The sequence below is a fragment of the Zophobas morio genome, unplaced genomic scaffold (genome assembly GCF_036711695.1).
Source record: "Zophobas morio isolate AGI-343-1 ecotype UQ-CSIRO unplaced genomic scaffold, CSIRO_AGI_Zmor_V1 ptg000018l, whole genome shotgun sequence".
Classification (NCBI taxonomy): domain Eukaryota; kingdom Metazoa; phylum Arthropoda; class Insecta; order Coleoptera; family Tenebrionidae; genus Zophobas; species Zophobas morio.
Genome location: NW_026972123.1, coordinates 2,518,648 through 3,095,363, shown reverse-complemented (window position 1 = coordinate 3,095,363; position 576,716 = coordinate 2,518,648). Strand labels below are relative to the sequence as shown.

The 576,716-nt window shown below is 32.2% G+C and overlaps 32 protein-coding genes across 47 annotated transcripts; 14 read left to right on the top strand and 18 right to left on the bottom strand.

Moving 5' to 3' along the window:
- Positions 1 to 9,735: 9,735 nt before the first annotated feature.
- On the bottom strand, positions 9,736 to 11,765 carry LOC135130900 (cytochrome P450 4C1-like). The gene is made up of 10 exons (XM_064058353.1): positions 11,594 to 11,765; positions 11,337 to 11,534; positions 11,105 to 11,290; positions 10,978 to 11,044; positions 10,803 to 10,929; positions 10,711 to 10,756; positions 10,448 to 10,626; positions 10,232 to 10,400; positions 10,002 to 10,181; positions 9,736 to 9,957 (listed from the first exon to the last, which is right to left on the bottom strand). The coding sequence occupies exons 1-10, from the start codon at positions 11,745 to 11,747 to the stop codon at positions 9,791 to 9,793; spliced, it is 1,473 nt and encodes a 490-aa protein (XP_063914423.1). The 5' UTR covers positions 11,748 to 11,765; the 3' UTR covers positions 9,736 to 9,790.
- A 26,752-nt stretch (positions 11,766 to 38,517) lies between these two features.
- On the bottom strand, positions 38,518 to 39,362 carry LOC135130787 (cytochrome P450 4C1-like). The gene is made up of 5 exons (XM_064058208.1): positions 39,348 to 39,362; positions 39,184 to 39,300; positions 38,968 to 39,136; positions 38,736 to 38,915; positions 38,518 to 38,684 (listed from the first exon to the last, which is right to left on the bottom strand). The coding sequence occupies exons 1-5, from the start codon at positions 39,360 to 39,362 to the stop codon at positions 38,518 to 38,520; spliced, it is 648 nt and encodes a 215-aa protein (XP_063914278.1).
- A 719-nt stretch (positions 39,363 to 40,081) lies between these two features.
- On the bottom strand, positions 40,082 to 40,625 carry LOC135130786 (cytochrome P450 4d1-like). The gene is made up of 3 exons (XM_064058207.1): positions 40,604 to 40,625; positions 40,345 to 40,536; positions 40,082 to 40,290 (listed from the first exon to the last, which is right to left on the bottom strand). Exons 1-3 carry the CDS (start codon positions 40,623 to 40,625, stop codon positions 40,082 to 40,084), a joined length of 423 nt encoding a protein of 140 aa, XP_063914277.1.
- Positions 40,626 to 49,901: 9,276 nt separating this feature from the next.
- LOC135130784 (cytochrome P450 4C1-like) lies at positions 49,902 to 63,096 on the bottom strand. The gene is made up of 11 exons (XM_064058206.1): positions 63,045 to 63,096; positions 62,260 to 62,499; positions 62,024 to 62,215; positions 61,788 to 61,973; positions 61,654 to 61,720; positions 61,480 to 61,606; positions 50,721 to 50,766; positions 50,463 to 50,641; positions 50,247 to 50,415; positions 50,094 to 50,196; positions 49,902 to 49,977 (listed from the first exon to the last, which is right to left on the bottom strand). Exons 1-11 carry the CDS (start codon positions 63,094 to 63,096, stop codon positions 49,902 to 49,904), a joined length of 1,437 nt encoding a protein of 478 aa, XP_063914276.1.
- Positions 60,364 to 61,427, bottom strand: LOC135131051 (cytochrome P450 4C1-like). Its single transcript, XM_064058575.1, has 4 exons — positions 61,400 to 61,427; positions 61,044 to 61,222; positions 60,828 to 60,996; positions 60,364 to 60,777 (listed from the first exon to the last, which is right to left on the bottom strand). Exons 2-4 carry the CDS (start codon positions 61,122 to 61,124, stop codon positions 60,431 to 60,433), a joined length of 597 nt encoding a protein of 198 aa, XP_063914645.1. The 5' UTR covers positions 61,125 to 61,222; positions 61,400 to 61,427; the 3' UTR covers positions 60,364 to 60,430.
- A 4,811-nt stretch (positions 63,097 to 67,907) lies between the features above and the next one.
- On the bottom strand, positions 67,908 to 69,965 carry LOC135131050 (cytochrome P450 4C1-like). Its single transcript, XM_064058574.1, has 9 exons — positions 69,789 to 69,965; positions 69,535 to 69,726; positions 69,302 to 69,487; positions 69,183 to 69,249; positions 69,007 to 69,133; positions 68,728 to 68,952; positions 68,513 to 68,681; positions 68,278 to 68,457; positions 67,908 to 68,228 (listed from the first exon to the last, which is right to left on the bottom strand). The coding sequence occupies exons 1-9, from the start codon at positions 69,940 to 69,942 to the stop codon at positions 68,062 to 68,064; spliced, it is 1,467 nt and encodes a 488-aa protein (XP_063914644.1). The 5' UTR covers positions 69,943 to 69,965; the 3' UTR covers positions 67,908 to 68,061.
- Positions 69,966 to 75,014: 5,049 nt separating this feature from the next.
- Positions 75,015 to 78,922, bottom strand: LOC135130782 (uncharacterized). The gene is made up of 7 exons (XM_064058203.1): positions 78,870 to 78,922; positions 78,444 to 78,735; positions 77,489 to 78,350; positions 77,043 to 77,419; positions 75,826 to 75,975; positions 75,544 to 75,747; positions 75,015 to 75,098 (listed from the first exon to the last, which is right to left on the bottom strand). Exons 1-7 carry the CDS (start codon positions 78,920 to 78,922, stop codon positions 75,015 to 75,017), a joined length of 2,022 nt encoding a protein of 673 aa, XP_063914273.1.
- A 5,742-nt stretch (positions 78,923 to 84,664) lies between these two features.
- Positions 84,665 to 86,278, bottom strand: LOC135130781 (cytochrome P450 4C1-like). The gene is made up of 9 exons (XM_064058202.1): positions 86,167 to 86,278; positions 85,934 to 86,119; positions 85,815 to 85,881; positions 85,637 to 85,763; positions 85,379 to 85,582; positions 85,163 to 85,331; positions 84,951 to 85,112; positions 84,750 to 84,887; positions 84,665 to 84,687 (listed from the first exon to the last, which is right to left on the bottom strand). Exons 1-9 carry the CDS (start codon positions 86,276 to 86,278, stop codon positions 84,665 to 84,667), a joined length of 1,188 nt encoding a protein of 395 aa, XP_063914272.1.
- A 7,509-nt stretch (positions 86,279 to 93,787) lies between these two features.
- LOC135130780 (cytochrome P450 4C1-like) lies at positions 93,788 to 95,521 on the bottom strand. Its single transcript, XM_064058201.1, has 9 exons — positions 95,368 to 95,521; positions 95,128 to 95,319; positions 94,895 to 95,080; positions 94,779 to 94,788; positions 94,605 to 94,731; positions 94,301 to 94,555; positions 94,081 to 94,249; positions 93,850 to 94,029; positions 93,788 to 93,798 (listed from the first exon to the last, which is right to left on the bottom strand). Exons 1-9 carry the CDS (start codon positions 95,519 to 95,521, stop codon positions 93,788 to 93,790), a joined length of 1,284 nt encoding a protein of 427 aa, XP_063914271.1.
- A 19,521-nt stretch (positions 95,522 to 115,042) lies between these two features.
- Positions 115,043 to 126,233, bottom strand: LOC135130779 (ankyrin-1-like). Its single transcript, XM_064058200.1, has 6 exons — positions 126,176 to 126,233; positions 120,033 to 121,346; positions 119,913 to 119,989; positions 117,703 to 118,272; positions 115,566 to 115,789; positions 115,043 to 115,049 (listed from the first exon to the last, which is right to left on the bottom strand). The coding sequence occupies exons 1-6, from the start codon at positions 126,231 to 126,233 to the stop codon at positions 115,043 to 115,045; spliced, it is 2,250 nt and encodes a 749-aa protein (XP_063914270.1).
- A 22,857-nt stretch (positions 126,234 to 149,090) lies between these two features.
- On the bottom strand, positions 149,091 to 153,185 carry LOC135130778 (ankyrin-1-like). Its single transcript, XM_064058198.1, has 3 exons — positions 152,456 to 153,185; positions 151,279 to 151,319; positions 149,091 to 150,011 (listed from the first exon to the last, which is right to left on the bottom strand). Exons 1-3 carry the CDS (start codon positions 153,183 to 153,185, stop codon positions 149,091 to 149,093), a joined length of 1,692 nt encoding a protein of 563 aa, XP_063914268.1.
- Positions 153,186 to 153,221: 36 nt separating this feature from the next.
- Positions 153,222 to 154,199, bottom strand: LOC135130777 (uncharacterized). Its single transcript, XM_064058197.1, has one exon. It carries the CDS (start codon positions 154,197 to 154,199, stop codon positions 153,222 to 153,224), a length of 978 nt encoding a protein of 325 aa, XP_063914267.1.
- Positions 154,200 to 155,772: 1,573 nt separating this feature from the next.
- LOC135130776 (serine/threonine-protein phosphatase 6 regulatory ankyrin repeat subunit B-like) lies at positions 155,773 to 157,316 on the bottom strand. Its single transcript, XM_064058196.1, has 2 exons — positions 157,256 to 157,316; positions 155,773 to 157,181 (listed from the first exon to the last, which is right to left on the bottom strand). The coding sequence occupies exons 1-2, from the start codon at positions 157,314 to 157,316 to the stop codon at positions 155,773 to 155,775; spliced, it is 1,470 nt and encodes a 489-aa protein (XP_063914266.1).
- Positions 157,317 to 176,776: 19,460 nt separating this feature from the next.
- On the bottom strand, positions 176,777 to 179,104 carry LOC135130774 (ankyrin-3-like). Its single transcript, XM_064058195.1, has 4 exons — positions 179,030 to 179,104; positions 178,810 to 178,968; positions 178,164 to 178,227; positions 176,777 to 178,089 (listed from the first exon to the last, which is right to left on the bottom strand). Exons 1-4 carry the CDS (start codon positions 179,102 to 179,104, stop codon positions 176,777 to 176,779), a joined length of 1,611 nt encoding a protein of 536 aa, XP_063914265.1.
- A 6,492-nt stretch (positions 179,105 to 185,596) lies between these two features.
- Positions 185,597 to 187,162, bottom strand: LOC135130773 (ankyrin repeat, PH and SEC7 domain containing protein secG-like). Its single transcript, XM_064058194.1, has 2 exons — positions 187,147 to 187,162; positions 185,597 to 186,981 (listed from the first exon to the last, which is right to left on the bottom strand). Exons 1-2 carry the CDS (start codon positions 187,160 to 187,162, stop codon positions 185,597 to 185,599), a joined length of 1,401 nt encoding a protein of 466 aa, XP_063914264.1.
- Positions 187,163 to 194,744: 7,582 nt separating this feature from the next.
- Positions 194,745 to 199,908, top strand: LOC135130947 (uncharacterized). Of its 4 annotated transcripts, XM_064058424.1 has the most exons (5): positions 194,760 to 194,799; positions 194,853 to 194,874; positions 195,094 to 195,191; positions 195,253 to 195,312; positions 195,375 to 199,908. In XM_064058424.1, the coding sequence occupies exons 3-5, from the start codon at positions 195,171 to 195,173 to the stop codon at positions 199,812 to 199,814; spliced, it is 4,521 nt and encodes a 1,506-aa protein (XP_063914494.1). In that variant the 5' UTR covers positions 194,760 to 194,799; positions 194,853 to 194,874; positions 195,094 to 195,170; the 3' UTR covers positions 199,815 to 199,908. The 4 variants fall into 4 exon arrangements, with proteins under 4 accessions (XP_063914495.1, XP_063914494.1, XP_063914493.1 ...); XM_064058425.1 differs by lacking the exon at positions 194,853 to 194,874 and having other exon boundaries at positions 194,745 to 194,799; XM_064058423.1 differs by having other exon boundaries at positions 194,786 to 194,874.
- A 5,179-nt stretch (positions 199,909 to 205,087) lies between these two features.
- LOC135130991 (uncharacterized) lies at positions 205,088 to 209,324 on the top strand. Its single transcript, XM_064058484.1, has 4 exons — positions 205,088 to 205,194; positions 205,352 to 205,414; positions 205,494 to 205,553; positions 205,617 to 209,324. The coding sequence occupies exons 2-4, from the start codon at positions 205,394 to 205,396 to the stop codon at positions 208,611 to 208,613; spliced, it is 3,078 nt and encodes a 1,025-aa protein (XP_063914554.1). The 5' UTR covers positions 205,088 to 205,194; positions 205,352 to 205,393; the 3' UTR covers positions 208,614 to 209,324.
- A 410-nt stretch (positions 209,325 to 209,734) lies between these two features.
- LOC135130850 (serine/threonine-protein phosphatase 6 regulatory ankyrin repeat subunit B-like) lies at positions 209,735 to 232,951 on the top strand. Of its 7 annotated transcripts, XM_064058289.1 has the most exons (7): positions 214,842 to 214,929; positions 215,130 to 215,189; positions 215,261 to 215,355; positions 225,877 to 225,909; positions 227,658 to 227,745; positions 228,284 to 228,322; positions 228,389 to 232,951. In XM_064058289.1, exon 7 carries the CDS (start codon positions 229,658 to 229,660, stop codon positions 232,793 to 232,795), a length of 3,138 nt encoding a protein of 1,045 aa, XP_063914359.1. In that variant the 5' UTR covers positions 214,842 to 214,929; positions 215,130 to 215,189; positions 215,261 to 215,355; positions 225,877 to 225,909; positions 227,658 to 227,745; positions 228,284 to 228,322; positions 228,389 to 229,657; the 3' UTR covers positions 232,796 to 232,951. The 7 variants fall into 7 exon arrangements, with proteins under 7 accessions (XP_063914353.1, XP_063914359.1, XP_063914356.1 ...); XM_064058286.1 differs by lacking the exons at positions 225,877 to 225,909; positions 227,658 to 227,745; positions 228,284 to 228,322; positions 228,389 to 232,951 and adding exons at positions 221,377 to 221,470; positions 221,559 to 221,618; positions 221,683 to 225,429 and having other exon boundaries at positions 215,261 to 215,362; XM_064058283.1 differs by lacking the exons at positions 215,130 to 215,189; positions 215,261 to 215,355; positions 225,877 to 225,909; ... (1 more) ...; positions 228,284 to 228,322; positions 228,389 to 232,951 and adding exons at positions 209,735 to 209,826; positions 221,377 to 221,470; positions 221,559 to 221,618; positions 221,683 to 225,429.
- A 6,500-nt stretch (positions 232,952 to 239,451) lies between these two features.
- On the top strand, positions 239,452 to 243,832 carry LOC135131035 (uncharacterized). Of its 2 annotated transcripts, XM_064058552.1 has the most exons (4): positions 239,452 to 239,528; positions 240,014 to 240,090; positions 240,180 to 240,239; positions 240,304 to 243,832. In XM_064058552.1, the coding sequence occupies exon 4, from the start codon at positions 241,569 to 241,571 to the stop codon at positions 243,627 to 243,629; it is 2,061 nt and encodes a 686-aa protein (XP_063914622.1). In that variant the 5' UTR covers positions 239,452 to 239,528; positions 240,014 to 240,090; positions 240,180 to 240,239; positions 240,304 to 241,568; the 3' UTR covers positions 243,630 to 243,832. The 2 variants fall into 2 exon arrangements, with proteins under 2 accessions (XP_063914622.1, XP_063914621.1); XM_064058551.1 differs by lacking the exon at positions 239,452 to 239,528 and having other exon boundaries at positions 239,981 to 240,090.
- Positions 243,833 to 250,337: 6,505 nt separating this feature from the next.
- Positions 250,338 to 254,926, top strand: LOC135130956 (uncharacterized). Its single transcript, XM_064058440.1, has 4 exons — positions 250,338 to 250,561; positions 251,080 to 251,173; positions 251,262 to 251,321; positions 251,386 to 254,926. The coding sequence occupies exons 2-4, from the start codon at positions 251,153 to 251,155 to the stop codon at positions 254,707 to 254,709; spliced, it is 3,405 nt and encodes a 1,134-aa protein (XP_063914510.1). The 5' UTR covers positions 250,338 to 250,561; positions 251,080 to 251,152; the 3' UTR covers positions 254,710 to 254,926.
- Positions 254,927 to 259,441: 4,515 nt separating this feature from the next.
- LOC135130939 (uncharacterized) lies at positions 259,442 to 263,895 on the top strand. 2 transcript variants are annotated; one of them, XM_064058411.1, is made up of 4 exons: positions 259,442 to 259,548; positions 260,047 to 260,140; positions 260,231 to 260,290; positions 260,355 to 263,895. In XM_064058411.1, the coding sequence occupies exons 2-4, from the start codon at positions 260,120 to 260,122 to the stop codon at positions 263,676 to 263,678; spliced, it is 3,405 nt and encodes a 1,134-aa protein (XP_063914481.1). In that variant the 5' UTR covers positions 259,442 to 259,548; positions 260,047 to 260,119; the 3' UTR covers positions 263,679 to 263,895. The 2 variants fall into 2 exon arrangements, with proteins under 2 accessions (XP_063914481.1, XP_063914480.1); XM_064058410.1 differs by lacking the exon at positions 260,047 to 260,140 and having other exon boundaries at positions 259,450 to 259,548.
- Positions 263,896 to 265,560: 1,665 nt separating this feature from the next.
- Positions 265,561 to 270,842, top strand: LOC135130946 (uncharacterized). The gene is made up of 4 exons (XM_064058422.1): positions 265,561 to 265,647; positions 266,134 to 266,210; positions 266,298 to 266,357; positions 266,422 to 270,842. Exons 2-4 carry the CDS (start codon positions 266,190 to 266,192, stop codon positions 270,781 to 270,783), a joined length of 4,443 nt encoding a protein of 1,480 aa, XP_063914492.1. The 5' UTR covers positions 265,561 to 265,647; positions 266,134 to 266,189; the 3' UTR covers positions 270,784 to 270,842.
- Positions 270,843 to 270,934: 92 nt separating this feature from the next.
- Positions 270,935 to 275,725, bottom strand: LOC135130772 (uncharacterized). The gene is made up of 3 exons (XM_064058193.1): positions 275,489 to 275,725; positions 274,545 to 275,414; positions 270,935 to 271,057 (listed from the first exon to the last, which is right to left on the bottom strand). Exons 1-3 carry the CDS (start codon positions 275,723 to 275,725, stop codon positions 270,935 to 270,937), a joined length of 1,230 nt encoding a protein of 409 aa, XP_063914263.1.
- A 6,868-nt stretch (positions 275,726 to 282,593) lies between these two features.
- LOC135131038 (GTPase-activating protein skywalker) lies at positions 282,594 to 469,805 on the top strand. Of its 4 annotated transcripts, XM_064058558.1 has the most exons (10): positions 282,594 to 282,987; positions 311,389 to 311,985; positions 370,230 to 370,354; positions 409,914 to 410,060; positions 424,054 to 424,407; positions 436,960 to 436,989; positions 451,418 to 451,504; positions 452,456 to 452,614; positions 452,692 to 452,909; positions 468,310 to 469,805. In XM_064058558.1, the coding sequence occupies exons 2-10, from the start codon at positions 311,466 to 311,468 to the stop codon at positions 468,458 to 468,460; spliced, it is 1,791 nt and encodes a 596-aa protein (XP_063914628.1). In that variant the 5' UTR covers positions 282,594 to 282,987; positions 311,389 to 311,465; the 3' UTR covers positions 468,461 to 469,805. The 4 variants fall into 4 exon arrangements, with proteins under 4 accessions (XP_063914628.1, XP_063914625.1, XP_063914626.1 ...); XM_064058555.1 differs by lacking the exon at positions 436,960 to 436,989 and having other exon boundaries at positions 282,595 to 282,987; XM_064058556.1 differs by lacking the exon at positions 451,418 to 451,504 and having other exon boundaries at positions 282,597 to 282,987.
- Positions 410,770 to 411,406, top strand: LOC135131094 (uncharacterized). The gene is made up of 3 exons (XM_064058629.1): positions 410,770 to 410,858; positions 410,907 to 411,044; positions 411,097 to 411,406. Exons 1-3 carry the CDS (start codon positions 410,793 to 410,795, stop codon positions 411,322 to 411,324), a joined length of 432 nt encoding a protein of 143 aa, XP_063914699.1. The 5' UTR covers positions 410,770 to 410,792; the 3' UTR covers positions 411,325 to 411,406.
- On the top strand, positions 417,232 to 418,743 carry LOC135130954 (uncharacterized). Of its 2 annotated transcripts, XM_064058438.1 has the most exons (5): positions 417,232 to 417,357; positions 417,406 to 417,543; positions 417,596 to 418,174; positions 418,218 to 418,355; positions 418,409 to 418,743. In XM_064058438.1, exons 3-5 carry the CDS (start codon positions 418,109 to 418,111, stop codon positions 418,658 to 418,660), a joined length of 456 nt encoding a protein of 151 aa, XP_063914508.1. In that variant the 5' UTR covers positions 417,232 to 417,357; positions 417,406 to 417,543; positions 417,596 to 418,108; the 3' UTR covers positions 418,661 to 418,743. The 2 variants fall into 2 exon arrangements, with proteins under 2 accessions (XP_063914508.1, XP_063914506.1); XM_064058436.1 differs by lacking the exons at positions 418,218 to 418,355; positions 418,409 to 418,743 and having other exon boundaries at positions 417,240 to 417,357; positions 417,596 to 417,876.
- A 32,981-nt stretch (positions 469,806 to 502,786) lies between the features above and the next one.
- Positions 502,787 to 503,497, bottom strand: LOC135130857 (ubiquitin-conjugating enzyme E2 N-like). Its single transcript, XM_064058301.1, has 2 exons — positions 503,337 to 503,497; positions 502,787 to 503,288 (listed from the first exon to the last, which is right to left on the bottom strand). Exon 2 carries the CDS (start codon positions 503,283 to 503,285, stop codon positions 502,830 to 502,832), a length of 456 nt encoding a protein of 151 aa, XP_063914371.1. The 5' UTR covers positions 503,286 to 503,288; positions 503,337 to 503,497; the 3' UTR covers positions 502,787 to 502,829.
- Positions 503,498 to 505,322: 1,825 nt separating this feature from the next.
- Positions 505,323 to 507,368, bottom strand: LOC135130771 (cytochrome P450 4C1-like). Its single transcript, XM_064058192.1, has 10 exons — positions 507,215 to 507,368; positions 506,972 to 507,163; positions 506,738 to 506,923; positions 506,593 to 506,659; positions 506,384 to 506,510; positions 506,288 to 506,333; positions 506,042 to 506,223; positions 505,808 to 505,976; positions 505,573 to 505,752; positions 505,323 to 505,526 (listed from the first exon to the last, which is right to left on the bottom strand). Exons 1-10 carry the CDS (start codon positions 507,366 to 507,368, stop codon positions 505,363 to 505,365), a joined length of 1,467 nt encoding a protein of 488 aa, XP_063914262.1. The 3' UTR covers positions 505,323 to 505,362.
- Positions 507,369 to 515,300: 7,932 nt separating this feature from the next.
- On the top strand, positions 515,301 to 520,655 carry LOC135130937 (uncharacterized). The gene is made up of 4 exons (XM_064058408.1): positions 515,301 to 515,407; positions 515,779 to 515,861; positions 515,915 to 515,977; positions 516,035 to 520,655. The coding sequence occupies exons 2-4, from the start codon at positions 515,820 to 515,822 to the stop codon at positions 520,577 to 520,579; spliced, it is 4,650 nt and encodes a 1,549-aa protein (XP_063914478.1). The 5' UTR covers positions 515,301 to 515,407; positions 515,779 to 515,819; the 3' UTR covers positions 520,580 to 520,655.
- A 3,022-nt stretch (positions 520,656 to 523,677) lies between these two features.
- Positions 523,678 to 525,756, top strand: LOC135130951 (uncharacterized). The gene is made up of 2 exons (XM_064058431.1): positions 523,678 to 523,786; positions 524,091 to 525,756. The coding sequence occupies exon 2, from the start codon at positions 524,098 to 524,100 to the stop codon at positions 525,553 to 525,555; it is 1,458 nt and encodes a 485-aa protein (XP_063914501.1). The 5' UTR covers positions 523,678 to 523,786; positions 524,091 to 524,097; the 3' UTR covers positions 525,556 to 525,756.
- A 1,800-nt stretch (positions 525,757 to 527,556) lies between these two features.
- On the top strand, positions 527,557 to 534,301 carry LOC135131017 (uncharacterized). The gene is made up of 2 exons (XM_064058525.1): positions 527,557 to 527,819; positions 532,702 to 534,301. The coding sequence occupies exon 2, from the start codon at positions 532,709 to 532,711 to the stop codon at positions 534,194 to 534,196; it is 1,488 nt and encodes a 495-aa protein (XP_063914595.1). The 5' UTR covers positions 527,557 to 527,819; positions 532,702 to 532,708; the 3' UTR covers positions 534,197 to 534,301.
- A 4,628-nt stretch (positions 534,302 to 538,929) lies between these two features.
- LOC135130950 (uncharacterized) lies at positions 538,930 to 541,012 on the top strand. Its single transcript, XM_064058430.1, has 2 exons — positions 538,930 to 539,039; positions 539,338 to 541,012. The coding sequence occupies exon 2, from the start codon at positions 539,345 to 539,347 to the stop codon at positions 540,842 to 540,844; it is 1,500 nt and encodes a 499-aa protein (XP_063914500.1). The 5' UTR covers positions 538,930 to 539,039; positions 539,338 to 539,344; the 3' UTR covers positions 540,845 to 541,012.
- Positions 541,013 to 576,716: the final 35,704 nt, after the last annotated feature.

Sequence of the window (576,716 nt, the reverse complement as noted above, 5' to 3'; positions counted from 1 at the left end):
AATAAAACTAACCAAACAGTTTGTACAGAAAAACGGATTAAATATCTAGACAGGAGTCAGCTAGGTAATGATCAAATCAACTTGAATTAAACTCTAATAAAAATTTATTGTAAACTTTGATAATATTGTACGTGAAAGATCTCTGAAAGATAGATGTATAATGCTTTGGCATTGACAGTTCTTTAAGATTCCTTAATGGACGACTTGAGTTTAACATACTTTTTCTTGTATGAAATTTACAACGCAAGTATGGCGGAGAGTTAGAGGAAAATAACTTGAAAGCAAAGATAGATAGGTGATACTGAAACAATTTGTCAATTTTCATCCAACCAAGCTCACAGATTTTCTGAGACACTTGATCAAATTTCCTCAAAACCAAAAATGAAACGACAACAATTATTTTGGATTTTTTGAAGACGGTATTTATCAATACTGTCAAGACATGGGTAATATATTACTAGGCAATAATTTATATATGACAAGACAAGAGACTCACATAATTTCTTCCTCAATTTAAAATTGAGTAAAAGGTAATTTGAATAAAGAAGTTTCAATGCTACATAAGATTTTTTAATAATGTTAGAAATATGGGTCTTAAAACGAAAATCGTCATCAATCACCAATCCCAAATTTCTTACAGTATGTAAAACTGGTAGTTTTATGTTATCAAATTTAATATTAATATTGTCAAAAAGAACATTTTTAAATTTTCGGGGAGCGAAGCAAATAACTTTGCATTTATTTATATTCAGTTGGAGGTTAATATCAGATGAAACATTTGCTATATTTTAGTCATTATTTATATGGTTAGATGCTATATCAACTTCGTTAGGTAGGAAATGATGCTGCATTTGGGTGTCATCTGCAAAAGCTCTCTTTTTAGATACTGAAGGTATCTGCAACAATTGGGAAGTATATATAGTAAAAAGAATTGGGCCTAAGACCGAGCCTTGCGGTACGCCTGATGTTATTAAGCCAATTTTAGATTTACCAGACTCGGTTACAACTTGTTGATGTCGATTTTGTAAATATGATTTAAAAAAAGAAACTGAAATTTGATCGAACCCATAATATTCCAGTTTTGTGCAGAGGAGTTGGTGGTCCAAAGTATCAAAAGCTTTTGAATAATCCAAAAGAGTTACAATACTTGCGTGGTTTTTGTCAAGTTCAATCAGGCAATCATCGATAACAGAAGCTAGAGCTGTCGTTGTGCTATATCCCTTGCGAAAACCAGATTGATCTTCAGATAATATCTCTTCTTTTACTATAAAATTAAAGATTTGATTATAGATACATTTTTCTAAGACTTTAGATAATGTTGGAAGAATACTTATTGGTCTTAGGTCTTCTGGAGAGTTTACCTCGTCGATTTTGGGAATAGGATGAATTAAAGCCACTTTCCATAATTCTGGAAAGTATCCAGTCTCCAGACAGCAATTAATAATGTGAGTAATTGGCTGAACTATATTAGGACAACATAATTTAATCATATAAGCAGAGATACCATCAATGCCCATAGCATTAGATTTCAAGCTATTTATGATTCGAAACACTTCCTCCTCAGTGGCCAATGAAAATTTAAAGTTACTATTTGGTTTATATTTGATACCTTTTATGTTATTAACAGCTTCAACACAGTTTTGGGGAGGAGTGAATACTGACAAAAAATATTCATTTATTTCATCAGCACTGAATGTAGATAGATCACATCCTTTAACTTTTTTTTGAATATTTAACTTTTTTAGTGCAACCCATAGTCTTTTTTTGTTTGAAGTATTACTTTCATAATCTAAGTACGTTTTTTCTTCCCGTTTCAGTGCAGCAACCGTAGAATTTCTTAGCTGCTTATAAAATAGCCAGTGCTGAGCAGATTTAGTTTGCTTATATAAACTTAATGCTCGATTTCTTTGTTTCATCAATTCTTTAATAGAAGGGGTGAGCCAAGGTGCATAGGGCTTTGAAATGAACGAGGTTTTGAACGGAGCTTGATAGTCAAATAATTCTAATTCTAAATATCGTGTTGTTGAAAGAAAACTATATATGTCAAGAAAAAAAAGTTAAATTACGAAAAATTCTTACAATCACCAAGGAATTACAAAACAACGATTTTCTACCCCTAAATTCGGAAGTGGACCTGTCCCTACGCTTTGACGTCTACTGCGACGTTCTATTACCATATTTTTCTCCAAAGTACTCAAAGAAAACAAATCTGAGGCTGAACGAAATTTATTAAAAATTTGATGATTGTCTGATCCAAAAAACTGTCGAATTTTGAAATATTTATAATTATATATATTACCTATATTTTTAAAAGTCTCAAATTTTCGATGATTGTTGAATTGAATTTTTGACATTTTCTGGTACATTTCGCCTTGTAGAAGTCATTTTTGGTTTCATTTCTCCGAAAATTGCAATATTTTTTCCAGAAATGAGAAAATGAAAAACATGTTTCCACACATTTAAAAAAATGGCCTGTGGATTCGCCGGATCTAAACCTTTGGGAATTTTTTTCTTTTGAGATTTCTTCACGACCATCTGTATTCGAACAATACCAGCTATACAAACAGAGACGCGCTAAAACAAGCAATCCAGCAATATGGTCTTCAGATTTCAACTCAAATGCGGATCAACACGCGTGGGAGTTTTTAAGATCGGCTTAGTTACTGTACAGCTGCTGAGAGCAGTCTTTTTGAGCAATTCTTGAAAATAGTGCAATTTTTCTCCGGATTCGTACAATATTTGATTACTTCATTCATCAACAATTGTTATCACACTGGATAAAATAATTCAGTTTGAGTTGTTTGTTGATTTCTGAGAATAATTTCTAATTTCACTTTGACATTTGAATTTTGCATGGTTAATCCAAAGACGCGATCGCCAAACTTCCACAGTGCGGGATGCGGCACCCTGTATAACTACCGACATGTTACATAGAGTTCGTAGAAATTTTGAACGTAGGATAGGACTTAGTGACGACAGTGGAGGCAGGCATTTTGAACATTTATTATAAATTCGTTATCGTTCTAATCTGGTCCATAATATTATTTGACTTTGACATCTTTGGCGTTTTTTTTCTGTGATTGCTATGATAGGTACCAGAATGGATAATTCTTTTATATGCAGAAGAAACCGACATAAAAGCAAGATATGGTAATACAAAAATACAAAAGTCAATATGTTTAAATTCCGCCAATTTATTATTGAAACAAGTATTTTTTTACAAAACAAATGAGCGTAACTACAAAATGAACCCTTTATTGGAAAATCTTCTTCCTGAAAATTTATGTACAAAATAACCCCTTCGTTTTGTAAAAATGCGCGAGATCAAGATGTTCGTTTTTCGAAAAAGAAACGACTATATTTTGGCTTCAGGACGATGATATACTCCCACTGGATGTCCTTCAACGATTTTATATCACGAGTTTGTACCTTGAAGCGTCTCAGGATCATCGCAAGCATTGTGTTACTGATATCATCCCATATTTGAAACCTAAGACAAAGATGAATAAAATCCAACTGAAGATGGATACAGACCTATACAGTTTCTGGCACCAAAACTGAAAGGAATATAGGAACAACGACGCCTTTTTGCAACTTCATCAGGAAGAAAGCGATCTGGATCAAATTTTTCCGGTTCAGGCCACACATCTGGATCCTTGTGTATAAGGACAATAGGAACAACCAAATTAGACCCGACAGGGAAGACATAAGGATCTGGAAACGAGAAACATCTGGTTTGGGATAACCACGCTTTAAACTAAATTACCGCAATTAATGTCTTCGTGAGCATATCGCACAATAAAAGGAACTGCAGGACATAATCTAATAGTTTCTTTTATGACGCGTTCTAGATAATCCAGACGACTGATCTCTTCCAAAGTTGGATCTTTTCCCATGTGTGGCAGCACTGAAACGAGTTCCTGGTAAACTTTTTCCTGAAAGAACTATTTTATCAAGGATTAACAATTTTTGCGTAATTTACTTGAATGTCTGGATAGATTCCTAAAATCATTAAAACCACGTTGACTGTGATTGCTGTGGTTTCGCTTGCCGCTATAATCATAAAACTCGATTCTTCTAAAATTTCTTCACGGGTAATTTGCTCAACTTGGTTTAATTTGATCAAGTGTGGTAAAAAAGACTTATTTCGAATAGCATCATCTTTAAAAAAAGTATATATATACATCGTATATTTATAACCATCTAAATTTTAAAAATTTTATTACTGGGGAAGTACCTCCCTTTAACAGTAAATGTTTTATGACTATAAACACATACCGTTTCCTTTTTCGAACTCATATGCTTTGTATGCTTCTGCTAATATCTACAAACACAAAAATAAAAATCTAAATATTGTAACACGATAGTACACACTTTTTTGAAAACTTCACGATAAGTTTGGCAAGCCGTTTGATGCATTTTATATAAGTTGGATAATTTCCAGAAAAAATCGATGTGAAGCCAAGGCTTATAGAATCTCTGCATAAATATCTTTTCGAATCTGAAATCAACACTTATAACAACTTTTTACAAAAAACACAGACTTACTTCACCGTAGCCCTAATGGCATTGTACCTTTCCTTAATCACATGTGGTCTTACGTTTGTTAAGGTTTCTGTTTAAACAGTATTTAACAACAACACAAGAACAATTTAATTTAAATATTAATTATTACCTAAAGCGGCATCAAATGTCTGTCCCCAAATGACTGAAACGAAATCCCTTTGTTCGCGACCTTCTACCTCATTCAACAACTCCACAATCTCTCTTGAATATTTCACAAATACATCATGGAACGAATTTAAAATCTTCAAATTAAAAGAGGGATTAATCAGTTTTCGATGGTTTTTCCAGACGTCGACTGTTGATGACACTATGGTATTTTTTGTGGCATCGCTAAAATTATCGTAGAAAACTGGCTTGTTTAGACAATTTGTCAAAATTTTTTCTACGTCTGCCGGTCTCATGGTCGCTATGTACAATTGTGAACCTACCCAGATTTTTGAAACGGGTCTATAGGCATCCAGGATTCGACATAAAATTTTGTAAGCATCTGAAATTTTGTTCCGTTAAGTGGTTTTAATTTTTAATGTAACTGATATTTCTCACTATCTTTTCTTATAAATAAAGCTCCCACAGTGGTCAGCAGGTGTACTGAAAATGGTCCGGGAATTTTCCAAGCGTAGTAAATCAACCGTCTTTTTTTCCAAAGGACCAAAATAATGATAAAAATCACAAAAGTGGTATAACTCAGGAACGCCATAACAAAAGTAAGTTGACTCAACTACAGTTTTAGTATCGATTTAAATTCGAAAACGAGGTCCTACGTAGGGTTTTATGCGCAGTTATGTATCAGCACAACATACCTAAGTAATTTTAAAAATGTTAATACTAGCGTTAGTGTTAAACTGCATGCAGTAGGTATACGTTAATGAGCTATTAAGTTTTCTTTTTGTTTCAGAAAGTAGCTTTCTCATATTATTTGTATTTTCATTTGTTTTTTTGACACATCATTTTTTCTACTTTTTATGATGTCCTGAGGGAGTTTATGTATTTAATAATTGGATTTACCTATTGTTTAAATGTTTTATTCGTTTTGTTATTAAATTTATGTTAACAAGTTAAGAAGCGATTTTTGTTTTTCCGTTAAAACTTAATTTAATAGACGCTAAATATAACTATATAAAATAATACAAAACACAAGCTGGTATAAAGTGTTCCACCATTATTATTTACTCATGTTTTTGTATGGATTATAATTTTTCACCAATCGCATGTAAATTTATTTAATGAGTATTTTATCACTTTGTTTAAAAAATGTGCATCATTGTGACGACTTTGCAATTTTATAGCATAATCTGAATATATGTAAGTATATTGCATGTTTGGTATTGCCTGTGGCTGAACTTAGAAAGTTGGGTGATATTATGTTAACAAGAATTACACCGTTTGCATACGAGTTAAAATGATTTATTTATGATAAGATAAGTAACACATTTAATTGAATTTAGAAGAATTGCTGGAAGTGTTTTTCTGATAATCTTAAATCCAATTTCTCGTAGCTCAACACATTGTTTTATATATGCATTTGAAACGTTTGTTAATGGTTTCAATTTTAGTCATTTATTTTAGTGTCCTGGACCTTTGTCTCTTACTTATTAAGTTTTACATGGCAATTTAAGTAAGTGAATAGGAAATCCTTTCGATGAGTAAAATTTCCACATGTACCGAATGCATTGCCGACCATATTTGTTTTTTTTTGTACATTTTAATTTGATTTAATATGAAAACTGTCTTTGGATCCACTCTAAATTTTTTTGTTTTTCTTTCTTTTTCAAATTCTGGTGTGTTTATTGCAGTTTCGAAAAGACAGGCCCGATCTTTCTTTCGAAGAAGTAACAATGAGAGAGTCGAACGTATTTTCTCTAAAGTAAAAATACGCTGCAAAATATTTTTTAATTTTTTTTTTCTCATAGGTGGGAACATCAACTGTGGCGAATAATTTTATCAACAGGCGACCAAAATTTAAAAACATCACTATCTGACAAGCGAAAACCAACGGATTTATTTACAAATTATATGTTTCGGAAAGTCCTGCAACGACAAATTTGGCAAATTAATGAAAAAACGAATATTTCACTGTAGATGCTCTTTTGGCATATTCTAGGGAACAGTTGGAATTTAAAGGGGGGCGAACCACATTATTAGAGAGCGGATTTATAAGCACAAAAAAATTAAGAATAAGCGCTTAAATAAGTACATTTTCAATAAAAAAGTTTTATTTTAAGCAAAAAACATTAAAAACATAATCATATTACAAATCAAAGAACACTTCTTAGAACTTTGGATAAAATATTATTACAATAATCCTAGACTTTATATTTTACACACGTATTTCAGTTTTCTTTAAAACAATTTATGATTGTAATATGTTCCAAGTTGTCCACTGTAAAATTTTTTCGCCGATCATTTAAAATGTGTTTAAAATTGGAGAATGTGCGTTCAACATCCACACTCGTTGTTGGCGCAAATTTGAATTTTGCAACTAATGTTGAATCTAACTCCAAATTTTCCACCTTCTGGCCTTGTAAAACACGAGCAACGTCGGAAAGAACACCGAAACCTACATTTTTATTTAACACTTCGTCAAATTTTTGAGATACTCTAGTACCAATATCACCCCTAACTGCATTTGCTTGTTGTTTAAATTCTTTCACTAAGTTTATGGCATCTACCAACAACATGTTGGGTTTTTCTAACTTTTCTATTACCTCACATACGAATTGATAATTGCTTCTTAGAAAAGCTAGATCTTGTCGCAAATCTTTGTTTTCCAAAATATTTATGCAATCTTTAATCGATTGAGAAGAATCTTCGCTAAACTCCTTAACTACTTCCTCAAATTCTTTGATATATTTGTCATAATAAAATGTGGCCTGTAACCATGTTCCCCACCTCGTTATAATCGGCTCTGGGGGCAATGGTATGTTTGGAAATTTTTCCTTAAAATGTTGCACTCTTAGTGGGGCTTTAACAAAAATCTTTTTACCATTTGCCACTAATTTATTAACAGTAGGAAACTGCAAACGTATTCCTTCAGCCACTTTGTTTAAACCGTGGGCAATGCAAGCAGAGTGAATTAAATTGGGGTACAATATTTTTAGATTATTCCCTGCTTTCAACATATAACGAGCTGCATTCGAGATCATCAATAAAATTTTATTCGCCGGTAAGGCATTTGGCAAAAATAGTGACGTAAGACTGTCATTTACAAATTTGGAAATCGTATTGCCATTTGTTTTATCTAACATTTTCAAACTTACTACATACCCTCGACTAGGGAAATTTTCATTTAAGATTCCAACAATTAAACTTGCCACGTATCTTCCACAACTATCGGTTGTTTCATCGACAGCGAACCATAAATAATTATCTCCAATGCGATGTTTAATTTCGTTGTAAACTTGCTGAAACACTGGGCCTACATAATTTTTTCGGATAGTACTTTCAAGCGGAATATGTCGATTCAAGTGTTTTTCAAGGAATTCTTGAAGAGGACCTTTCTCCAATTTTTTTAAAGGTATATTGGACTGGATCATCATTTTACATAAATCGAAATTAAACTGAAACTGCTCATCTTTTGTGGACGTAGATGCAACAGATTCATGTATGGTCTGCTGTTTAATTTTAGAAACTTCAAACATTTTCTTCCTTTCTATATGAAGAGTCGTTCTGACATGTTGCGTCACGTTATATTTTTTATCACTTTGAATCTAAAACAACGTACATATACAGGATTAACAAAGGAAAATAGATAAAAAAAAATAGTGGGCTTACGGTTTTCACACAAGCTCTGCAGAATATTTTGTTGTTTTCTAATTTTAATTCTGGAAAATCCCTTATCCACTCATCCGGCGTCGATTTTACTTTCGGCATTCTTTTAAAATATTAGTAATATTACCAAAAAGAACTCAACATGTAACAAGGGAGAACCACGTATAACACTGTACTACGACAGATGCGATAGACTGATGGTTGTGAAATAAACGGTTCATTTACTTAAAAGTTTCCATTAGAAAAATTTTAAGGTAGGTAGTTGGGTACAATCATCCTTTTTTCTAGAAAATCTTCAACGGTCTTGCCGCAAAATGCCGAAAAAGAACATCTGGTTAGAAGCTTTAATTCATTATCAGCGGAAGTAAGGATTTAAAGTCATAAAATCTATGGAGTATTTTTCCAATCCTATAATAAAATTTTATTACCCAAAGACCGGAACCTATTCACAGAAAGGGTCTTGAGTAAGTGTACTTCAATGGTCAAGTCCAGGTAAAATGCATACGATACGAAACGGCTAACTAACAAGTATTTGTCATCCCGACAAGGCCGGCATTTGAACAAAATATGCATTAAAACTCATATTCGTCGAAAAAAGCATTAAATAAGCGTATAAGTTTTAATATGCATAAAATTGAAAAAAAAGCAAATAAGCATAAAAAAATGTGTCAAATGACTCCAAATTGTATCATAGTTACAGATATAAAAAAGTTTTGAAGTGCTTACATTTTTCACAAAAAGCATTAAACCTAGAAATCCGCTCTCTAGTGATGATATCGATTTTCATAGCGAAATAATGGAAATGGAGTGAATTGTAGCTTATCGGGGGGTAATATTTTTACGCATCTTTCGTTCTAAATTTACCAAGGTAGTATGTGAAAAACTACCTGACGTACAATAAAATAAGTATAATTTTGGTTAGATCATCCACGTTGTTGCTTTGCACCAAATTTTAAGCATTTTTATTTTTTTTGCAACTCTTCATGGACCTGGATAGTAACGTTTCAGTTCGTCTATGGTGTGAATGGAAGTTTTAAAAATAGTGTTTTTTACATGACCGAACAAAAATAATCCAGAGGGGCTCAGTCTGGTGACCTTGGAGGTACTTAGAAAATGATTGTAAACTTATCACTGCATCATCAAAGAAATTACGTAAAAAATTCAAATTGTCTAACGTTGTATGTGTCGTGCCACCGTCATGTTGAAAAAATCCGTCATATTTTCAGAGTTAACATAACTTACAAAACAAAATCTCATAATTGTGATTCAAATTGACACAAGCTCAATAGAACACACATGAAACCAAGCTTCATCAGAGTAGAATGTTAAATGGTTGGGCGATACGTTTATTAATTGGATTCCACACAATGGGATAAATTTTATAAAATAAATGAGCGTAGCTACAAATTTATATACAAAATAACATAACCCCTTACTTTTGGAAAAATACATCAGATCAAAATATTCTTTTTTCGAAAACGAAACGACTGTATTTTGGCTTCAGGATCATGAGATACTGCCACTTGATGTCCTTCAATGATTTCATACTAGGAGTTTGTACCTTGAAGCGTCTCAGGATCGTCGCAAGCATTATTGTTACTGACATCATACCAAATTTGAAACCTAAGACAAAGTTAAATAAAATCCAACTGAAGACAGACACAGACCTATACAGTTTCTGGTACCAAAACTGAAAGGAATGTAGGAACAGCGATGCCGTTTTGCAATTTCATCAGGGAGAAAGCGATCTGGATCAAATTTTTCCGGTTCAGGCCACACATCTGGATCCTTGTGTATATGTACAATAGGAATAACCAAGTTAGACCCGGCAGGAAAGACATAAGGATCTGGAAACAAGAAACACATCTTTGAAGATCCATGCTTTAAATTAATTTACCGCAATTAATGTCTTCGTCAACATATCGCAAAATAAAAGGAACTGTAGGACATAATCTCATTGTTTCTTTTATCACGCGTTCTAGATACTCCAGACGACTGATCTCTTCCAAGGTTGGATGTTTTTCCATGTGTGGCAAAACTGAAACGAGTTCCTGGTAAACTTTTTCCTGAAAGAACTATTTTATCGTGGTTTCAAAGCTTTTACGTAATTCACTTGAATGTCTGGATAGATTCCTAAAATCGTTAAAATCATATTGACTGTGATTGCGGTGGTTTCGCTTGCTGCCATAATCATTAAACAGGTTTCTTCTAAAATTTCTTCACGGGTAATTTGCTTAGATTGGTTTAGTTTGATCAAGTGTGGTAGAAAAAGCTTACTTCGAATCGTATCATCTTAAAAAGAAAAACGTATATGTCATAGACAGGGTGTTAATTTTACCTGTTCACTGTAAATGTTTTATGACTATGAATACATACCATTTCTATCCCCAGACTCATATGCTTTGTGTGCTTCTGCTACTATCTACAAACTAAAAATAAAAATATAATGTTTGTAATATAATACGCACTTTTTCGAAAACTGCACGGTAAGTTTGGCAAGCCGTTTGATGCACTTTATATAAGTTGGATAATTTCCAAATTAAACCTATGAGAAGCCAAGGCTTATGAAATCTCTGTGTAAGTATCTTTTCAAGTCTGAAATCAAAACTTATAAAAACCCTTCGCAAAGAAACAGAGACTTACTTCATGGCGGCTCTAATGGCACTATATCTATCTTTTATCAAATGCGGTCTTACGTTTGCTGAGGTTTCTGTTAAAATTGTATTTAACAACAACAATTAAATTTAAATATTAGGAAATTCGCCTTTACCTAAAGCAGCATCAAATGTCTGTTCCCAGACAACTGAAACGAAATCCTCCTGTTCGCTACCTTCTGCGTCATTCAAGAACTTCACAATCTCTCTTGAATATTTCACAAACACATCATGGAACGAATTTAAAATCTTCAAATTAAAAGAGGGATTGATCATTTTTCGATGCTTTTTCCAGACGTCGACTGCGAATTTTACAAGTCGTTACTGTGCGTTCAAAAAATGTACTACCTTTAGATGTTAGTAGGGTGTTTTTCACTACATCGTTAAGCTTCTCGTAGAAAGGTGACTTGTTTAGACAATTTGTCAATATTTTTTCTACGTCTGTCGGTCTCATGGTCACTATATACAAACATGAACCTACCCAGCCTTTCATGACGGGTCTATAGGTATCTATGTTTCGACAAAAGTTTTCGTAACCTTCTGAAACTGTTTTGTGACGTGTCTTTAATTTTTAATATAATTAATATTTTTCAAAACGAACTCACTATTTTTTGTTGCAGATAACATTCGCACAGTGATCACCAGAGGTAGTGAAAATGGTCCGGGAATTTTCCAAGCGTAGTAAAGCAAGCGTCTTTTTTTCCAAAGGACCAAAGTGATGATAAATATAACGCAACTCAAAAAAATCCAGAATAACATAACGAAAATAAGTTCACTTACAACGGTTTCAGTTAAAGATTTGAAAACGAAGTTCCACGTGGGGTTTTATATATGCGTGTTCACAACTTGTTCATGCATATGTAAAAAAATATTATACGTCAATGAGATATTAAGTTACTATTGTCCCAAAAAGGGCAAGGACCTTCACAGATTATTTGTACGTATTTTTCATTTGTTTTTTGAAGCATTTATGACATACTGAGGGACTTTGTGTGATAATTGGAGACGTTAATAAATACATATAACTATGTCAAACAACACAAAACACGAGCCGGCATACAATATCTCAATCGCATGTAAATTTATTTCATGAGTATTTCGGTAGGCATGATTGTGTTCACCAATGAATGTAAAAAATTGGTCGAAGGTTATTCTGACAGGACTTGGGTAGCAGCGATAAGCTTAGATGTGGAAGGTGTTGGGAAAGTATTAATTGCATGTTTGTATCGTTCTCCAAGCGCGAGTATTGGATAATTCTTGGAACATCTAGATGAAGCTTTAGAAGCTGACATTAGTCTACGGTATTACAATGGCATGCCTAAAATCGTCAAATCAAAAAAGTAATTTCTAACTCCGGACTACGACTATCGTCATTAAATATGGACTTTGATATAATTGTTCTCACCGAAACTTGGTTGTGTAGTGATATAACAGACAGTGAAATATTTGATTCAAAATTTACAGTTTTTCGTCGTGATCGTAATCCAATGTCTACTAAAAAAACTAGGGGTGGAGGTGTACTCATTGCTGTGCGAGCAATGAGTACGTTTGGTCTTTTTCGTCTTAATATGTGTAGACTTATTTCGACAATAAGAAACTTAATCCATCTCAAAAGTTCTTGTTATTGTCCATTGCGTAATTTTTCAAAAAATCCAATTTTCGATTAACAACTTTTTGAGTTTTCAGTTTTCAGGTTTTTACTTTGAGTGTTTCGAATTTTAATTTTTCCTTTCTTCAATATTTTGATTTGCAATTTTTTTAATTTGTCGAGTTTTGTTTTTCGGTGCTTCACCTTTGGGATTTGCAATTTCAAAATTCCACAATTTTTCATTTACATTTTGCCTTTTTTTTTCTTAACATGTGCAGACTTATTTGAACAAATTCGGTCACCACATCGTGATGATTATTTTTATTCTTAGAAACCTAAAACACGTTTAAAATGGCCAATTTTTGAAAACTTCATTACTATTTAGATTAGGGCAGGTATGGGTGGGTCTTCATCTTTGGTTTTAATTTTTTTTTATGTACATATTTGAATGATACTCAAAAAATGTCTTACATTGTAATTTCTCGCAAAAAAAATGAATCTCCGCCCCTCGGCTTACAACGAATAAAAAAAAATCATCAGAATTGAGATAGGGCGGATGGGCGGGGCTTATATTTTGCCTTTTTTTCTAAATATACATAGCCATCTTTTCACAACAAGAAATATTGATTTTGCAATTATAGGGCGGAGCCTAATTGCAAAATCGATATTTCCTTATACAAATTTTCCATTTTAAACATGTTTTCAGTTTCATATTGTCGAAATAAGTCTGCACATGTTAAGAAAAAAAAAGCAAAATGTAGCCCCGCCCACCCACCCGGTCTCAATTGTGATGATTTTAACTGCAAAATCCTTATTTCCCTAAGAAAAATTAAAAACATGTTTTTGAGTATCGTGTTCAAAGAATACTATGTATATTAAGAAAAAATTAAGCCACACCCATACCTGCCCTGATCTAAATAATAAAGTTTTCATTCGTTGGCAGACCTAGGGGCGGAGCCTAATTGCAAAATCGATATTTCCTTGTACAAATTTTCCATTTTAAACATGTTTTAAGTTCCATATTGTGAAAAGAAGTGTACACATATTAAAACAAAAAGACAAAATATAAGCCCGCCCACCCGCCCCGTCTCAATTGTGATGATCTTTTTATTCGTCGTGCGTCAAGAGGGCGGACCTTAACTGCAAAATATTTATTTCTTTACAAATAATTAAAAACATGTTTTTGAGTGTCGTATTATTCAAAGAATACTGTGTATATTAAGAAAAAAAAATCAAAATATTAACCCCGCCCACCCACCCCATCTCGATTGTAATGATTTTTTTATTGTTAGAAACTTAAAACACGTTTAATATGGATTTTGCAATTAGGCTCCGCCCCTAGGTCTGCCAGCGAATGAAAACTTCATGATTATTTAGATCAGGGCAGGTATGGGTGGAGCTTATTTTTTTCTTAATATACATAGTATTCTTTGAGCTACATTTTGCCTTTTTTTTTCTTAACATGTGCAGACTTTTTTTGACAACAAAAAACTTAGAACATGTCTGAAGTGGTAAATTTTTGTACTAATCAGCTTAAATCGTCCATATTTTTTCTGCAACCCCTTTAAATACGGCCAAAGTTGCTATCAAGGGCAACTTGGCAACAGAGTTAATAAATGACAATTTTCAACTCTAAAAGCACCGTCAGCGGGAACTTCCACATCAACAGTAAGTTGCTAACGTCATTAAAACCAAATGTTCATAGCATAGTTCCAAATCTGACAAAAATCTACGATGAATTTTCTGCAGAGGACACAATTTTGGAAATTTTATGACTTGGAAGCCGCCAGAATTTCTTCTCAAGAAGTGGTTCAGTGGGCTTGAGGAATCAGTGGTGCCACAAGCAAAAAAATAATTGCTCTAGGAACATTATCAATGTTGCTGATTTATTAATACCATAAAATTACAAATACCACAACGATTCTATAAATATTTTGATTGGCTTATTCACGTCTCTATTTCATCTTCAAAGTTTTATAGTATGCGGTGCGGTCTATATTCCACCTAACTCCGATTTAAACTCTTACTTGGACAATATTTCATCGATGGACTTCATCCTGATGCTAACATTTGCATCGCAGGTGATTACAACTTACCAAATTTATTTTTCACTAATGATTCAAGAAATTGTATGGCAGGGGTCAGCGACAAAGAAAAAAATATCTCCTCATTGGAGTTATTTCAGCATAATCATGAGATTAATAAAACGGTGTTATTTTTGACTTAATATTAACAGAGTCTTCGTCGACAGAAGTTCATAGTGAAGATTTTGGATTAGTTACCGTGGATGACCTTCATCCTATGCTCTGTATAAATCTCTCCACAAATCATGCAACTTCCAATATTGTGCCTTAAATCAGTTAGTACTATAACTTCAAAAAAGCCAATTATCACTTTTTAAATAACTATTTTTCATCTATAAATTGGGGTTCTCTTTTGCATTATTCAGATAATGAAGCTACAATTGAAACTTTCTACTCCATTGTTCATGAGGCTATTGATATCTGTACTCCTAAAACTAGTAAGCTCAATATTCATTTTCCAGTTTGGTTTAAGCCAAATACTGTTAAACTTGTAAATAAAAAGCGTAGATTATTCTCATTATACAGATCTACATTGAATGTAACCCATTATAATCATTTTAAAGCAGTTCGTAGACTAGCTAAGGCTGCAATAAAAGAAGACCACGATAACTATATATGCTTCGTTGAAAATAACTTTCATAACAATACTAAAGTCTTCTTTAACTATGTAAATTCCAAAAATCGCAATTCTAAATCTAGTGTACCGAAAATATGCACTACCAAGACTCCTCTGATCCCCAAACGATTACAAATATGTTTGCTAAGTACTTTAAGTCTGTATATGATTCAAACGTGAACAACCATAACCCTGAATTAAATCCCTCTTTGTTTCTGAATAATGTTAATTTATATGATATTGACTTAAATCCTGACTTGATTCGAAACAAACTATTAAGTCTAAAACCTAGTTTAAATCCAGGACCAGATGGAATCCCTCCTTATTTCCTAAATCAGTGTGCTAGTAGCTTAGCCTGGCCTGTCATTTTACTCTACAGAAAATCTATCGACACTGGTATTTGTCCCAGTATTTGGAAACAATCTTATGTGATTCCCCTGCATAAAACTGGAGACCAATCTGAAGTTACTAACAACCGACCTATATCGATTATTTCTGCTTTATGTAAGGATTTAGAATCAATTATTAGTGAACAACTTTTTCGACTGTACAGAAACATCCAAAACTTTGGTATCTCGGTATTTGTGGTCAACTTCACTCATGGATTTTCTCTTATATTACCAATCGTTTTCAAAAAATTTCGTTAAAAGGATTTCTATCCGATCCTCTCTTAATACCTTCCGGAGTTCCCCAGGACAGTCATCTTGGTCCAATACTCTTCCTACTATTAATTAATGATCTTGCAGTATCCCTCTCTACATCGAATCTACTGCTTTTTGCTGATGATTTAAAAATTTTTTCCAAGATAAGTTCCTTTGAAGATTGTTATCGGCTCCAAGGAGCCCTGGATGTTACTACGAAGTGTTGTATTAATAATAATATTATGCTCAACAATGACAAGTGCAAGATTATAACATTCTCTAGAAAATTATGTAACTATGTATTCACCTACGCTATAAATAATAAGCTTTTGGAAAGAGTGAATGAAATAAAAGATCTAGGAAGAGAACGAGCAGGTCTTCCAAAGAAGCAAAATAACAGTAAGATCACCTTTGCAATCGAGAGAGAAGGAAAATCAAGAAGATATAGAGATGGAGGAGGTCGAGAAGATGATCAGCAAACTTGCGACACAAATTAGAAATGATATAAGAGATAGTAACAAACAATTATTGAAGGAATGGAATACACGGCTTAAAGAGGAGCTTAAAAGAATAAGAGAAGAATCAAAGCAAACAAGAGATCAACTACAGGTGCAAAATCAAGAAATTAGAGATAAGTATGAAGAATGGAAGAGAGCTAAGGAAGAAATGGGAAAGAGAGTGGGTGAAGTAGAAAGTCAACTAGATCGAATGGAGAGAAAAAAGAGAATAAATAAAGTAGTGATTATGGGATTGGACATAGAAACAGGAGAGCAGAAGCAGATAATTGGAAAAGTGACAAAATTTTTAGAAGAGAAAGTCAAAGTAGAGAGTAAAGTTAAAAGCGCGTACAAAATTGCAGACAAAGTTTATGCAGTGGAATTCGAAAACAGAGAAGAAAAAATAAATGTAATGAAAAGCAAGAAGAACTTAAAAGGGTCGTCAATTTACATAAATGATGATCTGACGAAAACGGAAAGAAAAATTCAAAACAAGATAAAAGAAGAGGCAACAAAAGAGAGAAATAAAGGAAAAATGGTTAGAATGGGATATAAAAAGTTAACTGTAGACGGCAGAAATTTTAAATGGAATGAAGAAGAGGGCAGACTTAAGAAGGCAGAAAATTTTTAGTAAAGAGCCAAAAGAGAAAGAAGAAAACGAGGAAAAAGGGAAGCAAACAAGGCAAAGGAAAAGGAAAAGAAATAAAGGATGTAGATAGGGAAATCGGAAAAAGGGAAGCTGGTACAAAATTAGGAGAAAAAGGGGTAAAGGTACTGTTTTGAAATGTCCAAGGGTTGCGAAAAAAGGAAAAGGAGTTCTGAGACTACGTGGGAAAATTTGATGTTGTGGGGCTAGTAGAGACTTGGGTGCAAAGAGAAAACTGGGAGAAATTGGAAGAGAGACTACCACAAAAATATGTGTGGGAGTGTCAAGGGGCGACAGAGGAAAAGAAAACGGGGAGAGCAAGCGGGGGAATAGTAATGGGAATTCGAAAAGAAATGCAAGAATTGGAAAAAGGAAGCAATAATAAAAACGGATTAATGAAGAAAGTAATACAGCTGGATAACAATCGATGGGAAATAATAACCGTTTATAGCAAGAAAATGGAAGAAACCAAGATAAACATAGAAATGGAAAGAAAAGAAAAAGGAGATGAAAAAATATTTATAGGAGGGGATTTTAACGCAAGATTGGGCGATAAGGGGACAAGAATAATAGATAAAGGAAAGGGAAAGAAAAGAGGATCAAAAGATAAAGCAAATAACAAAGAAGGGAAAATATTGTGGAAGATAATAGAAGAAATGGGATGGGAAATTTTGAAGGGAAACAAGGAAGGAGATGAAGAAGGAGAATGGACGTACGTAGGGGCGAGGGGAGAATCAATTATAGATTATGGGATTGTCAACGAAGAGGCGTGGGAAGAAATAGAGAGTTTCAAAGTGGGGGAAAGGGTAGAATCAGACCACATGCCTCTAGAAATAAAAATCAAAGGAAAAGAGCAAGAGTACGAAAAACAAGAGAGAAGACACGAAAGAAAAGAATTAGAAAAAAGAATATGGGATGAAGAGGGAATTCAAAGATACAGAAGTAGACTTGAAAAAAAGAAATTCGAAGTAAAAGAAGATATAGAAGCTATGATGGTGGAACTGAGCAACCTAATTGTAGAAGCTACGGAAAAAAGAAAAATATACATATGGCAAGGGAGGGATAATGGATGGAACGGAGAATGTAGTGAGTTGAAGAGAAAAGCAAGGGAAAAATTAAGAAAATGGAAGAATAACAAGGGAAGGAAAGAAGAGTACCTAAAAGCAAGAGAGAATTATAGGAGAAAATGGGAAGAAAGAAAAAGAGAAAAGCGAGAAGAAGAAGAGAAGACAATAAAGTCCCTGAAAACAAAAGAGCAAGTATGGAGATATATAAACAAGGAACGGAGAAGGAAGACTGAAATCAGCGGGAAAATCAAAATACATGAATGGAAAACACACTTTATGGAATTATTGGGAGGTTGTGAGGAAAAATGCTGCAAAATAAATAAAGGAATCACAACGACGGAAGAGATGTGGAGAGGTTCGGAAATAACAAAAGATGAAATAGAAAGACAGATTGGAAGACTGAAAAGAGGAAAGGCACCAGGAGGGGATGGAATCCAGAATGAAGCGTGGATGTTCGGGACAGAAGAAGTAAAAGAAAAGATATGGGAAGTGGTAAATGGAGTTTGGAAAGGAAATGGGTTTCCTCGGCAGTGGAGAGAAGGTATAATAATTCCATTATTTAAAAAGAGACAAAAAAGTGATGTGAAGAACTACCGAGGGATTACCTTGCTCAATACGGCGTACAAGATATATGCAATGATACTCGATGAGAGGTTACGAAAGGAGATGGAAGCAAGGGGTATGTTACCAGACGGTCAGGCAGGGTTTAGGAAAGGAAGAGGTACTATGGACAATGTGTACATCCTGCGGCATTTAGTGGGGAGAGAAATAAGGAAAGAAGGTGGACGAATGTACGCATTGTTCATAGATTTCAAAGCAGCGTTTGATAGCGTGAGTAGAGAGAAAATGTGGGAGTATTTGAGGAGAAAGGGAGTAGATGCATACTTGGTAACGAAAATGGAAGAAACATATGAAGAAACAGTAAATACGGTGAGAGTGAATGGAATAGAGAGTGAGAGTTTTTATACAAATAGAGGAGTGAGACAAGGATGCCCACTCAGCCCCGCATTGTTTGCAGCTTATCTAGGAGATATAGATGAAATGTTCAGAAAAGCACAGACAGGAGGGGTGGTAGTCGGCAAAGAGAAAGTGTGGTCGTTGGCGTACGCAGATGATTTGGTGATTGTGGCAAAGAAAAGAGAAGAAATGAAAGCAATGATTAAAAGTTTGGAGAAGTATGTAAAAAAAAGGAATTGGAAGTGAATGTGGAAAAAACAAAAATGGTGGTGTTTGGGAAGAAAGTAAGAAAGGAGAAGGAAGAGTGGGCATGGAGAGGGAAGAAGATTGAACAGGTGAAAGAATTCCAGTACTTAGGATATACATTAAAGAGCAATAACTCAGATAGAGCGCATATTCAAGAAATGGTCCAAAAAGCGAACAAAGTGGTGGGAATAGTATGGGGAATAGGAGAGAGAAAATTTGGACATGATTATAAGAGAAGAATAATGATGTTTGATAGTTTGGTCAAAAGTGTATTCATGTACGGAGCTGAGACTTGGGGATGGAGGGAATATGAAGAAATAGAGAGAGTGCAAGAAAAATACTTGAAATTGACATTGGGATTGGAAAAGTATACGCCGGGGTATATAGTGAGAGAAGAAACAAAAAGGGAGAAAATGAGAGTGGAAGCGGGTAAAAGGGCGATTGGATTTGAAGAGAAGTTCAGTGAGAGAGGTGATTGCAAGATATTGCAAGAATGTTGGAAAGAAATAAGAAAGGAACGGGGAAAACATGTTTGGAACGAAAGGGACAAGTATTATGAAGGAAAGGGATATGCATGTGAAGAAATAGAGAGAATGAGAGAAATGGGAAGGAGTATGAAAGAAGAGCTGAGTGTAAGAGATAAGGATATAGCACGTAGATCGAGAATATCGGAGTCTAGATATAATGCAGACTATAGAAAAATAGTAAAGGATAAAGTACCAAAGTACACACAGAGAGAAAGTATAAAGGAGAAAAAAATGATGGGGAGATTTAGGTGTGGAAATGAAGAGAAAGAGAATAATTTTTGGTTGGATGAAACTGACAGAAGGTGTAGGATATGTTGGAGAGAGGGAGAAACAATAGAGCATATGCTGGAAAGATGTGAAGGATTGAGAGAATCGGAGGAAAGTAGGGAAGAAGCGCTAAACGAGGATGGAAGAGGACTGGACTGGATGAAAGAAGTATGGAAGATAAGGGAACTATGGCAAGGGGTGGGCAAGCAGAAAGAATAGAATATTTATTATATAACACTCGAATTTTTATTTTAGTTTATTTATTTTATTGTTATGGATTTATATGAGGTAGATTAAGTTAATTTGTACCCCTACTGGGAATATTATTAAGCCTGTAAGGCAAATAATAAATTAATACTACTACTAGTTTTTGATTCTGAACTACGCTTTAATAGTCACATGGATTATTGCTTTTAAATTTCAAAGCGCCTTTAGTTAATACCAGAAACGGCGGTATATTTGTTTGTCCCTTTAGAAAAACTAATTTTGGTTTAAATAGCTCCGTTGTCAATAAAATTGTGCCTATTATAAACAATCTACCAGTTAATTTACATATTTTTAATTGTAAGGAGAGAACATTTAATTTTTATTTAAAGCAAATCTCTATTGGATCTCTGAATCTGTCTGACAATAAATTACGATTATTATTATTATAGAAATATAATAAATAAAAAAGAAATAATAGCAAAAAAGTTAAATAAATTTTATGTAAATAGTATTGATGAACTATCCAATAGCATTCCGCAACAAACACAAAGGTGGAAAATTCAAGAGTCCAATATCAAAATCAATAACTTCAAAATGCTTGACATGCGAGAACCAAAAAACATTGTTACATCTTTAAAAAGTACAGGTAGTCCGGATAATATTAGTATAGACGTTATAAAAAAATTGCTTTGATGCAGTTGCAGAACCCTTATTAAATATAGTAAACACATCTTTATTGGAATGTGTGATACCAAAAAAACTGAAATTATCAACAATTGTACCTACAAGAAAAGTACAAGGAACAATCAAACATAATGAGTTTAGACCTATAAATATGTTACCAACAATTGAAAAAATAACTGAGATGGCAGTGTACAATCAGTTACTAGAATTTATCGAGTACAACAAAATCCTAGCTCCAAATCAATGTGGCTTTAGAAAAAAACACAACTGTGAAACAGCACTACAAAATGTAATAGCAGATATGAAGGAACAAGTAGAAAACACCAGAACCACAGTTGCAGTTTTCTCAGATTTCAGTAGAACTTTCGAAACAATAGACAGAAAAATTTTATTGCAAAAGTTAAAAAAGTTATGAATAGACGGAAATGCAATAAAATGGATAGAAAATTATTTGACAAACAGAACACAAAGAGTAAAATGTAAAAAAATTCGGAAAAAATTCATTCAACTTTAGTATTACCCGATTTTTTGTTCTTGGCATAGGTAACTTTGAACATAGAAACGTTCGGATATAAAAGCAGCCTCTCTATTGGTCAACTTAATCGCCTTCCAGTTCTCACACGGTTAAAGCCTGGACAATTCTTTTTGCGAATTACGGCACAGTTCGGGACAGGGAACATGTCATTCACCGGAATGGCGTGAATTCTGGGACACCCTGTATATAATTGCGAACCTATCCAGCCTTTCATAACGGATCTATAGATGTCCAGGTTTTGACATATCTTTCCGTAAGCATCTGAATTTTTTTTTTAAGTAATTGATATTCCTCAAAACGAACTCACTATCTTTTGTTGCAGATAACATTTTCACCCTGATCACCACGGGTACTGCAAATGGTCCGGGAATTTTCCAAGCATCGTAAAGCAACCATCTTTTTCTACAAAGGACCAAAATGAGAATAAATATCACACAAGTGATACAATTCCAGAACATCCTACCAAAAGTAAGTTGACTCGAGAATTAACTGTGAAAACGAGTTTGCCACGAAGGGTTTTATGTATGTGTCTACACAACCTGTCTAATTATAAGAAATTTAATACTAGATTTATTGTTACGTTAATGAGCCGTTATGTAAGTTGTTATCGTTCCAGAAAGCGACAAGGACTTTTCCAGATTATCTGTATTTTTCATTTGTTTTTTTGACACATCATTTTTGTTAGTTTATTTGACATATTGAGGGAGTTTGTGTATTTAATAATAATTGGATTTATTGTTTAACTTTTTATTTAGTTTATTATTAGGTAACCTTCATGTTTTTGCAGACATTATAATTTTACACTAGTCACATGTAAATTTATTTAAGGAGTTTTTTGTAGACATGACTAGTTAGTTAGAAATTTTTACCAGTGTTGGTGAATAGTTATTCACCAACACTGGTAAAAATTATAAATTATAATGAACTAAACACGTAATTCACTTTGTTTAAAAATGCGCATTATTGCAATTTCATAATCAAAACCACTGTCCTGACACTTATCTGTGATTATATGTATTTAAAATCTTTTAAGCTTCCTTGATTGCTGCACATGAACTATTATCAAATTTTTACATGATTTCTTTGATCTCACAGGAACATTTGAAATAAAACAAAGCTCAAAAGTCAAGAATTGATTCCTCTCTTTGTCCGCTAAAACTTAATTAAAATTAATAGTTAAATACATATAACGAAGTCAAAGTGCACAAATCACGAGGAGGTATAAAATGTCTTTGCATTATCTCTTCATGTTTATGTATGGATCATAATTTTTCACTAATCGTATGTAAATTTATTTAATGAGTATTTTGGCAGGAAGCATTGTGTTCACCAACGAATGTAAAAAATTGATCGAAGGTTATTTCGACAGGACCTTCCTGGCCGCTAAAGTACAGCCAACAAATCCCAATACTTTGAAGTACAAAAAAAAAGATGTTTTTTGCAGTTTCGAAAAGACAGGTCCGATCTTTACGCTGCAAAATATTTTTAATTTTTTTTTTTAATGCAATTTACCGACCAATTTTCCACCAATTTTCATGAAAATTTTCAAAATTTTGCAAAATACATTTTCTTGTAGATTTCGGGCCGTAGAAGTCACTTCCGCAACAGTTCTTCGATAACTCGATTGGTTCTCCCAGAATCGCCCTTTGAAATATAGATTTAATGCAATTTACCAAACAAATTTTCCACCAATTTTCATCAAAATTTTCGAAATTTTTTAAAATACATTTTCTTGTAGATTTCAGGCCGTAGAAGTCATTACCGCAAACAGTTCTTCGATAACTCGATTGGTTTTCCCAGAATCGCCCTTTGAAATATAGATTTAATGCAATTTACCGACCAATTTTCCACCAAATTTCATCAAAATTTTCGAAATTTTGCAAAATACATTTTCTTGTAGATTTCGAGCCGTAGAAGTCACTTCCGCAAACAGTTCTTCGATAACTCGATTGGTTTTCCCAGAATCGCCCTTTGAAATATAGATTTAATGCAATTTACCTACCAATTTTCCACCAAATTTCATCAAAATTTTCGAAATTTTTCAAAATACATTTTCTTGTAGATTTCGGGCCGTAGAAGTCACTTCCGCAAACAGTTCTTCGATAACTCGATTGGTTCTCCCAGAATCGCCCTTTGAAATATAGATTTAATACAATTTACCAACCAATTTTCCACCAATTTTCATCAAAATTTTCGAAATTTTTTAAAGTTCATTTTCTTGTAGATTTCAGGCCGTAGAAGTCATTACCGCAAACAGTTCTTCGATAACTGGATTGGTTTTCCCAGAATCGCGATTTGAAACATAGATTTAATGCAATTTACTGACCAAATTTCCACCAATTTTCATCAAAATTTTCGAAACTATGCAAAATACATTTTCTTGTAGATTTCAGACCGTAGAAGTCATTACCCCAAACAGTTCTTCGATAACTCGATTGGTTTTCCCAGAATCGCCATATGAAATATAGATTTAATGCAATTTACTGACCAAATTTCCACCAATTTTCCACCATCAAAACTTTCGAAATTTTTCAAAATACATTTTCTTGTAGATTTCGGGCCGTAGAAGTCACTTCCGCAAACAGTTCTTCGATAACTCGATTGGTTTTCCCAGAATCGCCCTTTGAATATAGATTTAATGCAATTTACCGAACAATTTTCCACCAAATTTCATCACAATTTTCGAAATTTTTCAAAATACATTTTCTTGTTGATTTCCGGCCGTAGAAGTAACTTCCGCAAACAGTTCTTCGATAACTCGATTGGTTTTCCCAGAATCGCCATTTGAAATATAGATTTAATGCAATGTACTGACCAAATTTTCACCAATTTTCATCAAAATTTTCGAAATTTTGCAAAATACATTTTCTTGTAGATTTCGGGCCGTAGAAGTCACTTCCGCAAACAGTTCTTCGATAACTCGATTGGTTTTCCCAGAATCGCCCTTTAAATATAGATTTAATGCAATTTACCGACCAATTTTCCACCAAATTTCATCACAATTTTCGAAATTTTTCAAAATACATTTTCTTGTTGATTTCCGGCCGTAGAAGTAACTTCCGCAAACAGTTCTTCGATAACTCGATTGGTTTTCCCAGAATCGCCATTTGAAATATAGATTTAATGCAATGTACTGACCAAATTTTCACCAATTTTCATCAAAATTTTCGAAATTTTGCAAAATACATTTTCTTGTTGATTTCGGGCCGTAGAAGTCACTTCCGCAAACAGTTCTTCGATAACTCGATTGGTTTTCCCAGAATCGCCCTTTGATTATAGATTTAATGCAATTTACCGACCAATTTTCCACCAAATTTCATCAAAATTTTCGAAATTTTGCTAAATACATTTTCTTGTAGATTTCGGGCCGTAGAAGTCACTTCCGCAAACAGTTCTTCGATAACTCGATTGGTTTTCCCAGAATCGCGATTTGAAACATAGATTTAATGCAATTTACTGACCAAATTTCCATCAATTTTCATCAAAATTTTCGAAACTATGCAAAATACATTTTCTTGTAGATTTCAGACCGTAGAAGTCATTACCCCAAACAGTTCTTCGATAACTCGATTGGTTTTCCCAGAATCGCCATATGAAATATAGATTTAATGCAATTTACTGACCAAATTTCCACCAATTTTCCACCATCAAAACTTTCGAAATTTTTCAAAATACATTTTCTTGTAGATTTCGGGCCGTAGAAGTCACTTCCGCAAACAGTTCTTCGATAACTCGATTGGTTTTCCCAGAATCGCCCTTTGAATATAGATTTAATGCAATTTACCGACCAATTTTCCACCAAATTTCATCAAAATTTTCGAAATTTTTCAAAATACATTTTCTTGTTGATTTCCGGCCGTAGAAGTAACTTCCGCAAACAGTTCTTCGATAACTCGATTGGTTTTCCCAGAATCGCCATTTGAAATATACATAGATTTAATGCAATTTACTGACCAAATTTTCACCAATTTTCATCAAAATTTTCGAAATTTTGCAAAATACATTTTCTTGTTGATTTCGGGCCGTAGAAGTCACTTCCGCAAACAGTTCTTCGATAACTCGATTGGTTTTCCCAGAATCGCCCTTTGATTATAGATTTAATGCAATTTACCGACCAATTTTCCACCAAATTTCATCAAAATTTTCGAAATTTTGCTAAATACATTTTCTTGTAGATTTCGGGCCGTAGAAGTCACTTCCGCAAACAGTTCTTCGATAACTCGATTGGTTTTCCCAGAATCGCGATTTGAAACATAGATTTAATGCAATTTACTGACCAAATTTCCATCAATTTTCATCAAAATTTTCGAAACTATGCAAAATACATTTTCTTGTAGATTTCAGACCGTAGAAGTCATTACCCCAAACAGTTCTTCGATAACTCGATTGGTTTTCCCAGAATCGCCATATGAAATATAGATTTAATGCAATTTACTGACCAAATTTCCACCAATTTTCCACCATCAAAACTTTCGAAATTTTTCAAAATACATTTTCTTGTAGATTTCGGGCCGTAGAAGTCACTTCCGCAAACAGTTCTTCGATAACTCGATTGGTTTTCCCAGAATCGCCCTTTGAATATAGATTTAATGCAATTTACCGACCAATTTTCCACCAAATTTCATCAAAATTTTCGAAATTTTTCAAAATACATTTTCTTGTTGATTTCCGGCCGTAGAAGTAACTTCCGCAAACAGTTCTTCGATAACTCGATTGGTTTTCCCAGAATCGCCATTTGAAATATACATAGATTTAATGCAATTTACTGACCAAATTTCCACCAATTTTCATCAAAAATTTCGAAATTTTGCGAAACACATTTTCTTGTAGATTTCGGGCCGTAGAAGTCATTACCGCAAACAGTTCTTCGATAACTCGATTGGTTTTCCCAGAACCGCCATTTGAAATATAGATTTAATGCAATGTACTGACCAAATTTCCACCAATTTTCATCAAACTTTTCGAAATTTTGCAAAATACATTTTCTTGTAGATTTCGGGCCGTAGAAGTCACTTCCACAAACAGTTCTTCGATTACTCGATTGGTTTTCCCAGAATCGCCCTTTGAAATATAGATTTAATGCAATTTCCCGACCAATTTTCCACCAATTTTCATGAAAATTTTCAAAATTTTGCAAAATACATTTTCTTGTAGATTTCGGGCCGTAGAAGTCACTTCCGCAAACAGTTCTTCGACAACTCGATTGGTTTTCCCAGAATCGCCCTTTGAAATATAGATTTAATGCAATTTACCTACAAATTTTCCACCAAATTTCATCAAAATTTTCGAAATTTTTCAAAATACATTTTCTTGTAGATTTCGGGCCGTAGAAATCACTTCCACAAACAGTTCTTCGATTACTCGATTGGTTTTCCCAGAATCGCCCTTTGAAATATAGATTTAATGCAAGTTACCGACCAATTTTCCACCAATTTTCATGAAAATTTTCAAAATTTTGCAAAATACATTTTCTTGTAGATTTCAGGCCGTAGAAGTCACTTCCGCAAACAGTTCTTAATAATAATAATAATAATAATAATGTCTTTATTGCCCAACAGTGTAAAATACACCAATTACAGGTACAACTTAAAAGAACAATTGTATGTAAAAAAAGAACTAAATAAAAAGAAAAATAAACTACGAAACGATAGATTAGTGGCTAAACTAATACTAAATTAATACAAAAATTAATGAGTACTACTAAATATTACCTAATTTTTAAAAAAAAAAATCTTTCAACACATTTTTTAAACGTTGAATATCTCAAATGAAATATGTCAACATCATTACAAACTTCATTATATAAAGATGACATCAGGTATAGCGGCGATCTAACAATCATATTTGTCCTGGGGATATTGTAGGTGAAAGTTGAATGATGTCTGGCATATATTCGTGGGACCAAAAAGTTCAGTTTTTCAAGCATTCGAGGTATATCCAATTGGGAGTGAAGTAATTTATATAATAGAAGTAGAACATTAGTTTGACGCTTTACTAAAACAGGGATAAACTTAAATTCATCTAGGAGAAGATCGTGGTTATATCCTCTTGGGGGATATAACCACGATTGGTTTTCTTCGACAACTCGATTGGTTTTCCCAGAATCGCCCTTTGAAATATAGATTTAATGCAATTTACCGACCAATTTTCCACCAATTTTCATGAAAATTTTCAAAATTTTGCAAAATACATTTTCTTGTAGATTTCGGGCCGTAGAAGTCACTTCCGCAAACAGTTCTTCCATAACTCGATTGGTTTTCCCAGAATCGCCCTTTGAAATATAGATTTAATGCAATTTACCTACCAATTTTCCACCAAATTTCATCAAAATTTTCGAAATTTTTCAAAATACATTTTCTTGTAGATTTCGGGACGTTGAAGTCACTTCCGCAAACAGTTCTTCGATTACTCGACTGGTTCTCCCAGAATCGCTCTTTGAAATATAGATTTAATACAATTTACCAACCAATTTTCCACCAATTTTCATCAAAATTTTCGAAATTTTTTAAAATACATTTTCTTGTAGATTTCAGGCCGTAGAAGTCATTACCGTAAACAGTTCTTCGATAACTCGATTGGTTTTCCCAGAATCGCCATTTGAAATATAGATTTAATGCAATTTACCGACCAATTTTCCACCAAATTTCATCAAAATTTTCGAAATTTTGCAAAACACATCTTCTTGTAGATTTCGGGCCGTAGAAGTCACTTCCGCAAACAGTTCTTCGATAACTCGATTGGTTTTCCCAGAATAGCCCTTTGAAATATAGATTTAATACAATTTACCAACCAATTTTCCACCAATTTTCATCAAAATTTTCGAAATTTTTTAAAATACATTTTTTTGTAGATTTCAGGCCATAGAAGTCATTACCGCAAACAGTTATTCGATAACTCGATTGGTTTTCCCAGAATCGCCCTTTGAAATATAGCTTTAATACAATTTACCGACCAATTTTCCACCAATTTTCATAAAAATTTTCGAAATTTTTTAAAATATATTTTCTTGTAGATTTCAGGCCGTAGAAGTCATTACCGCAAACAGTTCTTCGATAACTCGATTGGTTTTCCCAGAATCGCCCTTTGAAATATAGATTTAATACAATTTACCAACCAATTTTCCACCAATTTTCATCAAAATTTTCGAAATTTTTTAAAATACATTTTCTTGTAGATTTCAGGGCGTAGAAGTCATTACCGCAAACAGTTCTTCGATAACTCGATTGGTTTTCCCAGAACCGCCATTTGAAATATAGATTTAATGCAATGTACTGACCAAATTTCCACCAATTTTCATCAAACTTTTCGAAATTTTGCAAAATACATTTTCTTGTAGATTTCGGGCCGTAGAAGTCACTTCCGCAAATAGTTCGTCGATAACTCGATTGGTTTTCCCAGAATCGCCTTTGAAATATAGATTTAATGCAATTTACCGACCAATTTTCCACCAAATTTCATAAAAATTTTCGAAATTTTTCAAAATACATTTTCTTGTGGATTTCGGGCCGTAGAAGTCACTTCCGCAAACAGTTCTTCAATAACTCGATTGGTTCTCCCAAAATCGCCCTTTGAAATATAGATTTAATACAATTTACCAACCAATTGTCCACCAATTTTCATCACAATTTTCGAAACTTTTTAAAATACATTTTCTTGTAGATTTCAGGCCGTAGAAGTCATTACCGCGAACAGTTCTTCGATAACTCGATTGGGTTTCCCAGAATCGCCCTTTGAAATATAGATTTAATACAATTTACCGACCAATTTTCCACCAATTTTCATCAAAATTTTCGAAATTTTTTAAAATACATTTTCTTGTAGATTTCAGGCCGTAGAAGTCATTACCGCAAACAGTTCTTCGATAACTCGATTGGTTTTCCCAGAATCGCCCTTTGAAATATAGATTTAATACAATTTACCAACCAATTTTCCACCAATTTTCATCAAAATTTTCGAAATTTTTTAAAATACATTTTCTTGTAGATTTCAGGGCGTAGAAGTCATTACCGCAAACAGTTCTTCGATAACTCGTTTGGTTTTCCCAGAATCGCCATTTGAAATATAGATTTAATGCAATTTACTGACCAAATTTCCACCAATTTTCATCAAAATTTTCGAAATTTTTGCAAAACACATTTTCTTGTAGATTTCAGGCCGTAGAAGTCATTACCGTAAACAGTTCTTCGATAACTCGATTGGTTTTCCCAGAATCGCCATTTGAAATATAGATTTAATGCAATTTACTGACCAAATTTCCACCAATTTTCATCAAAATTTTCGAAATTTTGCAAAATACATTTTCTTGTAGATTTCGGACCGTAGAAGTCACTTCCGCAAACAGTTCTTCGATTAATCGATTGGTTTTCCCAGAATCGCCCTTTGAAATATAGATTTAAGCAATTTACCTACCAATTTTCCACCAAATTTCATCAAAATTTTCGAAATTTTTTAAAATACATTTTTTTGTAGATTTCAGGCCATAGAAGTCATTACCGCAAACAGTTCTTCGATAACTCGATTGGTTTTCCCAGAATCGCCCTTTGAAATATAGATTTAATACAATTTACCGACCAATTTTCCAATAATTTTCATCAAAATTTTCGAAATTTTTTAAAATACATTTTCTTGTAGATTTCAGGGCGTAGAAGTCATTACCGCAAACAGTTCTTCGATAACTCGTTTGGTTTTCCCAGAATCGCCATTTGAAATATAGATTTAATGCAATTTACTGACCAAATTTCCACCAATTTTCATCAAAATTTTCGAAATTTTGCAAAACACATTTTCTTGTAGATTTCGGGCCGTAGAAGTCATTACCGCAAACAGTTCTTCGATAACTCGATTGGTTTTCCCAGAATCGCCTTTGAAATATAGATTTAATGCAATTTACCGACCAATTTTCCACCAAATTTCATAAAAATTTTCGAAATTTTTCAAAATACATTTTCTTGTGGATTTCGGGCCGTAGAAGTCACTTCCGCAAACAGTTCTTCAATAACTCGATTGGTTCTCCCAAAATCGCCCTTTGAAATATAGATTTAATACAATTTACCTACCAATTGTCCACCAATTTTCATCACAATTTTCGAAATTTTTTAAAATACATTTTCTTGTAGATTTCAGGCCGTAGAAGTCATTACCGCGAACAGTTCTTCGATAACTCGATTGGTTTTCCCAGAATCGCCCTTTGAAATATAGATTTAATACAATTTACCAACCAATTTTCCACCAATTTTCATCAAAATTTTCGAAATTTTTTAAAATACATTTTCTTTTAGATTTCAGGCCGTAGAAGTCATTACCGCAAACAGTTCTTCGATAACTCGATTGGTTTTCCCAGAATCGCCATTTGAAATATAGATTTAATGCAATTTACTGACCAAATTTCCACCAATTTTCATCAAAATTTTCGAAATTTTGCAAAATACATTTTCTTGTAGATTTCGGGCCGTAGAAGTCACTTCCGCAAACAGTTCTTCGATAACTCAATTGGTTTTCCCAGAATCGCTCTTTGAAATATAGATTTAATGCAATTTACCCACCAATTTTCCACCAAATTTCATCAAAATTTTCGAAATTTTTCAAAATACATTTTCTTGTAGATTTCGGGCCGTAGAAGTCACTTCCGCAAACAGTCCTTCGAAAACTCGATTGGTTTTCCCAGAATCGCCCTTTGAAATATAGATTTAATACAATTTACCAACCAATTTTCCACCAATTTTCATCAAAATTTTCGAAATTTTGCAAAATACATTTTCTTATAGATTTCGGGCCGTAGAAGTTAGTTCCGCAAACAGTTCTTCGGTAACTTGATTGGTTTTCCCAGAATCGCCATTTGAAATATAGATTTAATGCAATTTACTGACCAAATTTCCACCAATTTTCATCAAAATTTTCGAAATTTTGCAAAATACATTTTCTTGTAGATTTCGGACCGTAGAAGTCACTTCCGCAAACAGTTCTTCGATTAATCGATTGGTTTTCCCAGAATCGCCCTTTGAAATATAGATTTAATGCAATTTACCTACCAATTTTCCACCAAATTTCATCAAAATTTTCGAAATTTTTTAAAATACATTTTTTTGTAGATTTCAGGCCATAGAAGTCATTACCGCAAACAGTTCTTCGATAACTCGATTGGTTTTCCCAGAATCGCCCTTTGAAATATAGATTTAATACAATTTACCGACCAATTTTCCACCAATTTTCATCAAAATTTTCGAAATTTTTTAAAATACATTTTCTTGTAGATTTCAGGGCGTAGAAGTCATTACCGCAAACAGTTCTTCGATAACTCGTTTGGTTTTCCCAGAATCGCCATTTGAAATATAGATTTAATGCAATTTACTGACCAAATTTCCACCAATTTTCATCAAAATTTTCGAAATTTTGCAAAACACATTTTCTTGTAGATTTCGGGCCGTAGAAGTCATTACCGCAAACAGTTCTTCGATAACTCGATTGGTTTTCCCAGAATCGCCTTTGAAATATAGATTTAATGCAATTTACCGACCAATTTTCCACCAAATTTCATAAAAATTTTCGAAATTTTTCAAAATACATTTTCTTGTGGATTTCGGGCCGTAGAAGTCACTTCCGCAAACAGTTCTTCAATAACTCGATTGGTTCTCCCAAAATCGCCCTTTGAAATATAGATTTAATACAATTTACCTACCAATTGTCCACCAATTTTCATCACAATTTTCGAAATTTTTTAAAATACATTTTCTTGTAGATTTCAGGCCGTAGAATTCATTACCGCGAACAGTTCTTCGATAACTCGATTGGTTTTCCCAGAATCGCCCTTTGAAATATAGATTTAATACAATTTACCAACCAATTTTCCACCAATTTTCATCAAAATTTTCGAAATTTTTTAAAATACATTTTCTTTTAGATTTCAGGCCGTAGAAGTCATTACCGCAAACAGTTCTTCGATAACTCGATTGGTTTTCCCAGAATCGCCATTTGAAATATAGATTTAATGCAATTTACTGACCAATTTTCCACCAATTTTCATCAAAATTTTCGAAATTTTGCAAAATACATTTTCTTGTAGATTTCGGGCCGTAGAAGTCACTTCCGCAAACAGTTCTTCGATAACTCGATTGGTTTTCCCAGAATCGCCCTTTGAAATATAGATTTAATGCAATTTACCGACCAATTTTCCACCAAATTTCATCAAAATTTTCGAAATTTTTCAAAATAGATTTTCTTGTAGATTTCGGGCCGTAGAAGTCACTTCCGCAAACAGTTCTTCGATAACTCGATTAGTTTTCCCAGAATCGCCATTTGAAATATAGATTTAATACCATTTACCAACCAATTTTCCACCAATTTTCATCAAAATTTTCGAAATTTTTTAAAATACATGTTCTTGTAGATTTCAGGCCGTAGAAGTCATTACCGCAAACAGTTCTTCGATAACTCGATTGGTTTTCCCAGAATCGCCATTTGAAATATAGATTTAATGCAATGTACTGACCAAATTTCCACCAATTTTCATCAAAATTTTCGAAATTTTACAAAATACATTTTCTTGTAGATTTCGGGCCGTAGAAGTCACTTCCGCAAACAGTTCTTCGATAACTCGATTGGTTTTCCCAGAATCGCCCTTTGAAATATAGATTTAATGCAATTTACTGACCAATTTTCCACCAATTTTCATCAAAATTTTCGAAATTTTTCAAAATACATTTTCTTGTAGATTTCGGGCCGTACAAGTCACTTCCGCAAACAGTTCTTCGATAACTCGATTGGTTTTCCCAGAATCGCCATTTGAAATATAGATTTAATGCAATTTACTGACCAAATTTCCACCAATTTTCATCAAAATTTTCGAAATTTTGCAAAATACATTTTCTTGTAGATTTCGGGCCGTAGAAGTCACTTCCGCAAACAGTTCTTCGATAACTCGATTGGTTTTCCCAGAATCGCCCTTTGAAATATAGATTTAATGCAATTTACCGACCAATTTTCCTCCAAATTTCATCAAAATTTTCGAAATTTTTCAAAATACATTTTCTTGTAGATTTCGGGCCGTAGAAGTCACTTCCGCAAACAGTTCTTCGATAACTCGATTGGTTTTCCCAGAATCGCCCTTTGAAATATAGATTTAATGCAATTTATCCACCAATTTTCCAATAATTTTCATCAAAATTTTCGAAATTTTGCAAAATACATTTTCTTGTAGATTTATAGGTGGGAACATCAACTGTGGCGAAAATTTTATCAACAGGGGACCAAAATTTAAAAACATCACTATCTGGCAAGCGAAAACCAACGGATTTATTTGCAAATTATGTGTCGGAAAGACCTGCAACGACAAATTTGGCAACTTAATGAAAACAACGAATATTTCACTGTAGATACTCTTTTGGCGTATTCTCGGGAACAGTTGGAATTAAAAGGGGGGCGAACCACATTATACAAAATTCTTAAATCAATGGGTTATAAACACAGGGAAGTAAATGGTCGCAAAATTCTATGTGAACAAAAACATGTCGTTGCAGCCAAAATTGCTTTTTTGAGAACATATTTACAGTTTCTAAATTCTTGTGAAAATTTGACAATCGTGCATTTGGATGAAACATGGATCTATCTATCAAAGAAGCAATCCCACCAAAATTAAAAAGGAAGGATCAAGGTTTACTATACTCCACGCGGGTTGTTCAACGGGGTTCTTGGAAGGTTGTAACAACTACAAACATTTTACTATTATTCGACATCCATGCTCCTTTGCGTACCATAAGAATCACCAAACCTAAAGCTCCGTGGTTGACTGATGTGTTAAAGCTAATTTTTCGTGAAAGAGACCTAGCTTACAGTAACTATAAAAAACATCAAACCCCTGAGAATTGGAACAAATATAAAAATTTAAGAAACTTTACACTCGCATCTCTCAGAAGAGAGAAAAAGGCTTACTTGGTTAACATGTGCGGTCAAAACAAGAGTCGACAATTTTGGAAATCTTTAAATGCCTTACACATTACTAGGATCAAGTATCTTGAAATTCCATCTAACTTAAATAATCCTGATACAATTAACAATTTTTTTGCATCTGTTTTTCAGAATGTGTCTCCTGATCCTAACATGACTGGTTTTTATTCTTCTCAAAAATTCAAAGACAATTTAGTTTTCACTTTCCAGTTATCAAAATTGAAGAAGTTGTTTTAATTATTCGTTCTCTAAAATCTAATGCCTTAGGGTTGGATTAAATTTCGTTAGAAATGATACAGTTGTGCAGGTCTGTGATACTTCCTCACATTACTCATTTAATTAATGGCTGCATCGAAGCTGGTTACTTTCCTACTGCTTGGAAAACGGCTTTAATTAGACCTCTGCCAAAAGTATCATCACCTAAATCTCCCAGCGACTTACGTCCAATTAGTTTGTTGCCTACTCTTTCTAAAATTTTCGAACGCATTCTTATGCAACAGTTACGCAAATATAGTGAAGAAAATGAAATTATACCAAATCATCAGTTCGGTTTCAGACAGAATCACAGTACCACCACTGCTTTGCTACATTTAAGTGATACTTTAATCCGTAATCTAGACCAGAAGTTGTCGTCAATTCTTGTGACACTGTACTACTCGATAAAATAACTCACGAACTACTACTTGCGAAGCTTTCATATTATGGTTTGTGTAATTCGTCTGTAAGTTTAATTAAGTCATATCTATGTGATCGTGGACAAAAAGTGGTGATAGGTAGTAAGTTTTCGGACGTTGTGGCAGTAACCTCAGGTGTGCCTCAAGGAAGTGTCCTGGGGCCGCTTCTGTTCACTATCTTTATTGTGGATATAGCCAATGTTGTCAGGATTTGTGGTATTTTTTCTTATGTTGATGACATCTCTTTAGTTTTTAAATTTAAATCGGAGAAAACCAATACGATTGCATTGTTAATTTCAGATTTAGTAGCTGTATATGAATATTCTTGTCGTCACAACTTGAGAGTGAATACTAACAAGTAAAATGCTGTGTTAATTACATCGGTCAAGGATCGAAACCACTTACAAAATAATGTAAATATCAACATAAATAATGAGACTATTCCATGGAACGAAACTGTAAAAATACTGGGCATTCATCTCGATGAATGTATGAGATTTAAATTACATGTAAGCCATATTCTAAGTCACACGTTTAGTCGCTTAAAAGTGTTATATTCGTCTAGGTTCATACTCGATTTTAAAACTAGGAAAAAATAATGTGAATCTCTTGTACTTAGCATTCTTTCTTATGGAACTACGGTATTTTACACTTGCCTTGATCAGATGCATAAAAATAGAATACAAAAAGTGCAAAATGCTTGTTGTCGTTATGTGTTTAAACTTAGAAAATACGACCACATATCTTCTAGGTTTAAAGAACTTAATTGGTTAAATGTTGGAAACACTGCCTCCTACCACTTGCTTAGCGTAACACATCGTTGTCTGATTAGTCGTAGACTTATTGATTTGGTTAAATTATTTAAACCTTTGTCCACTAGAAGCAACCCAAGGCGTAAGTTATTTTTGTTACCTAAACATTCTAGATCCATGTTTTGCAGGAGTTATTCTTACAATGCCATCACCTTGTATAATAGCATTGACCAAGCAGCGAAATGCTATAATTTGGCTTTGTTTAAAAAAAATATTTTTAGATATTTATTATTTAAACAGAATAGTTGATTTTTTTTTATAATTACCTATAATTATACACATGTATATCATAATTTACTTCGCCACCTTGGATAAATAAATAAATTATTATTTATTTATTATTATTAAAATTCAGGAAGACGAAAATTGTAAATTTTAATTCATTGGAAATTTAAATAAAAAGTTATTTAAACTTTAGGATGTATTCAAAAAATGTCAAAAATATATAAGATTTTGCAATTTAATTTTAGTGTTGTAGAGTTGACCAGAGAAAGTCATCAGAATCACAACAAATCGAATTTTTCATAAAAATTGTGTTTGGGAGAATTTAATTTTAATTTTAAAATTTGTAATAATATTTTTTTATATTTTGCACCAGTACTTGCCAAGATAACACTGATTTTGCCAAATGATATTTTTTTCATCAATCTTATCTTAGCAGGTACTAACCCCGCCCACCTGCCCAGTCTTTTCTTGGAAGATATCTCATTTGCCAAAATCACTCTTATCTTGACAGGTACTGCCTCCAACCCACCCACCCTATTTTTTGTTAGAGGATACGTCATCTGCAAAAATCAGTCTTATCTTAGCAGGTACTAACCCCGCCCACCCGCCCAGTCTTTTCTTAGAAGGTATCTCATTTGCCAACATCACTCTTATCTTGACAGGTATTAGCCCCGCCCACCCACCCTCTCCTTTCTTAGAGGATTTGTTATTTACCAAAATCGATCTTATTTTAGCAGGTAGTAGCCCCACCCCCAGTTGTCTATTTACTTAGAGTGATTTCATTGGTCAAAATCAGTCTTATAGTTTCCCCAGTTCTAATTCGGTTTTATGATGTGTTAAAGATAACTTCCTCTTCCTTAACAATAGGTTACCACTGCAGGTGAAGGGACCGTCATAAGTAAGGATTTAACCATTATAATCTATATAAAGGTAACGGCATGGGTAAGTCCTTATTTATGACTGGCCCATCACCAGCAATAGTGTTCTATTGTTAGGGAAATTAACTTCTACACAATATTATAAAACCGAATTGGAACTGGGGAAACTATATCTTAGCAGGCCTCTAAAAAAATAGAGGGTGGGTGGGCGGGGCTAATACTTGCCAAGATAAGGCTGATCTTGCCAAATAACATACCCTCTAGGAAAATAAAGGGCGGGCGGGTGGGGCTAGTACTTGCTAAGATAAAACTGATATTTCCAAATGGCATACCCTCGAAGAAAATAAGGGTGGGTGGGCGGGGCCAATACTTGCCAAGATCTAGATAAATGTTAAAATCTGCATTTAAGATTTCGCAGTAGTTCGCAAGAGTTAGAGGTTTGGACATCTTTTTTTACAAAATCATCAAGAGCCAGATAAAAATGGTAAATCTATATTTTCGTATTCTATGAGATTTGAAATACTAAAAAAATAGAATACAAAAAGTGCAAAATGCTTGTTGTCGTTATGTGTTTAAACTTAGAAAGTACGACCACATATCTTCTAGGTTTAAAGAACTTAATTGGTTAAATGTTGGAAACACTGCCTCCTATCACCTGCTTAGCTTAGCACATCGTTGTCTGATTAGTCGTAGACTTATTGATTTTGTTAAATTATTTAAACCTTTGTCCACTAGAAGCAACCCAAGGCGTAAGTTATTTTTGCTACCTAAACATTCTACATCCATGTTTTGCAGGAGTTATTCTTACAATGCCATCACCTTGTATAATAGCATTGACCAAGTAGCGAAATGCTATAATTTGGCTTTGTTTAAAAAAAATATTTTTAGATATTTATTATTTAAACAGAATAGTTGATTTTTTTTTATAATTACCTATAATTATACACATGTATATCATAATTTACTTCGCCACCTTGGATAAATAAATAGAGACGTTATTATTATTAAAATTCAGGAAGACGAAAATTGTAAATTTTAATTCATTGGAAATTTAAATAAAAAGTTATTTAAACTTTAGAATGTATTCAAAAAACGTCAAAAATGTATAAGATTTTACAATTTAATTTTTGTGTTGTAGAGTTGACCAAAGAAAGTCATCAGAATCACAACAAATCGAATTTTTCATAAAAATTGTGTTTGAGAGAATTTAATTTTAATTTTAAAATTTGTAATAATATTTTTTTTATATTTTGCACCAGTTGTTTGTCAAAAAAGTTAAAATTCAACCGATTATTGAAACAAGAAATTATATATATATATTTTTTTTATTCTTTTTATTGAATTTTATAAAATAGATAATTAGATAAGCTTAATTACAAAGTGCTATTCTTCTTTGAAAATGTATAGATAACCCCTTACTTTTGAAAAACTACAAGAGATCAAAATGTTCTCTTTTCGAAAAGAAGACGACTATATTTTGGCTTCAAGACGATGAGATACTCCCACTCGATGTCTTTCAATGATTTCAAATCAGGAGTTTGTACTTTGAAACGTCTCAGGATCGTCGCAAGCATTGTTGTTACTGACATCATCCCATATTTTAAACCTAAGACAAAGGTATAAAAAAAAAAAAATTCAGCTGCCGATAAATACAGACCTATGCAGTTTCTGGCACCATAGCTGAAAGGAATGTAGGAACAACGATGCCTTTTTGCAACTTCATCCGGGAGAAACCGATCTGGATCAAATTTTTCCGGCTCAGGCCACACTTCCGGATCGTTGTGCAGTTGCACTATAGGAATGACGATGTTCGACCCGGCAGGGAATACATAAGGATCTAGAGGCAAAAAATATATATGTTTTATGATCCACATTTTAAACTAGATTACCGCAATTAATGTCTTCGTCAGCAAATCGCGAAATAAAAGGAACTGCAGGATATAATCTCATACTTTCTTTTATCACGCGTTCTAGGTAATCCAGACGACTGATCTCCACCAAAGTTGGATCTTTTCCCATGTGTGGCAGAACTGAAACAAGTTCCTGGTAAACTTTTTCCTGAAAGAACAATTTTATCATGGTTTTACAGTTTTTGCGTAACTTACTTGAATTTCTGGATAGATTCCTAAAATTATTAAAACCGTGTTGACTGTGATTGCTGTCGTTTCGCTTGCTGCCATAATCATAAAACTCGTTTCTTCTAAAATTTCTTCACGGGTAATCTGCTTGGCTTCATTTAATTTAATCAAGTGTGGTAGAAAAAGCTTACTTTGAATAGTATCATCTTAAAAAGAAAGTATGTATTGTATTAGACATGCATATAAATTTTAAATGTGTTATTGCTAGGGAAGTAACGTGATGGGATCGATTTGGGGACTAAATAATTTTGTGTTTTTTCTAACGTTTTACAGACCATACGGTATAAAAAATCGGGCGGTGGCCTTTTGTCCTAATCTCCAAAACATACTTCACTAGTTGATACTTTGAACCAATAATTTGATAACATTATTTCAAAATTTTCAAAATAGATTTTCGGAAGAAATTAAAATTTTACAAACAAATTTTAAAATGTACCTCAGATACAAGGGAAGTTCTTACTATTTTTGACAACACATACCATTTGTATTTTCGGACTCATATGCTTTGTGTGCTTCTGCTCCTATCTACAAAGACAAAAATAAATATGTAAATATTGTAACATGATAGTACGCACTTTTTCGAAAATTGCACGAAAAGTTTGGCAAGCCGTCTGATGCACTTTATATAAGTTGGATAGTTTCCAAATAAAACCAATGAGAAGCCAACACTTATAGAATCTCTGTGTAAGTATCTCTTCCAGTCTGAAATCAAAACTTATAAAAACTCTTCACCAAAACCAAAGACTTACTTCACGATGGTTCTAATGGCATTGTATCTTTCCTTGATCACATGTGGTCTTACGTTTGTTAAGGTTTCTGTTAAAATTGTATTTAACAACAATAATAAAACTACACAAGAACAATTTCATCTAAATGTTACGACTTTACCTAAAGCAGCATCAAATGTCTGTTCCCAGAAGACTGAAACGAGATTCACTTGTTCGCAAACTTCTACGTCATTCAAGAACTGTACAATTTCTTTTGAATATTTTACAAATACATCATGGAACGAATTTACAATCTTTAAATTAAAAGAGGGACTGATCATTTTTCGATGTTTTTTCCATACATCGACTGCGAATTTAGAATTTGTTACTGCACGTGATGAATTTAAACAAATTTTAATACCTTTTGATGTCGGCAGGGTGTCTTTCATTACATCGTTAATATTCTCGTAGAAAGATGACTTGCTTAGAAAATTTGTCAACATTTTTTCTACGTCTGATGGTCTTGAAGTCGCTATAAACAATTGTGAACCCGCCCAGCATTTTACCACGGGTCTACTGGTATCCAAAATTCGACGAACAGTTTCGTAAGCATCTGAAATTTTTTTCTGTTACATGTCTTTAATTTTTAATTTATTTGATATTGCTCCAGACGAACTCACTATCTTTTGTTACAGATAACATTTTCACAGTGATCACCAGGGGTAGTGAAAATGGGCCGGGAATTTTCCAAGCGTAGTAAAGCAACCATCTTTTTTTCCAAAGGACCAAAATAATAATAAATATTACAAAAGTGAAATAATACCAGAATACCATAATGAAAATAAGTTCACTCAACAACTGCTTTAGAAGCAGTTTTAAATTACACAGCAATGCCACCCGGATGGTTTTATATATGTGTCTGAACAACCTGTTTATTATACTTTATACTTTATTCCTAACAGATAATAATAAACACAGTTACAGGAAATAATTAACAATAATTATGAAGTTGTGCAGTAAACACAATTTAAAAGGACATATTATATATATATATACAGTATGTTCATTTTATCTGTTCACGCCTGAAAATTTCTGAATTTGCAACGCATCATAAAGAGTTTTGTTAAATTTTTATTTTTAAATAATAATGAACGCATAGATAGCAATGATCAGAACCAAAATTATGACAAATTATTTCTGACAGCCAAATAAGTAGCTAGTAGAAATGGACGGCCAGCTTTTTCAGAAGATAACTTTCCAAATACTGAATGGTCTATGTATCTCCCTAATCTGTCCGTCGTCTCATCGACGCTAATATATTATTGTTGCCAATAGAATTTCTAATTTGTTTAATTCACTGGTCAACAAAATTCAATTTTTTCTCTCTAACTTTGACATAATTGTAATGTTTTCGTTTAATTTGTCTCTGTGTTTGTAATAAAGGGCATAAACCTTACAACTTAGCTCAATTAAAAATAAAAATGCATATTTGATGTTAAAAACAAAAAAGCAGGTAAAACAATTTAATTTTTGTATCTTTAACGGCGAAAAGTGATGTATTAACAAAAGAACAACCATAATTAAGAAAAAAACAACGATTGCAGTTTAAAAAACGAAAAAAAAACAAAAGAAACAGCTAAGACCGACGTTTTTTCGGTTGCCTCCTATAGATTTCATTGGAGATCTCTCGCTTGATGGTCCCGCAGTATTCTGCGAGCATTTAGGTGTTCCATCGATCTTGGTAACGTTTTTGTATCCACAAAATGCCCAGATGGAAGCGTTCTCTACGTCCGTCACTCACGTCGTCATAATTTTTGGGGAAAAAATCAAGATGGGAATACATAAAATGCACTTTTAAGAATATGTTAATTTCAAATTTTTTATATGATGATAACATGTTTTCTACTTACTAAACGTAGTTTTCTTATTGTTTCCCAAGAAGTTTGTAGCAATTTGATCACAAAAAAATTCACCTTATAGAAAGTTTCCTATTACTTAATAGTACGATTTTTGTATTTTTCAAAGGATAATATTGAAGATTACTTTTAAATGAGAGCTAAGTTTGGGTTTAGCCGTTTATAATATCATTTAAAATTGTTAATTAAATAATAATTGGCTGCTATAATAAAAGTTAGAGCTTAGCTGTTGACCAGTGTACCTGTAAATTATAAAATTTATGTGAAAAAGTTTTTAAATAAAAATTCTAGTGCTCACCATATCGTAATATTTTCGTAAATAATTTTTTCTCAGAGTGCTTTTTGACGGTAAATGCCTTCCTGTATTTATGCATAAAATTTTTAAACTCAGGACAACTAACTTTATTCCATGGAATATTTAATACATAAATCGGTGCAAAATTGCGTAAAATCATTGTCGCAACTAATGTTAAATAAAGTCTGTTTATTGGATTTATTCTCGTTCTTTTTATGTGCATCGCCACTGCAGTGTTGTTCAAAGTGTGATTTTTTTTCGCACTTAAACTAGGAAACAAAAATATGAACATAATTCAAGCTTCAGTATTTTAAATGTTTACTTAGAACTTTTCCACACACTTTGCAGAATATTGTCTTTGGTTGAAGAAGGAAATTGAAAATTAGTGTCCAAATTATTCCCTAACCATAATTTGATTTTATCTTTCATGGATGGTTTTACCTTAGGCATTTTGAGGATTCTTTACTGTATGCACAAAAATCAAAACCGGCCCCAGCACACTCACGTACACCCAAAGACACTCAATATCACTAACAATAAACTTCTAAAATAAAATGCTTTTTCAGAGAGTCACCTTCTTCCGGCTATATTTTGAAAAAACGATTGATAGTGTGTGGAGGTGTGTGAGCTGTGCTCCGTGTGTTTTTAATCTTTTTCAATAGTTACGTTGCAGGTTAATTAATATAAATTGGACAGTAGGACGTGTGTGTGCACTGTTATATTATCAACAATTTTTAGGTGGATTCGCAATTAACAAATTAATGTAGCTTTTTTTGTTGGGTCTCTGTGACGCTAGCGGCTCGTGTGAATATCAGTTATCGCTAGAGTTTCTTTTTTGGGTTTAATTATCTTTCTTAAACTTGTTTTTATTCACGTGGCTGAACTTTAGCTGATTATAATCAGTTATATTATCTGTCTAACTACCTCTTTTTAATTTTTCCTATTATTTTCTTTTTTTTAAGATGGTTGTTTATTGTATAACTTGCAACAGTGCTATCACCCCTACAATTCCCGGAATTAAATGCAATTCCTGCACCAACCATTATCACATTAAGTGTGTTGGTATTGATAAATCCCAATACGATGCCTTCAAATCCCTAAGTGGTGCTTGTTGGAAATGTGACGATTGCCTTTCCACAAAAAGTGATACAAGACCGTGCAACTGTTGCAAATTACTACCAAGTTTATTAGATACAATAAAAAATCTTAGTGAAACTGTTGACGCATTAAAGCAACAAATAACAAATTTAACATCAAATCTACCTAAAAATGACTCTAACTATGATTACGAGAGTATGGTACAAGAGGTAACTGAACGCCAAAAACGTAAAACTAATATAATTTCATATAATATGCCTGAACAAGATCCGTCTCTAAATAATGAAACTAGAAAGAACAAAGAAGCTGAATTGGTTTCCGATTTTCTGAAATTGTTACAACATGATTCTGGTAATGAGCGTTCTTCCATCCCAGAACTAATTTCAACTCCAATTCGACTTGGCAAGTATGTTACCAATAAGATTCGACCTATCAAATTAACACTTAAAGAAGAAAAAGATGTATTCAATTTATTAGGCTTAATAAAAAGGAAACGTCGTAATATTGATGCTGTTCCGCACTTTAAATCTGTGCATGCGTCATCAGATAAAACTGATAAGCAAAGCTGTATTATAAGGAGTTACTGAACCAGATAACAAACAGACGTGAAAAAGGTGAGCTAGATTTGTTTATTAAATACATACGTGGTGTTCCGACAATCCAGAAAAAACCTTCTTTAAACTAGGCCTGCCCAATTCTGTAAAAAAGTTCTACTTATACTACCAAAATGTTCGTAGCCTCAAAAACAAAATGGATGATTTTTTGGTTTCTTCAAGTGATTCTGATTTTGATATAATTTGTTTAACGGAAACGTGGTTAATTGACTCTATAAATAATTCTGAATTTATCTTAACAGATGTTTACAATGTGTTCAGGTCTGATCGAAATTTGATAACAAATAACGTAACTCGTGGTGGTGGTGTATTATTAGCTGTCAAAGGTAACATTTCAGTTGAAAAAATCGATACTCAAGCTTTTCAAACTAATAATCCATCTATAGATCTTGTTGGATGTAAATTAAAACTTGGTTTTCAATCTCTCTCGGTTTTTGTAATATATTTTCCTTGTACTCCGTCTTTTGACGGTTTAAATGCTGTTTGTGATTTCTTTGAGGAAGAGTTAGTGAGTCTTAATAACATAATTCTAATAGGTGACTTCAATATTCCAAATTTTAATGACATCATCCCTAATAAAACAATTCTTCGTCTACAGACATTTGCACATTTTTTAAATTTAAATCAAATAAATAATATTTTCAATTCTAATACTAAATTGTTAGATTTAGCATTTTCGAATATTCAATGGGAAGTTAGCCACTTTGATAATCCAATGGTAATAGAAGACAAGTATCACCCAGCACTATCTTTAGTTTGCACCTTCTCAGTTGATAAACCGATTAATTTTCCACGCCATGGTAATGATAACCATAATATAAGTGCCTTTAACTTTCGTAAAGCTGACTTCATCTCTCTTTACAATGATATCCTATTAACTGATTGGTCATTATTATCAACTCTTTCTTCTGTAGATCTGATGGTTGATTGTTTATATAATATCCTGTTCAATTTATTCCGTAAACATGTACCTGTCTTTCGGTCAAAAAAGCGGCGTTACCCGCCATGGTTCAATAGGGAAATAATAAATAATATTAAATTTAAATTCCGATACCTTAAGAAATACAGAGCTTCAGGTCTACATTCTTACCTACTGAAATTTAAAGAAATTAGGTCCCTTTTAAAGAAGCAAATAAATACTGCTTATAAATTGTATATTAACAACATTCAAATTAACATACATCATGATCCTAAGCAATTCTGGGATTACATTAATGCTAAAAAAGGTAAAACTAGAATTCCAGGCCAAATGTCATTTGGTATAAACAAGTTTGAAAATCCTATGGAAATAGTAAATGCCTTTAGTGATTTCTTTAGATCCACCTATACTGAATCTGATCCGCTTGATGAATATTATTTAGCTGATATTGTAAATTCTACCTCATGTGTTGTAAATATATTTAAGATCACGGAAGATGATATAATAAAAGCCATCACAAGATTGAAACCAGGTATGACATCAGGTTCAGATCAGATTCCAAGTTTCATAATTAAGGATTGTAAGTTTCAAATTGCTAAGCCACTCCTACTAATTTTTAATAAATCCCTTGAAACAGGGGTTTTTCCTAATAAATGGAAAGAATCTAAGATCTGTCCTGTCTTGAAGTCCTGTGATGCATCTAAAATTGAAAATTATAGACCAATCTCCCTGCTTTCTAATTTTGCTAAAATTTTTGAATTAATTCTATATTCCCATATCTACCCCGAAGTGAAAAATTATATATCAAAGTATCAGCATGGTTTTTTAAATTATAGATCAACAACAACAAACCTCATAATGTTCTCACAATTTGTATCTGAAAGTTTGGAAAATCAATCACAAGTCGATGTCATCTATACGGATTTTACAAAGGCATTTGATCGTATTGACCACAATATTCTTCTTAAAAAACTTGTAAATTTTGGTTTCACTTGTAAATTATTAAACCTTTTTCGATCCTATCTTACTCTCCGTACTCAATTTGTGCAGTATAACAACTTTGTATCTTATTCTTTTATTGCTACCTCAGGAGTTCCTCAAGGATCTATATTAGGGCCACTTCTCTTTAATTTATACATAAATGATCTACCTTCCAGCATACACTGTTCAATTTTGTTATTTGCAGATGACGCGAAAATATTTCATAATATTAACTCATTAGCAGATGCTATCTTTCTTCAAAAAAACTTAACCAGGCTCTATGAGTGGTGCATCAGCAATAAATTTAAATTGAGCCTTCCTAAATGCAAAATTATTTCATTTACTCGAAAAAAGAACATTATTACTTATGATTATGAAATAGATCAAAGCATACTCCCGCGATATAACACTGTTAAAGACATAGGTATATACTTTGATAAGGCTTTTCGATTTGATCAACATTATTTTAATATTATTTCATCCTGTAATCGGACGCTGGGTTTTATTATACGTAATAGTAAATCTTTCTATAATACTAACTGCCTCGTAGCCTTATACAGAACACTTATTTTGAGCAAGCTTGAATATGCTTCCATTGTGTGGTTTTCTATATATCAAACCTACAATGTCATAATTGAAAACATCCAACGTAAATTCCTAAAATACTTATTCTTAAAATCTCATAAAGTTTATCCCCCAAGAGGATATAACCACGATCTTCTCCTAGTTGAATTTAAGTTTATCCCTGTTTTAGTAAAGCGTCAAACTAATGTTCTACTTCTATTATATAAATTACTTCACTCCCAATTGGATATACCTCAAATGCTTGAAAAACTGAACTTTTTGGTCCCACGAATATATGCCAGACATCATTCAACTTTCACCTACAATATCCCGAGGACAAATATGATTGTTAGATCGCCGCTATACCTGATGTCATCTTTATATAATGAAGTTTGTAATGATATTGACATATTTCATTTGAGATATTCAACGTTTAAAAAATGTGTTGAAAGATTTTTTTTTTTTGAAAAAGTAGGTAATATTTAGTAGTATTCATTAATTTTTGTATTAATTTAGTATTAGTTTAGCCACTAATCTATCTATCGTTTCGTAGTTTATTTTTCTTTTTATTTAGTTCTTTTTTTACATACAATTGCTCTTTTAAGTTGTACCTGTAATTGGTGTATTTTACACTGTTGGGCAATAAAGACATTATTATTAATATTATTATAACCTAAATGAAATATAGGCCAACGTTGTCAGTTGACGACACCATCCCGTACCATTAAACTCAAGGACGTTGTTTACAACCCATTTTTAAACAATCTGCTAGACAAAACATTGAATTCACGGAAAATCTCTATTGTGCAAGCACGTCCGCTTCGTTGGTCGTGGAATCCTATTTTAAGCCTTTTAAAATTTACAATTAACTCGTTTAATTAACACTTTAGGTTTCTAACGGTAAATTAGGCATTTTAGGTAGTAATAAATGCAGGCGCGGATCCAGGGGGGGGGGGCAATGGGTGCAATTGCCCGACACGACCGAGGTACTTTATTTTGACCAATTTCAAAATTTTGAAATCATATTTCATTTTGTAAATACAGTACAACCTCTATAATCCGAACTCTCAACATCCAGTAATCTGAACAGAGGCTATTTGAAGTCGCTGCCTCTTTAATCCGAACAAAAACTCTACAATCCGATTTGAACTTGAAAACATATATCTATTTCCAAAAATGACGCAAGATCTTTCTGCATATGTTGTATGGAATATTTTGAAATTTTTAAAAATTGCGATATTTCAAAGCACTGAATGAATTAACTAATTCTGGAAAAACGGATGAAGTTATCGGAGACCCGAAATCTACAAGAGAAAGTATTTGGTTAAATTTCGAAAATCGTCGAAACTGGGTCGAAATTTGCATGAGAAAAATTTCATTTTCGAAAAAATTTCCTAAAAATTCTGAAAAAATTCAGAGATATATATCCCGATGTGCTGATTCCAAAAATATACCATGTTTATGGGAACGGAGCAATATTTTCGGAAAATTCGCTGTGAAATTCGAATTTTTCGAAATTTTTAAAAATTATGATATATCAACGATTCTGCAAAAATGGTTTAAGTTATCGAAGAAATGAAGCCAGAAGTGACTTCTGAGGTCCAAAATCTACAATATATTTAGTTAAATTTCGAAAATCGTCGAGAATGGGTCGAAATTTGCATAATGGAGGTAATACGAATACATAATGGAAAATTTTATTTTTGAAAAATTCATCTAAAAATTCTGAAAAACTTCAGGGTATAGATCCCGGGGTGTTTATTCCAAAAGATAGCGTGTTTATCTTCACGGAGTAATATTTTTTCAGAATGTATCTATTATCCATTGTTGCTTAAGAATTCTTTAATTTTTGTTTAATAAAATTTAGGTTTATTCCTTGAAGTTTGTTTTCAGTTGTGTATGAAGTTGTTATTCAATTCCCTTTCAGATTTTTGGGAAAATTGCTGATCCGAACAAATCGTTAATCCGAACAAACCTTTTTACCAATTAATTAGGATTATCGAGGTTCTACTGTACACTATACGTGTAATGAAATGAACCAAATGTCACCCATGTTATGTGAAAAAGAGTATACTAGCTAAAATTTTATATTTTTTTTTGTTTAGAACGAATTTCTGGTAGATAGGTAAAATTGCACAAAAATTGCCCCCCCCCTGAACGAAATCCTGTATCCGCGCCTGAATAAATGGGCGTTAAATAAACAGAATTTTTTTAAATTGGGATAAATATATAAATTTCGCTGCAATGCCTGAAGTAGATATAAAGAGGCAAAAAACCTAAGATCCGAAGCCTAATTATTATTAATCTTTAATTTATTTGTTTATGGTTTCAATTTTAATCTTTTATTTTTGTGTCCTGGACTTCAATATAAATAAATTGTTTCTTGGAAATTCTTATCCTTTCCGTGAGCAATATCTCCATGTAGTGCAATGCCAACCATACTGTAATTTTTTTAATGATTACAATATTAGTTTTGAGAATATGTTGACAGCAATATTTTGAAATTTGCTAAAATAACTTATGTGTAATGGTGTTTTATTGAAATTCGACTAGGCAACCAATATTACACACGAGTATTATAACCGATAAGCAAATTTATATCATTCATGACCCAATTGGCTCAGATTCTTGATAATTTGAGTTACATAGTAACATACAGGTTATTGGTCCGATTCAGTTCGAACAATTTTTCTTCTATATAATATATATGAAAATACAGTAGGATTGAATAATAATAATACCTAAGACTGATATTGGCAAATCACATACGCGGCGGGTGGGTGGGTCTAGTACTTGCTTAAATAAAACTGATATGGCCAAATAATATACCCTCTACCTTTCATTTTCTTAGAGAGTAGGTCATTTGTCAATATCAGTCTTATCTTAGCAGGTACTAGCCCCGCCCACCCACCCTCTCTTTTCTTGAAGGGTTTCTCATTTGCCAAAGTCGATCTTATTTTAGCAGAAACTGCCCCGCCCATCGTAAGGAGTAAATGTTGTGAGAATAGCACACTGGACCTAATTTCAAGACAATAAAAAGATATTTTGGGGTGTCTAAAAGCAAGAGGTTTTTTAAATACTTTTTGGTAATTTTGAAGCAGTTTTCAGGTTCCCAATTTTTGCTGGTCTATAAATCCTTGGGTTCTTTTCGAGTGCACAATAATTTGGCGTTTTGCAGATGTAGAAAAATGGGAAAATATTGAGGAGACAATCCTCCATGGAACAAAAGTGTGGAGGATAAAGAAAAGAACAGACTAAAGATTGCAGATGTTAAAAGAAAGCTCCGAGAAAATAAAAATGTAGAGTTGAAAAGTCATCAAAATGACAATAAATCAAAAATTATGTTTTGATCTTAATATTGTAGAAAAAATGTTTGTCAAAAAAAGCAAAATGTCAAAATTCAACTAATTATGTATTATTGAAACAATAATATGAATGGTACAAAATAGGTTGTTCAACTACAAATTGTTCTTCTTTTACTTTTGGAAAACTACATAAGATCAAAATGCTCTTTTTTCGAAAAGGAAACGAGTATATTTTGGCTTCACGACGATGAGAAACTCCCACTCAATGTCCTTCAATGATTTCAAATCAGGAGTTTGTACCTTGAAGCGTCTCAGGATTGTCGCAAGCATTGTTGTCACTGACATCATCCCATATTTTAAACCTAAGACAAAAATTAAAAAATCTCACGATAGATACTGACCTAGACAGTTTCTGGCACCAAAACTGAAAGGAATGTAGGAACAACGATGTCTTTTTGCAATTTCATCAGGAAGAAACCGATCTGGATCAAATTTTTCTGGTTCAGGCCACACATCCGGATCGTTGTGCAGTTGCACTATAGGAATTAAGAAGTTGGACCCGGCAGGGAAAACATAAGGATCTGGAAACAAAAAACATATCTTTTATGACACACGCTTTAAATTAAATTACCGCAATTAATGTCTTCGTCAGCATATCGCAAAATAAAAGGAACTGCAGGAGATAATCTCATAGTTTCTTTTATCACACGCTCTAGGTAATCCAGACGACTGATCTCTTCTGAAGTTGGATCTTTTTCCAGGTGTGGCAGCACTGAAACGAGTTCTTGGTAAACTTTTTCCTGAAAGAAGAATTTTAGTGTGGTTTTACAGTTTTTGCGTAATTTACTTGAATGTCTGGATAGATTCCTAAAATTATTAAAACCATATTGACTGTGATTGCTGTCGTTTCGCTTCCTGCTATAATCATAAAACACGTTTCTTCTAAAATTTGTTCAAGGGTAATTTGCTTAACTTGGCTTAATTGGATCAAGTTTGGTAGAAAAAGCTTTCTATGAATGGTATCATCTTAAAAAGAAAAACGTACATATCATATATTTATACCCATCGAGTTGTGGCCTGTTTATGACTATAAACACATACCTACCATTTCTGTCTTCGGACTCATACGCTTTGTGTGCTTCTGCTACTATCTACAAAATTAAAAATAAAAATATAATTTTTGTAATATAGTACGCACTTTTTCGAAAACTGCACGAAAAGTTTGACGAGCCGTTTGATGCACTTTATAGAAGTTGGATAATTTCCAAATAAAACCAATCAGAAGCCAAGGTTTATAGAATTTCTGTATAAGTATCTCTTCGAATCTGAAAAAACTTGTAAAGACTGTTCGCCAAAATCAAAAACTTACTTCATGAAGGCTGTAATGGCATTGTATCGTTCTTCAATCACATGCGGTTTTACGTTTGCTAAGGTTTCTGTTGAAATAGAATTTAACAACAATAATAAATTCAGAAATTCGCGTTTACCTAAAGCAGCATCAAATGTCTGTTGCCAAATGACTAAAACGAAATTCACTTGTTCGCGACCTTCTGCCTCATTCACGAACTTCACAATTTCTGTTGAATATTTAACAAATACATCATGGAACGAGTTCACAATCTTTGAATTAAAAGAGGGACTGATCATTTTTCGATGTTTTTTCCATACGTTGACTGCGAGTTTAGAATTTGTTACTGGGCGTGATATTAAAAAAAAAGGGTACCTTTTGATGTCGCTATGGCGTCTTTCATTACATCGTCAAGAGTTTCGTAGAAAGGTGACTTGTTTAGACAAGTTGTCAAAATTTTGTCTACATCTGCTGGTCTTGAACTCGCTACGTACAATTGTGAACCTGCCCAGCATTTCATAACTGGTCTATAAGCATCTACGAGTCGACAAATGCATTCGTAGGCGTCTGAAATTTTTGTCTGTTACCTATGTGTCTCTAATTACTAATAATGTAGTTAATTTTTGTCAAAGCGAACTCACTCTCTTTTGTTACAGATAACATTTTCGCAGTGATCACCAGAGGTATTGAAAATGGTCCTGGAATTTTCCAAGCGTAGTAAAGCAACCATCTTTTTCTCCAAAGGACCAATATAATAATAAATATCACACAATTGATATAATTCCAGAACGCCATAACAAAAGTAAGTTCACTCAACTATGGGTTTTAGATGCAGATTTAGATCACACACGAAAGTCCGTCGGAGAGTTTTATATATGTGTCTGCACAACCGGTCTACGTGCAAAAAATTACAAAAAACTAGTTTTCGAGATTATTACCCGCCGATTAACATCCGAGTTAGTTACAACACGTGCAATTTTTTATTAATAAAGATTATTAGTTTAAAGATCTGGATATATCCAAATCGTGCTGGATGCTTAAAGTGCACCGAAACATAGAATATTACCTTCTTCATACCTTCTCCATTTTGAATCTTAATTCTGCAGGTTTTTAACATTTAGAAATATGTCAGGGGAGTGTTAATTTTCAACCAACGCGGACCTGTGCTGTAAATTTGTTTTATTGTTTGTTAATGCACCGATCAAGTTAGGATTTTAATCGTTAAATGGTTCTAACACAATTTAACAGACATTAGATTTGCTTAGACATATACATTTACAAACAATCTGTATCTAGATACTTTTAAAAGTATCTGTCCCCAACACTGCCGATTTTTTGGTAGTCTAGATCCCTGGATACTTTTAGTGGGCATAAGAATTAGGGTTTTTCAAGGATTTTGGTCTCGTTATCGGTTGTTTCATATCCTTCTTGGGCAGTTTTTCATTGTTTTTTTTTTTTTGGATGTGCCAAATGTCTTATTGCAGAAGTAAAAAACCGTTTTGGGGTGACTAAAAACTAAGGATTTTGCATACGTTTTGAGGTGCTGCATACTACCAATAACCAAATGTATTGCCATGAAAAATGCAGCAAAAATTTTAAAATATGCATACAAGTGCATTTAACATTAAACTATGCAATAAATGCCAAAAAATAGTATGTGCCATTATTGGTTTGCTGGGTTCAACCAAATCCTTTTTAAATTTACTTCGAGTTGAAAAAGAAGCAACACAAATGTGCATATCAAATGAATACCAAAACGATATAAGAAGAAAAAGAGTACCAGAAATCTCGTTTGGTGATGCAATGCAGTTTATTGCAGTTTGGAGTTGACCGTCATAGGGTTCGGACGCTTGTCGGTACTTCAAAGACTTCTTACTTCCGGCCGACTTTAACCGCCGGACACTAAATTAAATTAAGTGGTGTTAAGTGCATTCATTGTGACATTATTTTTCACACAAAATGTGAGATGTGGGTGAACCTTCAATTAATTCTTACTGTGAATAGGTCTACTGGAGATACCACGTAAAAAAAAACTTTTCGATTTTATTACTTTCTAATTTTCTGATTTTTCAAATTTGCGGTATTTTGATTTTTCGAGTTTTCAGTTTTCTCGTTTTTCGATTTTTTAATTTGCCATTCTTTCAATTTTCGATTTTTCGTCTTTCCATTTTTAGATTTTTTGATTTTTCTGTTCGTCAGTTTTTAGACTTTGCAATTTTTTTGCATTTTTCGATTATATTTTACTTTCCGATTTTTTTGATTTTTGAATTCTCGAATTCTCGATTTTACGTTTTTAATCATAAAATTTTTCGATTTTTCAGTTGTTTTATTTTTCGAACTTGGATTTTTCAACTTTCGATTATTCGATTTTCCATTTTCTGATTTTACGATTTTTCGATTTTCGTTTTTCCGCTTTTGTGGTTTTTCGATTTTTCTGTTTGTTTCAGTTTTTAAGGTTCTGCAATTTGCAGCTTTTAGATATCAATTTTGTTACTTTCCGAATTTCCACTTTCCGATTTTTTGATTTTTTTTCGATCGTCGTTTTTTCGATTTTCATTTTCTCGATTTTTTGATTTTTCAATTTTTAGGCCTTACAATTTTTTTACTTTTCGCTTTTTCGAGTATTTGTTTCATCGAATTTTCGATTTTTCGAGTTTTCGATTTTCGATTTTTCGGTTTTTCCATGTTTAGATATTTTTCGATTTTTTTTTAATTTTCGATTGTTCTGTTCGTCAGTTTTGAGACTTTGTAATTTTTACTTTTCCACTTTTCTATTATTTTAGTTTCGGATTATTCGATTTTTGAATTTTCGTTTTTTTTTTCATTTTTCGATTTCCGATTTTTTAATTTTTCGATTTTTTGGTTTTTTAATTTGTTGATTCTCCATATTCCGATTTTCGATTTTTCGATTTTCCAATCTTCGATTTTTCAATTTCCAGTTTTCGATTTTCCACTTTTTGATTTTACGATTTTTCGGTTTTTCTGTTCGTCAGTTTTTAGGCTTTGCAATTTGTTTACTTTTCGATTTTTCGATTATTTTACTTTCCAGTTTTTTGATTGTCGACTTTTTGAGTTTTGAATATTATGAATTTCTCCATTTTTCAGCTTTAGATTTTACAAATTTTCGAGTTTCAATTTTCAGATTTTTGATTTTTCGATTTTCTTTTTAAATCTTTGAATTTTTCGGTTTTGAGTTTTCGAATTTTTGATTTTTAATTTTTCCATTCTTCGGTTTTTAGTCTTCAATTTTCTTTCTTTTAAATTTTTCGATATTCTATTTTCCGCTTTTCAGAATTTTCGATTTTCAGTTTTCAGACTTTCGATGATTGGAATTTTGGATTTTTCAGTTTTATGATTTTTCGAAAATTTGAGTGGTCGAATTTTCGATTTTTTAATTCATAGATTTTTCTATGTTCAATTTTTCAATTTAAATTTTGCGATTTTCAATTTGTCCATTGTCGATTTTTAGAATTTTCGGTTTTTCAATTTTTCCATTCTCAACTGTTAGACTTCAATTTTGTTACTTTCCGATTTTTTGGTTTTCGATTTTCCAATTTTCAGAATTTTCAAGTTTATTTAGATTTTCCATTTTCCACTTTTTCGATTTTAGATTTTTCGAATTTTTGTTTTTCCAATTTTTTGCTTTTTCGATTTTTCTGTTCGTTTCAGTTTTTAGACTTTGCAATTTTTTTTACTTTATATATTTTGATTATTTTAATTTCCGATTTTTTTTATTTCTGTTTTTGATTTTTTTAATTTTCAATATTACAAATTTTTGACTTTTCGATTTTTTGGTTTTCCCGTTTTTCAATTTTCGATTTTTCGATTTTTGAGGTTTGTGAATTTCCACTTTTCGATCGACCTAGGTATTTGATTAATTGAATTTTCGATTTTTTGATCAGCTATTTTGAGATTTTCGATTTTTACGATTTATATTTTTCGATTTTCTGTTTTTTGCATTAGTGAATTTCAGTTTTTCCGATTTTTGATTTTGCGCATATTTGATTAATCAAATTTTCAAAAAAGTTACCATGCTTACAAAAACTTCAAAACATCTACAATATTTCAAAGTATTCAGTTTTGCTATTCTTGATTTCTTCAATAAAATAAATTGACTCAGTCATTAACTTTTTTGAGACACGCTGTATAACCAAATCTAAAAAATATTAATGCAGTGATAAATCACAAGTATAAAACTCATCATATTTTATACATTTAAGATAGGATTTATTCTGCAAAATTTTGAGGTGACGTCATACATTTTTTAGAGGGGATAAGCAAATGTATTTTAATTAAAAATGTATCATCTTTATCATGATTTTCAAACATCTGCAAGATTTCAAAGTATTCGATTTTGCAAATTCAAAATTAACTTGCAAAATATTGTTTTATAATTTTGATTTTTTTTCCAAAACTAGATAAGATTAATGGTTGAGTTTTCGAAGAATTTCTCAAGTCGAGTCGTTCAACTTTAAGGCAAGAAAAACTTACTGTCCTTGCGCTCTTGTTTATTAAAAGTGACTTTATGCAGATTTTAATTTTTGGTAGCACTATAGAATATTTGCGCGATGAACTAATCGTTAGTGTTATTAAACAAAAAAGGCAACTTTATCTTATCATGTTTTTCCATAGATCAGAACTTTTCATTAATTAAATTAAAATTAAATGTATTTAATGGGTTTTTGGTCAATACCAGTAAATTTAAATAATTATAAAATTTTAATGAACTTGGCAAGTATTTCACTTTGTTCTTAAAAATGCAGAAAAATAAAAAAATTGAAGAATGGTCATTATAGGAGCAGCCATGGGATCACTGAACTGCAACGTGTACATGCAAATTAAAACGAATCTTAATTATTATTAACTTTTAATTTATTTGTTTATGGTTTGAATTTTAATCTTTTATATTAGTATGCAGCACTTTTTCTTAGAAATTCCTACTTTTTCGGCGAGCAAAATCGCCATATTGGATTTTTATAGATTTTAATTTGATCTAAAATTAAAACTGCACTTTGATCTATATTAATGGCACCATTTTTATTGGTTCCAAATATTTCCACTGTATTTTTTGTTTTTTGTTCCCATTTATAATAATTGTTTTGATTTATTACAACAAAGCTTCATTGGTTCCAAACATTTCCACCGTAATTTTTTTGTTATTTTTTCATGCTTCGTTTAAATTTTGTTGCAATTAGCGATTTGTGTACACAAATTTTGGTTTTTGGTAGCTTGTTGCCAGCAATATTTTGAAATTTGCTAAAACGTACGTAGTGGAGTCACAGGAGTTTTATTGAAATTTGACTATGCAACCAACATTACTCGCGTGTATTATAACCTTCATATCAGCAAATTAGTCATGGATGATCTAATTGACTCAGATAGAGTTTGACCTATACCATTGTTTAAGTATATTATAGTTGGACAACCTAATACAAATTTTACTTCGCCTAAATAGTGAGTTTTAGGACAAGGAATCCAGGGGGCGTGGGACAAATTTTTCGTCAACGCGCATTTTCACTACAGTGAGCCAACGTATTAGATTTATTTTACTCTACATCAGATGGCGCCATCAAACATTAGCAAAGGCAAACACCCTTCACTCTGCTCTTATACGAGGAGTTATCCATAAATCCATAATTAACATTGTTCCCTAAACAGTAATGTGTATAAACATATATGTACAAAATATGAAAATATACTTGACATAAAAAAAATGAAGCAATGCGTTGTAACGTGATACGAAAGAATTGTATTTAAATGAATTTGACGCCTATTTTTATTTGACTATATCTGAAGACTGACAGAAACTTACCAAGGGTTTTTTAAACTGGTATAATTGTTTAGTTTTACAAGATTAAAGTAAAACAAGATTTTAAGTAAAATTTAGATTCGTGGTGTTACAAAAATATTAACACAAAATGAAAATATATATTCAAAGTAAATAACAGAATGACATAAACTTTCGGCGTTGACATTACAAATAATTACAAGACAGAAAAAAACGCATGAAGAACTTAAGAGGCATGTTTGTAATATCGAGTTGTTAAAGGTTGCTTTGAAGACTGTTTGTTTCTATGAAAATCAATTGCTGTTATCCGACGTTTTGGTAGATTTTGTTTCAAAAATACGAGATAACTAATTGTTTCTTGAACTAGTTTCCGTAACTTCTAAGATTTAAAAAGGACACGCCGTTCTGCTGTAATAAAATCTAGAATAAGGTCAAAATCACACTAATATTACATCTGATTTTGTTAACCACATGAATATAATTTACATTAAAATAAGTTACAGACATTGTTTGAAATGTTTATTATATTTCGAAAACAAGATAAAATAAATAAATAAATAAATAAATAAATAAATAAATAAATAAATAAAATGTGCATCCGTGTCGAGTTTTCACCTTAGACATCAAGATTTTTGGAAAAAAATCAACATTTTCCAATTTATAATGTTATTTAAATTTTAAAAAGTAGCATAGTCCTGAATTATAAATACGCTATTGAGATTTTTCGGCTTGTCGATTTCTCCATTTTTCAACTTTAAATCTTCTCCGATTCTTCCATTCTTCAAATTTTCTATTTCTCGATTTTTTTATTTTTCGATTTCTCAATTTTTGTCCTCTTCAATTTTACGGTTTTTAAATATTTCGATTTTACAATTTTTCAAATTTTCACGTTTCTAAATTTTCAGTTTGCCGATTTCTAAAGTATTTTTTTTTATTTGCCCATTTCTGGACTTCCTAAAGTTTCGATTTTTCACACCTTGAATTTTTTAAGATTACGATTTTTCGATTTTGCTGTTTTAGATTTTCGACTTCTCAATTTTCCAATTTTTTAATTTCTCAGTTTTTTGAATATTTCTTTCAGTTATGAGATTTTTCAATATTTCAATTTTTCGACTTTTCGATTTTTGAATTGATGGATTTTTTTTTATTTCTCGATTTTTTACTTTTTGGATTTTCAATTTATTGTAAACTTTAGATTTTTCAATTCTGCGACTGTTTAATGCTTCGGTCTCAATTTTTCAACTTTTCGATGTTTTAATATTACATTTTTTAAAATTCTAGGTTTTTCGATATCTCGAGTTTTCAATTCTTCTATATTTCAATTTTTCAATTTTTCGATTTTTTTAATTTTAATTTTCGATTTTCCAGTTTTTCTTTTTTAAAATTTTTCGATTATTCAATTTTTTAATTTCTCAATTTATCGAATTCAGATGTTTCGTGGTTTTGATTGTTCAATTTCTCAATTTTTCAATTTTTAACTTTCCTTTTCGGCTTCCGACTCCTCAATTTCTCGATCCTCCAATTTTTCGATTTCTCGAAGTCTCAGTTTTTGAATTTTTCGATGTTTAGATTTTTGGATTTCTCGGTTTTTCGATTTTTTTTCTTTTGAGCTTTTCAATTTCTGGATTTTCCAATTTTTCAATGTCCCGATTTTTCAATTTTTCAAATTGAATTGGATTTCTCGATTCTTCAATTTTGCGATATTTTAATTATTCAATGTTCTAAATGTTATATTTTTCGATTTCTCGATTTTTGACTTTTCAGTTCTTCAGTATTTAAATTTTTCAATTTTTCAAATTTTTGCTTTAAATTTTCAGTTTTCTCATTTCTTAATTAATCTATTTTTTATTTTCCCACTTCTCAAACTTTCGATTTTTCAGTTCTTCAATTCTTCGATTTTTCGACTTCGCTTTATTGGTTTTTAGATTTCTCAATTTTTGGATATTTCTTTCAGTTTTGATATTTTTCAATACTTCGATTCTTTGATTTTTCGACTTCTAGATTTTTCTATTTTTTATTTTTGGATTTTCAGTTTTTCGTTTTTTATACTTTAGATTTTTCAATTTTCCGATTGTTTTATATTTCAATTTCTCAATTTTTCAACTTTTCCATATTTTAGTTCTTCAAATTTCCGAATTTTTAAATTTTTTGAGATCTCAATTTATTGAGATTCGGATGTTTCGATGTTTTGATTATTCAATCTCTCGTTTTATCAATTTTTCCATATTTAAGTTTTCGATTTTTCGGTTTCTCAATTTTTTGATTTTTCGATTTCTCGATTGTTCGGCTCCTCGATTTTTTTGTCTTTTGATTTTTCGATTCCTCGATGTCTCAATTTTTGAATTTTACAATGTTTCGATTTTTCGATTTGTTGGTTTTTCGATTTTTTGCTCCTCGGTTTCTCGATTTTTCGATGTTTCGATTTTTGATTTATCCGATATTTCAAATTTCCAATTTTTTAAATTTTCGACTTCTCGAGTCGTTGATTTTTCAGTTTTTCGATTTTTAAATTTTAGATTTTCGAATTTTTATTTTTTTGAATTTTTGATGTTTGCATTTCTCCATTTTTCAGTTGTAGGATATTTTAACTTTTCAATGTTTTAAATATTAGATTTTTCGATTTTTCAGTTCTTCTTAATATTTTTTTATTTTTCAAATTTGGCGTTTCTGAATTTCGAGTTTTCGGATTTCTCAATTAATCTATTTTTTTATATTCCCGTTTCTCCACTTCCTAAAGTTTCGATTTTTCAGTTCTTCAGTTCTTCAATTTTTCGATTATTCAGGTTTTTGATTTTTCAATTTTTAGATTTTTTAAGTTTGCGATTTTTCGACTCTACTTTTTTGACTTTTCTGTTTCTCAATTTTTTAATTTCCTAATTTTTGGATATTTCGTTCAATTTTGTGATTTTTCAGTTTTTCGATTTCTCAATTTTAACTTTTCAATTTTTAAATTATTAATTTTTTTCGATTTTTTTTATGTAACACGCAATTATTATTTTCTAAAAATAATAACATACTTTAAACAAATATTTTTACTATTAAAATTACTCTTATTTAATAACACAAATACAACTACTGGTTTTTAAAATACCATCTTACCTTGGCTTAGATTTATTACCCCTCAGGATTATATTTAAAGATGTATAAATATTGAAGGCTACAATGTAGGAAATGATGGTATTTAAAATATGAAAATTTCCGTGACAGAACTATTAGTGGACCTCTTACCTCTATTTTTGTTTATGTGACCAAAATCACCAACATAAAGTATCAAAAATTACTATCAGTATAACTCAACTAATAACTACTGAAAAAAAAGTGAAATAAAAAATGTATCTGTATCTGCGCCATTAATTTTGTACCTAGATACAGATATTTTGTGCTTAAATTCGATTTTATCTAGATACAGATACTAGATATAATACTGTCAAATACATTCTTCGACCCTTTGCACAATTCAAGACTCACAGCAATATCAAATTAATGACCATGGGACATCTAAGAATAAATTAGCAGCTATAGGTATATTAGATCGTTATCTTTGCACAAATTGTTTTAATTCTTTTTATTCCACACAGTACGATGAATTTTACAAAATAGATGAGCTTAACTAAAAACCGTTCTTATTTCCTGAAAATTCATACACTAAATAACCCCGCTTTTTTGGAAAACTACGATATCAACATGTTCTTTTCTCGAAAAGAAAACGACTATATTTTGGCTTCAGGATGATGAGATACTCCCACTCAATGTCCTTCAATGACTTCAAATCAGGAGTTTGTACCTTGAAGCGTCTCAGGATCGTCGCAAGCATTGCTGTTACCGACATCATCCCATACCTGAAACCTATACAATTTCTGGCACCAAAACTGAAAGGAATGTAAGAACAACGATGCCTTTTTGCAACTTCATCCGGGAGAAACCGATCTGGATCAAATTTTTCCGGTTCAGGCCACACATCCGGATCCTTGTGCAATAGTACTATAGGAATAATGAGGTTAGACCCGGCAGGGAAAACATAAGGATCTGGAAACAAGAAACATATTTTTTGGGATCCACATTTTAAATTAAATTACCGCAATTAATGTCTTCGTCGGCGTATCGCAAAGTGATAGGAACTGCAGGATATAATCTCAAAGTTTCTTTTATCACGCGGTCTAGATAATCCAGACGACTGATATCTTCCAAAGTCGGATCTTTTTCTATGAGTGGCAGAACTGAAACGAGTTCCTGGTAAACTTTTTCCTGAAAGAATAGTTTTAGCGTGGTTCTATAGATCTTGCGTAATTTACTTGAATGTCTGGATAGATTCCTAACATCGTTAATACAGTGTTGACTGTGACTGCTGTCGTTTCGCTTGCTGCTGTAATCATAAAACTCGTTTCTTCTTGAATTTCTTCATAGGTAATCTGCTGGGTTTCGCTGAATTTTATCAAGTGTGGTAGAAAAAGCTTACTTCGAATAGTATCATCTTAAAAAAAAAGTATACAGGGTTGCTAGAATTTATGGAAACGATTTGACTAGTTATTGTAAAATTGTAAATACATCTTCGGAACACATCAAAATTTGCCTGATGTATCCAACCAACCTTTGATGAATATCAAAATTTTCAAAATAATTTTTTTAAACTGAATTAATTATTACATACCAATTCTGTCTTCGGACTCATACGCTTTGTCTGCAAAGACAAAAGTCAAAATGTAATTTTTGTAACATGATAGTACACACTTTTTCGAAAATTGCACGAAAAGTTTGGCAAGCCATTTGATGCACTTTATATAAGTTGGATGATTTCCAAATAAAATCAATAAGAAGCCAAGATTTATAGAATCTCTGTATAACTATCTCTTCGTATCTGAAATAAAAACGTATAAAAATTCTTACCCAAAAACAAAGTCTTACTTCACGAGGGCCCTAATGGCATTGTATCTTTTCTTGATCACATGCGGTCTTACGTTTGCGAAGGTTTCTGTTACAATAGTAAAAAACAACTACACAGATTTAATCTAGTTAAATGATAAAAAATTCGCCTTTACCTAAAGCAGTATCAAATGTCTGTGCCCAAATAACTGAAACGAGATCCACTTGTTCGCTACCTTCTGTCTCATTCAAAAACTCCACAATTTCTCTTGAATATTTCACAAATATATCGTGAAACGAATTTAAAATCTTCAAATTAAACGAGGGATTGATGAGTTTTCGGTGTTTTTTCCAGACGTTGACTGCGAATTTTATAATTTATTATTACTGTGTGTTAAAACAATTTTACTACCTTTTGATGCCACTAGGATGTCTTTCATTAAATCGTTAAAAGTCTCGTAGAAAGGTGACTTGTTTAGACAATTCGTCAATATTTTTTCTACGTCTGCCGGTCTCATGGTCGCTATATACAATTGTGAACCCGCCCAGCCTTTCATAACGGGTCTATAGGTATCCAGGTTTTGACAAAACTTTTCGTAAGCATCTGAATTTTTTTTTTTTTTGATACGTGTATTTAATTCAACTCACCATCTTTTGTTCCACATAACATTTGCACACTGATCAGTGAAAATGGACCCGGAATTTTCCAAGAGTAGTAAAGTAACCGTCTTTTTTTCCAAAAGACCAAAATAATGATGAATATCACACAAGTTATGAAAACCCACAATACCATAATAAGAGCAAGTTCGCTCAACAACGGTTTTAGATATGGATTTAAATTTGAGAACGAGGTCCCACGGAGGGCTTTAATATACGTGTCCGCACAACCTGTTTATATGTAAAAAACAAAAATGTTAAACAGCAATTCGTCCGATGAACTCGATTACTATACTTCCTACTACTAGCTTACGCTCGTGAAGTAAAAAATACTAGTCTTAACTGTTAAACTGAATTCAATGTCCGTTAATGAGCTGTTGAGTTGTTACTATTTGTATTTGTCATTTGTTTTTTTGTCGTATCAATTTTACGATTTTTATGACATTCTGAGGTAGTTTGTGTGTTTTTCACCAATTTGAATAATTATTATTATCACTATTATTGTATATTTAACGTTTTTAAGTATCTACTACATTATTATTAAGTCTCCAAGGACTTTCACAGAAAATAACTAAATTATTTAACACTCATCATCTTAAGTAAATTATCATTGTCACTATACAAAAAGGCAATTATTAGTTCGCGTTGGATTTTCGTAAAGTAAACTAAATATTTAATTTAATTTATTTTTGCTAGACAACTCTTAAGCTCTTTTCGAGTAGTACAGTTGAAAATATCAAAATCATGTGCCAAGCTATTTATTTATGTCATAATACAAGTAGTTGGCGTGTTATAACCATAATTGGTACAACCACTAAATCTTGACATCGAGTAGAATGGGACGGTACTCTAAAATTGAATTTGAAAAATGACAAATATTTCTGTATATTAGACGTGCTGATTTAGAGGCTATTATATATTTTAGCAATTTATTTATGTACTCAGATACTAATATTTTGAATAAAATATCATTCACGTGATTGATTTAGTTGCTAGAATGTGAAAATTAGGCTCTCCCTTTCTTTCACTTTCTCAGTATATACTTAACTTCGACTGTTTATGTTTATACCTCGACCGAATTCGATTACTGGCACAAACATCAGCGACGAAAAGAAAACCAAATTTGGTTTATTTTGTGTCCTAAACGCATACGATTAATTCATACTTAGTTTTTTTCCCAAAAACATTCATAAATTTGACAAAAATGTAAGATGATGGACAAATTTTGAGTAACATTTTACCATGTTTCAAATAATCTTAAAATATTTGCACGATTTCAGAGCATTCGGTTTTTGCAATTTCGAAGTAAAATATTCTTATACAATGTTGATTTTACAGTTTGCCTTTTTTTCCTAATATACAATGTATTTTTTGAACAACACGATACTCAAAAACATTTTTAATTTTTTATAAAGAAATAAATATTTTGCAGTTAAACTTCGCCCCCTTGGTTCACCGCAAATAAAAAAATCATCACAATTGAGATAGGGCGGGTGGGCGGGCTTATATTTTGCCCTTTTGTGTTAGTATGTGTAGATTTATTTCGACAAGAAACTTAAAACATATCTAAAATGGTAAATTTTTGTGTATGTCGAACTTAAAACGTTTCTTGTTGTCGAAATAAGTCTACACATACTAAGAAAAAAAGGCAAAATGTAGCCCCACCCACCCACCCTGTCTCAATTGTGATGATTTTTTTTAATCGTCGTGAGCCAAGAAGGTCTGGAGCTTAACTGCAAAATCCTCATTTTTCACGAGAAATTAAAAAATGTATTTGAGTATTGTGTTGTTCAAAGAATACTATGTATATTAAGAAAAAAAGCCGAAATATAAACCCCACCCACCCACCCCATCTCAATTGTGCTGATTTTTTTATTCTTAGAAACTTAAAGCACGTTTAAAATTGTAAATTGTAAAATAAAAAGAGAAGAATGGAAACAAAAGGAGAGAAGCTTCGAAGAAAGAATCCATAATTTAGAGAAGAAGGTGGAAAAAAAAAGAGAGGAGGAAGAAAGAAGAAACAATTTCATAATTACGGGTATGGAAATAAGGGAAAGAACAGATGCAAAAGAAGTAGAGGAATTTTTGAAAAAAGAAATTGAGGTAGAAGTAAAAGTGTTGGAAACAATAATTATAGGGAAAGAGGAAAGCAAAAAAATACTGGTTAAGACGCTTTGGGAGGAAAAACAAGAGGTGATGAAGAATAAAAATAAACTGAGAGGAAACAGAATATATATTGATAATGATTGGACAGTACAAGAGCAAAAAAATTAAAAAGGAATTAGGGAGATAGCTAAAGAGGAAAGAAAAAAAGGATACACAACAAGGGTGGGATATAAGAAGCTGGAAGTAGGGGACAAAATGTATATATGGAATGAAAATAAAGGAAAATTGGAAGAAAAATTTCTCAAATCAAGTCAGCACTAACCGAAGAAACAAACACAAAGGGGAGGAGGGGTAGTAATGATGGGACAAATAAAGACTTTAGGTTTAAGAATGTAGATTTTGTACATAATAGGAGAATGGGAAAGAAGAATGGGGAAGATAAAAGTGGTTTAAAATTACTCTTTTGGAATATTGCGGGTTTGAAAAAGAAAGATAACTGATTTTGGAACTACGTGAAAAATTTTGATTTTGTGGGACTGACAGAAACATGGATACTAGAGAGAGACTGGAACAAACTGAAAGACGGGTTGCCAAAAAAATTTCAGTGGAAATTGCAAGGGGCAAAAAAAGAAAAACGCAAGGGTAGAGCAAAAGGTGGAATCATAACAGGAGTGAAGAAAGATATAAAAGAAATAGAAGAGAGGGCAATAGAAATGGAAGGCTTAGTTGAAAGAAAACTGACTGTAAATAAAAAAAGATGGAGAATCTGCACAATATATAGTAGAGGAATGAGAAACACGAAACAAGAAATACAAGAAAAAATCGAAGAGTCCGAAGAAGAATTTCTATTGTTAGGAGGGGACTTTAATGCCAGAATAGGGAACAAAAGCAGGGAAAAAGACGGGGAAAACACACGAAAATCGAAAGATAAAGTAGAAAATAAAGACGGAAAATTGCTATGGGAATTAATTGAAGAAAGAGGTAGGGAAGTCTTGAATGGGGTGAAGGAAGTGGACGAGGAGGGGGAATTTACCTGGATAGGTAAAAGAGGGGAATCGGTAATAGACTACGTAATAGTAAACGGATTAGCAGAAGAAGAGGTAGAAACATTCAAGATAGGAGAAAGTGGACTCCGATCACATGCCACTAGAAGTAAAAGTGAGGGGCATAAGTAGAGGGAGCGGATGCTTAAGGAATTAAGTAGGAAAAGAGAAGAAGATATGGCTATGGAATGAAAAAGGAATTGAGCATTATAAAAAAAAAAATGTTGGAAGTGGAATTTAAAGAAAAAGGAACTGAAAAGAAAATGGAAGAATTAAAAAGAGAAATTGAAAAAGCAGCCATAAGAAAAGAAATTGAAACGAGAAATTTAGAAATGAGAAACAGATGGTAGGATAGCAGATCCAGAGATTTAAAAACAGAAGCAAGGAAATGTTTACGAAGGTGTAAAAAGGGGAAAGGTATAAAAGAAGAGTACTGGCAAGCAAAAAATAATTATAGAAAACGATGCAAAGAAAAGAAAGAAGAGATACAGCACGAAAAAGAAGACAAAATTAAAGCCATAAGAACTGAGTAAGACGTATGGCAGTATATAAATAAAGAACGGAAGAAAAAAATAACGATTAGTGAAGACATACCTATAATACAGTGGAATAAGCATTTTATGAAACTGTTGAATGGAAAGGAAGAGAGAATTGTAGTGCAAGATAGTAAAACCGGGATTGATGGTAGAGAAAGGGAAGCGGAGATTCGAGTAGAGGAAGTAGGAAAACAAATAGAAAGACTGAAAAGGGGAAAAGCACCGGGGAGGGATGGGTTGGTAAACGAAGTGTGGATATTTGGGACGGATGGGATGATTGAAAGATTGAGCGAGTTAATGAATGATGTGTGGATGCGCAAAGGTTTTCCCAGGGAATGGAGAGTAGGACAAATATGCCCAATCATAAAAAGGGTAGTAAAGAAAAAGTAGAGAATTATCGGGGAATAATTCTTCTAAATACGGTATATAAACTGTACGCAATGGTGTTAAATGAACGGTTGGTGACAGAGATGAACGAAAAGAGTATATTACCGGAAAGTCAAGCGGGATTTAGAAGAGGTAGAGGGGCTATGGACAATGTATATATCCTGCATCATCTAATAGAAAAAGAGTTGCTAAAGGAAGGCGGTCGGGTATATGCACTGTTTGTAGACCTAAAAGTCGCGTTTGATACGGTGGACAGAGAGTGTTTGTGGGAATGCATGGAAAGAAGAGGACTGAGTGAAAAGTTAATTGTAGCAGCAAGAGAGATTTATAGAGAGACAGTGACTAGTGTGAGAGTGCGAGGAATAGAAAGCGAAATGTTTTTGATGACGAAAGGATTGAGACAGGGATGCCCATTAAGTCCCAGTCTGTTTGCTTGTTACATAAGCGATATCGAGGAAATGTTTAGAGGAGTACAAGCGGGAGGAATTGTGGTGGGGAGAGAAAAGGTATGGTGTTTGGCATTTGCAGATGATTTGGTAATATTGGCGAAGGATGAATGTGGAATGAATGAGATGAAAAAAATCTGCAAAGATACTTTAAAAGAAAGAAACTGGAGGTAAATATAGAAAAAACAAAAATGATGGTGTTTAGAAAAAAAGGGAGAAAAGGGGAGGAAAAAGTGTGGCGTCGGGAAGATCGAATCATAGACACAGTAAAGGAATTTAAATATTTAGGATTTAAGTTTACAACAACTAATACGGTAAAAGCACACATACGAGAAAGAAGGGTCAAAGCAATGCAGATAATGGAAATGGTGTGGAGTATAGGTGAGAGAATATTTGGACATGACGTAAGAAGAAGGATGAAAATGTTTGATAGTTTAGTTAGGAGTGGAGATATGGGGATGGAAGGAATATGCAGAGATTGAAGCAGTACAAGAAAAATATTTGAGGTGGATGTTAGGGCTACGGAAAGAGACGCCAGGCTATATAGTAAGAGAAGAATGTAAACGAGAGTTACATTACGAGTATACACTGGGGAAAGAGCTGTAAAGTATGATGAAAGGTTGAAAGAAAGAGAGGAATGTAGGATATTGTATGAATGCTGGAAGGAAAAAAAAAAGGAAGCAGGGAAAGAACATCACAAGGGTAGACAAGAATATTATGAAAGACTGGGATACGCATGGATGGAAATATAGAGAAAGAGAGAAATGGGGGTGAGTATGAGAGAAGAGTTGTGTATGCGTGACAGAGACATAGATAAACAAGAGAGAAGAGCGTGTGTAAGTAATTCTAGGTACAATGCAGACTATAGAAAGATAATAACAGAAACAATACCAAAGTACTTAGACAGAGAAAGCCCGAAAAAAAAAATAATTGCGAGATTTAGGTGTGGAAATGAAGAAAGAAATAATAAGTTTTGAGTAAGCGAAGGTAAGAGAATGTGTAGGATGTGTGGAGAAGGCTCCATTACTATTTAGATCAGGGCAGATATGTTGCTGTTAGTGAATTATGTAAAAAAGGACACATCAATGAAATAAATTCTTCTATTAAAAAAAAGGCTTTTATTTCGAGCACTATAATCATTGGCATTACCTTACAAACGTTACATGTTTGCATATTTTTGGAGTCTTTACCCTGTTAATAATTATATGTGAAAAAAATTTAGAAAACGATTAAATATCACTCAGTGATTTAGTATTTTTGGGAAAACACATACGATCAAAACGCTCTTTTTTCGAAAAGTAGACGAATATTTTTAGGCTTCAGCATGATCAAATATTCCCACTGGATGTCCTTCCATGATTTTAAACCAACAGTTTGTACTTTGAAGCTTCTCAAAATCGTTGCAAGCATTACTTTTACTGACATCATTGCATACCTTAAACCTAAGACAAAGTGATTGAAAAAGACATACAATTGCCTACAGTTACAGACCGATGCAATTTCTACTACCAAAACTGAAAGGAATGTACGAACAATGTTCTCTTTTCGTAATTTTGTCATAGAGAAACCGATCTGGATCGAATTTTTCCGGCTCGGGCCACACGTCTGAATCTCTGTGCAGTACTATTATAGGAACGAAGAAGTTAGATCCGGCAGGGAAAACATAAGATCCTGGAATAAGTACGAAAATGAGTTTTTTTGAAATCTACATCCTTAAATACATTACCACACTTAATGTCTTCGTCGGTATATCGCAAGATGAAGGGAATTATAGGAACTAATCTCATCGTTTCTTTTACCACGCGTTTTAGATAATCTAAACGACTGATATCTTCCAAAGTCGGATCTTTTTCGATGGTTGGTAGAACCGAGACGAGTTCCCCGAATACTTTTTCCTAAAAGAACAACTTGATCCTGGTATTAGTATTTTGGCGTAAAGACCTGAATGTCTGGATAGATTCCTAAAATGGTTAAAACTATATTGACTGTTAGTGCCGTCGTTTCACTCGACGCTATAAGCATCAAACTCATTTCTTCCAAAATTTCTTTCCGGGTGATCTGCTTGGTTTGGTTTAATTTAATCAAATGAGGCAGAAAATGCTCACTTCGAATAATATCACCTGAAAATTTTAGTGATTCATACGACTTGTGTTCTTCTGTTATAATCTGCAAAATCGAAAACAACAATTTCGTTTTTTGGACTAAATACATAGTACGTACATTTTCGGCAATTGCGTGACCAATTTGACAAGCCGCCTTATATTCCTCATGTAATTTGGACAACTTCCAAATAAAATCGATCAGAAGCCAGAAGTTATGGAATCTCTGTATAAATATTTCTTCGATTCTGAAATCAAAAATTATAGAAAGTGTTAAACAAAAACAGACTTATGTACTTCGTAGCGGCTGTAATGGCACGTCTTCGCTCTTTTATCGCATCCGGTTTTACGTTCGTTAAAGTGGCTTTAAAATAGCAACAATAATAACAACTAATAAGCTCGAGAATATTGCATACCTAAAGCAGAATCCAGTGTTTTTTCCCATATGACTGAAACGAGATCTGATTGTTCGTTTCCTTCTGCATCATTCAAAAACTTCACCATTTCCCTTGAATACTTGACAAATACATCATGGAATGAATTTAAAATCGTCGATTTGAAAGAGGGATTGATCATTTTGCGATGTTTTTTCCAAATACTGACTGCGAACTTCAGAATTTTTCACTGTATGGTAAAAATATTCTAGTACCTTTTAGTGTGAGAAGGCTGTCTTTTATTACACCACCAAGATTGTCGTAGAAAGGCGACTTTGTTAGACAATTCGTTAAAATTTTTTCTACATCTGTCGGTCTCGTGGTCACTATGTACAACTCTGCGCCTACCCAAAATTTAGTAACTGGTTTCCAGGAATCCAGATTTCGATAAATCAAGTCGAAAAAATCTGTGGATAAATTTCGATTTTCCTCCTCCCAAAAAAAAAAAACACGAAATTTTATTACTCACTATCTTTTGTTGCGCTTAACAGAAACGCACTTCCGACTAGAGGCACCGCAAATGGTCCAGGAATTTTCCAAGAGTGATACAACAACCATCGTTTCTTCCACAGAACCACAATGATGATAAAAAGCACAGAAAAGATGATCGTCTTGAGTAACATTACAATAAATTAAGCACACTTATTAGAACGTTTTTAAATTGGACAACGAGGTACCGCTGAGGTTTTTATATATGTATCCGCACAATCGTTTTATTTGTAAAAAAAATGCTAACTTTAGTGTTAAACTGTATCCAATATATGCGTTAATGAGTTGATGATTAGTTCTCATTTTTCTAAAAAACTGCTTCAATTTATTTTTATGGGTGCAAATTTGTACCAAAATTAAATCTTCAAGGATTTGCGCACAATGTTTGTGTTATGTATTTTTTGTATAAAAAAAATTATCGTCAGGGACATTACTTTTTTTTTATTGTTGTTAACCTGTTTCCAAATTAAGTCTCCAACCTAGCTATCGTTATTATTTAGTTTTTGTAGGTTATACAGGGTACCGCATCCAAGTCTGGACATAGGGAATTAACATGGCAAATTGGTTTTTATTTTATAATAATTCTCAGAAATCAGCGAACAAATCAAAAATTAGAAATTATTCTCAGAAATCAAAGAACAACTCCAACTGAATTATTTTATCCAGTGTGATGATTATTGTAGGACAAATTAAACGGAATAAATGCATAAATTGATCCATTCATTCGTCATAGTGCGCGACCCCGTCAAACGAGCCACCTCGAACTACACTCAGGCCGTATCCAAAAAGACCGAGATGAAGACTTCGAGCAGCTGGTCTTCCTCAAAACCCCATCGGTAGCATTGTGACATGTCCTGGGAGCCCGTCAAGCTAGGAATGTACTCGCGCTGCCTCACTCAGCATTCACTGAACGACTCAATCTGAATTATTTTATCCAATATAACAAATTAAACGGAATAAATGCACAAACTGTACAAAATATTTTATTAGGTTATGCTATATTCTACCGCGAGTAGATAAAAAGCGAGGGCCTGCTTGTTCTTCAACGGTTAATTTAATTAGTAGGTAATTTGGGTAAATTTAATTCATCTTTAATTCATCCTATTCCCAAAATCGACGAGGTAAACTCTCCAGAAGACCTAAGACCAATAAGTATTCTTCCAACATTATCTAAAGTCTTAGAAAAATGTATCTATAATCAAATCTTTAATTTTATAGTAAAAGAAGAGATATTATCTGAAGATCAATCTGGTTTTCGCAAGGGATATAGCACAACGACAGCTCTAGCTTCTGTTATCGATGATTGCCTGATTGAACTTGACAAAAACCACGCAAGTATTGTAACTCTTTTGGATTATTCAAAAGCTTTTGATACTTTGGACCACCAACTCCTCTGCACAAAACTGGAATATTATGGGTTCGATCAAATTTCTGTTTCTTTTTTTAAATCATATTTACAAAATCGACATCAACAAGTTGTAACCGAGTCTGGTAAATCTAAAATTGGCTTAATAACATCAGGCGTACCGCAAGGCTCGGTCTTAGGCCCAATTCTTTTTACTATATATACTTCCCAATTGTTGCAGATACCTTCAGTATCTAAAAAAAGAGCCTTTGCAGATGACACCCAAATGCAGCATTATTTCCTACCTAACGAAGTTGATATAGCATCTAACCATATAAATAATGACTTACAAAATATAGCAAATGTTTCATCTGATATTAACCTCCAACTGAATATAAATAAATGCAAAGTTATTTGCTTCGCTCCCCGAAAATTTAAAAATGTTCTTTTTGACAATATTAATGTTAAATTTGATAACATAAAACTACCAGTTTTACATACTGTAAGAAATTTGGGATTGGTGATTGATGACGATTTTCGTTTTAAGACCCATATTTCTAACATTATTAAAAAATCTTATGTAGCATTGAAACTTCTTTATTCAAATTACCTTTTACTCAATTTTAAATTGAGGAAGAAATTATGTGAGTCTCTTGTCTTGTCATATATAAATTATTGCCTAGTAATATATTACCCATGTCTTGACAGTATTGATAAATACCGTCTTCAAAAAATCCAAAATAATTGTTGTCGTTTCATTTTTGGTTCGAGGAAATTTGATCATGTGTCTCAGAAAATTTGTGAGCTCGGTTGGATGAAAATTGACAAATTGTTTCAGTATCACCTATCTATCTTTGCTTTCAAGTTATTTTCCTCTAACTCTCCGCCGTACTTGCGTTGTAAATTTCATACAAGAAAAAGTATGTTAAACTCAAGTCTACCATTAAGGAATCTTAAAGAACTGTCAATGCCAAAGCATTATACATCTATCTTTCAGAGATCTTTCACGTACAATATTATCAAAGTTTACAATAAATTTTTATTAGAGTTTAATTCAAGTTCTTCCATCAATTGTTTTAGGGAAAAAATTAAAAATGCTTGATTAATACTTAGGTTTAAGTTTATTATTGTGGTTCTCTTGCTTGTTGCTAACTTTTTGTTATTATTATTATTATTATTATTTGTATAAATTGAGTTTCTAATTATGGATTATTTAATTTAATTTAATTTAATTTAATTTAGATTTAATTAGTTTAAATTGTTTAATTTGATCATTACCTAGCTGACTCCTGTCTAGATATTTAATCCGTTTTTCTGTACAAACTGTTTGGTTAGTTTTATTTTCTTGTAATCTAAGGTTAAGTGGAATAGCCTATGGCTAGACTTCGCCTATTATTATTTAATAAAGTCCTATTAATATTATTATTATTATTATTATTATTAAATTTTACACTTTTTTTTCGAATCACTAAAGATTGGAAGTCAATTGATTTTACATTCATTAAGCAGGGATGGAATTCTTGCCACCTGGAAGCATGTTCGGTACAAGAAATTTTTGAGAGAGAAATGTAGAACATTGACTCATCAACATTTAAAAAAATTTTTCTCTATTACGAATGTGTTTCGGGATTCAGAAACTTTTGTATTACTGTTTGTTTTATTTGTTCATTGTGTTAACAACAACAAAAATAAAAATAACATTTCACAAAACAAAGTTACATTTATTTTCAAAGGTGATAAAAATTAAAGAAAATCAGATGGGCACTACGTTTTCTAGGGATCTTAAACAGATGGGATAGAAGAGTTTCGAAAAGCATCATGACAAAAAACGAAAAGCCTGAGGACTACTTCTCACGTATGGAGTTTTACGAAGGAACGCTTGAGAGAATCTAGGCTGATGGAGAATTTTTGATTGAGAGTTTTACTGACGAATGTTCATTTGGTTTTAAAGGAAGAAGTTAGAACAATCAAATTTGAGCAATACACAGCCAGTGTATGACTTGGGCTTCTAGGACATCATGTCATTGCACCTTTTTTCATCGAATCTGGATTGAATGCTCAGAAGAAGGACAATATGCTAGCTCAGCAAATACTTCCTGGGACTCGAAGGGTGCGGCATCTGCAGCAAATCTTTCACATGCAGGACCAAATCTCCAGCCATACAGCTCGCATAAATGTTGTTTATTTGAACCAGTATTTTCCCGCAATTTTGGAATGGAAAGTTTGCCATTTTAAACAAATGTTAAGTTTTTTGTTGTAAAAAGAATACTACGACATTAAGAAAATCAAGGCAAAATACAAACCCCGCCCACCCACCCTATCTCAATCGGGATTATGATGTTTTTCATTCGTTGTAAACCGGGGGCGGAGCTTAACTGCAAAATCACTATTTTTCTTCAAGAAATTATCATGTCCAACAAGTTCTTAATTAACTGTGTTATTCAAGGAAACTATATGTATTAAATAAAAAGAAAGCCAAAGATTAAGCTCTGCCTATACCCGCCCCGATCTAAATTTTGACGAATATTTTATTCGTTTTCAGACAGAGGGAGAAGCATAATTGCATCAAAATCCATATTTCCATTAAAAAATTGTCCATTTTGAACAAGTTTTTGCATTTTGCCTTGTTTTTCTTAATATTCGTAGTCATCTTTTCGCAACGAAAAACTTCAAATTGTCAAATTTTTGTAGACAAATATGGATTTTGCAGTTACGCTCCGCCCCTCTGTCTGACAATGAATGAAAAGAATCATCAGAATTAAGATGAGGGTGGGTGGGCGGGGCTTATATTTTGCCATGCTTTTTAATATACGTATAGTCTTCTTTTCCCAAAAGGAAACTCAAATCATGTTTAAAATGATATAATAGTGAATTTTTGTAGAGAAGTACGGATTTTGCAAATAAGTTCCGCCCTTAGGTTCATCTTCTAGAAGAATTCTCGAAAATCTTGGTCTGGGATCATGAACATGTTTTTTTTTTTAATCAGCAGCACATCGAAGTGTATTTCCCAGAATTGTTTGATGATTTTTAAGAAAAAGAAAAATCTGAATTCTGCAGTGACTTTTGAATTGAACTTTTTGACCGTGTATCCAGCACTCTTTGAAAATTAGCTAGACATTTTCTTGAAGATTTCGACTTGTAAAATCCATTCATTTCATTTTTTCGAAAGCTCCCACAGTTTTCCCAGATTCGATAAAATGAAACGGGACAGTTTTCGAGATATTTCAAAAATTCCATTTTTAAACTGAAATTTTGAAAATTTTGGACTGGGGGCGGAGCTTAATCAAAACCTTATTTTCTCTACTAAAAATTACCATGTGAAATATGTTTTAAATATCGTGTTGTCGAAAGAAAACCATATACCTATGTCAAGAAAAAAAGTTAAAAAATAAGCCCCACCCGCCCAACCCAAACTCAAATGTGATAAATTTTTCATTACGAACAATACTTTCAATCACGAAGGAATCACAAAACAACGATCTCCTACCCCTAAATTCGAAAGTGGACCTGTCCCTACGCTTTGACGTCTACTGCGACGTTTTATTACCATATTTTTCTCCAAAGTACTCAAAGGAAACAAATCTTAAAGAAGGCTGAACGAAATTTATTAAAAATTTGATGATTGTCTGATCCAAAAAACTGTCGAATTTTGAAATATTTATAATTACATATATTATATTTTTAAGTCTCAAATTTTCGATGATCGTTAAATTGAATTTTTGACATTTTCTGGTACATTTAGACTTGCAGAAGTCATTTTTGGTTTCATTTCTCCGAAAGTTGCAATATTTTTTCCAGAATTGATAAAATGTAAAACATATTTCCACAGATTTAAAAAAATGGCCTGTGCATTCGCCGGATCTAAACCTCTGGGAATTTTTTCTTTGGAGATTTCTTCACGACCATCTGTATTCGAAAAATACCAGCTATACAAACAGAGACGCGCTGAAACAAGCAATCCAGCAAACGCGTAGGAGTTTTAAAGATCGGCTTACCTACTGTACAGCTGCTGAGAGCAGTCTTTTTGAGCAATTCTTGAAAATAGTGCAATACTTCTCCAGATTCGTACAATATTTCATTACTTCATTCATCAACAATTGTTAAGTTTTGTTATTTGTAGTTATCTAAGTGGTTCATTAAAAGGTTCTCTTCAAAAACGTCAGCCGTTTTGATGGTAAATCTTATCATCACACAATAAGAAAAGCGGGCCCTCGCTTTTTCATCTAATCGCAGTAGAACATGGCATTTTAATGAGGTTTTAGTAATAAAGCACCAACGACATAACCTAATAAAATATTTTGTGCAGTTTGTGCATTTATTCCGTTTAAATTGACCTACAATATTCCTCATATTGGATACAATAATTCAGTTTGAGTCGTAAAGTGATTACTGAGTGAGGCAGCGCGAGTTTGACGGGCTCCCAGGACATGTCACAATGCTCCGATGCGGTTTTGAGGAAGACCAGCTGCTCGAAGTCTTCATCTCGGTCTTTTTGGATACGGCCTGAGTGTAGTTCGAAATGGCTCGTTTGAGGGGGTCGCGCACTATGACGAATGAATGGATCAATTTGTGCATTTATTTCGTTTAATTTGTCCTACAATAATCATCACACTGGATAAAATAATTCAGTTTGAGTTGTTCGTTGATTTCTGAGAATAATTTCTAATTTGACTTTGACATTTGAATTTTGCATGGTTAATCCAAAGACGCGATCGCCGAACTTCGACAGTGCGATGGAACCTTTCGCGACAAATCGGAATACTGGCCGATAGCCCTCTTCGACCTCCACATATGTATCACACAATAGTAGCTTGAAAGTGATCTAAGGAGAAATTATAAAATAAAAACCAATTTCCCATGTTAATTTCCTATGTCCAACCTTGGATGCGGCACCCTGTATATTTATCTACGCAACCTGTTTACACGTAAAAAATACGTCAATGCAAATGTGCTCCAGAATTAAATCTTCAAGGACTTTCTCATTTTGTATTTTTTACTTGTTTTCGTGTGTGGTCCTTCAACTTGACTAGTTTTAGAGGACATAAACAAATTCTGGTCTTCAAGTTCTGGAAACAAAGAAAAATCTGTTTTTCTACTCCCCTTCATGAAACCACACCTTCACGCACGGATCGCAGTGTGTGAATTTGAATTTTTAATATCAGTCAATAGTAAGTTCAAAATTGTATGTTATTTTGCATGAGTTATTTTTCAAATTTGTCAAAAATAAAGCAAAATCATTGAATTCCTAAATGTAATAAAAATAATTAAAATGTCAATATGAAAGTTCTTTCATTCATAGATTGTGAATATGAATATTAATTAATGAGTTTTTTGTCGGTGTGCTTAAGTTCACGAATATTTACTTTTAAACGATTACATAATTCCTAAAAAAAATAAAACTGTTAAGTTCACGTTTTTATAACGATTAAATATTCAACAACGCATAATTCTTGGTTTTAATTATAGATTTTAACTTTTTTGAACGCTTCACAAGATCTTTGAACTCACAAATTTAACATAGTTAGATATCTTTATCGTATTATAATCAAATTAGTTAAGAAATGCCCTATTAAAAGAATTTCTAAGATTATCACATTAAATACATATATCAAAACGTTATTTCTTTATAGTCAAATGTTTGATTTGAAACACAGGGTATTTTTGAAATACATTAAGTGACAAAAGTAAAATAACACCAAGAAGGAATCCTGATTTTCGTCACATCAAAAATGTACATAGTAAATGGGTTTTAAATTGCATAAAATAATATTATAATTAATAGTCTCATTATTTATGGTGATATTTATATTATTTTTTAAGTGGTTTCAGCACAGCATTTGACTTGTTAATATTCACTGTCAAGTTGTGACGACAAGAATATTCATATACAGCTACTAAATCTGAAATTAACAATGCAATCGTATTGGTTTCCTCCGATTTAAATTTAAAAACTAAAGAGATGTCATCAGCATAAGAAAAAATACCACAATTCCTGATAACATTGGCTATATCCGCAATAAAGATAGTGAACAGAAGCGGCCCCAGGACACTTTCTTGAGGCACACCTGAGCTTATTGCCACAACGTCCGAAAACTTACTACCTATCACCACTTTTTGTCCACGATCACATAGATATGACTTAATTAAACTTACAGACGAATTACACAAACCATAATATGAAAGCTTCGCAAGTAGTAGTTCGTGAGTTATTTTATCGAAAGCTTTGGAGTAGTCCAGTGTCACAAGAATTGACGACAACTTCTGGTCTAGATTACGGATTAAAGTTTCAGTTCAATGTAGCAGAGCAGTGGTGGTATTGTGATTCTGTCTGAAACCGAACTGATGATTTGGTATAATTTCATTTTCTTCACTATATTTGCGTAACTGTTGCATAAGAACGCGTTCGAAAATCTTAGAAAGAGTAGGCAACAAACTAATTGGACGTAAGTCGCTGAGAGATTCAGGTGATGATACTTTTGGCAGGGGTCTAATTAAAGCCGTTTTCCAAGCAGTAGGAAAGTAATCAGCTTCGATGCAGCAATTAATTAAATGAGTAATGCGAGGAAGTATCACAGAGCTGCACAACTGTATCATTTCTAACGAAATTTGTTCCAACCCTAAGGCATTAGATTTTAGAGAACGAATAATTAAAGCAACTTCTTCAATTGTTGATAACTGGAAAATGAAAACTAAATTGTCTTTGAATTTTTGAGAAGAATAAAAATCAGTCATGTTAGGATTAGGAGACACATTCTGAAAAACAGATGCAAAAAAATTGTTAATTGTATCAGGATTATTTAAGTGAGATGGAATTTCAAGACACTTGGTCCTAGTAATGTGTAAGGCATTTAAAGATTTCCAAAATTGTCGACTGTTGTTTTGGCCACACATGTTAACCAAGTAAGCCTTTTTCTCTCTTCTGAGAGATGCGAGCGCAAAGTTTCTTAAATTTTTATATTTGTTCCAATTCCCAGGGGTTTTATGTTTTTTATAGTTACTATAAGCTAGGTCTCTTTCACGTAAAATTAGCTCTAACACATCAGTCAACCATGGAGTTTTAGGTTTGGTGATTCTTATGGTACGCAAAGGAGCATGGATGTCAAATAATAGTAAAATGTTTGTTGTCAAAAATTCCAACTTTTCATCTATAGTAGGAAAGTAGAAGACATTATCCCAAGGTATACTTGACAAGTCTAACTGAAAGCGATCATTATTTATTTGCTTTAAATTTCGTAATGTAATATATTTTGGTTTTTGTATCGGCGAACAAATTTTTAATTCAGCAAATACCAGTCTGTGGTCTGATATGGCGTCTGTATTTTTCGTACCTTTGTTCAAGACTAAATCCGGTTTGTTCAAAAAAATATGGTCAACCAAAGTCGCTGATGTAGCAGTGACTCTAGTAGCTTCATCGATAATTTGAAACATGTCAAAATTAGACATAGAGTCAGTTAGCACATTAGTAATATTTAATAGGTCAATGTTAAAATCACCTACGATTGCAACTATATCGTACTCTGGTATTGCTCGGGACAAAATATCTTCTACTAAGTTAATAGTATTCATTAAATTACCTTCCGGTCTGTAAATTACTCCTATAAGAATGCTTGTATGATTAACCTTAGATTTAAGCCACATATGTTCCATACAATCATTATGATCAACGTCAAATTTAACAGTATCACAATTTATATTATTACTTACATAAAAACCTACTCCACCTCCTCTTCGCTCATCGGGTCTGTCCATACGAAATAAGTTGTAACCATTTAGATCCTATGTCAGCAGAAGCAATCTTATTTGAAAGGCATGTTTCGCTAATCCCAATGAAATCAAAGTTATCTGCGATAACCAAGTCACAAAAATCGACAAAACTAGCTGTAAGTGACCGAACATTTAAATATGCTATTTTAAAATTTTTTTGAACTTTATGAACCATAGTCAATCTTATTTTGTAAAGATTTAACTTTATTTCGGTACACAAAACATTTAGCTTCATCTCCGCAAATATGATTTACGTCTATATTGGAAGATTTGTTACGTTCGTGGTACTCAAGACAATTGATACATTTTTGCTGAAGTGACTGACACTCCTTAGAGTTATGATCTTCAGTACACTTGGCGCAAACTAATTTGTTCTCAGTACAGTTACTTGCCAGATGACCAAATCTGGAACATTTGTAGCAGCGTGTAATCTGCAAATGGTCGGTACAAGAGCATGAGCTCCACCCCACGTATATTTTACCACCTAAATTTCTAAATATTTTTTGGCGCAAATTATTAGTAACTCTACTACAAAGTTATAAGTATATTTCGACTTGAATCTTTTTATAAGTTTTAAATGATCAACATATGTATCTAACCCATTCATGACTAATATATTATTTTGCCACCTCCTTTGACAAATAGACGTGAGTTCCATTTTTTGGATTTTTCGATGACGTATTCTTGGCTTGGTGACGTTTTCAATTCATTCATTAGTATGTCACGCGAACAATCGCTATCACATTTGACAAGAAGACCAGTATTTAACACTTTCGTCGAATTAATTTTCACATTCAACTCCTGTGGTTTTACCTTATGACAAATTGTTTCCAATACTTTATCAGGCTTTATTTTCGTTGAACTTAATAAAAATATCTGCGGAGTTTTTGCAACTTGCTGTTTATTCAATGAGTTGAGTTCGATGCTCTGAATTTTTTCAGTTGAAGATGGTTCACCCTTTCAAGTTGATCAACTAATTTCTGGAGAAATAACACTTGTTCTTGGAGAGCCCGTTTTTCGTATTCTAATGTGGCTGCAGATTTATGGACATCGTCGAGTGCTGATTCACAAGATTTACAGTACCACTCATCTTCTCTGATACACACCAATTTGGCCAAATTTTCGAAACACTTAATATGGAGCACAACACTGCACTTTTTACATTTAATTCGAGCCGTATTTATCCCTATATAACTTTTACACAGCTTACAATTATTATATTTTTGAGGATCGGTATTACTACCGTCCTCGTCGTCCGCCATGTTATGTTAAAAATATAACATAGTCTACACATGTATTTTACAACTTGTTCAACATATCAGCCTTATCTTAACAAGTATTAGTCCCGCCCACCCGCCCTCTATTATCTTGGAAGGTATGTCATTTGCCAAAATCAGCTTTATCTTAGCAAGTCCTAGCGCCACCCGCCCACCCTTAGTAAGTATTAGCACCACCCCCCATTTATTTTCTTAGACGATCTGACATTTGACATAATCAATCTTATGAATAATAAAAAAGTACAATCCGATAAATTCGTTGATAAAGCTGGTCACGGAGTAAACACTATTAAATATGCTTATATTTCTAAGGATAAAGTAGGCAATGAAAATGGTAACTGGCATCAACCTCGTTATCTCCGTAAGAGAAATAAGTCTTCAATCGTCACTGGTATCAAGCAGTCATCCCATCTTTTAACAGTTGAAAAGAAACATTTCTATTATATAGGGCGTATTGATCCTTCCATGAGTAGTGATAATGTTGTGAATTTTATAAAGAATGATCTGCAAATAGCTAATGTATCCTGTGATTTATTGTCAGATAAGGGAGAATTCAAATCATTTACGGTTGGAATTCCACAATCTGCTGCGGCGAATATATTAAATTCTGATTTGTGGCCATGTGGAGCTGTGATAAGGAGATTCTACTCTTCTCAACGTAAGGTTAATAATATTATATCCAAGACTAACAATGTTACATCTGGTAATTCAAATTTTTCAACGGACAAGGAAAAATCAGCAGTAGTATGAGACTCGAAAAACTTAAAGTCTACTTCCAAAATGTACGTGGATTCAGGACTAAAATTAAAGATTGTTTCTTATCATGTGCTAATGATAATTATGACGTCATTGTTTTTGTTGAAGCTTGGCTTCGTCCTGAAATTTGTGATGCGGAGATATTTGATGATAGATATGTGGTGTTCAGAAATGATCGTAATGCACTTAACAGTAAAAAATGTCATGGTGGTGGTGTCCTTATTGCTGTGAAAAAGTATATAACAGCCAAAATCCTTGATATTGCTACTTCCATTGAAGAATTGTGGGTCCTTCTTGAATGTGACCAGAAAACATTTATTTTCTGTGCAGTGTATCTTCCTCCGGATGCGTCGATTGATATGTATAATATTCATGTATCTAGTTTTAATTATCTTTGTAGGAATTATTTGTATGCAACGTTTTATCTCCTTGGTAATTATAACCTACCTTGTATCTCTTGGATTAAAGATGATGAAATCGTAGGTCTCACACCTATTAATGTTAGCACTGACAAGGAGACTATTATTTGTGACACCTTTTTTGCATGTGATTTGAGTCAATTTAATTATATTGTTAACAGTTCGGGTAATGTTTTGGATTTATGTTTTTCTAATTGTGAGCATTTAGATATTAGTGAATGTTTTGCTTTTGTAAAAGTGGATCCTTTTCATCCCCCCTATTCGTTTGCTATTGATTTAGTTGATTGTTACTGTACTGCTGAATTTTGTGACATTTCTTACGATTTTAAGAATTGCAATTATGAATTACTTAATAATTTTTTAATTTCTATTAGCTGGGATTTTATTAGTTTTATTACTGATATTAGTGATGTTGTGAATATCTTTTATAATTACATTTATTTAGCATGTGATATTTTTGTACCTACTAGGGTTAAGCGTTATGATAATTTTCCACATTGGTTTAATTCAGAATCGCGCAAGCTTGTCAAACGTAAAAAGGAGCTCCATCGTCGATATAAAATGAGTGGCAAATTTGAGGATTATGTTAATTTTTCCATTGTTAGGGACGAATGTAAGCATGCTATTAACTGTTCATATAATAGTTATATTGATCGTACTGAATCCTTGATTTATACTGATTCTAAACAATTTTGGAAATTTATTAGTGATCATAATAGAAGTAATGAGATTCCTAATACTATGTATTTCAATAATGATGTATTTCAAGGTTGCAGTGATATTGTTAAGGTCTTTGCTTGCTATATTTCTTCTGTGTATGAGAATCCTAAGTTGCTCCCTACTTATAATTCTGACTATTTTAAGAATAATCCTGAGATCGATTTGAATTTTGTTGATTTTAATGTTGATCAGGTAATGCGTGAACTATTACAATTAAATTTGAATAAGGGAGCTGGTCCTGATGGTATTCCTCCTTTATTTTTTAAGATGGGTGCTTTATCATTGGCTGAACCATTATGTCGCATTTTCTCTGTATCTATGAGTAGTGGAGTTTTTCCTGACATCTGGAAATTTGCTCATGTGGTGCCTATTTTTAAATCTGGTTCTAAGCATTTTGTTCATAATTATAGACCTGTAAGTATATTGTCGGTTCTTGCCAAATTATTTGAAACTATTGTTTCTCAACAATTACGTCATTCCTTTAAGAATATTATCATTGAGTCTCAACATGGCTTTTATGCTGGCAGATCTACGCAGACTAATCTTATTACATTTATTAGTGATATAACTGATGCTTTTGAAGATGGTTATGATGTACATTGTGTGTACACAGACTTTCATAAAGCCTTTGACAAAGTTCACCATCAATTGCTTTTAGATAAATTGTATTTGTATGGCATTCGTGAATCTCTTTTGTCCTAGTTTAATAGCTATCTCATGAATCGTAGTCAAGGTGTATGTTTAAAGGGTGTAAAATCTTACACGTATTCTGTTAAATCTGGGGTACCGCAGGGATCCATTCTTGGTCCTTTTCTTTTTAATATTTTCGTCAATGACATTACAATGAATTTTCTTTCTAAAAGTCTTCTTTATGCTGATGATTTAAAAATTTATCATTTTATTAAAACAACTGATGACATGAAGATTTTACAACATGATCTTAAACTAGTTGAAAAATGGTGCTTCATGAATGACTTAAATCTGAATGTTTCGAAATGTGTAGCCATTTGTTTTAGTAAGAAAAGTTCCCCCATTAATGCTTCTTATGTGTTAAATAATGAATTACTAAAAGATGAAAGTATAGTTAAAGATTTAGGTATTTATTTTGATTCTAAATTAACGTTTCATTGTCATTACGATTCACTTATAGCTAAAGCTAGAAAACTTATAGGTTGTATAAAAAGATGGTCTGTTGATTTTAAGGACATTAATGTTATAGTTGTTTTATATTTTTCGCTTGTAAGATCTGTCTTAGAGTATAATTGTATTATTTGGTCTCCTTTTTATATTACGTTAATTAATCGCATAGAAGCTATTCAGATTCATTTTTTAAAATATTTAAAATTTAGATTAAGTATGTTATATAATTTACAGTTTGCTAGTGTTGAAATAGTTGATGACTATCTTAATATACCGTGTCTGAGTAATAGAAGGAAGTATTTAAAGCTCTGTTTTTTATTTAAATTGTTGAATAATATGGTTAGCTGCCCTACATTGTTAAGTAGAATAGGTTTTAATGTACATGTGTTTCATACACGTAAACCTGAAATGTTTTATATTCCTTTTCATTGTCGCAACTATTCGCTCCATTATCCAATGAATAGTATTTTATCGTTGGCTAATAATGTAGGTTTTGAACTTAATTTTACAGGGTCCAAATTTATGAGTTTTAAACGTTACTGTAAGGCCCTTTGTATGGGTGTCTAATTATCATGTAATGCTTTCTTTTTTGGCGTGAATAAACATTATTATTATTATTATTATTATTATCTTACCAAGTACTAACCCCCCACCACCCTATATTTTCTTAGAGTCATTTGGCAAAATCAGTCTTATCTTGCAAAATCGTAGCCCCGCCCACCCACCCTTAGCAAGTATTAGCACCACCGTTTGCCCTTTGTTTTTTTAGAAGGTATGACATTGGCCAAATCAGTCTTTATTTAACAAGTACTAGCCCCGCCCACCCACCCACTATTTTCTTGGAAAGTATGTCATTTGCCAAAATCAGTCTTATCTTAGCAAGTCCTAGCCCGCCCACCCACCCTATATTTTCTTGGAAGGTATGTTATTTGCCAAAATCAGTCTTATCTTATCGGCGCCCATGCGCGTGTTCTCATTCTAATCATTTTATTTCTGCTCAGTATAAGATCCGTCTGTCATTCTGACTAGATAAATGGATCACTGAAATGGAGGCAGGGGTGGGTGGGCGGGGTTAATTATATGTTATTTTGTAGAGTGGGAATGGGAACTAATAGAACCTACGCTGCTAAAAAAAGAAAAAAAACTCTAATCCCATTTTTCTTATAATAAATGGGTGAAATCGAGAAAAAAATTGGGCGAGGCTGGGTTTAGCTTTTTTCAACGAAGTCTTATGAGCAAGCAGTTGGCCCTGCCCACTCCCCTCTATTTTCTTAGAGGGTGTATCATTTGCTAAAATCAGTCTTATCTTAGCAAGATAAGTTTGATTATTTTATTTACTGTAAAATGGGAATTGAATTCTATTTTAATAAACGATAGAATCAAAGAGCCCCGCCTATTCCGTTTTGATCTCTGATTTTATTGGCTAGTTCGAATACTATTGGTTGCTTATAAAAGACACTGCAGGAAAACTTAAACAGAAAAAACATGCAATCAAAGTCTTCTTTTTTCGAAAAGTAAACGACTAATTTTAGGTTTCAGCATGATCAAATAGTCCCATTCGATCTCCTTCCATGATTTCAAATCAAGAGTTTGTACCTTGAAAGTTCTCAGAATTGTTGCAAGCATTATTTTCACTGACATCATTCCATACCTTAAACCTAAGACGAAGATAAAAATTAGTACCACTGGTGACAAATACAGACCTATACAGTTTCTGCTACCAAAACTAAAAGGAATGTAGGAACAGCGATGTCTTTTCGTAATTTTATCGGGAAGAAACCGATCAGGATCAAATTTTTCGGGCTCTGACCATACTTCCGGATCCCTGTGTAGTAGGATTATAGGAACGAATAAATTAGACCCGGCGGGAAAAATATATGGGTCTGGAAAACAAAGGTGTGTTTTTTGGAATCCAAGTCCTAAAATACATTACCACATTTAATGTCTTCGTCGGTATATCGCAAAATGAAGGGAATGATAGGGACTAATCTCATCGTTTCTTTTATCACACGTTTTAGATAATCCAGACGACTGATGTCTTCCAAAGTCGGATTTTTTTTTATGGTTGGTAGAACTGAAACGAGTTCCTGGAATACTTTTTCCTGAAAAGATAACTTTATCGTGGTATAAGTATTTTGGCATAATTTACCTGAATGTCTGGATAGATTCCTAAAATCGTTAAAACTATATTGACTGTTAGTGCTGTCGTTTCACTCGACGCTACAAGCATCAAACTCATTTCTTCCAGAATTTCTTGGTCGGCGATGTGCTTTGTTTGGTTTAATTTAATCAAATGCGGTAGGAAACGCTGACTTCGACCTGAAAATTCAGATTTGCGTTCTTCTGATATTATCTGTAAAAGCGAAAATAAAAATTTAATTTTTCGAACAAAATATATAATACGTACATTGTTGATAACTGCGTGAGCAGTTGGACAAGCCGATTCAAACTCCTTATTTAAGCTAGATTTTTGCCAAAAGAAATCGATGAGCAGCCAAAATTTATGGAATCTTTGTATAAATGTGTCTTCGATTCTGAAATTAAAAATCAATAAAACTGATAAACAAAACCAACTAGGTACTTACTTGACGGTAACTGGAATGAGACGTCTTAGTTCTTTTATCAGATGGGGTTTTACGGTGGTTAAAGTTGCTGTTGAAATTCGATTGTTACATAAATCGAGAGTCAATAAAGAAATTTTTACCTAACGCGGAATCCAGTGTTTTTTCCCAGATGACTGAAACGAGATCCGTTTGTTCGCTTCCTTCAGCATCGCTCAAAAACTCCACCATTTCCCTCGAATACTTGACAAATACGTCATGGAATGAATTTAAAATCGTCGAATTAAACGAGGGATTGATCATTTTGCGATGTTCTTTCCAGAGATTGACTGCGAATTTTGCGATTTGTTACTGTGGGTTAAATATATTCTAATACCTTTTAGTATCAGAAGGCTGTCTTTTATTACACCACCAAGATTGTCGTAAAAAGGCGATTTGCTTAGACAATTTGTTAATATTTTTTCTACATCTGTTGGTCGCGTGGTCATTATGTACACCTCTGAGCCTGCCCAGAATTTTGTAACCGGTTTACAGGAGTCCAGATTTCGATAAATCAGGTCGAAAAAATCTGATAAATAAAATTCCTATTTTGTCAAAATGAAATTTTATTACTCACTATTTTTTGTTGCAGACAAGAGGAATGCACTTCCTAGAAGGGGCACCGAGAATGGTCCAGGAATTTTCCAAGCGTGATACAACAACCATCGTTTCTTCCAAAGAACCGAAATGATGATAAAAATCACACAAGTGATAAAAATCCAGAAAACCATATTAGAGGTAAGGTCAGTCACCAACGGTTTTAACATTAGACAAAGAAACCTCACGGCAGTTTTTATATATTTATCTGTGCAACCTGTTTATATGTAAAAAATACTAGTTTTATTCTTAATCCTTGCTTAATGTAATTAAACGTTAATAAGCAAAGAATCAGTTTTAATTGTTAAGTCTTCAAGGACTTTCGCACATTGTTTGCATTTTTTCCTTGTTTTTGTGTTTGGTCCCTCAACTTTACTAGTTGTTTTGGAGGAAACAAATTTGGGAACAAAGAAAAATCCGTTTTTCTACTCCCATTCATGAAATCACACGTTCACACACCGATTGCAGCGTGTGAACTTGCATATTTAATACCGGTCAATCGTAAGTGCGGCTTTGTAAGAAATTTTCCATCAGTTAATTTGTCAAAATTGAAGCAAACTGCCGTAAAAAAATCATTGAATTCCTAAAACTTATAAAAAATTCTTAAAATATCAATATGAAACTTCCTTCATTCATGACATTCGAATATGAATATTAATAAGTTTTTTGTCGGCATAAATATTTGCTTTTAAACGATTATTAATTCGAAAAAAACTAGGTTGACGTATTTATTACGATTAAATATTAAACAACGCATAATTCTTGGTTTAATTATTCCAGATTTTAAGTTTTTTGAGTGTTTCACCAGTAGCAGACCGAAAAATGAGATTTAACTTTGAAAAAAAAGATCGACATTTCAATTGATAGATTTTTTAAAATAAGTGATTGTCTATTGTTTATTTAATCATTCATTCTTCGAAGGAAATTCAATTTTTAGACGAGGAGAGAGCATGTTTCGCTTCAGCTCTCATCACTTCACTAACCAGTTATTTACCTAAATAATCACATTTATTTAAATTTAATTTTTGATACTCTTTTCCGCACCACCTATGAGGTAAAGTATTATAGGGCCGTTTTTTTTTACCTGGTATCTCCAGTAGACCTATCCCGCTAGTACTATTTATTCCTGGGAATGCAAATGAAACTTTTTAAATTTACAATTTTTTTTTAGAATTTGTCTGATGGATTGACTTCTTTTATAACGAGAATCTACTATCTCCGGAAGTAAGGCATATAAATAAAATTTTTCTAGGGGCTCTATCATATTATATGCCCGAAATTTATCGTCTCGTTGAATTATGCAATTTTTTTTGTTTAACTAAGAATTAATTCTTTAATTGTGTTTGATACAAACAAAATGCCCTAAATTAACAATACTGGTGGAATCGTAATCATCTAATAGATTTTTTTGAGAAAGTACAATCATTTTTATGTTTTAGCAGCATTGTGTTCTATTTTCTAATAATTTTTGCATATTTTTAGTCACAATTTTGGTAGTTATTTTTTACTTTCGCTTTTAGCAATAATAAATAATCCAAACATGAAAAAATAAAAAAAATAAAAAAAATAAAAATTGGAAAATCTAAAATTTAAAAATCGAGAAATTGAAAAATCGGATCATTGAAAAATCGAAACATCGAAAAATTTGAAAATCGAAAAAGTCTACACATGCTAAAAAAACAGGCAAAATGACGCCCCGCCCGCCCGCCCTATCTCCATTGTGTTGATTTTTTTTATTCGTCGTGAGGCAATGGGGCGGAGCTTAACTGCAAAATCCTTATTTCATTCACTACGAGAAATTAAAAACATGTTTTTGAGTATCGTATTATTCAAAGAATACTATATATATTAAGAAAAAATTAAAGCCAAAGATTAGGCCCCACCCATACCCGCCCCTATATCCATTCTCAATTGTGATGAATGTTGTATTCGTTGTCAGATCAAGAGGCGGGGCTTAATTGCAAGATCCATATTTCTCTACAGAAATTTACCATTTCAAACATGTTTAAAGTTTCTTGTTCTGAAAAGACGACTACGTATATTAAGAAAAAAGGCAAATTATAAGCCCCACCCACCCACCCTATCTCAATTGTAATGATTTTTTTTAATCGTCGAGATCCAACGCATCGGTAAATAATTCCAAATTCGTATTATTTCTCTGCAAGAAATTATCATGTAAGACATGTTTTTGAGTATAGTTTTATTCAAAGAATACTAAGTGTGTATATTAAGGAAAAATTAAAGCCAAAGATTAAGCCCCACCCATACCTGACTTCGTCTAAGTAATAATAAAATTTTTATTCGTTGGCACACCTGGGGGCGGAGCCTAATTGCAAAATCCCTATTTCCTTATAAAAATTTACCATTTTAAACGTGTTTTAAGAAAAAAAATTGAGACGGTGTGGGTGGGCGGGGTTTATATTTTGCCTTTTTTTCTTAATATGTTTTTTTTAAGAAATAAGTATTTTGCAGTTAAGCCCCGCCCTCTTGGTACACGGTGAATAAAAAAAAATCATCACAATTGGGACAGGGCGGGTGGGCGGGCTTACATTCTGCTTTTTTGCTTTAATATGAGTACACTTCTTTTTACAACATGAAACTTAAAACATGTTTAAAATGGAAATTTTGTATAAGGAAATATCGATTTTGCTATTATGCTCCGCCCCGTAACTACAAAATCCCTATTTCCTTGCGAAAATGTACTATTTTAACCATATTCTAGGTCTCCTGTTGTCAAAAAATGGTTATGAATATTAAGAAAAAAAGGCAAAATATAAGCCCCGCCCACCCGCTCTGTCTCAATTCTGATGACTTTTTTATAGGTACGTTGTAAGCCGAGGGGTGGAGCTTAATTGTAAAATACTTATTTTTCTACGAGAAATTACCATGTGAAATATGTTCTTAAGTAGAAAACTAAATGTATTAATTAAAAAAGAGAACCAAAAGAGAAGCTCCACCCATCCGTCTCGATCTCAATCGTGATGAATTTTCCATTCGTTGTCAGACCGAGGGGCGGAGCGTAATTGCAAAATCGGTATTTCCCTATACAAATTTACCATTTTACACATGTTTTAAGTTGTTTGTTCTGAAAAGACGACTACGCATATTAAGAAAAAAGGCAAATTATACGCCCCGCCCACCCACCCTATCGCAATTGTGATGATTTTTTTTTTATTCGTCATGAGCCAAAGGGGCAGAGCTTAACTGCAAAATCCTTATTTCTCTACGAGAAATTAAGAACATGTTTTTGAGTACCGTGTTGTTCAAATAACATTAAGAACAAATTAAAGCCAAAGATTAAGCCCCACCCACACCTGCCTTGATTTAAATAATAATAAAGTTTTTATTCGTTGACAGACCTAGAGGGGTGGAGCCTAATTGCAAAATCCAGATTTCCTTACAAAATTGTATCATTTTTAACGGAAAATTGAAAAATTGAAATAGAGAAGAACCGAAACTCGAGAAATCAAAAATCTAGAATTTTAAAAATTGAAAAATTAAAATATCGAAAAGTTGAAAAGTTGAGAAATCGAAATATAAAACAGCCGATAATTGAAAAATCGAAAGTTTAAAAAACGAAAAACTGAAAATCGGGAAATCCAGAAGGCGAAAAATCGCAAGCTTATAAAATCAAAAAATTGAAAAATCAAAATCCTGAGAAATTGAAAAATTGAAACATCGAAAACCTGAAAAATCGAAACTTTGGGAAGAAATGGGAAAATAAAAAAAAAAAGATTACTTAAAAAATCGGAAAACTGAAAATTTAGAAACGTCAAAATTTGAAAAATTCAAAAATTGAAAAATCGAAATATTTAGAAATCGTAAATTGAAACGGATAAAAATTGAGAAATTGTATCATTGCAACATCGGAAAATGGAAAAATCGAAAAATAAAAAAATGAAGAAACGAAAATTTGAACAATGGAAAAATTGAAAATGCCCAAAATTGAAGTACTAAAAAATTGAAACGTCTAAAGTAGAAAACTCGAGAAGTCTAAAAGCCGAATAATCTCATTAATGTATTTATAAACCACAAGTTCAGGATTATGCTATAGACAAAACTGTTGAACTTCCTTGTCCACTTTATTTACAAAAATACTTTGCACATTTAGAATCGTCCCCTAATATGTGGTTGGATGTCATTTTTTAAATTATTTTTTTTTTATGCCAAGGAACGTTTCCGTTTTTTCTGTATCTTATATCTGGAAATCTAACCTTGAAGCGTTATATTCTGCCTCGATACCTTTGGCTAGGAAAAAATACGATCAACTGCAAAAACTGAAGCTGTTCGTGTCATTTTAGACGGAATTACCATGGCATTACAGATGGCTATCGAAGTGATGACGAGTTCGACGAGCAGTTTTTCTTTTTTCTTATGTGAAATAAATAACTTTTTTTCAGGGAAACATTGAGGGGTAGACCTTAGTACCGACCATTCAAGATGGACTTGGTTCATTTTTTCATACAATATTGTAACACAGGATTAAACAATTGCATTTTTTTTACTGTTATATGTATTTGGACATAAACAGTTTATTTTATATACTTTAATTTTTTCTTCTTCTTCTTGCTGTATCTCTTCTTTCTTTTCTTTGCATCGTTTTCTATAATTATTTTTTGCTTGCCAGTACTCTTCTTTTATACCTTTCCCCTTTTTCCACCTTCGTAAACATTTCCTTGCTTCTATTTTTAAATCTCTGCATCTGCTATCCCACTATCTGTTTCTCTTTTCTAAATTTGTCGTTGCAATTTCTTTTCTTATGGCTGCTTTTTCAATTTCTCTTTTTAATTCTTCCATTTTCTTTTCAGTTCCTTTTTCTTTAAATTCCACTTCCAACATTTTTTTTTATAATGCTCAATTCTTTTTTCATTCCATACCCATATCTTCTTCTCTTTTCCTACTTCATTCCTTAAGCATCCGCTCCCTCTACTTATGCCCCTCGATTTTACTTCTAGTGGCATGTGATCGGAGTCCACTCTTTCTCCTATTTTGAATGTTTCTACCTCTTCTTCTGCTAATCCGTTTACTATTACGTAGTCTATTACCGATTCCCCTCTTTTAGCTATCCAGGTAAATTCCTCTTCCTCGTCTCCTTCCTTCACCCCATTCAAGACTTCCCAACCTCTTTCTTCAATTAATTCCCATAGCAATTTTCCGTCTTTATTTTCTACTTTATCTTTCGATTTTCGTGTGTTTTCCCCGTCTTTTTCCCTGCTTTTGTTCCCTATTCTGGCATTAAAGTCCCCTCCTAACAGTAGAAATTCTTCTTCGGACTCTTCGATTTTTTCTTGTATTTCTTGTTTCGTGTTTCTCATTCCTCTACTATATATTGTGCAGATTCTCCACCTTTTTTATTTACAGTCAGTTTTCTTTCAACTATGCCTTCCATTTCTATTGCCCCCTCTTCTGTTATGATTCCACCTTTTGCTCTACCCTTGCGGTTTTCTTTTTTTGTCCCTTGCTATTTCCATTGAAATTCCTTTGGCAACACGTCTTTCAGTTTGTTCCAGTCTCTCTCTAGTATCCATGTTTCTGTTAGTCCCACAAAATCAAAATTTTTAACGTAGTCCCAAAATAAATTATCTTTCTTTTTCAAACCCGCAATATTCCAAAAGAGTAATTTTAAACTACTTTTATCTTCCCCGTTCTTCTTTCCCATTCCCCTATTATGTACAAAATCTACATTCTTAAACCTAAAATCTTTATTTGTCCCATCATTACTACCCCTCCCCTTTGTGTTTCTTTCTTCGGTTAGTGCTGACTTCATTTGCGAAATTTTTCTTCCAATTTTCCTTTATTTTCATTCCATATATACATTTTGTCTCCTGCTTCCAGCTTCTTATATCCCACCCTTGTTGTGTATCCTTTTTTTCTTTCCTCTTTAGCTATCTCCCTAATTCCTTTTTGAATTTTTTGCTCTTGTACTGTCCAATCATTATCAATTCTCTTTCCTCTCAGTTTATTTTTATTCTTCATCACCTCTTGTTTTTCCTCCCAAAGCGTCTTAACCAGTATTTTCTTGCTTTCCTCTTTCCCTATAATTATTGTTTCCAATACTTTTACCTCTACCTCAATTTCTTTTTTCAAAAATTCCTCTACTTCTTTTGCATCTGTTTTTCCCTTATTTCCATACCCGTAATTATGAAATTGTTTCCTCTTTTTTGCCTCTCTTTTTTTTCCAACTTCTTCTCTAAATTATTGATTCTTTCTTCGAAGCTTCTCTCCTTTTCTTTCCATTCTTCTCTTTCTCTTTCCAGTATTCCATTTATTGTCTGTAATTCTTTTTTTACCCCTCTATTTTCTTCTCTCAGTTGTTTCATTTCTTCCATTAGTTGCTTCATCATTTCCATCAACGGATTCGACATAACCTTGCTGTTTTTCTTGTCTCACCAGTTGCACTCGCGTTTTTTTTTTTTTTGTACGAAATATTCTCTTGTGCTTCTTTTACTATCACGCAATCACACTTGTTACCCCTGGAAATCACTGTATACTATGACTTTAACTTCAGCTGTTGCTAACAATGTGCACTCGCTCGCTGCTCAGTCAAGAAAAAAATTTTCCTAGTAACGCCAGTGACCTTTTGGCATTAGTTTTGAATTAAAAATTGCTGTCACTTGTCAGTGTTTGCTCTACTCTTATCATTATATTATTATTATTTAGGTACACTAGCATGACCTACTTAGGGGTGCAGGTTTTATTGTAATTTATTGAAATGTCAGCTAAATGTCATTCCGAAATGTCAAATATATAGTTATGTTAAATTGGGTTTTGAGGTGTTGGATAAAGTTTTGTATGCCACGCGTGTATTCAGTATAGAAATCACTTGAGAAACGTACCCCACTAAGGGACTTATATTTTTCATTTGTTTTTTGGGAAATTATTTTTACAATTTTATTACATATTGAAGGAGTTTGTGTTTTTCCTTGACATGACCGTTTACAAGGAGTATTACCCTACTATTGAATTAAGTCTTCAAGGACTTTTACAGAAAATAATAACTAAATTTTGTAAAACCCTCATCATCCTAAATAATTATTGTTATTAAATAAGGTTCTGATTGAAATGGCAAAATAAACTATTAAAAATAATTACATAAATAAATAATTATTACCCGTTTTTGGAGATTTTTTATTTTGTTAAAGAACACACAAAAAAAAATTAAAATATGATTAAATACCGCTCAGTGTTTTACTATATTTTGCTATCATGCCATCAAAACGTTCTTTTTTCGAAAAGTAGACGACTATTTTTAGGCTTCAGCATGATCAAGTATTCCCACTCGATGTCCTTCCATGATTTTAAATCAACAGTTTGTACTTTGAAGCTTCTCAAAATCGTTGCAAGCATTACTTTTACTAACATCATTCCATACCTTAAACCTAATAGAAAGATAAAAAAAAAACAATTGTCTACAGATACAGACCGATGCAATTTCTACTACCAAAACTGAAAGGAATGTATGAACAACGATGTCTTTTTGCAACTTCGTCGGGAAGAAACCGATCTGGGTTAAATTTTTCCGGTTCGGGCCACACGTCTGGATCTCTGTGTAGTAGTATTATAGGAACCAAGATGTTAGATCCGGCAGGGAAAACATAAGAGTCTGGAATAAGGGTGTTTTTTTGGAATCCACGTCCTAAAATATGTACATTACCACATTTAATGTCTTCATCGGTAAATCGCAAGATGAAAGGAACTATAGGAACTAATCTCAAAGTTTCTTTGATCACGCGGTCTAGATAATCCAGACGACTGATCTCTTTCAAAGTCGGATCTTTTTCGATGGTTGGTAAAACCGAGACGAGTTCCTGGAATACTTTCTCCTAAAAGAGCAACTTGATAGTGGTATTATTTAGTATTTTGACACTATTTACCTGAATGTCTGGATAGATTCCCAAAATGGTTAAAACCATATTGACTGTGAGTGCTGTCGTTTCACTCGATGCTACAAACATCAAGCTTGTTTCTTCCAAAATTTCTTTCCGGGTGATCTGGTTGGAATGGTTTAATGTATTCAAACGAGGCAAAAAAAGCTCATTTCGAATAATATCACCTGAAAATTGTATTGATTCAGACAAGAGAGTATTTCTGGTTTCGGTTCCACACGATTTGTGTTCTTCTGCTATTATCTACAAAACCAAAGCAAAAATTTCGTTTTTTGGACAAAGTAATACGTACGTCTTCGGCAATTCCGTGACTAGTTTGACAAGCCGCTTGATATTCCTTGTGTAAGCTGGACAACTTCCAAACGAAATCGATCAGAAGCCAGAATTTATGAAATCTCTCTATAAATATTTCTTCGATTCTGAAATCAACATTTATAAATAGTGTTAAACAAGAACAGGGACTTGCCTCGTGACAGCTGTAATACCACGTCGTCGGTCCTTTATCGCATGCGGTTTCACATTTGTTAAAGTGGCTTTAAAATAGTAACAATAATAACAAAAATTGACTCGAAAATATTTTACTTAAAGAAATATCCAGTGTTTTCTCCCATATGACTGAAACGAGATTCGCTTGTTCACTTCCGTCCGCATCGTTCAAAAACTTCACCATTTCCTTTGAATACTTGACAAATACGTCATGAAATGAATTTAAAATCTTCGAATTGAAAGAAGGATTGATCATTTTGCGGTGTTCTTTCCAGAGACTGACTGCGAATTTTTCAATTTGTTACTGTGTGTTAAAAGTATTTGAGTACCTTTTAGTGTCAGCAGGCTGTTTTTTATTACACCACCAAGATTGTCGTAAAAAGGCGATTTGCTTAGACAATTTGTTAATATTTTTTCTAGATCTGTCGGTCGCGTGGTCGCTATATACAACTGTGAACCTGCCCAAAATTTTGTAACTGGTCTACAGGAGTCCAGAGTTCGATAAATCAGGTCGAAAAAATCTAATAAATAAAATTTTAATTTTGTAAAAGTGAAATTTTATTACTCACCATTTTTTGTTGCAGACAACAGGAATGCGCTTCCTAGCAGGGGCACCGAGAATGGTCCAGGAATTTTCCAAGCGTGATACAACAACCATCGTTTCTTCCAGAGAAACGAAATGATGATAAAAATCACACAAGTGAGAAAAATCCAGGAAATCATATTGGAAGTATGAACAGTTACCAACGACAATACTAGACAACAGGATCCCAATGAAGCTTTTATATATTTGTCTACGCAACCGGTTTACACGCAAAAAGTACTTAACCCGTTTCTTTTTTTATGTAATTGAACGTTAATAAGCCAAAAATTAGCTTTAATTGTATTTATTCGTCTGCATCGATGTCAGTGTGCTCAAGGACTGAATCTTGAAGGATTTTGTTTTTGTGTTTGGTCCTACAACATTACTAGTTTTTTATTATATTTTTTTTAATCTGTTATATTAATTATATAACTATATATTATTATAATCGTCTAAAAATTCTATAAAATTCCGGGGTATAGATCTTGACGTGCTGATTCCAAGAATGTAGCGAATTTAAAAAAAAAATTTTTTAGAGAGTAGGTCATTTGCCAATATCAGTCTTATCTCAGCAGGTACTAGCCACACCCACCCACCCTCACTTTTCTTAGAGGGTTTATCATTTGCCAAAATCGATCTTATTTTATCACGAGGGGTAAACCGCCGACCATCAGGTGTACAATTGATTTCCTTTTGACAATGATTTCCTGTTGATTTCCCCCGATTTCTTTTGATTTCCTCTGATTTCCTGTGATTTCCTTTGATTTTCTTTGATTGTCTGTGATTTCCTGTGATTTCCTCTTGATTTCCTATGATTTCCTTTTGATTTCCTCAAAATTTGTTTACATAATGTACTACAGGGCGATTGTTAACTATTTACTTCCCGAGCGTAAGCAAAGGAAGTATTTTTAACTTGACTTTTTTGTTTTGCCGATAATGCTGTTGAATTTAAACCTTTTTACTTCCCGAGCGTAAGCAAAGGAAGTATTGTAATCGAGTCCGTCGGCCGACTCTCTACTTTTACGTTTTCTCGATCTTTCATGACCCCTAGAAGACGAAGAAATAGATCTCCCATTTCCGTCTGTCTGTCCGTCTGTTCGTCTGTCCGTCCGTCTGTCCGTCCGTCTGTCAGTCCGTCTGTCCGTCCGTCTGTCCGTCTGCCGTCCCGGATTTTTATTAGACAGATAATCTCCGAAAGTACTCGACCGATTGTTGTGAAATTTTGTACTTATATTAAGAATATCATGTAGATGGTAAAACGCTAACCAAAATTTGTCTAATCATCCCCACAACTAATGCGATGACGTCACTTCAAAATTGTACATAGTAAATGGGTTTTCAATTGTATAAAATAACATAGTCCTACACATGTAGTTTGCAACTCTGAATCGATTTTTCACCCGAAACGTCCAGATTTTTGGAAAAAAAATCAAAATTATAAAACAACATTTTGAAATTTAATTTTTAATCTGCTAACCAGAATGCTTTGAAATGTTGCAGATGTTTTAAGGCTATAAAGAGCATCATAAATCTTTAGTCAAAAAATATTTGCTTATCCCCCCCAAAAACTTGATGACGTCAGCTCAAAAGTTTGTGGAATAAATCATTTCTAAAATGTACAAAATATGATGAGTCTGTACTTGTGATCTATCACTCCATTCATATTTTTTGGATTTGCATATACAGGGTGACTCAAAAAAATTAATGAATGCGTAAATTTATTTTACTGATTTACTCAGAAACTACAAAACCGAATGCTTTAAAATCTTGCAGATGTTTTAAGGTTATAAAGAGCATAATAAATGTTTAGTCAAAATATATTTGCTTATCCCCTCCAAAAAATTGATGACGCCAGCTCGAAAGTTTGCTGAATAAATCCTATCTAAAATGTACAAAATATGGTGAGTCTCTTCTTGTGATTTATCATTCCATTAAAATTTTTTTGATTTGCATATATAGGGTGACTCAAAAAAATTAATGAATGCGTAAATTTATTTCATTGATTTAATCAGGAACTACAAAACCGAATGCTTTGAAATCTTGCAGATGTTTTAAGGTTATAAAGAGCATAATAAATTTTTAGTCAAAATATATTTGGTTATCTTCTACAAAAAACTGATGACGTCAGCTCAAAAGTTTGCCGAATAAATCGTATCTAAAATGTACAAAATATGATGAGTCTGTGCTTGTGATTTATCATTCCATTCATATTTTTGGATTTGCATATGCAGGGTGACTCAAAAAAATTAATGAAGGCGAGAATTTATTTTATCGATTTAATCAGGAATTACAAAACCGAATGCTTTGAAATCTTGGGAATATTTTAAAGTTATTATAAGCATGGTAAACTTTTGTTCAAAATGTATTTGTTCATCCCTCCTAAAAAAATTGATGACGTCACCCTTAAATTTTGCTGAATAAATCCTATCTAAAATGCAAAAAATATGATGAGTTTGTACTTGTGATTTATCATTCCATTCATATTTTTTAGATTTTCTTAAGAGGTGGTTCAAAAAAATTAATGAAGTCAATTTATTTTATTGATTAAATTAAAGGCAACACTTATTATTAGTATTACACCCCAACCAACCCAATTTGGTAGACACAAAATTTGTTAAAGGAAAAACTCGGTTGAAACATAAGGGTAGCACGCTTATTTACATCGACTTTAACATTACAGACCTGCATTTGTTTTATGCGCTCACTTGGTTCCGCGAATGTGAAATAGACATGTTTATAATCAACCAATTGTGAATTTCACCGTCAAGAATTAAAATAAAACCCAATGTTTTATATAATAAGCGGAAGTCGAAGCAATAAAACCGATGGTCGTTTTGTTTACAGTTTCTCTGTTTGACTCTCACGTATGCTGTTACGCCTGTCATCTTAAATTAAGAATGTTTATACATACACGATTTTCAGTTGCCTCTGATACGTATACGTGAGTAAATTGTTTCGTTATTTTATTGATTATTACAAATCAATATTCAAAACGACCCAATTCATTTTCTAGAAAATTTGAGAATATAATAATTTTATTCTTAGTATTACACTACATCTATCCCAACTGATATACGTGTCCTTGCAAAAATGTTGATGACGTCATCGCAATTTTTTTTTAAATTTCCACTACAAAAATGTAATGAGAAAAAAAACACAATAAGCATGCAGTCGTCAAGTTTCCGACAGCGAGGGAAGTACTGTCTAAACTCTTTAGACCAATTTTTTTAGTTCTGGCACCAATTATACGTCCTACCCCAGACAGTGCATTGTAACGGTAGTATATGGGTCGCAATCATTATCTACCTCCCTCGCCTTCACAGCTAATCGGTACTCTTCTTTATAGTGAACCAAGAGCTATAAGGTTATATGGCCATCATAAAAGTAGTTGACCGCAAATAAATACCCCCTTTGTGTGGTTCGCACTAAGCTTACCGGTTGGCAATAAATCATCTTCTAAACATTTCTTGCTCATATTTAACAGGGCCGGCTTTCAAAGCGAGTGGTTATTTCGGAACCCTCAGCGGCTGCAGGTAGTAAAGAAATAGTGGAGTGGTGGATTTTCATATTTAGTGAAAGCCGCCCCTGAACGAAACCACAAGAGCCGGTCGAGCTGCAGTGGACACGTTATTTACGACCCTAAAACCTTTTCTATTGTAAACAACTTAACTTCGACACAATGGGATGATTTTATGATGGCCATATAACCTTACAACTCTTGGTTCACTATACCTGCGTTTTGGTTTGTTCTTCGAAAAGTGCTTCGATGCTCTTTAGAACTGCTTTACGATATGTCGCCTGGGGTATTTGAGGGATATCTAGAGCTGAACAAAATTCTGAAATTTGAGAATAACCTACGACCGTTGATCTAGCTCCACAAATAGCTGCATAATTGACTTTGTATATATGATTTTCAGGTTCAGTACAAAGATTACCGAATATTCCGTACATATGAAATTTGTAGTAGAAAACAATTTTTAAACGATAACAATTTTCATGAGTTATTTCAATATTATCTAAAATACTGATTGATTTCAGTGTTGTTAATAAGTGGCCTATGTCAACAATTCTACGTCCAGTACTAATTTCTCGACGTGTCATGACCTCTAGAGTACGAAAAAAGTGGTCTCCCGTTTTCGTATGTCCGTCTGTCTGTCTGTCTGTCTGTCTGTCTGTCTGTCTGTCTGTCTGTCTGGTGTCTGTATCCATTTTTTATTAGACAAATGTTCTCCGAAACTACTGGATCGATTATTGCCATATTTTGTATGTATATTAGAAATATCATGTAGATGGTTAAACGCTAACTAAAATTTGGCAAATCATCTCCACCACCAATGGGATGACGTCATCTCCAAAATTTATAATACAAAATTTTTTAAATTTGAGAAAATTAGATACTCCTGCACTTGTGGTGTGTAAATCCGTGTAGAATTTTCACCCTAGACAGCTAGAATTTTTGGACAAAATTTTAACGTATCCGGGTTCTCATAAAAAAATAAAATTCGCATAATCAAATTTTATAATTTTTCGAAAAAGCTGGGTTTGTTGTATTGTATTTCAGAGGCGAGAGAAGTTCTGTTGAAATAACCTTCCACCAATTTGCTTAATTCAAAATACATTCCGAGAGGTAACTAGGTATGTACCTACCTAAATTTCTAAAATTTCGGGTTGAAAAATTCCAAGATTACTAAGAAATACTCACAATAACGAACCTTCGTACCTACAATAAAATATTCTTGGAAATTTAATTTTACTTTTCTACCTACTTACAGAATATGCCCAACACGTACGAATTTTTATGGAAACAGGAATTTAAAAATAAGAGGAAGAATTATGGTCGGAATTGTATATATGAACAAGCATTTTTTTGTTGTGTGTATTGCGAGTAAAGATCTCAACAGTCTCTGACAATGATTTTATTAATTTATTTTAAAACACACATTTGGATTTTTTCTTTTCTTATGACAGTAAATTAGGTTAAACCGCATATCCAAAATTCTCTTTCGAGGATCGAATAAAGCAACAAAAAAAAACGCTAGAAAAAAAATCCGATTAAAAGGAAAAAAGAAAAAAACAATTACATTTTGGTCCGTTTTATTTCTCTCATTTATAGCCCGGGAAATTTAAAAGAACTGGTTGTCAAACCACTGATATTGCTGTCGCCTTGTTACGTCCAATTTATAATCCAGACATTTTCTCCTACAACAAAAAATTCAATAGTTGAAAACCTGAACTACAAGAAAGGATAATCCTTTACCCCCTCCAACGCACACATTTAACAATAGGATAGTCCCTCTCATAACATTGCGATCCCAAAACGTTGAAGTACGAAACCCCGATCCTTCTGGATATAGAGTCGCCGGCGTTTTTCAAACAACTGTAAAACTCCCGATCACAACTGCAGTGCAATCTTGTGTTGGAAGCAGTGTTGGTCAAACTGTACTTGGATTCTTCAGGCTTCATGATGTCTGGACATTGCCGGTGTCCTCGGCAACACTCGTCAGTCCTGGCGAATATTCCCAGTCTACCATCGTCCACATTAATGCCGGCTTTGTCACCGCACCATAAAGTACCTAAGATATAGATATTACATTTTTCGAAAAAATCTGTACTTGTACGTACCTGGATATCTTGCATTCAGTCCTACTTCGAACTTGTCCTCAGAGCCTTCCTGGTAGTTCATTTCGGGCACATCGTAAGAATTGAACTTCGATTCCTTTTGTGCTGCTTCCGCTAAACCAAAAATGTCTTTCAACAGGAAAGAGAAAAATTTTAGAACTTCACGGCTGTCTGAAGGGTGCGGCTTTTCTACAACGCCAACGTATTGTGAGTCATTGTGCTGTTGTGGAAGACCTATTAGTAAAAGAATAGAAGTTAAAAATTGTAATGAAAAATTGGTCCAACGTTGTTTTGACAGAACTTAGTCCGCCTCTGAAATGTAGACCAAAAGTCCCACTTTAAAGATTATAAAATTTGACTTTGAGGTTTTTTATGATAAAAATATATCTATAAAGTATGTTTGAAAATTCGTTGAAATTCCAGAAATTGAAACTGAAATGTTGAAAAATCGACATTCAAAAACTTGAAAAATCTAGAAATCGAAAAATTTTTAAAAAAGAACAGCCGAAATGTTGGAAAATCAAAAACTGAAATATGTACCAACAAACTGAAAAATTTGAAAATGGAAATCTCAAAACACTGAAAATCGAAAAATGTAAAATTTAAAAACCGAAACATTGAAAAATCGAAAAACTGGAAAATCAAAATAACAAGAAATCGAGAAATCCAAAAATCTAAAGTTTAAAAAGTCGAAAAATTGAAAAAACCAAAAACTAAAAAGTTGAAAAATTGAAAAATCGCGAAACTGAAAAATTCCAGAACTAAAATGGCAAAAAACTGGAAAATCGACAAATTGAAAAATCGGAAAATTGAACAATCGAATGATCGAAACGTAGAAATCTCAATAAATCAAGAAATAGAAAAATTGAAAAATTAGTTCATCAAAAAATTTAAAAAACTGAAAATTTTAAAAATTCAAAAACTTGAAAATTGCCAGCACTGAAATATCGAAAATTGAAAAACCGAAACTCGACAAATTGAAGAAAAATTGAAAAAGCGAAATCTCGAAAAGTCGCAAAAATTCAAAAAATTGATAAACTGAAAAATCTAAAACTCGAGAAATCGAAACATCGAAAAAACGAAAAATTAATTAAAAAAATTAAAAATCGAAGAATTAAAAAATCGAAAAATCATAAAACTGAAGAATCGAAAAATTGAAAAATCGAAAAAACGAAACATTGAGAAATCGATACATGAAGCAATCAAGAATTCGAAAAGTCCAGAGATCGAAAAATTTGGAAATTAATATTTGAAAAAATTGAAATAATTTAAAATCTTAAAAAAACGTTAAATTGGTAATCGAATAATCCAAACCTAGATAAATCTATAAGATATATCAAGAAACACAAAAATTGAAAAATCGAAAAACTGAACAATCAATAAAACTTAAAAACCGAAAAATTGAAAAACTGAAAAATCTAAAGGTCGCTAAATAAAAATATCGAATTAGAAATATTTAAAAATGCTAAAAATTGATAAACAGAAAAATCGAAGAACTGATAAATGTAAAAATCGGTAAGTCGAAGACTTGGAAAATTGCCAAGTTTAAAAATCCATCGAAAGAAAGAGAAATTGAAATATCGAAAAAAAGTAAAAATCTATAAATTGAAAAACCGAGAAATCGAAAAATTGAAAGCTTTAAAATCTAAAATTTAAAAATTCTAAAAACTGAAAAATAGAAAAATCTAGGAACTCAAAAACGGAAAATTCGATAATTCGGAATACTGAAAAAGTGAAAAATTGAAAAACTTCAAATCGAAACATTCAAAATTTAAAAATTCGAAAAATAGAAACATCGAAAAATCAAAAAATCGAAGAATCTAAAATTAAAAATAAAAAAATTGAAAAATCAAAAAACTGAAGTCTAAAAAATCGAAATTCGAAAAATTGAAAAATCAAAAATAAATTGAAGAATCCCGAAAGAGAAATATCGAAAAATTGAGCATTCGAAAAACTGAAAAAATGAGAATTGGAAAAGTGAAACATTTCAAAAGTCGAAAATCGAAAATTTAAAAAATTGAAAAATTAAAAAATCAAAAATTGGAAAAAACGAAAAATTGAAAAATTAAAAAAACGAAAAGAGATGAATTGAAAAAATCGAAAAATCGGAAAACTGAAAAATTGAAAAATTGAAAAATTGAAAACATTTAAAGTCGAAAAACCAAAATATTCAAAATTTAAAAATTCGAAAAATAGAAAAATCAAAACATCGAAAAATCTAAAATTAAAAAAATCGAAAAATCGAAAAATCGAAGAATCGAAAAACTGACGTATAAAAAATTGATAAATTGAAATTCGAAAAATTGAAAAATCAAAAACAAATTGAAGAATCCCAAAAGAGAAATATCGAAAAATTGAACAATCGAAAAACTGAAAAATTGAAAAATTGAAAAAATCTAAAGTCGAAAAATCTAAGTCGAAAAATCGAAAAACTCAAAATTTAAAAATTCGAAAAATAGAAAAATCAAAACATCGAAAAATCGAAAATTAAAAAAATCGAAAAATCGAAGAATCGAAAAACTAAAGTATAAAATATTGATAAATATAATGCGAAAAATTGAAAAATCAAGAACAAATTGAAGAATCCCAAAAAAGAAATATCAAAGAATTGAGCAATCGAAAAACTGAAAAATTGAAAAATTGAAAAAAATCCAAAGTCGAAAAATCTAAAAGTCGAAAAATCGAAAAATTCAAAATTTAAAAATTCTAAAAATAGAAAAGTTGAAAAATCAAAACATCGAAAAATCTAAAATTAAAAAAATCGAAAAATCGAAAAATCGAAGAATCGAAAAACTGAAGTATAAAAAATTGATAAATTGAAATTCGAAAAATTGAAAAATCAAAAACAAATTGAAGAATCCCAAAAGAGTAATATCGAAAAATTGTACAATCGAAAAACTGAAAAATTGAAAAATTGAAAAAAATCCAAAGTCGAAAAATCTAAAAGTCGAAAAATTGAAAAATCAAAATTTTGAAAAAACGAGAAATTGAAAAATTAAAAAATCGAAAAATGGGGAATTGAAAAAAATCGAAAAATCGGAAAATCGAGTTGTAGGTAGAGAATTTGAGAAATCGAAAAATCGTCAAGTGGGAATATCCAAAAATCGAAAGTCGAGTAGTCAAGAAGTCAAAATTTAGAAACACCAAAATTCAAAAAATTGGAAAATTGAAGCATGAAGCGATCGAGAAATCGGAAAAAAGTGAAAGCTTAAAATATAAATATTGAAAACATTTTGAATATAACAAAATCGAAAATTCGAAAAATGTAAAAATCTAGAAACTGAAAAACCGAAAGATCTAAATCCGAGAAATCGAAAAATTGAAATATTTAAAAATCTAAAATCTAAAAATTCTAAAAAGCGAAAAATAGAAAAATCTAGGAACTGAAAAATCGAAAAACTTGAAATAGAAAAAGTCTTAATTTAAAAAATGGAAAAACAGAAAAATCGAAAAGTTAAAAACTTGGAATCGAAAAATCTGAAATTAAAAAAATCGAAAAATCGAAAAATCGTGAAATTGAAAAATTCCAAAACTAATATGAAAAATTTGAAACTTGACAAATTGAAAAATAGTGGGAAAGAAATTAAAATTTGCGAATTGAAAAATTTTAAATACAAAAAACTCAACAAATCGATAAATCGAATAATTGATAAACCGAAAAAGCAAAAATCGTAAAAAAACGAAAAATAGAAATATCGAAAATTTGAAAAATCAAAAAATGTAAAATCGAAAATCGAAAAATTGAAGAAAAATTGAAAAATCGAGATCTCGAAAAGTCGAAAAATCGGAAATTTAAAAAACCTAAAAATTAAAAAATCAAAAATCTGAAATATTGAAAATTGAAAAACTGAAATTTCTAAAAATGGAGAAATCGAAACATCCGAAAGACAAACAATCAAGAAGGAAGAAAACATCCAACAATCGAAAAGTCGAAAAGTCAAGAAACTGAAAAGTAAAAAAATTGAAAAATTAGACATACCGAAAATTTAAAAATTGAAAAATTGTAGAATTGAGAATCGGAAAATCATAAAACTGATGAATCGAAAAATTGAAAAATCGAGAAACTGAAAAATTCAAAAACTGAAATGAAGAAAACCTGCAAAGTCGGAAAATCTAAAAATCGAACAGTCAAAAAGTTGGAAAATCAAAACATTGAAAAATCGATAAAGCGAAATACCGAGAAATCGAAACATGAAGCAATCGAGAAATCGAGAATTCGAAAGGTCCAGAAATCGAAAACTTGAAAAATTCAGGTATTCCAAAAGCGAAAAATTAAAATTTTAAGAAATTGAAGAAATTAAAAATCCAAAATTTAAAAATTCTAAAAATTAAAAAATCGAAAATCGGTAAATCGAAGCATCAGGAAATCGAAAAATAAAGCGATCGAGAAATCGGAAAAAAAGTCAAAAAATAAAATAGAAATCTTGAAAAAATGTAAATATAAAGAAATCGAAAAATGCAAAAACCTAGAAACTGAAAACCCGAAAAATCAAGAACAAATTGAAGAATCCTAAAACAGAAATATCGAAAAATCGAACAATCGAGAAACTGAAACATTGAGACATGGAAAAGTAAAAAAATCAAAAGTCGAGAAATCGAAAATTTAAAAATTCAAAAAATCGAAAAATCAAAAATTGGAAAAAACAAAAAATTCAAAAAATAAAAGATCGAAAAATTGATGAATTGAAAAAAATCGAAAAATCGGAAAATCGAAAACTTGAAAATTCGAAAAATTGAAAAATCGAAACGTTGTACAAGTTTAATTTTTTTCCAAAAATTTCGATCTTTAGAATCAAAATTCAAGACCACGTCATAAACCATGGTGGAGGAATACGTTATTTATAAAAAAAAAACATTACGTGGGGATCATTCAAATTTTGATTAGCGTTTTACCATCTACATGATATTCCTAAAACACATAAAATTTGACAATCGATCCGATAATTCCGGAGATTATTTGTCTAATAAAAATTGACACAGAGGGAGGGCGGACAGACGTGAAAGCAACCAAAAATGTCAACAAAGAAACTGAAGTATTTAAATATTAAATAATACTCCTATTCAGGATGAGAAAAAATCTGGATATGGAAGAACTATGGCAAATCTTCAAGAATATACTGGGAAGTGTACATGTCAAGGTCGTGAATATACAGGGTGATTCAATTATTCATTTGAGTATTTTTTTAAATCAAACTTATCCCATTCAGAGAACCGTCAAATTCATTACTCCGTTTTCAAATAACTAATCCCCGATAATTCACCTGGATATGCACTCTCAGTTTCTAAGCCTACGTGTTGGCTTGGGTTCTGTTGTAAGTCATCGGAATGTGGTGATGCAAGGGGTTGTTGTTCTAATTTTGGCACCCAACTGAACGGCTTGATCTCAGGTTTCGGGTGTATCCCGGAATCCTCTTGCACTGCTTCATGCTTAACATCATATTCGGCCATTCGTGCTGCAAAAAATGAAATATTTTAGTAAAATGGAAAACTTTCGTAACACTTTCACACCTTTACCGACAAAAATTGCCAAAATTAACACCACGTAAGTGAACATTTTTGACCAGTCATACGTCGCTAGTTAGAGCAAGTAAACTGAACAAAGTATATTATATTGTGGATATAATATACGCCAAAAATAAAGATATTTTTAATTTAAATTTCAAAACTGTTGCAATATAAAAATATTTTGTAGATGTTATAAACGAGAACAATGGGTGTTTAGCTTTTATTGGAGATTTGACACGCATGGGAAATTTTATGTGGGCTTTATGGTCGATTTAGAGCCGACTATCAAGTCTTTTAAAAAGTAATTACGTGTTTTGTGTGCTGCGTTATAGATAACACACGTTCCTGCAAATTTTGACTTGTTTTACCACTGAGCGTTGTAAAAGGCTCCCAGAATACGATAAAGTAGATCCTCTTTTTAATGGATCGTATCCTTGTTGTCTGTTTTCATTTACGTACTTTTAAACGTAACTACGCCTCTTTGTCCAGATTCATTTCTTTCATCTCCACGGTGTATTCTGACCGAAATTCCGCCATCGCTGTTGTATTTCGCCTCGTCCCCACTAGAAATTTTCAAAACGCCGCTTATGGTCGCATAGTGCTGATCTAAAACAAAGCAATGCTCAGATTAAATTATTACCTGAAACAGAAAATTTACACTAAACTGACCTGCCATTAAGGTACTCTGGCCTACCAATACAGCTACCAACAGCACCGTCAAAATTCTAAGTGGATGTGCCATTTTTGGTTGTAGTTGGAGAATTATCATCAAGAGCCCGAAGACGTAGTTTAAATTGAACCACAGCAGACGTAAAAATTTGTTATGACATGTTTTGATTATACTTTCCGAAATTTTAATATTAAATAAAAAAGGTAATTTTCGCCGTTTTCTGATCAAAAGCTATAAACTAAAACAATAAGTGCTTAATCTGCGGCAGAGATTTATTGTACATAAGAAATTTAATGTTTGGTTTTAATAAAGTGTCAATATTTTTCTATTGTGTAATAATTCTGTAAGATGTTTAATGAATTATATACCGAAGTAATCTTAAATTTTTTGTTATCAAGTGATTTTTTTAAGGGTGCTCTTATGTCTAAATCTCTAGGGAAGACACAATATTTTTAAAATAAGTGTTGTTAATCGTTCACTCTTCGAAGGAAATTCCGATATATATCGAGCTCTATAGGGAAGAAACGGTCATTTTTGTTAAAATTTATATTTAACAAAATATTTGCTTTTTAAAAAAATATTGCCCAAAATTTATCGTCTCGTTGAATTATGCACTATTTAAATTTTTTTGTTTAACTAAGAATTAATTCTTTAATTGTGTTTGATACAAACAAAACATCCTAAATTAGCAATACTAGTGGAACCGTAATCATGCAATAGATTTTTTTTGCGAAAGTACAGTTATTTTTATGTTTTAGCAGCATTGTGTTCTATTTTCTATTAATTTTTGTATATTTTAAGTCAAAATTTTGGTAGTTATTTTTTACTTTTACTTTTAGCAATAATAAATAATCCAAACATGAAAAAATCAAAAAAATAAAAATTGGAAAATCTAAAATTTAAAAATCGAGAAATTGAAAAATCGGATCATTGAAAAATCGAAACATCGAAAAATTTGAAAATCGAAAAAGTCTACACATGCTAAGAAAAACAGCCAAAATGAAGTCCCGCCCGCCCGCCCTGTCACCATTGTGATGATTTTTTTTATTCGTCGTGAGGCAAGGGGGCGGAGCTTAACTGCAAAATCCTTATTTCATTCACTACGAGAAATTAAAAACAAGTTTTTGAGTATCGTATTATTCAAAGAATACTATGTATATTAAGAAAAAATTGAAGCCAAAGATTAAGCCCCACCCATACCCGCCCCTATATCCATTCCCAATTGTGATGAATGTTGTATTCGTTGTCAGATCAAGAGGCGGGGCTTAATTGCAAGATCCATATTTCTCTACAAGAATTTACCATTTTAAACATATTTTAAGTTTGTTGTTCTGAGAAGACGGCTACGTATATTAAGAAAAAAAGCAAAATATAAGCCCCGCCCACCCGCCCTATCTCAGTTGTGATGATTTTTTTTAATCGTCGAGAGCCAAAGGATCGGTAAATAATTGCAAATCCGTATTATTTCTCTGCAAGAAATTATCATGTAAGACATGTTTTTGAGTATAGTTTTATTCAAAGAATACTAATTGTGTATATTAAGGAAAAATTAAAGCCAAAGATTAAGCCCCACCCATACCTGACTTCATCTAAGTAATAATAAAATTTTTATTCGTTGGCAGACCTGGGGGCGGAGCCTAATTGCAAAATCCATATTTCCATATAAAAGTTTGCCATTGTAAAGAGTATTTTGCAGTTAAGCCCACGGTTTTTGGTTCACGGCGAAAAAAAAATCATCACAATTAAGACAGGGTGGGTGGGCGGGCTTACATTTTGCCCTTTTGTTTTAATATGAGTACACTTCTTTTTACAACATGAAACTTAAAACATGTTTAAAATGGAAAATTTGTATAAGGAAATATCGATTTTGCTATTATGCTCCGCCCCGTAACTACAAAACCCATATTTCCTTGCGAAAATGTACCATTTTAACCATATTCTAAGTCTCTTGTTGTGACAAAATGGTTATGAATATTAAGAAAAAAATTAGCACGTCCCCCCCTATAATCGTGACGTAGCCCGACAGAAATCCGCTGTCTAGTAATATGAGGGGCAACTGAAAATCGTTTATGTATAAACATTATTAATTTAAGATGACAAGCGTAACAGCATACGTAAGAGCCAAACAGAGAAACTGTAAACAAAACGACCATCGGTTTTATTGCTTCGACTTCCGCTTATTATATAAAACATTGGGTTTTATTTTAATTCTTGACGGTGAAATTCACAATTGGTTGATTATAAACATGTCTATTTCGCATTCGCGGAACCAAGTGACCGCATAAAACAAATGCAGGTCTGTAATGTTAAAGTCGATGTAAATAAGCGTGCTACTCTTATGTTTCAACCGAGTTTTTCCTTTAACAAATTTTGTGTCTACCAAATTGGGTTGGTTGGGGTGTAATACTAATAATAAGTGTTGCCTTTAATTTAATCAATAAAATAAATTGACTTCATTAATTTTTTTGAACCACCTCTTAAGAAAATCTAAAAAATATGAATGGAATGATAAATCACAAGTACAAACTCATCATATTTTTTGCATTTTAGATAGGATTTATTCAGCAAAATTTAAGGGTGACGTCATCAATTTTTTTAGGAGGGATGAACAAATACATTTTGAACAAAAGTTTACCATGCTTATAATAACTTTAGAATATTCCCAAGATTTCAAAGCATTCGGTTTTGTAATTCCTGATTAAATCGATAAAATAAATTCACGCCTTCATTAATTTTTTTGAGTCACCCTGCATATGCAAATCCAAAAATATGAATGGAATGATAAATCACAAGTACAGACTCATCATATTTTGTACATTTTAGATACGATTTATTCGGCAAACTTTTGAGCTGACGTCATCAGTTTTTTGTAGAAGATAACCAAATATATTTTGACTAAAAATTTATTATGCTCTTTATAACCTTACAACATCTGCAAGATTTCAAAGCATTCGGTTTTGTAGTTCCTGATTAAATCAATAAAATAAATTTACGCATTCATTAATTTTTTTGAGTCACCCTGTATATGCAAATCGAAAAAATTTGAATGGAATGATAAATCACAAGAAGAGACTCACCATATTTTGTACATTTTAGATAGGATTTATTCAGCAAAATTTTGTGGTGACATCATAAATTTTTTAGGGGGGACGACCAAATACGTTTTCATCAAAAATTTACCATGCTTATGATAATTTTAAAATATCTTCAAGATTTCGAAGCATTCGGTTTTGTAGTTCCTGAGTAAATCAGTAAAATAAATTTACGCTTTCATTTATTTTCTTGAATCACCCTGTATATGCAAATCCAAAAAATATGAATGGAGTGATAGATCACAAGTACAGACTGATCATATTTTGTACATTTTAGATATGATTTATTCCACAAACTTTTGAGCTGACGTCATCAAGTTTTTGGAGGGGATAAGCAAATATTTTTTGACTAAAGATTTATGATGCTCTTTATAGCCTTAAAACATCTGCAAGATTTCAGAGCATTCGGTTTTGTAGTTCCTGATTAAATCAATAAAATATATTTACGCATTCATTAATTTTTTTGAGTCACCCTGTATATGCAAATCCAAAAAATATGAATGGAGTGATAGATCACAAGTACAGACTCATCATATTTTGTACATTTTAGATATGATTTATTCCACAAACTTTTGAGCTGACGTCATCAAGTTTTTGGAGGGGATAAGCAAATATTTTTTGACTAAAGATTTATGATGCTCTTTATAGCCTTAAAACATCTGCAACATTTCAAAGCATTCTGGTTAGCAGATTAAAAATTAAATTTCAAAATATTGTTTTATAATTTTGATTTTTTTTCCAAAAATCTGGACGTTTCGGATGAAAAGTCGATTCAGAGTTGTAAACTACATGTGTAGGACTATGTTATTTTATACAATTGAAGACCCATTTACTATGTACAATTTTGAAGTGACGTCATCGCATTAGTGGTGGGGATGATTAGACAAATTTTGGTTAGCGCTTTACCATCTACATGATATTCTTAATATAAGTACAAAATTTCACAACAATCGGTCGAGTACTTTCGGAGATTATCTGTCTAATAAAAATCCGGGACAACAGACGGACAGACGGACAGACGGACGGACAGACGGACAGACGGACGGACAGACGGACAGACGGACAGACGGACGGACAGACGGACAGACGGACAGACAGACGGAAATGGGAGACCTATTTCTTCGTCTTCTAGGGGTCATGAAAGATCGAGAAAACGTAAAAGTAGAGAGTCGGCCGACGGACTCGATTACAATACTTCCTTTGCTTACGCTCGGGAAGTAAAAAGGCCAAATATAAGCCCCGCCCACCCGCTCTGTCTCAATTCTGATGACTTTTTTATAGGTACGTTGTAAGCCGAGGGGTCTGGAGCTTAATTGTAAAATACTTATTTTTCTACGAGAAATTACCATGTGAAATATGTTCTTACGGAATCGGGTTATAGAAAGAAAACTAAATGTAGTAATTAAAAAAGAAAACCAAAAGAGAAGCCCCACCCATCCGTCTCGATCTCAATCGTGATGAATTTTTCATTCGTTGTCAGACCGAGGGGCGGGGCGTAATTGCAAAATCGGTATTTCCCTATACAAATTTACCATTTTAAACATGTTTTAAGTTGTTTGTTCTGAAAAGACCACTACATATATTAAGAAAAAAGGCAAATTATAAGCCCCGCCCACTCACCCTATCGCAATTGTGATGATTTTTTTTATTCGTCATGAGCCAAAGGGGCAGAGCGTAACTGCAAAATCCTTATTTCTCTACGGGAAATTAAGAACATGTTTTTGAGTATCGTGTTGTTCAAATAATATTAAGAACAAATTAAAGCTAAAAATTAAGCCCCACCCACACCTGCCTTGATTTAAATAATAATAAAGGTTTTATTTGACAGACCTAGAGGGGTGGAGCCTAATTGCAAAATCCACATTTCCTTACAAAAATGTATCATTTTTAACGTGCTTTAAGGTTCTAAGAAGAAGAACAATCATCACAATTGAGATAGGGCGGGTGGGCGGGCTTACATTTTGTCCGCCCCATAATTGCAAAATCCATTCCTGGCAAAAATTTTCACCATGTTCTAAGTTTCTTGTTGTGAAAACATAGCTATGTATTTTAAGAAAAAAGGCAAAATATAAGATGGAAAATCGAAAATTTTAAAAGTCCCGAAAATTCAAAAATTGAAATATAGAAGAATGGAAACTCGAAAATTGAAAAATCGAAAGTTTAAAAAACGAAAAACTGAAAATCGGGAAATCCAGAAGTCGAAAAATCGTAAGCTTATAAAATCGAAAAATTGAAGAAGCAAAATCCTGAGAAATTGAAAAATTGAAACATCAAAAACTTGAAAAATCGAAAAATTGAAGAATTGAAGAAGCGAAAAATCGAAACTTTGGGAAGAAATGGGAAAAAAAAGATTACTTCAGAAATCGGAAAACTGAAAATTTAGAAACGTCAAAATTTGAAAAATTAAAAAATTGAAAATTCGAAATATTTAGAAATCTTAATATTGAGAATTTGTGTTATTGAAACATCGGAAAATTGAAAAATCGAAAAATGGAGAACCCGAAAATTTGAAGAATGGAAAAATTGAAAATGCCCAAAATTGAAGTACTGAAAAATTGAAACGTCTAAAGTAGAAAAATCGACAAATCTAAAAGCCGAATAATCTCAATAATAGTTATTTTTGTTACAAGTACCTAAAACATAGTTTTTTGGGACGAATTTTGCTGTTTCCGGACGAGCCGAAGGCGAGTCCGGAATAGCAAATGAGTCCCAAAAAACGTTTTAGGTACGTGTTACAAACAATATTTTTTTGTTCAAGCTCCCAAAACACCTCAAAAACCATTTATAAAAACGACTAATTTTGACAAACGAAGCAAATATTTATTGAAAAGTGGACTAGTGGGCTGCCACCATAGTAACTACAGTGTTTTGTAAACACGAAAAAACCTGACATTTTTTTTGCACAAAATGCAGAATCCCGCACATATTACGGAAAAAGCAAAGGAAATCGTACTAGATTTACTTCCAGCGAAGTCTCGGCAAATGTACGAAAAGGAATATCAAATATTCCTACGATGGAAAGAAGAAAAAAAAATTGTAGTAGTAGATGAAGATGTAATGTTAAATTATGTTCATGAAAAGGTAAGTGCCGCCTTTATGTTCAATATTTATAAGCCTTACACATGATTATCGTGATAATTTCCGTATTTTGTTACAGTCACAAGAAGTAAAACCATCCACTCTGTGGTCAAAATATTCAATGATTAAAGCTGTTTTGTCTGTCAAAGAAAATATTGAAATAAACAAGTTTTCCAGAGTCATTGCGTTTTTAAAGAGAAATTCAGTAGGATACGAGCCCACGAAGTCAAAAGTTTTGACACGTCAAGAAATTGACACATTTTTGACAAATGGTGTGTGTGGTGCATGTAGGCGTGAGGAGCTACATTCACTAAAAATTCAAGATATTGTCCAAAAAGACGAAGAATGTCTAATTATAACAATTCCTGATACTAAGAGCAACATTAAGAGAGTCTTTCCACTGATAGCTAAAGGCAAAGCTGTCAATGGCCTGGAATTATACCAGAAGTTTTTACGATTACAGCCCGAGACAGTTTAACACGATTATTTTTTCATTTGTTTTCGTAATGGAAAATGCACTGTCCAACGTGTAGGAATTCATTCTTTTGCGAAAATGCCCTCGGTTGTTGCTGAATTTTTTAACCTGCCCAATTCCAAGGAATATACAGGGCAATGCTTCTGACGAAGTTCTGCATCTCTGGCGGCTGATAGTGTAGTATTAATTTATTATTTGCCTTACAGGCTTAATAATATTCCCAGTAGGGGTACAAATTAACTTAATCTACCTCATATAAATCCATAATAATAAAATAAATAAAATAAAATAAAAATTCGAGTGTTATATAATAAATATTCTATTCTTTCTGCTTGCCCACCCCTTGCCATAGTTCCCTTATCTTCTTTCATCCAGTCCAGTCCTCTTCCATCCTCGTTTAGCACTTCTTCCCTACTTTCCTCCGATTCTCTCAATCCTTCACATCCTTCCAGCATATGCTCTATTGTTTCTCCCTCTCTCCAACATATCCTACACCTTCTGTCAGTTTCATCCATCCAAAAAGTATTCTCTTTCTCTTCATTTCCACACCTAAATCTCGCCATCATTCTTTTCTCCTTTATACTTTCTCTGTGTGTGTACTTTGGTACTTCATCCTTTACTATTTTTCTATAGTCTGCATTATATCTAGACTCCGATATTCTCGATCTACGTTCTTGCTTATCTATATCCTTATCTCTTACACTCAGCTCTTCTTTCATACTCTTTCCCATTTCTCTCATTCTCTCTATTTCTTCACATGCATATCCCTTTCCTTCATAATACTTGTCCCTTTCGTTCCAAACATGTTTTCCCCCTTCCTTTCTTATTTCTTTCCAACATTCTTGCAATATCTTGCAATCACCTCTCTCACTGAACTTCTCTTCAAATCCAACCGCCCTTTTACCCGCTTCCACTCTCATTTTCTCCCTTTTTGTTTCTTCTCTCACTATATACCCCGGCGTATACTTTTCCAATCCCAATGTCCATTTCAAGTATTTTTCTTGCACTCTCTCTATTTCTTCATATTCCCTCCATCCCCAAATCTCAGCTCCGTACATGAATACACTTTTGACCAAACTATCAAACATCATTATTCTTCTCTTATAATCATGTCCAAATTTTCTCTCTCCTATTCCCCATACTATTCCCACCACTTCGTTGGCTTTTTGGACCATTTCTTGAATATGCGCTCTATCTGAGTTATTGCTCTTTAATGTATATCCTAAGTACTGGAATTCTTTCACCTGTTCAATCTTCTTCCCTCTCCATGCCCACTCTTCCTCCTCCTTTCTTACTTTCTTCCCAAACACCACCATTTTTGTTTTTTCCACATTCACTTCCAATTCCTTTTTTTTACATACTTCTCCAAACTTTTAATCATTGCTTTCATTTCTTCTCTTTTCTTTGCCACAATCACCAAATCATCTGCGTACGCCAACGACCACACTTTCTCTTTGCCGACTACCACCCCTCCTGTCTGTGCTTTTCTGAACATTTCATCTATATCTCCTAGATAAGCTGCAAACAATGCGGGGCTGAGTGGGCATCCTTGTCTCACTCCTCTATTTGTATAAAAACTCTCACTCTCTATTCCATTCACTCTCACCGTATTTACTGTTTCTTCATATATTTCTTCCATTTTCGTTACCAAGTATGCATCTACTCCCTTTCTCCTCAAATACTTCCACATTTTCTCTCTATTCACGCTATCAAACGCTGTTTTGAAATCTATGAACAATGCGTACATTCGTCCACCTTCTTTCCTTATTTCTCTTCCCACTAAATGCCGCAGGATGTACACATTGTCTATAGTACATCTTCCTTTCCTAAACCCTGCCTGACCATCTGGTAACATACCCCTTGCTTCCATCTCCTTTCGTAACCTCTCATCGAGTATCATTGCATATATCTTGTACGCCGTATTGAGCAAGGTAATCCCTCGATAGTTCTTCACATCACTTTTTTTTCCCTTTTTAAATAATGGGATTATTATACCTTCTCTCCACTGCCGAGGAAACCCTTTTCCCTTCCAAACTCCATTTACCACTTCCCATATCTTTTCTTTCACTTCTTCTGTCCCGAACATCCACGCTTCGTTCTGGATTCCATCCTCTCCTGGTGCCTTTCCTCTTTTCAGTCTTCCAATCTGTCTTTCTATTTCATCTTTTGTTATTTCCGAACCTCTCCACATTTCTTCCATCGTTGTGATTCCTTTATTTATTTTGCAGCATTTTTCCTCACAACCTCCCAATAATTCCATAAAGTGTGTTTTCCATTCATGTATTTTGATTTTCCCGCTGATTTCAGTCTTCCTTCTCCGTTTCTTGTTTATATATCTCCATACTTGCTCTTCTGTTTTCAGGGACTTTATTGTCTTCTCTTCTTCTTCTCGTTTTTCTCTTTTTCTTTCTTCCCATTTTCTCCTATAATTCTCTCTTGCTTTTAGGTACTCTTCTTTCCTTCCCTTGTTATTCTTCCATTTTCTTAATTTTTTACTTGCTTTTCTCTTCAACTCACTACATTCTCCGTTCCATCCATTATCCCTCCCTTGCCATATGTACATCTTTCTTTTTTCCGTAGCTTTTACAATTAGGTTGCTCAGTTCCACCATCATAGCTTCTATATCTTCTTTTACTTCGAATTTCTTTTTTTCAAGTCTGCTTCTGTAACTTTGAATTCCCTCTTCATCCCATATTCTTTTTTCTATTTCTTTTCTTCCGTTTCTTCTCTCTTGTTTTTCGTACTCTTGCTCTTTTCCTTTGATTTTTGTTTCTAGCGGCATGTGGTCTGATTCTACCCCCTTTCCCCCACTTTGAAACTCTCTATTTCTTCCCACGCCTCTTCGTTGACAATCCCATAATCTATAATTGATTCTCCCCTCGCCCCTACGTACGTCCATTCTCCTTCTTCATCTCCTTCCTTGTTTCCATTCAAAATTTCCCATCCCATTTCTTCTATTATCTGCCACAATATTTTCCCTTCTTTGTTATTTGCTTTATCTTTTGATCCTCTTTTCTCTCCCTTTTCTTTATCTATTATTCTTGTCCCCTTATCGCCCAATCTTGCGTTAAAATCCCCTCCTATAAGTATTTTTTCATCTCCTTTTTCTTTTGTTTCCATTTCTATGTTTATCTTGGTTTCCTCCATTTTCTTACTATAAACGGTTATTATTTCCCATCGATTGTTATCCAGCTGTATTACTTTCTTCATTAGTCCTTTTTTATTATTACTTCCCTTTTCCAATTCTTGCATTTCTTTTCGAATTCCCATTACTATTCCCCCGCTTGCTCCCCCCTTTTTCTTTTCCTTTGTCGCCCCTTGACACTCCCACACATATTCTTGTGGTAGTGTCTCTTCCAATTTCTCCCAGTTTTCTCTTTGCACCCAAGTCTCTGCTAGCCCCACAACATCAAATTTTCCCACGTAGTCCCAGAACTCCTTTTCCTTTTTTCGCAACCGTTGGACATTCCAAAACAGTACCTTCACCCCTTTTTCTCCTAATTTTGTACCAGCTTCCCTTTTTCCGATTTCCCTATCTACATCCTTTATTCCTTTTCCTTTTCCTTTGCCTTGCTTGCTTCCCGTTTTCTTCGTTTTCTTCCTTCTCTTTTGGCTCTTTACTAAAAATTTTCTGCCTTCTACAGTTAACTTTTTATATCCCATTCTAACCATTTTTCCTTTATTTCTCTCTTTTGTTGCCTCTTCTTTTATCTTGTTTTGAATTTTTCTTTCCGTTTTCGTCAGATCATCATTTATGTAAATTGACGACCCTTTTAAGTTCTTCTTGCTTTTCATTACATTTATTTTTTCTTCTCTGTTTTCGAATTCCACTACATAAACTTTCTCTGCAATTTTGTACTCGCTTTTAACTTTACTCTCTACTTTGACTTTCTCTTCTAAAAATTTTGTCACTTTTCCAATTATCTGCTTCTGCTCTCCTGTTTCTATGTCCAATCCCATCATCACTACTTTATTTCTTCTCTTTTCCCTCTCCATTCGATCTAGTTGACTTTCTACTTCACCCACTCTCTTTCCCATTTCTTCCTTAGCTCTCTTCCATTCTTCATACTTATCTCTAATTTCTTGATTTTGCCCCTGTAGTTGATCTCTTGTTTGCTTTAATTCTTCTCTTATTGTTTTAAGCTCCTCTTTAAGCTGTGTATTCCATTCGTTCAATAATTGTTTGTTGCTATCTCTTATATCATCTCTAATTTGTGTCGCAAGTTCGCTGATCATCTTCTTGACCTCCTCCATCTCTATATCTTCTTGATTTTCCTTCTCTCTCGATTGCAGGGGTGATCTTACTGTTATTTTGCTTCTTTGGAAGACCTGCTCGTTCTCTTTCGGCGACTCTACTTCTCTATCCCTTTTCTTTCTTTCTGTCCCTTTACTACTCATTACCTCTTTGTCTTTGACTTCCTTCACGGCGGAAGGATATAACCCAGATCGTCTCTTCGGAGGTTATTCTCCTATCCGTGTTTACGTTTATCCGATATCTGGCGGCTGATAGTGATGTTGATTTAATCTCCCTGAAACGGCTAGGAGGATGGAAGTAATTTTTTTGCAATATAATTATTGTTTTCTTCTAAATAGTAACAAGCTTTAGGTCGTCTTCCGTCGCAGAAACATATATACAGGGTGTTATTGAAAGGTACGTACAACAAAATGGACAGTTCTTCGCGAAGTCTAAGAAGTCGGAAAAACTTACTTTGTCTTATCAAAATTTTAAGGGGAAAATTAACCCTTATCCAATCTTTTTAGACGCTACTGAAGGATAAATAGGTAAAATTAATTTATTTTAGTAAATCCTAGCAACTGTAACAATAAAACTTTTGTCAATACTAAATGTTGCTATAGAAAGGAAAGATGATCTTTTTATCAGAGGCGTACAACGAATTTGGACATAAATTTTAATAATTTTTATCTCTAAAAGGAGAACACTTTTACCTGAACTTTTTTTAACTTTTAGCACCCATACTTCGAGACCAATTGCCGATTTTATTTTGTACGTACCTTTCAATAACAGGCTGTAGAAGAATCTGTTGAAAGGAAGAAGAAGATATGCAGACAGTTATTGGGAGAAAAGCAAAACGAACCATGGACTAACACACTATTAGTTACTACTAAAACTACTTCCACGACATCAAGAGACATCAGCCTGATACCTTCAAGCTCCTCAGGTATTTCGTTTGGACACAACAGTTTTCAAGGAGCTCAAAACTGTTCATTCCATTTTCATTTTGAGAAACAAATATTGTATTGTTGTATCTACTCCTTTAGAATAAATGTGGTTATTTAATTATTGCTTTTATACTAGTACGAAAAAGACATTTTACGGACACTTTTGAATCCCTAAAATAACCATTTTTGTGAGCGTGTACAAAAAAGATATTTTGAAATCTCCCACCAACGCAAATTTTTGTTTAAAATGTGTTGCAGTTGGCTTCTAACTTATAGTTGTAGCTAGAGTGGAATAAAATTAGGCGCAAAAGAAAAGATGTTTAGTGTTGGCGCCTTAGCTGACGAAAATTTTGAATGTCAGTTATTATCAAGGGCGAAGCATCCTTGAAATACAATAAATTGATAATAAGTGATGAAGTGTACAGAGTAGAAGAAACAGAACTAGACAAGCGAAGATCAAATGAAAAAGACGAAAAGATAGAGTTCAACCTAAAAACAACGATAAATAATCGATTGATCACCAGAAAAATGAAAATAGCTAAAATTTGGAAACCAAAAAACAACAAAAAAAGATAAAGACAGAGATAAGGTGGCGAAATAAGCGGCGAAAATGTACACGAGCAAGGAGAACGGAAAGAGAAACTGGTAGGGGAATAAGTGGAATAAATGGAAATAAATGAAGTGGTGAACGATGCGAAAATTAATTGGTTCGCAATAAACCAGTGCTCAGCCAGACAAGTAATCTTAAATTTTTTGTTCCCAATTTCTTGTTAGTTTTAAACCTGTAGTCTGTAGTACTTATTATTGTATCGTACAAGGAAACATGTGTATCTGTTATGTATTCAGGTAAATGTTTTAACAGCAAGAAAACAACTCATCTATGTGCCTTTATTAAAAAACTGCAAAATTACAATCATGCCACAACACAAAAATTCTTCAGTTTCTAATTTGTGTCGTTTCATTAAATGTCGGCGGAATAGCACGTTCTCTAACAATTTTATTGAGTAAAAAGTCATATATTTTCGTAGTACTTGACACCTGTAGAGGTGTTAGTCCGTTTGCGTCCACCACGTATATATTTGCACCACGTTCGACCAAAAGTTTCACACCCTCGTAGAACCCATCTTCACAGGCTAGATGCAAGGGTGTCTTGCCCAACGTCCCAAAAACATCCAACAATGCTCCACTATCAATAAGCAGAGTTAATATTGGCAGATTCCGGGAGAGGTTATTTAGCGGTGTGTTGTTAAAGCAGTCTGTAGCGTTCACTTGGGCACCAAACTCTATCAACCGTTTCACCCCTTCGTAGTGACTTACGCTTGCGCAGAAGTGTAGTGGAGTCTTGCCTTCATCGTCTCTACTATCCACAAAAACCCCTTTCTGTATCAAAAATGTTATTATGTCAACGCCGCTTCCCATACAAGCAGCATGAAGAGAGGTTTGCCCAGTGAAATTAACATCGTGTACGGAAGCTCCCCTTGCCTCCAAAAGACGTACGATTTCGAGCTGGTTTTGCATACAGGCTAGGTGCAAAGGTGTCCACCCTTCACCGTCTTTGGCATTCACATCGACGTCCATCTCCAGCAAAAGTCGGACAATCGCACAAAGTCCCTGTCGACAAGCCAAATGCAAGGCTGTATTGCCTGAAATATCAGTCGTTTTGGGATCGACGGTTCCACATTCTAGCAAGATCGTAGCACACTCCAGTCGTTTTCTCCGACACGCCAAATGCAGAGGCGTCTCCCCGTTCAAGTCTCTGCCATTAACCTCAGCCCCAGCTTTTATTATTAGCGCCCTAGCAATCCTCCCGGACCCCTTCTCACACGCTATGTGGAGCGCAGTCCTCCGGGAATAATCCTCCACGTTGACCAAGGGATTCATCGTCAGCATTGTATTCACCACCTTTGACATTTTGTTTTCGCAGGCTTTGTGCAGAGGTGTCTGCCCATTTTCAATTCTGATGTTTAGAGAAGCCCCATGCAGAGTGAGAACCTGGACGGTATAGTAGTTGCCCTTTTGACAGGCGTAATAAAGTGGTGAGTGGCCGTCCAAGGTCATGGCGTTTACTTGGGCGCCCTTCGTGATCAAGAATTTGACGACCTGGGGGTAGTCCTTCATGCAAAGCACATGCAAGGGAGTGTTGCAATGTGCGTCGAGGGCGTTGGGGTCGGCGCCTCTTTGGAGAAGTAACTCTATGACGTCCATGTTGCCTCTTATGCAAGCTGCGTGGAGTGGGGTTAGTCTTAATCTGCTTCTGACGTGGATGTTCTCACCTTCATCGAGGAGGAATCTGACCTTGACGCAGTCGTTTGTGAGACAAGCTGTATGGAGTTCCCTCCATTTGCCTGAAAATTGAATCGAAGTGGTAATGAGAATGTTTATGAGTAATTGGGTGGTTTATGAGACGTTTAATTTGTGCACAATGTGGACAGTACTGGACAGTACAGCAGTTACAAGTCCACAGAATTGACTATGGACATTTTCTGTACAAATCGACCAAGTTTAAAGTTTATTCATTTGAGACAATGGAGAAAGTTAAGTCAAGTCGGGTCAGGTCAGGTCAGTACAGGTTACATCAAGTCAGGTCAGATTATGTCAAGTTGGGTCAAGTTTTAATTAACTAGAGATATTTTTATGCAAACAATATATTTCTTTTATAAAAAATAGGAGTATGAGATTTGAAAATTTGCTAACAATTTAAGAAAACTTTCATGAATCGACTGCTTTAAACGAAAATGCCGTTTTGGAGTTACGTTCCGTTAAATTTGAAATATTTCATCAGCTGTATCCGTGACGGTGGTAGCCGTAGTTGTTGTATGAAGTTCCAGCAGAATTTTTCACACTTTTCAAAATAACTTCATTTTCACCAGTTGAGTTATTTGAAGTGGAAGTAGAAGGTTGAGGTGTAAAAAAACTTGTGACTTTTCGTCATTTTGCTAGTTCCTGTTCACGTTGAAGCTTAAGTTTCCTCTTTTGGCTTCCACTGAGATATTTGCGCTCAGACAGTTTATTTAATCAGATACCTAATGAATAAGTTGTATTATTAATATTTAATTAAACGTTATTTGACAATATCAGTCTTATCTTGACAAATACTAGCCCCGCCCACCCACCCTTATTTTCTTAGAAGAGTAGGCCATCTGCCAAAATCAGTCTTATCTTGGCAAGTTTGAGACTGATTTTTGCAAATGACCTACTCTCTAAGAAAATAAGGGTGGGTGGGCGGGGCTAGTATTTGTCAAGATAAGACTGATTTTGGCAGATGACCCACTTTTCTAAGAAAATAATGGGTGGGTGGGCGGGGCTAATACTTGTCAAGATGAGACTGATTTTGGCAGATAACTTAATCTTCTAAGAAAATAAAGGCTGTGTGGATGGGGCTAGTACTTGCTAAAAATTAAAAAATTAAAAATGAAAAAATGGCAAATTGAAAAATCGGATAAATGAGAAATTGGAAAATTGTACAACTGTATAATCGGAAAATCAAAAACCGAAATACCAAAAAATTGAAAAAAAAATCTTATAAAATCGAATTCGAAATTTCAGTTTTCATTTTTTTTATTTTTTAGATATTTCAACTTTTGAATATTTCATTTGACAATAATTTGGTTGATAATTGTGCAGTTTTTATTTGCAATCTTTTAATTTTTCAAGTTTTAACTTTACAATTTTAGAATTTTTTGATTTTTAATTTTTCAAGTTTCCAAGTAAAAATTTTTCCTTTTCACGATTTGTCATTTTTCGATTTCTTAACTAAAAGAACAAATTCATTCGAACCGAAATTTTGAAAAGCCGAAAAATCCAAAAATTGAAAATTAGAAACAAAATTTTCAAAAGTTTTAATGTTACGATAAACATGGCAAATCTCTTCCAAAAACCCGGTGACAAAAAATCGAAAATTTAAAAAAATAGCATCTATCCAGTTGCTCAGATCAATCAAAAATCGAAAGACGGATCAAAAAATGGGAAATTTAAAAGGCGAAAAATTCGAAAGTTGAAAAAACGAAAAACTGAAAAATCTAGCATACGCTACGATAAGACTGATTTTGGCAAATGATCTTCTCTCTAAGAAAACAAACGGCGGGTGGGTGCTAACAGCACTTGCCAAAATCAGTCTTATGTTGGCAAGTGTGACACTGATTTTTGCAAATGATATATCCTCTAGGAAAATAAGGGTGGGTGGGCGGGGTTAGTATTTGTCAAGATAAGGCTGATTTTGGCAGATGACCCACTGTTCTAAAAAAATAAAGGGTGGGTGGGCGGGGCTAGTACTTGTCAAGATAAGGCTGATTTTGACAGATGACCCACTCTTCTAAGAAAATAAAGTAAAAAATCTAAATCTTATAAAACCAAATTCGAAATTCCAGTTTTCATTTTTTTTTAGTTTTTAGATTTTTCAACTTTTGAATATTTCATTTGATAATTTGTTTCAGTTTTGCAGTTTTTAATTCCAATCTTTTGATCTTTCGAGTTTTAAGTTTACAATTTTGGAATTTTTTGATTTTTAATTTTTCAAGTTATCAAGTTAAAATTTTTCCTTTTCACGATTTGTCGTTTTTCGATTTTTTAATTAAAAGAACAAATTTATTCGAACCGAAATTTTGAAAAGCCGAAAAATCCAAAAACTCAAAATTAGAAACAAAATTTTAAAATGTTTTAAAGTTACGGTACACATGGCAAATCACTGATCAAAATTACTTTTTACTCCCTTCCAAAGATCCGGTGACGAAAAATCAAAAATCGAAAATTAAAAAAAATAAACATATTTTTTCGATATTTTTAAAAATCAAATGATTGAGAAGAGTAGGGCATTTGCCAAAGTGAGTCTTATTTTGGCAAATACTAGCCTGGCCTATGCCCCTTGTATTTTCTCAGAGGATAGGTTATTTGGCAAGTACTAGCAAATTTCGACCCATTTTCGACGATTTTCGAAATTTAACTAAATGCTTTTTCTTGTAAATTTCGGGGCGCAGAAGTCACTGAATTTGTATTTTGCCTCTTTTTTATTACTTTAAACATAGTTAAAGTTTCTTCTTATGAAAACAAAACTACGTATGTTAAGAAAAACAGAGGCAAAATATAAGCCCCGCCCGCCCACCCTGTCTCAATTGTTACTAATTTTTCTGTTCGTCGTGAACCGGGAGGCGGAGTTTAATTGCCAAACTGATTTCTCTCAAGGAATTAGCGTGTAAAACAAGTTCTTAAGTAATTGTATTGTTCAAACAAAACTGTATATATTAAGTGAAAAAGAAAGCTAAAGATTAAGCCCCACCTATACCGTCCCCGATCTCAATTGTGATCAATTTTTCATTGATAAGGGGCAGGGCAAAATCCCAAAACCCACATAAGAATGCGAGCGCAGCGAGCACGTTCAGGTGTTATTAAAAATTACTGGTTAGCGTCCCTGAGAAGCTAAATTATTAATAAAAAAAATTGTTATTTTCTAGATTTTTTTTTCCTAGCATATATAGTTTCCTTTCAACATGTTATTTAGAAACATGTTTCACATAGTAGTTTATTGTAGAGAAATAGGCATTTTGCAGTAAACTCCGCCCTTCGACTCACAACGAATAAAAACGTTACCATAATTGAGATGAGGGCGGGTAGGCGGGGTTTGTATTTTCCCTTTTTTACTACATATTTTAAGTTTCTTCTTATGAAAACAAGACTACGTGTATTATTATTTAATCATGTTTTCATCAGCTGTATCCGTGACGGTGTTAGCCGTAGTTGTTGTATGAAGTTCCAGCAGAATTTTTCACACTTTTCAAAATAACTTCATTTTCACCAGTTGAGTTATTTGAAGTGGAAGTAGAAGGTTGAGGTGTAAAAAAACTTGTGACTTTTCGTCATTTTGCTAATATGAATGAAAATAAAATATAAGAAAACTTTCATGAATCGACTGCTTTAAACGAAAATGCCGATTATTGTGCCGTTTTGGAGTTACGTTCCGTTAAATTTGAAATAAAGTTGTTTGTTTAATATAAGAATGACACCTTCCTGCATATTCGTTCCTTCAAAGTAAACGGATCAAGTATTCATAGTAATAAAACTGATAAGCAAATCACTGGAATAAATAGACATAAATGAAATGGTGAACAATGCGAAGTTGAACGTATTAACGATTCCAGAAACAAAAATCTATTTCAGGTGTAAGGTTTTGTTAAAAGTTAACCTTAGTTCTTGAGATTTATTCTTATTTAAATTTAATTGGTTCGCAATAGACCAATCTTCAGCCAGCCAAGTAATCTTAAATTTTTTGTTATCAATATCTTGCTTAGTTTTAAATTTTTAGCGCTTATTATAGTATTGCCCACATACAAGGAAACATGTCTATCTATTAGATATTCAGGCAAATCATTAATATGTAAAACTGGCCCCAAAATAGAACCTTGCGGAACCCTGTACCAGGCGATTTTAACACAACCATATAATTTGTCATTAATTTGTCTCAAACATACAGTGTTATATCGATAAAGCGGAAGATTACCTACTACCTGAAGATACACACCACCCCTCACTGCTTATTTCTTTGGAATATCATCAACCAAAAGTAAAGGTTATAAGTAACTCTAAATCTTCACAAAAACGCTGGAATTTTCGTAGAGCTGACTTTCCAGATTTATATCGTCATTTAGATGAGATAAGTGGGTCTTTCTTGGAGAACGTTAAAGATGTTAATACTGCTTGCTGCCTCTTTTATAACAAACTTAATAGCTTATTGGATCTTTATGTACTCAAATGTAAGCATTATTGTAATATTTTTTTTTCCACCATGGTTCAGTTGTAGTATTATTAGAAAAATCAAGCGGAAATGGAGACTATGGCGTAAATATAAATCCCACAAAAACCAACTAAATCTACAGCATTTTAAAACTATTCGTAACGAGCTTAAACATGACATCAAAATCGCGTATCAGTTGTATACTCAAAATATGGAAACCACTATTAAGACCGCTCCAAGAAAATTCTGGGCGCATATTAGTCGTCTGAAAATGCGTTCTGGTATACCTTCTGAAATGATTTATTTGGATAATATTTTGCGTAATCCCAAAGACATTGTAAATGCCTTTATGGAACACTTTCACTCCAGTTATTCGGATTTTAGTCCAAGTTCTATTGATGAGTTTTTTGATGAGTCCAGCAATAATTCCATTAATTTTATTTCGGTTACGGAATCCAACGTCTTTGAAACCTTGATGACTATCAAACCTAATATGACTAGTGGCCATGATAATATACCAGGTTTTTTATTACATGACTGTGCCTCACTGTTTTCTTATCCTTTATCAGTTATATTTAATATTATTTTGAAAACTGCATCGTTCCCAGACGTCTGGAAATTATCTGTGATCTCACCAATTTTTAAGAAAGGGGAGAGACATTTAATAGAGAATTACCGACCCATCTCAATGATTTGCAATTTTTCAAAGATTTTTGAGATGATTCTTCATAAATTTCTCTCATTTAATGTGCACAATTGGTTAACGGAATCCCAACATGGATTCATAAGTGGTCGTTCTACTGTAACGAATTTGAGTTGTTTCACCCAATTCGTAGCCAATAGTTTCGATGCTAAACACCAGGTGGACGTGATATATACTGATTTTTCCAGGGCGTTTGACAAACTCAACCACAGAATTCTACTGATAAAATTACGCAACTTTGGCTTCTCCGATTGTTTACTGAAATTAATGGCATCTTACCTAACTGGTAGATATCAATGCGTGAAGTACCTTCAACATCAATTTGAAAAAATTTTGGTCCCGTCCGGCGTCCCACAGGGCTATGTTCTAGGTCCGCTACTTTTCAATGTCTACATCAACGATGTTATTAAAAACATTAGTTCTCAAGTTTTAATTTACGCAGACGACCTAAAAATCTTTCGTGTCATTATTAATGTTGAAGACTGTCAAATTCTACATGATACCTATAAATTTTGGCAAATGTTTCATTTTGTCTCTAACAAATAAAAGTTGTAAGCTTAGTTTCAATTACACTATTAACTTGAATATCTTATCAAGAGTGGATTCCTTCAGAGATCTTGGAATAATGTTTGATTCTAAACTCACGTTTTCTCTACATATTAGTAATATAATTGCTGAAGCGTTTAAATCCCTTGGGTTTATCATCAGATCGTCCAGTTCTTTCAATAACATCACTACTTTTAACACGTTATATTGTGCTTTCGTAAGATCAAAACTTGAATACGCCAGTATTGTATGGGCTCCGTCAGCTCAATTTTACATTCAATCTATAGAAAAAATCCAGAGGCGTTTTCTCAAGTTTTTAGCATTCAAAATAGACGCTAATCATCCTCCTAGAGGCCCACCCTAATCTGACCTGTTGATCAGATTTGGATATAACGACTTAAAGGCTAGACGTATCAGAGCTTCTGTATATTTTCTTAAAAAACTAATACATTATGGCATCGATTGTCCACAGCTTTTGGAACAGGTTCACTGTTGGGTTCCCAGGCCATCATCGCGCCTTCAACAACTTTTCTATCTGCCGACGCCAAGGATTGACATTCAGAAATCCTCTCCTCTACATGAAATGGGCTCTAACTATAACTGCCATGAAAACATGTTAGATTTCTTTAAGTAAAAATTCCTGGCTGCTCTTTAATTATTAATCTCTAATTACGCGTTGACTTTAGATTTCACCTTGTATAGGGACAACAGTAATTTATAGCTGTTGATTGAGAGAGATCAATTTGATGATCCGCTAACCGTTGGTCTATAATTGGGTATTACATGTTGACCAACTTACACACATAATAATAATAATAATAATATAGGTAGTGGCGAAATCGGTCTGTAGTTATTTTTCTCATGAGCATCTCCTTTTTATAAACTGGTAATGCGGATGCAATTTTCGAACAATCAGGAAATGTTTTGTTATCAACACAAAAGTTTCTTTAACAGTTTTTAAAATTCCAGTGGAAAGGCCAAAAATAATTACACCACCATGAACATGTCGCACTCTAACAAAGCGGTCCACTATAATTGTCCAATTTGATAGTTGCTGCCTCCTCTTCCTTGAGCCAATTTTCACAAACACCTAATCCACTAAAATAAATTGCCAATCAAACTTGCATCTAGAATATTGACTTTATTTGGTAGACACTGAACATTTATAAAGGGTCATTTCAGGTCCCTTATTTCCTTTTTACCAGTCGATTGCTATATGGAATATCTCGTCTTGCCCTTGCTTCGCATGTACATAGCTTATGTACCAGACGAAGAAGATGAAAACAAAAGTAAGATGAGATTTGCAAAAGAAATATGATGTTATTTGTCTTTCAATAATGACTACCCCAAAATTAAAACTTCGTGATGCGGTTTGAAGGAAAGACAGTCGGTGAACAATTAGGAATATTTAAAAAGAGCAAAACAGCACCAAATTTTTGGATTTAGCGTCAACTCCTTGAAAGATCTCAATGACGAAGGATGGACGAAATTTTTGTGGTTGTCCTTTCGTGGTAGAAGACAGCGAAGCAACTCGCAAGGCTATAAGTCTATGCGAACGAAAAAAGTTTATCTTTTTTAATGCGAAATCGGTTGTGACTCATTTCGTCTTTCGTCCTTTTCGTAGTTTGAAGAAATGGAAGATTTTGTACAATAGGATATCGTCAACGTTTATTTGTTCTATTCAAGGTAAACGGGAGATTAGGTTGGAAGATTTAATCGTCAAGAGGGAGAAAATCGTCGGTATTTTGGACCTAGACAAACTTGAGAGCGACAAAACGAAGTTCTTCCACAACTTTGTAAAACACAGAGAAAAACTCCTTACATTCAAAGCTTCACTTTTGACGGGAAATTCAACAAGATTTGGTTTTTCTTTGATTTGATTTTAGCAAAAAAATCGCCAATTCACGTTGCTGAGTTACACATGAACCACCAACACCTTCAGTTTTTGAGATGGTTCAACTGGTGATTGAGTGAAGAGCACCTTTAAACTGTGATGATAACTGCGGAAGAATGCCTGTTCATCTACTTTTTTGCCAACGGTCACAACGTCATTGCGATCTTTGTAAAACTGACGTTAAAAAAACCAACAAAATGGTATAACAAACACATCAAAATGGAAGTCAAGAAAAAGAAGACGAAAAAAATACTTAAACTACAGTGAGTGTAAAAACTAAGGGAACCAGTTGAAATTTTGGTAAAAAAGACAAAAATCGAGAAAACGATTTGTTGCTATTAGATTACTTTCAATTCTTATCTCTTTTACAGAATTTTGCATCCAGTTACCGACGGTATTTGGTCCAACCGGACAATTTTTGAACCATTTCCCAAATTGTTACCGAGCAAGATTTGGTATTAAGAAAAGCCTGTCAGTTTTGGTATCTTCTGATAAATGCTAATATGACATATTCTGGAGCCAAATTGTGCTGTCTTGTCAAATATAGAATCGTATTCTAACCTTCCTGTCTCTTTTCCATAATTATTAACAGCAAGAAAAAATTCATCTATATGGGTTTATTAAAAAACTGCAAAATTACAATCATGCCACAACAAAAAAATTCTTCAGTTTCTAATTTGTGTCGTTTCATTAAATGTCGGCGGAGTAGCACGTTCTCTAATTTTAGTGCGTAAAAAGTCATATATTTTCCTAGTACTTGACACCTCTAGAGGTGTTCGTCCGTTTGCGTCCACCAAGTAGATATTTGCACCACGTTCGACCAAATGTTTCACACCCATGTAGAACCCATCTTCACAAGCTAGATGCAAGGGCGTCTTGCCCATCGTCCCAAAAACATCCAACACTGCTCCACTATCAATAAGCAGAATTAATATTGCCAGATTCCGGGATACATAGACGTTATGTAGCGGTGTGTTGTTATAGTGGTCTGCAGCGTTCACTTGGGCACCAAACTCTATCATCCGTTCCGTCGATCCGTAGAAGCCTACGCTTACGCAGAAGTGTAGTGGAGTCTTGCCTTCATCGTCTCTACTATCCACAAAAACCCCTTTCTGTATCAAAAATGTTATTATGTCAACGTCGCCCCCCATACAAGCAGCATGAAGAGAGGTTTTCCCAGTGAAATTAACATCGTATACGGAAGCTCCCCTTGCCTCCAAAAGAAATACGATTTCGCGCTGGTTTTTCATACACGCTAGATGCAAAGGTGTCCACCCTTCACCGTTTTTGGCATTCACATCGACGTCCGTCTCCAGCAAAAGTCGGACAATCGCATCAAGTCCATGTCGACAAACCAAATGCAAGGCTGTATTTCCTGAAATATCAGTCGTTTTGGGATCGGCGGTTCCACATTTTAGCAAGATCGTAGCACACCCCACTCGTCTATTCCGACACGCCAAATGCAGAGGCGTCTCCCCGTTCAAGTCTCTGCCATTAACCTCAGCCCCAGCTCTTATTATCAGCGCCTTAGCAATACTCTGGAACCCCTTCTCACACGCTATGTGGAGCGCAGTCTTCCGGGAAGAATCCTCCACGTTGACTAAGGGCTTCTTCCGCAGCATTGTATTCACCACCACTGCCATCCCGTCTTCGCAGGCTTTGTGCAGAGGTGTCTGCCCATTTTCAATTCTGATGTTTAGAGAAGCCCCATACAAAGTGAGAACGTGGACGGTTTTGTAGTTGCCCCTTTCACAGGCGTAAGAAAGAGGTGAGTGGCCGTCCAAGGTCATGGCGTTTACTTGGGCGCCCTTCGTGATCAAGAATTTGACGACGTGGGGGTAGTCCTTCATGCAAAGCACGTGCAAGGGAGTGTTGCAGCGTGCGTCGAGGGCGTTGGGGTCGGCGCCTCTTTCGAGAAGTATCGCTATAATGTCCATGTTCCCTCTTATGCAAGCTGCGTGGAGTGGGGTTAGTCTTAATCTGCTTCTGACGTGGATGTTCTCACCTTCATTGAGGAGGGATCTGACCTTGACCCTGTCATTTATGACACAGGCTGTATGGAGTGAACTCCATTTGCCTGAAAATGGAATCGAAGTGGTAATGAGAATGTTTATGAGTAATTGGGTGGTTTATGGGAAGACAGGTTATATCAGGTCAGGTCAAGTCATGTCAAGTTAGGTCAGGTCTTAATTAACTAGAAATATTTGTATGCATACAAAATACTTGTTTTATAAAAAATGGGAGCATGAGAGCTGAAAATTTGTTAACAATATAAGAAATCTTTCAGCAATCGACTGCTTTAAACGAAAATACGGATTCTTGTGCCGTTTTGCAGTTTGGAAAAAAAGTTATGTCTTTAACTTTAACACCTTCTTGTATATACGTTTCTCCGAAGTAAACGGATCAAGTATTCGGCCAAATCACAATCAGTGGTTGGAAATAATTCAACTACAAGTAATTCGTTACTGTAATTCAATTCCTTTTCAAGTAAAGAGTAATTATAACGATTTACTTTTTTGAGTGATTCAGTCACATTTACAATTACTTTTTGCAATTACTTTCAACCCAAAAATTTTGTTTCGTTTTTCTCTACGGATCGTTTACCTGATCTGTTGGAATTATTATACCTGACTCGTCCCCACAAAGAGAAGATTAACCCAGTATGGAGTTAAAATCTAAAACGAGTTTAGAACAGAGTTTGTTAAGAAACCAGGTGACCATAGCATACATAATAATAATAATAATAATGTTTATTCAGGCCAAAAAAAAAGTATTACATGATAATTAGACACCCATACAAAGGGCCTTACAGTAACGTTTTTAAAACTCATAAATTTGGACCCTGTAAAATTAAGTTCAAAACCTACATTATTAGCCAACGATAAAATACTATTCATTGGAGAATGGAGCGAATAGTTGCGACAATGAAAAGGAATATAAAACATTTCAGGTTTACGTGTATGAAACACATGGACTTAAAACCTATTCTACTTAACAATGTAGGGCAGCTAACCATATTATTCAACAGTTTAAATAAAAAACAGAGCTTTAAACACTTCCTTCGATTACTCAGACACGGAATATTAAGATAGTCAGCAACCATTTCAACACTAGCAAACTGTAAATTATATAACATACTTAATCTAAATTTTAAATATTTTAAAAAATGAATCTGAATAGCTTCTATGCGATTAATTAACGTAATATAAAAAGGAGACCAAATAATACAATTATACTCTGAGACAGATCTTACAAGCGAAAAATATAAAACAACTATAACATTAATGTCCTTAAAATCAACAGACCATCTTTTTATATAACCTATAAGTTTTCTAGCTTTAGCTATAAGTGAATCGTAATGACAATGAAACCTTAATTTCGAATCAAAATAAATACCTAAATCTTTAACTATACTTTCATCTTTTAGTAATTCATTATTTAACACATAAGAAACATTAATAGGGGAACTTTTCTTACTAAAACAAATGGCTACACATTTCGAAACATTCAGATTTAAGTCATTCATGAAGCACCATTTTTCAACTAGTTTAAGATCATGTTGTAAAATCTTCATGTTATCAGTTGTTTTAATAAAATGATAAATTTTTAAATCATCAGCATAAAGAAGACTTTTAGAAAGAAAATTCATTGTAATGTCATTGACGAAAATATTAAAAAGAAAAGGACCAAGAATGGATCCCTGCGGTACCCCAGATTTAACAGAATACGTGTAAGATTTTACACCCTTTAAACATACACCTTGACTACGATTCATGAGATAGCTATTAAACTAGGACAAAAGAGGGTCACGAATGCCATACAAATACAATTTATCTAAAAGCAATTGATGGTGAACTTTGTCAAAGGCTTTATGAAAGTCTGTGTACACACAATGTACATCATAACCATCTTCAAAAGCATCAGTTATATCACTAATAAATGTAATAAGATTAGTCTGAGTAGATCTGCCAGCATAAAAGCCATGTTGAGATTCAATGATAATATTCTTAAGGGAATGACGTAATTGTTGAGAAACAATAGTTTCAAATAATTTGGCAGGAACCGACAATATACTTACAGATCTATAATTATGAACAAAATGCTTAGAACCAGATTTAAAAATAGGCACCACATGAGCAAATTTCCAGATGTCAGGAAAAACTCCACTACTCATAGATACAGAGAAAATGCCACATAATGGTTCAGCATCTTAAAAAATAAAGGAGGGATACCATCAGGACCAGCTCCCTTATTCAAATTTAATTGTAATAGTTCACGCATTACCTGATCAACATTAAAATCAACAAAATTCAAATCAATCGCAGGATTATTCTTAAAATAGTCAGAATTATAAGTAGGGAGCAACTTAGGATTCTCATACACAGAAGAAAAATAACAAGCAAAGACCTTAACAATATCACTGCGACCTTGAAATACATCATTATTGAAATATGTACATAGCATTAGGAATCTCATTACTTCTATTATGATCACTAATAAATTTCCAAAATTGTTTAGAAACAGTATAAATCAAGGATTCAGTACGATCAATATAACTATTATATGAACAGTTAATAGCATGCTTACATTTGTCCCTAACAATGGAAAAATTAACATAATCCTCAAATTTGCCACTCATTTTATATCGACGATGGAGCTCCTTTTTACGTTTGACAAGCTTGCGCGATTCTGAATTAAACCAATGTGGAAAATTATCATAACGCTTAACCCGAGTAGGTACAAAAATATCACATGCTAAATAAATGCAATTATAAAAGATATTCGCAACATCATTAATATCAGTAATAAAACTACGACTATGTCTCGCATGATATTCTGCTTAAGAAGATAAGGAAATATAACTTTTCAGAAAACAGTATCAAACTACTATCTAGCTACTTGACCAATAGACACCAGACGGTTAAAATCGAAAATGAACTATCATCTAGGCGAGAAATAAAAAATGGAGTACCTCAGGGGTCTGTTTTAGGACCTCTACTATTCCTAATTTATGTTAATGATCTCCCTGACATTGCAAATCGTGAAAAATATATATTATTTGCAGACGACACAACTATATATTGTAAAGATACCAATCTTAATGAAGCTAAGCAAGAAATGTGCGAGATACAATCGAAAGCATTAAACTGGTTCACTGCTAATAAACTAATGCTAAATGCTCAGAAGACAGTTAGTGCCATATTCTCTTTGAGAGATACAGGGAATTCTGAGAATAGTGAAATAAAATTTTTAGGCATGTACTTAGACCCAACTTTAAAATGGGATGCACATATACAATATACATGTGATAAATTGAGAAAAAATATTCATATTTTAAGAAACTTAGCGAACAAAGTATCAAGTAGAGTACTGCGCTGTGCTTATTTTTCACTATGTCAATCTATCTTTTCGTATGGCATCTTATTATGGGGTATGGCTGCAAACAGTCACAGGGTTTTCGGTCTGCAGAGGAAAGCAATCCGAATAATCAGTGGGCTAGGTTACAGGGAAGAGTGTAGAACAGCGTTTCAGCAATATCACATACTTACACTTCCATGTCTTTTTATATTGGAGAGTCTGATGTATGTCAGGGGCAGCTTGAAAGACATCAAAACACATAGCGATATCCACCTCTATAATACACGAAACAAATCTGAGCTATGTACCCCATATTATAGGCTAACAAAGTCCCAAAATAGTCCGAATTATATAGCCTTAAAATTCTATAATAAAATTCCCCAATATGTGAAAGTCCTACCTAATAATAAATTCAAACTAACAGTTAAAAACTATCTGTTAAAAAAAGCGCTTTTCACAACTGACGAATTCTTCATGTGCGACATGATAATGTAAATTATCTCTTTCAACCTGTTTTCTTTATAGTGTGTATTTGTAGATGTGTATGTGTATCTATTGTCCTTATTTATTATTACTATTTTGTTTTTTTAAATCTCTAAATTGACGTATGTAAAACACTGTAGTGTTGTTAACATGAATATAGAATTGAATTGAATTGAATTGAATTGAATTGAATTGAATTGAATTGAATTGAATTGAATAATAAAATCCCAGTTAATAGAAATTAAAAAATTATTAAGTAACTCATAATTGCAATTCTTAAAATCGTAAGAAATGTCACAAAATTCAGCAGTACAGTAACAGTCAACTAAATGAATAGCAAACGAATAGGGGGGATGAAAAGGATCCACTTTTACAAAAGCAAAACATTCACTAATATCTAAATGCTCACAATTAGAAAAACATAAATCCAAAACATTACCCGAACTGTTAACAATATAATTAAATTGACTCAAATCACATGCAAAAAAGGTGTCACAAATAATAGTCTCCTTGTCAGTGCTAACATTAATAGGTGTGAAACCTACGATTTCATCATCTTTAATCCAAGAGATACAAGGTAGGTTATAATCACCAAGGAGATAAAACGTTGCAGACAAATAATTCCTACAAAGATAATTAAAACTAGATACATGAATATTATACATATCAATCGACGCATCCGGAGGAAGATACACTGCACAGAAAATAAATGTTTTCTGGTCACATTCAAGAAGGACCCACAATTCTTCCATGGAAGTAGCAATATCAAGGATTTTGGCTGTTATATACTTTTTCACAGCAATAAGGACACCACCACCATGACATTTTTTACTGTTAAGTGCACTACGATCATTTCTAAACACCACATATCTATCATCAAATATCTCCGCATCACAAATTTCAGGATGAAGTCAAGTTTCAACAAAAACAATGACGTCATAATTATCATTAGCACATGATAAGACACAATCTTTAATTTTAGTCCTCAATCCACGTACATTTTGGAAGTAGACCTTAAGTTTTTCGAGTCTCATACTACTGCTGATTTTTCCTTGTCCGTTGAAAAATTTGAATTACCAGATGTAACATTGTTAGTCTTGGATGTAATATTATTAACCTTACGTTGAGAAGAGTAGAATCTCCTTATCACAGCTCCACATGGCCACAAATCAGAATTTAATATATTCGCCGCAGCAGATTGTGGAATTCCAACCTTAAATGATTTGAATTCTCCCTTATCTGACAATAAATCAGAGGATACAATAGCTATTTGCAGATCATTCTAATAAAATTCACAACATTATCACTACTCATGGAAGGATCAATACGCCTACATAAGCTACGGCGAAAATGTACACGAGCATGGGGATCGAAAAGAGTAATAAAACTGGTAAGGAAATAAGTGGAATAAATAGACATAAATGAAATGGTGAACGATGTGGCCGCAACTCGACCTTATTCTGGAAAAAAATAAAATCCTGGAGTAATATGACGTACCACAATGGTTTACCTAACGTACACCCTTTTAATGACATAGGTTTAATAAATCAATACTTTATCGGAAGTATTCCCCAATCAACTCCTAATGTCGAGTATCTATCCGAATTCTCATCTCAATATTATGATAACAATTCAAAATTTTCTTATCATCCCGTAAGTACTGACACGATTAGTGAACTCATTTCAAAACAAAACTCTTACTCTGCTGGCCTTGATGGAGTATCAGGTAAAATGTTGCAAATTGCTCTTATATCACTCCATTGGCAGTGCAGTTGATGTAGACATCTTCCAGAATAATATCAATCTGGTGATTAGTTGGTGTGACATGTTTAAGTTGCCATCGACCAAGGAAAAATGTTTTCTTGTCAAATACAGCCGTAAAAAAACTTCAATTCAATCGTTCTATGTGTTGGGAAATCATATTATTAAGCAAAAGAATTGGATGAAGGATCTAGGAGTAACTTTTGATTCCGAATTATCATTCCTTCCACCTCTAGAAGCTGTTTGCACATCGGCGTATAAATCATTAGGTTTTGTTATGAGAACGTGTAGACATTTTTCTGACTTAACTTTAATTAAACAACTTTATTTTGCATATGTGTTAAGTAAAATTGAGTATGCAAGTCTTGTGTGGAACCCTATTTATGTATCTCATATTATGGCCTTAGAGAAAATTCACAGACGGCTTTTAAAATATTTATCATTTAAATTGATGGAGTTTATCCACAGATTGGTACTGATCAGCAAAATTTGCTTATAATTTAATACATAATAAGACTGACTGCATTTTTACTTTCCAAATTACCATTTTATGTGCCACGTTTAGCATCACGATATGAAGCAAGTTTTCAAGAATAGTGCCAACGGCGAGAACAAATGTTTTACAACGTTAACCGATTCATCTCATGTGCAAAGCTGTAGATAATGTATATAATGATGTATTTTGTTAGGGACACCAAGAAGTTTGTTATATTTTTTCTTTTTTTTTATTGTTAATTTTTTTATTTAACTTTATTTTGTTAAACACACTTAATAATTGTTATTAATATTGTCCTATAAGTGGTAAATCTGTTGGACAATAAAGAACATATTATTATTATTATTATGGCCTTTCTGAAAACTGCGTAACTTGGCTCGAAAACTACCTTCTTAATAGATCTCAAGTCTAATTTTAGTAAAATGAAAAAACTTTCAGAGTTTAAAAAAAATATATTTGTAGTCACTGCTACACGTGTTTCAGTACACAGTACCGTCTTCAGGCAGAAGAGAAACTAGTTTTCATTTTACTAAAATTAATATGGAGTTTAAACAAGTATCAGCCTCATCAATACAAACATACAAAGATCTCAAGTCGTATCCTGTCATGGGTCTATTTCTAAACCTCTTACAAAAAAAGATGGTGTACCTCAAGGATCTGTACTAGGTCCTGTCTTGTTCTCTATTTATACGGCTGACTTCCCTAAATTTCTTCAACATTGTCAACTACTTCGTATGTATGGTGACGACTTTCAAATTTATTATTCTTTTAATCCTGTATCTGAACATAACGCTCCAGAAAAAATTAACTCAGATCTTGAACGTTCACGTGAATGGACTTGTAAGAACTGTCTTTCCCTAAATCTTGCAAAAACTATTTCAATTACTTTGGGCACACCAAATAAAATAAGAGCAATAAACTCAGGTCTTAATCTTCATATTGGAGGTACCACTATTTCTGCTGCCCGAGTAATTAAAAGTCTTGGGTTACATATTGATAATCAGCTAAAATTTACGGACCATGTAAATAAGATCTGCCAAACTACATTTAATGGATTCAGATTGATTTCCCCTTATAAGAACCTTTTAGACATTCGCTCCAAACGCCTGTTGACTGATGCCTTGATACTATTACATTTAAACTATGCTGATATAGTATATGGTGCCTGTCTATCTTGTGTGGACAAATATCGTTTGCAAAAGATTCAAAACTTTTGTGTCAGATATATTTATTCTATGAGACACACATTACACCTTTTGTACGGAATTCAAAGTGGATGAAAATGCATGAAAGGCGTTTTCATCACTTTGTAAAACTCATAATAAAGATCCCACTTCATAATGAGCCTCAATATCTGCAAAATAAAATTTCAATTCGTCGTTCTGTACATGACAGAAACCTGCGACAAATGGATCTGACTGTTGACATACCTTCTCATTCTTTTAGTTCATATAAATCCTCATTTTCATATTTAGCTGCATACGTCTTAAATAACCATTACATCATCAAATCTGTAAAGGATCTCTTATTGGCTAAGCAAGCAGAAATAAAATTAAAATTAAATTTAAATCTTTTAAATTCTGTATCTTTAATACTAGCTATAAAAAATTATGTTCCTCTTTCATATTTTACGACTTGTATTTCATATCTCATTTCTTTTCAACATAGGGACAGACTGTAAATCAGTAATACAGAATCTGGTTTTTTTTCCCTTTTGAGTATGCATTATTTATTTATTTTTGTTTACTTGTATTTTTTTTTATTTATGGTACTCAATAAAGTTATTATTATTATTATTATGTATTAGCGATTCCAGAAACAAAAATCTATTTCAGTCATTGGGAACTTTTTAACTAACGTTAAAAAACAAATCAAATGGTATAACAAACACATAAAGATGGAGAAAATGATTTGTTGCTTTTAAATTACTTTCAATTTCCATTTCTTTTGCAGAAATTTGCATCCAGTTACCGACTGTATTTGGTCCCACCGGACAATTTTTGAACCATTTTCCAAATTGTTACCAAACCAGTTTTAAAATCATCTGATAAATGCTCTAACAACTTTTTATATAATCTAATGGGACATATATCCACATTTCCTGTGTTTGGAGTTAACCATTTACGGTCTAATAATATTCTGGAGCCAAATTGTGCTGTCTTGTAAAATATAGAATGTATTCTAACCTTCCTGTGTCATTTCCATAATTATTAACAGCAAGAAAAAATTCAGCTATGTGCGTTTATTAAGAAACTGCAAAATTACAATCATGCCACCACACAAAAATGCTTCAGTTTCTAATTTGTCTGCGTTTCATTAAATATCGGCGGAATACCACATTCTATAACAATTTCATTGCGTAAAAACTCGACTATTTCCCTAGTAGTTGACACCTCTAGAGGTGTTCGTCCGTTTGCGTCCAACACGTACATATTTGCACCAGATGCGACCAAAGATTGCACACCCCTGTGGAACCCATTTTCACAGGCTAGATGTAAGGGTGTCTTGCCCAACGTCCCAAAAACATCCAACGCTGCCCCACTATTAAGAAACAGAGTTAATATCAGCAGATTCCCGGATTTACAGACGCTATGTAGCGGTGTGTTGTTAAAGTAGTCTGCAGCGTTCACTTGGGCACCAAATTCTATCAACCGTTCCGTCGCTTCGTAGTGACCTAAGCTCGCGCAGTAGTGTAGTGGAGTCTTGCCTTCAATGTCTCTACTATCCACAAAAACCCCTTTCTCTATCAAAAAAGTTATTATCTCAACGTCGCCCCCCATACAAGCAGCATGAAGAGAGGTTTTCACAGTGAAATTAACATCGTGTACGGAAGCTCCCCTTGCCTCCAAAAAACGAACGATTTCGAGCTGGTTTTTCATACAGGCTAGATGCAAAGGTGTCCACCCTTCAATGTTTTTGGCACCCACGTCGACGTACGTATTCAGCAAAAGTCTGACAGTCGCACCAAGTCCTTGTCGACAAGCCAAATGCAAGGCTGTATTTCCTGAAATATCAGTCGTTTTGGGATCGGCGGCTCCAAGTTTTAGCAGGATCTTAACACACTCCACTTGTCTATTCCGACACGCCAAATGCAGAGGCGTCTCCCCGTTCAAGTCTCTGCCATCAACCTCAGCTCCAGCTCTTATTATCAGCGCCTTAGCAATACTCTGAAACCCCTTCTCACACACTATGTGGAGCGCAGTCCTCCGGCAATAATCCTCCACGTTGACCAAGGACTTCTCTGTGTGCAGCATTATATTCACCACCTTTGTCATCCCGTCTTCGCATGCTTTGTGCAGAGGTGTCTGCCCCTTTCGGTTTCTAATGTTTAGAAAAGCCCCATTCAGAATGAGAGCCATGACGGTGTAGTATTTGCCCTTTTCACAGGCGTAAGAAAGCGGTGACTGCCCGTCCAAGGTCATGGCGTTTACTTTGGCGCCCTTCCGGATTAACAATTTGGCGAGGAAGGGGTCGTCCTTCATGCAAAGCACATGCAAAGGTGTGTTGCAGTGTGCGTCGAGGGCGTTGGGGTCGGCGCCTCTTTCGAGAAGTGTCAATATGACATCTTTGTTGCCTCTAATGCAAGCTGCGTGGAGTGGGGTTAGTCTTAATCGGCTTCTGACGTGGATGTTCTCACCTTCATCGAGGAGGGAGCTGACCTCGACCCAGTCGTTTATGACACATGCTGTATGGAGTGAACTCCATTTACCTGAAAATTGAATCGAAGTGGTAATGAAAATGTTTATGGGTAATTGGGTGATTTATGGAACGTTTAATCTGTACACAATGTGGACAGTACTAGACAGTCCAGCAGTTGTAAGTCCACATAATTGACTATGGACATTTGCTGTACAAATCGACCAAGTTTAAAGTTTGTTCATTTGAGACAATGGAGAAAGTTAAGTCAAGTCGGGTCAGGCCAGGTCAGGACAGGTTACATCGAGTCAGGTCAAATTATGTCAAGTTGGGTCAAGTTTTAATTAACTAGAAATATTTTTATGCATACAATATACTTCTTTTAAAAAAATAGGAGCATGAGAACTGAAACTTTGTTAACAATATAAGAAATCTTTCAGCAATCGACTGCCTTAAACGAAAATGCGGATTCTTGTGCCGTTTTGGAGTTATGTCCCATTAAATTGGAAAAAAGGTTATTTCTTTAACTTTAACACCTTCTTGTATATACGTTTTTCCGAAGTAAACGGATCAAGTATTCGGCCAAATCACAATCAGTGGTTGGAAATAATTCAACTACAAGAGATTCGTTACTGTAATTCAATTCCTTTTCAAGTAAAGAGTAATTGTAACGATTTACTTTTTTGGCTGAGTCAGTTACATTTACAGTTACTTTTTGCAATTACTTTTAACCCAAAAATTCTGGATCGTCCCCACAAAGAGAAGATTAACCCAGTATGGGGTTAAAATCTAAAACGAGTTTAGAACAGAGTTTGTTAAGAAATCAGGTGATCATAGCATACATAAGCTCTTGATAATTTTAAGGGTGAGCTAATGCATATTTCAGCATAGAAAAATACATATTCTGCCCAAGTTTTTGCCAAAAATGTACATCCGATTGTGATGATTAGAGAGCGGAAAATATGCAGCAAAATTTTGGCAAATATGATCATATGATATGCACCAAATTTATGCAAATATGCAGTAATTTTCTTAATATATGCAGAGATATGCAGTTGCATATGCTCCAAAAATAAAAAAAAAAGCTTAATAACCCAACTAAATTTATTTACAAATTACAAAAACAGGTTTCCCGAGCTTACGTTTTATTACAAAAAATACATAAATCACATTGCAAGGTGTTTGATTACATCTCACTAACACATAAATCACATTTTTAAAGGTAATACTCTTATTCTAAAAAATAAATATAAACAGAACAAATTAAAAAATAGAAGTAATCGACTATTTAATTTCTATTTTGGTAACAATTTATTTTTAAATATTTTTCGAATCTTCTAACAAAAAGTTTTCCCGTGATTTAAAAGTATGTATTTGTAAATAGAAAAACTGCATACTACGTCCACAGATGTAAAAATAGAGCAGGCGCGACACAACACAACTCCTTCTTGAAGAATAAGTTCAGGAAAAGGTTTAATCCATAAATTAATTTAAGTTATCTTCGACATATTGACACGCCTGTATTACTTTAAATGCTTTCAATGCAAACTCACGATGAAAAATAATAGGATAACGTGTCTTCGACCACCATAAAACATACCATTAATACACTTAAGTAACGAACAAAAATATTGGGAATGAACCGTATTTCCAAAAGTAATTAGGGCCTGAATTTACCTGGAAGGATGGCTTAACACCCAGTGGATTCTCTAAACTACCATATAACCTAAACATTTCCTAGTTATTTGAAGCTCAGGAGAATATGAAATTTCGTCTTTCTAGTTAAATGCCAAAAGAATAACATTTTTTTTTAAATTAGCACAAAAATTGATAAATATGCAAAATATGCACCCGATACGTGAAATATGCAGCAGAAGGCAAATATATGCAAATATGCAATTTTTTTATAGCTGCATTCATTTTTAATTAGCATGATTCGTTCACATACAAAATATCAAGACTTATATGCAAAAAATATAGGATATGCAAATTTCATAAAATCCGCTCTCTAGTGATGATTATGCGATTATCTGGTTTTCGCTATTTATGGTTCAATTTTAAATTTTCATAAAGGTATATTAAAGAAATTGTATTAAAAAGTCCATTGCGCTTTACAGAGATAAAATATCTTAATAAATAATTGAGTAAACAGGGTGGTCAGACAAACTTTAGCCATTTTTCTGGTCCACTCAAATCTATAACAGGTAACCGACAGAGCCCGTCCATTCAAACCCCTCATAATCCGACAATAAAATGTTTCTGAATTTAATCTATAAGTCACAACTCCAACTAAGAGGCAAGATAGACTTTTAAGTTTAAGTTTTTACTTAGCCAATAAGATATTTTGAAATCTCCCAGCAATGCAAATTTTTGTTTAAAAGTTTTTGCAGCTAGAGTGGAATGAAATTAGGCGCAAAAGAATCGGCTCTTCAATTTTTGGTAAAATATGTAACATTTTGCCCAGCTTCAGAGGCGGATCTAGACTGATGGGGGCCTGATACTATTATTTAATTGGGGCCCCATTTATGAATAGAAGTTTGTTAGAAGCATTTAATTTACACATTTTCAATACTTTAATATAAAAAAACAATAACGAAAAATACAAAAATAAAATATAATAAACAAACAGAAACAAATTATATAACAATTTTCCTTCTGCACTTGATGTCATTCTCAATTGCAAGCATCGACAAAGAACTTAGTCTTTCTTAAGTAAGTAAGTAAGTAAGTAAGTAAGTAAGTAAGTAAGTAAGTAAGTATTTATTAATGACCGTTAGGGTACATAAGTCAAGTCAGATGAAATTACAATATAAAGAGTTTAAAATTATACAATTTACAAGATAATTCAAATCGAATGGTAAAAACTACACAGGACATCGCTACAATTTAAAAATTCATCGAGAGAGTAAAATGCGTTTTTTAATAAAAAATTTCTTATAGTACGGCTAAATTGCGAAAAAGGTAAGTTAGCAATACGTTTCGGTAATTTATTGAATAATTTGGGCCCATAATAATTGATGGCATTTCTACTTCTACCTACACGATAGAATTCGGTGTAAATGCTATGGGTAGATCTCGTGATTAATGACATATTTGTGAGATTATTATAAGTGGTGAGATTAGACTTCACATATAATAAAGCATATAAAATATAAAGACAGGGCACGGTGAGAATACTTTTTTCTTTAAAATAATTTTTAACACAAGCTCTGTAAGATAGACCTCCAATAATTCGAACTACTCGGCGCTGCAATTTAAAAACGGTTTTTAAATGACTGCTGTGGCCCCAGGTTATAATGGCATAGCTAAAAATACTTTGAAATAAAGAGTAGTATATCATCATAAGGATCTGCTCACTAACCTCATATTGCAAATTCCTAATAAGAAAAGTTGACTTGGACAATTTTTTACAGATATCAATGACGTGATTATCCCAGCATAATTTCGGGTCCAGTGTCACACCAAGAAATTTGACACACCTCGGATTGTCAATCTCAGAAATGTAACGAAGGGAAAACACCATTTTTTGAGTTTTCAGTACATTAAGCGTTAATCTGTTTGAAGTAAACCATTCACTAGCAGCATTAATATCTTGTTCCATCCTGTCCAAGAGAGACGGGATGTCTGAGTCCACACTATAGCAAGTAGTGTCATCCGCAAAAAGTATGATTTTATTGTCTAGATGTTTAGCCAAGTCGTTAATGTATAACAAAAAGAGCAACGGACCTAAAATCGAGCCTTGTGGCACTCCTATGTTAACTATTGTCATTTCGGAGTATACATTATTAAACAGAACAACCTGCTGGCGATTGTGGAGAAAACTAAAAATAAGCTGTAAGGCTCCATTTGACAATCCGTACAACTCAAGCTTGTTTATTAGAATGTTGTGATTAATACTATCGAAAGCTTTTGATAGATCACAAAATGTGCATCCTAAGAATTGTTTTGTTTCGAAACAGGTAATGACCTCATCAACAAGCCTATTAATAGCCATGGTTGTACATTTGCCATGTTGGAAACCAAATTGGCGTTGGTTCAATATGTTTTGTTTAGTAACGTATTCCTCAAGTTGTTTAAGCATAATCTTTTCTAAAATTTTCCCAAAAATAGGCGTTATAGAGATTGGTCTATATTTATCAACATCATCTACGTTGCCCTTTTTGTGGATAGGGATTACTTTGGTCACCTTGAGACAGGATGGGAAAAGATTTTCATTAATACACCGATTGATCAATCTTGTGAGTGGAAGTAGAATGAGATTCTTAATATTCCTAACAATAGTGATACTTATGTTGTAGTAGTCCTTACTTTTCTTTTTTTTGATGGAATCAATTGTATCTCTTACTTCATTAAATGTTATCTCTCTGAAATTGAAAACAGAGTTCACCGGAGTCAAATTTTTGTGCATTAGCTGAATTGGATCCGTATTTGATAATTTTAAATTATTCTCCAAATTATGTGGGATATCACCAAAAAATGTAGAGAAGTCCTCCGCAGTCAGTTTTTCTGAATAATTATTGCTACTAGCTAATCGTTTGCTATTGATTAATTTCCAGCTGTCCTTTGCTACATTAGTAGAATTTTTAATTAGGTTGTCATTAAAGGTTTTTTTTCTTTTCTTAACTTCGGTTCTAAACAATTCTCTATATTTTTGAAAATAGGTCACAAAAGTTGGGTCATTAGAATTTTGATTGTGTAATTCGTGTAGCAGGTCTACATTTTGTTTCATTTTATGTAATTTCTCATCATACCAGTAAATATCATCCTTTTTAACATTTTTTATTCTTTTTACTTTTATAGGAAAGGCCATGTTTACTTTATCAGAAATTAATTTGGTGAATAAGTTAAATTTGGTATTTGTATCAAGTCCAGCATCATTGATAAAATCAAAATTGCAATCACTAATAATATTAAAAAAATTAAAGAATCCTACTTCCGTAAAAGGTTGATATGATACAACTTTCGAGCAGTCTTTTGACTTATGACGATTATATAGAATTTCTACAGTAGCAGCACGATGGTCAGATAAATGAGTCTCCATGACCTGGTGCCTACAATCATGTGCGATATTTGTAAGTATATTATCAATACACGAATTTGCTCGCGTGTTCTCAAAGATTAGAGGTCTCAAATTATAAGATTTTAAAAAGTTAAGGAACTCTAGAGTCTGTTTGGTTTTGCGGTCAAAATGTATGTTAAAGTCTCCATTAATAATAACATCTGAATCGATTATATTGATAAAATTAAATAAATTAGTCAAATTAGAGTATAAAACTTCCAGATTGCCTTTTGGTGCTCTGTATACAGTTATTATGATTAGTTTAGGTTTATTAACTTTAATGGCTGCAAGCTCAATGTCAATTACATTACAAAACTTTGAAACATCAATAACTTGGTATTTAATTTTATCGTTTACTAGTATCACAACACCGCCATAACCATTATCTTTCCTGGTATAGGCAGAGGCTATCTTAAAACTACCCAATTTTAATAAATCCAACTCATAGTTTGTTAACCAATGTTCTGTAAAACATAAAACATCATAAGATTCTTCAATGTTATGTAAAACTACCTCTACTTCATCAACTTTGTTCCTAATCGATTGTACATTTAAATGGAAAATTGAAAAATAGCTATCACTAACTACCGCTTTACTCGTTAATTTTTTTTTTTCTTGTTGATCTATATTTATTTTTAATAAAATTCAATATAGAAAAAGCTCCTTCAGCTTCGCAACAGGTCACTGGCAATGTCAAGAAGATCTTAACTACTGTGTACAGATTCGGGAAAATGACAATTAGGTTTTTTTTTTAAAATGCAGTCGAGTATATCTGAACATGTTACAGTATACGTTTCTGAGCTAAGTGAGCAGAAATTTTTAAATATTCCTTAAATTGTAAACATTCATTCTAATTCGATGTCCTCATTGTAACACTGTAAAATACAGTCAACGCTGTATTCGACAATATGTGCTACGTGTTTGTTTGTAAGGTCCGTTAAGAATTTGAATTTCTTCCCTAATTCATTATATACATCTTTTCTTCTGGTGAGTTCGGTTATTAAAGTGTCCAAGAATCGATTAAGAACTTTCACGAGAAATTTCTCACGACCTTGTAGTGGACTAGTCCCTGTTGTGCCGTCCGAATATTTATAAATTTTAATTCTATTCTTCGCATTACTATAATTTTCTTCCACTTTACTGCTAAACCCCTTCGCTCGCAATTCATAGTTAATTAATTTCTCATTAGATTTTTCTCTGAGAGATTTGATAAATATTTCTAGAGATGTTATTAAGGCCTTCGCACAAATCTAATCCAGGTTCTTGTAAGTTTTTACTGACTTTGTTAATCCTTTCAAGAAGTTCTTCCCAGACGACAGTCAATATAGCGATTTCTAGTTTGTATAGCTTACCTAATATTTTTTTCGCTTCCATCTTGCAGTATTTTTTTTCTAAATTATCATTAATAATAGTTTCTAATGTGGTTGCAATTAAGCTATAACTTGTTTTTAACGAGTGAACAGCCTCGTATCGACTAGACCATCTAGTTTGACTCCAACCTTTAACTGAAAGTGGCAGTTTTACATGTTGATTTAACAAATTCCACCGGTGAGGTGAAGCCGAAAAAAACACGTACAGTTGTTGTACAACCCCAAAGTAGCTGATTACATCGGATACGACACTTGCAGCTTCGACTCCTATCAAATTTAAAAAGTGAGCTGCACATGGTACATAATCCGCGAACTTGTTAATTTCCTTAACACGTCCTTGAAGTCCATTATATTTTCCATTCATATTCGCAGCATTGTCGTAAGACTGCCCTCGACAATTTTTCATTGAAAGACAATTTTCTTCTCAAAAATAAATGTATTGTATTAAAAAATTCTTTCCTGTGTGACTGTCAATTGGTATAAATGATAAAAACCTTTCAAAAACGTTTCCTTGGGAAGTGTATCTCAAAATAATTGCCAGTTGGTCCGTATGTGACAAATCTGGAGTAGAATCCACAATAATTGAATAATATTTTGTATCTGCATCGTTTATGTCCTCAATAATTTTTTTTCTTACTTGAGTTCCCATTATGTCGATTATCTCTTCATAAACCGTTTTAGACAAGTAACTTGCAACTAGTTGTTCGGTTTGGCATTTCGCTACATGTTGTTTCAAAAAAGGATCAAATTCGGCAATAAGTTTCATAAGTCCCATAAAATTTCCATTATGTGATGAACCCCATTTTACATCATGTCCTCTAAATGACAATCCTCTTTCACTTAAAAATTTAATAACTGCCACAACTCGCATCAGGACATTGTAATAATATTCCCAGTCATTTTTTATTTTTTCCTGAAGATGCCTGTCAACAACGTTTTTGTTTTCTTTGCAGGATAACCAGGTTAACAGCGCCTTTTTGTGATCCTGAGATTTTTCATGACTGTTCAAAGTACGAACTATGTTTGCCCAATCTGAATAACCACTCATCAAAGATGTTTGTGTTCTGGGGAATAATTTGCACACTACACAGAAAACACATTCTTTGCTTTTCGAATAGGATAACCAAGATCTTATTAATTGTTGCCCAGTTTTTAAACGTTTCAGAAAATATTTGTTTGTAAATTGTCCGCTCTGTCCCTTATAATCCCTGATAGACTCAGGGTAAATATTGTCTTCCCTTTTATTATGAAAAAACGAGCTTTCTTTTGATAAGCAACTTACGATTTGTTTAGCCTCATCTTTAATCATGTTTTCATCGACTGTATCGGTGACGGTGAAGGTTGAGGTGTAAAAGAACTTGGCACTTTTCGACATTTTGCTAGTTCCTGTTCATGTTGAAACTTAAGTTTCCTCTTTTGGCTTCCACTGAGACATTTGCGCTCAGACATTTTATTTAATCAAATACCTAGTGAATAAGTTGTATTATTAATATTTAACAAAACTAAAATAATTATTTAAATACATTAAACACTGTTGATTCCAAAAATGATAATTTGACGCAAACTGAATTGTGGAATTTTTAATTTTTAACACACTGTAATATTGGCAGAGCAGTACACTTTTAAACTAACTGAACGAACAGAAAAGAATGAGGGAGTGAAAACAAAACGTTTTGCTGCACCCATCTGCACCGGGAACTCTTTATGGTATCCCAGATGTAGGTGGCGGACAATTTTTGAACCAATTTCCAAATTGTTACTAAGCAAGATTTAGTATTAAGAAAAGCCTGTCAGTTTTGAAATCATCTTATAAATGCTCTAGCAAATTTTTACATAATCTAATGAGACATATATCCACATTTCCTGTGTTTGGAGTTAACCATTTACGGTCTGATAATATTCTGGAGCCAAATTGTGCTGTCTTGTAAAATATAGAATGTATTCTAACCTTCCTGTCTCTTTTCCATAATTATTAAGAGCAAGAAAAAATTCAGCTATGTGCGTTTATTAAGAAACTGCAAAATTACAATCATGCCACCACATAAAAATGCTTCAGTTTCTAATTTGTCTGCGTTTCATTAAATATCGGCGGAATACCACATTCTATAACAATTTCATTGCGTAAAAACTCGACTATTTCCCTAGTAGTTGACACCTCTAGAGGTGTTCGTCCGTTTGCGTCCAACACGTACATATTTGCACCAGATGCGACCAAAGATTGCACACCCCTGTGGAACCCATTTTCACAGGCTAGATGTAAGGGTGTCTTGCCCAACGTCCCAAAAACATCCAACACTGCCCCACTATCAAGAAGCAGAGTTAATATCAGCAGATTCCCGGATTTACAGACGCTATGTAGCGGTGTGTTGTTAAAGTAGTCTGCAGCGTTCACTTGGGCACCAAACTCTATCAACCGTTCCGTCGCTTCGTAGTGGCCTAAGCTCGCGCAGTAGTGTAGTGGAGTCTTGCCTTCAATGTCTCTACTATCCACAAAAACCCCTTTCTCTATCAAAAAAGTTATTATCTCAACGTCGCCCCCCATACAAGCAGCATGAAGAGAGGTTTTCACAGTCAAATTAACATCGTGTACGGAAGCTCCAATTGCCTCCAAAAGACGTACGATTTCGAGTTGGTTTTTCATACAGGCTAGATGCAAAGGTGTCCACCCTTCAATGTTTTTGGCACCCACGTCGACGTACGTATTCAGCAAAAGTCTGACAGTCGCACCAAGTCCTTGTCGACAAGCCAAATGCAAGGCTGTATTTCCTGAAATATCAGTCGTTTTGGGATCGACGGTTCCACATTTTATCAAGATCGTAGCACACTCCACTTGTTTATTCCGACACGCCAAATGCAGAGGCGTCTCCCCGTTCAAGTCTCTGCCATTAACCTCAGCCCCAGCTCTTATTATCAGCGCCTTAGCAATACTCTGGAACCCCTTCTCACACACTATGTGGAGCGCAGTCCTCCGGCAATAATCCTCCACGTTGACCAAGGACTTCTCTGTGTGCAGCATTATATTCACCACCTTTGTCATCCCGTCTTCGCAGGCTTTGTGCAGAGGTGTCTGTCCCTTTTGGTTTCTAATGTTTAGAAAAGCCCCATTCAGAATGAGAGCCATGACGGTGTTGTATTTGCCCTTTTCACAGGCGTAAGAAAGCGGTGACTGGCCGTCCAAGGTCATGGCGTTTACTTTGGCGCCATTCCGGATTAAGAATTTGACGAGGTTGGGGTCGTCCTTCATGCAAAGCACATGCAAAGGAGTGTTGCAGTATGCGTCGACGGCGTTGAGGTCGGCGCCTCTTTCGAAAAGTGTCAATATGACATCTTTGTTGCCTCTAATGCAAGCTGCGTGGAGTGGGGTTAGTCTTAATCGGCTTCTGACGTGGATGTTCTCACCTTCATCGAGGAGGGAGCTGACCTCGACCCAGTCGTTTAAGACACATGCTGTATGGAGTGAACTCCATTTACCTGAAAATTGAATCGAAGTGGTAATGAAAATGTTTATGGGTAATTGGGTGATTTATGGGACGTTTAATCTGTACACAATGTGGACAGTACTAGACAGTCCAGCAGTTGTAAGTCCATATAATTGACTCTGGACATTTGCTGTACAAATCGACCAAGTTTAAAGTTTGTTCATTTGAGACAATGGAGAAAGTTAAGTCAAGTCGGGTCAGGTCATGTCAGGGCAGGTTATATCAAGTCAGGTCAGGTAATGTCAAGTAGGGTCAAATTTTATCTAACTAGAGTTATTTTTGTGCATACAATATACTTCTTTTATAAAAAATGGGAGCATGAGAGCTGAAAATTTGCTAACAATATAAGAAAACTTTCAGGAATCGACTGCTTTAAACGAAAATGCCGATTCTTGTACCGTTTTGGAGTTTCGTTCCGTTAAATAAAAAAAAGTTGTTTGTTTAACATAAGAATGGCATCTTAATGACAGAGTAATGAAACTGGTTATAAGGAAACAACTGCAATAAATAGAAATGAATGAAGTGGTGAACGATGCGAAACTGGATATATTAGCGATTCCAGAAACAAAAATCTATTTCAGGTTTTGTTTAATGTGAACCTTAGTTCTTGAGATTTATTTTTATTTAAATTTAATTGGTTCGCAATAAACCAATCCTGAGCCAGACAAGTAATCTTAAATTTTTTGTTATCAATATCTTGCTTAGTTTTAAACCTGTAGCCAGAGCTGTTCAGTACTTTAAGTACTTCAAATACTTTGCTCGAAATACTTTTATATTTAGGTACTTGGTACTTGGTACTTGGAGAATTTCTAAATGTACTTCAGTTTAGTACTTGATTTTGCCAAGGACTTTACTTCAAGTACTTCACTCAGTATTTTATATACTCCTGAAGTACTTGAAGTATGAAAGTGGAAACTTCAAATACTTTAGTCTTTATTTTACGAAATTTTCACATCTCAAAATAGGGTGTGTTAAGACTTGAAGTTATTAATTCAATTATTTGATTAGATCTATCTTTATCGTGTTTGTTTCCTGTGAGGTTATATTTTGATCTGTGATTGTGGATATCTTATCCACAATACGACGTATATTTCATAGGTAGTTGCAGGTACCGCATCAATTCGTCGCGCACAATTTGCCGCAGTGATAACTGGTCGCAAAGACAACTGGTCGCAGTCCCAATTCATCGCAACACAATTCGTCGCAAGTACAACTGGTCGCAGGCGAAAAATGATAGCGTTTATAGAGAAAATAAGTAATTGTTATGAATGAGAAAAATAGAATAAAGTACTATATTCTCAAAAATTTCATTATTTCTAAAAAAAGTGTCAAAATAAATATGTACATACGAGTTTCATAAAACAGTAACTATTAGGCTCTTTTCCAACTAAACCAAAGAGCAAAAAAGTGAAAATATTGTAAAATATTTTTTTAAAACTAAGTTTTTATTTGGATAAGTACCTACATTTCTTAGATTTCCCGGTAACACGAAATTATTCTTGACGCTCTAACAAAAGTTTTTGCAATATATTATTATTATTATTATTATTATGTGTGTAAGTTGGTCAACAGGTAATACCCAATTATAGACCAACGGTTAGCGGATCATCAAATTGATCTCTCTCAAACAACAGCTGTAAATTTCTGTTGTCCCTATATAAGGTGAAATCTAAAGTCAACGCCTAATTAGAGATTAATAATTAAAGAGCAGCCAGGAATTTTTACTTAAAGAAATCTAACATGTTTTCATGGCAATTATAGTTAGAGCACATTTCATGTAGAGGAGAGTATTTCTGAATGTCAATCCTTGGCGTCGGCAGATAGAAAAGTTGTTGAAGGCGCGATGATGGCCTGGGAACCCAAAAGTGAAGCTGTTCCAAAAGCTGTGGACAATCGATGCCATAATGTATTAGTTTTTTAAGAAAATATAGAGAAGCTCTGATACGTCTAGTCTTTAAGTCGTTATATCCAAATCTGATCAACAGGTCAGATTGGGGTAGGCCTCTAGGAGGAAGATTAGCGTCTATTTTGAATGCTAAAAACTTGAGAAAACGCCTCTGGATTTTTTCTATAGATTGAATGTAAAATTGAGCTGACGGAGCCCATACAATACTGGCGTATTCAAGTTTTGATCTTACGAAAGCACAATATAACGTATTAAAAGTAATGATGTTATTGAAAGAACTGGACGATCTGATGATAAACCCAAGGGATTTAAACGCTTCAGCAATTATATTACTAATATGTAGAGAAAACGTGAGTTTAGAATCAAACATTATTCCAAGATCTCTGAAGGAATCCACTCTTGATAAGATATTCAAGTTAATAGTGTAATTGAAACTAAGCTTACAACTTTTATTTGTTAGAGACATAATGAAACATTTACCAAAATTTATAGGTAACGTGTTGGATTTACTCCAGTTTTCAAAAGTGTGAATATCTTCCTGTAGAATTTGACAGTCTTCAACATTAATAATATGACGAAAGATTTTTAGGTCGTCTGCGTAAATTAAAACTTGAGAACTAATGTTTTTAATAACATCGTTGATGTAGACATCGAAAAGTAGCGGACCTAGAACAGAGCCCTGTGGGACGCCGGACGGGACCAACATTTTTTCGGATTGATGTTGAAGGTACTTCACGCATTGATATCTATCAGTTAGGTAAGATGCCATTAATTTCAGTAAACAATCGGAGAAGCCAAAGTTGCGTCATTTTATCAGTAGAATTCTGTGGTTGAGTTTGTCAAACGGCCTGGAAAAATCAGTATATATCACGTCCACCTGCTGTTTAGCATCGAAACTATTGGCTACGAATTGGGTGAAACAACTCAAATTCGTTACAGTAGGACGACCACTTATGAATCCATGTTGGGATTCCGTTAACCAATTGTGCACATTAAATGAGAGAAATTTATGAAGAATCATCTCAAAAATCTTTGAAAAATTGCAAATCAATGAGATGGGTAGGTAATTTTCTATTAAATGTCTCTCCCCTTTCTTAAAAATTGGTGAGATCACAGATAATTTCCAGACGTCTGGGAACGATACAGTTTTCAAAATAATATTGAATATAATTGATAAAGGATAAGAAAACACTGAGGCACAGTCATGGAATAAAAAACCTGGTATATTATCATGGCCACTAGTCATATTAGGTTTGATAGTCATCAAGGTTTCAAAGACGTTGGATTCCGTAACCGAAATAAAATTAATGGAATTATTGCTGGACTCATCAATAAACTCATCAATAGAACTTGGACTAAAATCCGAATAACTGGAGTGAAAGTGTTCCATAAAGGCATTTACAATGTCTTTGGGATTACGCAAAATATTATCCAAATAAATCATTTCAGAAGGTATACCAGAACGCATTTTCAGACGACTAATATGCGCCCAGAATTTTTTTGGATCGGTCTTAATAGTGGCTTCCAGATTTTGAGTATACAACTGATACGCGATTTTGATGTCATGTTTAAGCTCGTTACGAATAGTTTTAAAATGCTGTAGATTTAGTTGGTTTTTGTGGGATTTATAGTCATAGTCTCCATTTTCGCTTGATTCTTCTAATAATACTACAAGTGAACCATGGTGGAAACGAATTATTACAATAATGCTGAGATTTGGGTACATAAAGATCCAATATGCTATTAAGTTTGTTATAAAAGAGGCAGCAAGCAGGATTAACATCTTTAACGTTCTCCAAGAAAGACCAACTTATCTCATCTAAATGACGATATAAATTTGGAAAGTCAGCTCTACGAAAATTCCAGCGTTTTTGTGAAGATTTAGAGTTACTTATAACCTTTACTTTTGGTTGATGATATTCCAAAGAAATAAGCAGTGAGGGGTGGTGTGTATCTTCAGGTAGTAGATAATCTTCCGCTTTATCGATATAACACTGTATGTTTGAGAGCACTAAGTCTAAGTATCTATCATTGATGTTGGCGACGCCGTTGCATTGTTTAAGGTCGAGAAAATTTAGAAATGAAATTAAGACAGTTTGTTATTACCAATAACGACGTCTCCTAAGTTTGTGTGATATTCTGGTATATTAAAATCCCCAATAATTAAAATATGTTGATCATGTAGTTGAATTAGATCACTTAATAAATTGAATAATAATGAGAGTTCTTCAATGGCTGTTTTTGGTTGAACATATATTACAAAAATATAGAAGGAAAAATAGTCATAGAGTCATTTAGCACCGATAATGTCAACCGAGTTCAGTTTGTCAAAACCGTGGGAAGATAAGTCTATTTGAGTTATCGAAACGTGTTGTCGGAATGCAATTAATACTCCACCGCCTCTAGTAAGATTTCGTTTGTGAAATCTTCTGTCAGATCTAAGAACATTGAAAATCAAAGGGCATAACTCAGAATTGCTGACCGAGTCATTAAGCCACGTTTCCGAAAGACATATGATATCAAAACAACAAGATAGTAAAGAATTATAGAGATCATTTAATTTTGAATTGATACCACGAGTGTTTTGATAATAAATGGATAAAGAATGCGGCATATAGTTGAAAGAACAATTATTTGTAGAAAGAGTAGCAGCATAAGAAGAATTAATTACATCACCACCAGAATTTAAATGGGATTCATGAGAGTCAGAAGACTCAGAGATCACAAACAAAGTTGGTTGCTATATTGAGACGCCAAAAAGGTCAATTGAGAGTTTCAGGCTTACACTCTTTTAGACCATGACTTTCTGAACAGCGCGGACATATTAACTTGCTCTTACAGGCCTTAGAAGAGTGATTAAACCCATTACAATTAAAACAACGTGAAACGTCTAGTCCGCAGTATATCGAGCAACTATCAAGCCCGATTAAGCAGTGACCAACACTGACCGCCCTTTTGTAAGTGGGTATGTCGACTTCAATTATCGCCTGGTACCTATTATGTTCACTATTCTTAATTTGATAGAATTTTATTAAATTATAATAATTACCTTCCTCAAAAATAAATTCGTTTTGCTTTACTAGGTAATTCAAAATGTTGTCTTGATCGATCTCATTTGATACCCCAGCAATTCTATATATTTACAATACACGTAAACCTTGTGTTTAGAGTTAACCATTTACGGTCTGATAATTTCCTGGGGCCAAATTCTGCTGTCTTGTCAAATATAGAATCGTATTCTAACCTTCTTATATCTTTTCCATAATTATTAACAGCAAGAAAAAAATTCATCTATGTCCCTTTATTAAAAAACTGCAAAATTACAATCATGCCACCACACAAAAATGCCTCAGTTTCTAATTGGTATCATTCCAATAAATATCGGCGGAGTAATTTTCATGTTCACTAACAATTTCATTGCGTAAAAAGTCAGATATTTTCTTAGTACTTGACACCTCTAGAGGTGTTTGTCCGTTTGCGTCCACCGCGTATTTATTTGCACCAGATGCGACCAAAGCTTCCACACCCCTGTAGAACCCATTTTCACAGGCTAGATGTAAGGGTGTCTTGCCCAACGTCCCAAAAACATCCAACGCTGCTTCACTTTCAAGAAGCAGAGTTAATATCATCGGATTCGCGGATTCACAGACGCTATGTAGCGGTGTGTTGTTAAAGTAGTCTGCAGCGTTCACTTGGGCACCAGACTGTATCAACCGTTTCGCCGCTGCGTAGTCACCTACGCTTACGCAGTAGTGTAGTGGAGTCTTGCCTTCAATGTCTCTACTATCCACGCAAACCCCTTTCTCTATCAAAAATTTGATTATGAAACCGTTGCCCCCCATACAAGCAGCATAAAGAGAGGATTTCCCAGTGGAATTAACATCGTATACACAAGCTCCCCTTGCCACCAAAAGACGAACGATGTCGAGCCTGTTTTTCATACACGCTAGATGCAAAGGTGTCCACCCTTCACCGTTTTTGGCACTCAAATCGCCGTCCGTTTTCAGCAAAAGTCTGACAATCGCATCAAGTCCATGTCGACAAGCCAAATGCAAGGCTGTATTTCCTGAATTATCAGTAATATTGGGATCGACGCCTCCACGTTTTACCACGATCCTAGCACAATCCACTCGTCTATTCCGACACGCCAAATGCAGTGGCGTCTCCCCGTTCAAGTCTCTGCCATTAACCACAGCCCCAGTTTGTATTAGCAGCGTAACAATATGCTCGAACCCCTTCTCACACGCTATGTGGAGCGCAGTCCTCCCGGAATCATCCTCTATGTTGAGCAAAGACCGCATCATCAGCATTAACTTCAATACTTCCACATTGCAGTCGGCGCAAGCTTTGTGCAGAGGTGTCTGCCCATTTTCAATTCGGATGTTTAGAGAAGCCCCATGCAGAATGAGAATCCGGACGGTTTGGTAGTTGCCCTTTCGACAGGCGTAAGAAAGTGGTGATTGGCCGTCCAAGGTCAAGGCGTTTACTTTGGCGCCCTTCCGGATTAAGAATTTGACGAGGTAGGGGTCGTCCTTCATGCAAAGCACATGCAAAGGTGTGTTGCAGTATGCGTCGAGGGCATTGGGGTCGGCGCCTCTTTCGAGAAGTATCAATATGACATCTTTGTTGCCTCTAATGCAAGCTGCGTGGAGTGGGGTTAGTCCTAATTGGCTTCTGACGTGGATGTTCTCACCTTCATCGAGGAGGGATCTGACCTTGGCGCAGTTGTTTGTGAGACAAGCTGTATGGAGTTCACTCCATTTGCCTGAAAATTGAATCGAAGTGGTAATGAAAATGTTTATGGGTAATTGGGTAGTTTATGGGACGTTTAATCTGTACACAATCTGGACAGTACTAGACAGTCCAGCAGTTGTAAGTCCACATTATTGACTCTGGACATTTGCTGTACAAATCGACCAAGTTTAAAGTTCATTTGAGACAATGGAGAAAGTTAAGTCAAGTCGGATCAGGTCATGTCAGGGCAGGTTATATCAAGTCAGGTCAGGTTATGTCAAGTTGGGTCAAATTTTATCTAACTAGAGATATTTTTATGCATACAATATACTTGTTTTATAAAAAATGGGAGCACGAGAGCTGAAAATTTGCTAACAATATAAGAAAACTTTCAGGAATCGACCGCTTTAAACGAAAATGCCGATTCTTGTGCCGTTTTGGAGTTACGTTCCGTTAAATTTAACAAAAAGTTGTTTATATTAGCGATTCCATAAACAAAAATCTATTTCAGGTTTTGTTTAATGTGAACCTTAGTTCTTGAGATTTATTTTTATTTAAATTTAATTGGTTCGCAATAAACCAATCCTAAGCCAGACAAGTAATCTTAATTTTTTTGTTATCAATATTTTGCTTAGTTTTAAACCTGTAGCCAGAGCTGTTCAGTACTTTAAGTACTTCAAAAACTTTACTCGAAGTACTTTTATATTTATGTACTTGGAGTATTTTTAAATGTACTTCAGTTTAGTACTTGATTTTGCCAAGGACTTTATCTCAAGTACTTCATTCAGTATTTTATATACTCCTGAAGTACTTGAAGTATGAAAGTGGAAACTTCAAATAGTTTAGTCTTTATTTTACGAAGTTTTCACATCTCAAAATAGGGTGTGTTAAATACTTGAAGTTATTAATTAATTCAATTATTTAATTAGATGTATCTTCATAGTAAAATCGTGTGTGTTTCCTGTAAGGTTATATTTCACAATATGACCTATATTTCATAGGTACTTGCAGGTACCGCGTCAATTCGTCGCGCGACAATTGATCGCAAACATTGATCAATTGGTCGCAGCGACAACTGGTCGCAGTCCCAATTCATCGCAACACAATTCGTCGCAAGTACAACTCGTCTCATGCGACAATTGATCGCAGGCGAAAGATGATAGCGTTTATAGAGAAAATAAGTAATAATTGTTATGAATGAGAAAAATAAAATAAAGTGCTATATTCTCAAAAATTTCATTATTTCTAAAAAAGTGTTAAAATAAATACATACAAGTTCCATAAATCTTTTATTGTGAATTAGTTCCTCCTAATTATTTGGTTTTTCGTAAAGATCGCGATCCAATTAAGAGTGGTATGGCAAGAGGTGGGGGTGTACTATTAGCAATTAATTCTAAGTTATGATGTTCTGAATTAGATCTCTCCTCTATATATGATACAGTTCCAAATATCGATATTGTAGGTGTAAAATTGTTATGTAAAAACTTTCGTAAGTTTTACATATTTGTTCTGTATATACCACCATCGATGTGTTACCAAGATGCCGAATTGTTCTTTGATGTTTTTAGTTCTTTAAATTATTTCTCAAGTTGGGATAATATAGTTATTGTAGGTGATTTCAACACCTCTGGTTTTATGGAAGGATCTAATGACCGTTTCAGCTGTTTATTAAATAATTTTATCAAATTTTGTAACAGTCGTCAGTATAATAATGTGTACAATTTCTACAACCATATTTTAGATCTTGTAATCTCCAATGTTACGTGCAGTGTCTTCAAACTACCATCTCCTTTTGTGAAAGAGGATCTTTATCATCCAGCTCTATTCTTTAATTTAAATTTAATAGCTGATGTTCTTCCTCACTTTAGCATGAATGACCAAGCTGATTCATTTAATTTTAAGAAGGCTGACTTTCAAAGTATGTATCAATTATTTTTAGATACTGATTGGTCCTCCTTGTTTAAAGCTAACACAGTTGATCGACCATGCTCAATTTTGTACGAATTAATTAATAGCGTCTTTCAAGTAACTGTTCCTAAGTTGCGGGTCAAACCAAGACAACAGCATTATCCTCCTTGGTTTAATGTTGACATTATCTCGTTGTTACAGTATAAGAGATTGGCGTATAAACAGTACAAGGAACTCAAAACTACTGAATCCTTTAATAAATTCAAGTTCTATCGCTCTAATAGCAAACAAGCCATATTTAACTCTTACAAAAACTATGTGGCGGATATTGAAAATCGTCTCCACGAAGATCCTAAACGTTTTTGGGAATTTATTCAAAGTAAAAAAGGCACGTCGCGAATACCTAGCGCTATGAAATATAATAACTGTAATTTTGATGATCCAAATCTCATTGTAGATGCATTTGCGGACTACTTTAATTCTGTTTATGTTCCATCTGATCCATCTGTTATAGCAGATAATTTTGATATTCGTGAGGTCGGTTGTGTCTCACCTCCCCAAATATTAGAAGAAGATGTGTTTAATGCATTAAAGAACTCTAAAAATACACTAACCATGGGTCCGGATGGTATTCCAAATTTTTTGTTGAAAGATTGCGCTTCTGTTTTCGCACAGCCGTCGGTATATATATACAACTTAATAATAAAAACATCCACCTTCCCTGCGATGTGGAAGGCGGCTTTAATATGTCCGGTTCTGAAAAAAGGTGATAAAGCAGACGTGAAAAATTACAGGCCTATTTCATTACTTTACAATTTTGCCAAGATTTTTTAAGGTATACTATACAAACATATTTATTCAGCGGTCAAAGTATATATTAGTCCCTCTCAGCATGGGCTTATGGATAAGCGTTCCACTATCACGAATCTAGTCTGCTTTACACAGTTTACATCAGAAGCAATTGATAACAGAAAACAGGTTGACGTGGTGTACCTTGATTTTCTTAAGGCGTTTGATCAAATCGATCATTACATTTTATTACTCAAGTTAAAATCATGTGGATTTACAGATGCGCTCCTCAATTTGTTTAAATCTTATTTATTAAATCGTGATCAATGCGTTAGGTATAGATGTTATGCGTCAAAAAAAATATTTCCTAGTTCTGGTGTGCCGCAGGGGTCGAATTTGGGTCCATTGCTGTTTTTACTGTTTATCAACGACATTACAAATGTTGTGTCTGTTGATAGCTTGTTATTTGCTGACGACTGTAAAATTTATAAAGTAATCACTTCTGTGGAAGACTGCATTGCCCTCCAATCCGATCTTGATAACATCTTTCAATGGTGTTTAAGAAATCGACTCTCTTTGAATATTTTGAAATGTTTAGTTGTGTCGTATTCTCGCAAGAAGTCAACTTTGTGTTTCCAGTATTTAATCAATAACACAAACTTAAATCGCGTTATGAATATTACTGATCTTGGTATTTTATTTGATGAGAAATTCACGTTCGTTCCACACATTAATCAGTTGGTTGCTAAAGCGCATAAAATCTACGGCTTCATTTATAGAAATGGTAAGGATTTCACAAAAGTACAAACTCTGAAAATGTTAGTCTTTGCGTTAGTGAGATCTCAGTTGGAGTACGGTTCGATTGTATGGCAACCTATCTATCAAGTCCATATCAACCGCATTGAGTCGGTTCAGCGTATGTTTCTTAAGTTTCTGTCATATTGTGAAGATGGAGTATATCCTCAAAGGGGAGTGCATCAGTTTCTTCTTCTGAAGCGATTTAATATTAATTCATTATTCAACAGAAGAATTACAGCTGGAGTCAAATTCATAATTAATTTAATCAACAACAAAATAGATAGTATATGGCTAACAGGTAAGCTGAATTTTCTAGTACCTAGACAAAATTCGCGTCAGCGTGAAATCTTTTACTGTCCTTCAAGTAATAGTAATATACACGTGAAATCCCCCATCATTTCAATGTGCAAAGTAGGTATGTAATAGTATTTTTAAAACCTGCGACCTGACTGATAATATTTCTGTTATCCTAAATGTGATAATCCAGGAATATGGCATATAAGGCATACGTATCAATTGGTAATAATTTCGTATTAGTGTCTTTCTTGCAGATTCACAATTTGCTTTATAGTAATTTGGTCAAATTTGATCTGTGGAATATTCTGTATTTTAATTTTATTCTAGCTAAATTTTTAACATTCAGCAACACAAAATTCTTATAATGTTTTGTTTTTTGTTTTTTTTTCCTTTCCCTGTAATTGGGTCTACCCCGTTGGGAAAGATGTCAATAATAATATTAATATTAATAATAATAATAATAAAAACGGTAACTAACATCCTCCTTTCCAACATTCTTATGTCATGGTGTAACATACTTAAAACCTAAAGATAACGACGCAAAAAATCCATCAAAATACAGACCTATCACATGTTTACCAACAATCTATAAAATATTAACCTCATGCATTACACAAAAAATATATCAACACTGTTTTAACTCTAACATCATTAATGAAGAACAGAAAGCATGTATTAAAGGATCATTTGGTTGCAAAGAGAAATTAATCATAGATTCCATCATCTGTGAACAAGCTAGAAAAGAAAACCGAAACATATATACTGCTTTTATTGATTATAAGAAAGCTTACGATTCTGTCCCTCATTCCTGGCTATGCAAAATTCTGGAATTATATAAAATTGATACTAAAATCTGCACTTTTCTCAAATGTTCCATGGAATTTTGGAAGACCACCCTCCAAATAACCTTAAATGAACAAACAATTCAGTCAGATCCAATTATGATCAGAAGAGGAATTTTTCAAGGCGATTCTTTTAGCCCGTTATGGTTCTGCTTAGCAATAAATCCCCTCTCCGATATCCTGAACAGCTGCAATTATGGGTTCAATATAAGAATTAACAAACAAAGAGAAAACAGAATAAGTCACTTGCTGTATATGGATGACATAAAAATATATGCAAGTACACAAAATCAGTTAACAAACCTATTAAATCTGACTGAACAATTTTCCGGTGATATTGGTATGTCTTTTGGTATTGAGGAATGTAAGACCCAAGCAATAAAAAAAGGCGTCCAACACCAAGTACCACATATAACCCAGAATAACGAAATAATCGAAGCCCAAGAACGAAATGATACATACATACAAATATCTGGGTTTCTGTCAATCCTCCCACATCAATCATACCAAAACGAAAACACAGTTGAAACATCAATACCTAGCGAGATTAAAATTAATATTGAAGACACAGTTAAATGGAAAAAATTTAATGAAAGCAGTAAATACATTCTGCGTTCCACTGCTAACATATTCTTTTGGAGTCATTAAATGGTTCAAAACTGATCTTGAAAATTTAAACATCGCAACAAGGAAAATCTTCACACAGTATAGAAGGCATCATCTAAAATCGTCGATTGAAAGATTCTCATTACCAAGACAGAATGGAGGAAGGAGTTTCCAGAACCTAGAAAACTTATGTCAGAGACAAATCTCACATTTGAAGAAGTATTTCTTGAAACGAGCGGAAAGAAATGAAATGTTTCGTACCATCACAAGAGCAGATTTGAACCACACACCCTTAAATCTGTCGAACACCGAAGAAATCCACACCCCCCACACAATAGATAAAATAATAAGTGGGCTAAAACAAAAACAACTACATGGAAAATTCTAGAAAGACTTAGAAGAAACTCATGTCAATAAGAAGATGTCATTGATTTGGTTAAAAAAATCAAGTTTATATGCCGAAACAGAAGGATTTGTGTTTGCTATTCAAGACCAAGTAATCAATACCAAGAATTACAGAAAATACATCATCAAAGATTCGAACATAAGAAACGACTGCTGTCGCCTCTGCAAAGCAAAACCTGAAACGATCCAGCACATAATCTCTTCTTGCAGCATCCTAGCACAAACTGACTACAAAGCTAGACACGACAACGCAGCCAAAATCATCCACAAAGAATTAGCAACACTTATGAACTTAATCGAAGATACGACACCCTATTACACTTACATTCCATCTCCATTCCTTGAAAATAACAAATACAAATTATACTGGGATCGCACAATACTTACAGACTTAAACATTACAGCTAACAGACCAGACATCATACTTATCAAAAAACACACGAACGAAGCCATTCTCATTGACATTGCTATTCCTAACACAAGCAACATTATTCAAACATACCACACCAAGATTTCAAAATATCTACAATTATCGATAGAAATGAAATCCATGTTAAATCTTAAAAAAATTTCAATTTTACCCCTAGTTATCTCTAATGTAGGTGTAGTTCCAAATAGCTTAGTTGAGAATTTAAAGTCTTTGCATTTGAATGATTCAATAATTGTCAAAATTCAAAAAGCTGTTTTGTTAGGAACATGTCATATTGTTCGTAAGTTTCTTGAACAGTCTGATCATGTCAGTCAGATTAGATTAGCACCAGTAGGTCAGAGTAGTGTAGGTAGCTTTCCAAGTGATGCGCGGATAAATGGTCGGTAGTTACGCTAGACTTTTGGGGATGGGGTGAGATTAGAGAATAATAGCAGACTAATTTGTATGCTGTATTCTAGAATTTCGAAAGTTGTTCTGTTAATCTAATCAATGCATATCATTACTTGGTCTTAGTACTCGTAATGATAGAAGTCTTGCCTGAATGGCGGTCATTTCCGGGTCAGTGGTGGGTCTTAACTATTAGGCTCATTTCCGACTAAACCAAAGAGCAAAAAAGTGAAAATATTGTAAAATAATTTTTTTCATGCTGACACATATTTCGTCGGTATGCTACTGTAATGTTCATTTGTATTATTCGTCTTATTAATTAGACACTCAAGTAAGTGATTCATGCTTTTTTTCTCAAGTTTAAAGTTTGTCAATTAAACGAGTGAAAAAAATAGCTTTCAAAACGTGTTACACGCGTCATTTTTTTTTAATAAAAAATGGCTTTAAAATTATTACAACTGTCAAATTAAAAATTTATAGATTTATCTTAATCAATGAAATCGTGAAAAAACTCTCGTTACAGTTTTAAGTGAAAAAGTATTATTTTCATTACGTTTGATTGTTTAAAAAATTAAATATATATTTCTTTTTATAAATTTGGTGCACAAAAATTTGAATTTATATATTAACAATTAATCTTGGAGTTTACTGCATTCTTTGCAGAAAATTTTATTGTTTGGTGATATGTATAAAGACAAGAATAGACAAGTCTGTATCAAAATGTGTTAAAATTTAAAGGTTGTTAAAAATATGATTTTTTAAATAATTGTATAATAAATCTAGTTGAAAACAATAAACAATTTTTTTATGTTGAGTACTAATAATGAAGCTAGTTCCTATAATATAATAGGTAAAATAAGCAACGACATAAACAGTAACAATCTCTTAAAAAAAAATAACCAAAGTGACAATTTATTAATAAAAAATATTATGTAACAAGGTGTTTACGCTCGTATTTTTTAATTTTTAAAGTGCAACTACATACTTCGTCACTTATCTATAATCAAATTGCTAAATTTATTCCAACTTAACATTCAGAATACAAAATATTTAGTTTTAATAAAAGAAAATACTTCCCGATGAATTTTACCTTGCGACCTATTGACGCTGCGATAAATTTACGTGCGATCAATTGTCGCTGCGATGAGTTGTTTGCGATCAGTTGTTTGCGACCAGTCGTAGAATCGTATTTTGGACGTCAACAAATTTGAGACCGACAAAACGGAATTCTTCCACAACTTCTTCGGCGAATAATTTGCAGCGGCGTATTTTGTAAAACACAGAGAAACACTCCTTCAGATTCAAAACGTCACTTTTGAAGAGAAATATAACAAAATTCGGTTTTTCTTTGATTTGATTTTGGCAAAAAAGTCGCCAATTCGGGCTGTAGTGTTGTATAAGGGCCACCACCACCTTCAGCTGCAGAACACGCCTGTTCATCTACCTTGTGCCAACGTTCACAACGTCATTGCGAACTTTTTAACTGACGTTAAAATCCAACAAAATGGTGTAACAAACACAGAAAGATTGAAGTCAAGAAATAGAAGATGAAAAAATACAATAAGAGCTATTTATCTGGGAGATAATTTTGTCAGGTGGTGAAAAGACACCATTTGACGTTATCCAGCAGATAAAAATTATCAGGAACTTTATCAGGAGGTGAAAAGACCGGCCCTTAGACTACAACTAAAAAGCAAAGAGAAACAGTTGAAATTTTGGTAAAATAGACAAAAATGAAGAAAATGATTTGTTGTTTTTAAATTACTTTCAATTCCTATTTATTTTGCAGAATTTTGCATCCAGTTACCGACGATTTTTGGTCCCACCGGACAATTTTTGAGCCAGGTTCCAGATTGTTACCAAGCAGAATTTGGTATTAACAAAAGCCTGTCAGTTTTGATATCATCTGTTCATAATAATGCTTCAGCAACTTTTTTTATAATCTAATGAGACATGTATCCATATTTCCTGTGTTTAGAGTTAACCATTTACGGTCTGATAATTTCCAGGGGCCAAATTGTGATGTCTTGTCAAATATAGAATCGTATTCTAACCTTCTTATATCTTTTCCATAATTATTAACAGCAAGAAAAAAATTCATCTATGTCCCTTTATTAAAAAACTGCAAAATTACAATCATGCCACCACACCAAAATGCCCCAGTTTCTAATTGGTATCATTTCAATAAATATCGGCGGAGTAATTTTCACGTTCACTAACAATTTCAATGCCTAAAAAGTAATATATTTTCTTAGTCCTTGACACCTGTAGAGGTGTTCGTCCGTTTGCGTCCACCGCGTATTTATTTGCACCAGATGCGACCAAAGCTTTCACACACTCGTGGAACCCATTTTCACAGGCTAAATGTAAGGGTGTCTTATTCAACTTCCCAAAAACATCCAGTACTGCCCCACTATCAAGAAGCAGATTTAATGTCGGCAGATTCCCGTATTCACAGATGCTATGTAGCGGTGTGTTGTTAAAGTGGTCTGCAGCGTTCACTTGGGCACCAAACTGTATCAACCGTTTCGCCGTTGCGTGCTGACCTACGCTTGCGCAGTAGTGTAGTGGAGTCTTGCCTTCAATGTCTCTACTATCCACACAAACTCCTTTCTGTATCAAAAATTTGATTATGAAAATGTTGCCCCCCATACAAGCAGCATGAAGAGAGGATTTCCCAGTGTAATTATTAACATCGTATACAGAAGCTCCCTTTGCCACCAAAAGACGAACGATTTCGCGCTGGTTTTTCATACACGCTAGATGCAAAGGTGTCCACCCTTCACCGTTTTTGGCACTCATATCGACGTCCGTCTCCAGCAAAATTCTGACAATCGCATCAAATCCTTGTCGACAAGCCAAATGCAAGGCTGTATTTCCTAAAATATCAGTCGTTTTGGGATCGACGCGTCCACGTCTTACCAGGACCTTAACACACTCCACTCGTCTATTCTGACACGCCAAATGCAGAGGCGTCTCTCCATTCAAGTCTCTGCCATTAACCGCAGCCCCAGCTTTTATTATTAGCGCCTTAGCAATATTAACGGAACCCTTCTCACACGCTATGTGGAGCGCAGTCCTCCCGGAATTATCCTCCACGTTGAGCAAAGACCGCATCATCACCATTAACATCAATACTTCCACATTGCAGTCGGCGCAAGCTTTGTGCAAAGGTGTCTGCCCATTTTCAATTCTGATGTTAAGAGAAGCCCCATGCAGAATGAGAATCCGGACGGTTTGGTAGTTGCCCTTTCGACAGGCGTAAGAAAGTGGTGACTGGCCGTCCAAGGTCAAGGCGTTTACTTTGGCGCCCGTCCGGATTAAGAATTTGACGAGGTTGGGGTCGTCCTTCATGCAAAGCACATGCAAAGGTGTATTACAGTGTGCATCGAGGGCGTTGGGGTCGGCGCCTCTTTCGAGAAGTATCAATATGACATCTTTGTTGCCTCTAATGCAAGCTGCGTGGAGTGGGGTTAGTCCTAATTGGCTTCTGACGTGGATGTTCTCACCTTCATCGAGGAGGGATCTGACCTTGACGCAGTCGTTTGTGAGACAAGCTGTATGGAGTTCACTCCATTTGCCTGAAAATTGAATCGAAGTGGTAATGAAAATGTTTATGGGTAATTGGGTAGTTTATGGGACGTTTAATCTGTACACAATCTGGACAGTACTAGACAGTCCAGCAGTTGTAAGTCCACATTATTGACTCTGGACATTTGCTGTACAAATCGACCAAGTTTAAAGTTCATTTGAGACAATGGAGAAAGTTAAGTCAAGTCGGGTCAGGTCATGTCAGGGCAGGTTATATCAAGTCAGGTCAGGTTATGTCAAGTTGGGTCAAATTTTATCTAACTAGAGTTATTTTTGTGCATACAATATACTTCTTTTATAAAAAATGGGAGCATGAGATCTGAAAATTTGCTAACAATATAAGAAAACTTTCAGGAATCGACTGCTTTAAACGAAAATGCCGATTCTTGTGCCGTTTTGGAGTTACGTTCCGTTAAATTTAAAAAAAAGTTGTTTGTTTAACATAAGAATGACATCTTAATGACAGAGTAATAAAACTAGTAATAAGGAAACAACTGGAATAAATAGAAATAAATGAAGTGGTGAACGATGCGAAACTGGATATATTAGCGATTCCAGAAACAAAAGTCTATTTCAGGTGTAAGGTTTTGTTTAATGTGAACCTTAGTTCTTGAGATTTATTTTTATTTAAATTTAATTGGTTCGCAATAAACCAATCCTAAGCCAGACAAGTAGGTAATCTTAAATTTTTTGTTATCAATATCTTGCTTAGCCAGAGCTGTTCAGTACTTGGTACTTGGAGTATTTCTAAATGTACTTCAGTTTAGTACTTGATTTTACCAAGGACTTTACTTCAAGTACTTAATAATAACAATAATAATTTTTATTGAACCAATAAATTAAAAACATTGGTACAAAAGGTACAGATACAGCAAAAACTGATATTAATCTGACCTGACATTAGTATTAAAAGAAGTTTAATTATTAATAATTTAAAACAGACCTAAATTTATATTTGGTATTTCTCCACTCAACAGTCGTTGTTTTAGCAGTTTCTTTGAAGTTTGATTAAAAATGAGGCTTTTCTCTATGACATTATTTATAACATACGCCGCCAAGTAGGAAAATGAAGACCTAAAACATACCAAATTGTGCCTTGGTATATCAACTGAAAAACACACATTTCTTAGGTTTTTATTGTGGATAGTTAATCGCAGAACTATTTTGTTAATCAAATAAGAAAGTGCTGAAGTGTGCAACAGTTTGGAAACAATTGAGACGTAACGAATGAAGCGTCGTTCGTTCACTTGACTTCAACCAATTTAGTTGTTTAATGAAGGGCGTCACATGAGCAAAACGTGGAACATTTAACGTATACCGGGTACAAGAGTTTTGAATTTTCTGTAGCCGATATTTTTGCAGCTGAGATAGACAAGGGCCGTATACTGTGTCAGCATAATTTAAATGAGATAAAATCAAAGCATCTGACAGCCGCTTTTTAGATTTAGTATCCAGATAAAGTCTGTAAGGACTTATTTGCTTAAAAGATAAAAAGGTTTTTTTGCAAATGTGATTGACATGTTCCACAAACTTTAGTTGGCTATCAAGCATAACTCCCAGACTCTTAACCACAGAGGAACTTTTCAGGACATGATTGTTTACTTTTAATTCAACACGATTTCTACACTGAAGAAGCTTTGTAGGCATACCAAACAGAATCGTTTCACATTTACTGTGATTTAGTTGCAAGCAGTTGTGTACGCACCATTGCTGTACACGTTCTAGATCTCTATTTATAAGGTTAACACACGCTTCATTTTTTTCAGGATTAAAAGTAAAATAAAGTTGTACATCATCTGCATACATGTGTACACAGCAATGTTTAATAACTTTTACTAAGTCGGCAGAATATAAAGAAAAGAGAAGAGGTCCAAGTACCGATCCTTGGGGAACCCTGGAACTTAAGGCCATCATGTTTGATTTCTGACCATTACAGTCAACTAACTGAGCACGATTAAATAAAAAACTCTGGAACCAGTTCGAGGTGGCTCCATGTACTCCATAATACTTAAATTTGGTAACCAACAGAGATATATTGAGGCTATCGAATGCCTTGGACATGTCAAGCAAAGTTAGCGAAGTGACTTTACCATTTGAGAAGCCACTAAAAATGTCATCAACCAAGGAAATGAGAAGTGTAGATGTACTGAAGTTTTCTCGAAACCCAGACTGTTGCAACGGAAGAATGTTTTTCTCCATTAGAAAGGTTTTAAATTGAGCACATAGTGCAAACTCAGCCACTTTTAGCGTGTTACAAATCAGACTTATTGGCCTAAAATCATCTAAAGAAACAGATGTTTTTTTCTTAGGAATCGGCTTCACCAAAGAGAAGTTCCACAGTTTGGGGACTTGTCCCTGTTCAAAAGCGAGCTGGATAATACGAGTGAGTGGTTCACTAAACCAATTGGAAGCTAACTGAAGCATTTTACCTGTAATGCAATCCACACCTGCACAGTTAGGTTTCAAGTTTGAAACAAAGGTCTCAATTGTTGGAACATCTACCGGTTTGAATAAAAATTGATCGGATGAAAAGGATTGCATAGTAAAAGATGAAAGATACTGCTGCTCACCACAGCTGGAAAACTTTGGGACAAATTCAATAAAGTGTTTATTTATGTCATTTACATTAAATTCAGTAGGTACTGTGTTCTTTGTATATTGATTACCAATTTGTAGCGACTTAATTTTATTCCAATACTTCTTCTGATCATTATATACAGAACTTAAAACATGCTGATAATAGGCACGTTTTTCGTTAGCAACAGCAAGATTATAGAAATTTCTTACTTGACAAAAAAATTGTTTATGAACAATAGATCTGGACTTTTTGTAACGAAGCCAAGCTTTCCGTTTGATTTTGCTCAGATATTTTAAATTGTCGGTATACCAAGGTTGATAATGCTGTTTCACTTTAATGATTTTAAGAGGTGCATGAAATTCAAATAACATGAGCAAGGAATGATTAAAATAGGCAAGTTTTTCATCTATGTTTGACATTTGATAAAATCTAGACCAATCAATTTTGTTCGCGTCTTCAGCAAATATGTGTATATCAAAATTTTTTTTATATGACCTTATGGTTTTTAACAAGGGTTTAGGTTTCTGGTTTTCTAACGCTATTTTGCAAGAGACAGTATTATGTTCAGAAAACATCAAATCTAGCACTTCACTTTCGATAACCAGCAGATCGCTGCTAACAAAGATTAAGTCAAGTAAAGTTTCAGAGTCCGGAGTTACTCTAGTGGGATCATTAATAAGTTGCTGACAGTTGTGACTGGACATAATATCTGTCAGAAAGTCACGACCTGGGGAATGAGTTAAGAAGTCACAGTTAAAATCTCCAACAAATGTAAAATTTGAATAGTTTTATAATACAAGGAAACTAAAAATATCTTCAAGAATAGAAAAGCAACTATACGCAATATCAGGCGGTTTATAAAATACACCAAGAGTTATGGTGGTGCTTTTCATTGATAGCTTGACTATTAGGTATTCTAAGCCCAATGAATCATCTAAAGGAATGTCAATTTTACGATGTTTCAAGTGCGAAGGAATATAAATAGCAACTCCCCCACCTCTAGTTTCCCTATCTTCTCGGACCAAGGTGAAGTTATTGATGTGTAGTAATTTATCGTCGATGAGAGGATTTAGCCAAGTTTCTGTCAAGGCCACGACCCCCAGAGCATTTGAAGAAACAAAATCACGAAGATCAGGAACTTTATTTACAGCCGATCGGATGTTAGAGTGCACAATTGTCATACAAGTGTAATTGTATATGTGTCATTTTATGTAAGTTTGATTTTTTTAATTATTTAAATCTCTTATTTAATATTCAGTATTTAAATTTTTGTATCTTTTCTATCCTCTTCTGGACCAACTGGTCTGCTGGATAAATAAATTATTATTATATATATGCACAAGGTGGATTAGAACTAAAAGTGTGCTGCATAGATGAACCGTTTGTTTCTGATGTGTGAGAAGCATTGGATGACACAGGCAAGTCAAGAATTTGATGTGGAATGAGACAAGTTTTTATGTTTGGATTAAAATCAGTTACACTGGATTCCGTTCTTGAGGCCGAACGGAAAAATTTGTATCTTTTCTTCTTGAAGAAAAGAAGTACCTGTTAACATATGTATTTGCTGGCCAGAAATCTGGATTCAGCAAAGTAGATTGGAAGGTACTAGGAGCTTTAATGGTAAAGGCGCTGCTAGTACTTTTTTTATTAAGTTCCGGTGGTTTATCTACCTCAAAATCCGCCTTATAAACCAGTTCTTTTAATACCTCCAAAATGTCCTCTGTAGTTTGAAGTGGACTAAGATTAGACACATAAATCCGACAGTGTTTTGTAATAGGATTTAACTTAGATCTAACACCAGTTAAAACGGAATGATTTTTTGAGACGCAACGTTCATGATATTTTCCCTTCTTATTATGAAAGTTAGGATTTTTATTATCAAAGTTTGGATTTTTATTAGCTCCGGTGGGCTGTGAACTCGAAGTGTTGTCAGTTTTATCATTTTTACTATGAGGAAAAACAGAATCAACTGAACTCAAATTTTGCCATATTGGGTTCTTCAACAGAATATTGGGTGAAACTATATCTGTATTTGTATTTAATTTTTTCTTCTTATTGCGACGCGAATCAACTTGAGTCCACTCCAAATCATTATTTCCCGGAATGTTGTTCAGAGTATTAGGTTTAGATTGGTAAAATAGGTTGTGATTCACTTCGCTATCTACATCATAGGTAGGAAAGGCAATAGGAGTATTTTCTACATAAACTTTAGCAGGTGAGACAGTTGCGGCATGTGTATTTAGACACTGATTGTTACTAGTACCGGATGAAAGTAAAAGGTGAACAAACTGTATATTCAGGGGCGGCTTGTCCTATGAGGCAGGTGAGGCAGTGCCTCACCAATGAATTTTACGCCTTATTAGGATTTTTACTATTTTTTAACGACACATTTCGGCCAATAATTTGTGTCTTTTTTCTAAAATTTTAAAAATAAATATGGAAAATTATATTCTTATTTTTATCTCAGTAGGTACTCGTTGCTCCCTTAATTAAACAGCGCGCTGAAACACTCGACACAACATGTATTTTGTGACGCGAATGAGGCAAACTCGGAGCTTGCCTCTACAGCGGATATAGAAATCATATCGTTAATAGGCAAGCAACCTGCAATACACTCATAAGCGGTATGAGTTGAATAAAGACAAAATTGAGGCTAGCCTCATTTCCGTGCTTGCAAAAGAGATGGACAACAATATTTGCGCGCGGAGAACGTGCGATTACAATGCAGTCTGCATTTGCAGAAGTATTCAAAATTAGGCCGTTGATTGTTTTGCCACAAATCTGTGTGTATATAAATTGATTCAAAATTTCGGTAACAGAATTTTGTCTTAAAAGTGCCTACGTTTGTGTGTGTCGCGTTAGTGCTTTGTGCTTGTCATAATTTGATTTCGGTAATCGTTATTTAAGATTACGAGTAAATCGGAATTTTTCTCTACTAACGTTAAATGACAATAGCAGTTCTGTTTTTTCTACTTTCACGTATGATGATAAATTGTATGTAGTTAAGGAATTAAAACGGCCGGTTCCTGATTTGCGTAAATCGTTAATTATTGATCTATAAAAAAGTTTAAAATAAATCCAGAGTATTTATGTTTTATATGTTTTTCGTTTTGTTTTTTGTTATAAATCAAATAGGTTTATTTTATGTTGTATTTGATTTTTTTCGATATGTTTTCTTTAAAGTTTATTTTAATTTTTTTTTTTTTAAGTTATACCTATTAGTTTTTTCTGCCCACGTTTCCCTTTCCTTTTGTCCTGTCATTCCCATCCTTTCCTTACAAGAGTTCCTTACACCTTCACGTTGGTTCTTGGTGGACAGTTAAATGAGTTTACAAATTTGTTTATTTGACTAAGTAGAAAATATTTAAGTAATCTTGATTTATTTATATTTTGGAGCGTATTGTGCTTTGCCTCATCAACTTTTCAAGTCATGAGCCGCCCCTGTGTATATTACTTTCTTTCAATATATTTACTTCATTTCTGAGGATCTTAATTTCATCCATCAAGGGATTAATAGCCGACAGTAATAAGCTTTTTAGGTCCTTATCCAAGGTAGGAACATATAAATCAGCATGGTCTGAGTCCTTGGCAAAAGGCTCTTTCAGATCAGGGTGGAAATAACTTTTATCATTACAACAAATCACAGACGACTTGTCGGAAATTTGAATATTTTTTAAAAGTTTTACGCAGCTGGGATGATTAAGAGAATTGCATTTAATGCAGACCATACTACCAACAGGAAGAGCTTTACATTTTTTACAGGGTAGATAATTAGTCGAAGTACTTGTAAGGTTCAAAGTATTCGAAGCCTCGTCAGGATCACCAGGAGGCATTGTATTTAGACAAATAAGTGAAAGTTACAGAGATAAATTATTAATTAGACACTCAAGTAAGTGATTCATGCTTTTTTTCTCACAAGTTTAAAGTTTGTCAATTAAACGAGTGAAAAAAATAGCTTTCAAAACGTGTTACACGCGTCATTTTTTTTAAATAAAAAATGGCTTTAAAATTATTACAACCGTCAAATTAAAAATTTATGGATTTATCTTAGTCAATGAAATCGTGAAAAAACTCTCGTTACAGTTTTAAGTGAAAAAGTATTATTTTCATTACGTTTGATAGTTTAAAAAATTAAATATATATTTCTTTTTATTAACTATTATAAATTTAGTGCAAAGAAATTTGAATTTATAAATTAACAATTAATCTTGGAGTTTACTGCATTCTTTGCAGAAAATTTTTTTGGTCACTACAAATTAGTTCTGGATTATCTTTAATCCATAATAAAACCAAAGATGTTTTTTCATTCAGAACTTTTTTGAACACTCACACTGTTAATGAGGCGCTTGTAGATACGAAAAAAGGAATAAATTATCTCATTCCCTTTGCTAAGTACCTACATACCAATCTCCACTTTTACGCCATTTCTGTAAACAAGATCGTAAAAAGATTAGTTTTGATCATGGAGCAAAGAATGTACTCATACTGGAGGAAGTACCAGACTTAAAATGATGATGGTTTCGAGCCAAACCGGTAAAGTGTCATAAACAGTACCCCTCATTACCCAGATAAGACTGCCGATGACAGTGACGTACAGTCTTTTTTTTTTTGAAGCGACTCATGGAATAAAAATTGTTGAATAAAACAACGCACATAACAGATTTAATTACCTATTAATTAATATTATTTAAAATATTTAAATCAATCAATACATCACGAGTGACAAGTAATACAAACAGTGAATACCGTTGAAAAGTAGAAACAACCAGGATGACGACGCCACTGAGTAGTGGTTATTCGCAATGGCGTGACTAATTTTTAGTTTGGGAAGTTTGAAAAGTTTATTGAGGGAAGGCCGACTATTCACTCACAATTATTTGCCTAATCTGCCGGATCTAGGTGGGCAGATGTAAACTGCGGCTTTAATCTTCTCCAACCCATGTTGTAAATTTTTTTATGATGCAAATGGCGGAGAATAATAAAATCAGGTAGCAGCCCGTAGCAGGGTCATAAATGGAAAACTCCGAACCAATTATTTCTTCCTTTTTTTTAGATCTAAGATCTGTTTTACACGTCACAGAAACATCTATAGTAAAAGGAATTTTTAGAAATAATTTTCTCGTGATTAATCGGTTGCAAAAGATCAAGAGGCACTCGAAGCAAGCCCTGACAAACTTATTAGCGGCGCCAGCAGAGATTTCCAGCTGGCTGCGGTACCACCATGGACACTCGCGTAACCTCCTTTTTCAGAATTGTCAAAATGACATTGCCAAACTCGAAGCAATTATGGATTAAGCATTTCATTTAAAATTCAGTTAGTATCAAGTGGTACACGGTATTCGTAATTTTGGGTTGCGTAAAAATAATGTTCAGAAGTAATTTTCTCGTGACTAACCCTGTATATGTACCTACTTTTTACACCCACATATGGTACAACTTAATTTTTCTTCAGTATAAAACTAGTCACAAAATAATAATTAAAAAGTAAGTTTTAGTGGCATAAGTACCTACATTTCTTAGATTTCCCGGTAACACGAAATTATTCTTGACGCTCTAACAAAAGTTTTTGCGATATATTTTTACAATACACGTAAACTTTTCTCAAACCCTGTAAAAGATCAGCTGCATTTTACAAGGGATTAAAATAAGTATTATATTCGTCCAGTGGAATTTACATTCGCTGCATATGGATACTCTAGATGTACTATTAGTTCATAAATTTTATTGTTTGGTGATATATATAAAAACAAGGATAGAGGATAGAGGTAATTCTGTTTCAAAATGTGTTAAAATTTAAAGGTTGTTAAAAATTTGATTTTTTAAATAATTGTATAATAAATCTAGTTAAGAACAATAAACACTTCTTTTTATGTTGTGTACTTATTGTAATGAAGCTAGTTCCTATAATATAATAGGTAAAATAAGCAACGACATAAAGAGTAACAATCTCTTAAAAAAAATAACCACCTTCACATTCAAAACTTCACTTTTGAAGAGAAATATTACAAGATTCGGTTTTTCTTTGTTTTGATTTTGGCAAAAAAGTCGCCAATTCACGCTGTAGTGTTGTATAAGGACCACCACTACCTTCAGTTTTTGAGATGGTTCAACTGTTGAAGATAGCTGCAGAAAACGCCTGTTCATCTACCATGTGTCACAACGTCATTGCGAACTTTTTAACTGACGTTAAAATCCAACAAAATGGTGTAAGAAACAGAAAGATTGAAGTCAAGAAATAGAAGATGGAAAAAATACTTAGACTACAACTAAAAAGCAAAGAGAAACAGTTGAAATTTTGGTAAAAAAGACAAAAATGAAGAAAATGATTTGTTGTTTTTAAATTACTTTCAATTCCTATTTATTTTGCAGAATTTTGCAACTAGTTACCGACGATTTGTGGTCCCACCGGACAATTTTTGAACCAGGTTCCAGATTGTTACCAAGCAGAATTTGTTATTAAGAAAAGCCTGTCAGTTTTGATATCATCTGTTAATAATAATGCTTCAGCAACTTTTTTTATAATCTAATGAGATATGTATCCATATTTCCTGTGTTTAGAGTTAACCATTTACTTTTAATAATAATGAAAAAACTTTCAGAGTTTAAAAAAATATATTTGTAGTCACTGCTACACGTGTTTCGGTACACAGTACCGTCTTCAGGCAGAAGAGAAACTGTTTCTCTGAAGACGGTACTGTGTATCGAAACACGTGTAGCAGTGACTACAAATATATTTTTTTAAACTCTGAAAGTTTTTTCATTATTATTAAAATTAATATGGAGTTTAAACACGTATCAGCCTCATCAATACAAACATTAACTATTTACGGTCTGATAATTTCCTGGGGCCAAATTCTGCTGTCTTGTCAAATATAGAATCGTACTCTAACCTTCCTGTCTCTTTTCCATAATTATTAACAGCAAGAAAAAAATTCATCTATGCCCCTTTATTAAAAAACTGCAAAATTACAATCATGCCACCACACAAAAATTCTTCAGTTTCTAATTTGTGTCGTTTCATTAAATGTCGGCGGAATAGCACGTTCTCCAACAATTTCATTGCCTAAAAAGTAATATATTTTCTTAGTCCTTGACACCTGTAGAGGTGTTCGTCCGTTTGCGTCCACCGCGTATTTATTTGCACCAGATGCGACCAAAGCTTCCACACCCCTGTAGAACCCATTTTCACAGGCTAAATGTAAGGGTGTCTTGTCCAACTTCCCAAAAACATCCAGTACTGCCCCACTATCAAGAAGCAGAGTTAATGTCGGCAGATTCCCGTATTCACAGATGCTATGTAGCGGTGTGTTGTTAAAGTGGTCTGCAGCGTTCACTTGGGCACCAAACTGTATCAACCGTTTCGCCGTTGCGTGCTGACCTACGCTTGCGCAGTAGTGTAGTGGAGTCTTGCCTTCAATGTCTCTACTATCCACAAAAACTCCTTTCTGTATCAAAAATTTGATTATAAAAATGTTGCCCCCCATACAAGCAGCATGAAGAGAGGATTTTCCAGTGTAATTATTAACATCGTATACAGAAGCTCCCTTTGCCACCAAAAGACGAACGATTTCGAGGTGGTTTTTCATACACGCTAGATGCAAAGGTGTCCACCCTTGACCGTTTTTGGCACTCATATCGACGTCCGTCTCCAGCAAAATTCTGACAATCGCATCAAGTCCTTGTCGACAAGCCAAATGCAGAGGCGTCTCCCCATTCAAGTTTCTGCCATTAACCAGAACCCCAGTTTTTATTAGCAGCGTAACAATATTCTCGAACCCACTTTCACACGCTATGTGGAGCGCAGTCCTCCCGGAATAATCCTCTATGTTGAGCAAGGCCCGCATCATCAGCATTAACGTCAATACTTCCACATTGCAGTCGGCGCAAGCTTTGTGCAGAGGTGTCTGCCCATTTTCAATTCTGATGTTTAGAGAAGCCCCATGCAGAATGAGAATCCGGACGGTTTGGTAGTTGCCCTTTCGACAGGCGTAAGAAAGTGGTGACTGGCCGTCCAAGGTCATGGCGTTTACTTGGGCACCCTTCCGGATTAACAATTTGACGAGGAAGGGGTCGTCCTTCATGCAAAGCACATGCAAAGGTGTATTACAGTGTGCATCGAGGGCGTTGGGGTCGGCGCCTCTTTGGAGAAGTAACTCTATGACGTCCATGTTGCCTCTTATGCAAGCTGCGTGGAGTGGGGTTAGTCTTAATCTGCTTCTGACGTGGATGTTCTCACCCTCATCGAGGAGGGATCTGACCTTGACCCAGTCGTTTGTGAGACAAGCTGTATGGAGTGCACTCCATTTGCCTGAAAATTGAATCGAAGTGGTAATGAAAATGTTTATGGGTAATTGGGTGATTTATGGGACGTTTAATCTGTACACAATGTGGACAGTACTAGACAGTCCAGCAGTTGTAAGTCCACATAATTGACTATGGACATTTGCTGTACAAATCGACAAAGTTTAAAGTTTGTTCATTTGAGACAACGGAGAAAGTTAAGTCAAGTCGGGTCAGGTCATGTCAGGGCAGGTTACATCAGGTCAGGTCAATTCATGTCAAGTTAGATCATGTCTTAATTAACTAGAAATATTTTTATGCATACAATATACTTCTTTTATGAAAAATGGAAGCATAGAGCTGAAACTTTGCTAACAATATAACAAAACTTTCACGAATCGACTGCTTTAAACGAAAATGCCGATTCTTGTGCCGTTTTGGAGTTACGTTCTGTTAAATAGAAATAAATGAAGTAGTTAACGATGCGAAACTGGATATATTAGCGATTCCAAAAACAAAAATCTATTTCAGGTGTAAGGTTTTCGTTCTTGAGATTTATTCTTATTTAAATTTAATTGGTTCCCAATAGACCAATCGTCAGCCAGCCAAGTAATCTTAAATTTTTTGTTATCAATATCTTGCTTAGTTTTAAATTTTTAGCGCTTATTATAGTATCGCCCACATACAAAGAAACATGTCTATCTATTAGATATTCAGGTAAATCATTAATATGTATTAAAACTAAAACTGGCCCCAAAATAGAACCTTGCGGAACTCTGTGGACGATTTTAACACAACCATATAATTTGTCATTAATTTTAACGTACTGTGTTCTGCTGCTCAAGTTGGATATCAACTTAGTACTACCTGGATGAAAATCATAAAGTAGTAACTTCCTTATTAATATCTGTTGTGAAACGCGATCAAACGCTTTACTTAAGTCGAAAAAATTGTGACGTCCTTCTAACGGCCAGGCGAGCTCCTTCGTCGTCGCGGGGTGATGGGTCGATCAACTGTCTTTGCCTTGGGCGCCAGTGTGCCATGAGAGGGCACACAGAAAAAAAGATGACAGGAAAGCCGAAGAAGAGAAAGAAAGAGGAGTAGAATAAGTAGAATAAAGAGAAGAAAAGGAAGGAAAGGGAAAAAAGGGAGAAGCAACGAATACCCGGTGTAATCACGTATATAATGAGGATTTGTATGTACAAAAAAATGAATATAAATTGGGGGGGCGGCGGCAGCTCGTTGGTAGGCGAATAGATGACCCTGGTGAACCGGCGACCCGTGACGATTTAAGGCAAAAAAAAAAAAAATTGGTCTAAAGAGTTTAGACAGTACTTCCCTCGCTGTCGGAAACGTGACGACTGCATGCCTATTATGTTTTGTTTTTTTTTCGCAGTGGATTTCAAAGAATTCGGTTTTGTAGTTCCTGAGTAAATCAATAAAATAAGTTTACGCATTCATTATTTTTTTGAGTCACCCTGTATATGCAAATCTAAAAAATATGAATGGAGTGATAGATCACAAGTACAGACTCATCATATTTTGTACATTTTAGATATGATTTATTCGGCAAACTTTTGAGCTGACGTCATCAAGTTTGTGGAGGGGATAAGCAAATATATTTTGACTAAACATTTATTATGCTCTTTATAACCTTAAAACATCTGCAAGATTTCAAAGCATTCGGTTTTGTGGTTCCTGATTAAATCAATAAAATTAATTTACGCATTCATTAATTTTTTTGAGTCACCCTGTATATGCAAATCAAAAAAATATGAATGGAGTGATAAATTACAAGTACATACTCATCATATTTTGTGTATTTTAGACAGGATTTATTTAGCAAACTTTAGATTTTTCGACTTTTCGATTTTTTATTTTCTCGATTTTTCAACTTTGCAATGTTTCCATTTTTTTGGTGTTTCAATTTTTCAATTTTCAATTTTTTGATTCTTCAAAATTTTGATTTTTCGTTTTTCCAATTTTTTGATGTTTCGATTTTTCAATTTTTCCAATTTCCGATTTTTCGATTCATCTATTTTTCGATTTTTCGACTTTTCGATTTCTCAATTTTCCAGTTTTTGGATTTGCCGATTTACAGACTTATAAATTTTTCAAGATTTAAGTTCTGGAATTTTTCATACATGTGTCGATTCAATTTACGGTTTTTCGATTTCTCGACTTTTCGATATTTCGATTTCTTGATTTTTATTTTTCCAATTTTTCAACTTTACAATGTTTGAATTTTTTTGGTGTTTCAGTTTCTTAATTTTGAATTTTTTGATTCCCCAAAATTTCGATTTTTCGACTTTTCGATTATTTATTTTCACGATTTTTCAACTTTGCAATGTTTCAATTTTTTTGGTGTTTCAATTTTTCAATTATGAATTTTTTGATTCTTCAAAATTTAGATTTTTCGACTTTTCATTTTTTTACTTTCTCGATTTTTTAGTTTTTTGATTTTTCATTTTTAAGTTTTTTTGATTTTTCAATGTTTCGAATTTTCGATTTTTTTATTTCTCGAGAATTCCATGTTTCGATTTGTCGAATTCGGGTTATTTTGATTTCTGTTTTTCAGGTTTTCGATTTTTCCACTTTTTGATTTCTGCTCGATCTCTTCAAATTTCAATTTCTTGTTGTTCACATTTTAGATTTTTTATTTTTCAAATTTTCAATTTTCTGATTTTTTATTTTCCATTTTTTTCGATTTTTCGGCTTTTGGAGTATTTAGTTTTTCGTTTTTCCAATTTTTTGATGTTTTGATTTTTCAATTTTTCAATTTTTCAAGTTCTTACCTTCTCAATTATCGATTTTTTCAATTTCCGATTTTTCGATTTATCTGTTTTTCGATTTTTCGACTTCTCGATTTCTCAATTTTCCAATTTTTGGATTTTTCTATTTACGGACTTACAAATTTTTCAATATTTAAGTTTTGGAATTTTTCATAAATATGTCGATTCAATTTACGGTTTTTCGATTTCTCGACTTTTCGATATTTCGAATTTTTGATTTTTATTTTTCCAATTTTTCAATTTTACAATGTTTCAATTTTTTTGGTGTTTCAGTTTCTCAATTTTGAATTTTTTGATTCCCCAAAATTTCGACTTTTCGAATTTTCGATTTTTTATTTTCTAGGTTTTTTAACTTTGCAATGTTTCAATTTTTTTGGTGTTTCAATTTTTCAATTTTGAATTTTTTGATTCTTCAAAATATTGATTTTTCGCCTTTTCAATTGTTTTATTTTCTCGATTTTTTCGTTTATTGATTTTTTGAATTTAAAGTTTTTTTCATGCCCTAGTGTCTCAATATTTTAATTTTTCGATTTTTCGATTTCTCGACTTTTGAATTTTTGATTTTTCGATTTTTCAATTTTTCGATGATTCGATTTTTCTACTTCTCAATTTTTCAATTTTTCAGTTTTTCAAGTTTTTATCTTTTCAATTTTTCGATTTTTCTGCTTCTCGTATTTCGACTTCTCGATTTCTCCATTTTTCAATTTTTGGATTTTTCTACTCACAGACTTATAAATTTTTCAGTATTTCAGTTTTGGAATTTTTCATATGTCGATTCAATTTACGGTTTTCCGACTTTTCGATATTTGGATTTCTTGAGTTTTTATTTATTTCAATTTTTCAACTTTGCAATGTTTCAATTTTATTGGTGTTTCAATTTCTCAATTTTTAATTTTTTGATTCCCCAAAATTTCGATTTTTCGACTTTTCGATTTTTTATTTTTTCGATTTTTTAGTTTTTTTTATTTTTTATTTTTAATTTTTTTGATTTTTCAATGTTTCGACTTTTCGGTTTTTTTTTTCGAGACTTCCAAATTTCGATTTGTCGAATTTGGGTTATTTTGATTTCTGTTTTTCAGGTTTTCGATTTTTCCACTTTTTGATTTCTCGATCTCTTCAAATTTTAATTTCTTATTCTTCACATTTTAGATTTTTGATTTTTCAAATTTTCAATTTTTCGATTTTTTATTCTCCATTTTTTTCAATTTTTCGGCTTTTGGACTTTTTAGTTTTTCGTTTTTCCAATTTTTGATGTTTTGATTTTTCAATTTTTCAATTTTTCAGGTTCTTACCTTCTCAATTACCGATTTTTTCAATTTCCGGTTTTTCGATTTACCTATTTTTCGATTTTTCGACTTTTCGATTTCTCAATTTTCCAATTTTTGGATTTTTCTATTTACGGACTTATAAATTTTTCAATATTTAAGTTTTGGAATTTTTCATACATATGTCGATTCAATTACGGTTTTTCGATTTCTCAACTTTTCGTTATTTCGATTTCTTGATTTTTATTTTTCCAATTTTTCAACTTTACAATGTTTCAATTTTTTTGATGTTTCAGTTTGTCAATTTTGAATTTTTTGGTTATTCAAAATTTTGATTTTTCGACTTTTCGATTTTTTATTTTCTCGATTTTTTAGTTTTTTTATTTTTTATTTTTAAGTTTTTTGATTTTTCAATGTTTCGACTTTTCGGTTTTTTTTTTTCGAGAATTCCAAGTTTCGATTTGTCGAATTTGGGTTATTTTGATTTCTGTTTTTCAGGTTTTCGATTTTTCCACTTTTTGATTTCTCGATCTCTTCAAATTTTAATTTCTTATTGTTCACATTTTAGATTTTTGATTTTTCAAATTTTCAATTTTTCGATTTTTCATTTTCCATTTTTTTCGATTTTTCGGCTTTTGGACTTTAGTTTTTCGTTTTTCCAATTTTTTGGTGTTTTGATTTTTCAATTTTTCAGGTTCTTACCTTATCAATTATCGATTTTTTCAATTTCCGATTTTTCGATTTTTCTGTTTTTCGATTTTTCGACTTTTCGATTTCTCAATTTTCCAATTTTTGGATTTTTCTATTTACGGACTTATAAATTTTTCAATATTTAAGTTTTGGAATTTTTCATACATACATATGTCGATTCAATTTACGGTTTTTCGATTTCTCAACTTTTCGATATTTCGATTTCTTGATTTTTATTTTTCCAATTTTTCAACTTTACAATGTTTCAATTTTTTTGCTGTTTCAGTTTCTCAATTTTTCAACTTTGCAGTGTTTCAATTTTTTGGGTGTTTCAATTTTTCAATTTTGAACTTTTTGATTATTCAAAATTTTAATTTTTCGACTTTCTATTTTTTTATTTTCTCAATTTTTTAGTTTTTTGATTTTTTAAATGTTAAGTTTTTTGATTTTTCAATTTTTCGGCTTTTCAATTTTTTTGTTTCTCGAGAATTCCATGTTACGATTTGTCGAATTCGGATTATTTTGATTTATGTTTTTCAGGTTTTCGATTTCTCCACTTTTTGATTTCTCGATCTCTTCAAATTTCAATTTCTCGATGTTCAAAATTTAGATTTTTGATTTTTCAAATTTTCAATTTTCGATTTTTTATTTTGCATTTTTTTCGATTTTTCGGCTTTTGGACTTTTTAGTTTTTCGTTTTTCCAATTTTCCTATGTTTCGATTTTTCGATTTCCCTATTTTTCAATTTTTCAGGTTTTTATGGTCTCAATTTTTATATTTTTTCAATTTTCGATTTTTCAATTTTTCAATTTTTTGATTTTTCTATTTACGGACTTATAAGTTTTTCAATATTTCAGTTTTGGAATTTATCATACGTCCATTCAATTTACGGTTTTACGACTTTTCTATTTCTCCATTTTTTGGATTTCAGTTTTGCAATATTTCAGTTTTTTGGTGTTTCGATTTCTCAATTTTTTATTTTTTTATTCTCCAAAATTTCAATTTTTCGACTTTTAGATTTTTTGATTTCTCCAGATTTCGATGTTTCGATTTCTCAAATTTGGGTTATTTTGATTTTTTTCTTTCAGTTTTTCGGTTTCTCCACTTTTCGATTTCTCGATCTTTTCAAGTTTCAATTTCTCAATGTTTAATTTAGATTTTTGATGTACCAAATTTTTGATTTTTTGGATTTCTCGATTTATCGAGTTTTCGATGTTTCTGCAACTGTTCAATTTCCCGATTTTCAAATGACCGACGTTTCGATTTATCGAATTTGGGCTATTTCGAATTCTCGAATTTTTCATGGTCCAGTGTCTCGATTTTTCAATTTTTCGACTTTTCGATTTCTCGATTTTTGAATTTTTTGATTTTTCGTTTTTCCAATTTTTTGATGTTTCGATTTTTCAATTTTTCAATTTTTCAGGTTCTTACATTCTCAATTATCGATTTTTTCGATTTCCGATTTTTCGATTTTTCGATTTTTCGACTTCTCGATTTCTCAATTTTCCAATTTTTGGATTTTCCTATTTAGGGACTTATAAATTTTTCAATATTTCATTTTTGGAATTTTTCATGTCGATTCAATTTACGGTTTTTCGATTTCTCAACTTTTCGATATTTCGATTTCTTGATTTTTAATTTTCCAATTTTTCAACTTTGCAATGTTTCAATTTCCCAATTTTGAATTTTTTGATCATTCAAAATTGTGATTTTTCGACTTTCTATTTTTTTATTTCTCGAGAATTCCATGTTTCGATTTGTCGAATTCGGGTTATTTTGATTTCTGTTTTTCAGGTATTCGATTTCTCCGATTTTTGATTTCAAATTTTCAATTTTCGATTTTTCATTTTGCATTTTTTTCGATTTTTCGGCTTTTGGATTTTTAATTTTTTCGTTTTTCCAATTTTTCGATGTTTCGATTTTTCGATTTCCCAATTTGTCAATTTTTCAATTTTTCAGGTTTTTATGGTCTCAATTTTTCTATTTTTTCAATTTTCGATTTTTCAATTTTTCAATTTTTGGATTTTCTTATGTATATGTAAACTTTTCAATATTTCAGTTTTGGAATTTATCATGTTTTCCAATTTTTCGACTTTACGATTTTTTGGTTTCTCGAGATTTCGATGTTTCTGTTATCAAATTTGGGTTATTTTGATTTTTGTTTTTCAGTTGTTCGATTTCTTCACTTTTCGATTTCACTATCTTTACATGTTCAAATTTTAGATTTTTGTTTTTTCAAATTATATCGGTTTCACGATTTTACAATTTTCGAAGTTTCGATTTATCGAATTTGGGCTATTTCAATTTTTCGTTTTTTCGATTTCTCAACTTTTGTTTTTTTTTTATTATTCGTTTTTCCAATTTTTGGATTTCCTAATTTTCAGTTTTTCAGGTTTTTATCTTCTCGATTTCTAAATTTCTTAATTTTTGGATTTTCCTGTTTATTTATTTAGAAGATAGCATTTGAATGAGATTTTACTAACAAAAAATTCACTAAAATCGACACACAGGAGCAACATAACCTCAAAATATTTTTTGCAAATTATGCATACGGAATAAATCCGTTTAATTTGTCCTACAATAACCATCACACTGAATAAAATAATTCAATATAAGTTGTTCAAACGTATTAATTTCAATAATAATCGTGAATATAATTCCAAAAAACCTAGAGAAAAAAAGTACCCAAATTACTCGTAAAACACTTTATCAAAATTCACAACCTTACTACATTACAAATTATTATGACACAACAAGACCATTAACTCTTTGTCTTCTTGCTCATGGGTTATTCGCTTTCAACATGTACACCATCTAAGAAATCAAGTACGTCCACATGGTCAAAAATCCTGGCCAGATCTCTGGGTCGGTTCCCATTATCATCGACCATATTCAAATCGCCGCCCCTTCCAAGCAACTCCTGCGCAATCTCCACCAACCCATACCGACAAGCCAAGTGCATGGGCGTCTGACCCACCTTCCCAGCGAGATTCACCCCTCCCCCATGGTCAACCAGCAATTTGACCATCTCCAAATCCCCATTCTCGCAAGCTAAGTGCAGCGGCGTGTAATTCAACCCATCCACCAAACTGAGTTGGGAACTATCCCATTCGAGCAAAATTTTAATGACCTTAAAGTGTTCCTTGATAACACAATAGTGAATGGGTGCTTTACCATCTTCGTCAATTTTATCCAGGGAAGCCCCTTTCTCAATCAGGATTTTGGCGACGTCAGCTTGACCCCAGTAACAAGCTGCATGCAAAGGGGTTTGTCCACCCTCATCCACGGAGTTCACCCAAGCCCCATTTTCCAACAAAAGGGACACGATTTTGTCGTGTCCCCGATAGGCAGCTAGATGCAGCGGACACTGCTCTTGCATGTCCTGCGAGTTTACGTTGACGTTTCTCTCCACCAGAAATTGAACCACCGGCAAGTTTCCTTCTTTGCTGGCCTGGTGCAAGGGCGTGCTTCCATCCAAGTCCTGCACATCCAACTTGGCCCCATACTCCGCCAGAATCCTCAAGATCTGCACGTTCTGGTACTTCGCTGTCAGGTGAGCCGCCGTGGCCCCTTCGAAGTCCACGACGTTGACCCTCGCGCCCTCCTCCACCAGCAGCTGGAGGATATCCGCGTCGCCCGCTTCGCACGCCCGGAACAGCGGCGTCTGCATGTAGTTATCCCGGGCGTCGATCTCGGCGTCGTGGTCGAGCATGAGCTCCGCGATCCCGTAGATGCCGTGTGCGCAGGCTCGGTGCAACGGCACGTAGCCGTACTGGCTCTCCGGGATGTTCAAGCAGGCGCCGCTTTCGATCAAGGTCTTGACGATGTCGTAGTTGGAGTTGGCGCAGGCTTTGAAGAGCGCGGTTTCTTGGGACTTGTCCACCAGGTCCAACTGGGCTCCGTTGTTGATCAGTAGTTTGACGAGATCGTTGTCGCCTTGGTTGCAAGCGATGTGGAGGGGCGTTTCGCCCTCGGAATTGGATTTGTTGATGTCGGCGCCTTTTTTCAGGAGGAGAGTGACGATTTCGCGTCGGTTCCATAGGCAGGCTTGGTGGAGGGGGAGCTCGTTTTTTTCGTTGGGGGCGTTGACGTCGACGCCGGTGCCGATGAGAGCGATGGCGAGGTCGTAGTTTCCGACGGAGCAGGCGTGGTGGAGGGTCCTGTTCTCTCTATCTGGAATGTAGAGTCACAGTAGTAGTGGGGGTAGGTGAACGACGAGGATTTATTTAAGACATATGTCATTTTGACATTTCAAATCTACTATCTGTTTAGAACCAAAATCATTGATTTCTGTTTCTTTTGCACGTTATTTAAAATTTTTTGACACTTCAAGGTCACAGAGCGTCGTCACCATACCGTCAATCAGCAATATCAAAAAGTCAAAAGACTAACGTTGTACAATTCTACAACAGTTCTACAGTTCAGCTATAGATTGTTCGGTTTTTAAGACACACTTCTTTAATTTTTTCAAATGGAATAACCTGTATATTTTTTCAGATTCTGATTGACTTTTTGAAATTTCGATGTAACGTTGCCACGTTATTCCAATTTTCTTGATTTTTATAGCAAATTTTACAAATAAATGTCAATAGGGTTATTTTTGAAATCCGATACTATGTTGTAGTATAAATAAAATTGAGCCTTAATACAAAAAGAGTTTAAAGAAAATTAATGAAGATTTTATATATAAGACACTCACCGACATATTGAAACATACAGCACAAAAAATAGAGTAAGATGCAATAATAACGTATACAGTGTTCTATTTGCACAAACTGGAGTACCTATAGATATATTTGGAAATTGAATTTTAGAATTTTCTATAAACACTCCGTATATTAAAATTTTATTTAATTGTCAAAGTTTTCGACTTAACATTTTTCCGATTATGAATTTTTCGATTTTTCAGTTGCTTGATTATTTTTAGTTTATCATTTTCCAATTTTTCTACTCTTGAGTTTTTGATTTTTCGGCTTTTGAAACTTACAATTATTCTATTTTTCGATTTGCGAATTTTCTGTATTAAAATTTTTCTTTTCTTTGAGTTTTCTCGATTCGCATTATTTCAAATTTTCAATTTTTTATTTTTCAGCTTTTGAAATTTTCAATTATTCCATTTTCTTGATTCTTTAATTTTTCGATTACCAAATTCTCGATTTGCACTTTTTAGAGTTTCCAATTTTTTAGTTGATAAATGTTTGCTTTTTCAAATTTTCGTTTTTAATTTTTCGATTTTTCAGTTGCATGATTTTTAATTTTCCGATTTTTTACTTTTCCATTTTTCGATTTTCGATTTACAATTTACAGATTTTTATATGATCGATCTTTCGATTTTCCATTGTTTCATTTCCCCAATGAGTTTTCAATTTTAAATTGTTAAATTTAATTAAATAATAATAATAATAATAATTAAATTTAATTTTAAATTTTTCGTTCCTTCAGTTTTTCCATTGACAAATTTTCCACCTTGATATCTTGCGATTTTTCAATTTTTCAACTGGCAAATTTGGATTTACAGCTCTTAAAGATTTAAATTTTTAATTTTTCAGCTTTGGACATTTCGATTATTGAATTTTTTGATTTGCAATTTTTTGTTTTTTCAATTATTCGATTTTACAATTTTTCATTTCTCGACTTTTTAGTTTCTTGCTTCTTTAATTTTTCGACTACCAAATTTTCGATTAGCACTTTTTCAAGTTTCCAATTTTTCAGTTTTTCAGTTTCATGGTTTTTAATCTTCCGATACTTTAGTTTTCCATTTTTTAATTTCCGATTTACAATTTACAGTTTTTCAATTGATCGATCATTCGATTTTCCAGTGTTTCGTTTCCTCACTTAGGCCCGGTATTTCAGTGGTGTTTAATTTTAAATTGTTCAATTTTCGGATTTTTTAATTTTTCATTTCTTCATTTTTTCAGCTGGCAATTTTTCAATTTGCAGCTTTTCAATATTTAAATTTTTGATTTTTCCGCTTTAAAAGTTTCAGTAGTTCAATATTCCAATCTACAATATTTCGTTTTACCAATTTTTGGATTTTTCAATCTATATACTTCTTCAATTTTTCGACTTCAGTTTGCAGATCTTTGAGTTTTCCGTTCTCCAATTGAACTATTTTTCAGTTTTTCGTTGTTCAATTATTTGATTTTTCAGTTTCTTGATTTCTAATTTTCCGATTTCTCAATTTTTCATTCTTCGATTAATTAGTTTTCGTTTAAATTTTGCAATTTTTCTTCAATTTTTGTCTAAACATTTCGATTTGAAGTTTTTCAAGGTTTCAATTTAATGTTTTCAGTTTTTCATTTTTCAATTTCCAAAATTTTTCATTATCCAATTCTTGGATTTGCAATTTCCAATTTTTCGAGTTTTCAATTTTTTAGTTGATCGATTATTCGATTTTTCAGTGTTTTGTTCCTTCAATTCTTCGGTTTGTAGTGTTTCGAGTTTTCAACTTTTTATTTTTTAACTTTTAAAGTTTTCAATTTTTTAATTTTTAGCTTTTCGTTTCTTCAATTTTCGATTTTCGGTCTTTCCAGTTTACAACTTTAAATTTTTAAATTTCTTACATTTCAACTTTTGGATTTTTCGTTTGTTCAGTTTTTCGATTTATAATTTCTCATACAATTTTTTCAAGTTTTTAGATTAGTTTTCAATTTTTGGTTTTTCAGCTTTTGAAATTTTCAAAATGTTTCGATTTATTAATTTTTCGATTCTTCAGTTTTTCGATTTGCAGATTTTCGAGTATTCAATTTTACAGTGGATCGATTTTTGGTTTTTAATTTTCCGATTTTTCAATTTTCCAATTTTCGATTTTCTATTTGTAATTTACTATTTTTCACTTAATCAGTTTTTCCGGGTTTCGTTTCTTTAATTTTTGGACTTTTGATTTTTCAGTTTCTGAAATTTTTAATTATTCAGTTTTTGGATTTGCATTTTTTTTAAGTTTTTGATTGTACAATTTTTTGTTTCTATAATTTTTCGATTTCCAATGCCACAGTTATCAATTTTTTATTTTTCAATTTTTCATTTTTTAACTTTTAAATTTTTTATTTTTGTTCTCACCAATTTATCGATATGCAATTTTTCGATTATACGATTTTTCTATTTAACAATTTTTCAGTTTTATAACTTTTCGTTTCTTCTTGTAGTTTTTTCAGTTTGCAATTTTAAATTTTTAAGTTTCGTTTCTGAGTTTTCAATTTTTTTTTCAAATTTTTTTTATTTTTCAATTATTCAATTTTTCCTTTCTTCAATTTTTTAATTTGCAACTTTTCATCTTCCAGTTTTTAGATTTTTCAATTCTTCGATTTACAGATTTTCAAGCTTTCAATGTAAAGTTTTCAGTTTTTGAAATTTTGAATTACCCAATTTTTCGAGTTGCGCAATTTTTTACTTATAATTATTCCGTTTTAAAATTTTTTGATTTTTCAATTATTCATTTCTTCAATGATTTTCGAGTTTTCAAGTTTACAATTGATCGATTTTTCGATTTTTCTTTTTTAATTTTTTTAGTTTTCAGGTTCTTGATTTTTAAGTTTCTAATTTTTTTATTTTCCCTTTTTCGATTCTCCATTTAATATAATTTATTACAGTTTTTTAATTGATCGATCATTCGATTTTCGAGTATTTCGTTTCCTCCATCAGTTTTAAATTTTTCATTTTTCAACTTTTGAATTCTTCAATTTTTCAGCTGGCAATTTTTCAATTTGCAGCTTTTCGAGATTTAAATTTTTGATTTTTCAACTTTTGAAATTTTCGATGATACAATTTTTCGTCTCCTATTCTTCAGTTTTTGTATTTTTCAATCTTTTTGCTTTTTCAATGTTTCAACTAGCGCTTTTTCAGTTTGCACATTTTTGAGTTTTCAGTTTTTCAATTGAACGATTTCTCAATTTTCCATTCTTCGATTAATTAGTTTTCGTTTTTAATTTTGCAATTTTTGCGATTTTACAATTTTGGATTTGTAATTCCGTTCAATATTTCGACCGGTTACTTTCCGAGTTGCAGTTTTTCAAGATTTAAATTTTTGATTTTTCAGCTCTGAAATTTTCAATCGTCTCCCATTCTTCGATATTCCATTTTTGGATTTTTCAGTTCTTTTGCTTCTTCAGTTACTCGACTGGCACTTTTTCAGTTTGCAGATTTTTGAGTTCTCAATTTTCCGATTGACCGATTTTTCAATTCCTGGATTTTTCAATTTTTTGATTTTTCAGTTTCTTCGATTTTCGATTTAGAATTTACACTTTTTTAATTGATCGATCATTCGATTTTCCAGTGTTTCGTTTCCTCAATCAGTTTTTAATTTTAAATTGTTCAATTTTTTATTTTTCCACTTATGAATTTTTCAATTAATCAGTTCTTCGTTGCTTCAGTTTTTCGATTGTCAAATTTTTCAACTGGCAATTTTTCGATTTGCAGTTCCTGCCGATTTAAATTTTTGATTTTTCTGCTTTGAAATTTTCAATAATTCAATTTTTCAATGTAGAATATTTCGTTTTTCGAATTTTTCGATTTTACACTTTTTCGTCTCCAATTCTTCGATGTTCAATTTTTGGATTTTCAATCTTTTTGATTCTTCAGGTTTTTTTTTTGAGTTTTCAGTTTTCCAGTTGACCGATTTTTCAGTTTTTCGACTTTCAATTTTCCATTCTTGGTTTGTGCGAACTTTATTGTAAAATTAATTAATAATAGGATTGATTGTGCGTCCTTACTATCGAAAGTTGAATTTAATGTGCCGCAATTCTCTTCACGACATGTAGTTACCTTTTATGTGCCGTCTCCACGCACGAACGTCTTATGCCGTTCACCGATTTCAGTGATGTGCAAATGTGCAAATAAGCTCGTGAGTGATGTTTTCTTGGGTTAGTCCTGTTTGTATTATGGTCGAGAGTGCTGTTTTTTCTTTTCTTTTATTTAGTTATTTGTATATTTATTATTATGTATTTTTTTTATATTTTGTCCTGTAATTAGGGAAACCTGTGGGACAATAAACTTATTATTATTATTATTATTATTATTTTGATTTTAATTTTGCAATTTTTCGATTTGTAATTTTCTTCAATTTTTTGACTGGTAACTTTTCGATTTGAAGTTTTTCAAGGCTTCAATTTAATGTTTTCAATTTTTCACTATTCAATTTTTAGATTTGCAGTTTTCCGTTTTTTCGAGTTTTCACTTTTTTAGTTAATCAATTATTCGATTTTTCACTGTTTCGTCACTTTAATTTTTCGGTTTGCAGTGTTTCGAATTTTTTATTTTTCGTTTTTCAATTTTTGATTTTTCAACTTTTAAAGTTTTTGAATTACAATTTTTCTATCATACAATTTTTCGATTTGCACAGTTCTTCGAATTCCAATTATTTCATTTTAAAACGGTTTCGATTTTTAATTTTTCATTTTTCGATTTTTCAGCTTCTTGATTTTTAATTTTCAGATTTTTTAATTTTTCATTTTTCGATTTTCTCTTTGCAATTTAATAATTTTCATTTAATCAATTTTTCAGTGCTTTGTTTCTTCAATTTTTAATTATTTAGTTTTTGATTCTGATTTGACAATTTTTTTGATTGTATAATTTTTCGATTTTCTCGAGTTTTCAATTTTTAATTTTTCAGTTTTTCAACTTCAAAATTTTTCAGTTTTATAATTTTTCGATTTACATTTTTTCAAGCGTCCAATTCAAAGTTTTCAATATTTAATTTTTCCATTTCTGAAATTTTCAGACATTTAATTTTTTTATTTGCGAAATTTTTTAATTCCAATTATTCCATTTTAAAATTTTTCGATTTTTCAATTCTTCACTCCTTCAAATTTTCTATTTGCAAATTTTTAATTTTACAGTTCATCGATTTTTGGATTTTTCCTTTTTAATTTTCCAATTTTCACCTTATTGATTTTTAATTTTCCGATTTTTCAGTTTTCCATTTTTCGATTTTCTATTTGCCTTTTAGTATTTTTCAGTATTTTGTTGTTGCAATTTTTCGATAATTTTTCGATTCGCAATGTCTCGAGTGATCAATTTTCAATTTTTCAACTTTTCAATTTTTTACTTCCAATTTTAAAATCCTTGGATTTTTCAATTTTTCGAATGGCATTTTTTCTAACTGACAATTTTTCGACTTCATAATTTTTGTTTTTTGAAAATTTCAGTTTTTCAAAATTTTTAGTTTTCCCAACCATTCAATTTTCAATTTTTCGATTTGCATTTGTCTAGTTATCAATTTTAGAATTTTTCGGTTCTCCAATTTGCGATTGCAATTTTTTTTTCGATTTTACGATTAATCGTTTCTTAGTTTTTAAAATTTTTCAATTTTTCGAGCTGTCAGTACCCCCATTTTAATTTATCCATTTTTCAATTTTTGATTTCTTAAATTATTCAACCGTTTTACACTTTTTCGAGTTTTCACTTTTTGATGTTTCAATTTTTTTCAATTTTTCAATGGTTCAATTTTTCGTGTCTTCAGTTTTCCGATTTGCAATTTTTTCATCATACAGTTTCCCCATTTTTCAATTTTTTACTGGGAATTTTTCGATTTACAGTTTTTCAAGCTTTCAAGTCGAAGTTTTCAATTTTTAATTTTTCAGTTTTTGAAATTTTCAATGATCCAATTCAACGAGAATTTTTATAATTTACAATTTTTCGATTTTACAATTTTTTACTTCTTCAATTTTTCGACAGACAATTTTTTGATTCACATTTTTCGAGTTTTCAATTTCAGAATTTTTCGTTTTTTTAATTTTTTTATTTTACAATGTATCGTTTTTTAATTAACAAAAAATCAATTTTTCAATTTTTGAGTACGTCGATTTTAATTTTTGGGTTGTTCAATTTTTCATTTTTCGTTTCACTCATTTCTTCAATTTTTCAGTTTTTATATTTTTTAATTTTTCAATTTCTTAGGTTTTAGATTTTTAGCAACATAAAAAAATCATGTTGGCGCAAGAAAATATTACAAAATGTCCTTGAAGAATTCAAAAATTAAAAATCAAGTGCTTGAAAAATTTTTCTATTGAACGAACTGAAATATCGGTAACCTTACAAAATTTTTCACAAACACTCTGTATATTAAAATTTTATTTAATTGGTAAAATATTGTAACACACGTTTTAAAAATATCGTTATTGTGGTTTTTGTGTCTAAAAAAAATCAAGAAAATCGGAATAACCAGAAAACGTCTCATCGAAATTTCAAAAATTAACCATTGGTAGACAGCATAGCAAGAAGCTAATGAGAATAATTAAAAATATATAGGATGTACTAAATAAGAAATAACTATGTATAATAGATAATAATTTTAATGTTCCTATGCTACTTAAAGAACCGTACCACTTGATCTCTAACAGTTCTGCGTTTTTTGTCGATTCTATTATTTATTCTATTCTATTCTTTCTTTTATTTTTCTCGCCAGTTTGTGCTGTCCATTTTTATCATGTCTTTCGTAAGCTTAGTCCTCGCACCATTTTTCCGTCTTGCTGTTGATCAACTACCTAGTGGTCTCCACTTGAGCTTTATTTTTTATTTTTATCTAGGTACATTTCTTTTCTTGCGTCTTTTTTAGCTCCATTATTCTTCTCGGTGTCTTCCTTTCTCGTTAGTACTCTTAGTATTACTACTACGATTGCTGTTTTGTATAGTTTTATATCCGTATTTTTCCAATAACAACTTTCCGTCACAAATTTTTGTTTGCCTCATAAAGTTCTCACAAATAGTATTGTTTTATAGCCAACAAGCAATGACCACGCGATAATGAAAAACTGTTTTATACCAACTTGATTCAACATAACACAATATTTTTTTATTAAATCCACGTGTTAATATTCTCGCAATTTAATAATAAAATTTGAAAAAGTCATACAAAGAGCCAAGGATGTAAACAACGTAGACAACCCAATATACATATAAGTATCTGTGTCCTCAAGGTTGATTGATAGTGGTTCACTATAAACCACAGAAACTAACCTTGGTTTACCGTTAGGTTCACCTTATTCTTACTCAAAGGTCAGTTTATAACCTAAAGATTCGCACATTTAATTTTTTATTTCCACACGTAGGTACAACCCAGGAGTGCCTAAAGTAAGTTCTTAATGTCAATCAATTTATAATATGTTTTTGCAACTGTTATCTTTGATAGTTTGATAATTTTGACAGACTGATCTAAATTGTGTCACAGCAACGTCACAACTTTGTTATTATTATCAACTATTATGTCTTCTGTGAACCCCGACAATCCAAATTTTTTTAAATGAATACAAGTCTTTCCAGTTCACTATTGTTTTGATAGGGTGTTTTTAGTTTTACAGTTGCCTCAACCAAAACATAGTAAATCCCACAGGCAATGTCAAACCAGTGTGAAAACATAAAATCGCACTATGTCAACAAGACGCTTCCAGGTAAATTTTTGTAACGTTTGTATAATAGTAATAATAATAAGTTTTTTGTTCGTTTTCATAGGGTAAGAATGGTCCTAACCACTACTACCATAACCTGTTGGACCAAAATGACCCCTCTTGCGTGAGTTACTTTACACCATTACATCCGTTTACAGTTGTTATAAAAGATTTATCACTCCTCAGGTCTTTAAAAAACGCACTGGAACCACCGACGATGGAGGACTATTCGAAGAAGTCTACGTTGCACATTTGTTGTTGAACCTAATCAACAATGATAAAATTACAAAATTTAACGTGTGGTCAAACCACCCACATTTTGGCGCTATGGACGACGTGGTCTTTGACGTGTATTCCAATGATGTTAATCTCAAAGGGACGTATGCAGTGCAGTTGAAGTATGCAACCGCCGGAGGAATTTTAACCAAACAGGCATTAGTGGCCAAAAAAGGGGATTTTAGTGTTATGAAGTATTTCCAGGAATATCGACAAAAAACAACAACGGTTGGAACTTTCAAATTCATTCTTGTCACTAACAGAAAGTTTGACATTGACGATAAAGAACTTGTGATGGAGAATGACAATGTGAAGTTTAACGTATCTATAAAGAAAATCAAGAAGAAGAAGAAACACTTTCGCTTTGAGATAGTGGACACTAATGCAACTGCTATACAAGACTACGAACACTTTTTCAAAAATTTTACCTTGATTACCAACTGCGACTCCATTGATGAAATCAACAAAAACATTAGAGAGATTTTTATATCAAGGTTTAGTTGTCAGGACGAACTAATTTTTAAGAGGTATATAGAATTCGTGGGGAACTGGAGCAAGAACATGAGTCAGAAAACTACACTGCATTCATCTTTCGCTAAACACGTGATTGCGTTATTAATACTATCACCGACACGATTTCTTTCTTTTGACCAAGAACCCGAAGGCAAAAAATTCAAACTGCTAAGAAAAGCTATCTCAAAATTCGACGTTATTTGTCTTTCAAGTGACGCCTACCCCAAAGTTAAAAATTGGTGGTACGGTTTGAAGGAAAGACAGTCGGTGAACAATTTGGAATATTTGAAACGAGCAAGACAGTACCAAATTTTTGGATCCAGAGTCAAGTCTTTGAAAGACCTCAATGACGAAGAGTGGACGAAATTCTTGTGGTTGTTGGGTAAATGCCCTTTAGTAGTAGAAGACAGTGAGGCAACTCGGAAAGCTATAGGTCTCTGCGAACGAAAAAAGTTTATCGTTTTTAACGTTAAATCGGTTGTGAGTTATTCCGTTTTTCGTCCTTTTCGTAGTTTGCTAAATCTGAAGAAATGGAAGATTTTGTACAAGAGGATATTGTCGACGTTTACTTGTTCCATTCAAGGTAAACGGGAGATTAGGTTGGAAGATTTAATCGACAAGAGGGAGAAAATCGTCGCTATTTTGGACGCAGACAAACTTGTGGCGATGGTAGATGAAGCACTCTTGATCGGGCAACCAGAGGATCTTCCACCGTCACCGATATCTAGGTTTCTATCAAGGAACATGATCAAGTACAAGTTCTTAGACAAAATAGATTTACAAAAAAATCTTGTAGTGGTTAGTTGTGTGTCTTCAGTAACTACATTCAAAAAGCAATTTCCGCACGTAGAAGCCATCGATGTGGACGAGTTTTTGACTGACGCAAACTCCGGCACCAAACAAGACGAGTTCGTAGTACTAAGCGAGAACGACATATCAAAAGAAGAATTCGCAACTATATGTAAAAAGGTACCTCGTGGTCGACGTTGCTACCATTTGCGTTACTTCTCTTCCACGGACGGCTTTGAATGGGTCCGAAGTTCAACAAAGAACCAAAACCTAACTCAATTTTTACTAAGTGGTACTTTCATTGAAGAATCAGAGCTGACGCGGTCCGAAGACGACAATATCAATCTCGTGTGTGCCGACCCCGGTATAGGAAAAACCACTCTTGCGAAAACTTTGAAAAACATCAGTGCGCCAACGACCTGGAGCGTCCTCATTTATGTCAGAGACCATTCGAAGTACTTCCGCGAAAAAGGAGACAATGTCGATAACTTCAAAACCTACATAGCCAACACAATCAAAACGCAGAATAGTCGTTTCGACTTTCAAGTAGTAGAAGCTTTGTTTGCAGAAGGTCGGGTCAAGTACTTTTGGGATGGTTTAGACGAACTGTCTGATAACGGATTCAGAACAGTCAAGAGCATTATCAAGGAACTGTCAAAAGCTGATTACTCTCAACACTGGATTACTTGCAGAAGTCTCTTGCGTGAGGATCTAGAAAACTACTTCCACGTTTTATCACGAACGTTGAAAGAGTTCGACGAGGACGACCAGAAGACGTATCTCAAGAACCGGTTAGAGTGCTCGGACCAAGAACTGGACGAGATTTTCGTCAAGATAAGGAACAACATCCGGCTGTTTCCTCACAACGACATTCTAGGGATACCTTTACAGATATATATTTTGTCGGAACTGTTATTGAGGGATCGCCTCAGATACAGTCGTTTATTGGACGAAATTTTTTCAATCGCCGATTTGTACGAACGCTTCGTCGAGGAGAAATTTAACTTCCACTTTAGAGAGAAGGAAGGGATCGAGAACATGGAGGACGTGAACGATTTGGTTTATGAACGAATAACCAAAGAAAAAAATAATCAACTAAGTTATTATAAAGAATCGGCTTTGAGGCTCTACTTCGACGAAACGGTTTTACAGAAGCTTGAGATTAAGAGAGAACTCGTCGCAGATAAGGATCCTGCAGGATTTATCACAGATGTCAGCGACAAAGCGGAGTTCTTCCACAACTCCTTCGGCGAATACTTTGCAGCTGCCTATCTTGCACAACACAGAGAAAAACTCCTTCACATTCAAAACTTCACTTTTGACTCAAAATACAACAATATTCGGTTTTTCTTTGATTTGATTTTGGCGAAAAAGTCGCCAATTCATGTTGCAGTGTTGTATAAGAACCACCATCTTGTGGAAAGTTTTCAAGATGGTGAGTTTCGTAAAGTGGATGAAGGGGGGAGGAGCGTGCTAGAAGTGGCGTGTTTATGGTGCGAGAAATATCCGGTGGTGAACGTCCAAGCCAAGGAAAATATTTTCGTCGTGAAAAAACCACCACATTTTCGCAACATGAAACCTGAACCAGAAATAAATGGAAAAATCCTAGTTTTACTGCTGCAGAAATATGAAGAAGAAGAAATTCAGAGGGTCTTACACCAGGAATCGCTGTTTCACGAATCAAACTTCATCCGAGTTTTACCCTTGATTCTCTTGACAAAAAAGACCAACAAGAGAACGGATTTCTTCGCAGAAAACATTTTCACGGTTCTCCAATACTGCGTTCTTTTTGACTATGAAGACTTGATTGACACGTGCCAAGAAATCTGGCAGATGCGTGATAGTTCCGGTAGTTCGATTATCCACCAGATCGTACAATACAAATCAATAAAGGTGATGAAAGCGCTAGCAGCCAAAAAGAAAGATGAGAAATTCTTGGCAAAAAACGAAGAAAATCTTCTTCAACTTGCTTGCGTCAACGGCGACTATGAAATGGTCGACTTTTTAATACAACACGGCGCAAATTTGAATTCCGTGGATTCAAACAAGAAAACACCTATACACCATGCTTGTTTTGGAGGAGACTACGCCATCTGTAGGCTATTACTTAAGCATGGTGCGCACTTACACTTCGAGACTGCTTTTAGCAAAACCTTGCTTCACCACTGCTGTAGTAAGGGGATTTTTGAGATGGTTCAACTGTTGATTGAGTACCGAGCACCCGTAAACTTTGTAGATACCTACGGAAGGACGCCTCTTCATCTAGCTTGTGCCTACGGTCACTACGCCATTGCGGAATATTTAACTACTTTCGACATAACGATCGATGTTGAAGATTTAGATGGCAAAACGCCGTTGTACAACGCCGCTCTTAGCAAACATGACAAAATTTGCGAACTGTTGCTAGAAAGAGGTGCCTACTTAGATTATGTTAATCGAAAAGGGTTGATGTACATACACATGGCTTGCAAATGGGGACACAAGTCCGTAGTGAACGTCCTGATCGAGAAGCTAACTCCAGCGGTACTAAATTGTCGTGATTCAGAAGGACTGACTTCAGTGCATCATTGTTGCATCAACAGACTTTCTAGTATTTTAGCACTAGTGATTGCGAATGGTGCTGATGTTAATCTTGTTGATACTACATACGGAAGGACGCCTCTACATTACGTGTGTAGAAAAAGTACACACTATGAAATCGTGGTAATGTTGCTTGAAAATGGTGCTGCCTTGGAACGTACTGATAATACTGGTGCAACACCATTATACCGTGCATGCTGTAGTCTAAATGATCACATTGTTCAGCTTTTGGTTCAAAAAGGTGCAAACTGCAACGCTTGCACGAATGAGGGTAAAACTCCACTGCATCACGCTTCAGGACAAGGATTAGATTGGATCATTAAGTTGCTGATAGAAAATGGAGCGGAAATAAATCTTCCAGATAAGAGTGCACGAACGCCTTTAAATTATGCTTTCGCCAAAGATCACTACGACGCCATGGAAATTTTGACTCGACATGGAGCTAAATTTTATGGTTACACTAATTAATTAAATATGATCTATAAACCTAAAACACTGCCATGTTAGTACTTAATAGTAAAATCTAGCCAAATATTCGAACATTGTTCTAAAGACAAGCATATTTTTGACTGAATAAATGTACTATATTCATAAACAGTCAATTTTCTTTGATGTTGTGGTGACCGAATTTAAATCAAAATTTTCGCGCTGAAATTAATTAACAGCGGCGCGAAATCACGTCTGAATAATTTGAATTTGAAAGAAAAAAAAATTCAATCACAAAAAAGGGAATCGTTAAACGTAGGCAACCTGACGCACGGAAATGCTTGCTTGGTAATCGTACGATTTAGCGCTAGGGGTTTCTAGTTACAGGGTTGGTTAATGGGTAGAGAGAGAAACCGCATGACGTAGATTCATTCTGAAGTTAATTTTTCTTAATATTCAGCAAGTGCAAACACAATTTAACAATCAGGATTATTTAAATAAACCACTTGATTTCATGAAATTCACTTAGTCAGGAAAACACCTTATTGTTTAATTACGATTAAGCTTCTAGATGCATATACGTAAGCGTTACATTATAACACTTCTTAATTCTTCACACAATATTGCTAATAGTTCATTTATACTGCGAACTGGCGGGGGTTATGATATTTTCTTCCCTTAGGTGCTTATCATCGTTATCATGATTAATTCATCGGGGCATGCCTCACAACTTGCTAATCCCGATGCCGAGAAGTCTTATTACGGTGGAGGAAAGAAGTTGCTGTGGGATAGAGCGTGTCTTCTCCTTTGTATTTTGTTTTTCTTTAACTTTTATCGATTGATATTTTAATAAATATTTTCTTTACTATCAAGCTATTGTGAGGCTGCTTGCCGATAAAAGACTCTCTAGGAGAAAGTTAAACTTAGCCCCGCCCACCCACCCATTTTTTTCTTAGAGGATATGTCGTCTGCCAAAATCAATCTTAACTTAACAAGTAATAGCCCGCCCACCCGCCCTCTGTGTTCTTAAAGGGGATATAATTTGCCAAAATGAGTTTTTTCTTTGATCTTGGCAAATTATATACTCTTTAAGAAAATAAAGGTACTTGCTAAGATGAGACTAATTTTGGAAAATGACATAGCCTCTAAGAAACAAGAGGGTGGGTGGGCGGAGCTAAAACTTGCTAAGATAAGAGTGATTTTGGCAAATGAGACCCTCTAAGAATTTAGTGAGTGGGCGGGCGGGGCTAGTATTTTTTCTAAGATAGGACTGAACAATAGTAAGAGTAGTCATTAGAACGAAGAAGGGGTGGGTGGGAAGGCCCAGTGCTTGCCTATGAAAAACTCTCTAGGAAAAAGTTATACTTAGTCCCATATTATATATTATAACAAATAGTACAACAAAAAGTTACGATTGGCGCTTTTTTACAGCCTATTTTCGATCAGCTAATTACAGCTCTGCAGAAGAACATATAACAAATCCCGCCCACCCGCCCGACTCCATTTCGGTTATTAATTTTATATAAAAAAAGTACTACCCCAGCTGAAGAGAAGAAACAAAGGAAACTTAATCATGTTTATAATAGCAAATTTTGTAATCTCACACCCACCCTGGCTCCATTTCCGTGACTCATTTTGTCTAGTCCGAATGAAAGGTAGATCTCAGTTGAAGAGAAATAAAATCGTTAAAATCGTCGCTGGTGTCTGCTGAAATAAGATTGATTTTGGAAAATGACATAGCCTCTAAGAAAAGAGGGCGGGTGGGTGGGTCTAGTATTTATTAATAAGATAAGATCGACTTTGGCAAATGACATATCCCCTAAGAAAAAAAGGGTGGGTGGGCGGGGCTAAAACTTGCTAAGATAAAACTGAACAATATTAAGAGTAATCAGTGGAATGAAGAGGGGGCGGGTGGGCGGGGCTCTTGCTAGCTTATAAAAGATTCTGTAGGAAAAAGTTCAATCAAGTGTGGCAATTATTATTAATCTCATGTAAATTTTGTTAACTTTGCAAATTTTCACTTCATACAATATTTCTCAATCTCACAGTTTTAACTTCAGTAATTTTATTTGTTGTATAATTTTAATTGAACGTAACAGTTTTAACCTCACATAATATTTCTATTTGTACAAGTTCATTTCACACCAAATCTTTTGTTTCATAAATCGTTACTAAGTTTTGTTTTGTAAATATTTTGTTGATGAATGTTTCTCTCATATAAATTATTTGATGTCCAATTTAATTTAATTTTTTAATTTATTTTAATATTTAAAAAATGGAATTGAGGTTAAATGACACAGAGAACGTGGCAGAAGCGAAGTTCGGTTCCTAGTCGAGCTGGCGAGATTTATCGTGCCACCTGTACAAGTCCACAGGTTTGGATAGATTCAGGGGCGGCCGCCGATATTGTAAAGTTCTAGGCTTCGTGCTAGCCTAGATCCTCTTGCGGGTCTGGCGACCGTAATGGCCTAGTTCCGCAGGGCACGTTCGTAATGGAGATATGCGTGTGGGGTAGGCTTTGCGATAGATAGAATCACCGTCGTGGGGGGAGAACAGCTCCAGACCGGTAGCCCCAAACTCCGCTTGTGTTACAACACCCCAGGGGTACTTTTGTTGTGCTCCTGTTAACTGCCGTAACTTTAAAAATCTGCCGCCACACGCCTGTAATAACTTGTGTTTTTGCATCCAGTTACTTGATTCAGATTTTGCTTTGTTTTTATTAAATTTGTGATATTCCAATATTTGCATTGATTCCAAACAGATGTACAGAATTTTCCGTTTGTCCGTTTTTCATATGTGTATGTCTGTCAATTCGCGAGTGTTTTCTTTCATATAACTTAAGGTGTTTGAAATGTAATATTTCGGTGAATAAGACCCTAGAGGATTTTGGGGAATGAAGACCGATGACGCCTTAGCCCTGCGGAGCCACCAGAAGGACATGCTGAGTCACTGTCACTCTTCGTTTTTTTTTCCTCTTAAGGAAGGATTTCGACTTCCCTAATTTTGTCTATTATTTCTTACGCTCTCAACTCACATGCAGTATATGCTCACTTGCATTAAAGAACGTCTTCCGGCCATTTTTCAAAAACAAAAAAAAAAACACAACGTAGGTTCCTAGGTGTTAGACGATCACAGCCAAGGCCAAATTTTGAATTTTTGAATTTTTCGCGGGCCTTTCAAACTTTTTCAAGGTCAATTTAAAGGCGGGAAGTTTCGGTTATTACATTATATAGGAAAAGGATGATGTTTGATAGTTTGATCAAAAGTATATTTATATATGGAGCTGAGATTTGGGGATGGAGGGAATATGAAGAAATAGAGAGAGTATGTAGTGAGAAAAGATACAAAAAGGGAGAAAATGAGAGTGGAAGCGGGTAAAAGGGCGGTTGGATTTGAAGAGAAGTTTAGTGAGAGAGGTGATTGCAAAATATTGTAAGAATGTCGGAAAGACATAAGAAAGAATGGGGGAAAACATGTTTGGAACGAAAAAGACAAGTATTATGAAGGAAAGGGATATGCATGTGAAGAAATACAGAGAATGAGAGAAATAGAAAGGAGTATGAAAGAAGAACTGAGTGTAAGAGATAAGGATGCAGATAAGCAAGAACGCAGATCGAGAATATCGGAGTCTAGATATAACGCAGAGTATAGAAAAATGGTAGAGGATGAAGTACCAAAGTACACAGAAAGAGAGTATAAAGGGGAATAGAATGATGGCGAGATTTAAGTGTGGAAATGAAGAGAAAGAGAATAATTTTTGGATGGATGAAACTGACAGAAGGAGAAACAATAGAGCATATGCTGGAAGGATGTGAAGGATTGAGAGAATCGAAGGAAAGTGCTAAACGAGGATGGAAGAGGACTGGACTGGATGAAAGAAGTACGGAAGATAAGGGAACTTATTATATAAAACTCGAATAATTATTTTATGTATTTATCTATTTTATTGATTTATTTGTATTATATAAGTAGATTAAGTTAATTTGTACCCCTACTGGGAATCTTATTAAGCCTGTAGGGCAAATAATAAATTAATACTGCTACTACTAGGCAATTTAATTTAATTTGTTTGTTATATTTTTTCGTCACCGAGGAATCAGCGGTTGTTTTTTGCTTTTGTACGTCAGATGTGTGACTTCTCTTGATTTCTACCATGGTTTTAGCAGACTTTTGAAAAAACGAGACTGCATGTTATGCATTTTGAAACAATTTTAGCAAGTATTTTTTCTTTTGGAATTTTATTATAAATCCGAATAAAATATGACTGCAATGATTATAGACTCACCGAAGGAATTTATATCGGTTTTAAGTTTTTGTCGTGAAAAGATAACAACGTTTATTAAGAAAAAAAGGCAAAAAATAAGACCCGCCCACCCACCCTATCTCGATTGTGATGATCTTTTTGTATTCGCCGTGAGCTAAGAGGGAGGAGCTGAATTGCAAAAGTCTTATTTTGCAACAAGAAATTACCATGTAAGACATGTTTCAAAGAATACTAAGTATATTATGTAAAAGTTAAAGCCAGACTAAGATCAAAACGAATGGGTGGAGCTTATCTTTTGGCTTTCTTTTTTATTTAATACGTACATATAGTTTGCTTTGAACAACACGATTACTAAAGAACATGTTTCACATAGCAATTTTTCGTAGAAAATCAAGGATTTTGCAAATAAGCACCGCCCCACGACTTACGACTGGTAAGAAAAAATCGTCACAAAAAAAAAATGTTTCAGTCTTGAATAACTATGCTACAGTAAAATGTTTATTTTTTAAATTTAATACCACAATCCCTTCTTCTGCACCTGTGGAACGGGTGTTTAGTAGCGGAAACCAAATTCTGACACCAAGAAGAAATAATTTAGGTGACAATACGTTCGAAATGTTGTTAATTTTAAAAAATTCTTTAAACAATACATAAAAAAATACATAAACATGTTTTCAGTTATTTTATTCGCCAAAGCTTCAAAAAGTATCTGTTTTCTTGTATCTGTATCTAGATACATTTCGAAAAAATCGAAAACAATCTGTATCTAGATTCTTTTATCTTCCATGTATCTATATATCTGTATCAAGATATTTTTAAAAGTATCTGTCCCCAACATTGGCTACTAGTAAAATCTAGCCAAATATTCTAATATTGATGACTTGAAAAGACAAGCATATTTGTTGTGGAATTAACAACTACAGTCGACTAAACAAATCTCTTTTGACTGCATCACAAACCGACAAATAAATGCAGACAACCCAACATACAGACATTCTACTCGGTTTCAAGGTTAATTGATAATGGTTCAGTGTTATAAACTCACTCTAGTTTACTGTTATATTCATATTATTCTTAACCAAAGGTCAGTTCATAACCTAAAAATCTGCACATTTAATTTTTTATTTCTTCACCTACAATGATGAAGGAGTAGCCAAAGTAAGTTCCGAATCCTAAAGTTCATACGCTTTTACAAGTAAAAATAACCCCGCCCATCCCGCTACTAACTTTCGCCGGTTTTTATTTGATAGATGGCGTAATCTGATCTTCATAATCTCAAAACGTTCCCAAAATATTTATCATAGGGTATTTTTAGTTTTACAGTTACCTCAAGCAGTATGCAGTAATTCACACAAACATGTCGACTAGTAGCTGTCAGGTAAATCTAATTTACAATTATGACGTCACCATTTACCACTTGTTTTCACGATATTTATATATGTCTTCTTTTTCCATAGAACAACAATGGCCTTAACCAGTTTTATCACAACCTCTTGGACCTAAATGACCCCTCTTTCGTAAGTTCCTTATACACCATAACGTGTGTTTACGTTATAAAAGCCTTATTTCTCAATCTACAGACCTTTAAAAAACGTCCTGGAACCACCAACGATGGAGGACTATTCGAAGAACTTTACGTTGCACGTTTGTTGTTGAACCTGATCAACAATGAAAAAATTACAAAATTCAACGTGTGGTCAAACCACCCTGATTTTGGGTCCATGGACGACACTGTCTTTGACGTGGATTCCCAGGAAGTTAATCTCAAAGGGACGTATGCAGTGCAGTTGAAGTACGCAAACACTGGAGGAATTTTAACCAAACAGGCATTAGTGGCCAAAAAGGGGGATTTTAGTGTTATGAAGTATTTCGAGGAATATCGACAAAAAACAACGACTGTTGGAACTTTCAAATTCATTCTTGTTACTAACAGAAAGTTTGAGGTTGACGATAAAGAACTTGTGATGGAAAATGACAATGTGAAGTTTAACGTATCCATAAAGAAAATCAAGAAGAAGCACTTTCGATTTGAGATAGCGGACACAAATACAAACGCTTTACAAGACTACGAAAACTTTTTCAAAAATTTTACCTTGGTTACCAACTACGGCACCGCTGACGCAATCAAGGAAGATATCAAAGAGATTTTTGTTTCAAAGTTTAGTTGTCAAGACGAACTCATTTCCAAGAACTACATAGAATTCGTAAGAAAATGGAACCAGAACACAAATTCCAAAACTACATTGCATTTATCTTTCGTCAAACATGTGGTTGCGTTGTTGATACTATCACCGACACGATTTCTTTCTTTTGAACCAAAACCCGAAGACAAAAAATCTAAGCTGTTGAAAAAAGCTATTTCAAAATTCGACGTTACTTGTCTTTCAACTGAAAGCTACCTCAAAATTAAAAATCTGTGGCACTGTTTGAAGGAAAGACAGTCGGTGAAGAATTTGGAGTATTTGAAAAGAGCAAAACAATACCAAATACTTGGATCTAGCGTCAACTGTTTGAAAGACCTCAATGACGAAGAGTGGACGAAAGTTTTGTGGTTGATGGGTAAATGCCCTTTAGTAGTAGAAGACAGCGAAGCAACTCAAAAAGCTATAAGTCTTTGCGAACGAAAAAAGTTTATCGTTTTGAATGCTAAATCGCCTGGAGGTTACAGCACTTTTCATAATTTGCTAAATCTGAAGAAAAGGAAGAAGATTTTGTACAAGAGGATACTATCAACCTTTACTTGTTCTATACAAGGTAAACGGGAGATTAGTTTGGGGGATTTAATCGGCAAAGGGGATAGAATTGTTGGTATTTTGGACGTAGACAAACTCGTGGCGATGTTGGATAAAGCACTATTAATAGGTAAACCAGAGGATCTTCCACCGTCACCGATCTCCAGGTTTCTGTCAAGGAATATTATCAAGTACGAGTTCTTGGAGGAGATAGATTTACCGCAAAGTCTAGTAGTGTTCAGTTGTGTGTCTCCAATAACTGCATTCAAAAATCAATTTCCAAACATAGAAGCTATCAGGATGGAGGAGTTTTTGACGTACGAAAAACCCTCTATCAAACAAGACGGGTTCGTAGTACTAAGCGAGAACGATATATCAAAAGAACAATTCGCTACTATATGTAAAACCGTTCCTCGTGGACACTGTTGCTACCATTTGCGCTATTTTTCCTCCATGGACGGCTTTGAATGGGTCAGAAGTTCAACAAACCAAAACTTACATCAATTTTTACTAGGTGGTACTTTCATTGAAGAATCGGAGCTGAAGCGGTACGAAGACAACATCAATCTCGTGTGTGCTGACCCCGGTATGGGAAAAACCACCCTTGCAAAAACTTTGAAAAACACCAGCGCTCCAACAGCCTGGAACGTACTCATTTATGTCAACAATCACTCAACTTACTTTCGCCGAAAAATAGACAACGTCGACGAGTTCAAAGCGTACATAGCTGAAACAATCAAAAGCCAGAATAGCAATTTTGACTTTGAAGTAATAGAAGCTTTGTTTGCGGAAGGGCGCGTCAGGTACTTTTGGGACGGCTTGGACGAACTGAATAACGACGGGTACAAAACAGTCAAACGCATTATCAATAAATTGTCAGAAGCTGAAGACGCTTGCCATTGGATTACCTGTAGATACCTTCTGCGTGAAGACCTAGAGGAGTACTTCCACGTTTTATCGAGGACGTTGAAGGAGTTCGACGAAGACGACCAGAAAACGTACCTCAAGAACAGGTTAGAATGTTCAGAACTGGACGAGATTTTCGTCAAGATAAGGAACAACATCCGGCTGTTTCCTCACAACGACATTCTAGGGATACCTTTACAGATATATATTTTGTCGGAACTGTTATTGAGGGATCGCCTCAGATACAGTCGTTTATTGGACGAAATTTTTTCAATCGCCGACTTGTACGAACGCTTCGTCGAGGAGAAATTTTACTTCCACTTTAGAGAGAAGGAAGGGATCGATGACATAGAGAACGCGAGCGACATGATCCGTAATCGATACTTTAACGTAAAAGATAAGCAACTGGATTATTATAAAGCGTTGGCTATGAGGCTGTACTTCGACGAAACGGTTTTACAAAAATATAAAATTAGAAGAGAAATCAGCACCAGTAAGGATCCTGAAGGTTTTATAACCGACGTGAGTGACCAAGCCTGTCCGAAGTTCTTCCACAACTCTTTCGGCGAATATTTGGCGGCTGCTTACCTTGCAGAGCACGAAGAAAAAGCCATTCACATCCAAAACTTCACATTTGAGTCAAAATACAACAATGTTCGGTTTTTCTTTGATTTGATTTTGGCGAGAAAATCGCCAATTCATGTCGCAGTTTTGTATAAGAACCACCATCTTGTGGAAAATTTTCCAGATGAAGAGTTTCGTAACGTGGATGAAATCGGTAGAAGCGTGTTGAAAGTCGCTTGCTTGTGGTGCGAGAGGTATCAGTTGGTAAAGTTCCCTGTCGACAGAAACCTTTTTGTCGTTAAGGCGTCACCACAATTTCGCCACACGAAACCTGACCCAGAAGCAAATAGAAAAATCCTTGATACGGAAGTGTGACGAAGAAGAAATTCGGCAGGTCTTACACCAGGAATCGCTGTTTCACGAAGCAAACTTCATTCGAGTTTTACCCTTGACGCTCTTGACAAAAAAGACCAACATCGAAACGAAATTGTTTTTAAAAAACATAGATACGATTCTACAGTACTGTCTTCTTTTCGACTACGAAGACTTGATTCATATGTTCAAAAAAAACAAGTATATATCAATTTATTTGGATAGTTCTATTCGTATGCAGTTCGAGCAATACAATGCGAGAAAGTTGATGAAAATGATCTTTTGCAGCGCAGTTACCTCAACCATGTTTACGAAATGATCAACTTTTTAAAACGTCAACATTGTTGTATCAACAAACTTTCTGGTATTTTAGCAGTAGTGATTGCGAATGGTGCTGATGTTAATGTTACTGATACAACATACGGAAAGACGCCTTTTCATTACGTGTGTAAAAAAAAGTACACACTATGAAACTGTGGTAATGCTGCTTGAGAATGATACGGCCTTGGAACGTACTGATAGCAGTGGTGCAACACCGTTATACCTAGCATGTTATAGTCTCAACGATCACATTGTTCAGCTTCTGGACAAGGATTAGATTGGATCATTAAATTGCTGATATTTACATTAAACATTATTTTTAAACCTAAAACACTCCCGTATTAGTATATAGGTATATATTTTTTTTTTTGACGGAATAAATTTACTATATCCATAAACTGTCAATTTTCTTTTGTGTGGCACTTGGTACCACTTTATACTCGGTCTATTAATATTTCTTTTGTTGATATAACTGCAAAAGTAGGGTTTATATTTTTCTTCTAAAATTAAAAATGGTTGCATAAAACATGGTATAAATAAATTAAGACAACCCAATTTACATAGTGTGGTGTTTTTATCTTGACCCAGTGGCGTAGCTAACTTCCAGTGCGCCCCCCCCACCCGCAGTTTATATGTAGTAAGCGCCCCCATACACCAAATTTAAAAAGTAATATAAATATGTACTTACTCGTTTGCACATTTTAAAAAACATATCGGTTAAGTTACGGTCTGCGCCCCTTTTGGCGCTGCGCCCCCCCGCATTGCGGGGTCTGCTGGGGTGCTATTTACGCCACTGTCTTGACCTTATCTAAGATAAGTTTAGAACGTAATAAAATTCTCACATTTAAGTTTTTACTTCCAGACGTACAATCTTGAAGGAAGAAGTGTGCCTAAAGTAAGTTCCTAATGTTTTCTATGCTTTTACAAAAATTCTATCTCTGCTGATGTTGCAAATAACGCAAGGTATAACAGCAGTGACAAAGTTACAATTTTGGCTCAGTGCGAATTGTGAGACCATCGTTACACCTTTCGTTGTTAAATATCTTTTAGGCATAATCATTTCGTGTATATTTATTGTATCCATTTAGAATTTCATTTCCCCTTTGATACAAACATGTACAACAGTGTATGTTGGTAAAGTGATTCATTGGACGAAAAATGTTTCGGTCCTTAGTAATCTAGTTAACAAAACAATATATAACGTTAAATTGTCATATATGTATATTTGTTTTTTGGAAGTTTTGTGTTTTCAATGTAACGTGACATTTTATTGTGTTCTTTTTTTTTCCGTTATTTCAATCAGTTATTTTCACAAGGAAGTGGCTTGGAAAAATATATGCTGTAATTCAATAGATTAGATAACATATGAAGGCTGCACGGGAATAACGATCAGTCACAATTTATAAATATCGAAAAAAATGAATTTTAAAGTTTGAAACCCAATAGATTCAAAACAACACAACAATTTAGTATTACTGTTTAATGTGAAACTTATTAATTAATAATAACACAGAAAGAGTGGACAAACAAACTTAGTAATTGACTTAAACAAAAATTAATATATAGGTAATTCTGGAAAAGGTGTATTATGTGTATTATCTTCCTAAGGATACCATATGTTAAGCTCTTTTTTCTGCTGACTGTGATCGTTTTTTGAATGGTTGTAATTTATAATATAGTGTAGTATTTAGCATTTCCTACAAGATGGTAGTCTTATCTTATAAACTGCATATAGATCCAAAAAAGTTTTGGGAGTATATTAACAACAAAAAAGGCCATTCGAGAATCCCCGGCTTAATGAAATATAATAATGAAGAACTCAACTCTCCGAATACAATTGTTGAAGGTTTCGCAAATTATTTTAATGGAGTCTACAAAAATTCTAATTCCAATACAACTGCCAACAACTATGAAATCAATCCATCGCTACTAGTGAATATCAATAATAATTCACAAAAAGAAATTTTATCTGCTTTAAAAAGTTGTAAAAATTCGCTTACAATGGGACCTGATGGCATTCCAAGTTTTCTGTTATGAAACTGTGCGTATATTTTTGTAGATCCTTGCTTCCGGTTATTTCATAAAATATTAAATTCTTCCACTTCCCCAAATATCTGGAAAAGAGCAACTGTCTGTCCAATATACAAAAAAGGAGATGTAGCGGAAATAAAGAATTATAGACCTATCTCTCTTTTTTGCAATTTTTCTAAAGTTTTTGAATCTATAATAATTTATAAACATACCTATTCCTCAATTAAAATGTTTTGGTCGCCTCACCAACATGGATTTACGGAGAAACGTTCCACAATTTCAAACTTAGCCTGCTTTACACAATTTACGTCAAAAGCAATTGATAATCGTCAGCAAGTAGACACTATTTATTTTGACTTTCAGAAAGCGTTTGATCAAATTGATCACTTTATACTACTCGACAAATTAAAAAGATTTGGTTTTTCAGAAGGTCTTTTAAAACTTTTTCAATCATACTTATTTAATCGTGAACAATATGTCAAATATCGCAATTACAAATCGAATATTATCAAGCCCGCCTCTGGTGTTCCGCAAGGCTCTAACCTCGGCCCTCTGCTTTTCCTACTTTTTATAGATGATCTTGGAGACATTATTTCATGTCAGAAATTATTTTTTGCAGACGACCTTAAATTGTATTTAAACATTATATCTACATTGGACTGTCAACAATTACAACAAAATATATGCTCAGTATGCGACTGGGCTTCCAAAAATAGATTATCGTTAAACAAAGATAAATGCTTTGCTATGACCTACTCTAGAAAAAAGGAGAACATCATTTTTCCCTATCGAATTGACAACAGTTGAATAAATAGAACTGAAAGGATTAAAGATCTAAATATACTCTTTGATACTAAACTTCAGTTTATACAGGTTGACTGCGAAATACATGCAAAAAAAAAATGGGAAATAGCTCACAATATGATTATGTCACTGGCAAAAATTCACGGTCCTAAGTGGTAGCAGTGTCTAGAAAAAATTATTTGAAATTAAATGTAAATTGTTATACGCGCCGCTGGTAATGTTTCGTGACCTACATAATTACTGCAATGAATGGGTAGGGGACTCGGAGTAAGAACCAAAAAAGTAACTTTATCAGGCACTTTTTCAATCGCAACGTGAAAAACACGAAAAGGGCCAGTCATTATCGAGCGGTCGTTGAAATCGGTGTATGGTCCAGTTTTCCAATGCAGAGTGTGTCGATATGGTAATTTGCATCAGTGGTACAGCATCTCCGAGATCATGGTACCTTCAACCTCAAACTCACGATCGTGGTCGTGATGGGACAGAAAGAAGAAATTGGATTTTCGCAGCTTGTAGTGCATCCTACATTAAAAGTACACGGTCACAACCATACCATGTTGACAAAGTGCACGGTTTGGAGCCCGCTGATTGTCCACTTTTTGTAACTCACTTTTTGTCCGATGGAACTCCACATAGTCGTCAACAAGTACGATTTCAAGAGACGATTTTCGAGAAACGTGTATTGGTTGGATGAAACAATTCGTTTGTGGAAATCAACAGTGTCCAGAAATTATCGAAGAGTTTCAACAAGTGAAAGTGGCAGCCGCTACTCCGGTGTTTTTTTTACCAATCAACAAACCTCTTGCGACGCTCTGACGCCTGTATTGCTAGTCAAGGACAACATTTTCAACATTTCTTGTAAAAAGGTAGTAGCATTCTAAGTTGCTCTTATTTCTGTTCCAATAAACAATGTAAAATCGTTGTGACAAGGACCAAACATCCGTCAGAATCAAAATTACTAAAAAACTTTCACACTGACCTTTAACGATGAATGAGTAAATGAATGAACGAATGATAAGCAGCAAAAAGTCGGTTTTACTTTTAATTGAAACTGAAAGTGTTTAGGTCGTTTTTATTCGAACGTTTTTCCAACTCTGTTTACAAGGTGGCTCAGTGCCTTCGTATCGAGGGTGGTTCATGGGGGTTTTGCCCCATTAGATTTTTAATTTATTTTTTCTATATTTCGGCTCTACTAGGGTGGGGGATGCCGTGGTTAAAATATTTGCACTTATTTCGCAGTCACCCTGTATAGCACATTCGTGAGATGGTATCTAAAAGTTTTAGAACCTACAGATTTATCTACAGAAATTGCCGAGATTTTACTTATACGCGAACCTTGTGTTCTCTGTTCTTTTCTCTGGTGCGATCACAACTTGAATACGGAGCTTTAATTTGGTTCCCAATATATCAGATTCACATTCAACATATTGAACACGTCCAACGTGTTTTTTTTTTTAATTTCTATGCTTTCTACTTGACGGTACTTACCCAACAAGAGGCTATGAACATTCTGCTTTACTCTCAAGATTTGACTTTTTACTTCTCCACTTAAGGAGAATTATAACAATAATAAAATTTTTAATACATCTTATAAATAATAAAATGGACTGTCCGTTACTTTTAGAACAACTCAATTTTTTAATTCCAATGATTAATACTAGACAAAGTAACATATTCTATTGTGAATCAAGCAGAACCAACGTATTAGTAAGATCGCCTATTGCATTAATGTGCGAATTATTCAATGATATTGCCGCCTATTGTGACATTTATAGTGACTGTATTAAGTTCATTACAAATTGTATTAAAAACCATTTCTGTTAAATAGATTTATTTTTCTTTTTTTTTTTCTTTTTTGGGGTTTTTTGGTTTGTAATCAATATTATAATTATTTTGTTATCTTTATGTATTCACTCTCACTCTATTAATCAATTATTTGTCAATATTTCCTGTAACTGGGTGTAAATACCCTAGGAAATAAAGATTTATTTATTTATTTATTTATTTATTTATTTATTTATTTATTTATTTATTTATTTATTTATTTATTTATTTATTTATTTATTTATTTATTTATTTATTTATTTATTTATTTATTTATTTATTTATTTATTTATTTATTTATTTATTTATTTATTTATTTATTTATTTATTTATTTATTTATTTATTTATTTATTTATTTATTTATTTATTTATTTATTTATTTATTTATTTATTTATTTATTTATTTATTTATTTATTTATTTATTTATTTATTTATTTATTTATTTATTTATTTATTTATTTATTTATTTATTTATTTATTTATTTATTTATTTATTTATTTATTTATTTATTTATTTATTTATTTATTTATTTATTTATTTATTTATTTATTTATTTATTTATTTATTTATTTATTTATTTATTTATTTATTTATTTATTTATTTATTTATTTATTTATTTATTTATTTATTTATTTATTTATTTATCTCAATTTGACAAAAAAAGCGACTTTGATCATTATTCCCGTGTACCCTTCATATGTATCTGGTGATTTTTTTTTAATTTCTGCTCTATTTGGTCATGACTCACTCATGATGCTTACGCTAGCCATTTCAGCTATACTGCTGCCGTATGCATCATGGATGGCCAACCACACAACTCACGTGTCCCGGGGTGCGATTTTGTTTCTCGATCGAAGTGATAAATTATCACTGCGACAAGTCATTGCGTAGCTTTTAAATGCAAAAGTTTGCATTTATTCTTTGCATATAAGCTTGTTAAATGCTCAAAAGTTTACAATTACCTTAATTTGAAGAACTTGTCACTCAGAATTACGATTTTGAAGTTGTATTTAGACATGAATTTCGAGGTTATGTCTCCAAAATTCATCACTTCACTCAGAGCTATCGAGAAAATATCACTCCATGAAGACTTGATTTCGTGACAGAATCGAGAAATGTGACAGAAATGTAGCATCTCAACCAATCAGCAAACGAGATTTTATCGCTATCGAGTTTTTTTCGATCGAGAAACAAAATCCCACCCCTTCCGGAAACTTTGTGTTTTAACAGGGTGTTTTTAATTTTAGAGTTGCCTCAACCAGGAATTCGTCCAAGCAACGACAAGCCTTCAATGACGAACGGCATTTTCATAATATGTCGACAAGTGGCTCCCAGGTAACCTTCTACATAAAATGTTTCGTTTTCTAACTTACAACTCCCAAGTCTATGGAGACCTATGAAAATTTTTGACAAACGTAGATTAATTATACAAAGACGCGAAAGAAAAATCGTATAAACGAAACTGCAATAATGATGTCACGTGTTTTTATATTCAAAATGTGTCTTTTAGAGGTTAAGTCTTTTTTTTCCCGTAGAATAACAATGGCCCTAACCAGTTTTATCACAACCTCTTGGCCCTAAGTGACCCATCTTTCGTAAGTTACATTTACACCATAACAGGTGTTTAATAAAAAAGTTTAAAAAAACGATATTTCTCAACCTACAGGTCTTTACAAAACGGTCGATTGCGGAAAAGCGGTTGCCCTAATCAAAGAACCGACGCCAGAAGTGAATTCCAGAGCTCGAAATCTGCCAGAAAATGTATTTAGTTAAGTTTCGAAAATTTCAAAAATTGGTCGAAATTTGAAGAAGGGAAAATTGGAAAAATTTCAATTTTAAAAAAGTTATCTAAAAATTCTGAAAAAATTCAGGGACGTTGATCTCGACACGCTGATTCCAAAAATGTAGGGTGTCGATGGTCACGGAGCAACATTTTCGAAAGAATCGGTACGAAATGCGTTTTTTTGAGAATTACTAAAATTCTTGATATTTCAACGGTCGATTCCGGAAAGGTGGTTGCCTTTGTCAAAGAACCGAGGCCAGAAGTGAGTTCTAGAGCACGAAATCTACCAGAAAATGTATTTAGTTAAGTTTCAAAAATGTCAAAAATTGGCCGAAATTTGAAGAAGGGGGGACCATTGGAAAAATGTCGCTTTTAAAAAAGTTGTCTAAAAATTCTGAAAAAATTCAGGGACGTAGATCTCGACACGCTGATTCCAAAAATGTAAGATGTCGATGGTCACGGAGCAGCATTTTCGAAAGAATGAGTACGAAATGCGAATTTTTGAAAATTTCTAAAAATTTCGTTATTTCAGCTGTCGATTCCGGAAAGGTGGTTGCCTTTGTCAAAGAACCGAGGCCAGAAGTGAGTTCTAGAGCACGAAATCTACCAGAAAATGTATTTAGTTAAGTTTCAAAAATGTCAAAAATTGGCCGAAATTTGAAGAAGGGGGGACCATTGGAAAAATGTCGCTTTTAAAAAAGTTGTCTAAAAATTCTGAAAAAATTCAGGGACGCAGATCTCGAAACAGTAATTCCAAAAATATAGGGTGTGGATGGTCACGGAGCAACATTTTCGAAAGAATCAGTACGAAATGCGAATTTTTGTAAATTTTTAAAAATTTCGATATTTCAACGGACGACTCCGGAAAAACGGTTGCAGTTATCAAAGAACTGAGGCCGGAAGTGAGTTCTAGAGCTCGAAATCTACCAGAAAATGTATTTAGTTAAGTTTCGAAAATGTCAAAAATTGGCCGAAATTTGAAAAAGGGGGGACCATTGGAAAAATTTCACTTTTAAAAAAGTTGCCTAAAAATTCTGAAAAAATGCAGGGACGTAGATCTCGACACGCTGATTCCAAAGATATAGGGTATCGATGGTCACGGAGCAATATTTTCGAAAGAATCGTTACGAAATGCGAATTTTTGAGAATTTCTAAAAATTTCGATATTTCAACGGACGACTCCGGAAAAACGGTTGCAGTTATCAAAGAACTGAGGCCGGAAGTGAGTTCTAGAGCTCGAGATCTACCAGAAAATGTATTTAGTTAAGTTTCGAAAATGTCAAAATTTGGTCGAAATTTGAAGAAGGGGGGACCATCGGAAAAATTTCACTTTTAAAAAATTGTCTATAAATTCTGAAAAAATTCAGGGACCTAGATCTCGACACGCTGATTCCAAAAATATAGGGTATTGATGGTCACGGAGCAATATTTTCGAAAGAATCGGTACAAAATGCGAATTTTTGAGAATTTCTAAAAATTTCGATATTTCAACGGTCGATTCCGGAAAAACGGTTGCAGTTATCAAAGAAGCGAGGCCAGAAGTGAATTCCAGAGCTCGAAATCTACCAGAAAATGTATTTAGCTAAGTTTCGAAAATATCAAAAATTGGCCGAAATTTGAAGAAGGGGGGACCATTGGAAAAATTTTACTTTAAAAAAAGTTGTCTAAAAATTCTGAAAAAATTCAGGGACGTAGATCTCGACACGCTGATTCCAAAGATATAGGGTATCGATGGTCACGGAGCAATATTTTCGAAAGAATCGGTACGAAATGCGAATTTTTGAGAATTTCTAAAAATTTCGATATTTCAACGGACGACTCCAGAAAAACGGTTGCAGTTATCAAAGAACTGAGGCCGGAAGTGAGTTCTAGAGCTCGTAATCTACCAGAAAATGTATTTAGTTAAGTTTCGAAAATGTCAAAAATTGGCCGAAATTTGAAGAAGGGGGGACCATTGGAAAAATTTCACTTTTAAAAAAGTTGTCTAAAAACTCTGAAAAAATTCAGGGACGTAGATCTCGACACGCTGATTCCAAAAATATAGAGTATCGATGGTCACGGAGCAATATTTTCGAAATAATCGGTAAGAAATGCGAATTTTTGAGAATTTCTAAAAATTTCGATATTTCAACGGACGACTCCGGAAAAACGGTTGCAGTTATCAAAGAACTGAGGCCGGAAGTGAGTTCTAGAGCTCGAAATCTAACAGAAAATGTATTTAGTTAAGTTTCGAAAATGTCAAAAATTGGCCGAAATTTGAAGAAGGGGGGACCATTGGAAAAATTTCACTTTTAAAGAAGTTATGTAAAAATGCTGAAAAAATTCAGGGACGTAGATCTCGACACGCTGATTCCAAAAATATAGGGTATCGATGGTCACGGAGCAATATTTTCGAAAGAATCGGTACGAAATGCGAATTTTTGAGAATTTCTAAAAATTTCGATATTTCAACGGACGACTCCGGAAAAACGGTTGCAGTTATCAAAGAACTGAGGCCGGAAGTGAGTTCTAGAGCTCGAAATCTACCAGAAAATGTATTTAGTTAAGTTTCGAAAATGTCAAAAATTGGCCGAAATTTGAAGAAGGGGGGACAATTGGAAAAATTTCACTTTTAAAAAAGTTGTCAAAAAATTCTGAAAAAATTCACGGACGTAGATCTCGACACGCTGATTCCAAAGATATAGGGTATCGATGGTCACGGAGCAATATTTTCGAAAGAATCGGTACGAAATGCGAATTTTTGAGAATTTCTAAAAATTTCGATATTTCAAAGGACGACTCCGCAAAAACGGTTGCAGTTATCAAAGAACTAAGGCCGGAAGTGAGTTCTAGAGCTCGAAATCTACCAGAAAATGTATTTAGTTAAGTTTCGAAAATGTCAAAAATTGGCCGAAATTTGAAGAAGGGGGGACCATTGGAAAAATTTCGCTTTTAAAAAAGTTGTCTAAAAATTCTGAAAAAATTCAGGGACGTAGATCTCGACACGCTGATTCCAAAGATATAGGGTATCGATGGTCACGGAGCAATATTTTCGAAAGAATCGGTACGAAATGCGAATTTTTGAGAATTTCTAAATATTTCGATATTTCAACGGACGACTCCGGAAAAACGGTTGCAGTTATCAAAGAACTGAGGCCGGAAGTGAGTTCTAGAGTTCGAAATCTACCAGAAAATATATTTAGTTAAGTTTCGAAAATGTCAAAAATTGGCCGAAATTTGAAGAAGGGGGGACCATTGGAAAAATTTCGCTTTTAAAAAAGTTGTCTAAAAATTCTGAAAAAATTCAGGGACGTAGATCTCGACACGCTGATTCCAAAGATATAGGGTTTCGATGGTCACGGAGCAATATTTTCGAAAGAATCGTTACGAAATGCGAATTTTTAAGAATTTCTAAAAATTTCGATATTTCAACGGACGACTCCGGAAAAACGGTTGCAGTTATCAAAGAACTGAGGCCGGAAGTGAGTTCTAGAGCTCGAAATCTACCAGAAAATGTATTTAGTTAAGTTTCGAAAATGTCAAAAATTGGCCGAAATTTGAAGAAGGGGGGACCATTGGAAAAATTTCACTTTTAAAAAAGTTGTGTAAAAATTCTGAAAAAATTCAGGGACGTAGATCTCGACACGCTGATTCCAAAAATATAGGGTATCGATGGTCACGGAGCAATATTTTCGAAAGAATCGGTACGAAATGCGAATTTTTGAGAATTTCTAAAAATTTCGATATTTCAACGGACGACTCCGGAAAAACGGTTGCAGTTATCAAAGAACTGAGGCCGGAAGTGAGTTCTAGAGCTCGAAATCTACCAGAAAATGTATTTAGTTAAGTTTCGAAAATTTAAAAAATTGGCCGAAATTTGAAGAAGGGGGGAGCATTAGAAAAATTTCACTTTTAAAAAAGTTGTTTAAAAATTCTGAAAAAATTCAGGGACGTAGATCTCGACACGCTGATTCCAAAGATATAGGGTATCGATGGTCACGGAGCAATATTTTCGAAAGAATCGGTAAGAAATGCGAATTTTTGAGAATTTCTAAAAATTTCGATATTTCAACGGACGATTCCGGAAAAACGGTTGCAGTTATCAAAGAACCGAGGCCGGAAGTGAGTTCTAGAGCTCGAAATCTACCAGAAAATGTATTTAGTTAAGTTTCGAAAATGTCAAAAATTGGCCGAAATTTGAAGAAGGGGGGACCATTGGAAAAATTTCACTTTTAAAAAGTTGTCAAAAAATTCTGAAAAAATTCAGGGACGTAGATCTCGACACGCTGATTCCAAAAATATAGGGTATCGATGGTCACGGAGCAATATTTTCGAAAGAATCTTTACGAAATGCGAATTTTTGAGAATATCTAAAAATTTCGATATTTCAACGGACGACTTCGGAAAAACGGTTGCAGTTATCAAAGAACCGAGTCCGGAAGTGAATTCCAGAGCTTGAAATCTACCAGAAAATGCATTTAGTTAAGTTTCGAAAATGTCAAAAATTGGCCGAAATTTGAAGAAGGGGGGACCATTGGAAAAATTTTACTTTTAAAAAAGTTGTCTGAAAATTCTGAAAAATTCAAGGACGTAGATCTCGACACGCTGATTCAAAAAATATAGGGTGTCGATGGTCAAGGAGCAACATTTTCGAAAGAATCGGTACGAAATGCGAATTTTTGAGAATTTCTAAAAATTTCGTTATTTCAACGGTCGATTCCGGAAAAGCGGTTGCATATTTATCAAAGTACCGAGGCTAGAAGTGAATTCCAGAGCTCGAAATCTACCAGAAAATGTATTTAGCTAAGTTTCGAAATTGTCAAAAATTGGCCAAAATTTGAAGAAGGGGGAAAAATTTCACTTTTAAAAATGTTGTCTAAAAATTCTGAAAAAATTCAGGGACGTGGATCTCAACACGCTGATTCCAAAAATATAGGGTGTGGATGGTCACGGAGCAACATTTTCGAAAGAATAGGTGCGAAATGCGAATTTTTGAAAATTTCTAAAAATTTCGATATTTCAACGGTCGATTCCGGAAAAACGGTTGGAGTTATCAAGTTCAAATAACAGAGATTTTAGAAATTTAGATTGTTAAAATTAGTACCATGTGGTCTGTAAAATGTACCTACGGCAATCTCTTGTAAGTTTATCTTAAGTTTAATTAATAAGTACTCAATAGAGCTATTAGAGATTGTAGCACGATCTTTGCGAATGATGTTGTAGTCTGGCAAGCTAAAAGCTGTGCTAAAAGTGTCGTCTGGAACATCCGGTGGAAATCATGTCAATATGTTGTCAAATTGCGTTGAAAATAAAAATTTATCAAATTGACAAATGAATGCAGGCAACCCAACATACAGACTTGTATATTTGCCTTGAAGGTTGATTAATAGTCGTTCAACATTATATTAAACACACTATAGTTGACGGTTAGATTCATAACCTAAAGATTCGCACATTTTTTTTATCTCCACACGTATGTACAACGAAGAATGTGTACTTAATGTAAGTTCCAAAGTCGAATGTTAATATGCTTGGCAAGAATTCACTCTGTTCTTCCACATGTGTTATTTTTGGTAATTTTGACAGAGTAAAAAGTAAAATCTAAACAATAAAAGTAAAAGTAACTCCACCCACTCCGCTCCATAATTTCGTTGGCTTTTACCAATTTTATTATACTTAATTCGAATCCACGTTTTTTTGTTGATCACTCATTTCATTGAACGAAAGGTGGACCTTATTTTCATATTTAACAATAATAAATTTATTATAATGTCGTACATTTTACAAGAAAATTAATATTAAAGATGTTAAAATGGTGGTATATTGATATAGTACCATATTATCGAGAAAAAAAGTCGTTTAGTAAGCATTGAAATTCAATGTCAAAAACTATGTTGGCAATATTAATAACACGTTTATCTCATTATCTTTAAACGAAACAAATAACACGGTGTTTCGTTACCGCTTAGTTGGTCTAACTTGACAAGTTTTGGAAAAACTGTTCACAACTCAAGTATTAGTTCTAGAGTTGCCTCAACCAGTAATTCACACAAGGAACGACAAACCTCAAATGACGAACGGCCGTTACATAATATGTCGACAAGTGTCTCACAGGTAAATCTATTCACAAACATTTTTCATTTTCTAAGTTACAATTCCCAAGTCTATAGAGGTCAATCAATTTTTTTTTCCTTTTTCACAGAATAACAATAGCCCTAACCAGTTTTATCAGAACCTCTTGGACCTAAGTGACCCCTCTTTCGTAAGTTACTTTTCCACCACTACGTGTGTTTACAGTTATAAAAGCGTTATTTTTCAACCTACAGGTCTTTAAAAAACGTCCTGGAACCACCGACGACGGAGGGCTATTCGAAGAACTTTACGTTGCACGTTTGTTGTTGAACCTGATCAACAATGAAAAAATTACAAAATTCAACGTGTGGTCAAACCACCCTGATTTTGGATCCATGGACGACGCTGTTTTTGACGTGGAATCCAATGATGTTAATCTGAAAGGGACGTACGCGGTGCAGTTGAAGTACGCAAACACTGGAGGAATTTTAACCAAACAGGCATTAACGGCCAAAAAGGGGGATTTTAGTGTTATGAAGTATTTCGAGGAATATCGACAAAAAACAACGACTGTTGGAACTTTCAAATTCATTCTTGTTACTAACAGAAAGTTTGAGGTTGACGATAAAGAACTTGTGATGGAAAATGACAATGTGAAGTTTAACGTATCCATAAAGAAAGTCAAGAAGAAGAAGAAGCACTTTCGGTTTGAGATAGCAGACACAAGTACAAACGCTTTACAAGACTACGAAAACTTTTTCAAAAATTTTACCTTGGTTACCAACTACGGCACCGCTGATGCAATCAAGGAAGATATCAAAGAGATTTTTGTTTCAAAGTTTAGTTGTCAAGACGAACTCATTTCCAAGAACTACATAGAATTCGTAAGAAAGTGGAACCAGAACACAAATTCCAAAACTACATTGCATTTATCTTTCGTCAAACATGTGGTTGCGTTGTTGATATTATCGCCGACACGATTTCTTTCTTTTGAACCAAAACCCGAAGACAAAAAATCTAAGCTGTTGAAAAAAGCTATCTCAAAATTCGACGTTACTTGTCTTTCAACTGAAAGCTACCTCAAAATTAAAAATCTGTGGCACTGTTTGAAGGAAAGACAGTCGGTGAAGGATTTGGAGTATTTGAGAAGAGCAAGACAGTACCAAATACTTGGATCTAGCGTCAATTGTTTGAAAGACCTCAATGACGAAGAATGGACGAAATTTTTGTGGTTGTTGGGTAAATGCCCTTTAGTGGTAGAAGACAGCGAGGCAACTCGAAAAGCTATAGGTCTCTGCGAACGAAAAAAGTTTATCGTTTTGAATGCTAAATCGCCTGAAGGTTACAGCACTTTTCATAATTTGCTAAATCTGAAAAAAAGGAAGAAGATTTTGTACAAGAGGATACTATCAACATTTACTTGTTCTATACAAGGCAAACGGGAGATTAGTTTGGGGCATTTAATCGGCAAAGGGGATAGAATTGTTGGTATCTTGGACGTAGACAAACTCGTGGCGATGTTGGATAAAGCACTATTAATAGGTAAACCAGAGGATCTTCCACCGTCACCGATCTCCAGGTTTCTGTCAAGGAATATTATCAAGTACGACTTCTTAGAGGAAATAGATTTACCGCAAACCCTAGTAGTGTTCAGTTGTATGTCTCCAATAACTGCATTCAAAAATCAATTTCCAAACATAGAAACTATCAAGATGGAGGAGTTTTTGACGTACGAAAAGCCCCTCATCAAACAAGACGGGTTCGTAGTACTAAGCCAGAACGACATATCAAAAGAACAATTCGCTACTATATGTAAAACCGTTCCTAGTGGACACTGTTGCTACCATTTGCGCTACGTTTCCTCCATGAACGGCTTTGAATGGGTCAGAAGTTCAACAAACCAGAACTTACATCAATTTTTACTAAGTGGTACTTTCATTGAAGAATCAGAGCTGACGCGGTACGAAGACAACATCAATCTCGTGTGTGCTGACCCCGGTATGGGAAAAACCACCCTTGCAAAAACTTTGAAAAACACCACCGTTCCAACAACCTGGAACGTACTCATTTACGTCAATAATCACTCAACTTACTTTCGCCGAAAAATAGACAACGTCGACGACTTCAAAACGTACATAGCTGAAACAATCAGAAGCCAGAATAGCACTTTTGACTTTGAGGTAATAGAAGCATTGTTTGCGGAAGGACGCGTCAGGTACTTTTGGGACGGCTTGGACGAACTGAATAACGACGGGTTCAAAACAGTCAAACGCATTATCAATAAATTGTCAGAAGCTGAAGACGCTTGCCACTGGATTACTTGTAGATACCTTCTGCGTGAAGACCTAGAGGAGTACTTCCACGTTTTATCGAGGACGTTGAAAGAGTTCGACGAAGACGACCAGAAAACGTACCTCAAGAACAGGTTAGAGTGTTCAGAACTGGACGAGATTTTCGTCAAGATAAGGAATAATATTCGCTTGTTTCCGCACAACGACATTCTGGGGATTCCTTTACAGATATATATTTTGACGGAATTGTTATTGAGGGATCGCCACAAATACAATCGTTTATTGGACGAAATTTTTTCAATCGCTGACTTGTACGAACGGTTCGTCGAGGAAAAATTTTACTTCCACTTTAGAGAGAAGGAAGGGATGGAGGACATAGAGAACGCGAGCGACATGATCCGTAATCGATACTTTAACGTAAAAGATAAGCAACTGGATTATTATAAAGCGTTGGCTATGAGGCTGTACTTCGACGAAACGGTTTTACAAAAATATAAAATTAGAAGAGAAATCAGCACCAGTAAGGATCCTGAAGGTTTTATAACCGACGTGAGTGACCAAGCCTGTCCGAAGTTCTTCCACAACTCTTTCGGCGAATATTTGGCGGCTGCTTACATTGCAGAGCACGAAGAAAAAGCCATTCACATCCAAAACTTCACATTTGAGTCAAAATACAACAATGTTCCGTTTTTCTTTGATTTGATTTTGGCGAGAAAATCGCCAATTCATGTCGCAGTTTTGTATAAGAACCACCATCTTGTGGAAAATTTTCCAGATGAAGAGTTTCGTAACGTGGATGAAATCGGTAGAAGCGTGTTGAAAGTCGCTTGCTTGTGGTGCGAGAGGTATCAATTGGTAAAGTTCCCTGTCGACAGAAACCTTTTTGTCGTTAAGGCGTCACCACAATTTCGCCACACGAAACCTGACCCAGAAGCAAATAGAAAAATCCTTGATTTATTGCTACGGAAGTGTGACGAAGAAGAAATTCGGCAGGTCTTACACCAGGAATCGCTGTTTCACGAAGCAAACTTCATTCGAGTTTTACCCTTGACGCTCTTGACAAAAAAGACCAACATCGAAACGAAATTGTTTTTAAAAAACATAGATACGATTCTACAGTACTGTCTTCTTTTCGACTACGAAGACTTGATTCATATGTTCAAAAAAAACAAGTATATATCAATTTGTTTGGATAGTTCTATTCGTATGCAGTTCGAGCAATACAATGCGAGAAAGTTGATGAAAATGATCTTTTGCAGCGCAGTTACCTCAACCATGTTTACGAAATGATCAACTTTTTAAAACGTCATCATTGTTGTATCAACAAACTTTCTGGTATTTTAGCAGTAGTGATTGCGAATGGTGCTGATGTTAATGTTACTGATACAACATACGGAAAGACGCCTTTTTATTACGTGTGTAAAAAAAAGTACACACTATGAAACTGTGGTAATGCTGCTTGAGAATGATACGGCCTTGGAACGTACTGATAGCAGTGGTGCAACACCGTTATACCTAGCATGTTATAGTCTCAACGATCACATTGTTCAGCTTCTGGACAAGGATTAGATTGGATCATTAAATTGCTGATATTTACATTAAACATTATTTTTAAACCTAAAACACTCCCGTATTAGTATATAGGTATATATATTTTTTTTTGACGGAATAAATTTACTATATCCATAAACTGTCAATTTTCTTTTGTGTGGCACTTGGTACCACTTTATACTCGGTCTATTAATATTTCTTTTGTTGATATAACTGCAAAAGTAGGGTTTATATTTTTCTTCTAAAATTAAAAATGGTTGCATAAAACATGGTATAAATAAATTAAGACAACCCAATTTACATAGTGTGGTGTTTTTATCTTGACCCAGTGGCGTAGCTAACTTCCACTGCCCCCCCCCCCCCCCCGCAGTTTATATGTAGTAAGCGCCCCCATACACCAAATTTAAAAAGTAATATAAATATGTACTTACTCGTTTGCACATTTTAAAAAAATATATCGGTTAAGTTACGGTCTGCGCCCCTTTTGGCGCTGCGCCCCCCCGCATTGCGGGGTCTGCTGGGGTGCTATTTACGCCACTGTCTTGACCTTATCTAAGATAAGTTTAGAACGTAATAAAATTCTCACATTTAAGTTTTTACTTCCAGACGTACAATCTTGAAGGAAGAAGTGTACCTAAAGTAAGTTCCTAATGTTTTCTATGCTTTTACAAAAATTCTATCTCTGCTGATGTTGCAAATAACACAAGGTATAACAGCAGTGACAAAGTTACAATTTTGGCTCAGTGCGAATTGTGAGACCATCGTTACACCTTTCGTTGTTAAATATCTTTTAGGCATAATCATTTCGTGTATATTTATTGTATCCATTTAGAATTTCATTTCCCCTTTGATACAAACATGTACAACAGTGTATGTTGGTAAAGTGATTCATTGGACGAAAAATGTTTCGGTCCTTAGTAATCTAGTTAACAAAACAATATATAACGTTAAATTGTCATATATGTATATTTGTTTTTTGGAAGTTTTGTGTTTTCAATGTAACGTGACATTTTATTGTGTTTTTTTTCCGTTATTTCAATCAGTTATTTTCATAAGGAAGTGGTTTGGAAAAATATATGCTGTAATTCAATAGATTAGATAACATATGAAGGCTGCACGGGAATAACGATCAGTCACAATTTATAAATATCGAAAAAAATGAATTTTAAAGTTTGAAACCCAATAGATTCAAAACAACACAACAATTTAGTATTACTGTTTAATGTGAAACTTATTAATTAATAATAACACAGAAAGAGTGGACAAACAAACTTAGTAATTGACTTAAACAAAAATTAATATATAGGTAATTCTGGAAAAGGTGTATTATGTGTATTATCTTCCTAAGGATACCATATGTTAAGCTCTTTTTTCTGCTGACTGTGATCGTTTTTTGAATGGTTGTAATTTATAATATACTGTAGTATTTAGCATTTCCTACAAGATGGTAGTCTTATCTTATAAACTGCATATAAATCCAAAAAAGTTTTGGGAGTATATTAACAACAAAAAAGGCCATTCGAGAATCCCCGGCTTAATGAAATATAATAATGAAGAACTCAACTCTCCGAATACAATTGTTGAAGGTTTCGCAAATTATTTTAATGGAGTCTACAAAAATTCTAATTCCAATACAACTGCCAACAACTATGAAATCAATCCATCGCTACTAGTGAATATCAATAATAATTCACAAAAAGAAATTTTATCTGCTTTAAAAAGTTGTAAAAATTCGCTTACAATGGGACCTGATGGCATTCCAATTTTTCTGTTACGAGACTGTGCGTATATTTTTGTAGATCCTTGCTTCCGGTTATTTCATAAAATAGTAAATTCTTCCACTTTCCCAAATATCTGGAAAAAAGCAACTATCTGCCCAGTATACAAAAAAGTTTTTGAATCTACAATTTATAAACATATCTATTCCTCAATTAAAATGTTTTTGTCGCCTCACCAACATGGATTTATGGAGCAACGTTCCACAATTTCAAACTTAGCCTGCTTTACACAATGCGACAAGTCATTGCGTAGCTTTTAAATGCAAAAGTTTGCATTTATTCTTTGCATATAAGCTTGTTAAATGCTCAAAAGTTTACAATTACCTTAATTTGAAGAACTTGTCACTCAGAATTACGATTTTGAAGTTGTATTTTGACATAAATTTCGAGGTTATGTCTCCAAAATTCATCACTTCACTCAGAGCTATCGAGAAAATATCACTCCATGAAGACTTGATTTCGTGACAGAATCGAGAAATGTGACAGAAATGTAGCATCTCAACCAATCAGCAAACGAGATTTTATCGCTATCGAGTTTTTTTCGATCGAGAAACAAAATCCCACCCCTTCCGGAAACTTTGTGTTTTAACAGGGTGTTTTTAATTTTAGAGTTGCCTCAACCAGGAATTCGTCCAAGCAACGACAAGTCTTCAATGACGAACGACATTTACATAATATGTCGACAAGTGGCTCCCAGGTAAATCTATACACACAATTTTCATTTTCTCACTTACAATTCTCAAGTCTATACCGGGTGTTTCTTTTATTTGATACAACCCCTGTAAATTTTTTATTTTTAAAGATAAATCTGTAGTTCTTTGAGCAAATTTGTATCATTTTAAAAGATCTAGTGATGACAACAATTTTTCAATTGTTTTTCAAGCAACTAGATTTTGAAATAAACGGAAAATTTTGGAGATATTTTACTAAATAACTTTTTTATTATTGATTTTAGAATATTGGTTGCTTGTGATTTTTTGTAGTGAAAAAATCAATCTTTCCATTTATGAAAAAATATATCTAGTGTTCCATTAAAAAAAAATAAGTTGACGTCATTTCCGGTTCTACCGCCAGTGATAATAAAAATGTGTGCTTACCATCATATAAATCTTTGAGAATGATACAAATTTGGTTAAAGAACTACGGGTTTATCTTCAAGAATAAAAAAGTTACAGGGGTTGTATCAAATAAAAGAAACACCCTGTAGAAGTCAATGAAAAAATTTTTTTTTCCAGTTTTATCAAAACCTCTTGGACCTAAATGACCCCTCTTTCGTAAGTTACTTTTCATTACAGGTGTTTAATAAAAAAGTTATAAATGCGGTATTTCTTAACCTACAGGTCTTTAAAAAACGTCCGGGAACCACCGACGACGGAGGGCTATTCGAAGAACTTTACGTTGCACGTCTCTTGTTGAACCTGATCAACAATGAAAAAATTACAAAATTCAACGTGTGGTCAAACCACCCTGATTTTGGATCCATGGACGACGCTGTTTTTGACGTGGATTCCAATGATGTTAATCTGAAAGGGACGTATGCAGTGCAGTTGAAGTATGCAAACACTGGAGGAATTTTAACCAAACAGGCATTAGCGGCCAAAAAGGGGGATTTTAGTGTTATGAAGTATTTTGAGGAATATCGACAAAAAACAACGACTGTTGGAACTTTCAAATTCATTCTTGTTACCAACAGAAAGTTTGACGTTGACGGGAAAGAACTTGTGATGGAGAATAACAATGTGAAGTTTAACGTATTCATAAAGAAAATCAAGAAGAGGAAGAAACACTTTCGGTTTGAAATAGCGGCTACAAATGCAACTGCCCTACAAGACTATGAACACTTTTTTGAAAATTTTACCTTGATTACCAACTGCGACTCCATTGATGAAATCAACAAAAACATCAGAGCGATTTTTGTATCAAAATTTAGTTGTCAGGACGAACTAATTTTTAAGAGGTATATAGACTTCGTGGGGAACTGGAGCAAGAACATGAGTCTGAAAACTACATTGCATTCATCTTTCGTCAAACACGTGATTGCGTTATTAATACTATCACCCACACGATTTCTGTCTTTTGACTAAGAACCCGAAGGCAAAAAATCCAAACTGTTACGAAAAGCAATCTCAAAATTCGAAGTTATTTGCCTTTCAAGTGATCCCTACCCCAAAATTAAAAATTTGTGGTACGGTTTAAAGGAAAGAGAGTCGGTGAACAATTTGGAATATTTGAAACGCGCAAGGCAGTACCAAATTTTTGGATCTGGCGTCAACTCTTTAAAAGACTTCAACGACGAAGAATGGACGAAATTCTTGTGGTTGTTGGGTAAATGTCCTTTAGTGGTAGAAGACAGTGAGGCAACTCGTAAAGCTATAAGTCTCTGCGAACGAAAAAAGTTTATCGTTTTTGATGTTAAATCGGTTGTGAGTTATTCCGTTTTTCGTCCTTTTCATAGTTTGCTAAATCTGAAGAAATGGAAGATTTTGTACAAGAGGATATTGTCGACGTTTACTTATTCCATTCAAGGTAAACAGGAGATTAAGTTGGAAGAATTAATCGACAAGAGGGAAAAAATCGTCGCTATTTTGGACGTAGACAAACTTGTGGCGATGGCAGATGAAGCACTCTTGATCGGGCAACCAGAGGATCTTCCACCGTCGCCGATTTCTAGGTTTTTGTCAATGAACATGATCAAGTACCAATTCTTGGACAAAATAGATTTACAAAAAAGCCTAGTGGTGGTCAGTTGTGAGCCTTCAATAACAACATTCAAAAAGCAATTTCCGCACGTAGAAGCCATCGACGTGGACGAGTTTTTGACTGACGCAAACTCCGGCACCAAACAAGACGAGTTCGTAGTACTAAGCGAGAAAGACATATCAAAAGAAGAATTCGCAACTATATGTAAAAAAGTACCTCGTGGACGACATTGCTACCATTTACGTTACTTTTCTTCCATGGACGGCTTTGAATGGGTCCGAAGTTCAACAAAGAGCCAAAACCTAACTCAGTTTTTACTAAGTGATACTTTCATTGAAGAATCAGAGCTAACGCCGTGCGAAGACGACAACATCAATCTCGTGTGTGCCGACCCCGGTATGGGAAAAACCACTCTTGCGAAAACTTTGAAAAACATCAGTGCTCCAACGACCTGGAGCGTCCTCATTTATGTCAGAGATCATTCGAAGTACTTCCGCGAAAAAGGAGACAATGTCGATAACTTCAAAACCTACATAGCCAACACAATCAAAACGCAAAATAGTCATTTCGACTTTCAAGTAGTAGAAGCTTTGCTTGCAGACGGTCGGGTCAAGTACTTTTGGGACGGTTTAGACGAACTGTCTGACAACGGATTCAGAACAGTCAAGAGCATTATCAAGGAACTGTCAAAAGCTGATTACTCTCAACACTGGATTACTTGCAGAAGTCTCTTGCGTGAGGATCTAGAAAACTACTTCCACGTTTTATCAAGGACGTTGAAAGAGTTCGACGAGGACGACCAGAAGACGTATCTCAAGAACAGGTTAGAGTGCTCGGATGACGAAACGGACAAGATTTTCGCCAAGATAAGGTACAACATCCGGCTGTTTCCTCACAACGACATTCTAGGGATACCTTTACAGATATATATTTTGTCGGAACTGTTATTGAGGGATCGCCACAGATACAGTCTTTTATTGGACAAAATTTTTTCAATCGCCGACTTGTACAAACGCTTCGTCAAGGAGAAATTTCGCTTCCACTTTAGGGAGAAGGAAGGTATCGAGAACATGGAAGAAGAGAACGATTTGGTTAAAGAGCGAATAGATAAAGAAATAAATAATCAAATAGATCATTATGAAGTATCGGCTTTGAGGCTCTACTTCGACGAAACAGTATTACAAAAGTTTGACATTAAGACAGAACTCAACACAGATAAGGATCGTGCAGGGTTTATCACGGATGTGGGCGACAAAAGGGCGTTCTTCCACAACTCCTTCGGCGAATACTTTGCAGCTGCGTATCTTGCACAACACAGAGAAAAACTCCTTCACATTCAAAACTTCACTTTTGACTCAAAATACAACAATATTCGATTTTTCTTTGATTTGATTTTGGCGAAAAAGTCGCCAATTCATGTTGCAGTGTTGTATAAGAACCACCATCTTGTGGAAAATTTTCAAGATAGAGAGTTTCGTGAAGTGGATAAAGGGGGGAGGAGCGTGCTAGAAGTGGCTTGTTTATGGTGCGAGAAATATCCGGTGGTGAACGTCCAAGTCAAGGAAAATAATTTTGTCGTGAAAAAGCCACCACAGTTTCGCAACATGAAACCTGAACCAGAAGTAAATGGAAAAATCCTAGCTTTACTGCTTCAGAAATGTGGAGACAAAGAAATTCGGAGAGTCTTGCACCAGGATTCGATCTTCCATGAAAGAAACTACATCCGAGTTTTACCCTTGATTCTCTTGACAAAAAAGACCAACAAGAGAACGGATTTGTTCACAGAAAACATCTTCACGTTTCTACAATACTGCGTTCTTTTTGACTATGAAGACCTGATCGACACATGCGAAGAAATCTGGCAGACGCGAGATAGTTCTGGTAGATCTATTATTTACCAGATCGTACAATACAAATCAATGAAGGTGATGAAAGCTATAGCAGCGATAAAGAAAGATGAGAAATTCTTGGCAGAAAACGAAGAAAATCTTCTTCAACTTGCTTGCGTCAACGGCGATTATGAAATGGCCGACTTTTTAATACAACACGGCGCAAATTTGAATTCCGTTGATTCAAACAAAAAAACACCTATACACCATGCTTGTTTTGGAGGAAACTACGCCATCTGTAGACTATTGCTTAAGCATGGTGCGCACTTACAATTCGAGACTGCTTTTAGCAAAACCTTGCTTCACCATTGCTGTAGGAGGGGATTTTTTGGGATGGTTCAACTGTTGATTAAATGCGAAGCACCCTTAAACTTTAAAGATACCTACGGAAGAACGCCTCTTCATCTAGCTTGTGCCTACGGCCACTACGCCATTGCGGAACATTTAACTACTTTAGATATAACGATCGATGTTGAAGATTTAGATGGCAAAACGCCGTTCTACAACGCCATTTGTGGCGAACATGACGAAATTTACGAACTGTTGCTAAAAACAGGTGCCTATTTGGATTATCGTAATCGAAAAGGCTTGATGTACATACACATGGCTTGCAAATGGGGACACAATTCCGTAGTGAACTTCCTCGTTGAGAAGCGAACCCCAGCGGTACTAAACTGGCGTGATTCAAAAGGATTGACTTCTGTGCATCATTGTTGTATCAACAAACGTCCTAGAACTTTATCTCTAGTGATTACGAATGGTGCTGATGTTAATCTTGTTGATACTACATACGGAAGGACGCCTTTACATTACGTGTGTAAAAAAAATACACACTATGAAATCGTGGTAATGTTGCTTGAGAATGGTGCGGCCCTGGAACGTACTGATAATAGTGGGACAACGCCGTTATCCCGTGCATGTTGTACTCTAAATAATCAAATTGTTCAGCTGTTAGTTCAAAAAGGTGCAAACTGCAATTCTTGCACAAATGATGGCAGAACTCCACTACATCACGCTTCAGTACAAGGATTAAATTGGATCATTAAATTCCTGATAGAAAATGGAGCTGAAATAAATATTCCAGATAAGAGTGGACGAACGCCTTTAAATTATGCTATCGCCAATAATCACCACGACGCAATAGAAATTTTGACTTGACATGGTGGCAGGTTTTAAGGTTACACTAACTGATTAAACATGATGTTTAAACCTAAAACACTGCCGTGTTAGTAATAATAAAATCTTGCGAAATATGCGGATTTTGTCCTAAATATAAACATATTTTTGACTGAATAAATTTACTATATCCATAAACTGTCAATTTTCTTAACTGGTCACTTGGTACCACTTAAAAATTGGTGTATAAAAATTAGTGTTGTTGATGTAACTGTAAACGTTTGGTTTCCCTTTTTCTTCAAAAATTAAAAATGGTTGTTAAAACATATTGCTGCTTTTAGTTATAGATAAAAATCTAACAAGACCATATCATATCCGTTGACACTTGTGATAATTTACTTTAAGAAATTCTAGGGATAACCACAAATAGAACAGCGTTCAAGTGCCCTGATTAAAGACAAAATTATAAAAATGGCAAAATTATGGACCAACAGTATATTATTATACAAGTTGCACAAGACGCTCTATTGGCGCACGAGTATTTTGAAGCACGACGAGCGAAGCGATGAGTGCTTCAAAGACACGAGTGCGACGATGCGTCTTATGAAACGAGTATAATACACTATTTTTTCTACTTTGCGCGTTATTTAATCAAAAATTTGGTAAAATAAAAAAAAAGGATTAACAGAAATGCATTTACAAAAGAACTAATAAAAATGTGTTACAAACTTGTTTGTAAGATAAAATATTACAATTGAAAGCAATAGCGCAAGACATCTTTCAAAGAACTGCCGCCACTTTATTGGTGTTGTTTCCTGAAAAAGTCTGCTTTCGGCTCACCCATTGTGTGGATTTTTGTGAAATTACCGCAAAACAGCAAGTTTAGGTTGTAGGTCACATACTCTTATTTTAGGCAATTAGGCAATTATAAAGTAGGCTCAAATAAAGTTATTTTTTGCGAAACACATTTATATCTAAGTTTTATGTAAATGCCTTTAACAGGAACAAAAAGGCAAACAACCTAAAGTCCGGGCCCTAACAATGAGATCTGTTTCGATACGCAAATGGGTTTCGTAAAGAGTTAATATAACAGCAAGTAAAAATAATGAAACCATTACTTGCTGCTAAAATTTTTTGGATTATTTTTACAATTCTGTGTAAAGTTGTATGTCATAAAACCACGGTTTTCTTGCTCTAGTGCAATATTATAAAAATTTCTTAATTCACAATAGTGAAAAATACTTAAAATGCATTCGTTAAAATATTTAACTTTGTGGCCGCCTGGAAGTAGGCAACCAGTTATACATACATAATGCAGCCACCGGATTGGCAGTTACACCGCGCAAGCCTAAAGAGGAAACGCCACGGTGGAAACGTAAAACAGACTCTCTTCTTCTCCGACCACTCACCGTGTGCAGACGTCCTCTCCCCTTCAAGACCTCCACGTGGACATACACATACACATACAACCTTGGGCCGTGTTATCATTTTTGTAGTTGGTATTGTAAATAAACCTGTACTAAAACCGTTTCCGTTAGTAATTCGACGACAACAATTACAATTGGTGACCCCGACGTGATCGAAGAACTACGGGTACGAACATGCCGACTGCCGAAGAACTGCAACAGCAACTCGAAAAACAGCAAGAAGCCATCCGGAAGCTAGAGCAAGAACTCGCCAATACTCGAGCAACCAAAACCACGGGAGATGAAGAGCTGCTCAAGAACCTCGACGAAGTAAAGGTCACATCGTCGAACTTGAAGCTACCGACATTTTGGCGACGCGATCCAGCGTTGTGGTTCGCACAGGTTGAAGCACAGTTTCACACCGCACGGATAACCTCGGACCAGATGAAGTATTGCACCGTGGTAGCGGCGCTAGACTGCAGCACACTCCAGCCAGTCACAGACATCGTAGCGAACCCACCAGACAAAGAGAGGTACGACACAATTAAGAAGAAACTGATAGCCGCCTACACCGACTCACAGGAGAAGCAGCTACGAAAGCTGATAAACGAGATGGACCTAGGGGACCGACAACCATCCCAGTTATTCCGCGAAATGAAGGCACTCGCGGGGCAACATATGAATAGCGAAGTCGTAAAAACGCTCTGGCTACAGCGACTTCCACCACATGTCCAACTCGTGCTGTCTGCCAGCGAGGGAGTACCGCTGGAAAAGATGGCAGAAATCGCGGACAAATTGGCGGAAATACACAGAAGCAACGCTATGGCTTCCAGTATCAACGCGATAGGCGCCACCAGCGACACGACGCGGCAGAACACCATCGTACCAACGCAGGAAACTAACCTCATTACGGTAATTGCAGACCTCCAGAAACAGATGGCGGCCTTATCGGTAACCGTAACTCATCTAAGCAACACGAGAGGGCGCAGTCCACAAGCACGGCAAAATGACAGCCGAAATCGGTCAAGGACACACAGCAGGCAACGCACGGATCAAAATGGCGTTTGTTATTACCACGCCAAGTTCGGTGTAAACGCCCGAAAGTGTTTCAAACCCTGCACGTTTGTACAGCCGGAAAACTAGAGGCGCCGTCGGGTATCGAGGCGGTACACGACGACGCGCGTCATCATCGTCTCTTCGTCACGGATCCCAAATCCGGTATCAGGTATCTAGTCGATACCGGAGCAGAGGTCTCAGTCCTGCCGAAAACGTTTTCAGGTAAGGCTCAGTCACAGACACAAAATACACCCGCCCTATTTGCAGCGAACAACACACCCATCCGCACGTTCGGCCAGAAATTCATGGTGGTTGACTTGAAGCTACGCAGAACTTTTAAATGGGTTTTCATCCTCGCGGACGTCGAGAAACCAATAATAGGGGCCGATTTTCTCGAGTACTACCACCTCCTACCGGACCTGAGAAACCGGAAGCTGGTAGACCCCTTGACACATCTCTCTTCCCCTGGTTTCGTATTGGCCTGCTCCGTACCACGTATTACGACGGTGGCAAAAACCTCCAGCTACCACAACCTGCTGGCGGAATACCCGGAATTGACGAAAGCACCACGTCCGGGAAGTCAAATATCCAGCTCCGTAGTGCATCACATATACACAACAGGCCCTCCTGTAGCTGAAACACCACGCAGACTACCACCGGAGAAACTCAAGGCTGCCAAAGCTGAGATCCAGTACATGTTGGAGCAAGGGTGGTGTCGCCCCTCCAGCAGTCCATGGGCCAGCCCACTGCACCTCGTACAGAAGAAGAATCCTGGGGAATGGCGTCCTTGTGGGGATTATCGGAGGCTGAACGGGGTAACAATCCCAGACAGATACCCCATACCACACATCCAGGACTTCTCGGCCAGACTAGAGGGAAAAACGGTGTTCTCCACGATAGATTTGGTACGTGCTTACCACCAAATTCGAGTGGCCGACGAGGACATCCCAAAAACTGCAGTGTGTACGCCATTCGGTTTATTTGAGTTCACAGTGATGACTTTTGGCCTACGCAATGCCGCGCAAACTTTTCAAAGACACCTCAATAATGTGCTCAACGATTTAGACTTTTGTTTCGCATATATAGACGATATTTTAGTTTTTTCCGCGAACCCAGAGGAGCACGTGCGACATTTAAAAACGCTTTTTGAAAGACTGAAGCAACACCAAATCGTGGTTAATGCAGCAAAGTGCGTGTTCGGGGCAAGTGAAGTGGAGTACCTAGGACATAGCATTTCGACTCACGGGACCCGTCCAGCAACCGCGAAAGTGACGGCGATAAGTGACTTTCCTAAGCCGCAAACTGTGAAGGACTTACGAAAGTTTCTCGGCATGATCAACTTTTATCGTCGCTTCGTCAAAAATGCCGCATCTATCCAAGCACCTCTACATGTGTATCTGCGAAATTCGAAAAAAAATGACAAGACGCCAATCAGCTGGACCAACGAGGCGGAAGAAGCGTTCAGCCAGTGCAAGAGCGAGTTGTCCAGTGCTGCGCTGCTAGCACACCCTTCCGAGAACGCCTCATTAAGATTGACCACCGATGCTTCGGATACAGCCATGGGGGCTGTGTTGGAGCAGGAGGTTAAAGGCGACTGGCAACCCCTGGGATTTTTCTCAAAAAAGTTGACCAACACCCAACGAAGGTACAGCACGTACGACCGCGAACTGCTCGCGATATACGAAGCCATCAAATTCTTTCGCTACATGGTAGAAGCGAGAGTCTTCACGGTTAGAACGGACCACAAGCCTTTGATTTACGTGTTCAAACAGAACTCAGAGAAAGCTTCCCCGAGGCAGCTACGCCAACTCGACTTCATCAGTCAGTTCACTACGGAGATAGAACACATTCCGGGCGAAAACAACATGGTGGCGGACACATTATCCCGAATCAGCGAAGTTCACACGGCAGCAGTGATCGACCCGGACGAACTCGCCTCCGCCCAAGAACAAGACCTGGAGTTGAGAAACCTGCTGAATTCCAGTACCAGTTTGAAACTCCAGAATCTCACACCCATGAATTCGGATACGGCGATCTGGTGCGACACAGCCACGGGGAGAATTCGCCCCTACATACCCCTCCACTTACGAAAAAGGGTATTTGACATGGTACATTCTAAATCACACCCAGGCGGCAAAGCCACATTCAAGGCGGTACATAAAAGTTTCGTGTGGCCATACATGGAACGCAACATAAAAAAATGGGCGCGCGAATGCCTTCCTTGCCAGCGGTCAAAGGTGAGTAGGCACACTAGAACACCCCTAAAACATTTTGAACTTACAGAATGCCGATTCGAACATGTACACATGGACATCGTTGGGCCATTACCACCATCACAGGGACACCGGTACTGCCTCACGATGACAGACAGGTTCACCCGATGGCCAGAAGTAATTCCCATGACGGACATGACGGCGGAGACGGTGGCGAAAACCTTTTACGCAACCTGGGTTGCGCGGTTCGGTTGCCCCCACCGTATTACAACTGACCAAGGCCGGCAGTTCGAGGCCACACTGATGTCTGCCCTCACAGACCTTTTGGGCACTAAACGTTGCCGAACCACGCCATACCGACCACAGTGCAACGGGATGATCGAGAGGTGGCACAGAACGATCAAAGCCGCCATCATGTGCCACGAGACCAGTGACTGGTACGACATCCTACCTACGGTGCTGTTAGGTTTAAGGACAACAATCAAGGACGACCTTCAGTGTTCCCCAGCCGAGCTGACTTACGGCACGCAACTACGAATCCCGGGGGAATTTTTCTTCGCAAACGACGAGCCAGAAGTCGACCCCAGCAATTTCGTCGACAAGCTGAGGCTCCACATGCGCAACGTCCGACCAAGACCAGCAACCCACCATGGCCACCACAAGACTTTTGTCCACCCAGAGCTGTCTGACTGTTCCCACATCTTCCTCAGAGATGACTCAGTCAGGAAGCCACTACAACCACCATACACCGGACCACACCACGTATTACGACGTACAGACAAGGTGATAGTGATAAGCATGAATGGAAGAGAAACCACAGTGAGCCTGGACCGAGTAAAACCGGCTTTCATATCGGCAGAGTCCTGCACTCCGCCTCATGTGCAGCCCCCAACGCAACAGGTCCCGACAACACCTGCGTCGACGAGCACCACTACAAGGTCAGGAAGAACAGCCAGGCCACCAGTGAAATTCCGCGACTACGAAACGTAGTCACTGGGAGGGGACTACTGTGGCCGCCTGGAAGTAGGCAACCAGTTATACATACATAATGCAGCCACCGGATTGGCAGTTACACCGCGCAAGCCTAAAGAGGAAACGCCACGGTGGAAACGTAAAACAGACTCTCTTCTTCTCCGACCACTCACCGTGTGCAGACGTCCTCTCCCCTTCAAGACCTCCACGTGGACATACACATACACATACAACCTTGGGCCGTGTTATCATTTTTGTAGTTGGTATTGTAAATAAACCTGTACTAAAACCGTTTCCGTTAGTAATTCGACGACAACAATTACAACTTTTTCGTCTAAGTCTGGCAACATATATATTTGATTCCAGTTAATTCTCTCAGCATCTTTATTGGAAAAATCACTTATGTCCAAATTTTTAAAACTTTTAGTAAATTTATGATTAGTTATCTCGTTATAATTATTAAAACCTATTATACAATGAATACTGTTATGGTCGGCTAGGGCAAAATCAGATCCCCAAACTTAATAATTTCAACATTTGAACTAAGAATAATTAGATCTATGAGAGATTCGCTATCCTTAGTAATCCGCGTGGGAACATTGGTTACAATCAAGTTCAAATAACAGAGATTTTAGAAATTTAGATTGTTAAAATTAGTATCAGGTGGTCTGTAAAATGTACCTACGGCACTCTCTTATGAGTTTATCTTAAGTTTAATTAATAAGTACTCAATAGAGCTATCAGAGGTTTCATCCGAACAAAATTTTAAAATTTCAAATTTAAGAACAGACTTAACACATAAAGCGACACCTCCACCTACTGTGGCACGATCCTTGCGAATGATGCAAGCATTGCAAGCTAAAAGCTATGCTAAAAGTATCGTCTGAAACATCCGGTGGAAACCATGTAAATATGTTGTCAAATTGCGTTGAAAATAAAAATTTATCAAATCGACAAATGAATGCAGGCAACTCAACATACAGACTTGTATATTTGCCTTGAAGGTTGATTAATAGTCGTTCAATATTATAATAAACACACTACAGTTGACGGTTAGATTCATAACCTAAAGATTCGCACATTTTTTTTATCTCCACACGTATGTACAACGAAGAATGTGTACTTAATGTAAGTTCCGAAGTCGAATGTTAATATGCTTGGCAAGAATTCCCTCTGTTCTTCCGCATGTGTTATTTTTGGTAATTTTGACAGAGACAGTAAAATCTAAACAATAAAAGTAAAAGTAATCCCACCCACTCCGCTCCACAATTTCGTTGGCTTTTACCATTTTTACTATACTTAATTCGAATCCACGTTTTTTTGTTGATCACTCATTTTATTGAACGAAATTGGGCCTAATTTTGACATTTAACAACAATAGAGAACTAATATTTAAGATGTTAAAATGGTGGTATATTGATATAGTACCATATGATCGAGAAAAAAAGTCGTTTAGTAAGCATTGAAATTCAATGTCAAAAACTATGTTGGCAATATTAATAACACGTTTATCTCATTATCTTTAAACGAAACAAATAACACGGTGTTTCGTTACCGCTTAGTTGGTTTAACCTGACAAGTTTTGGAAAAACTCTTCACAACTCAAGTATTAGTTCTAGAGTTGCCTCAAGCAGTAATTCCCTCAAATGACGAACGGCCGTTACATAATATGTCGACAAGTGGCTCACAGGTAAATCTATACACAAATATTTTTCATTTTCTAAGTTACAATTCCCAAGCCTATAGAGGTCAATCAATTTTTTTTTGCCTTTTTCACAGAATAACAATAGCCCTAACCAGTTTTATCAGAACCTCTTGGACCCAAATGACCCCTCTTTCGTAAGTTACTTTTCCACCATTACGTGTGTTTACAGTTATAAAAGCGTTATTTTTCAACCTACAGGTCTTTAAAAAACGTCCTGGAACCACCGACGACGGAGGGCTATTCGAAGAACTTTACGTTGCACGTTTGTTGTTGAACCTGATCAACAATGAAAAAATTACAAAATTCAACGTGTGGTCAAACCACCCTGATTTTGGATCTATGGACGACGCTGTCTTTGACGTGGATTCCCAGGATGTTAATCTCAAAGGGACGTATGCAGTGCAGTTGAAGTACGCAAACACTGGAGGAATTTTAACCAAACAAGCATTAGCGGCCAAAAAGGGGGATTTTAGCGTTATGAAGTATTTCGAGGAATATCGACAAAAAACAACGACTGTTGGAACTTTCAAATTCATTCTTGTTACTAACAGAAAGTTTGACGTTGACGATAAAGAACTTGTAATGGAAAATGACAATGTGAAGTTTAACGTATCCATAAAGAAAATCAAGAACAAGAAGAAGCACTTTCGGTTTGAGATAGCAGACACAATAATACAAACGCTTTACAAGACTACGAAAACTTTTTCAAAAATTTTACTTTAGTTACCAACTACGACACCGCTGATGCAATCAAGGAAGATATCAAACAGGTTTTTGTGTCAAAGTTTAGTTGTCAAGACGAACTCATTTCCAAGAACTACATAGAATTCGTAAGAAAATGGAACCAGGACACAAATTCCAAAACTACATTGCATTTATCTTTCGTCAAACATGTGGTTGCGTTGTTGATATTATCGCCGACACGATTTCTTTCTTTTGAACCAAAATCCGAAAACAAAAAATCTAAGCTGTTGAAAAAAGCTATCTCAAAATTCGACGTTACTTGTCTTTCTACTGAAAGCTACCTCAAAATTAAAAATCTGTGGCACTGTTTCAAGGAAAGACAGTCGGTGAAGAATTTGGAGTATTTGAGAAGAGCAAGACAGTACCAAATAATTGGATCTAGCGTCAACTGTTTGAGAGACCTCAATGACGAAGAATGGACGAAATTTTTGTGGTTGTTGGGTAAATGCCCTTTAGTGGTAGAAGACAGCGAGGCAACTCGGAAAGCTATAGGTCTCTGCGAACGAAAAAAGTTTATCGTTTTGAATGCTAAATCGCCTGGAGGTTACAGCACTTTTCATAATTTGCTAAATCTGAAGAAAAGGAAGAAGATTTTGTACAAGAGGATACTATCAACCTTTACTTGTTCTATACAAGGTAAACGGGAGATTAGTTTGGGGGATTTAATCGACAAGGGGGAAAGAATTGTTGGTATTTTGGACGTAGACAAACTCGTGGCGATGTTGGATAAAGCACTATTGATAGGTAAACCAGAGGATCTTCCACCGTCACCGATCTCCAGGTTTCTGTCAAGGAATATTATCAAGTACGAGTTCTTGGAGGAGATAGATTTACCGCAAAGTCTAGTAGTGCTCAGTTGTGTGTCTCCAATAACTGCATTCAAAAATCAATTTCCAAACATAGAAGCTATCAGGATGGAGGAGTTTTTGACGTACGAAAAACCCTCTATCAAACAAGACGGGTTCGTGGTACTAAGCGAGAACGACATATCAAAAGAACAATTCGCTACTATATGTAAAACCGTTCCTCGTGGACACTGTTGCTACCATTTGCGCTACGTTTCCTCCATGAACGGCTTTGAATGGGTCAGAAGTTCAACAAACCAAAACTTACATCAATTTTTACTAGGTGGTACTTTCATTGAAGAATCAGAGCTGACGCGGTACGAAGACAACATCAATCTCGTGTGTGCTGACCCCGGTATGGGAAAAACCACCCTTGCAAAAACTTTGAAAAACACCACCGTTCCAACAACCTGGAGCGTACTCATTTACGTCAATAATCACTCAACTTACTTTCGCCGAAAAATAGACAACGTCGACGAGTTCAAAGCGTACATTGCTGAAACAATCAAAAGCCAGAATAGCAATTTTGACTTTGAAGTAATAGAAGCTTTGTTTGCGGAAGGGCGCGTCAGGTACTTTTGGGACGGCTTGGACGAACTGAATAACGACGGGTTCAAAACAGTCAAACGCATTATCAATAAATTGTCAGAAGCTGAAGACGCTCGCCACTGGATTACTTGTAGATACCTTCTGCGTGAAGACCTAGAGGAGTACTTCCACGTTTTATCGAGGACGTTGAAGGAGTTCGACGAAGACGACCAGAAAACGCATCTCAAGAACAGGTTAGAGTGTTCAGAACTGGACGAGATTTTCGTCAAGATAAGGAACAATATTCGCTTGTTTCCGCACAACGACATTCTGGGGATACCTTTACAGATATATATTTTGACGGAACTGTTATTGAGGGATCGCCACAAATACAATCGTTTATTGGATGAAATTTTTTCAATCGCTGACTTGTACGAACGCTTCGTCGAGGAAAAATTTTACTTCCACTTTAGAGAGAAGGAAGGGATCGAGGACATAGAGAACGCGAGCGACATGATCCGTAATCGATACTTTAACGTAAAAGATAAGCAACTGGATTATTATAAAGCGTTGGCTATGCGGTTGTACTTCGACGAAACGGTTTTACAAAAATATAAAGTTAGAAGAGAAATCAGCACCAGTAAGGATCCTGAAGGTTTTATAACCGACGTGAGTGACCAAGCCTGTCCGAAGTTCTTCCACAACTCTTTCGGCGAATATTTGGCGGCTGCTTACCTTGCAGAGCACGAAGAAAAAGCCGTTCACATCCAAAACTTCACATTTGAGTCAAAATACAACAATATTCGGTTTTTCTTTGATTTGATTTTGGCAAAAAAATCGCCAATTCATGTCGCAGTTTTGTATAAGAACCACCACCTTCTGGAAAATTTTCCAGATGAAGAGTTTCGTAACGTGGATGAAATCGGTAGAAGCGTGTTGAAAGTCGCTTGTTTGTGGTGCGAGAGATATCAGTTGGTAAAGTTCCCTGTCGACAGAAATCTTTTTGTCGTTAAGGCGTCACCACAATTTCGCCACACGAAACCTGACCCAGAAGCAAATAGAAAAATCCTTGATTTATTGCTACGGAAGTGTGACGAAGAAGAAATTCGGCAGGTCTTACACCAGGAATCGCTGTTTCACGAAACAAACTTCATTCGAGTTTTACCCGTAACGGTCTTGACAAAAAGGACCAACATCGAAACGAAATTGTTTTTAAAAAACATAGATACGATTCTACAGTACTGTCTTCTTTTCGACTACGAAGACTTGATTGATATGTTCGAAAAAAACCAGTATATATCAATTTGTTTGGATAGTTCTATTCGTATGCAGTTCGGGCAATACAATGCGAGACAGGTGTTGAGAAAGAGAGAGCGAAGAAGACGAGAAATTCTTGACAGAAAATGAGTAAGATCTTCTCCAACGCGCTTGCCTCAATCTCGATTATAAAATGGTGAAATTCTTTATACGACACGGCGCAAATTTGAATTCCGTAGATTCTCAATGGAAGCTATGCCATGTGTAATAGTAATTTACACAACAAGTTCGGGAAGCAAGCTCACGAACGTGTTATGTACAATAATTTTTGCAACGAATAAACCTTTAAGCTGAAGAAATTAACGGTGAGTTATTTATAAACAACGGTATTGACAGCGCCGTCAACAGGTGACACAATTGGAAAAATTTTACTTTTAAAAAAGTTGTCTTAAAATTCTGAAAAAATTCAGAGACATAGATCTCGACACGCTGATTCCAAAAATATAGGGTGTGGATGGTCACGGAGCAACATTTACGAAAGAATCGGTACGAAATGCGAATTTTTGAGAATTTCTAAAAATTTCGATATTTCAACGGACGACTCCGGAAAAACGGTTGCAGTTATCAAAGAACTGAGGCCGGAAGTGAGTTCTGGAGCTCGAAATCTACCAGAAAATGTATTTAGTTAAGTTTCGAAAATGTCAAAAATTGGACGAAATTTTAAGAATGGGGGACCATCGGAAAAATTTTACTTTTAAAAAAGTTGTCTAAAAATTCTGAAAAAATTCAGGCACGTAGATCTCGACACGCTGATTCCAAAAATATAGAGTGTCGATGGTCACGGAGCAACATTTTCGAAAGAATCGGTACGAAATGCGTTTTTTTGAAAATTACTAAAAATTTCGATATTTCAACAGTCGATTCCGGAAAAGCGGTTGCATTTATCAAAGTACCGAGGCCAGAAGTAAGTTCTAGAGCTCGAAATCTACCAGAAAATGTATTTAGTTAAGTTTCGAAAATGTCAAAAATTGGCCGAAATTTGAAGAAGGGGGGACCATTGGAAAAATTTCACTTTTAAAACTGTTGTCTAAAAATTGCGAAAAAATTCAGGGACGTAGATCTCGACACGCTGATTCAAAAAATATAGGGTGTCGATGGTCAAGGAGTAATATTTTCCAAAGAATCGGTAAGAAATGCGAATTTTTGAGAATTTCTAAAAATTTCGATATTTCAACGGACGACTCCGGAAAAACGGTTGCAGTTATCAAAGAACTGAGGCCGGAAGTGAGTTCTAGAGCTCGAAATCTATCAGAAAATGTATTTAGTTAAGTTTCGAAAATGTCAAAAATTGGCCGTAATTTGAAGAAGGGGGGACCATTGGAAAAAATTCACTTTTAAAAAAGTTGTCTAAAAATTCTGAAAAAATTCAGGGACGTAGATCTCGACACGCTGATTCCAAAGATATAGGGTATCGATGGTCACGGAGCAATATTTTCGAAAGAATCGGTACGAAATGCGAATTTTTGAGAATTTTTAAAAATTTCGATACTTCAACGGTCGATTCCGGAAAAACAGTTGCAGTTATCAAAGAACTGAGGCCGGAAGTGAGTTCTAGAGCTCGAAATCTACGAGAAAATGTATTTAGTTAAGTTTCGAAAATGTCAAAAATTGGCCGAAATTTGAAGAAGGGGGGGACCATTGGAAAAATGTCGCTTTTAAAAAAGTTATCTAAAAATTCTGAAAAAATTGAGGGACGTAGATCTCGACACACTGATTCAAAAAATATAGGGTGTCGATGGTCAAGGAGCAATATTTTCGAAAAAATCGGTAAGAAATGCGAATTTTTGAGAATTTCTAAAAATTTCGATAATTCAACGGTCGATTCCGGAAAAACAGTTGCAGTTATCAAAGAAACGCGACCGGAAGTGCGTTCTACAGCTCGAAATCTACCAGAAAATGTTTTTAGTTAAGTTTCGAAAATGTCGAAAATTGGCCGAAATTTGAAGAAGGGGGGACCATTGGAAAAATTTCACTTTTAAAAATGTGTTCTAAAAATTCTGAAAAAATTCAGGGACGTTGATCTCGACACGCTGATTACAAAAATATAGGGTGTCGATGGTCACGGAGCAACATTTTCGAAAGAATCGGTACGAAATGCGTTTTTTTGAAAATTACTAAAAATTTCGATAATTCAACGGTCGATTCCGGAAAAGCGGTTGCATTTATCAAAGTACCGAGGCCAGAAGTGAATTCGAGAGCTCGAAATCTACCAGAAAATGTATTTAGCTAAGTTTCGAAATTGTCAAAAATTGGCCAAAATTTGAAGAAGGGGGAAAATTTCACTTTTAGAAATGTTGTCTTAAAATTCTGAAAAAATTCAGGTACATAGGGTATCGATGGTCACGGAGCAATATTTTCGAAAGAATCGGTACGAAATGCGAATTTTTGAGAATTTCTAAAAATTTCGATATTTCAACGGACGACTCCGGAAAAACGCTTGCAGTTATCAAAGAACTGAAGCCGGAAGTGAGTTCTAGAGCTCGAAATCTACCTGAAAATGTATTTAGTTAAGTTTCGAAAATGTCAAAAATTGGCCGAAATTTGAACAAGGGAGGACCATTGGAAAAATTTCAATTTTAAAAAATTTGGCTAAAAATTCTGAAAAAATTCAGGGACATAGATCTCGACAAGCTGATTCCAAAAATATAGGGTATTGATGGTCACGGAGCAATATTTTCGAAAGAATCGGTACGAAATGCAAATTTTTGAGAATTTTTAAAAATTTCGATAATTCAACGGTCGATTCCGGAAAAAAGGTTGCAGTTCTCAAGGAACCGAGGCCAGAAGTGAATTCCAGAGCTCGAAATCTACCAGAAAATGTATTTAGCTAAGTTTCGAAAATATCAAAAATTGGCCGAAATTTGAAGAAGGGGGGACCATTGGAAAAATTTCACTTTTAAAAAAGGTGTCTAAAAATTCTGAAAAAATTGATGGACGTAGATCTCGACACGCTGATTCAAAAAATATAGGGTGTCGATGGTCAAGGAGCCATATTTTCGAAAGAATCGGTAAGAAATGCGAATTTTTGAGAATTTCTAAAAATTTCGATATTTCAACGGACGACTCCGGAAAAACGGATGCAGTTATCAAAGAACTGAGGCCGGAAGTGAGTTCTAGAGCTCGTAATCTACCAGAAAATGTATTTAGTTAAGTTTCGAAAATGTCAAAAATTGGCCGAAATTTGAAGAAGGGGGGACCATTGGAAAAATTTTACTTTTAAAAAAGTTGTCTGAAAATTCTGAAAAAATTCAAGGACGTAGATCTCGACACGCTGATTCCAAAAATATAGGGTATCGATGGTCACGGAGCAATATTTTCGAAAGAATCGGTAAGAAATGCGAATTTTTGAGAATTTCTAAAAATTTCGATATTTCAACGGACGACTCCGGAAAAACGGTTGCCGTTATCAAAGAACTGAGACCGGAAGTGAGTTCTAGAGCTCGTAATCTACCAGAAAATGTATTTAGTTAAGTTTCGAAAATGTCAAAAATTGGCCGAAATTTGAAGAAGGGAAAATTGGAAAAATTTCACTTTTAAAAAAGTTGTCTAAAAATTCTGAAAAAATTCAGGGACGTAGATCTCGACACGCTGATTCAAAAAATATAGGGTGTCGATGGTCAAGGAGCAATATTTTCCAAAGAATCGGTAAGAAATGCGAATTTTTGAGAATTTCTAAAAATTTCGATTTTCAACGGGCGACTCCGGAAAAACGGTTGCAGTTATCAAAGAACTGAGGCCGGAAGTGAGTTCTAGAGCTCGAAATCTACCAGAAAATGTATTTTGTTAAGTTTCGAAAATGTCAAAAATTGGCCGAAATTTGAAGAAGGGGGAAAAATTTCACTTTTAAAAAAGTTGTCTAAAAATTCTGAAAAAATTCAGGGACATAGATCTCGACACGCTGATTCCAAAAATATAGGGTCACGGAGCAATATTTTCGAAAGAATCGGTAAGAAATGCGAATTTTTGAGAATTTCTAAAAATTTCGATATTTCAACGGACGACTCCGGAAAAACGGTTGCAGTTATCAAAGAACCGAGGCCGGAAGTGAGTTCTAGAGCTCGAAATCTACCAGAAAATGTATTTAGTTAAGTTTCGAAAATGTCAAAAATTGGCCGAAATTTGAAGAAGGGGGGACCATTGGAAAAATTTCACTTTTAAAAAGTTGTCAAAAAATTCTGAAAAAATTCAGGGACGTAGATCTCGACACGCTGATTCCAAAAATATAGGGTATCGATGGTCACGGAGCAATATTTTCGAAAGAATCTTTACGAAATGCGAATTTTTGAGAGTATCTAAAAATTTCGATATTTCAACGGACGACTTCGGAAAAACGGTTGCAGTTATCAAAGAACCGAGTCCGGAAGTGAATTCCAGAGCTTGAAATCTACCAGAAAATGCATTTAGTTAAGTTTCGAAAATGTCAAAAATTGGCCGAAATTTGAAGAAGGGGGGACCATTGGAAAAATTTTACTTTTAAAAAAGTTGTCTGAAAATTCTGAAAAATTCAAGGACGTAGATCTCGACACGCTGATTCAAAAAATATAGGGTGTCGATGGTCAAGGAGCAACATTTTCGAAAGAATCGGTACGAAATGCGAATTTTTGAGAATTTCTAAAAATTTCGATATTTCAACGGACGACTCCGGAAAAACGGTTGCAGTTATCAAAGAACTGAGGCCGGAAGTGAGTTCTAGAGCTCGAAATCTACCAGAAAATGTATTTAGTTAAGTTTCGAAAATGTCAAAAATTGGCCGAAATTTGAAGAAGGGGGGACCATTGGAAAAATTTCACTTTTAAAAAAGTTGTGTAAAAATTCTGAAAAAATTCAGGGACGTAGATCTCGACACGCTGATTCCAAAAATATAGGGTATCGATGGTCACGGAGCAATATTTTCGAAAGAATCGGTACGAAATGCGAATTTTTGAGAATTTCTAAAAATTTCGATATTTCAACGGACGACTCCGGAAAAACGGTTGCAGTTATCAAAGAACTGAGGCCGGAAGTGAGTTCTAGAGCTCGAAATCTACCAGAAAATGTATTTAGTTAAGTTTCGAAAATTTAAAAAATTGGCCGAAATTTGAAGAAGGGGGGAGCATTAGAAAAATTTCACTTTTAAAAAAGTTGTTTAAAAATTCTGAAAAAATTCAGGGACGTAGATCTCGACACGCTGATTCCAAAAATATAGGGTATCGATGGTCACGGAGCAATATTTTCGAAAGAATCGGTACGAAATGCGAATTTTTGAGAATTTCTAAAAATTTCGATATTTCAACGGACGACTCCGGAAAAACGGTTGCAGTTATCAAAGAACTGAGGCCGGAAGTGAGTTCTAGAGCTCGAAATCTACCAGAAAATGTATTTAGTTAAGTTTCGAAAATTTAAAAAATTGGCCGAAATTTGAAGAAGGGGGGAGCATTAGAAAAATTTCACTTTTAAAAAAGTTGTTTAAAAATTCTGAAAAAATTCAGGGACGTAGATCTCGACACGCTGATTCCAAAGATATAGGGTATCGATGGTCACGGAGCAATATTTTCGAAAGAATCGGTAAGAAATGCGAATTTTTGAGAATTTCTAAAAATTTCGATATTTCAACGGACGACTCCGGAAAAACGGTTGCAGTTATCAAAGAACCGAGGCCGGAAGTGAGTTCTAGAGCTCGAAATCTACCAGAAAATGTATTTAGTTAAGTTTCGAAAATGTCAAAAATTGGCCGAAATTTGAAGAAGGGGGGACCATTGGAAAAATTTCACTTTTAAAAAGTTGTCAAAAAATTCTGAAAAAATTCAGGGACGTAGATCTCGACACGCTGATTCCAAAAATATAGGTTATCGATGGTCACGGAGCAATATTTTCGAAAGAATCTTTACGAAATGCGAATTTTTGAGAGTATCTAAAAATTTCGATATTTCAACGGACGACTTCGGAAAAACGGTTGCAGTTATCAAAGAACCGAGTCCGGAAGTGAATTCCAGAGCTTGAAATCTACCAGAAAATGCATTTAGTTAAGTTTCGAAAATGTCAAAAATTGGCCGAAATTTGAAGAAGGGGGGACCATTGGAAAAATTTTACTTTTAAAAAAGTTGTCTGAAAATTCTGAAAAATTCAAGGACGTAGATCTCGACACGCTGATTCAAAAAATATAGGGTGTCGATGGTCAAGGAGCAACATTTTCGAAAGAATCGGTACGAAATGCGAATTTTTGAGAATTTCTAAAAATTTCGTTATTTCAACGGTCGATTCCGGAAAAGCGGTTGCATATTTATCAAAGTACCGAGGGTAGAAGTGAATTCCAGAGCTCGAAATCTACCAGAAAATGTATTTAGCTAAGTTTCGAAATTGTCAAAAATTGGCCAAAATTTGAAGAAGGGGGAAAAATTTCACTTTTAAAAATGTTGTCTAAAAATTCTGAAAAAATTCAGGGACGTGGATCTCAACACGCTGATTCCAAAAATATAGGGTGTGGATGGTCACGGAGCAACATTTTCGAAAGAATAGGTGCGAAATGCGAATTTTTGAAAATTTCTAAAAATTTCGATATTTCAACGGTCGATTCCGGAAAAACGGTTGGAGTTATCAAGTTCAAATAACAGAGATTTTAGAAATTTAGATTGTTAAAATTAGTACCATGTGGTCTGTAAAATGTACCTACGGCAATCTCTTGTAAGTTTATCTTAAGTTTAATTAATAAGTACTCAATAGAGCTATTAGAGATTGTAGCACGATCTTTGCGAATGATGTTGTAGTCTGGCAAGCTAAAAGCTATGCTAAAAGTGTCGTCTGGAACATCCGGTGGAAATCATGTCAATATGTTGTCAAATTGCGTTGAAAATAAAAATTTATCAAATTGACAAATGAATGCAGGCAACCCAACATACAGACTTGTATATTTGCCTTGAAGGTTGATTAATAGTCGTTCAACATTATATTAAACACACTATAGTTGACGGTTAGATTCATAACCTAAAGATTCGCACATTTTTTTTATCTCCACACGTATGTACAACGAAGAATGTGTACTTAATGTAAGTTCCAAAGTCGAATGTTAATATGCTTGGCAAGAATTCACTCTGTTCTTCCACATGTGTTATTTTTGGTAATTTTGACAGAGTAAAAAGTAAAATCTAAACAATAAAAGTAAAAGTAACTCCACCCACTCCGCTCCATAATTTCGTTGGCTTTTACCAATTTTATTATACTTAATTCGAATCCACGTTTTTTTGTTGATCACTCATTTCATTGAACGAAAGGTGGACCTTATTTTCATATTTAACAATAATAAATTTATTATAATGTCGTACATTTTACAAGAAAACTAATATTAAAGATGTTAAAATGGTGGTATATTGATATAGTACCATATTATCGAGAAAAAAAGTCGTTTAGTAAGCATTGAAATTCAATGTCAAAAACTATGTTGGCAATATTAATAACACGTTTATCTCATTATCTTTAAACGAAACAAATAACACGGTGTTTCGTTACCGCTTAGTTGGTCTAACTTGACAAGTTTTGGAAAAACTGTTCACAACTCAAGTATTAGTTCTAGAGTTGCCTCAACCAGTAATTCACACAAGGAACGACAAACCTCAAATGACGAACGGCCGTTACATAATATGTCGACAAGTGTCTCACAGGTAAATCTATTCACAAACATTTTTCATTTTCTAAGTTACAATTCCCAAGTCTATAGAGGTCAATCAATTTTTTTTTCCTTTTTCACAGAATAACAATAGCCCTAACCAGTTTTATCAGAACCTCTTGGACCTAAGTGACCCCTCTTTCGTAAGTTACTTTTCCACCACTACGTGTGTTTACAGTTATAAAAGCGTTATTTTTCAACCTACAGGTCTTTAAAAAACGTCCTGGAACCACCGACGACGGAGGGCTATTCGAAGAACTTTACGTTGCACGTTTGTTGTTGAACCTGATCAACAATGAAAAAATTACAAAATTCAACGTGTGGTCAAACCACCCTGATTTTGGATCCATGGACGACGCTGTTTTTGACGTGGAATCCAATGATGTTAATCTGAAAGGGACGTACGCGGTGCAGTTGAAGTACGCAAACACTGGAGGAATTTTAACCAAACAGGCATTAACGGCCAAAAAGGGGGATTTTAGTGTTATGAAGTATTTCGAGGAATATCGACAAAAAACAACGACTGTTGGAACTTTCAAATTCATTCTTGTTACTAACAGAAAGTTTGAGGTTGACGATAAAGAACTTGTGATGGAAAATGACAATGTGAAGTTTAACGTATCCATAAAGAAAGTCAAGAAGAAGAAGAAGCACTTTCGGTTTGAGATAGCAGACACAAGTACAAACGCTTTACAAGACTACGAAAACTTTTTCAAAAATTTTACCTTGGTTACCAACTACGGCACCGCTGACGCAATCAAGGAAGATATCAAAGAGATTTTTGTTTCAAAGTTTAGTTGTCAAGACGAACTCATTTCCAAGAACTACATAGAATTCGTAAGAAAGTGGAACCAGAACACAAATTCCAAAACTACATTGCATTTATCTTTCGTCAAACATGTGGTTGCGTTGTTGATATTATCGCCGACACGATTTCTTTCTTTTGAACCAAAACCCGAAGACAAAAAATCTAAGCTGTTGAAAAAAGCTATCTCAAAATTCGACGTTACTTGTCTTTCAACTGAAAGCTACCTCAAAATTAAAAATCTGTGGCACTGTTTGAAGGAAAGACAGTCGGTGAAGGATTTGGAGTATTTGAGAAGAGCAAGACAGTACCAAATACTTGGCTCTAGCGTCAACTGTTTGAAAGACCTCAATGACGAAGATTGGACGAAATTTTTGTGGTTGTTGGGTAAATGCCCTTTAGTGGTAGAAGACAGCGAGGCAACTCGAAAAGCTATAGGTCTCTGCGAACGAAAAAAGTTTATCGTTTTGAATGCTAAATCGCCTGAAGGTTACAGCACTTTTCATAATTTGCTAAATCTGAAAAAAAGGAAGAAGATTTTGTACAAGAGGATACTATCAACATTTACTTGTTCTATACAAGGCAAACGGGAGATTAGTTTGGGGGATTTAATCGGCAAAGGGGATAGAATTGTTGGTATCTTGGACGTAGACAAACTCGTGGCGATGTTGGATAAAGCACTATTAATAGGTAAACCAGAGGATCTTCCACCGTCACCGATCTCCAGGTTTCTGTCAAGGAATATTATCAAGTACGACTTCTTAGAGGAAATAGATTTACCGCAAACCCTAGTGGTGTTCAGTTGTATGTCTCCAATAACTGCATTCAAAAATCAATTTCCAAACATAGAAACTATCAAGATGGAGGAGTTTTTGACGTACGAAAAGCCCCTCATCAAACAAGACGGGTTCGTAGTACTAAGCCAGAACGACATATCAAAAGAACAATTCGCTACTATATGTAAAACCGTTCCTCGTGGACACTGTTGCTACCATTTGCGCTATTTTTCCTCCATGAACGGCTTTGAATGGGTCAGAAGTTCAACAAACCAAAACTTACATCAGTTTTTACTAGGTGGTACTTTCATTGAAGAATCGGAGCTGACGCGGTACGAAGACAACATCAATCTCGTATGTGCCGACCCCGGTATGGGAAAAACCACCCTTGCAAAAACTTTGAAAAACACCAGCGCTCCAACAACCTGGAGCGTACTCATTTATGTCAACAATCACTCAACTTACTTTCGCCGAAAAATAGACAACGTCGACGAGTTCAAAGCGTACATAGCTGAAACAATCAAAAGCCAGAATAGCAATTTTGACTTTGAAGTAATAGAAGCTTTGTTTGCGGAAGGGCGCGTCAGGTACTTTTGGGACGGCTTGGACGAACTGAATAACGACGGATTCAAGACAGTCAAACGCATTATCAATAAACTGTCAGAAGCTGAAGACGCTTGCCACTGGATTACCTGTAGATACCTTCTGCGTGAAGACCTAGAGGAGTACTTCCACGTTTTATCGAGGACGTTGAAAGAGTTCGACGAAGACGACCAGAAAACGTACCTCAAGAACAGGTTAGAGTGTTCAGAACTGGACGAGATTTTCGTCAAGATAAGGAACAATATTCGCTTGTTTCCGCACAACGACATTCTGGGGATACCTTTACAGATATATATTTTGACGGAACTGTTATTGAGGGATCGCCACAAATACAATCGTTTATTGGATGAAATTTTTTCAATCGCTGACTTGTACGAACGCTTCGTCGAGGAAAAATTTTACTTCCACTTTAGAGAGAAGGAAGGGATCGAGGACATAGAGAACGCGAGCGACATGATCCGTAATCGATACTTTAACGTAAAAGATAAGCAACTGGATTATTATAAAGCGTTGGCTATGCGGTTGTACTTCGACGAAACGGTTTTACAAAAATATAAAGTTAGAAGAGAAATCAGCACCAGTAAGGACCCTGAAGGTTTTATAACCGACGTGAGTGACCAAGCCTGTCCGAAGTTCTTTCACAACTCTTTCGGCGAATATTTGGCGGCTGCTTACCTTGCAGAGCACGAAGAAAAAGCCATTCACATCCAAAACTTCACATTTGAGTCAAAATACAACAATGTTCGGTTTTTCTTTGATTTGATTTTGGCGAAAAAGTCCCCAATTCATGTCGCAGTTTTGTATAAGAACCACCACCTTCTGGAAAATTTTCCAGATGAAGAGTTTCGTAACGTGGATGAAATCGGTAGAAGCGTGTTGAAAGTCGCTTGTTTGTGGTGCGAGAGATATCAGTTGGTAAAGTTCCCTGTCGACAGAAACCTTTTTGTCGTTAAGGCGTCACCACAATTTCGCCACACGAAACCTGATCCAGAAGCAAATAGAAAAATCCTTGATTTATTGCTACGGAAGTGTGACGAAGAAGAAATTCGGCAGGTCTTACACCAGGAATCGCTGTTTCACGAAGCAAACTTCATTCGAGTTTTACCCTTGACGCTCTTGACAAAAAAGACCAACATCGAAACGAAATTGTTTTTAAAAAACATAAATACGCTTCTGCGGTACTGTCTTCATTTCCACTACGAAGACCTGATTGATATGTTCGATCAAACCGAGTATTGGTCAAATCGTTTCTATAGTTCTACTTGTATACAGTTCCACCAATACATATCGGGACAGAGGTTGAGAAGAATGGCGGCAAGAAGACGAGAAATTCTTAACAAAAAATGAATAAGATCTTCTGCAACCCGCTTCCCTCAATCTTGATTATAAAATGGTCAACTTTTTTTTATACGACTCGGCGCAAATTTGAATTCCGTAGATTCTCAGTGGAAGCTATGCCATCTGTAATAGTAATTTACAAAACTAGTTCGGGAAGCAAGCTAACGAACGTGTTGTGTACAATATTTTTGGAACTAATAAACCTTTACACTTTTGTAACACCTTACTTGGGGCTTTTTGAAAGAGCTCGACTGTTAATTAAGATCGGAGCATCCGTCAAGTTGGAAGATAGCTACGAAACAGCGTTCAAGTGCCCTGATTCAGATTCGAAAATGTTAAATTTTGGCCGAAATTTGAAGAAGGGGAGGCCATTGAAAAAATTTCACTTTTAAAAAAGTTGTCTAAAAATTTCTGAAAAAATTCAAGGATGTAGATCTCGACATACTGATTCCAAAAAAATATGGTGTCGATGGTCACGGAGCAACATTTTCGAAAGAATCGGTACGAAATGCGAATTTTTGAGAATTTCTAAAGATTTCTGTATTTCAACGGACGACTCCGGAAAAACGGTTGCAGTTATCAAAGAACTGAAGCCGGAAGTGAGTTCTAGAGCTCGTAATCTACCAGAAAATGTATTTAGTTAAGTTTCGAAAATGTCAAAAATTGGCCGAAATTTGAAGAAGGGGGGACCCTTGGAAAAATTTCACTTTTAAAAAAGTTGTCTAAAAATTCTGAAAAAATTCAGGGACGTAGATCTCGACACGCTGATTCCAAAAATATAGCGTATTGATGGTCACCGAGCAATATTTTCGAAAGAATCGCTACGAAATGCGAATTTTTGACAATTTTTAAAAATTTCGATACTTCAACGGTCGATTCCGGAAAAATGGTTGCAGTTATCAAAGAACCGAGGCCAGAAGTGAATTCCAGAACTCGAAATCTACCAGAAAATGTATTTAGCTAAGTTTCGAAAATATCAAAAATTGGCCGAAATTTGAAGAAGGGGGGACCATTGGAAAAATTTCACTTTTAAAAGAGTTGTCTAAAAATTCTAAAAAAATTCAGGGACATAGATCTCGACACGCTGATTTCAAAGATATAGGGTATCGATGGTCACGGAGCAATATTTTCGAAAGAATCGGTACGAAATGCGAATTTTTGAGGATTTCTAAAAATTTCGATATTTCAACGGACGACTCCGGAAAAACGGTTGCAGTTATCAAAGAAGTGAGGCCGGAAGTGAGTTCTAGAGCTCAAAATCTACCAGAAAATGTATTTAGTTAAGTTTCGAAAATGTCAAAAATTGGCCGAAATTTGAAGAAGGGGGGACCATTGGAAAAATTTTCAGTTTTAAAAAAGTCGTCTAAAAATTCTGAAAAAATTCAGGAACGTAGATCTCGACACGCTGATTCAAAAAATATAGAGTGTCGATGGTCAAGGAGCAATATTTTCGAAAGAATCGGTACGAAATGCGAATTTTTGAGAATTTCTAAAAATTTCGATATTTCAACGGACGACTCCGGAAAAACGGTTGCAGTTATCAAAGAACTAAGGCCGGAAGTGAGTTCTAGAGCTCGCAATCTACCAGAAAATGTGTTTAGTTAAGTTTCGAAAATGTCAAAAATTGGCCGAAATTTTAAAAAGGGAGACCATTGGAAAAATTTCACTTTTAAAAAAGTTGTCTAAAAATTTTGAAAAAAATCAGGGACGTGGATCTCGACACGCTGATTCCAAAAATATAGGGTATTGATGGTCGCGGAGCAATATTTTCGAAAGAATCGGTAAGAAAAGCGAATTTTTGAGAATTTCTGAAAATTTCTATATTTCAACGGACTATTCTGGAAAAACGGCTGCACTTATCAAAGAAACGATACCGGAAGTGAGTTCTAAAGCTCGAAATCTACAAGAAAATGTGTTTAGTTAAGTTTCGAAAATGTCCAAATTTGGCCGAAATTTGAAGAAGGGGGGACCATTGGAAAAATTTCACTTTTAAAAAAGTTGTCTAAAAATTCTGAAAAAATTCAGGGACGTAGATCTCGACACGCTGATTCCAAAGATATAGGGTATCGATGGTCACGGAGCAATATTTTCGAAAGAATCGGTACGAAATGTGAATTTTTGAGAATTTCTAAAAATTTCGATGTTTCAACGGACGACTCCAGAAAGACGTTTGCAGTTATCAAAGAACTGAGGCCGGAAGTGAGTTCTAGAGCTCCAAATCTACCAGAAAATGTATTTAGTTAAGTTTCGAAAATGTCAAAAATTGGCTGAAATTTGAAGAAGGGGGGACCATTGGAAAAATTTCACTTTTAAAAAAGTTGTCTAAAAATTCTGAAAAAATTCAGGGACGTAGATCTCGACACGCTGATTCCAAATATATAGGGTATCGATGGTCAAGGAGCAACATTTTCGAAAGAATCGGTAAGAAATGCGAATTTTTGAGAATTTCTAAAAATTTCGACACTTCAACGGTCGATTCCAGAAAAACGGTTGCAGCTATCAAAGAACCGAGGCTAGAAGTGAATTCCAGAGCTCGAAGTCTACCAGAAAATGTATTTAGCTAAGTTTCGAAAATATCAAAAATTGGCCGAAATTTGAAGAAGGGGGGACCATTGGAAAAATTTCACTTTTAAAAAAGTTGTCTAAAAATTCTGAAAAAATTTTGGGACGTAGATCTCGACACGCTGATTCCAAAGATATAGGGTATCGATGGTCACGAAGCAATATTTTCGAAAGAATCGGTACGAAATGCGAATTTTTGAGAATTTCTAAAAATTTCGATATTTCAACGGACGACTCCGAAAAAACGGTTGCAGTTATCAAAGAACTGAGGCCGGAAGTGAGTTCTAGAGCTCGAAATCTACCAGAAAATGTATTTAGTTAAGTTTCGAAAATGTCAAAAATTGGCCGAAATTTGAAGAAGGGGGGACCATTGGAAAAAATTCACTTTTAAAAAAGTTGTCTAAAAATTCTGAAAAATTCAGGGACATAGATCTCGACACGCTGATTCAAAAAATATAGGGTGTCGATGGTCAAGGAGCAACATTTTCGAAAGAATCGGTAAGAAATGCGAATTTTTGAGAATTTCTAAAAATTTCGATATTTCAACGGACGACTCCGGAAAGACGGTTGCAGTTATCAAAGAACTGAGGCCGGAAGTGAGTTCTAGAGCTCGAAATCTACCAGAAAATGTATTTAGTTAAGTTTCGAAAATGTCAAAAATTGGCCGAAATTTGAAGAAGGGGGGACCACTGGAAAAATTTCACTTTTAAAAAAGTTGTCTAAAAATTCTGAAAAAATTCAGGGACGTAGATCTCGACACGCTGATTCCAAAGATATAGGGTATCGATGGTCACGGAGCAATATTTTCGAAAGAATCGGTATGAAATGTGAATTTTTGAGAATTTCTAAAAATCTCGATGTTTCAACGGACGACTCCAGAAAGACGGTTGCAGTTATCAAAGAACTGAGGCCGGAAGTGAGTTCTAGAGCTCCAAATCTACCAGAAAATGTATTAAGTAAGTTTCGAAAATGTCAAAAATTGGCCGAAATTTGAAGAAGGGGGGACCATTGGAAAAATTTCACTTTTAAAAAAGTTGTCTAAAAATTCTGAAAAAATTCAGGGACGTAGATCTCGACACGCTGATTCTAAAGATATAGGGTATCGATGGTCACGGAGCAATATTTTCGAAAGAATCGGTACGAAATGTGAATTTTTGAGAAGTTCTAAAAATTTCGATATTTCAACGGACGACTCCGGAAAAACGGTTGCAGTTATCAAAGAACCGAGGCCGGAAGTGAGTTCTAGAACTCGAAATCTACCAGAAAATGTATTTAGTTAAGTTTCGAAAATGTCAAAATTTTCTCGAAATTTGAAGAAGGGGGGACCATTGGAAAAATGTCGCTTTTAAAAAAGTTGTCTAAAAATTCTGAAAAAATTCAGGGACGTAGATCTCGACACGCTGATTCAAAAAATATAAGGTGTGGATAGTCACCAAGCAACATTTTCGAAAGAATCAGTACGAAATGCGAATTTTTGAGAATTTCTAAAAATTTCGTTATTTCAACGGTCGATTCCGGAAAAGCGGTTGCATATTTATCAAAGTACCGAGGCTAGAAGTGAATTCCAGAGCTCGAAATCTACCAGAAAATGTATTTAGCTAAGTTTTGAAATTGTCAAAAATTGGCCAAAATTTGAAGAAGGGGGAAAAATTTCACTTTTAAAAATGTTGTCTAAAAATTCTGAAAAAATTCAGGGACGTGGATCTCAACACGCTGATTCCAAAAATATAGGGTGTGGATGGTCACGGAGCAACATTTTCGAAAGAATAGGTGCGAAATGCGAATTTTTGAAGATTTCTAAAAATTTCGATATCTCAACGGTCGATTCCGGAAAAACGGCTGGAGTTATCAAGTTCAAATATCAGAGATTTTAGAAATTTAGATTGTTAAAATTAGTACCATGTGGTCTGTAAAATGTACCTACGGCAATCTCTTGTGAGTTTATCTTAAGTTTAATTAATAAGTACTCAATAGAACTATCAGAGATTGTAGCACGATCTTTGCGAATGATGTTGTAGTCTGGCAAGCTAAAAGTGTCGTCTGGAACATCCGGTGGAAACCATGTAAATATGTTGTCAAATTGCGTTGAAAATAAAAATTTATCAAATCGACAAATGAATGCAGGCAACCCAACATACAGATTTGTATATTTGCCTTGAAGGTTGATTAATAGTCGTTCAACATTATAATAAACACACTATAGTTGACGGTTAGATTCATAACCTAAAGATTCGCACATTTTTTTTTATTTCCACACGGATGTACAACGAAGAATGTGTACTTAAAGTAAGTTCCGAAGTCGATTGTATATATGCTTAGCGAGAATTCCCTCTGTTCTTCCGCATGTGTTATTTTTGGTAATTTTGACAGAGACAGTAAAATCAAAACAATAAAAGTAACCCCACCCACTCCGCTCCATAATTTCGTTGGCTTGTACCAATTTTATTATAATTAATTCTAATCCACGTTTTTTTGCTGATCACGCATTTCATTGAACGGAAAGTTGATATTTAACAATAATAAATTTATTATAATGTCGTACATTTTACAAGAGAACTAATATTAAAGATGTTAAAATGGTGGTATATTGATTTAGTACCATATTATCGAGAAAAAAAGTCGTTTAGTAAGCATTGAAATTCAATGTCAAAAACTATGTTGGCAACATTAATAACACGTTTATCTCATTATCTTTAAACGAAACAAATAACACGGTGTTTCGTTACCGCTTAGTTGGTCTAACTTGACAAGTTTTGGAAAAACTCTTCACAACTCAAGTATTAGTTCTAGAGTTGCCTCAACCAGTAATTCACAAAAGCAACGACAAACCTCAAATGACGAACGGCCGTTACATAATATGTCGACAAGTGGCTCACAGGTAAATCTATACACAAACATTTTTCATTTTCTAAGTTACAATTCCCAAGTCTATAGAGGTCAATCAATTTTTTTTTTTCCTTTTTCACAGAATAACAATAGCCTTAACCAGTTTTATCAGAACCTCTTGGACCTAAGTGGCCCCTCTTTCGTAAGTTACTTTTCCGCCATTACGTGTGTTTACAGTTATAAAAGCGTTATTTTTCAATCTACAGGTCTTTAAAAAACGTCCTGGAACCACCAACGATGGAGGACTATTCGAAGAACTATACGTTGCACGTTTGTTGTTGAACCTGATCAACAATGAAAAAATTACAAAATTCAACGTGTGGTCAAACCACCCTGATTTTGGGTCCATGGACGACGCTGTCTTTGACGTGGATTCCCAGGATGTTAATCTCAAAGGGACGTATGCAGTGCAGTTGAAGTACGCAAACACTGGAGGAATTTTAACCAAACAGGCATTAGCGGCGAAAAAGGGGGATTTTAGCGTTATGAAGTATTTCGAGGAATATCGACAAAAAACAACGACTGTTGGAACTTTCAAATTCATTCTCGTTACTAACAGAGAGTTTGAGGTTGACGATAAAGAACTTGTAATGGAAAATGACAATGTGAAGTTTAACGTATCCATAAAGAAAATCAAGAAGAAGAAGAAACAATTTCGGTTTGAGATAGCAGACACAAATACAAACGCTTTACAAGACTACGAAAACTTTTTCAAAAATTTTACCTTGGTTACCAACTACGACACCGCTGAGGCAATCAAGGAAGATATCAAACAGATTTTTGTGTCAAAGTTTAGTTGTCAAGACGAACTCATTTCCAAGAACTACATAGAATTCGTAAGAAAATGGAACCAGAACACAAAATCCAAAACTACACTGCATTTATCTTTCGTCAAACATGTGGTTGCGTTGTTGATACTATCGCCGACACGATTTCTTTCTTTTGAATCAAAACCCGAAGACAAAAAATCTAAGCTGTTGAAAAAAGCTATCTCAAAATTCGACGTTACTTGTCTTTCTACTGAAAGCTACCTCAAAATTAAAAATCTATGGCACTGTTTGAAGGAAAGACAGTCGGTGAAGGATTTGGAGTATTTGAGAAGAGCAAGACAGTACCAAATACTTGGCTCTAGCGTCAACTGTTTGAAAGACCTCAATGACGAAGAATGGACGAAATTTTTGTGGTTGTTGGGTAAATGCCCTTTAGTAGTAGAAGACAGCGAGGCAACTCGGAAAGCTATAGGTCTCTGCGAACGAAAAAAGTTTATCGTTTTGAATGCTAAATCGCCTGAAGGTTACAGCACTTTTCATAATTTGCTAAATCTGAAGAAAAGGAAGAAGATTTTGTACAAGAGGATACTATCAACATTTACTTGTTCTATACAAGGTAAACGGGAGATTAGTTTGGGGGATTTAATCGGCAAAGGGGATAGAATTGTTGGTATCTTGGACGTAGACAAACTCGTGGCGATGTTGGATAAAGCACTATTAATAGGTAAACCAGAGGATCTTCCACCGTCACCGATCTCCAGGTTTCTGTCAAGGAATATTATCAAGTACGAGTTCTTGGAGGAGACAGATTTACCGCAAAGTCTAGTAGTGCTCAGTTGTGTGTCTCCAATAACTGCATTCAAAAATCAATTTCCAAACATAGAAGTCATCAGGATAGAGGAGTTTTTGACGTACGAAAAACCCTCCACCAAGCAAGACGGGTTCGTAGTACTAAGCCAGAACGACATATCAAAAGAACAATTCGCTACTATATGTAAAACCGTTCCTAGTGGACACTGTTGCTACCATTTGCGCTACGTTTCCTCCATGGACGGCTTTGAATGGGTCAGAAGTTCAACAAACCAAAACTTACATCAGTTTTTACTAAGTGGTAATTTCATTGAAGAATCAGAGCTGACGCGGTACGAAGACAACATCAATCTCGTGTGTGCCGACGCCGGTATGGGAAAAACCACCCTTGCAAAAACTTTGAAAAACACCAGCGCTCCAACAACCTGGAACGTACTCATTTACGTCAACAATCACTCAACTTACTTTCGCCGAAAAATAGACAACGTCGACGACTTCAAAGCGTACATAGCTGAAACAATCAAAAGCCAGAATAGCACTTTTGACTTTGAGGTAATAGAAGCTTTGTTTGCGGAAGGGCGCGTCAGGTACTTTTGGGACGGCTTGGACGAACTGAATAACGACGGGTTCAAAACAGTCAAACGCATTATCAATAAATTGTCAGAAGCTGAAGACGCTTGCCACTGGATTACTTGTAGATACCTTCTGCGTGAAGACCTAGAGGAGTACTTCCACGTTTTATCGAGGACGTTGAAAGAGTTCGACGAAGACGACCAGAAAACGTATCTCAAGAACAGGTTAGAGTGTTCAGAACTGGACGAGATTTTCGTCAAGATAAGGAACAATATTCGCTTGTTTCCGCACAACGACATTCTGGGGATACCTTTACAGATATATATTTTGACGGAACTGTTATTGAGGGATCGTCACAAATACAATCGTTTATTGGACGAAATTTTTTCAATCGCGGACTTGTACGAACGCTTTGTCGAGGAGAAATTTTACTTCCACTTTAGAGAGAAGGAAGGGATCGAGGACATAGAGAACGCGAGCGACATGATCCGTAATCGATACTTTAACGTAAAAGATAAGCAACTGGATTATTATAAAGCGTTGGCTATGAGGCTGTACTTCGACGAAACGGTTTTACAAAAATATAAAATTAGAAGAGAAATCAGTACCAGTAAGGATCCTGAAGGTTTTATAACCGACGTGAGTGACCAAGCCTGTCCGAAGTTCTTCCACAACTCTTTCGGCGAATATTTGGCGGCTGCTTACCTTGCAGAGCACGAAGAAAAAGCTGTTCACATCCAAAACTTCACCTTTGAGTCAAAATACAACAATATTCGGTTTTTCTTTGATTTGATTTTGGCGAAAAAGTCCCCAATTCATGTCGCAGTTTTGTATAAGAACCACCACCTTCTGGAAAATTTTCCAGATGAAGAGTTTCGTAACGTGGATGAAATCGGTAGAAGCGTGTTGAAAGTCGCTTGTTTGTGGTGCGAGAGGTATCAGTTGGTAAAGTTCCCTGTCGACAGAAACCTTTTTGTCGTTAAGGTGTCACCACAATTTCGCCACACGAAACCTGACCCAGAAGCAAATAGAAAAATCCTTGATTTATTGCTACGGAAGTGTGACGAAGAAGAAATTCGGCAGGTCTTACACCAGGAATCGCTGTTTCACGAAGCAAACTTCATTCGAGTTTTACCCTTGACGCTCTTGACAAAAAAGACCAACATCGAAACGAAATTGTTTTTAAAAAACATAAATACGCTTCTGCGGTACTGTCTTCATTTCCACTACGAAGACCTGATTGATATGTTCGATCAAACCGAGTATTGGTCAAATCGTTTCTATAGTTCTACTTGTATACAGTTCCACCAATACATATCGGGACAGAGGTTGAGAAGAATGGCGGCAAGAAGACGAGAAATTCTTAACAAAAAATGAATAAGATCTTCTGCAACCCGCTTCCCTCAATCTTGATTATAAAATGGTCAACTTTTTTTTATACGACTCGGCGCAAATTTGAATTCCGTAGATTCTCAGTGGAAGCTATGCCATCTGTAATAGTAATTTACAAAACTAGTTCGGGAAGCAAGCTAACGAACGTGTTGTGTACAATATTTTTGGAACTAATAAACCTTTACACTTTTGTAACACCTTACTTGGGGCTTTTTGAAAGAGCTCGACTGTTAATTAAGATCGGAGCATCCGTCAAGTTGGAAGATAGCTACGAAACAGCGTTCAAGTGCCCTGATTCAGATTCGAAAATGTTAAATTTTGGCCGAAATTTGAAGAAGGGGAGACCATTGAAAAAATTTCACTTTTAAAAAAGTTGTCTAAAAATTTCTGAAAAAATTCAAGGATGTAGATCTCGACATACTGATTCCAAAAATATATGGTGTCGATGGTCACGGAGCAACATTTTCGAAAGAATCGGTACGAAAAGCGAATTTTTGAGAATTTCTAAAGATTTCGATATTTCAACGGACGACTCCGGAAAAACGGTTGCAGTTATCAAAGAACTGAGGCCGGAAGTGAGTTCTAGAGCTCGAAATCTACCAGAAAATGTATTTAGTTAAGTTTCGAAAATGTCAAAAATTGGCCGAAATTTGAAGAAGGGGGGACCATTGGAAAAATTTCACTTTTAAAAAAGTTGTCTAAAAATTCTGAAAAAATTCAGGGACATAGATCTCGACACGCTGATTCAAAAAATATAGGGTATCGATGGTCAAGGAGCAATATTTTCGAAAGAATCGGTACGAAATGCGAATTTTTGAGAATTTTTAAAAATTTCGATACTTCAACGGTCGATTCCGGAAAAACGGTTGCAGTTATCAAAGAACCGAGGCCGGAAGAGAGTTCTAGAACTCGAAATCTACCAGAAAATGTACTTGGTTAAGTTTCGAAAATGACAAAAATTGGCCGAAATTTGAAGAAGGGGGGATCATTGGAAAAATTTCACTTTTAAAAATGTTGTCCAAAAATTGCGAAAAAATTCAGGGACCTAGACCTCGACACGCTGATTCAAAAAATATAGGGTGTCGATGGTCAAGGAGCAATATTTTCGAAAGAATCGGTAAGAAATGCGAATTTTTGAGAATTTCTGAAAATTTCGATATTTCAACGGACGACTCCGGAAAAACGGTTGCAGTTATCAAAGAACTGAGGCCGGAAGTGAGTTCTAGAACTCGAAATCTACCAGAAAATGTATTTAGTTAAGTTTCGAAAATGTCAAAATGTGCCGAAATTTGAAGAAGGGGGGACCAGTGGAAAAAATTCACTTTTAAAAAAGTTGTCTAAAAATTCTGAAAAAATTCAGGGACGTAGATCTCGACACGCTGATTCCAAAAATATAGGGTATCGGTGGTCACGGAAGAATATTTTCGAAAGAATCGGAACGAAATGCGAATTTTTAAAAATTTCGATATCTCAACGGTCGATTCCGGTAAAACGGTTGGAGTTATCAAGTTTAAATAACAGAGATTTTAGAAATTTAGATTGTTAAAATTAGTACCATGTGGTCTGTAAAATGTACCTACGGCAATGTCTGGCGAGTTTATCTTAAGTGTAATTAATAAGTACTCAATAGAGCTATCAGAGATTGTAGCACGATCTTTGCGAATGATGTTGTAGTCTGGCAAGCTAAAAGCTATGCTAAAAGTGTCGTCTGGAACATCTGGTGGAAATCAAGTAAATATGTTGTCAAATTGCGTTGAAAATAAAAATTTATCAAATCGAAAAATGGATGCAGGCAACCCAACATACAGACTTGTTTATTTGCCTTCAAGGTTGATTAATAGTCGTTCAGTATTATAATAAACACACTATAGTTGACGGTTAGATTCATAACCTAAAGATTCGCACATTTTTTTTTATTTCCACACGTATGTATAACGAGGAATGTGTACTTAAAGTAAGTTCCGAAGTCGATTGTATATATGCTTACCGAGAATTCACTCTGTTCTTCCGCATGTGTTATTTTTGGTAATTTTGACAGAGATAGTAAAATCTAAACAATAAAAGTAAAAGTAACCCCACCCACTCCACTCCACAATTTCGTTTTTCTTTTACCAATTTTACTATACTTAATTCGAATCCACGTTTTTTTGTTGATCACTCATTTTATTGAACGAAATTGGACCTTATTTTGATATTTAACAACAATAGAGAACTAATATTTAAGATGTTAAAATGGTGGTATATTGATATAGTACCATATGATCGAGAAAAAAAGTCGTTTAGTAAGCATTGAAATTTAATGTCAAAAACTGTGTTGGCAACATTAATAACACGTTTATCTCATTATTTTTAAACGAAACAAATAACACGGTGTTTCGTTACCGCTTAATTGGTCTAACTTGACAAGTTTTGGAGAAACTCTTCACAACTCAAGTATTAGTTCTAGAGTTGCCTCAACCAGTAATTCCCTCAAATGACGAACGGCCGTTACATAATATGTCGACAAGTGGCTCACAGGTAAATCTATTCACAAACATTTTTCATTTTCTAAGTTACAATTTCCAAGTCTATAGAGGTCAATCATTTTTTTTTCCTTTTTCACAGAATAACAATAGCCTTAACCAGTTTTATCAGAACCTCTTGGACCTAAGTGGGCCCTCTTTCGTAAGTTACTTTTCCACCATTACGTGTGTTTACAGTTATAAAAGCGTTATTTTTCAATCTACAGGTCTTTAAAAAACGTCCTGGAACCACCGACGATGGAGGGCTATTCGAAGAACTTTACGTTGCACGTCTGTTGTTGAACCTGATCAACAATGAAAAAATTACAAAATTCAACGTGTGGTCAAACCACCCTGATTTTGGATCCATGGACGACGCTGTTTTTGATGTGGATTCTAATGATGTTAATCTGAAAGGGACGTATGCAGTGCAGTTGAAGTACGCAAACACTGGAGGAATTTTAACCAAACAGGCATTAGCGGCCAAAAAGGGGGATTTTAGCGTTATGAAGTATTTCGAGGAATATCGACAAAAAACAACGACTGTTGGAACTTTCAAATTCATTCTTGTTACTAACAGAAAGTTTGACGTTGACGGTAAAGAACTTGTGATGGAGAATAACAATGTGAAGTTTAACGTATCCATAAAGAAAATCAAGAAGAAGAAGAAACACTTTCGGTTTGAAATAGCGGCTACAAATGCAACTGCCCTACAAGACTATGAACACTTTTTTGAAAATTTTACCTTGATTACCAACTGCGACTCCATTGATGAAATCAACAAAAACATCAGAGCGATTTTTGTAGCAAAATTTAGTTGTCAGGACGAACTAATTTTTAAAAAGTATATAGAATTCGTGGGGAACTGGAGCAAGAACATGAGTCTGAAAACCACACTGCATTCATCTTTCGTCAAACACGTGATTGCGTTATTAATATTATCACCCACACGATTTCTGTCTTTTGACCAAGAAGCCGAAGGCAAAAAATCCAAACTGTTACGAAAAGCTATCTCAAAATTCGACGTTATTTGTCTTTCAAGTGAAGCTTACCCTAATGTTAAAAATTTGTGGTGCGGTTTAAAGGAAAGACAGTCGGTGAACAATTTGGAATATTTGAAACGCGCAAGACAGTACCAAATTTTTGGATTTAGCGTCAACTCTTTGAAAGACCTCAACGACGAAGAATGGACGAAATTCTTGTGGTTGTTGGGTAAATGCCCTTTAGTAGTAGAAGACAGTGAGGCAACTCGGAAAGCTATAGGTCTCTGCGAACGAAAAAAGTTTATCGTTTTTGATGTTAAATCGGTTGTGAGTTATTCCGTTTTTCGTCCTTTTCATAGTTTGCTAAATCTGAAGAAATGGAAGATTTTGTACAAGAGGATATTGTCGACGTTTACTTGTTCCATTCAAGGTAAACGGGAGATTAAGTTGGAAGATTTAATCGACAAGAGGGAGAAAATCGTCGCTATTTTGGACGTAGACAAACTTGTGGCGATGGTAGATGAAGCACTTTTGATCGGGCAACCAGAGGATCTTCCACCGTCACCGATTTCCAGGTTTCTGTCAAGGAACGTGATCAAGTATCAGTTCTTAGACAAAATAGATTTACAAAAAAGTCTAGTGGTGGTCAGTTGTGTGTCTCCAATAGCTACATTCAAAAAGCAATTTCCGCACGTAGAAGCCATCGACGTGGACGAGTTTTTGACTGACGCAAACTCCGGCACCAAACAAGACGAGTTCGTAGTACTAAGCGAGAACGACATATCAAAAGAAGAATTCGCAACTATATCTAAAAAGGTACCTCGTGGACGACGTTGCTACCATTTGCGTTACTTTTCTTCCATGGACGGCTTTGAATGGGTCACGAGTTCAACAAAGAACCAAAACCTAACTCAATTTTTACTAAGTGGTACTTTCATTGAAGAATCGGAGCTGACGCGGTACGAAGACGACAACATCAATCTCGTGTGTGCCGACCCCGGTATGGGAAAAACCACTCTTGCGAAAACTTTGAAAAACATCAGTGCTCCAACGACCTGGAGCGTCCTCATTTATGTCAGAGATCATTCAAAGTACTTCCGCGAAAAAGGAGACAATGTCGATAACTTCAAAACCTACATAGCCAACACAATCAAAACGCAGAATAGTCGTTTCGACTTTCAAGTAGTAGAAGCTTTGTTTGCAGAAGGTCGGGTCAAGTACTTTTGGGATGGTTTAGACGAACTGTCTGATAACGGATTCAGAACAGTCAAGAGCATTATCAAGGAACTGTCAAAAGCTGATTACTCTCAACACTGGATTACTTGCAGATGTCTCTTGCGTGAGGATCTAGAAAACTACTTCCACGTTTTATCACGAACGTTGAAAGAGTTCGACGAGGACGACCAGAAGACGTATCTCAAGAACCGGTTAGAGTGCTCGGACCAAGAACTGGACGAGATTTTCGTCAAGATAAGGAACAACATCCGGCTGTTTCCTCACAACGACATTCTAGGGATACCTTTACAGATATATATTTTGTCGGAACTGTTATTGAGGGATCGCCTCAGATACAGTCGTTTATTGGACGAAATTTTTTCAATCGCCGACTTGTACGAACGCTTCGTCGAGGAGAAATTTAACTTCCACTTTAGAGAGAAGGAAGGGATCGAGAACATGGAGGACGTGAACGATTTGGTTTATGAGCGAATAACCAAAGAAAAAAATAATCAACTAGATTATTATAAAGAATCGGCTTTGAGGCTCTACTTCGACGAAACGGTTTTACAGAAGCTTGAGATTAAGAGAGAACTCATCGTAGATAAGGATCCTGCAGGGTTTATCACAGATGTCAGCGACAAAGCGGAGTTCTTCCACAACTCCTTCGGCGAATACTTTGCAGCTGCGTATCTTGCACAACACAGAGAAAAACTCCTTCACATTCAAAACTTCACTTTTGACTCAAAATACAACAATATTCGGTTTTTCTTTGATTTGATTTTGGCGAAAAAGTCGCCAATTCATGTTGCAGTGTTGTATAAGAACCACCATCTTGTGGAAAGTTTTCCAGATGGAGAGTTTCGTAAAGTGGATGAAGGGGGAAGAACCGTGCTAGAAGTGGCTTGTTTGTGGTGCGAGAAATATCCGGTGGTGAACGTCCAAGTCAAGGAAAATATTTTCGTCGTGAAAAAGCCACCACAGTTTCGCGACATGAAACCTGAACCAGAAGTAAACGGAAAAATCCTAGCTTTACTGTTGCAGAAATGTGAAGAAGAAGAAATTCAGAGGGTCTTACACCAGAAATCGCTGTTTCACGAATCAAACTTCATCCGAGTTTTACCCTTGATTCTCTTGACAAAAAAGACCAACAAGAGAACGGATTTGTTCGCAGAAAACATGTTCACGGTTCTACAATACTGTGTTCTTTTTGACTATGAAGACGTGATCGACACGTGCCAAGAAATCTGGCAGATGCGTGATAGTTCCAATAGATCTATTATCAACCAGATCGTACAATACAAATCAATAAAGGTGATGAAAGCGCTAGCAGCGAAAAAGCAAGATGAGAAATTCTTGGCAGAAAACGAAGAAGGTCTTCTTCGAATTGCTTGCGTCAACGGCGATTACGAAATGGTCGACTTTTTAATACAACACGGCGCAAATTTGAACTCCTTGGTTTCAAACAGGAAATCATTAATACATTATGCATGTTTTGGAGGAGACTACGCGATCTGCAGACTATTGCTTCAGCATGGTGCACACTTACACTTGGAGACTGCTTTTAGCCAAACTTTGCTTCACCATTGCTGTACTAGAGGTTTTTTTGAGATGGTTCAACTGTTGATTGAGTACCGAGCACCCGTAAACTTTGTAGATACCTACGGAAGAACGCCTCTTCATCTAGCTTGTGCCCACGGTCACTACGCCATTGCAAACTTTTTAACTAATTTCGATATAATGATCGATGTTGAAGATTTAGATGGCAGAACGCCATTGTACAACGCCGCTCGTGGCAAACATGACAAAATTTGCGAACTGTTGCTAGAAAGAGGTGCCTGCTTGGACTTTGTCAATCGAAAAGGCTTGATGTACATACACATGGCTTGTCAATGGGGACACAAGTCCGTAGTGAACTTCCTGATCGAGAAGCTAACTCCAGCGGTACTTAATTGGCGTGATACAAAAGGAATGACTTCAGTGCATCATTGTTGTATCAACAAACGTTCTAGTGCTTTAGCACTAGTGATTGCGAATGGTGCTGATATTAATCTTGCGGATACTAAGTACAAAAGAACGCCTCTGCACTACGCATGTAGTCGTGTACATAACCGTGAACTTGTATTAATGTTGCTTGAGAATAATGCAGTCATTGAGTGTCTTGATAGTAGACGCATAACGCCTTTCAATCTTGCACGTTTTAGACCAAATGACAAAGTCCTTAAGCTTCTGCTTAAAAAAGGTGCACACAGCAATAATGAAGGACTCAAGGGGAGTGAATGGCTGATCGAATTTGGAGCCGGAATAAATGTTCTTATTGATAATAAAGAAATACCATTATATTGTTACACCAACGCTATTTCGTCACGAACGAGGATACCGGTGGTATAGGCATTATTTCATTTGTTTGTTGTCAAAAATAAATAAATAAAGCACGACATCCTCCTCTAGTCTTTTTTTCTTACATGTGATTATTTTTTACCGTCTCGTCTCCGCATCGGTTATTATAAAAACAAAGCGCACATTTTGGTTGTTAAAAGACTTACCATCGTTGTAAGCCATGAGTATGTACAAAGTTTTGTCCAAAATCTGCTTTCACCGGCCCCAGGTTATCCTGCGAGTCCTCTTGTGTCGCGTATCGGTATTCCGCCTGCCGGTTATGTAACTAAGAATACACCAAAAAATGGAATCATACACTTAGCTAACTTTTGAAAACTTACCTTATTTTTTATTTGTATTTGTATTTGTAAACAGATATTTAGCACAAATTTACACGAATAACACGAACAACATAAAAAACACTAAATTCAAAACTTGTCGTTGGATCTACAGGTTACGTTGTTAACGACAATGAGAACGCTGGAGAGGACGTTAGATGTCACACTTCAATTTTTTACGAAAATAATAAAAAAGTTAACTCTTGATCCTGCACTTTTGATTTTAGTTAGTGTACCTAAATAATATAATAATAAGAGTAGAGCAAACTAGTGACAGCAATTTTTGATCCAAAACTAGTGAAAAAAGGTCAGTGGCGTTACCAGGAAAATTTTAAATAGGGGTTACTGAAGAAATTTTGGTCAACGAAACTATTACTCTTTTTTTTTCAAATTTTTGATTTGCATTTTCAACCAAATTGATGGAAAATCGAATGTTTTAAAAATCCCGAAAAATGAAAAATTGAAATGTGTATAGAAGAATCGAACACTTGAGAAATAAAAAATCTAGAATTATAAAAATTGAGAAATTAAAATATCGAAAAATTGAAAAATTGGGAAATCGAAATATAAAACAGCCGAAAATTGAAAAATCTAAAGTTTAAGAAACGAAAAACCGAAAATCGGGAAATCCAGAAGTCGAAAAATCGTAGGCTTACAAAATCCAATTATTGAAAAATCAAAATCCTGAGAAATTGAAAAACTGAAACATCGAAAACCTGAAAAATCGAAAAACTGAAGAATTGCCTTTTTGCTTTAATACGTGTTGGCTTATTTTCACAAGATGAAAACTTAAAACATGGAAAATTTGTATAAGAAAATATCGATTTTGCACATCCTTATTATTTTTTAGTAATTTTATTTGAATTTTACACAAATTCAATGAGTATTTTTTTTAAATGTTGTAAAATGGGGAGAAAACATTGGTAGTCCTTAATAATATTACATATACAAAAATCTTGTGTGGGAGAAAACATTGGATGTCCACGTAAAACTTTACCAGATGGGGAGAAAACAATAAATATCACAACGAAATCTAAACAAACTATCTAAAACTAATCCCACCCGCCACCGCTTTTGAATTTCATTAGTTTTTTGATTAGATGAAGACTGAATTTTAGTACGCCAAGTGGCGAATTAGGCTTAAAATATTCGAAGTGGCCCCGCCCACCCACCCGATTTTTTTTTGGTCACTCATTTTATTGACCGAAAAGTGCTTGACGCCGTTTTCCAATAGATAAATATATGTACAGAACAGGCAGCCGGACATTCATAATTTTCTCCCAGTTTTTTGTCGGTACTTCGTTCAAATTTCATTTTCTATTGTTTCTTTTGTTTCTTGTTCAATGTTCATACAAAATAAAGTGTTGTTCGATTTGAACAATTTTTGAGTAAGCTATGAAAATATAATCTGCAACAATAAAAAAAAATAGACTTTCCAAGGTGACATTCATTGCTTTGTCCTAACACCCTTCAATTGTAAAATCCGTGATTCCTTGCAAAAATGTACTTACCATTTGGACCATATTTTAAGTTTTTGTTGTGAAAAGATGGCTATGTATATTAAAAAAAGGCAAAATATAAGCCCCGCCCACCCACCCTATCTCAATTGTAATGAATGTTTCATTCGTTGTCAGACCGAGGGGCGGAGCGTAATTGCAAAATCGATATTTCCTTACACAAATTTAACATTTTCAATGTGTTTTAAGTTACTTGTTACTGAAAAGATGACAATGTATATTAAGAAAAAAGGCTAAATATAAGCCCCGCCCTATCTCAATCGTGAAAAGAGATGTTTTTGGGTATCGTATTATTCAAAGAATACTAGGTATATTGAAAAAAAAAATTAAAGTCAAAGATTAAGCCCCAGCCATCCTGCCCTTATCTAAAAACTAATACATTTTTCATTTGTTGGCAGACCTAGGGGATGAGCCTAATTGCAAAATCCAGATTTGCTACACGCTTTTACCCTTTTAAACGTGTTTCAGGTTTCTAAGAATAAAAAAATCATCACAATTGAGATGGGGTGGGTGGGCGGGGTTTATATTTTGGCCGTTTTTGAGTATTGAAAACTTGAAGAATTGAGAAATCCAAGCATCAAAAAATAGTAAAATCGAAAAGTGTAAAATTTAAAAAATCCAAAAATTGAGAAATAAAAGAAAATAAAAATCAAAAATTTAAAAATTCGAAAAATTGAAAAATTAAAATATCGAAAAATTGAAGAATTGGGAAATCGAAACACCAAAAAAGTCTAAAATTCAAAAATCAAAAAATTGAACACTCGACAAGCCAAAAAGTCGAAAAATCGAAGCATCGGAATGTTCAAAAACTGAAACATCGAGAAATCAAAACATCAACAGGAGAGGAGTCAAAAAATCAAAAAATTAAGAAATCAAATTAGACCAAAATTGAAAAATCGAAGAGTTAATAATTGAAAAATTGAAACATTTTAAATGAAAAAAAATCGGTAAACCGAAAAATTGAAAAATCTAAAAATCGAGAAATTGAACAATCTAAAAATTAAACAATTTAAAAATCGAAGAATTGGAAAACCAAAAAATCTAAACCGAGAACTTGAAAAATCGAATAATCGACAAACCAAAACATCAAGGAAACCAAAAAAATTAACGGAAAATCTAGAACTTAAAAATTGAAAAATTAAAATACCTATCGAAAAATTGAAAAACCGAGAAATCGAAACATCAAAAAATGGAAAAATTGAAGAACCGAAACATTGCAAAATCCCAGAACTGAAACACTAAAAAACTGACAAATGGAAGGAAAATTGAAAAATCGGAAAAGTGAAAAAATCCAAGACTGAAACATTGAAAAATTCAGAAACCGGAAAATTGAAAAATCACAATTGAAGAAAGAATTGAAAAATCGAGAAACAGAGAAATCGGAAAATCAAAAAATCAGTTAATCGAAAAATTGAGAAATCGAAAAATTTAGAAACATCAAAAATTGAAAGTTAATTTCCTTAACAATAGATTACTACGGCGAGAACGCTAACAATCAGCTTATGGTAGAGCAGGCGATAAGGGTTTTACCTGGAAAGTCGCTTCCGTAAATTTTAGAAAATCTGTCGAATTGATACCCATTTTTTTCAATAATTGATAGTTTTTGTTAAAAACTCTGCTAACCAATAGATCATTAATTTTCCTCTGATATTACTGTTACAATTATTAGACGTATTTTGCTTTAATTTGTGGTATATTTTGATTTTAATAAACACATTATTATATATATATAATTCAGCTCTGCAGGCCTTAAACGCCCTGGGCTTTTTTTAACAATAATTTTCCATTTGTTCCTGTCGGCTGCTTTAGATCTCCAATCTTCAATGCCTAAGTTTTGAAGATCTTTTCGAACATCGTCTATCCACTTCAGTTTTGGCCTTCCTCTCTTTTTATTTCCTCCTTTTAGGCGGTCTAATACTTTCCCAATTGTCTTTCCGACGTGGCCTAGCCATCTTAGTCTCTGTGCTCTGATTATCTTCGTGATTGTTGGTTCTCCGTATATTTCCTCGATCTCTCGATTTGTTCTTCTTCTCCATTGGTCTAGTTCTTTTATACCTCCATATATCTTTCGTAGTATCTTGCGTTCCCATACTTCCAACTTCTGTTCCATTTCGTTCGTTAGCGTCCATGTTTCACTAGCGTACAGGACTGTAGGTCTCACTATTGTCTTATATATTTGTTTTTTTGTTCGTCGTGTTACATTCTTACTCCTCAGAAATCTGTTTAATCTTCCTACACTCTTGTTTGCTTTCGCGATCCGTTCTTCTATCTCTTCGTTCATTTCGTTTTTGTTTGTAATTACTACTCCTAGATATTTGAACCTATTTACTTCTTCGAATTCGTATGTTGTTCCTTCTTCTGTAGTTACTTTCAGTGGTTTTGCTGGGGTTTGTTTTGTTTCCATCTTCATAAACTTAGTTTTCTCTTGATTGATCGCTGAACCCATTCGTTTCGCTTCTCTGATTAGATTTTTTGTCATTTTCTTCATTTCTGCTTCTGTTCTCGTTATACATGTCACGTCATCTGCAAAGGCTATATTTTGGTGTTTTTTTCGTATATCGTGCTCGTTCTGTGGATGCCACTTCTCCTTATTATTGCTTCGAGTACTAGATTGAACATGGTAGTTGATATTGGATCTCCTTGCCGGAGTCCTGTTCTTACTTGGAATGGTTCTGACAACAGACCATTTATCCTGACTCTGTTTCTGGTGCTCTGCAGGGTCATCTTTGTCAGTTTTATTAGTTTTCTTGGGACTCCCAGTTCTTGCATGGCTTCTAGCAGTTCTTTCCTGTTAACCGTGTCATAGGCTTTTTTAAAGTCTATGAACAGCAGATATAAGTTGATTCCCTGTTCGTAATGTACTTCTTGTAGTTGCTTCAATATAAATATCTGGTCTACAGTAGATCTATCTTTCCTAAACCCTGCTTGATATTCTCCTACTATTTTTTCCATATGCTGCTTTAGTCTTCGGTTGATGCAAGTGGCCATTACCTTATACGTTACGTCTAGCAGCGCTATTCCGCGATAATTTTCGCATTTCGTAATATCTCCTTTTTTAAATATCGGGCAAAGTACTGCTTCACTCCATTGTTCTGGCATTTTTCCTTCCTTCCAACACTAGTCGATGTATCTCTGATGCTACTGCTTCTCCTCCGTTAGCATCTCGCCCTTTATTCCGTTTCTACCAGGACTTTTGTTGTTTTTCATCTGCCTTAGTGTTTCTCTGATCTCTCCTTCGTCAATTTCTATTGTTTCATCTGGGTCATCCGAGTCGTTCACTCTTTCGTTCGTTTATCTTGCTATGTATCCTGTTCGTTTAGCAGCTCTTCAAAGTATTCTGCCCATCGTTTTATTCTTGCTTGTTCGTCTCCTATCAGGTTGCCGTCCTTGTCTCTACAATATATTACTCGTGGTTGATAGCCTCTTTTCTCTTTTTTCACGTCCTGGTAGAAGTTCCTTATTTCATTCTTGTTGAAGTTTTCTTCTATTTGTCGTATTTGTTCTTCCATCTTTGCTCGATTCTTATTTCTGCATCTCTTCTTGTACTCTTTCCTTTTTTCTTGGTAATCTTTTTGGTTCTTCTCATTTTTTGATTTTAGATATTTCTGTCTGGCTGACCTCCCCGCTTCTATTGCTTTTCTACATTCCTCGTCAAACCATTCGTTTCTATTTTTGTTGTCTTTTTTGACGAACCCTAGTACTTCTTCCGAGGTCTTCCAAATGTTCTCTTGTAGTTCTTCCCACCTCTCTTCTATAGGTATGTCTTGCTCTGTTAATCTTGTTCTCTCATTCATCTTTTGTTCGTAGTTTGTTTACATTTATATCACTTTGCGTCTTCTTTCCTTCTTTTTTCATCGGTATTTCTTGTTTGAGGTCTGCTCTTACTACAAAGTGGTCTGAATTCGCTTCTGCTCCCCTGCAGCTTCTTAATCTGGTTATTAGTTGGGCATCTCTCCTTTCTACCAGTATGTGGTCTATTTGGTTGACCGTTTTTCCGTCAGGCGACATCCATGTGCCTTTGTAGATCTCTTTCTGAGCAAAGAGGGTGCTTTTGACTACCATTTTATTTTCTTCTGCAAACTCTATCAGTTTTTCTCCATTTTGATTCGTTTTTTGGTGTTTGCTTTCTTTCCCGATTGTTGGCCTGTAGCAATTCTCTTTACCTATCATTGCGTTGGCGTCTCCTATAACCATTTTAATGTCATGCTTTGGTATTTTCACATATTCTCTTTCTAGTTCTTCGTAATATTCTGTTTTTACTTCTAGATCTTTCTCTTCAGTCGGTGCATGTATATTCAGTAGGCTTATTTTCCTGTACTTACTTCTCAATCTTATATAGCTCATTTTTTCTGAGATTGGTTTGAAGGTAATTACTGCTCCTTTCAGGCTCTTCTTCACCATGAATCCTGTTCCTAGTTCTCTGTTGTTAATTCCGCTATTAAATAATATGTAGTTGTCTATTTCAGTGATGAATTTGCCTTTTTGTTTCGTCTCTTGTATAGCTGCTACATCTATATTATACCTTTGTAATTCTTGAACTATTTGTTTGAGTTTTCCTTCGCTATATGTTCCTGGAACATTCCATGTTCCTATTCTAATTTTCGGGTTTTTCTTTCTCTTCGTAATTCCTATCGGGTCATCCATGAGCTTTGTATACGTCGTCTTTGTTTTCCGGTGTGTGGTTTCTTCCTCTGTTGGTTTTTTGGATTTTCTTTGTGGTGCGACGGTGCTTTCACTAATTTGTCTAATTTAGTGTCCCAATGCCAGACTTCTCCTGCCCATATCATCTTTTTGTACCCTACTTTTGCCTCGACTCCCTTCCCTTTTTCTGCTGCTCTTATTTTCTTCTGTATCTCGCTCTCTTGGTTGGTGTAATCGTCTTCAATAAACGTTTTTGATCCTTTGAATTTGTTCTTCTGTTTCATGATTGCTCTTTTTGTGTCCCAGTTCTCTATCTTTGCTACTACTATGTCGTATTTTTCGCTGACTAATCTTGCGTCTTGTATCTTAGTTTGGATTCCTACCTTATTTTTTAGGAGTTCTTCAATCTCTGCTGTTATTTCGCTTCCTTGTAGTTTCCCTCCTTTGATTACGATGTTGTTTTTCCTTTCTGCTTTTTCCAGTTTTTCTAAGTGTTGCTCCACTCTTTCTAATCTTTCGGTCAGTCTTTGGTTTTCTTCTATTAGTGTTTTTACTTCTGTTTGGTATGGTCTTTGGTCTCTTTTCATTTCTGCGATTTCCTCCATTAACGTTTTGAACATTTCCTTTACTTCGTCTATGTCTCCTGATTGTACCCTCTTCTGCTTCCTCTGTTCTCTTTGACCTTCCGGTGATGGTGAAAAGGAGGTTTCTCTTTTCCGTTTCTGGTTGTCTTGTTCTTCTATTGCTAGTTTGTGTCCTTTTTCCGGTTTAGCATTCCCTGGCCGACTTTCTTGCTTCCTGTGTATCTAGTACGTTCCTGTGTTGTTTACTTCGTACCGCGATAAGAACTGTCACCCAGACTATCTCTTCGGAGGTTAGGTTCTTTTGATTCCACACTTTCCCGAATAATTGCTGTCCTTACACTTCTTGGTGCTTCTTACTCTTATTCCACTTCACTTCTTTGTTTTCTACTACTTCTCTCAGGACACATTATTATTTAAACAAATTGTACCACTAACAAACATTTAATGACTCTGCGCCCTGTAGAAAGTGATGTTTTATCTATGTGCAAATTTTCAAGCGATTCTATGATGGTTATGAATCAAAAAACTTGAAAAGAAAACATACAATGGTGCTTTTTTTTCGATATTTCTCAGCCATATTTTAATTGATTGAACTGGTCTCTGCGCTCTAGGATATGAAAAAAGCTGCAGTTTGATGTATGGTACATCTATATTAATATCATTTTTTCATACAAAAAAGCATAAAAATGTTATACCTCGTCTAGCGAGTCCCCTTAAGGCTCTACCACACCTCAAGAAAATTTCTATTTTAAAAGATATGCAACTTGTAAAACACCCATGCTACCTCGTTATGACAGCTGCCACTCATCTCTAAGGGTTAGAATCGTTTACTTCGTTTACAATAAGTAGGTACCTAGTTTTATTACTGCTATTGTCAGCGGGGGAAGTGTATCCCAGCTTGCAGGTAGAGCAGAGTAAGGAACTAAAATATTTATCTACTATGAAAGAAAACACACAATATTTCTTAGCTTACGTTCGAGAAGTAAAAACGCAAAAACACGTCTACTGGTATATAAAAATTGCCATTTTGTAATATTAGTTTCAAAAGTTTTGAGCGATATTTGACAGGTGTATGACGTCATCGATAATTTTTTAAATAGCACCTCCTACCTTTTTTTAGCATAAAGTCCCTTGAAAGAGAATTTTTGATATGCGGTTTAACCTAATTTACTGTCATAAGAAAAGAAAAAAGCCAAATGTGTGTTTTAAAATAAATTAATAAAATCATTGTCAGAGACTGTTGAGATCTTTACTCGCAATACACACAACAAAAAAATGCTTGTTCATATATATAATTCCGACCATAATTCTTCCTCTTATTTTTAAATTCCTGTTTCCATAAAAATTCGTACGTGTTGGGCATATTCTGTAAGTAGGTAGAAAAGTAAAATTAAATTTCCAAGAATATTTTATTGTAGGTACGAAGGTTCGTTATTGTGAGTATTTCTTAGTAATCTTGGAATTTTTCAACCCGAAATCTTAGAAATTTAGGTAGGTACATACCTAGTTACCTCTCGGGATGTATTTTGAATGAAGCAAATTGGTGGAAGGTTATTTCAACAGAACTTCTCTCGCCTCTGCAATACAATAAAACAAACCCAGCTTTTTCGAAAAATTATAAAATTTGATTATGCGAATTTAATTTTTTTTATGAGAACCCGGATATGTTAAAATTTTGTCCAAAAATTCTAGATGTCTAGGGTGAAAATTCTACACGGATTTACACACCACAAGTGCAGGAGTATCTAATTTTATCAAATTTAAAAAACTTTGTATTATAAATTTTGGAGATGACGTCATCCCATTGGTGGTGGAGATGATTTGCCAAATTTTAGTTAGCGTTTAACCATCTACATGATATTTCTAATATACATACAAAATATGGCAATAATCGATCCAGTAGTTTCGAAGAACACTTGTCTAATAAAAAATCGATACAGACTCCAGACAGACAGATAGACAGATAAACAGACAGACAGACAGACATACGGAAACGGGAGACCACTTTTTTCGTACTCTAGAGGTCATGACACGTCGAGAAATTAGTACTGGACATAGAATTGTTGACATAGGCCACTTATTAACAACACTAAAATCAATCAGTGTTATGGTTTAAAAAGTGTTTTCTACTACAAATGTAATATGTACGGAATATTCGGTAATTTTTGTACAGAACCTGAAAATCATATATACAAAGTCAATTATGCAGCTATTTGTGGAGTTAGATCAACGGTCGTAGGTTATTCTCAAATTTCAGAATTTTGTTCAGCTCTAGATATCCCTCAAAAACCCCAGGCGACATATCGTAAAGCCGAGGTAGAGTTCTAAAAAGCATCGAAGCACTTTTCGAAGAACAAACCAAAACGCAGGTAAAGAAGAGTACCGATTAGCTGTGAAGGCGAGGGAGGTAGATAATGACTGCGTCCCATATACTACCGTTACAATGCACTGTCTGGGGTAGGACGTATAATTGGTGCCAGAACTAAAAAAATACTTTATGTAGGAGTCAAAAACAAACTTTGTAGTTTCTGTAAAATCTATATGAAACAGAAAAAAGAAATTCCAACACATACCTGTTTTAAAAACTGGGAGCAAACATGAAAGTGTCCATGAAAGCTTCAATTATCTTAGAGGGATTTACTTTAGATACTTTTTAGGAGAATTATAGGCGACGAGGATAGTAGCGTATTAAAAAAAGTTCGGGCTGCAAAACCAAATGATGCATATTATTTTATGGAAAAAATTGAATGTAGAAATCACATACTTCGTAAGTATTGTTCCAAAATTAGAGAAATAGTTAAAACAACGAAAGCAGATATCACTATTAAAAATGTCTTTAAAAATAGTATTCTAAAATTTAGAACAGCTATTATAAGTGCTATTAAATTTAGCAAAAATGAGCCTCTTCCTTCTTTTCCAGCATATATTTGGCAATCACGAACAATGTGCAAGTTATTTTTGTTATAAAAGTGGACAGTCAAATGATATTTTATTTTCTACTTTCGCAAATGGTGTTTTATACGAACCTTACAAACAAGTTTTAAATAGAATTGCAACTTTGTCGTCTAGTTTACTTTTTGATATTGAGAACAATGCTGTGGAATGCTACAATTCTGTCGTTAATAAATTTGTGGGAGGAAAAAGAATAAGTTTTTAAGTTTCTCTGCACGAGGATCGTATCAAGGGTGATGCTTTGCTGCGGCAATAAGTTATAATAATAAGGGTACGTTCCTAATTCCGTTATTCAAAAAAAAAGAAAAAAATGGGGAGGCCAATGTGAGTATACGAAGGCGTTTGTGGAACAAAAATTGAAAAAAACAAAAACGATTAATAAAACTAAAACCTCTATTAAAAAATTGCGTATCCGAAGTCTGGATTCCGGTAAAAATAATATCGTCAACGATGAACAAACGAAAACGAAGTGTATGAAAGAAAAAAATCGGATTTATTAATAAAGCTGTCACAGAGTAACGTAAATGCTATTGAAAAAGGTACTTGTGGTCAGCGAATGTGTAGGGAATGGAGTAAAGAAAGGACAAAATGAGAGACGGAATTAACATCGCAAATACCGTTAAAAGTATTGTGCATTCCGATAAAACTTTATGAAAAAATTGCCCAAGTCTATACAATTTGCTATTGACAATGAAGAAAAGGCCAAAGAAAAATTTGAAGCTCTAACAAATTTGAAAACAATTTTTAGGAGCTTCTCCAGATGGGTTAATAAATTCTAATTCAATTGCAGAGATTAAATGTTCATATGCGGCTTGCAGTAAAAATATTAAAGAGCTATTAAAAATAAAATCATTAATTTATTGTTCAATAAATGCAGTTATTACAATTACCTAGTTTGAACCCGAACCACAACTATAGGTATGTATCAGGTATAACAGGGTCCAGTGCATATAACTAAAAGATGTATATATCCTTCTTAATGCTATTGTCAGGTACGTCAAAAGGTGGTCAAATAAGCTTAAGGTATTTAAAAGGTGCTCTATTGTGTGGGCCATAAATTACAGCTTACCGACTCAGCTAATATTTTGGGTTGCCTAACTTACCAAAATTTGCCCAAAATGCTTTGCAGTTTTTTTACAATAACTAAAAGAAGTAAAATTTTAACAGAAAACGAAGAATGGCGCCTAAACTAGAAAAAAAATCTCTATCACCTCGATATTTTTTAAAAGCACACCGAGTTATAGTTTTCGCTAAAAATCCGCTGGGGTTTTACGCACTTTATTTTTTATTTTAAAAACTGCTACGTTTTTTAAAAAATACAAGGCGCTTCCTTAAAGATTTTTATGTCATGAGCACGCACATGTATCGCCCTGCTCTTCAACTGTTAAAATAAAGGCGCAAAATGGGTTGGCGTTTTGCCTTGTCTTTGCTGTCTTTCTAAGTTATGCAACACAAAATACAAGTATATTTAATACTATTATGAATAAATGTATGGACACGTATTTTACAATTTATTATTAGTCGTGCATATTTTGAAATTACTTTGAATAATTTTTGTAGATTTGTAAACGGTAAGTGTTGATTACTGGATTCTTCGTTGCCGATCGCTAGCCTTCGCCCGCGTCCGCCAGGGGTCGCCCCGTCCGCTCCTTCGACGTCAATTTTTCGCCCGCCCAATCATGTGACATGTGATTCTCTCCCGTTTCTCTCCCACTCGCCTCGCTCCATCGCCCCCTCTCCCTCCGCCAATTGAGCGCATTAATCTGTTTACGAAATCAACGTGTGTACTCATAATATTCGCGTCCGTTATTAATAAGACGCGATCATAACAATTTTAATAGACGAAATTGTTATTCAAATGTCCCACGGCATGCGCGTTCTCCTCCTCCCGCATGGGATTGGCCAAACCGCGCATCTCGCCCGAATGACAGCCCGATCACGGGAAACGTGATTTCGGCGATCCAGTAGCGGAAAATCGAGTGTGCAGTGACAACGTCGCCACCGTCGATTGTCAGGAAAACAGCCTCAGATTGACGTTTCTCCTGTCATCAGTGTCATTCCCGTCAGTGTCGGCGTGTTCGAGCGGTAGCAGCGAGTGCGTGCAGTGTGTTGTGCGAGTGTCGCGTCGATCGATGTCTACGAGGAGCTCTTCGGCATGATGTCCCTGCTTCAGTGAAGATAAACGTAAGTGGAAGGTGGCCCTAATCGCCCCTAAACGGCACTTACTTATCTGATTAAAGGCAATTTCGCGCTCGTTGGGATCGTTTAACAGTGGAGGTCAGATTTATAGAGTGGATTAGCGGCCAATTAGCACCCCGGGGCTGCGCTGGCCGGGGCTAGACAGTCGGGGAAACGTGCTCGGAGGTGGCGGAACGGGGGCGGCTTGGGGAGGAACAGTGACGTAGCGCGAAGAAATTCACCCAAGGGGTTAGTCTTGGCGGGTCCAGGGTTTAAGCGAAGGCGGTGCCAATGCACGGGATGATGAAACTTTTCTTATCGCATTTTTGATTCTGAGAATCGTGATTCATATTTCATTTACTCTTGAGTTTTTCTGCCAACTTTTTTGGAAAAAGACAGACCTCTTCTGGCGAGAATTTTGTTCCATGTTCGAGAGAGTGCTAAATGGCAATGGCACTTTTTGGAAGTTTCAGTTTGGTTTTATATTAGCAGCGATGCGTGATAAGATATCATTTATTTCATTTGTAACTTGTGTGTTGTGTTGTTAACTATAAATCAACGACAAAAGTTTTTGAGTTTACGTTAACCTCACTTTTTTGAAAATGGCCGTTCCACTTGGACAGTTTTTGTATAGTTAAACAATGCGTAGGCATATTATCGGGATTTGTTCAGAAAGGCCGAGATTGCATTAAATTTAAACATTCTCAAGTCAGGTCAGGTCAGCTCAGACGGTTTCAAAAACCCTACGAAGAGTTAATGAAACTGGAAATATTAAGGAACGTCTAACACCTGGCAGGCCAAAACTTGCTACAGTTGATGAAAATACTCATAGTGTCCTCTTGCACGCAACAGAAAATTCCAAAACCACTTTTTTTATTAATGGAAATTTAATTTCTGAGGGATACTTGTTGCCTAGACTTAGAGAATTGTTTCCCAAATACCAAAATCAGCAGAAACTATTTGGTTTCAACAAGACGGTGTTGCACCCCATTTTGGACGTCAGGTGCGACAATACTTGAATGAAATTTTTCGTGGCAGATGGATAGGCCGAAGGGGTGCTTACTTATATCAATAGACCGACTCACATTAAAGAGTTACAGGAACGCATTCGTCCAGAAATTCTCGTTAACTCACTAACATTTTATCCCATGTTCTAAGTTTCTTGTTGTGAAAAGATGGCCATGTGTATTAAGAAACAAAGGCATAATATAAGCCCCGCCCACCCACCCTATCTCAATTCTGATGATTTTTTTTTTATTTGTCGTAAGCCGACGGGCGGAGTTTAATTGCAGAATCCTTATTTTGCTACAAGAAATAACCATGAAATATGTTCTTAAGTAATCGTCTTATGCGAAGAAAACTAATTGTACTATTTAAAAAAGGACCCCAATAGAGATCTCAATCGTGATGAATTTTGTTAATATGTTGCCTTTTTTTTCTTAATATACATAGGATTTGTGAACAACACAATATTCAAAAACATGTTTTTAAGTTATTCGTAAAGAAATAATTTTGCAGTTAAGCTCACCTCCCTGGGCTCACGGCGAAGAAAAAAATTCATCACGATAGCGATAGGGCGGGTGGGCGGGCTTACATTTTGCCTTTTTGTTTTAATATGGGTAGACTTCTTTTCACAACATAAAACTTAAAACATGTTTAAAATGGAAAATTTGTATAGGAAATATCGATTTTGCAATTGGGCTTCGCTCCATAATTGCAAATCCAAATTTCCTTGCAAAAATGTACCATTTTAACCATGTTCTAAGTTTCTTATTGTGAAAAGATGGCCATGTGTATTGAGAAACAAAGGCAAAATATAAGCCCCGCCCACCCACCCTATCTCAATTCTGATGATTTCTTTTTTATTTGTCGTAAGCCGAGGGGCGGAGTTTAATTGTAGAATCCTTATTTTGCTACGAGAAATAACCATGAAATATGTTCTTAAGTAATCGTCTTATGCGAAGAAAGCTAATTGTATTATTTAAAAAAGGACCCCAATAGAGATCTCAATCGTGATGAATTTTTTATTCGTTCTCAAACCCAAGAGCGAACCCTAATTGCAAAATCCATATTTCCTTACAAAAATGTACCATTTTCAATGTGTTTCAAGTTTTCAGAATAAAAAAAAAATCACAATTGAGATGGGGTGGGTGGGCGGGGTTAATATGTTGCCTTTTTTTCTTAATATACATAGGATTTTTGAACAACACAATACTCAAAAACATGTTTTTAAGTTCCTCGTAAAGAAATAATTTTGCAGTTAAGCTCACCTCCCTGGATTCACGGCGAATAAAAAAAATCATCACAATAGAGACAGGGCGGGTGGGCGGGCTTACATTTTGCCTTTTTATTCTAATATGTATAGACTTCTTTTCACAATATGAAACTTAAAACATGTTTAATATGAAAAAGTTGTAAAGGAAATATCGATTTTGCAAATTGGGCTCCGCTCTGTAATTGCAAAATCCAAATTGCCTTGCAAAAATGTACCATTTTGACCATGTTCTAAGTTTCTTGTTGTGCAAAGATGGCCATGTGTAGTAAGAAACAAAGGCATAGTATAAGTCCCACCCACCCACCCTATCTCAATTCTGATGATTTTTTTTTATTTGTCGTAAGCCGAGGGGCGGAGTTTAATTGTAGAATCCTTATTTTGCTACAAGAAATAACAATGAAATATGTTCTTAAGTAATCGTCTTATGCGAAGAAAACTAATTGTATTATTTAAAAAAGGACCCCAATAGAGATCTCAATCGCGATGAATTTTTTATTCGTTTTCAGACCTAAGGGCGGAGCCTAATTGCAAAATCCATATTTCCTTACAAAAATTTACCATTTTCAATGTGTTTGAAGTTTTCAGAATAAAAAAAAAATCACAATTGAGATGGGGTGGGTGGGCGGGGTTAAAATGTTGCCTTTTTTTCTTAATATACATAGGATTTTTGAACAACACAATTCTCAAAAACATGTTTTTAAGTTCCTCGTAAAGAAATAATTTTGAAATTAAGCTTACCTCCTTGGATTCACGGCGAATAAAAAAATTCATCACAATAGCGATAGGGCGGGTGGGCGGGCTTACATTTTGCCTTTTTTTTTAATATGTGTAGACTTCTTTTCACAACATGAAACTTAAAACATGTTTAATATGAAAAATTGGTATAAGGAAATATCGGTTTTGAAATTGGACTCCGTTCCATAATTGCAAAATCCAAATTTCCTTGCAAAAATGTACCATTTTAACCATGTTCTAAGTTTCTTGTTGTGAAAATATGGCCATGTGTATTAAGAAACAAAGGCATAATATAAGCCCCGCCCACCCACCCTATCTCAATTCTGATGATTTTTTTTTATTTGTCGTAAGCCGAGGGGCGGAGTTTAATTGTAGAATCCTTATTTTGCTACGAGAAATAACCATGTGAAATATGTTCTTACCTAATCATGTTATGCGAAGAAAACTAATTGTATCATTTAAAAAAAAAACCAAAAGAGATGTCAATCGTGATGAATTTTTCATTCGTTGTCAAATCCAAGAGCGAAGCCTAATTGCAAAATCGATATTTCCCTGTGCAAATTTACGACTTTCCATGTGTGTCAAGTTTTTTAGAAAAAAAAATAAATATCACAATTGAGATGGGGTGATGGGCGATGTTAATATGTTGCCTTTTTTTTCTTAATATACATAGGATTTTTGAACAACACAATACTCAAAAACATGTTTTTATTTAAGTTCCTCGTAAAGAAATAATTTTGTAGTTAAGCTCACCTCCCTGGGCTCACGGCGAATAAAAAAATTAATCACAATAGCGATAGGGCGGGTGGGCGGGCTTACATTTTGTCTTTTTATTCTAATATGTGTAGACTTCTTGTCACAACATGAAACTTAAAACATGTTTAAAATGGAAAATTTGTATAGGAAATATCGATTTTGCAATTGGGCTCCGTTCCATAATTGCAAAAATCCAAATCTCCTTGCAAAAATGTACCATTTTAATCATGTTCTAAGTTTCTTGTTGTGAAAAGATGGCCATGTGTATTAAGAAACAAAGGCAAAATATAAGCCCCACCCACCCGCCCTATCTCAATTCTGATGATTTTTTTTTTATTTGTCGTAAGCCGAGGGGCGGAGTTTAATTGTAGAATCCTTATTTTGCTACGAGAAATAACCATGAAATATGTTCTTAAGTAATCGTGTTATGCGAAGAAAACTAATTGTATCATTTAAAAAAGAAAACCAATAGAGATCTCAATCGTGATGAATTTTTCATTCGTTGTCAAACCCAAGAGCGAAGCCTAATTGCAAATCACGTATTTCCTTACAAAAAATTATCATTTTCAATGTGTTTCAAGTTTTTTAGAATAAAAAAAAATATCACAATTGAGATGGGGTGGGTGGGCGGGGTTAATATGTTGCCCTTTTTTTCTTGATATACATAGGATTTTTGAACAACACAATACTCAAAAACATGTTTTTAGTTCCTCGTAAAGAACTAATTTTGCAGTTAAGCTCACCTCTCTTGATTCACGGCAAATATAAAAATTCATCACAATAGCAACAGGGCGGGTGGGCGGGCTTACATTTTGCCTATTTGTTTTAATATGGGTAGACTTCTTTTCACAACATGAAACTTAAAACATGTTTAATATGAAAAATTGGTATAAGGAAATATCGGTTTTGAAATTGGGGTCCGTTCCATAATTGCAAAATCCAAATTTCCTTGCAAAAATGTACCATTTTAACCATGTTCTAAGTTTCTTGTGAAAAGATGGCCATGTGTATTAAGAAACAAAGGCATAATGTAAGCCCCGCCCACCCACCCTGTCTCAATTCTGATGATTTTTTTTTTATTTGTCGTAAGCCGAGGGACGGAGTTTTTAATTGTAGAATCCTTATTTTGCTACAAGAAATAACCATCAAATGTGTTCTTAAGTAATCGTCTTATGCGAAGAAAACTAATTGTATTATTTAAAAAAGGACCCCAATAGAGATCTCAATCGTGATGAATTTTTCATTCGTTGTCAAACCCAAGAGCGAAGCCTAATTGCAAAATCCATATTTCCTTACAAAAATTTACCATTTTCAATGTGTTTCAAGTTTTTTAGAATAAAAAAAATATCACAATTAAGATGGGGTGGGTGGGCGGGGTTAATATGTTGCCTTTTTTCTTAATATACATAGGATTTTTGAACAACACAGTACTCAAAAACATGTTTTTAAGTTCCTCGTAAAGAAATAATTTTGCAGTTACGCTCACCTCCCTGGATTCACGGCGAATAAAAAAATTCATCACAATAGCGACAGGGCGGGTGGGCGGGCTTACATTTTGCCTTTTTATTCTAATATGTATAGACTTCTTTTCACAATATGAAACTTAAAACATGTTTAATATGAAAAATTTGTAAAGGAAATATCGATTTTGCAAATTGGGCTCCGCTCTATAATTGCAAAATCCAAATTTCCTTGCAAAAATGTACCATTTTGACCATGTTCTAAGTTTCTTGTTGTGAAAAGATGGCAATGTGTAGTAAGAAACAAAGGAAAAATGTAAGCCCCGCCCACCCATCCTATCTCAATTCTGATGATTTTTTTTTTTATTTGTCGTAAGCCGAGGGGCGGAGTTTAATTGTAGAATCCTTATTTTGCTACGAGAAATAACCATGAAATATGTTCTTAAGTAATCGTCTTATGCGAAGAAAACTAATTGTATTATTTAAAAAAGGACCCCAATAGAGATCTCAATCGTGATGAATTTTTTATTCGTTCTCAAACCCAAGAGCGAACCCTAATTGCAAAATCCATATTTCCTTACAAAAATGTACCATTTTCAATGTGTTTGAAGTTTTCAGAATAAAAAAAAAATCACAATTGAGATGGGGTGGGTGGGCGGGGTTAATATGTTGCCTTTTTTTCTTAATATACATAGGATTTTTGAACAACACAATTCTCAAAAACATGTTTTTAAGTTCCTCGTAAAGAAATAATTTTGAAATTAAGCTTACCTCCCTGGATTCACGGCGAATAAAAAAATTCATCATAATAGCGATAGGGCGGGTGGGCGGGCTTACATTTTGCCTTTTTTTTTAATATGTGTAGACTTCTTTTCACAACATGAAACTTAAAACATGTTTAAAATGAAAAATTTGTAAAGGAAATATCGATTTTGCAATTTGGCTCCGCTCCATAATTGCAAAATCCAAATTTCCTTGCAAAAATGTACCATTTTGACCATGTTCTAAGTTTCTTGTTTTGAAAAGATGGCCATGTGTAGTAAGAAACAAAGGAAAAATGTAAGCCCCGCCCACCCACCCTATCTCAATTCTGATGATTTTTTTTTATTTGTCGCAAGCCGAGGGGCGGAGTTTAATTGTAGAATCCTTATTTTGCTACGAGAAATAACCATGTGAAATATGTTCTTACCTAGTCATGTTATGCGAAGAAAACTAATTGTATTAATTAAAAAAGAAAACCAATCGTGATGAATTTTTGATTCGTTGGCAAACCGAGGGACGGAGCTTAATTGGAAAATCGATATTTCTCTATATAAATTTAGCACTTTAGACATGTTTTAAGTTTTTGTTGTCGAAATAAATCTACATCTATTATGAAAGAAAGGCAAAATGTTGCCCCGCCCACCCGCCCTATGTCAATTGTAATGATTTTTTTTAATCGTCGAGAGCCAAAGGAGCGGCATTTAATTGCAAAATCCGTATTATTTTGCTACAAGAAATTACCATGTAAGACATGTTTTTGACTATCGTGTTATTCAAAGAACACTATGTATATTAAGAAAAAATTAAAACCAAAAATTAGGCACCACCCACACCCGCCCCGATCTCAATTCTCAATTGTGATGAATTTTTCGTTCGTTGTGAGATCGAGGGGCGGGGCTGAATTGCAAGATTTTTCTACAAGAATTTACCATTTTAAACATGTTTTACAAAAGTTACAAAAATTGCCAAACTTGCTAATAAAAAGTAATTGTGTTAATAAATTCATCACAATTGATACAGAAAATAAATCAATTTTTACCACAACAATATTACAGGGTGCCATTAAAAAAAATTTTAATGTCGTAGAGTACTCGGAAAAATAAGGCAGCTATGGGCTTCAGTTTTTTTTTTCTCACACACGGTATAAAAACACTATAAAAGCAAAAAAAAAACATTTATTTTCTTACACTGTGACAATTTTTCGATTTTTCAATTTCTAGATATTTTTTTAAATCGTCAGTTTTTTCACATTTTCGCTTTCTAATTTTCTATTTTTCAGCCCTCGCCTTCAAATTTTTATTTTTGTAATTTTTCAATCTCACAATTTATAATTTGCAATTTTTCACTTATTCATTTCTGCATTTCTTCGATTTGCAGTTTCTCAGTTTTTCAGTTTTTCGAATGTTCAAATACATAGAATTATATTGATGTAGATTTTTGTAAATCGAAAAACGAAAAAATCAAAAATTGGAAAATCTAAAAATTGGTAAATTTAAAAATCGTAAAAGCGACAAAACCAAAAATTAAAAAGTCGAAAAGTTGAAAATTTAAAAGCGACTCAAAATCGAAAAATTTTAAATTTAAAAATAAAAAATTCAAACGTTAAGAGAATTAAAAATTATAAATCTAAAACTCGAAATTATGAAAAATCGTAAAATTGCAAATCTCGAGAATTTTGCAGTTTATCGATTCTCAGATTTTTCGTTTTCCAATTTTCCGACTTTTCTAATTTTCTGTTTTTTCATTTTTGAATTTTTCGGTTTTTCAAATTTCCTATTTTTGCAATTTTTTGATTTTTTGTTTTCGATTTTAAATTTTTTGAGTTTTAATTTTTGCTGTTCTCCTTTTCGGTTTTTCATTTTCTTGATTTTTATTTTTTAATTTTTCAAAAAAAAATCAAATCAATCAAAAAGTTGAAAAACTGGAAAATTAAAAAAATCGGAAAATTGCAAAATCATAAAACTGACGAAACGAAAAATTGAAAAATCGGAGAATGGAAAAATTCAAAATTTGACAAACCTAAAAATCGAAAAATTTGACATTGAAAAATTGTAAAATTTAAAACTGATAACTTGAAATACTGCAAAGTAAAATTATAAATCCCGAAAATTGCAAAACAAAAATGGAAATAATGAAATCCGAAACATGGAATAGTTGAAAAACCGTTAATCCAAAAACTGGAGAATTTTGCAATTTATCAAATCTTAGATTTTTCATTTTTCAATTTTCCAACTTTTCGAATTGTCTGTTTTTTTTTTCAATTTTCCGGTTTTTCGAATTTCCGATTTTTTTTGTTATGAAATTATATATATGAAATGTTTTCGATTTTAAATTTATTCAGTTTTAATTTTTGCTGTTCTCGTTTTTGGTTTTTCATTTTCTTCACTTTAATTTTTTAACTTTTCAAAAAAATAAACAAACTGTAATTTTGAAAAATTCAAAGTTCGTTGGCAAAGTTAAACAATCGAAAAATTGGAAAATCTGAAAATCGATAAATTGAAAAATCAAAAAATTGAAAAACCAATATGTGAGAGAATTGAAAAATTCAAAAGTTGAAACATCTAAAAATCGAAAAATTGCCAAAGTTGAAACATCTGGAAATTTGAAAAACTGCAATATTTACAACTGAAAACTCGAAATACTACAAATGAAAAAATTATAAAACCGAAAAATTGCACAATATAAATGGGAATAATGAAATTCGAAAAATTGAATAGTTGAAAAACTGTAAATTCAAAAACTGGAGAATTTTGCAATTTATTGATTCTTAGGTTTTTCACTTTTCGATTTTCCAACTTTTCGAATTTTCTGTATTTTCATTTTTCAATTTTTACGTGTTTCAAATTGGCGATTTTTGAAATTTTGCAATTTTTTGATTTTACAAACTTTTGATTAGAAATTTTTCGAGTTTTGGTTTTTCAAAAAAAATTAAACTGTAATTTTGACAAATTCAAAGTTCGCAAAGGTAAAGCATCGAAAAATTGGAAAATATGAAAATCGGAGAATTCTAAAGTTGAAAAACATAAAACTCAAAAAATTGCAAAAGTTGAAAAATCGGAAAATCGAAAACTTTGACATTGAAAAATTGGGAAATTTGGAAAACTTATATTTAAAACTAAAAAGTCGAACTACTACAAATGAAAAAATTATAAAACCGAAAATTGCAAAATATAAATGGGAATAATCAAATTCGAAAAATGAGAAATTTATAGATTCTTAGATTTTTTAATTTTCAATTTTCCAACTTTTCGAATTTTCTGTATTTTCATTTTTCTATTTTTACGTGTTTCAAATGCCGAATTTTTTTATTTTGAAAATTTGCAATTTTCTGATTTTAACCAAATTTGCGATTTGAAATTTTTGGATTTTTAATTTAACAAAAAAAATCAAACTGTAAATTTGGGAAAATTCGAAGTTCGCAAAGGAAAAAAATTGAAAAATTGGAAAATCTGAAAATTGAAACCTGTAACTGAAAATCGAAGAATTGAAAAATTCAAAAGTTGAAAAAACGAAAAAATTGACATTGCACTTTTTAAAACTGTAAACTCGTAATACTGCAAATGAAAACATTATAAATCCGAAAAATTGCAAAATAAAAATGGAAATAATGAAATCCGAAAAATGGAATAGTTGAAAAACCGTTAATCCAAAAACTGGAGAATGTTGAAATTTTTTATTTTCCATGTTTTCAATTTTAAATTTTTTGAGTTTTAATTTTTGCTGTTCTCGTTTTTGGTTTTTCATTTTCTTGATATACATATTTAGTTATTAATTTTTCAAAAAAAAAAAAATGAAACAAAAATTTTGAAAAATTCTACGTTCCCAAAGTTTAAAAACCGGAAAATCTGAAAATCGAAAAATTGAAAAATCAGAAAGCTGAAATCCCTAAAAATCGAGAAAATTGACAGAAAATTTGAAAAAATGCAATATTTACGAAATACTGCAAATCAAAAAATTATAAAACGGAAAAATTGTTCTTTTCCGTCTGTGTTGATCAAAAACGCTACTTTTATTAGGTCTTTTGCCTTCTCTATAAAACAAATACGTAGATTTCGGCTCGCCGTCTACCAACGTATCCAATTAAAATCAACACCCGCCGACTTAACAAAAATATTGACCGCCACAGTCTGATAACCTAGACAAACACAATATACTTAAGCCAAGCAATAAAGCAAATCCCTGATAGTGATGTAATTTCTTTTCATTACGTAACTAATCATTTCAAATCAGGCCCTATCGTCCACGAACACGAACAGATTCTACTGCTCAATCTAGGGCACAGAGCGCTTTTGGAAATTTCCGGTTCTAAGACATTTTTTTGTCCTAGGACATTTGGTTTATTAGAGAGAAAGTGTACAATAGGCTAATAAATTTGCTAATAAAAGATGTACTAGTATGTACGAAACCATCTGGTCTTTTATCCCACTTGCTTTTTATTTGTGGGTTCTGATAATGGACGGGCACACAGGTGTTGAAAAAATCAGACATAACAGTGAATGCGGAAGTGGAAATCGAACGTGGGCTGTATTTTAAAACTTAGATATCATAACGTTATTAGTTATTTGTCTCTCTTGAAATAATAAAAAAATTGGACCGTCGTTTCTGAGAAAACTGAAAACATGTTTAAATCGGTTCGTACGTACATTATTTTTGGACACCTGTACGCGGTCGTAAAAACTAATACTATTTTTCTGAGCTTCGACTTCAAAGCTGGCTTTTTAATAAACATTTACTTATTGGTGGGGTGTTGGTCACAACTTTCAAAAACTTCGCCATGTGGACTCTAAAACCCATGTGCAATTTTTTTTTTTGCGATAACCCGCACGAGTGAGGTTAAAAATATCGATACATTATTAAACTTCGGATAACCTCATCGAGGCAATAAAGGAAATTTACAGAGAGACATATAAAAAGCTCCGTAGTGCTCTGGAAATGCATGTTTCTTGTTTAGTTCGAGTGCTGTTTACATATTGAAACTGAATAATATAATATAATATCGTAAATGATATTTTCGGCTGCCAAAACTTCGGATGTACTTGAATCTTTTTTTGATTTAGAAATTTTCCCTATTCTTAATAATTGTTTCTTACTATTATTGTATTAACCGTCTTAGCCTATCTGTACTAACTTTCATATAGGTACGTCAATATACAGGGTGTTCATTTTATCTGTTCACGTTTTTCAATTTTTGACTTTTCAATTTCATAATTTTACAAAATATCGATTTTCAGATTTTTCAATTTTTCGATTTTTTAACTTTGCGAACTTTGAATTTTTTTAAATTACAGTTTGATTTTTTTTTGAACAATTAAAAAATAATATTTATGAAAATGAAAAACCAAAAACGAGAACAGCAGAAATTCAAACTCGAAAAATTTAAAATCGAAAATTTGGAAAATCAAAAAATTGCAATTATATTTCACAATTAAAAACATCGGAAACTCGAAAAACCGAAAAATTGAAAAATGAAAATCTAAGAATTGCAAAATTCTCCAGTTTTTGAATTTATGCTTTTTCAACTATTCCATTTTTCGGATTTCATTATTTCCATTTTTATTTTGCAATTTTTCGGATTTATAATTTTTTGATTTGCAGTATTACGAGTTTTCAGTTTTAAAAAGTGCAGTTTCTCAAATTTCTCAATTTTTCAATGTCAGTTTTTTCGTTTTTTCAACTTTTGAATTTTTCGGTTTTTAGGATTTTTAACTTTTGAATTTTTCAATTCTCCGATTTTCAGTTATCGGTGTTTCAATTTTCAGATTTTCCAATTTTTCATTTTTTTTACTTTGCGAACTTTTAATTTTTCCAAATTTACAGTTTGATTTTTTTTGAAAAATTAAAGCTCCAAAAATTTCAAATCGAAAATTTGGAAAATCAGAAAATTGCAACATTTCAAAATAAAAAAATTCGGCACACGTAAAAATTGAAAAATGAAAATACAGAAAATTCGAAAAGTTGGAAAATCTAAGAATCAATAAATTACAAAATTCTCCATTTTTTGAATTTACGGTTTTTCAACTATTCAATTTTTCGAATTTGATTATTCCCATTTATATTTTGCAATTTTCGGTTTTATAATTTTTTCATTTCTAGTAATTCGACTTTTTAGTTTTAAATATCAGTTTTCCAAATTTCCCAATTTTTCAATGTAAAATTTTTCGATTTTCCGATTTTGCAACTTTTGCAATTTTTTGAGTTTTATGTTTTTCAACTTTTGAACTCTCCGATTTTTCAATTTTTCGTTTTTTGAACTTCTTAATTTTGCAATTTTCCGGTTTTTAAAATTTTCAGTTATCGGTTTTTCAATTTTTTGATTTTTCAATTTTATAATTTCACAAATTATCGATTTTCAGATTTTCCAATTTTTCGATGTTTTAACTTTGCGAACTTTTAATTTGTCAAAATTACAGTTTAACTTTTTTTGAAAAAACAAAACTCGAAAAATTTCTAATCAAAAGTTTGGAAAATCAAAAAATTGCAAAATTTCAAAATTAAAAAAAATCGACAATTTGAAACACGTAAAAATTGAAAAATGAAAATACAGAAAATTCGAAAAGTTGGTAAATAGAAAATTGAAAAATCTAAGAATCAATAAATTACAAAATTCTCCATTTTTTTAATTTACGGTTTTTCAACTATTCCATTTTTCGAATTTGATTATTTCCATTTACATTTTGCAATTTTCGATTTTATAATTTTTTGATTTGCAGTATTACGAGTTTTCAGTTTTAAAAATCGCAGTTTTTCAAATTTCTCAATTTTTCAATGTCAATTTTTTAGTTTTTTCAACATTTGAATCTTTCGATTTTTAAGTTTTTTAAATTTTGAATTTTTCGATTCTCCGAGTTTATCTGTGTTTCAATTTTTTGATTTTTCAGTTTTTATAATTTAGAAATTAGCGATTTTCAGATTTTCCAATTTTTCAATTTTTTTTCTTTGCGAACTTTGAATTTTTCCAAATTTACGGTTTGATTTTTTTTGAAAAATTAAAACTCGAAAAATTTCAAATCGAAAATTTGGAAAATCAGAAAATTGCAAAATTTCAAAATAAAAAAATTCGGCATTTGAAACACGTGAAAATTGAAAAATGAAAATACAGAAAATTCGAAAAGTTGGAAAATTGAAAATTAAAAAATCCAAGAATCAATAAATTACAAAATTCTCCATTTTTTGAATTTACGGTTTTTCAACTATTCCATTTTTCGAATTTGATTATTTCCCATTTATATTTTGCAATTTTCGATTTTATAATTTTTTCAATTGTAGTGATTCGACTTTTTAGTTTTAAATATCAGTTTTCCAAATTTCCCAATTTTTCAGTGTCAAATTTTTCGATTTTCCGAATTTTCAACTTTTGCAATTTTTTTAATTTTATGTTTTTCAACTTTTGAATTCTCCTATTTTTAAGTTTTTCGTTTTTTGAACTTCTTAATTTTGCAATTTTCGGATTTTTAAAATTTTCGGTTCAATTTTTTGACTTTTAAATTTTTATAATTTTACAAATTCTCGATTTTCATATTTTCCAATTTTTCGATGTTTTAACTTTGAATTTGTCAAAATTACAGTTTAATTTTTTTTGAAAAATCAAAACTCAAAAAATTTCTAATCAAAAGTTAGGAAAATAAAAAAATTGCAAAATTTCAAAATTAAAAAAATCGCCAATTTGAAACACGTAAAAATTGAAAAATGAAAATACAGAAAATTCGAAAAGTTGGTAAATAGAAAATTGAAAAATCTAAGAATCAATAAATTACAAAATTCTCCATTTTTTTAATTTACGATTTTTCAACTATTCCATTTTTCGAATTTGATTATTTCCATTTATATTTTGCAATTTTCGATTTTATAATTTTTTGATTTGCAGTATTACGAGTTTTCAGTTTTAAAAATCGCAGTTTTTCAAATTTCTCAATTTTTCAATGTCAATTTTTTAGTTTTTTCAACATTTGAATCTTTCGATTTTTAAGTTTTTTAAATTTTGAATTTTTCGATTCTCCGAATTAATTATCTTAATTTATCTTAATTTATCTTAATTATCTGTGTTTCAATTTTTTGATTTTTCAGTTTTTATAATTTAGAAATTAGCGATTTTCAGATTTTCCAATTTTTCAATTTTTTTTCTTTGCGAACTTTGAATTTTTCCAAATTTACGGTTTGATTTTTTTTGAAAAATTAAAACTCGAAAAATTTCAAATCGAAAATTTGGAAAATCAGAAAATTGCAAAATTTCAAAATAAAAAAATTCGGCATTTGAAACACGTGAAAATTGAAAAATGAAAATACAGAAAATTCGAAAAGTTGGAAAATTGAAAATTAAAAAATCCAAGAATCAATAAATTACAAAATTCTCCATTTTTTGAATTTACGGTTTTTCAACTATTCCATTTTTCGAATTTGATTATTTCCCATTTATATTTTGCAATTTTCGATTTTATAATTTTTTCAATTGTAGTGATTCGACTTTTTAGTTTTAAATATCAGTTTTCCAAATTTCCCAATTTTTCAGTGTCAAATTTTTCGATTTTCCGAATTTTCAACTTTTGCAATTTTTTGAGTTTTATGTTTTTCAACTTTTGAATTCTCCTATTTTTAAGTTTTTCGTTTTTTGAACTTCTTAATTTTGCAATTTTCGGATTTTTAAAATTTTCGGTTCAATTTTTTGACTTTTAAATTTTTATAATTTTACAAATTCTCGATTTTCATATTTTCCAATTTTTCGATGTTTTAACTTTGAATTTGTCAAAATTACAGTTTAATTTTTTTTGAAAAATCAAAACTCAAAAAATTTCTAATCAAAAGTTAGGAAAATAAAAAAATTGCAAAATTTCAAAATTAAAAAAATCGCCAATTTGAAACACGTAAAAATTGAAAAAAAACCCAGAAAATTCGAAAAGTTGGAAAATCGAAAAGTGAAAAATCTCGATTTTTTGGTGTTTCAACTTTTGAATTTTTCAATTCCCCGATTTTTCAACTTCTCGCTTATCGGTTTTTCAATTTTTTGATTTTTCAATTTTATAATTTTACAATTTATCGATTTTCAGATTTTCCAATTTTTCGATTTTTTAACTTTGCCAGCGAACTTTGAATTTTTCAAAATTACGGTTTGTTTATTTTTTTGAAAAGTTAAAAAATTAAAATCAAGAAAATGATAAACCAAAAACGAGAACAACAAAAATTAAAACTCAAAAAACTTTAAATTGAAAATTTGGAAAGTCAATAAATTGCACAATTTCAAAATTAAAACAATCGGAAATTTGAAAAACCGAATAATTGAAAAATGAAAAATAGAAAATTCGAAAAGTTGGAAAATTGAAAAAAGAAAAATCTAAAATTGGATAAATTGCAAAATTTTCTAGTTTTTTAATTCAACCATTCCATTTTCCGAATTTTATTTTTTCCAGTTATATTTGGCAATTATTCTATTTTAGAATTTTTTGTGCATTATTGGGAGTTTTCACTTTTTCAAATGTTCCAATTTTTCAATCGCAAATTTTTCGATTTTTCAGCATTTGAATTTTTCAGTTGTCGGTTTTTCAATTTTTTTATTTTTTAATTTTGCGAACTTTGATTTTTTCTGTGAAAAATAAAAAATTAAAAATCAAGAAAACGAAAAACCTAAAACGAGAAGAGCAAAAATTAAAACTCGAAGAATTTAAAATCCAAAATTTCAAAATTAAAAAATTTGAAAAACTGAAAAATTAAAAAAATGAAAAGTTGGAAAAATGAAAACTCTAAGAATTGATAAATTGCAAAATTCTCCAGTTTTTGAATTCCATTTTTATTTTGCAATTAAATTTTCGGTTTTATAATTTTTTGATTTGCAGAATTTCGAGTTTTCAGTTTTAAATATTGCAGCTTTTCAAATTTTTCAGTGTCAAATTTCCCCATTTTTCAATTTTTCGTTTTGTCAACTGTATGATTTTGCAATTTTCCGATTTTTTGAATTTTTCAGTTATCGGTTTTCCAATTTTTTGACTTTTAAATTTTTATAATTTTACAAATTATCGATTTTCATATTTTCCAATTTTTCGATGTTTTAACTTTGAATTTGTCAAAATTACAGTTTAATTTTTTTTGAAAAATCAAAACTCGAAAAATTTCTAATCAAAAGATTGGAAAATCAAAAAATTGAAAAATGAAAATACAGAAAATTTGAAAAGTTGGAAAATCGAAAAGTGAGAAACCTAAGAATCAATAAATTGCAAAATTCTCCAGTTTTTGAATTTACAGTTTTTCAAATATTCCATTTTTCGAATTTCATTATTCCCATTTATATTGTGCAATTTTTCGGTTTTATAATTTTTTCATTTGTAGTATTTCGAGTTTTCAGTTGTAAATATTACAGTTTTTCAAATTTCCAGATTTTCGGATTTTTCAATTTTTCGATTTTTTAACTTTGCCAGCGAACTTTGAATTTTTCAAAATTACAGTTTGTTTATTTTTTTGAAAAGTTAAAAAATAAAGTCAAGAAAATGAAAAACCAAAAACGAGAACAGCAAAATTAAAACTCAAAAAACTTAAAATTGAAAATTTGGAAAGTCAATAAATTGCACAATTTCAAAATTAAAACAATCGGAAATTTGAAAAACCGAATAATTGAAAAATGAAAAATAGAAAATTTGAAAGTTGGAAAATTGAAAAAAAAAAAAATTTGCAAAATTTTCTAGTTTTTTAATTCAACTATTCCATTTTCCGAATTTTATTTTTCCAGTTATATTTGGCAATTATTCGGTTTTAGAATTTTTTGATTTGCAGTATTGGGAGTTTTCAGTTTTAAATTTCAGTTTTTCAAATTTCCCAATTTTTCAATGGCAAATTTTTCGATTTTTCACCATTTGAATTTTTCAGTTGTCGGTTTTTCAATTTTTTGAATTTTTAATTTTGCGAACTTTGATTTTTTCTGCGAAAAATAAAAAATTAAAAATCAAGAAAATGAAAAACCTAAAACGAGAAGAGCAAAAATTAAAACTCCAAGAATTTTAAATACAAAATTTCAAAATTAAAAAATTTGAAAAACTGAAAAATTAAAAAAATTCAAAATTTGAAAAGTTGGAAAGTTGAAAAATGAAAACTCTAAGAATCGATAAATTGCAAAATTCTCCAGTTTTTGAATGCCATTTTTATTTTGCAATTAATTTTCCGGTTTTATAATTTTTTGATTTGCAGAATTTCGAGTTTTCAGTTTTAAATATTGCAGCTTTTCAAATTTTTCAGTGTTAAATTTCCCGATTTTTCAATTTTTCGTTTTGTCAACTGTATGATTTTGCAATTTTCCAATTTTTTGAATTTTTCAGTCATCAGTTTTTTAATTTTCTGACTTTTCAATTTTATAATTTCACAAATGACCGATTTGCAGATTTTCCTTTTTCGATTTTTTAACTTTATCAAGAAAATGAAAACCAAAATCGAGAACAGCAACAATTAAAATTCGAAAAATTTAAAATTGAAAATTTGGAGAGTCAAAAAATTGCAATTTCAGTTTTTTAGTCGGCTTTAAATTTTCAACTTTTTAATTTCTGTTTTTTTCAATTTTACGATTTTGGAATTTACCGAGTTTTTTATTTTCCAATTTTGATTTTTTCGTTTTTGTAGTAGAAAATTAGAAGCAACAAATTGGAAAAACGACAAATTAAAATAATCTAGAAATCGAAAAACTTAAAAAATATCACAGTGTAATAAAATAAAGGTTTTTGTTTGCTTTTATACTGTTGTTATACCATGTGTTCGAAAAAAAAACTTAATTAACACAATTATTTGCATATACAAGTTACCTCATGCCAAAATTTTTATTATCAAAGGAAATATCTTGACCGGCGCTCAACAGAGCATCGAAGGTGTGCGGCAAGGCCGCGTTTTGGTCTTAGCATTATTCACAATTCTAGTGGGTGACATTATAAAACTAGTAGTAATCCTGATAATGGTGATGACAATGACTTTACTGACGACCTAGTTTTTCTGGTAAATACAGAACACGAGTCAATACGAAATGTAGAACCTTGAAATTAAAGAACACGATATTATTTCGAGGAAAAAATCGTGTCGATAAAGAAAAATCAAGTCAAAATGATAAAAATCTCGATTTAATTCACACAAGAGAAAAACAGAGGTAATTTATTGGTAAAAAGTGTCAAAGAAAACGAGATTAAGCGCCCATAAAGCAAGCTACCTGCAAATATTTACATCCAGATGTGCAACTCGGACAGATAATAACACAATTGGACATTTAAAGTACCGGAACAGTAAAACTTTTTATTTTATGGTTAACATTAAAGCATTGTTGAACTAACAACCCTTTTTATGATTTATTAGGCAAACCATGAACATAATGTTTACTTTTTTTTGCAATCCATGGCGCAATATTTAAAGAAATCTTTTATTAAGAGGTGTATTTATTGCCGTAAATCATATCCAAACAGCCGATCTAAAAACAGATGAGGCAGCTATTTGGTTATGATTATACACAGATTAGATAACTTTTCCCTTATAAATTATTAAAATAGTTGTGTACGTTTCCGGATAATGATAAGTTTTAGGGTTTTTAGATACGCGTTCGTCAGTCATTACTTTGACGACTTTTTTTATAAAACGAATCCTCTTATCTACGTTTTTATTACTTAATTAGTGTGCTCCTAGAAGAATAATGATAATCAGATGTCGTAAAATAGACACTTGCTGGAATCCACAATTTTCGAAGAATTCTTGTGTTAAATCTTGTGTTACAGGGGAATTTCGTGTTGTAATACGTGACGTGACCAACATCACATTCTAAATCTCTAGTTATTAATTGAGTTCATAGCAGCTCTCAAAATGCAAATAGTACGTAAAATGACGGGAATTATTCACGTCATGTGACAGTGACTGATGCAGCGGTGTCTGTTTAATTTCAATATTAATATAGATATAATGCATTAAATGGTGTCGATAAAACTGTTATGGCTAATAAAGTCGGGTTATGTTACAGCGCCATTCTTTTTTGTTTACCGTGTACATGGCGTTGAAAAGGTTACAGATTCGGTAAAACTAAACAAGATTGCGTAACCTTTGTTAAATCGGTACAAATAAACACATAATTCTAGACAAAGTAAAGGTTAATAAGTGGTATTAAGGTGACAATTGCTCTAATTGGCGAACGTCGCTGCGCTGGAGAAAAAAGGCGCGGACGGTTTTTCGTGGATTTCTATTGCTGCTAATGGAACAAAAGCAACACATGACTTGTTGAATATCGATCGTCGGAACTAAATTCCCAGAGGGTTCACCGAGGGTCAACACCCCGACTGCACCTGCGAACTTTTCGATTTTCAGACGCTTTTCTTTGGGGTTTTATCGGTGAGAGTGGGGAAAGGGTAGAGACGTTTAGTGCTTTAGCGGCACTTCGGGCTTGATGTAGAGGTGACATTAATTGATAATTTGAGTTGTGACGTCACTGGGAAACTAAGTGAGTTTCGTCGGGTCTGCCGTCGACTCCGTTTTCCGTAAAGTTGGTTCAATATATTTAGACAGGTCTATCCTATGGGAAAATCAAGAAAGTAAGAGTGCTATCTGTTTGGCGATAATAAAGTACTGATAAATGTTACAAAATTGAACTGTCATTGTAATTTTTTACGTTAACGTCGTAAATGGAAATAATTTATAGGGGTTTTAAGAAATTGGCAAAAATGAAGATTAAGAAATAGTGCAATGTTATCATTATCAAACATGTGACGGGTTTTTAAGGAATAATAATAATGATAATAATATTTTTTTCTGCCTAAAGTTTACAAGTGACATTATTTTTGGTGACACTGGTCTTCATTAATGCCTAAATTTTTTCTATAATTTCATTGTCGAAATCAAGAAAATAAATTATTTCGGTAATTTTCGATAATCTTCACGGAAACGTCAAAAATTTCATACAAGGAGTTTCATTGTGGAGACCAAAATCTCCAAAAAATCTCTTTAGGTAATTTTTGAAGATGGTCGAAAAATTGTTGAAATATCCATTAATAAACATTGACTTTTCGAAAAAATTGTCTGAAAATCCACAAAATATTCTGGGAGCACCTAGACGCTAATAAGTCGAAATATTCATAATAATGGAGTATTGAAAAATTTCCTTCCAAACAGTTTTTTTTTTTAATTTTGCACCGGATTTTTTTGCAGTTTTTGAAACTTAACGAAAGACATTTTCTTATAAAATTCGATCTCTGGAAGTTAGTTTTGGACTTGGTTAGTTTTCTTCTATTTCTCCAGAATCGCCAACTGAAACATTGCAGTTTTTGGATTTCAAAAAATTTTATTTTCGAACTTAATATTTTTAAACCTTGCACCAGAAGCATAAATACGCTATTTTTGGAATCAGCACGACGAAATCTATTGGCCAGATTTTTTTGCATTTTTTTGGCGACTTTTTCAATAACACAATTTTTCAATAAAATTTCGGCCAATTTTTGCCAATTTTCGAAATTTAACGAAAAACATTTTCTTATAGAATTCGTTCTCTGGAAGTTAGTTTTGGACTTAGTTTTCTTGTATTTCTCCAGAATCGCCAACTGAAACATTGCAATTTTTGGATTTCAAAAAACTTTATTTTCAAACCTAATATTTTTAAACTTTGCACCAGAAGCATAAATGCGCTAATTTTGGAATCAGCACGACGAAATCTATTAGCCAGATTTTTTTGTATTTTTTTTGGCAACTTTTTCAATAACAATTTTTCGATAAAATTTCAGCCAATTTTTGCCAATTTTCGAAATTTAACGAAATGCATTTTCTTATAGAATTCGTTCTCTGGAAGTTAGTTTTGGACTTTGTTTTCTTCTATTTCTCCAGAATCGCCAACTGAAATATTGCAATTTTTGGATTTCAAAAAACTTTATTTTCAAACTTAATATTTTTAAACTTTGCACCAGAAACATAAATACGCTATTTTTGGAATCAGCACGACGAAATCTATTGGCCAGATTGTTTGCATTTGTTCGGCGACTTTTTCAATAACACAATTTTTCGATAAATTTCGGCCAATTTTTGCCAATTTTCGAAATTTAACGAAATACATTTTCTTATAGAATTCGGTCTCTGGAAGTTAGTTTTGGACTTGGTTTTCTTCTACTTCTTCAGGATCGCCCACTGAAATATTGCAATTTTTTGGATTAAAAAAAATATAATTATAAGCAGAATATTGTTAAATCTTGCACCGGGAGTATAAACACGTTGGTTTTGGAACCAACACGACGAATTTTTGAGAATTTTCGAAATTTAACGAAACACATTTTCTTATAAAATTCGATGTAGAAGTTAGTTTTGGACTTGGTTTTCTTCTATTTCTCCAGAATCGCCAACTGAAACATTGCAATTTTTGCATTCAATCTTTTTTTCAAACAGAATATTTTTGAATCTTCTACTGGGAGCATAACCACGTTTTTTTTTTTGGATCAGTACAACGAAATCTATTTCCCAGAATTTTTTGCATTTTTTTGCAACTTTTTCATCAGTACAATTTTTCAATAGAAATTGGGCCAATTTTCCACAATTGTCGAGAGTTAACTAAAATGTTTGAAATTTAATTTGAAAATATTTTCTTACGGATTTCGACCTCTAGAACTTACTTTTGGTTTTTTCTCAAATAGCTGCTTCCATTTTTCTCGAATCTCCCACTGAAATATTGCAATTTTTGGATTTCAAAAGAAAACTATTTTCAAACCTAATATTTTTAAATCTTGCATCAGAAGCATAAACACGTTATTTTTGGAATCAGCACGACGAAATCTATCGCCCATATTTTGTTGCAATTTTTTTTGGCAACTTTTTCAAAAACACAATTTTTCAATGAAATTTCTCCAATTTTTTACAGTTTTCGGAATTTAACGAAAGACATTTTCTTATAGAATTCGATCTCTGATTTGATATTCCGATTTTTCCAATTTGAGATTTACTTTTCGATGTCTCAGTTGTTCGATTTTCAATCTTTCGAATTTTCCCAATTGTTATATTTTCAGTGATAGATTTTTCGATCTCCCGATTTTTCCATTCTCTTATCTTTTGGATATTTGATTAATCGTACTTTCGATTTTTTGATTTTGGGTCCAAATTTTCGAATTTTTCCATTTTCGATATTCGAATTTTCGATTTTTCGAATATTTATTTGGTTCATTCATTTCGAATTTTCAGTTTTGTTAACGTTAAATTTTTCGATTATCGATTTTTCTGATTTTTCGAATTTTCGTTGTTTCAAATATTTGATTAATGGATTTTTCAATTTTCAAATTTTCAATATCTTTATCTTTCGAATTTTCGATTTTTCGTCTTTTCAGTTCTTCGATTTTTCGAATTTTAGTTTCTCCTGTTTTCGATTTTTCGAATTTCAATTTTTTTCGAAATCTTCAAGTTTCTGATTTTTCCGTTTTTCGATTTTTCGTTTTTGATTTTTCGAATCTTCGTTTTCTTTATTTTTCAGTTTTTGGACTTTTCAATTTTTCGATTTTCAGATTCTCGATTTTCGATAATCGAATTTCGATTTTTTTTTAATTTTTGGCTTTTGATTTTTCGAGTTTTCGATTTTTTGATTTAATTAAGCATTAAAAAAACTTGCATTTTTCCATTGTTCAATGTTTAGACTTCAATTTGTTTACTTTTCAATTTTTAAAATTTTCCGTTCTTCAGTTTTTCAATTTTTCGGTTCCTTTACTTTTCCTTTTTTGATTTCTAGAGTTTTCGGTTTTTTGATATTAAAATTTTACATCTTCTTTGTTTTAGATTTTTCGATTTTTCAATTTTTCGTTTTTTCGATTTTTCAATCTTTTGAATTTTCCCTATTCCTATATTTTCAGTGTTAGATTTTTCGATTTTCCGATTTTTACATTCTCTTATCTTTTGGATATAGAACTTTCGATTTTTCGATTTTGGGTCAAATTTTCGAATTTTTCCATTTTCGATATCCGAATTTCATATTTTTCGAATATTTTGTTCATTGATTTTTGGATTTCAAAAAACTTTATTTTCAAACCTAATATTTTTAAACCTTGCACCACAAGCATAAATACGCTATCTTTGGAATCAGCACGACGAAATCTATTGGCCAGATTTTTTGCATTTTTTTTTGGCAACTTTTTCAATAACACAATTTTTCGATAAAATTTCGGCCAATTTTTGCCAATTGTCGTAATTTAACGAAATACATTTTCTCATAGAATTCGTCCTCTGGAAGTTAGTTTTGGACTTGGTTTTCTTCTATTTCTCCAGAATCGCCAACTGAAACATTGCAGTTTTTGAATTTAAAAAAAAACTTTATTTTCAAACCTAATATTTTTAAATCTTGCACCGGAAGCATAAATACGCTATTTTTGGAATCAGCACGACGAAATCTATTGGCCAGATTTTTTTGCATTTTTTTGGCAACTTTTTCAACAACACAATTTTTCAATAAAATTTCAGCCAATTTTTGACAATTTTCGGAATTTAACGAAAGACATTTTCTTATAGAATTCGATCTCTGGAAGTTAGTTTTGGACTTGGTTTTCTTCTATTTCTCCAGGATCGCTCACTGAAATATTGCAATTTTTTGGACTAAAAAAAATATAATTATAAGCAAAAAATTGTTAAATTTTGCACCGGGAGTATAAACACGTTGGTTTTGGAACCAACACGATGAATTTTATTTCCTAGAATTTTTTGCATTTTTTTGGCAACTTTTTCAACAGCACAATTTTTCAATCAAATTTCGGCCAATTTTTGACAATTTTCGAAATTTAACGCAAGACATTTTCTTATAAAATTCGATGTATACGTTAATTTTGGACTTGGTTTTCTTCTATTTCTCCAGAATCGCCAACTGAAACATTGCAGTTTTTGGATTTAAAAATAACTTTATTTTCAAACCTAATATTTTTAAACCTTGCACCGGAAGCACAAATACGCTATTTTTGGAATCAGCAGGACGAAATCTATCGCCCAGATTTTTTTGCATTTTTTTTTGGCAACTTTTTCAAAAACACAATTTTTCAATGAAATTTCGTCCAATTTTTGACAATTTTCGGAATTTAACGAAAGACATTTTCTTATAGAATTCGATCTCTGGAAGTTAGTTTTGGACTTGGTTAGTTTTGTTCTATTTCTCCAGAAGCGCCCAGTGAAATATTGGAAATATATTAAATTTGGATTAAAAAAAAAAATTCAAACATATTTTTAGAGCTTGCACCGGGGGCATAAACATGCTCTTTTTGGACGAAATCTATTTCCCAGAATTTTTTTCATTTTTTTTGGCACCTTTTTCAACAGCATAATTTTTCAATGAAATTTCGGACAATTTTTGACAATTTTCGAAATTTATCGAAACACATTTTCTTATGAAATTCGATCTCTGGAAGTTAGTTTTATCCTTAGTTACTTTTCTTCAATTTCTCCAGATTCGCTCACTGAAATATTGCATTCTTTGCATTAATTTTTTTTTATTTTTGAATCTTCCACTGGGAGCATAAACAAATTTCTATTTTTTTGGATCAGCACGACGAAATCTAGTTCCCACAATTTTTAAGCGACTTTTTTGCAACTTTTTCAGCAGCACAATTTTTCAATTAAATTTCAGTCAATTTTTGGCCAATTTTCCAAAATTTAACAAAATACATTTTTTTTATAAAATTTGATCTCTGGAAGTTCGTTTAAGCTTGGTTAGTTTTATTTTATTTCTCCGGAATCGCCCACTGAAATATTGCAATTTTTTGGATTAAAAAAAAATCGAATTAGATTTTTTTGCATTTTTTTGGAAACTTTTTCAACAGCACAATTGTTCAATGAAATTTCGGCTAATTTTTGACAATTTCCGAAATTTAACGAAATTTTCTTATAAAACTTGACCTCTAGAAGTTAATTTTGGACTTGGTTTTCTAGTTCTCCAAAATCGCTCAATGAAATATTGAAATTTTTGGATTAAAAAAAAAAAATGCAAACAGAATCTTTTTAAATCTTCCACTTGGAGCATAAACACGCTTTTTGCGAGTTTTTTTGAAAATTTTTCAAAGAAATTTCGGCCAATTTTCGACCATTGTCGAGATTTAACTAAAATGTTCCAAATTTAACTAAAAACATTTTCTTACGGATTTCGACCTCCAGAAGCTAGTTTTGGCTTCATTTCTCAAGTAGCCCCTACCATTTTCCCCGAATTTCTAACTGAAATATTGCAATTTTTTGAGAAAAAAAACTAATATTTTAAAATCTTGCACCTCCATAAACACGCTATTTTTGGAATCAGCACGACGAAATCCATTTCCCAGTTTTTATTTTGCACTTTTTTTTGGCTACTTTTTCAATAGCACAATTTTTCAAAAAAATTTTGGCCAATTTGCAAGATTTAATTAAAGGCATTTTTTTATAGATTTCGGCCTCAAGAAGTTAGTTTCGGCCTCATTTCTTCAATAGCTCCTTCCATTTTTTCAGTAGCTGCCAAGATAAGACTGATTTTGGCAAATGAGGTACCTTTGAAGAGAAGAGAGGGCGGGTGGGCGGCGCTAGTACCTGTTAAAATCAGTTTTATTTTAGCTGTTAGTAGCTCCGCCCACCCACCCACCCTCTCTTTTCTTACAAGGTATCTCATTTGCCAAAATCGGTCTTATTTTAGCAGGTACTAGCCCCGCCCACCCACCCTCTCTTTTCTTAGCGGATATGTCATTTGCAAAATTCAGTCTTATCCTACTGAAATATATATTTAAATTTTTGGTTTAAAAAAAAACTTTATTTTCAAAATCTAATATTTTTAAATCTTGGCACCGACATAAACACGTTATTTTTGTAATCAACATGACGAAATCTATTTCCCAGATTTTTTTTGCATTTTTTTGGCAACTTTTTCAATAGCGTAAGTGAAAAATAGAAAATTTGCCGAAATTTTTTTGAAAAATTTCATCAAATTTTCGAGATTTAATTAAAGATATTTTCTTATAGATTTCGACCTTAATAAGTTATTTCGGTATCATTTCTTTAATAATTCCTTCCAATTTTCCAGAATTGCCCACTGAAATATTTCAATTTTTGGATTTGAAAAAAACTTATTTACAAACCAAATATTTTTAAATGTTGTGCCGGGGGCATAAATAACTTGTCTTTTTCAAATCAGCACGATGACATTTATATCCTAAAATTAATTTTTTGGGCAATTTTTTCAGAATCAAAATTTTCGATTTTCGACAGTTTTTGAAATTCAACTTTTTCTTATAGAGTTTGACTTCCAGACGTTAGTTTCAAACCCATTTCTTCCATAAATCCTACCATTTTTGCAGAATCGCCTATTGAATTATTCAATTTTTTTTGGATTCTGGAAAATTGGTAGTAGTTTTCTTAGAAAGTAACTTTTAAATATGGAAATTTACCAAAAAGCTATTTGGGGTTTTTCGGAGCTGAACGAAATTAGTCGAAATTTGTTGCATAAGCAGAAATAGTAAAACTTGCGTTTTTGAAAAAATTGCCAAAAAATTCAACAATTTTGGAATATAATTTTCGACGTACCGATTCGAAAAATTTACAGTGTTTATGATCTTGGACCAAGATTTTAGTTTGAAAATTAGTTTTTTTCTTAAGAATTCCAAAAATTGTCCTATTTTATTGGGCGGTTCTGGAGAAATAGTAGAGTTTTCAAAGAAATAAGGCCGCAAGTAAATTTTGGAGGGCGAAATCTACAAAAAGATCTTTAGGAAAAATTTTTATAAAAACTAGAGCTTTAGGAAAAGCTGTCAAAAAATCCACAAAAAAATGTAGCGTGTTTAAGTTCCCGAAGGAAGAACTTTCGGTTTGAAATTAATTTTTTTTCTAAATCCTAAAATTTCACATATTTCCTTGGGCGTTTCTGGAAGAATGGTAGAGTGGTGGAAGAAATTAGAACGAAAGGTACTTTTGTAGGCCGAAATCAGCAAAAACCTCTTTGGGTAATTTTTGAAGGTGGTCGAAAAAAAGTCGAAATTTCCGTAAAAAATGAGCTTTTGAAAAATTCGCCTAAAATCCACAAAAAATTCTGAGATATAGATCTTGGCTTATTGATTTGAAAAATATAGCGTGTTTATGATTTCCGACCAAGATTTAGAAATATTCGGTTTGTAATTCATTTTTTTTTTATTTAAAAAATTGACAAATTTAGTTTGGACGATTGTGGAAAAAAGCTAAAAATTTTTCGAAAAAATGAGGCCGAAAGTCACTTCTCAAAATGGAAATCTAAATAAAAATCTTTTTAGGTAGTTGTCGAAGATGCTAAAAAAATCGAGAAATTTTCATAAGGGGCGAGTTTTAAAAGTTGTCTGAAAATCCACAACAAATTCAGATCCTGAAACAAGATTTTAGAAACATTTAGTAAATTTTTCTAAATAAATAATCCTAAAATTGCCATATTTCATTGGACCATTCTAAAATTATTATCAGGAGATTACGGCTATTTACATTTTCAATGTTTTTATTTTTTTAATAAGAGCTGTCAAATTGAAAATAATTGATAAAATATGACATAAAATAACTAAAAACATATTTTCTGTTCAAAAATTCAAAAAAGTTGGTAATAAAAACTTTTCAAATTTAAAAATTCGTGAAAAATTTATGAAAATTGTCAGCAATGCCGAGAAAACAGAGAAATTTGTTAAATACAAAACTGAAAGATCAAATGTCATGAGATTTTGAGAAAAAATAATAAAAATCCGAAACGAACAAATAATACTAAATACGAACAATTGGCATAAGGTATTAAACAGAACCTCCCGCGCCCCTGGAGTATATATAATCCAACAAATTTAGCTTGTTCAAAAAATGATAAAATTTTATTTTTCGTTTTTTTATTATAACCTTTAATTTTTAGGCAAGTCTAAAATAAGTCTAATCAATGTCACTGAAGAGGTTTCAAGAGCTTGAACACTTTTATTTTATTCTTTAATTTACCTGTAGGTAAAATTATGGCGCGATTAAGACCGTGACTTTTTAAATAATTTATAGCAACCCTGCAGAAAACCAAGTGTCTATGTCATTGCCATCAGATGCTCTTCTTCGGCTTTTATTATTATGTTCTGAGAAGGGACCTCAATTAGTTTCGTGAAATCCCCCAAGGTATGAGATAACAATATCTACTAAATAGCTTTAACGACTGGGTGACTCACGTTCTGCAAAAATATGAATGAAATTCTTACAAATCTACCTGTTAATACTTACCTGTTTATGTTTTTACGGTCCATCGCTATCGGTTGTCGCTTTAGATGAGATAAGATTAGGGGAGAAATAAGAATTTTCTCGTTGTAAGCAGTCGCTTTCGACAACTTCTAGTGCTTGTATTGATCTCTGTTTTGCTTTTGTTTGAGTGTTCTACCTTCTTAATTAAAAACAGTCTCTTTCAAAACTCGATATAAGGTATTATACCTACATAAAAATCTAGATATATTCACTTTTTACTTTTTTTCATTGAAGAAATGTTTTTGTTTCCAGACGTGACAATGCTCCAGGACCTCACATAGCGGCCTGCTCTATCGGAGGGGCTGCAACTGGTAATAAAACGTAAACGAATGCAAATAATGCCTTCGGTGCTGGAAGAAGCGGCTGTCGAACAAGAACAATCGAACTCTTACACATCGTTGGTAGACTCGACCGGGATCACGGTCGTCCCGCCCAGCCCTTCTTCCAAACCACTGAAGACCATCGGCGATGTGACGTCCTTACTCCAGCAGGGCAGAAAGCAGGATGCCAAGCACCTACTCCGGAACAACGCCTGGCCCGTTGACAGCCCCATTCGGGGCCAGTTGTGGTCCCTTCTCTGCATGCAGCACCAGACCAAGTCCAACAGCATGTCGGACGGTTTCTACTGGGACATGGTTAACCAGGTCTTCGGTAGTACGGAATTGTCGGACAAACCCATCAGCTTGCCGCCGTTCGTCGAACCGTCCCACTGCCAGCTGTACTACCTGACCCACAAGGGCAGGAGCGTGGCCGACAGGGTGGTCTCGGTTCTGGGATACGCCTGCCCGGACATCGTCTACAGCCCGACGATCTACCCGATCTGCGCGCTGCTGCTCCACTACATGTCCGGTGAGTCACGGAATTTGAGTTCTTGTAGTTATCGAAAATCTACATTTCGCAGTGACCATTATGGTTTTAATTCATGCTATAATAGTATCGAACGAAAGCGCAGTCGTTAGGGAAGTGTTTAACAAGTCTGCGAGCGCCACTTTCTCGACCCAACTAGAAAATAAAACGAGTAGCGAACGCCTACTGCTCAAACCGTTGTAACAGAAGTAGCTCTTGTGCTAGGCGAACATAAAGGTCTGTGTCGGGTGCAGAATTTTAAACGCAACTCTCCGACTTCCTCAATCCTGCTGTCCACAACCTTTGCTATTCTAATTCCAATAAGATGATTTTTTAACGTCCAAGACCAATTACTACGTATTATTTAACAGACTTCATTAATATTTTTTCGTTTTTAATGAAAAACAATTGCATTTTTTTTACAAGAAAAGACGGCGATGTATATTAAGAAAAAAGAAAGGCAAAATATAAACCCCGCCCACCCGCCCTATCTCTATTCGGATGATTTTCTTTATTCGTCGTAACCCGAGAGGCGGATCCTAATTGCAAAAGTCATATTGCCTTACAAAAATATACTATTTTAAAAGTGTTTTAAGATTCTACGAATAAAAAAAATCATCACAATTGAGATGGGGTGGGTGGGCGGGGTTTATATTTTGCCCTTTTTTCTTACTATACTCAGTATTGTTTGAAGAACACAATACTCAAAAACATGGTTTTAATTTCTTGTTAAGAAATAAGTATTTTTCAGTATTTGCGATGCATAAAAAAAAATCATCACAATTTAGACAGGGCGGGTGGGCGGGGCTTATATTATGCCATTCTTTCGTAATATACGTAGTCATCTGTTTTAAATTTTTTCCGTGAAAAGATGACTAAGTATACTAACTTTCTTAGTATCCTTAGTCATCTTTTCACGGAAAAAAAGCACCGCCCACCCGCCTTATCTCAATCGTGATAATTTTTTTTTATCATCGGTAGCCAAACGAGCGGAATTTAATTGCACAATCGTTATTATTTTAAACGTGTTTTAAGTTTGTAAGAATAAAAACAAGCATCTCAATTGAGACGGGGTGGGTGGGCGGATTCGAAATTAATCTCTCTTTTCTTAGGGGATATCTCATTTGCCAAAATCAGTTTTATCTTAGCAGGTACTACAGCGAATTACCCCTTGGTGTGACTTTCGACTCCAAAATATCATTTAGATAGATATCATGTTGAGGCTATTGTTTCATGAGTATATCTATATAAGACCTTGGGATTTATTTTACGCAACGTTAAGTACTTTAATAACTCCAATACATGTGTGTGGTTACTTCTTGTTTTGCGGAAGGCGGGCAGTTATAAACCCAAAACTATTTTCAAATCAAAAACTTTTAATAATTTTATCTCGACGAAAAATATTTGTGAAAAAGCTGCCACGATTTAGCCCAGAATATAAAAAGCAAAGAAATGCATCTCCAACTAGAAATAAATTTTAAACCACATTTCCATGCAAAAATTTTCCGTTTTACCTATTTTTAAGTTTCTTGTTGTGAAAAGATGGCTATGTATATTAAGAAAACAAAAAGCAAAATATAGGCCCCGCCCACCCACCCTATCTCAATTCGGATGATTTTTTTTATTTGTCGTAACCCGAGAGGCGGATCCTAATTGCAAAATCCATATTGCCTTACAAAAATTTACTATTTTAAAAGTGTTTTAAGGTTCTAACAATAAAAAAAATCATCACAATTGAGATGGGGTGGGTGGGCGGGGTTTATATTTTGCCCTTTTTTTCTTAATATACATAGTATTTTTTGAAGAACACAATACTCAAAAACATGGTTTTAATTTCTTGTAAAGAAATAAGTATTTTTCAGTATTTACGATGCATAAAAAAAATCATCACAATTGAGATAGGGCGGGTGGGCGGGGCTTATATTATTCCATTCTTTCGTAATATACGTAGTCATCTGTTTTAAATTTTTTCCCTGAAAAGATGACTAAGTATACTAAGAAAGTTATATCATTTAGTTAGACATCATGTTGAGAGGCTATTGTTCCCATGAGTAGATAAGGCCTTGGGATTTACGCAACGTTAAGTACTTTAATAACTCCAATACATGTGTGTGGTTACTTCTTGTTTTGCGGAAGGCGGGCAGTTATAAACCCAAAACTATTTTCAAATAAAAAATTTTTAATAATTTTATCTCGACGAAAAATATTTGTGAAAAAGCTGCCACGATTTAGTCCAGAATATAAAAAGCAAAGAAATGCATCTCCAACTAGAAATAAATTTTAAACCACATTTCCTTGCAAAAATTTTCAATTTTACCTATTTTTAAGTTTCTTGTTGTGAAAAGATGGCTATGTATATTAAGAAAACAAAAAGCAAAATATAGGCCCCGCCCACCCACCCTATCTCAATTCGGATGATTTTTTTATTCGTCGTAACCCGAGAGGCGGATCCTAATTGCAAAATCCATATTGCCTTACAAAAATTTACTATTTTAAAAGTGTTTTAAGGTTCTAACAATAAAAAAAATCGTCACAATTGAGATGGGGTGGGTGGGCGGGGTTTATATTTTGCTCTTTTTTTCTTAATATACTTAGTATTTTTTGAAGAACACAATACTCAAAAACATGGTTTTAATTTCTTGTAAAGAAATAAGTATTTTTCAGTATTTACGATGCATAAAAAAATCATCACAATTGAGATAGGGCGGGTGGGCGGGGCTTATATTATGCCATTCTTTCGTAATATACGTAGTCATCTGTTTTAAATTTTTTCCCTGAAAAGATGACTAAGTATACTAAGAATGTTATATCATTTAGTTAGACATCATGTTGAGAGGCTATTGTTCCCATGAGTAGATAAGGCCTTGGGATTTACGCAACGTTAAGTACTTTAATAACTCCAATACATGTGTGTGGTTACTTCTTGTTTTGCGGAAGGCGGGCAGTTATAAACCCAAAACTATTTTCAAATAAAAAATTTTTAATAATTTTGTCTCGACGAAAAATATTTGTGAAAAAGCTGCCACGATTTAGTCCAGAATATAAAAAGCAAAGAAATGCATCTCCAACTAGAAATAAATTTTAAACCACATTTCCTTGCAAAAATTTTCAATTTTACCTATTTTTAAGTTTCTTGTTGTGAAAAGATGGCTATGTATATTAAGAAAACAAAAAGCAAAATATAGGCCCCGCCCACCCACCCTATCTCAATTCGGATGATTTTTTTTATTCGTCGTAACCCGAGAGGCGGATCCTAATTGCAAAATCCATATTGCCTTACAAAAATTTACTATTTTAAAAGTGTTTTAAGGTTCTAACAATAAAAAAAATCATCACAATTGAGATGGGGTGGGTGGGCGGGGTTTATATTTTGCCCTTTTTTCTTAATATACTTAGTATTTTTTGAAGAACACAATACTCAAAAACATGGTTTTAATTTCTTGTAAAGAAATAAGTATTTTTCAGTATTTGCGATGCATAAAAAAATCATCACAATTTAGACAGGGTGGGTGGGCGGGGCTTATATTTTGCCATTCTTTCGTAATATGCGTAGTTATCTGTTTTAAATTTTTTCCGTGAAAAGATGACTAAGTATACTAACTTTCTTAGTATACTTAGTCATCTTTTCACGGAAAAAAAGCCCCGCCCACCCGCCTTATCTCAATCGTGATCATTTTTTTCATCATCGGTAGCCAAACGAGCGGAATTTAATTGCACAATCGTTATTATTTTAAACGTGTTTTAAGTTTGTAAGAATAAAAACAATCATCTCAATTGAGACGGGGTGGGTGGGCGGATTCAAAATTAATCTCTCTTTTCTTAGGGGATATCTCATTTGCCAAAATCAGTTTTATCTTAGCAGGTACTACAGCGAATTACCCCTTGGTGTGACTGTCGACTCCAAAACATCATTTAGATAGACATCATGTTGAGGCTATTGTTCCATGAGTATATCTATATAAGACCTTGGGATTTATTTTACGCAACGTTAAGTACTTTAATAACTCCAATACATGTGTGTGGTTACTTCTTGTTTTGTGGAAGGCGGGCAGTTATAAACCCAAAACTATTTTCAAATCAAAAATTTTTAATCATTTTATCTCGACGAAATATATTTGTGAAAAAGCTGCCACGATTTAGCCCAGAATATAAAAAGCAAAGAAATGCATCTCCAACTAGAAATAAATTTTAAACCACATTTCCTTGCAAAAATTTTCCATTTTACCTATTTTTAAGTTTCTTGTTGTGAAAAGATGGCTATGTATATTAAGAAAACAAAAAGCAAAATATAGGCCCCGCCCACCCACCCTATCTCAATTCGGATGATTTTTTTATTCGTCGTAACCCGAGAGGCGGATCCTAATTGCAAAATCCATATTGCCTTACAAAAATTTACTATTTTAAAAGTGTTTTAAGGTTCTAACAATAAAAAAAATCGTCACAATTGAGATGGGGTGGGTGGGCGGGGTTTATATTTTGCTCTTTTTTTCTTAATATACTTAGTATTTTTTGAAGAACACAATACTCAAAAACATGGTTTTAATTTCTTGTAAAGAAATAAGTATTTTTCAGTATTTACGATGCATAAAAAAATCATCACAATTGAGATAGGGCGGGTGGGCGGGGCTTATATTATGCCATTCTTTCGTAATATACGTAGTCATCTGTTTTAAATTTTTTCCCTGAAAAGATGACTAAGTATACTAAGAATGTTATATCATTTAGTTAGACATCATGTTGAGAGGCTATTGTTCCCATGAGTAGATAAGGCCTTGGGATTTACGCAACGTTAAGTACTTTAATAACTCCAATACATGTGTGTGGTTACTTCTTGTTTTCGGAAGGCGGGCAGTTATAAACCCAAAACTATTTTCAAATAAAAAATTTTTAATAATTTTGTCTCGACGAAAAATATTTGTGAAAAAGCTGCCACGATTTAGTCCAGAATATAAAAAGCAAAGAAATGCATCTCCAACTAGAAATAAATTTTAAACCACATTTCCTTGCAAAAATTTTCAATTTTACCTATTTTTAAGTTTCTTGTTGTGAAAAGATGGCTATGTATATTAAGAAAACAAAAAGCAAAATATAGGCCCCGCCCACCCACCCTATCTCAATTCGGATGATTTTTTTTATTCGTCGTAACCCGAGAGGCGGATCCTAATTGCAAAATCCATATTGCCTTACAAAAATTTACTATTTTAAAAGTGTTTTAAGGTTCTAACAATAAAAAAAATCATCACAATTGAGATGGGGTGGGTGGGCGGGGTTTATATTTTGCCCTTTTTTCTTAATATACTTAGTATTTTTTGAAGAACACAATACTCAAAAACATGGTTTTAATTTCTTGTAAAGAAATAAGTATTTTTCAGTATTTGCGATGCATAAAAAAATCATCACAATTTAGACAGGGTGGGTGGGCGGGGCTTATATTTTGCCATTCTTTCGTAATATGCGTAGTTATCTGTTTTAAATTTTTTCCGTGAAAAGATGACTAAGTATACTAACTTTCTTAGTATACTTAGTCATCTTTTCACGGAAAAAAAGCCCCGCCCACCCGCCTTATCTCAATCGTGATCATTTTTTTCATCATCGGTAGCCAAACGAGCGGAATTTAATTGCACAATCGTTATTATTTTAAACGTGTTTTAAGTTTGTAAGAATAAAAACAATCATCTCAATTGAGACGGGGTGGGTGGGCGGATTCAAAATTAATCTCTCTTTTCTTAGGGGATATCTCATTTGCCAAAATCAGTTTTATCTTAGCAGGTACTACAGCGAATTACCCCTTGGTGTGACTGTCGACTCCAAAACATCATTTAGATAGACATCATGTTGAGGCTATTGTTCCATGAGTATATCTATATAAGACCTTGGGATTTATTTTACGCAACGTTAAGTACTTTAATAACTCCAATACATGTGTGTGGTTACTTCTTGTTTTGTGGAAGGCGGGCAGTTATAAACCCAAAACTATTTTCAAATCAAAAATTTTTAATCATTTTATCTCGACGAAATATATTTGTGAAAAAGCTGCCACGATTTAGCCCAGAATATAAAAAGCAAAGAAATGCATCTCCAACTAGAAATAAATTTTAAACCACATTTCCTTGCAAAAATTTTCCATTTTACCTATTTTTAAGTTTCTTGTTGTGAAAAGATGGCTATGTATATTAAGAAAACAAAAAGCAAAATATAGGCCCCGCCCACCCACCCCATCTCAATTCGGATGATTTTTTTTATTCGTCGTAACCCGAGAGGTGGATCCTAATTGCAAAATCCATATTGCCATACAAAAATTTACTATTTTAAAAGTGTTTTAAGGTTCTAACATTAAAAAAAATCATCACAATTGAGATGGGGTGGGTGGACGGGGTTAATATTTTGCCCTTTTTTTCTTAATATACTTAGTATTTTTTGAAGAACACAATATTCAAAAACATGGTTTTAATTTCTTGTAAAGAAATAAGTATTTTACAGGTAAGCTGCGCCTCCTTGGTTTTCGATGCATAAAAAAAAATCATCACAATTGAGATAGGGCGGGTGAACGGGGCTTATATTATGCCATTCTTTCGTAATATACGTAATCATCTGTTTTAATTTTTTTCCGTGAAAAGATGACTAAGTATACTTAGTCATCTTTTCACGGAAAAAAAGTTCCGCCCACCCGCCTTATCTTAGTCGTGATAATTTTTTTTATCATCGGTAGCCAAACGAGCGGAATTTAATTGCACAATCGTTATTATTTTAAACGTGTTTTAAGTTTGTAAGAATAAAAACAAGCATCTCAATTGAGACGGGGTGGGTGGGCGGATTCGAAATTAATCTCTCTTTTCTTAGGGGATATCTCATTTGTCAAAATCAGTTTTATCTTAGCAGGTACTACAGCGAATTACCCCTTGGTGTGACTTTCGACTCCAAAATATCATTTAGTTAGACATCATGTTGAGAGCCTATTGTTCCCATGAGTAGATAAGACCTTGGGATTTACACAACGTTAAGTACTTTAATAACTCCAATACATGTATATAGTTACATCTTGTTTTGTGGAAGGTGGGCAGTTATAAACCCAAAACTATTTTCAAATCAAAAATTTTTAATAATTTTATCTCGACGAAAAATATTTGTGAAAAAGCTGCCACGATTTAGCCCAGAATATAAAAAGCAAAGAAATGCATCTCCAACTAGAAATAAATTTTAAACCGCATTTCCTTGCAAAAATTTTCCATTTTACCTATTTTTAAGTTTCTTGTTGTGAAAAGATTGCTATGTATATTAAGAAAACAAAAAGCAAAATATAGGCCCCGCCCACCCACCCTATCTCAATTCGGATGATTTTTTTTATTCATCGTAACCCGAGAGGCGGATCCTAATTGCAAAATCCATATTGCCTTACAAAAATTTACTATTTTAAAAGTGTTTTAAGGTTCTAACAATAAAAAAAATCATCACAATTGAGATGGGGTGGGTGGGCGGGGTTTATATTTTGCCCTTTTTTCTTAATATACTTAGTATTTTTTGAAGAACACAATACTCAAAAACATGGTTTTAATTTCTTGTAAAGAAATAAGTATTTTTCAGTATTTGCGATGCATAAAAAAATCATCACAATTTAGACAGGGTGGGTGGGCGGGGCTTATATTTTGCCATTCTTTCGTAATATGCGTAGTTATCTGTTTTAAATTTTTTCCGTGAAAAGATGACTAAGTATACTAAGAAAGTTATATCATTTAGTTAGACATCATGTTGAGAGGCTATTGTTCCCATGAGTAGATAAGGCCTTGGGATTTACGCAACGTTAAGTACTTTAATAACTCCAATACATGTGTGTGGTTACTTCTTGTTTTGCGGAAGGAGGGCAGTTATAAACCCAAAACTATTTTCAAATCAAAAATTTTTAATAATTTTATCTCGACGAAAAATATTTGTGAAAAAGCTGCCACGATTTAGCCCAGAATATAAAAAGCAAAGAAATGCATCTCCAACTAGAAATAAATTTTAAACCACATTTCCTTGCAAAAATTTTCCATTTTACCTATTTTTAAGTTTCTTGTTGTGAAAAGATGGCTATGTATATTAAGAAAACAAAAAGCAAAATATAGGCCCCGCCCACCCACCCTATCTCAATTCGGATGATTTTTTTATTCGTCGTAACCCGAGAGGCGGATCCTAATTGCAAAATCCATATTGCCTTACAAAAATTTACTATTTTAAAAGTGTTTTAAGGTTCTAACAATAAAAAAAATCGTCACAATTGAGATGGGGTGGGTGGGCGGGGTTTATATTTTGCTCTTTTTTTCTTAATATACTTAGTATTTTTTGAAGAACACAATACTCAAAAACATGGTTTTAATTTCTTGTAAAGAAATAAGTATTTTTCAGTATTTACGATGCATAAAAAAATCATCACAATTGAGATAGGGCGGGTGGGCGGGGCTTATATTATGCCATTCTTTCGTAATATACGTAGTCATCTGTTTTAAATTTTTTCCCTGAAAAGATGACTAAGTATACTAAGAATGTTATATCATTTAGTTAGACATCATGTTGAGAGGCTATTGTTCCCATGAGTAGATAAGGCCTTGGGATTTACGCAACGTTAAGTACTTTAATAACTCCAATACATGTGTGTGGTTACTTCTTGTTTTCGGAAGGCGGGCAGTTATAAACCCAAAACTATTTTCAAATAAAAAATTTTTAATAATTTTGTCTCGACGAAAAATATTTGTGAAAAAGCTGCCACGATTTAGTCCAGAATATAAAAAGCAAAGAAATGCATCTCCAACTAGAAATAAATTTTAAACCACATTTCCTTGCAAAAATTTTCAATTTTACCTATTTTTAAGTTTCTTGTTGTGAAAAGATGGCTATGTATATTAAGAAAACAAAAAGCAAAATATAGGCCCCGCCCACCCACCCTATCTCAATTCGGATGATTTTTTTTATTCGTCGTAACCCGAGAGGCGGATCCTAATTGCAAAATCCATATTGCCTTACAAAAATTTACTATTTTAAAAGTGTTTTAAGGTTCTAACAATAAAAAAAATCATCACAATTGAGATGGGGTGGGTGGGCGGGGTTTATATTTTGCCCTTTTTTCTTAATATACTTAGTATTTTTTGAAGAACACAATACTCAAAAACATGGTTTTAATTTCTTGTAAAGAAATAAGTATTTTTCAGTATTTGCGATGCATAAAAAAATCATCACAATTTAGACAGGGTGGGTGGGCGGGGCTTATATTTTGCCATTCTTTCGTAATATGCGTAGTTATCTGTTTTAAATTTTTTCCGTGAAAAGATGACTAAGTATACTAACTTTCTTAGTATACTTAGTCATCTTTTCACGGAAAAAAAGCCCCGCCCACCCGCCTTATCTCAATCGTGATCATTTTTTTCATCATCGGTAGCCAAACGAGCGGAATTTAATTGCACAATCGTTATTATTTTAAACGTGTTTTAAGTTTGTAAGAATAAAAACAATCATCTCAATTGAGACGGGGTGGGTGGGCGGATTCAAAATTAATCTCTCTTTTCTTAGGGGATATCTCATTTGCCAAAATCAGTTTTATCTTAGCAGGTACTACAGCGAATTACCCCTTGGTGTGACTGTCGACTCCAAAACATCATTTAGATAGACATCATGTTGAGGCTATTGTTCCATGAGTATATCTATATAAGACCTTGGGATTTATTTTACGCAACGTTAAGTACTTTAATAACTCCAATACATGTGTGTGGTTACTTCTTGTTTTGTGGAAGGCGGGCAGTTATAAACCCAAAACTATTTTCAAATCAAAAATTTTTAATCATTTTATCTCGACGAAATATATTTGTGAAAAAGCTGCCACGATTTAGCCCAGAATATAAAAAGCAAAGAAATGCATCTCCAACTAGAAATAAATTTTAAACCACATTTCCTTGCAAAAATTTTCCATTTTACCTATTTTTAAGTTTCTTGTTGTGAAAAGATGGCTATGTATATTAAGAAAACAAAAAGCAAAATATAGGCCCCGCCCACCCACCCCATCTCAATTCGGATGATTTTTTTTATTCGTCGTAACCCGAGAGGTGGATCCTAATTGCAAAATCCATATTGCCATACAAAAATTTACTATTTTAAAAGTGTTTTAAGGTTCTAACATTAAAAAAAATCATCACAATTGAGATGGGGTGGGTGGACGGGGTTAATATTTTGCCCTTTTTTTCTTAATATACTTAGTATTTTTTGAAGAACACAATATTCAAAAACATGGTTTTAATTTCTTGTAAAGAAATAAGTATTTTACAGGTAAGCTGCGCCTCCTTGGTTTTCGATGCATAAAAAAAAATCATCACAATTGAGATAGGGCGGGTGAACGGGGCTTATATTATGCCATTCTTTCGTAATATACGTAATCATCTGTTTTAATTTTTTTCCGTGAAAAGATGACTAAGTATACTTAGTCATCTTTTCACGGAAAAAAAGTTCCGCCCACCCGCCTTATCTTAGTCGTGATAATTTTTTTTATCATCGGTAGCCAAACGAGCGGAATTTAATTGCACAATCGTTATTATTTTAAACGTGTTTTAAGTTTGTAAGAATAAAAACAAGCATCTCAATTGAGACGGGGTGGGTGGGCGGATTCGAAATTAATCTCTCTTTTCTTAGGGGATATCTCATTTGTCAAAATCAGTTTTATCTTAGCAGGTACTACAGCGAATTACCCCTTGGTGTGACTTTCGACTCCAAAATATCATTTAGTTAGACATCATGTTGAGAGCCTATTGTTCCCATGAGTAGATAAGACCTTGGGATTTACACAACGTTAAGTACTTTAATAACTCCAATACATGTATATAGTTACATCTTGTTTTGTGGAAGGTGGGCAGTTATAAACCCAAAACTATTTTCAAATCAAAAATTTTTAATAATTTTATCTCGACGAAAAATATTTGTGAAAAAGCTGCCACGATTTAGCCCAGAATATAAAAAGCAAAGAAATGCATCTCCAACTAGAAATAAATTTTAAACCGCATTTCCTTGCAAAAATTTTCCATTTTACCTATTTTTAAGTTTCTTGTTGTGAAAAGATTGCTATGTATATTAAGAAAACAAAAAGCAAAATATAGGCCCCGCCCACCCACCCTATCTCAATTCGGATGATTTTTTTTATTCATCGTAACCCGAGAGGCGGATCCTAATTGCAAAATCCATATTGCCTTACAAAAATTTACTATTTTAAAAGTGTTTTAAGGTTCTAACAATAAAAAAAATCATCACAATTGAGATGGGGTGGGTGGGCGGGGTTTATATTTTGCCCTTTTTTCTTAATATACTTAGTATTTTTTGAAGAACACAATACTCAAAAACATGGTTTTAATTTCTTGTAAAGAAATAAGTATTTTTCAGTATTTGCGATGCATAAAAAAATCATCACAATTTAGACAGGGTGGGTGGGCGGGGCTTATATTTTGCCATTCTTTCGTAATATGCGTAGTTATCTGTTTTAAATTTTTTCCGTGAAAAGATGACTAAGTATACTAAGAAAGTTATATCATTTAGTTAGACATCATGTTGAGAGGCTATTGTTCCCATGAGTAGATAAGGCCTTGGGATTTACGCAACGTTAAGTACTTTAATAACTCCAATACATGTGTGTGGTTACTTCTTGTTTTGCGGAAGGAGGGCAGTTATAAACCCAAAACTATTTTCAAATCAAAAATTTTTAATAATTTTATCTCGACGAAAAATATTTGTGAAAAAGCTGCCACGATTTAGCCCAGAATATAAAAAGCAAAGAAATGCATCTCCAACTAGAAATAAATTTTAAACCACATTTCCTTGCAAAAATTTTCCATTTTACCTATTTTTAAGTTTCTTGTTGTGAAAAGATGGCTATGTATATTAAGAAAACAAAAAGCAAAATATAGGCCCCGCCCACCCACCCCATCTCAATTCGGATGATTTTTTTTATTCGTCGGAACCCGAGAGGTGGATCCTAATTGCAAAATCCATATTGCCATACAAAAATTTACTATTTTAAAAGTGTTTTAAGGTTCTAACATTAAAAAAAATCATCACAATTGAGATGGGGTGGGTGGGCGGGGTTAATATTTTGCCCTTTTTTTCTTAATATACTTAGTATTTTTTGAAGAACACAATACTCAAAAACATGGTTTTAATTTCTTGTAAAGAAATAAGTATTTTACAGGTAAGCTGCGCCTCCTTGGTTTTCGATGCATAAAAAAAAATCATCACAATTGAGATAGGGCGGGTGGACGGGGCTTATATTATGCCATTCTTTCGTAATATACGTAATCATCTGTTTTAATTTTTTTCCGTGAAAAGATGACTAAGTATACTTAGTCATCTTTTCACGGAAAAAAAGTTCCGCCCACCCGCCTTATCTTAGTCGTGATAATTTTTTTTATCATCGGTAGCCAAACGAGCGGAATTTAATTGCACAATCGTTATTATTTTAAACGTGTTTTAAGTTTGTAAGAATAAAAACAAGCATCTCAATTGAGACGGGGTGGGTGGGCGGATTCGAAATTAATCTCTCTTTTCTTAGGGGATATCTCATTTGTCAAAATCAGTTTTATCTTAGCAGGTACTACAGCGAATTACCCCTTGGTGTGACTTTCGACTCCAAAATATCATTTAGTTAGACATCATGTTGAGAGCCTATTGTTCCCATGAGTAGATAAGACCTTGGGATTTACGCAACGTTAAGTACTTTAATAACTCCAATACATGTATATAGTTACATCTTGTTTTGTGGAAGGTGGGCAGTTATAAACCCAAAACTATTTTCAAATCAAAAATTTTTAATAATTTTATCTCGACGAAATATATTTGTGAAAAAGCTGCCACGATTTAGCCCAGAATATAAAAAGCAAAGAAATGCATCTCCAACTAGAAATAAATTTTAAACCACATTTCCTTGCAAAAATTTTCCATTTTACCTATTTTTAAGTTTCTTGTTGTGAAAAGATGGCTATGTATATTAAGAAAACAAAAAGTAAAATATAGGCCCCGCCCACCCACCCCATCTCAATTCGGATGATTTTTTTTATTCGTCGTAACCCGAGAGGTGGATCCTAATTGCAAAATCCATATTGCCATACAAAAATTTACTATTTTAAAAGTGTTTTAAGGTTCTAACATTAAAAAAAATCATCACAATTGAGATGGGGTGGGTGGGCGGGGTTAATATTTTGCCCTTTTTTTCTTAATATACTTAGTATTTTTTGAAGAACACAATACTCAAAAACATGGTTTTAATTTCTTGTAAAGAAATAAGTATTTTTCAGTATTTGCGATGCATAAAAAAATCATCACAATTTAGACAGGGTGGGTGGGCGGGGCTTATATTTTGCCATTCTTTCGTAATATGCGTAGTTATCTGTTTTAAATTTTTTCCGTGAAAAGATGACTAAGTATACTAACTTTCTTAGTATACTTAGTCATCTTTGCACGGAAAAAAAGCCCCGCCCACCCGCCTTATCTCAATCGTGATCATTTTTTTCATCATCGGTAGCCAAACGAGCGGAATTTAATTGCACAATCGTTATTATTTTAAACGTGTTTTAAGTTTGTAAGAATAAAAACAATCATCTCAATTGAGACGGGGTGGGTGGGCGGATTCAAAATTAATCTCTCTTTTCTTAGGGGATATCTCATTTGCCAAAATCAGTTTTATCTTAGCAGGTACTACAGCGAATTACCCCTTGGTGTGACTGTCGACTCCAAAACATCATTTAGATAGACATCATGTTGAGGCTATTGTTCCATGAGTATATCTATATAAGACCTTGGGATTTATTTTACGCAACGTTAAGTACTTTAATAACTCCAATACATGTGTGTGGTTACTTCTTGTTTTGCGGAAGGCGGGCAGTTATAAACCCAAAACTATTTTCAAATCAAAAATTTTTAATAATTTGATCTCGACGAAATATATTTGTGAAAAAGCTGCCACGATTTAGCCCAGAATATAAAAAGCAAAGAAATGCATCTCCAACTAGAAATAAATTTTAAACCACATTTCCTTGCAAAAATTTTCCATTTTACCTATTTTTAAGTTTCTTGTTGTGAAAAGATGGCTATGTATATTAAGAAAACAAAAAGCAAAATATAGGCCCCGCCCACCCACCCCATCTCAATTCGGATGATTTTTTTTATTCGTCGTAACCCGAGAGGTGGATCCTAATTGCAAAATCCATATTGCCATACAAAAATTTACTATTTTAAAAGTGTTTTAAGGTTCTAACATTAAAAAAAATCATCACAATTGAGATGGGGTGGGTGGGCGGGGTTAATATTTTGCCCTTTTTTTCTTAATATACTTAGTATTTTTTGAAGAACACAATACTCAAAAACATGGTTTTAATTTCTTGTAAAGAAATAAGTATTTTACAGGTAAGCTGCGCCTCCTTGGTTTTCGATGCATAAAAAAAAATGATCACAATTGAGATAGGGCGGGTGGACGGGGCTTATATTATGCCATTCTTTCGTAATATACGTAATCATCTGTTTTAATTTTTTTTCGTGAAAAGATGACTAAGTATACTTAGTCATCTTTTCACGGAAAAAAAGTTCCGCCCACCCGCCTTATCTTAGTCGTGATAATTTTTTTTATCATCGGTAGCCAAACGAGCGGAATTTTGAGTGTACAATCGTTATTATTTTAAACGTGTTTTAAGTTTGTAAGAATAAAAACAATCATCTCAATTGAGACGGGGTGGGTGGGCGGATTCAAAATTAATCTCTCTTTTCTTAGGGGATATCTCATTTGCCAAAATCAGTTTTATCTTAGCAGGTACTACAGCGAATTACCCCTTGGTGTGACTTTCGACTCCAAAATATCATTTAGTTAGACATCATGTTGAGAGCCTATTGTTCCCATGAGTAGATAAGGCCTTGGGATTTACGCAACGTTAAGTACTTTAATAACTCCAACACATGTATATAGTTACATCTTGTTTTGTGGAAGGTGGGCAGTTATAAACCCAAAACTATTTTCAAATCAAAAACTTTTAATAATTTTATCTCGACGAAAAATATTTGTGAAAAAACTGCGAGAATTTAGCCAAGAATATAAAAAGCAAAGAAATGCATCTGAAACTAGAAATAAATTTTATTGCTTTTAGAGTACATAACCCAAGTGCGGCTTTTACATGTTACGACGTAAGTGCCTCCAACATAAAATCGCTTGCCCCAAAAAGCTTCCAAACAACGAAACTAAAAAAAACTAGCCCAAAACTCGCGACTTTCGCCATGCGTGCTTCGCAAACCCGTCAACACCGTTATCTTCGATCCTTTGTAGTGAGTACACCAAAGTGCGTTGTCATCTTCTGATTGTGTTTACATTTTTTCCGTTCCTCGTATGATTCACATTCACCAGAAATTCGTAAAGTACATAATTGATGGCAAAGTAGATCGATCGGACTTCGGGCGTTCGTGATTCATGGGAAACGGCGACGCAAGGACACGGTGGTGGCGGGTGAAATTCTTGCGAAACGGTGTGCAACTGGAGGAGGATTTTTGGCGCGGCGTTCGGTTCGAGTCGTTGTGCAATTTTACGATTGTCTGACCGTTTTTTGGTTTGATTAGGATTAATGAACGATGATTGAAGGATTTCTGTCCTACTTTTCCATTATTGCCGTTGCTGTTTTTGTGTGTACTGTTCTGCTTGTTTTATTAATATCGATTTATTTTTAGAACTCTAAAGTTGCAATAATAAACGATTAGAGAATAATAAATTTAATTACTGGAGATAGCAGCGTGTTATTGGTATGTATGATGAAATAAATCTCTTCGGGTGGATTTTTTTCGCAGTCGTAAAATTTGTCACTTTATCGGGGATTTTATTGTAAATACTAATTGTATTATTTGAAAAAACTAAAACAAAAAAAAAAAATGGTTGTACAGTTAAAAACATGTTTCTAGTCAGTCTGCCACCGAAAAAGCGGAAACTGAATAAAAGCATATGTAACTGGAACATCGGTTACTTTTCACATTCCAGCCACTTTTCCGCGAAGTACAAACTTTTAATTGTTGTAGTGCTAATATCAAAGATTTGACGCAAACGATAGATTTTCTAAGTGGTTGTGTATTTATTTTAAACAAAAATGTTAAATTTTGTTCTCGATCTTTTTGCATACAATACACATTGTATACAATATACACTGTATATGTGTATGACATAATAAAAAGGAAATACTCGATCGATATGTCGTTTTCTTCAGTAATGTCTTAAAAAAAAATTACCAACTTTTCAATTCTGGGATAACCATTTTACCATTGTCGCAGTAATCTTAAAAAAATTATATATAAAAATTTCAAGTAATCGGTTGGGTAGTTTCGATGATTATCTGTCTGACGAAGTCGCCTTCAAATGGTATACAGTGGAAAGAAAAGGAAAATCTGCATTTTCGTATTTTGCAAGTATGTAAAATATAGCAGCTCTTAAAAACGCTGAAGTTCTATTTTCGATTTTTTTTTGTTTCTTTGTATACAGAGTGGTCAAAAAATTACGCATAAGCTCGATGGTTATTGAAGAACTCGAAAAAAATGGTCAAAAAATCCCTGAATTACAATAAATTTCAAAGTTGATTTTTGAGAATTTTTGTATTTTAAATTATATTTCACATTAAAATTTTACAGAATTACGAAGTCAGTTTTAAGCTTTGGAGTTTCAGGGATTTGTTTGAGCATTTTAATAGGATCCATCCGATGAATGGATACTTTCATGTTTTCTTAACGATTCACGACCGCTTCTGTCTGTCTGTCAAAATTTCCACATTCCGATTTCTGGTTTTTCGACTTTCAGTTTTCTAAATTTTCGATTCTTCTAATATTTGATTCATCGAATTTTCGATTCACTATTCTTTAATTTTCCGATTTTTCGAAATCTCGATTTTTTGGGTTTTCAATTTTTGGATTTTTGGAATTGTTTCGATTGTCGATTTTCGATTTTTCAAATTTTGCATTCTTCAGTTTTTTCATTTTTCAATTTTTATACTTTTGGATGCAGTGGTTGGATTTTTCAATATTCGAATTTTCTATTTTTAGAATTTTCGTCTTTCCGATTTTCGATTTTTCGAAATTTCGGTTTTAAAGTTCTCGACTTTTTGATTTGTCGATAGATATTCGAATTTTGAACTTTTAATTTTCGATTTCTCGATTTTTCAATTTTTCAATCTTCCGACTTTCCGAAGAATTTTTCAATTTTGACAATTTTTCGAATTTTGGATTTTTTTATTCTTAAAGTTTTCGTTTTTTGGTTTTTCGATTTTCGATTTTCCGAATTTTGGTCTTTTCGAATTTTAGTCTTTTCAATTTTCGATTTTTAGAATATTTCAATACACCTAATTTTCTATTTTCTCTTCAATTTTTCGGTTTTCGATTGATCGTTTTTCGATTTTTCGCACTTTCCATTTTCGACATTTCGGCTTTCAAATTTTCGTTTCTTCGATTTTTCGAAATCCGATTTTAGAGTTATCTATTTTTTGGATTTTCAATTTTTGGATTTTCCATTTTTCGATTGTTGATTTTCGATTTTTCAAATTTTTCATTCTTCAGTTTTTCCATTTTTTTGTACTTTTGGATACAGTGTTGGATATTTTAATTTTCGAATTTTAGATTTTTCGCTTTTAGATTTTTCGAATTTTCGTCTTTTCGACTTTTCGACTGTTTTTCAATACATGGAAATTTCGATTTTCTATTCATCAATTTTTCGGTTTTCGATTTTTCGATTTTCCACTTCAATACTTTCGATTTTCGACTTTTCGATTTTTGAAATCCCGATTTCAGTTTTCCATTTTTTGGTTTTTCAAGTATTCGATTTTTCGATAGGAATCCGAATTTTCAACTTTTTCTTTTCGATTTTTCGAATTCCTGATTTTTCAATTTTTCGATCTTTTGATTTTCTGAAGGATTTTTCAATTTTAACATTTTTTCGAATTTTAGATTTTTCTATTATCAATTTTTCGAGTTTTTGAATTTCGATTTCCAAAGTTTTCGGTTTTTGATTATTTGATTTTCGAATATCCGATTCTTCGATTTTTCGAAATCTCGATTTCACACTAATCGACTTTTTGGGTTTTCAATTTTTGAGTTTTCGATTGTCGATTTTCGATTTTTGAAATTCTTCATTTTTCAGTTTTTCCATTTTACTTTTCTTTACTTTTGGATACAGTGTTAGATATTTCAATTTTCGATTTTTCGCTTTTCGATTTTTCGAATTTTGGATTTTCTTTTCGTCAGATTTTCGGTTTTCGATTTTTCAATTTTCAAATCTTCGGTTCTTCGATTTTTTGATACTCAATTTTTCAAAATCTTCATTTTAGAGTTATTGGGTTTTGAATTTTGGGTTTTTCGATTGTCGATTTTCGTCTTTTCAATTTTCGATTTTTCGAATATTTCTATACATCGAATTTTCGATTTTCTGTTTCTCAATTTTTTGGTTTTCGATTTTTCGATTTTTTGGTTTTTCAATTTTTGGATTTCCGATTTATTGATTGTCGATTTTCGATTTTTCAAATTTTTCATTGTTCAGTTTTTCCATTTTTCATTTTTTTATTTTTGGATATATTTAGTGTTGGATTTTTTTTAATTTTTGATTTTTCACTTTTCCGTTTTTAGAATTTTCGTTTTTTCGAATTTCGAACTTTCGAATTTCGATTCTTCCATGTGTCAAAATATCGATTTTAGAGTTCTTGATTTTTTGATTTGTCGAGTGTGATTTTTTTTCAAATATTCGATTTTTCGAATTCCCGATTTTTCAATTTTTCGATCTTTTGATTTTCCGGAGGATTTTTCAATTTTAACAATTTTTCGAGTTTTAGATTTTTCGATTCCTTGAGTTTTTGAATTTCGAATTCTCAAGTTTTCGGTTTTTGATTTTTCGATTTTCGAATATCCGATTCCTGGCTTTTTCGAAATCTTGATTGTAGAGGAATCGACTTTTTGGGTTTTCAATTTTTGGATTTTCGATTTTTGAAATTCTTCATTTTTCAGTTTTTCGATTTTTTTTTACTTTTGGATAGGGTTGGGTGCTTCAATTTTCGAATTTTCGATATCTCGCTTTTCGATTTTTCGAAATTTGGATTTTCTGTTCTTCAATTTCTCGGTTTTCGATTTTCGATCCCTCGAGTTTTCGAATTTCGATTTCTAAAGTTTTCGATTTTTTGGTTTTTCAATTTTTGGATTTCCAATTTTTCGATTATCGATTTTCAAATTTTTCATTCTTCAGTTTTTCCATTTTTCACTTTTTTTACTTGTGGATAGTGTTGGATTTTTTAAATTTCGATTTTTCGCTTTTCAATTTTTCGAACTTTCGTTTTTTCGAATAATTTATTTTTCGATTTCCGATTCTTCTTTTTTCGAAATTTCGATTTTAGAGTTTCCAATTTTTTGGTTTTTCGATTTCGGATTTATCGATTTTCGATTCTTCCATGTGTCAAAATATTGATTTTCGAGTTCTCGATTTTTGATTTGTCGAGTGTTTTTTTTTCAAATATTCGATTTTTCGATAGGTATCCGAATTTTCAACTTTTTCTTTTCGATTTTTCGAATTCCCGATTTTTCAGTTTTCTGAAGGATTTTTCAATTTTAACAATTGTGCCAAAATTAGATTTTTCGATTTCGATTCCTGGAGTTTTTGAATTTCGATTTCTAAAGTTTTCGGTTTTTGATTTTTCGATTTTCGAATATCCGATTCTTGGATTTTCCGAAATCTTGATTTTAGAGTAATCGACTTTTTGGGTTTTCAATTTTTGGATTTTCGATTTTTCGAATTTTGGATTTTGTTCTTCAGTTTTTCGGTTTTTTCAATTTTTCGATTTTCAAATTTTTGGCTCTTCGATTTTTCGATTTTCGAATGTTTGATTCTTCAATTTTTCGAAATTTCAATTTTAGAGTTACTGGATTTTGGATTTTCGGTTTTTCAATTGTCGATTTTCGATTTCTCAAATTTTCGATTTTTCAACTTTTTCAATCTTCGGTTTTTCCATTTTTTTCTACTTTTGGATAGTGTCTTTTATTTCAGTTTTCGATTTTTCGCTTTTGGAATTTTTGAATTTTCGTCTTTTGGATTTTCGATTTTTCGAATATTTCAATACATCGAATTTTCAAAATTTCGATTTTTTGGTTTTTCTGTTTTTGGATTTCCGATTTTTCGGTTGTCGACTTTCGATTTTATATATTTTAATTTTTCAATTTTTTTTACTTGTGGATTTAGTGTTGGATTTTTAATTTTCGATTTTTCGAATTTTCGTTTATTCGATTTTTCGAATATTTCAGTACCCCAAATATTCGATTTTTCGATTTATTTTCGATTCTTCGTTTTTCGAAATTTCGATTTTAGTTACCGATTTTTTGGCTTTTCGATTTTTTATTTTTCCATGTTTCAAAATATCGAGTTTTTTTATTTGTCGGGTGTTGGATTTTTTTTCAAACATTCGATTTTGCGATCCATTTTCGAATTTCGGTTTCTCAAATTTTCGCTTTTTGATTTTTCGATTTTCAATGGAAAATATTTTTCAATGTAGACTTATTTAATAATTTTTGGAGAATGCGAATAATAAGCTTTCAAAACAAAAAAAAAATGCTGAAAATAGTTAATAATCTAGAAAACAGAAATGTCTACAATTTTAATAAACTTCGAAGTAAAAAATATTTCAGATTCAGTTTTTTACGAGGTGTTTTATTGACTTTAGATTTTGTATATGTAGTCTGGAAAAACTCAAATGAAAATCAATAACGACTTCCGAATTATATACGTGAGTGTTTAATTATGTCAGACTCGTGTGACATGTGACAATAAACTTGTTAGACTCATTTTCTTTTATACAGCGCTGTATTTTGTGACAATTTTCCATGAACAAAAAATTATAAAAAAAAAAATATCGCTATATTTAAAAATAGAAAGCTTCGACTCTAGTTTTGCATGAACTTGTTGTTAAACTCAGGGGTTATCGGATAATGACGGTATCTCAACTACTAAGTAAGCTATTGTCTGGAAAAGAAATAGACTTGTGTTGACTTCGGTTGTGCATTCACCGAGTTCATGAGTCTTTCGTAAGTTATACTGAAAATATAATGTGTCTGAACGGTATAGTGTATCAAAATATTTGAAGCTAATTGAAATTAAACAGTCCGCACCACACTAACCGAGCGACAATTTTTCATTGTTCGTTCCACAAACCCCTCAATAAAAACCTCTCTTTTGCTCTTCAAGCCATAAAATCACCAATACAACGTCACGCCGCGATAAAGCATGTTATATTGATGCTCGAACGTCAACCGCCTGACAGCCATATCAAAACACCGACAAATCATCCAAAGAAAAAACCTCATACACTACAATCGCTTTTATCGATCGCTACATCATAATTATGATGTGTAATCGAATCCCATCGATGGCGATAAACAATAATTATGACGTCACGCAATTAGGAAACAAGTCGTGTTACAATTTGATCAAACACCATTCCGCCCAGCGAAAAGAAACCGAAAACCCATTAATAATAATAATAATAACGGAGAGAAAAGCGGCCAACTTTCGAGCGAATTGATTAAGCGACGCCCGAACGCATTGATATCGACACACGCGATTTGAATAATTTTATTAGGCGGAATTGTTGTTTTGGCTGGGCGGGCGGAGTCTGCGGCGCATCGGTGTATCGAAATTAGAGAAAGCCGATTTAAAATCGTCAGCTCGTTGGAGAAGTAAACAGAGGAAGGAAAATTGGATCAGCGAGATGACAGATCGGGATTGGAGAGTGTAGGTAGCGACTTAGAACTATGACAAATTGCTTCCGATTAATTACAAATTACGGGCAAGGTGTGATGAAACAACTTTCGAGGCTAATTCGCGGGGCGTCACGTGACTCGGCACTATTATAATAATTTATAATAATAATAATAATAATAATAATTTTATTCTACCCTTTAGCATACAATATAAGTACATTGGGTCGTCAATTATATAAATATTACATTTAGAAAATACAGACACAAAGATAATATAAATTTATCGATATAAGTAGATTACTATCACTGCTATTTTTAGGAAAACGTTTTCGCTGCCTTGTAATCGGTGTGTGATTTACTCGAATAATGAAAACATTTTGGTTGACGTTTGGCGGTGATCTTCATTTAGATTAGATTGTTCTAAGAGTGTTCCGGAAATTTTGTTTATTCATTCTATTAAAAAAATTGATGATGTCATCTCAAACTTTTGTTGAGTAAATGTCACTTGAAACGTGCAGCGTGACATGCTGTTTTGCATCTGATTGAATAATCCGCACCTATTTGCTTATATGGATCTTAAAGTAGTAGTAGTACAATCAAACTTTAGATTTGGCTTAGTTTGTAAATAGTTTATTAAAACATCAGTGCTGACTGAAGGCTGCTGTTTGATTGAAGTGGCTGACATTAAGCTTTCGTGGTGACTGGTAGCCGACGAAACAGTAAATGTTGCTAATAACAGTTAAAAACCGTTTCTATTGTTCATAACAATTATCATCTTGTTATTTTTGTTGTTTATTTGGTGTTTTTTGTAATGTTTACGTTTGTTTTTACCGTATTTTAAGTATGTTTTTCTTGTAGTAAATTCCATGATAAAAACAACTAATGCATCCTGAATTTACGTCAGCTTGAATTAATTATGTAACTAATTTTTTGGAAGGAAAAAGTATGCTTATTATTTGTTGTAGTATTTTCTAAAATAATTTGCAGAGGACTTATTATCGATTTTTCGAATTTCCATTTTCGAATTTTTGATTCACCGATTTTTCAATTTTTCCATTCTTCGATTTTTAATTTTGAATTTTTCAAATTTTAGATTTTTCAGTTTTTTAGTTCTTTTCGTTTTTAGATTTTTTGAATTTTCGATTTTCTAAAATTTGATTTTCTAGTTGTCAAATTATTGATTTTTCGGTCTTCAATTTTTTCCATTCTTCAGTTTTTAGACTTTTCACTTTCCTTACTTTCCGGTTTTTTGATTTTTTGAATTTTCAGTTTTTAACCTCTCAGCTTTCGATTTCTCGTTTTTTCAATTTTTCGAATTTTTGGTTTTTCGATTTTTCGAACTTTTTTTTTTTCAAATATTCAATTTATAGAATTTTCGATTCATCGATTTTTCGATTCTTAGAATTACTGAATTTTAATTCTTCGATTTTTCGATTTTCAGAAATCCCATTTTCGAGTTTTCGGTTTTACCATTTTTTAGTTTTTGGACTTTAATTTATACTTTACGATTTTTCGTTTTTAGATTTTTCACGTTTTCAATTTTTTGATTTTTTTATTCAATTTTTAGACTTTTTAACCTTTATTTTTCGATTTTCGTTTTTTCCGTTTTTCCATTTTTCATTTTTCAGACTTCAATTTCTTCACTTTTCGGTTTTTGATTTTTGGAATTTTCTATTTTCGACTTTTCGGTTTTTTGATTTTTCGAAGTTTTCGAAATTCCATTCTCGAGTTTTCGATTTTTCGCTTTTTCAAAATCTCCATCCTCAAATTTTCAATTTTTCGGTTTTTCAATTCTCCGAATTTCAATTTTACGACCTTCAATTTTTTAATTTTCAATCTTTAGGGTTTTTATTTTCGAATTTTCAATTTTTCGATTGTTGAATTTTCGATTTTTATAATCAGATTTTCAATTTTTCGAATTTTCGACGTTTCAATTTTTTGGTTTCTAGAATTTTCGACTTTTCAATTTTTCCATTCTTCAGTTTTTAGACTTATTTTTTTGTTGTTCGATTTTTCGATTTTCTGTTTTTCTGTATTCGAATTTTTGATTTTTTTGCTTTTTATATTTTTGCAATATTTCGGCTCTTATGTTTTCCGATTTTTCAGTTTTTCATTTTTCGATTTTTTAATAATAATTTTTCGAATTCTCGACATTTCGGATTTTTGTTTTTTCAATTTTTAAATATTCCGTTTTTCGATTTTTTAATGTTTTTACTTTTCGATTCTTTGATTTCTAGAATTTTCGACTTCAATTTTTCCATTCTTCAGTTTTTAGACTTATTTTTTTACTGTTCGATTTTTTTATTTTCTGTTTTTCTGTATTCAAATTTTTGATTTTTTAATTTTCCCGCTTTTTAATTTTTCGAATTTTCAATTTTTCGACTTTTCCGAAGATTGTTCTATTTTTTTGATTGTTCGAATCTTCGAGATTCCAGTTTTTCCAATTTTAGATTTTTCGATTTTTTGCTTAATTTTCGATGTTTCAATTTCCCGGTTTTTCGACTTTTCGGATGATTTTTCTATATTTTCGGATTTTCAATATTTCGATGTTTTCAATGTTCGTTTTTTCGATGTCCCGATTTTCGATTTTTCAAATTTTCTATTTCCGATTTTTCCATTCTTTCAGTTCAAATTTTCGAATTTTTCAATTTTCAATTTTCGTATTTTCGATTGTTGCTTTTTCGAATGTTTTTTTTCCTTCTTCAGTTTCTAGATTTCAACTTTTACTTTTCCATTTTCGGTTATTCGATTTTCGATTTTTCGAATATCTAATTCATCGATTTCGAATTTACAGTTTTGTTAACTTTCAATTTTTCGATTATCGATTTTTCAGTTTTTTGATTTTTCGATTTTTACGGTTTTCTGATATTTCGAATTATCGTTGTTTCGAATATTTCATTCGTCGATTTTTCAATATTCGAATTTTCAATAACTCTACCTTCCGACTTTTCGAATTTTAGTTTCTTCTGTTTTCGATTTCGATTTTTCGATTTTCAATTTTTTTTTTAAATCTCTTCAAGTTTCGGATTTTTCGGTTTTTCGATTTTTCGTTTTTGATTTTTCGAATTTTCAATTTTCGATAATTGTTTTCGTTTTTTTTTTTATTTTTGGCTTTTAATTTTTCGAGGCTTCCATTTTAAATGTAATTTTGTCCATTCTTCAGTTTTTAGACTTCAATTTGTTTGCTTTTCAATTTTTAAAATTTTCCGTTCTTCAGTTTTTCAATTCTTCGGTTATTTTATTTTTCTGTTTTTTGATTTCCATTTTTTGATTTCTAGAGTTTTGGTATTAAAATTTTACATCTTCCTTCTTTTAGATTTTTCGATTTTTGACTTTTCGAATATTTTGATATTCCGATTTTTCCAATTTGATATTTACTTTTCAATGTTTCAGTTTTTCGATTTTTCATTTTTCGTTTTTTCGATTTTCAATCTTTCGAATTTTCACTATTCCTATATTTTCAGTGTTAGATTTTTCGATTTTCCGATTTTTCCATTCTCTTATCTTTTGGATACTTGGTTCATCGAACTTTCGACTTTCCGATTTTGGGTTCAAATTTTCAATTTTTCGAATATTTGGTTCACTGATTTCGAATTTTCAGTTTTGTTAACTGTAAATTTTTCAGTTTTTAGATTTTTTGGTTTTCTGGTTGTTCGAATTTTCCTTGTTTCAAATATTTGATTCATGGATTTTTCTTAACCTTTCGAATTTTCGATTTTTCGTTTTTTCAGTTCTTCGATTTTTCGAATTTTGGTTTCTTCTGTTTTCGATTTTTCGATTTTCAATTGTTCTTTCGAAATCTTCAAGTTTCTGATTTTTCGGTTTTTCGATTTTTCGTTTTTGATTTTTAAAATTTTTGATTTCTTTATTGAGTTTTTGGACTTTTCAATTTTTCTATTTTCAAATTTTTGGTTTTCGATAATCGAATTTCGATTTTTTTTATTTTTGGCTTTTGATTTTTCGAGCTTTCGATTTTTTAAGTTAATTAAGTATTAAAATAACTTGCATTTTTCCATTCTCAGTATTTAGACTTCAATTTCTTTACTTTTAAATTTTTAAAATTTTCCGTTCTTCAGTTTTTCAATTTTTCGGTTCATTTTTCTGATTCTAGAGTTTTCGATTTTTTGATACTAAAATTTTACATCTTCCTTTTAGAGTTTTCGATTTTAGACTTTTCGAATATTTTGATATTCCGATTTTTCCAATTTGAGATTTTTTGATTTGGGATTTACTTTTCGATGTTTCAGTTTTTCGATTTTTCAATTTTTCGTTTTTTCGATTTTCAATCTTCAAATTTTTCCTATTCCTATATTTTCAGTGTTAGATTTTTCGATTTTCCGATTTTTCCGATCTCTTATCTTTTGGATATTCGATTCATCGAACTTTCGATTTTTCGATTTTGGTTTAAATTTTCGAATTTTTCCATTTTCTATATTCGAATTTTCGATTTTTCGAATATTTGGTTCATTGATTTCGAGTTTTCAGTTTTGTTAACTTTAAATTTTTCAGTTTTTAGATTTTTCGGTTTTCTGATTGTTCGAATTTTCCTTGTTTCAAATATTTGATTCATGGATTTTTCGATTTTCAAATTGTACGATCTTCAATTTTCCGATCTTGAATTTTCCGATCTTCAATCTTTTGGTCTTCTGATTTTTCGACTTTCGAGTTTTCGACTTTTGGGTTTTTCGATTTTGGATTTTTCTTTTTCAATTTTTCGATTTCTCCGTTCTTTAGTTTTTAGGCTGTTAAATTTTTATATGTTTCTAAAATCAATTCATCCATTCTTTGGTTTTTTGATTTTTCTTTTACCGATTTTTTCGAATTTTCGACATTTCGATTTTTTGAATTTTCGATTTCTAAATTTTCGGTTTTTCGATTTTCTATATTCGAATTTTCGATTTTTCGAATATTTGGTTCATTGATTTCGAGTTTTCAGTTTTGTTAACTTTAAATTTTTCAGTTTTTAGATTTTTCGGTTTTCTGATTGTTCGAATTTTCCTTGTTTCAAATATTTGATTCATGGATTTTTCGATTTTCAAATTGTACGATCTTCAATTTTCCGATCTTGAATTTTCCGATCTTCAATCTTTTGGTCTTCTGATTTTTCGACTTTCGAGTTTTCGACTTTTGGGTTTTTCGATTTTGGATTTTTCTTTTTCAATTTTTCGATTTCTCCGTTCTTTAGTTTTTAGGCTGTTAAATTTTTGTATGTTTCTAAAATCAATTCATCCATTCTTTGGTTTTTTGATTTTTCTTTTACCGATTTTTTCGAATTTTCGACATTTCGATTTTTTGATTTTTCGATTTCTAAATTTTCGGTTTTTCGATTTTTTAATGTTTTTACAGTTCGATTTTTCGATTTTATATTTTCTATTTTTCTATATTCGAATTTTCGATTTTTCAATGTTTCCTTCTTCTGTTTTCCGATTTTTCAGTTTTTTTATTTTTCTCCACTTTTTAATTTTTTTAATTTTCAATTTCCCGATTTTTCGACTTTTCGGATGATTTTTGTATATTTTCGAGTTTCATTTTTTCTGATTTTCAATATATTTTGATTTTTTTTTCTCGATTTCTTGTTTTTCGATTTTTGAAAGCTTCTGTTTTCCGTTTTTCCTTTATTGTAAAGGTTATCACAAAACAAAAATGACAAATTAAAATTTTATAATTTTTCAAAAAATCGTCATAAAATAACCTTATATCAATTTTTGATTTTCGACGTAGTTTACAAAGTGTTAAATTTTTGAATTTTATTTGTAAAAATTTTGTTATTTCAAGTGCGACAAAAATTTCTGAAGAACTTTTTCATTCACACTATCTTAAAATTTTTGAATAATTCTAAAACTTGGAATTGTAAAAGCCCCGGTTCAAATTAAAAAAAAAAATGCAGTTGTCTGTTTTTTATGGTAATAAATTAAGAAATTAGTTAATTTCTTTATACTTTGGCTAAAGACCAACCTCGATTTGGTAATTAGCTAAACTAGCTAAGTTTTACGTATTTAACCCCTTCAGAGATTTGGTGACGTCATCTAAAAAAAAGTGATATCGCTTGTACTTTTAGTTTAACTGGGGTAAATTAAGACAATGGGCGAATTTAGCAAGACAGTGTTTTCAAAACAGTATTGCTAAATTAATATAGGAGTATAATTATGTACAAAAAAATTGATACAGCTATTTCAGAAGTTACGTAATAAATTTTTTTTCAAATGTACAATATTTTAGTAGCGTAATTAGTACTTATTACACGTTTTTTTTTTTAATTGGTGTCACTTGATCCAAAAACAAACTCTCTATTCCTCAAGTAAAGGTTACCTGCCGCGTACAAAATAAAGCAAAAACAGTAAGACGATAATTGTTCCAAACGCACGCAAACAAGTCGCTCAGCGAAAACCTCCATCTCAGCTTCACCGGACTTCTTCACGTCCATCGCATTTTCCAATTTACCTCGCTTCTGTAATTACCCGAGCAGCGGAAGTCACGCTTCCACTAACAAATTTAATCTACATACAAAATACTTGAACCGACACGCTCGCACCGAATCCCCCGGGATTAGCCTTATCGTCTCTTATCTCCTAATTCATCCCGGAAATTTTTTTCAAGTACGACTCCGCCGAAAAAATAATTAAACTAGCGCGCACCGACAGTTCCCCTAAACAAACATAAATTCACCAATCGAACGCAAGCCGACCGAAATAGCACAATTAGCGCAAAATTAGCGTACTCGGAACGGATTTTTCGGATTCCGTTCGATTACAGGGTGAGTCAAACTCAAAATCCTTAATATATCCTTATTATTAGTATTAGTTCTATTATATTCTATAAAAGTGACAGTTTGCTTTTTCGGCCGATAATTGAGTAATCTTTAAATTTAGAACCGCATAATTTCTTAAGCGAGACCTGCCACTCCTATTAATTTGAGTTATACATGCAAAATGATCGTTCGTTAACATTAAATGTCATTTTATTATTGTTTTAATTGCATAGCTTACAGATAACTGTATCGTATTTCAAAATAATTGGAGAACGTGACATTTAGAAAAAAAAATTATAATGCGAGTGGAATGCTGCTCGGTGACCGACTGATTTTTCTAAAATTGTAAAAATTCGCCTGGTCTAAACTGTTTATTATCATCTACTAAGTTTTTAATCAGATTGTAATAAAAAGAGTAAAAATCGGAAACAACTATTAAATACCAGTTTTATAGCTTGTTAACAATGCTATAAACGTTCGTTTTTAAGTTCAGCACACTCGCCCAAATTTAATAATATTGAACATTTCCTTGTCGATTTTTTTATTTTTGTCTAAATCGAAGACAAGAGTGATCCGAAAACCCGGCAGAGATATTAATCTGACGAAAATAAGCGATTTTTTTGGATGCGGTTTCATGACCGGTCCTGCTCAAGGCTGCTTGCCCAGATCTCGTGTTTACTCACATCGCCAGTTATTAAAAGCAGACACTGGATAACGATTTTAATAGTCGGCTACTTCAGGCTTCTTGAAAGCGTCTTAAATCAGCTGAATTACCTTAAATTGCTTACATTGTTAATTCTTAAATAATATCTTCCCGTGAGTCAGAAAATTTTCTTAAATCTGAAGGCGTTCGCTGAAGTATTTGTCTCAAGTGTTGTCTGAAATTTTAGTATTTGTGGGCAATTCTGCTGAAAAATAATATGTTATGATGTTTGTAAAATAATTTAAAATAAAATTATCGTTGGACCAAAATTTTACACCTTAACTTATAAACTATAAAGCTGATTGGTTTAAAATTGTGCCCAGACTTTGAACATGATTAATCGATAATTAGTTTTTTCTATACGTGTAGTTTATGATTCCGTGTTCGTTCTTTTTCGTCCTCTTTCGTCCTTGTTCGTCCTTTTTCGTCCTTGTCGTCATTTTTTGTCCGTATTATCATTCTTCGTCCGTTTGCGTCCTTTTTGGTCCTTATTATCCCTTTTCGTCCTTTTTGGTCCTTATTATCCTTTTTCGTCCTTATTATCCCTTTTCGTCCTCTTTCGTCCTTTTTCGTCCTTTGTCGTTCTTTTTCGTCCTCTTTCGTCCTTTTTCGTCTTTATTATCCTTTTTGGTCCTTTTTCGTCCTTTTTCGTTTTTATCCTTTTTCGTCTTTTTTCGACCTTACTATCCTTTTTCGTCCTTTTTCCTCCTTATTATCCTTTTTCGTCCCTTTTCGTCCTTATTATCCTTTTTCGTCTTTATTCATCCTTTTTCATCCTTATTTGTCCTTTTTGGTCCTTGTTCGTCCTTTTTCGTCCTTGTTCGTCCTTTATCATCTTTTTTTGTCTTTATTATCCTTTTTCGTCCTGATGTTTCGATTTTTCGTTGTTTCGAATATTTGATTCATGGATTTTCCGATATTCGAATTTTCAGTATCTGTACCTTTCGTTTTTTCGAATTAGTTTTTCTTGTTTTCGATTTTTTGAATAGTCAAATTTTCGATTTCTTCATTCATCAGTTTTTAGACATTTCGGTTTTTCGATTTTCTGATTTTCGATTTTTCGATGATCTAATTTTCAATTTTTTAATTTCTCGATTTTTCCATTTTTGAATTTTTCGAGCTTCAGTTTTTCAATTTCCACTTTTTTGAATTTTTAGGTTTTGAATTCAATTTTTTTACTTTTCAATTTTTCGAATTTGCGTTTCTGCAGTTTTTCGATTTTTCAATTCTTCTGCTTCTCTGTTTTTTGATTTCTTGAGTTATCGATTTTTTTATATTAGAATTTTCCCTCTTCTTTTTTTTCTATTTTTCGACCTTTTGATTTTTCAAGTTTTCCGTTCTTCTGTCTTTCGATTTTTCAATTTTTTATTTTTGGATTTTTTTATTTATCCACTTTTTAATTTTTCGGCTTTCCAATTTTTCGACTTTCAGTTTTCCTATCTTCGAATTTTCGATTTTCAATTTTTAGGTTTTGTACTTTTCGATTTTCGAATTTTCAATATTCCGTTTTCAATTTTCTGATTCTTTGATTTTTCGGTTTTTCTATTTTTGACTTTTCATTTTCGACTTTTTACTTCAACTTTTCGATTTACCTGGTTTCTCGGTTTTCGACTTTTCAAATTTTCCATTCTCCAGTTTTTTGAAATTTTAATTTTTTTACTTTTCGGTTTTTTAATTTCTGGAATTTTCAATTTTTTAATATTAGAATTTTCCATCTTTTCTTTTCGATTTTTGATTTTTCGAACTTTCAATTTTTCAGTTTTTGCATTCTTAGACTTTTACATGTTTTTACTTTTTCGTTTTCGGTTCTTCGATTTTTCGCTTTTTGATTTTCGAGTTTTTGAATACTCGATTCTTCGATTTTCGTTTTTAAAAACTCCATTCTTGAGTTAAAGATTTTTCGATTTCCAATTTTTAGGTCTTCAATTTTTCGATTTTCGAATTTTCAATAAGTATTCGATTTTCAATTTATCGATTGATTCTTCGATTCTTTGGTTTCTCTATTTTTGATTTTATATTTTCGATTTACCCGATTTTTCCATTTTCAAATTTTCAATATTTGGTTTGGAATTTTCCGATTCTTCGATTTTTCTTTTTTTGATTCATTTTCCAATTTTCGGTTTTTCGATATTTCCAGTCTTTAATTTTTGGACTTCTATTTTTTTGACTTTTCAACTTTTCGATTTACCCGATTTTTCGATTTTTTAATTTCCCGAAATTTCAATTTATCGATATTAGAATTTTCCATCTTTTTCTTTTTGATTTTTGATTTTTTTCCAGTTTTGAATTTTTCCATTTTTGGCTTAATTTTCGAAGTTCAATTTCCAGATTTTTCGACTTTTCGGATGATTTTTCTAAATTTTCGAGTTCCATTTTTTCGGATTTTCAATATTCCTGTATTTTCAGTGTTAGTTTTTTCAATATCCCGATTTTCGATTTTTCAAATTTTGTATTTTCCGATTTTTCCATTCTTTCTTTTGAATATTTGTTTAATGGATTTTTCGATATTCAAATTTTCAGTATCTGTACCTTTCGATTTTTCGAATTAGTTTTTCCTGTTTTCGAGTTTTCGAATATTTGACTCATCAAATTTTCAATTTTTCGATTCTTCGAATTTTAGAATTTGTGAATTTCAATTCCTCGATTCTCCATTTTTCGATTTTCAATGTTGTTTTTGAAATTCCTCAAGTTTACAATTTTTCGGATTTTCGTTTTTTCGTTTTTGGATATCCAAATTTTCGATTTCTTCATTCATCAGTTTTGCGATTTTCGATTTTTCGATGATCAAATTTTCAATTTTTTATTTCTCGATTTTTCCATTTTTGAATTTTTCGAGCTTCGCTTTTTCGATTTCCACCATTTTGAATTTTTAGGTTTTGACTTAAATTTTTTTACTTTTCAATTTTTCTAATCTGCGTTTCTACAGTTTTTCGAATTTTCATTCTTTTGCTTGTCTGTTTTTTGACTTCATGAGTTTTCGATTTTTTGACATTAGAATTTTCCGTCTTCTTTCTTTTCGATTTTTCAATTTTTCCGTTCTTCTGTTCTTTGATTTTTCAATTTTTTATTTTTCGTTTTTTTGATTTTAAATTTTTTAAATGTGTGATTCTTGGATTTTCGTTTCTAAAAACTCCATTCTCGAGTTTTGGATTTTTGGTTTTTCAATTTTTCGACTTTCAATTTTCCTATATCCGAATTTTCGGTTTTCAATTTTTAGGTCTCCGAGTTTTGGATTTTCGACTTTTCAATACATATTCGGTTTTCAATTTTCCGATTTTCCGATTTTGCGGTTATTGTATTTTTGACTTTTCATTTACGAATTTTAAATTTCTCTATTGTTCAATTTTTGGACTTTTAATTTTTTTTACTTTTCAACTTTTCGATGTACCAGAATTTTCGTTTGTCGAATTTTCGATTTTTCGGTTTTCCGATCATCGAATTTTCAATATTTTTTTTTTTCGATTTTTCAGTTTTCCCATTCTTTAGTTTTTTGATTTTTCGATTACCGATTTTTCGATTTTTGAATTTTCATTCTTTTTACTTTCGATTTTGCAAATTTTCCATTTTCAGATTTTCGCCTTTTTAATTTTTTTACCTTTCGATTTTTTAATTTCTCGAATTTTCAATTTTTCGTTATTAGAATTTTCCATTTTTTTTCTTTTTGATTTTTCGAACTTGCGATTTTTCAGTTTTTGCATTCTTTAGTTTTTAGACTTTTACATGTTTTTACTTTTCGATTTTGTATTTTTTGATTTTTCGAATTTTCAGTTTTTGATTTTTCATTTTCCAATTTTAAATTTCTCCATTCTTCAATTTTTGGACCTTTAATTTTTTTACTTTTCAACTTTTCGATTTACCAGATTTTTCGTTCGTCTAATTTTCGATTTTTCGGTTTTCCGGTCATAGAATTTTAAATTTTTTAAAACTCGATTTTTTGTTCTTCCATTCTTTAGTTTTTTGATTTTTCGATTTTTGAATTTTCATTCTCTTTACTTGTCGGTATTTCGATTTTTTGCAAATTTTCCATTTTCAGTTTTTCGCCGCTTTTTAATTTTTTTACTTTTCGATTTTTTAATTTCTCGAATTTTCACTTTTTCGTTATTAGAATTTTCCATTTTTTCTTTTCAATTTTTGATTTTCGAACTTGCGATTTTTCAGTGTTTGCATTTTTACATGTTTTTACTTTTCGATTTTGTACAAATTTTTCGATCTTTCAAATTTTTTCAATTTTTGAATCTTTAATTTTTTTTACTTTTCAACTTTTCGATTTACCAGAATTTTTGTTAGTCGAATTTTCGGTCTTTCGGTTTTCCGATCATCCAATTTTCAATTTTTTTATATCTCGATTTTTTAATTCTCCCATTCTTTAGTTTTTCGATTTTTTGATTACCGGTTTTAGATTTTCGAATTTTCACTCTTTTCACTTTTCGATACTTGGATTTTTTAATTTTTCGAATTTTCAACTTTTTTCTTTTCGATTTTTGATTTTTTGAACTTTCGATTTTTCAGTTTTTGCGTTCTAAAGATTTTAGACTTTTATATGTTTTTACTTTTGGATTTTTCGCTTTTTCAATTTTTTATTTTTTTGCTTACATTGTTAATTCTTAAATAACATCTTGCCAAAATTTCCTTAAATCTGAAGGCTTCGCTGAAATATTTCTCCCAATTCTTGTCTTCGTTGTCAGAAATTTTGTTATTTTCGAATGTACAGAGTGTATAATTCTGTTGAAAAATAATATATTAGTGTGAATGCTTTGAAATCTTCAAGACGTTTTAAAGTTGTCCTAAGCATGATAAATTTTTAATCAAAATACATTTGTTTATGTCCCCAAAAAATTGATGACGTCATCTTAAAATTTTGCCGAATAAATCCTCTCTGAAATACGCAAAACTCGATTCTTGTGGTTTATTAATGCACTCATAGTTTTTAAAATTACTTATAGAGTGACTGAAAAAATTTTGGGAATATTTTAGTTATTATTAGTATTATATTGCGTCTATCAAAATTGATATACGAGTCCTTGAAAAATATCTTATTCTAACTTACAAAATTTTTTGAAAAATAAATAAACCATGAACACAGAATGAACGAGGAAAAAAGAAGTACGAGGAATGACTGACGAAGGAAAAAGTATGAAAAAAGGACCAGGGCAGCAACGACAAACAAAAGACGAAGAATGAAGGACGAAGAAGACGAAAAATGGAGATAAAGGACCAAGAACAGATGACAAAAAACGGAGGAAAAATACAACAGACAAAGAACAGAAGACTAAGGACAAAGACAAAAAAAGAATAGAGCTGAAAAATCCTCCTGTTTGCTTTTTCACTTTTTTTAAAATGGTCAAATATGTGGCATTTTCACTGCAAATTAATTAATAATTAAGGACACCGGAGGGAGAATAGCGGACAAAGAACATCGAACAAAGGACAAAAACAGTGGATGAATTTTATTTACATTTCAGAAAAAAAAAACAAATTGCAGTTAGAACTACCATATTAAAAGACAAAATTATTAAGCATTTATTTATTTTCTTTCTTGATAAAAACGTAATAATAAAATTTGAACCTTTGTGTATCGCCAGGGATGGCACTCATTTTCTAGTAGAGGAACACCCTGTACAGTACTGATGATTCTGAAATAGTTAACTTTGAATAACTTCTGACAGATTTACAATCATAGCTTTAATAATTCACGACTCTGTTCGCAAAACCTTTGATTCATACAGAAAAATAGCTTACACACACCATAAATTCGCGAGCTTTCCTCCCACCTTGATGAGTCTCGTAAAGCGTTTATTACCATAGTTCTCAGTACCCAAATAATATCATCAGAGGTTATTAGATAATGTTTACTATTTCAGAATTAGATCTATACACTCCGAGCTTTTTACTGCCCTATGAAACAATATCCAGAGAAAACAGTGTCTAATAATGCTCATGACGAAATTTGCTTAAGCACATCAACAAAGCTTTGACAATCAAGTAATTTTAACACAGTTTAAATTTTCTAATTTAACTTTTTCACTCTTAAGTGGCCAGTTTGTAAATGCGTGTTAGAGCGTGTTCGTCCATAAATATCTTCCGATAATCGAATTGTGTAAAACAACAGGAAGCGGCTAAGAGTGAGGCAATTCTTGTCGAGACGAAACCGAAATGTGAGTCGAATTTTCTTACCATTAGGTAAAAATAGCTTGGCCCGATTTTATTTTACGATGTGGGACTGGGAGGGTTTTTCGCAAGAGCAGTTCTTTGTTTTTTTGGTTTAGTTGTGGTTCTTGGGTCGAACCAGAGAACATAGAGAAGCGTCATAGTTTAAATTAAATGACGGTTGAGGACTTCTCGACTTACGTTGGCAACAGTGTTTGTTTCTAACTAGGAATAAAATTAACTAGAAAAAATGTCATAATATTTTTCGCGTTTTATTTTCGACAAATTGACACTAGATTTACCAGAATATTACAAGCTGCTTACTGTTTCCTTCACTTTAATTCAGGTCACACGAATTACAGTTCGTCGTCTGAGAACTTGTTTGATCTACAGACCAGAGCGCACTCAGGCCAATGTCGACTTTAAGCGTTCGGAAACGATTTGATTTATAAGCCATGATCCGTGATCTGATACACATTCTAACCGGTTTCGACCATAATTTCTGCTGTTTCAACTTTCGAATTTTGAGTTTTTCGAAATTTGACTTTGGGAACTTTTCAGTTTACTGCTATTTATTTTTCAATTTTTGAATTTTACAATTTCTCAGTTTTTCAATTTCTCGGTTTTCAGTTTTCTCTTCAATTTTACGATTTTTGAATATTTCGATTTTTCAATTTTTGACTTTTATAAACTCTTTATTTGTCGATTTTTCAATTAATTGATTTTTCAGGTTTTTTGGTTTTTCTATTTTTTCAGGTTTCAATTTTTTAATTTTTCAATTTTTTAATTTCTCAGTTTTTGGACATTTCAGTTTTGGGATTTTTCAGTTTTTCGATTCGTCAGTTTTTCTTTCATTTTTCGGTTTTTCGATATTTCACTTTTGGGATTTTTCAATATTTCTATTCTTCGACTTTTCCATTTTTGACTTCCGGATTTTTCGATGTGTCGGCTTTTTACTTTTTCGATTTTTCAATTTTTCGATTGCTTAGTCTTTCCATTTTGTCGACTTCCCGGTTTTAGATTTTCTGTTTTCAATTGTCGTTTTAAATTTTTGGATTTTTCAATGTTAGTTTTTCTTTCATTTTTCAGTTTTTAGATATTTCAGTTTTGGGATGTTTCAATATCTCGATTCTTCGACTTTTCGATTTTTGACTCCTGGATTTTTCGATGTGTCGATTTTTTTACTTTTTGGATTTTTCAATTTTTAAAATTTAGATTTTTTCATTTTTGAAATTTTAGATTTTTCAATTTTTCATTTCAGTTCTTCGATATTTCGATTTTTCAAGTCTTCGAATTTTTCGTTTTCTTAATCTTTTGAATTTTCGACTTCCCGGTTTTAGATTTTCGCTTTTTCAATTGCCATTTTGTCAAATTTTCGATTTTTTAATTTTTCAAATTTGACTTTTATAAACTCAATTTTTCGATTTTTTAATGTTTTTTTTTTCGACTTCACTTTTTTGATTTTTCGATTATATTTTTAGGATTTTTCAATATTTCAATTCTGCGGCTTTTCTATTTTTGACTTACGGGTTTTTCGATGTGTCTACCTTTTTACTTTTTCAATTTTTCAATTTTTGGATTTTTAAATTTTAGATTTGTCAATCTTTTGATATTTTAGTTTTTCAATATTTCTTAATCTTTCTATTTTTCTACTTCCTGGTTTTAGATGTTCAGTTTTTCAATTTTACGATTTGTTAATTTTTCATTCCTGATTTATGGAGATTTGATTGTTCATGTTTTCGATTTATCAGTTTTTCAATTCTCCAATTTTTCTTAGATTTTTCAATTTTTCGATGTTTGAGTTTTGAGATTTTTCAAATTTGGATTTCGACTTTTGGATGTTGCGATTTTTCGATTTTTCACTTTCTCAATTCTTGACTTTTCCGATTTTCTTCGATTTTTTGATTTCTCGTTTTTACATTTTCGATTTACCGATTTTTTACTGTTTTGATTTTTCTATTTTTCCATTTTTAAATGTTAGATTCTTCAATTTCCCAATTTCTCGATGTTTCGATTTCTCGATTTATCAATTTTTCGATATTTCAGTTTTGAGATTTTTCAGTTTGCGATTATTCGAATTCTCGACTTTTCGAATTTTCCATCTCTCAATTTTTCGAATTTTAAATAGATTTTTCAGTTTTTAGATTTTTTGAATTTTCGCTTTTTCAATTTTCCAATTTCTCAATGTTTCGATTTCTCGATTTTTTAGTGTTTCCTTTCTTCGATTTTTCAATTTTTCGATATTTCAGTTTTGACATTTTTCAATTTTTGACTTCTCGATTTTTCGATTTCTCAACTTTTCGAACTTACGATTTCTCAATTTTTCGATTCTGCAATTTTTCCTCGATTTTTGATTTCTCGTTTTTACATTTTCGATACTTTTATAAACTCAATTTTTCGATTTTTCAATTAATCGATGTTTTGATTTTCCCATTTCTTGACCTTCGAATGTTTCGATTTTCCTGTTCTTCAATTCTTTAATTTTTTGATTTTTCAGGTTTTTGATTTTTCAATTTTTCGATTTTTTAAGGTTTTTTTTTCGACTTCACTTTTTTGATTTTTCGATTTTTCAGTTTTTAGATATATATTTTTAGGATTTTTCAATATTTCAATTCTGCGGCTTTTCTATTTTTGACTTACGGGTTTTTCGATGTGTCTACCTTTTTACTTTTTCAATTTTTCAATTTTTGGATTTTTAAATTTTAGATTTGTCAATCTTTTGATATTTTAGTTTTTCAATATTTCTTAATCTTTCTATTTTTCTACTTCCTGGTTTTAGATGTTCAGTTTTTCAATTTTACGATTTGTTAATTTTTCATTCTCGATTTATGGAGATTTGATTGTTCATGTTTTCGATTTATCAGTTTTTCAATTCTCCAATTTTTCTTAGATTTTTCAATTTTTCGATGTTTGAGTTTTGAGATTTTTCAAATTTGGATTTCGACTTTTGGATGTTGCGATTTTTCGATTTTTCACTTTCTCAATTCTTGACTTTTCCGATTTTCTTCGATTTTTTGATTTCTCGTTTTTACATTTTCGATTTACCGATTTTTTACTGTTTTGATTTTTCTATTTTTCCATTTTTAAATGTTAGATTCTTCAATTTCCCAATTTCTCGATGTTTCGATTTCTCGATTTATCAATTTTTCGATATTTCAGTTTTGAGATTTTTCAGTTTGCGATTATTCGAATTCTCGACTTTTCGAATTTCCATCTCTCAATTTTTCGAATTTTAAATAGATTTTTCAGTTTTTAGATTTTTTGAATTTTCGCTTTTTCAATTTTCCAATTTCTCAATGTTTCGATTTCTCGATTTTTTAGTGTTTCCTTTCTTCGATTTTTCAATTTTTCGATATTTCAGTTTTGACATTTTTCAATTTTTGACTTCTCGATTTTTCGATTTCTCAACTTTTCGAACTTACGATTTCTCAATTTTTCGATTCTGCAATTTTTCCTCGATTTTTGATTTCTCGTTTTTACATTTTCGATACTTTTATAAACTCAATTTTTCGATTTTTCAATTAATCGATGTTTTGATGTTCCCATTTCTTGACCTTCGAATGTTTCGATTTTCCTGTTCTTCAATTCTTTAATTTTTTGATTTTTCAGGTTTTTGATTTTTCAATTTTTCGATTTTTCAAGGTTTTTTTTTCGACTTCACTTTTTTGATTTTTCGATTTTTCAGTTTTTAGATATTTCAGTTTTAGGATTTTTCAATATTTCAATTCTTCGGCTTTTCTATTTTTGACTTACGGGTTTTTCGATGTATCTACCTTTTTACTTTTTCGATTTTTCAATTTTTGGATTTTTAAATTTTAGATTTTTCAATCTTGTGATATTTTAATTTTTCAATATTTCTTAATCCTTATATTTTTCGACTTCCTGGTTTTAGATGTTCAGTTTTTCAATTTTACGATTTGTTAATTTTTCATTCCCGATTTATGGAGATTTAATTGTTCAGGTTTTCGATTTATCATTTTTTTTTATTTTGGCCTATTTCGGTTTCTCAGTTTTTCCAGTTTTCCATTTTTTCGTTTTTTGATTTTTCCAATTTTTAACTTTTTGTTTGTCGATTTCTCGTTCTTTTGATCTTTCAATCTCAATTTTTCAATTTTTCGAATTTTTAAGTTTTTGGATTTTTCGATATTTTGATTGTCAATTTCTCAATTTCTAAATTGTTCAATTTTTAACTTTTCGATTTGGCTTATTTCGGTTTCTCAATTGTTCGACTTTTCGACTCCACGATTTCTTGATCTTTTGATTTTTCGATTTTCCAGTTTTTCGATGTTTCGATTTTTCGTTATTCGGTTTTTAAATTTTAGATTTTTGAATTTTACATTTTTTTTTGCTAGTATAAAACACAAATAAAGAATGAATTCTTAGTTAAACAAAATATGTAAAATCCTCTAAATATGTACCAAAAATATTCACGTAGTCGTTATAAAAAGCGACCAAAGAACTATTTCCCGCAGAAATTATAGTCCAAACGAACCAAATCGCTTCTGAACGCTTAGAGTCGACATTGGCATGAGCGCGCTCTGGTCTGTAGATCAAACAAGTTCTCAGGCGACGAGTTGTAGTGAATCAAATTTAAATTTGGCGGTTGAGGTCTCCAATGTCAATAAGGGTGGTTTTGCAAAATCAGCCTCTATGTCGCATTTATATTAATCAAAGGATCGAACGGAGCGGCAGCTGTAATATATTAAAAAAAAACTTATAGCAGTTTTTCTGGACCTCTGGATCTTACGGATGGTCTTCGTCCAAGATCGATAGAACTCTGATTTTTGGAAAAATGGTAGGAATTTTCGAAGAACTGATCTAAAAAAAACCGTCTCACACACCTCCAAACTTCCTTCCAAGCATCTCGTGAATTCTTGCACGTAGTATTTCTATCTCGTCCTTATCGCGTCCACAATGAAGCCATCAAGGAAACAATGAAACTTCCAAGTGATTCACTGTTTACGACAAAGTTTGTTCATCTCAAAACTAGAATGTACGCTCCACATAGCGCTCAATTACGACTTATCGCAAGCACATTTAAGGAATAATTTATTTTGATTGATTAACTGTTATTGATTCGGGTTTTCAGTCGCTCGCTGAGACGGCGATAACAAAGGCGCCATTTCATGCTGCCAACGTAAAAAATCACGTAAATAATTACTAATAATTAATACAGCGTTCTCAGCGAGGCCTGTTTGTTCCGATCGAAAAGGTCAAAGTTTATCGCCGCATTCTTCCGCGGCGCTTATCATTATCAATCGATCCCATTAAGAAGAAGCGATATTTATTTACTTGTAACCACCTGTAAAAGGTCATTGTTCGTCTATTAAGGTCGGTTCGCATCGATCCGGCCGTATTTGTGGAGACTTTACGTAAGCGATAGACTTCTGTGCATATTTGCTTTGATATCGTCTAGCCGAAAAGGCGAATCGGGATTTGTTTCCAGCGGCTAACGTCGTTACGTTGCGCTAATCGGATTATTACGGTGTGAAGGATGCCTTAATTAGTGGATTAGCGCGTTTGGATATTTGCTTTACCGGTATATTTTATAATTGTTCATTTCTGCCAAGAGTTTTATCGTTCGGTTCAAGTTTTTTTTTAAATTGCATGTAGTCGAAAGCAATTTTTGGGAGTTCAACTAGAAATAAAAAAAAAGTTAGAATGTTAAAAATTAGTAACAAAAAAATTAAGCCAGAAATTATACTTGGAAAAAGTGCGTAATGCAAATTTAAGGAAACATTTGGGAAATATATTAACCAAGGATCATATTGAGGCTCTAAAAGGGAAAAAATTCAATTCTTTTTAAGAAAAATGAAACTACCATTTCCAGCTATTCGAACATTGAATTTTCATTTGCGAAATTTAGAGTTTCAATCTGGAGTTTTGGATGAAATTATAGGGTTTTTGAAAATTAAATGTGAACATTACGCTTCAAATTGAATAACCGGAAAATTCACGAATTGAGAAAGTGAAAAATCGAAAAATCGCAACATCGAAAAGTCGAAATCCAAAATTGAAAAATCGCAAAACTCAAATGTCGAAAAATCGAAAAATCTAAGAAAAATTGGAGAATTGAAAAACTGATAAATCGAAAATTTACAAACGTCAAAAATTGAAAAATCGAAAAACTGAAAAATCCAAAAATTGAAGAATTGAAAAACTGAAAAATTGAGAAATCGAAGAGTCCAAAAACCAAAAAATCGATTAATCGAGAAACTGATAAATTGAAAAGTCGAGAAGTGGAAAAACCGAAAAATTCAGAAATCGAAACATCCCAAGCTCCAAAAAAAAAAATTTTTAGAAATTAAAATTTGAAATTAAAAAAAATCGAAAAACCAAAAAATTGAACAATCGAAATATCGAAATCTTGATAAATCGAGAAAGGGGAAAATTGAAAAATCCAAAAATTTAAAAACCGAAAAACTGAAAAGTCGAGAAATTTTAAAAATCATAAAATTTAAAAACAGAATTCGATAAATCGAAAAATTGGCAAATTGAAGAATCTCATATTTAAAAATGGAAGAATAAAAAAATCAAAACAGTAAAAAATCGACAAATCGAAACATTAAAAAATCAAAAAAATGAAAAATCGAAGATGTGAAAACGGAAAATCAAAAAATCGAAGAAAAATTGTAAATTCGAAAAATTGAAGAATTGAGAAAGTGAAAAATTGAAAAATCGAAAAATCGAAAAATCTCAAAACTGAAATATCCAAAAATTGAAAAATCGAGAAATCGAAACATCAAAAAATCGAAAAACTGAAAATTTTATTCAATATCGAAAAATTGAAGAAAAATTGAAAAATCGAAAAGATACGTCGAAAGAATGAAAACATGAAAAATCGAAAATGTAAAAACGAGAAATCAAAAATCGAAGAAAAATTGCAGAATCGAAAAATTGAGAAATCATAACTTCGAAAAGTCGAGAAATAGAAAAATCGAGAAGTTAAAAATTGAAAAATGTCAAAACTGAAAAATCGAAGAAAGGAAACACTAAAAAATCGAGAAATCGAAACATTGAGAAATTGGAAAATTGAAAAATCGATAATTCAAAAAATCTGAAAACTGAAAAATCTATTTAAAATTCGAAAAATTGAGAGATGGAAAATTCGAAAAGTCGAGAATTCGAATAATCGCAAACTGAAAAATCTCAAAACTGAAATATCGAAAAATTGATAAATTGAGAAATCGAAACATCGAGAAATTGGGAAATTGAAGAATCTAACATTTAAAAATGGAAAAATAGAAAAATCAAAACAGTAAAAAATCGGTAAATCGGAAAAGTCAAGAATTGAAAGTGAAAAATCGAAAAATCGCAACATCGAAAAGTCGAAATCGAAATTTGAAAAATCTCAAAACTCAAACATCGAAAAATTGAAAAATCTAAGAAAAATTGGAGAATTGAAAAACTGATAAATCCAGAAATGGAAACATCGAGAAATTGCGAAATTGAAAAATCCGTTATTTAAAAATCGAAAAACTGAAAAATCGGAATAGTAAAAAATCGAGAAATCGAAAACTCGAAAACTAGAGGAATCCAAAAATTGAAAAATCCCAAAACTGAAGCACCTATCGAAAACATGAAAAATCGAAGAAAAATTGATGAATCGAGAAATTAAAAAATCGAGAAATTGAAATATCCGAGAATTGGGAAATTGAAAATTCGTGAAGTCGAAAAATTGAAGAATCCAAATATTGAAAAATCCCAACACTGGCATCGAAAAGTTGAAAAATCTAAGAAAAATCGAGGAAAAGAAAAAATTGAAAAATCGGTAAATTAAGAAATCGAAACTTTAAAAATCGAGAAATCGAAAAATTGAAAAATCAAGGACTGAAAAATCCAAAAATTGAAAAATTGAAAAACTGAAAAATTGAGAAATCGAAGAGTCGAAAAACCAAAAAATCGATTAATCGAGAAACTGAAAAATTGAAAAGTCGAGAAGTGGAAAAACCGAATAATTCAGAAATCGAAACAGCCCAAACTCGAAAAATAAAATTTTTTTAAAATTAAAATGTATTGTTGCTTTGGTCTCTAAGAAAAATTGTAATGAAAATTATGCAATATTTGTGGCATTAAAAGAATAAATGCATATCATTACTTGGTCTTAGTACCCGTAATGATAGAAGTCTTGCCTGAATGCCGGTCATTTCCGGGTCAGTGGTGGGTCTTAAACTGGTGTTTTACATTACGCTTCAGAGAACACGTTCCAAATAGCAATTTTAGTAGAGCAAATATTTTGTAATTTGAGAGATTATTTAAAGAATAATAATTTTTGCACTGGTAATGTTTTGGAAGTCATGAAGAAATAAATTAAGAAAAATTCGATTTATCACTCAATAGAATTTCCAACATGCTGCAACAGCGAAGTATCGAAAAACTGAAAAATCTAAGAAAAATTGATTCGAAAAATTGAAAAATTCAGAACTCGATACATCGAAAAATCGGGAAATCGAAAATGTAAAAACGAGAAATCAAAAAATCGAAGAAAATTGAATAATCGGAAAATTCAAGAATTGAGAAAGTGAAAAATCGAAAAATCGCAACATCGAAAAGTCGAAATCCAAATTTGAAAAATCTCAAAACTCAAACATCGAAAAATTGAAAAATCTAAGAAAAATTATTGGAGTATTGAAAAACTGATAAATCGAGAAATGGCAACATCGAGAAATTGGGAAATTGAAAAAACCATTATTTAAAAATCGAAAAACTGAAAAATCGGAATAGTAAAAAATCAGAAATCGAAAAGTCGAAAACTAGAAGAATCCAAAAATTGAAAAATCCCAAAACTGAAATACCTGAAATATCGACAAGTTGAAAAATCTAAGAAAAATTGAGGAAAAGAAAAAATTGAAAAATCGAAAAACTGAAAAATCGTAAAACTGAAACATCGGAAAATGAGAAATCGAAAAATGAAAAAATCGTGAAATCGAAAATTTCAAGTTGCGAAAACCTGAAAAATCCAAAAAGTGAAGTATCGAAAAACTGAAAAATCTAAGAAAAATTGAAAAAGCGAAAAATCGAAAAATATTGAAAAATGCCAAAACTGAAATATCAAAAAATGTAAGAAAAATTGAAAAATCGAAAAATTGGGAAATTGAAGAATCTGACATTTAAAAATGGAAAAATAGAAAAATCAAAACAGCAAAAAATCGGGAAATCGAAAATGTAAAAACGAGAAATCTAAAAATCGAAGCAAATTGAATAATCGGAAAATTCAAGAATTGAGAAAGTGAAAAATCGAAAAATCGCAATATCGAAAAGTCGAAATCCAAAATTGAAAAATCTCAAAACTCAAATATCGAAAAATTGAAAAATCTAAGAAAAATTGGAGAATTGAAAAACTGATAAATCGAGAAATGGCAACATCGAGAAATTGGGAAATTGAAAAAACCATTATTTAAAAATCGAAAAACTGAAAAATCGGATTAGTAAAAAATCAGAAATCGAAAAGTCGAAAACTAGAAGAATCCAAAAATTGAAAAATCCCAAAACTGAAGTACCTGAAATATCGACAAGTTGAAAAATCTAAGAAAAATTGAGGAAAAGAAAAAATTGAAAAATCGAAAAACTGAAAAATCGTAAAACTGAAACATCGGAAAATGAGAAATCGAAAAATGAAAAAATCGTGAAATCGTAAATTTCAAGATGCGAAAACCTGAAAAATCCAAAAAGTGAAGTATCGAAAAACTGAAAAATCGAAAAATATTGAAAAATGCCAAAACTGAAATATCAAAAAATGTAAGAAAAATTGAAAAATCGAAAAATGGGGAAATTGAAGAATCTAACATTTAAAAATGGAAAAATAGAAAAATCAAAACAGCAAAAAATCGGGAAATCGAAAATGTAAAAACGAGAAATCAAAAAATCGAAGCAGATTGAATAATCGGAAAATTCAAGAATTGAGAAAGTGAAAAATCGAAAAATCGCAATATCGAAAAGTCGAAATCCAAAATTGACAAATCGCAAAACTCAAATGTCGAAAAATCTGAGAAAAATTGGAGAATTGAAAAACTGATAAATCGAAAATTTACAAACGTCAAAAATTGAAAAATCGAAAAACTGAAAAATCGGAAAATTGAGAAATCGAAAAATGAAAAAATCGTGAAATCGAAGAGTCGAAAAACCAAAAAATCGATTAATCGAGAAACTGATAAATTGAAAAGTCGAGAAGTGGAAAAACCGAAAAATTCAGAAATCGAAACATCCCAAGCTCCAAAAATAAAAATAATTTGAGATTAAAAAAAATCGAAAAACCAAAAAATTGAACAATCGAAATATCGAAATCTTGATAAATCGAGAAAGGGGAAAATTGAAAAATCCAAAAATTTAAAAACCGAAAAACTGAAAAGTCGAGAGATTTTAAAAATCATAAAATTCAAAAACAGAATTCGATAGATCGAAAAATTGGCAAATTGAAGAATCTCCTATTTAAAAATGCAAAAATAAAAAAATCAAAACAGTAAAAAATCCACAAATCGAAACATTAAAAAATCAAAAAAATGAAAAATCGAACATGTGAAAACGGAAAATCAAAAAATCGAAGAAAAATTGTAAAATCGAAAAATTGAAGAATTGGGATAGTGAAAAATTGAAAAATCGAGAAGTTGGGAAATCGAAACATCGAAATGTCAAGAAACACATTGAGAAATTGGAAAATTGAAAAATCTGTTATTTAAAAATCGAAACAGTAAAAAATTGAGAAATCGAAAAGTTGAAAAATTGAAGAATCGAAAAATCGAAAGTTCAAAAAATCGAAAAACTGAAGAATCTATTTAAAAATTTAAAAATGGAGACATCGAAAAGTCGAGAATTCGAAGAATCGAAAAATTGATAAATCGAGAAATCGAAACATCGAGAAATTGGTAAATTAAAAAATCCATTATTTAAAAATCGAAAAATCGAGAAATAAAAATTTCAAAAAATCGAAAAAATGAGAAATGCATTTAAAAATCGAAAAAAAAAAATACAGCAAGAATGATGGTTTACCGTCTGAAAGGGTTTAAATAAGACCGATTTTTGCAGATGGCATTCCCTGCAAGAAAAGTGAGGGTGGGTGGGCGGAGCTAGTACCTGCTAAGATAAGACTCATTTTGGCAAATGATATATTCTCTAAGAAATTTAAATTGTTATAAGAAAAGCCACTAAAGGCTCCAAAGCACTTTAAAATTCTTTTCAAACAGGAATACCTAGAACCTCAAGATTGTTTTAAACTTAAAAAAAAAAATGGCTTCTAAAATTAACTCAAAAACAGGTCAGGTCAGAATTTTCCAAAAATAGAACATAAATGTCCCCCAAAATTGTTTAAATAATTTACAAAAAAAATCTCCATGGGCTTCCAAACACAGCGGCACTCAAGACTTTTTCAAATTCGTACCTTCCAACAAAATAAAGGGTGGATGGGTGGGGCTATAAAATTATTTCCACTAATTTTCGAAAATAGTTGAGTGGTCAAGTGCCAAAATTAGTTTTATCTTATAAAATACTTGACCCGCCCACCCACCCTCTATTTTCTTGGAGGGCATGTGATTTGCCAAAATCAGTCTTATATTAGCAAATACTAGCTAAGATAACTGATTTTGGCAAATCACATGCTCTCCAAGAAAATAGAGGGTGGGTGGGTGGGCCCAATACCTGTTTAAATAAGACCGATTTTGGCAGATCGCATTCCCTGCAACAAAAATGAGGGTGGGTGGGCGGGGCTAGTACCTGCTAAGATAAGACTGATTTTGGCAAATGATATATTCTCTAAGAAAAGAGAGGGCGGGTGGGCGGGGCTAATACCTGTTTAAATAAGACCGATTTTTGCAGATGGCATTCCCTGCAAGAAAAGTGAGGGTGGGTGGGCGGGGCTAGTAGCCTGGTAAGATAATAGTGATTTTGGCAAATGCTGTATGCTCTAAGAAATTTAATTAAATTATTATAAGAAAAGGCACTGGAAGATCCAAAGCACTTTCAAATTCTTTCCAAACAGGAATACCTAGAACCTCAAGATAGTTTTAAATTTTTCAAAAAAAAAAAAAACTGGGTTCCAAAATTAACTCAAAAACAGGTAAGGTCAAAATTGTCCAAAAATAGACCACCAAATTGCCCCAAAATTGTTTTAAATAATTTACAAAAAAAATTTCCATGGGTACCCAAACACTGCGGCACTCAAGACCATTTCAAATTCGTGCCCTCTAAGAGAGGGCGGGTGGGCGGGGCTAGTAGTTGCTAAGATAAGACTAATTTTGGCAAAAGAAGAAATAAGAAAAAAAACAAAGAATAAAATGGTCCTGTAAAAGCCATGCAATGAGGGATTTGGTTGAAAATACAAATGAAAAATTTGAAAAAAAATAAAGAGTAACAGTTTCGTTGGCCAAAATTTCTTGAGTTTATATTAAAACTAATCAACTGACAAATTTCGAGATAAAAAATAATTATCTTCGATATTTTGTTTATTATATTATGTCAATAAGCGTAATACGACTAATTCAATAGTAGCCCCTATTCAAAATTTTCCTAGTAACGCCACTGACCTTTTGGCATTAGTTTTGGATCAAAAATTGCTGTCAGAATTTGCTCTACTCTTACCATTATATGTATATGTATTATTTAGATACACTGGTGTAAATAACTCGGTCAACTCTGTCAAAAATGTCAAACCACTGTCAAATGTAAATTCTGGAATTAATCATGCACATCCGTTTTTCGCTACGTTTCCTTCTACCGAAGTGTCAAAGATAACTTGATGAATTTTTTAAACGAATACCCGGTATTTTTTCCTGTAACCTTATTTTGTTGCATTTTCGTAGTCTTTCTTGTGATTTTTTAATTTTTTTTTTTTGGTTCCTTTGTTACGCGTTTTTACTTTTTAGACACTTTTCAGTCTCATTTTTTGTTCCATTTTTTTGTCGTTTTTTGTCGTCCGCCTCGTCACCTCTATTTTATTGGGTTTTTGTCTTTTTTTGTCATACTTTGTCGAATTATTTTGTTCTTTTTTGGATTTATTTGTAGCTTTTGGTTACCTATTTTGTCGTTTTTTCTTTAGTAACTTTTCTTTCGTTTTTCCGTTAGTCGCTGTTTTATTGCAACTTTATTTTTTACTTTCTTATAGTTGACTTTGTGGTTTTCTTCAATTGCTTTGTTTGTCGCCTTTTTTGCCATCTTTACTTCGTTGGGGTTTTTGTCCCTTTTTTGTCGTTTTCTAGTATCTTTTTTCCGTCTTTTTTATCGTCGACCTTTTCGATCCCCCCCCCCCCCCCCTCAATATAGTCTTTTGGTCACCGTTTTATTGTCGTTTTTTGGTCGCCTTTTTATAGTTTTTTTGTTGCATTTTTGTGGCTTTTTTAATCTTATTTTTTTGATCGCTTTTTACGGGTTTTCGCTTGTAGACCCTTTTTTAGTCTCAGTTCTTTGTTCCCCTTACTGTCGGTTTTTGTTCGATTTTTGTCGCTTTTTCGCAGATTTTTGCCGCTTTTTATGTTTTTTGGTTATCTTTTCCATATTTTTCTATTGCTTTTTTGTCGTCTTTTTTTATTCTGTTTTACGCCACTCCTTTTGTGTTGTTTTTCGTCAGTCGTCGTTTTATTGTTGAATTTTTGTAGTTTTCCTTGTGGCTTTTTAGTCTGATTTTTTTTGGTCGCCTTTTTTATTCATTTTTGCTTTTTAGACCCTTTTTATTCTCATTTTTTATTTCCCTTTTTGTCGATTTTGGACGACTTTTTTGTCACCTTTACTTTGTTGGATTTTTGTCTTTTTTTGCTGCCTATTTTTGGCGTTTTTCAGTCGCCATTTTTACTTCGGCATTTTGTGTTGCTTTTTTATCGTATTTCTTTATTATTTTTTGCGCTCTTCCTTTAACGTTGTTCGTAATTTTGTTACCTTATGTTGTTGAATTTTTGTAGTTCTCCTTGAAACTTTTTTTAATCTCATTTTTTTAGTTGACTATTGGGTTTTTATCTTTTTTTTGTTGCCTATTTTTGGGGTTTTAAAGTCGCTCTTTTTCGTCTTTTTGTATTACTTTTTTGTGTCACCTTTTTGTCACACCTACTTCTTTGGGGTTTTTGTGGTGTGCTTTTTTGTTATCTTTTTGTTGTCGTATTTTAACCGCTTTTGCCGCCCTTTTTATCTACTTTCTTTATTCTTTTTTACGCTTTCCTTCCTTTTTCGTTGGTATTCCTTAGGGGTCGTTTTTCTGTCTCTTCTTTTATAGGTTTTTCATTTTATCTTTTGTTACCTTATTTTGTTGCAGTTTTGTGGCCGTTTTACGCGTTTTTTAATTTCTCTTTTATAATAATATTACGATTCGCGGTAATTTAAAATCGACGTAGGTAAACTTAACAATTTATATCGAACTAACTCAAATTTACACGATTAACTGCACAGCGATTATGTACAAAATAATTCTGGCGCAATTTGGCTGGATTCTATCTTGACTGAACTGGCTGAATCAATTCTCGTTCCCGTAGATGGCCTCTATTTAAAGCCATACTTCCCTTCTAGAAGTTCCGCAGTCGAGTCCCGGTCGCCGTCACCGACGATGAGTCATCATCGCCGTACATATTAGAACCCATAGGCGCCGTATCGGCGTATGCGTTTCTTTCGTAACAATAATAATGATTAATAACGTATATTTGCCCAAGAGATACATATGTAACCCATTTACAAGACAAAAGTGAATATAGAAATAAAATAAAATTAATTACTACTTCTAAACTTAATGATAGCGAAGTAGAACCCTGAGGTACCCCACAATTAGGGATCATAGTGTTGGACTTGCAGTTATTAATCACATTTACTTGTTTCCCTTTATCTAAAATACTTCTTAAATTTTATCCTTAAAAATTAACTATGTAAACCTAATATAATTTAAAAAGTATGATGATTCCAACGTGAAAAGTAAACTTGTACAACACACATGTGCCGCTTCCGTTGTTCCATTCCGCTACTACGCCCCAAAAATCCTGCCGCTTCTCGCCCTCTGTGCCCACACTCACCTTCCTCGACCTGTCGCCGCCGCCAAAAATAGCAATCCGAACTCCGGTTTTTCGGATTCGTTCATTTCGTATTTATACACCTATCCACCGTTTTCAATTAATCCGTTCCGTCATCCGAGCCGTGTCCGCCTCTGCTCGCAGCACAGCGCACAGTTTCCATCAATAATTACCCGGTTAATTGACACGGTGATAATGAATTCACAGTTCTGCCACATTCAGGCAATTAATCGCGAGGTAATTGGGTGAGCATTTTAGAAAATGAGCCGCCTACATCAGGCGGAATTTATTGTTGTTGCGCAAAATTAAACGGGAATAACGACGTGCTCTCGAAGACAAAGTGATTTCGTCGCAGGTAATTAGGCGACGTAAAGGTCGCTTGTTTGGCCAACGTTGCGCAAAATCCCTCAGAGATAACAAATACGCCTAGAGTAAGAAAAAACAAGTTCCCGTTTCCGTCTGTCTATCTGTCCGTCTGTCCGTCTGCCCGTCTGTCTGCCGTCCCGATTTTTAATTCACTTAATCAAGTCAGACGAAATTTTTCTAGTATGTATTTAGCAAATTTTGCATTTTCTTGGTCTGAAAATAGTTCCAAGTTCGCTCTTTGTAGTAACATTTGGAAATTCGCTTCTAGATCTGTTTATTGTTCCAAGGATTGCAGTGTTTACTTAAACTAACTTTTTGGCAGGTTCAACCTTGTAAAAAAGTGTTTGTAGCTACATTTTTGTGTAGGGTTGTATAAGTAGTTTCAAAATAGTAGTAGTCAAGACAAATCTCCAGAGGTTAGTAATTTCAACAGTTGTTGTAATTTGTTCTTCGAACATTTATTTTTATTTCATTAAGGCGGCAAAAGCGGAAAACGATTTAAGTTCACAACACGCTATATAATGATAATCATCTACCCACTCCGTGGTCAACTATCGCATGTTCATACGTTTGCGTGCAACTTTTTAAATTTTGATAAGGGGTAAAATATGTAAGGACTAAACTGAAATCCATATTTATAGAGTCCTGGCATTGTTTCCGAATCAATATCATCTATACTTATATTATAAAGCTGGAGTGTTTGTTTAGTTGAACGCGCTAATCTCAGAAACTACTGGTTCGAATTCAAAAAATCTTTTTGTGTTGGATAGTCCATTTATCGTATGTACATCTAATATACCACTAGTATCTAAAATACTTTGTCTTGAGCGAAACTTCCTACGCAAGTACGGAGGTGATGGAGTTTTAAACAACCGATATACAAAACTGCTAAGTTGCGTATCGTCAGCAAACGGTCTTTGTTTACTTGATGAAGGCATGCTTAGCAATTGGGCAGTATATATAATAAATAAGATGGGTCCTAAGATCGATCCCTGAGGGATAATAAATTTAGATTTTTCACTTTTTCGATTGATCGACTTTTTGATTTTTTGAATTTTCCACATTTTAATTTTTCGATTTCCCCATTTTTCAATTTTTTTATTTTTTCTATGAAACGATTTTCCGATTCTTCAATTTCTGATTTTTTGGTTTTATTAATTTTCAATTTCATTTTTCCAATTTTTTAATTTTCCGACAAATTAAATTTTACAATTTTACAATTTTGCAAAATTTCGAAGTATTTCGAAAATCTGATCTTTCGACTAGCCCATTTTTCTTAATTTAGATATTTATTTTTTTTTTAGTTTTCCGTATTTCGTTTTTTTTAATTTTTATAATTTTCTATTTCCCAATTTTTTATTTTCGAAAACCGTTTAATTTCTGATTTTTCAATTTTTCGATTCTTCGCTTTTTAATTCTTAGAATTTTTCCAATTTTAGTTTTTGAATTTTTTTATTTTAATTTTTCCGATTTTTTGGTTTCCAAGCTCTCGATTTCAGTTTCTAAATGTCTAAAAGTTTCAATCGAAATTTTCGACATTACGAAAAAGAAACAAATTCTTATTTTTCTGTTTCCACGAGTCGATTTTCGTATTTCTGAATTTTTGATTTTTATAATTTTCGATTTCTTTTTCCAATTTCGCAGTTTCTTAATGTCTCAATGTTTCCATCAAAATTTTAAATATTTCGAAACACATTCAATTTCTGATTTTTCGATTTTATTTTCAGTTTTTTGATTTCTTGTTTTTTATAATTTTCGATTTCATTTTTCCAATTTTTCGATTTCTCGATTTTCTAGTTTTACAATTATTAATCCCTCAATTTTACAGTTGTACAAAATTTTCGTAATTTAGATTTTTCACTTTTCTGGTTGTTCAACTTTTTGATTTTTGATTTTTTTAATTTTCTGTATTTCAATTTTTCGATTTATGAATTTCTCGATTTTTAATTTTTTTTTTGGAAACAATTTTCGGATTCTTCAATTTCTGCTTTTTGATTTTATTAATTTTTGATTTCATTTTTCTAATTTTTTAATTTTCCTACAAATTGAATTTCACAATTTTGCAAAATTTCCAAGCATTTCAAACCTGATCTTTCGATTAGCCAAATTTTTTCGATTTTTTTTTGTTTTTTCGTATTTCGATTATTTTAATTGTTATAACTTCCGGATTTCCCAATTTTTCATTTTCGAACTTTTCGAGTTTCAACTTTCCAGTTTTAGAAAATTTCGGAAATTTCGAAAACCGTTCAATTTCTGATTTTTCGATTAATTCATTTTTCAATGTTCAATTTTTCGATTGTTCGATTTTTAATTGCTAGAATTTTCCTAATTTCAGTTTTTGAATTTTTTATTTTCATTTTTCGGTTTCCAAGTTCTCAGTTTCGCAGTTCTTTATCTCTTAAAATTTTAAACATTTTGAAGAAACAAATTCTGATTTTCCAATTTTTGATTTCTTTCAGTTTCTTAATCTCTCAATTTTTCAGTTTTGCAATTTCTTGATGTCAAAATTTTCTCACCGAAATTGCGAATATTTCTGAAACCATTCAGTTTCTGATTTTTCGGTTTTTCCAATTTTCAATTTTAAATTTTTTTAATTTTCCGGTTATTCAATTTTTAGAAATTTCGTTTTTCTATTTTTCATTTTTCTAATTTTTCGATTTTTCAATTTTCCCATCAAAATTTCAAATATTTCGAAAACCATCTGATTTTAGGGATTTTCCAGTTTTCTATTTCTTTTTTTTTTTTTCGGTTCGTCGACATCTCTATTTTTAAGGTTTTGTCATTTCCGTGTTTCAATTTGTCAATTTTTTATATTTTTTTAATTTTTATAATTTTCGTTTTCGATTTCATTAATTTGAATTTGTGGATTTTTCATTTTTCCAAGTTTTCTGATTTTTCAGTTTGTAGATTTTTCAATTTAGATTTCTCTATTATTCAATTTTTATTAATTTTTTTTTAGTTTTTTCGATTTTTCAATTTTTAATTTCTCAACTCCTCAATTTTTGAGTTTTGCAATTTCTTAATGTCACAATTTTTCCATCAAAAATTCGGATATTTCGAAAAACATTCAATTTCTGATTTTTCGGATTTTCCAATTTTCTATTCTTTCTTTTTTTCGGTTCTTCAACATCTCTAGTTTTAATTTTTTTGTTATTTGCGTGTTTCAATTTTTAGATTAATTTTTTTTATTTTTATAATTTTCGTTTTGTTGATTTTTCATTTTTCTCATTTTTCGATTTTTCAATTTTCTGATTTTTCCATTAATCAATTTTTATTTTGCCAAAAATATTTCCAAAACGATCGATTTTTGATTTTTCGGTTTTTCCAGTTTTCTATTCTTTCTTTTTTCGATTCTTCAACATCTCTAGTTTTAAATTTTTTACTTTCTGGGTTTCAGTTTTTCATGATTTTGTTTTATTTTTCGAAGTCTTCTGATTTTTCAATTTCACAGTTTTGCTTAATGTCGAATACACATTTCTAAAACAGTTCAGTTTCCGATTTTTCAATTTAGATTTTTAATTTTTCGGTTATTCAGTTTTAGAATTTTCGCTTTTTCAATTTTCATTTTTACTATTTTTCAATTTTGCAGTTTCTTAATGTCAAAATTTTCCCATCAAAATTTTAAATATTTTAAAAAACATTCAATTTCTGATTTTTCGATTGTTCAACTTTTCTATTGACCTATTTTCCGATGTTTAATTTTTTCCATGAGTCAGTTTTCCTATTCCTCAATTTTTGATTTCATTTTTCCAATTTTTCGATTTATCAATTTTACAATTGTACTAAATCGAAGTATTTCGAAAACCGCTCGATTTTTTATTGTTCGATTAGTTCATTTTTCAATTTTGATTTTTCACTTTTCCGATTGTTCAATTTTTTGATTTCTGATTTGAATTTTCCGTGTTTCGATTTTTCGATTTATGAATTTCTCGATTTTTTATTCTTTCCATGAAACCATTTTCCGATTCTTCAGTTTCTGACATTTTGATTTTACTAATTTTCGATTTCATTTTTCCAATTTTTTAATTTTCCGACAAATTAAATTTCATACTTTTGCAAAATTTCGAAGTTTTTCGAAAACCTGATCTTTCGATTAGCCCAATTTTTCTGGATGTAGATTCTTGAGTTTTTTTATTTTTTCGTATTTCGATTATTTTACTCCTAATTTTTATAATTTCCTATTTCCCAATTTTACAAAATTTCGAGAATTTCGAAAACCGTTCAATTTTTGATTTTTTGATTAATTGGTTTTTCAATTTAGACTTCTCAGTTTTTCGATTCTTCGGATTTTTAATTCTTAGAATTTTCCCAACTTCAGTTTTTGATTTTTTTATTTTGATTTTTTCGATTTCCAAGTTCTCAATTTCGCAGTTTCTTCATCTCTCAAAGTTTTGATCAAAATTTTAAACATTTCGAAGACGAAACAAATTCTGATTTTTAGATTTTTCAATTTTTCGATTATTCGAATTTCAATTTGTCCATGAATCAGTTTTCCGATTTTTCGATTTTTGATTTTTGATTTCGTTTTTTCAATTTTACAATTGTACAATTGTAGAAAATTTTGAAATATTTCGAAAACCGTTTAATTTCTGATTGTTGGGATTATTTATTTAATTTTGCATTTTTTTCTTTTCTTAATATCCATTGTCTTTCCTTCACACCAAACAAAAAAACACTTCTCTTTTGCTTTTTTCTGAATATACTTAGTCTTCTTTTCACAATGAAATATTTAAAACACATTTAAAATAAATTCTGAGGGATAGTTAAGACTGTTACGGGGACGTATAGTGCTTAGACTTTTTTTTTTCCTAGTTACCAAAATCCGGAGGTACCAGCAGAAACTATTTGGTTGTTTGGCCAAGAAAATTATGAAAAAAATATATTAATAAAAGTCGTAACAAAACAACGACAGTTAACAAAAAGCAGCCAAAAAAGAGGGAGTGCAAAAAAAGAATAAAGAAAGACGACAAAAGGACAAAAGCCTAACTAAATAAAGGTGACGAAGAAGGCGTCCAAAAACGACAAAAAAGGGAATAAAAAACGAGAACAAAAAGGGTCTAAAAAGCAAAAATGCGTAAAAAAAGGCGACCAAAAAATGGGATTAAAAAGTTACAAGGAAAATTCAGCAAATTACGGCAACAAAATTACGACAAGGAAAACTATAATCACTAAAAAAAGGAAAATAAAGAAAGACGACAAAAGAAGCAACAGAAAAATACGAAACTAGGCGAGCAAAAAGCTAAGAAAAAAGCGGGAAAAAAATCTGCAAAAGGCCACAAAAAACGACAAGAAGGAGAACAATGAAAGAAAAGAATCCAAAAAAAAACGAGAAGAAAGCAATAGAGAAAGGTGGGGAAAACGATTAAAAACTACAAAAAAGGCAAATAAAGTATCGGTATAAAGTCCATTAAAGACAAGAAAAGAACAAAATATCCAACAAACCAAAGGCGACAAAGAAGGCTCAAAATAAAAAAAAGCGATAAAAAAGGGAACACAAAACGAGTTTAAAAGCGCGTAAAATAGGCAGTCAAAACAGGCACAAAAATGAGGCACCAAGAAACATGACGAAATATCGATTAAAAAAGCCAAAGAAAAAGTCGCAATAAAATGGCCACTAACCAAAACGCCCAAAAAAAGAGGAGAGCGTAAAATAAATAAAGACAAATTTTTGACATTTTCGACCAATTTTCGAAATAGTTGAAAACATTTTCTTGTAGATTTCGACATCCAGAAGTCATTTTCGGCTTCATTTCTTCGGAAATTCCTACCGTTTTTACAAAATCGCCAACTGAAATATAGCAATGTTTACAGTTCCGTCAAAACAGCTCGGTATAAAAATTTTCCGGATAAAAGAAGAAATAATTATTAATTTTGGTTTCATAATATACAATTATTTCAAGAATGTTTAAAATTTGTTTATTTGAGACACTAGAAAAGTCAGAACAGGACAGGTCACGTTGGGTCAACTCAACAGAAGAACATAGTTAGCCCCGCCCACCCACCCTGTCTGTGTTTTAGTGATTGATTTTATCCGGTCTGAATGAAATGAATGATCTTATAATAATACTGAACAGAAATAAAATTACTCGTTAGAATAAGAAGAAGGGGGGGGGGGGGGCTAGTATTTGCTAAGATAAGACTAATTTTGGCAAATCAAATACCTTCCAAGAAACTAGAGGGTGGGGGGGCGGGCTAGTATTTGATAAAATGACACTAATTTTGGCACAGATGTTGCAGTAACTTTTGTACTTTCAGTAATAATTTGTCTAAAATCATATGTGGTAAAACGTTCTTGTAACCTGTTGTCAAAATGAAAATGGATATTCAGGTCGCCAGTAATGATAATATTTTCATACTGAGGTATCACATAGGACAGAAAATTGTCAAAGAACTCAGTGGTATCCTCTAACTTACATTTAGATTTATAAAAAATACCTATAAGAAAACTTCTCTTCTTTCCTTCCCCTGTTATTCTTCCATTTTCTTAATTTTTCCCTTGCTTTTCTCTTCAACGCACTACATTCTCCGTTCCATCCATTATTCCTCCCTTGCCATATGTATTCATCAAATATTCTTTTTTCTATTTCTTTTCTTCCGTTTCTTCTCTCTTGTTTTTCGTACTCTTGCTCTTTTCCTTTCATTTTTGTTTCTAGCGGCATGTGGTCTGATTCCACCCTTTCCCCCACTTTAAAACTCTCTATTTCTTCCCACACCTCTTCGTTGACAATGCTCGAACGACTTCAAGTGTTAATTTCTTTATTAATAAATCACCGTCCACAATCATAGTGTAAGAATTCGAAAATTTATTTTCAGTCATTTACTCAGTCATAACTAAATGACTCAGTATTTACTTTTTAATCCAAATCTGCAAAACCCAAACGACACAGTTTTATGACTTGAATCATTCGTTACGATACACATTTATTAGTCGATAATAACACAAAAATTTAACGCCTATAGGATATTTTGTGACGGCATTAGCACAATACAGTCATAAATAACAGTTCGCTGCAAATGCAAATTCTGCTATCTATTATTGCCACTATTCAAGAGGTGGAGATTAAGATTACGTTTATCACGGATGGTGTTTAATTAGATCGGTGCCGTAATCCTTTCGTAAAAAAGAAAATGAAATCGAAGCTCGTTGCAACGCAGAACGGTGTCAGAAATATGCTTTAATTTGCGAAAAACGAAGAATGTTGATGCGGTAAGTGGCCGAGTCCTTCACGAAACGCAATAAGACGCCATCGCATCCATAACAATTGCCTCGGTGACATCACTACCACACTGGCAATTTCATTAATTCGAGAAAATTAGTCGAACATATGTAAATTATTTAGCGACAAAGTGTTATTGCGCTATATAAAACGTAATTTAACAATTACAATGTTATTATGCCCTCTTATCGTGGGATACCACTAATTAACACTGTTTGTTGTCATCGGTGCGCTATTACCATCTTTCTATCTCTCTCTCTCTCGCTCGTTCGTTGGTCTGTCTATGTGTTCGAGATTTGTTTTAGTGTGTTTGTTATTCATTTATTCTGAATGTTGGTTTCTGTGTGTTACAGAAGAACAATGCTACCATTGCATGGCGAGTCTCGTAGCGGCTAAAGAAAAAACCTTCATCACTCAAACGAAGCTCTTGTACGAAGTCACGTGGAAGACAGTGATGCAGATCTGCAAGAAACACGTGGTGAGTTTCAATTTTTCTTTTTTTCTTTCTTCAATTTTCCTATATGTAAATCATTAAATTTTTAGATTTTGCAGTTTTTCGATTTGAAGGTTCACGAGATTTAATTTTCAATTTTTAGATTTTTCAGTTTTTCATTTCTTCAGTTTTTCGAAAAAAAAACGAAAGTTATTCTACGTGACTTGCATTAGGTGTACAGTGCAAAATTGTTGAAAAATAGATTGACTTTATGTTTTTTTATTATAATATCTCTTGTTCTTTGCGCCAAAAAATTGTTGAAAGAAAACTACGTATATAAAGAAAAAAAAAAAGATTAAAAGAAAACTCTATACAGGGTGTTATTGAAAGGTACGTACAACAAAATTGACAGTTCTTCGCGAAGCCTAAGAAGTCTGAAAAACTTATATTGTCTTATCAAAATTGCAAGGGGAAAATTAACCCTTATCCAACCTTTTTAGACGCTACTGAGAGATAAATAAGGTAAAATTAATTTATTTTAGTAAATCTTAGCAACTGTAATAATAAAACTTTTGTCAACGTACAACGAATTTGGACAAAAATTTTAATAATTTTTATCTCTAAAAGGAGAACACTTTTACCTGAACTTTTTTAACTTTTAGCACCCATACTTCGAGACCAATTGCCGATTTTATTTTGTACGTACCTTTCAATAACACGCTGTATATTAAATAAAAAAATAAACAAAATTAAGCCCCACCCACCCGCCCCGGTCTCAATTGCGATGATTTTTTTGAGGGGGGTCTAATTATAACATCAATATTTCTCTTACAAATTCTACTATTTTAAAAACATTTCGTATGGTCATTTTTTGCAGAGAAAGGAGGATTTTGCAAACTAAAGTCCGCCCTTCAGCTCACGATGACTAATCACAATTGAGAAGGGGTGGGTGGGCGGGCCTTATATTTTGTTCATTTAATAAACATATTTCGTATGGTAATTTCTGGTAGAGAAGTGAGGATTTTGCAGCTAATCTCCGCCCTTTAGCTCACGATGAATAAGGCATTCATCACAATTGAGAAGGGGTGGGTGGGCGGGGCTTATATTTGGTCCATTTTTTTCTTAATATACGAAATCTTTTTTTCCTAACAAGAAACTGAAAACACGTTTAGCTTTTCTGCAGTTGAAAGAAAACTATTTATATTAAAAAAAATAATAAATAAGCCCCACCCACCCGCCCCGATGCCAATTGTGATGAGTTTTTCATTCCAAATCAGATCGAAGAGCGGAGTCTAATTATAATATCAATATTTCTCTAAAAAAATCTACCATTTTAAAAACATATTTCGTATGGTAATTTCTTGTAGAGAAAGGAGGATTTTGTAATTAAACTCCGCCCTTTAGCTCATAATGAATAAAACATTTCTCTAAAAAAATCTACCATTTTAAAAACATATTTCGTATGGTAATTTCTTGTAGAGAAAGGAGGATTTTGTAATTAAACTCCGCCCTTTAGCTCACAATGAATAAAACATTCATCACAATTGAGAAAGGGTGGGTGGGCGGGGCTTATATTTTGTCCATTTTTTCTTAATACACGAAATCTTCTTTTCCCAACAAAAAACTGAAACATGTTTAACTTTCCTGTTGTTGAAAGAAAACTCGATATATTAAAAAAAAAAAAACAAAAATTAAGCCTCACCCACCCGCCCCCATCTCAATTGTGATGGGTTTTTCATTCGTAATCAGACCGAACGGCAAGGTCTAATTAGGTAATTTCTTGTAGAGGGATGAGGATTTTGCAAACTAAACTCCACCCCTCAACTCATAATGAATAAAACATTCATCACAATTGAGAACGGGTGGGTGGACGGGGCTTATATTTTGCCCATTTTTTCTTAATATACGAAATCTTCTTTTGCAAACAAGAAACTGAAAACACATTTGGCTTTCCTGCAGTTGAAAAAAAACTCTATATTAAAAAAAAACAAAAATTAAACCCCACCCACCCGCCCCGATCTCAATTGTAATGACTTTTTCATTCCTAATTAGATCGAAGGGCGAGGTCTAATTAGGTAATTTCTTGTAGAGAAATGAAGATTTTCCAAACTAAACTCCGCCCTTCAACTCATGGTGAAAAAAATATTCATTGCAATTGAGAAGGGGTGGGTGGGCGGGGCTTATATTTTGTCCATTTTGTCTTTAACATACGAAGTGTTCTTTTCCCAACAAGAAACTGAAAACATGTTTAACTTTCCTGTTGTTGAAAAAAAAAATCAATATATTCAAAAAAACAAAGATTAAGCCCCACCCACTCGCCCCGATCTCAATTGTGATGGGTTTTTCATTCCTAATCAAACCGAACGGGGAGGTCTAATTAGGTAATTTCTTGTAGAGAAATGAGGATTTTGTAAACTAAACTCCGTCCTTCAACTCATGATTATTGAAACATTTATCACAATTGAGAAGGGGTGGGTGGGCGGGGCTTGTATTTTGTCCATTTTTTCTTAATACACGAAATCTTCTTTTCCCAACAAAAAACTGAAACATGTTTAACATTCCTGTTGTTTAAAGAAAACTCGATATATTAAAAAAAAAAAAAAACAAAAATTAAGCCTCACCCACCCGCCCCCATCTCAATTGTGATGGGTTTTTCATTCGTAATCAGACCGAACGGCAAGGTCTGATTAGGTAATTTCTTGTAGAGAAATGAGGATTTTGCAAACTAAACTCCGCCCTTCAACTCATAATGAATAAAACATTCATCACAATTGAGAACGGGTGGGTGGGCGGGGCTTATACTTTGTCCATTTTTTCTTAATATACGAAATCTTCTTTTCCCAACAAGAAACGGAAACATGTTTATCTTTTCTGTTGTTGAAAGAAAATTCTATATGTAAATGTATTAAAAAAAAAAATTGAAACGATCTCAATTGTAATGAGTTTTTCATTCCAAATCAGACCGAAGGGCGGGGTCTAATTATAATATCAATATTTCTCTAAAAAAAAATCTACCATTTTAAAAACATATTTCATATCGTAATTTTTTGCAGAGAAAGGAGGATTTTGCAATTAAACTCACGATGAATAAAATATTCATCACAATTGAGAAGGGGTAGGTGGGCGGGGCGTATATTTTGTCCATTTTTTCTTAACATACGAAGTCTTCTTTTCCCAACAAGAAACTAAAAACACGTTTAGCTTTCCTGTTGTTTAAAGAAAACTCTATTTATTAAAAAAAAAAAAAATTAAACCCCACTCACCCGCCCCGATCTCAATTGTAATGAGTTTTTCATTCCTAATCAGACCGAAGGGCGAGGTCTGATTAGGTAATTTCTTGTAAAGAAATGAGGATTTTGTAAACTAAACTCCGTCCTTCAACTCATGATGCATAAAACATTCATCACAATTGAGAACGGCTGGGTGGGCGGGGCTTATACTTTGTCCATTTTTTCTTAATATACGAAGTCTTCTTTTCCCCACAAGAAACTGAAACATGTTTTACTACTTGTTGTTGAAAGAAAATTCTATATATGTATTAAAAAAAAAAAAACAAAAATTAAAACGATCTCAGTTGTGACGAGTTTTTCATTCCAAATCAGAGCGAAGGGCGGGGTTTAATTATAATATCAATATTTCTCTAAAAGAAGTCTACCATTTTAAAAACATATTTCATATGGCAATTTTTTGCAGAGAAAGGAGGATTTTGCAATTAAACTCACGATGAATAAAATATTCATCGCAATTGAGAAGGGGTGGGTGGGCGGGGCATATATTTTGTCCATTTTTTCTTAACATACGAAGGCTTGTTTTCCCAACAAGAAACTGAACACATGTTTAGCTTTCCTGCTGTTGAAAGAATACTCTATATATTAAAAAAAAAAACAAAAATTAAACCCCACCCACCCGCCCGGATCTCAGTTGTAATGAGTTTTTCATTCCCAATCAGACCGAAGGGCGAAGTCTAATTAGGTAATTTCTTGTAGAGAAATGAGGATTTTGCAAACTAAACTTCGCCCTTCAACTCATGATGAATAAAACATTCATCACAATTGAGAAGGGGTGGGTGGGCGGAGCTCATATTTTGTCCATTTTTTCTTAACATACGAAGTCTTCTTTTCTCAACAAGCAACTGAAAACATGTTTAACTTTCCTGTTGTTGAAAGAAAACTCTATGTATTAAAAAAAAAAACAAAAATTAAAACGATCTCAGTTGTGATGAGTTTTTCATTCCAAATCAGACCGAAGGGCGTGGTTTAATTATAATAGCAATATTTCACTAAAAAAAAATCTACCATTTTAAAAACATATTTCATATGGTAATTTTTTGCAGAGAAAGGAGGATTTTGCAATTAAACTCACGGTGAATAAAATATTCATGACAATTGAGAAGGGGTGGGTGGGCGGGGCGTATATTTTGTCCATTTTTTCTTAACATACGAAGTCTTCTTTTCCCAACCAGCAACTGAAAACATGTTTAATTTTCCTGTTGTTGAAAAAAAAACTATATATTAAAAAAAAGAAAGATTAAGCCCCACCCACCCGCCCGAATCTCAATTGTGATGAGTTTTTTATTCCTAATCAGACCGAAGGGCGGAGTTTAATTGTAGAATCAACATTTCTCTAAAAGATTCTACCATTTTAAAAACATATTTCGTACTGTAATTTCTTTTAGAGAAATGAAGATTTTGTAAACTAAACTCCGCCCTTTAACTCATGATGAATAAAATATTCATCACAATTGAGAAGGGGTGGGTGGGCGGGGCTTATATTTTTCCATTTTTTCTTAAAATACGAAGTGGTCTTTTCCCAACAAGAAACTGAAACATGTTTCTCCTTCCTGTTGTTGAAAGAAAATTCTATATATGTATTAAAAAAAAAAAAAACAAAAATTAAAACGATCTCAATTGTGATGAGTTTTTCATTCCAAATCAGCGCGAAGGGCGGGGTTTAATTATAATATCAATATTTCTCGAAAAGAAATCTACCATTTTAAAAACATATTTCATATGGTAATTTTTTGCAGAGAAAGGAGGATTTTGCAATTAAACTCACGATGAATAAAACATTCATCACAATTGAGAAGGGGTGGGTGGGCGGGGCGTATATTTTGTTCATTTTTTCTTAACATACGAAGGCTTGTTTTCCCAACAAGAAACTGAACACATGTTTAGCTTTCCTGCTGTTGAAAGAATACTCTATATATTAAAAAAAAAACAAAAATTAAACCCCACCCACCCGCCCGGATCTCAGTTGTAATGAGTTTTTCATTCCCAATCAGACCGAAGGGCGAAGTCTAATTAGGTAATTTCTTGTAGAGAAATGAGGATTTTGCAAACTAAACTTCGCCCTTCAACTCATGATGAATAAAACATTCATCACAATTGAGAAGGGGTGGGTGGGCGGAGCTCATATTTTGTCCATTTTTTCTTAACATACGAAGTCTTCTTTTCTCAACAAGCAACTGAAAACATGTTTAACTTTCCTGTTGTTGAAAGAAAACTCTATGTATTAAAAAAAAAAACAAAAATTAAAACGATCTCAATTGTGATGAGTTTTTCATTCCAAATCAGCGCGAAGGGCGGGGTTTAATTATAATATCAATATTTCTCGAAAAGAAATCTACCATTTTAAAAACATATTTCATATGGTAATTTTTTGCAGAGAAAGGAGGATTTTGCAATTAAACTCACGATGAATAAAACATTCATCACAATTGAGAAGGGGTGGGTGGGCGGGGCGTATATTTTGTTCATTTTTTCTTAACATACGAAGGCTTGTTTTCCCAACAAGAAACTGAACACATGTTTAGCTTTCCTGCTGTTGAAAGAATACTCTATATATTAAAAAAAAAACAAAAATTAAACCCCACCCACCCGCCCGGATCTCAGTTGTAATGAGTTTTTCATTCCCAATCAGACCGAAGGGCGAAGTCTAATTAGGTAATTTCTTGTAGAGAAATGAGGATTTTGCAAACTAAACTTCGCCCTTCAACTCATGATGAATAAAACATTCATCACAATTGAGAAGGGGTGGGTGGGCGGAGCTCATATTTTGTCCATTTTTTCTTAACATACGAAGTCTTCTTTTCTCAACAAGCAACTGAAAACATGTTTATCCTACTTGTTGTTGAAAGAAAATTCTATATATGTATTAAAAAAAAAAAAAAAAAACAAAAATTAAAACGATCTCAGTTGTGACGAGTTTTTCATTCCAAATCAGCGCGAAGGGCGGGGTTTAATTATAATATCAATATTTCTCGAAAAGAAATCTACCATTTTAAAAACATATTTCATATGGTAATTTTTTGCAGAGAAAGGAGGATTTTGCAATTAAACTCACGATGAATACAACATTCATCACAATTGAGAAGGGGTGGGTGGGCGGGGCGTATATTTTGTTCATTTTTTCTTAACATACGAAGTCTTCTTTTCCCAACAAGCAACTGAAAACATGTTTAATTTTCCTGTTGTTGAAAAAAAACTCTATATATTAAAAAAAAAACAAAGATTAAGCCCCACTCACCCGCCCAAATGTCAATTGTGATGAGTTTTTTATTCCTAATCAGACCGAAGGGCGGAGTTTAATTGTAACATCAATATTTCTCTAAAAGATTCTACCATTTTAAAAACATATTTCGTACTGTAATTTCTTTTAGAGAAATGAAGATTTTGTAAACTAAACTCCGCCCTTTAACTCATGATGAATAAAATATTCATCACAATTGAGAACGGGTGGGTGGGCGGGGCTTATACTTTGTCCATTTATTCTTAATATACGAAGTCTTCTTTTCTCAACAAGAAACTGAAACATGTTTATCCTTTCTGTTGTTGAAAGAAAATTCTATACATGTATTAAAAAAAAGAAAACAAAAATTAAAACGATCTCAATTGTGATGAGTAGAGAGCGGAAAATATGCAGCAAAATTTTGAGAAATATGATCATATGATATGCACCAAATTTATGCAAATATGCAGTAACTTTCTTAATATATGCAGAGATATGCAGTTGCATATGCTCCAAAAATTAAAAAAAAGCTTAATAAGCGAACTAAATTTATGTATAAAATTCAAAAGCAGGTTTCCCGAGCTTACGTTTTATTACTAAAAATACATAAATCACATTGCAAAGTGTTTAATTACATCTCACTAACACATTAATCACGTTTTTAAAGATAATATTCTTATACTAAAAAATAAATATAAACAGATCAAATTACTTAAAAAATAGTAGTAATCCGCTATTTAATTATTATTGTGGTAACAATTTATTTTTAGATATTTTTCGAAATATTCTAACAAAAAGTTTTTCCGGTGATTCTAAAGTAAATGTATTTTGTAAATAGAAAAACTGCTTACTACGTCCACAGATGTAAAAATACTTACCGGTTTAGGGCAGGCGCGACAAAACACAGTTCGTTCTTGAAGAATAAGTTCAGGAAAAGTTTTAATCCTTAAATTAATTTGAGTTATCTTCGACATATTGATACACCTGTATCTCGTTAAATGCTTTCAATACAAACTCACAATGAAAAATAATACTATAACGTCCCTTCGACCACCATTAAACGTACCTTTAATTAATACACTTAACTAACGAACAAAAATATTGGGAATGAACGGTGTTTCCAAAAGTAAATAGGGCGCGAATTTACCTGGAAGGATGGTTTAACACCCAATGGTGTCTCCAAACTACCATAAAACCCAAACCTTTTCTAGTTATTTGAAGCTGAGGACAATATTTGCAATATGATTAATAAAATTTCGTCTTTCTAGATAAATGCCCATAAAATGACAATAATTTTTTTTTAAATTAGCACAAAAATTGACAAAAAATGCAAAATATGCACCTATTACGTGAAATATGCAGCAGAAGGCAAATATATGCAAATATGCAATTTTTTTATTGCTGTATTCATTTTTAATTAGCATGATTCGTTCACATATTAAATATCAAGACTTATATGCAAAAAATAACGGATATGCAAATTTCATAAAATCCGCTCTCTAGTGATGAGTTTTTCATTCAAAATCAGCGCGAAGGGCGGGGTTTAATTATAATATCAATATTTCTCTAAAAGAAATCTACCATTTTAAAAACATATTTCATATGGCAATTTTTTGCAGAGAAAGGAGGATTTTGCAATTAAACTCACGATGAATAAAACATTCATCACAATTGAGAAGGGGTGGGTGGGCGGGGCGTATATTTTGTCCATTTTTTCTTAACATACGAAGTCTTCTTTTCCCAACAAGCAACTGAAAACATGTTTAACTCTCCTGTTGTTGAAAAAAAAAAGAACTATATTTAAAAAAAAACAAATATTAAGAGAATAATAATAAAAATAATAATAGTATTTATTGCCCAACAGAAATTACATTCCATTTAAAGGACAAAAATAACAAAAAAAAATAATAAAACCATATCTCTTAATGATCATAACTTGACTAATAAAACATTCATCACAATTGAGAACGGATGGGTAGGCGGGGCTTATACTTTGTCCATTTTTTCTTAATATACGAAATCTTCTTTTCCCAACAAGAAACTGAAACATGTTTAACTTTCCTGTTGTTGAAAAAAATTTCTATATTTTGAAAAAAAACAAAGATAACGTTATTATACCGTACAATTGTTTTTGCGAAAATTTGAACGTTAAGCGAAAAAACTAAAAGCGGATTCGTATACTACAACTTGTATAATTGTTGTATAACATTCAACTTATTTTAAAATACGGTTGATTGAGATGACGTCATCAAATTGTTGATGGGGATGATTAGCCAAATTTTGGCTAGCATTCAACCATGTATATCTATGATATTTCTAACATAGATACAAAATTTGACAACAATCGGTCCAGCAGTTACGGAGATTACGAGCGAAAAGCTAGTTAGGATATAAAAGGACAACATAACTAAAATTTTCTCTGTCGGAACAAAATCAGAAAGAAAGAAACTGATGAAAGATTCGGTAATAAATCTTAATACAATTCCAATTATTTTGTAAGGAAAGAAAGGGATTACAAATTAGAACCAAATACTCCTGGCAGAAAATCGACTTTTTCAAGATTTATATTATATAATGACGAATTTAACAGAGTCCCTTTTAAGATATGGTTTCCAAAGGAAAATTTTCCATATTGCTTCAGACGAATTAGCTTGGTGCGAGGGAGAAGGTTCTCAATGTTTAGTGCCCCAAATAATCTGTTGAATATGCCAAAAATGTTCGTGTTTTTCATTAAATTGCCAAAATCGTCGTTGCAGGTCCTTTCTAAATATACAAATTGTGAATAAGTCGGTTGCTTTGGCTTGCCAGATTGTGATGTTTTATTTTTTTTTCTTTTGTTGGCAACACGTGCATTACAGTTGTTCTTCCCACCAAGGGGAGAAGAAATTGACAAATATTTCACCACGTATTTTTTACGCCACAGAAAATGTGTTGGTGATCCTCATAATGATCAGTTTTTCATGACGAAAACCTATCCTTACGAAATTCCAAGAAATATCCTTTTGTTGTAGTGGGACAATTTTTGACATTTTCCACTGAAACGAAAGTGGAGTATAAGTTCGTCAACTGACGGGTCCTATCAAACACACGTCTTCGGATCACATGGGGATTTTCAATCGCCCAAAATTAGGTTATTTTCTCTTGGTGCATGGTCACCTTCTTGTAAGGCCTGAACTTTTGTGTTTTGCCAGAGATTATACCATTTTCTTTAATTATTTCGTGCGTTGTAGTTGGATTCATTCCAAGTATTTGGGCAACGCCGGAAAAGTTTCTTCTATCCAGTCAATAAATTGTTTCTCAATTTCTACAATTCTTGGTTTCTCACTTTTGGGGTCCCAAAATCTCTGGTCTAAACTCTGAAGTTTCTATCAAGATAGATAGATAGAAAAAAAGCAATATTAACCTTCATAAGGGATTATTAATCCAATTGTTGTGTTTATAACAGAAATAAGCATTATCATTATTATTATTATTATTACTGATTCATGGAACGTGCGAGCTTAGTTGTTCGGCACTTAAATACCTACTTAAATTGACTGGCATACTTTTTAAACAAAATATTTACAACGACAATGTTTGGAAAACCGTGGATCTGAAGAACAAACTCGCGAAAAAGTTCAAGAAAGTCGAGTTATGATTGATGTTGGTGACAGGCGACGAATAGTCGTCACTCATCACAACGAGGCGGCAAAATTTACGAAATTTCAGAGCCAGCTTGACTATTAGCTTATTTAATTTTGCGTGGCACAAATGTGGAAAAAGTAGTCATCCCGAATTTTTTCCATCAAAATGAAAAATCATCCAGCTCACTTTTGAATTCAGATTTCACTGCCGTCCAATTTTCTAGTGCACATTTTAAGATAATTGGTAAAAACTAACTCAAGTGTAAACTTTTCCACGGTGAAATGAAGCATACGTTCCGCAAAAAATGTAAATACCTGGAACTATTTTCAGACAAAGAAAAAACAAAATTTGTAAAAAGTCGCCGGGCCGACATTCGATTTTTCACGGTGTGCGTTCCACCAGCGAATTTGAAATATTTTGCTTAAGGCTGCTGTATTTGGCGTCATGGCAACCGTATTCCGTATTGTTTTGTTAAAAGTAAAGTTCGCATACATGTATTAACAGAAAATATCCTTGTATGGGGATACAGACTGAGCTTTTCATGTCCATTTAGATTAGAAATAACAATGAACCTGAATCGATTTATTACATGGTACGAGGACGTGAGGATGCTCCACATATTAAGAAAATTGGTTGGAATTGCCCGACTAGTTTTGCTTAATGATGGAAAAATAAGAAGTAAATATTTACGAAACTACACCACTAACGAGCTTGAAAATGAGACATTCCTAAAATAGCACAAAAATCTCGTCCAATTTTGTTTTAGGCCCATTCCACCACAAATACGCGCCGTCACTTCATTTAATCAAATCCCAATTATTTTTGGCTCCCGATGGGCTCATTTTAGCAATAGTCAAAATTAAAGACCGCTGTGAAGCGAAAACTTCAAGCTGCGTATTATTACAACTAATTATGAGAAGAAAGAGCAGGTTAATGTGACATGGAATAGATTTCTCAATTTAGTAACACGCTTATAAAAACCTGCACTGAAAACACTTTTACTTTTTTTTATTTCACACCAGCTAGAGCAACACGTTCGTCCTCCCTTACTACACAATTCCGAACACATTTTTTCCCTTAATCCGTCTTTGTACTTCCATTTTTCCGAATGAACGACTGACACACATACATAATTCATTTGAAGGTTCGTTGAACTATCGATTCTGATATCTTTGTCAATATTAGTCGAGTTGCCTTGAACAATGCCGCGCGATCATGCGATATTTGTTTGATTTTTTAACGGCGGCGTGCAACAGAGAGCCGCTGCGGGACCTCTGCTATTTGCTTTATTAGCTAACGGGGCAAGGTGGTTACAGGCACGGGCTAGAGCACTCTAATTAGTGGCATCTGCGTGTTAATCGGACTAATTACCACTAGACACATTTCGAGAGGGAGGAGAGTGGTTGATATTGACTACCACTAAATTGACCCACCTATGTACCTTGCTTATTTGGTGGTGTCCTAGAACGGCGCTCTTGATCACTGTTTTTATTCGTGCGTCATGAAAGGATGACCTTTTGTGACTTGATTGGCAATGTCAAAATTTGTGGAAAAAATTTTGAAAATACCGCTACAGAGCACTAATCAAAAGGCAACAACAAGCGGAGATTTGGGTCGAATTCCAATTATCACAATTACGCGTGCATTTTGCAATGCGACTTTGCCGGTCGATATCTTATCAGGTAGCTTGTAAATTATCGGCCAGATATGTTTTGATGTAATTTTTCGGCCATATGGTGACCTACATTCTAAAATTTTACTGTTATTGCGATCATGTTGAAAGCTTGTTATTAATTAACAATTAATTATTTTCGGTAATTTTATTAAGTTGTTAGATAGTGGTGCGATCGACACGACTCGACAGGTGTAAACGTTCATTGGTTTGGAGTTGATTGGTTCGGATTTTTTGCCCGCGTTTGCAGGTTCGGGTTTCGATTCGAGTTAAGTTGGTGTGAAATTTTTCTGGGTCTGGTTGATTCTTATCGGTGTTTGCGTTGTTGAAAAGCTTCCGAGTATATGTTTTTTTCCAAATTTTTTATTTTATCTGTGTCATGTTTAGGATTTTTTTTTTACTTTCATAGGTGTTTTTAGTCTCTTTATTCTGGAAATTTGAAGAATACGTCTATATTAAATATTTTTCATTATGGTACTGACACACTTTTACCATTATCATAATTTTCATATTGATTTAGTACGTAAAATTCTCTTATTTTATTTTGCCCTAATTTTAATTATTGTTTTAAAATCAATTATTGAAGAAATAAATCAATTTGTTAAGGTCCTAAAAAGATTGTAAAGCTCCGAGAATTTCTAACGATTTTTATTTTCTATTTTGTGTATGCCATTTTTAGTATTTTCACTATTTCTTCAAGTTTTATTTTTTTTTAATTTGTTGATTCTGGAAATTTGGAGAACAAGATATATTTAATATTTCTCGCTTTCGTTGTGACACATTTTTACCATTATTATTGTTTTGTTTTTGTGTTGATTTATTACGTAAAATTATCTTGGTTTACTTTGTCCTAATTTTTATAGTCTTCTTTCGAAATAGAATAGAGAAATACTATTTGGGTTCTAAAAAAATCTTGTTTATTTTATCTCTGCCATTTTTAGGATTTTCACAATTTTTACGACTTGTTTTTTTTTTCTTTTTTATATTGTTCATTCTGAAACTTTGGGGAACTACGTAAATTTTGATACTTTTCAATTTCGTAGTGACTTTAATTTACTTTCTTTATCCTAATTTTAAATAATTTAAATCGATCATTGAAAAAGTAAATCATGACACATGTACTATTTAGATCCTAAAAAATTAGAAAGCTCCCGAATTTCTGTATTTTTTTCGAAATTTTTTATTTCGTTAATTGTGGAAATTTTAGGAACTACGAATATTTTAATATTTTTCATTTCATATTGATTGTTTTTTCAATTTTTCGATTTTCCAGTTTCTTGGTTTTTGAAATTTTCGATTTTTTTTTTATTCTCAAGTACTTTTCAGATTTTTAATTTTTCGATTTTTTTCAATGTTTCGTTTCTTCAGTTTTCCGGTTTGAAATTTTTCTATTTTTCAATTTCACGATTTACAATTTTTGAATTTTAGAATTTTTCGACTGTTCAATTTTTGATTTTTTCGATCTTGTGGTTTAATGGTTTTTCAATTTTTCGATGTGCAATTTTTCCACCATTTTATTTTAAATTTCCGATTTTTCAGCTTCTCGATTTTTGAAATTTTTCAATTATTTTTGGACTCCTAATTTCTTCCCCGTTCTTGAAAATTTGATTTTCAATGTTTCGTTGCTTAAATTTTTCAATTTGGAATTTTTCTAGTTTTTAATTTACATTTTTCAATTTTTGATATACAATTTTTCAGTTTCACAACTCTTAATTTTTTAATTCTATAATTTTTCGACGTTTCAATTATTGCATTTTTCGTTTTCTCGGCTTTGTGCCTTTTCAATTTCTCGAAGTGAAAATTTTCACCTTTTTATTTTCAATTTTTCAATTTTTTTCGATACTTGGTTTCTTCAATTTTTCTAGATTTTAATTTAAATTTCACAGTTATTACTGAATTTTATAACTTTTCGACTTTTCAGTTTTTGAATTTTCCGATCTTTCGGTATGTTTTTTCAATTTTTCTTTTTTCAGATTCTTGGTTTTTGAAGTTTTCGGTTTTTTTTATCCTCGAGTAGTTCCCAGATTTTTAATATTTTCATTTTTTCTATGTTTCGTTTCTTCAGTTGTCCGGTTCGCAATTTTTCTAGTTTTTAATTTAAATTTTGTAATTTTTCGAATTTTACAATTTTTCGAATTTTCAATTTTTGAAATTTTTCGATCTTTTCGTTTTATGGTTTTTCAATTTCTCACGTTTTTTATTTTAATTTCCGATTTTGCCGCTTGTCAATTTTTGAAACTTTCAATTTTTTTTTATTCTTTAAACACTTCTCCGATTTTTAATTTTTCGATTTTTTCAACGTTTCGTTCCTTCAAATTTCCAATTTACAATTTTTTAACTTTTCGATTTTTTAATTTTTCGAATTATCGGTCTCGATGCGCAATTTTTCACGTTTTCAATTTTCAAACTTTCGATTTTTTGACTTGACGATTTTTGAAATTTTCGATTTTTTTTAATTTTCAAAGTACCTCCCCGATTTTTAATTATGATTTTTTTCAATTTTCCGTTTCGCAATTTTTCCAGTTTTTAATTTAAATTTTCCAATTTCTCGATTTTTCAATTTTTGAATTTTTCGACCTTTTGGTTTCATGTTTTTTCAATTTCTCGTTGTGCCATTTTTCGCCTTTTTGATTTTAAATTTCCGATTTTGCAGCTTGTCGATTTTTGAAATTTTTTTTTTTATTGTTTAAATACTTTTCCGATTTTTAATTTTTCGATTTTTTTTCACCTTTCGTTCCTTCAAATTACCAGTGTGCAATTTTTCTAGTTTTTAATTTACATTTTTCAATTTTTTTTTCGCAATTTTTCGATTTTTTGTTCAGGATTTTTAATTTTTTAATTTTACATTACTTTTGAAAATTTCCAGTTTTTTCAATGTTCCGTTTTTACAATTTCTAAGTTCGTAATTTTTATAGCTCAATTCATAAACAAATTTATTAATAAACATATTTATAAACTATTACGTAAAATTATCTTATTTTACTTTGTCCTAAAAAATTGGAATCCTCCGGGAATTTTTAATGTTTTTTTTTTATTTTTTAATTTGTCTATGCGATTTTTTGGATTTTCACAATTTTTTCAAGTTTTGTTTTTTTTTTTTTAATTAGTTCATTCTAGAAATTTGGAGAACAGCATATATTTCAATATTTTTCGCTTTCCTCGTGACACATTTTTACTATTATCATTGTTTTATTTCGTATTGATTTATTACGTAAAATTATCTTATTTTACTTTGTCCTAATTTTTATAATCTTCTTTCGAAATAGATTATTGGGAAAATAAATCGTAACATATTTAGTTTCTAAAAAACATATTTTTTATTTTATCTCTGCCTTTTTAGAATTTTCACAATTTTTACGACTTTTTTAATTTGTTTATTTTGGAAATTTGGGGAACCACCAACTTTTCATTTTCGTAGTGACTTTAATTTACTATGTCTAATTTTAATTAATTTTTTAAAGCGATCATTAAAAAAGTGAATCACGACACATGTACTATTTAGATCCTAAAAAAATTAGAAAGCTCCCGAATTTCTATATTTTTTTGGAAATTTTTCTATTTTGTCTGTACCATTTTTAGAATTTACACCATTTTTTTGACTTTTGTTTTTTTTTTTAATTTGTTCATTGTGGAAATTTGTGGAACTACATACATTTTAATATTTTTTACTTTGTCCTAATTTTTAGTATATATTTTTTTTAAATCTATTATTGAAGAAATAAAAGCATGTTATCAAGATTCTAAAAAAATTTGAAACCTCCGGGAACTTCTAATGATTTTTTTTTATTTTCTATTTTGTCTATGCCATTTTTGGGATTTTCACCATTTTTCCAAGTTTTATCGTTTTTGTTTTAATTTGTTCATTCCAGAAATTTGAACAACATATATTTTAATATTTTTCGCCTTCGTCATGACACATTTTTACTATCATCGGTTTTTTTTTATTGATTTATTACGTAAAATTATATTGTTTTACTTTGTGATAATTTTTATAATCTTTTTTTGAAATAGATTATTGAAAAAATAAATCATAACATAGTATATACTATTCAGTTAAAAAAAAGTTTTTTATTTTTTCTCTGCCATTTTTAGGATTTTCACAATTTTTAGGACTTGTTTTATTTTTTTTTTTAATTTGTTCGTTCTGGAAATCAATTTTATCTTAACAAATACTAATATGTATTGTATTATTATTATTACTATTATATTGTTTTGTATATTTGTGCATGATTTTCGATTTTGGCGAATTTTCCAGTTTATTTTTGAAAAAAAAAATCCTAAAATGAAATTAGGAGAAAAATATTTTTAAAATCCCTATTGTAGGGGTTGTACAAGTGGTTTATTGGCTGGAATTGCGGCTCTCCGCGCAACTCGCTCTCTTATATATACAAAAATTATTCCATATTTCTTTAATGTTGAAACCAATGACCACAAGATGAGGAATGTGGTCGAAAACAGACACATTAACCGTTTGTTTAAGGTTTTCTTTGGAAAAATATCAGTAAAAAAATTATTTCTGAATTAAAAGAAAAATCACTGAATCTGTTCTAGATCTTTTTTGCTAAACTGCATCCTTGTTTATTGAATTTATCTCGCGTTTTAAGGACACAGCTATTTACTACTTTAATTATAATACTTTGACCTTTCTAGATAATTACTAGTTAGGAGTTGGTAGAGTTTTTAATGGAATTATATTTATAGCACATTAATCCCGTTAGATTATCAGTACTTATTTTAGAATTAGTGAAACCACATTTTATATAACCGGAATTAGTGGAATTTGTTGAAGTTTGTTGGAATTTTGTCGGAATTTCTAGGAACGTGGATTATGTTGTACATAATTTTGAAGGTCCCTCACAAAATATTAAGGAATTTTTAGAACAACCTATTTATTAAAAACTGTCACAAAAATTATGTTGATATAATTTCCTCCGCTTTACGCTTGTTTTAGATATTTCTGGCTTGAATGTGATAATTATGCTTCAGCATTATTATACCAAAAATTAGCCATTGCCGGTGTTTTTTTTTTTTTTTTTGATTTGAAAAATTTATCTAGAACCAGTTTTGCCCTCCACCTTCCAAGTCGTAAATTTTTCAAGCTGCCAAGAAAATCGAAATTAATTTACTTTTTATAAAATTTGTTGAACTTTGCGAAAACAAATTTTTCACCTTTCCCGAAACGTCAAAATTGGAAAATTTCCGCCGCACGTGAAAAATAACCGTCTCGTCCTTGCTTTTATCTCCCGCTTAAGCCATGGCGCTTAAACGAAGAAAAACAACTCCACTAATACTAATACAGTTTTATGGATTTTTTAATTTACAGCCTTTACCAAATTTATAAGTTGGTTTAAACTCGTGTCTAAATATAAACGTCCACCTACACCATTCAACAACCAACAATAAGTGTTGAAGCATAAATTTACACATTATTATTATTATCATCAGTATTATTGTTTTTTTGTTTGTGGCCACTAAATTTACAGCCTGTTTTGACGATTTATTCAAAACAAGTCACTTTTTAGCCGACTTTATATTTTTAACACCTCTATAATTGACAGATTTTTCGAAAAGCACACTTCCAATCCTCATATTTTTATCGCAGGTATTTTCGATCGACGAAACCCGCCTTGAATCCACGGTTAAAATGTAAAATTAAACCTCCGAGGTTAACCATATCAAAAAATATCAATCTCGGCAACCAACACAATTTGTTCAATTGCAGGCCATTTCCGCCGCGTTAAAACTTTACGAGTGTTTCGGTTAGTTGTTACGGATTTTACGACCACACCTGCAGCGCGTTGCGAAATTTTGGCAAAATCGTGCGACGTTTCTGACTTGTTTAATCTCCTCCGCAATGACCTGTCTACACGTTTCGAACAACAAACGGAATTTGATGGCGGGCCAGATGTATGACGAGCGATTAATCTCGATTTAAATGCCTGCACCAATTCAAACACTCCACGTCTTCGTCATCGGCGGAATTAGAAAATTTTTGAGCGCACATTTTGGCATGCATTGTCTTTATTTTTTTTGCGGGTGAAAAATCGCGTCGTTTGGGTTAATTAAATTTTGGCGTGGATTGAGGAGTTGAACAACCTGGATCTATTGTGGGTTTGTGTTGTTTTTTTTTTTTTTTTTTGAAGATGGGATTTATCGGGTTGCGAAAGTCGCTCGGAATTATTGGAATTGTCAGGACGGTAAATACCAGAGGTCGTGGAGTTATGCGCTGCTTGCATACTGCCAAATTTATGTGCAAATCTTGGCAAAGATTTTCATAGCGAAGGAGATTTTTGTGGCATTTGCAGAGGTCGAACGGGATCCAGGTTGTATGTAGGTGTGGTGTTGCACCTCTTTTGGGCGATTTTTTTGGCCTCTAATTTATCGTTTTGTTTGTTTGGAGGTTTTGATAAAAATAGTGGAGGGAATCGGGACGGAAAAAAAATTTTCCAAGAGGAAGGTTCCGCTAATTTTTTAATTTTGTTCATGTGGGAAAGGATATTTCGGTTTTGGAATTTTTAAATTTAGACTTTGACACTTGCGATATTGTTGGCATTCGGTATTTGGACATGAAGTAGTGGTTTCTGAGAAGTCATGAGACCGTGATTAAACATCGCGATTTGGATGTTGTGACCTAAAAAGTCCAGGAAGACTTTGGACGCAGCTTTTGTACTTCAGATTGGAATTTCTGGCAGGTTTTTTTTTTCTTAAATGTGTATAGCAACGTTATTCTTAATTAACAATACCCTTTTTGTTATATATTTTCCTTTGTCTGTTCGTTTAATTGAAGCTTCAGTCTTGTCCTCTTTTCCATTTTTCCAGTCCCTCTATTATCATCACTAATTAACTGATTTATTTGTTCCATTGTTGCTTGTTAAAATACTCCATTTTTAGATATTTTAGAAATTTCTCGACTCTTCCGACAAAAATTCTCGGTCGGATTTTCAGATATTATTAGCTTAGAGTGTTTTCAATTACATTCTTGAATGCCCCTTCTTTTTTTCAAATATTTTAGAGTTGAACCTTTTAGAACCCTCAGTCAAACTGTTTCTGCTCATTTTCAATAAAATTCTTTAAGATGTCACCCTCAGGTTTTGCAATTTTCTAGAAACCTGTCGAACTTTTGGACAGTCGGAGAATATTCTAGAATATTATATGAATCATTATAATGTTCTTGGTAATGTTCTTCCAACATCTTAAAAATTTCTCACTAATTTGTCAACTAATTTTTCTTTCTGCTAAAAATTCCCACTCGGAATTCTAGACATATTTAGTTTATTCTATTTTCAATTGGAATTTCTTTTAATATAAATTGGATTTTTTAAATGTTCTCGAATTGTTAGAAAAATTCCGTCTTTATCATTTTCTGATAGTGGATTGCTTACGCACTATAGAAATTTCACATAGTAATTTTCTCGTTGTTATGAACTTTTAGAACGCCGAGTCAACCTGTTTCTAAATTCTTCTAGACAGTCATCTTCAGGTTATCGAATGTTCTAGGAACTTATCGAATTTTTAGAAAGTCAACCTCTTATGCAATATAGAATAATTTAAGCTCAGCAGGAACAGTACCAGTAGAAGAATATTCGAGAATTTTATATGAATAATATAATGTTCTTGGTAATGTTCTTTGAACATTTAAAAAATTCCTGAATTCTTCATCAAATAATTTTTTTTCTGACAAAAATTCCCACTAAGGATTCTAGACTTTGGCTTATTCTGTTTGCAACTGGATTGGTCTTGAATGTCGATTGTTTTTTTTTTAATATTCAAGAATTGCCCGAAAAATATAGACTCTTCAGTTTTTTAATTCTTCAATTTTTCGATTTTTCAGGTTTTTCATTTTTCAGTTTTTCGATTTTTCGAGTTTAATTTTTCGACTTCTGAACTTCCTGATTTTTCAGTTTTTCTATTTTGGTGGTTTTTTCGATTTCAGTTTTCAGATTTTTGAAAATTTTAATTTTTCAATTTTTCGATTTTTTCGTCTCGATATCTCAATTTTTCGATTTTTTATTTTCTCATTTTTCCCTTTTACGACTTTTCGATGTTTGGACTTTCAAATTTTTAAATTTTTCAATACGTATTTCGATTTTTCTGGTTTTGGTTTTTTCGATTTTTCAGTTCTTGGATTTTACAATTTTTCGAGTTTTCGATCTTTTGATGTTTTGATTTCTCGATGTTAATTTTTGAATTTTTTGATTTCTCGTTTTTTCAGTTTTTCGGCTTTTCGATTTTCCAATTTTACGATGTTTCGATTTTTAATTTTTCGTGATTTCAGTTTTTGAATTTTTTAATTTCTCAGTTTTTTTTGTCTTTGGATACTTTTTTTTTAATTTTGGATTTTCGATTTCCCGGTTTTTTGACTTTTCGATTTTTAAAATTTAGATTTTTGAATTGTTCAATTTTTTGATTTTCTGATTTCTCGATATTAATTTCAACATTTTAAATTTTCCACGTTTTTCGATTTTTTGATGTGTAGATATCTCAGTTTTTCGATATTTTGATTTTTCAATTTTTCAGGTTTTTGATTTTTCGACTTTTTAATTTCTCGATGTTTTGATGTTTCGATTACAATTTCCCGGTTTTTCGACTATTCGATTTTTCAATTTTGCGATATTTAAATTTTGAATTTTTCAATTTTTTAATTATTCGATTTTTCAGGTTTTCAAACTTCTCGAATTTTTAAATTTCTTGATTTTTCAGTTTTTCGATTTTAGAATTTTTCGATTTCTCGGTTCATCGAGATTTCAATGTTTCGATTTTTTTAATTGTTCAGTTTTTCGATTTTTTAATTTCGGTAGTTTTTTCAGTTTCTCAATTTTTTGACTTTTCGAGTTTCAATTTCTCTATCTTTTGAGGTTTTGATTTCTCGGTATATCAATTTTTGAATTTCTCGATTTCTCAGTTTCAATGTTTCAACTTTTCTATTTTCCAATTTTTCGTGATTTCAGTTTTGGAATTTTTCAATTTCTCTTTTTTTTTAGATTATCAATTTTTTTTTTATTTTGGATTTTCGATTTTTGCATTTTTCGGGTTTTTCAATGTATCCACTTCAAATTTTTATTCCTTGATTAATCGATTTTTTTCCTGATTTTTCAGTTTTTCGATTTCTCAATTTTTCGATGTTCCAATTTTCGGAATTGTCAATATTTCAAATTTTAGATTTGGCAGTTTTTTGATTTTTTGAATGTTCAGTTCTTCAATTTTACAATTTTTCGATTTTTTTTGATTATTCATCTTTTGAATTTCGCGATTTAGATCGGTTTTTCAATTTTTTGTTCTTATCTGGATGTCTCAATTTTTCGATATTTTAAATTAGTCATGCTTTTAATTTTAGATTTTCCGGTTGTTTAATTTTTCGATTTTTTGATTTCGGTAATTTACTTGCACACTGTAGGAATTTCACATATTAATTTTTTCGTTATTATAAGCTTTTAGAATGCTGAGTCAACCTGATTCTAAATTCTTCTAGGTAGTCACCTTCAGGTTGTCTAAAGGTCTAGGAATTTATCGAACTTTTAGAAAATCAACCTCTTCGAACATTTCAAAACTTTCTTCATCAAATGAATTCTTTTTCCGACAAAAATTTCCACTAGGGATTCTAGACCTTTCTAGCTTATTCTATTTTCAACTGGATTTTTTTAGAATATCGATTGGTTTTCTCAAATATTCTAGAATTGTCCGAAAAATGTCCGTCTTTACTATCTCCTGAATATGTTTTTTGGTAATGTTCTGTCTACGTTTTAAAAATTTCTCTATTCTTCGTTAGAATTTAACAGGAGGAACAGTGTCAGTAGAATAAATATTCGTGAATATTATATGAATAAATATAATGTTCTTGGTAATGTTCTGTCAACATTTTAAAAATGTCTCAATTCCTCGTTAGAATTTAACAGGAGGAACACTACCAATGGAAACATATTCGAGAATTTTATATGAATAAATATAATGTTCTTGGTAATGTTCTTTCAACATTTTACATATTTCTCGATTCTTCGTAAGAATCAAAGTCCAGCAGAAACAGTGTCAGTAGAAGAATATTCGTGAATATTATAATATTATGTTCTTGCTAATGTTCTTTCAACCTTTTAAAAATTTCTCACTTCTTCGTTAGAATTTAAGTTCGGTAGGAACAGTACCATTAGAAGGATAATCGAGAATTTTATATGAATAAATATAATGTTCTTGGTAATGTTCTTTCAACCTTTTAAAAATTTCTCACTTCTTCGTTAGAATTTAAGTTCGGTAGGAACAGTACCATTAGAAGGATAATCGAGAATTTTATATGAATAAATATAATGTTCTTGGTAATGTTCTTTCAACATTTGAAAAATTTCTCAATTCTTCATTAAATAAATTCTCTTTCCAACAAAAATTCCCACTAGGAATTCTAGATCTTTTTAGCTTATTCTATTTTCAACTTACTTTTCTTGAATAGCGATTTTTTTTTCAAATATTGTAGAATTATCCGAAAAATGTCCGTCTTTACCATTTCTTGAATATAATGTGCTTGGTAATGTTCTGTCAACATTTTAAAAATTTCTCAAATCCACGTTAGAATTTAACAGGAGGAACACTACCAGTGGAAAAATATTCGAGAATTTTATATGAATAAATTTAATGTTCTTGGTAATGTTCTTTCAACATTTTACATATTTCTCGATTCTTCTTTAGAATTTAAGTCCAGCAGGAACAGTGTTAGTATAAAAATATTGGTGAATATTGTACGAAAAAATATAATGTTCTTGGTAATGTTCTTTGAACATTTCAAAAGTTTCTCAATTCTTCATGAAATAATTTCTCTTTCCGACAAAAATTTCCACTAGGGATTCTAGACCTTTTTAGCTTATTCTGTTTTCAACTGGATTTTTCTTGAAGATCGATTTTTTTTGAAATATTCTAGATTATCTGAAAAATTTCGTCTTTACCATTTGCTGTTAGTGGATCTACTTGTACACTGTTGAAATTTTATATAGTAATGTTTGGTTTGTTCGAACGTTGTAAAACCCAGAGTCAACCTGTTTCTAAATTCTTCTAAGATGTCACCTTCAAGTTATCGAATGTTCTAGGAACTTATTGAACTTTTAAAAATTCGACCTATTTCAGAAAATTACATGAATATAATGTTCCTGGTAATATTTTTACAACATTTTAAAAATTTCTTAATTCTTCATTATATTCATTTTCTTTCCGGGAAAAATACCCACCAGGAATTCTAGAGCTTTGTGGCTTATTCTGTTTTCAACTGGATTTTTCTTGAATATCGATTGGTTATTTCAAATATTCTAGAATTGTTCGAAAAATTTTGTCTTCACCATTTCCTGATAATGGATCTACTTGTAGACTGTTGAAATTTCACATAGTAATGTTTTCTTTATTTGTACCTTGTAGAACCTAGAGTCAACCTGTTTCTAAATTCTTCTAAGATATCCTTCAGGTTATCGAATGTTCTAAGAAATTAGAAAGTCGACCTGTTGTTCACTATATGTAGAATTTAAATTTAGCAGGAACAGTCCCTGGAGTAGAATATTCCAGAATGTTATACGAATAAATATAATGTTCTTTCAACATTTTAAAAATTTCTCATTTCTTTTTCCGACAAAAATTCCTACTCGGAATTCCAGGCCTTTACAGCTTATTCTATGTTCAGTTGGATTTTTCTTGATTATCGATTTGTTTTTTCAAATATACTAGAATTCTCCAAAAAATTCCATATTTACCATTTCCTGATAATAAAAAATTCTTCTAGAATATCACCTTCAGGTTATGAATGTTCTAGGAACTTGTCGAATTTTAGAAGTTCGACTTGTGCACTATAGAATTTACGTTCAGCAGAATCAGTTCTCGGACGAGAATATTGTAGAATATTAATTATATGAACAGATATAATGTTCTTGGTAATATTCTTTCAACATTTTAAAAATGTTTTGATTCTTCTCTCTCCGACAAAAATTCCTACATGGAATTCTAGACCTTTTTGGCTTATTCTGTTTTCAATTGGGTTTTCCTTGAAGGGATTTTTTAAGTATTCTAGAATTGTCCGAAAAATTCCGTCTTTACCAGTTGTCTGTTGAAACGTCACAGAGTAATTTTCTATTTGATGGGAGCTGTTAGGAACTTGAGTCTATTTCTGTTCGTTTTCAAAAAAATTCTTCTAGGATATCACCTTCGGAATATCGTATGTTCTAGTGACTTGGCGAACTTTTACAAGATCGACCTGCTATACACTATAGAATTTAAGTTCACCACGAATAGAGCCAATGGAAGAATATTCTAGAATATTTTCAATGTCTGTGTTCGCAATAGATTTCTAGAACTTTTTTGAAATATCGGTTAACAGTATTGCAGTTAAAAATAAATGTAATATTCCTGATAATGTTCTCTTCGGCATTTCAAAACTTTCTAAATTTTCCCCGAAATTCGAGATCTTTCTAGAATTCTCCTAAATATGCAGTCTTTACCATTTTTTGATGATAAATTTACTAGTAAAATTAAAACTACTTACGTTATTTCTGTCCAAATTCAAATTAGAGTGTGTTCTAGTAAAAATATTCAAAATTTCCTTGACTTATTAATTATGTTTTTTAAAATAATGTAAAAATATCATTGACAAATGCGCTAAATGGACGCGGACTTATTGCGGAGCCTTGACACATAAAATTCATTATAACAAAATTGCTAGCTCTAGACTTTCGCAGCTACAAAAATCAACTTTGGATTGTTTTTATTCTGTTATAGCCACCAACAATACTAAAAAGCGACAATTCATGCCACAGCTTTCCCGAACGACGATCATTATTTAAAAAAATAACCCAACGCACACATTTCCATTTACAATCACATTAAGCTCCCCGACCGTCACACTTTTAAACCCGAACCTTTCCTGAAAACCGCCCGACGAGCGAATTATCTCCTACACTGAAAAGCTCTTTACTTTCCCACTTTTTCATCATCGTAGAAAATGTCCATTTTTCCTGACCTCATTTCCCCCCGGCAATCTATCTCGTCCAGTAACTCACTTATGTCATCGCAGGGGTGTCACTTAACCCACCCCCGCGGCTTTTTGCGACGTCCTTACGCGACAAACTGTAATGGGGTCATTTTGACGGAATATCTAACGAGGTTTTCTTGCAATTTCGAAGGTGTTGTGTATGTATAATCCTCATAAAATTACGTTCACGTTTGTGTTCTTGTCGACGCCGCCTTTTAAAAACAAACACCCGCTTTTTGTCGTTGCCATTTCGAAATGTCGACATCTCGCATTGCATACACATCCAAACCGCAACCGCATAATTCAATTTTATTTAATGCCACGTGATGATAATCTGGCAAATTCCCTCGTCTCTCCTACAACATCCTTTTAATCCCGGCCCATTAACACTAATTCTTGCGCCTCGTCATTTATAAACTTCTCTCAAGATCGCGGATCAGAAAAGAGTCGACGGACGGCGACACCGTTTCTCGATCAAACGCCTAGAGATATTCAAATCGCGGCGTCGCTAAAGAGCGATTTCCTCGAAGGGGCGTCCTGGGGGCGCGTGGGAGGAAGTGTGACTCTTCCTACGACAATTACGCCGTAAATTAATCGGATTAAAACAGTGGAAAAGGCGATACACGAATAAATCTCCATTAATAACAACAAGCCGACGCCGACATGAGCGGAAAAAGAGAGATTGGTCGGAGTTGGCTGGACGGAGCTTCCGTGGCCCCGGGAGCACGACAGATGCAACAGGTTGACGCGGCACTCTTTCACATATCTTTACAGTGGCGCCGAATAAATCCCCACATTTGTATAGATTTATTGGGTATGTACTGATGATTCTTAAATGAAAGTTCAAATTTGATAGAACAATTTTTTTTACAAAAAGTCATGTGACAACACTTTTCTAAATTTAGACATAAAAAATTTGATTCACACCAATGAAAAACATTTAAATCTGCTTGCAGTTCTTGGCAATCTTTTACAGACGTAATTGTTTTAAACATTTTCAAATCATCGACATAAAAAAGAAACTTGGAAAATTTAAAGCAATGACTGAAATTTTACTTCCCGAGCATAAGCTAAGGAAGTATAGTAAACGTGTCCATTGGACGATTAGCCACTTTTATATTTTCTCGACGTTTTATGATCCCTACAGTACGACAAAAGTAGTCTCCAGTTTCCGTCTGTCTGTCGGTCTGCCTGTCTGTATGAATCCAGACCAATTTTTTTATCATCTTTTCTTTGTTGAGTTATTGTCTTCCTTTTTTTTTTAATTTTTGTCGCCTTTTGCTTACATTCTTTGTCGTCTTTTTGGTGTCCTTCGTCCTTTCTTTTTCTCCCCCTTTTAATAGTTTTTTTTTGTCCCATTTTTCGTTGCCTCATTTTGTTGCACTTTCGTGGTCTTCCCTGTGGTTGTTTTTATTGCTTTTGGCGTTTTTTGTCACCTTCTTGGTCACCTTTACTGTGCTGGGTTTTGTCTTTTTCGTCACCTTTTTTTTCTCCTTTACTTGGTTTGGTTCTTTTGTCCTTTTTTTTGGACCGGTTTGGCCGCTTTTTCCTTCCTCAATTGCTTTTTTTGAACACCCTAATTATTATTTTATAAATCTTGGAGACCGTAAAGATTTCAGAAATTCCAAAAATTCCAAAGATTAAGACTCTTGAGATCTATAAATTTTAGAAAATTTGAACAAATTTAGAAAGTGTGGGGAGAATGTGGTAGATCTAGAAATCTGGAAAATATTGGTAAAGCTTGAATTTCAAAATTCTGGTATAACTGCAACCTGATAATTTTAGAAATTTTGGAAAATGTGGAAATTCTGGTCATTTTGTGTACTGAAAAACTGGGCTAATTTGGAAAATCTGAACATTCTGGAAATTTCGAAAATTTTGCAAATTACGAAAATTCTCAAAATTTAAAAGAAAATAAAAAAATATTTAATCTCAAAATTTCAAAAGTTTACACAATTTTAAGATTGTAGATATTCTAAAAATTACAAAGTTTCTAAATATTTGAAATATTTAAAAGGTTCAAACATTTCAAAAAATTCTAAAAGTCTTTAGGTTTTGATTTTGGCAAACGACATGCGCTCTAAAAAAAGAGAGGGCGGGCGGGCTTAGCACCTGCTAAAATAAGAGTGATTTTGGCAAATGACTTATCCTTCAAGAAAAAAACGGGGTCCCAAAATCAACCCAAAAACTGGATATCGAAATCTTCAAGAAAATGAGTACAACTATTTCGAAAATGGATGAAAAACGGTCCAAAAATGTTAAAACTGCCAAAATTAGTGTCATCTTATCAAATACTAGCCCCGCCCACCCACCCTCTAGTTTCTTGGAAGGTATTTGATTTGCCAAAATTAGTCTTATCTTAGCAAATACTAGCCCCCACCCTCTTCTTATTCTAACGAGTAATTTTATTTCTGTTCAGTATTATTATAAGATCATTCATTTCATTCAGACCGGATAAAATCAGTCACTAAAACAGAGACAGGGTGGGTGGGCGGGGCTAATTATGTTCTTCTGTTGAGTTGACCCAACGTGATCTGTCCTGTTCTGACTTTTCTATTGTCTCAAATAAATAAATTTTAAACATTCTTAAAATAATTGTATATTATGAAACCAAAATTATAATAATTATTTCTTCTTTTATCTGCAAAATTTTTATACCGAGCTGTTTTGACGGAACTGTAAACATTGCTATATTTCAGTTGGTGATTTTGGAAGAACGGTAGGAATTTCCGAAGAAATGAAGCCGAAAATGATTTCTGGATGTCGAAATCCACAAGAAAATGTTTTCAATTATTTCGAAAATTGGTCGAAAATGTCAAAAATTTTTCTTTATTTATTTTACGCTCTCCTCTTTTTTTGGGCGTTTTGGTTAGTGACCATTTTATTGCGACCTTTTCCTTGGTTTTTTTAATAGATATTTCGTCATATTTCTTGGTGCCTTATTTTTGTGCCTGTTTTGACTGCCTATTTTACGCGCCTTTAAACTCGTTTTGTGTTCCCTTTTTTATCGCTTTTTTTTATTTTTGAGCCTTCTTTGTCGCCTTTGGTTTGTTGGATATTTTGTTCTTTTCTTGTTTTTAATGGACTTTATACCGATACTTTATTTGCCTTTTTTGTAGTTTTTAATCGTTTTCCCCACCTTTCTCTATTGCTTTCTTCTCGTTTTTTTTTTGGATTCTTTTCTTTCATTGTTCTCCTTCTTGTCGTTTTTCTATTGCTTCTTTTGTCGTCTTTCTTTATTTTCCTTTTTTTAGTGATTATAGTTTTCCTTGTCGTAATTTTGTTGCCGTAATTTGCTGAATTTTCCTTGTGACTTTTTAATCCCATTTTTTGGTCGCCTTTTTTACGCATTTTTGCTTTTTAGACCCTTTTTGTTCTCATTTTTTATTCCCTTTTTCGTCGTTTTTTGACGCCTTCTTCGTCACCTTTATTTAGTTAGGCTTTTGTCCTTTTGTCGTCTTTCTTTATTCTTTTTTTCCACTCCCTCTTTTTTGGCTGTTTTTTGTTAACTGCCGTTGTTTTGTTACGACTTTTTTTACTTTTTAATATATTTTTTTCATAATTTTCTTGGCCAAACAACCAAATAGTTTCTGCTGGTACCTCCGGATTTTGGTAACTAGGAAAAAAAAAATTCTAAGTCTAAGCACTGTACGTCCCCGTAACAGTCTTAACTATCCCTCAGAATTCATTTTAAATATGTTTGAAATATTTCATTGTGAAAAGAAGACTAGGTATATTCAGAAAAAAGCAAAAGAGAAGTGGTTTTTTGTTTGGTGTGAAAGAAAGACAATGGATATTAAGAAAAGAAAAAAATGCAAAAAATAAATAAATAATCCCAAGAATCAGAAATTAAACGGTTTTCGAAATATTTCAAAATTTTCTACAATTGTACAATTGTAAAATTGAAAAAACGAAATCAAAAATCAAAAATCGAAAAATCGGAAAACTAATTCATAGACAAATTGAAATTCGAATAATCGAAAAATTGAAAAATCTAAAAATCAGAATTTGTTTCGTCTTCGAAATGTTTAAAATTTTGATCAAAACTTTGAGAGATGAAGAAACTGCGAAATTGAGAACTTGGAAATCGAAAAAATCAAAATAAAAAAATCAAAAACTGAAGTTGGGAAAATTCTAAGAATTAAAAATCCGAAGAATCGAAAAACTGAGAAGTCTAAATTGAAAAACCAATTAATCAAAAAATCAAAAATTGAACGGTTTTCGAAATTCTCGAAATTTTGTAAAATTGGGAAATAGGAAATTATAAAAATTAGGAGTAAAATAATCGAAATACGGAAAAATAAAAAAAATCAAAAATTTACTTCCAGAAAAATTGGGCTAATCGAAAGATCAGGTTTTCGAAATACTTCGAAATTTTGCAAAAGTGTGAAATTTAATTTGTCGGAAAATTAAAAAATTGGAAAAATGAAATCGAAAATTAGTAAAATCAAAATTTCAGAAACTGAAGAATCGGAAAATGGTTTCATGGAAAAAATAAAAAATCGAGAAATTCATAAATCGAAAAACCGAAATACGGAAAATTCAAATCAGAAATCAAAAAGTTGAACAATCGGAAAAGTGAAAAATCAAAATTGAAAAATGAACTAATCGAACAATAAAAAATCGAGCGGTTTTCGAAATACTTCAATTTAGTACAATTGTAAAATTGATAAATCGAAAAATTGGAAAAATGAAATCAAAAATTGAGAAATAGGAAAACTGACTCATGGAAAAAATTAAACATCGGAAAATAGGTCAATAGAAAAGTTGTACAATCGAAAAATCAGAAATTTAATGTTTTTTAAAATAGTTAAAATTTTGATGGGAAAATTTTGACATTAAGAAACTGCAAAATTGAAAAATAGTAAAAATAAAAATTGAAAAAGCGAAAATTCTAAAACTGAATAACCGAAAAACTAAAAATCTAAATTGAAAAATCGGAAACTGAACTGTTTTAGAAATGTGTATTCGAAATTAAGCAAAACTGTGAAATTGAAAAATCAGAAGACTTCGAAAAATAAAACAAAATCATGAAAAACTGAAACCCAGAAAGTAAAAAATTTAAAACTAGAGATGTTGAAGAATCGAAAAAAGAAAGAATAGAAAACTGTAAAAACCGAAAAATCAAAAATTGATCGTTTTGGAAATATTTTTGGGAAAATAAAAATTGATTAATGGAAAAATCAGAAAATTGAAAAATCGAAGAATGAGAAAAATGAAAAATCAACAAAACGAAAATTATAAAAATAAAAAAAATAAATCTAAAAATTGAAACACGCAAATAACAAAAAAAATAAAACTAGAGATGTTGAAGAACCGAAAAAAGAAAGAATAGAAAATTGGAAAAACCGAAAAATCAGAAATTGAATGTTTTTCGAAATATCCGAATTTTTGATGGAAAAACTGTGACATTAAGAAATTGCAAAACTCAAAAATTGAGGAGTTGAGAAATTAAAAATTGAAAAATCGAAAAAACTAAAAAAAAAATAATAAAAATTGAATAATAGAGAAATCTAAATTGAAAAATCTACAAACTGAAAAATCAGAAAACTTGGAAAAATGAAAAATCCACAAATTCAAGTTAATGAAATCGAAAACGAAAATTATTAAAATAAAAAAATATAAAAAATTGACAAATTGAAACACGGAAATGACAAAACCTTAAAAATAGAGATGTCGACGAACTGAAAAATAAGAAGAAATAGAAAACTGGAAAATCCCTAAAATGAGAAATTGAATGGTTTTCGAAATATTTGAAATTTTGATGGGAAAATTGAAAAATCGAAAAATTAGAAAAATGAAAAATAGATAAACGAAAATTCTAAAAATTGAATAACCGGAAAACTAAAAAAATTTAAAATTGAAAATTCGAAAAACCGAAAAATCAGAAACTGAATGGTTTCAGAAACATTCGCAATTTCGATGAGAAAATTTTGACATCAAGAAATTGCAAAACTGAAAAATTGATAAATTAAAAAATTGAAAAACCGAAAAAATTAAAGAAAAATTGAGAGATTAAGAAACTGTGAAAATTTTAAAAATTGAATAACCGAAAAACTGAAAAATCTAAATTGAAAGATGGGGTTTTCGAAATATGTACATATTTCGAAATTTTGCACAATTGTACAATTTAATTAGCCGGAAAATTAAAATATTGGAAAAATGAGATCGAAATTTAATAGAATCAAAAAATTAGGAAATCGAAAAATTGAAAAACGGAAAAAAAACAAAAATCAAAAAGTTGAACAATTGAAAAAGTGAAAAATCTAAATTGAGAATTGGACTAATCGAACAATCAGAAATGGAACGGTTTTCGAAATGTCTCAAAATTTTGCACAATTGTATAATTGTAAAACTGAAAATTCGAGAAATCGAAAAATTGCAAAATTGTAAAATTGAAAAAATCAAATCGAAAATTATAAAAAACAAGAAAACAAAAATTGGATAATCAGAATTTGTTTCTTGGAAATGTTTAAAATTTTAAGAGATAAAGAAATTGGGAAAATTCTAGCAATTAAAAATCGAACAATCGAAAAATTGAACATTGAAAAATGAATTAATCGAAAAATTAGAAATTGAACGGTTTTCGAAATTTCCGAAATTTTGTAAAATTGGAAAGTTGAAACTCGAATAGTTCGAAAATGAAAAATTGGGAAATCCGGAAGTTATAAAAATTAAAATAATCGAAATACGAAAAAACAAAAAAAAATCGAAAAAATTTGGCTAATCGAAAGATCAGGTTTGAAATACTTGGACATTTGCAAAATTGTGAAATTCAATTTGTAGGAAAATTAAAAAATTAGAAAAATGAAATCAAAAATTAATAAAATCAAAAAAGCAGAAATTGAAGAATCCGAAAATTGTTTCCAAAAAAAAAAATAAAAATCGAAAAATTGATAAATCGAAAAATTGAAATACAGAAAATTAAAAAAATCAAAAATCAAAAAGTTGAACAACCGGAAAAGTGAAAAATCTCAATTAAGAAAATTTTGTACAACTGTAAAATTGAAGGATTAATAATTGTAAAACTAGAAAATCGAGAAATCGAAAAATTGGAAAAATGAAATCGACAATTATAAAAAACAAGAAATCAAAAAACTGACTCACGGAAAAAATAAAAAATCGAAAAATCAGAAATTGAATGTGTTTCGAAATATTTAAAATTTCGATCGAAACATTGAGACATTAAGAAACTGCGAAATTGGAAAAAAGAAATCGAAAATTATAAAAATCAAAAATTGAGAAATACGAAAATCGACTTGTGGAAACACAGAAAAATAAGAATTTGCTTCTTTTTCGAAATGTCGAAAATTTCGATTGAAGCTTTTAGACATTTAGAAACTGAAATCGAGAGCTGGGAAACCAAAAAATCGGAAAAATTAAAATAAAAAAATGCAAAAACTGAAATTGGAAAAATTCTAAGAATTAAAAAGCGAAGAATCAAAAAACTGAAAAATCAGAAATTAAACGGTTTTCGAAAATAAAAAATTGAGAAATAGAAAATTATAAAAATTAAAAAAAAACGAAATACGGAAAACTAAAAAAAAAGAAATATCTAAATTAAGAAAAATGGGCTAATCGAAAGATCAGGTTTTCGAAATACTTCGAAATTTTGCAAACTTTTAAAATTTAATTTGTCGGAAAGTTAAAAAATTGGAAAAATGAAATTGAAAATTAATGAAACCAAAAAATCTGAAATTGAAGAATCGGAAAATTGTTTCATAGAAAAAATAAAAAAATTGAAAAATGGGGAAATCGAAAAATTAAAATGTGGAAAATTCAAAAAATCAAAAAGTCGATCAATCGAAAAAGTGAAAAATCTAAATTTATTATCCCTCAGGGATCGATCTTAGGACCCATCTTATTTATTATATATACTGCCCAATTGCTAAACATGCCTTCATCAAGTAAAAAATTATTATTTTAGATAGGATTTATTCGGCAAAATCTTGAGATGACGTCATCAAGTTTTTGGGCTTGATAAACAGATATATTTTGATTAAAAACGTACCATGTCAAACAGTAACTTCAAAACGTCTGCAATATTTCAAAATTCAGTTTTGCAATTCTTGATTCAATCAATAAAATAAACTGACTCAGTGATTAATTTTTTTGAGACACCCCCTATAAGCAAAACTAAAAAATATGAATGGAATGATAAATCACAAGTATAGTCTCATCCTATTTTGGACATTTTAGACAGGATTCATTCACTGAAGCCGCTAAACTAGTAAATTTTGGTAATTCTGTGCCGACTACCAACAACCTCACAAATTTTTTGTCTTTGACACCCGACGACGTGAGAATTTTCTTAACCCTGCCTCCGACTCAAAAGCGGGATTTCCGCGTTCGCCGCGTCCTCCAATTCGCTCCAAATTGCCACTTAAATTTAACTGCTGCACATCGTGGCGGTTATTTGAATCGCGAAAAACCATTACATAATACGATATTAAACAAACGCCGTCTAGTAATGTTCGCAAATCAAAATCCTCGGTAAGGTCAGCCGTGCTCCATCGCCTCGACCAATTGAGCGCGAACCTTGCCAAAAACCGTCCACCGTTGGCCCGAAGATCCACAAAGCATCGCTCAGTTTAGATAATTAAGAATCCAGAAACTGCTCATTAACGAAACTGTTTTGGTTGAGCTGTTGTTTGTAATTGCTTCAATTTTTTTTACTACCCGTACGCATAAACCGGTGTCATTAACGACTACAAGATGAAGACGTTTGGACGGCTTCCAAAAAACAGCGCGAAATATTGATAAAACAAAAAGGATCATCTGGAAATGGTTTCTGTTATTTTCCGCACAGAAATATTATAAACTCGCCGTATCGACGTCAATCGATATGCTTTGATGGATTTTCGAGTGGAAAATGCGGACGCAGAACCCGACCGAACTCGCCAAAAAAAAACGGAATTTCGAGATTACAGCGTTCCCGGCCGTCTTATCAGCGCTTGCTTATCTGTCGGATTTCAAAACGAGAATGTTCGTCTGTGATTTTTATTATTCTTTTTTTAGATGCATTGTCATCGTTTATTTATTGGAGCGACATTACCGCGATTACCATGTTTTACGTAACGACGAGGATCAAAACAAAATCCCGGCCGTTTCCAGTTTTTTGTTTTCGAAATGGGCAGTGGCGGACGAACCGAATCGAACTGGTTATAGCCGATGTTGGTCTTCTTTATTCGGCGCGGACCGCCACTGGAACGAGTGTTTATCTCGCAATTATTTGCTTTTTTCTTGGTGTATGTGTGTAAACATTTAATTATTTCCAACATATGTGAGGAATGTTTATATTGATAGTTGAGAGAAGCGCGATAAGAAAAACGTGTAGGACGCGCGATTTTGTATCAAATTGCACAGTTACATTTTATCAATGTTTGTTTTGGACGCTCTATAGAGAACGGGTGTGAGTATTTACTTTCGCTTTATTTTTTATTGGTGTTTTCCGTAATCCGGGAAAATGTCACGAGACTTTCTTCGATACGGATGAACGTACTCTGGTCAGAGCGTTATTTTTAGGTATACTGAAATTTTGGAAAAATTTGACTTAAAAATCGCTCAACATTGGAAGTGTGTGAAATTTTCATGTAAAATTGTTGTTGTTGCCTAAGCAAATTTCTAAAAATGATTAGATAACAAAATCAATCCTTCGAAATTTTGATCGTGCATCTGGATAAGATAAGACTGATTTTGGCAAATGACAGATCCTCTAAAAACTTGGCACTTTTGACATTTTTCAACTATTTTAGAAAATTATCCAGTCTGGTCAGGTGCATAAAATAATAAATAAATTTTATAGTAAGTAGTATAATAAAAAAATACGTTTAGCGCTTTTTTATTATGTATTATTTTTTTCACATCCAAGAGTCTATTGGCTTGCACTACCTCTCGACAGAAGAACGTGATTAGCCCCGCCCACCCACCCTGCCTCCTTTTCAGAGATTGATTTTGTCCGATGTGAATAAAACGAATGGTCTTAAACTGAACAGAAATAAAATTAGTCGCTAGAATAAGAAGAGGGTGGGTGGGCGGGGCTAGTATTTGCTAAGATGAGACTGATTTTGACAAGTGAGATATCATGTAAGAAAATAGAGGGTGGGAGGGCGGGGCTAGTATTTGATAAGATTAGTCAGATTTTGGCACTTTTGATATTTTCAATCATCTTTCGATTACATATTTTCGTAAATTATCCAGAGTCTGGTCAGGTGAATGAAATAAAAAAATAAATTTTGTAGCAAACAGTATAATAAAAAAAAATATGATTAGCTATTTTTTTTTATTTTTCCACATCTGAAGAGTCTTTTAGTTTCTACTCCCACTCGACAGATGAACATAATTAGCCCCGCCCACCCACCCTGCCTCCTTTTCAGAGATTGATTTTATCCGATGTGAATGAAATGGTTGGTCTTATACTGAACGGAAATAAAATTAGTCGTTAGAATAAGAAGAGGGTGGGTGGGTGGGGCAAGTACTTGATAAGGTAAGACTGATTTTGGCAGATGACAGATCCTCTAAAAACGTTGAGGGTGGGAGGGCGGGCCTAGTATTTGATACGATAAGACAGATTTTGGCACTTTTGCCATTTTCAATCATTTTTCGATTATTTTCGTAAATTATCCAGAGTCTGGTCAGGAGCATGAAATAAAAAATAAATTTTGTAGCAAATATTATAATATAAAAAAATTATGATTGACAATTTTTTCTTTATTTTTTTCACATCCAAGAGTCTATTAGTTTCCACTACCTCTCGACAGAAGATATGATTAGCCCCGCCCACCCACCCTTCCTCCTATTCAGAGATTGATTTTATCCGATGTGAATAAAATGAATGGTTTTAAACTGAACAGAAATAAAATTAGTCACTAGAATACGAAGAGGGTGGGTGGGCGGGGCTAGTATTTGCTAAGATGAGACTCTTTTTGGCAAATGAGATAACTTCTAAGAAAGTAGTGGGTGGGAGGGCGGGGCTAGTATTTGTTAAGATAAGACAGATTTTGGCACTTTTGACATTTTCAATCATTTTTCGATTATTTTCGTTAATTATCCAGAGTCTGGTCAGGTGAATGAAATAAAAAATAAATTTTGTAGCAAATAGTATAATAAAAAAAGACATTATCACTACCTTTTTTTTTTCCTTTTTGTCACATCCTAGAGTCTTATTAGTTTCCACTCCCATTCGGCACAAGAAAATAATTAGCCCCACCCACCCACCCTGTGTCCTTTTCAGAGATTAATTTTATCCAATGTGAATAAAATCAATGGTCTTAAACTGAACAGAAATAAAATTTGTCGTTAGAACAAGAAAAGGGTGGGTGGGCGGGGCTAGTTTTTGCTAAGATAAGACTGATTTTGGCAAATGAGTTATCTTCTAAGAAAGTAGTGGGTGGGAGGGCGGGGCTAGTATTTTCTAAGATGAGACTAATTTTGGCAAATGAGATATCTTGTAAGAAAGTTGTGGGTGGGAGGGCGGGGCTAGTTTTTGATAAGATAAGACAGATTTTGGCACTTTTGACATTTTCAATCATTTTTCGATTATTTTCGTAAATTATCCAGAGTCTGGTCAGGTGCATGAAATAAAAAATAAATTTTGTCGCAAATATGTAGTATAATATAAAAAAATTATGATTGGATATTTTTTTTTTAATTTCTTTCACATCCAAGAGTCTATTAGTTTCCACTACCTCTCGACAGAAGAACATGATTAGCCCCGCCCACCCACCCTGCCTCCTTTTCAGAGATCGATTTTATCCGATGTGAATAAAATGAATGGTCTTAAACTGAACAGAAATAAAATTAGTCGTTAGAATAAGAAGAGGGTGGGTGGGCGGGGCTAGTATTTGCTAAGATGAGACTGATTTTGGCAAATGAGTTTTGTTGTAAGAAAGTACTGGGTGGGTGGGCGGGGCTAGTATTTGATAAGATAAGACAGGTTTTGGCAGTTTTGAAAGTTTCAATCATTTTTCGATTATTTTCATAAATTATCCAGAGTCTAGTCAGGTGCAAGAAATAAAAAATAAATTTTGTAGCAAATAGTATAATATAAAAAAACTATGATTGGCTTTTTTTTTAATTTTTTTCACATCCAAGAGTCTATTAGTTTCCACTACCTTTCGACAGAAAAACATGATTAGCCCCGCCCACCCACCCTGCCTCCTTTTCAGAGATTGATTTTATCCGATGTGAATAAAACGAATGGTCTTAAACTGAACAGAAATAAAATTAGTCGTTAGAATAAGAAGAGGGTGGGTGGGCGGGGCTAGTATTGGCTAAGATGAGACTGATTTTGGCAAATGAGATATCTTGTAAGAAAGTAGAGGGTGGGAGGGCGGGGCTAGTATTTGTTAAGATAAGACAGATTTTGGCACTTTTGACATTTTCAATCATTTTTCGATTATTTTCGTTAATTATCCAGAGTCTGGTCAGGTGAATGAAATAAAAAATAAATCTTGTAGCAAATAGTATAACAAAAAAAAAATATATCACTACCAATTTTTTTTTTTTACTTTTTGTCACATCCTAGAGTCTTTTTAGTTTCCACTCCCACTCGGCACATGAACATAATTAGCCCCGCCCACCCACCCTGTCTCCTTTTCAGAGATCGATTTTATCCGATGTGAATAAAATCATTGGTCTTAAACTGAACACAAATAAAATTTGTCGTTGGAACAAGAAGAGGGTGGGTGGGCGGGGCTAGTATTTGCTAAGATGCGACTGATTTTGGCAAATGAGCTATCTTCTAACAAAGTAGTGGGTGGGAGGGCGGGGCTAGTATTTGATAAGAAAATACAGATTTTGGTAGTTTTGACATTTCCAATAAATTTTCGATTATTTTCCTTAATTATCCAGAGTCTGGTCAGGTGAATGAAATAAAAAATAAATTTTGTAGCAAATAGTATAATAAAAAAAAATATATTACTACCATTTTTTTTTTTTACTTTTTGTCACATCCTATAGTCTTATTAGTTTCCACTCCCACTCGGCACAAGAACATAATTAGCCCCGCCCACCCACCCTGTCTCCTTTTCAGAGATTGATTTTATCCGATGTGAATAAAATCAATGGTCTTAAACTGAAATTAAATCAAATTTGTCGTTAAAACAAGAAGAGGGTGGGTGGGCGGGGCTAGTATATGCTAAAATGAGACTGATTTTGGCAAATGAGATGTCTTGTAAGAAAGTAGAGATTGGGAGGGCGGGGCTAGTATTTGTTAAGATAAGACAGATTTTGGCACTTTTGACATTTTCAATCATTTTTCGATTATTTTCGTTAATTATCCAGAGTCTGGTCAGGTGAATGAAATAAAAAATAAATCTTGTAGCAAATAGTATAATAAAAAAAAATATATCATTACCAATTTTTTTTTTTACTTTTTGTCACATCCTAGAGTCTTTTTAGTTTCCACTCCCACTCGGCACATGAACATAATTAGCCCCGCCCACCCACCCTGTCTCCTTTTCAGAGATCGATTTTATCCGATGTGAATAAAATCATTGGTCTTAAACTGAACACAAATAAAATTTGTCGTTGGAACAAGAAGAGGGTGGGTGGGCGGGGCTAGTATTTGCTAAGATACGACTGATTTTGGCAAATGAGATATCTTCTAAGAAAGTAGTGGGTGGGAGGGCGGGGCTAGTATTTGATAAGAAAATACAGATTTTGGTACTTTTGACATTTCCAATAAATTTTCGATTATTTTCGTAAATTATCCAGAGTCTGGTGAGGAGCATGAAATATAAATTTTTCAGTAAATAGTACAATAAAAAAAAATACGTTTAGCACTTTGACAAAAGTACAAAATTAGTCCCGCCCACCCACCCTGCCTCCTTTTCAGTGATTCATTTTATCCGATCTCAATGAAATTTTTAAAAATTGCGATATTTCAATGGGCGATTCTGGAAAAACGATTAGAGTTATCGAAGCAGTGAGGCCGGAATTGACTTCTGCGGCCCGAAATCTACAAGAAAATGTATTTAGTTAAATATCGAAAATCGTCGAAGATGGGTCGAAATTTGCATAAATAGTGGAAAATTTCATTTTCGGAAAAGTCGTCTAAAAATTCTCAAAAAATTCAGGAATAGACCTTATAGAATATAGCGTATTTAGGGTCACGGAGCAATATTTACTAAATATTCGGTGTGAAATTCGAATTTTTTAACTTTTTTTTAAATTGATATATTTCAATGCGCGATTCTGGGAAATCGACTAAAATTATCTAAGAAATGAAGCCGGAAGTGACTCCTGCGGCCCGAAATCCAAACGAAAATTTTTTTAGTCAAATTTCGAAAATTGTGCAAAATTTCAATTTTGAAAAGTTCGTCTAAAAATTCGTAGTCACGTTGATGTACTGATTCCAAAATTATAGCGTTTTTATGGCCACATAGTAATATTTTTACTCGCTAAATTTAGAGTTTTTCTAGTTTTATGAAAAAGTAGTATTCCCGCCCACCCGCCCTTTTTTTTCTTAGAAGATATGTCATTTACCAAAATCAATCTTATCTTAAGTCGTGCAAAAAAAATCTCAGTCTTACGAATCTGTATTTAAATGTAATTAATCAAAATGAAAAGGTCCAAAACAGAAAGTACCCATATGCCACAACTCCAAAAACAAGATTTTGAAAAGATTTTCATTCGAGTTCGAATATTTCTAAAAAGAAAAAAAGTGTCGTTAAAAGGATTCTAGAAGATATTCTAGGGAAAGCAGAAGCTTGATAAAAATTGATTGAAAAAACTTTCGTAATGTTTAATGGTGATTTTTATTGACCAATTTTTTTTTGTTTAAATTCAACGGAATTTTCTTATTTTTCCAGAAGAGCGCCGCCGTTCACCTCCAAAGGCACTGCCCCAGCTCGAGAGCCGAGCGCATCTACATGGACTGGATCTGGTGGATATTCCAGGGTCTTCCCTTCCAGCACCTCGTCCGCGTGATGGACTGTTTTTTCCACGAAGGAATCAAGGTAGGTGGCTCCACCTCGACACCACCCGACCAATCATCCTCATTTTTCTATTAATAAAACCGCAGGTGTATTAATATAACATAGATTTTGGCTCGTGATTCCGAACGTCAGTTGCCAAGCGAGGAGTTCTTGGCACGGTCGAGCGTACGCCGCCCAGAAAAAAAATCCCATGTTGTTGATGTTTACCGAAACAGCTGATTTTTTCCGTCTTTTTTTATTTTCCTCAGTATTTGGAAAGTCGGGTTTAAACTGGAACGGCTATTTTAAAGCCGGGGGGTTCTTGGAATTGAGTTAGTTGAAGTTTTTTCGGACACTCAAATCCCGACCCATACCAATGAATTCTTCAATGTCTACATGCCTCCCTGATTTTGACCCAGTTGAATTTTTTTTTTTATCGCCATCTAGAACAATAACCCGAACTAATTACATGTTGCTGATTGGCTGGCGGCCAGAAATACGTTTGAGCGGTAAATAATTGTAATTGCGTTTACCAAAACACCCGACCGAGTGCCGACAAAGCTGGAATTGCATAAATAATTGCGGCGTCGTAAATAACCGATTTATCATGAATATTTCCAGAGGAAAAATCGTTTTGGGAGATGCGTTCGATACGTATCATAATAAATTTACAATATTGCTTGGCAAGGAGGGGGGCAATCTCAAAATAGCTACAGCAAGATATTTCATTGGCTGTAGCGTCCATCTAGTGTTCTAAAAACCCCATACTGTAGAATGTCGGACGATTACTTGAAGTCCCACAGGAAGATTTTGGTTGATTATGAGGCGATTAACGAAATTGTGAGTACTTTTTCGTGTGGATGATGTTGTTGATTGGAATTTTTCAAGGTTTTTGGGGCCGTGGCCATCATGACGATCGGGTTATTGCGTTTTCTTCCTGGTATTTTGGATTTTGCATACCATGTGGCGATATATGGAATATTGACCATGTTGAGAGGATTTTTGTTGTTGTATGGTATCAAAAAAGTACTGTTTCAAGATGCTGTGGTCATGGTCATTTTCACTTTGTAATTTTCAGGAAAATAGAATATGTGTGATGGTGCACATAGTGTTGTCGATTCTGTTCTTGATGTTGTACAAAGTAGCGATTATATATGAGGTCATATCTACCCTAATGGACATGCATGTGTACATCGATGCGCTTTTCATAACGGTGTATTTCGTCCTCTGTCCGTTGCTTTGGGCGTTTTTTTGGTACATACAGTTTTGTGCCTTTCGATTTTACCAGTATTTGGGAAACAGCTAGTTGCGAAAAATGTGTATTTTTTGGAAGAACGGTGGAATAAATTGTCGTTGTATACGTTTAGAAGAATTTCATTTCATTGTTTAACCAGTGGTTTTGTATTGTATTTATCTGACTATCCCCACCAATAGTTTGATGTCGTCATCTGAAATTAACAAAAATATAAGTCGTTCCATTAATACCACGACACATTGCTCCATTTCGGAACAACTAAGACATTCGTTCTAGCAGAGAGGGGACAACCTCAAAATAGATACAGTAAAACTAGAAAACTAGTTCATTATCATAACACGCATTGAAATTCCGCTTCCACGAAACAAAATGTCTGACAGTTATCTCACTTGTTACCGTTGTGGCGTCCAGAAATACGTTTGAGCGGTAAATACATAATTGTTCAAGTCGAAATACTAAAAAATCCCAAAATTGAAAAATTGAAGAATCGAAAAACTGAGAAAACTCACAAAATTGAACGAAATATCCAAAAATTGGAAAATTAAAAAATTGAAAAATTGGGAAATCGAAAAGCCGAAAAATTGAAAAATCTGGAGTCTGAAAAATCGAAAAATTGAGGTACTGATAAGCTAAAAAATCGAAACCTTCGCAAGTCGAAAATGGGAAAACCAAAAAATAGATTAATTGAGAAATCGGAAAACTGAAAAATCGGAAAATTCAAAAATCGAACAGCCGAAAAGTAAAAACACGAAAAACCGATGAATCGAAAAATCGAAACAAGTCCTCAAAAAATTGAAAACTCGAGAAATTCACAAATCGAAATATATATAGAACAGTGGAAAATTGAAAAATCTAAAGTTTAAAAAACGAAAAACTGAAGAATTGAAGAACTGAAAAATCGAAACTGCGAATTCGAGAAACGGTAAAATAAAAAAAAAATGTATATTAATCGAAAAATCGGAAAATTGAAAATTTAGCAACGTCAAAATTTGAAAAATTGGAAAATAGAAATACTGAAGAACTGGAAAATCAAAAAATCCAGAAATCGAAAAATCTAAAATCCAAACATCAAAGAATCAAAAAAGAAAAATTCGAAAATCTAAAACTTAAAAATCGAAAAACTGAAAAATCGACAAATCGAAATTCCAGAATTTAAATTTAGAAATCAAAGTCTAAAACTGTCGAAAATTTGAGAAATCTACAGTTTAACGAAAAATTGAAAATCCAAAAAGTATAAAAGGGGTGGAAATCCAAAAACTGCAAACTGAAAAATTAAAAATTGGAAAATCGACGAATTGGAATCGATTGGCCTGAAAATTTGAAAAGTTGAATAAACGAAAAATTGGAAAATCGAAAGAAACAACAAAAATCAAGGAAATGAAAAAACAAAAAATTGCGACATAAAACCGAGAAAATGAAAAATAAAAAATCAGGAAAATGCAAAATAAAAATCGGAGAGTTGAAAAATTGAGGGGACGGAAAATTGAAAAAGGGCACAATTAAAAATCGAGAATGTGAAAAATGGAAAAATGAGAAATTGTAATATTGAAAAATTGGAAAATTTGGAAGTCGACAAATTGTAAAATTGAAAAATCAAAAATAAAAAAACGAAAAAGTGTATAATAAAAACTGAAAGAATGTACAAAGTGAAAATCAAACTTGAAAATTTGAAGAAAAATTGCTAAAAAACCTGAAAATTTAAAATATTTAATAAAGGAAAATTTGTAAAATCGAAAGAAACGACAAAAAATAAAGGAAATCAGAAAATAAGGAAAATTGTGATATAGCATCGAAAAAGTGAAAATTAAAAAATCGGGAAAATGAAAAATAAAAATCGGAAACAAAAAATTGGAAAAGGGAAAAATTAAAAATTAAGAAACTGATGCAAACCGAAAAATTGAAAATTTTGGAAGTCGAGAAATTGTAAAATTGAAAAATCTTAAGAATCGAAAACGTGAAAAATCAAAAAAAAAGAAATATGTATTATGAAATAGAAATATTTAAAATTAAAGAAAATGGGAAGACTGGAAATCCAAAAACTGCAAAGTGAAAAATTTAAAAATTGAAAAATGGACGAACTGAAAATTCAAAGCCTGAAAATTTGAAAAATTGGACAAATAAAAAATTGTAAAATTGAAAAAAAAAACACAGAAAATAAAGGAAATGAAAAAACGGACAATTGTGATATAAATCGAGAAAATAAAAATTAAAAATTCGCCACACTGAAAAATAAAAATCCAGAACTTGAAAAATTGAGGAAACGAAAAATTGAAAATGACAAAAATTAAAAACTGAAAATGTGAAAAATCGAAAAATGAGAAACTGTAATATTGAAAAATTGCAAATCGAAAAATTGAAAAATTTAGAAGTCAAGAAACTGTAAAATTGAAAAATCAAAAATAAAAAATCGAAAAAGCGTATAATAAAAACTTGAAAATGTACAAAGTGAAAATCAAACTTGAAAATTTGAAGAAAAATTGCTAAAAACCTGAAAATTTGAAAAATTTAATAAAGGAAAAATTGCAAAATCGACAGAAACAACAAAAAATAAAGGAAATCAAAAAAAGGAAAATTGTGATATAAAATCGAAAAAGTGAAAATTAAAAAATCGGGAAAATGAAAAATAAAAATCGGAAAAAAATTGGAAAAGGGAAAAACGAAAAATTGAGAAACTGAAAAATCGAAAAATGAAAAACTGTAGTACTGAAAAATGGCCAAATTGAAAAACGGTTGCAAGCCGAAAAATTGAAGGAACGGAAAATTGAAAAATCAAAAATAAAAAAGGAAAAATTACAAAATGAAAACTTGAAAAATCTTAAGAATCGAAAAGGTGAAAAATAATAGAAAAAAGAAATATATCTTATGAAATAGAAATATTTAAAATTAAAGAAATTGGAAAATCGGAAGACTGGAAATCCAAAAACTGCAAAGTGAAAAATTTTAAAATTGAAAAATGGAGGAACTGAAAATTCAAAGCCTGAAAATTTGAAAAATTGAACAAATAAAAAATTGTAAAATCGAAAAAAACCCACAGAAAATAAAGGATATGAAGAAACGGACAATTATGATATAAATCGAGAAAATAAAAATTAAAAATTCGCCACACTGAAAAATAAAAATCGGGAACATGAAAAATTGTGGAAACGAAAAATTGAAAAATCGAAAGAAACAACAAAAAATTAAGGAAATGAAAAAATGAAAATTTGTGACATAAAATCGAGAAAATGAAACTTAAAAAAATCGGGAAAATGAAAAATAAAAATCAAGAACTTGAAAAATTGAGGAAACGAAAAATTGAAAATGACAAAAATTGGAAACTGAGAATGTGAAAAATCGAAAAATGAGAAACTGTAAAATTGAAAAATGTCAAAAATGAAAATCATGAAAATTTGAAGAAACGAAAATTCGAAGTGAAAAATAAAAAAGAAGAAATATGTATTGTAAAATCAAAATATTGAAAATTAAAGAAACTGAAAAATTGAAAAAGACTGGAAATCCAAAAACTGCAAATTGAAAAATTTTAAACGTGGAAATCATGGCATTGAAAAATGAAAGGCTGAAAATTTGAAAAACTGAATAAATAAAGAAACCAAAAATTGGATATAAAAACATAAAGTTAGTCATTCGCCAGATGGATCTCTTTACTGCGTTATCAGCAACAAAATCTCTAAATCGAATTTTACAATTATCTGACAAAACTGAATATGTTATACCAGACTTCAAGAGCGAGGAAAGTGCTGTCTAAGTAACTTTGGACCAATTTTTATAATTTTTAACAATAAATTTCAAATAATACCATAGTGGTTTTTTAAATTTTGATAAGGTGTTGTAAAACTATATGTGAATCGCCACATCTGATATTCATTTTTATTTTAGTACGATATCGCTGAACTAATAGAATCTAGGATGTGAAAAAAATAAAAAAAGACCTGACCAGACTGGATTATTTTCGAAAATAGTCGAAAACTGCACAAAAATGTTAAAATTGCCAAAATTAGTTTTATCTTATCACAATGCTAGCCCCACCCACCCGCCCACTATTTTCTTGCAATGCATGTCATTTGCCAAAATCAGTGTTACCTTAGCAAGCACTAGCCCCGCCCACCCGCCCTCTTTTCATTCTAACGGCTAATTTTATTTCTTTTCAGTATATAATCATTAATTTTATTCAGATCGAATTAAATCTATCAATGAAAAGGAGACAGGGTGGGTGGGCGGGGTTAATTATGTTCTTGTTTCAAGTGGGTGTGGAAACTAATAGAATCCAGGATGTGAAAAAAATAAAAAAAGATTTGGCCAGACTGGATTATTTTCGAAAATAGTTGAAAACTGGACGAAAATGTCAAAATTGCCAAAATCAGTTATATGTTATCAAATGCTAACCCCACCCACCCGCCCACTATTTTCTTGCAATGTATGTCATTTGCCAAAATCAGTGTTATCTTAGCAAGCACTAGCCCCACCCACCCGCCCTCTTCTCATTCTAACGGCTAATTTTATTTCTTTTCAGTATATGATTATTAATTTTATTCAGATCGAATAAAATTTATCAATGAAAGGGAGACAGGGTGGGTGGGCGGGGCTAATTATTTTCTTGTTTCGAGTGGGAGTGGAAACTAATAGAATCTAGGATGTGAGCAAAATAAAAAAAGACCTGACCAGACTGGATTATTTTCGAAAATAGTTGAAAACTGGATGAAAATGTCAAAATTGCCAAAATCAGTTCTATCTTATCAAATGCTAGCCCCATCCACCCGCCCACTATTTTCTTGCAATGTATGTCATTTTCCAAAATAAATGTTATCTTAGCAAGCACTTGCCCCGCCCACCCGCCCTCTTCTCATTCTAACGGCTAATTTTATTTCTTTTCAGTATATGATCATTAATTTTATTCAGATCGAATAAAATCGATCAATGAAAATGAGACAGGGTGGGTGGGCGGGGCTAATTATGTTCTTTTGTCGAGTGGGATTGAAAACTAATAGAATCTAGGAAATGAAAAATATAAAAAAAGCTCTAATCTTTAAGCTGTATATGTGATTTTATTTTTCGAGCTTATTTCAAAATTCTGTATATGTATAATTGTTCCTTTTTGGCAGTGATGCATAGGCAGAGTTATGGACGTATAAAAATAAAATTATAAGTAAATATAATTACATAGAAATATAATATGAAAAAAAAATAAGAGCAACTCACTATTGGTGCCATCTCGTTTGTGCAAGATTTAAGACAGGGAAGAAATTTCTTTTTTTAAGACACAGCATCTTTTGTTTTTGAATATACTATTTACTTGCAACACAAACATAAATAATAAATATAAAATAGAGCTATATAATACTCGATATGTATGTTTTTAAATGTTTTTTGGTGTTGCCCTGTTAGAAACGTTAATTTTCGATTGGACATGCCATTTTGTAAAATGAACTGAAAAGCACTTTACATAATTAACTAATAAAAATAAAGCATTCCGAAGCATGTATATACATATATATTGATCAGATATGTAGTAACTACAGTTAACATTACTTATTGGTTACATAATCGTAGTACTCCAATGTGATGTTACATAGGTATATCGTTAAGACATAATCATGCGATGTACTCATTGTTTTTTGAGTGTCACAACTGTATTTACTGGGACGCATTTTACCAGTTGAATTTTTTTTTCATCGCCATCTAGAACAATAACCCGAACTAATTACTGTTGCTGATTGGCTGTCGTCCAGAAACACGTTTGAGCGGTAAATACACAATTGTAATTGCGTTTTCCAAAACACCCCCAAGTGCCGACAAAGCTGGAATTGCATAAATAATTGCGTAAATAACCGACCTATCATGAATATTTCCAGAGGAAAATCGTCCGGAGATGCGTTCGATACGTATCATAACAAATTTACAGTCGAGTATTGCTTGGCAAGGAGGGGGGCAATCTCAAAATAGCTACAGCAAGTGCGAATGCAAAAGACGTTTCATTAGCTGTACGACGCATCCAGTGGTCTAAAAACCCCGTACTCTAGAATGTCGGACGGTTACTTGAAGTCCCACGGGAAGATTCTCATTGATTATGAGGCGATTAACGAAATCGTGAGTACTTTTTCTTGTGGATGATGTTGTTGATTGGAAGTTTTCAAGGTTTTGGGGGCCGTGGGTGTCATGATGGTCGGGGTACTGGGTTTTGATCCTATGACTTTGCACTTTACGTACCATGCAGCGATATGTGGAATATTGACCATGCTGAAGGGGTGTCTGCTGTTGCACGGTATCAAAAAAGTACTACTCCAAAGTGCTATGGTAATAGACACTTTAACTGGGTACGTTTCAGGAAAACAGGATATGTGTGATGGTCCACATTTTGTTGTCGGTTTTGTCCTTGCTGTTGTACAAAGCAGTGGTTATATATGTGGCCCTATATACCCCAATGATCATCCAATCTTACACCGATTCAATGTTCATAACGGTCTACTTCGTCTTCTTTCCGTTGTTTTTTGGGTTTTCTTGGTACATACAGTTTTGCGCGTTTCGATTTTACCAGTATTTGGGAGCACAGGCAGCTGCGAAATACGTGTACTTTGAAAGACTGATGTAATAAATGGTCGTTGTATACATTGTATTGTATTTATCTGTATCCCCACCAATACGTTGATGACGTCATCTCAAATTAACCAAAACACAATTCGTTCCATTAATACCACACCAAATTGCTGCACCGCGGAACAATTCAAACATTCGCTCTAGCAGAGAAGGGGCAAACTCAAAATAGATACAGCCACTACGAAACGAAAAACTAGTTCATTATCGAAACACGCACCATCGAATTCCGTTTCCACAAAACAAAATGTCTTACAGTTACCTCACGTCGTACGCAAAAATGTTCGTTAACTATGAAGCAGTGAACGAGATAGTAAGTAATTGGAATTTGTTTAGTACTACTTACCGCTTGCAAGGTTCTAGGGACTGGTTGCGTCCTTGGAATGGGTTTACTAGGTTTCAACTACTACAACCAGGCTTTCATATACATTATGTTAGCTTCTGGAATAATCACGGTCTCAAAAGGGTGTTTGTTGCTTTATGGTATCAGGAAAGTTAGTTTCGTAAATGTGACAGCTGCACTGTTTTTACTGTTGGTTTTTTTCAGGAGAATTGGGTGTGTGTGATGATACACATGGTGTTGACTGCGATAGCTTTGATTGTGGGCAAAATAGTGGTGACATTTTTGGGTGTGGTAATGTACCGCGATGCACTAAGGGAGTTTGGTGCCCTTTTCCTTATAAGTATATTCTTGCTCTTTTTTCCTTGCGTTTTCGTGTTTTTTTGGTATGTTCAGTTTTGTGCGCTCCAGATTTGTTGTAGTTTCAGAAGAAAGCAACGTGGAGTGGAGTCGTCTTGAGTGTAATCAAAAAGTGACTGTTTTGGGTAGTTTAAGCGATTTAAATTTTCCATGTGTACTGTTATAATAAAGTATCAGTAAATTGTGGTTTTTCCTAAATGGTCTATTTTTACTAATTAGTTGTCTTTGAACGTGTTATTTTTCCGTACTATTACTGTAGAAAAATCAAATACCAACAATTAAGAAACAAATTAAATTCATTGGACCGGCTGGAAACTGAATAACATGGATAAACTAGAAAATCTCTATTTTTGTACTCTATGAATTGCGACATCCAAACAAATTTATAATACCTGTTAAAAGTGACTGCAGCACCATACGAAAATACAGTGAAACTTCAATATCACGAACACACTTTCAAGGTGTAATTTTTTTGAGTAGTTTACCAGAAAGATACTCTCGTGTAACTTACCAATGATGTGTTTTCAGTTTTATCGAATTTGTTAAATAGAAGTCCAACTGTATACGTATATGTTTTTACGAATACTTCACATACTGCTGACTAAATTTCGTCATTTATTAAGTATCGCAGAAAGTGGAGTTTTTAACTTCATTGAAACTGAAATGTTCGACCAATTTAATTTTTTTTTTTTTTGAAGAAGAAGAAGAAGAAGAAGAATGAGCTACTGAAAAGAGCACATTTTTTGGGTTAGCAGTTTCAAGTATTTAAAAAATGTTAACGAAATATTTTCTATACTTATATTTCGATAGATAAAAAAAAAACAAAATAAATTGAAATAAAAATCCATGTTTTTATAAATTTTTACCATATGAAAATTAGAAATATGGACACATTTTTGTCCCCTTTTTTTTGGCTGTTTCTTCTGTCGGTTTTTCGTTGACTTTATACATAATTTTTAGGCCTTTTTTATCGCTTTTTTAATGTCGTGTTTTATCCCCTTTTTAATGGCCTTTTTTGTCGCCTTCTTCGTAGCTTGTTCTGTCGCCGCTTTTGTCGTCCTTTTTTTGTCGCTTTTGTTGCCATTTTTCTAGCTTTTACTGGTTTTTTCGTCATCTTTTTTTTTCTTGCCTTTTCTGTCGCTTCTTTTCTCGTCCTTTTTTTATCGTTTTTTGGCTTTTTGTGAGTTTTGTTATTCACGTTTTTATCTCTTTTTTAATCACTTTTTGGTCTACGCAACCATTTTTTGTTGTTTTTTCTGTTGCCCTTTTTTGTTCCCTTTTCTGTGCTCTTGTTTCTGTCCTTTTTGCCTTTTTGTGACTTTTTCACGCTTTAATCTTTTTTCGCCACGTCTTTTGTTGTAGGTTCTCTGTTGCCTTTTTATTCGTTGTTGTCTTTTTGTCTCCTTTTTTTATCGCTTTTGGTCGACTTAATTTTTTTTTATTGCTTTTTCTGTCGTTTTTTTCTTGTTGCTTTTAATTTTGTGGCTCTTTTGTTGGTTACGTTTTCGTCTCCGTTTTATCTCCTTTTTTAATTGTTTGTTGCTCGCGTTTTTTGATGACTTTTCTGTTGCCCCCTTTTTGATATTTTTTTATCTTTTTTGTTATATTTTTTTGTCCCCATTTTCATGCCCTTTTTGTCACTCCTTTTGCCGTTTTTTTAGCTTTTTTCCAGTTTTATGCATTTTTATAGTTTTTCTGTTACTGTTTTGTCGGTTTTTAAAGCTTATTTATGTCGTTTTAGTCCTTCTGTTTTCTCTTCTTTGTTGCTTTTTCTCTCGCTCTTTTTGCCTCCACTTTTGAGTCGGTTCTTTGATTTTTTATCACTTTTTGTGTTTTTTTTCTGTGGCCCGCTTTTTATTGCCTTTTTTAATGTTGTATTTTGTCGCCCTTTTTAATGTGTGTTCTGCCCCTGTTTTTGTCGTTTTTTTGGTTACTCTTTCTGTCGCTCCGTTTGCCGTTCTTTGTTTGCCTTTTTTAAGATTTATTCTTTTTTATCACTTTCTTTGTTGCCCTTTTTTCTTAGTTTTTGCTATTGCCTTGTTGTCGTCCATTTTTTCTTGTTTTTTTTTTGTTGCCTTTTTTGTTAGTCACGTTTTTTCTCCCTTTTGTAAAACTATTTTTGTTGTTTTTTCTAGTCCTTCTTTTGTCGTTTTTTTGTCCATTTTTGTTCTTTCTCGTTATCTTTTTTTTTGTTGTTTTTTCTGTTGTCCTTTTTTGTCCCCCTTTCAATGCTCTTTTTCCGCCCCTTTTTTTACTCATTTTCTTCCTTTTTTGTGAATTTGGTTGCTCATGCTTTTGTCTGTCTTTTGTTGGTTCTCGTGTTACGCTTTTTCTGGCATTTTTTATGCTCTTTCTGTCCGCTTCTTCTTGCCTTTTTTTTATATTTTTACCGTCTTTTTATGTCGTTTTTGTCCTCATTTTAATGCCCTCTTTTGTCGTCTTTTTTTCTGTTGCTCTCCTTTTATAGGTTTTTTGGCTTTTTGTGACTTTTGTTATTCACGTTTTTGTCTCTTTTTTGATCACTTTTTGCCTGTAGCCCTTTTTTTAAGTCGTCTTTTTGCCTCTTTGGGACTGCTTTTTTACGCTTTTTTTTCTCTTTTTTCGTCACTTTTTCTGTTGTTTCTGTGTTGTCTTTTATGGGTTTCTTTTTTATGCTCTCTGTTCCCTTTTTGCTGCTTTTCTTTTTTTTTTTTTTGCCTTTATTGTATGTCGTTTTTGTCTCCTCCTTTTTTCATCTTTTTTTTAGTTGCTTTTACTATTGCTCCTTTTTTCCTCTTATTTTTGTCGTTTTTTTGTTGCCTCTTTTGTGGCTTTTGTTGGTCACGTTTTATCTCCGTTTTTATCGCTTTTTATCACTATTTTAGTTGTTTAGTTGCCCTTTCGCCTTTTTTGTCTTATTTTTGTGCAGCTTTTAGTAATTTTTTTGTCGAATTCATTTTTTTTATTAATCTGCCTTTGCTGCCCTTTTTTTTGTTGCATTTTTTTCGTGGCTTTTTTTGTTGGTTACGTTTTTGTCTCCGTTTTTATCTCCTCTTTTTATCACTTTGTTGCCTTTTTTGACGTCGTTTTTTTTTTGTAGTTTTTTGCTCCCCATTTGTCATTTTATTTGTTGGTCTTTCTGTCGGTCCTTTTATCGCTTTTTTTTAGTTTTGTTTTTCAATTTTTTTTAGCCATTTTTCTGTTTTATCTCCTTTTTTATCACTTCTTTGTTGCCATTTTTGTTTTTTATTGCCCCTTTTTTGCTATTTTTTTATGGTTTTTGTTGTAATTTTCATGCCTTCTTTGTCATCTCTTTTGTTAGTCTTTCTGTCGCTCCTTTAGCCGTTTTTTGTCGTTTTCCTTAGCTTTTTTCAATTTTTGTGTCGTTTTTGGCCCTCCTTCTACTCTTGTTTGTTGTCTTTCTTTTGTTGCTTGTTCTCTGGCTCCTTTTGCCTCCATTTTTGGGTCGGTTTTTTGATTTATCATTTTGTAGTTTTTTCTGTGTCTAGTTTTTTATTATGTTGTTTTTTGTCGTCCTTTTTATGTTTTCTGTCCCTCTTTTTTGGCATTTTTTTGGTTACCCTGTCTGTTGCTCCGTTTGTCGTCCATTGTTTAATCTTTTTTTGCCTTTTTTTTATGACTTATTCCTTTTTTATCACTTTCTTTATTGCCCTTGTTTCTTGGTTTTTATGTTGCCTTTTTGTATTTTTTTGTTGCTTCTTTTGTAGTTTTTTGTTTATCACGTTTTTGCCTCCCCTTTTATACATACCCTTTTGTATCACTCTTTTTGTTGTTTTCTCGAGTCCTTTTTTTTGTCGTTTTTTTATGTTCTTTCTTGTTCTCCTTTTAATGGTCTTTGACGTTATCTTTTTTTTGGTGCTTTTTCTATCGCTCCTTTTACCATTATTTTTTTATCGTTTTTTTGCTTTCGTGACTTTTGTTATTCACGTTTTTTTCTTTTTTTTTCATTTTTTGTGTTATCCTTTTTTGTTGGTTTTTCTGTTGCCCTCTTTTCCGCCTCTTTTTTTAGTCGTGTTCTTGCCTTTTTGTGACTTTGGTTGTTCACGCTTTTGTCTCTTTTTTGTTGGTTCTCTGTTACCCTTTTTCTGTCCGTTTTTTGTGGCCTTTTTGTATATTTTTGTCGCCTTTTTATGTCATTGTTGTCCCCATTTTAATGCCCTCTTTTGTCGTCTTTTTTTTCTGTTGCTCTTTTTGTCGTCCTTTGTTTGTTGCCTTTTTTGTGGCTTTTGTTGATCACGTTTTTGTTTCTTTTTTTTATCGCCCTTTTATACTCTTTTTGTTCTGTTTTCTGTTACCCTTATTTATCGCCTTACTTTGTCTTGTTTTGTCCTCTTTTTAATAACTTTTTTTGATTGCTCTTTCTGTCGTTCCTTTTGCTGTTTTTTATTTGCTGCTTACTTTTGTATTGGTTATGTTTTTGTCTCCGTTTTTATCTCCTATTTTTATAACTTATTTGTTGCCTTTTTTGATGTTTTTCGGTTGCCGATTTTTGACGTCTTTTTTATGTCGTTTTTTTTTTGAAGTTTTTTGTCCCCATTTTGATGCCCTTTTGGTCATCTTTTTTGTTGATCTTCTATCGCTCATTTTTGTTCGTCGTTTTTTTCAGAGTAGGTTCCTTTTTTATAGTTTTTCTTGTTGTTTTTGTAGTTTTTAATCGTTTTTTTCTGTCGTTTTTTGTCCCACTTTTTGTTGTTTTTTATATATTATCTTTCTACGACTTTTTTGTCGACTTTTTCTTGTAGTTTTTATCGTTTTTTTGTGGTTTTCCTTATCTTTGATAAAGTCTTCGATTTTATTTGAAAAACTCACTTAAAACATACGAGTGACATGTTTCTTTATCTTCGCTTTAAATACATACTACATATCTTTCGTTTAACAAATTTTATAATTTATCTAAGACTTTGTTGTGAATAATCATGGTTTCTAGTGTCTTTTTTGAGAATTAAAAAGAGTCTTGGGGTCCCTGCTATTATATTTTTAGTTTAAAGGAATCTTGAGGGGAGCTGATTTTATTTTTGAAAAAAATTTGTAAGAAGTTTCGAAAAATCTTGGGGGCCCTGGCCTTCTGTTTTTGAAAAAAAAAATTAAAAGAATATTAGGGTCCCTAATCTTTTTTTAATAAAAAGTATCTTGAGATTCCTGTTTTCTTAAAAAAAAAAATCAGTCCAAATTTATTCCGCGAGATACAGTACAAATACAGTATAATTTTTCGAAAAATTATAAAATTTGATTTCGTGAATTTTGTTTTTTATTATTTTTTTGACTTGAAAGCTGATTTTTTATTTTTTGCTTAAATTGTGGAACCATGAAATCATAACTCAAGATTTTTTAATGGCAATTATATGAACGACAAAAATAATTATGAATCTGATCCTTCTTTTGAAACACCAAAACGGCGTGAAATTTTGTCAAAAATACTTCCACCTTAAATAACAATTGATCTAAAGTAATGTGATTATTAAGATTGTTTCAACATTTTTTCTTTGTTGCAGGTTCTCTACCGGACGGCGATGGCAATTCTTATCCTTTTCCACAAAGCGTCCTCGTCGCCGTCCTCCGAATGGATGACTGAGATCCAGAGGAACGGCATCGACGCGGCCTTGAACAAATTCTGCAAGGAAATGCCGGTGACACCCCAGAAATTGTTGAAGGTCGCATTCGGGATCCGAGGACTCAGTTCGGCTTACATCTCGCGGGTTTTCATCCGTACCGAAATGGTATTGAAAAGCAAAAATGTGATAAACGGATCTAGGCAGTTAGTCAGGTCTAGATCCAGCGAGAATCTTCCCAACAGCCAGAGCCAGAACAACATACAGATGGTTTCTCACACACTCACCATCAGAGAGGTAAGTCGCCGCCGATTTTACTACTCGATAATAACGGTTTTAGTTTCCGATTTTTAATCCGATTCAATTCGTTACTACTGAAAATTTTAATTTCATTAAGTTTTGCGTTTTAGTTACTTTGCTTTTTGGTGTTTGTTTCTTTTTTTACTAATTGTTTAATGGTAGTGGTCTTTTGTATATATTTTTTCTATTGTATATTTTTTTTATATTTTGTTTATTTGTTGCTGTTAGTGCATCATGTTTAAATTTGTTTTTTTTTTAACACAATAACACCAGACACTGTATAAGTGTGTATGATGCACACGTTTTGCATTTTGTGAAGTGTGCTCGTTCAGCGCAAGGGAGGCGAAAAATGACAATGACATTTAAATTTTGTTGTGCGACGAGTCCCCTCTGTTGCGGACTTTCAAAAAATAAAATAACTAAGGAGGCAATAAATAACAAAATCGCTGCAGTTTAAATTTTTACTAAATAAATATCGACCTCAACGCACCGGAAATCCTAACTTTGTAGTTATTTTTAACCTTAAAATTAGTAAGATTACGGGAATTAGTTATAATAACGGATTTGTAACAAATTTAGAGATTTGGAAATAATGGAAGGTATAGATAACCTTGGCGGTTGTATGTTCTAAAAAATATCGGATGTACTAGAAGCGCTTCCAATTTAATTAACTAAAAAAAATACGTCGGATATTATTAACTTGTGTTATTACACTTCAAAATTCCAATTCGAAAGTCGTCCGGGATTTTTTTGAACGATAAAATCTTGACAGGGTTTAAAATATCTAAGTTGGTGTCAGTTTGGATACGATGAGATTTATAAAAGTCAGTGATAAGAGATAGTCAAAGCGTAAAAATTCCGGGATTGCCGAAGATAAACACAATACGAACATAATGAAAAATAGTGGTTTTCAATGATATTGTGTAAGAAAATTTTGAAATTACGTTTTAAACGTCTGAAGTATGACTAAAAATAGCAAATAATTGAGAATCAAAGTCGTCTAGCTATGTTTGAAATTTAAAAATTATGTTGGCAAACCAAGGCGCTCCTTGTTCTTGTTATTAATCATTTTGACATTTAGGATCAAATAACTGTCAAATAAAGTGTCAACTAACTGCACAATGCCAACATTATTATTTTAAAAATAAATTTCTTAGCTTAGCTTAGACGATTTTTTTCGATGATGTGTAAATATAAATAAAACTGATTTTTAACTATGCAGGATGTACTAGATATAACACACAACTTTTTTATACATGTAGAGCACCCTCTAAATTTTTGTATATTATGCATCTCGTTTGCCTATTCCTAGGTTTTAAAATAAAAATTTCTTGAAATTTCCTAGCAATACAAAGTTTCCAAAAAAAAACGCAATAGAGTTATTTTGGATTTGGTTCTGGTGTAAATTAAATTTAGTCTTAATATACAGGTGTTTATAAAAAAATCTAAAGTCTTACAATTTTTAAATATCGATATTTCCATTTTTTCAAATAGAACCCCCTGTATTTTATTATTTTCTGTATCTGAAATCGATAGTTTCTGCAATTTTTCGCTCTTTTAACCTAACAAAAATAGAGCAATTAAATACAGGGTGTTCAGTTTGAAACAACTGAAATATCGATATTTGCACATTGTAACGTTTTAGAATAAAAATATTGTAACTCAGATTATAAAAATAACCGTATTGCATTTTTTTTATGTACAAGAATTGCATCGAAGATTCTCATTAAGTATTACATAGAAAAAAAAGTTAAAGGCTAAAGGTGTACACGGTTCTTGGAGGTACAGCATATGCCTTGTTTTTTTTTTTCAATAGAACACCCTGTATATTTTCTTATACAGGGTGATGAAAAAATGACGTACGTGATCGATGATACGTTGTTAAGATGGCTTTGGAGAATTGTAATAACTTGGTAATTCTAATTTCTTTTAATGTCTTAATAGACAGTTCGATAATTACTTATTAATAATTTAGTAATAATAATTTTTTACTGTTAACACGTGTAATTTTTACCATTTTTTTCGAAATTTTAGATTTTTAGTTAATTTCACATTAGAACATCAGAATTACTAAGTCAATTTTTCAATTTTGAAATTTAATATTTTCAAAAATTTGGTTCAGAGATTTTTTTAACCCGTTTTTTCGAGTTCAGCAGAGCTTCTTAATAACGTACCATCGAGCAAATACGTCTTTTTTTTCATCATCCTGTATGTTTTCTTTAGTCTCTCATTAGCTTTTATAGCCATTGTTTATTTTTGAAATCCCGATGCGACGTTGCCACGTTATCTAATTTTCTCGAAAAAACGTAGATAGTGTTGATTTTAATATCTGTGTTGTAATATTTTATGGAGACAAACAGAGGTACGCTGTATCATTCATTAAATACAATTTTAATATACAGGGTGTATGTTATTCCTGCATCTTGTTACTTGATACGTTAGTGAGTCTCTTACAAACATACAAAATCGCAATAATTATCAACTTTAATACAGAAAACAAGTTGGAATAGTTCGAGCGATTCACCCTGTATATACTGAAAATAGTCTTCAAAAATAAAAAGTGAACATCTGTATGATAAGCATCGAAAGATAATATAAAATAGAAATAAAATTAGTCGTTAGAATGGGAAGAGGGTGGGTGGGCGGGGCTAGTACTTGTTAAGATAAGATTGATTTTGGCAGATGTCATACCTTTCAAGAAAATAGAGGGCGGGTGGGCGGGGCTAATACTTAGTAAGATAAAACAAAATTTGGCAAATGACATAATTTCTAAGAAAATAGAGGGTGGGCGGGCGGGGCTAGTATTTGATAGGATTAGACTGATTTTGGCGCTTTTGACATTTTAGACCATTTTTCAACTATATCCAAAAATTACTTGAAGTTAGGTCAGATGAAATAAGAAATCAATTTTGTGGCAAATAGTATACAAAAAAAAGTTACGATTATCACTGTTTTTTACTTTTTCACTGCCTAGATTTTATTATTATTAGTTTCCACTCCCACTCGTCAGAAGAACATAATTAGCCCCGCCCACCCACCCTGTCTCCTCTTCAGTGATCGACTTTATCCGATCTGAATGAAGCTACTAAACAGAAATAAAATTAGTCGTTAGAATGAGAAGAGAGGGGGTGGGCGGGGCTAGTACTTGTTAAGGTAAGATTGATTTTGGCAGATGACATACCTTCCAAGAAAATAGAGGGCGGGTGGGCGGGGCTAATTCTTAGTAAGATAAGACAAAATTTGGCAAATGACATAGTCCCTAAGAAAATAGAGGGTGGGCGGGCGGGGCTAGTATTTGATAGGATAAGACTGATTTTGGCGCTTTTGACATTTTCGAGCATTTTTCAACTATATTCGAAAATCAGTTGAAATTAGGTCACATGAAATAAGAAATCAATTTTGTTGCAAATAGTATAACAAAAAAAAAGTTACGATTAGCATTGTTTTTTTTTTTTCACTTCCTAGGTTCTATTATTAGTTTCCACTCCCACTCGACAGAAGAACATAATTAGCCCCGCCCACCCACCCTGTCTCCTCTTCAGTGATCGATTTTATACGATCTGAGTGAAGCTACTAAACAGAAGTAAAATTAGTCGTTAGAATGAGAAGAGAGGGGGTGGGCGGGGCTAGTACTTGTTAAGATAAGATTGATTTTGGTAGATGACATACCTTCCAAGAAAATAGAGGGTGGGTGGGCGGGGCTAATACTTAGTAAGATAAGACCAACTTTGGCAAATGACATACCCTCTAAGAAAATAGAGGGTGGCCGGGCGGGGCTAATATTTGATAGGATAAGACTCATTTTGGCAAGTTTGACATTTTCAACCGTTTTTCAAGTATATCCGAAAATCAATTGAAATTAGGTCAGACGAAATAAGAAATCAATTTTGTGGCAAATAGTACACGAAAAAAGTTACAATTATCACTGTTTTTTACTTTTTCACTTCCTCGATTTTATTATTCTTACTTTCCACTCCCACTCGACAGAAGAACATAATTAGCCCCGCCCACCCACCCTGTCTCTTTTTCAATGATTGTTTATCTGATCCGAATGAAGTGATCTTATACTGAACAGAAATAAAATTAGTCGTTAGAATTAGAAGAGGGGAGGTGGGCGGAGCTAGTACTTGCTAAGATAAGATTGATTTTGGCAGATGACATACCTTCCAAGAAAATAGAGGGCGGGTGGGCGGGGCTAATACTTAGTAAGATAAGACTAACTTTGGCAATCGACATACCCTCTAAGAAATTTTCTTTGACATTTTAGACTATTTTTCAGCTATATTCGAAGATCAGTTGAAATTAGGTCAGATGAAATGAGAATTCAATTTTGTAGTAAATAGTATAACAAAAAAAGTTACTATTAGCATTATTGTTTACTTTTTCACTTCCTATATTCTGTTATTATTAGTTTCCACTCCCACTCGACAGAAGAACATAATTAGCCCCGCCCACCCACCCTGTCTCCTCTTCGGTGATTTATCCCATCTGAATGAAGTGATCTTATACTGAACAGAAATAAAATTAGTCGTAAGAGTGAGAAGAGTGGGGGAGGGAGGGGCTAGTACTTGTTAAGGTAAGATTGATTTTGGCAGATGACGTACCTTCCAAGAAAATAGAGGGTGGGTGGGCGGGGCTAATACTTAGTAAGATAAGACTAACTTTGGCAAATGACATACCCTCTAAGAAATTTTCTTTGACATCTTAGACTATTTTTCAGCTATATTCGAAAATCAGTTGAAATTAGGTCAGATGAAATGAGAAATCAATTTTGTAGTAAATAGTATAACAAAAAAAAAGTTACTATTAGCATTATTGTTTACTTTTTCATTTCCTATATTCTGTTATTATTAGTTTCCACTCCCACTCGAGAGAAGAACATAATTAGCCCCGCCCACCCACCCTGTCTCCTCTTCGGTGATTTATTCGATCTGAATGAAGTGATCTTATACTGAACAGAAATAAAATTAGTCGTAAGAATGAGAAGAGGGGAGGTGGGCGGGGCTAGTACTTGTTAAGATAAGATTGATTTTGGCAAATGACATACCTTCCAAGAAAATAGGGGGCGGGTGGGCGGGGCTAATACTTAGTAAGATAAGACTAACTTTGGCAAATGACATACCCTCGAAGAAATTTTCTTTGACATTTTAGACTATTTTTCAGCTATATTCGAAAATCAGTTGAAATTAGGTCAGATGAAATGAGAAATTAATTTTGTAGTAAATAGTATAACAAAAAAAGTTACTATTAGTATTATTATTTACTTTTTCACTTTCTATATTCTGTTATTATTAGTTTCCACTCCCACTCGACAGAAGAACATAATTAGCCCCGCCCACCCACCCTGTCTCCTCTTCGGTTATTTATCCCATCTGAATGAAGTGATCTTATACTGAACAGAAATAAAATTAGTCGTAAGAATGAGAAGAGGGGTGGTGGGCGGGGCTAGTACTTGTTAAGATAAGATTGATTTTGGCAGATGACATACCTTCCAAGAAAATAGAGGGTGGGTGGGCGGGGCTAATACTTAGTAAGATAAGACTAACTTTGGCAAATGACATACCCTCTAAGAAATTTTCTTTGACATCTTAGACTATTTTTCAGCTATATTCGAAAATCAGTTGAAATTAGGTCAGATGAAATGAGAAATCAATTTTGTAGTAAATAGTATAACAAAAAAAAAGTTACTATTAGCATTATTGTTTACTTTTTCATTTCCTATATTCTGTTATTATTAGTTTCCACTCCCACTCGAGAGAAGAACATAATTAGCCCCGCCCACCCACCCTGTCTCCTCTTCGGTGATTTATTCGATCTGAATGAAGTGATCTTATACTGAACAGAAATAAAATTAGTCGTAAGAATGAGAAGAGGGGAGGTGGGCGGGGCTAGTACTTGTTAAGATAAGATTGATTTTGGCAGATGACATACCTTCCAAGAAAATAGAGGGTGGGTGGGCGGGGCTAATATTTGCTAAGATAAGACTAACTTTGGCAATTGACAACAATCGCTCCAGTAGTTTCGGTGATTACTTGTCTAATAAAAATTGATACAGACATGCAAACAGACAGACAGACGGACACGAGAGACAATTTTTCGTATTCTAGAGGTCATGGACTCGATTACTTTACTTCCTTAGCTTACGCTCAGGAAGTAATAATAAAAAAGATTTTGAATATACATAGAATTTTATCGAGTGACTCTTCAATTACACTGCTGACGTAAGCGTCATGGCTGACTAGAACAAAAATTGAAAAAATCACCCCGTATAAGGAATAAAATAGACAATTCAATAAATTTAGATCAGGATAGTTGTGATTAATGATCTGTAAAAAATCCTGGAAGGGAACGAAAAACATTTTTTTTTTTGTAGTAATATTGCTGTTGCCATCATTGATTGTATAGTATAATACAAAATTCGGCATCATCAGGACAACCAAGCCACAACATTCAGCTGACTTTGTCCAGACTCCCGTAGCCTTAAAAAATTATATAATCTGGTTTTACAATACACTGTAGTTACTTAGGTTGCCAAATTGATATATTTTTCTCATCTCAAAATAATTGGCGTAAAAACAATTAAGATTTCTCGTCAGGCTTTAATAATAATACTGTCAAAAATGCCACAAGTTTGTCCAAAAATGCAAATAGCCAGTTTAGAAATCCGTCGTGTTGCCAAATCGTTTCGGAACACCGAATTCCTGCACCGAGTTTAAAGATCATCAAAACAAATCCGATATCTCCAGAACTTTCAAAACCTCGATAGTCCCGTTTATTGCACCCTCAAAAAAATTATTTCACCAAACCGGAAGCAAAACGCGCAACTTCAAACAATTTTTTTGCAACTTCTAACACAGATAACCGATTACGGCACGCAAACACGTCGATAACCACATCTCGGCCATTTGAATTCGTAATCACGTGACTCACAAACGTATGGATTTTCGTGTCAGTAACACAAAAAGCCGTTCATTGTTCCGCCCGCCTCCGGCGGCCTTTGTTCCGGGCACGATAACCATTATTTTCCTCCTAGACCCAACTCAGACGTCTATCTTTCCAGCTGGATGTGCTCGGCTGGCTGATTTATGGTTATGACATGAATTTCGACTCGGATAACTTGACGAGGTGATTCGCAGGGGCGCGTCGTGGCTCCGTCGCCGTTCGACCGGATCTGAGGCGACCTTCGCGCAAAAATGCGCGAAAATATCGCGTCTTGCATTCGACGGCGCGGTTATTTTCGGCGAGGTGCTAAATATCAAAACAAACTTGTTGGTTGGCGGTGACAAGTGTCGAGAGGTGTCAGGAGTAATTCGGGTTTTTATGGTCGCTTGAGAGGCTTGTCACGTTTTGATCAAGATTGCTGAGGAAAATGCGTCATTGCGTATCTTATCGAAAATTGGTTCGAACAACGCGACAAATTTGGGTTTTTTGTAGCGGAAATTTTATAAAATGTTGCGTGGTTTTAGAAGCATATTTTCTTTTTTTTACATCCACTCTTTGTAAAAACGATGACGTCATCCCAAAATTTACCTAAGTAGTTAACCCAGTTCAAATTGGAGCGTATTGATTTGAGGAAATACGCGTTTAAAATTTCCGGTATAAGTACATAACTTTAAAAATTATTTGTGCATATTTTGCATATTTCAGAGAGGATTTATTCGCAAAAATTTTGAGATGACGTCATCACTTTATGGGAAGGGAACAAACATATCAATTTTGATTAACGTTGTAAATCGTTAATCAAAATTGATTTCACGACATTCGGTTTTTCAGTTTCATGGAAAAATTGCAAATGTTGTTATACAATTTTTACTTTTTTTTTAAATTTGGATATCCACAGTGAAAATTTAACACGAATTCATATACTAAGATATAAAAAAACAAATAAATAAAAAAAAATAAATAGCAATTAAAAAAAAAGAATTTTGTGTAGAGATCTGCTTTCTATGAAAATATTAGTATGGTGATTAAAAATCATCGATAAAAAAACTGTCTCTGAAATACACTCTTGTTTGGTAATACGGTTTTATTTCTTGGAATTGTTTATCCAGAATGTAAACAAAAATAATGAAACCAGTTAATTTTATTTATTAAGTAAAAACAATTTCTCAGGTTCTAGGAACACAGTTAGTAGTGCTGTTAAATTTTAAATATCTCTTGGAAAATACGTTCTAAATCGCGTTGGTTGTGGTTTAAAAGCCAGGGAAGTTCGGTGTAAATAATTACAGTTTTTTTTTGTGAATACTGAGGAGATCTAGCAGGTCGAAAATTCTAAAGCAGATAATATATTAAGAACAAGCAACCAAAAGTTATGCCCCGCCCACCCGCCCTGTCCCAAATCGTGTTAAATCTTTTATTCGTTGTGAAAGAACTGGGCGGAGCTTAATTGCAAAGTCTATATCCCTGTACAAGCAATTACCAAGAGAAACATGTTTGTGGTATTGTTGAAAATGGACTATTTTGCGAAAAAGTAAATAAGTATTCTTATTATTCTCCCAGAAGTAAAATTTGCAATTAAGTTCCGCCCTCTGGTCTCACAACGAATAAAAAATTTATTACAATTGGAATCGGGGCGGGTGGGTGGGGCATATTCTTCGACTTCTGTTTCGAAATATATACAGTTTTCTATTAACAGCACGATACGACAAACATGTTTCACGTAGTAATTTCTCATAGAGAAAGATAAACTTTTCAATTAAGCTCCGCCTCTCGTCTGAAGACGAATAAAAAAATTAATCACAATTGAAATCGGGCGGGTGGGTGGGGCTTATTCTCCATCTCAATTGTGCTTAATTAATATTCGTTGTAAGACGGAGGGCGGAGCTTAATTGAAAAATGTATATTTCTCTACAAGAAATCACCGCATGAAATATGCTTTAAGTATCATGTTGTTGAAAGAAAACTATATATATATTAAGAACAAGCAACCAAAAATTAAGTAGGGTTCAAATCGTATTAAATCTTTTATTCGTTGTGAGACCAGTGGGCGGAGCTTAATTGCAAAGTCTATAGAAACATGTTTGTGGCATTGTTGAAAATGAACTATTTTGCAAAAAAGTAGCAAAAATATTCTTATTCTTTTTTTTTCTAAATATATATAGTTTTCTATTAAATGATAAAGGAGAACAATCGCTCCGTTTAATAAATAAATAAATAAATAAATAAATATAAATATTAACAACACGATACTTAAAACATGTTTCACGTGGTAGTTTCTTACAGAGAAATGTAAACTTTTCAATTAAGCTCCACCTCTCGTCTGGCGACGAATAAAAAAATTAATCACAATTGAGATGAGGGCGGGTGGGTGGGGCTTATTCTTCATCTCAGTTGTGCTTAATATTGTATTCGTTGACAGACGGAGGGCGGAGCTTAATTGAAAAATTTATATTTATCTACAAGAAATATGTTTTAAGTATCATGTTGAAGAACAAGCAACCAAAAATTAAGCCCCACCCACCCGCCCGGACTCAAATCGTATTAAATCTTTTATTCGTTGTGAGACCAGTGGGCGGAGCTTAATTGAAAAGTCTATAGAAACATGTTTGTGGCATTGTTGAAAATGAACTATTTTGCAAAAAAATAGCAAAAAATATTCTTATTCTCTTCTTTTTCTAAATATATATATAGTTTTATATTAAATGATAAAGGAGAACAATCGCTCCGTTTAATAAATAAATAAATAAATAAATAAATAAATAAATATAAATATTAACAACACGATACTTAAAACATGTTTCACGTGGTAATTTCTTACAGAGAAATGTAAACTTTTCAATTAAGCTCCGCCCCTCGTCTGACAACGAATAAAAAAATTAATCACAATTGAGATGAGGGCGGGTGGGTGGGGCTTATTCTTCAACTCAATTGTGCCTAATATTGTATTTGTTGTCAGACGGAGGGCGGAGCTTAATTGAAAAATTTATATTCATCTACAAGAAATATGTTTTCAGTATCATGTTGTTGAAAGACAACTAAATATATTAAGAACAAGCAACCAAAAATTATGCCCCACCCACCCGCCCTCACCCAAATCGTGTTAAATCTTTTATTCGTTGTGAGACCAGTGGGCGGAGCTTAATTGCAAAGTCTACATTGCTGTACAAGTAATTACCAAGAGAAACGTGTTTGTGGTATTGTTGAAAATGGAGTATTTTGCGAAAAAGTGGCGAAAAAATATTATTATTCTTTCAAAAGTACAATTTGCAATTAAGTTCCGCCCCCTGGTCTCAGAACGAATAAAAAATTGATTACAATTGGAAGCGGGCGGGAGGGTGGGGCATATTCTTCGGCTTCTTAAAAGATGTTTCACGCGATAATTTCTTATAGAGAAATATAAACTTTTCAATTAAGCTCCGCCTATCGTCTGACGACGAATAAAAAAATTAATCATAATTGAGATGAGGGTGGGTGGGTGGGGCTTATTCTCCATCTCAGTTGTGCTTAATATTGTAATCTTTATGTATATTATAATAGGGTCAATCCAGGGAGCGTACGTATACTTGTAGTTTATGAATCCGCCTTAATTTTTTACCCCAGACATCCAGGATTTTTTAAATTTCATATTACGCTGTACCAGAACATTCTACACGCTGTACTTCATAAGCAATTAATGTCGTACATAAAGACAGTAATTTATAAACGACGGAGGCCTTTTTTATACAGGCTGTTCCAAAAATGACGTATAAACTCGATGGTACGTTGTCTAGAGAACTGGAAATAATTCGAAAAAATGGTTTTAAAAAATCCCTGTATCAAATTTTTGAAAATATTAAATTTCAAAATTGAAGTATTGACTTAATGTATTGTTTAAATGTAAATTTAGTTGACACTCTAAAATTGCGATTAAAAAAAGTTAAAAATGGCATCTGTCTTTTTTTAGTTCTGCAGAGCCTTCTTGACAATCGAGAGAACGCGTAATTTTTGCATCACCCTGTATATTCTCCTTAATCTCTCCGTAAATTTTATAACGATTGTTTATTTTTGAAATCTCGTTAATGTTGATTTTAAGATGTGTTGCAATATTTTATAGAGTCGAACACATTTTAGTGTGGTATCCATTATCCATTAAAAAAAATAATATACAGAGTGTGTATTTTATTACTGCATCTTACTCAGTATGTCGGCTATAACTGTCAACTTTAAAGATAGAAAATACCTAACGAAAAAGAAAGAGAACAAAAAAAAGTACAAAATGCATTAATAAAATACAGAGTGTTCTATTTGAAAGAACTGAAATATGGATATTTGAAAATTGTAATAAATATTTTTTTTATGAACGTTTAACTATCCACAAAATATTGTCACTGATTTTTAAAATAACCCTATGGCGATGTTTTCTATTGCTAAAAAATTTTAAGAAAATTAGAATAACGTCGCAGTGGAATTTCAAAAATAAATTTTGGTTATAAATCCTTGAAGATGTTCAATCAGAATATGTAAAAACTAGTCAACACTATAAAATGACATTTAAATGTATTGTAGAACATTATTGTTAATTAATATTAATTATTAAAACATGCAGTTCGTCAAAAGAAACTAGAATTACGAAGTTAATTTTCCAAATTTGTTGTTTAATGTTTTCAAGGGGATTTTTTAAAACACTTTTACAAGTTCTTCTGAGCGTTCTTAACAACGTACCATCGAGCTTATCCGTCATTTTTGCAACACCCTGTATATTTTGAAGTCGTAATTTATGAACGATGGACGCCGTACTTTGTAAATTTTGAATTCCGTACTTTATAAATTTTAAACGTCATATTTTATAATAATAAGACGGCTAACGCAGTAATTTTTATTTTTATTATACAAAGTTCGTAAATTCTGAAATTGGCAACTGAATTTTTCATTCTAGTATAAAGTACTTTCATGTGATTTTTAGTACAGTAGAGTGTCTCAAGTTAACGTTGACCTTGGTTGCCTTATCAAGATAGTAATCATACAATCATTGACGTTTCGTGTCATTTTATGATGATGGATAGTGACTATTAATAGATGAGTGGAATTCGGACCGATGTTAACAGATTGGTAATCCTGTATACTAAACAATTTTTGTTTTTTTTTTTTTAGAAAAATTTATTTAAAAAGCCTCAAAACCTTCTCTATAGTGAAATTTGGTAAAAATGGAGAAACGAATTTCAAAGAATTTTTCGAAAAGCTTTATTTTGTTGGAACTGTATGTCTATCGGCGCAGTTCGCCCCCTTGCAGCGTCAGAGCGAGCACAACAACGCAAATTCTGCACCAAAAATACCAATTTGCTCCGATTAATAATAAAAGTTTCGGAACAACAAACCAATATCCTTTAGCCATTAAACAACCATTTATTAATAGTTAAAGGATCTCCAGTTATTTTCGGAATAGTTACTAATAATTTAAATTGCCTGCAAATGACGTTATCGAGCAGACACACAGCGCCTCCGACCACACATGATCCGTCATTGGGGCGAATCACGTGTGGGACGAGGCCTATGTAAAGTTCCCCTGTATATACTTAATTTTAAATTGCGACAAGCAAGGCACTAGTGTAGAGAGATTACTTTACATTTCAGAGAATGTCCGAAGAGATGTACAATGAAATGGTATTGTATTATTAGATTTTTCTAAAGTTGCACACAACATTTTTGTCTTGTTACATGTTCCATGTCATCATGCCCGAAGTGGCAGTCTCGTTTCGAAAAGTCGCCTAACACGTGACTCGGATTGTGGGCGCGGCCTCGACTGACTTAAGTGCATCGCGCGTATAAATAGAATCATCGAACCGAGATTGTCATGCATAAATATAACAGAACCATCGGAGACCGCATAGCACTAATTTCACTAATTACTAAAGAGCATTTTTGATTATCATCCATGTTCATTGTTACCTCTCTCTCTCTTTCTATGTGGCCCTCTTCGACACACCGTTTTCGTTTTTGTTCGTATTTTCGGTTTTGGCTTTTTGTTTGTGTTGCTTTTGTGGTGGCGGTGGTTGAGATTATAGGGAGATTTTGCATGAAGTGTAAGATTAAACAGTTGGCTCTTTAAATAGACGGGATTTTTGGGTCGCTTCAGTGGAAATTCGGGGTTCAGATTGTTCGTGTCTGTATGTTTTGACGTTGTTTTGTTGTTGTTTTCATTCTGGAAAAGTGGAAATCCAGAAAGAGTGGGGAAAACCCGAAAAGTGTGACGTTCTAGAACAACAAAAAGAAGTTCAAAATTAATGAGAGAAATTTAAAATTTAGCATTTTAGCTGAGAGCTTTTTCTAAAGTCGCTTTGAATTTCTTGCGACTCTAAAAATCCTCTAAAAAAAGTGTTTGAAAATTATTTTTTTTTGGAATGTTCGAAACCCTGTTGCTATATAAAACGTTTATTGATTTTATTATTTTATTAAATTTAGTTACCGAAAGTCTTGAAAATACGAAAATTTTTGGGAAAAAAATAAAAGAAAATAACTTTGTTTAGTTCATGTTCATATTCCAAGGAACTTAAAACTACTGAAAACCTAAAAATGGAATGTTATCCAAAAATTTTGAAACAGTCGAGTTTTTGAAATTTTTGAAAATTTTTACGTTTTATCAAAGTTTACAGAATTTTAAATTTCGGAAAAACTGATATTTTTAAAATATACAAATGTTTAAAGGACATACGTGAAATTAGAAAATAGCTTGATTTTGGAAATTCAGACTCTTGATTTTTTTTCTTACGTCAAAAAACATATAAAATTCTAGCAATTTGTAGATAACGAAAATAAAAAAATCAACTTTGTTCAGTTCATATTCACATCCTTAAGAACTTAAATTTTATTGAATAAATAATGGTTTCAATAAGTGAAAAATGTGGATCCAGAAATTTCTAAAATGTCAGTTTTTGAAATTTTTGAAAATTTTTACGTTTTATCAAAGTTTACAGAATTTTAAATTTCGGAAAAACTGATATTTTTAAAATATATAAATGTTTAAAGGACATACGTGAAATTAGAAAATAGCGAGATTTTGGAAATTCAGACTCTTGATTTTTTTTCTTACGTCAAAAAACATATAAAAGTCTAGCAATTTCTAAATAACGAAAATAAAAAAATCAACTCTGTTCAGTTCATATTCACATCCTTAAGAACTTAAATTTTATTGAATAAACAATGGTTTCAATAAGTGAAAAATGTGGCTCCAGAAATTTCTAAAATGTCAGTTTTTGAAATTTTTGAAAATTTTTACGTTTTATCAAAGTTTCCAGAATTTTAAATTTCGGAAAAACTGATATTTTTAAAATATACAAATGTTTAAAGGACATACGTGAAATTAGAAAATAGCGAGATTTTGGAAATTCAGAGACTCTTGATTTTTTTTCTTACGTCAAAAAACATGAAAGTCTAGCAATTTGTAGATAACGAAAATAAAAAAATCAACTTTGTTCAGTTCATATTCACATCCTTAAGAACTTAAATTTTATTGAATAAACAATGATTTCAATAAGTGAAAAATGTGGATCCAGAAATTTCTAAAATGGCAGTTTTTGAAATTTTTGAAAATTTTTACGTTTTATCAAAGTTTACAGAATTTTAAATTTCGGAAAAACTGATATTTTTAAAATATATAAATGTTTAAAGGACATACGTGAAATTAGAAAATAGCGAGATTTTGGAAATTCAGACTCTTGATTTTTTTTCTTACGTCAAAAAACATATAAAAGTCTAGCAATTTCTAAATAACGAAAATAAAAAAATCAACTCTGTTCAGTTCATATTCACATCCTTAAGAACTTAAATTTTATTGAATAAACAATGGTTTCAATAAGTGAAAAATGTGGCTCCAGAAATTTCTAAAATGTCAGTTTTTGAAATTTTTGAAAATTTTTACGTTTTATCAAAGTTTCCAGAATTTTAAATTTCGGAAAAACTGATATTTTTAAAATATACAAATGTTTAAAGGACATACGTGAAATTAGAAAATAGCGAGATTTTGGAAATTCAGAGACTCTTGATTTTTTTTCTTACGTCAAAAAACATGAAAGTCTAGCAATTTGTAGATAACGAAAATAAAAAAATCAACTTTGTTCAGTTCATATTCACATCCTTAAGAACTTAAATTTTATTGAATAAACAATGATTTCAATAAGTGAAAAATGTGGATCCAGAAATTTCTAAAATGGCAGTTTTTGAAATTTTTGAAAATGTTTACGTTTTATCAAAGTTTACAGAATTTTAAATTTCGGAAAAACTGATATTTTTAAAATATACAAATGTTTAAAGGACATACGTGAAATTAGAAAATAGCGAGATTTTGGAAATTCAGAGACTCTTGATTTTTTCTTTTACGTCAAAAAACATATAAAAGTCTAGCAATTTCTAAATAACGAAAATAAAAAAATCAACTCTGTTCAGTTCATATTCACATCCTTAAGAACTTAAATTTTATTGAATAAACAATGGTTTCAATAAGTGAAAAATGTGGATCCAGAAATTTCTAAAATGTCAGTTTTTGCAATTTTTGAAAATTTTTACGTTTTATCAAAGTTTACAGAATTTTAAATTTCGGAAAAACTGATATTTTTAAAATATACAAATGTTTAAAGGACATACGTGAAATTAGAAAATAGCGAGATTTTGGAAATTCAGAGACTCTTGATTTTTTTTCTTACGTCAAAAAACATATAAAAGTCTAGCAATTTCTAAATAACGAAAATAAAAAAATCAACTTTGTTCAGTTCATATTCACATCCTTAAGAACTTAAATTTTATTGAATAAAATAAATGAAAAATGTGGATCCAGAAATTTCTAAAATGTCAGTTTTTGAAATTTTTGAAAGTTTTTACGTTTTATCAAAGTTTACAGAATTTTAAATTTCGGAAAAACTGATAATTTTAAAATATACAAATGTTTAAAGGACATACGTGAAATTAGAAAATAGCGAGATTTTGGAAATTCAGAGACTCTTGATTTTTTTTCTTACGTCAAAAAACATAAAAGTCTAGCAATTTCTAAATAACGAAAATAAAAAAATCAACTTTGTTCAGTTCATATTCACATCCTTAAGAACTTAAATTTTATTGAATAAACAATGGTTTCAATAAGTGAAAAATGTGGATCCAGAAATTTCTAAAATGTCAGTTTTTGAAATTTTTGAAAATTTTTACGTTTTATCAAAGTTTACAGAATTTTAAATTTCGGAAAAACTGATATTTTTAAAATATATAAATGTTCAAAGGACATACGTGAAATTAGAAAATAGCTTGATTTTGGAAATTCAGACTCTTGATTTTTTTTCTTACGTCAAAAAACATATAAAAGTCTAGCAATTTGTAAATAACGAAAATAAAAAAATCAACTTTGTTCTGTTCATATTAACATTCTAAAGAACTTAAATTTTATTGAATAAACAATGGTTTCAATAAGTGAAAAATGTGGCTCCAGAAATTTCTAAAATGTCAGTTTTTGAAATTTTTGAAAATTTTTACGTTTTATCAAAGTTTCCAGAATTTTAAATTTCGGAAAAACTGATATTTTTAAAATATACAAATGTTTAAAGGACATACGTGAAATTAGAAAATAGCGAGATTTTGGAAATTCAGAGACTCTTGATTTTTTTTCTTACGTCAAAAAACATGAAAGTCTAGCAATTTGTAGATAACGAAAATAAAAAAATCAACTTTGTTCAGTTCATATTCACATCCTTAAGAACTTAAATTTTATTGAATAAACAATGATTTCAATAAGTGAAAAATGTGGATCCAGAAATTTCTAAAATGGCAGTTTTTGAAATTTTTGAAAATGTTTACGTTTTATCAAAGTTTACAGAATTTTAAATTTCGGAAAAACTGATCTTTTTAAAATATACAAATGTTTAAAGGACATACGTGAAATTAGAAAATAGCGAGATTTTGGAAATTCAGAGACTCTTGATTTTTTCTTTTACGTCAAAAAACATATAAAAGTCTAGCAATTTCTAAATAACGAAAATAAAAAAATCAACTCTGTTCAGTTCATATTCACATCCTTAAGAACTTAAATTTTATTGAATAAACAATGGTTTCAATAAGTGAAAAATGTGGATCCAGAAATTTCTAAAATGTCAGTTTTTGCAATTTTTGAAAATTTTTACGTTTTATCAAAGTTTACAGAATTTTAAATTTCGGAAAAACTGATATTTTTAAAATATATAAATGTTTAAAGGACATACGTGAAATTAGAAAATAGCGAGATTTTGGAAATTCAGAGACTCTTGATTTTTTTTCTTACGTCAAAAAACATATAAAAGTCTAGCAATTTCTAAATAACGAAAATAAAAAAATTAACTTTGTTCAGTTCATATTCACATCCTTAAGAACTTAAATTTTATTGAATAAAATTAATGAAAAATGTGGATCCAGAAATTTCTAAAATGTCAGTTTTTGAAATTTTTGAAAGTTTTTACGTTTTATCAAAGTTTACAGAATTTTAAATTTCGGAAAAACTGATAATTTTAAAATATACAAATGTTTAAAGGACATACGTGAAATTAGAAAATAGCGAGAGTTTGGAAATTCAGAGACTCTTGATTTTTTTTCTTACGTCAAAAAACATAAAAGTCTAGCAATTTCTAAATAACGAAAATAAAAAAATCAACTTTGTTCAGTTCATATTCACATCCTTAAGAACTTAAATTTTATTGAATAAAATAAATGAAAAATGTGGATCCAGAAATTTCTAAAATGTCCGTTTTCGAAATTTTTGAAAATGTTTACGTTTTATCAAAGTTTACAGAATTTTAAATTTCGGAAAAACTGATATTTTTAAAATCTACAAATGTTTAAAGGACATACGTGAAATTAGAAAATAGCGAGATTTTGGAAATTCAGAGACTCTTGATTTTTTTTCTTACGTCAAAAAACTTATAAAAGTCTAGCAATTTCTAAATAACGAAAATAAAAAGTCAACTTTGTTCAGTTCATATTCACATCCTTAAGAACTTAAATTTTATTGAATAAACAATGGTTTCAATAAGTGAAAAATGTGGATCCAGAAATTTCTAAAATGTCAGTTTTTGAAATTTTTGAAAATTTTTACGTTTTATCAAAGTTTATAGAATTTTAAATTTCGGAAAAACTGATATTTTTAAAATATATAAATGTTTAAAGGACATACGTGAAATTAGAAAATAGCGAGATTTTGGAAATTCAGACTTTTGATTTTTTTTCTTACGTCAAAAAACATATAAAAGTCTAGCAATTTGTAAATAACGAAAATAAAAAAATCAACTTTGTTCAGTTCATATTCACATTCTTAAGAACTTAAATTTTATTGAATGGATTTCAGTAAGTGAAAAATGTGGATCCAGAAATTTCTAAAATGTCAGTTTTTGAAATTTTTCAAAATTTTTACGTTTTATCAAGTTTGAAAAATAAAAAAAATTTAAACACTGGTATGTTTAAAGATACAAATGATATACGTGAACCTGAAAACAGCTGAAATTAGGAATAAGAAAAATTTTGAAAATTCAGAGAAGCTTGAATTTATTTATTCCTGTGTCAAAAATCATACAAAAGTTAACAATTTAAAAATATTTCAAATAATAAAAAACAACTTTGTTCAGTTCATATTCATTTCCTCACAAACTTACATTTAATTGAATATGAAATGTTTCCAATAAATGAATAATGTGGACCCGACATTTTTGAAAATTTCCAGTTTTTTGAAAAATTTTAAATTTTGGAAAAACTCATGTGTTTTAAATATACAAATGTTTGATGGATGACCGTGATCTGAAAGCACCTGAAATTAGAAAATAGAATAGACACTTGATTTTTTTTTATTCTTAGGTCAATAATCATAAAAATGTAGTAATTTAAGAATCTTTCAAATAAAAAAACAACTTTGTTCAGTTCATGTTCATATCCCTAGGAACTTACAATGAATTAAAAACTAAAACTGAAATATGTATGTGGATAAAAATTTTTGAAAATCTCAAATTTTTGTAAAGTTTCAAAAATTTAAATTTTGGAAAAATTGCTAGGTTTGAAATATACAAAACACGTTTAAAGGACATACGTGAGCCTGAAAACACCTGAAATTACAAAATAGCGAAATTTTGAAAATTCAGAGACCCTTGAATTTTTTGTATGTTCTTATGTCAAAAATCATATAAAACTGTAGCAATTTAAAAATATGGAAAATAAAAAATCAACTTTGTTCAATTCATGTTCATATCCTTAGGAAGTTAAACTTATTTGAATGAGAAATATTTTCAATAAGTGAAAAACGTGGATCCCGAAACTTCTAAAACGTAAGTTTTTGAACTTTTTGAAAATTTTCACGTTTTATCAAGCTTGAAAAAATTTAAATTTTGGAAACACTGATATATTTTAAAGATACAAATGTTTGGAGGTTATACGTGAATCTGAAAGAATTTGAAATTAGAAAAAAGAAAAATTTTGAAAAATCAGAGATTTGATTTTTTTATTCTTATGCCAAAATTCATATAAAAATGTAGCAATTTAAAAATCTTTCAAATAAAAAACATCTTTGTTAAGTTCATGTTCATATCCTTACGAACTTAAAATTAATGAAAATCTATATGAAATATGTGGATAAAAATTTTTGAAAATGTCAAGTTATTGAAAATTTTCAAAATTTTTACCTTTTGGTAAAGTTTGAAAAATTTTTAATTTTGGAAAAATTGAAATGATGTTTGAAATATACAAAAGATGTTGAAAGGACATACGTGAGCCTGAAAGCACTTGAAATTAGAAATTAGAAAAATTTTGAAAATTCAGAGACCCTTGAATTTTTGTTTACTTCATGTCCATATCCTTCGAAACTTAAAATTAATTAAGTGTCAACTGTTTTCAATAAATGAAATATGTGGATCTAGAAATTTCTAAAATGTCGATTTTTTTTAATGTTTTGAAATTTTTTACGTTTTATCAAGTTTGAAAAATTTTCTATTTTGGATAAATTTTGATGTTCTAAAATACACAAATGTTTGAAGGATGTACCTTTGTCTGAAAGCAACTGAAATTAAAAACTAGAAAAAATTAGAAAATTTGGAGACACTTGATTGAATGTTTTTATTCTTTGGTAAAGAATCATGCAAAAGTGAAGCAATTTAAAAATAATTAAAATAAAAAACCAACAACTTTGTTCAGTTCTATTCATATCCTTAGGATCTTAAAATTAATTGAATGTGAAATATTTTTTGAAGAAATGAAAAATTTGGTTCCACAATTTTCTAAAATCTTGATTTTTTTTAATTTTTACGTTTTATCAAGTTTCAAAAATCTTAAATTTTGGAGAAACCGATATGTGGAATACGTGAACATTGAGACCCTTGAAATTGATAAATAGAAAAATTTTGTAAATTCAGAGGCTCTTGAATTTTTTTATTCTTGTGTCAAAAATCACATAAAAATGTAGCATTTAAAAAGAATTTGAATTAAAAAAAACAACTTTGTTTAGTTCATGTCCATATCCTTGGAAACTTAAAATTAATTAAGTGTCAAATGTTTTCAATAAATAAAATATGTGGATTTAGGAATTTCTAAAATGTCGATTTTTTTAAGTTTTTTATAATTTTTACGTTTTATGAAGTTTGAAAAATTTTAAATTTTGGAAAAATTGATATGTTTTAAAGATACAAAGGTTTGAAGGTTATACGTGAACCTGAAAGCACTTGAAATTAGAAAATGGAAAAACTTGGAAAAATCAGAGACTTGATTTTGTTTATTCTTATGTCAAAATTCATATAAAAATGTAGCAATTTAAAAATCTTTCAAATACAAAACAACGTTGTTCAGTTCAGGTTTATATCCTTACAATCAATGAAAACCTAAAAATGACATATTATGTGGATAAACATTTTTGAAAATGTCAAGTTTTTGAAAATTTTCTAATTTTGGTGGATGTTGAAAAATTTTAAGTTTTGGAAAAATTGATATGTTTGAGATATACAAAAGATGTTTAAAGGGCATACGTGAGCCCGAAAACCCTTGAATTTTTTTTTACATTCTTATGTCAGAAATCTTATGTAGCAATTTAAAAATATCGAAAATAAGAAATCAACTTCGTTCAATTAATGTTTTCAATAAATGAAAAATGTGGATCCTGAAAGTTCTAAAATGTAAGTTTTTGAACTTTTTGAAAATTTTTACGTTTTATCAAGCTTGAAAAAATTTCTATTTTGGATAAATTTTGATGTTCTAAAATACACAAATGTTTGAAGGATGTACCTTTGTCTGAAAGCAACTGAAATTAAAAACTAGAAAAAATTAGAAAATTTGGAGACACTTGATTGAATGTTTTTATTCTTTGGTAAAGAATCATGCAAAAGTGAAGCAATTTAAAAATAATTAAAATAAAAAACCAACAACTTTGTTCAGTTCTATTCATATCCTTAGGATCTTAAAATTAATTGAATGTGAAATATTTTTTGAAGAAATGAAAAATTTGGTTCCACAATTTTCTAAAATCTTGATTTTTTTAAATTTTTACGTTTTATCAAGTTTCAAAAATCTTAAATTTTGGAGAAACCGATATGTGGAATACGTGAACATTGAGACCCTTGAAATTGATAAATAGAAAAATTTTGTAAATTCAGAGGCTCTTGAATTTTTTTATTCTTGTGTCAAAAATCACATAAAAATGTAGCATTTAAAAAGAATTTGAATTAAAAAAAACAACTTTGTTTAGTTCATGTCCATATCCTTGGAAACTTAAAATTAATTAAGTGTCAAATGTTTTCAATAAATAAAATATGTGGATTTAGGAATTTCTAAAATGTCGATTTTTTTAAGTTTTTTATAATTTTTACGTTTTATGAAGTTTGAAAAATTTTAAATTTTGGAAAAATTGATATGTTTTAAAGATACAAAGGTTTGAAGGTTATACGTGAACCTGAAAGCACTTGAAATTAGAAAATGGAAAAACTTGGAAAAATCAGAGACTTGATTTTGTTTATTCTTATGTCAAAATTCATATAAAAATGTAGCAATTTAAAAATCTTTCAAATACAAAACAACGTTGTTCAGTTCAGGTTTATATCCTTACAATCAATGAAAACCTAAAAATGACATATTATGTGGATAAACATTTTTGAAAATGTCAAGTTTTTGAAAATTTTCTAATTTTGGTGGATGTTGAAAAATTTTAAGTTTTGGAAAAATTGATATGTTTGAGATATACAAAAGATGTTTAAAGGGCATACGTGAGCCCGAAAACCCTTGAATTTTTTTTTACATTCTTATGTCAGAAATCTTATGTAGCAATTTAAAAATATCGAAAATAAGAAATCAACTTCGTTCAATTAATGTTTTCAATAAATGAAAAATGTGGATCCTGAAAGTTCTAAAATGTAAGTTTTTGAACTTTTTGAAAATTTTTACGTTTTATCAAGCTTGAAAAAATTTCTATTTTGGATAAATTTTGATGTTCTAAAATACACAAATGTTTGAAGGATGTACCTTTGTCTGAAAGCAACTGAAATTAAAAACTAGAAAAAATTAGAAAATTTGGAGACACTTGATTGAATGTTTTTATTCTTTGGTAAAGAATCATGCAAAAGTGAAGCAATTTAAAAATAATTAAAATAAAAAACCAACAACTTTGTTCAGTTCTATTCATATCCTTAGGATCTTAAAATTAATTGAATGTGAAATATTTTTTGAAGAAATGAAAAATTTGGTTCCACAATTTTCTAAAATCTTGATTTTTTTAAATTTTTACGTTTTATCAAGTTTCAAAAATCTTAAATTTTGGAGAAACCGATATGTGGAATACGTGAACATTGAGACCCTTGAAATTGATAAATAGAAAAATTTTGTAAATTCAGAGGCTCTTGAATTTTTTTATTCTTGTGTCAAAAATCACATAAAAATGTAGCATTTAAAAAGAATTTGAATTAAAAAAAACAACTTTGTTTAGTTCATGTCCATATCCTTGGAAACTTAAAATTAATTAAGTGTCAAATGTTTTCAATAAATAAAATATGTGGATTTAGGAATTTCTAAAATGTCGATTTTTTTAAGTTTTTTATAATTTTTACGTTTTATGAAGTTTGAAAAATTTTAAATTTTGGAAAAATTGATATGTTTTAAAGATACAAAGGTTTGAAGGTTATACGTGAACCTGAAAGCACTTGAAATTAGAAAATGGAAAAACTTGGAAAAATCAGAGACTTGATTTTGTTTATTCTTATGTCAAAATTCATATAAAAATGTAGCAATTTAAAAATCTTTCAAATACAAAACAACGTTGTTCAGTTCAGGTTTATATCCTTACAATCAATGAAAACCTAAAAATGACATATTATGTGGATAAACATTTTTGAAAATGTCAAGTTTTTGAAAATTTTCTAATTTTGGTGGATGTTGAAAAATTTTAAGTTTTGGAAAAATTGATATGTTTGAGATATACAAAAGATGTTTAAAGGGCATACGTGAGCCCGAAAACCCTTGAATTTTTTTTTACATTCTTATGTCAGAAATCTTATGTAGCAATTTAAAAATATCGAAAATAAGAAATCAACTTCGTTCAATTAATGTTTTCAATAAATGAAAAATGTGGATCCTGAAAGTTCTAAAATGTAAGTTTTTGAACTTTTTGAAAATTTTTACGTTTTATCAAGCTTGAAAAAATTTCTATTTTGGATAAATTTTGATGTTCTAAAATACACAAATGTTTGAAGGATGTACCTTTGTCTGAAAGCAACTGAAATTAAAAACTAGAAAAAATTAGAAAATTTGGAGACACTTGATTGAATGTTTTTATTCTTTGGTAAAGAATCATGCAAAAGTGAAGCAATTTAAAAATAATTAAAATAAAAAACCAACAACTTTGTTCAGTTCTATTCATATCCTTAGGATCTTAAAATTAATTGAATGTGAAATATTTTTTGAAGAAATGAAAAATTTGGTTCCACAATTTTCTAAAATCTTGATTTTTTTAAATTTTTACGTTTTATCAAGTTTCAAAAATCTTAAATTTTGGAGAAACCGATATGTGGAATACGTGAACATTGAGACCCTTGAAATTGATAAATAGAAAAATTTTGTAAATTCAGAGGCTCTTGAATTTTTTTATTCTTGTGTCAAAAATCACATAAAAATGTAGCATTTAAAAAGAATTTGAATTAAAAAAAACAACTTTGTTTAGTTCATGTCCATATCCTTGGAAACTTAAAATTAATTAAGTGTCAAATGTTTTCAATAAATAAAATATGTGGATTTAGGAATTTCTAAAATGTCGATTTTTTTAAGTTTTTTATAATTTTTACGTTTTATGAAGTTTGAAAAATTTTAAATTTTGGAAAAATTGATATGTTTTAAAGATACAAAGGTTTGAAGGTTATACGTGAACCTGAAAGCACTTGAAATTAGAAAATGGAAAAACTTGGAAAAATCAGAGACTTGATTTTGTTTATTCTTATGTCAAAATTCATATAAAAATGTAGCAATTTAAAAATCTTTCAAATACAAAACAACGTTGTTCAGTTCAGGTTTATATCCTTACAATCAATGAAAACCTAAAAATGACATATTATGTGGATAAACATTTTTGAAAATGTCAAGTTTTTGAAAATTTTCTAATTTTGGTGGATGTTGAAAAATTTTAAGTTTTGGAAAAATTGATATGTTTGAGATATACAAAAGATGTTTAAAGGGCATACGTGAGCCCGAAAACCCTTGAATTTTTTTTTACATTCTTATGTCAGAAATCTTATGTAGCAATTTAAAAATATCGAAAATAAGAAATCAACTTCGTTCAATTAATGTTTTCAATAAATGAAAAATGTGGATCCTGAAAGTTCTAAAATGTAAGTTTTTGAACTTTTTGAAAATTTTTACGTTTTATCAAGCTTGAAAAAATTTAAATTTTGGAAAAATTGATATGTTTTAAAGATACAAATGTTTGAAGGTTATACATGAACCTGAAAGAATTTGAAATTAGAAAACAGAAAAATGTAGAAAAATCGAAGTTTTGATTTTTTTATTTTTATGTCATGTGCATGTAGATATCCTTAGGAACTTAAAATTCATTGAATGTTAAATGTTTTTTTTGTTTTTTTTTTTTGAATAATTGACAAATGTGACTCCTGAAAGTTCTAAATTGTCCCTTTTTAAATTTTTGAAACCCTGATTTCTTCTTCACCTGAAATCAGGAATTAGAAAAATTTAGAAAATTCAGAGAATAAATGAAAAATGTGGATACAGACAGTTTTTGAACTTTTTGAAAAATTTTACAGTCGGATCCTTGAGAACTTAAAATTAATTAAGTGTCAAATATTTTCAACAGATGAACTATGTGGATTTAGAAATTTCTAAAATGTCGATTTTTTTGAAATTTTTGAAAATTTTTACGTTTTATCAAGTTTGAAAAATCTTATATTTTGGGTAAATTTAGATGTTCTAAAATACACAAACATTTGAAGGATACACCTTTATCTGAAAGCAACTGAAATTAAAAAATAGAAAAAATTTGTAAATTTGGACACTTGAATTTTTTTATTCTAGTCAAACATGTAGCAATGTAAAAATAGTTCAAATAAAAAAAAACAACCTTGTTCAGTTCATATTCATATCCTTAGGATCTTAAAATTAATTGAATGTGAAATATTTTTTGAGGAAATGAAAAATGTGGTTCCAGAATTTTCTAAAATCTTGAATTTTTTTAATTTTTACGTTTTATCAAGTTTCAAAAATCTTAAATTTTGGAGAAACCGATATGTGGTATACGTGAACATTAAAACACTTGAAATTGAGAAATAGAAAAATTTTGAAAATTCAGAGGCCCTTGAATTTTTTTATTCTTGTGTCAAAAATCACAAAAAATGTACTTTGTTTAGTTCATGTCCATATCCTTGGAAACTTAAAATTAATTAATGAGTTCAATAATTGAAATATGTAGAGCTCGAAATTTCTAAAATGTCGATTTTTTGAAAATTTTTACGTTTTCAAATTTGATAAAATACACAAATGTTTCAAGGATGTACCATTATCTGAAAACAACTGAAATTAAAAAATAGAAAAAAATTAGAAAATTTGTGGATCCAAATTCCTAAAATGTCGAATTTTTGAAGTTTTTAAAAAATTTTACGTTTTATTAAGTTTGAAAAATTTTAAATTTTGCAAAAACTGATATGTTTTAAATTTTCAAATATTTGAAAGAAATAAGTGAAATGTGCAATGTTTTCAATATATGAAATTATGAATCCAAAAATCTCAAAAATGTGGAGTTTTTGAAATTTTTGAAAGTTTAGATATTTACTATTATTTATTTTGTAATAATAAATTCAAAAACATCGAAAATTTGGAAAACTCGCATTATAAAAATTTGCCCTAGAGGAAGTATATATTTATCATTTTCAAACTGAGATAAGACAAATGTCAAACTATACGTGTTCGTGGAAACACTTAAATAAATCCAAGAGAATGCATCGCAAGATAACATCCAAATATATTAAAAATCAATTAAAATCCAGATAATCAAAAAATAAGATCAGATCTGAAGATATTCATTCTGTGAGCATAATAATAAAACAAGATTGATCGAAAATCTAATCTACGCCGTACAAGCCGACACTAGAACGTCGCCTCCCCACTTGACGTCGTTTCCTTAATCCTCGTCAGCACGAACCAACCCCGCAAACTTTTTTTACTGGCCTGATTTTGATCCGATTGTTTTACTTTTTCGCCCTCAGCCCAAACCCCTTCAATTATCCCTCCGGCGATCGATCCGCGTCTTGTCTCCGCCGACATCGAGGACCTTCGCCGTGTTTGCAGAACTCAATTAAAAATAATTGCGTTGTTATTTTCTATCCGTATTGTTTTTAAATTGGTTCCTTTGTCCGGCTCCCTCGGGTGTCACAGGAATCGCCGACAGTAGGAAATTTCATTAAAAGAGCCGCGCCATCAAACCGTCTCTGTGTTTTATGTACTTTACGTTTTATGTCTTCTACTTTGATTTTCTTTTTATTTAGTTCCCTTGTGTTGGTTTTCTTTTCGTTGTTGAACGATAGAGTAGTTGTGTTACTGTGTTGTTGGTTGTTTTCTGCTGCTAATAAAGGGAGCACACTCGCCAGGTCCTCGAACCCTCTCCATGGGTATCTACCCCATACAGAATATGAACACGCGTATCCTCGACCACCAGGACGTAAGTTGATGGTTTCCTTCAAACCCGTAGCATTTGTGTTTCGTTTGTGGGTCGACCAGTAGGAATTGTGGACGTTAGTTGACTCATTTTTCTTAGGGGGACTTTGGAGTTGGTTTAAAAAAATAATTTAAAATCTTTGTTAATAAGCGAGGTATTGCTACATTGTGTTGTGAAACTCAAAGAATTATGTCTTGATCCGGTGCCAACTCCGCCGCCGAAAGTCCCCCAAACACGAACCCTACAAACATTTACACAATTACTTATGACATCATTATCATTATTCTGTCACTCGTCGCTTAATATTTGCTTAAGTCATTTGTGACATCCATTAACAGCTTAGTGCAGATTGTTAGTGACTAACTCGCACGTTGTGATGAGAACTAGATAGTTTAAAACTTGGTTCCTGATCTTTGATTTTAATTCTGTGGTGTCGCCAAACGCGCGGTAAACAAACAGCAGCCAACTGCGGCCAGTTCAACTCAACCGGCGATTTTTCCAACGCTGGCGGTTCCCCTCTGCTTCTACTATCCGAACTAAAACAGATGAACGGGGTCAACGTTTGGGAAAATTTCCAGCTTTTCGTTGCGAAAAATTTGACACAGAAATATATCGGAGATAATTATTTTAGCCCCCTTTCGACCGATACGATACGCTATCGGTGGGTTTTGTCATAAAATTAATTATGGGAGAGCCGGAGGCGGCTCGTTCGCCGATTATTAACGCTCGGCTGGGTCTCGCCGCCGGCCTTTCTGCATTAATTGGGGCGATAATTGCGCCCCTCAGGGCACGCTTTTCGGGCCGATGTTGTCACGTCCAGTCGCAAAATCTAGAAAAACGCTTCCTGGGCGTGTCGTTGCCGTTCGGTTGGGTGCTGTTGACTAAAACTGGCTTTTTACCGCGCGTTTCAAACTATACCAAGCGGACTGAAAACATTTCCTTGATGGTGTTTAGCTCTTAACACTGTGGTCCTGGCTACCAGTAAGGATAACGATGTACCAACCGATATTGCTATACACGACAGAAGAACACGGATGTTCACTCACCACTTTCTACGTCCGAGTGGAACACCACGAACCAACGCTACTCATGATCAAAACGTGCAACAATGAGGTAAGTGCTGGGTGAACTTGTGGCTGTGTAAGCGGCGCTTTAGTGTGGAAATAAAATTTCGGATGGTTCTGTTTTAGGTTTTCGGCGCCTATTGCTCTTCTCGATGGGGTGAAAGGAACCAAAAAGACGATAGGGGTAATAGACAGGCGTATTTTGGGACCGGAGAAACTTTCCTGTTTTCGCTGTATCCGGAGAGGGCAAAGTACCAATGGGTTGGTATTGAAGGCGATAAAGTAGGGCACGGGGCGGAGTTATTTATGGCCGCAGATTCGAAGATGATCACCATAGGGGGAGGGTGAGTATCGAGGGGTGTAAAAAACACCTGAAGTATAGTGTGAGTCAAGGGTCTGTTCTGGCGCATTTACGTTTCTCCGACTTTGTTAATGATCCATTGATTCCATCGGGCGCATCATGTTTTCTCGACGTTTCACGACCGTTCATAATCTCCGAAACTACTGGAGCGATTGTTACCAGATTTTGACTAATCGTCCCCACCAAACATATGATGACCTTCGTTCATTATATTGTAGAATTAACATTGCCAAAATCGTATGAAATAATAATACTTTACTCCTGTACTTGCGGTTTACGAATCTATCTTGATTTTGTTTATTATTATATTTGTTTATTGTTTAATCCGCCTTACGATCCACAATTTTTTTTCGATAGATCAAATAAATTAATAAAATAATCAGTCACTCGATTTTTAGATTTTTTTATTTTTCGAGTCTTCAATTTTCCCGTTTCTCATTTGCCGATGTTTCGATTTTCGATTTTCCAATTATTCGATTTTTTTATTTAAATTTTTCGACTTTTCTATTTCTCGATCTTTTAATTTTTCGATGCTTCAGTTCTAGAATCTTTCAACATTTCGATTTTTCAATTATTCATTTTGCGATTTCTCGATTTTTAGATATTTCACAATTGATTTTTTAATTTCTCGAATTTTCGATTACTCAAATTTTTCGATACTTCAATGTTTTATTTCAATTCTTCAATTTTTTATTTTTCGATTTCTCAATTTTTCGATTTTTCAAATGTTAAATTTTTCGATTTCTTAATTTTTTCGTTGTTCGATTTTTCAATTTTCCAATTCTTCAAATTTTAAATTTTAGATTTTTCAATTTCTCGGTTTTTTTTTCGATTTTTCGATTACTCAGTTTCAACATTTTAATTTTTTGGATTTTTCTATTCTTCAATTTTCCTTCAGTTTTTCAAGTTTTGGAATTTTTCAGTATTTCAATTCTTCAATTTTTTAAGTTTCGATTTCCCGATTTTTCAATTTTTCTACATTTTAATCTTTTGATTTTTAAATTCTAGATTTTTCGAATTCTCGATCTTCCAGTTTTCCGATACTTTAGTTTTGGAATCTTTCAATACTTCATTCTTCTATTTTTTGTTTCGATTTTTCAATTTTTTAATTCATCGATGTTTTTAATTTTAGATTTTGCAACTTCTCAATTTTTTTTTTCAATTTTTTATTTCTCAATTTTTCGATTACTCAATTTTTTAATCCTTCAGTTTTGGAATTTTTCAGTTTTTTCGTGTTTCAATTTCTCGATATTTCAACTTTTCGAAATTGTCATCTTTTGAATATTTTAAATGTTAGATTTTTCGATTTTTGGATTTTCGACTTAACTTCTGGATTTTTCAATTTTTCATTTCTCGATTTTCCAAATTTTCGATTACTTAACTTTTCGATTTCTGGATTATTTCTTCGGTTCTTCAATTTTTCTTCGATCTTTTAGTTTTTCGATTTCTGAATGTACATATCGATTTTTTCAATTTTTAAATTCTATTTCTATACTTCAAATTTGGAAGTTTTCAATATTTCAATTCCTCGGTCTTTTGATATTTTAGATTTTTAGATTTTCCAGTTCTAGGATTTTTTAAATTTAAGATGTTTGGGTTTTCTGATATTTCGATTTTTCGACTCGGTTTTTAAATTTTTCGATTTCTGGATTATTCGATTTTTCAGCTTCTCTACTTTTTGATTTCTCGATTTTTGGATGGTTCAATTTCTCGATTTTTTTCCATTTTTAATTTCTCGTATTTTCGATTACTCAGGTTTTCAAAACTTCAGTTTTGGAATGTTTCAATATTTTTCTTGGATTTTTCAATTTTTCGATTTTTTAAGTTTTAGATTTTTCCATTTTTAATTTTTCAGTTGTTCGATTTTTCAATTTTCCAATTCTTCGAATTTTTAAATTTTAGATTTTTCAATTTCTCGTTTTTTTTTTTAATTTTTCGATTTTTCGATTACTCAGTTCTTCGATCATCGTAATTTTTCAGTTTTTCAACAATTTCATTTATTGGATTTTTTAAAATTTAGATTTTCCGATTTCTCGAATTTTCGACTTAGAATATGAGAATCTTTCAATTTTTCGATTCAATTTTGCCAGGCTTTTTCAGTTTTTCAATTTCTGAAGTTTTCGACATTTCTAAGTTTTGGAATTTTTCAGTTTTTCAGTTCTTCAATTTTTTTAAATTTCAAATTCTGAATTTTCAAATTTTTCTACATTTTAATTTTTAGATTTTTTAATTTTCAGATTTTTCGATGTCTGATCTTTCGATTTTTCGACTCGGTTTTTCCATTTTTTCAATTTTCCGATTTTTCGGCTTTTCGATTTTTTGATTTTTCACATTTCTTTATTTCCTGATACTTCGATCCTTCGATTTCCCGATTTTTTAGTTTTTCACTTTTTCTTCAATTATGCATACGATTTTTTTATTTAATTTCAATTTTTCGACTTTTCGATTTCGCTCTCTTTCAGTTGTTCGAAGCTTCAGTTTTAGAATTTTTCAATATTTCAGTTTTGGAATCTTCCAGTATTTCAATTCTTATTTTTCAATTTTTCGATTTTTTAAATTTTAGATTTTTCAATTTCTCGATTTTTTTTCAATTTTAATGTCTCAATTTTTCGATGATTCAATCTTTTTAATACTTCAAATTTGGAATTTTTCAATATTTCATTTCCTCAATTTTTTAATTTTTCAATTTCCCGATTTTTTGATTTCTCCATTTTTGAAATTTTTGACTTGATTTCTTAATCTTTAAATTTTTTATTTCTCGATTTTCAAATTTTCGATTACTCAAATTTGCGATATTTCCGTTTTAGAATTTTTCAATATTTCGATTCTTCATTTTTCGATACTTCGACTTTTGGAATTTTTTAATATTTGAATCCTTCAATTTTCTTAAGTTTCGATTCTGGATTTTTCAATTTTTCGATTTTTTAAATTTCAGATTTTTCGATTTCTCAATTTTTCAGTTTATCGATGTTTCAATTTTTAATTTCTTGATTTCCCGACTACTCAATATTTCGATTTCTCGATTTTTAAAATTTTAGATTTTTCGATTTTTCAATTATTTGATGTTTCGATTTCCCGATATTTCGATTTTTCGACTCGGTTTTTCCATTTTTCAATTTTTAAAATTTTTGATTTTTCAATTTTTGGTTTTTTAAATTTTTCGATTTCTGGATTATTCGATTTGTCAAATTCTTGACTTTTTGATGGTTTGATTTCTGGATTTTTCGATATTTCAATTTTGAGGTTTTTAATTTCTCGCATTTTCGATTACCCAATTTTTCGATACTTCAGTTTTGGAATGCCTCAAATATTTCAATTCTTCAATTTTTTTATGCTTCAATTTTTAAATCTTAGAATTTTCGGTTTTTTGATTTTTCAATTTTTCGAAATTCAGTTTTTAATTCCAGATTTGGAACTTTTCAATATTTTAATTCCTCAATTTTTTTGATATTTCGATTTCTCGATTTTTTAATTTTACATTTTCATTTTTTGTTGTTTTTTTTTAATTTTAGATTTTTGATTTCTCGATCTTTCATTTTTTTTATTCTTCAATTTTTCAGTTTTTCGATTTCCCAATTTTTCGATAATTCACTTTTGGGATTTTTTGGTTTTTTTATTTTTCAGTTTTTTAAATTATAGATTTTTCAATTTTTTTGTTTCGATTTCTGGATCTTCCGATTTTTCTTCTCCTTTTTTCCATTTTTCGATTTTAGATTTTAGTTTTGGAATTTTTGAATTTCTGTATTTTCAGTTTTTCGATTCTTCTATTTTTAGTTTTTAAAATTCTCGATTTTTCGACTTTTCGATTATACGATCTTTTGATATTTCGATTTCTCCACGTTCAATTCTAAATTTTACGGTTTTTCAATTTTTCGATTTTTAAAATTTTTGATGTTTCGATTTTTCAAGTTTTCAATTTATCGATTTTTTCAAATTTTGAATTTTTCAATTTTTTATTCTACGAATTTAGTGTTTAATATTGTTTCGATTTGTCAATTTTTCGACTTCTCAACTTTTCAATTTCTCGATCTTTTGATGTTTGATTTCCCAATTTTTTGACATTCCAGTTTTGGGATTTTTCAGTTTTTCGATTTTTCATTTCTTTGGTTTTTCAATTATTTTTCGATTTCTCGATGTTTCAAACTTGGATTTTTTCAAAATTTCAACTATAGAAATTTTTTAATTTTAGATTTTTTGACTATCAGATTTTTAAAAATTTTTAAGTTCCGGTTTTAGATTTTTCAATTATTTGATATTTCGATTTTTCGATATTTCGATTTTTCGACTCGGTTTTTCCATTTTTTAATTTTTAAAATTTTTGATTTTTCGATTTTTGGTTTTTTAAATTTTTCGATTTCTGGATTTTTCGATATTTCAGTTTTGAGATTTTTAATTTCTCGCATTTTCGATTACCCAATTTTTCGATACTTCAGTTTTGGAATGTCTCAAATATTTCAATTCTTCAATTTTTTTATGCTTCAATTTTTAAATGTTGGAATTTTCGGTTTTTTAATTTTTCAATTTTTCGAATTTCAGTTTTTAATTCCAGATTTGGAATTTTTCAATATTTTAATTCCTCAATTTTTGTTTTTTTTTTAATTCTAGATTTTTTGATTTCTCGTTTTTTCGACTTAGATTTCTCGATCTTTCAGTTTTTTTATTCTTCAATTTTTCAGTTTTTCGATTTCTCAATTTTCGAATATTTCACTTTTGGGATTTTTTTGTTTCGATTTCTGGATCTTCCGATTTTTCTTCTCCGTTTTTCCGTTTTTCGATTTTTAAAGATTCCGATTTTTCAATTTTTTCGATATTTTAAATTTTAGATTTTTCAATTTTCTGACTTTTCGGCTTTTCAATTTTTTGGCTTTCCAATATTTCGATGGTTCGATGTTCCAATTTTTCAAGATTTTAGTTTTGGAATTTTTGAATTTCTGGATTTTCAGTTTTTCGATTCTTTAATTTTTCGATTTTCCGATTTCTCTTTTTGTTTCAGTTATTCGATTCTTCTATTTTTAGTTTTTAAAATTATCGATTTTTCGACTTTTCCATTATACGATCTTTTGATATTTCGATTTCTCCATCGTTCAATTCTGAATTTTACGGTTTTTCAATTTTTCGATTTTTAAAATTTTTGATGTTTCGATTTTTCAAGTTTCCAATTTATCGATTTTTTCAAATTTTGAATTTTTCAATTTTTTTATTCTACGAATTTAGTATTTAATATTGTTTCGATTTGTCAATTTTTCGACTTCTCAACTTTTCAATTTCTCGATCTTTTGATGTTTGATTTCCCAATTTTTTGACATTCCAGTTTTGGGATTTTTCAGTTTTTCGATTTTTCATTTCTTTGGTTTTTCAATTATTTTTCGATTTCTCGATGTTTCAAACTTAGATTTTTTCAACATTTCAATTATAGAAATTTTTTAATTTTAGATTTTTTGGATTTTGCGATTTCTTGTTTTTTGATTTTTCAATTATTTGTTTTTTTAAATCTATTGATTTTTCAATTTTTCGAAATGTTTATTTATGGATTTTTTGACTATCAGATTTTTCAAATTTTTTAAGTTCCGGTTTTCGATTTTTCAATTTTTTGATTTTTACGTTAAAGAGGTTATCAGAAAATAAAAATCGCAAACATTTTTCAAAGAAACGGGATTCGTTGGACTGCACTTCAGGGGCGAGGAAAGTTCAATCCAAATAACCTTGTCCCAATTTTTTAATTTTACATGTTACTGTAAAATTGGACGCTTCAGTTCACTTTTGAACACCGCGAATTCACACACACTCGAAGCGCTTATTTTAAAAAGATGAAAATGGCACTGGAGCGTGCTAAAAGATGGAGTAATAACGGTAAATTTGCTCGATGAGTGTGAATATCGTTTATCTTTCATTGTTAAATAAGCTGTAAGTGGTAGAAATTGTGTTTTGTGTAATGGAGTTATTTAATTATGTCTTTCGCAGCAGACTGATGTAATAATTGAATTAAAGCGTCGACGGTTTCAAAGAAAACCCGAAGCTAGTATTTGTTTTTTATTAACACATTGTTTTGATGTTAGTAATGATGACATTTTAATCTCAAATATCAACGTGTCGTGCAGCACGTCTCTGAAAAATTTCCATAAAATCGAAAAAAAAAGTTTGCGTTAAAATTGTGAGCGAAAACCCTCATTGAATATAAATTCCCACAAAAAACTGCATGTTTGTTTAAGAATAATAAAGTTTTAAGTTAACTCAGGTCTGAAAAGTCTTTGACTGTTTTATGAAGTCTGTCCATGCCTCAAGCTGCGGCGATATTATGTCTACCATAATTTATTTTATTTATTTATGCAAAATATATACAGCTGGACATCGACAATCTGTGTTTATTTTACCAAGCGGAGTTAATTAATTTTTGCATTTCGGCGATAATAAATTGTTGCTAACAAAATTATTTTCGTTTATTTGGAGAAAAAATCGTTTTTTATGGCTGTTTTGTAATAGTTTGATGTATGTCAATTAGTTCGGCAAATGTCGCTGTTGCGGATTCCATTCAAGGGGATTTTGGTTGATACGACACGACAAAAAAAGGTTCTGGGTCGGGAATGTTAAACGATAATAAAAACACAATGTAATTTTTATTAGTTGTTTGTTGAATAATAATTATAAATTTCTTGGTTGGTATGCAACACACAATACACAGTCGAGGAATGCTTTTTACGGGATTTTTTGGAAGACGTTTCAGTTTTAGGTTAAATAAGTTTTTTTTACTTGTACGCGTTTTGTTGAAACATCCTGTATGTAAGTTACGTTATAACTTCTAGTTACATGTTTTTAAGATAAAAAGGAAAAGTGTTACACGAGTGAATAACAATTTTAATAATTAATTGAATACGGATCTGCGTTTATGTAAAAAAATTTTCTAACTTCCGGGTGTTTTATTTTCGAATTTCCTTCAATTTCTTGTTTTTAAGGAAAAAATATGTTTACTTGTCAAGTGGCGATTCTGGAAAAATTGTGGGAATTTTCGAAAAACTGAGATACATCGAAATTTACAAAAAAAATATTTACCTATAAATTATTGGCTCTGAATTTTTTACCCTAAAAATTGTCATTTGTCAAATGGGGATTCTGAAAGAATGGTGCGGATTTTCGAAGAAATAAAGCCGAAAATAATTTCTGGACGAAATCTAAATAAAAAATTCAGCTTTTGAAAAGTTGCTTAAAAATCCGCAAACAATTTTGAGAAATTAATATCCGGTTTGAAAAACAAAATTTTTAAAAAATCCAAAAATTGCCATATTTTATCAAAAAAATTTCTAGGAATTTTCGAAAAACTGAGACGAAATGACTTCTGCGGGTCGAAATCTACAAACAATTTGTTTTTACCTAATTTTCGAAAATGGTTGGAAAAAAAAATCGAAAATCGAAATGTCGAATGAAAAATGAGAAATTACGCTTTTGAAAAAGTTGTTTAAAAATCCACAAAATAATTTCTGGACGAAATCTAAATAAAAAATTCAGCTTTTGAAAAGTTGCTTAAAAATCCGCAAACAATTTTGAGAAATTAATATCCGGTTTGAAAAACAAAATTTTTAAAAAATCCAAAAATTGCCATATTTTATCAAAAAAATTTCTAGGAATTTTCGAAAAACTGAGACGAAATGACTTCTGCGGGTCGAAATCTACAAACAATTTGTTTTTACCTAATTTTCGAAAATGGTTGGAAAAAAAAATCGAAAATCGAAATGTCGAATGAAAAATGAGAAATTACGCTTTTGAAAAAGTTGTTTAAAAACCCACAAAATAATTTCTGGACGAAATCTAAATAAAAAATTCAGCTTTTGAAAAGTTACCTAAAAATCCGAAAAAATTTTGAGAAATAAATAACCGGTTTGAAAAACAAAATTTTAAAAAATTCCAAAAATTGCCATATTTAGAACTGAGACGAAAATAACTTCTGCGGGTCGAAATCTACAAACAAATTTGTTTACGCACCTAATTTTCGAAAATGATTTCATATTGGCGATTCTAGAAAAATGGTAGCAATTTTTTAAAAAATGTACCTAATTTTCGAAACTGGTGGAAAAAAAATCCAAAATTTCAGAATTGAAAAATCCAGCTTTTGGAAAAGTTCTCTCGCATTCCACGAAAATTTATGGGATTCGCGGAGATTTCGAGTTGCTGATTCCAATAATATAGTGTGTTCATGATTTAGGAGCGAAATTTTCGATTGGAAAATCTTTTTTTCAACTTGAAAATTGGATTTAGAAATTAAGAAGAAATGAAGCCGAAAACAACTTCTGGAAGTCAAAATCTACAAAAAAATGTTCCTAATTTTCTAAAAAGTTTCTCTTAACAGTTGCCTAAAAATGCAGAGAAAAAAATCTGCAATTTTTGAGAAAATGTACAAAAAATAAAATCTGCGGGTCGAAATGTACAAAAAAAAAGTGGTTCAAAAAAAATCTATAATTTCAGATTTGAAAAATTCAACTTTTGGAAAAGTTGCTCATATTTCACAAAAAAATCTTAGTTATAGATTTCGATGTGCTGATTCCAAAAATATATAGAAAAGCAAGATTTTTCGTAACATTGGTTTCGAAAATTTTTTTTTGCTTTCTTAAAAACCACTATTTGTCAACTGAGAATTCTGGAAGAATGGTTGTAATTTTCGAGGTAATGAAGTCGAAAATATCTTATGGACAAAAAAATCTCATTACCTAATTTTTGGAAAATCGTCGAAAAAAAAACAAAATCTAAATGAAAAATTGAGTTTTTGGAAAAGATACCTAAACATCCACAAAAAAATGTGGGATATAGATCGCGGCGTACTGAAACGAAAAATGTGGCAAATTTGTCGTCTCAGAGCAAGATTTTTGAAAAATCCGATTTGAAAGACAAAATTTTTAAAAATCTCAAAAATATTTCTTATATCATATTGGCAATTCTGGAAAAATGATAGCAATTTTTGAGAAAAGTGATCGTTTCTTCAGTTTTTTTATTCACAAATAAACACAATTTTTCATGTTTCTCTGGTGTTTTTGATTTTGGATGTTCACTGAAGAAATGAAGAACTGTAAAATCGAAAAATCAAAAAATTAAAAATTGAGAACTTGAAAAACTGAGACATCCAAAAATTAAACATAATCTGAAAAATCGAACAATTAAAAATTGGGAAATCGGAAAATTGAGAAATCGAAAATTTGTGAAAAATCGAAGTATGTAATTTAAAAATTAAAAAATTGAAACAAATGTCGAAAAATAGAAAAGTTAAAAATCATGAAATCCAGAATAAGAGAAATTGAAAATCGAAAAATGTGCGCGAAAAATTGAAAAATCGAACAATTAATTACTGAAAACTTGAAAAATCGAAAAACTGAAAAATCGAAAAATTAGAAATCGGGCAATCGAGAAATTGGAAAATAGAGAAATTGCCCAAAAAAAAATAAAAATAGAAAAACTGAAAAATAAAAATATGTACTGAAGAAACCAAATCGGGAATTATCGAAAAACTTAACTCTCGAAAAATTGCAAATTTTAGAATTGAAAAATTGAAAAATCAAAATCGCGAAACTACAAAATCTAAAAATTTAAATTAGAGATTCTGAAAAATTGAAAAATAAAAAAAAAATCCAAAAAATTCTAGAAACGCATAATGGAAAAATCGAAAAATTGAAAAATGAAAATTCTGAAGAACCAAACATTGAAAAATCGGAAAATGAAAATTCAAGTACTTGAAAAATCGAAAAACTTTAGACTCAAAAAAAAATTTAGATGTGCTGATTCCAAAAATATAGCGAAGCAAGATTTTTTGTAACATTGGGTTTGAAAAATTTTTTTGCTTTCTTAAAAACCGCCAGGTAAAATGTCTAAATGAAAAATTGAGCTTTTGGAAAAGTTACCTAAAAATCCACAAAAAAATCTGGGATATAGATCTCGGCGTACTGAAAAGAAAAATGTGACAGGTTTCTGGTCTCAGAGAAATTTTTGAAATATTCGGTTTGAAGGACAAAATTTTTAAAAATCTCAAAAATTGTCTTGTATCATATTGGCAATTCTGGAAAAATGGTAGCAATTTTTGAGAAAAATGATCGTTTCTTCAGTTTTAATAAGCACTATTTTTCATGTTTCTCTGTTTTTGATTTTGGATGTTCACTGAAAAAACGAAAAACTGTAAAATCGAAAAACAGAAATATTTAAGAAACGTAACAATGAAACATCGTAAAAATTGAAAAATGGAAACTTCAAAATCGAACAATTGAAAACTCGAAAACTAGCAAATCGGAAAATTATAACATCAAAAAATTGCGAATCGAAGAATTGAAAAAATCGAAAAATAAAAAAATTAAAAATTGAAAACTTGAAAAACTGAATCATCCAAAAATTAAAGATAATCGGAAAAATCCAACAATTAAAAATTGGGAAATCGGATAATTGAGAAATCGAAAATTTGTGAAAAATTGAAATATGTAATTTAAAAATTAAAAAACAGAAACAAAATGTCGAAAAATAGAAAAGTTAAAAATCATGAAATCCATAAGAAGAGAAATTGAAAATCGCACAATTAAATACTGAAAACTTGAAAAATTGAAGAACCGAAAAAATGAAAAATCAAAAAATTAGAAATCGAGCAATCGAGAAATTGGAAAATTGGGAAATTGCCCAAAAAAAAAATGAAAATCGAAAAACTGAAAAATAAAAATATGTACTGAAGAAACCAAATATTGAAAAATCGAGATATTGAGAAATTAAAAAATCGAAAATTTGTAAAATCGAACAATTAAAAATCGGGAATTATCGAAAAACTCAACACTCGAAAAATTGCAAATTTTAGAATTGAAAAATCAAAATCGCGAAACTGGAAAATCTAAAAATTTAAAATAGAGAATCTGAAAAATTGAAAAATAAAAAACTCCAAAAAAATTGTAGAAACGCAGAATGGAAAAATCGAAAAATTGAAAAATGAAAATTCTGAAGAACCAAACATTAAAAAATCGGAAAATTAAAATTGAAATACAGATTTTGACATGTTAACACCAAAAATATAGCGTGATCATGGTCCTGAGGCAAGATTTTCGAAATATTGGGTTGGATTTTTTTTTTTCTGGAAGAATAGTGGGAATTTTCGATCAAATGAAGCCGAAAATAATTTCGAGTAGTCGAAATCGTCGAAAAAAGGTCGCAAATATCTAAAGGAAAAATTCTCTCATAATCCAGGAAAAATTCTAGGATAAAAATTTCGACTTACTAATTCCAAAATAGTGTTCATGGTCCCGGAGCAAGATTTTCGAAATATTGAGTTTGAAAAGCAATTTTGTAATGTTGAAAATTGCCATTTATTAAATGGGAATTCTGAAAAAATGGTAACAATTTTCGAAGAAATGAAGTCGAAAGAAAATCGAAAATCGAAATGAAACATTGAGTTTTTGGAAAAGTTACCTAAAAATCCACAAAAATCTAGGATATACATTTCGACGTACTGAAACGAAAAATGTAGCGGGTTTCTAAATTTTTTAAAATTCCAAAAATTACCAAATTTCATATTGGCGATTTTAGAAAAATGGTGGCAATTTTTGAAAAAGTGTACCTAATTTTCGAAACTGGTGGGAAAAAAATCCAAAATTTCAGAATTCAAAAATCCTGCTTTTGGAAAAGTTCGCTCATAATTCACGAAAAATTCTGAGATATAAATAGATTTTGCTGACTTCAATTCTATAATGTGATCATGGGAATTTTCGAAGAAATGAAACTGAAAATAATTTCTGGTAGTCGAAATCGTCAAAAAAGGAGAAATTAAAAATTAAGCGTTTTGGAAAATTTCTCTAAAAATCCACAACAATATTGTGATGTAGGTAGATCTCATCATACTTAAACGAAAAATGTAGCCAATTTCTGGTCTCCGAGCAAAATTTCTGAAATATCCGGTTTGAAAATGAAATGAAGCCGAAAACAACTTCTGGATGTCGAAATCTACAAAAAAATGTACCTAATTTTCTAAAAATTTTTCTCGAAATGAAAAATTGAGCTTTTGACAGTTGCCTAAAAATCTAGAGAAAAAATCTGCAATTTTTTTTAAAAATCCCAAAAATTGCCAAATTTCATATTGGCGATTCTAGAAAAAAATTATAGCAATTTTTGAGAAAAAGAAAAAATAAATCTACAAAAAAAAGTGTGCACCTAATTCTGGAAAGTGGTCGCAAAAAAATCGATAATTTCAAAATTGAAAAATTTAGCTTTTGGAAAAGTGCGCTCATAATTTACGAAAAATTCTGAGTTATAGATTTAGATGTGCTGCTTCCAAACCGGTTAAAAACCGCCATTTGTCAACTGGGGATTCTGAAAGAATAAATGGTGGGAATTTTCGAGGTAATGAAGCCGAAAATAACTTATGGAAGTCGAAATCTACAAAAAATCTCATTACCGAAAGTTTGGAAAATCGTCGAAAAAAAAAATCGAAAATTTCTAAATGAAAAATTGAGCTTTTGGAAAAATTACCTAAAAATCCACAAAAAAATCTGGGATGTAGATACTGAAACGAAAAACGTAGCAGGTTTCTAGTCTCAAAGCAAGATTTTTGAAATATCCGGTTTGAAAGACAAAATTTTTAAAAATCTCAAAAATTGGTGGCAATTTTTGAAAAAAAAATCGTTTCTTCAGTTTTTTATTTACAAATAAACACGATTTTTCATGTTTCTCTGGTGTTTTTTATTTTGGACGCTCACTGGAGAAACGAAATACTGTAAAATCGAAAAATAGAAATATTCATTGAAAAATCATTAAAATTGAAAAATGGAAACTTAAAAATCGAACAATTGAAAACTTGGAAACTAGCAATCGAAAAATTATAACATCAAAAAATTGCGAATCGAAGAATTGAGAGCTTAAAAAACTGAAAACTAGAAGACTTGTAAATCGAAAAATAGTTATACTGAAAAACTGAAACATCCAAAAATTAAAGATAATTTGAAAAATCGAACAATTAAAAATTGGGAAATCGAAAATTTGAAAAATCAAAATAATTTAAAAATTATAAAATAGAAACACTGAAGAAAGAAAATGTCGAAAAATCGAAAAATTCACAACACGAAACTGAAAAATCGAAAGATCGAATAATTGCAAACTGAAAAAATGAAAAATCGGAGAATAGAAAAATTCAAAAGATCGTAGAAACGCATAATTGAAAAATCGAAAAATTAAAAATCGGGCAATGGAGAAATTGGAAAATTGGAAAATTGAAATATCCAAACAAAAAAACAATCAAAAAACTGAAAATTAAAAATCGAGATATTGAGAAATTCAAAAATCGAAAAACTTAACACTCGAAAAATTACAAATTTTAGAATTGAAAAATCAATATCGCCAAACTAAAAAATAAAAAAATTGAAAGTTCGAATAATTGCAAACTGAAAAAATGAAAAGTCTAAAATTCTGAAGAACCAAACATAGAAAAATCGGAAAATTAAAATTCAGATAAAACTTTAAACTCAAAAAAAAAATTAGATGTGCTGATTCCAAAAATATATCATTGGGTTTAAAATTTGTTTTTGTTTTCTTAAAAACCGCTATTTGCCAAATGAGAATTCTGGAAGAATGGCGGGAATTTTCGCGGTAATGAATATAACTTATGGAAGTCGAAGTCTATAAAAAAATCTCATTACCTAATTTGTGGAAAATCGTCGAAAAAAAAATCAAAAATTTCTAAATGAAAAATTGAGCTTTTGGAAAAGTTACCTAAAAATCCACAAAAAAATCCTTGACATAGATTTTGGCGTACTAAAACAAAAAATGTAGTAGCTTTCTGGTCTCAGAGCAAGATTTTAGAAATATCCAGTTTGAAAGAAAAAATTTTTAAATATCTCGAAAATTGTCGTATTAGCGATTCTAGAAAAGTGGTAGGAATTTTTGAAAAAATGAAGACGAAAATAATAAATTTAGCTAATTTTGAAAAGTGGTCGAAAAAAAGCTTTAGGAAAAAATCCCTCATTCAACGAAAATTTCTAGGATATAGATTTTGACTTACTGATTCCAAAAATATAGTGTGTTCATGGTCCCGAAACAAGTTTTTCGAAATATTGGGTTTGAAAATCAATTTTTTTCTAATCTTGAAAATTGGCATGGGTTTCTGGAAGCAATAGCAATTTTCGAAGAAATGAAGCCGAAAACAACTTCTGGAAATCGAAATCTACAAAAAATACCTGATTTTCGAAAATCGTCGAAAAAAAATCGAAAAATCTCTAAATGAAAAATTGAGCTTTTGGAAGTTTCCTAAAAATGCACAAAAATTATAGAATATAAATGTAGCGCGTTTTTGATCTCAGAACAAGGTTTTTGAAAAAACAAAATTTTTCAAAATCCCAAAATATGTCGCATTCTATTTCGGCGATTTTCCAAAAATCGGAGTAGTTTTTGAAAAAATGAGGATAGAAATAGACCGAAATCTACAAAAAAAAGTGTGTACATCATTTTCGAAAAAGGTCGAAAAAAAATCGAAAATTTCAGACGCTTTTTTGAAAAAAACTCAGATTCCACGAAAAATTCTGGGATATAGATTTCAACTTGCTGATTCCAAAAATATAGTGTGTTCATGGTCCTAGAGCAAGATTTTCGAGTATTGGGTTTGAATTTTTTTTTTTATCTTGAAAATTGCCATTTGTTAAATGGAAATTCTGGAAGTCGAAATCTAGAAAAAGTTCACCTAATTTTAAACAATCTGAATACTGAAACGAAAAATGTAGCGGGTTTCTGGTCTCAGAGGAAAATTTATATTTAAATATTCGGTTTAAAAGATTTTTTTTTTAAATCTCTAAAATTGCGAAATTTCATATTCTAGAAAAATGGTAGCAATTTTGGAAAAAAAATGAAAAAAAAAAGTTCAGCAGGTAGAAATCTACGAAAAAATTGTGTACCTAATAATCCACAAAAATTCTGTGATATAAATTTCGAGGTGTTGATTTCAAAAATATAGCATATATCAGTTTACAAATGATATAAAAGACAACACTTTAAAAAAAACACAATCACCGTGATTTTTTTTTTTTTTTGGAAAATTTTTGGTTCATAGTTGGCAATTTTCATGAATATTAAAAATTAACTGTTCAGGGTTTCAAAGAAACAACAAAGTTAAAACCATCATTTATTTATCCTTTTCAATGTTTTGGTAAAAATTCAGGAGAATCGGTGCCGCCATCTATCGATTTAAGCAAAAACCATACACTTCCTTAAAAATCCTTGCTAGTTCTTGTTTTTCCGATGCACTCAGACGCCCTTGAAAGCCGCTATTTCCATCATCGCATATTTCGAATTAATAATTTTCTGGAAGCCGTCCAAGAGCGTGATTGACACCCACCGAATTAGCGAATTTGTCAAGAATGCATTTTTCGCAAGTGTGTAATTTGTTCGGTTTTCAGGGAAGGCCAAGCCATCTGGATGGACGAGAACATCAGGTTCGGGAAAACGGACCGCTGCCAGACGTTCAACAACCCCCCTCTGTGCCCCAGCGGCGACTTCGAGATCCGCGTGCTGGAGGTCTACGGTTTCGCGACCGATCAGCTCAGTTAAAACGAAGATATTTGATCATCGAACAAATTAGAAGGCAGTATTTCATTTCAAAGAAGTTTTCGTTAGAGAAGAAACGAACACATTTTGTTACGTTTTTTAATTGTATTTTTAAGTAAGTCGATGTACCTGGTTGGAGAACTATCACTGCATTCCATCTTAATCAAGGAAGCTTATAAAAGTAGACGGCGCAGATCAATAACGTACGAATGACAACATTATAGTTTCTAGTCGTTAAAATTGTGTAATTTTAAGTGAGATGGATTTTACAGTATATCGGAACAGTAGAATTTTATCTCCTGTTTTAAGCATAATTGTATATATGTTCTTATGTATATAATGTAAAAGTAACAAAGTACCAAAGTTAACAATCTCCTTGTTTGAGTCGCTTTTAATATTTATTACGATACGTAATACGATATTTTACTTCAGGTTTGTTTCTGGATTGACAGCAACGCTGATATTACACACATATTTGACATTTCCATCGATCGCATGGTGCTCTCGCGGTGGCGTTATTGACAGCTACGTAACGACGTAATGACGTAATCACGAAGTGATGACCTTCGCAAAATTGTTGAATTTTTGTTTTTCGTTATAATTATTTATTTGTTACTGACTAACGCTAGACTCGTCACGATCATATCATAGAGATTGTTGGTGCTTGGATTAGGTTAGAACGTGGAAATTTTCTACAGCTACATGTCACATCACATTTCATTTATCAAGCAACTGTAGTCATTTTTTAAGCTACCATGTTTCGATTAAAGGTGTGTTTAAAAAAAATTAAAACAAACATGTAAGAACAAGTTCCTACGTGTCGTAGATAGTGTCTAATATTTATGCATGTCAGGTAAATATCATCAATGTGTACGCTTTTTCTGTTGATTTAAGGCCGGGGACATATCTATACAACACCTTGGTTACAATGTTGGCGAGATTACGCGTCACCGTTTTGCGGGTACAGCTCGCTTTCAATGTATTTATTTTCATTTGACACCAGGGAGCGAAATTCCGCGCGCTAAACTACGCAGCTGAAGTTCCGCCAGATATGTCCCCGGCCTAAGAGTATTTTTTATTTCGCCGCCGACCAGTTTCGTTGATAGTGCTGCAGAAGCAATAACTGATGTGATACTATTTTTTTATCAAGATTGTTGTGTATTATCATTTAATACGTAGAATCTTGGTCAATAATGTGTTAACAGTTTATGTATATATAATTAATTTTTAAATTAATTTCCGACTGTTTTCCCTGTAGTTACCACTCTTATTCTCTGTACTGATGTATCTATTGTATTATTCGTACGACCTGTTAGCCGCAAAATATACTCATATTACATACTTCAAACGTGCTTCATTCATTTTTACGAACAAAATTACCCCCTCCGCCTTACCATTGTTTAAGTATATTTTTCAGTGTCTGGTTTCCTCGATGAGTCTAGTTTTTTAATTTACCGATTTTTTTTTTATTTTTCGATTTCTCAATTTTACAATTCTCGATTTTTTATTTTTTAATATCTCAATTACGCGTTTGTACAATTTTTTGGATTTTTCTGTGTCACGATTCTGACTTTTTCGATTTTTCAGTTCTTCGATTTGTAGAGTTTCCTTCTTACAATTTTTAGATTTGTAAGTTTTCGAGTTTTCAGGTTTTCAAATTTCCAATTTCCGGGTTTTTAATTTTTTGATTTTTAAATTATGCGTTTCTACAATTTTTTTATTTTTCTGTTCTTCATTTCTTCAGATTTTTTATTTTTAATTTTTGGCTTTCTCAGTTTTTTCGATTTTTCAGTTTTTCGGTTCTTTAATTTTTCAGTTTGAAATTATACGATTTCTCAGTTTCGCGATTTTGAATTTTTCGATTGGCAATTCTTCATTTTTTGATTTGCGATTGTTTGATTTTACAATTTTTTCGATTTTTCAATGTTTGGTTTCTTCAGTACATATTTTTATTTTTCAGTTTTTCGTTTTTAGTTTGTTTCGATTTTCAATCATGCGTTTCTTCAACTTTTTGGATTTTCCTATTTTTCGATTTTTCAAATTCAGATTTTTGAGTTTTTTCGATTTTCCAAGTTTTTGGGTTTTCAATTTTTCGATTTTTCAATTCTTCCATCTCACAATTTTTCGATTTGCAAATTCGCGAGTTTTTAGGTTTTCTTTTTTCAATTTCCCGATTTTTAATCTTTCGGTTCGCAATTTTTTGATTTTACAATTTTTCAATTTTTTGATTTGTCGATTTCTAATTTTCCGATTTTTCTGTGTTTGGTTTCTTGAATGTACTCCATTCTCCAATTTTTCGATTTTTCGTTTTTTTTAATTTTCCAGTTTGTCGATTTTTAATTTTTTGATTTTTCAATTATGCGTTTCACAATTTTTTGAATTTTTCTATTATTCGTTTCTTCAGATTCTCTAGTTTTAATTTTTGGATTTTTCAGTTTTTTCAATTTGCATTGATTCGATTTAGACGTTTTCAATTTTCCGATTTGCAGTTTTCCGAGTTTAAGGTTTTTCGAGTTTTCAAGTTCTCGATTTTTAATTTTTCGATATGCCATTGTTTGATTTTACAATGTTTCAATTTTTCAATGTTTAGTTTCTGCAGGATTTTTATTATTCAATTTTTCGAGTTTTATTTTGTTTTCTATTTCTCCATTTTTCGATGTCTCAATTTTCCAATTTCTCGATTTTCCGATTTTTAATTTTTTCAGTCATGCGTTTCTACAGTTTTTTTGATTTTCCCATTCTCGATTTTCAATTTCGGGATTTTTCAGTTTTTAAGTTCGCAATTATTCGATTTTCCAAATTGTTGAGATCTCAATTTTTCGATTTTTCAGTTTCACAATTTGGATTTTTTCAATTCATCAATTCTTCGATTTGCAAGTTTTTGAGTTCACAATTTCTGTATTTTTCAATTTTTTATTTCTCGATTCCTGATTTTCCGATTTTTCAGTGTTTGGTTTCTTCAGTGTCTCTATTTTTCAATTTTTCGATTTTATTTTTTTTTCGGTTTTTCAATTTTCGAATTTCCAGATTTTTAATTTTTTGATTTTTCAATTATGCGTTGCTACAATTTTTTGGATTTTTCTGTTCTTCATTTCTTCTGATTCTCTATTTGTAATTTTTGATTTTTCAGTTTTCTCGATTTTACAGTTTCGCGATTTCGATTTTTAATTTTCGATTTGCAATGTTTCAATTTTTCAATGTTTAGTTTCTGCAGGATTTTTATTATTCAATTTTTCGAGTTTTATTTTGTTTTCTATTTCTGCATTTTTCGATGTCTCAATTTTACAATTCTCGATTTTTTATTTTTTAATATCTCAATTATGCGTTTGTACATTTTTTTGGATTTTTCTGTTCTTCATTGCTTCAGATTCGATAGATTTTTAATTTTTGGATTTTTGAGTTTACAGTTTGTTCTTCCATTTTCCAAATTTTTGGGTTTTCAACTCTTCGATTTTTCAGTTTCACGATTCTGACTTTTTCGATTTTTCAGTTCTTCGATTTGTAGAGTTTCCTTCTTACGATTTTTCGATTTGTAAGTTTTCGAGTTTTCAGGTTTTCAAATTTCCAATTTCCCGATTTTTAATTTTTTGATTTTTAAATTAAGCGTTTCTACAATTTTTTTATTTTTCTGTTCTTCATTTCTCCAGATTTTTTATTTTTAATTTTTGGCTTTCTCAGTTTTTTCGATTTTTCAGTTTTTCGGTTCTTTAATTTTTCAGTTTGCAATTATACGATTTTTCAGTTTCGCGATTTTGATTTTTTCGATTTGCAATTCTTCATTTTTTGATTTGCGATTGTTTGATTTTACAATTTTTTCGATTTTTCAATGTTTGGTTTCTTCAGTACATATTTTTATTTTTCAGTTTTTCGTTTTTAGTTTGTTTCGATTTTCAATCATGCGTTTCTTCAATTATTTGGATTTTCCTATTTTTCGATTTTTCAAATTCTGTATTTTTCAAATTTTTGAGTTTTTTCGATTTTCCAAGATTTTGGGTTTTCAATTTTTCGATTTTTCAATTCTTCCATCAAAAATTGTAAAATCAAACAATTGCATACCGAAAAATTAAAAATCAAGAACTTGAAAACCCGAAAAACCTAAAAGTCGGAAAATTGAAAAATTGAAAACGTCTAAATCGCGAAACTGAAAAATCTAAAAACGGAAATATCGAATCAATGCAAATTGAAAAAACTGAAAAATCCAAAAGTGAAAACTAGAGAATCTGAAGAAACGAACAATTGAAAAATTAAAAAAATAGTGAAACGAATAATTGAAAAATCAAAAAATATTAAAAATCGACAAACTGGAAAACAGAAAACAAAAAATCGGAAAATTAGAAATCGAAAAATTAAAAATCGGGAAATTGAAAAAAAGAAAACCTAAAAATTCGCGAACTTACAAATCAAAAATTGTAAGATGGAAGAATTGAAAAATCGAAGAATTGTAAACCCAAAAACTTGGAAAATCGAAGATCGAATAGTTGCATATCGAATTTGAAAAATCCAAAAATAGGAAAATCCAAAAAATTGAAGAAACGCATGACTGAAAAATCGAAACAAAATAAAAACGAAAAACTGAGAAATCAAAATATGCACAGAAGAAACCAAACATTGAAAAATCGGAAAAATAAAAAATCTAAAAAATTGTAAAATTGAACAATTGCAAATCAAAAAAAGAAAAAATTGCAAATCGAAAAAATCAAAATCGCGAAATTGGAAAATCGACTAAATGCAAACTGAAAAATTGAAGAACCAAAAAACTGAAAAAGCCAAAAATTAAAAATAAAGAATCTGAAGAAATGAAGAACAGAAAAATAAAAAAAATTATAGAAACGCATAATTTAAAAATCAAAAAAATAAAAATCGGGAAATTGGCAAATTGAGAAATCGAAAAATTAAAAATCGAGAAATAAAAAATTGAAAACCTGAAAACTCGAAAACTTGCAAATCGAAAATTTGTAAGAAGGAAACACTAGAAATCGAAAAATTTGGGTTTTCAATTCTTCGATTTTTCAGTTTCACGATTCTGACTTTTTCGATTTTTCAGTTCTTCGATTTGTAGAGTTTCCTTCTTACAATTTTTCGATTTGAAGTTTTCGAGTTTTCAGGTTTTCAAATTTCCAATTTCCCGATTTTTAATTTTTTGATTTTTAAATTATTTATGCGTTTCTACAATTTTTTTATTTTTCTGTTCTTCATTCTCCAGATTTTTTATTTTTAATTTTCGGCTTTCTCAGTTTCTTCGATTTTTCAGTTTTTCGGTTCTTTAATTTTTCAGTTTGCAATTATACGATTTTTCGGTTTCGCGATTTTGATTTTTTCGATTTGCAATTCTTCATTGTTTGATTTGCGATTGTTTGATTTTACAATTTTTTCGATTTTTCAATGTTTGGTTTCTTCAGTACATATTTTTATTTCTCAGTTTTTCGTTTTTAGTTTGTTTCGATTTTCAATCATGCGTTTCTTCAACTTTTTGGATTTTCCTATTTTTCGATTTTTCAAATTCAGATTTTTGAGTTTTTTCGATTTTCCAAGTTTTTGGGTTTTCAATTTTTCGATTTTTCAATTCTTCCATCTCACAATTTTTCGATTTGCAAATTCGCGAGTTTTTAGGTTTTCTTTTTTCAATTTCCCGATTTTTAATCTTTCGGTTCGCAATTTTTTGATTACAATTTTTCAATTTTTTGATTTGTCGATTTCTAATTTTCCGATTTTTCTGTGTTTGGTTTCTTGAATGTACTCCATTCTCCAATTTTTCGATTTTTCGTTTTTTTTAATTTTCCAGTTTGTCGATTTTTAATTTTTTGATTTTTCAATTATGCGTTTCACAATTTTTTGAATTTTTCTATTATTCGTTTCTTCAGATTCTCTAGTTTTAATTTTTGGATTTTTCAGTTTTTTCAATTTGCATTGATTCGATTTAGACGTTTTCAATTTTCCGATTTGCAGTTTTCCGAGTTTAAGGTTTTTCGAGTTTTCAAGTTCTCGATTTTTAATTTTTCGATATGCCATTGTTTGATTTTACAATGTTTCAATTTTTCAATGTTTAGTTTCTGCAGGATTTTTATTATTCAATTTTTCGAGTTTTATTTTGTTTTCTATTTCTCCATTTTTCGATGTATCAATTTTCCAATTTCTCGATTTTCCGATTTTTAATTTTTTCAATCATGCGTTTCTACAATGTTTTTGATTTTCCCATTCTTCGATTTTCAATTTCGGGATTTTTCAGTTTTTGAGTTCGCAATTATACGATTTTCCAAATTGTTGAGAACTCAATTTTTCGATTTTTCAGTTTCACAATTTGGATTTTTTCAATTCATCAATTCGTCGATTTGCAGGTTTTTGAGTTCACAATTTCTGTATTTTTCAATTTTTTGATTTCTCGATTCCTGATTTTCCGATTTTTCAGTGTTTGGTTTCTTCAGTGTCTCTATTTTTCAATTTTTCGATTTTTATTTTTTTTCGGTTTTTCAATTTTCGAATTTCCAGAGTTTTAATTTTTTGATTTTTCAATTATGCGTTTCTACATTTTTTTTATTTTTCTGTTCTTCATTTCCCCAGATTTTTTATTTTTAATTTTTGGCTTTCTCAGTTTTTTCGATTTTTCAGTTTTTCGGTTCTTTAATTTTTCAGTTTGCAATTATAGGATTTTTCAGTTTCGCGATTTTGATTTTTTCGATTTGCAATTTTTCAATTTTTTGATTTGTCGATTTCTAATTATCCGATTTTTCTGTGTTTGGTTTCTTGAATGTACTCCATTCTCCAATTTTTCGATTTTTCGTTTTTTTAATTTTCCAGTTTGTCGATTTTTAATTTTTTGATTTTTCAATTATGCGTTTCACAATTTTTTGAATTTTTCTATTGTTCGTTTCTTCAGATTCTCTAGTTTTAATTTTTGGATTTTTCAGTTTTTTCAATTTGCATTGATTCGATTTAACCGTTTTCAATTTTCCGATTTGCAGTTTTCCGAGTTTAAGGTTTTTCGAGTTTTCAAGTTCTCGATTTTTAATTTTTCGATATGCAATTGTTTGATTTTACAATGTTTCAATTTTTCAATGTTTAGTTTCTGCAGGATTTTTATTATTCAATTTTTCGAATTTTATTTTGTTTCCTATTTCTCCATTTTTCGATGTCTCAATTTTCCAATTTCTCGATTTTCCGATTTTTAATTTTGGGATTTTTCAGTTTTTGAGTTCGCAATTATTCGATTTTCCAAATTGTTGAGATCTCAATTTTTCGATTTTTCAGTTTGACAATTTGGATTTTTTCAATTCATCAATTCTTCGATTTGCAAGTTTTTGAGTTCACAATTTCTGTATTTTTCAATTTTTGATTTCTCGATTCCTGATTTTCCGATTTTTCAGTGTTCGGTTTCTTCAGTGTCTCTATTTTTCAATTTTTCGTTTTTTTTTTTTTTTCGGTTTTTCAATTTTCGAATTTCCAGATTTTTAATTTTCTGATTTTTCAATTATGCGTTTCTACATTTTTTTTATTTTTCTGTTTTTCATTTCTCCAGATTTTTTATTTTCAATTTTTGGCTTTCTCAGTTTTTTCGATTTTTCAGTTTTTCGGTTCTTTAATTTTTCAGTTTGCAATTATACGATTTTTCAGTTTCGCGATTTTGATTTTTTCGATTTTTCAATGTTTGATTTCTTCAGTACATCTTTTAATTTCTCAGTTTTCGTTTTTAGTTTGTCTCGATTTTCAATCATGCGTTTCTGCAATTTTTTGGATTTTCCTATTTTTCGATTTCTCAAATTCTGTGTTTTTCAGATTTTTGAGTTTTTTCTATTTTCCAAGTTTTTGGGTTTTCAATTTTTCGATTTTTCAATTCTTCCATCTCACAAATTTTCGATTTGCATATTCGCGAGTTTTTAGGTTTTCTTTTTTCAATTTCCCGATTTTTAATCTTTCGGTTCGCAATTTTTTGATTTTACAATTTTTCAATTTTTTGATTTGTCGATTTCTAATTTTCCGATTTTTCTGTGTTTGGTTTCTTGAATGTACTCCATTCTCCAATTTTTCGATTTTTCGTTTTTTTAATTTTCCAGTTTGTCGATTTTTAATTTTTTGATTTTTCAATTATGCGTTTCACAATTTTTTGAATTTTTCTATTGTTCGTTTCTTCAGATTCTCTAGTTTTGATTTTTGGATTTTTCAGTTTTTTCAATTTGCATTGATTCGATTTAGACGTTTTCAATTTTCCGAGTTTAAGGTTTTTCGAGTTTTCAAATTCTCGATTTTTAATTTTTCGACATGCAATTGTTTGATTTTACAATGTTTCAATTTTTCAATGTTTAGTTTTTGCAGGATTTTTATTATTCAATTTTTCGAGTTTTATTTTGTTTTCTATTTCTGCATTTTTCGATGTCTCAATTTTACAATTCTCGATTTTTTATTTTTTAATATCTCAATTATGCGTTTGTACATTTTTTTGGATTTTTCTGTTCTTCATTGCTTCAGATTCGCTAGATTTTTAATTTTTGGATTTTTGAGTTTACAGTTTGTTCTTCCATTTTCCAAATTTTTGGGTTTTCAATTCTTCGATTTTTCAGTTTCACGATTCTGACTTTTTCGGTTTTTCAGTTCTTCGATTTGTAGAGTTTCCTTCTTACAATTTTTCGATTTGTAAGTTTTCGATTTTTCAGGTTTTCAAATTTCCAATTTCCCGATTTTTAATTTTTTGATTTTTAAATTATGCGTTTCTACAATTTTTTTATTTTTCTGTTCTTCATTTCTCCAGATTTTTTATTTTTAATTTTTGGCTTTCTCAGTTTTTTCGATTTTTCAGTTTTTCGGTTCTTTAATTTTTCAGTTTCGCGATTTTGATTTTTTCGATTTGCAATTCTTCATTTTTTGATTTGCGATTGTTTGATTTTACAATTTTTTCGATTTTTCAATGTTTGGTTTCTTCAGTACATATTTTTATTTTTCAGTTTTTCGTTTTTAGTTTGTTTCGATTTTCAATCATGCGTTTCTTCAATTTTTTGGATTTTCCTATTTTTCGATTTTTCAAATTCTGTATTTTTCAGATTTTTGAGTTTTTCCGATTTTCCAAGATTTTGGGTTTTCAATTTTTCGATTTTTCAATTCTTCCATCAAAAATTGTAAAATCAAACAATTGCATACCGAAAAATTAAAAATCAAGAACTTGAAAACCCGAAAAACCTAAAAGTCGGAAAATTGAAAAATTGAAAACGTCTAAATCGCGAAACTGAAAAATCTAAAAACGGAAATATCGAATCAATGCAAATTGAAAAAACTGAAAAATCCAAAAGTGAAAACTAGAGAATCTGAAGAAACGAACAATTGAAAAATTAAAAAAATAGTGAAACGAATAATTGAAAAATCAAAAAATATTAAAAATCGACAAACTGGAAAACAGAAAACAAAAAATCGGAAAATTAGAAATCGAAAAATTAAAAATCGGGAAATTGAAAAAAAGAAAACCTAAAAATTCGCGAACTTACAAATCAAAAATTGTAAGATGGAAGAATTGAAAAATCGAAGAATTGTAAACCCAAAAACTTGGAAAATCGAAGATCGAATAGTTGCATATCGAATTTGAAAAATCCAAAAATAGGAAAATCCAAAAAATTGAAGAAACGCATGACTGAAAAATCGAAACAAAATAAAAACGAAAAACTGAGAAATCAAAATATGCACAGAAGAAACCAAACATTGAAAAATCGGAAAAATAAAAAATCTAAAAAATTGTAAAATTGAACAATTGCAAATCAAAAAAAGAAAAAATTGCAAATCGAAAAAATCAAAATCGCGAAATTGGAAAATCGACTAAATGCAAACTGAAAAATTGAAGAACCAAAAAACTGAAAAAGTCAAAAATTAAAAATAAAGAATCTGAAGAAATGAAGAACAGAAAAATAAAAAAAATTATAGAAACGCATAATTTAAAAATCAAAAAAATAAAAATCGGGAAATTGGCAAATTGAGAAATCGAAAAATTAAAAATCGAGAAATAAAAAATTGAAAACCTGAAAACTCGAAAACTTGCAAATCGAAAATTTGTAAGAAAGAAACACTAGAAATCGAAAAATTTGGGTTTTCAATTCTTCGATTTTTCAGTTTCACGATTCTGACTTTTTCGATTTTTCGGTTCTTCGATTTGTAGAGTTTCCTTCTTACAATTTTTCGATTTGAAGTTTTCGAGTTTTCAGGTTTTCAAATTTCCAATTTCCCGATTTTTAATTTTTTGATTTTTAAATTATTTATGCGTTTCTACAATTTTTTTATTTTTCTGTTCTTCATTCTCCAGATTTTTTATTTTTAATTTTCGGCTTTCTCAGTTTCTTCGATTTTTCAGTTTTTCGGTTCTTTAATTTTTCAGTTTGCAATTATACGATTTTTCGGTTTCGCGATTTTGATTTTTTCGATTTGCAATTCTTCATTGTTTGATTTGCGATTGTTTGATTTTACAATTTTTTCGATTTTTCAATGTTTGGTTTCTTCAGTACATATTTTTATTTCTCAGTTTTTCGTTTTTAGTTTGTTTCGATTTTCAATCATGCGTTTCTTCAACTTTTTGGATTTTCCTATTTTTCGATTTTTCAAATTCAGATTTTTGAGTTTTTTCGATTTTCCAAGTTTTTGGGTTTTCAATTTTTCGATTTTTCAATTCTTCCATCTCACAATTTTTCGATTTGCAAATTCGCGAGTTTTTAGCTTTTCTTTTTTCAATTTCCCGATTTTTAATCTTTCGGTTCGCAAGTTTTTGATTTTACAATTTTTCAATTTTTTGATTTGTCGTTTTCTAATTTTCCAATTTTTCTGTGTTTGGTTTCTTGAATGTACTCCGTTCTCCAATTTTTCGATTTTTCGTTTTTTTAATTTTCCAGTTTGTCGATTTTTAATTTTTTGATTTCTCAATTATGCGTTTCACAATTTTTTGAATTTTTCTATTGTTCGTTTCTTCAGATTCTCTAGTTTTAATTTTTGGATTTTTCAGTTTTTTCAATTTGCATTGATTCGATTTAGACGTTTTCAATTTTCCGATTTGCAGTTTTCCGAGTTTAAGGTTTTTCGAGTTTTCAAGTTCTCGATTTTTAATTTTTCGACATGCAATTGTTTGATTTTACAATGTTTCAATTTTTCAATGTTTAGTTTCTGCAGGATTTTTATTATTCAATTTTCCGAGTTTTATTTTGTTTTCTATTTCTCCATTTTTCGATGTCTCAATTTTCCAATTTCTCGATTTTCCGATTTTTAATTTTTTCAATCATGCGTTTCTACAATTTTTTTGATTTTCCCATTCGTCGATTTTCAATTTCGGGATTTTTCAGTTCTTAAGTTCGCAATTATTCGATTTTCCAAATTGTTGAGATCTCAATTTTTCGATTTTTCAGTTTCACAATTTGGATTTTTTCAATTCATCAATTCTTCGATTTGCAAGTTTTTGAGTTCACAATTTCTGTATTTTTCAATTTTTTGATTTCTCGATTCCTGATTTTCCGATTTTTCAGTGTTTGGTTTCTTCGGTGTCTCTATTTTTCAATTTTTCGTTTTTTATTTTTTTTTCGGTTTTTCAATTTTCGAATTTCCAGATTTTTAATTTTTTGATTTTTCAATTATGCGTTGCTACAATTTTTTGGATTTTTCTGTTCTTCATATCTTCTGGATTCTCTATTTTTAATTTTTGATTTTTCAGTTTTCTCGATTTTACAGTTTCGCGATTTCGATTTTTAATTTTCGATTTGCAATTGTTTGATTTTACAATGTTTCAATTTTTCAATGTTTAGTTTCTGTAGGATTTTTATTATTCAATTTTTGGAGTTTTATTTTGTTTTCTATTTCTGCATTTTTCGATGTCTCAATTTTACAATTCTCGATTTTTAATTTTTTAATATCTCAATTATGCGTTCGTACATTTTTTTGGATTTTTCTGTTCTTCATTGCTTCAGATTCGCTAGATTTTTAATTTTTGGATTTTTGAGTTTACAGTTTGTTCTTCCATTTTCCAAATTTTTGGGTTTTCAATTCTTCGATTTTTCAGTTTCACGATTCTGACTTTTTCGATTTTTCTGTTCTTCGATTTGTAGAGTTTCCTTCTTACAACTTTTCGATTTGTAAGTTTTCGAGTTTCAGGTTTTCAAATTTCCAATTTCCCGATTTTTAATTTTTTGATTTTTAAATTATGTGTTTCTACAATTTTTTTATTTTTCTGTTCTTCATTTCTCCAGATTTTTTATTTTTAATTTTTGGCTTTCTCAGTTTTTTCGATTTTTCAGTTTTTCGATTTGCAATTCTTCATTTTTTGATTTGCGATTGTTTGATTTTAAAATTTTTTCGATTTTTCAATGTTTGGTTTCTTCAGTACATATTTTTATTTCTCGGTTTTTCGTTTTTAGTTTGTTTCGATTTTCAATCATGCGTTTCTTCAATTTTTTGGATTTTCCTATTTTTCGATTTTTCAAATTCTGTATTTTTCAGATTTTTGAGTTTTTTCGATTTTCCAAGTTTTTGGGTTTTCAATTTTTCGATTTTTCAATTCTTCCGTCTCACAATTTTTCGATTTGCAAATTCGCGGGTTTTTGGGTTTTCTTTTTTCAATTTCCCGATTTTTAATCTTTCGGTTCGCAATTTTTTGATTTTACAATTTTTCAATTTTTTGATTTGTCGATTTCTAATTTTCCGATTTTTCTGTGTTTGGTTTCTTGAATGTACTTCATTCTTCAATTTTTCGATTTTTCGTTTTTTTAATTTTCCAGTTTGTCGATTTTTAATTTTTTGATTTTTCAATTATGCGTTTCACAATTTTTTGAATTTTTCTATTATTCGTTTCTTCAGATTCTCTAGTTTTAATTTTTGGATTTTTCAGTTTTTTCAATTTGCATTGATTCGATTTAGACGTTTTCAATTTTCCGATTTGCAGTTTTCCGAGTTTAAGGTTTTTCGAGTTTTCAAGTTCTCGATTTTTAATTTTTCGATATGCCATTGTTTGATTTTACAATGTTTCAATTTTTCAATGTTTAGTTTCTGCAGGATTTTTATTATTCAATTTTTCGAGTTTTATTTTGTTTTCTATTTCTCCATTTTTCGATGTCTCAATTTTCCAATTTCTCGATTTTCCGATTTTTAATTTTTTCAGTCATGCGTTTCTACAGTTTTTTTGATTTTCCCATTCTCGATTTTCAATTTCGGGATTTTTCAGTTTTTAAGTTCGCAATTATTCGATTTTCCAAATTGTTGAGATCTCAATTTTTCGATTTTTCAGTTTCACAATTTGGATTTTTTCAATTCATCAATTCTTCGATTTGCAAGTTTTTGAGTTCACAATTTCTGTATTTTTCAATTTTTTATTTCTCGATTCCTGATTTTCCGATTTTTCAGTGTTTGGTTTCTTCAGTGTCTCTATTTTTCAATTTTTCGATTTTATTTTTTTTTCGGTTTTTCAATTTTCGAATTTCCAGATTTTTAATTTTTTGATTTTTCAATTATGCGTTGCTACAATTTTTTGGATTTTTCTGTTCTTCATTTCTTCTGATTCTCTATTTGTAATTTTTGATTTTTCAGTTTTCTCGATTTTACAGTTTCGCGATTTCGATTTTTAATTTTCGATTTGCAATGTTTCAATTTTTCAATGTTTAGTTTCTGCAGGATTTTTATTATTCAATTTTTCGAGTTTTATTTTGTTTTCTATTTCTGCATTTTTCGATGTCTCAATTTTACAATTCTCGATTTTTTATTTTTTAATATCTCAATTATGCGTTTGTACATTTTTTTGGATTTTTCTGTTCTTCATTGCTTCAGATTCGATAGATTTTTAATTTTTGGATTTTTGAGTTTACAGTTTGTTCTTCCATTTTCCAAATTTTTGGGTTTTCAACTCTTCGATTTTTCAGTTTCACGATTCTGACTTTTTCGATTTTTCAGTTCTTCGATTTGTAGAGTTTCCTTCTTACGATTTTTCGATTTGTAAGTTTTCGAGTTTTCAGGTTTTCAAATTTCCAATTTCCCGATTTTTAATTTTTTGATTTTTAAATTAAGCGTTTCTACAATTTTTTTATTTTTCTGTTCTTCATTTCTCCAGATTTTTTATTTTTAATTTTTGGCTTTCTCAGTTTTTTCGATTTTTCAGTTTTTCGGTTCTTTAATTTTTCAGTTTGCAATTATACGATTTTTCAGTTTCGCGATTTTGATTTTTTCGATTTGCAATTCTTCATTTTTTGATTTGCGATTGTTTGATTTTACAATTTTTTCGATTTTTCAATGTTTGGTTTCTTCAGTACATATTTTTATTTTTCAGTTTTTCGTTTTTAGTTTGTTTCGATTTTCAATCATGCGTTTCTTCAATTATTTGGATTTTCCTATTTTTCGATTTTTCAAATTCTGTATTTTTCAAATTTTTGAGTTTTTTCGATTTTCCAAGATTTTGGGTTTTCAATTTTTCGATTTTTCAATTCTTCCATCAAAAATTGTAAAATCAAACAATTGCATACCGAAAAATTAAAAATCAAGAACTTGAAAACCCGAAAAACCTAAAAGTCGGAAAATTGAAAAATTGAAAACGTCTAAATCGCGAAACTGAAAAATCTAAAAACGGAAATATCGAATCAATGCAAATTGAAAAAACTGAAAAATCCAAAAGTGAAAACTAGAGAATCTGAAGAAACGAACAATTGAAAAATTAAAAAAATAGTGAAACGAATAATTGAAAAATCAAAAAATATTAAAAATCGACAAACTGGAAAACAGAAAACAAAAAATCGGAAAATTAGAAATCGAAAAATTAAAAATCGGGAAATTGAAAAAAAGAAAACCTAAAAATTCGCGAACTTACAAATCAAAAATTGTAAGATGGAAGAATTGAAAAATCGAAGAATTGTAAACCCAAAAACTTGGAAAATCGAAGATCGAATAGTTGCATATCGAATTTGAAAAATCCAAAAATAGGAAAATCCAAAAAATTGAAGAAACGCATGACTGAAAAATCGAAACAAAATAAAAACGAAAAACTGAGAAATCAAAATATGCACAGAAGAAACCAAACATTGAAAAATCGGAAAAATAAAAAATCTAAAAAATTGTAAAATTGAACAATTGCAAATCAAAAAAAGAAAAAATTGCAAATCGAAAAAATCAAAATCGCGAAATTGGAAAATCGACTAAATGCAAACTGAAAAATTGAAGAACCAAAAAACTGAAAAAGCCAAAAATTAAAAATAAAGAATCTGAAGAAATGAAGAACAGAAAAATAAAAAAAATTATAGAAACGCATAATTTAAAAATCAAAAAAATAAAAATCGGGAAATTGGCAAATTGAGAAATCGAAAAATTAAAAATCGAGAAATAAAAAATTGAAAACCTGAAAACTCGAAAACTTGCAAATCGAAAATTTGTAAGAAGGAAACACTAGAAATCGAAAAATTTGGGTTTTCAATTCTTCGATTTTTCAGTTTCACGATTCTGACTTTTTCGATTTTTCAGTTCTTCGATTTGTAGAGTTTCCTTCTTACAATTTTTCGATTTGAAGTTTTCGAGTTTTCAGGTTTTCAAATTTCCAATTTCCCGATTTTTAATTTTTTGATTTTTAAATTATTTATGCGTTTCTACAATTTTTTTATTTTTCTGTTCTTCATTCTCCAGATTTTTTATTTTTAATTTTCGGCTTTCTCAGTTTCTTCGATTTTTCAGTTTTTCGGTTCTTTAATTTTTCAGTTTGCAATTATACGATTTTTCGGTTTCGCGATTTTGATTTTTTCGATTTGCAATTCTTCATTGTTTGATTTGCGATTGTTTGATTTTACAATTTTTTCGATTTTTCAATGTTTGGTTTCTTCAGTACATATTTTTATTTCTCAGTTTTTCGTTTTTAGTTTGTTTCGATTTTCAATCATGCGTTTCTTCAACTTTTTGGATTTTCCTATTTTTCGATTTTTCAAATTCAGATTTTTGAGTTTTTTCGATTTTCCAAGTTTTTGGGTTTTCAATTTTTCGATTTTTCAATTCTTCCATCTCACAATTTTTCGATTTGCAAATTCGCGAGTTTTTAGGTTTTCTTTTTTCAATTTCCCGATTTTTAATCTTTCGGTTCGCAATTTTTTGATTACAATTTTTCAATTTTTTGATTTGTCGATTTCTAATTTTCCGATTTTTCTGTGTTTGGTTTCTTGAATGTACTCCATTCTCCAATTTTTCGATTTTTCGTTTTTTTTAATTTTCCAGTTTGTCGATTTTTAATTTTTTGATTTTTCAATTATGCGTTTCACAATTTTTTGAATTTTTCTATTATTCGTTTCTTCAGATTCTCTAGTTTTAATTTTTGGATTTTTCAGTTTTTTCAATTTGCATTGATTCGATTTAGACGTTTTCAATTTTCCGATTTGCAGTTTTCCGAGTTTAAGGTTTTTCGAGTTTTCAAGTTCTCGATTTTTAATTTTTCGATATGCCATTGTTTGATTTTACAATGTTTCAATTTTTCAATGTTTAGTTTCTGCAGGATTTTTATTATTCAATTTTTCGAGTTTTATTTTGTTTTCTATTTCTCCATTTTTCGATGTATCAATTTTCCAATTTCTCGATTTTCCGATTTTTAATTTTTTCAATCATGCGTTTCTACAATGTTTTTGATTTTCCCATTCTTCGATTTTCAATTTCGGGATTTTTCAGTTTTTGAGTTCGCAATTATACGATTTTCCAAATTGTTGAGAACTCAATTTTTCGATTTTTCAGTTTCACAATTTGGATTTTTTCAATTCATCAATTCGTCGATTTGCAGGTTTTTGAGTTCACAATTTCTGTATTTTTCAATTTTTTGATTTCTCGATTCCTGATTTTCCGATTTTTCAGTGTTTGGTTTCTTCAGTGTCTCTATTTTTCAATTTTTCGATTTTTATTTTTTTTCGGTTTTTCAATTTTCGAATTTCCAGAGTTTTAATTTTTTGATTTTTCAATTATGCGTTTCTACATTTTTTTTATTTTTCTGTTCTTCATTTCCCCAGATTTTTTATTTTTAATTTTTGGCTTTCTCAGTTTTTTCGATTTTTCAGTTTTTCGGTTCTTTAATTTTTCAGTTTGCAATTATAGGATTTTTCAGTTTCGCGATTTTGATTTTTTCGATTTGCAATTTTTCAATTTTTTGATTTGTCGATTTCTAATTATCCGATTTTTCTGTGTTTGGTTTCTTGAATGTACTCCATTCTCCAATTTTTCGATTTTTCGTTTTTTTAATTTTCCAGTTTGTCGATTTTTAATTTTTTGATTTTTCAATTATGCGTTTCACAATTTTTTGAATTTTTCTATTGTTCGTTTCTTCAGATTCTCTAGTTTTAATTTTTGGATTTTTCAGTTTTTTCAATTTGCATTGATTCGATTTAACCGTTTTCAATTTTCCGATTTGCAGTTTTCCGAGTTTAAGGTTTTTCGAGTTTTCAAGTTCTCGATTTTTAATTTTTCGATATGCAATTGTTTGATTTTACAATGTTTCAATTTTTCAATGTTTAGTTTCTGCAGGATTTTTATTATTCAATTTTTCGAATTTTATTTTGTTTCCTATTTCTCCATTTTTCGATGTCTCAATTTTCCAATTTCTCGATTTTCCGATTTTTAATTTTGGGATTTTTCAGTTTTTGAGTTCGCAATTATTCGATTTTCCAAATTGTTGAGATCTCAATTTTTCGATTTTTCAGTTTGACAATTTGGATTTTTTCAATTCATCAATTCTTCGATTTGCAAGTTTTTGAGTTCACAATTTCTGTATTTTTCAATTTTTGATTTCTCGATTCCTGATTTTCCGATTTTTCAGTGTTCGGTTTCTTCAGTGTCTCTATTTTTCAATTTTTCGTTTTTTTTTTTTTTTCGGTTTTTCAATTTTCGAATTTCCAGATTTTTAATTTTCTGATTTTTCAATTATGCGTTTCTACATTTTTTTTATTTTTCTGTTTTTCATTTCTCCAGATTTTTTATTTTCAATTTTTGGCTTTCTCAGTTTTTTCGATTTTTCAGTTTTTCGGTTCTTTAATTTTTCAGTTTGCAATTATACGATTTTTCAGTTTCGCGATTTTGATTTTTTCGATTTTTCAATGTTTGATTTCTTCAGTACATCTTTTAATTTCTCAGTTTTCGTTTTTAGTTTGTCTCGATTTTCAATCATGCGTTTCTGCAATTTTTTGGATTTTCCTATTTTTCGATTTCTCAAATTCTGTGTTTTTCAGATTTTTGAGTTTTTTCTATTTTCCAAGTTTTTGGGTTTTCAATTTTTCGATTTTTCAATTCTTCCATCTCACAAATTTTCGATTTGCATATTCGCGAGTTTTTAGGTTTTCTTTTTTCAATTTCCCGATTTTTAATCTTTCGGTTCGCAATTTTTTGATTTTACAATTTTTCAATTTTTTGATTTGTCGATTTCTAATTTTCCGATTTTTCTGTGTTTGGTTTCTTGAATGTACTCCATTCTCCAATTTTTCGATTTTTCGTTTTTTTAATTTTCCAGTTTGTCGATTTTTAATTTTTTGATTTTTCAATTATGCGTTTCACAATTTTTTGAATTTTTCTATTGTTCGTTTCTTCAGATTCTCTAGTTTTGATTTTTGGATTTTTCAGTTTTTTCAATTTGCATTGATTCGATTTAGACGTTTTCAATTTTCCGAGTTTAAGGTTTTTCGAGTTTTCAAATTCTCGATTTTTAATTTTTCGACATGCAATTGTTTGATTTTACAATGTTTCAATTTTTCAATGTTTAGTTTTTGCAGGATTTTTATTATTCAATTTTTCGAGTTTTATTTTGTTTTCTATTTCTGCATTTTTCGATGTCTCAATTTTACAATTCTCGATTTTTTATTTTTTAATATCTCAATTATGCGTTTGTACATTTTTTTGGATTTTTCTGTTCTTCATTGCTTCAGATTCGCTAGATTTTTAATTTTTGGATTTTTGAGTTTACAGTTTGTTCTTCCATTTTCCAAATTTTTGGGTTTTCAATTCTTCGATTTTTCAGTTTCACGATTCTGACTTTTTCGGTTTTTCAGTTCTTCGATTTGTAGAGTTTCCTTCTTACAATTTTTCGATTTGTAAGTTTTCGATTTTTCAGGTTTTCAAATTTCCAATTTCCCGATTTTTAATTTTTTGATTTTTAAATTATGCGTTTCTACAATTTTTTTATTTTTCTGTTCTTCATTTCTCCAGATTTTTTATTTTTAATTTTTGGCTTTCTCAGTTTTTTCGATTTTTCAGTTTTTCGGTTCTTTAATTTTTCAGTTTCGCGATTTTGATTTTTTCGATTTGCAATTCTTCATTTTTTGATTTGCGATTGTTTGATTTTACAATTTTTTCGATTTTTCAATGTTTGGTTTCTTCAGTACATATTTTTATTTTTCAGTTTTTCGTTTTTAGTTTGTTTCGATTTTCAATCATGCGTTTCTTCAATTTTTTGGATTTTCCTATTTTTCGATTTTTCAAATTCTGTATTTTTCAGATTTTTGAGTTTTTCCGATTTTCCAAGATTTTGGGTTTTCAATTTTTCGATTTTTCAATTCTTCCATCAAAAATTGTAAAATCAAACAATTGCATACCGAAAAATTAAAAATCAAGAACTTGAAAACCCGAAAAACCTAAAAGTCGGAAAATTGAAAAATTGAAAACGTCTAAATCGCGAAACTGAAAAATCTAAAAACGGAAATATCGAATCAATGCAAATTGAAAAAACTGAAAAATCCAAAAGTGAAAACTAGAGAATCTGAAGAAACGAACAATTGAAAAATTAAAAAAATAGTGAAACGAATAATTGAAAAATCAAAAAATATTAAAAATCGACAAACTGGAAAACAGAAAACAAAAAATCGGAAAATTAGAAATCGAAAAATTAAAAATCGGGAAATTGAAAAAAAGAAAACCTAAAAATTCGCGAACTTACAAATCAAAAATTGTAAGATGGAAGAATTGAAAAATCGAAGAATTGTAAACCCAAAAACTTGGAAAATCGAAGATCGAATAGTTGCATATCGAATTTGAAAAATCCAAAAATAGGAAAATCCAAAAAATTGAAGAAACGCATGACTGAAAAATCGAAACAAAATAAAAACGAAAAACTGAGAAATCAAAATATGCACAGAAGAAACCAAACATTGAAAAATCGGAAAAATAAAAAATCTAAAAAATTGTAAAATTGAACAATTGCAAATCAAAAAAAGAAAAAATTGCAAATCGAAAAAATCAAAATCGCGAAATTGGAAAATCGACTAAATGCAAACTGAAAAATTGAAGAACCAAAAAACTGAAAAAGTCAAAAATTAAAAATAAAGAATCTGAAGAAATGAAGAACAGAAAAATAAAAAAAATTATAGAAACGCATAATTTAAAAATCAAAAAAATAAAAATCGGGAAATTGGCAAATTGAGAAATCGAAAAATTAAAAATCGAGAAATAAAAAATTGAAAACCTGAAAACTCGAAAACTTGCAAATCGAAAATTTGTAAGAAAGAAACACTAGAAATCGAAAAATTTGGGTTTTCAATTCTTCGATTTTTCAGTTTCACGATTCTGACTTTTTCGATTTTTCGGTTCTTCGATTTGTAGAGTTTCCTTCTTACAATTTTTCGATTTGAAGTTTTCGAGTTTTCAGGTTTTCAAATTTCCAATTTCCCGATTTTTAATTTTTTGATTTTTAAATTATTTATGCGTTTCTACAATTTTTTTATTTTTCTGTTCTTCATTCTCCAGATTTTTTATTTTTAATTTTCGGCTTTCTCAGTTTCTTCGATTTTTCAGTTTTTCGGTTCTTTAATTTTTCAGTTTGCAATTATACGATTTTTCGGTTTCGCGATTTTGATTTTTTCGATTTGCAATTCTTCATTGTTTGATTTGCGATTGTTTGATTTTACAATTTTTTCGATTTTTCAATGTTTGGTTTCTTCAGTACATATTTTTATTTCTCAGTTTTTCGTTTTTAGTTTGTTTCGATTTTCAATCATGCGTTTCTTCAACTTTTTGGATTTTCCTATTTTTCGATTTTTCAAATTCAGATTTTTGAGTTTTTTCGATTTTCCAAGTTTTTGGGTTTTCAATTTTTCGATTTTTCAATTCTTCCATCTCACAATTTTTCGATTTGCAAATTCGCGAGTTTTTAGCTTTTCTTTTTTCAATTTCCCGATTTTTAATCTTTCGGTTCGCAAGTTTTTGATTTTACAATTTTTCAATTTTTTGATTTGTCGTTTTCTAATTTTCCAATTTTTCTGTGTTTGGTTTCTTGAATGTACTCCGTTCTCCAATTTTTCGATTTTTCGTTTTTTTAATTTTCCAGTTTGTCGATTTTTAATTTTTTGATTTCTCAATTATGCGTTTCACAATTTTTTGAATTTTTCTATTGTTCGTTTCTTCAGATTCTCTAGTTTTAATTTTTGGATTTTTCAGTTTTTTCAATTTGCATTGATTCGATTTAGACGTTTTCAATTTTCCGATTTGCAGTTTTCCGAGTTTAAGGTTTTTCGAGTTTTCAAGTTCTCGATTTTTAATTTTTCGACATGCAATTGTTTGATTTTACAATGTTTCAATTTTTCAATGTTTAGTTTCTGCAGGATTTTTATTATTCAATTTTCCGAGTTTTATTTTGTTTTCTATTTCTCCATTTTTCGATGTCTCAATTTTCCAATTTCTCGATTTTCCGATTTTTAATTTTTTCAATCATGCGTTTCTACAATTTTTTTGATTTTCCCATTCGTCGATTTTCAATTTCGGGATTTTTCAGTTCTTAAGTTCGCAATTATTCGATTTTCCAAATTGTTGAGATCTCAATTTTTCGATTTTTCAGTTTCACAATTTGGATTTTTTCAATTCATCAATTCTTCGATTTGCAAGTTTTTGAGTTCACAATTTCTGTATTTTTCAATTTTTTGATTTCTCGATTCCTGATTTTCCGATTTTTCAGTGTTTGGTTTCTTCGGTGTCTCTATTTTTCAATTTTTCGTTTTTTATTTTTTTTTCGGTTTTTCAATTTTCGAATTTCCAGATTTTTAATTTTTTGATTTTTCAATTATGCGTTGCTACAATTTTTTGGATTTTTCTGTTCTTCATATCTTCTGGATTCTCTATTTTTAATTTTTGATTTTTCAGTTTTCTCGATTTTACAGTTTCGCGATTTCGATTTTTAATTTTCGATTTGCAATTGTTTGATTTTACAATGTTTCAATTTTTCAATGTTTAGTTTCTGTAGGATTTTTATTATTCAATTTTTGGAGTTTTATTTTGTTTTCTATTTCTGCATTTTTCGATGTCTCAATTTTACAATTCTCGATTTTTAATTTTTTAATATCTCAATTATGCGTTCGTACATTTTTTTGGATTTTTCTGTTCTTCATTGCTTCAGATTCGCTAGATTTTTAATTTTTGGATTTTTGAGTTTACAGTTTGTTCTTCCATTTTCCAAATTTTTGGGTTTTCAATTCTTCGATTTTTCAGTTTCACGATTCTGACTTTTTCGATTTTTCTGTTCTTCGATTTGTAGAGTTTCCTTCTTACAACTTTTCGATTTGTAAGTTTTCGAGTTTCAGGTTTTCAAATTTCCAATTTCCCGATTTTTAATTTTTTGATTTTTAAATTATGTGTTTCTACAATTTTTTTATTTTTCTGTTCTTCATTTCTCCAGATTTTTTATTTTTAATTTTTGGCTTTCTCAGTTTTTTCGATTTTTCAGTTTTTCGATTTGCAATTCTTCATTTTTTGATTTGCGATTGTTTGATTTTAAAATTTTTTCGATTTTTCAATGTTTGGTTTCTTCAGTACATATTTTTATTTCTCGGTTTTTCGTTTTTAGTTTGTTTCGATTTTCAATCATGCGTTTCTTCAATTTTTTGGATTTTCCTATTTTTCGATTTTTCAAATTCTGTATTTTTCAGATTTTTGAGTTTTTTCGATTTTCCAAGTTTTTGGGTTTTCAATTTTTCGATTTTTCAATTCTTCCGTCTCACAATTTTTCGATTTGCAAATTCGCGGGTTTTTGGGTTTTCTTTTTTCAATTTCCCGATTTTTAATCTTTCGGTTCGCAATTTTTTGATTTTACAATTTTTCAATTTTTTGATTTGTCGATTTCTAATTTTCCGATTTTTCTGTGTTTGGTTTCTTGAATGTACTTCATTCTTCAATTTTTCGATTTTTCGTTTTTTTAATTTTCCAGTTTGTCGATTTTTAATTTTTTGATTTTTCAATTATGCGTTTCACAATTTCTTGAATTTTTCTACTGTTCGTTTCTTCAGATACTCTAGTTTTAATTTTTGGATTTTTCAGTTTTTTCAATTTGCATTGATTCGATTTAGACGTTTTCAATTTTCCATTTTCAGTTTTCCGAGTTTAAGGTTTTTCGAGTTTTCAAGTTCTTGATTTTTAATTTTTCGATATGCAATTGTTTGATTTTACAATGTTTAGTTTCTGCAGGATTTTTATTATTCAATTTTTCGAGTTTTATTTTGTTTTCTATTTCTCCATTTTTCGATGTCTCAATTTTCCAATTTCTCGATTTTCCGATTTTTAATTTTTTCAATCATGCGTTTCTACAATTTTTTTGATTTTCCCATTCTTCGATTTTCAATTTCGGGATTTTTCAGTTTTTGAGTTCGCAATTATTCGGTTTTCCAAATTGTTGAGAACGCAATTTTTCGATTTTTCAGTTTCACAATTTGGATTTTTTCAATTCATCAATTCTTCGATTTGCAAGTTTTTGAGTTCACAATTTCTGTATTTTTCAATTTTTTGATTTCTCGATTCCTGATTTTCCGATTTTTCAGTGTTTGGTTTCTTCAGTGTCTTTATTTTTCTATTTTTCGATTTTTATTTTTTTTTCGGTTTTTCAATTTTCGAATTTCCAGATTTTTAATTTTTCGATTTTTCAATGTTTGGTTTCTTCAGTACATATTTTTATTTCTCAGTTTTTCGTTTTTAGTTTGTTTCGATTTTCAATCATGCGTTTCATCAACTTTTTGGATTTTCCTATTTTTCGATTTTTCAAATTCAGATTTTTGAGTTTTTTCGATTTTCCAAGTTTTTGGGTTTTCAATTTTTCGATTTTTCAATTCTTCCATCTCACAATTTTTCGATTTACAAATTCGCGAGTTTTTAGGTTTTCTTTTTTCAATTTCCCGATTTTTAATCTTTCGGATCGCAATTTATTGATTTTACAATTTTTCAATTTTTTGATTTGTCGATTTCTAATTTTCCGATTTTTCTGTGTTTGGTTTCTTGAATGTACTCTATTCTCCAATTTTTCTTTTTTTCGTTTTTTTAATTTCCCAGTTTGTCGATTTTTAATTTTTTGATTTTTCAATTATGCGTTTCACAATTTTTTGAATTTTTCTATTGTTCGTTTCTTCAGATTCTCTAGTTTTAATTTTTGGATTTTTCAGTTTTTTCAATTTGCATTGATTCGATCTTTCCGTTTTTAGATTTTTCAGTTTCGCGATTTAGACGTTTTCAATTTTCCGATTTGCAGTTTTCCGAGTTTTCAAGTTCTCGATTTTTAATTTTTCGATATGCAATTGTTTGATTTTACAATGTTTCAATTTTTCAATGTTTAGTTTCTGCAGGATTTTTATTATTCAATTTTTTCGAGTTTTATTTTGTTTCCTATTTCTCCATTTTTCGATGTCTCAATTTTCCAATTTCTCGATTTTCCGATTTTTAATTTTTTCAATCTTACGTTTCTACAATTTTTTTGATTTTCCCATTCTTCGATTTTCAATTTCGGGATTTTTCAGTTTTTGAGTTCGCAATTATTCGATTTTCCAAATTGTTGAGATCTCAATTTTTCGATTTTTCAGTTTCACAATTTGGATTTTTTTTAATTCCTCAATTCTTCGATTTGCAAGTTTTTGAGTTCACAATTTCTGTATTTTTCAATTTTTTGATTTCTCGATTCCTGATTTTCCGATTTTTCAGTGTTTGGTTTCTTCAGTGTCTCTATTTTTCAATTTTTCGATTTTTATTTTTTTTTCGGTTTTTCAATTTTCGAATTTCCAGATTTTTAATTTTTTGATTTTTCAATTATGCGTTGCTACAATTTTTTTATTTTTCTGTTCATTTCTCCAGATTTTTTATTTTTAATTTTTGGCTTTCTCAGTTTTTTCGATTTTTCAGTTTTTCGGTTCTTTAATTTTTCAATTTGCAATTATACGATTTTTCAATTTCGCGATTTTGATTTTTTCGATTTGCAATTCTTCATTTTTTGATTTGCGATTGTTTGATTTTACAATTTTTTCGATTTTTCAATGTTTGGTTTCTTCAGTACATATTTTTATTTCTCGGTTTTTCGTTTTTAGTTTGTTTCGATTTTCAATCATGCGTTTCTTCAATTTTTTGGATTTTCCTATTTTTCGATTTTTCAAATTCTGTATTTTTCAGATTTTTGAGTTTTTTCGATTTTGCAAGTTTTTGGGTTTTCAATTTTTCGATTTTTCAATTCTTCCATCTCACAATTTTTCGATTTGCAAATTCGCGAGTTTTTAGGTTTTCTTTTTTCAATTTCCCGATTTTTAATCTTTCGGTTCGCAATTTTTTGATTTTACAATTTTTCAATTTTTTGATTTGTCGATTTCTAATTTTCCGATTTTTCTGTGTTTGGTTTCTTGAATGTACTCCATTCTCCAATTTTTCGATTTTTCGTTTTTTTAATTTTCCAGTTTGTCGATTTTTAATTTTTTGATTTTTCAATTATGCGTTTCACAATTTTTTGAATTTTTCTACTGTTCGTTTCTTCAGATTCTCTAGTTTTAATTTTTGGATTTTTCAGTTTTTTCAATTTGCATTGATTCGATTTAGACGTTTTCAATTTTCCGAGTTTAAGGTTTTTCGAGTTTTCAAGTTCTCGATTTTTAATTTTTCGATATGCAATTGTTTGATTTTACAATGTTTCAATTTTTCAATGTTTAGTTTCTGCAAGATTTTTATTATTCAATTTTTCGAGTTTTATTTTGTTTTGTATTTCTTCATTTTTCGATGACTCAATTTTCCAATTTCTCGATTTTCCGATTTTTAATTTTTTCAATCATGCGTTTCTACAATTTTTTTGATTTTCCCATTCTTCGATTTTCAATTTCGGGATTTTTCAGTTTTTAAATTCGCAATTATTCGATTTTCCAAATTGTTGAGATCTCAATTTTTCGATTTTTCAGTTTCACAATTTGGATTTTTTCAATTCATCAATTCTTCGATTTGCAAGTTTTTGAGTTCACAATTTCTGTATTTTTCAATTTTTTATTTCTCGATTCCTGATTTTCCGATTTTTCAGTGTTTGGTTTCTTCAGTGTCTTTATTTTTCTATTTTTCGATTTTTATTTTTTTTTCGGTTTTTCAATTTTTGAATTTCCAGATTTTTAATTTTTCGATTTTTCAATGTTTGGTTTCTTCAGTACATATTTTTATTTCTCAGTTTTTCGTTTTTAGTTTGTTTCGATTTTCAATCATGCGTTTCTTCAACTTTTTGGATTTTCCTATTTTTCGATTTTTCAAATTCAGATTTTTGAGTTTTTTCGATTTTCCAAGTTTTTGGGTTTTCAATTTTTCGATTTTTCAATTCTTCCATCTCACAATTTTTCGATTTGCAAATTCGCGAGTTTTTAGGTTTTCTTTTTTCAATTTCCCGATTTTTAATCTTTCGGTTCGCAATTTATTGATTTTACAATTTTTCAATTTTTTGATTTGTCGATTTCTAATTTTCCGATTTTTCTGTGTTTGGTTTCTTGAATGTACTCTATTCTCCAATTTTTCGATTTTTCGTTTTTTTAATTTTCCAGTTTGTCGATTTTTAATTTTTTGATTTTTCAATTATGCGTTTCACAATTTTTTGAATTTTTCTATTGTTCGTTTCTTCAGATTCTCTAGTTTTAATTTTTGGATTTTTCAGTTTTTTCAATTTGCATTGATTCGATCTTTCCGTTTTTAGATTTTTCAGTTTCGCGATTTAGACGTTTTCAATTTTCCGATTTGCAGTTTTCCGAGTTTTCAAGTTCTCGATTTTTAATTTTTCGATATGCAATTGTTTGATTTTACAATGTTTCAATTTTTCAATGTTTAGTTTCTGCAGGATTTTTATTATTCAATTTTTTAGAGTTTTATTTTGTTTTCTATTTCTCCATTTTTCGATGTCTCAATTTTCCAATTTCTCGATTTTCCGATTTTTAATTTTTTCAATCATGCGTTTCTACAATTTTTTTGATTTTCCCATTCTTCGATTTTCAATTTCGGGATTTTTCAGTTTTTCAGTTCGCAATTATTCGATTTTCCAAATTGTTGAGATCTCAATTTTTCGATTTTTCAGTTTCACAATTTGGATTTTTTCAATTCATCAATTCTTCGATTTGCAAGTTTTTGAGTTCACAATTTCTGTATTTTTCAATTTTTTGATTTCTCGATTCCTGATTTTCCGATTTTTCAGTGTTTGGTTTCTTTAGTGTCTCTATTTTTCAATTTTTCGTTTTTTATTTTTTTTTTTCGGTTTTTCAATTTTCGAATTTCCAGATTTTTAATTTTTTGATTTTTCAATTATGCGTTGCTACAATTTTTTGGATTTTTCGGTTCTTCATTTCTTCTGATTCTCTATTTTTAATTTTTGATTTTTCAGTTTTCTCAATTTTACAGTTTCGCGATTTCAATTTTTAATTTTCGATTTGCAATTGTTTGATTTTACAATGTTTCAATTTTTCAATGTTTAGTTTCTGCAGGATTTTTATTATTCAATTTTTCGAGTTTTATTTTGTTTTCTATTTCTGCATTTTTCGATGTCTCAATTTTACAATTCTCGAGTTTTAATTTTTTAATTTCTCAATTATGCATGCGTTTGTACATTTTTTTGGATTTTTCTGTTCTTCATTGCTTCAGATTCGCTAGATTTTTAATTTTTGGATTTTTGAGTTTAGAGTTTGTTCTTCCATTTTCCAAATTTTTGGGTTTTCAATTCTTCGATTTCAGTTTCACGATTCTGACTTTTTCGATTTTTCAGTTCTTCGATTTGTAGAGTTTCCTTCTTACGATTTTTCGATTTGTAAGTTTTCGAGTTTTCAGGTTTTCAAATTTCCAATTTCCCGATTTTTAATTTTTTGATTTTTAAATTAAGCGTTTCGACAATTTTTTTATTTTTCTGTTCTTCATTTCTCCAGATTTTTTATTTTTAATTTTTGGCTTTCTCAGTTTTTTCGATTTTTCAGTTTTTCGGTTCTTTAATTTTTCAGTTTGCAATTATACGATTTTTCAGTTTCGCGATTTTGATTTTTTCGATTTGCAATTCTTCATTTTTTGATTTGCGATTGTTTGATTTTACAATTTTTTCGATTTTTCAATGTTTGGTTTCTTCAGTACATATTTTTATTTTTCAGTTTTTCGTTTTTAGTTTGTTTCGATTTTCAATCATGCGTTTCTTCAATTTTTTGGATTTTCCTATTTTTCGATTTTTCAAATTCTGTATTTTTCAGATTTTTGAGTTTTTTCGATTTTCCAAGATTTTGGGTTTTCAATTTTTCGATTTTTCAATTCTTCCATCAAAAATTGTAAAATCAAACAATTGCATACCGAAAAATTAAAAATCAAGAACTTGAAAACCCGAAAAACCTAAAAGTCGGAAAATTGAAAAATTGAAAACGTCTAAATCGCGAAACTGAAAAATCTAAAAACGGAAATATCGAATCAATGCAAATTGAAAAAACTGAAAAATCCAAAAGTGTAAACTAGAGAATCTGAAGAAACGAACAATTGAAAAATTCAAAAAATAGTGAAACGAATAATTGAAAAATCAAAAAATTAAAAATCGACAAACTGGAAAACAAAACAAAAAATCGGAAAATTAGAAATCGAAAAATTAAAAATCGGGAAATTGAAAAAAAGAAAACCTAAAAATTCGCGAACTTACAAATCAAAAATTGTAAGATGGAAGAATTGAAAAATCGAAGAATTGTAAACCCAAAAACTTGGAAAATCGAAGATCGAATAGTTGCATATCGAATTTGAAAAATCCAAAAATAGGAAAATCGAAAAAATTGAAGAAACGCATGACTGAAAAATCGAAACAAAATAAAAACGAAAAACTGAGAAATCAAAATATGCACAGAAGAAACCAAACATTGAAAAATCGGAAAAATAAAAAATCTAAAAAATTGTAAAATTGAACAATTGCAAATCAAAAAAAGAAAAAATTGCAAATCGAAAAAATCAAAATCGCGAAATTGGAAAATCGACTAAATGCAAACTGAAAAATTGAAGAACCAAAAAACTGAAAAAGCCAAAAATTAAAAATAAAGAATCTGAAGAAATGAAGAACAGAAAAATAAAAAAAATTATAGAAACGCATAATTTAAAAATCAAAAAAATAAAAATCGGGAAATTGGCAAATTGAGAAATCGAAAAATTAAAAATCGAGAAATAAAAAATTGAAAACCTGAAAACTCGAAAACTTGCAAATCGAAAATTTGTAAGAAGGAAACACTAGAAATCGAAAAATTTGGGTTTTCAATTCTTCGATTTTTCAGTTTCACGATTCTGACTTTTTCGATTTTTCAGTTCTTCGATTTGTAGAGTTTCCTTCTTACAATTTTTCGATTTGAAGTTTTCGAGTTTTCAGGTTTTCAAATTTCCAATTTCCCGATTTTTAATTTTTTGATTTTTAAATTATTTATGCGTTTCTACAATTTTTTTATTTTTCTGTTCTTCATTCTCCAGATTTTTTATTTTTAATTTTCGGCTTTCTCAGTTTCTTCGATTTTTCAGTTTTTCGGTTCTTTAATTTTTCAGTTTGCAATTATACGATTTTTCGGTTTCGCGATTTTGATTTTTTCGATTTGTAATTCTTCATTGTTTGATTTGCGATTGTTTGATTTTACAATTTTTTCGATTTTTCAATGTTTGGTTTCTTCAGTACATATTTTTATTTCTCGGTTTTTCGTTTTTAGTTTGTTTCGATTTTCAATCATGCGTTTCTTCAATTTTTTGGATTTTTCGATTTTTCAAATTCTGTATTTTTCAGATTTTTGAGTTTTTTCGATTTTCCAAGTTTTTGGGTTTTCAATTTTTCGATTTTTCAATTCTTCCATCTCACAATTTTTCGATTTGCAAATTCGCGAGTTTTTAGGTTTGATTTTTTCAATTTCCCGATTTTTAATCTTTCGGTTCGCAATTTTTTGATTTTACAATTTTTCAATTTTTTGATTTGTCGATTTCTAATTTTCCGATTTTTCTGTGTTTGGTTTCTTGAATGTACTCCATTCTCCAATTTTTCGATTTTTCGTTTTTTTAATTTTCCAGTTTGTCGATTTCTAATTTTTTTATTTTTCAATTATGCGTTTCACAATTTTTTGAATTTTTCTACTGTTCGTTTCTTCAGATTCTCTAGTTTTAATTTTTGGATTTTTCAGTTTTTTCAATTTGCATTGATTCGATTTAGACGTTTTCAATTTTCCGATTTGCAGTTTTTCGAGTCTTCAATTTCTCGATTTTTAATTTTTCGATATGCAATTGTTTGATTTTACAATGTTTCAATTTTTCAATGTTTAGTTTCTGCAGGATTTTTATTATTCAATTTTTCTAGTTTTATTTTGTTTTCTATTTCTCCATTTTTCGATGTCTCAATTTTCCAATTTCTCGATTTTCCGATTTTTAATTTTTTCAATCATGCGTTTCTACAATTTTTTTGATTTTCCCATTCTTCGATTTTCAATTTCGGGATTTTTCAGTTTTTAAGTTCGCAATTATTCGATTTTCCAAATTGTTGAGATCTCAATTTTTCGATTTTTCAGTTTCACAATTTGGATTTTTTCAATTCATCAATTCTTCGATTTGCAAGTTTTTGAGTTCACAATTTCTGTATTTTTCAATTTTTTGATTTCTCGATTCCTGATTTTCCGATTTTTCAGTGTTTGGTTTCTTCAGTGTCTTTATTTTTCTATTTTTCGATTTTTATTTTTTTTTCGGTTTTTCAATTTTCGAATTTCCAGATTTTTAATTTTCCAATTTTTCAATGTTTGGTCTCTTCACGATTTTTATCTTTCAATTTTTCCATTTTTTTATTTTTTAGTTTCTCGATTTTACAGTTTCGCGATTTCGAGTTTTAAAGTCTCGAATTTTAATTTTCGATTTGCAATTGTTTGATTTTACAATTTTTCGATTTCTCGATTTTTAATTTTCCAATTTTTCAATGTTTGGTCTCTTCACGATTTTTATCTTTCAATTTTTCCATTTTTTTATTTTTTAGTTTCTCATTTATGCGTTTCTACACTTTTTTGGATTTTAACTTTAAAAATCGAAAAAATCAAAAAGAAGAAAACTGAAAAATCAAAAATTAAAAATAGAGAATCAGAAGAAATGAAGAACGGAAAAATCCAAAAAATTGTAGCAACGCATAATTGAAACATCAAACAATTAAAAATCTGGAAATTCGAAAATTGAAAAACTGAAAAAAAAATAAAAAACGAAAAATTAGAAATCGAGAAATCAAAAAATTTAAAAATCCAGAAATTGTAAACTCAAAAACTTGCAAATCGAAGAATTGATGAATCGAAAAAATCCAAATTGTGAAACTGAAAAATCGAAAAATTGAAATCTCAGCAGTTTGGAAAATCGAAAATCGAATAATTGCGAACTGAAAAACTGAAAAATCCAGAAATTGAAAATACAAAATTTGAGAAATCGAAGAAAAAATTGTAGAAATGCATGATTGAAAAAAATTAAAAATCGGAAAATCGAGAAATTGGAAAATTGAGATATCGAAAAATTAAAAATCAAGAACTTGAAAACCCGAAAAACCTTAAAGTCGGAAAATTGCAAATCGAAAAATAGAAAAATTGAAAACGTCTAAATCGCGAAACTGAAAAATCTAAAAACGGAAATATCAAATCAATGCAAATTGAAAAAACTGAAAAATCCAAAAGTGGAAGCTAGAGAATCTGAAGAAACGAACAATTGAAAAATTCAAAAAACTGTGAAACGAATAATTGAAAAATCAAAAAATTAAAAATCGACAAACTGGAAAACTGAGAAAACGAAAAATCGGAAAATCAGAAATCGACAAATCAAAAAATTGCAAAATCAAAAAACTGCGAACCGAAAAATTAAAAATCGGGAAATTGAAAAAAAGAAAACCTAAAAATTCGCGAACTTACAAATCAAAAAATTGTAAGATGGAAGAATTGAAAAATCGAAGAATTGTAAACCCAAAAACTTGGAAAATCGAAGATCGAATAGTTGCATACCGAATTTGAAAAATCCAAAAATAGGAAAATCCAAAAAATTTAATAAACGCATGATTGAAAAATCGAAACAAAATAAAAACGAAAAACTGAGAAATAAAAATATGCACAGAAGAAACCAAACATTGAAAAATCGGAAAAATAAAAAATCTAAAAAATTGTAAAATTGAACAATTGCAAATCAAAAAATGAAAAAATTGCAAATCGAAAAAATCAAAATCGCGAAATTGGAAAATCGAATAATTGCAAACTGAAAAATTGAAGAACCAAAAAAACTGAAAAAGCCAAAAATTAAAAATAAAGAATCTGAAGAAATGAAGAACAGAAAAATAAAAAAAATTATAGAAACGCATCATTTAATAATCAAAAAATTAAAAATCGGGAAATTAAAAACCTGGAAACTCGAAAACTCGCAAATCGAAAAATTGTAAGAAGGAAACACTAGAAATCGAAGAATTGAACAATTGAAAAATTGAAAACCCAAAAATTTGGAAAATCGAAGAATTGTAAACTGAAAAATCCAAAAATTAAAAGTGTAGAGAATCTGAACCAATGAAGGACAGAAAAATCCAAAAAATTGTAGAAACGCATAATTGAGAAATCGAAAAATAAAAAAAAATCGAAAAACTGAATAATAGACACATTGAAGAAAAGAAACTAAACACTGAAAAATCGGAAAATTAAAAATCTAAACATCAAAAAATTGAAAAATCAAAAAATTGTAAAATTAAAAAATACAGAATTTGAAAAATCGAAGAACAGGAAAATCAAAAAAATTGTAGAAACGCATGACTGAAAAATCGAAAAATTAAAAAGCGGGAAATCGAGAAATTGAAAACTAGAAATACTGAAAAAACGAAACATAGAAAAATCGAAAAATTAAAAATCTAGAACTAGAAAAATAAAAAACTGAAAGCTTGAAAAACTGTATTGCTCCACTTTTTTCGAAGTTTTTTAAATATGTCTTTTATTCTTAATACGGTCAATGTGAAATTTTGTGCTTGGGCATTTCACAGTTTTTGAACACGAAATTTTTGGTCTCACGTTTCCCATACCGACGACTGCATCAATTAAATGAAATTTTAAAATTCACAGTGTTCACAAAAAAAAATTTAGAACACCCTGTATTTTATTACCGCATCTTACTTTATTTTTTGTTCCGCAAATAAATGCAGCAGAACGCAGAACGAAAAAAAAAATTGAATGGCATATTACAGATTTCTGTAATAAACGCCGATTAAATATAAATATGTTTATGTTCACCGGCACATTTCACTTGTAATTGAAATTTTAATATTTTATTGTTTACATATTTCTAAACATTTTCTACAGCGCATATCCAAGGATCACTGAACAACTATTCCATTGTGATGCTTCAACTAACAATTTTAAAAATTAGGAATATAGAAATTGTGTGTATGCAACCAATTATACACGCTTTGGACTACACGTGAAAACATTCTCTGAACGAATTTTCTAAAAAGGTTTGATTCTAAATACCTCTATCACATAATTTTCGTATCTTGGAACGGAAAATCGAAACAAAGTACAATTTAGGCAATGTTGAAACGCGAGATCGTTGGTAACCCAATCACAACACAAGTTGTATGTATGATGTTAGCTACGTCATACGTTCAAAAAAAAAAAAACAAAGGAAATACGAAGATTCTACATCAAGCTGGCTTTGTGATGATTTATGACTATTCGTCGTCGTCATGTTTTTTTTTTAATTTTTCACTATATACTCGTACTCGTAGAGACATACTTTTTTTCCGGATTATTTTCGGAATTGGGAAGAAATTAGACAATGAAGAATATACAACAAAATTCAACATACTGGTCGTAGTAGCGAAGTTACACTTTTCTAGAATTTGTTTTATTCATTTTAATGAATCCAGGTACAATTTCTACATCCTCTGAACTGTCCAAGTTATCAGAGAACCTTATTCTGGGTAAACTGTACCATATGATAAAAAAGGTTCTCTAGCAAGCCTTGAAATTTAGTGTTAAAAAAATTACGTTGGCAACACGACAACTGTCAGATAAAGCAACGCCAACGCCAATGTTTTAAAAATGAATTTCATGGCCTGCTAGAGCTTTAAATATTAAATCATTTTCTCCACTGTTGTGTACCTACTGCATTGTTCTATCGCAAAATACACCGACATTGCTTCAACCACGTTTAATTCAATAACAAAACACATACACAACTACTCCATGGCATAAATCCTCGTCCAGTCCTTCGCCCGAATAATCGCCTCACTCGTCCTAGTCTTCCACGTGTACGCCACGTCGTTGGCCAGGGGGTCATCCGGGTTGGGACTGCTCAACAGCGCCTGTATCGACAACAAAACAGTCCTTATCTGAAGCGCCGGGGACCACTGGTCCTTCAAAATATCCAGACAAATCCTCCCCAGCTTGTCGATGTTGGGGTGATAGATCTTGGTCAGGAAGCGCACGTTCGGCGGCGACAGAGGGTAGTTCTCAGGGAGGAAGAGCTCCAGCCGAAACAGTCCGCCTTCGTAGGGCGAGCCCTGGGGCCCGGCCATCACGATGTGGAAGTAGCGGCAGTTGCTGTCGTCGGGGGTGGCGCTGATGCCCGGGGGCGGGTCCTTGGATAGGTTTTTCGTCTCGACTAGGATTCGCCGGGTCGAGCCGTTCGCCATAACCTAAAAATTATCACTGCGATTTTTCGGAAAGTGATGAATGAAACTTACGCCGATTCGGGGTGGTGTGAAGTGGGGGTGGTCGTGAGAGACGGCTGAGTATTTAGGGGCCTAGATCTGAGTGATTACGGCCCCAGTTTGCACATTGCAGGAACAGCTGGGGATGGTTGACATTTGAGAATTTGTCAACTGGGAATTTGTTCGATTGTTTTTGACGTGCGGGGGCGGATTTTTTTTTTAGTTTTTTTTTTTACTTTTGTTATAGGGGCGTTAATAATTTTTTACAATTTGAGTTTTCGGGGGGCCACAGTGTTGAAGCGGAATTTAAAAACTAATTTTATGGCTATAAAAATTTCATTTGAAAATTATTATCAACGAAAAAATATCACCCTCCCCTGAAATAACTAAGAAGTGTGATTAAATATTTTAGAAAAATATACTGAGTGTTCTAGATTGGGTTACTAAAATGGGTGTGACTCGTTAAATTAAGTAAGTTAAATGTTCTGCATAAGAAAACGCAACGTTTCTGAAAAAATCTGAAAACAACTAGAAAGAAAAATCCCCAAGGGTATTCCTCAAAAGATAAGATTTTAGAAAACTTGTCCAGAGAATGTATGTTTGTAATATTTAAAACCATTAATTACAACAGAAAAATATAATATTTTCACTGTTCAATTATAAAAAAAAAACACTTTTAAAACAAGAAAAACCGAACACGGTTAATCAAAAAGAAATATATAGGTATAAAAAGTGGTTTAAAAATTGTAAAAAATTCAGGCACGTATGTAGATCTCGACTTGCTGATTCCAAAAATACAGGGTGTTGATGGTCACGGAGTAACATTTTCGAAAAACGAAATTTCACTAAATACATTTCCTTGTATATTTCGGGCCGCAGAAGTCATTTCCGCTTTCATTTCTTCGACAACTCCAATGGTTCTTCCAGAATCGTCCTTTGAAGTATACAAAAATATGCGAAATAACACAAATTTTCGACTAATTTTCAACGAAATTTTCGAAATTTCACTAAATACATTTTCTTGTAGATTTCGGACCGCAGAAGTCATATCCGCTTCCATTTCTTCGATAACTCCTATGGTTTTTCCATAATCGTCCTTTGAAATATACAAAAATATGCAAAATACCACCAATTTTCGACCAATTTTCAACGAAATTTTCGAAATTTTAATAAACACATTTTCTTGTAGATTTTGGGCCGCAGAATTCATCTCCGCTTTCACTTCTTCGATAAATCCAATGGTTTTTCCAGAATCGTCGTTTGAAGTATACAAAAATATGCAAAATACCACCAATTTTCGACCAATTTTCAACGAAATTTTCGAATTTTCACTTAACACATTTTCTTGTAGATTTCAAGCCGCAGAAGTCATATCCGCTTTCACTTCTTCGATAAATCCAATGGTTTTTCCAGAATCGTTGTTTGAAGTATATTAAAATACGAAAAATTCCACCAATTTTCGACCATGTACTTAGTTAAGTTTCAAAAATGTCAAAAATTGGCCGAAATTTGAAGAGGGGGGGGACCATTGAAAAAATTTCAATTTTAAAAAAGTTGTGTAAAAATTGCGAAAAAATTCAGGGACATAAATCTCGACATTCTGATTCCAAAAATATAGCGTTTTGTTGGAAAAATTGAAGTAACGCATAATTGAAAAATCAAAAAATAAAAGTCGAGAAATTAAAAAATCGAAATAACTTTGCAAATCGAAAAATTGAAGCGAAAATTGAAAGATCTAAAAATAGAAACTTAAAGAATCGGTAAATTAAGAATTAGAAAAATCAAAGATTATCTGAAAAATCGAAGAATATAAAAATCAAAAAAATTGATAAACGCATACCTAATTAAGAAACCGGGAAGGAAAAATGAAAAACATTTCGACCGAATTTTCTCTGTTGTGCATTTTGGCTTAAATGACCATATTTTAAAACCTGTTTCAAGACATAAATATGATAAACGAAAATTCTTGCCGATAATTTTTATAAATATTAAAAACAGCAAAATATGCTTCTCCAAAAATATATTTTCCATTTCTAATTACAAATTACACTGACACTAATTACTTTCTTTTCTCGAATACTAAACGTACGTTCTTGGGTCTCGACACCACCATGTACTCCAATTGTATTTCGTCCATTGGTTTCGGTTCTAAAGTTTTAACGTGAAACTTTTGAATGAGCATGGTCAGATAGACTTTCATTGACATCATGCCGTACTTCCAACCTGCAATCGATTTTAAAAACCAAACTTCGTAGAAACAGATACAAACCAATGCAATTTCTGGCACCATAGCTGAAAGGAATGTAAGAACAGCGGTGTCTTTTCTCGACTTCTTCGGGTAAAAATCTGTCTGGATCGAACTTTTCTGGTTCTGGCCAGACGCGAAAATCGTTATGTAGGGATATAATTGGAATGACAACGTTAGAACCAGCTGGGTAGACATACGAATCTATGGAAACACAGTAAAATGACATAAATGTGAAATACAGGGGTTCAAAATGTACCTGATTTGATATCCCAGTCGATTTTTCTACTGATTATCGGAACAACTGGAATTAGTCTCATTGTTTCTTTAAGGACCCGCTCTACGAGGTCCAAACGATTAAGGTCTGCTAGAGTTGGATCCGCTTCTGTAACTCCAAGAACTGAAATGATTTCTTCGTAAACCTTGTCCTAGTAGAAGACGCGATATTTATTATAAATACTTATTAAGGAAACAAAAATTTTAGAGGTTTTACCTGAATATCAGGATTCATTCCTAAGAACATTAGAGCTGAAGTAAGCGTCACAGCTGAGGTTTCAGAGCCAGCACTGAACATAATGACAATTTCAGAGACAATTTTATTCCTCGAAATTGCATTCGTCTCCCGGCTTAGTTTAACCAAGTGGGGTAGAAAACATTTTTCCCTCATCGGGTTATCTAAAAAAAAAAAACTTCTCAAACCATTCTGCAGCCAGCTAGAACGATTGCATTCGATACTTACTTTCAAAATTTTTAGATTCATATGCACGTTCCACCAGATTCAAAACCTACGATCATTAGATAAAATTCTTTTTTTTTCATCTGTAAAACTGCTTACGTCACCGGGTAATACACGTTCCTGTTCGCAATAAAAAGCGTTTTTTTGAAACAAATTCGAACGTTTCCAAAAAAAATCGATAAGGAGCCAGAATTTGAACGCTTTTTGGACAAATACGTCGCCAGGTCTGAAACAAGAAAAGGTGCCAAGTTTTATCCCATTAAGTTGTTTTTAACCAAAATGTGGGTTTAGATAAATGGGTAACTTACTCTACCGCTGCTTTGATAAAATCGTATCTTTTTGGGAGCAAAGATGGTTGGGTGCATGTCATGGTTTCTGTTAAAAATAAAGCTATTGTAGGTAGGTAGAAAGTATAAATTACAATAAAAGGGAATATGGTAGTATATTATCTACCTATAAGATTGTCCAGAATTATCTTCCACACTTCTGTTATCAAATCCGTCTGTTCGGTCCCAGTAGTATTTTCCAAAATATTTACAAGACGTTTGCTGTATTCGACATGTGAGTCATGGAATGAATTTAAAAGTTGTATATTGAAGGAGGGATCTAGTGATTTCCTGTTGACTTTCCACAAAAAGGCTAAAAGGGGTTGATTTTAGACAAATATCACTAAACCACATTTTCTACCATTCTCTGTCAAAAGAGTATCTTTTGCAACATCGTCGAAAAGCCTATAAACACTGGACTTTTCTAAAAATGTGGTCAACACGGTTTCCACATCCTGCGGCCTATTTGTGAAAACGTACAATTCCGGACCTGCCCAGATCTTACACAGGGGATAATACCACTTACATTTTTCTTTTAAAACGTTTATTATACCTGGAACAGAATTCTGCTTAAAAAAAATTTTGCTCTAATCACAATTTTTACCTTTTTTTGGCATGGTGATGAGGAAAAAACTCCCTACTAGAGGGATAGCCAGTGGTCCAGGGATTTTAAAAGAATAATATAAAATTCGCCATTGGTTGGACAACGCTCTCATTAAAATAATTGTGACCAGAATTGTCAGAATCCAAGCAAGCATCGTGATGGATGTAGATTAAACACTGTTTTCAATTACAAATGGTGAAACATGAATTACAGGTTGTTCCACGTTGCAAGTGGATGACGCAGAAATAACGAACACGACAGGGAATTATTTTCTCCTTGTTTTTTTTATTAAAAATTTTCCATGCTGTTTAATTGCTTCATTAACCTTGTTATTGTAGCCCATTTTTGCAACTGTTTTAATTATATATTAACTTAAAACCAGAGTATGATGCGATTGGAAAATGTTCTTCCAGTTGATATATAGAATTATAAGTTAATCGCGATTAATTTTACTTGTGATCCGTTGCTATGCAACGTGCATGTTTTACCAATCACGGGCTCATATTCTACATTTTCATCCTATGTTAAATTAATCGAGGATTCAATATTTAATTCGCTTTTCATAAACCGACCCCAATTTTTTCAATTTTTCAATTTCACGCTTGCAAATTTTTCGATTTTTCAATTTTCTGTTTCCTCAATTTTCAAGTCCTTTATTCTTATTTTTCATTTTCTTGATTTTATTCACGATTTTTCGTTTCGTTTCTTTTATTTTTTCAATGTTTCTTCCGGTTTTACAATTCTTATTAAGAAAAAATAGATAAATATAAGCCCCGCCCACCCACCCCTCCTCGATTGTGATGAATTTTTGGCAAAATTGGGAAATCGAAAAGCCGAAAAACTCCAAACCTAAAGAATCGAAAAGTTGAAAAATCTGGAGCCTGAAAAATCGAAACCTTGGCAAGTCGAAAATGGTAAAATCAAAAAATAGATTAACTGAGAAATCGGAAAACTGAAAATTCAGAAACGTCAAACCTTGAAAATTTAAAAAATTGGAAAATTGAAAAATCGAAAAGCCGAAAAGTAAAAAAACGAAAAACCGATAAATCGAAAAATTGAAACATCGAAAAATTCAAAAACTGAGACAATCAAAGCATCGAAACATCGGAATCTTGATAAATCGAGCTCTCAAAAAATTGAAAAATCGAAAAATAAAAAAATTCCAAAAAAGAAAAATTAAAATATGCAAGAACTGAAAATCCGAAAAATTCACAAATCGAAATATATATAACACAGTTGTAACTGGAAAATAAAAAAATATATGTATTAATCGAAAAATTGGTAAACTGAAAATTTAGCAACGTCAAAATTTGAAAAATTGTAAAATAGAAAAATGGAGAAATCCAAACATCAAAGAATAAAAAAAAATTCGAAAATCTAAAACTTAAAAAATAGAAAAACTGAAAAATCGACAAATCGAAACTCCAGAATTTAAAAAAAGTGAAAAATCGAAACATCAAAAAATTGGAAAATCGAAAAACCAAGAAATCCAAAAATCGAAACATCGAGAAATAGAACAAAATTGAGAAATTGATAAATTGAGAAATTGAACAATCAAAACATCCAAACATCGGGGAGTTGAAAAATTGAAAAAGGGCACAATTAAAAATCGAGAATGTGAAAAATGAAAAAATGAGGAATTGTAATATTGAAAAATTGGAAAATTTGGAAGTCGACAAATTATAAAATTGAAAAATCAAAAATTAAAAAGCGAAAAAGTGTATAATAAAAACAAAGTGAAAATCAAACTTGAAAATTTAAAGCAAAATTGCTAAAAACCTGAAAATTTGAAAAATTTAATAAAGAAACAATTGTAAAATCGAAAGAAACAACAAAAAATAAAGGAAATCAAAAAAAGCAAAATTGTGATATGAAAAATTGGAAAAGGGAAAAATTAAAAATTGAGAAACTGAAAAATCGAAAAATGAAAATCTTTAATATTGAAAAATCGCCAAATTGAAAAACTGATGCAAACCGAAAAATTGAAGTCGAGAAATTGTAAAATTGAAAAATCAAAAATAAAAAACGAAAAATTACAAAATGAAAACTTGAAAAATCTTAAGAATCGAAAAAGTGAAAAATCAAAAAAAAAGAAATATGTATTATGAAATAGAAATATTTAAAATTAAAGAAATTGGAAAATCGGAAACTGGAAATACAAAAACTGCAAAGTGAAAAATTTTAAAATTGAAAAATGGACGAACTGAAAATTCAAAGCCTGAAAACAATTGAGAAAATAAAAATTAAAAATTCGCCACATTGAAAAATAAAAATCGGGAATATGAAAAATTGTGGAAACGAAAAATTGAGAAACTGAAAATTCGAAAAATTGAAGAAACGAAAAATTGAAAAATCAACAAAAATTGAGGAAATGAAAAAACAAAAAATTGTGATATGAAATCGAGAAAATGAAAAATAAAAAATCAGGAAAATGCAAAATAAAAATCGGGGAGTTGAAAAATTGAGGGGACGAAAAATTGAAAAAGGGCACAATTAAAAATCGAGAATGTGAAAAATGGAAAAATGAGAAATTGTAATATTGAAAAATTGGAAAATTTGGAAGTCGACAAATTGTAAAATTGAAAAATCAAAAATAAAAAAACGAAAAAGTGTATAATAAAAACTTGAAAATGTACAAAGTGAAAATCAAACTTGAAAATTTAAAGAAAAATTGCTAAAAACCTGAAAATTTGAAAAATTTAATAAAAGAACAATTGTAAAATCGAAAGAAACAACAAAAAATAAAGGAAATCAAAAAAAGCAAAATTGTGATATACAAACAAAAAAGTGAAAATTAAAAAATCGGGAAAATGAAATTTAAAAATCGAAAACAAAAAATTGGAAAAGGGAAAAATTAAAAATTGAGAAACTGAAAAATCAAAAAATGAATATCTGTAACATTGAAAAATTGCCAAATTGAAAAACTGATGCAAACCGAATAATTGAATTCGAGAAATTGTAAAATTGAAAAATCAAAAATAAAAAACGAAAAATTACAAAATGAAAACTTGAAAAATCTTAAGAATCGAAAAAGTGAAAAATAAAAAAAAAAAAGAAATATGTATTATGAAATAGAAATATTTAAAATTAAAGAAATTTAAAAATCGGGAACTGGGAATCCAAAAACTGCAAAGTGAAAAATTTTAACATTGAAAAATGGACGAACTGGTAATTCAAAGCCTGAAAACAATTGAGAAAATAAAAATTAAAAATTCGCCACATTGAAAAATAAAAATCGGGAATATGAAAAATTGTGGAAAGAAAAATTGTGAAACTGAAAATTCGAAAATTTGAAGAAACGAAAAATTGAAAAATCGAAAGAAACAGCAAAAACTAAAGGAATTGAAAAAATGAAAATTTGTGACAAACTCGGGAAAATAAAAATTAAAAAAATCGAGAACTTGAAAAATTGAAGAAATAAAAAATTAAAAATGACAATAATTAAAAATTCAGAATGTGAAAAATCGAAAAATGGGAAACGGTAATATCGAAAAATTGTAAATCGAAAAATTTAGAAGTCAAGAAACTGTAAAATAAAAAAATCAAAAATAAAAAAACGAAAAAGTTTATGTTTTATTCATCGTGAGCTGAAGGGTGGAGCTTGGTTGCAAAATTCGCATGTCTCGAGAAGAAATTACCATATGAAACATGTTTTTAAAATGATAGGATTTTCTAGAAAAACTTTGATGTCACAATTAAACTCCGCCCCTCGGTCTGATTAGAAATGAATAACTCATAACAATTGAGATCGGGGCTGGTGGGTAGGGCTTAATTTTTTTTTCTTTATGTACAAAGTTTTCTTTCAACAATTTTTTGGCGTAAACAGCAAGAGATATTATAATACAGAAACTCAAAAAACAAAAATTTGAAAAAATTGACGAAACGAAAAATTGAAAAAAAGTGGAATTGGAAAGACAAAAATCGGAACAAAAATAAAAAGCAAATAAAAAACTGAAACGAAAAATTGCAAATGGAAAAATTAAAAATTGAAAACTCGAGAAATTCTAGATTTTGCAATCTAGAAATTGAAAAATTCCAAAGTTGAAAACTCGAAAAATTTGAAATCGAAAAAATGAAACAAAAAATTGCAAAAACAAAATCCTTCGACCATTGTTTTTAACAAATACTGCACTTTTTATATTACTTTATCATAACCCTGTATATAGGTACAGATTCATACATTCATCGTTTTTGCGTCAATTTTGTAACGAGAACTAAATGCCGCAACTACTTAAGTTGCAAATTACCAGTAATAATGCGTATAATTGACGGTTACTACAATTATTGTTTTGTCGTAACAGTGATACTTCGAACTGAACTGAATCATTAAGTCGTAGCAACTGCAACAAAGTACAGTGCTAAAATTCGTCTGCGTTCGTTAGTTTGTATTTTGAAAAATATAACAGAAGCCTTAAAAGAAAGTTCAATTTTTACTTTAAAAACCTTTAGAACCCAAAGTTGTGATTTGAGATAACAAAATAGTAATTTTCAATATTTAAAACATCATCCGGAAGTTTGTTTCATGACTGTCAAAACTAATTTCTTTATCTCGCTTTACAGCGTTGCCATGGAAACCGCGCCTCTAGTCGCTGTATTTGACAATTATCAGTGATTCAATTTTTAATAAAATTAATGAATTCAGTTGAATATTCAATAAAAAATCGTCCTGTGTCTTACGACAATAAAATTGAATAAAATTGTAGTGAAAAATTTAGGGAGAGCCACCCTCGATTTATTAATAAAAAAAATGTTCATGGCAAAACGAAAAGTGCCTCCCCCATTTCAAAAGGTCACGAGTCGCCACTGGTACATAGTAAATGGGTTTAAAAAATCTGAAAACTGAAAATTCAGAAACGTCAAAACTTGAAAATTTAAAAAATTGGAAAATCGAAAAATCGGATAATTCAAAAATCGAAAAATCGAAAAATTCAAAAACTGAGACAAAAAACATTGAAAAACCGAAAAATAAAAAATTCGGAAAAAAGAAAAATTCAGAAATCGAAATAAGTATATATAAAACAGTCGAAAATTGAAAAATCTAAAGTTTAAAAACGAAAAACTGAAAATCCAAAAAATAAAAAATCGAAAAGTCGAAAAATAGAAATATTGAAAAATCCTAAAACTGAAACAAATATCCAAAATTGAGAAATTAAAAAATTAGTCAACCGAAAAATCCAAAAATCGAAACTGCTAATTTGAGAAACGAGAAAATCAAAACAAAATATATTAATTGAAAAATCGGAAAACTGAAAATTTAGCAACGTCAAAATTTGAAAAATTCGAAAATAGAAATATTGAAGAACTGGAAAATCAAAAAATCAAAACTCCAGAATTTAAAAAAATTGAAAAATCAGATAACTAAAAAATCGAAACATCGAAAAATTGGAAAATCGAAAAGCCGAGAAACCCAAAAATCGAAACATCGAGAAATAGAAAAAAATTAAGAAATTGATAAATTGAGAAATTGAACAATCAAAACATCCAAACATCTGAATTCGATAAATCGAGAAATAAAAAAAAATTGAAAAATTTTAAGAAAGAAAAATTAAAACATCGAGAAGTTGAAACAAAATTAAGAAATCGAAGTATAAAACTGTCGAAAATTTGAGAAATCTAAAGTTTAACGAAAAATTGAAAATCCAAAATGTAAAAAAGGTGTGGAAACCCAAAAACTGCAAACTGAAGACTTTAAAAATCGGAAAATCGACGAATTGGAATCGATTGGCCTGAAAATTTGAAAAATTGAATAAGCGGAAACTTGGAAAATCGAAAGAAACAACAAAAATTAAGAAAATGAAAAAACAAAAAATTGTGATATAAAATCGAGAAAATGAAAAATAAAAAATCAGGAAAATGCAAAATTAAAATCGGGGAGTTGAAAAATTGAGGGGACGGAAAATTGAAAAAGGGAAAAATTAAAAATCGAGAATGTGAAAAATGGAAAAATGAGAAATTGTAATATTGAAAAATTGGAAAATTTGGAAGTCGACAAATTGTGAAATTGAAAAATCAAAAATAAAAAAACCAAAAAGTGCATAATAAAAACTTGAAAATGTACAAAGTGAAAATCAAACTTGAAAATTTGAAGAAAAATTGCTAAAAACCTGAAAATTTGAAAAATTTAATAAAGGAAAAATTGTAAAATCGAAAGAAACAACACAAAATAAAGGAAATCAAAAAAATCAAAATTGTGATATACAATCAAAAGTGAAAATTAAAAAATCGGAAAAATGAAAAATAAAAATCGGAAACAAAAAATTTGGAAAAGGGAAAAATTAAAACTTGAGAAACTGAAAAATCGAAAAATGAAAATTTGTAATACTGAAAAATTGCCAAATTGAAAAAGTGATGCAAACCGAAAAATTGAAGAAACGAAAAATCGAAAATTTTGGAAGTCGAGAAATTGAAAAATCCAAAATAAAAAACGAAAAATTAGAAAATGAAAACTTGAAAAATCTTAAGAATCGAAAAAGTGAAAAATCAAAAAAAAAAGAAATATGTATTATGAGATAGAAATATTGAAAATTAAAGAAATTGGAAAGTCGGAAGACTGGAAATCCAAAAATTGCAAAGTGAAAAATTTAAAAATTGAAAAATAGACGAACTGAAAATTCAAAAAATTGAAAAATCGAAAGAAACAACAAAAAATAAAGGAATTGAAAAAATGAAAATTTGTGACAAACTCGGGAAGATAAAAATTAAAAAAATCGGGAAAATGAAAAATAAAAATCGAGAACTTGAAAAATTGAGGAAACGAAAAATTGAAAATGACAACAATTAAAACTGAGAACTGGAAAATCAAAAAATCGAAACTCCAGAATAAAAAAAAGTTGAAAACTGAAAAATCGAAACATCGAAAAACCGAGAAATCCAAAAATCGAAATATCGAGAAATAGAAAAAAATTGAGAAATTGATAAATTGAGAAATTGAACAATCAAAACAGCCAAACATCTGAATTCAATGAATCGAGAAATAAAAAAATTGAAAAATTTTAAAAAAGAAAAATTAAAACATCGAAAAGTTGAAAAAAAATTTGAAAAATCTAAAGTTTAACGAAAAATTGAAAATCCAAAAAGTAAAAAAGGGCTGGAAACTCAAAAACTGCAAACTGATAGATTTAAAAATTGCAAAATCGACGAACTGGAATCGATTGGCCTGAAAATTTGAAAAACTGAATAAACAAAAAATTTGAAAATCTAAAGAAACAACAGAAATTAAGGAAATGAGAAAACAAAAAATTGTGGCATAAAATCGAGAAAATGAAAAATTAAAAATCAGGAAAATGCAAAATTAAAATCGGGGAATTGAAAAATTGGAAAATTTGGATGTCGACAAACTAAAATTGAAAAATCAAAAATAAAAAAACGAAAAAGTGTAAGTATAATAAAAACTTGAAAAATGTAAAAAGTGAAAATCAAATCTGAAAATTTGAAAAATTGAATAAGCGAAAAATTGTAAAATCGAAAGAAACAACAAAAAACAAAGGAAATGAAAAATTGAATAAGATAACATAGTCCTATGACTCTGTGTTGAGTTTTTACCCGAGACGTCCAGATTTTTAGAAAAAGAATCAAAATTATGAAACAACATTTTCCAGTTTGAAGCTGCGAAACCGAAGGCTTTGAAATCTTACAGATGTTGGTTATGGTAACCATAATAAATTTTTAATCAAAATTATCTGTTTATGATGTCATCTCAAAATTTTGCCAAATAAATTCTACCCAAAATGTGCCAAATATGATTTTTACTTATGATTTATCACTGTATTCATATTTTTTTTTCTTGCGAGAAAAGTTCTGTCGAAACAACTTTCGAACAAGTTTTTTACAAAGAATTAAGAATAATTAGTGTTAAGCAGATTTATTTGCCCTTCAAAGGTGATGAATGTTCTGTCTAATATTTTTTATTCTAATTTATTATACAGTGCCTTTTTTAACGCTGACCATCGACATTTACGTGCTAAAACGGTTGGTGGTATTATTGAGTTTTCTAACAGTTATATTGTTTGGGATAAGAAAATAAAAAGTAGCAAAACTGGTTGAATAACGCTGCAACCCACTATACACCAGACCAAAAGTTCGAAAGCCAAGGTCTGGCGTAAAAACATAGATCCATAACCTAAAAACCACAATATGCTTCCTTTCAATGTTCCACATTTCACAAAACAAATAAAATTATATAATTTGCTACACGTAAGTATGCCAAATCGCACAAAAGCTTCTCGATTCCATAAGTTGCAACAGCTGATCAGAAAAGTGTGAAAAGGCGGTTGACCTACTAAACATAGCACATTTCTGTTCAATGAAATTTCTTCTTCTACATTCATTTCACATTTATTTAACAATTCAAAGCTTGAAAAGCAAGAAATTTAATTAAAACATAACCTTAATGGACGAAAAAGAACCGTAACATACTTAAGCACGTTTATTGGTTAAGTCGGATCAGTCCACGCAGTTAGTCATAGGATCTACCAAAATTAACATTTTTCAAGCGTCTTATACCTTACATATTTTATGAATTATTATTATTAAAAAAAAAAAATACAAATTTATGGCCATTACAGAGTGCCAGTAGAGGAAAGCCACTAGAAACTAAAAACCGTATATGACCATGTCAACTCGACAAAATAACGCCACTTCAGACTGGGTAAGAATTTATATAAATCAACGAACTGAAATTCAAATTCAGAAAAATTTCAGATTTATAACGACTTATACAACCCACCTCACTATAATTTGCTAAACGTAGATGATCCATCTCTGGTAAGTCATACGAATTTTACCATTAAGCATTTTTTTCTTCATCTAAACACGTTCTAGGTGTTTAAAAAACGTAGCGGTACTACCGACGAAGGCGGCCAATTTGAAGACCTCTACCTTGCGTATTTGCTCTTAAATCTAGTCAAAAATGAAAAAATCGAAAAATTCAACGTCTGGTCGAACCATCCGGACTTTGGTGCCATGGACGACGTGGTCTTTGATGTTATTTCTAGCGACGATAAGCTAAACGGAAAATATGCGGTACAGCTGAAGTACGCGAACACTGGGGGAATTTTGACCAAACAAGCACTGACAGCCAAAAAGGGGGATTTTAGCATTTTGAAGTATTTTGAAGAATATCGCAAAAAGTCTGAAACTAGCGGCACCTTCCACTTCTTTCTTGTCACGAATAGGAAGTTTGATATCGTTAAAGACGAAATAACGATTGAAAAAAGCGACGAAGTTAAATTCGTCGTCAAAATAAAGAAAGTAAAGAGCAACAACCACGTCAAGTTTACCGTCAAAGACAGAGGTCCACCCGAGTTTGACGATTTTTTTAAACACTTCACCCTAATCACTAACCACGAGTCGGTCGACCAAGTCAAAGACAAAATCAAAGACATTTTCAAGTCGCGCTTCAGTTGTCAAGACGAACTCGTTTATCGGAAGTACACCGAATTTGTGGAAAAGTGGAGCAAAAATACCAGTTTGAAAACCACCTTGCACTCATCTTTCATAAAACACGCCATCGCTTTAATGATATTGTCACCATCAGCAGAATTCCTACAATTCGGTGAAAAACCCATGGACAAAAAGGCCACCTTACTAAGAAAATCGATCTCAAAATTCGACGTTACGTTCCTTTCGGGAAGTGCTTGTCAGGGTGTCAAAAACTTCTGGCACCATTTGACAACGAGACAGTCGGTAAACACTAGAGAATACTTGCGGAAAGCAAGACAGTACCAAATTTTTCGACCATCTGTGGGATCGTTTGACGACCTCAACGACGAAGAGTGGACGAAGTTCTTGTGGTTGATGGGCGAATGTCCCTTGATTGTCAAAGACAACGACGCAACTCAAAAAGCTATTTGTCTTTGTGAAAAAAAGAAGTTCATTGTGGCAAATGCCGAGTCGTCTACTGGCTATTCTACGTTTCGTGTTTTTCGAAGTCTGTTAGATTTGAAAAAACGCAATTCGACTTTATTTAAACGGGTGTCGTCGACGTTTACTTGCTCCATACAAGGCAAAGCGGCGATTAAACTGAACGAACTGATTGATAAGAAAGGGAAAATTCTAGATATTTTGAACGTGGACAAACTCGTGGAAATGTTGGACCATGAACTGTTGCTTGGTAGACCGGAAGATCTTCCACCTTCACCCATCTTCAGGTTTCTGTCCAAGAACATCGTCAAATACAAGATTTTCTCTGAAGTTAATTTACAAGAAACACTAATCGTGATCAGTTGTTTAAATACGACGTACCAGTTGATAGTCGGGAATCGATTGCCTGATATTACGTTGATAACCATGGACCAGTTTTTGACAGAACAAAACATAAAACTAGATCGGTTCGTCGTAGTTTGCGAAAACGACATATCAAAAGACGAATTTTCCATTTTATGCGGCAAAGTACCTCGTGGGTGTGTCTGCCACCATTTGCGCCATATTTACTCCACGGGCTTGGAATGGGTCCGAAGCTCGCCAAAAATTGATAACTTGAACAACTTCTTAGAAGACAAAGCGACTTTGTTTATAGCGGAATCAAAACTGATGGAGTGTGAAGACGAAAGTAGTGTCAATATCGTGGTCGGTGACCCTGGTATGGGAAAAACCACGCTTTTGAAAACTCTACAAAACAACAGCCCTCCGTCCATTTGGAGCATTCTCATCTATGTTAGACGAGATCATTCTAGCTACTTTCGCGAAGGAGGTGACACTGGGGACTTTAAAACGTACATTTTTAACACAATTGAAGTCCAGAGTGGCAGTTTTGATTCCAAAGTTGCTGAAGTTCTGGCTGGAGAAGGTCGTGTCAAATACTTCTGGGATGGTTTGGATGAGTTGTCCGACGTGAGTTTTAAGACAGCCAGAAACATTATAAACAACTTGTCCAAAGTGGACGGTTCCAAGCACTGGATTACGTCTAGGTGTCATCTTCGCCAAAATCTAGAAACCCACTTTAACGTGTTGTCGAGAACAATGCGAAAATTGAGCGACTTTGAACAAAAAAAGTACCTCAGGAATCGCATAGAGTGTTCGGAGGAAGAAGTAGATGAAATTTTCGCCAAAATAAAGAACAACATTCAGTTGTTTCCTCATAATGACGTAATGGGGATTCCTCTACTACTCTACATGTTGACCGAACTCGTCCGTAAAGATCAACGAAAGTACAAAATTTTGTTAAACAAGGTGTTTTCGATAGCTGATTTGTATAAATACTTTGTGGAAGAGAAGTTTAACGTGTACTTTAGAGACAAGGAGGGTGTGGGAGACCCGAAAGCACTGAACGATATTGTCTATCAACGCATCACTGACGAAAAGTATCAACGAATCGACTACTACAAGAAGTCGTCTTTGAAGCTATACTTCGAAGACGACGTTGTCCGAACCTCCACAGAAGTCACAAAAATCAGAGACCCTATTGGATTCATAATAAACACTAGTGCTGAGTTTGGTCCAGAATTCTTCCACAACTCGTTTGGTGAATACTTTGCTGCCTTGTACCTCGCTGAACATTGGGAAAAAACGTCACACATACCAAACTTCACTTTTGACGAAAAATATTACAACATTCGATTTTTTTTGGATTTAATTTTGGCCAAAAACTCTCCAGTGCACAGGGCAGTCCTATACAGAAACCCGCATCTGTTGGAAGACTGTCAAAACGACGAGTTTCTCTGCAGAGACGAAAGCGGGAGAAGCGCACTCGAAGTGGCTTGTTCCTGGTGCGAAAACTACCACCCTCTGGATGTCAAAAACGTTAAAAACAAATACGTCGTGTCGAAGCCACCTTTTTCCAAAAAAGACCCACCGGTTAATCGCACCATACTAGATTTCTTGATCACCAAGTATACTAACGAAGAACTAAAAGAAATTCTAAACTGTGATTCTCGTTTTTATGGTAGCACACGTCTCAAATTGCTACCCATAATTTTGCTAACCAAAGCAACCAACACCAAGACACAGAAATTCCAAGACAACGTCTTCACCATTTTGCGTTACTGCATCTCCTTTGACTACGACGATTTAATTGACATTTGCCAAGAACTACACTCAATGGAATCGTTCAGTCAACTGTTAATACAACATGGATCAAGAAACATAATCAGCCAACTACGACGAAGCGAAAACTTTGACAGTTTCAAAAGCTACGATCACGATTTTGTCAAAGGGGCGTGTTTGCGAAAAGACGAAGTTTTGTTGAGGTTTTTGATCGACGAAGGAGTTCGTTTGGACACTCTAGATGAAGACGGTAAAACTCCGATACATTACGTTTGCCAAACGAATAACTGGTCAGGGGTTGTACTTTTGCTCCAGTACGAAGTAAAGTTGTGTTTGGAGGACTACAAGTGCAAAAGTGTCTTACATCGTGTTTCAAAAGACAACGCAAATACTGTTGAGTGGTTGATTGGAGGGGGGGCGCTTGTGAATTTTAGGGACAAATTCGGCAAAACGCCTCTGCATTACGCGTGTAAGTATGGATATTCTTCAGTTGCCAAAATTTTGGTCGAGAGAGGTGCTAGAACTGACGTGGTCGACAATCACAGAAAGACGTCTATATTTGTTGCCTACTCCAGACGACGAGACGAAACGTTTGAAGCATTGCTTGAAGTTGCTGGGCCGATAAATCTGACAACCAAGTCTGGCGCTTCTATAATTCATGATGCTTGTGAACGCGGATTTTATGCTATTCTAAAGATTCTAGTCAATCAACATGTCAATTTGGATGTCATAGACAAGTCTGGAGAAATGCCAATACACACGGCTTGTCGACAAGGTCACTTTGACATCGTCAAGCTTTTGATAGACGCGGGTCAAAGTCTTAACGTCGTCAACAAATACAAACAACTCCCTATACATCTAGCATCCGAAGAAGGACACTACGCAGTCGTGGAACTCTTGATTGACAAAGGCAGTCGAATTAATGTTGTGGATAAATATCACCAAACTCCGCTTCAGCTCGCTTATCAAAACAAACACAGTCGAGTCGTGGAGCTTCTAATTGATAAATCGAGTATAGCAGATAAGTTTGCCCTCTGTTCGATACCACCAGATTACCAGAAAAACTGCAGTGATGTTGTAAATTTTGTCAACGATGTAGATCATTGTTTGGACAAAGAGGGCGCATTTAAACAGATGCTGCTGCGTCTGGCCTGTGCTAAAGGCCATCTCGAGGTTGTGCGATTGTTGATTGAGAAGGGCGTCGAACTGAATGCTGTAGACGAAAATGGCGAAGTGCCTTTGCACGAAGCTTGCCGAAATAGGCACTATAAAATCGTCAAATTGTTAACTGACAAGGGTGCTAGTTTGTGTGTTGTTAATAAATACGGTCTGCAGCCTGTGGATTATGCTGGTGGCTTATTCTTAGGGAATACTTCACAGTGAAGAAATGCGTGTTGACAATGTTAAGTTGTAAATTTTACTGTACATAGATGTAAATAAATTTTGTTACTTTTTTTAACGCTTATTTTGCCCCATTGAATTGAATATTACTAATGGATTTCCACTGGGGCGTGGCTAAACTACGTCACATGAAAAATATTCCAGACAACACTTGACGATCAGAGACACTTGAAATTTTTCGAAAGATTTTTGGATCGTCAAGTACGTGCGTTTTCCGGTTCTTCCAAAAACGATATACCATAAGATTCTTTACAATTTTTTGAAAAATAAACATCAGAACCCACGATTCCTTAAAATCTTTCAAAAATAAAACACTTGGGTCTCCGAAGATGCGAATGAACAAAAGTTGTTTATTAAAAAAATTCTTAAAAAATTCAGGGATTTAGATTCCAAAAATATAGCGTGTTTGTGGTGATAGAGCTGTATTTTCGAAAAATTCGGTGTAAAATCGAATTATTTCAATTTTTTAAAAAATTGCGATTTTTCAGTGGGCGATTCTGGAAAAACGGTTGGTGTTATCGAAAAAAAGGGGTTCAAAATGGATCTAAATTTGCAGAGTTGGCTACAGATAGTGAAAAATTAAATTTTTGAAATAGTTAGGCGTCAAAAAGTTCCAAAAAAATTCATGTGTGTTAAATTTCTACAAAAAATGGAAAAATTTAAGATTGAAAATTGTAAAATCCAGAAATCGAAAAGTAAAAAGACTGAATGAATATTCGAAAATCAGAATCAGTAAATCAAAAATCGAATAATCAAAAATCAAAAAGTCGGAATTCGGAAAATTGAAAAATCCAGTAATCAAAAACTAAAAAGACTGAAAATTGGGAAATCGAATGGTGGGTGGGCGGGGTTTTATATTTTGCTTTTTTTTTTCTTAATATACATGGTATTAACAACACGATACTCAAAAACATGTTTTTAATTTCTTGTAAAGAAATAAGTATTTTGCCGATAAGCTCCACCCTCTTGGTTCACAGCGAATAAAAATAATGATCTCAATTGAGATAGGGCGGGTGAGTGGGGCTACATTTTGCCTTTTGTTCTTAGTATGTGTAGACTTCTTTTCACAACATGAAACTTAAAACATGTTTAAAATGGAAAATTTGTATAAGGAAATATCGATTTTGGAATTAGGCTCCGCCCCGTAATTGCAAAATCCATATTTCCTTCCAAAAATGGACCGTTTTAACCATGTTTTAAGTTTCTTGTTGTGAAAAATCTTCCAGAAATTTGAAAAACTGAAAAATTGAAAAATCGAGAAATCGGAAAGTCAAAAGAATGAAAATTCGATCAAAAAATCGAAAATTTGAAAAAAATATGAAAATCTTACGGAAAGTGGAAAAATTGAAAAATCGAAAATCAAAAATAGGAAAAATTGTAAAAAGACATCGAAAATCAAAAAGACTGAATATTTGAAAATCGGTAAAGACAAATCGAATAGTGGAAAATCGAAAAAAGAAAAATCTTCCAGAAAGTAGTTAAATCAAGAAACTTGAAAACTCGAATGTTTAAAAAACTGAATATTCGAAAACTGGAGAAATCAAAAAATTGAGAATGGGAAAGTTCAAAATCGAAAAATCGAACATAAAAAAACAAAAATCGAAAATCCGAATGCAAAAATCTTCCGGTAAATTAAAAAATTGAAAATCTAAAATCTGAAAATGGAAAAATTGAATAATCGAAAAATCAATAATGAACAACTCGAAAAATTGAATAACTAGAATTAGAAGCTTCTCCATGTCTAGGAGAATCTAAAAATAACAATTCATAGAAATACACATATTGTTAATTTTTGTTTAGTGGAGTTTAAGGACAAAATATTACAAATTTTTACCATTTTAAACGTGTTTTAGGTTTTTAATAATAAAAAAAAATTGAGGTCGGGTGAGTGGGCGGGGTTTATATTTTGCCTTTTTTTAAATATAAATAGTGTTGTTCGAATAACACGATACTCAAAAACATGTTTTTCATTTCTTATAAAGAAATAAGTATTTGCAGTTAAGCTCTTGGATCACAGCGAATAAAAAAAAATCATCTCAATTGAGATAGGGCGGGTGGGCGGGCTTATATTTTGCCTTGTTTTAATACGCGTAAACTTCTTCTCACAACATGAAACTTAAAACGTGTTTAAAATGGAAAATTTCTATAAGGATATATCGATTTTGTAAAAAAGTTCCGCCTCACAATTGCAAAATCCATATTTCCTTGGACTTTAATCATGATTTCTTGTTGTGATAAGTATTTTGCAATTAAGCTCCTCCCCTTGGCTCACGACGACATTCTGCCTTTTTTTCTTAATATGTGTACTCATGTTTTCACAACAAGAAAGCATGTTTAAAATGGTAAATTTGTATAGGGAAATATCGATTTTGTAATTACGCTCCGCTCCTTGGACTGACAACGAATGAAAAAGTCATCACGGATAAGATCGAGACGGTTGGGTGGGGCTTCTCTTTTGGTTTTACTACATTTAGTTTTTTTTGTACAACACGATTACTTAAGAACATAATGGTAATTTCTCGTAGAAAATTAAGGATTTTACAATTAAGCTCCGCCCCTCGGCTTACGATGAATAAAAAATTCATCAGAATGGAGATAGGGCGGGTGGGCGGTACTTATACTATGCCTTTTTTTTCTTAATATCCGTAGCCATCTTTTCATAACAAGAAACCTAAACCATAGTTAAAATGTTTTTTGTAAGGAAATATGGATTTTGCATTTTGGATTTTTTTTCTTAGTATGTGTACTTGGTCTTAGTACCCGTAATGATCGAAGTCTTGCTGATGACCGGTCATTCTAGGGTCAGTGATGGATTTTAAAATTAGATTTTTAATATAATTCTTTTTTGTTACTTTTTTCATCCTCAAAATTTTTCACTTTTCTCATAAGTAGAATGAATTTTTGGAACAGCCACTTTTTTGGTTCAAATAATTAATCTAAAATTACTATAATGTTTTGCAAGTAAATATGATGAAAACAGCTTGAATTATCTATAGTTCTCTGGAATGTGTAGGTATAGCAAAAATACTCTATATGTGGTGCGCATGACAATCACATTGCAACTCGATGATTTAAAACACTTGTCACATACAAATTATCTAGTTCCAGCTGATTAATTGTGATTTATAGACGTGCAATAAAATCATTGTCACCTACGAATTATATCAAAGTTTTTGGTTATTAAAACACGTAAGTATTTAAATGTTGTTTGTTTTTTAGGTAATTAAAGTAAAACAGAATGATATATATGTGATTCGGTCCAAAATTAAATTTAAATTGTTCATCCAGAGTCTTTAAAAAATTCCTATTAGAGAGACTAATGTACCATATATAAAATTCAAAAGTTTGTGTAGAGTGAGTGGATTACCGAATTTTCTGCTATTAGCAGTTTTTACACTTAATCTTATCTCATACGACCAAGGTTCATTTTGATTTTATCTAAGTTAAGAAATCACAATCTAAAAATCGTGATAAAATGTTGTAATTTTGACAGGTCCGTAATGGCGAACGAAAACTTCCAAGACTTCACACAGGAAATGTTGAAAGAGAACGTTTTTTCGTGTAGGGTTTGCAAGAATTTGTTAGTGGCTCCAGTGATGGCGGTTGAAAATATTGGTGACGTTTGTCACGATTGTTTCCAAACCACGAAGGAAGAAAATAAGTGGAATGGCGTGCCAAACACAGGATTAGTTGCCATATTGAAAAAACTAAAGTTTCCTTGTAAATTTCAGTGCGAAACTGAAGTACTTTACGAGGACTTAAGGGAACACGAGAATTATTGCACTTATCGTCCAATAGACTGCTTAATCGCAAAAGAAGAGTGCGGATGGGTCGGAAAACTGGTAGACTTATTTAAACACTTCTCAGAGAACCATACAACGTGCGTTCTAAACGAACACTGCGGGGAATATTCTTTCGAGATCGACCCACAAAGTCTCGGTACAGTGATCAAATTGTTTACCCACAAAAACAGGACGTATATTTTGATAATAGAGAAACTGGACGAAAACAACAGTTTGTTGCATTTCTTGAAAGGGGAGTCAAATATGGTTGTGAAATATGCGGCTAGAAGTAAAGTAATCAAGACGAAGCTTCAAGCTTTGTCGTTCGATGTTGCCTTTGAGGAACGAAACGGACAAAAGATCCAACTTTCTACTTTGAAAGAAGTTATGCAGGAAGATGACGTTATTAAAGTTGTGATTAAACCTGAAAAGTGCGAACCAAAAAATGTTAATTCTGAAATTACGAAGCATTTGGAATGCCCCGTTTGCAAGGATATAATGAGGGAACCGATTTTCCAGTGTTTGACTGGTCACAGCATCTGCCAATCGTGTCGCAATAAACTTTCGAAGTGTCCTACTTGTCGGAAAGGTTTTTCTCAAGAAAACATCCGGAATTTTTCGCTGGAGGCCCTGATACCGTTTGTGCAATACGAGTGTGTTTATAGGCAGTTTGGTTGCACTTCGATGTTTTTGGGAAGCGAAATAGATGAACATGAAGATGGTTGCACGTATCAGACGTATGAATGCCCTATGAATAAATGTGAATTCAAAGGCAATTTCTCTTCTTGTCGAAATCATTTTAAAGTTGATCACGAGGAATATTTCGTTACAGCAACGTTTTATGAAGAAACTTCTGACTACTTCTATTACCAGGAACTCTATTTTTTCGAATATGGTAATATTTTTAAGTTGACTTACGATCCCAGAAATGGTTATTCTTGGTGTGTGCGAATTTTGAGTAAGTACAATAAGCACGATCAATATCACTTTACTGTTCGGGTTTTTAATAAAAATGATGCACAATGTTATATAGCAAAATCGAAGTGGTGCGTAGATAGAAACGCTCTAGATGACAATATTTCCTTCAGCAAAGACAGTTTAAAAGCGTACGGTAATGAAATGACTTTCTGTTGCGAAATACAAAAAGCTGGTGTTCGTAGCAACATGAAAAAATGAGAAGGGTTGTCTATGCGCCTGTTGCATATGTAGTCTTTTATCACAAATTATTGATCCGAAACCCCAAATAGTGTAGTTATGATTATTATAAACCAGTTAATAGATTTAAATAAATATGTACTGTTTATAGGAATTATCGTTTAATTTTCATGTATTAAAATTACAAAAACTCATTAAATTAAATAAATGCTGGGAAAACTTTTTGTTAGTTTTGAATAGAGTGAGCAAAGATCCTTATAGTGTCGTAGTCTGTAACATGGCCGTCAGGAAAACGGAAGCCGTGGGTTCGAATTCCACTGAAGTAGAAATATTTTTTTACTCGTTCCCCCCAAATTATAGTTCAAAAGCTAGACAAGTTCCGTCAGGAGATTTTAAACCAATTTTCAAATTTAACGTATATTATAATGGTAATTAAGTACCTAATTCACGATATGCACACTCGTTGTGTCAAATAGTGGTATAATTTCTTCAGTTTTGATGATATTGTTACGATAACTCGAATTCACGACTGATTACACAGTGATTATGTACAGACGACTGGAATGGACTTGACTAGACTTCCCCCATTCTCTGGACTACGGTGGTTCCCATTTAAACAGCCGCGCGGTCCTTCTCGAAGATCTCCGTCACCGCTTCTAGGCTTGTTCTGGAACACCCGTCGCGACATTCGCATCTAGTTCCCGTTGCAGTTGCTGTTCCTGTTGACGTTGCTTTTATAGCTCAACATTGTCATTTATAAACTCCGTCGCCAAGTTGCCGTTGATACAAACTTAATGTTCAACTTTAAGTTGACTACTACAAAAATTTACCATCTTAGACATGTTTTATGTTTCTTGCTATCGAAATAAGACCTACACATACTAAGAAAAAAAGGCAAAATCCTTATTTCTCTATGAAAAATTAAAAGCGTCTTGTTCAAAGAATGTCATGTATACTAAGAAAAAATAAAGCCAAATATTAGGCCCACCCATACCCGCACCGATCTCAATTCTCAATTGTGATAAATTTTTCATTCGTTGTCAGATCGACGGGCGGGGCGTAACTGCAAGATCCATATTTGTCTACAAGAATTTACCATTTTAAACTTTAAGGTTCTTGTTCTGAAAAGACGACTACGTATGTTAAGAAAAAAAGCAAAATATAAGCCCCGCCCACCCGCCCTGTCTCAATTGTGATGATTTTTTTTAATCGTCGAGAGCCAAAAGAGCGGAATTTAATTGCAAAATCCTTATTATTGCTCTATTAACATATAAGACATGAGTATCGCGTTATTAAAAAAATACCAAGTTTTCATTCGTTGACAGACCTAGGGGCGGAACCTAATTGTAAAATACATACTTACTTACAAAAATTCACCATTTTAAACGTGTTTTAAGTTTCTAACAATAAAAAGAAATCATCACAATGGAGATGGGGTGGGCGGGCGGTTTCAACCTGTGCTTTCAAATTAAAATTAAAAACTCAGCCACTCTGGAACAAATATTATCTAATGTTTTTAACATTGATATTAATCCTTGTTTGGTCAAATTCATATATTAGCTTTGCTGTATTATCTTTATACAACAATAAATGGCTTATTATTATTACTATTATTAAAGTGAAAAATCAAAAATAAGCAAAAAGTCGAAAAGTTTAAAAACTGAAAATCGAGTACTAAAAGTAAAAAGATTAAAACTCGAAAATCGGAGAGTCGAAGAATCAAAAAATTTAAAAACAAAAAACTGGGCAAATGAAAACTAAAAATATGGAAAAATTAGAATTAGAAGCTTCTCTATGTATAGAAAAAGAAATAATTCATAGAAATACAAATATTCTTAACTTTTGTTCAGAGAATTAAAAAATAAAATTCCTTGTGAGTAAAATTCTACAGAGGAAGTCAAGTGATTATTATCTCTTCAGAAAAACCCTCATAAATACGAGGGTTTTGGTGAAGAGGTAAATATAGATATTTAATAATGGTATTAAAATTCACTATTTTTATTTCGTTGTCGTTATACTATGTTTACCCTTGTAGTACAATATTTCTAATCAGGTAAGTAGTTTGAAGAGTTATTCATCTTCCTCTTAAAAATATATTATACATAGCATTAATTAGTAGTCAACTTAAACCCCCACTACGACAAACTGCAACCGAACATCCGCCAAAACCCCACTCTTTTTCCACAAACCCTTTAAGTACGCCGAAATTTGAACACCGAACACACTTTCTTTTCAACTTCAACGACAGTTAGATAGTCATAGTGACACTAGTGGATTAAACCTAAGTAAGTATAAATATAAATATTCTGTGTATTAAACTATTATTTATTATTATTTGTTTTATCTGAAATGTGACGAATTCGTCAATTGGTAATTCTTGTTTCAGTTATCTGTAAATTCACAGTTCATGTTACATAAATTATAAAACCACGTGGCTGAAAATTCACTTATTGAGGCTCATTTTAAGTATAAGTAGATAATAAAAGTGATTCAAAGTAGTTAGTGTGTACGGTTCTAGTAATTCGTGCAGTTGGTACCAGTGCTTATTTTGCGATTTATGACATCGTCAGGAACGGTACTGATCAAATTTAACAACAAAAAGAATAAAAAGGAGAAGTTGACATGTAGAATAAAAATGATAATAATATTTTTTCTGTTACAAACAACGTTCATATTCATGCTAACTAAATTAATAAGTCTGTCAAGTAATTATCGGCTCCGCCACACAGTCATTAAAAGATGCCAAAATAAGGCAAAACGCCAACCCATTTTGCGCCTTCATTTTAACAGTTGAAGAGCAGGGCGATACATGTGCGTGCTCATGCTCATGACATAAAAATCTTTAAGGAAGAGTCTTGTATTTTTTAAAAAACGTATCAGTTTTTAAAATAAAAAATAAAGTGCGTAAAACCCGAGCGGATTTTTAGCGAAAACTATAACTCGGTATGCTTTTAAAAAATATCGAGGTGATAGAGAATTTTTTTCTACTTTAGGCGCGATTTTTCGTTTTCTGTTAAAACTTTACTTCTTTTAGTTATTGTAAAAAAACTGCAAAGCATTTTGGGCAAATTTTGGTAAGTTAGGCAACCCAAAATATTAGCTGAGGCGGTAAGCTGTAATTTATGGCCCACACAATAGACCACCTTTTAAATACCTTAAGCTTATTTGACCATCCTTTGAAGTACCTGACAATAGCATTAATAAGAAGGATATAGGCGAGTAAAATTTTTACAGAAATATGATGACATTTCTACGTTGTTGTTTTGATGTGATTCCCCCTTTTAATTAAATGAATGATATTAATTAAATGGAATTTTATTATTGGAATACATTTATTCAAGCTATATTAGGGATGTAGGATATGTCTACGACAATATTCCATGATTAAGCAATATGACAATGTGTGCAGTAAAGCAAATAAAATTGCAGCTATAAGTTACTACAATTCCTAAGAGAGGAGTACTTATACTGCACAAATGGAAACATACAAACTGGCTGACGCGGTCGGTTTTTTAATCCGGCGCCGAATATTGAATATAGGTACGTTGGCTCCGACAGTACGAAAGGGAGAGATAGATTTTATGATACCAAAGAATTTTCAAGCAGAAATTTATAGATAGCAAAAAAGTGTAATCGTATTGCCTTTTGTGAGTTTGGTAAACAGAGTGCTGACATCCCTGCCTCTATACACTGCATTTAAATATTAAACAATCACAGGAAAATATCATCATCAATAAAATCATATTAATAAAATAAAAATAACAAAAAAGCAAAGACCCCTTCAAAGCATAAAATTCAACATTTTACACTTATTGCCAAAAAAAACTTAACATTTGTCTATAAATCTGTTTTATTTTTCGACCTTCGATTTTTCGATTTGCAATTTTTCGATTTTCGTTTTTCCGCTTTTGTGGTTTTTCGATTTTTCTGTTTGTTTCAGTTTTTATGGTTCTGCAATTTGCAGCTTTTAGATTTCAATTTTGTTACTTTCCGATTTTCCACTTTTCGATTTTTTGATTTTTTTTCGATCCTCGTTTTTTCGATTTTTTGATTTTTCAATTTTTAGGCCTTGCAATTTTTTTACTTTTCGCTTTTTCGAGTATTTGTTTCATCGAGTTTTCGATTTTCGATTTTTCGGTTTTTCCATTTTCCGATTTTCGATTTTTCAATTTTCCATGTTTAGATATTTTTCGATTTTTTTTATTTTTCGATTGTTCTGTTCGTCAGTTTTGAGACTTTGCAATTTTTACTTTTCTCTTATTTTAGTTTCGGATTATTCGATTTTTGAATTTTCGTTTTTTTCTTAATTTTTCGTTTTCCGATTTTTTAATTTTTCGATTTTTCGGTTTTTTAATTTGTCGATTCTCGATATTCCGATTTTCGATTTTTCGATTTTCCAATCTTCGATTTTTTAATTTCCAGTTTTCGATTTTCCACTTTTTGATTTTACGATTTTTCGATTTTTCTGTTCGTCAGATTTTAGGCTTTGCAATTTGTTTACTTTTCGATTTTTCGATTATTTTACTTTCCAGTTTTTTGATTTTTGAATTGTCGACTTTTAGAGTTTTCAATATTATGAATTTTCGAATTTTCGGTTTTCCTATTTTTCAGATTTGTGAATTTCCAGTTTTTCGATCGACCTAAGTATTAGATTCATTGAATGTTCGATTTTCGGTTTTTCCATTTTTAGATTTTTGATTTTCCAGTTTTGTATTTTCAGATTTTTTTCGTATATCTGATTTATCAAATTTTCGATTTTTCGGCTTTCCGATTTTTCGATATTTGATTTTCGAATTTTCGATTGTTCAGTTTTCCATTTTTCAGCTTTTAGACTTCAATTATTTTAATTTTCGATTTTCCAAATTTTCGAGTTTCAATTTTCAAATTTTTGATTTTTCGATTTTCTTTTTAAATCTTTGAATTTTTCGGTTTTGATTTTTCAAATTTTTGATTTTTAATTTTTCCATTCTTCGGTTTTTAGACTTCAATTTTCTTTCTTTTAAATTTTTCGTTATTCTATTTTCCACTTTTCAGAATTTTCGATTTTCAGTTTTCAGACTTTCGATGATTAGAATTTTGGATTTTTCAGTTTTATGATTTTTCGATTTTTAGAAAATTCGAGTCGTCGAATTTTCGATTTTTCAATTCATCGATTTTTCTATGTTCAATTTTTCAATTTAAATTTTGCGATTTCCAATTTGTCCATTGTCGGTTTTTAGAATTTTCGGTTTTTCAATTTTTCCATTCTCAACTGTTAGATTTCAATTTTGTTACTTTCCGATTTTTTGGTTTTCGATTTTCCAATTTTCAGAATTTCCAAGTTTCTTTATTCAGATTTTCGATTTTCCACTTTTTCGATTTTAGATTTTTCGAATTTTTGTTTTTCCAATTTTTTGCTTTTTCAGTTTTTAGGCTTTGCAATTTTTTTTACTTTATATATTTTGATTATTTTAATTTCCGATTTTTTTTATTTTTGTTTTTGATTTTTTTAATTTTCAATATTACAAATTTTTGAATTTTCGATTTTTTGATTTTCCCGTTTTTAATTTTCTATTTTTCGATTTTTGAGGTTTGTGAATTTCCACTTTTCGATCGACCTAGGTATTTGATTCATTGAATTTTCGATTTTTTGATTAGCGATTTTTAGATTTTCGATTTTTACGATTTGTATTTTTCGATTTTCTGTTTTTTGCATTAGTGAATTTCAGTTTTTCCGATTTTTGATTTTGCGCATATTTGATTAATCAAATTTTCGAAAAAGTTACCATGCTTACAAAAACTTCAAAACATCTACAATATTTCAAAGTATTCAGTTTTGCTATACTTGATTTCTTCAATAAAATAAATTGACTCAGTCATTAACTTTTTTGAGACACCCTGTATAACCAAATCTAAAAAATATTAATGCAGTGATAAATCACAAGTATAAAACTCATCATATTTTATACATTTAAGATAGGATTTATTCTGCAAAATTTTGAGGTGACGTCATAAATTTATTCAACCACTTATGAAAATTACCCTTAGGGATTTTTCTATAGATTACGACTTCCTGAATTCATTTTTGCCTTAATTTTTTCGAATATGTATTTTCAGAATTTTTGTGGATTTTTAGGTATCTTTTTAGAGGGGATAAGCAAATATATTTTAATTAAAAATGTATCATGTTTATCATGATTTTAAAACATCTGCAAGATTTCAAAGTATTCGATTTTGCAAATTCAAAATTAAATTGCAAAATATTGTTTTATAATTTTGATTTTTTTTTTCCAAAAATCTGGACGTTTTGGATAAAAACTCAACACGGAGTCATAAACTACATGTGTAGGACTATGTTACCGTATACAATTTAAAACCTATTTACTATGCATAAATTTGAAGTGATGTCATCACATTATTGGTGGGGATGACTAGACAAATTTAATAATTTTGCGACATTTATGAAAAAAATATCAGTTAACAAAAATGGCACGTTTTTATTATTATGCCAGTTACATGTCACTCAACGACAATATCGTTTTTTTTAAGAGTATTTTATTTGAAAAAGTGATGAAATTTTTTATACGGAACAATTGGTCGAAAGATGTTAGAAAGCAAAATAATTCATGTCCGGACCATCGTTACTTACGAACGAAAGTGACCATTATTTTATGGGAACAACTACCTGCTAAATCTTCTCCGACAAATTCGAGAGAACTGGTGTGAGCCATAAATATTTCTTACCAAATTTATATATAACTACTGTCCGTCCCGTTATTGTCAATAAAATTTTATAACGTAAAATGTGAGTTTCGTTGTAGTTTGAGCCTACCTACAAATTCTGCCCTTGAAGGATTTGGACCGCCTTCTTCGGTGAGGGCAGGCAAAAACGATCCGTCCATAGGCTCAAAACATTTGCGTGCGATTGTACCTGTGGTTATTTTGCGATTTATGACATCGTCAGGAACGGTACTGGTCAAATTTAACAACAAAAAGAATAAAAAGAAAAGTTGATATGTAGAATAAAAAATGATGATAATATTTTTTCTTTTACAAACAACGTTCATATTCATTTTAATTAAATTAATAAGTCAGTCAAGTAATTAACGTTAAGTTAAAATTTTTCACAGGTTCTAGTTTTTTCAAAACAAGGTAAACAATCCTACTAAACTGTTATAATTTCCACAGGTCCGTGATGGCGAACAAAAACATCCAAAACTTCGCAAAGGAAATGTTGAACGAGAACGTCTTTTCGTGCCGCGTTTGCAAGAACTTGTTGGCGGTTCCAGTGATGATGGTCGAAAATATCGGAGACGTTTGTCATTCTTGTTTCCAAACTAAGAATGAAGAAAATGATTGGAACAGCTTGCCGAACACAACATTGGACACCATTTTGAGAAAATTATTGCTCCCATGTAAATTTCAGTCGGAGGGTTGTGAAACCGAAGTACTTTGCGACGTCTTAAAGCAGCACGAAAATAAATGCAGTTATCGCCTGGTTGACTGCTTAATGCCAAAGGAACAGTGCGAATGGCTCGGAAAATCGGCGGACTTATTCAAACACTTCGAAGAGGAGCATGAAACACACGTTTTGAAGGAACAGTGCGGAGAATACTCTTTCGAGATCGACCCACGAAATTTCGGCACAATCACCAAATTGCTTACCTACAACAACAAGACTCATGTTTTGAAAATCAAGAAATCGGACGATGACAACAGTTTACTGCAATTCTTGAAAGGGGAGTCAAATATGGTCGTGGAATATACGGGTAAAAGTAACGTATTCGAGACAAAGCTTCAAGCTTTGTCGTTCGATGTTGCCTTTGACGAACGAAACGGTCAAAAGATTCAACTTTCCACTTTGAAAGAAGTTATGCAGGAAGATGAGGTGGTTAAAGTTGTGATCAAACCTGAAAAATACGAACTAAAAGACGTTAATTATGAAATTACGAAGCATTTGGAATGTCCCGTTTGCAAAGATATAATGAGACAACCCATTTTGCTGTGTTGTAGTGGTCACAGCATCTGCCAATCGTGTCGCAACCATCTTTCGCGGTGTCCGACTTGCCGGAAAGCTTTTCGCGTACAAAACATCCGGAATTTTTCTCTGGAAGCTCTAACCCCATTTGCGCAATACGAGTGCGTTTATAGTCAATTTGGTTGCACTTCGACGCTTTTGGGGAGCGAAATAGATGAACATGAAGATGGTTGCACGTATCAGACGTATGAATGTCCTAAAAGTAATTGTGAATTCAAAGGAAATTTCGCTGCTTGTCGAAATCATTTTAAAGTTCAACATACTTGTGATTTAGTTAAAGGAACCGTGTACGAAACAAGTATTGTTGCAATCCCTTTTACTTATACTTGTAAGCTATATTTTTTCGAATATGGTAACATTTTTGAGTTGTCTTTTACGCATCATCAGAATTCTTGCTCATGTTTTGTGCGAATTTTGACCAAGTACAATAAGCGCGATAAATATTACTTCACTGTTCGCTTGGTCAGTTCAGATGATGCACAATGTTTAATTGCGAAATCAGAGTGTTGCTTAGACAGAAATGACAAGGAAATTTCCTTCATGAATAACAATTTACTACCGTACGAAGATTCATTTCAAAATGAAATAAAATTTTACTGTGAAATACAAAAAACTACCGTTTGTATCAACACGAATAATGAATAGGGTTGGATATGCATACATGTAAAGTCATATAAGTCTTTATATGTATATAAGTTTACAGATTTAAATATGTATAGTTTTATTAATAAATAAAACCCATTATAGGAATTATGTATTGTTTAATTTTCATGTAATAAAATTAGAAACAGTCTTGAAATTAAATCAATGGAGTCATGTTTTAAGTTTCTTGTTGTCGAAATAAGTCTACACGTATTAAGAAAAAAAGGCAAAATGTAGCCCCGCCCACCTGCCCTGTCTCAACTGTGATGATTTTTTTTATTCGTTGTGAGCCAAGAGGGTGGAGCTTAAGTGCAAAATATTTATTTCTCTACGACAAATTAAAAACACGTTTTTGAGTATCGTGTTGTTAAAAGAATACTATGTACATTAATTCTCAATTCTCAATTGTGATGAGTTTTTCATTCGATGTCAGATCGAGGGGCGGGGCTTAATTGCAAGATTCATGTGTCTGCAAGAATTTACCATTTTGAACATGTTTCAAGTTTCTTGTACTGAAAAGACTACGTAGTTGTATTAAGAAAAAGGTAAAATATATAAGCCCCACCCACCCGCCCTATCTCAATTGTCATGTTTTTTTTAATTGTCGAGAGCCAAACAAGCGGAATTTTATTGCAAAATCTATTATTTCTCTACAAGAAATGAAGAAAAAAGTAAAACCAAAGATTAAGCCCCACCCATAATTGCCCTGATCTAAATAGTAATGAAGTTATATTTTGCTTTTTTTTTTCTTAATATACATAGTATTCTTTGAACAACACGATACTCATAAGCATGTTTTTAATTTCTTGTAAAGAAATAAGTAATTTGCAGTTAAGCTCCACCCTCTTGGTTCACTGTGAATAAAAATAATCATCTCAATTGAGATAAGGCGGGTGGGCGGGGCTACATTTTGCCTTTTGTTCTTAGTATGTGTAAACTTCTTTTCACAACATGAAACTTAAAACATGTTTAAAATGGTAAATTTGTATAAGGAAATATCGATTTTGGAATTAGGCTCCGCCCTGTAATTGCAAAATCCCTATTTCCTTCCAAAAATGGACCGTTTTAACCATGTTTTATGTTTCTTGTTGTGAAAAATCTTCCAGAAATTTGAAAAACCGAAAAATTGATAAATCGATAAATCGGAAAGTAAAAAGATTGAAAATTCGATCAAAAAATCAACAACTATTAAATCGAAAAATCGACAAAATTACGAAAATCTTACGGAAAGTGGAAAAATTGAAAAATCGAAAAGCAAAAATAGGAAAAATTGTAAAATCAAGACATCGAAAAGCAAATGACTGAATATTTGAAAATTGGTAAAGAAAAATAGAATAGCCGAAAATCGAGAAAAGAAAAATCTTCCAGAAAGTAGTTAAATAAAAAAAAATTAAAACTCAAACGTTTAAAACACTGAATATTCGAAAATCGAAAAATCAAAAAATGGAAAATGGAAAAGTTGGAAAATCGAAAAATCGAACATAAAAAAAAACTAAAATCGAAAATCCGAATACAAAAATCTTCCCGGTAAAGGCCGTGTGACACGATGCTAAATTTATGACAAATTTTAGTGAGATAAATTTTGTGCAAAAAATTGTACCGTGTCATACACAATTTACATGCTAAATTTGTGTGCAAATTTTGGTGAGAAATTATTTAGGACACGTCCTAAATACTGACTAAATTTGTTACGAAAACTGCGCAGTACGATAAGGCGCAACCGGTACGACGCCATGATGAAATCAACATAACCAAACAATTCTTTTGCCCACAATTGAGCACCCGTTAATCTCAAAAAATTTTGATATGCAATTGGATCTTCTGGCAACAACTCGGTATTTAACATGTTTAAAATATCTCGTCCTTGTCGCCTTGTTAACCAAGGTCTGCTCCATAGTGAACGTCGTTTTCTTCTTTGAATTTTCCGATTTGTTTTATTGGCATAGCAGCTTAGAACAATACTCGAAGCAGCAATAGTTGTATAAACAAGTATTTCCTCACAATTCATTATAAATGATTAATAAGTAAATAATAAACAAACAAATTGTAGGTTATGTCACAGAGGTTATGTTGAAAAACGCACCTTACCAATCACCATTACCAACACTATTTCTTAAATTCCCGAAAATTTTCACTCACTACGCATGCGCGAATGGTAAATTTACAAGAGAATTTAGTAAGGTGGCATACAGGAGATATATTGTTTAGTTGTAAATTTAGTTACATTTTTTCGAACTAAATTTCGTACAAAAATTTGTCATAAATTTAGCATCGTGTCACACGGCCTTAAGATGAAAAATCGAAAACTTGGAATGTTGATAAATCGAAAATCGAAAAAGAAAACGAAAAATTGAAAAGTCGAGTATTGGAAAAGTAAAGATTGAAAAATCTAAAAACTGAAATAGAAAAAATATTTCGCTTTTTTCTTCTTAATATACATGGTATTCTTTGAACAACACGATACTCAAATGCATGTTTTTAATTTCTTGTGATGAAATAAGTATTTTGCAGTTAAGCTCCACCCTCTTGGTTCACAGTGAATAAAAATAATCATTACAATTGAGAGAGGGCGGGTGGGCGGGGCTACATTTTGCCTTTTGTTCTCAGTATGTGTAGACTTCTTTTCACAATATGAAACTTAAAACATGTTTAAAGTGGAAAATTTGTATAAGGAAATATAAATTTTGGAATTAGGTTCCGCCCCGTAATTGCAAAATCCATATTTCCTTCCAAAAATGGACCGTTTTAACCATGTTTTAAGGTTCTTGTTGTGAAAAAACGTCCAGAAATTTGAAAAACCGAAAACTGATAAATCGAAAAATTGAAAAAAATACGAAAATTTTACGAAAAGTGGAAAAATTGAAAAATTGAAAAATTGAAAATCAAAAAAAGGAAAAATTGTAAAATCAAGACATCGAAAAGCAAAAAGACTGAATATTTGAAAATCGGTAAAGAAAAATCGAATAGCCGAAAATCGAAAAAAGAAAAATCTTCCAGAAAGTGGTTAAATAAAAAAAATTGAAAAATCGAATGTTTAAAAAAACTGAATATTCGAAAATCGAAAAATCGAACATTGGAGAAATCAAAAAATTGAAAACGGAAAAGTTGGAAAATCGAAAAATCGAGCATAAAAAAACAAAAGTCGAAAATCCGAATACAAAAATCTTCCCGGTAAAATGAAAAATCGAAAACTTGGAATGTTGATAAATCGAAAATCGAAAAAGAAAACGAAAAATTGAAAAGTCGAGTATTGGAAAAGTAAAGGGATTGAAAAATCTAAAAACTGAAAATGGAAAAATTAAATAATCGGAAAATCAAAAATGAACAACTCGAAATAACTAGAATTAGAAGCTTCTCTACGTATAGAAGAATCTAGAAATTTAATAACAATTCCTTGAAATACAAATATTGTTAATTTTTTGTTTAGTGGAGTTTGAGGACAAAATATTAAAAAAATTTACCATTTTAAACGTATTTTAGGTTTCTAAGAATAAAAAAAGAATTGAGATTTTTTTTAATATAGATAGTATTGTTTGAACAACACGATTCTCAAAAACACGTTTTTAATTTCTTGTAAAAAAATTACTATTTGCAGTTAAGCTCCGCCCCCTTGGATCTCGGCGAATAAAAAAAAACATCAGAATTGAGATAGGGCGGGTGGGCGGGCTTACATTTTGCCTTGTTTTAATATGCTTAAACTTTTTCTCGCAATATGAAACTCAAGACGTGTTTAATATGGAAAATTTCAATAAGGAAATATCGATTTTGCAAAAAAGTTCCGCCTCATAATTGCAAAATCCCTATTTCCTTGCACTTTAATAATGATTTCTTGTTGTGATAAGAATTTTGCAATTAAGCTCCTCCCCTTGGCTCAAGACGAATTAAAAAAAATCATCACAATTGAGATAGGGCGCGGGGGTGAGGTTTACATTCTGCCTTTTTTTCTTAATATGTGTAGCCATTTTTTCACAACAAGAAACTTAAAGCATGTTTAAAATGGCAAATTTGTATAGGGAAATATCGATTTTGCATTGACGCTCCGCCCCTTGGTCTGACAACGAATGAAAAATTCATCACGGATGAGATCGAGACGGTTGGGTGGGGCTTCTCTTTTGGTTTTACTACATTTACTTTTCTTTGTACAACACGATTACTTAAGAACATAATGGTAATTTCTCGTAGAAAATTAAGGATTTTACAATTAAGCTCCGCCCCTCGGCTTACGATGAATAAAAAATTCATCAGAATGGAGATAGGGCGGGTGGGCGGTACTTATACTATGCCTTTTTTTTCTTAATATCCGTAGCCATCTTTTCATAACAAGAAACCTAAACCATAGTTAAAATGTTTTTTGTAAGGAAATATGGATTTTGCATTTTGGATTTTTTTTCTTAGTATGTGTACTTAGTTTTAGTACCTGTAATGATAGAAGTCTTGCTGATGACCGATCATTCTAGGGTTAGTGATGGATTTTAAAATTAGGTTTTTAATACAATTCTTTTTTGTTACTTTTTACATCCTCAAAATTTTTCACTTTCCTCATAAATACAATGAATTTTTGGCACAGCCACTTTTTTTGGTTCAAATAATCTAATCTAAAATTACTAATGTTTTGCAAGTGAATATGATGAAAACAGCCAGAGTTATCTATAGTTCACTGAAATGTGTAGGTATTGCAAAAATACTCTATATGTGGTGCGCATGACAATCACATTGCTACTCGATGATTTAAAACACTTGTCGTATACAAATTATCTAGTTCCAGCTGATTAATTGTGATTTATAAACGTGCAATAAAATCATTGTCACATACGAATTATATCAAAGATTTTGGTTATTAAAACACGTAAGTATTTAAATGTTGTTTTTTTAACTAATTCAAGTAAAACAAAATGATATATATGTGATTCGGTCCAAAATTAAATTTAAATTCTTCGTCCAGAGACTTTAAAAAAATTCTATTAAAGAGACTAAGGTACTACTATACCATCGATAAAATTCCAAAGTTTATGTAGAGTGAGTGGATTACCGAATTTTCTACTATTGGCAGTTTTTAAACTTAATCTTATCTCATACGACCAAGGTTCATTTTGATTTTATCTACGTTATCTAAAAATCGTTATAAAATGTTGTAATTTCGACAGGTCCGTAATGGCGAACGAAAACTTCCAAGACAGCACACAGGAAATGTTGAAAGAGAACGTTTTTTCGTGTAGTGTTTGCAAGAATTTGTTGGTGGCTCCAGTGATGACGGTTGAAAATGTTGGTGATGTTTGTCATGATTGTTTCCAAGCGAAGAAGGAAGAAAACAAGTGGAATGGCTTGCCAAATACAAGATTAGTTGCCATAATGAAAAAATTAAGCTTTCCATGTAAATTTCAGTCGGAAGGTTGCGAAACCGAATTACTTTACGAGGACTTAAGGGAACACGAAAAGTATTGCATTTGTCGTCCAATAGACTGCTTAATCGCAAAAGAAGAGTGCGAATGGGTCGGGAAACTGGTAGACTTATTTAAACACTTCTCAGAGAACCATACAACGTGCGTTCTAAACGAACACTGTGGGGAATATTCTTTCGAGATCGACCCACAAAGTCTCGGTACAGTGATCAAATTGTTCACCCACAAAAACAGGACGTACATTTTGATATTAGAGAAACTGGACGAAGACAACAGTTTGTTGCATTTCTTGAAAGGGGAGTCAAATATGGTCGTGGAATATACGGGTAAAAGTAACGTATTCAAAACGAAGCTTCAAGCTTTGTCGTTCGATGTTGCCTGTGAGGAACGAAACGGACAAAAGATCCAACTTTCTACTTTGAAAGAAGTTATGCAAGAAGATGACGTTATTAAAGTTGTGATTAAACCTGAAAAGTGCGAACCAAAAAATGTTAATTCTGAAATTACGAAGCATTTGGAATGCCCCGTTTGCAAGGATATAATGAGGCAACCGATTTTCCAGTGTTTGACTGGTCACAGCATCTGCCAATCGTGCCGCAATGAACTTTCGGAGTGTCCTACTTGTCGGAAAAATTTTTCTCGAGAAAACATCCGGAATTTTTCGCTGGAGGCCCTCATACCGTTTGTGCAATACGAGTGTGTTTATAGGCAGTTTGGTTGCACTTCGATGCTTTTGGGAAGCGAAATAGTTGAACATGAAGATGGTTGCACGTATCAGATGTATAAATGCCCTAAATGTAAATTCGAAGGCAATTTCTCTTCTTGTCGAAATCATTTTAAAGTTGATCACGCGGCATATTTAGTTACAGGAACCGTATATGAAGAAACGATAAACTACATATTTTGCTCTAACACTGAACGCTATTTTTTCGAATATGGTAATATTTTTAAGTTGACTTACGATTCCAGAAATGGTTATTCTTGGTGTGTGCGAATTTTGAGTAAGTACAATAAACACGATCAATATCTCTTTACTGTTCGGGTTTTTAATAAAGATGATGCACAATGTTATACAGCAAAATCGAAGTGGTGCGTAGATAGAAACGCTCGAGATGACAATATTTCCTTCAGCAAAGACAGTTTAAAAGCGTACGGTAATGAAATGACTTTCTGTTACGAAATACAAAAAGCTGGTGTTCTTAGCAACATGAAAAAATGTGAAGGGTTGTCTATGCGCCTATTGCATATGTAGTCTTTTATCACAAATTATTGATCCGAAACCCCAAATAGTGTAGTTATGATTATTATAAACCAGTTAATAGATTTAAATAAATATGTACTGTTTATAGGAATTATTGTTTAATTTTCATGTATTAAAATTACAAAAACTCATTAAATTAAATAAATGCTGGGAAAACTTTTTGTTAGTTTTGAATAGAGTGAGCAAAGATCCTTATAGTGTCGTAGTCTGTAACATGGCCGTCAGGAAAACGGAAGCCGTGGGTTCGAATTCCACTGAAGTAGAAATATTTTTTTACTCGTTCCCCCCAAATTATAGTTCAAAAGCTAGACAAGTTCCGTCAGGAGATTTTAAACCAATTTTCAAATTTAACGTATATTATAATGGTAATTAAGTACCTAATTCACGATATGCACACTCGTTGTGTCAAATAGTGGTATAATTTCTTCAGTTTTGATGATATTGTTACGATAACTCGAATTCACGACTGATTACACAGTGATTATGTACAGACGACTGGAATGGACTTGACTAGACTTCCCCCATTCTCTGGACTACGGTGGTTCCCATTTAAACAGCCGCGCGGTCCTTCTCGAAGATCTCCGTCACCGCTTCTAGGCTTGTTCTGGAACACCCGTCGCGACATTCGCATCTAGTTCCCGTTGCAGTTGCTGTTCCTGTTGACGTTGCTTTTATAGCTCAACATTGTCATTTATAAACTCCGTCGCCAAGTTGCCGTTGATACAAACTTAATGTTCAACTTTAAGTTGACTACTACAAAAATTTACCATCTTAGACATGTTTTATGTTTCTTGCTATCGAAATAAGACCTACACATACTAAGAAAAAAAGGCAAAATCCTTATTTCTCTATGAAAAATTAAAAGCGTCTTGTTCAAAGAATGTCATGTATACTAAGAAAAAATAAAGCCAAATATTAGGCCCACCCATACCCGCACCGATCTCAATTCTCAATTGTGATAAATTTTTCATTCGTTGTCAGATCGACGGGCGGGGCGTAACTGCAAGATTCATATTTGTCTACAAGAATTTACCATTTTAAACTTTAAGGTTCTTGTTCTGAAAAGACGACTACGTATGTTAAGAAAAAAAGCAAAATATAAGCCCCGCCCACCCGCCCTGTCTCAATTGTGATGATTTTTTTTAATCGTCGAGAGCCAAAAGAGCGGAATTTAATTGCAAAATCCTTATTATTGCTCTATTAACATATAAGACATGAGTATCGCGTTATTCAAAAAATACCAAGTTTTCATTCGTTGACAGACCTAGGGGCGGAACCTAATTGTAAAATACATACTTACTTACAAAAATTCACCATTTTAAACGTGTTTTAAGTTTCTAACAATAAAAAGAAATCATCACAATGGAGATGGGGTGGGCGGGCGGTTTCAACCTGTGCTTTCAAATTAAAATTAAAAACTCAGCCACTCTGGAACAAATATTATCTAATGTTTTTAACATTGATATTAATCCTTGTTTGGTCAAATTCATATATTAGCTTTGCTGTATTATCTTTATACAACAATAAATGGCTTATTATTATTATTACTATTATTAAAGTGAAAAATCAAAAATAAGCAAAAAGTCGAAAAGTTTAAAAACTGAAAATCGAGTACTAAAAGTAAAAAGATTAAAACTCGAAAATCGGAGAGTCGAAGAATCAAAAAATTTAAAAACAAAAAACTGGGCAAATGAAAACTAAAAATATGGAAAAATTAGAATTAGAAGCTTCTCTATGTATAGAAAAAGAAATAATTCATAGAAATACAAATATTCTTAACTTTTGTTCAGAGAATTAAAAAATAAAATTCCTTGTGAGTAAAATTCTACAGAGGAAGTCAAGTGATTATTAGCTCTTCAGAAAAACCCTCATAAATACGAGGGTTTTGGTGAAGAGGTAAATATAGATATTTAATAATGGTATTAAAATTCACTATTTTTATTTCGTTGTCGTTATACTATGTTTACCCTTGTAGTACAATATTTCTAATCAGGTAAGTAGTTTGAAGAGTTATTCATCTTCCTCTTAAAAATATATTATACATTGCATTAATTAGTAGTCAACTTAAACCCCCACTACGACAAACTGCAACCGAACATCCGCCAAAACCCCACTCTTTTTCCACAAACCCTTTAAGTACGCCGAAATTTGAACACCGAACACACTTTCTTTTCAACTTCAACGACAGTTAGATAGTCATAGTGACACTAGTGGATTAAACCTAAGTAAGTATAAATATAAATATTCTGTGTATTAAACTATTATTTATTATTATTTGTTTTATCTGAAATGTGACGAATTCGTCAATTGGTAATTCTTGTTTCAGTTATCTGTAAATTCACAGTTCATGTTACATAAATTATAAAACCACGTGGCTGAAAATTCACTTATTGAGGCTCATTTTAAGTATAAGTAGATAATAAAAGTGATTCAAAGTAGTTAGTGTGTACGGTTCTAGTAATTCGTGCAGTTGGTACCAGTGCTTATTTTGCGATTTATGACATCGTCAGGAACGGTACTGATCAAATTTAACAACAAAAAGAATAAAAAGGAGAAGTTGACATGTAGAATAAAAATGATAATAATATTTTTTCTGTTACAAACAACGTTCATATTCATGCTAACTAAATTAATAAGTCTGTCAAGTAATTATCGGCTCCGCCACACAGTCATTAAAAGATGCCAAAATAAGGCAAAACGCCAACCCATTTTGCGCCTTCATTTTAACAGTTGAAGAGCAGGGCGATACATGTGCGTGCTCATGCTCATGACATAAAAATCTTTAAGGAAGAGTTTTGTATTTTTTAAAAAACGTATCAGTTTTTAAAATAAAAAATAAAGTGCGTAAAACCCGAGCGAATTTTTAGCGAAAACTATAACTCGGTATGCTTTTAAAAAATATCGAGGTAATAGAGAATTTTTTTCTACTTTAGGCGCGATTTTTCGTTTTCTGTTAAAACTTTACTTCTTTTAGTTATTGTAAAAAAACTGCAAAGCATTTTGGTCAAATTTTGGTAAGTTAGGCAACCCAAAATATTAGCTGAGGCGGTAAGCTGTAATTTGTGGCCCACACAATAGACCACCTTTTAAATACCTTAAGCTTATTTGACCAGCCTTTGAAGTACCTGACAATAGCATTAAGAAGGATATAGGCGAGTAAAATTTTTACAGAAATATGATGACATTTCTACGTTGTTGTTTTGATGTGATTCCCCCTTTTAATTAAATGAATGATATTAATTAAATGGAATTTTATTATTGGAATACATTTATTCAAGCTATATTAGGGATGTAGGATATGTCTACGACAATATTCCATAATTAAGCAATATGACAATGTGTGCAGTAAAGCAAATAAAATTGCAGCTATAAGTTACTACAATTCCTAAGAGAGGACTACTTATACTGCACAAATGGAAACGGGTACATACAAACTGGCTGACGCGGTCGGTTTTTTAATCCGGCGCCGAATATTGAATATAGGTACGTTGGCTCCGACAGTACGAAAGGGAGAGATAGATTTTATGATACCAAAGAATTTTCAAGCAGAAATTTATAGATAGCAAAAAAGTGTAATCGCATTGCCTTTTGTGAGTTTGGTAAACAGAGTGCTGACATCCCTGTCTCTGTACACTGCATTTAAATATTAAACAATCACAGGAAAATATTATCATCAATAAAATCATATTAATAAAATAAAAATAACAAAAAAGCAAAGACCCCTTCAAAGCATAAAATTCAACATTTTACACTTATTGCCAAAAAAAACTTAACATTTGTCTATAAATCTGTTTTATTTTTCGACCTTCGATTTTTCGATTTGCAATTTTTCGATTTTCGTTTTTCCGCTTTTGTGGTTTTTCGATTTTTCTGTTTGTTTCAGTTTTTATGGTTCTGCAATTTGCAGCTTTTAGATTTCAATTTTGTTACTTTCCGATTTTCCACTTTTCGATTTTTTGATTTTTTTTCGATCCTCGTTTTTTCGATTTTTTGATTTTTCAATTTTTAGGCCTTGCAATTTTTTTACTTTTCGCTTTTTCGAGTATTTGTTTCATCGAGTTTTCGATTTTCGATTTTTCGGTTTTTCCATTTTCCGATTTTCGATTTTTCAATTTTCCATGTTTAGATATTTTTCGATTTTTTTTATTTTTCGATTGTTCTGTTCGTCAGTTTTGAGACTTTGCAATTTTTACTTTTCTCTTATTTTAGTTTCGGATTATTCGATTTTTGAATTTTCGTTTTTTTCTTAATTTTTCGTTTTCCGATTTTTTAATTTTTCGATTTTTCGGTTTTTTAATTTGTCGATTCTCGATATTCCGATTTTCGATTTTTCGATTTTCCAATCTTCGATTTTTTAATTTCCAGTTTTCGATTTTCCACTTTTTGATTTTACGATTTTTCGATTTTTCTGTTCGTCAGATTTTAGGCTTTGCAATTTGTTTACTTTTCGATTTTTCGATTATTTTACTTTCCAGTTTTTTGATTTTTGAATTGTCGACTTTTAGAGTTTTCAATATTATGAATTTTCGAATTTTCGGTTTTCCTATTTTTCGATTTTTGATTTTTCCATTTTTCGGTTTTTTGATTTTTCAATTTTTAGGCCTTGCAATTTTTTTACTTTTCGCTTTTTCGAGTATTTGTTTCATCGAGTTTTCGATTTTCGATTTTTCGGTTTTTCCATTTTCCGATTTTCGATTTTTCAATTTTCCATGTTTAGATATTTTTCGATTTTTTTTATTTTCCGATTGTTCTGTTCGTCAGTTTTGAGACTTTGCAATTTTTACTTTTCTCTTATTTTAGTTTCGGATTATTCGATTTTTGAATTTTCGTTTTTTTCTTAATTTTTCGTTTTCCGATTTTTTAATTTTTCGATTTTTCGGTTTTTTAATTTGTCGATTCTCGATATTCCGATTTTCGATTTTTCGATTTTCCAATCTTCGATTTTTTAATTTCCAGTTTTCGATTTTCCACTTTTTGATTTTACGATTTTTCGATTTTTCTGTTCGTCAGATTTTAGGCTTTGCAATTTGTTTACTTTTCGATTTTTCGATTATTTTACTTTCCAGTTTTTTGATTTTTGAATTGTCGACTTTTAGAGTTTTCAATATTATGAATTTTCGAATTTTCGGTTTTCCTATTTTTCGATTTTTGATTTTTCCATTTTTCGGTTTTTTGATTTTTCAATTCTCGGTTTTTCAATCTTGCAAATTTTCGATTTTTCAGATTTGTGAATTTCCAGTTTTTCGATCGACCTAAGTATTAGATTCATTGAATGTTCGATTTTCGGTTTTTCCATTTTTAGATTTTTGATTTTCCAGTTTTGTATTTTCAGATTTTTTTCGTATATCTGATTTATCAAATTTTCGATTTTTCGGCTTTCCGATTTTTCGATATTTGATTTTCGAATTTTCGATTGTTCAGTTTTCCATTTTTCAGCTTTTAGACTTCAATTATTTTAATTTTCGATTTTCCAAATTTTCGAGTTTCAATTTTCAAATTTTTGATTTTTCGATTTTCTTTTTAAATCTTTGAATTTTTCGGTTTTGATTTTTCAAATTTTTGATTTTTAATTTTTCCATTCTTCGGTTTTTAGACTTCAATTTTCTTTCTTTTAAATTTTTCGTTATTCTATTTTCCGCTTTTCAGAATTTTCGATTTTCAGTTTTCAGACTTTCGATGATTAGAATTTTGGATTTTTCAGTTTTATGATTTTTCGATTTTTAGAAAATTCGAGTCGTCGAATTTTCGATTTTTCAATTCATCGATTTTTCTATGTTCAATTTTTCAATTTAAATTTTGCGATTTCCAATTTGTCCATTGTCGGTTTTTAGAATTTTCGGTTTTTCAATTTTTCCATTCTCAACTGTTAGATTTCAATTTTGTTACTTTCCGATTTTTTGGTTTTTGATTTTCCAATTTTCAGAATTTCCAAGTTTCTTTATTCAGATTTTCGATTTTCCACTTTTTCGATTTTAGATTTTTCGAATTTTTGTTTTTCCAATTTTTTGCTTTTTCAGTTTTTAGGCTTTGCAATTTTTTTTTACTTTATATATTTTGATTATTTTAATTTCCGATTTTTTTTATTTTTGTTTTTGATTTTTTTAATTTTCAATATTACAAATTTTTGAATTTTCGATTTTTTGATTTTCCCGTTTTTAATTTTCTATTTTTCGATTTTTGAGGTTTGTGAATTTCCACTTTTCGATCGACCTAGGTATTTGATTCATTGAATTTTCGATTTTTTGATTAGCGATTTTTAGATTTTCGATTTTTACGATTTGTATTTTTCGATTTTCTGTTTTTTGCATTAGTGAATTTCAGTTTTTCCGATTTTTGATTTTGCGCATATTTGATTAATCAAATTTTCGAAAAAGTTACCATGCTTACAAAAACTTCAAAACATCTACAATATTTCAAAGTATTCAGTTTTGCTATACTTGATTTCTTCAATAAAATAAATTGACTCAGTCATTAACTTTTTTGAGACACCCTGTATAACCAAATCTAAAAAATATTAATGCAGTGATAAATCACAAGTATAAAACTCATCATATTTTATACATTTAAGATAGGATTTATTCTGCAAAATTTTGAGGTGACGTCATAAATTTATTCAACCACTTATGAAAATTACCCTTAGGGATTTTTCTATAGATTACGACTTCCTGAATTCATTTTTGCCTTAATTTTTTCGAATATGTATTTTCAGAATTTTTGTGGATTTTTAGGTATCTTTTTAGAGGGGATAAGCAAATATATTTTAATTAAAAATGTATCATGTTTATCATGATTTTAAAACATCTGCAAGATTTCAAAGTATTCGATTTTGCAAATTCAAAATTAAATTGCAAAATATTGTTTTATAATTTTGATTTTTTTTTTCCAAAAATCTGGACGTTTTGGATAAAAACTCAACACGGAGTCATAAACTACATGTGTAGGACTATGTTACCGTATACAATTTAAAACCCATTTTCTATGCATAAATTTGAAGTAATGTCATCACATTATTGGTGGGGATGACTAGACAAATTTAATAATTTTGCGACATTTATGAAAAAAATATCAGTTAACAAAAATGGCACGTTTTTATTATTATGCCAGTTACATGTCACTCAACGACAATATCGTTTTTTTTAAGAGTATTTTATTTGAAAAAGTGATGAAATGTTTTATACGGAACAATTGGTCGAAAGATGTTAGAAAGCAAAATAATTCATGTCCGGACCATCGTTACTCACGAACGAAAGTGACCATTATTTTATGGGAACAACTACCTGCTAAATCTTCTCCGACAAATTCGAGAGAACTGGTGTGAGCCATAAATATTTCTTACCAAATTTATATATAACTACTGTCCGTCCCGTTATTGTCAATAAAATTTTATAACGTAAAATGTGAGTTTCGTTGTAGTTTGAGCCTACCTACAAATTCTGCCCTTGAAGGATTTGGACCGCCTTCTTCGGTGAGGGCAGGCAAAAACGATCCGTCCATAGGCTCAAAACATTTGCGTGCGATTGTACCAGTGGTTATTTTGCGATTTATGACATCGTCAGGAACGGTACTGGTCAAATTTAACAACAAAAAGAATAAAAAGAAAAGTTGATATGTAGAATAAAAAATGATGATAATATTTTTTCTTTTACAAACAACGTTCATATTCATTTTAATTAAATTAATAAGTCAGTCAAGTAATTAACGTTAAGTTAAAATTTTTCACAGGTTCTAGTTTTTTCAAAACAAGGTAAACAATCCTACTAAACTATTATAATTTCCACAGGTCCGTGATGGCGAACAATAACATCCAAAACTTCGCAAAGGAAATGTTGAACGAGAACGTCTTTTCGTGCCGCGTTTGCAAGAACTTGTTAGCGGTTCCAGTGATGATGGTCGAAAATATCGGAGACGTTTGTCATCCTTGTTTCCAAACTAAGAATGAAGAAAATAATTGGAATAGCTTGCCGAACACAACATTGGACACCATTTTGAGAAAATTATTGCTCCCATGTAAATTTCAGTCGGAGGGTTGTGAAACCGAAGTACTTTGCGACGTCTTAAAGCAGCACGAAAATAAATGCAGTCATCGCCTGGTTGACTGCTTAATGCCAAAGGAACAGTGCGAATGGCTCGGAAAATCGGCGGACTTATTCAAACACTTCGAAGAGGAGCATGAAACACACGTTTTGAAGGAACAGTGCGGAGAATACTCTTTCGAGATCGACCCAAGAAATTTCGGCACAATCACCAAATTGCTTACCTACAACAACAAGACTCATGTTTTGAAAATCGAGAAATCGAACGATGACAACAGTTTACTGCAATTCTTGAAAGGGGAGTCAAATATGGTCGTGGAATATACGGGTAAAAGTAACGTATTCGAGGCAAAGCTTCAAGCTTTGTCGTTCGATGTTGCCTTTGACGAACGAAACGGTCAAAAGATTCAACTTTCCACTTTGAAAGAAGTTATGCAGGAAGATGAGGTGGTTAAAGTTGTGATCAAACCTGAAAAATACGAACTAAAAGACGTTAATTATGAAATTACGAAGCATTTGGAATGTCCCGTTTGCAAAGATATAATGAGACAACCCATTTTGCTGTGTTGTAGTGGTCACAGCATCTGCCAATCGTGTCGCAACAATCTTTCGCGGTGTCTGACTTGCCGGAAAGCTTTTCCCGTACAAAACATCCGGAATTTTTCTCTGGAAGCTCTAACCCCATTTGCGCAATACGAGTGCGTTTATAGTCAATTTGGTTGCACTTCGACGCTTTTGGGGAGCGAAATAGATGAACATGAAGATGGTTGCACGTATCAGACGTATGAATGCCCTAAGAATAATTGTGAATTCAAAGGAAATTTCGCTGCTTGTCGAAATCATTTTAAAGTTCAACATACTTGTGATTTAGTTAAGGGAACCGTATACGAAACAAGTATTTTTCCAATCCCTTTTACTTATACTCGTAAGCTATATTTTTTCGAATATGGTAACATTTTTGAGTTGTCTTTTACGCATCATCAGAATTCTTGCTCATGTTTTGTGCGAATTTTGACCAAGTACAATAAGCGCGATAAATATTACTTCATTGTTCGCTTGGTCAGTTCAGATGATGCACAATGTTTCATTACCAAATCAGAGTGTTGCTTAGACAGAAATGACAACGAAACTTCCTTCATGAACAACAATTTACTACCGTACGAAGATTCATTTCAAAATAAAATAAAATTTTACTGCGAAATAAAAAAAACTACTGTTTGTATCAACACGAATAATGAATAGGGTTGGATATGCATACATGTAAAGTCATATAAGTCTTTATATGTATATAAGTTTACAGATTTAAATATGTATAGTTTATTATAGGAATTATGTATTGTTTAATTTTCATGTAATAAAATTAGAAACAGTCTTGAAATTAAATGAATGGAGTCATGTTTTAAGTTTCTTGTTGTCGAAATAAGTCTACACGTATTAAGAAAAAAAGGCAAAATGTAGCCCCTCCCATCCGCCCTGTCTCAACTGTGATGATTTTTTTTATTCGTCGTGAGCCAAGAGGGCGGACCTTAAGTGCAAAATATTTATTTCTCTACGAGAAATTAAAAACACGTTTTTGAGTATCGTGTTGTTAAAAGAATACTATGTACATTAATTCTCAATTCTCAATTGTGATGAATTTTTCATTCGATGTCAGATCGAGGGGCGGGGCTTAATTGCAAGATTCATATGTGTCTGCAAGAATTTACCATTTTGAACATGTTTTAAGTTTCTTATTCTGAAAAGACTACGTAGTTGTATTAAGAAAAAGGTAAAATATATAAGCCCCACCCACCCGCCCTATCTCAATTGTGATGTTTTTTTTAATTGTCAAGAGCCAAACAAGCGGAATTTTATTGCAAAATCTCTATTATTTCTCTACAAGAAATTAAGAAAAAAGTAAAACCAAAGATTAAGCCCCACCCATAATTGCCCTGATCTAAATAGTAATGAAGTTATATTTTGCTTTTTTTTTCTTAATATACATGGTATTCTTTGAACAACACGATACTCAAAAGCATGTTTTTAATTTCTTGTAAAGAAATAAGTATTTTGCAGTTACGTTCCACCCTCTTGGTTCACTGTGAATAAAAATAATCATCTCAATTGAGATAGGGCGGGTGGGCGGGGCTACATATTGCCTTTTGTTCTTAGTATGTGTAGATTTCTTTTCACAACATGAAACTTAAAACATGTTTAAAATGGAAAATTTGTATAAGGGAATATCGATTTTGGAATTAGGTTCCGCCCCGTAATTGCAAAATCCATATTTCCTTCCAAAAATGGACCGTTTTAACCGTGTTGTAAGTTTCTTGTTGTGAAAAATCTTCCAGAAATTTGAAAAACCGAAAAATTGATAAATCGAGAAATCGGAAAGTAAAAAGATTGAAAATTCGATCAAAAAATCAACAACTGTAAATCGAAAAATCGACAAAATTACGAAAATCTTACGGAATGTGGAAAAATTGAAAAATCGAAAATCAAAAATAGGAAAAATTGTAAAAAGACATCGAAAAGCAAAAAGACTGAATATTTGAAAATCGGTAAAGAAAAATAGAATAGCCGAAAATCGAGAAAAGAAAAATCTTCCAGAAAGTGGTTAAATAAAAAAAAATTGAAAAATCGAATGTTTAAAAAACTGAATATCCGAAAATCGAAAAATCGAAAACTGGAGAAATCAAAAAATTGAAAACGGAAAAGTTGGAAAATCGAAAAATCGAGCATAAAAAAACAAAAGTCGAAAATCCGAATACAAAAATCTTCCCGGTAGGATGAAAAATCCAAAACTTGGAATGTTGATAAATCGAAAATCGAAAAAGAAAACGAAAAATTGAAAAGTCGAGTATCGGAAAAGTAAAAAGACTAAAAAATCTAAAAACTGAAAATGGAAAAATTGAATAATCGAAAAATCAAAAATGAAAAACTCGAAAAATTGAATAACTAAAATTGGAAGTTTCTCTATGTGTAGAAGATTCTAAAAATAACAATTCCTAGAAATACAAACACTGTTAATTTTTGTTTAGTGGAGTTTAAGAACAAAATATTAAAAATTTCTTTTGGGTAAACTCTCACAAGAACATGTTTTGATATAAAATTAAACGAGGCATAAATGATCAAATTTTAGAAGAAGTCTAGTGATTATTGTCGAAGCAATAAAACCGATGGTCGTTTTGTTTACAGTTTCTCTGTTTGACTCTCACGTATGCTGTTACGCCTGTCATCTTAAATTAAGAATGTTTATACATACACGATTTTCAGTTGCCTCTGATACGTATACGTGAGTAAATTGTTTCGTTATTTTATTGATTATTACAAATCAATATTCAAAACGACCCAATTCATTTTCCCGAAAATTTGAGAATATAATAATTTTATTCTTAGTATTACACTACATCTATCCCAACTGATCTACGTGTCCTTGCAAAAATGTTGATGACGTCATCGCAATATTTTTTTAAATTCCCACCACAAAAATATAATGAGAAAAAAAACACAATAGGCATGCAGTCGTCAAGTTTCCGACAGCGAGGGAAGTACTGTCTAAACTCTTTAGACCAATTTTTTTATATGTGGTGAGCATGACAATCACATTGCACTTCCATGATTGTCACATACAAATTATCTAGTTCCAGGTGATCAATTGTGATTCCTAAACGTGCAACAAAATTGTTTCGAATTATATCGGAGATTTTGTATCGTAGGTATGTAAATGTAGCTTTGTTTGTGTAATTTCTTTTAAATAATTAAACTAAAACAAATGTTTAAAAAAATCCTGTTGGAGAGACTAATGTACTACTATACCATCTATATACTTATAAAATAAAGTTTGTGTAGAGTGAATGGATCACCCAATTTTCTACTCTTAGCAGTTTTTAAACTTAATCTTATCTCATGCGACCAAGGTTCATTTTGATTTTATCTAAGTTAAGAAATACCAACCTAAAAATCGTGATAAAATGTTATAATCTCGACAGGTCCGTAATGGCGAACGAGAACATCCAAGACTTCGTGGAGATGTTGCAAGATAACGTTTTTTCGTGCAGCGTTTGCAAAAATTTGTTGGTGACTCCAGTGATGACGGTTGAAAATATTGGCGACGTTTGTCACGATTGTTTCCAAACCAAGAACGAAGAAAATAAGTGGAATAGCTTGCCAAACACAAGATTAGATGCAATACTGAAAAAATTCAAGTTTCCATGTAAATTTCAATCGGAGGGTTGCGAAAATGTAGTGCTTTACGACGATTTAAAGCAGCATGAAAGCTACTGCATTTATCGCCCGGTTGACTGTTTAATACCAAATAAAGCGTGCGAATGGATCGGGAAACTGGTTGACTTATTTAAACACTTCGAAGAGAAGCATGAAACGCATGTTTTGAACGAACAGTGCGGAGAGTATTCTTTCGACATCAACCTACTGTGGGAAAGCAGAGAAAAATGTTGTGCCTCGGTGGGATTCGAACCCACGTCTCCAAGCAATCCGGGCTGGTATGCTAACCGCTACACCACAAGACAACTTATCTTTACTCTGCTTTACCCGCGTGTTATTGTGCCGCCACACTACAAAGTCTCAACACAGTGACCAAATTGTTTACCCACGGAAACAAGACGTACATTTTGAAAATAGAGAAATTGGACCAAGACAACAATTTGCTGCATTTCTTGAAAGGGGACTCAAATATGGTCGTGGAATATACGGGTAAAAGTAACGTATTGAAGACGAAGCTTCAAGCTTTGTCGTTCGATGTTGCCTGTGAGGAACGAAACGGACAAAAGATTCAACTTTCTACTTTGAAAGAAGTTATGAAGTCATTAAAGTTGTGATTAAACCTGAAAAGTGCGAACCAAAAAATGTTAATACTGAAATTACAAAGCATTTGGAATGCCCCGTTTGCAGGGATATAATGAGGCAACCGATTTTCCAGTGTTTGACTGGTCACAGCATCTGCCAATCGTGTCGCAAGAAACTTTCGCAGTGTCCAACTTGTCGGAAAGAGTTTCCTCAAGAAAACATCCGGAATTTTTTGGTGGAGGCCCTCACAGCGTTTGTGCAATACGAGTGTGTTTATAGGCAGTTTGGTTGCACCTCGATGCCTTTGGGAAGCGAAATAGATGAACATGAAGATAGTTGCACGTATCAGACGTATGAATGCCCTATGAGTAAATGTAAATTCAAAGGCAATTTTTCTTCTTGTCGAAATCATTTTAAACTTGATCACGCGAAATATTTCGTTACAGGAACCGTATGCGAAAAAGGTTTTACCCACCTCTGTCACCCTGATTACTACTTTTTCGAATATGGTAATATTTTTAAGATGACTATCGCGTTAAGAAATGGTTATTCTTGGTGTGTGCAAATTTTGAGTAAGTACAATAAGCACGATCAATATTACTTTACTATTCGGGTTTTTAATAAAGTTGATGCACAATGTTATATAGCAAAATCGAAGTGGTGCGTAGATAGAAACGCTCTAGATGACAATATTTTCTTAAGCTCTGACAGTTTAAACGCGTACAAAAGTGAAAGGACTTTCTGTTGTGAAATACAAAAAGCTAGTGTTCGTAACAACATGAAAACATGAGAAGGGTTGTCTATGCGCCTATTGCATATGTAGTCTTTTATCACAAATTATTATTGATTCGAGACCCCAAATAGTGTAGTTATGGTTATTATGAACCAGTTAATAGATTTAAATAAATATGTACTGTTTATAGGAATTATTGTTTAATTTTCATGTATTAAAAATACAAAAACTCATGAAATTAAATAAATGCTGGGAAAACTTTTTCTTCGTTTTGAATACACTGAGCAAAGATCCTTATAGTGTCGTAGTCGGTAACATGGCCGTCACGAAAACGGAAGACGTTGGTTCGAATCCCACTGAGATAGAAAAATTTTTTTACTTGTTCAACCCAAATTATTTTTCAAAACCTAGGGAAGTTCCGTTAGGAAATTTTAAACAATGAATTTTTCATTCGTTGTCAGATCGAGGGGCGGGGCGTAATTGCAAGATTCATATTTGTCTACAAGAATTTACCATTTAAAACTTTAAGGTTCTTGTTCTGAAAAGACGTACTACGTATGTTAAGAAAAAAAGCAAAATATAAGCCCCGCCCACCCGCCCTGTCTCAATTGTGATGATTTTTTTTAATCGTCGAGAGCCAAAAGAGCGGAATTTAATTGCAAAATCCTTATTATTGCTTTATTAACATATAAGACATGAGTATCGCGTTATTAAAAACATACCAAGTTTTCATTCGTTGACAGACCTAGGGGCGGAACCTAATTGTAAAATACATATTTCTTATAAAAATTCACCATTTTAATCGCGTTTTAAATTTCTAAGTATAAAAAAAATCATCACAATTGAGATGGGGTGGGTGGGTGGGGTGTTATATATATTTTTTTCTTAATATACATTGTATTCTTTGAACAACACGAAACTGAAAAGCACGTTTTTAATTTCTTGTAAAGAAATAAGTATTTTGCAGTTAAGCTCCACCCTCTTGGTTCACAGTGAATAAAAATAATCATCACAATTGAGACAGGGTGGGTGGGCGGGCTTACATTTTGCCTTTTTGTTTTAATATGTGTAGACTTTTTTTCACAATATGAAACTTAAAATATGTTTACCTTGCAAAAATGTACCGTTTTACCCATGTTTTATGTTTCTTGTTAGGAAAAGATGGCTACGTATATTAAGAAAAAAAAAAGGCAAAATATAGGCCCGTGACGTTCGTGGAATTAGTGTTGTCAACCAGAAAAATGTTCCCTTTGCCTCAGGGCATTTTCCTTCAAATTGGTAGCACAGCACACTACTGCAATTTGATTGGTTGAAAACCCAACCTCAACGGCAACGTAACAGCGAAAGTTAAAAGTTGGTCATCTCTTGGAATATTGAAACATCGAAAACTCAATAAAAGAAAAATCTTCCAGAAAGTTGAAAAACCGAATAGAAAAATTACAAAATTGAGGGTCAAAAATGGGAATATCGAAAATTAAGAGCACTCAGCCCCGTAGCTACGGGGGGGCAAGAGGGGGCTGAGCCCCCCCTAGCAGTTGTGGTTGCCCCCCCTGGAAGACTTATACATTATAAATTTCAAATTAGTAATAAAATTTCAATATAATGCCGATTGCCGAAGCATATTAACTGGCCCCACCCGCCCCACCTTTATTTTCGTACAGGGTATATTATTTGGCAATATCAAAATTAACATGTCACATTTTATTCCATAGCCTACTATGTAGGTACTTGAGAAAAGTCAAAAATATTATATGGATTTTCTAAAAATTGAGCTTTTATTGAAATGGACAAAAAATAGACAAAAAATTCTGAGATGTAGATCTCGATGAGCTTAATCAAAAAACATAAGGTCTTGATGGTCCCAGACCAAGATTTTTCAAAAATTCGGTTCCAAAGTCGACATTTCAAAATTTCTGAAAAATTACATTTCTTTTGGCGGCTCTGGAAAAATTGTACGAATTTTCGAAAAAATAAAACCAAAAAAAAAACATTTGGAGATCGAAATCAATAAAAAGATCCCTTCTGCTAGTTTTCGAAAATGCGTGGGAAAAGTCAAATTTTTTTTTATAGATTTTCAAAAATTGAGCTTTTGTTGAAATTGGTTGAAAATGTACAAAAAATTCTGAGATGTAGATCTCGACGAGTTTAGTCAAGAAACATAAGGTCTTGCTGCTATTCGGTTTCCAAGTCGAATTTTTAAAATTTCTCAAAAATTATACTCCTATTTCTTTTGACGATTCTAGAAAAATTTTACAAATTTTCGATCAAATAAAACCAAAAACAACATCTGAAGATTGAAATAAATAAAAGAATGACTTTTGGTAATTTTTGGAAATGCTAAGAAAAGTCAAAATTTATCTAGTTTTCAAAAATTGAGCTTTTGTTAGAGTTGACAAAAAATTCTGAAATATAGATCTCGATGAGCTTAATCGAAAAACATGTTCATGCTCCCGGAGCAAAATTTACGAAATATTGGGTTCTACCTAAAATTTTTAAAAAATCTCAAAAGTGACTTAAAAAAAAGTTATTTCTTTATGCGATTGTGGAAAAATTCGACGAAATATCAAAAAAATAAAACCAAAAATAACATCTGTAGATCGAAATCAATAAAGAGATCCCTTTTGCTAATTTTAGAAGATGCTTGGGAAAAGTCAAAAAATGTATATGGATTTTCAAAAATTGAGCTTTTGTTGAAATTAACAAAAAATCAACAAAAAATTCCGAGATGTAGATCTCGATGAGCTTAATCCAAAAACATAAGGTCTTGATGGTCCCAGACCAAGATTTTCGAAAAATTCGGTTTCAAAGTCGACATTTCAAAATTTCTCAAAAATTACATTTCTTTTGGCGGCTTTGGAAAAATTGTACAAATTTTCGAGAAAATAAAACCAAAAACAACATTTGGAGATCGAAATCGATAAAGAGATCCCTTTTGCTAATTTTCGAAAACGGTTGGGAAAAGTCATAAACATTTTATAGATTTTCAAAAATTTAGCTTTTGTTGAAGTTGACTAAAAATCCACAAAAAAATCTGAAATGTTGATCTCGACGAGCTCAATCAAAAAACACAAGGTCTAGATGGTCCCAGATCAAGATTTTCGAAACATTCGGTTTCAAAGTTCAAAAATTACATTTCGTTTGGCGATTGCTGAAAAATTTTACGACTTTTCAACCAAATAAAACCAAAAACAACATCTGGAGATCGAAATCAATAAAGGAATCCCTTTTGGTAATCTCGAACGTGCTTGAAAAAAGTCAAAAATTTGATACAGGTTTTCAAAAATTGCCATATTTCTTCCGTCGATTCTGGAAAAATTGTAAGAATTTTCAAAAAAATTGAATCCAAAACGATTTTTGGAAATCGAGATGAACAAAGGAGTCTCTTTTGATAATTTTTAAAAATGCTTGGGAAAAGTCAAAAATTTTATATGGGTTTTCAAAAATTGAACTTTCGTAAAAGTTGACAAAAAATTCTGAAATATAGATTTGGACGAGCTTAAAAAAACATGACAGGTTCATGGTTCCGGATCAAAATTTTCGAAATACTCGGTTTCGAGCTCGAATTTTCAAAATTTCTCAAAAATTACCATATTTTTTTTGGCGATTGTGGAAAAATTGTACGAATTTTCGAAAAAATAACCAAAAACAACATCTGGAGATCGAAATCAATAAAGGAATCCCTTTTGGTAATCTTGAACGTGCTTAAAAAAAAAGTCAAAAATTTGATACAGGTTCTCAAAAATTGCCATATTTCTTCCGTCGATTCCGGAAAAATTGTAAGAATTTTCAAAAAAATTGAGTCCAAAACGATTTTTGGAAATCGAGATGAACAAAGGAGTCTCTTTTGATAATTTTTTGAAAATGCTTGGGAAAAGTCAAAAATTTTATATGGGTTTTCAAAAATTGAACTTTCGTAAAAGTTGACAAAAAATTCTGAAATATAGATTTGGACGAGCTTAAAAAAACATGACAGGTTCATGGTTCCGGATCAAAATTTTCGAAATACTCGGTTTCGAGCTCGAATTTTCAAAATTTCTCAAAAATTACCATATTTCTTTTGGCGATTGTGGAAAAATTGTACGCATTTTCGAAAAAACAACCAAAAACAACATCTGGAGATCGAAATCAATAAAGGAATCCCTTTTGGTAATCTCGAACGTGCTTGAAAAAAAGTCAAAAATTTGACACAGGTTCTCAAAAATTGCCATATTTCTCCCGTCGATTCTGGAAAAAAAGTTAGAATTTTCAAAAAAATTGAATCCAAAACGATTTCTGGAAATCGAGATGAACAAAGGAATCTGTTTTGGTAATTTTCGAAAATGCTTGGGAAAAGCCAAAAATTTTATATGGGTTTTCAAAAATTGAACTTTCGTAAAAGTTGACAAAAAATTCTGAAATACACATCTCGACGAGTTTAAAAAAACATGACGAGTTCATGGTTCCGTACCAAAATTTTCGAAATATTTGGTTTCGAAGTCGGATTTTTAAAATATGTACTAAACATGCAAAAAATAAACTCAAACAAATTGGATGTTACCTATATGGTCACTACACAAATTTTTGGATGCAGTACAGCTGTTTGTGAATCTACATTCTCTGTTTTAACCAGCATTTTAACCAAGTACCGTACTAATTTTTTGGACTTCGACAGGTTTTTACGAAAATTTAGCGTGAAAAATCGACGTTTCCAATTATTTTAATGTTCTTTCAAATATAAAAACTCAGAAAAAATAAAGTAGTTATCTGAGTGTATTATTAAAATATAAATATTTACATGAAGCCCCCTCTGTCGACAAACTTGCCCCCCCTGAATAAGTTTTCTAGCTACGGGGCTGAGAGCACTGAAAAGTTTAAAAAATGGAAACAATGAAAAATCAAAAAATTGAAAAAAAATACGGAAAGTGGAAAAATTTATTATTATTATTATTATTAATATTATTATTATTACTGATGTCATAGAGCAGAGGCAAGAGCCTATTATGCTCGACTCGAGGAACCCTGTACTGGGAGCTGAAATTCACTACCATCTCTATTAAGGGGGTGCTCGAACGACTGCTGGAACATCAATATATTTATATATACTTTTTTTTTTTTTAAAGATCAGTCAGGTGGTTATAAAGTTTATTTTTAAAGGAGGCAGTGCTACTTGACTCGATGAGATCTGAATCCAAACTGTTCCATACGTTGAAAACTCTGTTCGATAAGAAATTTTGACGCCACCTGGTCTTGTATTTTTGGTGATGCAACTTCATTGAGTGGCCGCGAAGATGAGAGGCAGCAGATAATTCAAAAATATTTGAAAGATCAATACCAAATTGGTGCGTAAGAATGTTGTAGGTGCACACAAGATCATTAATGATACGACGCTTTTCCAAAGAAGGAAGTTTAAGTAAAGAAAGTCTAACATCGTAAGGTTTATCCTTTAAAGTTTGCACAGTTTTTAAATAACGACGTTGCACTTTTTCTAGTAATTCTTTGTTTCCAATTAAGCTCGGTGACCAGACTAGTGTGATTAGTGCTTGGAGCCATATAGGGGGAAGAACTGAGTTCTGAAACGAAAGAGTCATAATGTGGGATAAAGGACCAGCAATCCAACTAGCACATTTTTTGAGTATAAGAGGAGATAAACCATCAGGTCCTGGCGAACTTTTTTCAGAAATTTTGATTAACTCTGCAAGAACCAGTTCTTCAGTAAAATCAATATTAGAAAGAAACAGTTCTTTATGGGGTGATAAACAAGGAGGTAGATTGGTATGAGGTTCGGAGGTGAACACACTTTGGAAGAAGTCAGCCAAGAGATTGGCCGATTGATGTTCATTAGCCGCAAGTGTGTTGTCGTTTTTGCACATAATTGGAACTGAGACTTTGGATAACATCTTTCCACGAACAAATTTGTATACCGCTTTAGGACCTCTTTTTGTAACGTTTAGTTCATACCTATATTTTGCAGACCGTATATCACTTTTTAACTTATTAGAAAAAACTCGATGTTGATCGTAGTCATATTGAGAGCCAGAAACCTTAAATTTGTTCCACAACATTTTTTTTATTTTAGCTTGTTTTAGAAAATGAGAAGAGATCCAGGGCTTGGTACGAATATACTTAATATGGAAGGTAGTAGTGTTTTGAGAGGTGAGATCAGATAAGATATTAGTAAAAATATCCCAGGCTTCGATGGAGTTGGCAGTGTGGTAAAGAGAATCCCAGTTTATTTTGGCCAGGTCAGAATTTAGACCGTCAAAGGCAGTAAAACGTCGAAAGAAGAAGTCATAATTGCGCAAACAGCAAGCGGGGATGCGACCATAACGAAGACGGATTGGATCTTAATCTGTTTAACGGTTGTGTTGGTAATTTTATTACTATGGCTGGGAATCAAAAAGTGTAAGAAAATGCTAAGAAAAGTGGTACGTCAAGAAATCCATAAGAATGAATTGGAGCATTCCAGGGACGCTACTACAGAGGCATAGTGATGTAGTGTTACAGTGCCAGTGATTGAATGGAAAGTGAAAATCAAGTTAAGTTTTAATCTATTGAAAGTGGGAAAAAGTGGTTAAGTTCGTGAAATTGCGCATAAGGTATTGTAACAGGTTTTCAAAAAGGAAATATGTCGGGTTAACATCGGTCAAAGGAAGTGCAAAGTACATTTTCACTCGTAGGAAATGAACATTGGAACTTCAGCAAATTAACTAGTTATTGCATCGAGAATTTTTTTTTTTTGCATGTTAGATATAAAACTTGGGTTCATTGTTATTGCTGATCGTTGTAATTATTGTTTGATTTAGCGTAAAATGTTTGATATGCTAATTTGGTATGAAAGGTTGAGAAACTTTTGATGGAGTTAAAATTAACGGGCATTCATAACAAATTAAAAGAGATAAGAACTTATTTAATAAAAATCGGTCGGGATAGGCGCACTATTGAGTGTGTAAATAGGAAGATAAATGAAGCAAATCAAATTTATAAATGTTTAGATCAGGTAAACAAGCAGGTTAAATTAGATGTAACAAATAAGGAGTATACTGACGAAGATATTCAAAAATTAAATGCACTAAACGGTGAGATACGAAAGATATACAAAGAAATTTTAAATTTTTCAAAAAGTACCAGTACGAGTGTCGGCTCCAAGATGGCATTTGATCTTAAAACGGCTGTTAGTCTATTACCTGTCATGAATGATGATGAGGCTGTAACAATGCAATTGATTGACGCAATAGAACTTTACGATACTATGTTAGAATCAACCGGTAAACCTTCTTTAATAAATTTTGTCTTGAAAACACGTCTTTCAGTTGGTGCGAAACTTAGACTTAAATCGAATTACGATAGTGTTGCTTTGCTCATATCGGATATGAAAACACATTTGATTACAAGGAAAAGCGATACCGCTTTGCAAACGAAATTAATGCGCGCCACACAAGGAAATAAATCCGTTTCAGATTTTGGTAAAGAAATAGAAGAAATATTTGTTAATCTTACTATATCACAAGCTAATGGCGATTCGACAGCATTTAATATTTTAAAATCAGTGAATGAAAAAAATGCTATTAAAAGATTCGCGGATGGCTTGCGTAATCAAAAATTAAGTACCATTGTTGCATCTAGAAATTTTTCATCTCTTAAAGACGCGATTCAAGTAGCGCAGGATGAAGAAATATCACGCTTCGGTCCAGAAAATCAAATTATGACAGCAAATCACAATAAACGGAATTATAATAACGCTAGCAAGAAATATAAATCAAACCAAGGTTCGGATTATTCACATAAAAATTGGAACTATTCACACAAATTTAGTAGAGATAATAACGCAAATGGATCAAGTTATGCAAGAGGGAATACATCAAACACAAATCGTAATTTTAATAGAAACAAATACTCAACAGGGAAAGTTTTTAATCATAACCATAACAACAATTCATTTCGTAAATACCAATCAAATAAACAAATTAATCATGTCCAAGAAACGACGAAACAAAACACAGAAGTAGGAACCCGTAACCACCAGTTTTTTCGAGAAAGTAATAATTAATGAAATTTGTGAATGCAATGGCACCTCATGGGTAAACTTTGGAGTAAACGATAATAATTTTAGTTTTTTAGTAGATACGGGAGCTTCATTGTGTGCTATTAAGCATGAATGTTTATCTAGCGATACTGAAATAATAAAAGAAAAATTGAAAATTAAGGGGATTACAGGTTATATTTTTTCAGAAGGGTACGTTCATTTAAAATTGAAATATAATGGAAAATATTTTGTTCAAAAATTTTACGTATTTAAAAATTTATCGTGTTCAACAAATGGCATTATAGGTAAAAATTTTCTGAAAAAGTTTAGAGGAGTTATTGATTTTGAAAAGGATACTTTACTTCTGTCACATTTTAATAAAAAAACTATAATACCGTTACGTTCTGATAATGATGATATTATTGCAATTCCACCGCGATGTGAGTTTGTTTTTTGGTTATCGACAAAAATTAAAGAAGATTGTGTTATTGTGTCAAAAGAATTATGTTCTGAAGTCTTTATTGCCAACAGTATTGTTAGACCAAAAAATGGTAAAATTCCGGTCAAAATTCTCAATACAAGAGAAACTGAAGTATGTTTGAAAAACTGTGTACCTGAGTTGCAAAGATTATGTGAATATAACATATGTAAATTTGAGAGAAATACAGTTCTGGCTGATAGAGTAGAAAATTTATTAAATTTGTTAAACTTAAAGTCGTTAAATCCACAAGAACAGAAAACAATTGAAAATATTTGTGCTAAATACGCTGATATATTTCATTTACCAGAAGATAAATTATCGACTACTAATTTATATAAACAATCCATTAAACTGAAGGATAATACAAGTTCTATTTATGTCAAACCCTATAGGATTCCACAAACACAAAAACTAGAAATCGAAAAACAAATACGTAACATGTTAAAGGATGATATAATAGAAGAATCTAAAAGCGAATATTCGTCACCACTTCTTCTAGTTCCAAAGAAAAATGATAAAAATGGGGAAAAGAAATGGAGAGTAGTTATCGATTATTATAGGTTACTTAATCAAAAAATTGAGGACGATAAATTTCCCTTACCGAATATAACAGATATTTTAGATTCATTATCGGGAGCGATATATTTTTCTCATTTAGATCTGAGTCAGGGATACTATCAGGTAGAATTAGAACAACAAAGTCGACCTTATACAGCTTTTACTACAAACCAGGGGCAGTTTCAAATGAAAATGTTGCCGATGGGTTTAAAAACAAGTCCCAGAGCTTTTTCACGACTAATGACAATAGCAATGTCTGGTTTAAATTATGAAAAATGTTTTGTCTACCTAGATGATTTAATTGTATTTGGAAGAAATCTACAAGATCACAATTCTAATTTAATTAAAGTATTTAACAGGCTTAGGAAAGTAAACTTGAAACTTAATCCAGTAAAATGTGAGTTTTTGAAGAAAGAGATTCTTTATTTGGGACATATTATTACATCGAATGGTATTTTACCTGATCCTAGTAAAACTAAAATATTAAATGAATATCCTATTCCGACAACAGTTGATGAAGTAAGACGATTCGTGGCATTTGCTAATTACTACAGAAAGTACATACCAAAATTTGCTGAAAGGGCAGCACCCTTAAATCAACTTTGTAAGAAAAATGTAACATTTGAATGGTCTAAATCTTGTCAACAAGCTTTTCTAAATCTTAAAAATGCTCTTACGAAACCTCCGGTATTGGATTATCCAGATTTTTCAGAAAAAAAATGAGTTTATTTTACAAACTGATGTATCTGGGATAGCAGTTGGAGCTATTTGATCAAATCAAAATAGTAAACCAGTAGCTTACGCCAGTCGAGTTCTAAATAAAGCCGAATTGAATTACTCAACTATAGAAAAAGAGTTATTAGCTATAGTCTGGGGAGTGAAACATTTTCGACCATATCTGTATGGTAGACGGTTTAAAATTTTAACTGATCACAGACCACTGGTGTATTTATTCAATCTTACCAATCCCTCTAGCAGATTAACTAAATTTAGATTATGTTTGGAAGAGTATGATTTTGTTGTCGAGTATGTGAAAGGAGCAGATAATGTCTCTGCAGATGCTTTATCACGAGTGAGTGTGTCATCGAATGAATTGAAAAGTATGAATGAAAATTTGATTGCTGTGATGACAAGAGCGCAAGTAAAAAAATGTAAATCCAGTGACCAGAAATATGACAATTCAGAGATTACTGCAAACATACGGACTGATCACCCGAATATTGTAGAAATACTCAAAAAACCCAAAGATTGTATTGAATTGGTAGTTAATCCTAAGGCAATTTCCAAAAGTTTTGAGAAATATCACAAAGAAAAGATTGGAAATTTTACCTATATTCCTGCTGTGTCAACAATTTACACAAACCTAAAATCCCGATCGGCATCAGCGCGAGACGAGTTGTCGAGAGATTTAGCGTTAATTTGTAAAAAATTTGATATTACAGAGTTGACAGTTTTAAAAAATAATGATAATGCGCATATTATAAGAGACCTAGCTAGGATATGTAATAATGAAATGAGCTCACAGGGTACCCAAAATACAAATAAGTTCAACCTTCCTTTTCCAAGGATTTATGTTGTGTCAGGAGCTCGACGTGTATTTAATAAAGATGAACAAACAGTAATTTTAAATGATTTCCACTTACTACCAACTAGTGGTCATGCAGGAATTAACAGAATGCTAAATAATATTAAAAAATATTACTTTTGGCCAGGATTAAGTAGAGACGTTACGAATTTTGTAAAAAAATGTGATAGTTGTCAAAAACAGAAATTTAGTAAACATATAAAAGAACCAATGGTAATTACATCTACACCATCTTCCTCATTTGAGAAAATCTATTTGGATATCGTAGGCCCCATAGAAAAAGATTTATATGGTTTTAACTATATACTCACACTGCAATGCGATTTAACTAAATTTGTAGAAGCGTATCCATTAAAAACCAAAGACACGATAACAGTAGCTAAAAATTTTGTAGAAAACTTTATTTTACGGTTCGGAATTCCGAAAGAAATTGCTTCAGATCGGGGTACGGAATTTATTTCATCAACAATGTCTGAAATTTGTAAACTATTGCATATTAAGCAGTTGCATTCTACATCTTACCATCATCAGAGTATAGGGGCACTTGAAAATTCTCATAAAGTCTTAGGAGCTTATTTGAGAACGATGACAGAAAATAAAACGAGATCATGGAGTACATGGCTATCTTATTGGTGTTTTTCTTATAATACTACAGTACATACGGAAACAAAGTACACTCCTTATGAATTGGTTTTCGGGAAAAAATGTAAAATTCCTAGCAATTTAGTTAAGGAAATCGAGCCAATGTATAATTTTGACGATTATTCTAAAGAATTAAAATTTAGGTTACAGAAAGCACATCAAGATGCACATTGTAATTTAGTTGCAAGTAAACTTAAACGGAAAGATAAGTACGATAAGAATGCTAATCCCATAGTTTATAAGAAAGGTGATTTAATTTTAGTGCAAAACGAAACAGGTGATAAATTAAGTGTTGTGTACAACGGTCCTTTCGAAGTTTTAGAAGAAGAAACACCAAATGTGAAAATAATTAAAAATAGTAAACAGGTAACAGTGCATAAAAATAGAACAAAATTATATCATAAAGATGACTAACGCTATGCACGGTTCACGTTGCATGTAGTGTAGCATGTCTTGTAAAGTCATCAAAAGAAAATTTGTAATAGTAATAGTTAGCGTAGGTCATAACATGTTTAGATTTAATTTAAACCAAGTTTCAGAATGAATGATTGTGCGAATGTGTTAGTTTTAGACAAAAATTACATCTAAATGTTACCTAAATGTAATTTTTTTTTTTCTTTGTCCGGTAGAGGTGTAGTATAGTGTCAATAAAATGAGTAGGGAAAATTGTTAACGTAAGGAATATATATAAGAGGTGATTGTACATAACAAGATACAGACTCCTCCTCCACGTGAGGAACGATCCGTACGATAGAAGATGTAGTCGTTTAAACCAATCAAAGAGTCTGGGACAACGGGAGACAGCCATGTTTCAGTTAGCAGAATACAGGCAGGATTTTTTTCTTGTATATATAGAGTAAGAGGGTCAAGTTTGGCTAATAAAGATGCAATGTTTGTGTACATCACCGCATATTGCGCGATTTTGTTTCGATCGTGATACGATGTTTCGACATGGCCAGAAGACCTGCGTACTGGTTGCTATGTTGAAAAAATATCAGCTTTAAGTTTCTCAAGAGCTGATTTGTAAACGGTACAGGAATTATCCCAGACCGCGTGATTTGTGTCAAATTGTTTGCCTTCTTTGATAGACATTCGAATGCAGTTTATACATTTCAGGTTTTCGGCTACGTAGGCACTTAATTCATGCTCAGAACTGCATTTTGGACAGGAAAGTTTCTCCTTGCACACGCGGGACGAATGGCCGAAATTGTTGCAATTGAAACAGCGGTTAGCATCTAGTCCGTCAAAAACTATACAGTAATCGTACCCGATAAAGAGTCCGCCAGCTGCCATTAATCTGTCGTAAGATTTTTTATATGACTGCTGGTTTCGTTTTGATTTTTAATATCGAGGAGAATGAAGTTACGGGTTCCGGCTCCATGAATGTGTCTGACGTTCGGCGTTCTTAATCAGATCAGTCTTTAAGTCGGAGAAAACTTCTTTCAGGTTGCTAACCATTTCCTCGAATTTTTTCCCGAGAAAAACATTCAGAGAATCCGAATCAAAACTAACACATTTTTTTAAACAATCCGAACATTTCCAGTTGAGACCTGGAACAGATTCCAGCTGCTCTTGAAGGCTTTCCGGTACATCTACACATTTAAAGTGAAAACGCTTTTCACATGTACCTGAGCAGGATAAATAGCCTGAAGATGGACGGGTTTTGATAGCGCTATGACATTTACCGCAAATAGGTAACATGGTCGATTTGAAAGAATTGTCGAAATGTCGGAAATTAAGAAAAAGTATATATATATTTTTTTTTTGGCAAACGATTGAGGGTCAGCGGGCCGCCTACAAAAACGAAGGCCGACCGCTGGCCGAACGAACACCAAAAAACAACTGCGGCTTGGTTGATAACGACAACACCGAAAGGAGATACACGATAAGTTTGTAATTAAATGGAAAGATCTCACCAGATTGGGATCACCGAATATTATAATCCAGGCAAAGTGATAACTCTCCCTGAATATGCACTTTTGTTAAGTATAAATTCAAGATAAACTTCGAAAAACACTCGGAAACTCGGAGCACGACGTGAACACCGCACCGTGAGCTCGCTCTTTTTTGGATTTTATTTTTTGCTCTTTTTTGTTTCCTTTTTCAATTTTTCCATTTCCAGTTTTTAGACTTTTCAATTTCCTTCCTTATCGAATTTTCCATTATTTAATTTTCAATTTTTCCCTTTTTTTTAATTTTCAATTTTCCAATTTTTTTCTTTCAACTTTTTTAAATCCTTGAGTTTTCGATTTTTCGTTGATCGAATTTTAAATCTTTTTACTTTCAGATTTCCCGATTTTTCGTATTTTCGACTTTCGATTTTTGATTTTTTGTATTATTCAGTTTCGATTTTTGATTTTTTGTATTATTTAGATTTTTCAATTTTTCGATTTTTCGACTTTCAACAAGATTTTTCTATTTTTTCGAATTTTCGGCAAACCAGTTTTTCGAATTTTAGGTTTTTCAATTCGTTTTGACTTACGAATTTTTGTATTTTGGATTTTCGAAATTCGGTCATTGGACATCTACTAGTTTTGATTTTCGAATAATCAGCCTTTCTATATCGCAATTTGTCGATTTTTCAACTTTCCGGGAGATGTTTTGTTTTTACGATTTTTCAAATTTTCTTTTTTTTTTGATATTGCAATTTTTCGAATTTTAGATTTTTACACTTTTTATTTTCGATTTTTCAATTTTTCCGTTTTCTGTTTTTAGACTTTTCAGTTTTCCTACTTGCCATTTTTCCAATTTTTTAATTTTCGATTTGTTTTTGTTTTAACTTTTCGATTTCTCAATTTTTGAATTTTTCGATTTTTCAACTTTCAGGAAGATTTTGATATTTTTCGAATTTTCAGTAATCCAGTTTTCCGAGTTTTAGATTTTTCAATTCTTTTAGACTGCCGATTTTTCGTTTTACATTTATTTTACAAAGTTTCGACAGTCCGGAAGATTTTTTATTTTTTCGGTATTTTGAATTTTTGATTTTATGATATTCCAATTTTTCGAATTTAAAAGTTGTCCTTTTTTTATTTTCGACTTTTTAGTTTTTCGACTTTCTTTAGGATTTTTCTAGTTGTTCAATTTTTCGTTTTCCGGTTTTCGACTTTCAGTTTTAAGATAAGTATTCCAATTTTTCGAATTTTAGTCTGTTAAATTTTTTTTAATTTTCGCTTCTCATGTTTTTTTAATTTTCGCATTTTTGATTGCTCAAGTCTTCAGATTTTCGATATTCCAATTTTCAGTCCTTTTACTTTCCGAATTTTCGATTTTTCAACGTTCTTGAAGATTTTTCTTTTCTTCAATTTTTGACTTTTCGATATTCTTTTTTTCGAATTTTAGATTTTTTCCATTTTTTTCATTTTCAATTTTTCGAATTTTCGGAGTTTTTATTTACACCATTGGTTTTTCTTCATATTTACTTAGAATTTATAACAAAACAACAATCGCAAAATCAAATTTTATAGTTTTTCAAAGAAACGGGATACTGTACTTCAAGGGCGAGGTAAGTTCTCTGAAATTATCTTCAACAATTTTTTTTAATTACGATTTTTCGTATTTTGATTTTCGAATGTTCAGTACTTTTATTTTTCAACTTTCCGGAAGATTTTTGAGCTTTTCGATTTTTCGATATTCCAATTTTTCAAATTTAAAATTTTTCCATTTTTTTTATTTTCCATTTTCCATTTTTTCGACTTTCCGGAAGATGTTTCTATTTTCAGAGTTTTCGAAATTTTTTTTCGATATTTCAATTTTTGTAATTTTGGATTTTTGCTCTTCCTTATTTTTTTTTCAATTTATCCATTTTCAGTTATTAAACTTTTCAATTTTTTTATACTTACCGATTTTTCCATTTTTTTAATTTTCAATGTTTCAATTTTTTTCTTTCAAGTTTTTTGAATATTTCTCGATTTTATCGATTTTCAACTTCCGATTTTCGATTTTTCGTATTTTTGATTTTCGAAATTCGGTTATTGGATTTTTCATTTACTGATGTTGAGTTTCGAATATTCAGTCTTTTTATTTTTCAATTTTCGGGAAAGTTGTTGAGTTTGTCGATTTTTCCGTATTCCAATTTTTCAAATTTAACATGTTTCCATTTTTTTTTTCATTTTCGTTTTTTCCGTTTTTCGACTTTCTGGAAGATGTTTCTATTTTTCGAGTTTTCGAAATTTATTTTTTCGATATTCCAATTTTTCAGATTTTATTTTTTTGCTCTTCTTTGTTGTCTTCAGTTGTTTCAGTTTTTCCATTTCCAGTTTTTAGACTTTTCAATTTCCTTCCTTATCGATTTTTTCATTATTTAATTTTCAGTTTTTCCATTTTTTTAATTTTCAATTTTCCAATTTTTTTCTTTAAACTTTTTTAAATCCTTGAGTTTTCGATTTTTCGTTATTCGAATTTTAAATCTTTTTACTGTCCGATTTCCCGATTTTTTGGGTTTCGATTTTTCAATTTTTCGATTTTTCGACTTTCCCGAAGATTTTTCTATTTTTCGAATTTTCGGCAAGCCAGTTTTTCGAATTTTAGGTTTTTCAATTCTTTTTGACTTTCGAATTTTCGTATTTTTCATTTTCGAATTTTAGATTTTTCAATTCTTTTTGACTTACGAATTTTTGTGTTTTGGATTTTCGAAATTCGGTTATTGGATTTTTCATTTACTGATTTTGATTTTCGAATAATCAGCCCGTTTATTTGTCGATTTATCGCTTTCGCAATTTGTCGATTTTTCAATTTTCTGGGAGTTGATTTTATTTTTTCGATTTTTCGAATTTCTTTTTTTTTTGATATTCCAATTTTTCGAATTTTAGATTTTTACGCTTTTTATTTTCGACTTTTCAATTTTTCCTGTTCAGTTTTTAGACTTTTCAATTTTCCTACTTTTCCATTTTTCCAATTTTTTTTATTTTCGATTTGTTTTTGTTTTAATTTTTTTTAATCCTCGACTTCTCGAATTTTCAATATCTGTACTTTTCGATTTCTCAATTTTTAAATTTTTCGATTTTTCGACTTTCAGGAAGATTTTTATATTTTTTCGAATTTTAGGTAATCCAGTTTTCCGAATTTTAGATTTTTCAATTCTTTTTGCCTGTCGATTTTTCGTATTTCTGGTTTTCGAAATTCGCTTAATTGGTTTTTCATTTATTTTACAAAGTTTCGACTATCCGGAAGAGTTTTTATTTTTTTTTTCGAAATTCGCTTAATCGGTTTTTCATTTACTAATTTTGAGTTTCGAATATTCAGTCCATTTATTTTTCGATTTCTCGCTTTTACAATTTTTCGATTTTTCGACTTTTCGAGAGATGTTTTATTATTTCGATATTTCAGTTTTTCAATAGTTCGAATTTTCTATTTTTCCATATTCCAATTTTTTTAATTTTAGATTTTTCCACTTTTTATTTTCTATTTTTCAATTTTTCCATTTTCACTTTTTAGAATTTTCAATTGTCAGTTTTTATAATTTTCGATTTTTTTTCATTTTAATTTTTTTCAATCCTCGAGTTTTCGATTTTTCTATTTTTTCGAATTTTTGGTAATCCAGTTTTTCGAGTTTCAGATTTTTCAATTTTATTTTATTTTGGATTTTTCGTATTTTTGATTTTCGAATATTCAGTCTTTTTATTTTTCAACTTTCCGGAAGGTTTTTGAGCTTTTCGACTTTTCGATATTCCAATTTTTCAAATTTAAAATGCTTCATTTTTTTTCATTTTCGTTTTTTCCGTTTTTCGGCTTTCCGGAAGATGTTTCTATTTTTCGAGTTTTCGAAATTTTATTTTTCGATATTCCAATTTTTCTGATTTTATTTTTTTGCTCTTCTTTATTTCCTTTTTTCAATTTTTCCATTTTCAGTTATTAGACTTTTCAATTTTCTTACTTATCGATTTTTCCATTTTTTTAATTTTCAAGTTTTCCGTTTTTTAATTTTCAATTTTCCAATTTTTTTTTCAACTTTTTTAAATCCTTGAGATGATTTTTCTAGTTTTTCAATTTTTCGTTTTCCGGTTTTCGACTTTCAGTTTTAAGATAAGTATTCCAATTTTTCGAATTTTAGTCTGTTAAAATTTTTTTAATTTTCGCTTCTCATTTTTTTTTAATTTTCGCATTTTTGATTGCTCAAGTCTTCAGATTTTCGATATTCGAATTTTCAGCCCTTTTACTTTCCGAATTTTCGATTTTTCAACGTTCTTGAACATTTATCTTTTCTTCAATTTTCGACTTTTCGATATTCTTTTTTTCGAATTTTAGATTTTTTCCATTTTTTTCATTTTCAATTTTTCGAATTTTCGGAGTTTTTATTTACACCATTGGTTTTTCTGTATATTTACTTAGAATTTATCACAAAACAAAAATCGCAAAATAAAATTTTATAGTTTTTCAAAGAAACGGGATGCTGTGCTTCAAGGGCGAGGTAAGTTCTCTGAAATTATCTTCAACAATTTTTTTTTAAATACGATTTTTCGTATTTTGATTTTCGAATGTTCAGTGCTTTTATTTTTCAACTTTCCGGAAGATTTTTGAGCTTTTCAATTTTTCGATATTCCAAGTTTTCAAATTTAAAATTTTTCCATTTTTTTTATTTTCCATTTTCCATTTCTTCGACTTTCCGGAAGATGTTTCTATTTTTAGAGTTTTCGAAATTTTTTTTCGATAATCCAATTTTTGGAATTTTGGATTTTTGCTCTTCTTTATTTCTTTTTTCAATTTATCCATTTTCAGTTATTAGACTTTTCAATTTTTTTACACTTATCGATTTTTCCATTTTTTTAATTTTCAATTTTCCAATTTTTTTCTTTCAAGTTTTTTGAATATTTCTCGATTTTATCGATTTTCAACTTCCGATTTTCGATTTTTCGTATTTTTGATTTTCGAAATTCAGTTATTGGATTTTCCATTTACTGATGTTGATTTTCGAATATTCAGTCTTTTTATTTTTCAATTTTCGGGAAAGTTGTTGAGTTTGTCGATTTTTCCATATTCCAATTTTTCAAATTTAACATGTTTCCATTTTTTTTTATTTTCGTTTTTTCCGTTTTTCGACTTTCTGGAAGATGTTTCTATTTTTCGAGTTTTCGAAATTTCTTTTTTCGATATTCCAATTTTTCAGATTTTATTTTTTTGCTCGTCTTTGTTTCCTTCAGTTGTTTCAGTTTTTCCATTTCCAGTTTTTAGACTTTTCAATTTCCTTCCTTATCAATTTTTTCATTATTTAATTTTCAGTTTTTCCTTTTTTTAATTTTCAATTTTCCAATTTTTTTTTTAAACTTTTTTAAATCCTTGAGTTTTCGATTTTTCGTTATTCGAATTTTAAATCTTTTTACTTTCCGATTTCCCGATTTTTTGAGTCTCGATTTTTCAGTTTTTCGATTTTTAGACTTTCCCGAAGATTTTTCTATTTTTCGAATTTTCGGCAAGCCAGTTTTTCGAATTTTAGGTTTTTCAATTCTTTTTGACTTTCGTATTTTCCTATTTTTCATTTTCGAATTTTAGATTTTTCAATTCTTTTTGACTTACGAATTTTTGTGTTTTGGATTTTCGAAATTCGGTTATTGGATTTTTCATTTACTGATTTTGATTTTCGAATAATCAGCCAATTTGTCGATTTCTCGCTTTCGCAGTTCGTCGATTTTTCGATTTTCCGGGAGATGTTTTTATTTTTTCGATTTTTCGAATTTTGTTTATTGATATTCCAATTTTTCGAATTTTAGATTTTTACACTTTTTATTTTCGATTTTTCAATTTTTAGACTTTTCAATTTTCCTACTTTTCCATTTTTCCAATTTTTTAATTTTCGATTTGTTTTGTTTTATCTTTTTTGAATCCTCGCGTTCTCGAATTTTCAATATCTGTATTTTTCGATTTCTCAATTTTTAAGTTTTTCGATTTTTCGACTTTCAGGAAAATTTTTATATTTTTTCGAATTTTCGGTAATCCAGTTTTTCGAGTTTCAGATTTTTCAATTTTTTTTTTATTTTCGATTTTTTGTATCTTTGAGTTTCGAATATTCTTTTTACTTTTCAACTTTCCGGAACGTTTTTGAGCTTGTCGGTATTCCAGTTTTTCAAATTTAAAATGTTCCCATTTTTTTCATTTTAGTTTTTTCCGTTTTTCGGCGTTCCGGAAGATGTTTCTATTTTTCGAGATTTCGAAATTTCTTTTTTCGATATTCCAATTTTTCAGATTTTGTTTCTTTGTTTCCTTTTTCAATTTTTCCATTTCCAGTTTTTAGATTTTTCAATTTTTTTTCTTATCGATTTTTCCATTATTTAATTTTCTATTTTTCCGTTTCTTTAATTTTCAATTTTCCAATTTTTTTTTCAACTTTTTTATATCCTTGAGTTTTCAAGTTTTCGTTATTCGAATTATTTTAAATCTTTTTACTTTCCTATTTCCAGATTTTTCAATTTTCGACTTTCGTTTTTCGATCTTTCGTATTTTTGAGTTTCGATTTTTCAGTTCTTCGATTTTTCGACTTTCTCGATGATTTTTCTATTTTTTCGAATTTTCGGTAAACCAGTTTTTCGAATTTTAGATTTTTCATTTCATTTCGACAGTCGATTTTTCGTATTTTTGGTTTTCGAAATTCGCTTAATCGGTTTTTCATTTACTTTCTCGCTTTTACAATTTTTCGATTTTTCGACTTTCCGGGAGATGTTTTATTATTTCGATTTTTCAGTTTTTCGATAGTTCGAATTTTCGATATCCCAATTTTTCGAATTTTAGATTTTTCCACTTTTTATTTTCTATTTTTCAATTTTTCCATTTTCAATTTTTTTATGAATTTTCAATTTTGGTAAACCAGTTTTTCGAATTATAGGTTGTTAATTTTTTCGACTTTCAAATTTTTATATTTTGGATTTTCGCAATTCGGTTAATGGATTTTTCATTTACTGATTTTGATTTTCGAATAATCAGCCGATTTGTCGATTTCTCGCTTTTGAAATTTGTCGATTTTTCGATTTTCCGGGAGATGTTTTTATTTTTTCGATTTTTCGAATTTTCTTTTTTTTGATATTCCAGTTTTTCGAATTTTAGATTTTTACACTTTCTATTTTCGATTTTTCAATTTTTCCGTTTTCAGTTTTTAGATTTTTTAATTTTCCTACTTTTCCATTTTTCCAATTTTTTGATTTTCGATTTGTTTTTGTTTTATCTTTTTTTATCCTCGAGTTCTCGAATTTTCAATATCTGTATTTTTCGCTTTCTCAATTTATAAATTTTTCGATTTTTCGACTTTCAGGAAGATTTTTATATTTTTTCGAATTTTTGGTAATCCAGTTTTTCGAGTTTCAGATTTTTTAATTATATTCAGTCTTTTTATTTTACAACTCTCCGGTAGCTTTTTGAATTTTTCGATATTCCAGTTTTTCAAATTTAAAATGTTTTCCATTTTTTCCGTTTTTTTCGTTTTTCGACTTTCTGGAAGATTTTTCGAATGTTCGAAATTTCTTTTTTCGATATTCCAATTTTTCAGATTTCATTTTTTTGCTCTTCTTTATTTCTGTTTTTCAATTTTTCCATTACCAGTTTTTAGACTTTTTTTCCAATTTTTTTCTTTCAACTTTTTTAAATCCTTGAGTTTTCGATTTTTCGTTATTCGAATTTTAAAACTTTTTACTTTCCGATTTCCCGATTTTTCGTATTTTTGAGTTTCGATTTTTGAATTTTTTGATTTTCCCGAAGATTTTTCGAATTTTCGGTAAGCCAGTTTTTCGAATTTTAGCTTGTTGAATTCTTTTTGACTTTCAAATTTTCGTATTTTTGATTTTCGAATTTTAGATTTTTCAATAATTTTCGACTGTCGATTTTTCGTATTTTTGGTTTTCGAAATTCGCTTAATCGGTTTTTCATTTACTAATTTTGATTTTCGAATATTCAGTTTTTTTATTTTTCGATTTCTAGCTTTTTCCATTTTTCGATACATATTTCGAATTTTCAATTTTTCGTTATTCCAATTTCCAAATGCAAAATTTTTCCATTTTCTTAACAGTTGATTTTAGAATTTTTTTAATTTCGCTTTTAGATTCCTCGATTTTTTGATATTCGAATTTTCAATTTTTTACTTTCTGATTTCTCGATTTTTCAGCTTTCCGGAAGATTTTTTTTTTAATTTTCCATTTTTCGATATTTCAGTTTTTCCAGTTTCAGATTTTTCCATTTTTTCGTATTTTTAATTTTCGATTTTCGGTGTTTCAATTTTTCGACTCTCCGGAAAGTTTTTATTTTTTCACTATATTAAATTTTCGATTTTACGATATTTCAATTTTTCGAATTTAACAGTTTTCCTTTTTTTTATTTTCGATTTTTTAGTTTTTCGACTTTGTTTAGGATTTTTCTAATTTTTCAATTTTTCAACTTTAAGTTTTAAGATAAGTATTTCAATTTTTCGAATTTTAGTCTGTTAAAATTGTTTTAATTTTCGCTTCTCATTTTTTTTAATTGTCGCATTTTTGATTGCTCAAGTCTTCACATTTTCGATATTCGAATTTTCAGCCCTTTTACTTTCCGAATTTTCGATTTTTCAATGTTCTTGAAGATTTTTCTTTTCTTCAATTTTCGACTTTTCGATATTCTTTTTTCGAATTTTAGATTTTTTCCATTTTTTTGATTTTCGATTTTTCGAATTTTCGGAGTTTTTATTTACACCATTGGTTTTTCTTCATATTTACTTAGAATTTATCACAAAACAAAAATCGCAAAATCAAATTTTATAGTTTTTCAAAGAAACGGGATACTGTACTTCAAGGGCGAGGTAAGTTCTCTGAAATTATCTTCAACAATTTTTTTTTTAAATACAATTTTTCGTATTTTGATTTTCGAATGTTCAGTGCTTTTATTTTTCAACTTTCCGGAAGATTTTTGAGCTTTTCGATTTTTCGATATTCCAGTTTTTCAAATTTAAAATTTTTCCATTTTTTTTATTTTCCATTTTCCATTTCTTCGACTTTCCGGAAGATGTTTCTATTTTTAGAGTTTTCGAATTTTTTTTTCGATATTCCAATTTTTGGAATTTTGGATTTTTGCTCTTCTTGATTTCTTTTTTCAA

What these genes read in the sequence shown, in the direction of transcription:
- LOC135130774 (XM_064058195.1), bottom strand. Translation starts at nt 179,104, where the DNA reads ATGGCACACTGGCGCCCAAGGCAAAGACAGTTGATCGACCCATCACCC. An exon ending in AAGGTTCTATTTTGGGGCCA is followed by an intron (nt 178,228 to 178,809) that starts GTTTTAGTTTTA and finishes CGATTTGTACAG; the next exon opens with CAAATGTCCATAGTCAATTA. An exon ending in TCTAGTACTGTCCACATTGT is followed by an intron (nt 178,090 to 178,163) that starts GTACAGATTAAA and finishes TTCAATTTTCAG; the next exon opens with GCAAATGGAGTGCACTCCAT.
- LOC135131050 (XM_064058574.1), bottom strand. Translation starts at nt 69,942, where the DNA reads ATGTTACTCAAGACGATCATCTTTTCTGTGCTTTTTATCATCATTGTG. An exon ending in AACACTGGATTCTGCTTTAG is followed by an intron (nt 69,250 to 69,301) that starts GTATGCAATATT and finishes GCTATTTTAAAG; the next exon opens with CCACTTTAACGAACGTAAAA. An exon ending in CGACGAAGACATTAAGTGTG is followed by an intron (nt 68,458 to 68,512) that starts GTAATGTATTTA and finishes TACTTATTCCAG; the next exon opens with GATCTTATGTTTTCCCTGCC.
- LOC135130937 (XM_064058408.1), top strand. Translation starts at nt 515,820, where the DNA reads ATGACCATGTCAACTCGACAAAATAACGCCACTTCAGACTGG. An exon ending in ATAACGCCACTTCAGACTGG is followed by an intron (nt 515,862 to 515,914) that starts GTAAGAATTTAT and finishes GAAAAATTTCAG; the next exon opens with ATTTATAACGACTTATACAA. An exon ending in ACGTAGATGATCCATCTCTG is followed by an intron (nt 515,978 to 516,034) that starts GTAAGTCATACG and finishes AACACGTTCTAG; the next exon opens with GTGTTTAAAAAACGTAGCGG.
- LOC135130900 (XM_064058353.1), bottom strand. Translation starts at nt 11,747, where the DNA reads ATGTTATTCTGGATTTTTTTGAGTTGCGTTATATTTATCATCACTTTG. An exon ending in TGAGTCTGGGGATAGAAATG is followed by an intron (nt 10,627 to 10,710) that starts GTATGTATTCAT and finishes TTTCTTTTTAAG; the next exon opens with ATGATACGATTCGAAGTAAG. An exon ending in TGACGAAGACATTAATTGCG is followed by an intron (nt 10,182 to 10,231) that starts GTAAATTAATTT and finishes TCTTGTTTCCAG; the next exon opens with ATCCTTATGTCTTTCCTGCC.
- LOC135130939 (XM_064058410.1), top strand. Translation starts at nt 259,522, where the DNA reads ATGTACAACGAAGAATGTGTACTTAAA. An exon ending in ACGAAGAATGTGTACTTAAA is followed by an intron (nt 259,549 to 260,230) that starts GTAAGTTCCGAA and finishes CCTTTTTCACAG; the next exon opens with AATAACAATAGCCTTAACCA. An exon ending in ACCTAAGTGGCCCCTCTTTC is followed by an intron (nt 260,291 to 260,354) that starts GTAAGTTACTTT and finishes TTCAATCTACAG; the next exon opens with GTCTTTAAAAAACGTCCTGG.
- LOC135130991 (XM_064058484.1), top strand. Translation starts at nt 205,394, where the DNA reads ATGTCGACTAGTAGCTGTCAG. An exon ending in TGTCGACTAGTAGCTGTCAG is followed by an intron (nt 205,415 to 205,493) that starts GTAAATCTAATT and finishes CTTTTTCCATAG; the next exon opens with AACAACAATGGCCTTAACCA. An exon ending in ACCTAAATGACCCCTCTTTC is followed by an intron (nt 205,554 to 205,616) that starts GTAAGTTCCTTA and finishes CTCAATCTACAG; the next exon opens with ACCTTTAAAAAACGTCCTGG.
- LOC135130777 (XM_064058197.1), bottom strand. Translation starts at nt 154,199, where the DNA reads ATGTTAATCCTGCTTGCTGCCTCTTTTATAACAAACTTAATAGCATAT.
- LOC135130947 (XM_064058425.1), top strand. Translation starts at nt 195,171, where the DNA reads ATGTCAACAAGACGCTTCCAG. An exon ending in TGTCAACAAGACGCTTCCAG is followed by an intron (nt 195,192 to 195,252) that starts GTAAATTTTTGT and finishes TCGTTTTCATAG; the next exon opens with GGTAAGAATGGTCCTAACCA. An exon ending in ACCAAAATGACCCCTCTTGC is followed by an intron (nt 195,313 to 195,374) that starts GTGAGTTACTTT and finishes ATCACTCCTCAG; the next exon opens with GTCTTTAAAAAACGCACTGG.
- LOC135130772 (XM_064058193.1), bottom strand. Translation starts at nt 275,725, where the DNA reads ATGCCAGAACAATGGAGTGAAGCAGTACTTTGCCCGATATTTAAAAAA. An exon ending in TATTGAAGCAACTACAAGAA is followed by an intron (nt 275,415 to 275,488) that starts GTACATTACGAA and finishes CACGGTTAACAG; the next exon opens with GAAAGAACTGCTAGAAGCCA. An exon ending in TCGGAAAGACAATTGGGAAA is followed by an intron (nt 271,058 to 274,544) that starts GTATTAGACCGC and finishes GTGTATTCTTAG; the next exon opens with TTACATAACCGGCAGGCGGA.
- LOC135130951 (XM_064058431.1), top strand. Translation starts at nt 524,098, where the DNA reads ATGGCGAACGAAAACTTCCAAGACTTCACACAGGAAATGTTGAAAGAG.
- LOC135130779 (XM_064058200.1), bottom strand. Translation starts at nt 126,233, where the DNA reads ATGGCCACTAGTCATATTAGGTTTGATAGTCATCAAGGTTTCAAAGAC. An exon ending in AACACCTCTACAGGTGTCAA is followed by an intron (nt 119,990 to 120,032) that starts GTACTACGAAAA and finishes TAAAATTGTTAG; the next exon opens with AGAACGTGCTATTCCGCCGA. An exon ending in TTTTAGAAGAGAAAGTCAAA is followed by an intron (nt 115,790 to 117,702) that starts GTAGAGAGTAAA and finishes TTATTTAAAAAG; the next exon opens with GGAAAAAAAAGTGATGTGAA.
- LOC135131035 (XM_064058552.1), top strand. Translation starts at nt 241,569, where the DNA reads ATGTTGGATAAAGCACTATTGATAGGTAAACCAGAGGATCTTCCACCG.
- LOC135130950 (XM_064058430.1), top strand. Translation starts at nt 539,345, where the DNA reads ATGGCGAACGAAAACTTCCAAGACAGCACACAGGAAATGTTGAAAGAG.
- LOC135130780 (XM_064058201.1), bottom strand. Translation starts at nt 95,521, where the DNA reads ATGATTTCCTGGATTTTTCTCACTTGTGTGATTTTTATCATCATTTCG. An exon ending in CAGCCTGCTGACACTAAAAG is followed by an intron (nt 95,081 to 95,127) that starts GTACTCAAATAC and finishes AAAAATTCGCAG; the next exon opens with TCAGTCTCTGGAAAGAACAC. An exon ending in CGATGAAGACATTAAATGTG is followed by an intron (nt 94,030 to 94,080) that starts GTAATGTACATA and finishes CCCTTATTCCAG; the next exon opens with ACTCTTATGTTTTCCCTGCC.
- LOC135130786 (XM_064058207.1), bottom strand. Translation starts at nt 40,625, where the DNA reads ATGTTATCTGTAACAAAAGATA. An exon ending in GTTATCTGTAACAAAAGATA is followed by an intron (nt 40,537 to 40,603) that starts GTGAGTTCGTCT and finishes AAAAAATTTCAG; the next exon opens with ATGCTTACGAAACTGTTCGT. An exon ending in CACCCTGCCGACATCAAAAG is followed by an intron (nt 40,291 to 40,344) that starts GTATTAAAATTT and finishes CTAAATTCGCAG; the next exon opens with TCGATGTATGGAAAAAACAT.
- LOC135130778 (XM_064058198.1), bottom strand. Translation starts at nt 153,185, where the DNA reads ATGGCATCTTACCTAACTGATAGATATCAATGCGTGAAGTACCTTCAA. An exon ending in TAACGACTTAAAGACTAGAC is followed by an intron (nt 151,320 to 152,455) that starts GTATCAGAGCTT and finishes AAGTACATTTAG; the next exon opens with AAATTCTCCAAGTACCAAGT. An exon ending in CCAAGTACCTAAATATAAAA is followed by an intron (nt 150,012 to 151,278) that starts GTATTTCGAGCA and finishes GTCAACGTGGAG; the next exon opens with GATTATTGCCGGAGGACTGC.
- LOC135130782 (XM_064058203.1), bottom strand. Translation starts at nt 78,922, where the DNA reads ATGGTTACAACTTATTTCGTATGGACAGACCCGATGAGCGAAGAGGAG. An exon ending in CCATATCAGACCACAGACTG is followed by an intron (nt 78,351 to 78,443) that starts GTATTTGCTGAA and finishes GATCGCTTTCAG; the next exon opens with TTAGACTTGTCAAGTATACC. An exon ending in TAATTTCAGATTTAGTAGCT is followed by an intron (nt 75,976 to 77,042) that starts GTATATGAATAT and finishes ATTTCTCCTTAG; the next exon opens with ATCACTTTCAAGCTACTATT.
- LOC135130784 (XM_064058206.1), bottom strand. Translation starts at nt 63,096, where the DNA reads ATGTCAAGATTTAGTGGTTGTACCAATTATGGTTATAACACGCCAACT. An exon ending in TGAGTCCGAAGACAGAAATG is followed by an intron (nt 50,642 to 50,720) that starts GTAGGTATGTGT and finishes TTTCTTTTTAAG; the next exon opens with ATGATACCATTCATAGAAAG. An exon ending in GAAAAATTTGATCCAGATCG is followed by an intron (nt 49,978 to 50,093) that starts GTTTCTTCCTGA and finishes TTTTTGTCTTAG; the next exon opens with GTTTAAAATATGGGATGATG.
- LOC135131094 (XM_064058629.1), top strand. Translation starts at nt 410,793, where the DNA reads ATGTCGGACGATTACTTGAAGTCCCACAGGAAGATTTTGGTTGATTAT. An exon ending in ATGAGGCGATTAACGAAATT is followed by an intron (nt 410,859 to 410,906) that starts GTGAGTACTTTT and finishes GAATTTTTCAAG; the next exon opens with GTTTTTGGGGCCGTGGCCAT. An exon ending in TGTTGTATGGTATCAAAAAA is followed by an intron (nt 411,045 to 411,096) that starts GTACTGTTTCAA and finishes TGTAATTTTCAG; the next exon opens with GAAAATAGAATATGTGTGAT.
- LOC135130776 (XM_064058196.1), bottom strand. Translation starts at nt 157,316, where the DNA reads ATGTCCAGAGTCAATAATGTGGACTTACAACTGCTGGACTGTCTAGTA. An exon ending in TCTAGTACTGTCCAGATTGT is followed by an intron (nt 157,182 to 157,255) that starts GTACAGATTAAA and finishes TTCAATTTTCAG; the next exon opens with GCAAATGGAGTGAACTCCAT.
- LOC135130954 (XM_064058436.1), top strand. Translation starts at nt 417,292, where the DNA reads ATGTCGGACGGTTACTTGAAGTCCCACGGGAAGATTCTCATTGATTAT. An exon ending in ATGAGGCGATTAACGAAATC is followed by an intron (nt 417,358 to 417,405) that starts GTGAGTACTTTT and finishes GAAGTTTTCAAG; the next exon opens with GTTTTGGGGGCCGTGGGTGT. An exon ending in TGTTGCACGGTATCAAAAAA is followed by an intron (nt 417,544 to 417,595) that starts GTACTACTCCAA and finishes GGTACGTTTCAG; the next exon opens with GAAAACAGGATATGTGTGAT.
- LOC135130946 (XM_064058422.1), top strand. Translation starts at nt 266,190, where the DNA reads ATGTCGACAAGTGGCTCACAG. An exon ending in TGTCGACAAGTGGCTCACAG is followed by an intron (nt 266,211 to 266,297) that starts GTAAATCTATTC and finishes CCTTTTTCACAG; the next exon opens with AATAACAATAGCCTTAACCA. An exon ending in ACCTAAGTGGGCCCTCTTTC is followed by an intron (nt 266,358 to 266,421) that starts GTAAGTTACTTT and finishes TTCAATCTACAG; the next exon opens with GTCTTTAAAAAACGTCCTGG.
- LOC135131051 (XM_064058575.1), bottom strand. Translation starts at nt 61,124, where the DNA reads ATGATTACAGCAGCAAGCGAAACGACAGCAGTCACAGTCAACACTGTA. An exon ending in GAATCTATCCAGACATTCAA is followed by an intron (nt 60,997 to 61,043) that starts GTAAATTACGCA and finishes CTATTCTTTCAG; the next exon opens with GAAAAAGTTTACCAGGAACT. An exon ending in CGACGAAGACATTAATTGCG is followed by an intron (nt 60,778 to 60,827) that starts GTAATTTAATTT and finishes TCTTGTTTCCAG; the next exon opens with ATCCTTATGTTTTCCCTGCC.
- LOC135130850 (XM_064058283.1), top strand. Translation starts at nt 214,886, where the DNA reads ATGACGAACGGCATTTTCATAATATGTCGACAAGTGGCTCCCAG. An exon ending in TGTCGACAAGTGTCTCACAG is followed by an intron (nt 221,471 to 221,558) that starts GTAAATCTATTC and finishes CCTTTTTCACAG; the next exon opens with AATAACAATAGCCCTAACCA. An exon ending in ACCTAAGTGACCCCTCTTTC is followed by an intron (nt 221,619 to 221,682) that starts GTAAGTTACTTT and finishes TTCAACCTACAG; the next exon opens with GTCTTTAAAAAACGTCCTGG.
- LOC135130787 (XM_064058208.1), bottom strand. An exon ending in GAATCTATCCAGAAATTCAA is followed by an intron (nt 39,137 to 39,183) that starts GTAAGTTACGCA and finishes TTGTTCTTTCAG; the next exon opens with GAAAAAGTTTACCAGGAACT. An exon ending in TGACGAAGACATTAATTGCG is followed by an intron (nt 38,916 to 38,967) that starts GTAATCTAGTTT and finishes TTTTGCCTCTAG; the next exon opens with ATCCTTATGTATTCCCTGCC.
- LOC135130781 (XM_064058202.1), bottom strand. Translation starts at nt 86,278, where the DNA reads ATGACCACGCGACCAACAGATGTAGAAAAAATATTAACAAATTGTCTA. An exon ending in CAGCCTTCTGATACTAAAAG is followed by an intron (nt 86,120 to 86,166) that starts GTATTAGAATAT and finishes CAAAATTCGCAG; the next exon opens with TCAATCTCTGGAAAGAACAT. An exon ending in CGACGAAGACATTAAATGTG is followed by an intron (nt 85,113 to 85,162) that starts GTAATGTATTTT and finishes TTTGTTTTCCAG; the next exon opens with ACCCATATATTTTTCCCGCC.
- LOC135130857 (XM_064058301.1), bottom strand. Translation starts at nt 503,285, where the DNA reads ATGGCGAACGGCTCGACCCGGCGAATCCTAGTCGAGACGAAAAACCTA.
- LOC135131017 (XM_064058525.1), top strand. Translation starts at nt 532,709, where the DNA reads ATGGCGAACAAAAACATCCAAAACTTCGCAAAGGAAATGTTGAACGAG.
- LOC135131038 (XM_064058558.1), top strand. Translation starts at nt 311,466, where the DNA reads ATGCAAATAATGCCTTCGGTGCTGGAAGAAGCGGCTGTCGAACAAGAA. An exon ending in GCTGCTCCACTACATGTCCG is followed by an intron (nt 311,986 to 370,229) that starts GTGAGTCACGGA and finishes TGTGTGTTACAG; the next exon opens with AAGAACAATGCTACCATTGC. An exon ending in AAGAGATGTACAATGAAATG is followed by an intron (nt 436,990 to 451,417) that starts GTATTGTATTAT and finishes CTGCTAATAAAG; the next exon opens with GGAGCACACTCGCCAGGTCC.
- LOC135130771 (XM_064058192.1), bottom strand. Translation starts at nt 507,368, where the DNA reads ATGCTTGCTTGGATTCTGACAATTCTGGTCACAATTATTTTAATGAGA. An exon ending in TACTCTTTTGACAGAGAATG is followed by an intron (nt 506,924 to 506,971) that starts GTAGAAAATGTG and finishes AACCCCTTTTAG; the next exon opens with CCTTTTTGTGGAAAGTCAAC. An exon ending in GAATGAATCCTGATATTCAG is followed by an intron (nt 505,977 to 506,041) that starts GTAAAACCTCTA and finishes GTCTTCTACTAG; the next exon opens with GACAAGGTTTACGAAGAAAT.
- LOC135130956 (XM_064058440.1), top strand. Translation starts at nt 251,153, where the DNA reads ATGTCGACAAGTGTCTCACAG. An exon ending in TGTCGACAAGTGTCTCACAG is followed by an intron (nt 251,174 to 251,261) that starts GTAAATCTATTC and finishes CCTTTTTCACAG; the next exon opens with AATAACAATAGCCCTAACCA. An exon ending in ACCTAAGTGACCCCTCTTTC is followed by an intron (nt 251,322 to 251,385) that starts GTAAGTTACTTT and finishes TTCAACCTACAG; the next exon opens with GTCTTTAAAAAACGTCCTGG.